A 576,716-nucleotide genomic window follows, 5' to 3' on the forward strand; every position below is an offset into this window, starting at 1 on the left:
CAGAGGTGTTGGAGTTCAGATAATGCAAGTATTGCTACACTTATACTGTGTGTTACAGTAGTGGGGCCACAGCTGAGTACAGTGCAGTTTTTGCTCCCCTTATTCATCAAGAGATACATTGGCTTTGGAGTCAGTCCAAAAGAAAATCACTAGACTAGACTAACTGTTGGGATGAAAAATTTAGAAATCACCAATGGTTAAAGAAATTAAATCTATATTCCTCAGAGTTTAGAAGAATGGAGAGTGATCTTACTGAAACATGTTAGGATCCTTGAGGGGGCATATCAAAGATGTTTCCATCAGTGGGAAAAACTCAAACGAGAGGACACAGATATAAGATTAAGGGATGGTTATTTAAAATTGAGGTGCTTTGGAACAACAGAAGATGGTTAAACTCTGGAATTCTCTATCCTGAGGCTGTAGAGGCTAACTCATTGTAAAGGAGGGACAATAAATATTGACTGTTTAGGAAGCTGAGGACCCCGGGGAACAGACTCAAAGGAGGCAAGGAGGCAGATGAGACCATTATACTGAATGGCTGAGTGACTGAGCAGCCTCCTCCTCGTCCTTTCATTGAATATTACGATCACTCAGTACCCAACCATCCACTTTCTGGGGTTCACCAAATTTAACCGAATCAGCCACATAAACATTGTGATTAGAAGAGGAGAAAAGGCTTTCTACCACTCACAAGGCACAAACCACTATTTTAGTGGAACATCCTCCCTGTTCGAATACCAATCAAACAGCGGAGGACCAAGTACAATAAGTTCTCCTACCCCTCCGAACCACACATTCTCACCATATCATTGATTCACTTCTCACCATATCCTCATATTGGAGAGGGTTGGCTCATTCAGCAAACTTCTGCAGACATACCACGGACAGCATTCTAACTGGCTGCATCACCATATGGGTGGGGGTGGGGAACTTCACAGGATCAGCAAAAAAAACGCAGAAAGTTGATAATTCAGCCAGCTCCATCATGGGCACTAGCCTTCCCAGTATTGAGGACATCTTCAAAAGCGATGTCTCAAAATGGCGCCATCTATCATTAAGGATCTCCTTCACCCAGAACATGCCCTCTTCTCATTGCTACCATTGAGGAGGAGATATAGGAGCCTGAAGACACACACTTAATGTTTCAGGAACAGCTTCTTCCCCTCTGCCTCAGATTTCTGAATGGACAATGAACCAATGTACACTAACTTGTCATTTCTTTTTACTCTCTTTTTCCACTACATAAATTAATTTTTATATATATTTATTGTAATTTATAGTTTTTTTATTACTTTGTATAACAATGAACTGCTGCCATAAAACATCAAATTTCATGACAAATGCCAGTGATATTAAACCTGATTTGTTTTCACCCGACAACTCTGGCAGGGTTTGCAAGACATTACTTATTAAAAAGTAACCTAATAGCGTGAATGACAGCGATGTTTCACTTCCAGATGAACTCAACGCCTTCTATGCCCGCCTTGAAAGGGAGAACACAACTACAGCTGTGAAGATCCCTGCTGCACCTGATGACCCTGTGATCCCTGTCTCTGAGGCCGATGTTAGACTGTCTTTAAAGAGAGTGAACCCTCACAAGGCAGAAGGTCCCGATGGAGTACCCGGTAAGGCTCTGAGAACCTGTGCCAACCAACTAGCAGGAGTACTCAAGGACATTTTCAACCTCTCACTGCTATGGGCAGAAGTCGCCACTTGCTTCAAAAAGGCAACAATTATACCAGTGCCAAAGAAGAATAATGTGGACTGCCTTAATGACTATCGCCCGGTAGCACTCATATCTCCTCACTGACGATCAACACTGTCACACCTCAGGGGTGTGAGCTTAGCCCACTGCTCTACTCCGTGTATATACACATGACTGTATGACTAGGCATAGCTCAAATACCATCTATAAATTTGCTGCCGATACAACCATTGTTGGTGGAATCCCAGGTAGTGGCAAGAGGGCACACAGGATATGCCAACTAGTGGAGTGGTGCCACAGCAACAACCTGGCACTCAACGTCAGTAAGACGAAAGAGCTGATTGTGGACTTCGGGAAGAGTAAGAGGAAGGAACACATACCAATCCTCATAGAGGGATCAGAAGTGGAGAGAGTGAGCAGTTTCAAGTTTCTGGGTGTCAAGATCTCTAAGGATCTAACCTGGTCCCAACATATTGATGCAGTTATAAAGAAGGCGAGACAGCGGCTATACTTTATTAGGAGTTTGAAGAGATTTGGCATGTCAACAAATACACTCAAAAACTTCTATAGATGTACCGTGGAGAGTGTACTGACAGGCTGCATCACTGTCTGGTATGGGGGGGGGGGGGGTGGGCTACTGCACAGGACCAAAAGTAGCTACAAAGGGTTGTAAATTTATTTGGCTTCATCTTGGATATGAGCCTACAAAGTACCCAGGACATCTTCAAGGAGCGGTGTCTCAGAAAGGCAGCATCCATTATTAAACACTTGAAGCACCCAAGGCATGCCCTTTTCTCACTGCAATACTCAAAACACGCTGGAGGAACTCAGCAGGTCGGTCGACCGATCTTTTCCACGGATACTGCCCGACCTGCTGAGTTCCTCCAGCGTGTTGTGAGTGTTGTTTTGACCCCAGCATTTGCAGAGTATTTTGTGTTTACTCTTTTCTCACTGTTACCATCAGGTAGGAGGTACAGAAGCCTGAAGGCACACACTCAGCCATTCAGGAACAGCTTCTGCCATCAGATTCCTAAGTGGACATTGAACCAGTGAATACTACCTCACTTTTTAAAAAATATATAGTATTTCTGTTTTTGCATGATTTTTAATCTATTCAATATACATACACTGTAACTGATTTAATTGTTTATTTTTTTTCTTCCATTTGTATATTATGTATTGCATTGAACTGCTGCTGCTAAGTTAACAATTTTCACGACACATACCAGTGATAATACCTGATTCTGATGTGAAACTGGCCCATGTGTGAAATATCTGGTCATATGTGTGAGTAATATGTTCATATGCACTATTGCAGAGGAGAATAGTTACTTTTTCATTTGCAGCATCTCTGTCGCTGTAGAATTGCCAACTGCTCATGGGTGAACCCCTGTATACTGACAGATATGTACCAACAGCATTTGACTGTGGTATGTTTTCATTCATCTCTTTGCTCCATGAGAACACCAGGCTGTTCTGGTGGCATATCCATGTTCTCCCTTGTGGCAGAACTCGAGCTGGAGACTGCACAGAAGAGGAAAGACATCGTGTGTGCATCCATGGCACATCACCTGATCTTGTGGGTGCGACGTGTGGATTATTGCCAAAGAAGTTCACACACCCTCTTTGTAAAGATCGTGGTTTGCTGGCTTCACACAGCCATCAGGAAAATGGAGACTACCTTGCTTCTTATCATCTCCTAGATTTGGAGATGCATCTTGATTCTGTGGACCCTTCTGAGAGTGAGAGACTGGAATTTAATAGGGCACACTAATTATTATGTGAGGAGATCCTGGAGTACTCCTATTAACTGTTTGGAGAGAGACATTTATCATTGATGGTTTGTTTGGAGAGAGGGAGACGGAGACGGAGACGGAGACGGAGGAAGATTAATGGTTGGACTGTCACTTTAAGGCATTGGAAGTAACTTTGGATTTCTACTGAGTTTGGAGTTGGAGACAGCACCGAGCAGCTTGAAGGTTGCTATGGTGACCGAAGGCAGATTGTTGATGTTACTTTCAAGGACTTGTTGCCTGCTTGTGCATTTCTTCACAGACAGAGGAAGGAGGGACTCTTTAAGTGACAGGTGATGCTCAGCCTGGTGAAATAAATGGGAGGTCAGATGATACAGACCTCAGACACATGATCTGGACACTGAATGAGCATTGTTGTGCCTGCAGAGAAAGTGGGTTTTGGAGGATCGATCAGGCGGATCGATCCAAATTGCTATTCCATCGGTGAAGGAGGGGTTGACTGGTGGGGAGTTGTCTATGTGTCCACCCTCGCCGGGGTGATAGCTCCACCACAGGAAAACCGGTCCCCCGGTTAAAGTCACAGTCGGTGACTTGTAAAGGATTTCGGAGGACGACGAGAAGATCGACAGCATCAGCTCACCTGAAGACTCAACTCACTCTCTCTCTCCATCACTACTCAACTAAATACCACGAACTGAACTGAACTTTACTCAACATCGTAAGACTGTATCTTTTTACCCCTAGACTTAAAGAAGCTTAGTTTTCATACATATATATTTCCACACTTACTGATTTAGTTACTTTTATATATAATCATTGCTAGCCTGTTTCATTTATCTATATTTATATTACTGTATTGCGTAGTTACTAATAAATATTTAGTAGTTTATAGCAATACGAGACTCCAAAGTGGTTTCTATTTCTGCTGGTTCTTTATCCCCGTCACCGGGTCCGTGACAATTAACTCTTGGTCTTCTATGTAACAGAATAAAGTTGACTAGGTACAGAAAAGTATCTTGATATCAAATCAAGCCATAATGAGATCTCAAGTGAGGGTAGAAGGGAGGAGATAAACTGCAATAAAAACAATGTATGACATCCATCTGGAGAAACCGTCACCTGATTTCCTGTATCTTGTGTCAGACTGCAGCCAGCAAATGCCTGTTTCTTCTTCCCTTCTCCACTTGAATTGTTGGACATCTAAGATATCTGTGTGTTAATTCCTTAATTTACTTTACTCTCAATCATCTGGATAAGACTATTTGATCTACAGACTTACAATCTCTTCTTATATTGGTTGTAGTGAGTAGCCTGGCACCTTCCTCATCCCTCCCACACACATTTGCAAAAAACTTCCCACTTGATATTCAACTTACTGATTTACTGATGAGAATGCTCATCATTGCATTTGGGACCTCTTTTTCAACTGCACCCTTTCTCTGTGACAGTATTTATCTGTGTTGCTGTTTAAAAGATATGGTGAATACCCAAAACAGGCCCTTTGACCCACCATAACCCATTTGTCCTCCTTCCCCTCCCCCACCTTCTTCCCTCCTTCCTTTGCAGTCCTGAAGAAGAGTTTTGGCCTGACACATTGGCTATTTATTCCCCTCCATAGATGCTGCCTGACCTGCTGAGTTCCTCCAGCATTGTGAGTGTGTTACGCAAGATTTCCAGTATCCGCAGAATCTCTTGTGCTTATGCCCATGCCAGACCTTCTACTCATGTGCCCACAATTGAAGCCAATCGAAGTGCCTCTGTGCTTTTTGAACACGCTGATTAAATCTGACTCACCAAGTCCTCTTGCAGCACAAGCCAACACAAAAGCCAAAGAGAGGCCATATAACAGAGCAAAAATTAATAGGAAGTTAAAGGATTGGGAAACTTTTGAAAACTAACAGAAGGCAACTAAAAAGTCATTAAGAAGGTAAAGATGCAATATGAAAGTAAGCTAGCCAATAATATTAAAGAGGATGCAATAAGTTTCTTCAGATATACAAAGTGTAAAAGAGAGGCAGGAGTGGCTATCGAACTGCTGGAAAATAATGCTGGACAGGTAGTAACGGGGGACAAGGGAATGGCAGACGAACTGATTAAGTCTTTTGCAACAGTTTTCACTGTGGAAGACACTAGCAGGATGGTTGAAGTTCCATGCGTCAGGGCTCATGAGTGAGTGAAGTTACCATAACTAGAGAGCAGGATCTTGGAAAACTGAAAGGCCTGAAGGTACACAAGTCATCTGGACCAGATGGTGTACACCCCAGAGTTCTGAAAAAGGTGGCTGAAGAGATTGTGGAGACATTAGTAATAATCTTTCAAGAATCATCTTGCCCGACAAATCTGTTGGAATTCGTTGAAGAAATAACAAGCAGGATAGACACAAAAAAAAAAAAAAAAAAAAAAATCGGTTGATGCTGTGTAGTTGGATTTTCAGAAGGCCTTTGACAAAGTTCCACACACGCGGCTGCTTAACAAGCTACAGCCCAGGTATTACAGGAAAGATTCCAGCACGGATAAAGCAGTGGCAGGTAGGCAGGAGGTAAAGAGTGGGAATAAAGGAAGCATTTTCTGGCTGGCTGCCGATGACCAGTGGTGTTCCACAGGGGTCTGTGTTGGGTCAAATTTCTTTTAAGTTACATTTCAATGATTTGGATAATGGAATTAATGGCTTTGTTGCAATGTTTGCATACGATATGAAGATAGGTGGAGGGGCAGGTAGTTTTGAGGAAGTAGAGAGGCTACAGAAGGACTTGGATAGATTAGGAGAATGGGAAAAGAAACGGCAGATGGAATACAATGTTGGGAACTGTATGGTCGTGCACTTTGGTAGAAGAAATGAAAAGGTTGTCTACATTCTAAATGGAGTGAAAATACAAAAATCTGAGGCGCAAGGGGATTTGGGAGTCCTTGTGCAGGATTCCCTAGAAGTTAATTTGCAGGCTGAGTCTGTGGTGCGGAAGGTAAATGCAATGTTAGCGTTTATTTCAAGAGAACTAGAATATGAAAGCAAAGATAAGCACAAGAGATTCTGTAGATGCTGGAAATCCTGAGTAACACACTACCAGTGCTGGAGGAACTCAGCAGATCAGGCAGCATCTATGGAGGGGAACAAATAGTCAATGTGTCAGGCCAAAACTCTTCTTCAGGACTGGAAAGGAAGGATGGAAAAAGCCAGAATCAGAAGGAGGGGGGAAGGGAAGGAGGACAAACCAGGAGGCGTGGATATGGAGGGTCAAAAGGCCTGTTTTGGCACTGTGTGACGATAAAGCACTGGTGAGGCCTCACTTGGAGCATTGTGAGCAGGTCTGGGCTCCTTCTCTTAGAAAGGATGTACTGACACTGGAGAGGGTTCAAAGGACATTCACAAAAATGATTCTAGGATTGAATGGCTTGTCATATGTCGAGAGTTTCATGGCTCTGGGCCTGTATTCACTGGAATTCAAACGTATAAGGAGTGACTTCACTGAAATCTATCGAATGGTGAAAAGCCTTGATAGAGCAGATGTGGGGAGGATGTTTCCTATGATGGGAAATTCCAAGACCAGAAGTCTCAGCCTCCGAATAGAGGGCGTCCTTTTAGAATGGAGATGAGGAGGAATAGAGAGAGTGGTGAATCTGTGCAGTCCAAGTCTTCATGTAAATTTAAGGCAGAGGTTGATAGATTCTTGATTGGTCAGGACATGAAGGGATACGGGGAGAGGTCAGGAGATTGGGGCTGAGAGGAAAATTGGATCACCCATGATGAAATTGTGGAGCAGACTCAACGGGCCAAATGGCCTAATTCTGCTTCTATGTCTTAGAGTCTTAAATTACTCTACGCATTAAAAAAAATCTGATTGCCTGGATCCCCTTTAAATCTCCTTCCTCTCACCTTCAAGATATGCCCTCTTGTTTTTGATATCATTGTTATGGGAAAAAGGTTTTTCCCCCCATCAATGCCTCTCATAATCTGGATTGATTTGTCCCATTGAAGCAGGGAAAGGATGGTAGAGTGAAGGAACCATGGTTGACAAGAGATGGGAAACAATTAGTCAACAGGAAGAACGAAACATACAGGAAGCAAGAATCAGATAGGGCTCCAGAGATTGCCAGGAAGGATCTTAAGAATAGAGTTAGGAGAGCTAGAAGGTGCATGAGAAGGGCTTGAGGAATTCTACATGTATGCGAAGAACAGGAGGATGACCAGAGGGAGGGAGGGCTGGTCAGGGATAGAAGAGGAAACATGCCTGGAGTTGGAGGACAGAGGGGAGTTTCTCAATGAATACTTTGCTTCAATATTCACCAGAGGGGAACCCTGATAAATGTGAGGAAAGTGTAAAGCTGGCCGATATGCTTCAACATGTCAATGCTAAGAAAAAGGATGTGCTGGAACTTTTGAAAAACATTAAGACAAGTAGGTTCACAAGATCACAAGACAAAGAAGTAGGCCATTCAGCCCATCGAGTCTGCTCCACCACGAGCTAAACTATTCTCCCATCTAGTTCCAATTTCCGGCTTTTTCCCCATATCCCTTGATACCCTGACTAATTAGATACCTATCAATCTCCTCCTTAAACACTCTCAATGATCGGGCCTCCACAGCTGTACGTGGCAACGAATTCCATAAATCCACAACCCTCAGGCTAAAAAAATTTCTCATCTCTGTTTTAAATGGGGACCCTCTAATTCTAAGACTGTGGCCTTTTGTCCTGGACTCACCCACCAAGGGAAACAGCCTTTCCACATCTACTCTGTCCAACCCTTTCAACGTTCAAAATGTTTCTATGAGATCCCCTCTCATTCCTCTATACTCTTATGAATACAGTCCAAGAGCTGACATACGCTCCTCATATGTTAGTCCCTGCATTCCAGGAATCATCCTCGTAAATCTTCTCTGAACTTTCTCCAACATCAGTACATCCCTTCTAAGATAGGGAGCCCAAAACTGCACACAGTATTCCAAATGAGGTCTCACCAGTGCCCCATAGAGCCTCATCAACACTTCCTTACTCTTATGCACTATTCCTCTTAAAATGAATGCCAACATAGCATTCACTTTCCTTACTGCCGATCCAACCCGGTAGTTAACCTTTAGGGTATCCTGCACGAGGACCCCCAAGTCCCTTTGCACTTCCAATTTTTGAATTTTCTCCCCAACTAAATAATCTGCCCGATTATTTCTTCTTCCAAAATGTACAACCGTACATTTCTCAACATTGTATCTCACCTGCCATTTCTTTGCCCACTCTCCTAAACTGACCGAGTCTGCAACCTTTCCGTTTCTTCAACATTTCCTGCTCCTCTACCCATCTTGGTGTCATCCACAGACTTAGCCACAAAACCATTTAATCCATAATCTAAATCATCGATATACATCGTAAAAAAAAAGCGGCCCCAACACCGACCGCTGCGGAACACCGCTAGTAACCGGCAACCAATCAGAATAGGATCCCTTTATTCCCACCCTTTGCTTTCTGCCTATCAGCCAATGCTCCACCCATTCCAATATATTTCCTGTAATTCCATGGGCTCTCATCTTACTAAGCAGCCTCTATGCGGCACCTTATCGAAGGCCTTTTGAAAATCCAAATAGACAACATCCACAGCCTCTCCCTTGATTTGAGATTACCTCAAAAAATTCCAATAGGTTGGTGAGGCAGGATCTTCCCTTCATGAAACCATACTGGCTTAGGCCTATCTTGTCATGCACCTCGAGGTATTTCATAACCTCGTCCTTGAGGATTGACTCTAATAACTTTCCAACTACCGATGTCAGACTAATAGGTCTGTAATTTTCTTTTTACTGCCTCTCTCCTTTCTTAAAAAGCGGAACTACATTTGCGATCTTCCAGCCCTCCGGAACCATGCCAAGATCTATTGATTCCTGGAAGATCATTTCCAATGCCTCCACAATCTCCAAAGCCATCTCCTTCAGAACCCATGGGTGCACTTCATCCGGTCCGGAAGACTTATCTATTCTAGGCCATTTAGCTTCCCAAGCACTTTCTCTCTAGTAATCTTGACTGTACCTTATTCTATTCCCTGATACCTCTGGCCATCAGGTATGTTGCTAATGTCTTCCACTGTGAAGACTGATGCAAAATACTCATTTAGTTCCTCTGCCATCTCTTTGTTACCCATTATAATTTCTCCAGTATCATTTTCAATCGGTCCTATATCTACCCGTGTCACTCTTTAACTCTTCATATATTTAAAAAAAACTCTTCGTATCCTTTTTTATGTTAATTGCCAACTTCCTTTCATAATTCATCTTTTCTTTCCTGATGACTTTCTTAGTTTCCTTCTGTGAGATTTTAAAAGTTGTCCAGTCCTCAGTTTTCCCACTAATTTTTGCTTCCTTGTACTCCATCTCTTTTGCTTTTATTTTAACCTTAACCTCTCTCGTTAGCCACATTTGTGCCATTTTTCCATTCATGATTTTCTTTTTTCTTAGAATATTTATCCTGCACTTTCCTTATTTCTTGTAGGAATTTCATCCAATTCTGCTCTACCGTCCCTCCATCTAGTTTACTTTTCCAATCGACTTGGGCCAGTTCCTCTCTCATACCACTGTAATTTCCCCTGTTCCACTGAAATATCGATACACCTGATGCCAGCTTCTCTTTTTCAAATTTGAAACTGAACTCAGTCATATTATGATCACTACTTCCAAGGAGTTCCATTACCTCCAGCTCCCTAATCGCCTCAGGTTCATTACACAGCACCCAATCCAAAACAGCCAATCCCCTGGTGGGCTTATGGTCAAGCTGCTCCAAAAAGCCATCCTGTAGGCATTCTACAAACTCCCTCTCCTGAGATCCATTACCTTCCTGACTTTCCCAATCCACTTTCATATTAAAATCCCCCATAATTATCTTGATATTTTCCTTCTGACACGCTTTTTCTATTTCCAGCTGTAACTTGTAGTCCACATCCCGGCTGCTGTTTGGAGGCCTGTATATAACTGCTATTCGTGTCTTTTTACCCTTGCCATTTCTTAACTCGACCCATAAGGATTCTATCTCTTCTGATCCTATGTCCCTTCTTTCTAGTGATTTGATATCGTTACTTACCATCAGGGGCCACGCCACCCCCTTTACCTTCCTATCTTTCCTATATACTGTGTATCCTTGGACATTCAGCTCCCAGTCACATCCATCATTTAGCCACGACTCGGTGATGGCCACAATGTCATATCTTTTAACCTGTAGCTGTACAACAAGGTCATCCACTTTATTTCTAATGCTGCATTAGGGTTTAAGTACAGTACATTTAGATCAGTATCTGTTACCAATTTTACTATATTGCTATCGCACAGCAAATTATCCTACCTATTCACCTGCCTGCTCTTCTTGTCATCTTTGCTGCACAGTATCTTTGACTTATTTCTATTTTCCTCTTCCTCGGCCCTAACACCCTGGTTTCCTTCCCCCTGCCAACTTAGTTTAAACCCTCCCTAACAGCTATATTAAACAATCCCGCTGGGATATTATTACCCTTTGAGCTCAGGTGTATCCCATCGTTTTTGTATGTCTGGGAACAGATGGGATGTACCACACGTTATCATGAGAAACAAGGGAAGAGGTTGCTGCTCCTTTATTGATAATCTAAATGTCCAGTTGTACCAGAAGATTGGAGGATGGCAAATGTTATTCCTTTGTTTAAGAAGTCAGTGGGCAATTTATTGGAGAAAATTCTTAAAGAGAGGATTTGTGAGCATTTGAAGCAACATAGTCTAATTAGGGACAGTCAGCATGGCTTTATAGTCATAGTCATACTTTATTGATCCCCGGGGAAATTGGTTTTCGTTACAGTTGCTCCATAAATAATAAATAGTAATAGAACCATAAATAGTTAAATAGCAATATGTAAATTATGCCAGTAAATTATGAAATAAGTCCAGGATCAGCCTATTGGCTCAGGATGTCTGACCCTCCAAGGGAGGAGTTGTAAAGTTTGATGGCCACCGGCAGGAATGACTTCCTATGACGCTCTGTGTTGCATCTCGGTGGAATGAGTCTCTGGCTGAATGTACTCCTGTGCCCAACCAGTACATTATGTAGTGGATGGGAGACATTGACCAAGATGGCATGCAACTTAGACAGCATACTCTTTTCAGACACCACTGTCAGAGAGTCCAGTTCCGTCCCCACAACGTCACTGGCCTTACGGATGAGTTTGTTGATTCTGTTGCTGTCTGCTACCCTCAGCCTGCTGCCCCAGCACACAACAGCAAACATGATAGCACTGGCCACCACAGACTCGTCGAACATCCTCAGCATCGTCCGGCAGATGTTAAAGGACCTCAGTCTCCTCAGGAAATAGAGTCAGCTCTGACCCTTCTTACAGACAGCCTCAGTGTTCTTTGACCAGTCCAGTTTATTGTTAATTCGTATCCCCAGGTATTTGTAATCCTCCACCATGTCCACACTGACCCCCTGGATGGAAACGGGGGTCACCAGTACCTTAGCTCTCCTCAGGTCTACCACCAGCTCCTTAGTCTTTTTCACATTAAGCTGTAGATAATTCTGCTCACACCATGAGACAAAGTTTCCTACCGTAGCCCTGTACTCAGCCTCATCTCCCCTGCTGATGCATCCAACTATGGCAGAGTCATCCGAAAACTTCTGAAGATGACAAGACTCCGTGCAATAGTTGAAATTCGAGGTGTAAATGGTGCAAGTTATGAGGGCAAGTTGTGCCTCATGAGCCTGAATAAATTTTTTGAGGTAGTGGCAAAACAATTTGATGAAGGTAGAGTGGCAGATATGGTGTATATGAATTAGTAAGGTGATTGACTAGGTTTCATTCAGAAAGTCGGGAGGCATGGGATGCAGGGAAAACTGACTGTGTGGATTCAGAATTGGCTTTACAAAGAGAGGGTGGTAGTAGATGGACCATATTCTGTCTGGAGGAACATGACTGGTGGTGCTTCACAGGAATCTATGCTGGTACCCCTGATCTTTGACCTTTATAAATTACTTGGATGGGGAAGTAGAGGAGTGTGTTAGTAAGTTTGCAGATGACATAAGGGTTGGTAGTGCAGATTACCACGGGACATTGATGAAATGTGGACAGAGGCTGAGAAGTGGCAGATGGAGTTCAATCTGACGTAGCCATAGCCATAGCCTTTTATTGGAAAGGAGAGATGCTTCAAAGGGATCAAAACAAGTAAACAGCATGTTTATCCCAGTCTCCATCTCCAACCACCCAGTCAGTCCATTTTGGATTCCATATGCCTTAATCTCTGGGTCAGCCTACCATGTAGGACCCCCTCAGAAAATCTAAAGCTAGTGAGACAGGATTTCGCTCAGACAAAGCCATAAGACATAGGAATAGGAATAGAATGAGGCCATTCGGCCCACTGAGTGTACTCCATCATTCCATCATGACTGATCTGTTATCTCTCTCAACCCCATTGTTCTGCCTTTTGCCCATAATCTTTGATGGCCTAACTAATCAAGAACCAACCAACCACTTTTTTAAATATACCCATAGACTTGGCCTCCATAGCTGTCTGTGGCAAGGAATACCACCTTCTGGCTAAAGAAATTCCTTCTCATCTCTGATCTAAATGCATGTCCTTCTAGTCTGAGGCTGTGGTCCTAGATTCCCTTACTACAGGAAACATCTTCTGCATGTCCATTCTGTTTAGGCCTTTCAATATTTGATGATTTCAATAAGAGCCCTCCCCCATTCTTCTAAACTCCAGTAAGTACAGGCTCAGAGCCATTAAACACTCCTCATTCGTTAATTAGGAATGGCCACGCCAACCACTCCCAATGAACATTGCCTTACCAAATGCACACAAATCCTGTCCCTTAAAAATTTCTCCAGTATTTCCCTACACCGGTCGAGAGTTGCCTGGCTTATCCCCACTGTGCTTCTTAAGTAAGGGAATAACATTTGCAATCCTCCAATCTGTTTGTACCTCGCTGGATCCCATAAAGATGTGAACTTTTCTGTCAGAGACCCAGTTATCTCTTCGTTTCCTGCAGCCACCTGGGAAAGCTCTTGTCTGGCCCTAGAGATTTCTCTGGGCCTCCAGTGGCAAAGTCAAAACACCTATGTGTGAATTCCAAGTTCATCTTTTAGATATTAACCAGCTAAATCCTGTTTCAAACATCTTTTAAACCAGTTTTTTTTTTAAAAGGAGTCCAATTTCGCACTGTGAGAATTGGTGTAATTCTATTTCTAGGGTGTGTCTGGGAATCATGGTAACACAGCTGTTGACAAAATGAAGGAAATGCATAAAAGGTTATGGTCAGAGAAACAGAGGTTACTTAATTGTTAAGAAATGCTTTGAAGGGATTGAAACAGTTAAATAACATGATCCAGCCTGGTCTCTGCCCATATAAACTGGGATGGTAGAGAGGTGAACAAAAATGCCCTGGCTGTGGTTCAAGACATGAAGAGTAAACACCATGGATACCTTCTGCAGTGTAACTGCTGATTTCCAGGAATCTCTGCTGACTTCCGCAGGTAAGAGAAGGACCATATGGTAGCCACTGCATGTTTGATGTTAAGTGAGGATCAGGATCAGGATCAAATGCATCAGCCTGTACAATTGATTGGCCTAAAGAAATCAGGCTTCATAATAAAGCAATTGACTGAATGCCTTCCGGGTAACTAGGGAAGGGCAGAAATTCCTTCCTTAGTAATCTATCCATATGCTAAAAACAACCCTTGTAAACATTCAAGGTGAGCAGGGCAGACTAATTATTAGCCCTTTCAAAGCACAAGTCCTAGCTTTCTTTGTAATAAAATAAAAGTTGATTAGATACCGAAAAGCATCCCAGTATCACAGAGCCAGGCAAGTGTGAGGCGTCACTACGTTAAAGGAGAGAAGGGAGGGTACAAATTGGCATAAAAACTGTGCACTACATCCCGACTTGAAGAAATCAGGGTGTAGGCTGGTTGCTGGAGGCATGTTTAACATCTCCAATTCCAATGAAGGCCTCACATTTTGCCTCGGAGGCTCTGGGCTCTGGCTCACCTGGCAGGCTGGGGCCGCACCCCTTCAGACAAGCTGCTGTTTCCCCCAAGGCCTTAAGAGATCTGTTCCAGCTTTCCAGCCTGTGGGTGTTATAATTAAGTAGCTGAGAGTGCCTTGCAAATCCAGAGACAAATACGTATTAGAAATATATCTGCAACTGAAGTACAGTGTTTCTCTTGCTGCTTTAGTATTTCAGAGCACAGAGAATCTGAACTCAAATCCTGCCAAAACGCATTGCAAATTTGATTCAGTCTTACAATTCTGCAAATAAAACTCTGGAGTTTCCCTAAATAACCTTGAAGCTTTTAGATAATCAAAAAGCCTAATAGTTCACCAATATATTTTAGGGACGGACAGCAGCGTCCCCACTCTCATTGGACCCGTAAATGACTTCACTCCCAACATTACGATTAATCTTCACGTCCTCTAACTGCAGAGCAAGGTAATTTGGTAAAAAAAATAGCTTCTGAAATACTTGAAACTGCAGCAGTTTAAGAGATTGTTGTGTTCTTTTATTATAGTTCAACCACCTCATGATTACTTGTATTGAAGTTAGCTCTTCAGTTTCCAAATTCTTAAATTAGTTGAAATTCTAGAATCCCAAGTTGTGACTGGGGCATGTTATCCTTCTTATGAATTCTCCTAAGGCCTTCTATCCATTTAATTTTCTCCACAGCCCATGTACTCACTAATTTGAATCTTTTAATAGCAAAAACCAGGAAAGTGGAGTGATTATCCAAGAGGCAGGGAGGGGTCTCTGACTGCTATTACACTGAGTCATTCAGATCAGAACTTTCTAGGCTTGATCCCAATTAGTGTTAATGAAATCGATTTCAGAGTAATAATGCTGTAGTTTTCTTGATATATTTGGCTGAGTGAAAGGAAATTAAGTGGAAACCATGTTCTGTTCAATGTCAAATGATCCATTTGGCATATCAGTGCATGAACATCATGAAGGTGCAAAATACAAACAAATTCTGTAAACACTCAGTAGGTCAGGCAGCACGTGTGAAAGAGATCAAAGTTCAAAGTAAAATTATTATCGAAGTCCATAAATGTCACCATATACAAACCCCGAGGTTCATTTTCCTGTGGGCATTCACAGTAAGTACAAAGAAGCACCATAGAATCAATGAAAGACCACACACAACAGGATGGACAAACAATGTGCAAAAGACAAATTGTAAAAATACTAAAGAAAAAAAAACTAAGCAATATCAAAAAAATCAGCAAAAATATATTTTTGAAAAATTACATTTTACAATACGAAAGGCGCATACATTTTCCCAGTTTGAATTCTTTTTAAGACCATAAGATATAGGAGCAGAGTTAGGCCACTTGGCCCATCGAGTCTGCTCCGCCATTTCATCATGGCTGATCTATTTTTCCCTCTCAGCCCCAATCTCCTGTCTTCTGCCCATATTCCATAAAAACCCTGACCAATGAAGAATCTATCAAGCTCTGCCTTAAATATACATAAAGACTTGGCCTCCACAGCTGCTTGTGGCAATAAATTCCACAGACTCACCCCTCTCTGGCTAAAAGAATTCCCCCTCCTCTTCATTCTAAAAGGATGTCCCTGTATTCTGAGGCTGCGTCCTCCGGTCTTAGACTCTCCCACCACAGGAAACATCCTTTCCACATCCACTCTATCAAGGCCTTTCACCATTCGATAGGTTTCAATGATGTCACCCCTCATTCTTCTGAATTCCAGTGAATACAGGCCCAGAGCCATCAAACACTCTTCATATGACAAACTATTCAATCCTGGAATAATTTTTGTGAACCTTTGAACTCTCTCCAATTTCAGCACATCCTTTCTCAGATAAGGGGCTCAAAACTGCTCACAATATTTCAAGAGAGGCCTCACCAATGCTTTAAAAGCCTCAATATTACATCCTTGCTTTTATATTCTAGTCCTCTTGAAATGAAAGCTAACATTGCATTTGCCTTCCTCACCACAAACTGAACCTGTAAATTAACCTTTAGGGAATCCTGCACAAGGACTCCCAAGTCCCTTTGCACCTCAGATTTTTGTATTTTCTCTCCATTTAGAACAGTCATCCCTTTCATTTCTTCTGCCAAAGTACATGACCATACACTTCCCAATGCTGTATTCCATCTGGCACCTCTTGCCCATTCTCCTAATCTGTCTAAGTCCTTCTGTAGCCTAACTTCCTCAAAACCACCTGGCCCTCCACCTATCTTCGTATCATCTGCAAACTTTTCAACAAAGCCATCAATTCCATCATCTAAATCATTAACATACAACATAAAAAGAATCAGTCCCAACAAAGATTCTTGTGGAACACCACTAGTCATTGGAAGCCAACCAGAAAAGGCTCCCTTTATTCCCACGCTTTGCCTCCTGCCAATCAGCCACTGCTTTATCCGTGCTGGAATATTCCCTGTAATACCATGGGCTCCTAGCTTGGTAAGCAGCCTCATACGTGGCACCTTGTCAAAGGCCTTCAGAAAATCCAAATACACCGATTCTCCTTTGTCTATGCTGCATGTATTTCTTCAAAAAGTTCTAACTATTTATCAGACAAGATTTTCCCTTGAGGAAATCATACTGACTACAGCTTATTTTATCAAGTGCCTCCAAGTACTCCAAACAACATCCTTAAAGATTGACTGTAACATCTTCCCAACACTGAGGTTAGACTAACTGGCCTATAATTCCCTTTCTTCTGCCTCTCTCCCTTCTGGAAGAGTGGAGTGACATTTGCAATTTCCAGTCTTCCAAAACCATTCCGGAAACTAGTGATTCTTGAAAAATCATCACTAATGCCTCCAGGATCTCTTCAGCCACATTTTTTTAGAACCCTGGGTGATACACCATCTGGTCCAGGTGACTTATCTACTTTCAGATCTTTGTTTCCCCAAGAACCTTCTCCCTAGTTTGGTAACTTCACAACTTCATGACCCCTGACACATGGAACTTCCACCATACAGCTATTGTCTTCCACAGTGAAGACTGATGCAAAACTCAGACTTCAGTTCTTTGTGGTGGTGAGACCCACTCCCGGTGGCTCACACCAGACCAGGGACGTGGCCTAGAAGACGAGCGCGCCTTCAGGGTTCCGAGGTTTCGCGGCCCTGCGGACAGGCTGGTTCTAAGCCAGTGCTGCTGAATGGAGCGTTGCGGGAGAATACAGGTAGTCAGGAAGAGTGGGTCAGCTGTCAAAAGCTCTGTACTCAGTGAATCATGTGCTCTCTCTCTCTCTCTCTCTCTCTCTCTCTCTCTCGTTGGTGGAGTAAGCATTGTTGCCACGCATCTGGGCAGAGAACTCAGGCAAAATAAGCGGCACAACAGACTTTTAACACCATAAATCAGAGAGTTGGTTTGTTATGCCTCCCCTCTTGCTATGAAAGGGGACACCTGTTTCTCTTTATTCGGGAGAGAGAGTGCCTGTGGGATGTCAAACTGTTGAGGGAACGATTTGCTGTACTGCAGATCATGGTCTCTATTGGGGCTTTGTTGCTTGCTTGGTGGGTGGAGGGTACTGATGCTTCTTGAGGAGGTGGGTGGATGAGGGAAGGTTGTTACTTTGCTGTGCCTGTGCATGGGAGGGGTGGGGGGGGGGTTGGGTTCTAATGTTTTAACTGTCACTCATTCTTTGGGGCACTCTTGTTTTCATAGGTGTTTGTGAAGAAGAATTTCAGGATGTATATTTCATACATTTGACATTAAATGGAACTATTGAACTCTCAAAAATACTTATTCAGTTTGTCCACCATTACTACCTGTCCAGCATCGTTTACCAGCGGTCCGATATCCACTCTCACCTCTCTTTACGCTTTATGCATCCGAAGAAACTTTTGGTATTATTAACTATTAACGGTTTCTATTTCCACAGATGCTGCCTTATTTGTATTTATTGCATTATTTCAGATTTCCAACATCTGTATTTTTAAAAATTTTCACGAAGACCAAATTGATCTTTTTTTTAAATATTTGATTTTATGGTAAAGGATTATTTCAACTGTGACACCTTCCCGGACAATGGGGCACCACTAGTCACTGAACTCGAATCACAAAAACACTTTCCACTATCACCAACTGTTCACTATTTCCAAACCTTTCGTGGATCTTGAAATGGTCAAATGGTACAAAAGCTTACATTTCGAGATTGAAGATTGTTTAAGGTAGGTTTCAGTACACAAGGGTAAAGGAGAACAAAATAATTGTTACCGTGGATCTGATGCAGCACAACAACAGCAATAAGATAATGAACATAATAATAATTAAAGAACACAATAAATATAAATACATCACAGAGCTTATATATGTCCATAAAGTGACACTAGGCACAGGAGTGTCTGTACATCAGGTGACTGACAGGAAATGATAAAGTAGCGGTGGTTCGAGGTATGGAATCTCATGTTTCGAGCAATAAACTTGCTTGCCCTTCATTACCGAGTAATTGTGGATCTCACTGAGATGCAAGGTTAGACTGTCACTGAAACACTCAGTATATACAAACCTGTTCAATGTATTTTGGTGAGCATTACTTCAGCTCTATTGGCTGCAGTGCTGACTAGCCACCATCAATAGTTGGCAGCACCCCAAGTTTAAACTTGCAGAATAGAGCTTCTCCTAAGCATATGCATTTTGCACAGAGGCCTTAACTGTTTAGACATAATGCAATTCAGTACAAGAAGTATCGGTATGAATGTTCCCTCTAGGCTCTAGGCTGTTTGGGAGATGAGGGGGTTGACATTTAGCTAGGAAATCTTTGAGAGCCTTCCTCATATTCTCCCCTTCTTCATATGAGTCCATAAGACATAGGGGCAGAATTAGGCCATTCAGCCCATCAACTCTACTCCACTTTTCCAGCATGGCTGATTTATTACCCCTCAGTCTCATTCTCCTGCCTTCCTTGCATAACCTTTTGACACTCTGACTAGTCAAGAACCTATCAACCTCCAGAGCCATCTGTGACAATGAATTCCACAGATTCACTACCCTGTAGCTAAAGAAATTCCTCCTTATTTGTTCTAAATGGATGTCCCTCAATTCTGGGACTGTGCCTCTGATCCTAGCCTCACCTCTACAGGAAACATCCTCCCCACATCCATTCTATCTATCTTGGGCCTTTCAATATTTAACAGGTTTCAATGAGATCCACTGCACAGCAAGTACAGTCCCAGAGCCATCAAACACTCTCATATGTTAATCCTTTCATTTCCTGAATCATTCTCATGAAGCTCCTCTGGACCCTCTCCAATGCCAACAGATCTCTCCTTTGAGTCCTCAGACTGTAATCCCCAGTGCTCAGGTTGCAGGCTTGCATGCTGTGCATCCTCTGGACAGGCTGCTGTTTGCGTTTGGCAAGTCTGTGAAGCATGCAACACACTGTGATGTAGTCTCCACTGCTGAAATACAGGGAGTGTACTGCTAGGCATCTCCATAGTGATGCAATCAACAGAATCACATGTTTTAAGCAACCGGAATGATTCTGATATTTGTTGTATTCATACTCAGTTACCGAGTTGACTAAAAGAGCCAACAAAGTAAAGGATCCATATCTCCAACCATTGCTGGCTCTGAAAATGTCCAGCAGTGCGTCGCACCTTCATGACCCAGGGAGCATTGTAATGACTATCAAGAAATTGTTCTGATTATCCACAAACAGCTGTCTCTTTTTCAGTCAAAGATCTCAGGATATTGTACTGGTACAAGTGCACTCAAATCCCAGTGCTTGAGATGTTGATTTCTTCTCACAGATCAACGCCAAGAAAACAGATTGAGGGCCTCAGCAACTGGAGAACTTGAAAGTCCATTTTGTGCTGTGATGGGCAGTCAATTAAGGCACATAACATAGATCTGTGTTGCTGTCTGGATATCGACAATCACCTTCACCTTATTCTGAGAAAGAGAATTTCAGGCACAAAAAAAGGCCAAATGTTGTCCTGCTGATTGTGGCTGTCTTTGAAAATGTGAACCTGCAAATCCATTGTTCTTCAGGCAGACAGGTAGAACGTGACATCTCCTGACCCTCTGAGAATACGTTATTTACAGATACCTCCTGCCCCAAGCTTCCAAGTGGCCTAAACCAAACCTCCCAAAGTACCTATCACAATGAGTAACCGAGTACTGCTGCCAGCAGTATCAACACTGGAACACCTATTGAAAATATTACTCTGACATACTCTGTTAACAATGGAAGCTGCCTGAGCTACCCCGAGGCCTCTGTTGAAATAGGGAGACTGCCTTAAATAAAGGTAAAAGGTGAGAAACTGTCAGTTTGAGAGACTATTCCACAAAGGACATTGAGCTCCAATTTACAGTGGTGTAGGTGGAAACATGGTATGCAATGCATTAGAGACACAAGACATTCTGCAGATGCTGAAAGTTTTAAGCAACACACACAAAATGATGTTGAACTTAGCAGGTCAGGCAGCACAAGGCCATAAGAATGAGGCTATTTGGCCCAATGAGTCTGCTCTGTCACTCCATCCAGGCTGATCCATCTCCCTCTCGGCCCCAGTCTCCTGCCTTCTCCCCAATTCCCTTCATGCCCTGACCAATCACAAATCTATCAACCTTTGCCTTAAATATGTGTAAAGACTTGGCCTGATTCACCACTCTCAGGCTAAAGAAATTCCTGGCAACATACACAAACTGCTGGAGGAACTCAGTAGGGCAGGCAGCTTCTATAGAAAAAATACAGTTAATGTTTTGGGCCGAAACCCTTCGGCAGATTTTCTCTTGTTTAAAGAAATTCCTCCACACCTCGTTCTAAAAGGACCCCCTCTATTCTGAGGCTGTGCCCTCTGGTCTTAGACTGTTCCATCATAGGAAACATCCTCTCCACATCCACTATCAAGGCCTTTCAACATTCAATAGATTTCAATGAGGTCACCCCACATTCTTCTAAATTCCAATGAACACAGGCCCAGAGCCGTCAAACCCCCTTCATATGACAAGCCATTCAATCCTGGAGTCATTTTCGTACTAGCAGTAGTCATAGTCATACTTTATTGATCCCGAGGGAAATTGGTTTTCGTCACAGTTGCACCAGAAATAATTAAATACTAATAAAACCATAAATATTTAAATAGTAATATGTAAATTATGCCAGTAAATTATGAAATAAGTCCAGGACCAGTCTATTGGCTCAGGGTGTCTGACTCTCCAAGGGAGGAGTTGTAAAGTTTGATGGCCACAGGCAGGAATGACTTCCTATGACGCTCTGTGTTGCATCTCGGTGGAATGAGTCTCTGGCTGAATGTACTCCTGTGCCCACCCAGTACATTATGTAGTGGATGGGAGACATTGACCAAGATGGCATGCAACTTAGACAGCATCCTCTTTTCAGACACCACTGTCAGAGAGTCCAGTTCCGTCCCCACAACATCACTGGCCTTACGAATGAGTTTGTTGATTCTGTTGCTGTCTGCTACCCTCAACCTGCTGCCCCAGCACACAACAGCAAACATGACAGCACAGGCCACCACAGACTCATAGAACATCCTCAGCATTGTATAGGAGGTGCAGGAGCATACCAGGAACCCACGGGACATATCTATCCTGCGCCTTGTGAACTATTCCCAGAAATTTCAGCCATCTCTGCTCTGCTGTCATCCCAACCAGTATCCTCCTCCAATCCACCTGGGCAAGCTCCTCTCTCATGCCTCTGTAATTCCCTTTATCCCACTGCGATACTGATACATGTGACTTCTGCTTCTCCCAATCCACTTACATATTGAAGTCCCCCATTACAATTGTGTTATTACTTATTACGTGCCTTTTCCTCTCCCTTTGCAATCTCAACCCCACATCTTGGCTACTATTTGGAGGCCTATATATAATTCCCATAATGGTTTTTTTCACTCTTCCAATTTCTTAACTCCACCCACAAAGGTTCAGCATTCTCTGACTCTAGGCCACCTCTTTCTAAAACTATAATTCCATCTCTTACCAACAGAGCCACACCACCGCCTATGCCTTCCTTCCTGTCCTTTCGATACAAAGTATATCCTTTGATGTTGAGCTCCCAACTATGGCCTTCTTTCAGCCACGACTCTGTGATGCCCACGACGTCATAACAACCAATCTCTAATTGCGCCACAAGTTAGTCCACCTGTTTCCGGATGATACGCACATTTAAATATAGTACCTGCTCTTGCCTTCTTCGCCCTTTTGAATTTTACCTCTGTGGTACAATTTAACTCTTTGCTCTGTCTGCTTTTGTACCCAATCATTGGCTTGTCCTTCCTTGCATTCATGTTACACCCATCATCTACTTGTAAACCTGCTGGCTCATCCTCAGCTCTGTCTCCCTGTCATACTAGTTTAATATGACCAAGTGGTTAAGGCGTTCGTCTAGTGATTTGAAGGTCACTAGTCGAGCCTTGGCTGAGGCAGCGTGTGTGTCCTTGATCAAGGCACTTAACCACACATTGCTCTGCGACAACACTGGTGCAAAGCTGCATGGGTCCTAATGCCCTTCCCTTGAACAACATCGGTGTCGTGGAGAGGGGAGACTTGCAGCATGGGCAACTGCCGGTCTTCCATACAACCTTGCCCAGGTCTGCGCCCTGGAAACCCTCCAAGGTGCAAATTCATGGTCTCATGAGACTAACGATGCCTATATATATTAGTTTAATCCACTCCCAACAGCTCTAGTAAATCTGCCTGTAAGAATATTGGCCGTCCTCAGAATCATCACTTTTGTACAGACCCCTCCTGCCCCAGAACAGGTCCCAATGATCCAAAAATCTGAATCCCTGTCCCCTGCTCCAATTCTTCAGCCATGCATTTATCCTCCACCTCATTCTATTCCTATCCTCACTGTCACATGGGACAGGTAGCAATCCCGAGATTACCACCCTTGAGGTCTTGCTTCTCAGCTTCCTTCCCAATTCCCTTTATTCTTATTTCAGGACCTCCTCCCTTTTTCTTCCTATGTCATTGGTACCAATATGTACCATGACTTCTGGCTGTTTACCCTCCCTTTTCAGGATATTGTGGACGCGCTGAGAAACATTGTGGACCCTGGCACCTGGGAGGCAAACTACCATCCGTGTCCACAGAATCGCCTATCTGTCCCCTGACTATAGAGTCCCCTATCACTGCTGCCATCCTCTTCCTTTCCCTGCCCTTCTGAGCCACAGGGCCAGACTCTGTGCCAGAGGCAGGGCTACTGTTGCTTCCCCCAGGTAGGTTGTCACCCCCAACAGTACTCAAAATGGAGAACTCATTGTTGAGGGGGACAGCTACAGGAATGCCCTCCATTATCTGACGTTCCCCCTTCCCTCTCCTGACAGTCACCCATTTATCTGACTCCTGTAGCCATCGGGGTGAATACCTCCCTGTAGCTCCTGTCGATCACTGCTTCACTTTCCCTAACAAGCCGAAGGTCATCGAGCTGCAGCTCCAGTTCCCTAACTCGGTCTCTAAGGAGCAGCATCTCCATGCACCTGGTGCAGATGTGGCCAACAGGGAGGCTGGGAGTCTCCCAGGAATCGCACATCTGACACCCAGAACAGAACATTGGCTCTGCAGACATACCCCTAGTCTCTCTAGAGTTAAATAAGAAATAAGGAATGAACTTACCTAGACTCGTGCCTGTTTTTGCTGAAGCCCTGTGGAGCCAAAGCCTTCCTACTCTGACTCAAGACTTCTCTGATGACGACTGCTCTGCTAGGCGGTACTTCTCTTTTATAGAGACTGGGTCTCCTGTCAAAACCCTTTGCTGGACCTGCGCGGGAACACACCTGTTGCATCTGTGCGGTACTCCAATCAACAACACCCGTTGGAGAACTTTCTATCACACTCTTTTCAAGCTCTTTGTCACACTCCAGCCAGTCCCAGCCACTCTGTCCATACACCACGTTCCCTAACAGCACTGCGGGTGTACCTACACCTCAGGGACTGCAGCGGTTCAAGAGGGCGGCCCATCACCACCTTCTCAAGGGCAACTAGGTTTAGCCATCGACACCCACGTCCTGTAAATGAATAAATAAAATTAATCCTAGCCACGGTTCATCCACACAAATTAGGACATGGACAATTAGTTATGGAGCTGAACTAGAGTTGATTGTAGCCATCACTGGTTCATAGGCCTGGCACTGCAGAACAGTTTTAGAACACTGGCTCCCTCTACTGGGCTTTAGTGGTACATCACATTACATAGAACATCTGCCATTATCTGCACACACTACCACTTACTCAATCATACAACATAGAGACCTTTGTGATTTTACTGATGTTTTGTTTCTGTCTTAAAAATTATTCAGATATGGAAATACATGCCAAAATAGTAGTGCATACAAGATCTGTGGCAATTTCCTGTCAATCACCTTATGCCCAGACACTCCTGTGCCGAGTGTCACTTTATGGACATACAATCAATCCACGTATATAAACTATCTTATGTATTTATACTCATTGTGTTTTTTTTATTATTGTGTTCTCTATCTTATTGTGTTTTTTTTGTGTTGCATTGGATCCGGAGTAACAATTATTTTGATCTGCTTTACACTTGTGTACTGGAAATGAAGTTAAACAATCTTGAATCTTTAATTTCATCCAGGGCCAAAGTCAGTGATTTTCACAATTTTTCCAGCAACCTTCTGGTCAAAATGTAATCTTTCTCAAATACCCTTTAAACTTCCTGCCCCACACCTTGCAACATGACCTCTGGTTTCAGATACTTCCCCAATGTCGAAAGGTACCTTGAAAGTTAGATAACCAGACTTGCAGGTCTGCATGTTCCTGTTAAAGTAAAGGAGCAGGAGACCCTGGACAGTGAGGAGTTTGAGGATCTGGTCAGGGAAAGTTCAAGTTGAAGTTTAATTGTCATTCAACTATACATGAATATCCATGAATACGGCCAAACAAAATGGCGGTTCTCCAGAGCCAAGATGCAAAAAGTGCCAACAGTCAAACCCAACACAAGGCTCATATAGCAATAAATAAGATAGTGAGCACATATATAATACAGTCACACAAAAAATATAATTGTAGACAGAGTCCATGAATATTGCGGCAGTCGAATACAATACGGCTTGTCTTCTGCAGAGCGAACATCGGGGGGGGCGGGGACAACATCAACTCCAGTTTGGAGACCAGACTATGCTGCCTCTGATGGCATGGGTCAGGTACAGGTACGGGAATTGTGTAAATTCCTGGAATATAGGAGGTGCAGGAGCATACCAGGAACCCACGGTCCTTGAATTTCCGTTATCTCACGTTTAAGAGCCTTCCATATATATGCCAGGTGTTCCTTTGCCCACAAACAACATCCTCCAATTTAAAATTGCAAGATCCTAATACCATCCACATTTTGTCCCCATCGAAGCCTTTTGCACTATGACAGTCCAAATCTATATCGTGAACATAATCCCTTTCAGAAAACATTTTTGTAAATCTTTAATGGACCTTCATATCCTTCCTATGATCTGAACACACTACTGCAGCTATGGATGAACCAGCATTGGTTAAAAGTTCAGCGTAATTTCCCTGTTTTTTGTTCAAGTTTAAGTGTCCTGTCATCCAGCCAAACACGTGTATACAGCTAAATGAAACATTGTTCCTCCGGGGCCAAGGTGCAAGACATCGTATATTTATCCAAATGTTCACAGCTCATTCATTCTTTTATGCCTTTATTAATAAAACCCCAAACTGCTTATCAACATTTCAATGATCTCCCTGCTTCTGCAATAATTTTAGAACAGTATATTGTATTCCCTATAGTGTTTCTCTTTACCTACCAAAAAACATCACCTTACATCTCTCTAGCATGCATTTCCCCATTTATGCATCTGTGAATCAGCACACTGTTCACAATACAGTGAATTCCGGTTAATTGGGGTATATTGGGCCCAGTACACTTTGACCTAATTAAGTGGCTGCCTCAATTAACCAAAGTTTCATGGAAATAGTTAGAAATTGTTAAAAAGATATAAAAAAGACAAACTACCATTTAACTGAGTAAAAGAAATTATATATTGAAATGAAATACAGAACAAATTAGAACACTACCAATGCTACTACAATACTACAAACCTGTATTAGTTCCTAATGGTCATAGACAAAGGAATTCAACCAGTCTAGGCCGCCGTGTTCTTTTGATTGACTGTAAATGAACAAAATCAGCGCAGACACTCAGTGCAGATAATGGACAGCCTTCAATGCCTTCTTGTACGAAAGAGTCAAAAATCACTGCTTTTTAATTTAGTGTCCATCAGCCCAAATGATTAACTTAACAAAAGCACACATAACTGATGCAACAGTTTGCTCTGAGCATGGTGTAGTGTCCAACAGCCACTCCACCGCATACAATTGACACTAGTTTGAAACTGTTACAGCAATCGTCTTCTGTCCTAATTAAATGGCATAGTGTCCCAAATAAACAAAGGGAATCCCAGCTATTTTCTCAATTCAAGTTTGTTCTTTAAGAGTTGTGCAAATAAGTGGCTGCTCCAATTAACAGACAGCCCAATTACCAGAATCCAATATATTTCTGAATTTACATAATTGCATATTTAGAAATAGTAAGCTGCAATGTTTAGACACTAATATAGATAGTGAAAACAATGGCCCCAACAACAAACCCAGAGAAAGTTGTTATTTAGCAAACACAGCCATTCACCATCACCCCCTATGTGTGTTACGTAGCAAATGCATACCCCTGCTGTCCATGCCCCTTTCATGCCCTGTAGTTTAACCTCAGTAAGGACTTTAATAAGGTCACACATGGTCGTCTGCTATGGAAAGTTAGGTCACACAGGATCCAGGGAAAGCTCGCTAGTTGGCTTGATGACAGGAATCAGAAGGTGATGGCGGAATATTGTTTTCCAGACTAGAGACCACTGACTAGTGATGTTGCCTGGGACCTGTGCTACTTGTCACCTGCATCAATGATATGGATAAGAATGTACGTTTGTGGATGACACTGAAGTACGTGCTGTCGGTGACAATTCAGAACTCCAGAGGAACGTTGATCAGCTGGGCAATGGACACTGGAGTTTCATTCAAGTGTTGCTTTGGGAAGACAAATCAGGGTAGGATTTCCACAGTGAAAGGTAGAGCCTTGAGGTATTCTGCAGAACAGAGTGTCCAAGGAGTGAAAGTACTGATTTCCAGAAAGTGGTATTGCAGGAAGAGAGAGTGGAGAAAAAGGCTTTTGGCACACTGGTTTTCATCAGTATAGAAGCTGGGATTTATGCTGCAGTTGTACAGAATATTGCCAAGGCCACAGCTGGGATATTGTGATCAGTTTTGGTCACCCTGAAATAAGAATAAGACTATTAAGCTGGAAAGAGTGCAGAGGAGAATTAGCAACATTGCTGGGACTTGAGGAACTAAGTTATGGAAAGAAGTTGAACAGCTTAGGACTTTATTTATTGGCACATAGGAGAATGATTGGTGATGTTATAGAGATGTATAAAATCAGGGCAGGCATAGATAGTGTGGATGCACACAGTCTTTTTCGCAGGATTGGCAAACTAAAAACTAGAGGACATACATTTAAGGTGAGAGGTTTAATAGGAACTTGAGGGACAATTTTTGAACCCAGAGGGAGGTTTGTATATGTAATGAGCTGCCAGAAGTGGTTAATGCAGGTACATGAACGACATTTGAAAGCCACTTGGGCAAATACATGGATAGGAAGGATTCCAAAACTTTTTTATGCCACAGACTCTGACCCTTAACCGAGGGGTCGGTAAAGCCCAGGTTGGGAACCCCAGGTACGGGCCAAATGCGACTAGTTTAGATGGAAACCTTAGTCAGCACGGACCAGTTGGACTGAAGGGCCTGTTTCCATGGTGAATAACTGAGTAACAGAAAGTTGGTGAAGTTGTTGGTAGTGAGGATGGTATACTTAACTTACGGGACAACAGAAGTGGTACAATAGTTTGGTTAGCAAAGCTGAAACCATGGCTCCATCAACCTTCCATGTCCTAAAGACATGTGGGTTGACAGAATAATTGGCCACTATCAGTTATCCCTCGTGTTGAGATGAGAGTCAGAATCTGGAAGGAATTGTCAGAAATTCGGTGAGAATAGGTCACTGTGGATTCATCAGAATCAGAACCAGGTTTGATATCACTGGCAGCAGCGCATTGTAATGCATGATAATATAAACCACTGAATTACAGTAGCTAAGTTAGTGCAATTGGGCTGAAATGACCCCCGTCAATGTTACAAAATAAGGTTTCAGAAACAAATGGGCTACTTTCCTTCATTAGCCAGGGCACAGAATATGAAAAAAAACAGGGAGGATATGGTCACAGCGTGTGCATTCTGGTCACCACCCTGAAAGAAAGTTATGATTACACTGAGTATACAATATTATGAAGGGCACATGTAACAGATTGTAGATGATGTGGAATATGGCCTTGTGAGAGCAGGGGGGTTACACTCCAACCTTATAAAACTTTGGTCAGACCTCAGCAGGGTCCTGCATGCACCAGCAGGGTCGAGGGCAGCTTAGATGGACTCTTAGCCTCACAATCTAACTCCAATCACAAGCGAGAGAAAATCTCCAGATGCTGGAAATCCAAGCAATACACACAAAATACTGGAGGAACTTAGCAGGCCAGGCAGCATCTATGGAAGAGAGTACAGCCGCCATTTTGGGTCGAGACCCTTCAGCAGGACTGAAGAGAAAAAGACGAGGAGTCAGAATAAGAGGTGGGGGGAGAGGAGGAAGAAATACCAGGTGATAGGTGAAACTGGAAGGGGTAGGGATGAAGTAAAGAGCTGGGAATTTGATAAGTGAAGATACAGGGTTGCCCATCACCTCCGTCTGGTGCTCCTCCCCCTTTTCTTTCATTCATCATGGCATTCTGTCCTTTCCTGCGGGATTCCTCCTTCTCCAGCCCTGTATCTTCTTCACCAATCGACTTCCCAGCTCTTCACTTCACCATTCTCCCCTCCCAGTTTCACTTCATGTTTCTTCCTCCCCTCCCCCCACCTTCTTACTGCAACTCCTCAGCTCCCTCCCCACCACCCCCCAGACCTGATGAAGAGTCGCAGCCCAAAACGTCAACTGGTTTTACTCTTTTCCATAGATGCTGCCTGGCCTGCTAGGTTCCTCCACCATTGTGTGTGTTTTGCCATGATCTTGTACTTTATGGTTTACCAACACTGCACTTTTTTGTAGGTTTTACACTTTACTCTGCATTGTTGTTTTATCTTATTCTAGATCAGTGCACTAAGTAATGATTTGACCTGTATGAACAGCATTTAAGGTAGGCTGTATCAACTGCCCCTTCCAAAAGCTCCCTTTTGGAAAGTACTATAGGGCTGTTAAAACAAAAAACAACTTCATGCCTTCTTAAAAGTTTCTTCCCCCAGGCAAATAATCTGATTAGACATACTAGTTAACCCACCTCCACCCTCTCTACCTACCCCTGAGTCAATGTGTTCACTGTAAACACTTTAAACCACTTTTTATAATGTCGTTTACATTGAAAATACATGCTGGTATTTATGAATTTATGCACATTTTATTCCATACCCATGCTTCAACCTCTAACGTAATTTTATATCATTCTTTGTTCTGTGTAATTGCTGAATATTTTTGTTTTGTTGCTTGCCATGCCAACACACCACAGCAAATTCCTGATGCATGTAATTGTATATGGGGAATAGAGCTGATGAGCACTAACACCATCAGCATGATATCACACACTCAATGCTGGAGGAACTCAGCAGGTTAGGCAACATCGATGGAAGTGAATGAACTCTCGACATTTCGGGCCAAGATTCTCCACCAGTTCTGCATTATTTAACAGACAGAAGATTCTGGAACTCCAGCAAAAGAAGCATCATGACCTTCAAGCAACACACATCAAAGTTGCTGGTGAACACAGCAGGTCAGGCAGCATCTCTAGGAAGAAGTACAGTCGACGTTTCAGGCCGAGACCCTTCGTCAGGACTAACTGAAAGAAGAGCTAGTAAGAGATTTGAAAGTGGAAGGGGGAGGGGGAGATCCAAAATGACAGGAGAAGACAGGAGGGGGAGGGATGGAGCCAAGAGCTGGACAGGTGATTGGCAAAGGGGATATGAGAGGATCATGGGACAGGAGGTCCAGGAAGAAAGACAAGGAGGTGGGGGGGGGGCCCAGAGGATGGGCAAGGGGTATATTCAGAGGGACAGAGGGAGAAAAAGGAGAGTGAGAAGGAGAGTGGCTATTTGAAGCCACACTCAGGTTGGAGGAGGGTTGGAGCCAAGAGCTGGACAGGTGATAGGCAAAAGGGATACGAGAGAATCATGGGACAGGAGGTCCGGGAAGACCCATGACCTTCACTAGTGTTCAAGAAGGCAACTCATCTTTTCATCGGCAGTGAAGAACAAATAAGTTCTGGCCCTTTCCTTGCCATCAACAAACATTTTTTGAATAAATATTTAACTATTTCCACTCCAGTTAGTTACTGGTCAGTTGAGTTGATGCTTCTTTAGATTCTACTGCAGACTTGAGGCGTAGTACAGGGAGAGGAGATTTGATTAAGGAATACAAAACCATGAGGGTTAATACAGGAAAAATGTAAATAAGGTTGAAAGAGTGCAGTGAAAATTCACAAGGATGTTGCTGGGTCTGGAGGACAAGAGTTAAAAGGAAAATTGAATATGCTAGGACTGTATTCCTTAGAACATAGAAGATTGAAGGGAGATTTTATAGGTGTATAAAATTATGCGTGATATAGATAGGGAAAATTCTAGCAGGCTTTTTCCCACTGGGGTTGGGTGGGACTACAACCAGAGGTCATGGGTTAAGGGTGAAAGGTGAAAAGTTTATGGAGAAGATGAGGGGGAACTTCTTCACTCAGAGGGTGGTGAGAGTGTGGAACGAGCTGCCAACGCAAGTGGTGCATGCAGGTTTGATTTCAATGTTTAAGTGAAGTTTGGATAGATACATGGATAGTGAAGGTATGGAGGGCTATGGTCCCAGTGCAGGTCGATGGGAGTAGGCAGTTTAAATGGTTCAGCATGGACTAGATGGGCCGAAGGACCTGTCTCTAGGCTGTCCTTTTCTATGACTCTGCCCTGCGTACATCAGAGGCAAAAGTGAAAGACTGCAGAGATAAAGACAATGAAGGGTGGTCCTGTGATGCAGAGGAGCAGCTGTGGCATTACTTTGAGTCAGTGGATTGGCAGTGTTCAAGGACTTAACTGTGGATCTGAATGAATACGCCATGGTTGTCACGGACTTTATAAAAACAGTAGTAGACGAGCATGTCCCTACAAAAATCAATCAGTCTTCCCCAGCCAGCCCTGCATGGACCATGAGATCCACAATCTTCTGCGGGTCAGATCAGAAGCTTTCAAGAATGATGACCAAGAAAGTTACGAGAAGTCCAGGTACGAGCACCGGAAAGCCATTTCACGGGCAAAGTGGCAATTCCAGACTAAATCAAATCAATGAAGGATGCTCGACAGTTGTGGCAGTGATTATAAGATTGAATTCATCCTGCAGTTTGAGAGGGAGAAAGACAAGTTACATGTATCAGTATCACAATGGAATCAAGGGGATTACAGAAGCATGAGTGAGGAGCTTGTCCAAGTAGATTGGAGGAGGATACTGGGGGGGGGGGGGGGGGGAGAGATGATGGCACAGCAGAGATGGCTGAAGTTTCTAGGAATAGTTCACAAGGTGCAGAATAGATATGTCCCACAGAAGAAGTTATTCTCAAACTGCGGGGCTAGGTAACCATGGCCGACAAGGGATGTTAAGGACTGCATAAAAACCAAGGAAAGAGCATATAAGTTATCAAAAGTGAGTGGGAAGCTTTTAAAATCCAATAAAAGGCAACTAAAGATCTATAAGAAGGGAAAAGATGAAATATGAGGGCAGACTAGCCAATAATGTAAAGCAAGATACCAAATGTTTTTCAGTTATATAAAAAGTAAAAGGGAGGTGAGAGATGATATTGGACCACTGGAAAATGATGCTGGTGAGGTAGTAATCAGGGATAAAGAAATGGCAGATGAACTTAGTGTGTACTTTGCATGTCTTCATTATGGAAGACACTAGCAGTGTGCTAGAGGTCCGTGAGTGTCAGGGACCAGGACTGAGTTCCATTGCTGTTACAAAGGAAAAATGCTAGGCAAGCTCAAAGGTCTTAAGGTGAATAAGTCACCTGGGCCAGATGGATTCAGAGTCCTGAGAAATATTGCTGAAGAGATAACTGATGCAAAAATATTGAATTTTAAATGAAGAAAAAAAACACTACACTATATAAAAAAAAGAAAAAAAAATGGGACTGGGCAGTCCATTTTGAGGATATGACCAAAAAAAAAAAAAAAAACTTTTTGATCAAATCTAAAACTTCGAGAAAAAAAATATTGGGAGTAATAAATCAAATTAAATGAAAATATTGAATAAAAGGTCGCCAGATTTGCTCAAATTTAAAGGATGTATCAAATGTCTGACTTATTTTCTCTAAACTTAAACAGGACATAATGGAGGAAAGCCAATAAAAGACAGCAGGTGGATTAGAATCCTTCCACCTCAGTAAAATGGCTCTCCAAGCCAATAAAGTCAAAAAGGCTATCACACATTGAGCGGAAACAGGAATATTTCCTGCTTCCAATGGGATAATCCCAAAAATTGTTTTTTCTTTCCTCTTTATGAACTGATAAGAGGAGAATTGTTTTCATTTTTTTTATTATATATTTTATACTAACTGAACAATATGTATGAATTTGAAAATGTCTATCTTAATCTCGGTTTGTATTGTTATTGATAGATATAAGATAATTCTCCTCTTGTTTGTATTTATGTTCCTTTTAAATCAATAAAAAGATTAATAAAAAACAAGAAAAAAAAAGAGATAACTGATGCATTGGCCATGATCTTTCTGGAACTGGAAAGATTGCAAATGTCACTCCACTCTTTAAGAAGGGAGGAAGACAAAAGAAAGGACATTTTAGGGCAGTTAGCCTAACCTCAGTGGTTGGGAAAATGTTGGAGTCTATCATTAAGGATGAGGTTTTGGGGCACTTGGAGACTAATGATAAAATAAGTCAAAGTCAGCATGGTTTCTGTAAAGGGAAATTTTGCCTGGCAAATCTGTTAAGAGTTCTTCGAGGAAGTAGCAAGCAGGGTGGACAAAGGAGAGGCAGTGGATGTCATTTACTTGGATTTTCAGAAGGCATTTGATAAGGTGCCACACATGAAGCTGCTTAACAAGATAAAATCCCATGACATTACAGGAAAGATACTATCATGGATAGAGGAATAGCTGACAGGAGGCAGCGAGTGGGAATAAAAAGGGCTGGTTCTGGTTGGCTGCCAGTGACTAGTGGTGTTCCTCAGGGGTCAGTATTGGGACCGTTACTTTTCACATTGTTTGTCAGTGATTTAGATAGTGGAATTGATGGCTTAGTGGCAAAGTTTGCAGATGAGGCAAAGACAGGTGGGGGGGATAGGTAGTGCTAAGGAAGCAATGTGATTGCAGCAGGACTTAGACAAATTGGAAGAATGGGCAAAAAAGTGGCAGATGGAATACAGTGTTGGGAAATGTATGATAATGCATTTTGGTAAAAGGAACAATAGTGCGGACTGTTATCTAAATGGGGGAGAAGATTCAAACATCAGAGGTGCAGAGGAACTTTGGAGTCCTCATGCAAGACTCCCAGAAGGTTAATTTACAGGTTGAGTCTGTGGTAAAGAAGGCAAATACAATGTTGACATTTATTTCAAGGGAAATAGAATATAAAAGTAAGGAGATAATGCTGAATCTTTATAAAACACTAGTCAGACCACACTTGGAGTATTGTTAACAGTTTTGGGTCCCTTATCTCAGAGAGTCATTGGAGAGAGTCCAGAGGAGGCTCATAAGGATTCTGGGAATGAAGAGGTTAACATACGAGGAGTGTTTGGTAGCTTTGGGTCTGTACTCACTGGAATGCAGGGGGATCTCATTGAAACCTACCGAATGTTGAGAGGACTAGATAGGATTGATGTGGGGAGGATGTTTCCTATGGTGGGGGTGTCCAGAACTAGAGGGCACGGCTTCAAAATTGAGGGTCAACTTTTTAGAACAGAGTCAAGGAGGAATTGTTTCAGTCAAAGAATGGTGGATCTGTGGAACGCTCTGCTACAGACTGCGGTGGAGGCCAAGTCCGCAAGTATATTTAAGGTGAAAGTTGATAGTTTCCTGATTGGTTGGGGCATCAGAGGATGTGGTGAGAGGGCAGGTGTACGGGGTTGAGTGGGAGCTGGGATCAGCCATGAAGGGATGGTGGAGCAGACTAGATGGGCTGAATGGCCTAATTCTGCTCCTTGTCTTATGCTTAAATGCTTTTAGCTCTTATAAAGGAAAATAAAGTGACATAGGCAACAGTAGGGCTTTGCTTCCAGGTGAGCTCAATGCCTTTTGTGTTCACGCTGACCGTCAAATTATGGAGGCACCATCACGAACCCCAACAGCCCCCATTGATCCTGTCAGGCTGATCATGAAGGTTGATCCTTCATGAGGGTGAACCCACGAAAAGCTTCCCGCCATATTCTGAAGAAATGTACTGATGAACTTGCTCAGTGTTCACGGAGATCTTTAACCCTCCGCTTCAGTAGTCTGAGGTAGCCGCCTGTTTCAAGCAGGTTTCAAACATGGTAACCTGCCTCAGTGACTATTGTCCAGTAGCACTCGCATCCACAGTGCAGAAGTGTTTTGAGAGGTTGGTGATGAAACATGTCAACTCCTGACTGAGAAGTGACTTGATTTTGTTCTGGTTTGCCCATCGGTACCACTGGTCCACAGTAACTGCCATATCAGAGGCTTTCCACACCACACTGTTACATCTGTACAGCAAAGATAAACCACAACCTGGCATTCAATAGCATCATCCCCTTAAGCTCCAAGACCTTGGCCTCAATACCTCCTTGTCCAGTTTGATCCTGGATTTCCTCATTTGCAGACTCGTCAGTTTGGATTGGTAACATCTCCTCCACAGTCTCCATCAGCTCTGATGCACCGCAAGGCTGTGTGTTTAGCCCCCGCTCTGCTCGGTTTACACCAACGGCTCCAACGCAGACTGAAGCTTGCTGATGACACCTCTGTCGTTGGCCAAGTCAAAGGCGGTGACGAATCAGTGTGTGGGAGGAAGACTGAAACATGGCGGAGTGGTGACACAGCAACAACTTCTTACCTCATGTCAACAAGACCAAGGAGCTGGTTATTGACCTCAGGAGGAGGAAACCAGAGGAACATGAACCAGCCCTCATCAGGAGATCGGAGGTGGAGAGAGTCAGCAACTTTAAATTCCTGTGTTATCAGTTCAGAGGACCCATCCTGGGACCAGCACGTACTCTAAGTGCCATTATGAAGAAAGCACGGCAGCACCTCTACTTCCCTAGGAGTTGGTGAAGATCCTGTCTGACAGCTAAAATGTGGACAAACTTCTATAGATGCTTGGTGCAGAGACTAGTAACTGGTTGCATCACGGCCCAGTCTGGAAACACCAACGCCCTTGAATGGAAAATTCTACAAAAAGTAGTGGATATGGTCCAGCCTATCGTGTGTAAAGCCCTCTCCACCACTGAGCACATCTACAGGGAGCACTGTTGTAGAAAAGCAGCGTCCATCACCAAGGATCCCCACCACCTAGGTCATGGCTCTCTTCACTGCTGCTATCAGGATGATGATACAGGAGCCCCAGGACTCACACCACCAGGTTCAGGAGCAGTTATTACCCCTCAACCATCAGATTCTTGAACCAAATGGATAACTTCACTCATCCCATTACTGAAATAAGACCATAAGACACAGGATGGTCTCATTTCAGTGATGGGGCAAGTACTTCTACAACCTAGGGGCTCACTTTCAAGAAATCTTCATCTCCAGTTCTTGATATTTGTTGTTTACTTATTATTATTATTTATTTATGCTTGTATTTGAGCAGCATTTTGCCTTTGTACCCTGGTTAAACACCCAGGTGACACACACTTTCATTCTTATTATTCTATTATGGATTTATTGAGCATGCCCACAAGAAAGTGAATCTCTGGGTTGTACATGGTGACGCTGTCCTTTGACAATACATTTACCTTGAACTTTGAACTGTAAGTGACTGGTATCACAACTCTTCTGCCTCGAGAGGTGCTGTTCATTTTGTATACAGTTTGATTTGTACAAATGCAACGCCATGGGTCACATTTCTACTGTTATGCTGTAGACATTTTATCCAAGCAGATTCCTGCAAAAGCAGTGTGTCCTGCGGGTAGACCGTTTTGGTTTCAGCTCAAGGAGACATGGTGATCAACTCAGGGTGGTGGGATCAGAAGGTTCTAGAGAGATTTGTGAGGGACAGTAGTCTGGGCTGGGGTCTTTTGGCAAGAGCTGCAGAGCAGGACACCAGAGAATGCCACTGGGAGGAGCGTTTCTGTTGTAAGGAACGTTTTGCGAAGATGAATGGCTCCAAGGAGGAAGGGCCAACCCTCCTGAGAGAGAGCCAGTTTGTTCAAGATGGACTTTGAGGGAATTTTGTAGCGTGGTGGGTGCTTTCACGCAGAGTGTGGGTCCAGCACATGAGTAAGAGATACACTCCCGAATATTTCAGTATGAAGTCCACCAGTTATGTGCAGATTGGACTGGTTTAAACTGTGATGGGCCCTTCTCTTTTCTTTTGTCCTATCAACTGTTTGATAAAGCTAAAATTGGTAAATATATTTTATCATTTTATGCAGTGTACAATCTGCTATTTCTTCCCGACTGATAATTGTGTCTGGCCAGTATTTGCACAGCATTTGCTCCCATTGAGACTCCGTTAATTGGAACATCACCACATTCCTGTTCGGCTGAACCCCAAATCATACCGACCCAAGACGTATATTACTTATGAAAGGTGGCTTTCCCACCACTGAGTTGCACGGCTGTTAGCAGAGTTTGTACATGAGCCCTGCGGAGAGGGCTACACAAACTTCACTTCCTGTGCCTATTAATTTGGATTTTGACTTGAAGCACAACAGTAGAAAAACATCCATCTTCATCCACTCTTTATTTGCCCTTGAAACAGCAATTGTTGAGAGTCTTAAGCTTCTCAATATTGGTAAACATTTAGTCCATGCACTTCCAAATTTACAAAGTGTATTTATTATCAGAGAACGTACGAATTCTACTACTTTGAGGTTTGCTTGTTTACAGTAAGTTGCAAAGCAAGGAATTCGAAAGAACCCAATTTAAAAAAGACCGACCCCCAATGCGCACAGAGAAAGAGGGGGAAAAAAAAAAGCACAAAACAAATGAAACATCCCCATTTCCTTCACTGCGCAAGTCTAGGGAACACGACCTCTGGCCCCGCCAAACTCGCGAGATTGAGATGCTGTTGATCCCACCCCAAACCTCGGTTTGCGTGGATGCTGTGTGATTTGCTACCCTGTTACAAATTAATGCCACAAAATAACAGACACTACACTGCATGCGGTTAAAGTAATTATGTTTATGAATCTTAACTGAAGGGTTAGTAAATAATAACAAAAACAAAAGGGTCCATTCTAATTAAACAGTCAAATGTGCACAAGTTGGAGCTCATCTTGAACCTCTGTCACTCACACGCTGGGCCCTCTGTCAACATGAAAACACACACCACCTTCCAAATGTCGCTCGCAATCCATCTCAAACAAACGGGTCTCCCACTGGATTGTATGCTACGACCGGTTCTCCCCAGTGTCTTCTCTCTTCTTCTCCTCTTGAACAAAATCCCCAAGACCAGTCTCATTGTCCCTCACCAAGGAAACTTCCCGCTAATTGGATGGCACACGTTCCACATCATCCCTCATCTTCAACAATAACCCAAACAGGCTGAAAGCAGAACAGCAGCTCTTACAGAATTGCTAAATGGAATACCTACAGCGTAACAGTAGAGATGTGAACCAGGGCATTACACAAACCATATAAACAATAGAAGCAAGCAGCAACAACGACAGCATTTTGAACCAAATTGCGTCTTTAGATCCAAATCCCTGGAGCAGCCTGGGATAGGCCCAAGGCCTTGGTATTCAGTTCACATTAGCGGGGCAAATCGCTGCAAAGTTTGCAGACATGAAGCACAGCAGCTGGGGGTGGGGGGGGGGGCGGGGGAGGGAAGTCTCACAGCCTTAGCGTTGGTGAAAGACTATCCCAGACTATCTGGGTTGGCTTTTAAATTGTCTAAACCTTACTCTAGGACCCAGGCCCCACCACTGGCAAATCACTGCAGGCCTACATTTCTCTGAAGAAGCCATTCTCAACCTCTCAATTTGGCTTGGCACTAGGGTTGCCAACTGTCTTGTATTAGCCGGGACATCCTATATATTGGGCAAAATTGGTTTGTCTGATACAGGACCGCCCTTGTCCCATGTTTCCCTGCTAAGGTAGAGCGTTCCTGTGAAACCGTTTGTAAGCCGAAATGGCGTAAAGTGCAAAAGCGATTACCGTTAATTTATATGGGGAAAAACTTTTGAGCGTTCCCAGACCCAAAAAATAACCTACTAAAATCATACCAATAACAAATAAAACGGAAAATAACACTAACATATAGTAAAAGCAGGAGTGATATGATAAATACACAGCCTATATAATGTAGAAATGATGTATGTATAGTGTATCAGAATCAGGAAGATTAAGCCAAAACCGATTTGTAGAAAAAACAGGCACGTACGCGCATGCGCACACAGGTGCCCGCGCAAGGCTTCATGGTCGTGGTAGTCTTTCTCAGGGTAAACACAAGTGTCCCGTATTTGACTGCTACTTTTGTCCCTTATTTGGGAGGGAGAAAGTTGGCAACCCTACTCGGTGCCCAGAGTGATCAAACCTCGCCCGACTCTCGATACCCTGCCTTCTCAGTCTATCTGAGCTGGCATTTCGATTGTCCAAACAGCACATTGTACCTTGCAGTAGTGCTCGGGCCTCAGCGTGGCAAATTGCTCCAGGCTAGAACACAGCACCCAGTGACTCACTTCAAACCTTTACCTTGCTGCCTAAGAAGCCATTCTTGACTGTTCAATTCAGCTCAGCCCAGAGCAATCCACCTTGCACCCAGTTTAGTTGGACAGGCATTGGCCTTCGTCTGCCCCATCTTCTCCCTTCCGAATCGGTCGCTCCAACCAGCACGACTCCATCTGCACGTGTCGATTTTCCAGCACACATCCTGTGAATTTGCTTTGCCTTCTCTCGCTTCTTTGCTGCTTACAGTGATAGTTTACCATAATTTACTTTGAAGAAAGTGTTATTAATAACAGTTTTAATCAGATTCTTTTGCTTTTGAACTACCAGTGATGGTGTCGCACATCTTTGGTAGCGCCACCTTAAACGGGAACTTTGAAGGAAATATGTTCATCACTATTAAGCTACGGTTGTGCTATGGGTTTGCTCTAGTCCGCAGCACAGCTATAGAACGTTGCATGTATGTATTACCTTGTTTAAACTTGAGTATGAAAATAATTGATAATAATGGTATATTCAGGCTTGTGACGACTCTGTATTAACTTAACTTTTACTTAAGTTTTTCCCTGAACTTTCTGCAGTTTCACAAAGTTTTCTCATTAAAAACCATGAAGAAAGCTGCCAGCTTGGATGATTTTTGAGAAGGTATTTAACTCCCGGCCTAGCTTTGTACACAATGCAGTGCGAGGGCAGTAGAATGATTTTCTATAAATATCAAGCCTCATTATCCAATACATGCAAACTGAAAATAAAATAAATCGTAAAACAATTCCATCAAAGTGAATTTTTTATTCCACAAGTTTTTTTTGTTTCTGAATTAATTTCCATTACCAGAACTGCTGTAACGGGGGAAGTCAACTCCGATCAGCAAACTGTGTATTCTTCGTTAATCAAACAGGGTAGGGAAATGTTGGCTTCCTGCTGAGGCAGTGTGACTCCCTGACCCACTGGGCATGTTTCTTGGTGCAATGGCTCCCTCTCCTGGAACAAACTGGCTTTGCTGCTCATATCATTGCAAACTGATGCTTGTCAATTACAGGGGAAGTAACCTGTGCAGGAGAGATTTTAAAGTGGAAAAGCCACTGTACTGGGACAGTTCCTCTCTCTTGACGTCAGAGGTCCGGGTCCAGTGGTACGTGGAGCCACCACAAACTGGGGACATCCTTAGCTGCAGTGGATGACCATGATTTACTAATTCTGTACCCTGTCATGCCCTTCGTTCTCTACAAAGCTTTGCCTGGCCATTGGATCTCACTGGAGCTGACTTCACGTGTTAGGACAAGCATGTCCCTATCTCACTGGGGTATGAGGCACACCAGCTACCCTTGTGAAAATTTTTGCACGATTAACGTGGTGCTGATTTGCACAGTGTGGAGGTACCTGACTAACTTATTAGTCTCATTAGCAAAGGTTGATTGCAAACACAAACCAGCTGACTTTATTAATTCCCTTCTTCCTGTGAATACTTTGCTGGACGGTGAAGACTGTCTAACCCATTATGCCATGCCATGGGAATGTGTGATATGAGACTTATGTTGCATGTAAACTATACTGTCTCTGCTCTGGAAGCATGTGATGGTGTACAGACAGTTTCACTGTGTCTAACACATGTTCTGGGAGTGTGTGATGGGAAAATATAGAGGGCGCTTTACTCCGTGTCTAACCCTGCAAGTGTGTGGTGGGAGAATGCAGCGGGAGCTTCATACACAGATACAATAGGGTCCTTTAAGAGACACTTAGATAGATACATGGAGCTTAAAAAAGGGCTATGGGGTAGGGAAATTCTAGGCAGTTTCTAGAGCAAGTTACCTGGTTGTGGGCCAAAGGGCCTGTAATGATTTCTATGTTCTAAGTCTCATATCATTCTGTACTCCACTATTAAGTCACCCTCACCCTCCTTCACTCCAGAGAGAAAAATCCATCTTGTGCAACCTCTCCTCATATGACAGACAAATAACATATCATAATTAGACATTTGCGAAAACTTGGCATATCTAAAATTTGTATAGATCTGTGGTGGAGAGTATATTGACTGGTTGCATCACAGTCTGGTATGGAAACACCAATGCCCTTGAATGGAAAGCCTACAAAAGGCAGTGGATGTACCCCATCCACCACCAGTAAAGTCCTCCCCACCATTGGGCACATCTACATGAACCTCTGTCACAGGAAAGCAGCATCCAGCATCAGGGATTCACACTGCCCAGGCCATGCTCTCTTCTCACCGCTGCCATCAGGAAGCAGGTACAGGAACTCAGGGCTCACACCACCAGGTTCAGGAACAGTTATTACCTTTCAACCATCAGGCTCTTGAACCAAAGGAGCCAAACTTCACTCAACATCACTCGCCCCATCACTGAACTGGACTCACATTCAAAAACTCATCATCTCAAAGTATTTCAGTTTTTCCTCTTTCTTATTGTACTTAGTTTGTTTTCTTTTTGCACATTGTTTGTCTGCCCAGTTGGACGTGGTCTTTCATCGATTCAATTGTGTCTGTATTTATTATGAATGCCTTCAAGACAATGACTCACGGGGCTGTATCATGTGACATATATGTACTTTAATAACAAGTTTACTTTGAACATAGATCACCAGACAACCCATCATTATCTACTCTGGATGGAAACTTCAAAAAGCAGAGGCTCTATGAGTTACATTGCAGCCAATATGTGGCAGTGGTGAAGAAAGGGAGCGAGGAAATTGGGTGATAGATCGGGAGATATTCAAACTGGCTGGTATATGGGTTATTACTTACATGCACCCAGATATAGAGCAGAGCTTTGCCGTTCCCAATGGTGTTAATGAGTTGTTGGCATGGCAATCATCTGTGTATTCCATCACAGCCTGGCTTCTGCGGTGTAGATGAAAAGGCTTTGGGAGTGTCAGCAGGTGAGTCACTCACTACAGTATGTTCACCCAGGACATGCCCTCTTCTCATCGCTCCCTTCAGGGAGGAGGTACAGGAGCCTGAAGGCACACACTCACCGTTTCAGGAACGGCTTCCTGCCTTCTGCCGTCAGATTTCTGAATGGACAATGAGCCCACGTTCATGACCTCATCCGTGGGACAAGAAGGATTTTTCAAAGCTGAGCTTTGCCTGTGGACAAATTGAAAGACTGGCCTAGGACAGAGAATTCTGACGAGCTGCTGTTGGTAGCCTATGCCCCAGTGGGGGTGATGAGTTGAAGCAAGACTGACATCCCCCTCCTCCCCATTCCCCTCTACACCGTCTTGTCACACAGATCTCAATAACATAAGGAACACATGCAAGCCACAGGACATAGAAGCAAAATTATGAATCTGCACTGCCATTCCATGATGGCTGATTTATTCTGCCCCTCTACCATGTTCTCCTGCCTTCTCCCCATAACCTTTCACACCCTATCAAGAACCTGTCAAACTTCACTTTAAATATACCCAGAGACTTGGCCTCCGCAGCTGTCCGTGGCAAGGAATTCCTCAGGTTCACCACCCTCGGGCTAAAGAAATTCTACCTCATCTCGGTTCTAACAGGACATCCCTCTAGGACCAGACGGCAGAGCTTCAGAATAGACTCCCCGCTATAGGAAACATCCTCTCCACGTCCACTTTACCTAAGCCATTCAATAGGTTTAAACAAGATCAGTATTTTTACACAAAGTGCTGGAGTATCTATAGAGGGGAATAAACAGTTGACATTTCAGGCCAAGACCCTTCAGGAGAATGTGAAAATATTAAGAGGCAAGAAAGGAATGTAGGGGTTTGAATAGATTCTCTGCAGAATTCCATCAATACCTCACTACCCTAATGTTTCCTCAGTTCTAGGAGCAATTTTTAATGATTTCATTGGAAAATTGACTTGAGACAGCTTTCATGTCAATTTCAGAGCAAACAAAAACCTAGTATCATTTTCTCTAAGACTGAGAGCCCCAGAATGGGGTGCACACTGGGAACACAAGGACACCCCAAGATTAAGACAATAGGCTTGTGAAAACAAAGACTTTGGATCCAAAGATGATCTTAGTACAATTGGGGAGGTGTGGGGGGGGGGGGCGCTGAAGATGAATAGACAATAGGGCAGTTGTTTCAAAGAACATATGAACGTGCTGCGATGGAGAAGCTATGGGGAGCATTGTGGCACTGCCATCATGCTAAGTGGGGTAGAAATCAAACGCATCCAGTGACTCAGGACAGGACAACCATGAGGCACTGGGGACTACAGCAGAGCAGAATTGCACTCACCCACAATCAGAAACGTACAACACTACAGGCCCTTGGGCCCACAATGTTATGCTAACACAACTCATAGCCCTCCATTATTCTGATGTCAATGTGCCTATCAAAGTTGTTTGTTTTTTTTTAAAAACGTCCCTAAAATATCTGCCTGTACCACCATCTCAGGCAGTGTGTTCTACGCATTCACCACTCTGTGTATATATAAAAAACCCACCTCTGACATCCGCGACATTGGCAATTGCCGCCCTGGGAGAAAGGCACCATCTGTCCACTCCATCCAAGTCTCATATATAGCTCCAATGAGAAAAGCCTTAGCTTGCTCAACCTTTCGTCATCCCTTCTCTCATCCAGACAGCATCCGGGTAAATTGCCTCTTCACCCTCTGTACCACCAGGGAGGAGGTACAGGAACATCAGGTCTATGACTGCCACACTGGGTAACACCTTCTTCCCTCAGTCTGTGAGACTAATGAATACCCTGCCACCATCCAGGTCTCATCATGAGGAGTTTGCTGTTTCAAAGTTCAAGGTAAATGGTATTATCAGAGTACATATATGTCACCATATACAACCCTGAGATTCATTTCCTGTGGTTATACTCAGCGAATCTATCGAATGATAACTATAACAGGATCAATGAAAGATCAAGCAGCATGCAGAAGACAAACTGTACAAATCAAAATACAGTGCCCATGAAAAGTATTCACACCCCTCCCCGGAAGTTATCATATTTTACAATATTGAATCACAGTGGATTTAATTTGGCTTTTTTTGACATGGATCAGCAGAAAAGGCTCTTTTATGTCAAAGCGAAAACAAATGTCTACAAATTGGTCTAAATTTATGACAATTATTAAACTCAAAATAATTGATTACATAATTATTCACCCCTTCAAGTGAGCATTTAGTAGATGTACCTCTTTCCAGCAATCGAGTCCAGCCACAAATTCTCAGTTCGATTGCGGCCTGCACTCTGACTTGGCCACTCCAGGACATTAACTTTGTTCTTTTTAAACCATTCCTGTTTAGCTTTGGCTTTATGCTTGGGATCATTGTCTGACTGGAAAACAAATCATCTCCCAAGTCACAGTTCTCTTGCAGACTGCATCAGGTTTTCCTCCAGGATTTCCCTGTATTTTGCTGCATTCATTTTACCCTCTACCTTCACAAGCCTTCCAGGGTCTGCTGCAGTGAAGCATCCCCACAGCATGATGCAGCCACCACCATGCTTCAGAGTAGGGGTGGTGTGTTCTTGATGCCAAACATAGCATTTAGTCAAAAAGCTCAATTTTGGTTTCATCAGACCATAGAATCTTCTTCCAGCTGACTTCAGAGTCTCCCATATACCTTCCGGCAAACTCTTGCCAAGATCACGTGAGTTTTTTTTTCCAACAGTATCTTTCTCTTCACTACTCTCCCATAAAGCTACAATTGGTGAATCACCTGGGCAACAGTTGTTACATGTGCAGTCTCTCCCATCTCAGCCACTGAAGCTTGTAACTCAGTTGTCATAGGTCTCTTGGTGACCTCCCTCACTCGTCCCCTTCTTGCAAGGTCACTCAGTTTTTGAGGACAACCTGCTCTGGGCAGATTTACAGCTGTACCATAATCTTTCTGTTTCTTGATGATTGACTTAACTGTACTCCAAGGGATATTCAGTGAATTGGAAATTTTCTTGTATCTATCTCCTAACTTGTGCTTTTCAAGAACCTTTTCACAAAGTTGCTTAGAGTGTTCTTTCATCCTCATGTTGTAGTTTTCACCAGGATACGGACTCACCAGCAGTTGGACCTTCCAGATCCAGGTGTATTTTTACTACAATCAATTGAAACAGCTTGACTGCACACGGGTGATCTCCATTTCACTAACTATGTGGCTTCTAAAACCAATTGGCTGCACCAGTGATGATTTGCTGTGTCATATTAAAGGGGGTGAATACTTATGCAGTCAATTATTGTGTTTTATATTTGTAATTAATGTAGATCACTTTGTAGGGATCTGTTTTCACTTTAACACAAAAGAGTCTTTTTCTGTAGATCAGTGTCAAAAAAGCCAAATTAAATTCAATGTTGTAAAATAGTAAAACATGAAGACTTCCGGGGGGGGGGTGTTATGAATACATTTTATACAACCCTGAGATTAATTTTCTTGTGAGCATTCACAAAGAAACACAAGAGAATCGATGAAAGACCGCAGATACCAAGATACACAAACATCTAATGTGCACACAGCAAACTTTTTATAGGCACTGTATAAATAAACAGCAATAAATAATGAGAAAAAACATGAAATAACAAGATAAAGAGTCCTTAAAGTGATATCATTGATTGTGCGAACATCTCAATGGATGGACAAGTCAGTGTAGTTATCCCTTTTTGCTCAAGAGCCTGATGGTTGAGGGGTAGTAACCTGGTGGTGCGTTGAGGGGTAGTAACCTGGTGGTGCGAGTCCTGGGGCACTTGTACCTTCTACCTGATGGCAGCAGTGAGAAGACAACATGGCCTGGGCAGTGAAGTTCTCTGATGATGGATGCTGCTTTCCTATGACAGTGTTTCAAGTAGATGTGCTCAATGGTTGGGAGGGCTTTACCCATGATGTTCAAGGCCAAATCCACTACCTTTTGCAGGATTTTCTATTCAAAGGCATTGTTGTTTCCATACCAGGTTCTGATGCAGCCAGTCAATATCCCCTCCACCACACATCTGTAGAAGCTTATCAAAGTTTTGATGTCATGCTGAATATCTCCAGACTCCTAAGGAAATAGAGGTACTACTGTGATAGGTCCTCTGAGATAGTGACACCCAGGAATTTAAAGTTACTGACCCTCTCCACCTCTGATCCCCCAATGAGGACTGGCTCATGGACCTCTGGATCCCCTCTCCTGAGGTCTACAATCAGTTCCTTGGTCTTACTGACCCTGAGTGAGAGGTTGTTGCTTTGACACCACTTAGCCAACTCTTTAATCTGTGTGCTGATTCACCACCTCCCTTGATACAGCCCACAACAGTGGTGCCATCAGCAAACCTGTATGTGGGATTAGAGCTGTGCTTAGCCACACAGTCATGTGTAAAGTGAATTAAACGGAGGGCTAAATACTCACCCCTTTGGTGCACGTGTGCTGATGGAGATCGTGGAGGGGATGTTTTTGCCAATCCGAACTGACTGGGGTCTATAAGTGAGGAAATCCAGGATCCAATTGCACAAGAGGATATTGAGGCCCAGGTCTTTGAATTATCGATTAGTTTTGAGGGGTCGGTGGTATTAAATGCTGAACTGTAGTCAATGAAGTACATCCTGATGTATGCATCTTTGCTGTCTAGATGTTCCAAGGTTGTGTGAAGAGCCAATGAGGTGGTCAAAAGCTTTAAGTTCCTCGGGGTCAATATCACAAATGACCTGACTTGGTCCAACCAAGCAGAGTCCACTGCCAAGAAGGCCCACCAGCGCCTTTACTTCCTGAGAAAACTAACGAAATTTGGCCTGTCTCCTAAAACCCTCACTAATTTTTATAGATACGTCGTAGAAAGCATTCTTCTAGGGTGCATCACAACCTGGTATGGAAGTTGTCCTGTCCAAGACCGGAAGAAGCTGCAGAAGATCGTGAACACGGCGCAGAACATCACACAAACCAATCTTCCGTCCGTGGACTCACTTTACACCGCACGCTGTCGGAGCAGTGCTGCCAGGATAATCAAGGACACGACCCACCCGGCCAACACACTTTTCGTCCCTCTTCCCTCCGGAAGAAGGCTTAGGAGCTTGAAGACTCATACGATCAGATTTGGGAACAGCTTCTTTCCAACTGTGATAAGACCGCTGAACAGATCCTGACCCAGATCTGGGCCGTACCCTCCAAATATCCAGACCTGCCTCTTGGTTTTTTTGCACTACCTTACTTTCCACTTTTCTATTTTCTATTTATGATTTATAATTTAAATTTTTAATATTTACTATCGATTTGTAATCCAGGAAGCGGGAAGCGCAGAATCAAATATTGCTGTGATGATTGTACGTTCTAGTATCAATTGTTTTAGCGACAATAAAGTATAAAGTATAAAGCATCTGCTGTAGACCTATTGCTCCAGGAGTTGGTCTGTCAGCTCTCAGACAGGACTTGATATCTTTCATCACCAACCTCTCCAAACACTTCATCACTGTGGATGTAAGTGCAACTGGACTGTAGTCACTGAGGCAAGTTACTACACTCTCTTCTTGGGCACCAGTATAATTGAAACCTGCTTGAAACAGGTGAGTACCTCACACTGCCAAAGTGAGAGGTTAAAGGTATTAGTGAACACACCAGTCAGGTCTTTAGTCCGTGGCCAGGTTCCCTGTCCAGTCCAGATGCTGTCTGTGGGTTCACCCCCTGAAGGCAGCTCGCACGTTAGCTCCAGACACTGACATCAATGGATTATCAGGAGATGTTGTGGTTCGTGATGGTATCTCAGTGCCCTGTCAGTCAAAGCAAGCATAGAACTGAAGCCCTGCAGTCCCCCAGGTCACCTGATGTAACCTTGTAGGAGATGATAGCATTCAAACCCTGCCAGAGCTGTCCAGCATCCCTCGTTGATTCCTGTTTGGTCCAGAATCTCCACTTCGCCCATGAGATGCTTTTCAGAGATCGTACCTACATCTCTTGTAGCATTCTTTGTCTCCAGCCTTGAATGCCTCTGATCTGGCCCTCAGCAAATTCCCAATCTAACTGGGAAGGTTCTGAATGATTTAGTGGGGAGACACTGATATGCAGCTGTTTAATGAAGTCCGTTACAACCCTGGTGTATTTGTTCGATCTCTAGTTGAGTGCTTGAACGTGACTCAAAGCCAACCAGTACTCGCTCCTCTGCCTCCCGCGACTATCTCTTCATTGTCCTAGTGCCTGGAGCCCTGCTCTTTAGGCTCTCCTTGTTTGCAGGTAGGAGGAGGACAACCAAGTGATCCAATTTATCAAAATGTAGTCTGGGCAAGGAACGGTACGAATTCCTCATCTTATTGCAGCAGTGGTCAAGTGTGCTGGGACCTCTGGTGCTACAGGTGTTATGCTGGTGATAATTGGGCAGAGTTTTCTTCAAACAGACCTGGTTGAAGTCTCCGACTACAATTTGAAATGCGTTGGGACGGGCTATTTCTTGTCTGCAGGCAGTGTCACCAGTGCTTGCTTATAGTCGGCTGCTGCTGGTGTAGATGTTCTGGATCACTGATAAGAGCTCCCAGGGCAAATGGAACAGTCTGCATTTGATCATTAGGTTTCCAAGTCAGCAGAGCACAAATTTGACAGAACCACCATGTCGAAGCACCAGTGAGAATCGATCATAATATACACGCCTCCTCCCCTTGCCTTCCAAGAGCCTTGAGTTTGGTCCATTCAGAAAATTGAAAATCCTTCTGGTCTGACTGCTGTGTCCAGCGCATTCACAGATAACCAAGTCCCCATACAGCAAACAATTGAGGTATTTCTCATCTGCCTCTGATACAGCAGCCGCCCTCAGATCATCAGTTTTGTTCTCCAATGACTTCATGTTTGTCAACAAGATACTGAACAGGGGAGGTCTCATCCCTCTGTGTTTCAGCTTGGCTTGGAGTCCTCCTCTCTGAAAACACCTGACTGGTCCAGGTGTTCAGTCGATCGTGACTAAAGAACAGAACTGTTTACTATTTAACTGTACATGCACTTTTAAATTATATTTATCTTAGCTATGGTAATATTTTGGCTTATGTGCTATGTGATATGTTTTTAGGTGCACCGTGGTCCTGTGGAGTGTTGTTTCATTTGGTTGTATACATGTACAGTCAGATGACAATGAACTTGAGCTTGGAAATGTCCCTAGCTGTCTGCCTTCAATGGGTATTTTCTAAAATCCTGGCATGTAGTTAGTTTCAGCAAGAACTTTCCCAGGAGCAAAAAGATAGTGATTCCCATTGAGAAGTTCGGAAAACTTCGGTATCCTCCAATTTTTCAAAACAATGTGGCTGAACTGCACAAGTTCTTTCAAGGTGGCCAGAGTCCGTGTAGTTGTGAATGGAGGTGGAGCTAGCTGGAATTTGCTAGAAGTGTTAGTCACCAAGTTATCGTGTTGTTCTTTCCATTCTGTACTATCCAGAAACTTGGCCTTGCTTTTTTAAGTGATCAAGTTTATTTCCCCCAGCATTTCCACTCTAGTTTGTTCTGAGTTGCTTATCTGTGAAAGGACGTGGAATCACCCTCAAAACTCAGTGCTCTATATCCATGCTTGTCTGCTCTGACATTGTGGATCAGAAGTAACATCTCCTCCTGGCAGACAATCAACACAGGTGCACCTCAAAGATACACGCTTAGCCCACTGCTCTGCTAGATAGAATGGACCTGGAGAGGATGCATCCCATAGTGTTGGAGTCTCGAACCAGAGGACATCCTTGTCTTCTGAATCTAGGATCAGAAGACAAGCACGTCTCTTTAGAATGGAAATGAGGATGAATTTCTTTAGCAGGGGGTGGTGAATCTGTGGATTTCATTGCCACAGGCAGCTGTGGAGGCCAAGTCATTGGGTATATTTAAAGTGGAGGTTGATAGGTTCTTGATTAGTCAGGACATCAAAGGCTACAGGAAGAAACAGGAGATTGGAGTCGAGAGGGATAATAAATCAGCCATGATGGAGTAGTGGAACAGAATCAATGGGCCGAATGGCCAGATTCTGCTCATGTCTCGTGGTCTTATGGTCTAAACTTCAAATCCTTCCTCTGATCACATAGCCCAACATTTCCTCACTCAACCTTCACCATGAAACCAAGGGCTTGACTCTGGTTCAAGGAAAATTGCAGGAGGCTATGCCTGGAGCAGCGGCAGACAGCACTGTAGCTAGCAGTTGGCACAAAACTTTAGTGTTCACCAATCAAGGTCAAATCAAAAATCTGGCTGAATGGTGTCATAACCCCAACCTCTCACTCTACGTCAACAAGACCAAAGAACTGATTGTAGACTTCAGGAGAGAGAAACCAGAGGTCCATGAGGCAGTCCTCATTGGAAGATCAGAAATGGAGAGGGTTAGCAACTTCAAATTCCTGGGTGTCACCATTTCAGATGACCTGTCCTGGGCCTGGCATATAAGTGCATTTGTGAAAAAATCACGGCAGCACCTCTACTTTGTTAGGAGTTTGACTTGATTCAGCATGACCTCTGAAACTTTGACAAACTTCTATAGGTGTGTAGTGGAGAGTATATTGACTGGGTGCATCATGGCCTGATTTGGGAACACCAATACCCTTGAACAGAAAATCCTACAAAAAATAGCGGATTCACCCTAGCAGATGATGGGTAAAGCCCTCCCAACCATTGAGCACATCTACATGAAACACTGTCGCAGGAAAACAGTTTTCACATTAGGAACCCCCTCCACCCAAGTCATGCTCTCTTCTCGCTGTTGCCATCAGGAAGAAGGTACCAACGCCTCAGTACTTGCACCAGGTTCAGGAACAGTTACTACCCCTCAACTATCAGGCTCTTGAACCATAGGGGCTAACTTCACTCGCCCCACCACTGAGATGTTCTCACAACCAATGGACTCACTTTCAAGGGCTCTTCATCTCATGTTCTCGATATTTATTGCTATTTATTTATATTTGCCTTTGTACAGTTTGTTATTTTCTACATTCTGGTTGATCTTTCATTGATGCTGTTACAGTTACTATTCTATAGATTTGTTGAGTATGCCCACAAGAAAATAAATCTCTGGGTTGTATATGGTAACACACATGTACTTTGATAATAAAATTTACTTTGAATTTTGAATTCCCACCACTAACTGCAAGGAGTTTGTATGTTCTCCCCATAACAGTGTAGGTTTTCTCCAGGTGCTCCATTTCCTCCTACATGTAGGTGTTAAGGTTAGAAAGTTCTGGGTATGCTATACTGTATTGGTTCCAGGAGCATAGCGACACTTGCTGGTTGCCCCCAGCACCTCCTCGTTTTGTGTTGGTCATTGACGTAAATGATGCATTTCACTGTGTGTTTCATTGTACATGTGATAAATAAAGCTCATCTTAATCTCACCTCAAGATGAGGGTCAACCTGGTGAAGCTACAAGACTGGGCTACCTCCAAGCCAACAGCACAAACGACAGAGTTACGCAGTGGATCAGTCCTGCCACATCCATTCATGGACAGTCAAATGACTCATGGGAAGAGGGGGTTCCACAAATATCCACACTGTCAGTGATGTGAGAATATCACTGTGGTAATTCTGAGAGGGTCTCCTGAGATTTACAAAGACCTGTCCAAACGGGAGAGTGTTAGATACAAAGAAAGATCAGCTAGGTTGGTCTTGTTCAATTTGGTTATGTAATGAGTCATGAGTGACTTAGGGGAGGTAAAGATGAACAACCTCCTTCCCTGGTCAGAGAATAACTAAATGATGTAAACTTGGGGTGACAGTGAGAAACAAAAGAGTACGAATATTTTTCTTCACCTGGGACTGTTGGGGGCAGTAAGTACAGAAACTCTCAGTGTGTTCGAAAGTTCCCTGGTGCTCAGTTTATCTGCTTTAATATAAAAACTAGGATTAGTGTGACATCTCTTCATTGACCAGGAGGTACATGACAGATCCACCTCTGTCCTAAATGGGTGGTACTTTATTCTAGACAATGAGCCCTTTTTCTAGATCAGCGGTCCCCAGCCACCAGGCCGTGGACCGGTACTGGGCCGCAAAGCAGGTGCTACCGGGCCGCGAGGATACGATATGAGTCAGCTGCACCTTTCCTCATTCCCTGTCACGCACTGTTGAACTTGAACATAGGGTTGCCAAATGTCCAGTATTTGCCAGGACATCCCGTATATTGGGCTAAATTGGTTTGTCCCATACGGGACCGCCCTTATCCCATATTTCCCCCGCTAAGGTAGAGTGTTCCTATGAAACCTTTCATGCCAAAATGACGTGAAGCGAAGAAGCAATTACCATTAATTTATATGGGAAAAATTTTTGAGCGTTCCCAGACCCAAAAAACTAAACTACCAAATCATACCAAATAACACATAAAACTGAAAATAAGTAACAGTAACATGTAGTAAAAGCAGGAATGATATGATAAATACACAGCCTATATAAAGTAGAAATAATGTTTGTACAGTTTAGTCGGAAAGATGAAGGCAAAACCGATTTGTGGGAAAAAAATCGGCACGTACGCGCATGCGCACACAGGTGCCCGCGCAAGGCTTCATGGTCATGGTAGTCTTTCTCGTGGTAAACACAACATATTTGACTGCTACTTTTGTCCCTTATTTGGGAGTGGGAAAGTTGGCAACCCTAACTGTAAAAGACATGTTGAGGTGAGTTTAACCCTACTTGAACACCCCCCACACCCCCGGTGGGCCGGTCCACAAGAATATTGTCAATATTAAACCGGTCCGCGGTGAAAAAAGGTTGGAGACCCCTGTTCTAGATTCTCTCACAAGAGGAACCATTCTCTCTGCATCCATCTTGTCAAGACTCCCCAGGATCTTAAATGCCTCAATTAAATTATCTCGACCTTTGCTAATTTCCAGGCCTACCCTGTAAAACCTACCTCGTTGTCAATCCACGCTGGAGGTTAGATGCTGGAGGCTGGAGGCAAAAAGGGCAGCCCGTGCTGAGGTTCGAGGTCTGGATGTATGTGTGTGGGAGGGAGGAATGGGGTTTCTTTTGCAGTTGTTGCTTTGGTACATCTTGTGCTCTCTGTTGTTCCGCTGAGCATGTTATGTTGACACTAGAATGTGTGGCTTCACTTATGGGCAGCCCCCAATACATCCCTGGGTGTATTGGTTGTTAATGTTAAAGCTGTATTCCACGGTATGTTTCCATGTACATGTGATAAATCAATATGAATCTCTATATCTTTCTATTTATTTATCCAGTTAAACTGGCTCAATTCCTTAAACAAGAATGACTATAGAACAGTACAGCATAGTACAGGCTCCTCAGCCACAATGTTGAGCCAACATAATCTAAGATCAATCTAATCCTTCTCTCCCATATAACCCTACATCTTTTTAACCATGTGCCTATCTAAAAATCTCTTAAATGCCCCTAATGTATCTACCTGGCAGGGCATTCCACGCACCCACCACACTCTGTGTAAAGAAAAACCTAGCTCTGACATCCCCCTGTGCTTTCCTCCAATCACCTGAAATTTCTGCCCCCTGGAATTAGCCATTTCACCCTGTGGGGAGAAGACCCCGGCTGTGCACTCGATCTATGCCTCTTATCATCGTGTCCACCTCTATCAGGTCACCTCTCATTCAGCTTTGCTCCATAGAGAAGAGCTGTAGCTTGCTCAGCCTGTCTTCATAAGACATGCTCTCGAATCCAGGCAGTGGGGATGACTGATACAATACCCAGTATTCCAGACTTTTGTATTTGGTTCCCTGCTGCGTGCTGGTGTGTACGGCCTTTAACTTTTGACGCACTGGATTGGCTTCATAATGGATCGATTCTCCCTTTAAAACAAACTTAATCTCAGTTCCACTATCTGCTGGAGACTCTTCCCTCTCTAGCGCCATCAGTTGGCTGAAGAATTTACCAGATCAGTGAAGTGATGTATCTTCAGAGAAATGAAGAATAAGGAGAGTTGACATTATCCAAATGGGCGTATGAAAGTCACTGTAGCTGATAGAGCATGTTGAGAATACTGTTAAGAAGTTCAATGAGATCCTTGATGTTATTAACAGGCACAGAAAGCAAGGAAATCGTGCTGAATCCTTTGCACATCATGTTAAAGTGCAGCTGAAGAGACTGATGGGATTAGGCTTTAGAGTGAGTACCAGAAATAAAAAATTTGAACATTTTTGGACAAAAAGGCAGCATGAGTCTTTAAGGACCCAGGACTTTCCTTCTTCTCGTTGCTACCTTCAAAGGAGATGGGACAGGAACCTGAAGACACACGCTCGACGTTTCAGGAACAGGATCAGACAAGATGGCACTAGTGACATCCTGGGGACAGCTCACAAAACTGCTTTTAAAATATGCTTCTGCTACAAAACTATGTGTGATTGTAGCCTGTAATTTACATTTTGATGCTGTGTTTTGGGGCCAATTGAGTGACCAGGTGCTTTAGCTACCTCCAGGGGGATTCACTGAGGTGGAGAGTGGAGTGTGCGGCCCAGAGAAGGAGCATGAACCCATGATTGGGGCCGTTACTCCTCACTGATTTAAAGCGTCAAGTAAGATTGGAATTGACACGGATGAGAGCGGAAGGTGAGTGAACACTCGGCGCCGTCTGCCAGCATTTATCTGGTCCCTGTCTCCGTCTCACTCACTGCTGCCAGGGGAAGGTGCAGGAGTCTTCCTTATTCTGGAAGAAGTGATTGGCATGGCTGTGGCTGTGGATTCGTTTTGGAGACCCTGCAGTTCAGATTACACATGTTTCTGGTTTCTGGTCACTCTTTTTGCATGGTTTGATTGGGGCACTTTGGCTCAGGTTGGCTCCACAGCCTGCGGTCAACGAGCAACACACCACTGAACGGAACTGAACACTCCCAGACTGTCTCAAAGACTTTGCAGTTTAACGTTTAATATTCTGTGTGTTATTTACTCGCTTTTTGCCATTTGTGCGATTCATTCTTCTTTTCATGTGTTGGATGGTTGATGTTTTCTTTGGACAGGTTCCATGGTGTTTCTCCGTTTCGTGGCTGTCTGTGGAAAGACGAATCTCAGGGTTGTATACCTCTTACATAGTTTGAATCTCTGAATCTTCCCCATCACCACTGGTTTTCTGAACAGACAATGAACCCATAAACACTAACTCACTATTTTCTTCATTTTCTGTTCTCGTTTTGGATGATTTTTATTTATTACTGCGATTTATAGCTTTTTAATTCTGTTTTGCATTGCACTGTTGCCGCAAAACAACAAATTTCACAACATATGCCAGTGATATTAAACCTGATTTTGATTCTGATAACGGCCAGGTCGGAGAAGATGGGATGGGGCAGTTGGAAAACTATTGGCGCTGTTGTGAGTTCCAGATCCCAATCTGGGAATTCCCAAAAATCTGAACCAGAGCTCGGTGAGGACCCAGCCCACCCACTCTGTGGAAGAACAGCAAACCTCAAGTACATCTTCTCATCTCAAGGAAGATACACATGGAGACACAACCAGGTTCTCAGATGTGCGGCATCCATTGTGGAGAAGCAAGGACTGAATAACAACTCTAAACCCCACATGACTGGAGGACCACCATCCCCTTTGTCTGGCAAGGACAGACAGTGCCACGTTCTGTGACACGGTTGATGTCAGGCATATTGGGGCCTGCTCCTGACTGGAAAATGGCTATTGACCTTGACAGAAGGCTAATATTTCCCCTGGAGATAGCCATGACTACCATTAGATCAGATTTGGTCTTGTGGTCCAGCAGTCTGAAGGCTGTGGTAATCTCAGAGCTCAGGACCCTGGGAAGATGCACTCTGGGAGGTGTATGAGCAGAATCATGTAAGATACGCTGAGCTGGCCACAGGTACCAGGCAGCTTGGATGGAAGGTGCAGATTTTCCCAGTAGAGGCTGGCTGCAGAGGATTTGTGGCTGCTTCCATGGTCAGATTGCTGAAGGGGTTGGGAGTCTGAGGCCAGGGCCAGCGGCAAGCTATGGAAGAACTCTCAGAGGCAGTCGAGCAGGGCAGCCACTGGTTATGGATGAAGAGGAGTGATGGCAGCTGGGCCCTAAAATGACCCATGGGTGGAGAGATGTGAAGAGGGTGCACCTGGGACGCCGGGTTGAACTGCTGAGCACTCTGGAGATGTAGTGGGTCTAAATTGATGAAACGTTTAAGAAAGGGGGGTGCCCACCTGATGACACCGGGAGGATCTGCCACGCACAAAGCCCCACCTCAAGATCTCTATGCTATGACCCGAGTTAGGATCTGCTTACCAAAGGGATTGAAATATCTAGTCCTAGGAGCTTGAAATGTGACCACGTTGGTGTGTTTCAGATGTTCCAGGTCCTTCCACTTTAATTGTCCATTGTAAGTGGTCCCACGGTATAAGTAAGCATCAGATCTCCCAGTCCAGACCCAGCTAACTGGAGTCACCTGCCACTTATTTCTAACTCCTCACCTGCAGCCTATTTAAACCCAGTTTGCATCCACCGTCTTTGTTCACTCAACCAATCAACTACTCCAAGCCTTCAGTTACCTTCTTGCCTTGTCATGTTGAGTATGTAATCTCTCTTGTTTTATGGCTTCTTGTGGGTTGTTATTTTGCAATTTATTATTAAAGTGATCTTTCAACACTAAATCATCTCCACTGCTTTGTGTTTAGGTTAAGCCTCCTCTACATCTCCTGATGGCAAATGTCAAAATGATCAGAGGGTGCTGGGGTATGTACAGGTGCTGGTGGGTGTGTCAGGGTGCTGAAGGGTGTTGATAGGTATGTATGGGTATAGATGGGTGTGTATGGGTGTGAAAGGGTGCAGATGGGTATGTAAGGGTGCAGATGGGGGTATAACGGTGTAACGGTGCTGAATGGTGTTGATACATATGTACGGGTGCTGATGGGTATGGAAGGATGCTGAAAGGTGCTGATCAATGTGTAAGGGTGCTGAATGGGATTGATGGATGCTGATGGGTATGTAAGACTGCTGGGGTACATAAAGGTGCTGATAGGTATGGAATGGCGCTGAAGAGTTCTGATAGGTGTGTAAGGGGTGCTGATGGATATGGAAGCGTGCTAAAGAGTTCTGATGGGTATGGAAGGGTGATGAAGGGTTCTGATGGGTATATAAGGATGCTGAAGAGTCCGGATGTGTATGTAAGGGTGCTGATGGGTATGGAAGGGTGCTGATGAGTATGCAAGGGAGCTGATGGATACTGATGGATATGGAAGGGTGCTGAATGGGATTGATGGTTATGGAAGGGTGCTGAAGGGTGCTGATGGTTATGGAAGGGTGCTGAAGGGTGCTGATGGTTATGGAAGGGTGCTGAAGGGTGCTGATGGTTATGGAAGGGTGCTGAAAGGTGCTGATGGTTATGGAAGGGTGCTGAAGGGTGTTGATGGGTATGGAAGGGTGCTGAAAGGTGCTGATAGGTATGGAAGGGTGCTGAAAGGTGCTGATGGTTATGGAAGGGTGCTGAAGGGTGCTGAAGGGTGCTGATGGTTATGGAAGTGTGCTGATGGGTATGGAAGGGTGCTAATGGGTATGTAAGAGTGCTGATGGTTATGGAAGGGTGCAGATGGTTATGGAAGAGTGCTGAAGGATGCTGATGGGTATGGAATTTGCAGGTCTGTGGGAAATTGTGTAAGAAGGAAATGGGGCTGAGGGATTGCTCTGCTGAGAGACAGTAGGAAGCAGGAATTGCTGTGAGAAGAGGTGGTCAAAATCATGCAGATTTTGGAATGAGAAAGCAGGAAAAGTCTAATTAAAAGATTAGCTTTATTTGTCACATGTACATCGAAGTATGCAGTGAAATGCATTGTTTTTCGTCAATGCCGTGCTTCCGGTGCCAGCATTGCCTGCCTACAACTTACTAACCCTGACCCATACGTGTTTGTAATGTTGACGAAAACCAGAGCACCCGGAGGAAACACACATGGTCATTGGGAGAACATACAGACAGTGGCAGGAACTGAACCTTGATCACTGGCAGCGCAGTAAAGCGTTATGCTAACCGCTACACTACCATACTGAACTGTGCTTGGAAGCTCGGTAACTGGAGAACAGGATTAAAGGGACAAAATATAATGTTACTACAAGCTGTCTAGAAGGACGATATGGGACAGGAACTTTCAATATTTTTTCAACATTATCTTTATGTACTTATCAGAAGTACATTGAAACAAACAGTGAAATTTGCATCAAATCAAATCAGCAAGGATTGTGCTGGGCAGCCGTCAAGTGTTGCCAGGTTTCTGGCACCAACGTAGCCTGTCCACAACTTACTAACCCAACCCCATAGGTCTTTGGCATGTGGGTTGATAACCACACAGGTATGGGGAGAACATACAAACTCCTTCCAGACAGTAGAATCGAACCCGATTGGTGATTATTGGCACTGTAAAGCGATAGGGCTAACTGCTACACTACCTTGCCAGAAGTGGGAAAAGCAAGAGTCTGTGACTGATTGGCGAAGACCTACAAAGAGCTGGGGCACATCACCATAGAGACATACAGAAGTATATCACAGAAAAAGGCCATTCAGCCCATCTAGCCTGTACCAAACCATTTGAACTATCTACTCCCATCAAACTGCACTGAGGTCATAGCCCTCCACACCCCTACCATCTGTACCTATCCAAATGCCTCTTAAACACTGAAACTGAGCTCACGGGCAGCATGTGCACTGGCAGCTCGATCCACTCTTTCACGGCCCTAAACCAGCTGTAGTCCCACCCAGCCTCAGTGGAAAACACCTGCATGTAGTTACCTTACCTATATCCCTCATAATTGTGTATACCACTATCAAATCTCCTCTCAATATTCTGCATTCCAAGGAATAAAGTCCTAACCTATTCAATCTTTCCTTAAAACTCAGGTTCTCCAGACCCAGCAACATCCTTGTAAATTTTCTCTGTATTCTTTCAACCTCTCTTACATCTTTCCTGTACATAGATGACCAGAACTGCACACAATACTCCAAATTAGGCCTCACCAATGTCTTGTACAACTTCAACATAACATCCCATCTCAGGTACTCAATCCTTTGATTTAAGAAGACCAATGTGCCAAAAGCTTTTTTTACGACCCTATCCACCTGTGACACAACTTTCAATGAGTTATGGATCTGTATTCCCAGATCCCTCTGTTCCACCGCACTCCTCAGGGCCCTATCATTCACTGTGTAAGACCCACCTAACCTGGTTGGTCCTACTGAAGTGCAAAGCCTCACACTTAGCTGCATTAAATTCCATCTGCCATTTTTCAGCTCAATTTTCCAGCTGGGCCAGGTCCCACTGCAAGCCATGATAGACTTCCTCACTGTCCACTTACACCCACAATCTTGGTGTCATCTGCAAGTTTGCTGATCCAGTTCACCACATTATCACTCAAGATCATTGATATAGATGACAAACAACCATAGACCCCGCACAAATCCCTGTGCACTAGTCACAGGCCTCCAGTCAGAGAGGCAACCCTCTATTACCACTCTCTGGCTTCTCCAACAAAGCCAATGTCTAATCCAGTTTACTACCTCATCCTGAATGCCAAGTGACTGAACTTTCTTGGCCAGCCTCCCACGTGGGACCTTGTCAAATGCCTTACTAAAGTCCATGTAGACAACATCCACTGCCTTGCCTTCATCCACTTTCCTGGTAACTTCCTTGAAAGGGTCTATAAGATTGGTTAGACATGACCTACCATACACAAAGTCATGCTTAATCAGTCCATGTCTACCCGAATAATTATATATCCGATCCCTTAGAATACCTTCCAATTACATCCCCACTGCTGACATCAGGCTCACTTGCCTATAATTTCATTGTCTCTGTTTAGTGCTTTTTTCAAACAATGGAATGACATTGGCTATCCTCCAATCCTCCGGTACCTTACCTGTTGTTAAAGATGATTTAAAGATCTCTGCGAGGGACTCAGCAATTTCTGCACTTGCCTCTCGCAGGGGGCAAGGTCCTGGGGATTCATCCACCCTGATTTGTCTCAGGACAGCAAACATCTTATCCTCTGTAATCTGTACAGGGTCTATGAAGTTGATACCACTTTATCTCACTTCTATAGACTCTGTGCCCATCTCCAGAGCAAATACAGATGCAAAGAATTCATTTAAGGTCTCCCCCATCTGTTTTGGATCCATGCATGGATTACCATTTTGATCTTCCAGAGGATCAATTTTGTCCGCTGTAATCCCTTTGATTTTAACATATCTGTAGAATCCCTAAGGATTCTCCTTCACCTTGTCTGCTAGGGCAACCTCATGCCTACTCTTAGCCCTTCTGATTTCTTTCTTAAGTGTTCTCTTACATTTCTTATACTCCATAAGCATCTCATTTGTTCCTACCTGCCTATATTTGCTGTACACCTCATACCTTATCTGAACCAGGTCCTCAATATCCCTTGAAAACCAAGGTTCCCTATACCTGTCAACTTTACCTTTTATTCTGACAGACACAATCAAGCTTTGTACTCTCAAACTTTCACTTCTGAAGGCCCCCCACTTATCAAGTATACCTTTGTCAGAAAACAGCCTGTCTCAATCCATACTTAACAGATCCATTCCGATACCTTCAAAATAGGCCTTTCTTCAATTTAGAATCTTAATCCATAGACCAGACCTATCTTTTTACATATTTATTTTGAAACAAATTGCATTGTGGTCATTCATTGCAAAGTGTTAAGCACTGGCGTGACATTTTCCCTGAGTAGTATTGCCTCCCCGTCTCCTTTAATCCCTCCCGCTTAGATGCAACTGAAAAAACAATGGAACCCTGGAATACTGAGCTGCCAGTCCTGCCCCTCCTGCAACCATCTCACTGGTGGCTACAGTGTCGTAACTCCAGGTGTCCATCCATGCCCTGAGCTCATCCACCTTTCCTACCATACCTCTTGCATTGAAATACACGCAGCTCAGGACACCAGTCTCAACCTTTTGATTTACGGCATCTGTCTCCACCAACTCTTCTGACTCTTTGGTTCCTATCCTTCCTGTAATTCTAGCTTAAACTCTCGCCCCACCGAACAGCCCAGCAAACCTTCCTGCTCGGATATTAGTCTTCTACTAGTGCAGGTGCAAACTGTCCCTTCTGCACAGGTGCCACCTTCCCTGGAAGAGAGCGCAATGGTCCAAAAATCCAATCACAGGACAGTTTACAATGACCATTTTACCTACTAACCAGTATGTCTTCGGACTGTGAGAGGAAACTGGAACACCAAAAATGCATCAAATTACTCTCCCTCGAGAGCCACTCAACTGTCCCAATTGTTTCCAACAACTCCAAGCTGGAGGGTCGCAGAGCTAGGGATTGTGTGCACAAGAAACAACTCTCCGTTACATCTCTCCTGTGTCATTTCTCTTTCAATGTGTCTGTGTTGGGAAATAGATAGTAGCTACTCTTTGTAGATTACAAATTAACTTTTTCCACCTGAGCCGAGTCAACCTTGCTGTATCTCCCAAACCTGTGGAGTCCCTGATCGTGGAGTTAAATGTCCTCTCCAACCTACACATCTTGTTGACAGAAATTGCTGGGAACACACAGCCCTGACTTTGTACTATTGCTGATGTTCCCTTTGTTCTATTCATCTTTCACCTCTCACTGCCAGTTAAAATTACTATGTTTTATCACCTTTCTTTGACCGTAAATGCACTGTATCTCCAAATAAATAGATATATAGATAGATAGATAAGCAAGTTTGTATGTTCTTCTCGTGAGTGCTTTGGTTTCCTCCGGGTGCTCCAGTTTCCTCTCACCATCTGAAGATGTTTCAGTTAGTAGGTTAGTTGGTCATTGTAAACTGTCTTGTGTTTAGGTTGGGCTGAAACAGGTAGGCTGGTGGGTGGCTCGGCTCATTGGGTTGGAGGGCCTGTTCCACACATTAAAAATAAATCTACCATCACCCCAGTGCCGGCCATACTTGCCCCCAGTGCTAGAGCAAATGCTGCCCACTAGATTTCCTGGGTTGGGATCTAATGAGGTCACTATATTGGCCTTGGCCAAAGTGAGCTAGACGAGCACCAGCACAGTGGGGTGTGGACGGCGGAGAGTCTACAGTGGGGAGGAAGGATCTCACTCCATCCCCACTATATCCTCCAGTTTACGCTGGGCGCTGCCCTTCAGTGTTCATTCGGTGCTGTTCTCCCGTGTTCGCTCAGTGCTGCTCTCCCGTGTTCGCTCAGTGCTGCCCTCCAGTGTTCGCTCGGTGCTGCCCTCCGGTGTTCACTCGGTGCTGCCCTCCAGTGTTCGCTCGGTGCTGCTCTCCGGTGTTCACTCAGTGCTGCCCTCCGGTGTTCACTCAATGGAAGAACAAGTTGGACCAGGCCAACTTACCATCAATCTTCAGTCATGTCACTCAGGGACCTGTTATTATTTTTTTTCTTCGTCACTGCATGTTTTTCTGAAATTATAACCATATGCTACTTGTGCAATGTGTTGTGTGCTGTTGGTAATGTTTTGTACCTTGGCCCGCAGAAATGCTGTTTCATTTGGTTATATTCATGTAAGGTTGAATGATAATTAACTTGGAAAAACTCATTGAGTCCCATCTCCTTTCGTCAGTTAGATCACCTCCACTATCACTTAGGTCCCATGCCCTGAGATAGGTCCCCCCTTTACTGTCACGAGAGTCCCATCCTTTTCCCCACCCCACCCTCCCATGCTCCCACCTCAGGAAGGTCGTGCCCATCACCCACCCATTTGCCAAGTTCCACCCGTGCTACAACCCCACCCCTTCAGTCTGGCCCCACCCCCACCCTGGTTCGAACACCCCCCTCACATAGCTCTGCCTCAGCCCTGTTCAAGCCCCACCCCAACACTTGTTCGAGCCCCACACCTTCAGTCTAGCCCTGCCCCAAAGGACCGCGTATAGTTGAACATGGTGTAGTCGGCAAGGTAGAAGTCTTGGGCGCGGCGGCGCTCGTCGGCGGACAGCTGGGCGAGGTAGCGGCGGCTGAGACGCAGGCTGGTGCGCTCCACCCCCCGGTGTCGGTCCTTGAAACGGGGGAAGGTGAGGTTGGCAGGGGCACCGACCAACCGCAGCAGCGCCTGGGCCTCTGCGCCCAGGCTCTCGAAATGGCCGATGAAGTCATAGCGGATGAGGCAGGGGCTGCAGAGACGACCGACCCGCTCCCAGTGGATGTCCAGGCCGAGGGGCCGCCGCGGGTCTAGCAGGTAGCGTACAAACTCGGGGAAGGTGACTCCCGAGCCGGAGAGCAGCGCCTGGCGGGTGGCATTGGGCCGGTAGTGGGCAATGATGGCACGGCCGAAGACTGGGTGATAGTAGGCGTTGGGCTGCTCGAACTTGTCACGGAAGGCCGAGACCAGGCGCTCGAGGGGCTCGCGCACGAACAGCGCCTTGGTGTAGGTGCGGAGCCGCCAGGCCATGCCGGCCCGGTCGAAGCTGTCGAGGCGACGCAGCGAGTTGCCGTAGTGTGCGACCTGGTGCTCGATGTGAGCCGGCGAGCTGGCCAGGCCACTCAGCACCATGAGCACCCGCTTCCAGTTGGAACATCCGGCCTTGGGCACCTCGCAGTACAGCAGCTGGTGCCGGTCTTCCACATAGATCCTGGAGACGTGGTGCGGTGAGAGCAGACTGGGACCCAGGGAGCTGCTACCTCCCCGGTACTTGAGACAGGCTTCTTCCACCAACTGCCGGCGGCCTTGCTGTACGTCCCCAAGCCCGCGGCGCCCCTGCGATCGCCGCTCCCCCCGCTGGTCAGGTGTCCACTGGTGGTGGTGACGGCGCCACTGTAGCGCTGTCTGCCTCATCCCGTCCGATGCCTCCCTCCTACGCCTGTGCCGCTGTCTGCGGAAGGATGGGCTCTGAGGCAGGGCCTGTCGCCGGCGGGGCATGGCCCTGTGGGCGGAGCTCCACGTCAGATGGTCAGGGGTCGCGATGGGCTGGGCAGCAGGGCTCCAGTCACACTCACCCTGGGGATAAAAGAACCTATCAGATCAAAGATTACTCTCAAGGGGAGGGGCTTCTCTGGCCAGTTACTATTGGTTGGCTATTTGACCATGGTGGGCACGGCTCCTTGGGCTGACCTGGGAGCCATGCCACACTCCGGGGGAAGCATTTCAGTACAGGCCCTTGGGCCAACGATGTTGTGCCAACTCTTTAACCTACTCCAAGATCAGTCTAACCTTGTCCTTCCACTTAGCCCTCCATTCTTCTATCATCCACATTCCTGTCTAAGAGTCTCTTAATTGTCCTTAGTGTACCTTCCTCTACCACCACCCCCAGGAGCATGTTCCATGTTGACAAACACTTGCCTCTGAGATCCCTCGTATCAGGGTGGGCGAGTGGTGGGAGAAGCCCTGTGCTGCTCGGTGAGTTACTGGACACTGGCTCAGTTCTCCTGTCAGACGTGCGTAAGTGTTGCTGTGGAATGGAGGAAGTGAAGCTCTCTGTTCCTCTGAGTGATAACGACCAGCTGAACTCGAGCTCCTGTCTGTGGCATTCTGCTTGAGTACACATTGGTTCCTTAAAGTTGTCATAGCGGCGTGAGAGCTGGGTGGGGTGCTGGGGATACGCTCCCACTACCCATTAAATGCCCCCATTGGCACATATCTCAAATAGCCCCTGACAACCACATCCAGATCCTGGTCTTCATGTGTGGCTTGGCTACTGAGACCAGCAGACCTGTTTCTACTGACAGGAGGATGGACAAAAGGAGGTTACTGATGCCTTAAAGCCAGTCGCTTTGGGCAGATGGGTCTCGTCAGCTGTGGTTGGCAGCTAAACTTTGATCTCAAACCTCCACTGCCTTGCAGCTATACCCACGCATGGGGAAGGCTTCAGGAGTTAACCTACTAATCGGTACGTCTTTACATGGGAGGAAACCCACACGCACTGGGGGCGTAATGTACAAGCTGGCTTACAGAAAACGCTGGAATTGAACTCTGACCTTCGACACCCTGAGCTGTAACTACTTACACTGCTGTGGAGCCCCGTGTTCGATGCCGTGTCAGAGCGAGGCTGCTCGGAACAGGAGTCAGGAATTACTGCCAGTCTGATCAATGGCAATACAGATCCCTGACCGAGAGAAAACCGAGTCTGAAAGACCTGACCGCACTGGTCTGGACCAGTGACAGGTAAATGGAGCTGAGGTTCATCTTTCTAGAACAGAACGAGCACCATGGGGCCAATGTGCTCTTCTCATTTCTGTCGTATCACAGAGGTCCAGGCTGTGAACTCAGTCACCACCAGCTGAGGTCTCGGCCCCAATTGCCTGAATGGGAATATTTGGGGGGGTGGGGAGGAGGAAAGGGAGAAGGGGGAGTAAGTGAACAGCAGGAAATGGGGTGGGGGACATCCAGGCAGTCCACTGTGAGAATACAGCTAAAGGCAGGAACAGAGTGAGACCCATCAAGCCTGCTCCGCCATTCACTCATGGCTGATTATTTTCCCTCTCAACCCCATTCTCTTCTCTCCCATAACCTTTGCTGCCCTGACTAATCAAGAACATATCAAATTCCACTTTAAACATACTCAATAACTTGGTTGCCACAGCAATGAATTCCACAGATTCACCACCCTCTGGTTACAGAATTCCTCCTCATCTTTGCTCTAAATGGACATCCCTCTATTCTGAGGCTGTGCTGTCTGGTCCTAGACTCCCCTCCCACAGGAAGCATCCTCTCTACATCCACTCTATTCTAGACCTTCCAATATTTGATAGGTTTTAATAAGAACCCCCCCCCAATCCCTCCCCCCTCGTTCTACAATCTGGACTGGTCAAAGAACACTGAGGCTGTCTACAAGAAGGGTCCGAGCTGTCTCTATTTCCTGAGGAGACTGAGGTCCTTTAACATCTGCCGGACGATGCTGAGGATGTTCTACGAGTCTGTCGTGGCCAGTGCTATCATGTTTGCTGTTGTGTGCTGGGGCAGCAGGCTGAGGGTAGCAGACACCAACAGAATCAACAAACTCATTCGTAAGGCCAGTGATGTTGTGGGGATGGAACTGGACTCTCTCATGGTGGTGTCTGAAAAGAGGATGCTGTCCAAGTTGCATGCCATCTTGGTCAATGTCTCCCATCCACTACATAATGTACTGGGTGGGCACAGGAGTACATTCAGCCAGAGACTCATTCCACCGAGATGCAGCACAGAGCATCATAGGAAGTCGTTCCTGTCTGTGGCCATCAAACTTTACAACTCCTCCCTTGGAGGGTCAGACATCCTGAGCCAATAGGCTGGTCCTGGACTTATTTCATAATTTACTGGCATAATTTACATATTACTATTTAACTATTTATGGTTCTATTACTATTTATTATTTATGGAGCAACTGTAACGAAAACCCAATTTCCCCGGGGATCAATAAAGTATGACTATGACTGTTCTACAGTGAGCACAGAGCTATCAAATGCTAATAATACAATAACCCTTTCATTCCCAGTATCATTCTTGAGAACCTCCTCCAGACCCTCTTCAATGCCAGCACATCCTTCCTTAGATATGACATGGTTGTTTTGCTCTACAGGTCGTCTGTAGCTTGAGTCGCACGACTGTCTTTTAGCCTGGCTCAGAGCTCTGCGAACCCCTCCCTGCATGGACCAAAAAGTCGCTGGCTGACCATTCTATTAACCTGTACACTTCCATCAAGTCACCGCTCATCTTCCCTTACTCCAAAGAGAGAAGCCCCAGCTCACTGGAAAATCGTGCGGAGGATGTAGAGATATCGATAGGTTAAGTGAGTGGGCAAGGATATGGCAGATGTGACCCATGCGAGGTCATCCACTTTGTAAGAACAAATAGTGGCTATCGTAACGTTTCACCGCGCCTGATGTAAAATTGGAGTTCGATTCCCATCGTTGTCTCTAAGGAGTTTGAATGTTCTCCCTGTGCCCACGTGGGTTTCCTTCGGGTGCTCCAGTTTCCTCCCACATTCCAAAGACGTGTGGTTGGGGTTAGTAAGTTGCAGGCATAATATGTTGGCATTGGAAGCATGGCGATTCTTGTGGGCCGTGCTCAACACCGTCCTCACTGATTTGATTTGACACAAACGATGTATGACGTGACAAATAAAGCTAATCTTCAAGCCAACGGAAGAACAGATTATTATTTACCTGGCGAAACAATGCAGCATGTTGTTGTGCAGAGGGATCTGAGCCTGCTTGTGCATGAATCATTACTTCCAACCCTTGTTTTTATGAATCTCCCCTCTAAGCTGCAGTCACCACTGCCCTCCTCAGGTAAGTGTTTTGTTGTTTTCTTCTGTGGCTTGCATTCAAAAGCAGCATTAGGGGTGTTGCTAGAGGTTAACTCTGGGAATTTCTGAAGGGTGGGGTGCATTCTTTGATCGTGACGCTCTCGACAGTGTCTCAGCCCACCTCCTGAGGCATCTGGAACCAACCACACCTGAGTGTGGATGTCCACAATTGGGCTAGGGACCCCCAACCCATCCTCTCATCTTTCACCGTTATCTTGTCTGTGGACAAAATAATGGCACATGGGTGATAGAAAATGGATGGCTACCTGGAAGGGAAGGGAAGGTTGATCTTGAAGGAGGTTAAAGCATTGGCATGACATCTACCGTCAGGAAGCAGGTACAGGAGATCAGGACTAGGACTGCCAGACTAGGGAACAGCTCCTTCCCTCAGACTGTGAGAGTAATGAATACCCTGCCACCACCGGGCTCCCGTCACTAGGACAGCGAGCTGTTTACTGTTTACCCCTGCTGCACATTACATGCACTTTGAGTTATATTAACTTATTTAGAGTATAATAGTTTGCTATATGTGCTCTGTGTGAGATGGATCGTGGGTGCACCCTGGATCAGAGGAAAGTTCCTTCATTTGGGTGTATATATGTACAGTCAGCTGGCAATAAACTTGAACTTGCCCATCGTGGACTGAAAGGCCTGCACTCTGCTCTAATGATCTTAAACCGATCTCCCTGCAAGAAGTGTGTGATCACTTCTCCGCCTGTCATAGAGAGCAAGAAATCACCGATTTCTCCCTCCCACTCCCATCACCCTGCCCCAAGACCCACTCTCATAACACTGCCTCTCATCCCACCTCCCCATTATTCACCCACCCACCCCTTCCCCATCTTGTCACCCTGCCCCCACCCCCACCCCTCCCCTCTCATTACTTCTCACCCCATCTCCCCCATCTCATCACCTCACCCTCACCCACACTACACTCCACTTACCTCCATTTACAGCCCCACCACAACCCTTCCCCGTTCTCGTCACCCAGCCCCCACCCCTCACCCTCACCCTGCCCTCACTACACCCACACCCCTCACCCTCACCCTGCCCTCACTACACCCCCACCCCTCACCCTCACCCTTCCCTCACTACACCCCCACCCCTCACCAAAACTACACTCCACCTACCTCCATTTACAGTCCCACTCCATCCCTTCCCCGTTCTCGTCACCCAGCCCCCACCCCTCACCCTCACCCTCCCCTCACTACACCCCCACCCTTCACCCTCACTGCACTGCACCTACCTCCATTTACAGTCCCACCCCATCCCTTCCCCGTTCTCGTCACCCAGCCCCCACCCCTCACCCTCACCCTGCCCTCACTACACCCCCACCCCTCACCCTCACCCTTCCCTCACTACACCCCCACCCCTCACCAAAACTACACTCCACCTACCTCCATTTACAGTCCCACTCCATCCCTTCCCCGTTCTCGTCACCCAGCCCCCACCCCTCACCCTCACCCTCCCCTCACTACACCCCCACCCCTCACCCACACTACACTCCACCTACCTCCATTTACAGTCCCACCCCATCCCTTCCCCGTTCTCGTCACCCAGCCCCCACCCCTCACCCTCACCCTCCCCTCACTATGCACCCACCCCTCACCCCCACTACCCTCCCCCTACCTCCATTTACAGTCCCACCCCATCCCTTCCCCGTTCTCGTCACCCAGCCCCCACCCCTCGCCCTCACCCTCCCCTCACTACACCCCCACCCCTCACCCCCACTACACTCCCCTACCTCCATTTACAGTCCCACCCCATCCCTTCCCCGTTCTCGTCACCCTGCCTCCACCCCTCACGCTCACCCTCCCCTCACTACACCCCCACCCCTCACCCCCACTACACTCCACCTACCTCTATTTACAGTCCCACCATATCTCTTCCCCGTTCTCGTCACCCAGCCCCCACCCCTCACCCTCACCCTCCCCTCACTACACCCCCACCCCTCACCCTCACCCCCACTACACTACACCTACCTCCATTTACAGTCCACCCCATCCCTTCCCCGTTCTCGTCACCCAGCCCCCACCCCTCACCCTCACCCTCCCCTCACCCTCCCCTCACTACACCCCCACTACACTCCACCTACCTCCATTTACAGTCCCACCCCATCCCTTCCCCGTTCTCGTCACCCAGCCCCCACCCCTCACCCTCACCCTGCCCTCACTACACCCCCACCCCTCACCCCCACTACACTCCACCTACCTCCATTTACAGTCCCACCCCATCCCTTCCCCGTTCTCGTCACCCAGCCCCCACCCCTCACCCTCACCCTCCCCTCACTACGCACCCACCCCTCACCCCCACTACCCTCCCCCTACCTCCATTTACAGTCCCACCCCATCCCTTCCCCGTTCTCGTCACCCAGCCCCCACCCCTCGCCCTCACCCTCCCCTCACTACACCCCCACCCCTCACCCCCACTACACTCCACCTACCTCTATTTACAGTCCCACCACATCTCTTCCCCGTTCTCGTCACCCAGCCCCCACCCCTCACCCTCACCCTCCCCTCACTACACCCCCACCCCTCACCCTCACTACACTCCACCTACCTCCATTTACAGCCCCACCCCATCCCTTCCCCGTTCTCGTCACCCTGCCTCCACCCCTCACGCTCACCCTCCCCTCACTACACCCCCACCCCTCACCCCCACTACACTCCACCTACCTCTATTTACAGTCCCACCATATCTCTTCCCCGTTCTCGTCACCCAGCCCCCACCCCTCACCCTCACCCTCCCCTCACTACACCCCCACCCCTCACCCTCACCCCCACTACACTACACCTACCTCCATTTACAGTCCACCCCATCCCTTCCCCGTTCTCGTCACCCAGCCCCCACCCCTCACCCTCACCCTCCCCTCACTACACCCCCACCCCTCACCCCCACTACACTCCACCTACCTCCATTTACAGTCCCACCCCATCCCTTCCCCGTTCTCGTCACCCAGCCCCCACCCCTCACCCTCACCCTCCCCTCACCCTCCCCTCACTACACCCCCACTACACTCCACCTACCTCCATTTACAGTCCCACCCCATCCCTTCCCCGTTCTCGTCACCCAGCCCCCACCCCTCACCCTCACCCTCCCCTCACTACGCACCCACCCCTCACCCCCACTACCCTCCCCCTACCTCCATTTACAGTCCCACCCCATCCCTTCCCCGTTCTCGTCACCCAGCCCCCACCCCTCGCCCTCACCCTCCCCTCACTACACCCCCACCCCTCACCCCCACTACACTCCACCTACCTCTATTTACAGTCCCACCATATCTCTTCCCCGTTCTCGTCACCCTGCCTCCACCCCTCACGCTCACCCTCCCCTCACTACACCCCCACCCCTCACCCCCACTACACTCCACCTACCTCTATTTACAGTCCCACCATATCTCTTCCCCGTTCTCGTCACCCAGCCCCCACCCCTCACCCTCACCCTCCCCTCACTACACCCCCACCCCTCACCCTCACCCCCACTACACTACACCTACCTCCATTTACAGTCCACCCCATCCCTTCCCCGTTCTCGTCACCCAGCCCCCACCCCTCACCCTCACCCTCCCCTCACTACACCCCCACCCCTCACCCCCACTACACTCCACCTACCTCCATTTACAGTCCCACCCCATCCCTTCCCCGTTCTCGTCACCCAGCCCCCACCCCTCACCCTCACCTCCCCTCACCCTCCCCTCACTACACCCCCACTACACTCCACCTACCTCCATTTACAGTCCCACCCCATCCCTTCCCCGTTCTCGTCACCCAGCCCCCACCCCTCACCCTCACCCTGCCCTCACTACACCCCCACCCCTCACCCCCACTACACTCCACCTACCTCCATTTACAGTCCCACCCCATCCCTTCCCCGTTCTCGTCACCCTGCCTCCACCCCTCACGCTCACCCTCCCCTCACTACACCCCCACCCCTCACTCCCACTACCCTCCACCTACCTCTATTTACAGTCCCACCACATCTCTTCCCCGTTCTCGTCACCCAGCCCCCACCCCTCACCCTCACCCTCCCCTCACTACACACCCACCCCTCACCCCCACTACACTCCACCTACCTCCATTTACAGTCCCACCCCATCCTTCCCCGTTCTCGTCACCCAGCCCCCACCCCTCACCCTCACCCTCCCCTCACTACAACCCCACCCCTCACCCACACTACACTCCACCTACCTCCATTTACAGTCCCACCCCATCCCTTCCCCGTTCTCGTCACCCAGCCCCCACCCCTCGCCCTCACCCTCCCCTCACTACACCCCCACCCCTCACCCCCACTACACTCCCCTACCTCCATTTACAGTCCCACCCCATCCCTTCCCCGTTCTCGTCACCCTGCCTCCACCCCTCGCCCTCACCCTGCCCTCACTACACCCCCACCCCTCACCCCCACTACACTCCCCTACCTCCATTTACAGTCCCACCCCATCCCTTCCCCGTTCTCGTCACCCTGCCTCCACCCCTCACGCTCACCCTCCCCTCACTACACCCTCACCCCTCACCCCCACTACACTCCACCTACCTCTATTTACAGTCCCACCATATCTCTTCCCCGTTCTCGTCACCCAGCCCCCACCCCTCACCCTCACCCTCCCCTCACTACACCCCCACCCATCACCCTCACCCCCACTACACTACACCTACCTCCATTTACAGTCCACCCCATCCCTTCCCCGTTCTCGTCACCCAGCCCCCACCCCTCACCCTCACCCTCCCCTCACTACACCCCCACCCCTCACCCCCACTACACTCCACCTACCTCCATTTACAGTCCCACCCCATCCCTTCCCCGTTCTCGTCACCCAGCCCCCACCCCTCACCCTCACCCTCCCCTCACCCTCCCCTCACTACACCCCCACTACACTCCACCTACCTCCATTTACAGTCCCACCCCATCCCTTCCCCGTTCTCGTCACCCAGCCCCCACCCCTCACCCTCACCCTGCCCTCACTACACCCCCACCCCTCACCCCCACTACACTCCACCTACCTCCATTTACAGTCCCACCCCATCCCTTCCCCGTTCTCGTCACCCAGCCCCCACCCTCACCCTCACCCTCCCCTCACTACACCCCCACCGCTCACTCCCACTACCCTCCACCTACCTCTATTTACAGTCCCACCACATCTCTTCCCCGTTCTCGTCACCCAGCCCCCACCCCTCACCCTCACCCTCCCCTCACTACACACCCACCCCTCACCCCCACTACACTCCACCTACCTCCATTTACAGTCCCACCCCATCCCTTCCCCGTTCTCGTCACCCAGCCCCCACCCCTCACCCTCACCCTCCCCTCACTACACCCCCACCCCTCACCCACACTACACTCCACCTACCTCCATTTACAGTCCCACCCCATCCCTTCCCCGTTCTCGTCACCCAGCCCCCACCCCTCACGCTCACCCTCCCCTCACTACACCCCCACCGCTCACTCCCACTACACTCCCCCTACCTCCATTTACAGTCCCACCCCATCCCTTCCCCGTTCTCGTCACCCTGCCTCCACCCCTCACGCTCACCCTCCCCTCACTACACCCCCACCGCTCACTCCCACTACACTCCACCTACCTCCATTTACAGTCCCACCCCATCCCTTCCCCGTTCTCGTCACCCAGCCCCCACCCCTCACCCCCACTACACTCCACCTACCTCTATTTACAGTCCCACCATATCTCTTCCCCGTTCTCGTCACCCAGCCCCCACCCCTCACCCTCACCCTGCCCTCACTACACCCCCACCCCTCACCCCCACTACACTCCACCTACCTCCATTTACAGTCCCACCCCATCCCTTCCCCGTTCTCATCACCCAGCCCCCACCCCTCACGCTCACCCTCCCCTCACTACACCCCCACCGCTCACTCCCACTACCCTCCACCTACCTCTATTTACAGTCCCACCACATCTCTTCCCTGTTCTCGACACCCAGCCCCCACCCCTCGCCCTCACCCTCCCCTCACTACACCCCCACCCCTCACCCCCACTACCCTCCCCCTACCTCCATTTACAGTCCCACCCCATCCCTTCCCCGTTCTCGTCACCCTGCCCCCACCCCTCACCCTCACTGCACTCCCCCTACCTCCATTTACAGTCCCACCACATCCCTTCCCTGTTCTCGACACGCAGCCCCCACCCCTCCCCTCCCCCTCACATCATCCCAAACTGCACCTCTTCCCCTTTGTCACCCCTCCTCCCCCTGTAAAACCACAATCCCACTCTTACCTGTGTCTCTCCGGGATTGAGCGGAGCCCCGATTTCTGGAATGAGAGGGAATGTGTTATTGGTAACACGAGAGAGACCTTGATCTTCCGTTTACCCCTGTGGAACAGGAGGTCACTCACACCTATAAACCACCCTCCAAATCTTTCTACGGGCAGCAAGGAGCATGTTGACAACAGGAAGGAGGTACAGGAGCCTCAGGGTCCACACGGCCAGAATCAGAGATAGTTATTACCCCTCAATCACTGGGCCAGGAGTACAGGAGCCTCAGGGTCCACACGGCCAGAATCAGAGATAGTTATTACCCCTCAATCACTGGGCCAGGAGTACAGGAGCCTCAGGGTCCACACGGCCAGAATCAGAGATAGTTATTACCCCTCAATCATTGGGCCAGGGGTACAGGAGCCTCAGGGTCCACACGGCCAGAATCAGAGATAGTTATTACCCCTCAACCACTGGGCTAGGAGTACAGGAGCCTCAGGGTCCACACGGCCAGAATCAGAGATAGTTATTACCCCTCAACCACTGGGCTAGGGGTACAGGAGCCTCAGGGCCCACACGGCCAGGATCAGAGATAGTTATTACCCCTCAACCACTGGGCTAGGGGTACAGGAGCCTCAGGGCCCACACGGCCAGGATCAGAGATAGTTATTACCCCTCAACCACTGGGCTAGGGGTACAGGAGCCTCAGGGCCCACACGGCCAGGATCAGAGATAGTTATTACCCCTCAACCACTGGGCCAGGGGTACAGGAGCCTCAGGTCACATGCAGCTAGGTTCAGGAATAGTTATCACCCCTCATGGTAACCAGGCATATAGATGAGGGTAGCGTAGTGGATATGATCTACATGGATGTTAGTAAGGCATTTGACAAGGTTCCACACGGTAGGCTTATTCAGAAAGTCAGAAGGCATGGGATCCAGGGAAGTTTGGCCAGGTGGATTCAGAATTGGCTTGCCTGCAGAAGGCAGAGGGTCGTGGTGGAGGGAGTACATTCAGATTGGAGGATTGTGACTAATGGTGCCCCACAAGGATCTGCTCTGGGACCTCTACTTTTCGTGATTTTTATTAACGACCTGGATGTGGGTGTAGAAGGGTGGGTTGGCAAGTTTGCAGACAACACAAAGGTTGGTGGTGTTGTAGATAGTGTAGAGGATTGTCAAAGATTGCAGAGAGACATTGATAGGATGCACAGGTGGGCTGAGAAGTGGCAGATGGAGTTCAACCCGGAGAAGTGTGAGGTGGTACACTTTGGAAGGACAAACTCCAAGGCAGAGTACAAAGTAAATGGCAGGATACTTGGTAGTGTGGAGGAACAGAGGGATCTTGGGGTACATGTCCACAGATCCCTGAAAGTTGCCTCACAGGTGGATAGGGTAGTTAAGAAAGCTTATGGGGTGTTAGCTTTCATAAGTCGAGGGATAGAGTTTAAGAGTTGTGATGTAATGATGCAGCTCTATAAAACTCTGGTTAGGCCACACTTGGAGTACTGTGTCCAGTTCTGGTTGCCTCACTATAGGATGGATGTGGAAGCATTGGAAAGGGTACAGAGAAGATTTACTAGTGTGCTGCCTGGTTTAGAAAGTATGCATTGTGATCAGAGATTAAGGGAGCTAGGGCTTTACTCTTTGGAGAGAAGGAGGATGAGAGGAGACATGATAGAGGTGTACAAGATAATAAGAGGAATAGATAGAGTGGATAGCCAGCACCTCTTCCTCAGGGTACCACTGCTCAATACAAGAGGACATGGCTTTAAGGTAAGGGCTGGGAAGTTCAAGGGGGATATTAGAGGAAGGTTTTTCACTCAGAGAGTGGTTGGTGCGTGGAATGCACTGCCTGAGTCAGTGGTGGAGGCAGATACACTAGTGAAGTTTAAGAGACTACTAGACAGGTATATGGAGGAATTTAAGGTGGGGTATTATATGGGAGGCAGTGTTTGAGGGTCGGCAAAACATTGTGGGCCAAAGGGCCTGTACTGTGCTGTACTCTTCTATGTTCTATGTTCAATCACTGGGATGGAGGTACAGGAGCCTCAGGGCCTATACAGCCAGGTTCAGGAACAGTTATTATCCCTCAACCACTGGGCCGGGGGTACAGGAGCCTCAGGGCCCACACGGCCAGGTTCAGGAACAGTTATTACTCCTCAACCACCAGGCTGCAGGGACAGGAGCCTCAGGGCCTACACAGCCAGGTTCAGGAACAGTTATTATCCCTCAACCACTGGGCTGGGGATGGGCTGGGGGTACAGGAGCCTCAGGTCCTACACAGCCAGGTTCAGGAACAGTTATTACCCTTCAGCCACCGGGCCAGAGGTAGGGGAGCCTTAGGTTGCACGTGGCCAGAGTCAGGAACAGTTTTTACCCTATAACCATTAGGTTCTTGAACCAGAGAGATAACTTCACTCAACTTGACATTGAACTGATTCCACAAGTTACAGATTCACTTTCAAGGACACTACAACTCATGTTCTCAATATTATTTCTTTGTACTTGCAGTCTATCTTTTGCACAATAGTTATTTGTCAGTCATTGTCTGTACAGCACCTTTGGAAGTTTTCATGTTTTATTGTTTTACAACATTGAATCACTGTGATTTAATTTGGCTTTTTTTGATACTGATCAACAGAAAAGGCTCTTGTCAAAGTGAAAACAGGTCTTTACAAAGTGATATAAATTAATTACAAATATAAAACACAAAATAATTGATTGCATAATTATTCACCCCCTTCAAGCGAGCATTTAGTAGATGCACCTTTTGCAGCAATCAAGTCCAGCCACAAATTCTCAGTTCAATTGAGGTCTGGATACTGACTTGGCCACTCCAGTACATTAACTTTGTTGTTTGTAAGCCATTCCTGTGTAGCTTTGGCTTTATGCTTGGGGTTATTATTTTGCTGGAAAACAAATCTCCCAATTCGCAGTTCTCTTGCAGACTGCATCAGGTTTTCCTCCAGGATTTCCCTGTATTTTGCTGCATTCATTTTATTCTCTACCTTCACAAGCCTCCAGGGCCTGCTGCAGTGAAGCTTCACAGTAGGGATGGTGTGTTTTTGATGATGTGTGGTGTTTGGCTTATACCCAACATAGTGTTTAGTCTGATGGCCAAAAAGCTCAATTTTGGTTTCATCAACCATAGAACCTTCTTCCAGCCGACTTCAGAGTTTCCCAGATGCCTTCTGGCTCTAGCCATACTTCATGTGAGTTTTCTCAACAGTAGCTTTCTCTTTGCCACTCTGCCATGAAGCTGTGACTGGTGAAGCGCCTGAGCAACAGTCGTTGTCTGCACAGTCTCTCCCATCTCAGCCACTGAAGCTTGTAACTCCTCCAGAGTTGTCACAGGTCACTTGGTGACCCCCCTCACCAGTCCCCTTCTTGCACAGTCACTCAGTTTTTGAGGATGGCCTGCTCGAGGCAGATTTGCAGCTGTGTCATATTCCTTCCATTTCTTGAGGATTGACTTAACTGTACTCCAAGGAATATTCAGTGACTTGGAAGTTTTTCTGACTTGTGCTTTTCAATAACCTTTTTGCAGAGTTGCTTGGAGTGCTCTTTTGTCTTCATGGTGTAGTTTTTGCCAGGATACGGACTCACCAGCAGTTGGACCTTCCAGATCCAAGTGTATTTTTACTACAATCGATTGAAACAGCTTGACTGCACACAGGTGATCTCCATTTCACTAACTATGTGGCTTCTAAAACCAATTGGCTGCACCAGTGACGATTTGCAGTGTCACATTAAAGGGAGTGAATATTTATGCAGTCAATTATTTTGTGTTTTATATTTGTAATTAATTTAATTCAAGTCAAGTCAAGTCTCTTTTTATTGTCATTTCGACCATAAACTGCTGGTACCATACACAGTAAAAACGAAACAACGTTCCTCCAGGACCATGGTGCTACATGAAACAACGCAAAACTACACTTGACTATGTGAGACAGCACAAGGCTACACTAGACTACGTAAGACAACATAAAAACTACACTAGACTGCAGACCAACACAGGACTACATGAAGTGCACAAAACGGTGCAGGGCAGTACAATAATTAATAAACAAGACAATAGGCACAGTAGAGGACAAATTACAATATAATAATAAATGAGGTAGATGTCAGTCTAGACTCTGGGTATTAAGGAGTCTGATGACTTGGGGGAAGAAACTGTTGCACAGTCTGGTGGTGAGAGCCCGAATGCTTCGGTATCTTTTGCCAGATGGCAGGAGGGAGAAGAGTCTGTATGAGGGGTGCATGAGGTCCTTCACAATACTGTTTGCTTTACGGATGCAGCCAGTAGTGTAAAGGTCTGTAATGGCAGGAAGAGAGACCCCAATGATCTTCTCAGCTGACCTCACTATCTGCTGCAGGGTCTTGCGATCTGAGATGGTACAATCCCCAAACCAGGCAGTGATGCAGCTGCTCAGGATGCTCTCGATACATCCTCTGTAGAATGTGGTGAGGATGAGGGGGTAGGAGATGGACTTTTCTCAGTCTTCGTAGAAGGTAGAGACGCTGCTGGGCTTTCTTGGCTATGAAGCTGGTGTTGAGACCAGGTGAGATTCTCCATCAGGTGAACACCAAGAAATCTGGTGCTCTTAACGATCTCAACGGAGGAGTCGTCAATGTTCAGCAGAGGATGGTCACTCCGTGTCCTCCTGAAGTCAACAACCATCTCTTTTGTTTTGTTCACATTCAGAGACAGGTTGTTGGCTCTGCACCAGTCCGTTAGCCGCTGCACCTCCTCTCTGTATGCTGACTCGTTGTTCTTGCTGATGAGGCCCACCATGGTCATGTCATCGGCGAACTTGATGATGTGGTTCAAGCTGTGTATTGCTGCACAGTCGTGGGTCAGCAGAGTGAACAACAGTGGACTGAGCACACATCTCTGGGGGGCCCCCGTGCTCAGTGTGATGGTGTTGGAGATGCTGCTCCCGACCTGGACTGACTGAGGTCTCCCAGTCAGGAAGTCTAGAATCCAGTTGCGGAGAGAGGTGTTCAGACCCAGTAGGCTCAGCTTTCCAGTCAGTTTCTGAGGAATGATTGTGTTGAATGCTGAACTGAAGTCTATGTACAGCATTCGAACATACATGTCTCTTTTGTCCAGGTGGGTTAGGGCCAGGTGGAGGGTGATGGCAATGGTGTCGTCTGTTGAACGGTTGGGACGATACGTGAACTGCAGGGGTCCAGTGAGGGGGGCAGCAGGGTCTTGATGTGCCTCATGACGAGCCTCTCGAAACACTTCATGGTGATGGATGTGGGTGCAACGGGATGGTAGTCGTTGACGCAGGACACTGAAGACTTCTTCGGCACGGGGCAATGGTGGCGGCCTTGAAGCACATAGGAACGACGGTGCTGCTCAGGGAGATGTTGAAGATGTCAGTGAGAATCTTAGCTAGCTGGTCTGCACATCCTCTAAGCACTCTGCCAGGAATATTGTCTGGTCCAGCAGCCTTCTGTGGGTTGACCCTGCACAGGGTTCTCCTCACATTGGTCACGATAAGACACAGCACCTGGTCGTTTGGAGGAGGGATGGTCTTCCTCGCCACCATGTCATTTTCCACCTCAAAACGAGCATAGAAGTTGTTCAACTCATCTGGGAGGGAGGCAGCACCAGCACAGACAAAATTCATTTTGTAGAGATCTGTTTTCACTTTGACCGAAAGTCTTTTTCTGTTGATCAGTGTAAAAAAAAGTCAGATTAAATCCACTGTGATTCAATGTTGTAAAACAATAAAACATGAAAACTTCCAAGAGGGGTGAATACTTTCATTGATTCTATTGTATTTCTTTTTATCTACTGTGAATACCTGTAAGAAAATGTATCTCAAGATTGTATATGGTGACCTACACTTACATAGAACATAGAATAGTACAGCACAGTACAGGCCCTTCAGCCCGACCCTCAAACCTTGCCTCTCATATAAGCCCCCACCTTAAATTCCTCCATATACCTGTCTGGTAGTCTCTTAAACTTCACTAGTGTATCTGCCTCTACCACTGACTCAGGCAGTGCATTCCACGCACCAACCACTCTCTGAGTAAAAAACCTTCCTCTAATATACCCCTTGAACTTCCCAGCCATTACCTTAAAGCCATGTCCTCTTGTATTGAGCAGTGGTGCCCTGGGGAAGAAGCGCTGGCTATCCACTCTATTTATTCCTCTTATTATCTTGTACACCTCTATCATGTCTCCTCTCATCCTCCTTCTCTCCAAAGAGTAAAGCCCTAACTCCCTTAATCTCTGATCATAATGCATACTCTCTAAACCAGCCAGCATCCTGGTAAATATCCTCTGTACCCTTTCCAATGCTTCCACATCCTTCCTATAGTGAGGCGACCAGAACTGGACACAGTTGATAATAAATTTACTTTGAACTTTGAAATTCAACAAAATTGCCATCAATGTGTCAAAGCTCGAGTCTTGCAGATGTTGACCATCTCACAAGGTTGTGAACTGGCAGTAATCCTCATCCGCTGACTCTGAGAGGCCCACAACAAAGCACAGGGAGGTGGATGAAGGCTGTCATTCTCAGGTCATGGTGAGTTGCACAGGCAGCCAGATGCAGAGCACTACCAGACCACCACTCATCTGTGCTGGTGCTGCCTCCCTCCCAGATGAGTTGAACAACTTCTATGCTCGTTTTGAGGTGGAAAATGACATGGTGGCGAGGAAGACCATCCCTCCTCCAAACGACCAGGTGCTGTGTCTTATCATGACCAATGTTTAGTATTCAGTTCCCGGCTGAATACTAAAAAGCCCAGAAAGAGTGGGAGTGGAGAGGATGCCTAGGATCAGAGGGCATGGACTCAGAATAAAGAGATATCCACAGAACAGAGATAAGGAGGAATTTCTTTAACCAGGGGTGGTGAATCTATAGAATTCATTGCCACAGACGGCTGTGGAGGCCAAGTATTGGGTATAGGTATTTAAAGTGGAGGTTAATAGGTTCTTGATTAGTCAGGGCATTAAAGGTTACTGGGAGAAGGCTAGAGAATGGGGTTGAAATCAGCCATGTGTGAATGGTAGAACAGACTCCGTGGGCGAAATAGTCGAATTCTGCTACTATGTCTTATGGTCATGAGCCAACATTAGGTATGAAACACAATGACTACGGAGAAGCAGTGGGAGTTTCAGACAGATTGAGGACAGACCAGAGCCTCTTGCCAGACCCACTGACCCTGGGGATTCCCAGGTCCTGAGGAGTGCCTGATGCTACCCTGCAACCATGAGGTTCTGAACTGGTTTGGACAACTTCGCTCACCACAGCTCTGAACAGATTCCACGACCGACACGCTCACTTTCAAGGACTCTACAACTCATGTTCTCAGTATTTTTTTACTAGATCTACGTTGCAGAACAGCCCCTTCTGACCCACGGAGCTGCCTGCCCAGAAACCCACCAATTTAATCTGAACGTAATCACGGGACAATTTACAATGACCAACTAACCTACTAGCCGGTTCGTTGGAGAAGACCGACGCACCTTGTGGAAGACCCATGCGGTCCCGGGAGAACGTACAGAACCTTACATTCAGCATCAGAATTGAACTCCAAACTCCAGAGCACCCTGAGCTGTAATAGTGACACACCACCACTGTGGGGTTTTTTATATTTGCACAATCTGTCTTCTTTTGCACATCGGTTGATTGTCTGTCTTTGTTTATGTACACAACTGGGTGATTTGGCAGATGAATGTGTGGCTGAGAAGTTGGTGCAGGGGGCAGGGCTTCAGGTTCTTGGATCACTGGGATCTCTTCTGGGGGAGGTATGACCTGTACAAAAGTGACAGGTTGCACTTGAACCCGCGGGGGACCAATATTCTCGCGGGCAGATTTGTTAGAGCTGTTGGGGAGGGTTTAAACTAATTTGGCAGGGGGTTGTGAACCAGAGTGAAGGAACTCAGAATAGGATGGATGGTAAAAATGCAAAGACAGCGTGCAGTCAGACTGTCAGGAAGGGCAGGCAGATGATAGGACATAACTGCAGCCTGCAGGGTGAGTATCAGTGCATGAGGGATGTAAAATCAAAAAGGGTAGCAAGTACAGTACTCAAAGTGTTATATCTCAATACATGGAGTATGAGAAATAAGGTGGATGATCTTGTTGCAATTTTAAAGATTGTCAGGTATGATGTTGTGGCCATTGCTGAATCGTGGCAGAAGGATGGTTGTAGTTGAGGTTGGGAGCTGAATGTCCAAGGCTGCATATTGTACCAGAGGGATAGGAAGGTAGGTAGAGGGGGTGACGTGGCTCTGCTGGTAAAGAATGGTATCAGATCAGTAGAAAGATGTGACATAGGATTGGAAGATGTTGAATCCTTGTGGGTTGAGTTAAGAAACTGCAAGGGTAAAAGGACCCTGATGGCAGTTATATACAGGCCTCACAACAGTGGCTGGGATGTGGACCACAGATTACAACAGGAATAAAAAAGGTGAGCCAAAAGGGCAATGTTACGATAGTCATGGGAGATTTTAACATGCAGGTCGATTGGGAAAATCAGGTTGGTAATGGATCTCAAGAGAGTGAGTTTGTTGAATGCCTGTGAGATGGCTTTTTAGAGCAGTTTGTCATTGAGCCTACTACAGGATCAGCTATACTGGATTGGGTGTTATGTAATGGGCCAGGGTCTGGCAGATGGAATACAACATTGGTAAATGCGAGATCATCCACTTTGGAAGGAATGATAGAAGAGCAGATTATTATTTAAATGGTGAAAGATTGCAGCATGCTTTTGTGCAGAGGGACTTGGGAGTGCTTGTTCATGAATCACAAAGGGTTGGCTTGCAGGTGCAACAGGTTATTAAGAAGGCAAACGGAATGTTGGCCTTCATTGCTAGAGGGATTGAATTCAAGAGCAGGGAGGTCATGCTGCAACTGTACAGGGTTCTGGTGAGGCCGCACCTGAAGTACTGTGTGCAGTTCTGGTCTCCATACTTGAGGAAGGATATACTGGCTTTGGAGGCAGTGCAGAGGAGGTTCACCAGGTTAATTCCAGGGATGAAGGGGTTAACCTATGAGGAGAGATTGAGTCGCCTGGGACTATACTCTCTGGAATTCAGAAGAATGAGAGGGGATCTTATAGAAACATACAACATTTTGAAAGAGATAGCTAAGATAGAAGTAGGAAAGTTGTTTCCATTGGTAGGTGAGACTAGAACTAGGGGACATTGTCTCAAGATTCAGGGGAGTAGATTTAGGACAGAGATGAGGAGAAACTATTTTTCCCAGAGAGTGGTGAATCTGTGGAATTCTCTGCCCAGGGAAGCAGATGAGGCTTCTTCACTAAATATATTTAAGATACAGTTAGATAGATTTTTACATAGTAGAGGAATTAAGGGTAATAGGGAAAAGGCAGGTAGTTGAAGCTGAGTTTACGGACAGATCATCCATGATCTTATTGAATGGCGGGACAGGCTCGATGGGCCGGATGGCCTACTCCTGCTGCTATTTCTTATGTTCTTATGAACTGGAGGCGACTAGGGAGCTTAAGGTAAAAGAACCCTTAGGAGCCAGTGATCACAATATGATTGAGTTCAACTTGAAATTTGATTGGGAGAAAGTAAAGTCTGATGTAGCAGTATTTCAGTGGAGTAAAGGAAATCACAGTGGTATGAGAGAGGAGCTGGCCAAAGTAAATTGGAAGGAGCTGCTGGCAGGGATGTCAGCAGAGCAGCAATGGCTTGTGATTCTGGGAAAAATAAAGAAGGTGTAGGAAAGATGTATTCCAAAAACAAAGAAATACTCAAATGGCAAAATAGTACAACTGTGGCTAACAAAGGAAGTTAAAGCTAATGTAAAAGCAAAAGAGAGGGTATACAACAAAGCAAAAATTAGCCGGAAGACAGAAGACTGGGAAGCTTTAAAAAGCCTACAGAGAGCAACTAAAAGAATGATTAGAAAGGAAAAGATGAAATATGAAAGCAAGCCAGCTAACAATATCAAAGTGGATAGAAAATGCTTTTTTCAAGTATGTGGAATACTAAAAGAGAGATAAGAGTGGATATAGGACCACTAGAAAATGAGGCAGGAGAAATAATAACGGGGACAAGGAGGTGGCGGATGAACTAAATGAGTATTTTGCATCAGTCTTCACTGTGGAAGACACTAGCAGTATGCCTGATGTTGTAGTGTGTGAAGCAAGAGATGTGGGTGCAGTTACTATTACAAAAGATAAGGTGCTCAAAAAGCTGAAAGACCTATGGATATATAAATCACTTGGGCCAAATGAACTGTATCCTCGGGTTCTGAAAGAGGTAGCGGTAGAGATTGTGGAGGCATTGGAGAGGGTTCAGAGGAGGTTCACAAGGATGATTCCAGGAATGAAAGGGTTATTATACAAGGAATGTTTGATGGTTCTGAGTCTGTACTCGCTGGAATTTAGAAGGATGAGGGTGGATCTCATTGAAATATTTCAAATGTTAAAAGGCCTAGACAGAGTAGATGCAGAAAGGATGTTTCGCATGGTGGGGGAATCTCGGACAAGTGGGTACAGCCTCAGGATAGAGGGGCTTCCATTTAAAACAGAAACGCAGAGAAATTTCTTTAGCCAGAGGATGGTGAATTTGTTGCTACATGCAGCTGTGGAGGCCAGGTCGTTGTGTGTATTGTGTGTATTTAAGGCAGGGATTGATAGGTTCTTGATTGGACACGGCATCAAAGGTTGTGGGGAGAGGACTGGGGAGTAAGTCTGAGGAGGGGGAGAAAAAAGGACCAGCCATGATTAAGTGGTGGAGCAGACTTGATGGGCCAAATGGCCTAATTCTTCTCCTATGTCTTATGGTCTTAAATCTAGTTTTTTCGTAAATTCTGTTGAATTTCTTTTTTCCCCTGTAAATGCCTGGAAGAAAATGAATGTAAGGGTACACACTTCGATAGTAAATTGACTTGAACTGCTGTGTGCCATGTGTGTGTGAGTCTAGGTTCAGGGAGCGGGGCAGAGGAAGCAGCAACTAGGGCAGTTGTCCCCTGTCCTGGGTTCTGAGCTTGCTGCAGAGCTGACTGCTGGAACTCAGAACCCTCCTCAATCCCCACCCCTGTGTGTCTGTCCCTGCCCTGGCACATCAATCAGCACTGGAATCCGAATGGTGAACCACACGGGTGGGCTGCGGATTGTTAAACAACTCACTGTGTCTTGTAGGGGCTCAGAGATTGAGGGAGATTAAAGATGAGCTTTATTTGTCACATTTACATCAAAACATACTGTTTTGGCATGGTTTTTAATCTATTCAATATACATTTACGGTAATTGGTTTGTTTGTTTATTTATTTATTTATTTTCTTTCTATGTTATCATGTATTGCATTGCACTGCTGCTGCTAAGTTAACAAATTTCATGACACATGCTGGTGATAATAAACCTGGTCCTGGTCCTGGTCCTGGTCCTGGTGCTGATTCTGATTCTGATTCTGATTCTGGTTCCGGTTCCAGTTCCGGTTCCGGTTCCAGTTCCAGTTCCAGTTCCAGTTCCTGTTCCGGTTCCGGTTCTGATTCTGATTCTGATTCTGGTTCTGATTCTGGTCCTGATTCTGATTCTGATTCTGATTCTGGTCCTGATTCTGATTCTGATTCTGATTCTGGTTCTGATTCTGGTTCTGATTCTGATTCTGATTCTGGTCCTGATTCTGGTTCTGATTCTGGTTCTGGTTCTGATTCTGATTCTGATTCTGGTTCTGATTCTGATTCTGATTCTGGTTCTGATTCTGGTTCTGATTCTGATTCTGATTCTGGTCCTGATTCTGATTCTGATTCTGGTTCTGATATGTATTGTTTGTGTTAACAACCAACACAGTCTGAGGATCGGCTGGGACAGACTGTAAATGTCGCCACACTTGCAGGACCAACATAACATGCCCACAACTTACTAATCCTAACCTTTACATCTTTGGAATGTGGGAGGAAACCAGAGCATCCAGAGGAAATCCACACATCATGGAGAGAACGTACAAAATCTTAAACAGAAAAAAATTTTACAGATGCTGGAAATCCAAAGCAACGCACACAAAATTCCCCACCCACAGGTCAGACAGCATCTATGGAAATGAATAAACAGTTGACATTTCAGGCTGAGACCCTTCATCGGCTCTGGAAGGAAAGAGGGAAGAAGACAGAATAAAGAGCTGGGGGAGGGGAAGGAGAAGCCAGGTGGGTGGGAAAGATAAAGGGCTGGAAATGAAGGAATCTGATAGGAGAAGAAAGTGGACCATAGGAGACAGGGAAGGAGGAGAGGCACCAGAAGGAGGTGATAGGCAGGTGAGGGGAGGAGATAAAAGGTCAGAATGGGGAATAGAAGAAGAGAGGACAAGGAGGGAATTTTTTTTTATCGGAAGGAGAAATTGATATTCATACCATCAGGTCGGAGGCTATGTAGACAGAATGTAATTACAAACTACAGACAATGGTAAGAATTGTACTTCCAGTCGTTAATGGATGGTGCTGTAAGGTGTTTGCACTACCAAACTGACCCCAAGAGCAACAGCCACAGAGTGACTCTTTATTCATGATGGGGGTCACTGCCTGTGTAACTACAGAACATAGTACTGAAAGGCCATTCTATAAGATATAGAACACAGCACAGTACAGGTCCTACAGTCCACGATATTGTGCCATCCTTTTAACCTACCCTAAGATCAATCTAACCCTTTCCTCCTACATTGCCCTCCATTTCCCTATCATCTGTGTGTCTGTCTAAGAGTCTCTTAAATACCCCTGATGTATCTGCCTCGACCACCAACCCTGGCAGGGCGTTCCACGCTAAATCTTACTCTTATATCCCCCTCTACTTTCCTGTATTTGCCTTAAAATTATACCCTCTTGCCAAGTGGTTAAGGCATCGGTCTAGTGATCTGAAGGTCTCTAGTTCGAGCCTTGGCTGAGGCAGCGTGTTGTGTCCTTGAACAAGGCAATTAACCACACATTGCTCTGCGATGACACTGGTGCCAAGCTGTATAGGTCCTAGTGCCCTTCCCTTGGACAACATCGGTGGCGTGAAGAGGGGAGACTTGCAGCATGGGCAACTGCCGGTCTTCCATACAACCTTGCCCAGGCCTGCGCCCTGGAAACCTTCCAAGGCGCAAATCCATGGTCTCATGGGACTAACGGATGCCTATAAATACCCTCTCGTATTAGCCGTTTCTGCCCTGTGAAAAAGACTCTGTCTGTCCACTATATCCTTGCTTCTTATCGTCTCAAGTCACCTCTCATCCTCCTTTGCTCCGAAGAGAAAATCCCTAGCTCACTTGACGTATCCTCACAAGACATGCTCTCTAATCCAGGCAGCATCCTGGTAAATCTCCTCTGCGCCCTCTCTAAAGCTTCCACATCCTCCCTATAGTGAGGGGATCAGAAATGAACACAATATTCCAAGGCAGTCCATCAGGACTGAGAGTGGAGAGGAGAGGCAGCCGGTGTAAAGAGGGGGGAGGCAGACTGATGGGTGAACCAGGTGGGGAGGGGACTTGATGGGCAGATGGGACCAGGTGGGTGGGGAAGGAGATCTGAAACTGAGGTTGGCAGGTGATAAGTGGAAGCAGATCAGAAAAGAATGGAGGAAGATGGAGCCAGGGTTGGGGATGGGGGGAGGTAGAGACTGAGGCTGATTGGGGCTTTAGTGTCTGAACATTCTGGGTGAAGGGTAGTTTCCACATTACTGGGTCTCTGTTCACAGTATTGTCACTCTCTGTAACTATAGACAGTCACTGTTTCATTTCAAGGACATGGCGCGAGTTAATGTCAGAACTGCTTAAATCATCTTTACCTTCTTGTGTTAGGGTTCATCTCCATGACAGCGTAGAGGATGGCAGCTTGTCACTCTCTGCCGAGGGACTGTGGAGTATTCACCATACCAGCTGTTACTGACTCACTGACACGTTTATAAATCTCACCAATTTGCCTCTCCCTGCTCTCCCCTCACACTCATTCAATACGGCTCTGTCTGTTCCTTCCTCAAGTGCTTCTCCTTGCATTGCCTCTCCATCTCTGTCTTCCTCTCTCGCTTGCTGCCTCACTCCACCCATCTCTCTCTCTCTCTCTCTCGCTCTCTTCCCCCTCCCTCTCCCTCTTCCTCTCGTTCTATCACTCTCTCTCTTTCTCTCTCTCACACTCCTTCTCTCCCTCCCTCTCTCTCACTCACTCTTCCTCTCTCTTACTCGTATTATCTCTGTTACTCTATGTCCTCTTTGCCTCTCTGATCCAGTTGGAGAACTGAGTCCAATGTTGACTATGCCATTTGGAAATCACAACCCAGTGAAAGATGCAAGTTGTTCTGCACTCAACCAGCCAATGCTCCAATGCAAGCTATTGGCAACTAACCAGCAACACACAGAACGCTGCAAGTCAGGCAGTATCTATGGAGGGAATAAGCAGTCAGGCACCTGGTAGCCACCTATTCCAATTCAACTGCCCATTCCTATTGCAACATATCAGTCCATGACATCCTCTTTGGCCACGATGAGGTCAGACTCAGGTTGGAGGAGCAACATCGTATTCCATCCAGTAGCCTCTAACCTGATGGCATGAACACTGATTTCTCAAACTTCCAGTAATTCTCCCCCTCCCTCTTCTTCCATTCGCCATTCTGGCTCCCCTCTCACCCCTTCTTCTCAACAGTCCATCACTCCCTCTGCTTCCTCTCCTCGTCCCTATCTCCCATTGTCAACTACCTTCTCCTTCTTCAGCCCTGTACTTCTTCCACCTATCACCTCCCAGCTTCTTACTTCAAGGCCCCCCCCCCACCCACCTTCCCCTAACCTGGTCTCACCTATCACCTGCCAGAGTGCTCCTCCCCCTCCCCCCACCTTCTTATTCTGGCTTCTTTCCCTTTCCTTCCCTGTCCTGATGAAGGGTCTTGACCTGAAGAGTTGACTGTTTATTCCGCTCCATAGATGCTGCCTGACCTGCTGAGTTCCTCCAGCATTCGGTGCGCGTTGCTCTGGATTTCCAGCATCTGCAGAATCTCTTGTATTTGTGACTGGCCACTGTGGACTGAGACGTTCCGGGGTGCGGGACCTGCTGAGGGACACACTGAAGCCTGAAGTAGTCGAGAGGTGGTGTAATGGTCACTGGGGTCCAAAGTGGTTAAGAGGGACAGAGAGATGTTTGAATCAGGAGCAGGAAACAGCAAAGAGCTCCACCAGTCAGTAGGATGATGCTAGGTCTACCTGTAACCTCAGCTTTACACACCTGTCTCCAGCAGGAGGCATCCCACAGTCCATGGAGGGTCCACCTATCTCTCTACTTGTGGGCAGCTGCACCAGCAACACAGGTTTCAATCCTTCTCATGAGAAAATCTGCTGTTAGTCCTGACAAAGGGTCTCAGCCTGAAGCGTCAACTGTACCTCTTCCTATAGATGCTGCCTGGCCTGCTGCGTTCACCAGCATTGTGTGTGTTGCTTTCATTCCCTCTGATGTCTGTAAGGAGTTTGTATGTTCTCCCTGTAACCATGTGCATTCCCTCTAACATTCCAAGGACGTGCGGGTCAGTAGATTAATGGGTGACCAATGGGAGAACACGCTCTCAGAATTGCTTATTACCTGTCATGTGTGCCTTTTGTGAATCATGCACTACACTGTCACACAGCCATTCAGACTCTGGCCTTGTGGATGTTCAAAGTAAGTTTATTCACAATCAATACAAAGAAACAAAAAGAAATAATAAATAAATAAATAAATATTAAGAACATGAGATGCAGTGTCCATGAAAGTAAATCCATAGGTTGTGGAAATAGTTCAGTGTTGGGGCGAGTGAAATTATCCTCTGCAGTTCAAGAGCCTGATGGTCGAGGGGTAATAACTGTGACTGGTCATGAGTACAGGAGATGGACTGTCATGTTGAAGTTGTATAAGACGTTGATGAGGCCCATTTTGGAGTATTGTGTGCAGTTCTAGTCACTTCTCCACAGGAAAGATGACAATAAGGTTGAAAGAGTGCAGAGAAAATTAACAAGGATGTTTCCGTGACTTGGGGACCTGAATTATAGGGAAAGGTTGAATAGGTTAGGACTTTATTTCCAGGAGTGTAGGAGAATGAGATGAGATTTGATAGAAGTACACAAAATTATGAGGGGGGTATAGATAGGGTAAATGCAAGCAGGCTTTTCCCACTGAAGTGAGTGAGACTAGAAATAAAGATTGAAAGATGAAAGATGAAATATTTAAGGGGAACATGAGGGGGAACTTCTTCGGTCAAGGGTGGTTAAAGTGTGGAATGAGGAGCCAGTGCAAGTGGTGGATGCGTGTTCGATTTCAACTTTTAAAAGAAATTTAAATAGGTACATGGCTAGGAGGGGTATGGTCCAGATGCAGGTTGATGAGACTGGGCAGTTTGCATGGAATAGATGGGCTGAAGGGCTGTAGTGTTCTGTGACCCTATGGTCAGGGATGGGTAGAAGGACTGAACAGTATAGTGTCTCCAGTGGGAGTGTCTGCAGTTAGGACCAGTGGGTGCGCTGGTGTGATTAGGGTAGATGGCATTCTTAACTCAGCCTCAGATATAAGAGAAGTCATTAATGTAGAATGAACTGTGAAATGAATCAGAAACGTTAAATATTCATGAGCTAAATCTCTATGAAATATTAGCAATCTGGCTCAGCCCACACCCATACAAGCTCACAGCTATGTGAAGGACAGCCAGGTACACAGTGAGGCCCTGCCTGTGCCAAATGCTCGATTCACAGAATCTGCTCAAAATACTGCAAAGTTACATTCAAAGTTCAAAGTCAATTTACTATGAAAGTACGTTTTTATTACCATATACTACCTTGACATTCATTTTCCTGCAGGAACATAAAAGAAATGCAATTTATGAACTCTGTACACAAAGACTGACAGCCAATTTGCAAAAGAAGACAATTTCTGAAACTAAAAATAAATAGTACTGAGAACATGAGTTGTAGAGTTCTTGAAAATGGGTCCATAGGTTATGGAATCAGTCCAGTGTTGAGGTGAGAGAAGGTATCCACTCTCGTTGAGGAATCTGATGGTTGAAAGGTAATAACTGTTCCTGAACCTGGTGTTGTGAGCCCCAAGTCTCCAGAACCTCCTGACCGGTGGTACCAGCGAGACGATCATGGCCGGGACGCTGGGGTCCTCAGTGATTGATGCTGCTTTCTTGTGGTAGCACAGAACAGTGAAAATGTACTCATTGTCAGCGAGAGAGTGATAAACGCATTCACTGCTGAGAATTGTGAAGGATGAGGAGGCAAGATAACATGGGGTCACAGGCCTAAGAGAGATGGAGAGAGGGATGTGTGGAAGTGGGACAGATCCCTGAACACTGAACACAGGATACATTGAGAAAATGGTTGAGAAATCCCCTCAGCATACAAGAGGAGGGATGGTGGAGGTGTTTACAAAGAGAAGATAGAGGGAGGGAAACTATCCCGTGAAAAGATCTCGGCCCGAAACGCGGACATGTACTCTTTTCCATAGATGCTACCTGGCCTGCTGAGTTCCTCCAGCATTTTGCCTGTGTTGCTTGGATTTTTCAGCAACTGCAGATTTTCTCTTGTTTGGGAGAGAGTCTGATCCCATTGGTGAACACATCAGGAACTGGGGTACATGGAATGAAGATGAGTTCAGGGATTTTAACATCTTAAAGATTAGCTTGACAGTGAATGCCAGGGCCCTGGGGAGTGTTGAACCCAGGAGTACAAGCACGTGGCTCACCCCAAGTGGAGTAATGGGTAAGTATGGCAGCCAGCTGTCAGTGCATTACTTTAGAGTGCCAGTGCTCCGGGTTCAACTCCCACTGCTCTCTGTAAGGAACGTGTACATTCTCCTCATGACCACATGGATTTTGTCCGGGTGCTCCAGCTTCTCCCACATTCCAGACTTGTACGGCTTATGAAGTTGTTGGCTTGCTATATTGGCACCAGAAATGTAGTGACACCAACACATCCTCGGACTGCGTTGGCCGTTGACACAAACAATGTATTTCACTAACTAATCTAACCTTTAGAAATCTTTTGGCACGCTGGCCTTCATCGGTCCGGGCACTGAATGTAGAAGTTGGGAGGTCATAGGGCGGTTCTACAGAAACTCTGGTGAGGCTGCTCTTGGAATATTATGTTCAGTTTTGTCGCCTCGCTATACAAATGATGTCATTAAACTGGACAGGGTACCGAAAAGATTTACAAGGATGTTGCCAGGATTTGAAGGTCTGAGTGAGAGGGAGGGGTTGGATAGGCTGGAACTTTAGAGTCTGGAATAGAGAGGTGATCTCATAGCAATTTAAAATCAAGAAGGCTATTGATAGTAGGAGTGCACTCAATTTTTAGCCCCAGGGCTGAGGTATCAAGAACTAGAGGGCATTGATTGTGCATGGAGCACGGTAAGTATATGGAACAAATTGCCAGAGGAGGTGGTTCTGGCAAGAATACCAAAAGCATTTAAAGGACAGTTCCTCAGGTATGTGGATGATGAGGTAAATGGAGCGAGCTTGGGTGAGAATTCTGATCAGCCTGGGCGAGTTGAGCTGAAGAGCCTGTTTCCACACTCTGTGACTCTGTGAATCTATCTTGGTCCTGCAGCAGAAATCAGGAAGGAGGGTGTAATCGAAAGGACAGGCTGCATCAAAGAAATGGCCATGGATGAGACTTCTGAATTACTAGAACCTCAGGGAGATGGGCGCATCTCGCAGGATGCATATTCTGAGCGGTTGCCACAGTAAATTCTGTTGAAAATCCTTTAGAATAAGTACTATTTCAGGTTGATGAGTTAGTAAACTATAAACAGGATTTTACCATTTTCATGGAGAGATAAGAGTGAACGGTTAAAACTCAATAAGATACACATAGCAGTGGTGTTATTCCAGTTATTCAGCTCATACTATTTTTCTTTTTATGATTTAGAAATAAGAGAAAGATAATAAACCAGCCTATCCAATTTCTGAAATCCTTCAATCCAGGCAAATTCCTGCAAAATCTCCCTGCGATCTCTCCAGTACAGCCACATCTTTCCTATAGTGTGGTAATTAGGCTAGCACAGAATTCTACAAATATAGCCTAACCAAGCTTGCCCATTCACTGTCCATGTCGTACCCCTATCACCACCTCGTACAGAATCCTGCTGGTGTGGTCAGACCGTCTACGCCATTCACCGTCCATGTCGTACCCCTATCACCACCTCGTACAGAATCCTGCTGGTGTGGTCAGACCGTCTACGCCATTCACTGTCCATGTCGTACCCCTATCACCACCTCGTACAGAATCCTGCTGGTGTGGTCAGACCGTCTACGCCATTCACTGTCCATGTCGTACCCCTACCACCACCTCGTACAGAATCCTGCTGGTGTGGTCAGACCGTCTACGTCATTCACTGTCCATGTCGTACCCCTATCACCACCTCGTACAGAATCCTGCTGGTGTGGTCAGACTGTCTACGCCATTCACTGTCCATGTCGTACCCCTATCACCACCTCGTACAGAATTCTCCAGCTGTGGTCTAACCCCTCTACACTATTTGCTGTCTATGTCGTACCCCTATCATCACCTTGTGCAGAATTCTCCCGCTGTGGTCTAACCTGTCTAATCCATTCACTGTCCATGTCGTACCCCTACCATCAGCTCATGCAGAATTCTCCAGGTGTGGTCTAATCCATCTACACCACTCACTGTCCATGTCATAACCCTACCATCATTCGTACAGAATTCTCCAGGTATAGCCAACCCGTCTACACCATTCCCGGTCTATGTCGTACCCCTACCATCACGTTGTGCAGAATTCTCCAGGTGTGGTCTAACCCATCTACACCATTTTCTGTCCATGTTGTTTCCCCACCACCACCTTGTACAGAATCCTGCTGGTGTATTCTAGTCAGTGTGCATCATTTACATAGAACGTAGAAGGGTACAGCACAGGAACACTCCATTGGCCCACAATATTGTGCTGAACCAGCTAAAAAGCAAATCAAAACCACCAAAACACTAATCCCTCCTTCCTACACCATATCCATATCCCTCCATCTTCCTCACATCCAAGTACCTATCCAAATATCTCTTAAAATTCTCCTCTGTATTTGCCTTTACCACCACGCCAGGCAGCGCATTTCAGACATCCACAACGTTCTGAGTAATAAACTTACCCTTCATATCCCCTTTGATCCTAACCCCTCTCACCTTGAATGCATGCTCCCTGTATTAGAGATTTCAGCCCTGGGAAACAGATACTCTCTGTCCACTCTTTCTATGCCTCTCATAATCTTGTGAACCTCTATCAGATCTCTCCTTTGCCACTGGTGCTGCAGAGGAAACTACTTGTTTATCCAATCTCTCATGATCACATATCCTCTAAACCAGGCAGCATCCTGGTAAACCTCTTTTACACCCTCTCCAAAGCCTCAACATCCTTCCTGTATGCAATAATCCTGATGTGGCCTTCCCAGGGTTGTATACAGTTGCAACATAACCTCCTGACTTTTGAACTAATTTCCTTGACTAATAAAACAAGCACTGCAGAAGCCTTCTTCATCACCTTTCCAACTTGTGTAGCCGCTTTCAAGGAGCAATGAACTTGAACTCAAATTCTCTCTGCTCAGCAATGCTGTCAAAGGTCTTGCCCTTAATAGTGTACAGTCTCCTTGCGTTTGCCCCACCAAGGTGCAATACCTCACATGTTAAACTCCATTTCTCAGTCTATATCTGCAACTGATCTATATCATGCTGTATTATTTACCAGTCTCCTACACTATCCACAACTCCACCAACCTTGGTATAATCCAAAAACTTACTAACCCACCCATCTATATTTTCATCCAGGTCATTTATATACATTACAGATCCCCGCCGAACTCCACTAATTACAGACCTCCAGCTCGAATAAGTGTCTTCAGCCACCACCTTCTGTCTTCTACGAGGGAAAAGTTCCATGAGGGACTTTGTCAAACACCTTACTAAAATCCATGTAGACAACATCCACGGCCCTACCCTCATCAATCTCTCTCATCACCTTATCAAAAAACTCAATCTAGTTGGTAAGGCAAGACCCGCCAAGCACAAAGCCATGCTGCCTCTCCCTAATTAGCCCATGGGTCTCCAAATGCTCATGTATCCCATCCCTAAGAATTTTCTCCAGCAATTTTCCTGCAACTGACATGAGACTCACCTGTCTATTGTTTCCTGGATTTTCCCTTGTTCCTGTTTTAAATAGAAGAATAACATTAGCCACTCGCCAGTCCTCTGGGACCTCACCTGTGGCTAGAGGACACAAATATTCTGTTTGAGGGCTTAGCAATCTCATTTCTTGCCTCCTTCAATAACCAAGGATAAATCCCATCAGGCCCTGGAGACTTAACCACCTTAAGGCCCAACACTTCCTCCTCCTTGACCTCTAAGCGCCCTAATGTATTTATACACTCAGCACAGATCTCCTGATCCTCCTTATTCTTTTCCTCGGTAAGTACTGAAGCAAAGAACTCATTAAGTACCTCACTCACATTCTCTGCATCCAAGCAAATGTTCCCCCCTTTAACCTTGAGTGGTCCCACCCTCTCCCCAGTTATCCTTTTACATGACGTATGTAAAGAAAGCCTTGTGAATCACCCTGATCCTACTCACCAAGGACTTTGCATGGCCCCTCCTGGCTTTCCTAGCTCCCTCCCTTAGTTACTTCTGGCTTATTTATACTTCTTGTGTGCTTCATTTGATCCTGACTTCTGAAGCTTTACATACTTTTCCTTTTTCTTCTTGACTAAATTTATACCTCTCAGGTCATCCAAGTTCTCTTACCTTTCCATCCCTGTTCTTCCCTCTAACAGGAACCTATCTTTCCTGTACTCTGTGCAATTGATCTTTAAACACCCACCACATGTCTGATGTGGACTTACCAGAGAAAAGATGTTCCCAATTAATGTTTCTTAGTTTCTGTCTAATGCCCTCATAATTTGCCAAACTCTAAATTAAAACTCTCCCAGAAGGACCATACCGTATTATCCTTATGAATAGTTATCCTGAAAGTTAAGGAGTTGTGGTCACAGTTCCCTAACTGTTCACTCGCTGAAATGTTAGTCACCTGGCCAGAGTTTGTACCCAGGGGGTAAAGGACTAGGTAGGATGGACGTGGAGAGGATGTTTCCTGTGGTGGGGATATCGAGAACTAGAGGACACAGCCTCAAAACTGAGGGCCGACCTTTTAGAACAGAGATAAGGAAGAACTTTTTTAGCTAGAGAGTAATGAATCTGTGGAATGCTCTGCCTCAGACTGCGGTGGAGGCCAACTCCATGCGTATATTTAAGGTGGAAGTTAATCATTTCTTGATCAGTCAGGATATCAAAGGATATGACAAGAAGGCAGGTGTATAGGGTTGACTGGGATCTGGGATCAGCCATGATAGAATGGTGGAAAAGACTCAACGGGCTGAATGGCCTATGGTCTTAAGGCCTTAAGGGGAAGGACAAAAGCAATATCAGTATCAGTACATTTAGGCCATTCTTCCCATCATGACTGCCCCAGCATTCCATGAAGTCAAGTTGAGCCAGTAGGATTATGCGAGTAGGGCATCGGGTTGTAGCTGTTACTGTCATACTAATACAGTGCTGGCTGTAAGATCCGAGTTCAATTCCCGCTGCTGTCTGTACCTTCTCCTTATGCCTGTGTGGGTTTCCTCCCACATTACAAAGACATATGGGTAAGAGTTTGCTGTGTTGTGGATGTGCTATCTTTGAGCTGGAAGCATGGCAACACTTGTGGGCTGCCCTCAGCACATCCTCACTGATTTGACTTGATGCAAAGGATGCATTTCACTGAATGCTTTGATGTTTCAATGTACACGTGAGAAATAAAGGTAATCTCTTTATTCATTGAATGGACTGAGCATTGACAGTGAGTGTTTATAGGTGGTCCCTAAATTTGTGGATTACATTGCTTTTCTTCCAGTATTTTGTGACCACGGTTCTGGTTGTACAAATGTGATATTATTCCGGTTGTATGGGTGTGATATTATTCCGGTTGCATGGGTGTAATATTATTTCAGTTGTGATATTATTCTGGTTGTATGGGTCTGGTATTATTCTGGTTGAATGGGTCTGGTATTATTCTGGTGGTGATACTATTCCGGTTGTGATATTATTCCGGTTGTATAGGTGTGATATTATTCTGGTGGTGATGCTATTCCGGTTGTGATATTATTCCGGTTGTATAGGTGTGATATTATTCTGGTGGTGATGCTATTCCGGTTGTGATATTATTCCAGTTGTATAGGTGTGATATTATTCTGGTGGTGATGCTATTCCGGTTGCATGGGTCTGATAGACTGGGGAACCACTTTGTCGAGTACCCTCACTCTGCCCGAGTCTAAAGTCAGGATACCCCAGAGGACACCAGCGTGATTTGACCTCCCATTTCCATTCCAACCTGTCTGTCCGTGGCCACGATGAGGCCAAACGCTGGTTGGAGGAACGACACCTCGTATACTGTCAGGGTGGCCTCCAAATGGATAACACAAACATCAATTTCGCCAATCTCCGGCCACTCCTCTCCCTCCCCTTTCTCTCTTCAGCTATTCCCCATTCTGGCCCCTTACTACTTCTTGTCATCTGCCCATCACCTCCCTCTGGTTCCCCTCCTTCCCTTTCTCCCATGGTCCACTCTCCTCTCTTGTCGGATTCCTCCCTCTCCAACCCTTTACCTCTCCCCCCCCGGCACTTTCCAGCTTCTCACTTCACCCCTCATCCCCCACCCACCCACCCACCTTCCCCCTCACTATCACCTGACCAACTCCCCCTTGCTCCCCCACCTTCGTATTCTGGCACCTCCCCCCGCCCATCCTTTCCAGTCACAGAAAGGATGTACCAACTATAGTGAGAGATGGTACCAGTGCACTGGAGCAAACCAGACCTGGGTCGTTGGAACTGTAGGCAGCAGCACTACCCTGAGGTTCACTTTCTTGTGGAAATTCACAATAAATACAAAGGAACACAATAGAATCAATGAAAAACTGCACAAGATGGAGAAACAATCATTGTGCAGAAGGTAACAAAATGCAAATACAGGAGAACAAAATACTAATAAGTAAATAATCATTGAACAGTGAGTGGAGTGGAATGAAGGCAGAGTTTTGCAGAATCTGCACTCTCTGGTTCACTGAGTCAGTTCATTTTATTTATTAGATGATTGCTTTGATGAATATAAACACACTGTTTAAGAGTCAACGAGGCAAACAATAATTAGCTGTGCTCTGAAATGTGTTTTCATGTTTAACAAGCTTGGTCCTGTGGTCTGATTGCACAGAGTATGTTACAGTAAGTTCCAGTTCTGTTTCTGCCGCCGCTCTGAGCAAGTCTGGCATGTATTTGCCCGACTATCACACTGGGGGAGGGGGGGGTTACCATCCTCTGTGGGCATGTCAGCTGGAGCAGAGACCTTTCTGCCCATCCCCTCCCTGCTCAACTCCACATTCACCAGGTTCCAGTGGCAAGACCCCCTCCCCATTCACTCCCACCAAAGGATGAGGGTAAGGGCTGTCCAGGACAATCATCCACAGGGTGCCGCGCCAATGTAGCGGTGAGCATGACGCTGTTGTAGCTCAGGGTGTCACAGTTCAGAGTTCAATTCCGGTACCACGTGAAAGAAGTTGGTACTTCCTTCCCATGAGCTCACGGGTTCCTGCAAAGTGCTCCAGTTCCGTTCCACAGCAACAAAATGTTCCAGTTAACAGGTTAATGGGTCATGTGGATGGACCTGTGAATGTGAACAATCCCAATGAGCGTGAACAATTCTGATGAGTGTGAGATTGTGGGACCAATCCTGATGAGTGTGAATCTCTGGGACCAATCCTGGTGAGTGTGAGTCACTGGGACCAATCCCGATGAGTGTGAGTCTGTGGGACCAATCCCGGCGAGTGTGAGTCACTGTGACCAATCCCAGCGAGTGTGAGTCACTGTGACCAATCCCGATGAGTGTGAGTCACTGTGACCAATCCCGGTGAGTGTGAGTCACTGTGACTAATCCCGATGAGGGTGAGTCACTGTGACCAATCCTGGTGAGTGTGAGTCACTGTGACCAATCCCGATGAGTGTGAGTCTGTGGGACCAATCCCGATGAGTGTGAGTCTATGGGACCAATCCCGATGAGTGTGAGTCTATGGGACCAATCCTGGTGAGTGTGAGTCTGTGGGACCAATCCTGATGAGTGTGAGTCACTGTGACCGATCCCGGCGAGTGTGAGTCACTGGGACCAATCCCGATGAGTGTGAGTCACTGGGACCAATCCCGCTGAGTGTGAGTCACTGTGACCAATCCCAGCGAGTGTGAGTCACTGGGACCAATCCCGATGAGTGTGAGTCTGTGGGACCAATCCCAGTGAGTGTGAGTCTGTGGGACCAAACCCGATGAGTGTGAGTCTGTGGGACCAATCCCGGTGAGTGTGAGTCACTGGGACCAATCCCGATGAGTGTGAGTCACTGGGACCAATCCCGCTGAGTGTGAGTCACTGTGACCAATCCCAGCGAGTGTGAGTCACTGGGACCAATCCCGATGAGTGTGAGTCTGTGGGACCAATCCCGGTGAGTGTGAGTCACTGGGACCAATCCTGGTGAGTGTGAGTCTGTGGGACCAAACCCGGTGAGTGTGAGTCACTGCGACCAATCCCAGTGAGTGTGAGTCTGTGGGACCAATCCCGATGAGTGTGAGTCTGTGGAACCAAACCCGATGAGTGTGAGTCACTGCGACCAATCCTGGTGAGTGTGAGTCTGTGGAACCAATCCCAATGCGTGTGTGTCACTGGGACCAATCCCGGTGAGTGTGAGTCTGTGGGACCAATCCCGGTGGGTGTGAGTCACTGCGACCAATCCTGGTGAGTGTGAGTCTGTGGGACCAATCCCGATGAGCGTGAGTCTGAGTTTGTGGGACCAATCCCAGTGAGTGTGAGTCTGTGGGACCAATCCCGGTGAGTGTGAGTCACTGCGACCAATCCTGATGAGTGTGAGTCTGTGGGACCAATCCCGGTGAGTGTGAGTCTGTGGGACCAATCCCGGTGAGTGTGAGTCTGTGGAACCAATCCCAGTGAGTGTTGGTCACTGGGACCAATCCCGGTGAGTGTGAGTCACTGCGACCAATCCTGGTGAGTGTGAGTCTGTGGGACCAAACCCGATGAGTGTGAGTCTGTGGGACCAATCCCAGTGAGTGTGAGTCACTGGGACCAATCCTGGTGAGTGTGAGTCTGTGGGACCAAACCCGATGAGTGTGAGTCTGTGGGACCAATCCCGGTGAGTGTGAGTCTGTGGGACCAATCCCGGTGAGTGTGAGTCACTGCGACCAATCCCAGTGAGTGTGAGTCTGTGGGACCAATCCCGATGAGTGTGAGTCTGTGGAACCAAACCCGATGAGTGTGAGTCACTGCGACCAATCCTGGTGAGTGTGAGTCTGTGGAACCAATCCCAATGAGTGTGAGTCACTGCGACCAATCCTGGTGAGTGTGAGTCTGTGGGACCAATCCCGATGAGCATGAGTCTGAGTTTGTGGGACCAATCCCGGTGAGTGTGAGTCTGTGGAACCAAACCCGATGAGTGTAAGTCACTGGGACCAATCCCAGTGAGTGTGAGTCTGTGGAACCAAACCCGATGAGTGTGAGTCTGTGAGACCAATCCCAGTGAGTGTGAGTCTGTGGGACCAATCCCGGTGAGTGTGAGTCACTGCGACCAATCCTGGTGAGTGTGAGTCTGTGGGACCAATCCCGGTGAGTGTGAGTCTGTGGGACCAATCCCGGTGAGTGTGAGTAACTGGGACCAATCCCAGTGAGTGTGAGTCTGTGGGACCAATCCCGGTGAGCGTGAGTCACTGGGACCAATCCCGGTGAGTGTGAATCTCTGGGACCAATCCCGGTGAGTGTGAGTCTGTGGGACCAATCCCAGTGGGTGTAAGTCACTGCGACCAATCCTGGTGAGTATGAGTCTGTGTGACCAATCCCAGTGAGTGTGAACAATCCCAGTGAGTGTGAGTCTGTGGGACCAATCCCGATGAGCGTGAGTCTGAGTTTGTGGGACCAATCCCAGTGAGTGTGAGTCTGTGGGACCAATCCCGGTGAGTGTGAGTCACTGCGACCAATCCTGATGAGTGTGAGTCTGTGGGACCAATCCCAGTGAGTGTGAGTCACTGGGACCAATCCTGGTGAGTGTGAGTCTGTGGGACCAAACCCGATGAGTGTGAGTCTGTGGGACCAATCCCAGTGAGTGTGAGTCACTGGGACCAATCCTGGTGAGTGTGAGTCTGTGGGACCAAACCCGATGAGTGTGAGTCTGTGGGACCAATCCCGGTGAGTGTGAGTCTGTGGGACCAATCCCGGTGAGTGTGAGTCACTGCGACCAATCCCAGTGAGTGTGAGTCTGTGGGACCAATCCCGATGAGTGTGAGTCTGTGGAACCAAACCCGATGAGTGTGAGTCACTGCGACCAATCCTGGTGAGTGTGAGTCTGTGGAACCAATCCCAATGAGTGTGAGTCACTGCGACCAATCCTGGTGAGTGTGAGTCTGTGGGACCAATCCCGATGAGCATGAGTCTGAGTTTGTGGGACCAATCCCGGTGAGTGTGAGTCTGTGGAACCAAACCCGATGAGTGTAAGTCACTGGGACCAATCCCAGTGAGTGTGAGTCTGTGGAACCAAACCCGATGAGTGTGAGTCTGTGAGACCAATCCCAGTGAGTGTGAGTCTGTGGGACCAATCCCGGTGAGTGTGAGTCACTGCGACCAATCCTGGTGAGTGTGAGTCTGTGGGACCAATCCCGGTGAGTGTGAGTCTGTGGGACCAATCCCGGTGAGTGTGAGTCACTGGGACCAATCCCAGTGAGTGTGAGTCTGTGGGACCAATCCCGGTGAGCGTGAGTCACTGGGACCAATCCCGGTGAGTGTGAATCTCTGGGACCAATCCCTGTGAGTGTGAGTCTCTGGGACCAATCCCGGTGAGTGTGAGTCTGTGGGACCAATCCCAGTGGGTGTAAGTCACTGCGACCAATCCTGGTGAGTATGAGTCTGTGTGACCAATCCCAGTGAGTGTGAACAATCCCAGTGAGTGTGAGTCTGTGGGACCAATCCCGATGAGCGTGAGTCTGAGTCTATGGGACCAATCCCAGTGAGTGTGAGTCTGTGGGACCAATCCCGGTGAGTGTGAGTCACTGGGACCAATCCCAGTGAGTGTGAGTCTGTGGAACCAAACCCGATGAGTGTGAGTCTGTGGGACCAATCCTGGTGAGTGTGAATCTCTGGGACCAATCCCGGTGAGCGTGAGTCTGTGGGACCAATCCCGGTGAGTGTGAGTCTGTGGGACCAAACCCGATGAGTGTGAGTCTATGGGACCAATCCCGGTGAGTGTGAGTCTGTGGGACCAATCCCAGTGAGTGTGAGTCTGTGGGACCAATCCCGGTGAGTGTGAGACTGTGGGACCAATCCCAGTGAGTGTGAGTCTATGGGACCAATCCCGGTGAGTGTGAGTCTGTGGGACCAATCCCGGTGAGTGTGAGTCTGTGGGACCAATCCTGGTGAGTGTGAGTCTATGGGACCAATCCCGGTGAGTGTGAGTCTGTGGGACCAATCCCGGTGAGTGTGAGTCTGTGGGACCAATCCCGATGAGTGTGTGTCACTGGGACCAATCCCAACGAGTGTGAGTCTGTGGGACCAATCCCGGTGAGTGTGAGTCACTGTGACCAATCCCAGTGAGTGTGAGTCTGTGGGACCAATCCCGATGAGCGTGTGTCACTGGGACCAATCCCGGTGAGTGTGAGTCTCTGGGACCAATCCCAGTGAGTGTGAGTCTGCATGGCCAAAGAATGGAGGCCAGGAGGTAGCCTGGCCTTGGGTTGGAGGACTTTCTGTTGCTTTAGGGGTTGGATGGCTGAGAGAGTGGCGAATGGACCTGTTTTGCTGTCTCTTGTCTTGTTCTGCCAAGCTCTGTGGGCATGCCAGTGTCGCGCTCTAGGTTGCGGGGGAGGGGGTTGCTGAAGGTTGACAACCCGCTCCAGCATTTCTAGCGGCCGAGGGTATTTATTGTTCATCTTAAATGCATTTGTGGGATTATGGTGGGATGTTCAAGTTCATTTATTGATACATTTTAGCTTGTGCTATGCAGTTATTGGTGTGTGTGCTTGCTGGTCACCCTGACTGTAACCGGAGCGTGTAATCATCATCTCCTCTGTCTGTATGTGACTGAGTGGGTTCTCCCCCCAGGTTGTGGCACCGGGTCTGTGTTTGTGCTTGTCACAATAACACCGGCAGCTGAGCTGAATGAGCTTCAGTCGTCTGTCAGCACGGATTGAATGCCGGAATGTGAGGCAACACGTGGACTGCCTCCAGCACAGCCTTAGCTTGTGTTGGTTAACACAAATGCTGTGTTTTCCTGTCTGCTTTGTGTCCATCTGATAAACAAATCTGAATCGGAACCTGAACCTGAACCTGAACCTGGTCCTGGACCTGAATCCACCTCAAACAGACCGTATTCACCCTGATGACAACATCCTGAGGAATCAGAGCTCTTCATTCCAGCTCTTTGTTGCTGGGAGATGTGTAGCCAGTTTCAGTGGTAGCAGTTCTGCCCCAGTGTCACAAGTCCCACCTCTGTGTGGAAACTAAATGGAGAGTGCAGATCAGCAGTGAGGAGGTGTCACATCGCCAGTGAGAGATGGTTTCATGTGGACATACAGTACATTCAAGCCAGCCCAGGCTTCAGACAGATGTGAATGGTCTCAATGCCATTGCAGAGAACTGGGGCTGGAAATATTTCTACTCGGGTCTGATCATGTCCCCATTGTTGTGAGTGGGAGCTCCCTCCCCAACCCATCCCTCCCACCAGGAGATCCCTCCCCTCAGCACCCCTCCCACCAGGAGATCTCTCCCCTCTCCACTCCTCCCACCAAGAGACTCCTTCCCTCAGCACCCCTCCCACCAGGAGATCCCTCCCCTCTCCACCCCTCCCACCAGGAGACTCCTTCCCTCAGCACCCCTCCCACCAGGTGATCATTCCCTTCTCCACCCCTCCCACCAGGAGACTCCTTCCCTCAGCACCCCTCCCACCAGGTGATCATTCCCCTCTCCACCCCTCCCACCAGGAGACTCCTTCCCTCAGCACCCCTCCCACCAGGTGATCATTCCCCTCTCCACCCCTCCCACCAGGAGACTCCTTCCCTCAGCCCCCCTCCCACCAGGCAATCATTCCCCTCTCCACCCCTCCCACCAGGATACTCCTTCCCTCAGCACCCTTCACACCAGGAGATCATTCCCCTCTCCACCCCTCACACCAGGAGATCCCTCTCCTCTCCACCCCACCCACCAGGAGATTCCTCCCCTCTCCACTCCTCCCACCAGGAAATCATTCCCCTCTCCACCCCTCCCACCAGGAGATCCCTTCTCTCTTCACCTTTCCCACCAGGAGATTCCTCCCTTCTCTTTTTAATATGTCATGTGTGACGCCAAGCAGAGCTACCGAACAGATGATGCTAATGAGAGAGATAATGGAAGACAATGGAGAAACATTCAAAATGCTAATAAGAGAGAAGAGAGAGAGATTAACGAGAAAGAAACACAATTCAGATATTGACAGACCGTTTGCTTTGGACCTGAACTGTTTGAAGTTTGATGGACAGGTGATACCCCAGCAGGGGGATAAAAAGAGCAGGTTTGCTAAGGCACGACGACGCCACGAGACCCTAGAAAGAGCAGTGTGCCCCCACAAGTTGGTAGGAGTTTAGAGGACAGGTTGGCGGAAACTGGTCAGAGGCTCACAGGGTGTAAAGGTACGATCGGTGGGATCCTGGGGTGTGTGTCCGCCCTTGCGTGGGTGCCGGGTTCACCGCGGAAGAACGATCGTATCCGGAACGGAGGGGTCACAGTCGGTGACCTCAGCGGGATCAGAAGACATCAAAAGGTCTACCCGAAACCAACTGCATCTCTCTCTCTCTCTCTCTCTCTCTCTCTCTCCCCGCCCCCCACCCCCAACGGTACAACAACAGCGATTACTTCGAACTGCACTAAACTGAACTGAACTCTGCTTCACTTAAGACCCAAACAACAGGAATTCTGCAGATGCTGGAAATTCAAGCAACACACATCAAAGTTGCTGGTGAACGCAGCAGGCCAGGCAGTATCTGTAGGAAGAGGTGCAGTCGACGTTTCAGGCCGAGACCCTTCGTCAGGACTAACTGAAGGAAGAGTGAGTAAGGGATTTGAAAGTTGGAGGGGGAGGGGGAGATCCAAAATGATAGGAGAAGACAGGAGGGGGAGGGATAGAGCCAAGAGCTGGACAGGTGATAGGCAAAAGGGGATACGAGAGGATCATGGGACAGGAGGTCCTGCCCCACCGAACTCATTTCTGCATACCTCGACACTGTTTTATCGCGCCTTGTTCAATCCCTTCCGACCTATGTTCGTGACACTTCTCACGTTCTTAAACTTTTCGATGATTTTAAGTTCCCTGGCCCCCACCGCTTTATTTTCACCATGGATGTCCAGTCCCTATATACTTCCATCCCCCATCAGGAAGGTCTTAAAGCTCTACGCTTCTTTTTGGATTCCAGACCTAATCAGTTCCCCTCTACCACCACTCTGCTCTGTCTAGTGGAATTAGTCCTTACTCTTAATAATTTCTCCTTTGGCTCCTCCCACTTCCTCCAAACTAAAGGTGTAGCTATGGGCACCCGTATGGGTCCTAGCTATGCCTGCCTTTTTGTTGGGTTTGTGGAACAATCTATGTTCCGTGCCTATTCTGGTATCTGTCCCCCACTTTTCCTTTGCTACATCGATGACTGCATTGGCGCTGCTTCCTGCACGCATGCAGAACTAGTTGACTTTATTAACTTTGCCTCCAACTTTCACCCTGCCTTCAAGTTTACCTGGTCCATTTCCGACACCTCCCTCCCCTTTCTAGATCTTTCTGTCTCTGTCTCTGGAGACAGCTTATCCACTGATGTCTACTATAAGCCTACTGACTCTCACAGCTATCTGGACTATTCCTCTTCTCACCCTGTCTCTTGCAAAAACGCCATCTCCTTCTTGCAATTCCTCCGTCTCCGCCGCATCTGCTCTCAAGATGAGGCTTTTCATTCTAGGACAAGGGAGATGTCTTCCTTTTTTAAAGAAAGGGGCTTCCCTTCCTCCACTATCAACTCTGCTGTTAAACGCATCTCCCCCATTTCACGTACATCTGCTCTCACTCCATCCTCCCGCCACCCCACTAGGAATAGGGTTCCCCTGGTCCTCACCTACCACCCCACCAGCCTCCGGGTCCAACATATTATTCTCCGTAACTTCCGCCACCTCCAACGGGATCCCACCACTAAGCACATCTTTCCCTTCCCCCCTCCCCTGCATTCCGCAGGGATTGCTCCCTACACAACTCCCTTGTCCATTCGTCCCCCCCCATCCCTCCCCACTGATCTCCCTCCTGGCACTTACCCGTGTAAGCGAAACAAGTGCTACACATGCCCTTACACTTCCTCCCTTACCACCATTCAGGGCCCCAAACAGTCCTTCCAGGTGAGGCAACACTTCACCTGTGAGTCGACTGGGGTGATATACTGCGTCCGGTGCTCCCGATGTGGCCTTTTATATATTGGCGAGACCCGACGCAGACTGGGAGACCACTTTGCTGAACATCTACGCTCTGTCCGCCAGAGAAAGCAGGATCTCCCAGTGGCCACACATTTTAATTCCACATCCCATTCCCATTCTGACATGTCCATCCACGGCCTCCTCTACTGTAAAGATGAAGCCACACTCAGGTTGGAGGAACAACACCTTATATTCCGTCTGGGTAGCCTCCAACCTGATGGCATGAACATCGACTTCTCTAACTTCCGCTAATGCGCCACCTCCCCCTCGTACCCCATCTGTTACTCATTTTTATGCACACATTCTTTCTCTTACTCTCCTTTTTCTCCCTCTGTCCCTCTGAATATACCTCTTGCCCATCCTCTGGGTCCCCCTACCCTTGTCTTTCTTCCCGGACCTCCTGTCCCATGATCCTCTCGTATCCCTTTTGCCTATCACCTGTCCAGCTCTTGGCTCTATCCCTCCCCCTCCTGTCTTCTCCTATCATTTTGGATCTCCCCCTCCCCCTCCAACTTTCAAATCCCTTACTCACTCTTCCTTCAGTTAGTCCTGACGAAGGGTCTCGGCCTGAAACGTCGACTGCACCTCTTCCTACAGATGCTGCCTGGCCTGCTGCGTTCACCAGCAACTTTGATGTGTGTTGCTTCACTTAAGACTGATCATTTTACCTCTAGACTGCGATAGGCCATAGATGGGAGTTGAACATCAAGGGATATACTTTGTGTCAAAAGAACAGGTGGTGGTGTAGCTCTGTTGGTAAGAGATGGAATTACATTTTTAGAAAGAGGTGACATAGGGTCAGAGAATGCTGAATCTTTGTGGGTGGAGTTGAGAAAATGGAAGGGTAAAAGGTCCATTATGGGAATCATATATAGGCCACCAAATAGCAGCCAAGAGGAGGGGTTGAGATTGCAAAGGGAGCTGGAAAAGGCACGTAAAGGATGTGTTGTCAATTGGAGAGAGTCCAGAGGAGGTTCACAAGGATGATTCTGGGAATGAAAGCGTTTAATATGTGACAAGCATTTGGTAGCTTTGGGTCTGTACTCACTGGAATTTAGAGGAATGCAGGGGGATCTTATTGAAACTTACCGAATGATGAAAGGAACAACAGGAATTCTGCAGATGCTGGAAATTCAAGCAACACACATCAAAGTTGCTGGTGAATGCAGCAGGCCAGGCAGCATCTCTAGGAAGAGGTGCAGTCGACGTTTCGGGCCGAGACCCTTCGTCAGGACTAACTGAAGGAAGAGTGAGTAAGGGATTTGAAAGTGGAAGAGGGAGGGGGAGATCCAAAATGATAGGAGAAGACAGGAGGGGGAGGGATAGAGCCAAGAGCTGGACAGGTGATAGGCAAAAGGGAATACAAGAGGATCATGGGACAGGAGGTCCGGGAAGAAAGACAAAGGGTGGGGGGGACCCAGAGGATGGGCAAGAGGTATATTCAGAGGGACAGAGGGAGAAAAAGGAGAGTGAGAGAAAGAATGTGTGCATAAAAATGAGTAACAGATGGGGTACGAGGGGGAGGTAGCGCATTAGCGGAAGTTAGAGAAGTCGATGTTCATGCCATCAGGTTGGAGGCTACCCAGACGGAATATAAGGTGTTGTTCCTCCAACCTGAGTGTGGCTTCATCTTTACAGTAGAGGAGGCCGTGGATAGACATGTCAGAATGGGAATGGGATGTGAAATTAAAATGTGTGGCCACTGGGAGATCCTGCTTTCTCTGGCGGACAGAGCGTAGGTGTTCAGCAAAGCGGTCTCCCTATGCTCTGTCCGCCAGAGAAAGCAGGATCTCCCAGTGACCACACATTTTAATTCCACATCCCATTCCCATTCCAACATGTCTATCCACGGCCTCCTCTACTCTAAAGAAGAAGCCACACTCAGGTTGGAGGAACAACACCTTATATTCCGTCAGGGTAGCCTCCAACCTGATGGCATGAACATCGACTTCTCTAACTTCCGCTAATGCCCCACCTCCCCCTCGTACTCCATCTGTTATTTATTTTTATACACACATTCTTTCTCTCACTCTCCTTTTTCTCCCTCTGTCCCTCTGAATATACTCCTTGCCCATCCTCTTCCCCCCCCCATCTTTCTTCCCAGACCTCCTGTCCCATGATCCTCTCGTATCCCCTTTTGTCAATCACCTGTCCAGCTCTTGGCTCCATCCCTCCCCCTCCTGTCTTCTCCTATCATTTTGGATCTCCCCCTCCCCCTCCAACTTTCAAATCCCTTACTCACTCTTCCTTCAGTTAGTCCTGACGAAGGGTCTCGGCCCAAAACATCGACTGTACCTCTTCCTAGAGATGCTGCCTGGCCTGCTGCGTTCACCAGCAACTTTGATGTGTGTTGAATGATGAAAGGACTAGATAGGGTGGATGTGGAGAGGATGTTTCCTGTGGTGGAGTGGTTATCCAGAACTAAAGAGCACAGCCTCAAAATTGAGGGACGATCTTTTAGAACAGAAGGAAGGAGGATTTTTTTTTAGCCAAAGAGTGGTGAATCTGTGAAATACTCTGCCACAGACTGTGGTGGAGGCCAAATCTGTGGGTATATTTAAGGGGGAAGTTGATCGTTTCCTGATCGGTCAGAGCATCAAAGGACATGGAGAGAAGGCGCATGTATGAGGTTGAGTGGGATCCAGGATCAGCCATGATGGAATGGGGCAGCAGACTTGATGGGTTGAATGGCCTAATTGTGCTCTTATGTCTTATGTTCTTATGGTCTTAAGATCCATCCCTCTTACCCCTCCCACCAGAAGATGCCTCTCTTCTCCATCCCTCCCACCAGGAGATCCCTACCCTCCACCTTTCTTAATAGGTGATCCCTACCCTCTACCCCTCCCCCCAGGAGATCCCTCCCTAGCCTACCCCTCCCACCAGGAGATCCCTCCCTAGCCCACCCTTCCCCCAGGAGATCCCTCCCCAGCCCAGTCTTCCCCCAGGAGATCCCTCCCCAGCCCACGCCATGCTGGATTATGTGTGGTTCCCCCAGCAGTCCCCGTCTCCACACTGGTCAGCGGAGCAGGCAGCGTTGAGGGAGACGGGAAGGAGGGTGTGGTCGCTCACCAGCTGAGAGCGGGAACAGATGAGTGAGGCAGCATTGACTGTTAGTAACACCATGGCCACTGGTTGAGCAGTCAGTTAACACAGTGAACTGAATTAGACTGAAATCTATTCTCAATAATAACCAAGCGTTATTTAATATTAATGAACCAAGCCTCACTGCCTTCTCTGTTTCATTCATAAAGCATCAGACGGGGTGCTTCAGGGATTTGAAACTGCTCCCCTGCCTGAAAGATCGACATTCCAACTGTAAACAGATCCCAGGCACCACCCACAGGGCAGTTCCACACAGTGGGAACAGTAGAGAGGGATTTTGTTCTGACAAGATTCAAGATTGTTTAATGTCATTTCCAGTACACCAGTGTAAAGGAGAATGAAATCATTGTTACTCCGGATCTGATACTGCACAAAATAACACAAAATATAAAGAACACATCATAAAAAACACAAAACATATAAATACATCAGAGAGCATGCATACACAGATTGATTGTGTGTCCATAAAGTGACACTAGGCACAGGAGTGTCTGTACATAAGGTGACTGACAGGAAATGATAAAGTAGTGGTGGTTGGGGGTGTGGAGGGGTGGATTAGTGGATGGAGGTTTTGACCAGCCATGCTGCTTGGGAAAGGAACTGTTTTTGAGTCTGGTGGTTCTGGTGTGGATGCTGTGTAGCTTCCTTCCTGATAGGAGAGGGACAAACAGGAGTGGGATGCTTCATGATGTTACTGGCCCTTTCCAGCACCTTTCTGTACAGATGTTGGTGATAATGCGTAGGCTGGGGCCGGTGATGCATTAGGCAGTTTTGATTACCATTGACCACACAGTTCCACAACACAATGTGAACCAGGAGGTAGTTGATGGAATCTGAGTACAGCACAGAGTGAGGCCATTTGGCCCAACTCATCCCTACCAACCCTTTCTTGCACATTTACACTAATCTCATTTCAATAACACACAAAATGCTGGAGGAACTCAGCAGGTCAGGCAGCATCTAAGGAGAGGAATTAACAGTCAAACATCTTCTCTCTGTCAACCACAGAAAGGCAGGATGTCCCAGTGGTTACCCACAGATGCTCCATAGATGCTGCCTAACCCACTGAGTTCCTCCAGTATTTTAGAACATAGAACATAGAATACTACAGCACACTACAGGCCCTTCGGCCCACAATGTTGTGCCGACCCTCAAACCTTGCATCCCATATAACACCCCACCTTAAATTCCTCCATATACCTGTCCAGTAGTCTCTTAAATTTCACGTGTATCTGCCTCCACCACTGACTCAGGCAGTACATTCCATGCACCAACCACTCTCTGAGTAAAAAACCTTCCTTTAATATCCCCCTTGAACTTCCCACCCCTTACCTTAAAGCCATGTCCTCTTGTATTGAGCAGTGGTGCCCTGGGGAAGAGGCGTTGGCTATCCACCCTATCTATTCCTCTTAATATCTTGTATACCTCTATCATGTCTCCTCTCATCCTCCTTCTCTCCACAGAGTAAAGCCCAAGCTCCCTTGATCTCTGATCATAATCCCTACTCTCAGCATCCTGGTAAATTTCCTCTGTACCCTTTCCAATGCTTCCACAAGCATTGCTTAAAATTTTCAGCATCTGCAGAATCTGTCGTGTTTCTAGTCTCATTTGGCCATGCTAGGACTGTATTCTTCAGTACAAGTGGACAGTTAGAGTAATGCTAATATAACGTCAGCCACGCGGGTTCAATTCCTACCGCTGTCTGCATGAGTCTTACATTCTCCCCATTTTCTCTGGGTGCTCCAGTTTCCTCCCACGTTTAAAAGATGCGTGGGTCAGGGTCAGTAAGTTGTAGGCATGCTACTTTGGCACCAGAACATGGCAACACCTGCAGGCTACCTCCAGTGCATCCTCAGATTGTGTTGGTCATTGTTGCAAGTGACACATTTCACTCTGTGTTCTGATATACATGTAACAAATAAAGTTAATCCTTAAATCTTTATATCTTTAAGTGTCTGTTGAAATGCCTCTTAATCTTCTCATTGCTGCCATCAGGGAGGAGGTAGAGGAACCTGAAGACCCACACCCAACGTTTTAGGAACATCTTCTTCCCCTTCGCCATCAGATTTCTGAATGGTCCATGAAAACTACCTCACTATTCTTCTCCAATGATCCTCACGTAGAAACACAGAAAACATACAGCACAATACAGGACCTTCGGCCCACAATGCCGTGCCGAACCTGTACTTACTTTAGAAATTACCTAGGGTTACCCATGGCCCTCTATTTTTCTAAGCTCCATGTACCTGTCCAGGAGTTGTATCTGCCTCCACCACCATTGCCGGAAGCCCATTCCACGCACTCACCACTCTGTATAAAAAAACTTACCCCTGACATCTCCTCTGTACCTACTCCACAGCACCTTAAACCTGTGTCCTCTCGTGCTAGCCATTTCAGCCCTGGGAAAAAAGCCTCTGACTAGCCACATGATCAATGCCTCTCATTATCTTGTAAACCTCTATCAGGTCACCTCTCATTCTCCATCTCTCCAAGGAGAAAAGGCCGAGTTCACTCAACCTATTTTCATAAGGCTTGTTCCTCAATCTAGGCAAGATCCTTGTAAATCTCCTCTGCACCCTTTCTATAGTTTCCACATCCTTTTTATCGTGAAGTGACCAGAACTGAGCACAGTACTCCAAGTGGGGTCTGACCAGGGTCCTATATAGCTGCAACATTACCCCTTGGTTCTTAAACTCAATTCCATGACTGATGAAGGCCAATGCACTGTATGCCTTCTTAACCACAGAGTTAACCTGCGCAGAATCTTTGAGTGCCCTATGGACCCGGACCTCAAGGTCCCTCTGATCCTCCACACTGCCGAATGTCTTACCATTAATACTATATTCTGCCATCATATTTGACCTACCAAAATGGACCACCTCACACTTATCTGGGTTGAACTCCATCTGCCACTTCTCAGCCCAGTTTTGCATCCTATCAATGTCTCATTGTAACCTCTGACAGCCTTCCACACTATCCACAGCATCCCCCAACCTTGTCACAGTGAAGAGGCCTATGTGCTCTTGAGATCCCAAGAGCGATGTTGTCTGATAGGGTAGGGTCACCCATGGCGGTACGGTCAAGGGGGATGTTCCAGAGAAAGAGCAGTCCAACAAAGACCTCAGCGGTGGAGCTGACAGAAGATGATGACATATGAAAATGGTAGTCAGTGCAGAAGAAGGCTACAACAGTCGGGGTGCTGCATTGCATGTCACTGGACCATATGGTGACTACCTGTACATCAACCTTCCCAGGTTAAACAAGGTCACGCAGAGGCGATCTCCATTAGGAAGAACCCCTCAGAAGAGCATCATACTCAACTCCAGTGAACACAGTACCTCACTATTCCACGTTTTCAACATTTATTTAATCTTTGTAATACAGTAGTTTTAATGCATTGCGCTGTCCTGCTGCTACAGAACAATGAATTTCTCAACACATGTCTGTGGTGATAAGCCCAATTGTGATTCCTCATCTCCATACTAACCACCGCTGTCTCCGGAACAACAGGGGTGAGTGACAATCGCTGACCTTGTCAGTAACACTCTCGTCTGAGGAGCAAGCATATCTGTACACATTACCAGTGATCAAATCATCGCTAGCAGTGTTGTTGGTCAAGTGATGAGGTGATTCACAACTGGATGACAGGGTGATGTTAATTAAGTGTAAATTAAACTGTTTATAAAACATATTTTGATTTAGTCTGAAAGCTCTGATTTTGCCTTAGTGCTGTTGACATTACTCATGAGATCCATGATATTTTCTAAAAATCGTGGAAGTCAACATTCAATTTCATTTTCAGCATTTGGCCTTTCAAGGAGCTTCCTTTCAGCCAGGATTGCCTGTGTGTTGAAGACACTGAGTCAGAGGCGACAGGGGAAGAAGGGGAGCTGATGCAGAGAACAGAATTGGTACTTGAAGATGGACAAGCATTTCAGTAATGAAGGAGGAAGTAACAAGAAGTCGGCGATGTACGGGAGTAAGATAGATCAGATGGTTGAGTGGTGTCGCAACAGCAAACTATCACTCAGTGTCAGTAAGACCAAGGGGATGACTGTGGACTTCAGGAAGGGGAAGTCGAGGAAACACACACCAGTCCTCATCGAGGGATCAGTGGTGGAAAGGGTGAGTATTTTCAAGTTTCTGGGTGTCAACATCTCTGAGGATCTATCCTGGACCCAAATATGCAATTACAAGGAAGCCACAACAGGACCTCAGGCTTACTCCCCAGTCTTCTCCCCACAACCTTTGATGCCGTGTCCAATCAAGAACCTATCAATCTCTGCCTTAAATACACACAATGACCTGGCCTCCACAGCTGCCTGTGGTAACAAATTCCACAAATTCACCATCCTCTGGCTAAAGAAATTTCTCTGCATTTCTGTTTTAAATGGAAGCCCCTCTATCCTGAGGTTGTACCACTTGTCCAAGATTCCCCCACCATGGGAAACATCCTTTCCACATCTACTCTGTCTAGGCCTTTCAACATTTGAAATATTTCGATGAGATCCACCCTTATCCTGCTAAATTCCAGCGAGTACAGACTCAGAACCATCAAAAATGCCTTGTATAATAACCCTTTCATTCCTGGAATCATTCTTGTAAACCTCCTCTGTTCCGTCTCCAATGTCAGCACATCTCTGCTAAGATGAGGAGCTGTACACAATACTCAAGGTGAGGCCTCACCAGTGCCTTATAAAGCCTCAGCATCACATCCCTGCTCTTGTATTCTGACCTCTTGAAATAAATGCTAAAATGGCATTTGCCTTCCTCACCATTGACTCAACTTTCAAGTTAACCTTGAGGGTGTCATGCACAAGGACTCCCAAGTCCCTTTGCATCTCAGATTTTTGGAGTTTCTCCCTGTTTAGAAAATGATCTGTAAATTTATTTCTACTACCAAAGTGCATGACCATGCATTTTCCAATGTTGTATTTCATTTGCCACTCTCTTGCCCATTCTCTTAATCTGTCCAAGTCCTTTGGCATCTACTTGTAACATCAAAGAATTCCAACAGGTTCGTCAGACAGGATTTTCATGCTGACTTTGTCCTATCTTGTCCTGTGTCACCAAGTACTCCATCACCTCACCCTTAACAATTGACTCTAACATCTTCCCAACCACTGAGGTCAGGGTAATTGGTCTATAATTTCCTTTCTGGGCAAAAAATCCACCTGGGCAAGCTCTTCTCTCATGCCTCTGTAATTTCATTTATTCCATTGCAATGCTGATACATTTGAGTTATGCTTCTCCTTCTCAAATTCCAGTATGAATTCAATCATATTATGATCACTGGCTGCTATGGGTTCCTTTACGTTAAGCTCCCCAATAAGATCAAGGTTTTTACACAACACCCAATCTATAATGATCTTTCCCCAAGAAGGCTCAAGCACAAGCTGCTCTAAAAAGCCATCTCATAGGCATTCAACAAATTCCCTCTCCTGCGATCCAACACCAACTTGATTTTTCCAATCCCCTTGTATATTGAGGTCCCCCATTACAATTGTGTCATTACCCTTTTTACATGCCCTTTCCAGTTCCCTTTGCCATCTCAACCCCACATCTTGGCTACTATATGGAGGCCTATATGTGATTCCCATAATGGATTTTTTACCCTTCCATTTTCTCAACTCCACCCACAAAGATTCAACATTCTCTAAACCTATGTCACATCTTTCTAAAGATGTAATTCCATCTCTTACCAACAGAGCCACACCACCGCCTATGCCTTCCTGCCTGTCCTTTCAATACAAAGTATATCATTTGATGTTAAGCTCCCAACTATGCCTTTTTTTAGCCATGTCTCAGTGATGCCCGTAATATCATACCGACCAATCTCTAATTGCATTACGCGTTTGTCCACCTTATTCTGAATGCTATGCACATTTAAATACAGCCCCTTCAGTCCTTAATTGTTTGCCCTTTTGGATTTTGCCTCTGTGGTACAATTTAACTCTTTGGTCTGTCTGCACTTGTACGCAATCATTGGCTTGTCCTTCCTTGCATTCATGTTACATCCATCATCTACTTGTAAACCTGCTGGCTCATCCTCAGCTCTATCATACTGGTTCCCATCCCCCAGTTTAAACTGCTCCCAACAGCTTTAGCAAACCTGTCCACAAGGATATTGGTCCCCTTCGGATTCAAGTGCAACTCGTCCTTTTTGTACAGGTCCCACCTGCTCCAGAAGAGGTCCCAATGATCCAGAAATCTGTATCCCTGACTCCTGCTCCAATTCTTCAGCCACAGATTTATCTGTCACTTCATTCTATTCCTATCCTCACTGTCGCATGACACAGGCAGCAATACCGAGATTACTACCTTTGAGGTTCTGCTTCTCAGCTTCCTTCCTCACTCTCTGTATTCTGTTTTCTTCCTATGTCATTGGTACCGATAGGTACCACGACTTCTGGCTGCTCACCCTCCCTTTTCAGGAGATTGTGCATACGTTCAGAAACATCTCAGACCCTGGCACCTGGGAGGCAAACTGCTATTCGTGTTTCCATTTTGCGTCCACAGAATCGTCTATCTGTCCCCTTGACCACAGAGTTATCTATTGCTGCTACCATCCTCTTTAGTTCCCTACCCTTCTGAGCCGCAGGCCAGACTCAGTGCCAGAAAAATAACCGCTGTTTCTTCCCCCAGGTAGGTCCACCCCCCCACCCCCCAACAGTACTCAAAATGGAGGGGGACAGCCACCGGTGTGCTCTCCGGTATCTGACATTCTCCCTTCCCTCTCCTGACAGTCTCCCATTTATCTGTCGCCTGGACCCTTGGGATGACAACATCCCTGTCGCTCTTGTCTATCCTGTCTAGCCTGCCTGGTATCGAGAACATCTCCAAAAGGCGATGCCTCAAGAAGGAGGCATCCATCACTCAGGACCCTCACTACCCAGGACATGCCCTGGTCTCATTGCTACCACCAGGGAGGAGATACAGGCCCTTACCACCCAGGGCATGCCCTCTTCTCATTGGGAGGAGATACAGGAGCCTGAAGACCCACTCTCAACATTTTAGGACCAGATTCTTCCCCACCACCATCAGGTTTCTGAACGGTCCGTGAGCCTGTGAACACTACCTCACCATTGTGCTCTCTTTTCGTACTATTTTGTTTCTGACTGTAATCAGAGGCGGGAGGAGAAGATGGCAGCACGACGCAGCCCGCGCAGCTCTCCGGTGAAATTACATCGTATTTGTAAGTAGGATGTCATGCACAATTCTGATTTGATGGAGACAGACGTGAGAAGCACAGAGGAACATCTGGAGAAACTTCTGAGATGCCCGGTTCGCTGCCGCTGCTACTGTCCGATCAAGAATCTCCAGAGGGAAGGCTCCAAGATCCCCGGCTTTGTCTGCTGCTGGCAACCGAGGCTGGGGTCGAAGCATTCGTCAGTGATGGTGCTCAGTACTCGGTGTCGGAGGGCTGATCGGAGGCTTGAAGTTTTCAGACAACTCAGAGTCGGACTGTGGTCAGGCATGGCAAGGAGAGTTTTCTTCCTTCTCTCATCTGCGTGAGATATGGGAATTTTGAGAGACTTTGAACTTTTTTACTGTGCCCATGGCCTGTTCTTCATCAAGTTACAGTATTGCTTGCACTGTTGTAACTATACGTTATAATTATGTGGTTTTTGTCAGTTTTTCAGTCTTGGTCTGTCCTGTGTTTCTGTGATATCACACCGGAGGAACATTGTATCATTTCTTAATGCATGCATTACTAAATGACAATAAAAGAGGACTGCGTGTCCTCATAATCTAAATTTTAGTCATTTGTATGTAATGCAGCGTACTGCTGTCACAAAATAAGAAATTTCACAATGTCAGTAATAATAGACAGATTTTGATTCCAATTCTGAGACTTCAAGGAAAGGAAATGACTTGTAGGTCTTGGTGGAAGCTTTGTTTAGCCGGGCTGATAACACCTCAAATTTGTGTGTATAAGTTCGACCATCAGGCAAAGACCAGGTAGGTGGCTTTAATGTCCGCACAGATTAGGACGAGCAGACTGCCCCTGTCTGAAAGGCACAAACTGCAGTCAGTGTTTCTGGTGAGGTGGCATGGCTGTGTAGTGGCTGGTGTCATTCTTCACAGTGCCAGCAACCCGGTTTCAGTTTCTGACCATTTGAGTTTGTACGTTCTTCCCGTGACCGTGTGGGTTTCCTCAGGGTGCGCTGGCTTCCTCCCACATTCCGGTTAGTAAGTTGTAGACATGCTATGTTGGTGCCGGAACCATGGTGACACTCGTGGGCTGCCCCCAGCACATCCTCGCACTGTATTGGTCATTGACGCAAATGACAAATAAAACTAATCTTCAATCTTTATCTTTCTATCTCCCTGGAGCATCGGAGGCTGAGGGGAGCCCTGACGGGGGTCTTTAAAATCATGAGGAGCATAGGCAGGGAGGACAGGCAGAATCCTTACCCTGGGGTGGCAATGTCAAACACCAGAGAACCTCTGTGTTTAGTAGGGTGACGTGAGGGACAAGCTTTTTACGCAGAGACAAGTAAAGACCTGGAATGGATTCCCGGGGGTGGAAGTAAAAGTAAGCAGTTTGTGGAGCTTAAACAGCTGTTTAGGCTGTCAGGGGTATGTGAAGGGGTTGGAGGGATGTGGATGGTACACAGGAGCAGGCAATTTGGTGTAAATTAGAACGGCCTGTCCGGTGTTGTACTCTCTATGTTTAGGACCATTCTGTGCAGCAAGAACAACCATAAACTGGGCCACAGAAGATTTAGTGATGAGTCAGATTCCACTCAGGAAATTCTGTGCATTCTGTGATATTGTTTTACGCAGTTCTACCTCAATGCACTGTGTAATGACCTAATCTGCAGGGACAGTTTGCAAGACAAGATTTTCAGTACATGTGACAAAATAAACCAATTTCAATTCCACCCAGTCTATTCCCCCCAATCCAGGGTCTACCCCACCCCGGTTATTTCCCAGCAAGGCTGCCTCCCTCTCAGGATTAATTTGTCTCATGAGAAATCGCACACTGAATTATCCCTCCCAGTACAGTTGCTGCATCAGGATACCTGATTGCCTGTTTGTGGCATCCTGTTGTGTGTTCCCTCTGTTGCCTGTGTCTCAGAAAGATATGGGAGGCTTCTTTCTCTAACCTCAATCCTCTGAACACAGCTGGTTTTGCCTCAGTTACTTAGCCTATCCTCGGAATTAACCCTTTCAGAAGCAGTCTATTACTGGGGTCACAGCCTCCAAGAATACAATCAAGGCTTATCTGTTACAAAGTTTACTGCAAGCTGGAGTATCTGAACTGAACTGCGTCCAATGTTGTGGAAAATTACTTTCATCTGCTTTCTCTGTTCTGCATCCCACACACTCAACGTTTTAAAAACAGCTTCATTAACACAAGAAAGTCTGCAGATGCTGGAAATTCAAAGCAACACACACAGAAAGCTGGGGGAACTCAGCCGGTCAGGCAGCTACCATGGAAAGGAAGAACAGTCGATGTTTTGGACCAAGACCCTTCATCAGGACCTCCCCACACCATCAGATTTCTGAACAGACCTCGAATCCATGGACACCACCTCATTATTTTGCAGTAGATTGAATTGCCAGTGAACGGGAAATACAGAGGATTCCAGGTAATTGGGCCATTGGTTAATCAAGGTAGCTGCTTATTTGGGAGAACTCTTAAAGAACAAAAACTAATTGAGAAAATAGCCAGGATTCCCTTTGTTTGTTCTGGACACTATGCTTTTTAATTGGGACAGGAGACTGTGGCTGAACAGTTTCTAACTAGCATCAGTGATGTACACTTACATGGCCATTACACCATGCTTAGAATGAAGAGTTTTTAAATAGTGTCAGTTGCGTGTATTTGTGTTCAAAAAGCAGTGATTTTTGTCACTGATAGTTGGCAAGAAATAAACATAAAGATAACTCAGAACTATTTTGCTCACTGAGGTTTCAAGCATTCAGACTAGGAGATGCCAAAAATAAAACAATTTCACTACTCCATAAGTTAGAAACTTCAAAGAATTTGAAGGTATTGACAATCATTTTGAATGTTACAATGAAAATGAAGATTTGGATGATTCAGTCGTTGAAAGCATGGTATGAAGGCAGTCCATTATCTGCAGTAGGTATCTGCACTGATTTTGTTCATTTACAGTCAATCGAAAGAACACATCTGCATACACTGGATGAATTCCTCAATAACTACTACACATTTTTATAATACTATAGTTGTATAGGTAGTGTTCTGGTTTGTTCTTTATTTCATTTAAATACATTGTTACTCAAGTTTGTTTTTTTATACCTTTTTAACTATTTCTATGAAACTTCAATTGTATATAAATATATATTTTTAAATTGTAATTTATGGTCTTTTTAACGTATTCCATTGTACTACTGCCACAAAATGATGAATTTCACAACATATGTGAGTGGTAACTCTGGACAACAAAGACTTTGCTTCCTGAATACTTTTGGATGTGTCTTATGGAGTTAGAGCTGCTGATCATAAAAATCACCATGAAATTTCCCTATCACACACCATTTTTTTTTGGAAATTGCCTATCTTTGTTACTTCAATTCATAATTCAAGTCAATTCAAGTGTAGCCCACAGTGTAAGCTGAAAATTTTTCTATCTTGTCCGGGCATGCTTAGGCAGGGCAGGTGCTGCATGGCAGGATAAGTTTTAGAAAGGCTATAAATTTCCATGAAGGAGTGTGATATTTAAGACAGATGTTTCCCAGACAACTAAAGCCAAGATTAGGGAAGGCATTTTTGTTGCTCCAAATCAAACAGGCCATCAATGTCAGACAATTCGAAGAACTTCTAGTGGGACTGGAAAAAATCGCATGGATGTTGTTGAAAATTTTCTTGGCAACTATAGAGCACAAGACTACATGCAGCTGGTTGACAACATGCCTCAGGCATACAAAACCATGAAGTGCAGCTTGTCACTGAAGATTCATTTCCCAGTTAGACTTCTTCCTTGCTAATCTTGGCATTGTCAGTGATAAGCATGGTGAAAGGTTTCACCAGGACATTGCAGTCATGGAGAAACAGTACTAGGACAACTGAAATCCATAAATGCTGGCTGATTATTGTTGGGCACTTTAGCAAGAAGCCTCAGACACTGAGTACAAATGAAAATCATCAACAAAACATCTTTAGTTCAGTTGAACGATTGCAAAGCATCAGCACTGTTATGCAATTAAACGTATTACATTCAATAAAAGTAACTTTCCTGTTTCTCCAAATTCCTACATGATACAAGTTGTCTGAAATTGAATTAGTTCTCAGCTTCAAGTGGTCTAGCAGAAACCAAAAAGTTTCTGAAAAAGCAAAACATTTAAAAATATTTCTTGTCCAGTGTAATAAACTTGATTCTGATTCTGATTCCAATTCTAATTCATAGAAGCTGTGTTCTTGATGATGGGAAGGACAATGAGAAAGCCTCCACTTAGTACAACGCTACTACACCTCGGGGCGTCTGAGTTCAGAGTTCAATTCCAGCGTCATCTGTAAGAAAGTTTGTGCAGTCTTCTAGTGTGCGCATGGGTTTCCTCCGGGTGTTTCCAGTCTCCTCCCCCAGTCCAAAAACGCACTGGTTAGTAGGTTAATTGGTCATTGTATATTATCCTGTGATTAGATGAGGGTTAAATCGGGAGTTGTTGGACAGCACAAAGGGCAGAAAGGCCTGTTGTCTGAGCTTCCAGACACACGTCTACTGAGCTCTCCAAGTTCCAGCACCCCACCCTCAGCGTCCACACAGGCAGAGGTTCACCCTCAGCACTGAAACGACTCCTGTCTAGACCGGGCCCACCCTCAGCGTCCACACAGGCAGAGGTTCACCCTCAGCACCGAAATGACTCCTGTCTAGACTGGGCCCACCCTCAGCGTCCACACAGGCAGAGGTTCACCCTCAGCACCGAAACGACTCCTGTCTAGACCGGGCCCACCCTCAGCGTCCACACAGGCAGAGGTTCACCCTCAGCACCGAAACGACTCCTGTCTAGACCGGGCCCACCCTCAGCGTCCACACAGGCAGAGGTTCACCCTCAGCACCGAAACGACTCCTGTCTAGACCGGGCCCACCCTCAGCGTCCACACAGGCAGAGGTTCACCCTCAGCACCGAAACGACTCCTGTCTAGACCGGGCCCACCCTCAGCGTCCACACAGGCAGAGGTTCACCCTCAGCACCGAAACGACTCCTGTCTAGACCGGGCCCACCCTCAGCGTCCACACAGGCAGAGGTTCACCCTCAGCACCGAAACGACTCCTGTCTAGACCGGGCCCACCCTCAGCGTCCACACAGGCAGAGGTTCACCCTCAGCACCGAAACGACTCCTGTCTAGACCGGGCCCACCCTCAGCGTCCACACAGGCAGAGGTTCACCCTCAGCACCGAAACGACTCCTGTCTAGACCGGGCCCACCCTCAGCGTCCACACAGGCAGAGGTTCACCCTGAGCACCGAAACGACTCCCGGTTATTTTTGTATTTCCTCACCCTGAGGCTTGCCAGTGGGCTCATTTCCACCCCAGAATTCTGATCCACCTGTCTTACTTACTGTCACTTTATCAGAATGATGGTGTAGAGGGAGCTTTACTCAAAGACAAAGTAAATTTATTATCAAAGTATGTGCATGTCACCAAATACAACCCTGAGATTCATCTTCTTGGAGGTATTTACTGAAAAAAAAGAAATATGATAGAATTGACAAAAACATACATAAAAAATGACAAACTGCCAACATGCAAAGCAAGACAATTGGCAAACAGTAAAAGTAATAAGTCTGAGAACACGAGCTGTGGAGAGTGAGGTTGTAGGTCACAGAATCAGCTCAGAGCTGTGGTCAGTGAAGTTATCTATGCTGGTTCAGGAGCCTGCTGGCTGGAGGGTAGTAGACCTGTGTGATGGGACAGTGTAGAGGGAGATTTACTCAGTCTAACCCACACTATCCCTGTCCTACGAGTGTGTGATGGGACAGTGTAGAGGGAGATCTACTCAGTCTAACCCACACTATCCCTGTCCTGCGAGTGTGTGATGGGACAGTGTAGAGAGAGATCTACTCAGTCTAACCCACACTATCCCTGTCCTGCGAGTGTGTGATGGGACAGTGTAGAGGGAGATCTACTCAGTCTAACCCACACTATCCCTGTCCTGCGAGTGTGTGATGGGACAGTGTAGAGAGAGATCTACTCAGTCTAACCCACACTATCCCTGTCCTGCGAGTGTGTGATGGGACAGTGTAGAGGGAGATCTACTCAGTCTAACCCACACTATCCCTGTCCTGCGAGTGTGTGATGGGACAGTGTAGAGGGAGATCTACTCAGTCTAACCCACACTATCCCTGTCCTGCGAGTGTGTGATGGGACAGTGTAGAGGGAGATCTACTCAGTCTAATCCACACTATCCGTGTCCTGCGAGTGTGTGACGGGACAGTGATTGCAGAAATTGGGAGGATTCAGGTTGTTCGTCTTGTGAAGAACTCAGCAGGTTAGTCAGCACCTATGAAGTGGAATACGTAATCACTGTTCGGCCCCCTTCATAGATGCTGTCTGGCCTGCTGAATTCCTCCAGTACTGTGTGCGTTGTTCTGGATTTCCAGCAATAGCAGAATCTCTTGTGTGAATACACATCTCATTTAAATTCTCTGGTTCTGGAGCTGAAGGGTGATTTATGGCTGTACTAGATTCATTGTTTAAAAATACCAGTGTAAGCCCTGCCTTGTGAACCAGGAGACATATTTTAGAGAAAGTATAAAAATGTAGGTCGATTTGAGTTAAACATTAGAGGGCAGGAGCCCACCTCAGCCACAGCGATCTGACTATCCACAGTGTTCCAGCTGGACAATGGTTTCACTCAGATTGGCCTTCTGAGACACCCAGGACATCTCTATTGTGATTGGAGATACAGCGTGGAACAGGCCCCTCTGCCCCAATGAGACACACCGCTCAGCAACTCACTGATTAAACCCGGCGGTAATCACAGAGCAATTCACAATGACCATGTCTTTGAGCTGTGGGAGGAAATCGGAGCACCCAAAGGAAACCCACATGGTCCTGGAGAGAAAGTACAAACTCCTTAAAGAGGCTGCTGATGAACTGACCTGTAATAGCATTGTGCTAAACGCAAACTACTGTAGCACCATGCAGTTACCACTGCGTAATAACCGCTGGGTTACCACAGTTACAGACGCTAAGCACTACGTTACTGGGGCACCCTACACCAAACACTATGTTACCATGGCACCCTACACTAAACACTATGTTACCATGGCACCCTACGCTAAACACTACGTTACCATGGCACCCTACACTATACATTATGTTACCCTGGCACCCTACACCAAACACTATGTTACCATGGCACCCTACACTAAACACTATGTTACCATGGCACCCGACACTAAACACTACGTTACAGTGACACCCTATGCTAGACCCTACACACTAGCCACTCCATTGCCCTGGTACCCTAGTCTGAACACTAGGGTACCAGGGCATTCTATGCTTAACACTGTTACCGTGGTACTCTACGCTAAACACTACGTACTAAGTACTGTGTTACCATGACACCCTACACTAAACACTACACACTAACTATTATGTTACTCTAGTGATCCACTTGTTCCTGTTCCCTTCCGAGATCCACTCACCCCATGAACAACACCTTCTGACTGTAGTAACGAGTACTGGGTTTAAATTCTCTCACATTCAGACTCCAGCTGTACAGTATTCAGAGGAATGTCTCCAATATCCACAATCCTTTGGGCAGTTCCATGTTTTCTGGTTACATTAATAATTTGAAAGTTGTTCCTCTCCAACTATTGGAGATTATTTCCCACTTTAGCACAGCACAGGCCCTTTGGTTCACAATGTTGCACCAACTTTTTAACTTACTCTAAGATCAATCTAACCCTTCTCTCCCACATAGCCCTCCATTTTCCTATCGCCCATCTATCTAAGAGTCACTTAAATGCCCCTAAGTTATCTGCCTCTGGAACCATCCCTGGTAACGCATTTCATACACCCACCATTTTCTGTGCAAAGAACTTACCTCTCACATCTGCTTATACTTTCCTCCAATCACCTTAAAATTATGTCCCCTTATATCAGTCATTTCCACCCTGAAGAAAAATCTCTGGCTGTCCACCTCTTGTACAAGATGTATCTTGTACACCTCTATCACCTCCATCAAGTCAGCTCTCAACCTCCTCCTCTGCAAAGAGAAAATCCCGAGCTCGCTCAACCTGTCCTCGTAAGTCATGCTCTCCATTCCAGGCAGCAACCTGGTGAATCTCCCCTGCACCCTCTCTAAAGCCTTCACATCCTTCCTATAATGAAGTGACCAGAACTGAGCACAATATTCCAAGTGTGGTCAAACCAGAGTTTTATGTGGCCTCAACATTGCCTCCCGGCTCCTGAACTCAATGTCCCGACTAATGAAGGCCAACGCACCATACACCTTCTGAACCACTCTGTCAATTTGTGTGGCAACACTGAAAGATCTGTGGATGTAGACCTGGAGATCCCTCTGTTCCTCCACGTTGCTAAGAATCCTGCCATTAGCCCTGTGCTCTGCCTTCATGCGCCACCTTCCAAAGAGAATCACTTCACAATTTTTCGGATTGAAATCTATCTGCTCTTTCCTGCCGCTCTCATCTGAGCCTGTAGCCTGAGGAACTGGGATGGTACAGACACCCCTCAACTCAGCGTCCGCTCCCCAATCAGGTACAGAAAGCAGAACAGGGAGAAGGTAGAAGACTGACCTGTGGTCTCCTGGTGGTTCACCTCCAGCAGGTCCTGAATGTGGATGAGGAAGAGCAGCCCCAGCATTCCAAACAGGAGGATGAAGGTGAAGAGGTACGAGAGCCTCATGGTCACACGCCACCACACCCAGGCAGAGATCAGGAGTTCACAGCGTAACCCTGCACCCCGCCTCCCCTCTCCCTGTCTCTCCCACTCTCCGATTCCTCTCACATTCTCTGTCTCTCACTCTCACACCCGGCAATCTCCCATGCTCTTCCTCACTCCCTCTCTGAATTTTCACTGTCTGTCTCCCCCACCCTCTCCTTCTCTGATTCTCTTCCTCCTGCTATTCCTCCCTCTCTCTCACACACTCTTTCTCTCACTCCCTCTCTGATTGTTCCAGCCTCCCCACCCCTGAACCCTTTCTCTCTCTGATTCTCTTCACCCTGCTTTTCCTCTCTAGCTCTCTTATTTTTTTTCTCTCATTCTCTCTCTCCAACTCCCTCTCTGATTTTTCCAGCCTCCCCACCCTCTCCCTCTCTGAGTCTCTTCCTCCTGCTTTTCCTCTCTCTCTCTCACTCTCCCATACCACCACTCTTCGCTCTCTAAGCCCCTTCACTCAAATTCTTAACGGTTCGACCTACTACCCTCTCTACCTCTCACTGTTTTTGTTCTCCTCTCTCTCCCTCCCTCTCTCTCTCTCTCACTCTCTCTGCCTCTTGCTTTGTCTCTTCCTCTCCATCTGTCAATCCCTCTCTCTTTCACACTCCCCCTCTCTCACTTTCCTTCAGCTCTCCTTTGCTCTGTTTCACCCTCGTTCTTCCGTCCTTCACTCTCTATCACTAGTTCTCCTTTGTTCAGTCAATCGGTCTCTCTGCCTCTCGTTGTCTTCACCTCTGGTTTGGTTCTTTGTATCTCCTGTACAAATGCAGAAATGGAGAATTAAATTCTCACACATCAGAACAAGCTGTGCGTCACTGGCTGCATATGATGCTCTTGCACTTTTCTGAACTGAATCTAATTATTCCAACTTCCTTCTGCTCAGAAAATGCAGAAATTCTTCCAGCTCCAGCATTACCCCTGTACATCTCCTAGTTCCCAAGAATTCCCGAGGATCCAGTATCACTCCCATTACATGTCCCCCATCCCGAGGATCCAGTATCACCCCCCTGTACATCTCCCATCCCGAGGATCCAGTATCACCCCCCTGTACATCTCTCCCATCCCGAGGATCCAGTATCACCCACCGTACATCTCCCCCATCCCGAGGATCCAGTATCACCCCCCTGTACATCTCCCCCATCTCGAGGATCCAGTATCACCACCCTGTACATCTCCCCCATCCCGAGGATCCAGTATCACCCCCCGTACATCGCCCATCCCGAGGATCCAGTATCACCCCCCTGTACATCACCCATCCCAAGGATCCAGTATCACCCCCCTGTACATCTCCCATCCCGAGGATCTAGTATCACCCCCCTATACATCTCCCCCATCCCGAGGATCCAGTATCACCCCCCTATACATCCCCCATCCCGAGGATCCAGTATCACCCACAGTATATCCCCCATCCCGAGGATCCAGTATCAACCCACGTTACATCCCCCATCCCGAGGATCCAGTATCACCCCCCTGTACATCCCCCATCCCGAGGATCCAGTATCACCTCCCTGTACATCTCCCCCATCCCGAGGATCCAGTATCACCCCACTGTACATCCCCCATCCCAAGGATCCAGTATCACCCCCCTGTACATCACCCATCCCAAGGATCCAGTATCACCCCCCTGTACATCCCCCATCCCGAGGATCCAGTATCACCCCCCTGTACATCTCCACCATCCCGAGGATCCAGTATCACTCCCCTGTACATCGCCCATCCCAAGGATCCAGTATCACCCCCCTGTACATCTCCCATCCCGAGGATCCAGTATCACCCCCCTGTACATCTCCACCATCCCGAGGATCCAGTATCACCCACAGTACATCTCCCCCATCCCGAGGATCCAGTATCACCCCCCTGTACATCTCCACCATCCCGAGGATCCAGTATCACCCCCCTGTACATCTCCACCATCCCGAGGATCCAGTATCACTCCCATTACATCTCCCCCATCCCGAGGATCCAGTATCACCCCCCTGTACATCTCCCCCTTCCCGAGGATTCAGTATCACCCCCCTGTACATCTCCCCCATCCCGAGGATCCAGTATCACCCCCCTGTACATCACCCCCATCCCGAGGATCCAGTATCACCCACAGTACATCTCCCCAATCCCGAGGATCCAGTATCACCCCCTTGTACATCCCCCATCCCGAGGATCCAGTATCACCCCTCTGTACATCGCCCATCCCGAGGATCCAGTATCACCCCCGTTACATCCCCCATCCCGAGGATGCAGTATCACCCCCCTGTACATCTCCCCCATCCCGAGGATCCAGTATCACTCCCCTGTACATCCCCCATCCCGAGGATCCAGTATCACCCACAGTACATCTCCCCAATCCCGAGGATCCAGTATCACCCCCTTGTACATCCCCCATCCCGAGGATCCAGTATCACCCCTCTGTACATCGCCCATCCCGAGGATCCAGTATCACCCACAGAACATCTCCCCCATCCCGAGGATCCAGTATCACCCCCCTGTACATCTCCCCCATCTCGAGGATCCAGTATCACCCCCCTGCACATCTCCCCCATCCCGAGGATCCAGTATCACCCCCCTGTACATCCCCCATCCCAAGGATCCAGTATCACCTCCCTGTACATCCCTCATCTCGAGGATCCAGTATCACCCATAGTACATCGCCCCCATCCCGAGGATCCAGTATCACCCCTCTGTACATCTCCCCCATCTCGAGGATCCAGTATCACCCCCCTGTACATCTCCCCCATCCCGAGGATCCAGTATCCCCCCCTGTACATCTCCTCCATCCCGAGGATCCAGTATCACCCCCCTGTACATCCCCCATCCCAAGGATCCAGTATCACCTCCCTGTACATCCCCCATCTCGAGGATCCAGTATCACCCATAGTACATCTCCCCCATCCCGAGGATCCAGTATCACCCCCCTGTACATCTCCCCCATCCCGAGGATCCAGTATCACCCCCCTGTACATCCCACATCCCAAGGCTCCAGTATCACCCCCCTGTACATCGCTCCCATCCCGAGGATCCAGTATCACCCCCCTAGTCATCTCCCCCATCCCGAGGATCCAGTATCACCCCCCTGTACATCTCCCCCATCCCGAGGATCCAGTATCACCTCCCTGTACATCTCCCCCATCCCGAGGATCCAGTATCACCCCCCTGTACATCTCTCCCATCCCGAGGATCCAGTATCAACCCCTGTTACATCCCCCATCCCGATGATCCAGTATCACCCACAGTATATCTCGCCCATCCCGAGGATCCAGTGTCACCCCACTGTACATCGCCCATCCCGAGGATCCAGTATCACCCCCCTGTACATCTCCCCCATCCCGAGGATCCAGTATCACCCCCCTGTACATCCTCCATCCCAAGGATCCAGTATCACCCCCTTGTACATCTCCCCCATCCCGAGGATCCAGTATCACCCCCCTGTACATCCCCCATCCCGAGGATCCAGTATCACCCCCCTGTACATCTCCCCCATCCCGAGGATCCAGTATCGTCCCCCCATACATCTCCCCCATCCCGAGGATCCAGTATCACCCCCCTGTACATCCCCCATCCCAAGGATCCAGTATCACCCCCCTGTACATCCCCCATCCCGAGGATCCAGTATCACCCCCCCTGTACATCTCCCCCATCCCCAGGATCCAGTATCACCCCCCTGTACATCTCCCATCCCGAGGATCCAGTATCAACCCCTATTACATCCCCCATCCCGATGATCCAGTATCACCCACAGTATATCTCCCCCATCCCGAGGATCCAGTATCACCCCACTGTACATCGCCCATCCCAAGGATCCAGTATCACCCCCCTGTACATCTCCCCCATCCCGAGGATCCAGTATCACCCCCCCTGTACATCTCCCCCATCCCCAGGATCCAGTATCACCCCCCTGTACATCTCCCCCATCCCGAGGATCCAGTATCACCCCCCTGTACAACCCCCATCCCGAGGATCCAGTATCACCCCCCTGTACATCCCCCATCCCGAGGATCCAGTATCACCCCCCTGTACATCCCCCATCCCGAGGATCCAGTATCACCCCCCTGTACATCCCCCATCCCGAGGATCCAGTATCACCCCCCTGTACATCCCCCATCCCGAGAATCCAGTATCACCTCCCTGTACATCTCCCCCATCCCGAGGATCCAGTATCACCTCCCTGTACATCTCCCCCATCCCGAGGATCCAGTATCACCCCCCTGTACATCTCCCCCATCCCGAGGATCCAGTATCACCCCCCTGTTCATCTCCCCCATCCCGAGGATCCAGTATCACCCCCCTGTACATCCCACATCCCAAGGCTCCAGTATCACCCCCCTGTACATCGCTCCCATCCCGAGGATCCAGTATCACCCCCCTAGTCATCTCCCCCATCCCGAGGATCCAGTATCACCCCCCTATACATCTCCCCCATCCCGAGGATCCAGTATCACCCCCCTGTACATCTCCCCCATCCCGAGGATCCAGTATCACCTCCCTGTACATCTCCCCCATCCCGAGGATCCAGTATCACCCCCCTGTACATCTCTCCCATCCCGAGGATCCAGTATCAACCCCTGTTACATCCCCCATCCCGATGATCCAGTATCACCCACAGTATATCTCCCCCATCCCGAGGATCCAGTGTCACCCCACTGTACATCCCCCATCCCGAGGATCCAGTATCACCCCCCTGTACATCCCCCATCCCGAGGATCCAGTATCACCCCCCTGTACATCCCCCATCCCGAGGATCCAGTATCACCCCCCTGTACATCCCCCATCCCGAGAATCCAGTATCACCTCCCTGTACATCTCCCCCATCCCGAGGATCCAGTATCACCTCCCTGTACATCTCCCCCATCCCGAGGATCCAGTATCACCCCCCTGTACATCGCCCATCCCAAGGATCCAGTATCACCCCCCTGTACATCTCCCCCATCCCGAGGATCCAGTATCACCCCCCCTGTACATCTCCCCCATCCCCAGGATCCAGTATCACCCCCCTGTACATCTCCCCCATCCCGAGGATCCAGTATCACCCCCCTGTACAACCCCCATCCCGAGGATCCAGTATCACCCCCCTGTACATCCCCCATCCCGAGGATCCAGTATCACCCCCCTGTACATCCCCCATCCCGAGGATCCAGTATCACCCCCCTGTACATCCCCCATCCCGAGGATCCAGTATCACCCCCCTGTACATCCCCCATCCCGAGAATCCAGTATCACCTCCCTGTACATCTCCCCCATCCCGAGGATCCAGTATCACCTCCCTGTACATCTCCCCCATCCCGAGGATCCAGTATCACCCCCCTGTACATCTCCCCCATCCCGAGGATCCAGTATCACCCCCCTGTTCATCTCCCCCATCCCGAGGATCCAGTATCACCCCCCTGTACATCCCACATCCCAAGGCTCCAGTATCACCCCCCTGTACATCGCTCCCATCCCGAGGATCCAGTATCACCCCCCTAGTCATCTTCCCCATCCCGAGGATCCAGTATCACCCCCCTATACATCTCCCCCATCCCGAGGATCCAGTATCACCCCCCTGTACATCTCCCCCATCCCGAGGATCCAGTATCACCTCCCTGTACATCTCCCCCATCCCGAGGATCCAGTATCACCCCCCTGTACATCTCTCCCATCCCGAGGATCCAGTATCAACCCCTGTTACATCCCCCATCCCGATGATCCAGTATCACCCACAGTATATCTCCCCCATCCCGAGGATCCAGTGTCACCCCACTGTACATCGCCCATCCCGAGGATCCAGTATCACCCCCCTGTACATCTCCCCCATCCCGAGGATCCAGTATCACCCCCCTGTACATCCTCCATCCCAAGGATCCAGTATCACCCCCTTGTACATCTCCCCCATCCCGAGGATCCAGTATCACCCCCCTGTACATCCCCCATCCCGAGGATCCAGTATCACCCCCCTGTACATCTCCCCCATCCCGAGGATCCAGTATCGTCCCCCCATACATCTCCCCCATCCCGAGGATCCAGTATCACCCCCCTGTACATCCCCCATCCCGAGGATCCAGTATCACCCCCCTGTACATCCCCCATCCCGAGGATCCAGTATCACCCCCCCTGTACATCTCCCCCATCCCCAGGATCCAGTATCACCCCCCTGTACATCTCCCATCCCGAGGATCCAGTATCAACCCCTATTACATCCCCCATCCCGATGATCCAGTATCACCCACAGTATATCTCCCCCATCCCGAGGATCCAGTATCACCCCACTGTACATCGCCCATCCCAAGGATCCAGTATCACCCCCCTGTACATCTCCCCCATCCCGAGGATCCAGTATCACCCCCCTGTACATCCTCCATCCCAAGGATCCAGTATCACCCCACTGTACATCCCCCATCCCAAGGATCCAGTATCACCCCCCTGTACATCTCCCCCATCCCGAGGATCCAGTATCACCCCCCTGTACATCCTCCATCCCAAGGATCCAGTATCACCCCCCTATACATCTCCCCCATCCCGAGGATCCAGTATCACCCCCCTGTACATCCCCCATCCCAAGGATCCAGTATCACCCCCGTGTACATCTCCCCCATCCCGAGGATCCAGTATCACCCCCCCTGTACATCTCCCCCATCCCCAGGATCCAGTATCACCCCCCTGTACAACCCCCATCCCGAGGATCCAGTATCACCCCCTGTACATCCCCCATCCCGAGGATCCAGTATCACCCCCCTGTACATCCCCCATCCCGAGGATCCAGTATCACCCCCCTGTACATCCCCCATCCCGAGGATCCAGTATCACCCCCCTGTACATCCCCCATCCCGAGGATCCAGTATCACCTCCCTGTACATCTCCCCCATCCCGAGGATCCAGTATCACCTCCCTGTACATCTCCCCCATCCCGAGGATCCAGTATCACCCCCCTGTACATCTCCCCCATCCCGAGGATCCAGTATCACCCCCCTGTTCATCTCCCCCATCCCGAGGATCCAGTATCACCCCCCTGTACATCCCCCATTCCGAGGATCCAGTATCACCCACAGTATATCCCCCATCCCGAGGACCCAGTATCACCCCCCTGTACATCCCCCATCTCGAGGATCCAGAATCACCCACAGTACATCGCCCCCATCCCGAGGATCCAGTATCACCCCCCTGTACATCCCCCATCCCGAGGATCCAGTATCACCCCGCTGTACATCTCCCCCATCCCGAGGATCTAGTATCACCCCCCTGTACATCTCCCCCATCCCAAGGATCCAGTATCACCCCCCTATACATCCCCCATCCCGAGGATCCAGTATCACCCATAGTACATCCCCCATCCCGAGGATCCAGTATCAACCCCCGTTACATCCCCCATCCTGAGGATCCAGTATCACCCATAGTATATCTCCTGCCCCTGAGAATCCAATACCCAGATCCCACCCGAGGGTTCAGAGGAGTAAATTCCATCCACACAGGGTGATAGTCAGATCACGACATTAGCTGCATTGAAGCTGCCGACACGCGGGAGATGTAAGCCCAAGAGATATACAGGCAGTCTATGCGGATACCTCCCCCTCTAGACTAACGACGACCCCTCACCACGGACAAACGTCTCATTGTGATTCCAGACGACCCCTCACCACCGACAAATGTCACACTGTGATTACAGACGACCCCTCACCATGTACAAACGTCTCATTGTGATTACAGCCAACCCCTCACTACGGACAAACGTCACGCTGTGATTACAGACGATCCCTCAACATGGACAAACGTCATGCTGTGATTCCAGACGACCCCTCACTATGGACAAGCGTCACGCTGTGATTACAGACGACCCCTCACCACCGACAAGCGTCTCATTGTGATTCCAGGCGACCCCTCACCACCGACAAGCATCACACTATGATTCCAGATGACCCATCACCACCGACAAGCGTCACACTATGATTACAGTCGACCCCTCACCACGGACAAGCGTCATACTGTGATTACAGATGACCCCTCACCACCGACAAGTGTCACACTGTGATTCCAGACGACCCCTCACCACCGACAAGCGTCACACTGTGATTCCAGACGACCCCTCACCACCGACAAGCGTCTCATTGTGATTACAGACGACCCCTCACCACCGACAAGCGTCACACTGTGATTCCAGACGACCCCTCATCACGGACAAGTGTCACACTGTGATTCCAGGCGTACCTCACCATGGACAAGCGTCACACTGTGATTCCAGACGACCCCTCACCACCGGCAAGCGTCACACTGTGATTCCAGATGACCCCTCACTACCGACAAACATCACACTGTGATTCCAAACGACCGCTCACCACCGACAAGCGTCACACTGTGATTCCAGACGACCCCTCACCACCGACAAACATCACACTGTGATTCCAGACGACCCCTCACCACGGACAAGCGTCACACTGTGATTCCAGACGACCCCTTACCATGTACAAACGTCACACCGTGATTACAGACGACCCCTCACCACCGACAAGCGTCTCATTGTGATTACAGACGACCTCTCACCACCAACAAGCGTCACACTGTGATTCCAGACGACCCCTCACCACCCACAAGCGTCACACTGTGATTCCAGACGACCCCTCATCACGGACAAGCGTCACACTGTGATTCCAGGCGACCCTCACCATGGACAAACATCACACTGTGATTCCAGACGACCCCTCACCACGGACAAGCGTCACACTATGATTCCAGATGACCCCTCACCACCGACAAACGTCTCATTGTGATTCCAGATGACCCCTCACTATGGACAAACGTCACACTGTGATTCCAGACGACCCCTCACCACCGACAAGCGTCACACTGTGATTCCAGGCGACCCTCACCATGGACAAACGTCACACTGTGATTCCAGACGACCCCTCACCACCGACATGCGTCACACTGTGATTCCAGACTTTTCCTCACCACGGACAAGCGTCACACTATGATTCCAGATGACCCCTCACCACCGACAAGCGTCACACTGTGATTACAGACGTCCCCTCACCATGGACAAATGTCACACTGTGATTCCAGACGACCCCTCACTATGGACAAACGTCACACTGTGATTCCAGACGACCCCTCACCACTGACAAATGTCTCATTGTGATTCCAGACGAGCCCTCACTATGGACAAATGTCACACTGTGATTCCAGACGACCCCTCACCACCGACAAGCGTCACACTGTGATTACAGTCGACCCCTCACCACCGACAAGCGTCACACTGTGATTCCAGACGACCCCTCACTACGGACAAGCGTCACACTGTGATTCCAGATGACCCCTCACCACCGACAAGCGTCACACTGTGATTCCAGGCGACCCTCACCATGGACAAACATCACACTGTGATTCCAGATGACCCCTCACCACGGACAAGCGTCACACTATGATTCCAGATGACCCCTCACCACCGACAAGCGTCACACTGTGATTCCAGGCGACCCTCACCATGGACAAACGTCACACTGTGATTCCAGACGACCCCTCACCACCGACATGCGTCACACTGTGATTCCAGACTTTTCCTCACCACGGACAAGCGTCACACTATGATTCCAGATGACCCCTCACCACCGACAAGCGTCACACTGTGATTACAGACGTCCCCTCACCACGGACAAATGTCACACTGTGATTCCAGACGACCCCTCACTATGGACAAACGTCACACTGTGATTCCAGACGACCCCTCACCACTGACAAATGTCTCATTGTGATTCCAGACGAGCCCTCACTATGGACAAATGTCACACTGTGATTCCAGACGACCCCTCACCACCGACAAGCGTCACACTGTGATTACAGTCGACCCCTCACCACCGACAAGCGTCACACTGTGATTCCAGACGACCCCTCACCACGGACAAATGTCACACTGTGATTCCAGACGACCCCTCACCACGGACAAACGTCACACTGTGATTACAGACGACCCCTCACCATGTACAAACGTCTCATTGTGATTACAGCCAACCCCTCACCACGGACAAACGTCACGCTGTGATTCCAGACGACCCCTCACCACTGACAAGCGTCACACTGTGATTCCAGACGACCCCTCACTACGGACAAACGTCACACTGTGATTCCAGATGACCCCTCACTACGGACAAGCGTCACACTGTGATTCCAGACGACCGCTCACCACCGACAAGCGTCACACTGTGATTCCAGGCGACCCTCACCATGGACAAACGTCACACTGTGATTCCAGACGACCCCTCACCACGGACAAACGTCACACTGTGATTCCAGACGACCCCTCACTATGGACAGACGTCACACTGTGATTCCAAACGACCCCTCACTACGGAGAAGCGTCACACTGTGATTACAGACAACACCTCACCACCGACAAGCGTCTCATTGTGATTACAGACGACCCCTCACCACCGACAAGCGTCACACTGTGATTCCAGACGACCCCTCACCACCCACAAGCGTCACACTGTGATTCCAGACGACCCCTCACCACGGACAAGCGTCACACTGTGATTCCAGGCGACCCTCACCATGGACAAACGTCACACTGTGATTCCAGACGACCCCTCACCACCGACAAGCGTCACACTGTGATTCCAGGCGACCCTCACCATGGACAAACGTCACAGTGTGATTCCAGACGACCCCTCACCACCGACATGCGTCACACTGTGATTCCAGACGACCCCTCACCACTGACAAGCGTCACACTGTGATTACAGTCGACCCCTCACCACCGACAAACATCACACTGTGATTACAGACGACCCCTCACCACGGACAAACGTCACACTGTGATTCCAGACGACCCCTCACCACCGACAAGCGTCACACTGTGATTACAGACGACCCCTCACAATGCACAAGCGTCACACTGTGATTCCAGACGACCCCTCACCACCGACAAATGTCACACTGTGATTCCAGACGACCCCTCACCATGGACAAATGTCACACTGTGATTCCAGACGACTCCTCACTATGGACAAACGTCACACTGTGATTACAGTCGACCCCTCACCACCGACAAGCGTCACACTGTGATTCCAGATGACCCCTCACTACCGACAAACATCACACTGTGATTCCAAACGACCGCTCACCACCGACAAGCGTCACACTGTGATTCCAGACGACCCCTCACCACCGACAAACATCACACTGTGATTCCAGACGACCCCTCACCACGGACAAGCGTCACACTGTGATTCCAGACGACCCCTTACCATGTACAAACGTCACACCGTGATTACAGACGACCCCTCACCACCGACAAGCGTCTCATTGTGATTACAGACGACCTCTCACCACCAACAAGCGTCACACTGTGATTCCAGACGACCCCTCACCACCCACAAGCGTCACACTGTGATTCCAGACGACCCCTCATCACGGACAAGCGTCACACTGTGATTCCAGGCGACCCTCACCATGGACAAACATCACACTGTGATTCCAGACGACCCCTCACCACGGACAAGCGTCACACTATGATTCCAGATGACCCCTCACCACCGACAAACGTCTCATTGTGATTCCAGATGACCCCTCACTATGGACAAACGTCACACTGTGATTCCAGACGACCCCTCACCACCGACAAGCGTCACACTGTGATTCCAGGCGACCCTCACCATGGACAAACGTCACACTGTGATTCCAGACGACCCCTCACCACCGACATGCGTCACACTGTGATTCCAGACTTTTCCTCACCACGGACAAGCGTCACACTATGATTCCAGATGACCCCTCACCACCGACAAGCGTCACACTGTGATTACAGACGTCCCCTCACCATGGACAAATGTCACACTGTGATTCCAGACGACCCCTCACTATGGACAAACGTCACACTGTGATTCCAGACGACCCCTCACCACTGACAAATGTCTCATTGTGATTCCAGACGAGCCCTCACTATGGACAAATGTCACACTGTGATTCCAGACGACCCCTCACCACCGACAAGCGTCACACTGTGATTACAGTCGACCCCTCACCACCGACAAGCGTCACACTGTGATTCCAGACGACCCCTCACTACGGACAAGCGTCACACTGTGATTCCAGATGACCCCTCACCACCGACAAGCGTCACACTGTGATTCCAGGCGACCCTCACCATGGACAAACATCACACTGTGATTCCAGATGACCCCTCACCACGGACAAGCGTCACACTATGATTCCAGATGACCCCTCACCACCGACAAGCGTCACACTGTGATTCCAGGCGACCCTCACCATGGACAAACGTCACACTGTGATTCCAGACGACCCCTCACCACCGACATGCGTCACACTGTGATTCCAGACTTTTCCTCACCACGGACAAGCGTCACACTATGATTCCAGATGACCCCTCACCACCGACAAGCGTCACACTGTGATTACAGACGTCCCCTCACCACGGACAAATGTCACACTGTGATTCCAGACGACCCCTCACTATGGACAAACGTCACACTGTGATTCCAGACGACCCCTCACCACTGACAAATGTCTCATTGTGATTCCAGACGAGCCCTCACTATGGACAAATGTCACACTGTGATTCCAGACGACCCCTCACCACCGACAAGCGTCACACTGTGATTACAGTCGACCCCTCACCACCGACAAGCGTCACACTGTGATTCCAGACGACCCCTCACCACGGACAAATGTCACACTGTGATTCCAGACGACCCCTCACCACGGACAAACGTCACACTGTGATTACAGACGACCCCTCACCATGTACAAACGTCTCATTGTGATTACAGCCAACCCCTCACCACGGACAAACGTCACGCTGTGATTCCAGACGACCCCTCACCACTGACAAGCGTCACACTGTGATTCCAGACGACCCCTCACTACGGACAAACGTCACACTGTGATTCCAGATGACCCCTCACTACGGACAAGCGTCACACTGTGATTCCAGACGACCGCTCACCACCGACAAGCGTCACACTGTGATTCCAGGCGACCCTCACCATGGACAAACGTCACACTGTGATTCCAGACGACCCCTCACCACGGACAAACGTCACACTGTGATTCCAGACGACCCCTCACTATGGACAGACGTCACACTGTGATTCCAAACGACCCCTCACTACGGAGAAGCGTCACACTGTGATTACAGACAACACCTCACCACCGACAAGCGTCTCATTGTGATTACAGACGACCCCTCACCACCGACAAGCGTCACACTGTGATTCCAGACGACCCCTCACCACCCACAAGCGTCACACTGTGATTCCAGACGACCCCTCACCACGGACAAGCGTCACACTGTGATTCCAGGCGACCCTCACCATGGACAAACGTCACACTGTGATTCCAGACGACCCCTCACCACCGACAAGCGTCACACTGTGATTCCAGGCGACCCTCACCATGGACAAACGTCACAGTGTGATTCCAGACGACCCCTCACCACCGACATGCGTCACACTGTGATTCCAGACGACCCCTCACCACTGACAAGCGTCACACTGTGATTACAGTCGACCCCTCACCACCGACAAACATCACACTGTGATTACAGACGACCCCTCACCACGGACAAACGTCACACTGTGATTCCAGACGACCCCTCACCACCGACAAGCGTCACACTGTGATTACAGACGACCCCTCACAATGCACAAGCGTCACACTGTGATTCCAGACGACCCCTCACCACCGACAAATGTCACACTGTGATTCCAGACGACCCCTCACCATGGACAAATGTCACACTGTGATTCCAGACGACTCCTCACTATGGACAAACGTCACACTGTGATTACAGTCGACCCCTCACCACCGACAAGCGTCACACTGTGATTCCAGATGACCCCTCACCACCGACAAGTGTCACACTGTGATTCCAGACGACCCCTCACCACCGACAAGCGTCACACTGTGATTCCAGACGACCCCTCACCACCGACAAGCGTCTCATTGTGATTACAGACGACCCCTCACCACCGACAAGCGTCACACTGTGATTCCAGACGACCCCTCATCACGGACAAGTGTCACACTGTGATTCCAGGCGTACCTCACCATGGACAAGCGTCACACTGTGATTCCAGACGACCCCTCACCACCGGCAAGCGTCACACTGTGATTCCAGATGACCCCTCACTACCGACAAACATCACACTGTGATTCCAAACGACCGCTCACCACCGACAAGCGTCACACTGTGATTCCAGACGACCCCTCACCACCGACAAACATCACACTGTGATTCCAGACGACCCCTCACCACGGACAAGCGTCACACTGTGATTCCAGACGACCCCTTACCATGTACAAACGTCACACCGTGATTACAGACGACCCCTCACCACCGACAAGCGTCTCATTGTGATTACAGACGACCTCTCACCACCAACAAGCGTCACACTGTGATTCCAGACGACCCCTCACCACCCACAAGCGTCACACTGTGATTCCAGACGACCCCTCATCACGGACAAGCGTCACACTGTGATTCCAGGCGACCCTCACCATGGACAAACATCACACTGTGATTCCAGACGACCCCTCACCACGGACAAGCGTCACACTATGATTCCAGATGACCCCTCACCACCGACAAACGTCTCATTGTGATTCCAGATGACCCCTCACTATGGACAAACGTCACACTGTGATTCCAGACGACCCCTCACCACCGACAAGCGTCACACTGTGATTCCAGGCGACCCTCACCATGGACAAACGTCACACTGTGATTCCAGACGACCCCTCACCACCGACATGCGTCACACTGTGATTCCAGACTTTTCCTCACCACGGACAAGCGTCACACTATGATTCCAGATGACCCCTCACCACCGACAAGCGTCACACTGTGATTACAGACGTCCCCTCACCATGGACAAATGTCACACTGTGATTCCAGACGACCCCTCACTATGGACAAACGTCACACTGTGATTCCAGACGACCCCTCACCACTGACAAATGTCTCATTGTGATTCCAGACGAGCCCTCACTATGGACAAATGTCACACTGTGATTCCAGACGACCCCTCACCACCGACAAGCGTCACACTGTGATTACAGTCGACCCCTCACCACCGACAAGCGTCACACTGTGATTCCAGACGACCCCTCACTACGGACAAGCGTCACACTGTGATTCCAGATGACCCCTCACCACCGACAAGCGTCACACTGTGATTCCAGGCGACCCTCACCATGGACAAACATCACACTGTGATTCCAGATGACCCCTCACCACGGACAAGCGTCACACTATGATTCCAGATGACCCCTCACCACCGACAAGCGTCACACTGTGATTCCAGGCGACCCTCACCATGGACAAACGTCACACTGTGATTCCAGACGACCCCTCACCACCGACATGCGTCACACTGTGATTCCAGACTTTTCCTCACCACGGACAAGCGTCACACTATGATTCCAGATGACCCCTCACCACCGACAAGCGTCACACTGTGATTACAGACGTCCCCTCACCACGGACAAATGTCACACTGTGATTCCAGACGACCCCTCACTATGGACAAACGTCACACTGTGATTCCAGACGACCCCTCACCACTGACAAATGTCTCATTGTGATTCCAGACGAGCCCTCACTATGGACAAATGTCACACTGTGATTCCAGACGACCCCTCACCACCGACAAGCGTCACACTGTGATTACAGTCGACCCCTCACCACCGACAAGCGTCACACTGTGATTCCAGACGACCCCTCACCACGGACAAATGTCACACTGTGATTCCAGACGACCCCTCACCACGGACAAACGTCACACTGTGATTACAGACGACCCCTCACCATGTACAAACGTCTCATTGTGATTACAGCCAACCCCTCACCACGGACAAACGTCACGCTGTGATTCCAGACGACCCCTCACCACTGACAAGCGTCACACTGTGATTCCAGACGACCCCTCACTACGGACAAACGTCACACTGTGATTCCAGATGACCCCTCACTACGGACAAGCGTCACACTGTGATTCCAGACGACCGCTCACCACCGACAAGCGTCACACTGTGATTCCAGGCGACCCTCACCATGGACAAACGTCACACTGTGATTCCAGACGACCCCTCACCACGGACAAACGTCACACTGTGATTCCAGACGACCCCTCACTATGGACAGACGTCACACTGTGATTCCAAACGACCCCTCACTACGGAGAAGCGTCACACTGTGATTACAGACAACACCTCACCACCGACAAGCGTCTCATTGTGATTACAGACGACCCCTCACCACCGACAAGCGTCACACTGTGATTCCAGACGACCCCTCACCACCCACAAGCGTCACACTGTGATTCCAGACGACCCCTCACCACGGACAAGCGTCACACTGTGATTCCAGGCGACCCTCACCATGGACAAACGTCACACTGTGATTCCAGACGACCCCTCACCACCGACAAGCGTCACACTGTGATTCCAGGCGACCCTCACCATGGACAAACGTCACAGTGTGATTCCAGACGACCCCTCACCACCGACATGCGTCACACTGTGATTCCAGACGACCCCTCACCACTGACAAGCGTCACACTGTGATTACAGTCGACCCCTCACCACCGACAAACATCACACTGTGATTACAGACGACCCCTCACCACGGACAAACGTCACACTGTGATTCCAGACGACCCCTCACCACCGACAAGCGTCACACTGTGATTACAGACGACCCCTCACAATGCACAAGCGTCACACTGTGATTCCAGACGACCCCTCACCACCGACAAATGTCACACTGTGATTCCAGACGACCCCTCACCATGGACAAATGTCACACTGTGATTCCAGACGACTCCTCACTATGGACAAACGTCACACTGTGATTACAGTCGACCCCTCACCACCGACAAGCGTCACACTGTGATTCCAGACGACCCCTCACCACCGACAAGCGTCACACTGTGATTACAGACGACCCCTCACCACGGACAAGCGTCACACTGTGATTCCAGACGACCCCTCACCACGGATAAATGTCACACTGTGATTCCAGACGACCCCTCACCACCAACAAGCGTCACACTGTGATTACAGACGACCTCTCACCACGGACAAACGTCTCACTGTGATTCCAGATGACTCCTCACCACGGATAAACATCTCACTGTGATTACAGTCAACCCTTCAACACGGAGAAACATCACAACGTGACTACAGACAGTCCTGTAATTGCATGGGTTTCTTCCAGGTGCTCCACACGCACTCACTGACACACATGCATAGTGACACACACGCACACACACTCTAACACAATGATACACACGCACATACATTTATACATAGTGACCACACTGACGTTCACACAAACACTCACACACACAGTGATACACTGACTGACACTCTGTCTCTCACAGATACATACACTTGCAGACCCCAGTCAGTTCGGATTGCCAATAACATTTCCTCCACAATCTCCCGCAGCACAGATGCACCACCTGGCTGCGTGCCCTGCCCCTGCTCTCAAGGCTGTGTGCCTAGCCCCCTGCTCTGCTTGGTTTACACTTGTGACTGTTATGCTTAAGCACAGCTCTAATGCCACGTTTAAGTTCGCTGACGTCATAGGCCAAAGCAAAGGTGGAGACGATTCCAAACAATACACACAAAACGGTGGAGGAACTCAGTAGGTCAGGCAGCATCTGTGGAAAAGAGTACAGTCTTTGTTTTGGTCCGAGACCCTTCATCAGGACTGGAAAGAGAGGGGAGAAGTCAGAGTAAGAAGATGGGAGGAGTGGTGGAGGGCGACAGGTGAAACCGGGAGAGGGGGAGGTGGTGAAGTAAAGAGCTGGGAAGTTGATTCGTGAAAAAGATAAAGGACTAGAGAACAAAGAATGTGACAGGAGAGGACAGAAGGCCATGCAAGAAGGATAGAGGGAGGAGACGGGCAGGCAAAGAGATAAGGCGAGAGGGGGAAATGGGAATGGGGAATGGTGAAGGGGGTGGGGGGCATTACCAGAAGTTTGAGAAATCAGTGTCCATACCATGAGGCTGGAGACTATCCAGATGGAATATAAAGTGTTGTTCCTCCACAGCAGCAGAGGAAGCCAAGGACTGACATGCTGTAATGGAAATGTGATGTAGAATTGAAATGGGTGGCCAGCGGGAGATCCCGGTTTTTCTGGCAGATGGAGTGAAGGTGTTTGACCTTGGGTTTTACCGATGTAAGGGAGGCCACGCCGGGAGCACCAGACACAGTAAATGCTCAGCAAAGTGGTCTCCCAATCTATATCAGATCTTGCCAATGTACAGGAGGTCACACCGTGAGCACCCAACACAGTAGATCACCCCAAAAGACTCACAGGTGAAGTGTCACCTCACCTGGAAGGACTGTTTCGGGCCCTGAATGGTAGTGAGGGAGGAGGTGTAGGGGCAGGTGCAGCACTTGTTCTGCTTGCAAGGATAAGTGCCAGAGGGAGATCAGTGGGGAGGGATGAATAGACCAGGGAGTCGCGTAGGGAGTGATCCCTGCAGAAAGCAGGAAGTGGGGGAGAGGGAAAGTTGTGTTTCATGGTGGGATCCTGTTGGAGATGGCAGAAGTTACAGAGAATTATGTGCTGGATGTGGTGTCTGGTGGGGTGGAGGATGAAGACAAGAGGAACCCTATCCCTGGTACAGGGGCAGGAGGATGGGGAGAGGACAGATGTGTGTGAAATTGAAGAAATGCGGTTGAGGACAGTGTTGATGGTGGAGGAAGGGAAGCCCCTTTCTTTGAAAAAGTAGGATTCCTCAGTTGTTCTGGAATGGAAAAACCTCGTCCTGAGAATAGATGCAGCAGAAACAGAGGAACTGAAAGAAGAGGGCGGCATTTTTACAAGTAACAGGGTGGGAAGAGGTATAGTCCAGATAGCTGTGAGAGTCAGTAGGTTTATAAAATACATCAGTAGATAGAGTGTCTCCAGAGATGGATGCAGTGAGATTGAGAAAGGGGAGAGAGGTGTCAGAAATGGACCAGGTAAATTTGAGGGCAGGGTGGAAGTTAGAGGCAAAGTTGATGAAATTGACCATCTGAGCATGGGTGCAGGAAGCAGTTGTCGATGGAGCAAAGGAGTGATACCATTGTGGGCTTGGAACGTGGACTGTTCCACGTAGCCGATGAAAAGGCAGGCAAAGCTGGGATCCATGCAAGTGCTCATGGCTACAACTCTGGGTTGGAAGGAAGTCGGAGGAACCCACCCCCTCACTTCACTATTCCCATCTCTCTTTCCCTCTCTCACCTTAACTCCTTACCTGCTCTTCCCCCATCTCTTTCTTCCATGGTCTTCTGTCCTCTCCTTTCACATTACCCCTCCTCCAGTCCTGTATCTCTTTCAGCAATCAACTTCCCAGCTCTTTACTCCACGCCATCACCATCTCCCGGTCTCACTGGTCCCCTGCCACCTTGTACTTCCTCCTCCCCTCCCCCCATCTTCTTACTCTGACTTCTCCCCTCCCTTTCCAGTCCTGAAGAAGGGTCTCAGCCCGACTGGTAAAGAGTTGACTGTTTATTCTTTCCCATAGATGCTGCCTGGCCTGCTGAGTTCCTCCAGCATTTTGTGTGTGTTGCTTTGGATTTCCAGGTCCTGCAGATTTTCTCTTGTTTGTGATGAATCAGCATATCGGAGGGGGATTGAAAATCTGGCTGAGCGGTGCCACAACAACCTCTTACTCAGTGTCAGCAAGACCAAGGAGCTGATTATTGACTTCAGGAGAGCGAATCTGGAGTTCTGTGAACCAGTCCTCATCATGGGATCAGAGGTGGAGAGGGTTATCAACTTTGAGTTCCTCGGTGTTAACAGACCGGTCCTGGGCCCAGCTCATAAGTGCAACTACAGAGAAAGCACGACAGTGCCACTAATTCCTGAGAAGCTTGTGAAGATCCAGCCTGACATCTCAAACTATGACAAACTTCATAGGTGTGTTTGTGACTGGTTACATCACAGCCCGGAATGGAAACACCGATGCCCTCGAGCAGAAAATCCTACAACAGTAGTGGATACGGTCCAGTCAATCACGGGTGAAGCCCTCCCTACCATTGAGCACTGTCACAGGAAAGCAGCATCCATCATCAGGGACTCCCACCAACCAGGTCAAACTCCCTTCTCATTGCTGCCATCAGGAAGAAGATACAGGGGCCTCATTCAGTGGTCTTTCATTGATTCTATTATGGTTCAATAATTTACTGATTTACACAAGGGACACGAATCTCTGTGCTGTATATGGAGACATATACGTACTTTGACCTTTGACCTCCCACTGGGGAGACAGTCCCACATTCAGCTGAGGGAAGGACGTTGTGTAGGGAGGGTTCAGGCGTCCTTCCACTCCTGTGACATGCCTCAGATGGCCGCGTCCATTCCCAACACCCACTTTCCCCAAAGCACAAAGCATATCCCTGAATATTCCGCCTCATCTTTCTTTCTCTCTGTCCCTCAGGTAAACCATAAGATATAAGAGTAGAATTAGGCCATTCAACCCATTGAGTCTGTTCCGCCATTCCATCATGGCCGATTTACATTCAACCCAGGCGTCAGATGGTGAATCTGGTCAAAGCCATTTCACTCTCAGAGGGCAGAGTGAGGTCGGTGTTCATTCACCTCAGGGGTCAGAGAGCAAGTGAGATTGATGTTCATTCACCTCAGGGATGAAAGGGTAGAGTGGGGTCGATGTTCATTCACCTCAGGGGTCAGAGGGTGAGTGGGGTCAATGTTCATTCACCTCAGGGATGAAAGGGCAGAGTGCGGTCGATGTTCATTCACCTCAGGGTTCAGAGGGCAGTTGGGGTTGGGTTAAAGGTCATGCTGTGATCATCAGCAGCTCCAAGTTGCAACCAGCTGACGAATGGAGTTGCAGCCACTGTCGATTTGATTTTAGAGGATGGTGATTTGTAATGAGGCCGAGGACTGGGAAAACAGTGCATAGACATGGTGATTAATGTTACTATAACCCGTCATCGATCTCCAAGCCACTTAAATCCTGGATTCGAAATACATTTAAATATTAAAACCATTTATCTGAATGGGAAATTTAGCCACATAAAGGTTTAATTATTAATCACAGAAGCAAGTTTTAAGAAAACATACTCTTCACACAGATATCAGGGTCAAATGGAACACGAGGAGAGGTGGAGGCCAGGTAGGAATAGGCCCTCTGGAAAGTGCCAGATCCCACCCAGATTTAGTCTCCGGAAAGGGTCAGGCTCTGACCAATTCCAGGTCAAAACGACTTCTGCTGTAATTCCTCTCCAACCTCTGTGGATCTACATCACCCCATCTCCCCCCATCTCTGACCTTCCTGTGGCTGCAAACAGGCTCCCTTTTACCCTGTGCCTGGTTACACACAAACCTTCCCACACCTCCCACCCCCAGGGTACGGAGCTCACAGTTGTCCTTGTGACATAGGAGCAGAATTAGGCCATTCGTGACCTGACCAGTGCCTCAGCATCACACCCTCTCTTTTATATTCCAGTCCTCTTGAAATGAATGCTAACATTGCATTTGCCTTCCTCACCACCGACTCAACCTGCAAGTTAACCTTTAGAGTGGCGGGAGGTGTTGAGGACACTGCGGTGCTGTTTCAGAGAGATCGGAGAGCAAAACGGGGCAACAGTGGGGCAGGGAGAGGCTGCCGAGCGTTATCAAGGGAGTTTCACCCTGCATCCAACCCGTGGCCTGGGAGTGCATGACAGGACAGTGGGGAGGAATCTTACTCTATGCCTAACCTGCTGGGCTGCAGAGGGGGAGTTCCATGTTCATTTGGCAAATGGGGTGATTTTCAATTCTACACCTATAAGGAATGCTGTGTTTAATAAAAATCTGAAATCTCCAATCCAAAGTTTATGTTAATAAAATTGGAAAGTGATGTCGTGAGTTCCGAGATTGTCTCTGTCTTGACGCTTTGTGAATACCCCATTCACTTCCCCCGACTCTCCTCAGCCCTCCCTTCTTTCTCCTTTGCTCCTTCCCACTCTCCTGCTCTCTTCTCCTCTTCATCCTTCCCCTCTTCCTACAATTCACCACAACTTTATCATTTCCTGTCATTCACCTTACATACAGACACTCCTGTGCCGAGCATCACTTTATGGACATACAATCAATCTATCTTAAGTGTTTATATTTATTGTATTTTTTAACATTCTGCTCTTTATCTTATTGTGTCTTTTTGTGCTGTATCGGACCCAGAGTAACAGTTATTTTGTTCTCCTTTACCCTCATGTACTGGAAATAACATTAAACAATGTTAAATGTGGAATCTCTTGAATTTAGATTCAGATTTATTTATCATTGAAACACAGAGAAATGCCTCAAATTCTGTTCAAACCTACGCCACTAGCCTTCAAGCACAAAGCAGAGACTGAGATTTGGACACTAGCCCGTCCTCTAACTCTCCACATCGCTGTCCCTAAATCCCCTCTCTATCCCCAAAACCACCCCAACAACCCCCCCTTTCCTCCCCTCCCTGCTCTCCCACTCCCCTCCTCTGCCTTCCCTTTCTATCCCTCCACTCTCTCCTCTGTAGTCTCTCCTGATGTGCTGGCATTGGTGAGAGTTCAAAGGTGATTCTGGGAATGAAAGGGTTAACATGTGCCGAGCATTTGATGGGTCTAGATCTGTACTCGCTGGAGTGTAGACGAATGAGGGGGGATCTCATTAAATCTATCAAATATTGAAAGGTCTAGATAGAGTGAATGTGGAGAGGATGTTTCCTATGATGGGTGGGCCTAGAGCCAGAGGGCATAGCCTCAGAATAGGGGGAGGCCCATTTATAACAGAGATGAGGAGAAAATTCTTTAGCCAGAAGGTGGAGAATCTGTGGAATTCATTGCCATTGATGGCTTTGGAGGCCAAGTCATTGGGTATATTTAAAGTGGAGGCTGATAAGTTCTTGATTAGTCAGGGTGTGAAAGGTTATGGGAAGAAGACAGGAGAATGGGGTTGAGAGGGATAATAAATCAGCCATGATGGAATGGCAGAGCAGACTCGATGGGCTGAATGGCCCAATTCTGCTCCTATGTCTTATGATGTTTCTATTCCCTCTGGCCCCACCCACCACTGACAGCAATGGTGGAAGCTGGAATCACTGTCCATCACATTTGAAATACTCCATCTTTGAGAAGAGATTTGGAGTAACCAGAAGCTGCCGTTCTCTCCCCAGTGACATTGAGAATTTTTGTTTCCCCTGAGTTTTAATCAGAGCCCTGTACTGCGGCTCAGTTTAGAGCCCTCTGCTCCACAGTGAAGTGCTGATTACACATCGCCTTTCATTTGGCAATGAAATCAGATGAGGTTTCAGCATCAATAAATGCATCGGTTTGCCTTTATATCTGCCAGTTTTCACAATCAGAATCAGTTACATATCACTTTATGGCAGAGTATAGTGCAATACATAAAACATACGATAAATTAGAAGAATATATACATTGTACATAAATAGTGCAAACAGAGAGCAAAATAATGAGGTCGTGTTCATGGACCATTCAGAAATCTGACGGTGGGTGGGAAGAAGCTGTTCCTAAACCCATAAGACCATAAGACACAGGAACAGAATGAGGACATTCAGCCTATCCGTGGAGCCTGTTCTACTACTCCATCATGGCTGATTTATTATCCTTCTCAACCCCATTCTCCTGCCTTCTCCCCATAACCTTTGACACCCTGACTAATCAAGAACCTATCTCTGCTTTTAATATAGTCAGTGACTTGCACTCCATTGTATTTGGCAATGAATTCTACCACTCACCATTCTGGCAAAGGAAATTCCTCTTCATCTCTGTTCTAAAGGGACATCCCACTATTCTGAGGCTGAGTCCTCTAGTCCTAGCCTTCCCCACCACAGGAAACATCCTCTGCACATCCACTCTATCTAAGCCTTTCAACATTTGGTAGGTTTCATTCTTCGAAGCTCTAGCAATTACAGGACAAGAGCCATCAAACACTCCTCGTTTGTTAACCCTTTCATTCCCAGAATTGTTCTTATGAACCTCCTCTGGACTCTCTCCAATGCCAATACATTATTTCTTAGATATGGGGCCCAAAGCTGCTCACAATGCTCCAAATGTGGTCTAACCAATGCCTTAAAAAACCTCAGCATTACAACCTTGTTTTTATATTGCAGTGTTCTCAAAACGAATGCTAACATTGTATTTGCCTTTTGCACCACCAACTCAACCAGCAGGTTAATCTTTAGGAAACCCTGCATGAGTGCATGACCTTCACACCTTTAGTTCTTGAATTTTCTTCCCTTTTAGAAAACAGTCTACACCTCTATTCCTTCTGCCGAAGTGCATGGCCATACACTTCTCTATGCTATATTCCATCTGCCACTTCTTTGCCCATTCCAATCTGTAAGCCCTGCAGCATCTTTGCTGGTTCTGGGAAGGCATGCTCTGCAAACGCTTTTAAATAAGTATGTTTGTGGAATGTATGTTTGTTGAATACTCAGCTTTGTAATGTTTGTAACTTGGGGGAACATGAATGTTTGGTCAAATTTTTACTGATTGTAGATAAATGATTAATATACTTATTCTAAGTCAGTGCTTTCTGTCTCACTTCCTAGACCTGCAAACCTGATTCAACGTCACACCACTTCCTCAACCCAGCTAATAGAGTTCACCTGCCGCTCATTCCAGACTCATCGCCTGCAGCCTATTTAACCCCAGTTCTCATCCACACACCTTTTCCACTCATCAAGCCAGCCAGCCTCAACCAGTTGCTCCTAGTTGCCTGTTGTGGTTAGGCATGGGATCCAGGGAAGTTTGGCCAGGTGGATTCAGAATTGGCTTGCCTGCAGAAGGCAGAGGGTCGTGATGGAGGGAGTACATTCAGATTGGAGGATTGTGACTAGTGGTGTCCCACAAGGATCTGTTCTGGGACCTCTACTTTTCGTGATTTTTATTAAAGACCTGGATGTGGGGGTAGAAGGGTGGATTGGCAAGTTTGCAGACGACACAAAGGTTGGTGGTGTTGTAGATAGCATAGAGGATTGTCGAAGATTGCAGAGAGGTATTGATAGGATGCAGAAATGGACTGAGAAGTGGCAGATGGAGTTCAACCTGGAGAAGTGTGAGGTGGTACACTTTTGGAAGGACAAACTCCAAGGCAGAGTACAAAGTAAATGGCAGGATACTTGGTAGTGTGGAGGAGCAGTGGGATCTCGGGGTACATGTCCACAGATCCCTGAAAGTTGCCTCACAGATGGATAGGGTAGTTAAGAAAGCTTATGGGGTGTTAGCTTTCATAAGTCGAGGGATAGAGTTTAAGAGTCGCGATGTAATGATGCAGCTCTATAAAACTCTGGTTAGGTCACACTTGGAGTACTGTGTCCAGTTCTGGTCACTTCACTATAGGAAGGATGTGGAAGCATTGGAAAGGGTACAGAGGAGATCTACCAGGATGCTGCCTGGTTTAGAAAGTATGCATTATGATCAGAGATTAAGGGAGCTAGGGCTTTACTCTTTGGAGAGAGGGAGAATGAGAGGAGACATGATAGAGGTGTACAAGATAATAAGAGGAATAGATAGAGTGGATAGCCAGCGCCTCTTCCCCAGGGCACCACTGCTCAATACAAGAGGACATGGCTTTAAGGTAAGGGGTGGGAAGTTCAAGGGGGATAGTAGAGGAAGGTTTTTTACTCAGAGAGTGGTTGGTGTGTGGAATGCACTGCCTGAGTCAGTGGTGGAGGCAGATACACTAGTGAAGTTTAAGAGACTACTAGACAGGTATATGGAGGAATCTAAGGTGGGGGCTTATATGGGAGGTAGGGTTTGAGGGTCTGTACAACATTGTGGGCCGAAGGGCCTGTAGTGTGCTGCACTATTCTATGTTCTATGTTCAACCCACAAGGATTTAACATCTTCCTATCCTATTTCACATGTTCCTAATGATTTAATGCCATCCTTCACCAGCAAAGCCACATCCTTCTGATACAATGTGTAACCTTCGATATTCAGCTCCCAACTACAACCATCTTTCAGCCACGATTCAGTGATGGCCACAACATCACACCTGGCAATCTGTAGAAGTGCAACAAGGTATTTCACCTTTCAACCTCTAGTTCTAGTCTCACCTAACCTCAGTGCAAATGTCTGCTTTCATTTACTCTATCTGTACCCCTCATAATTGGGCATCTTTCAGTCACTGACCTGTACTGTCTCTCCACAAGCACTCCCTGACCTTTGGAGTATTCCCCCAGTTTTCTGCACTTCTGATGCACAGTACACACTTGTTAACAGGATCGGCTTCCCACCGTCATCTCTGAAAACCCTGATGTTTCGTCTTACCCAGTATCGAATTTGGGAAACTTCAATTCTCAGATCATTGCCATGGTAACGTAGGGGTTATCGTGACACTATTACAGCTCAGGGAGTCAGGGTTCTGAGTTCATTCGCAGTACGATGGTAATGTAGGGATTATCATAACGCTATTACAGCGCAGGGAGTCAGGGTTCAGAGTTCATTCCCAGCATCCTCCATGAGGATTTTCCCCATGGATGCATGGGCTTCCTCCGTGGGCTCTGGTTTCCTCCCATAGTCCAAAGACTAATGGGTTGGTAGGTCATTGTAAATAGTCCAGTGACTAGGCTGGGATTAAATCGGTGAGTTTCTGGGTGGTGCAGCTCAGTGGGCTGGAAGGACCTGTTCCATATTGTATCTCTAAATGAAAATAAAGCAAAACTATCTGAAATCTAGAAAATGCAGCCATAATTATAAGCTTGGAGTGCAGGCACCATCTGGTGAACACACATGCAATTCAAAGACGCATCCCAGGCACCTGATTCTAAACAGTGCAACTCTGTGCGTATGTTATAACTATAACTGGAGTGAAGTTTGGACGGTGATGCTGATGATCTGTTCTGGGCAACATTTTGGATTAACTGAGCTGGTGCCATTGAGTTCAGGATGTTAAAGCAGACGTGTACAGGTGACAATAATGAACCAATACCAATACATTCATGGTATTCCGTCAAGCTAACTAGGTGCATGTCCACAAAAACACTCTCACCCAGCCTATCCCATGATGGTTTTGCAGAGCAACAGATGGCTGCTAGCTGACTTTGTACGTTCAGTCTGGGTGGATCACTTTTTTTTAAACAAAATAAACTTTACTCACAATAAAAAATTATTTACAAGCATACCTGTTCATCCTTCATACACATGGTGAGTGCTTTCCACACTGTCCCGACACCCATGTGGCACTCTGGGGTTTTGCGCCCCCCCCTCCCCCCACCTGGCCCTTGCCTCTCCAGCGGGAGAAGAACCCATAATGGTGGTCCTTCTTGTAATGCACATCAGGCTCAGGGGAAGCTTCTATCTGCTGTAATAAGATTATTGAATAATTCTTCACTAAAATAAAGTGTTGACCTCACAATCCACCTCATTGTGATCTGCACCTTATTGTCCACCTGCACTGCACGTTCTCTGTCGCTGGTACACTTTAGTCTTCATTTTGCTTTTCTGTTACCTTGTCCTGCCATAATGTCCAGTCTATATATCAACCAAGCAGAAGATGTTGACGTTGTTCATGGAGAGCCAGGTCACCAATTCTGGTCTCAGACTTGTAGATGTGTGATGATATCTTCTGTTGTACTGCCATCTGGAAGCTTGGCTTTGTACACTTCCTGTAGCCCTGTCCGGTCCCACAGGGACAGGACATCTTATATTCTGCCCCAAGATGAGGCCATTTTCATGTTGGAGGAACAGCGTCTCATATTCTGTCTGGATAGCCTCCAACCTGATGGCATGAACTTCGATTTCACTAAATTACGGTAAATTCTCCCACCCTCCCCTTTCTCTCTTCTTCCATTCCCCATTCTGGTTCCACTCTTACCTCTTCTCTTTTCCTCACCTCCCCCGGTGCCCCTTCTCCTTCCCTTTCTCCCATAGTGCACTCTCCTCTCCTATCAGATTCCTCCTTCTTTAACCTTTTCCACCAATCACCTCCCAGTTTCTCACTTCATCTCCCTTTCCCCACCCACTTGGCTTCACCTATCACCTTCTAGCTTGTCCCCCTGGTTCTCCTCACATTCTTATTCTGGCATCTTCCCTCTTCCTTTCTAGTCCTGATGACGGGTCATGGCCTGAAGCATTGACTGTTTATTCCCCTCCACAGATGCTGCCTGACCTGCTGTGTTTTGTGTGCGCGACCCAAGAACAAAAAGCTGTTTACCCGGAGCTAGCTGGCCTGCTAGAGCAGGAGCCGTCCAGGACAGAATACTTCAGATTGATGAAAACAGCAGAATGCTGCCAAGAACAGGACTGAAAGCTAGTCCAGGCCAACCGCAAGGCTCCATGGACAAAGGCAACCGAAGCCCTCCTCCCGCTGGGCACAGAGCACCTGGAACAGTTGGGCATTGCTTGTGGAACGTACGTGACATCATGTGGACACTGTGTAATGTGGGATGGAAAATGGGATACATCTCGCACTGTGAACAGTGACAAGTGTCCTGTTTGTAAATTTTATGAATAAAATACATATTCGGTAAAACGTCTCCATGGTTCCCCTGCTGAGGATTCCAACAAATGAACGTAGTCAAAAGTTTGAGTTGAAAAGGTTGTTAAGAAGGCCCATGGTGTGCTGGCCTTCATTAGTCAGGGCATTGAGTTTAAAAGCTGTGAGATAATGTCGATCTGTAAAATTCTGGTTAGACCACTCTTGGTGTATTGTATTCAGTTCTGCTCGCCTCACTATAGGAGAGAGTGCAGAGGAGATTTATCAGGATGCTGCCTGGATCAAAGAGGCTCTTTCGGTGTAATCAACCAAACAGTGTGCAGTAGACAGACCCCAACCTACTGACGGAATGGTTGCAAACAGGCTTCTGACCTCCTGAATGCAGCCCAAGAAACCATTAGATTGTATTTTATTTAAGGATACAGGCCGAAACGATCTGCGCAGCCCAGCAACCCCCCTGCATTTAACCCCAGCCTAATCACAGGAGAGCTTACAAACCAATAGATCTTTGACCTGTGGGAGGAAACCCATGCAGTCACGGGGACAGCATACAAACTGCTTGTAGACAGGGCCAAAACTGAACTCCAAACTCCATGGCCCCAAAACTGGAAATGCGTTGTGCTGACCGCGGTGCTATTAATTGTACAAATACAGAGTACGGTGGAAGCAGACGAGCTCCTGCATTGCGTAACAGAGATACAGAGTGGGGACACCAACCATGGGCACAGGCATTGAATGAAGAACTCAGCAAATGCAATCAGGCTGAACACAAGACCCAACATGTCCCTAAAGGAATGATGTTTGATCCAAACCTCCCGTCTCTCCCACAGTGACTGTCTGGGACTCAGGTCCTCTGCTTCCGACACTGGGCAGAGCTTTTAGCTCCTGGGGAGGGAATGGTCAGAGTGCAAGCTGTGCAGACCCAGCTGTCAGCAGCTGCATCCTCCGACCAGCTCCCAGCTTGTACACCAGTTACTCATCCGCATCGCTCTATTGTGTCAGGAGAGAGAAGCCAAATCCTAAACCCTACCCTCGAATCATTCCCCTCACCACAGCCACACCTCCAACACCAAACCCCACCCCCACCCCACCCTCAGGGAACTGTGCCCCAGAGGACAATCATCCCAGCACAAAGTGAGAGCTTGTGTGAGTAATTATAGTGTCCAGTCAGACAGTCTCACACAGTCTCTGACCCTCACCCCCCAAAATCACCCTTCACTCTCACACAGTCTCTGACCCTCACCCCTGAAAACACCCCACACCCTCACCCTCACCCTCCTGACATACCCCTCACTCACACAGTCTCTCACCCTCACCCCTGACACACCCTCACCCTCACCCTCCTGACATACCCCTCACTCACACAGTCTCTCACCCTCACCCCTGACACATCCCTCACCCTCACCCTCCTGACACACCCCTCACTCTCACACAGTCTCTCACTCTCGCCCCCTGACACACCCTCACTCTCATCCCCTGACACACCCCTCACTCTCGCCCCCCAACACACCCCTCACCCTCACCCCCACACCCCTCACTCTCACACAGTCTCTCACTCTCACCCCCAACACACTCCTCACCCCCATACCCCTCACTCTCACACCCCTCACTCTCACACAGTCTCTCACCCTCACCCCTGACACACCCCTCACTCTCGCCCCCCCGACACACCCCTCACCCTCACCCCCACACCCCTCACTCTCACACAGTCTCTCACCCTCACCCCCAACACACCCCTCACCCTCACCCCCACACCCCTCACTCTCACACAGTCTCTCACTCTCACCCCCAACACACTCCTCACCCCCACACCCCTCACTCTCACACAGTCTCTCACCCTCACCCCTGACACACCCCTCACTCTCGCCCCCCTGACACACCCCTCACCCTCACCCCCACACCCCTCACTCTCACACCCCTCACTTTCACACAGTCTCTCACCCTCACCCCTGACACACCCCTCACTCTCATCCCCTGACACACCCCTCACTCTCGCCCCCCCGACACACCCCTCACCCTCACCCCCACACCCCTCACTCTCACACAGTCTCTCACCCTCACCCCTGACACACCCCTCACCCTCACCCTCCTGACACACCCCTCACTCTCGCCCCCCTGACACACCCCTCACCCTCACCCCCACACCCCTCACTCTCACACAGTCTCTCACCCTCACCCCTGACACACCCCTCACCCTCACCCTCCTGACACACCCCTCACTCTCGCCCCCCTGACACACCCCTCACCCTCACCCCCACACCCCTCACTCTCACACAGTCTCTCACTCTCACCCCCAACACACTCCTCACCCCCACACCCCTCACTCACACAGTCTCTCACCCTCACCCCCTGACACCCGCCTCACTCTCACATACACCCACACATTCACACAACCCAATAGACAATAAGTGCAGGAGTAGGCCATTTGGCCCTTCAAGCCAGCACCGCCATTCACTGTGATCATGGCTGATCATCCACAATCAGTATCCAGTTCCTGCCTTATCCCCATAACCTTTGATTCCGCTATCTTTAAGAGCTCTATCCATCTCTTTCTTGAAAGCATCCAGAGACTTGGCCTCCACAGCCTTCTGAGGCAGAGCATTCCATATATCCACCACTCTCTGGGTGAAAAAGTTTTTCCTCAACTCCGTTCTAAATGGCCTACCCCTTATTCTTAAACTGTGGCCTCTGGTTCTGGACTCCCCCAACATCAGGAACGTGTTTCCTGCTTCTAGCGTGTCCAATCCCTTAATAATCTTATATGTTTCAATCTGATCCCCTCTCAGCCTTCTAAATTCCAGTGTATACAACCCCAGTCGCTCCAATCTTTCGACATATGACAGTCCCGCCATCCCGGGAATTAACCTTGTAAACCTACGCTGCACTCCCTCAATAGCAAGAATGTCCTTCCTCAAATTTGGAGACCAAAACTGCACACAGTACTCCAGGTGTGGTCTCACCAGGGCCCTGTACAGCTGCAGAAGGACCTCTTTGCTCTTATACTCAATTCCCCTTGTTATGAAGGCCAGTATGCCATTAGCTTTCTTCACTGCCTGCTGTACTTGCATGCTTGCTTTCAGTGACTGATGTACAAGAACACCTAGATCTCGTTGTACTTCCCCTTTTCCTAACTTGACTCCATTTAGATAATAATCTGCCTTCCTGTTCTTACCACCAAAGTGGATAACCTCACATTTATCCACATTAAACTGCATCTGCCATGCATCTGCCCACTCACCCAGCCTGTCCAAGTCACCCTGCATTCTCATAACATCCTCCTCACATTTCACACTGCCACCCAGCTTGGTGACATCGGTAAATTTGCTAGTGTTACTTTTAATTCCCTCATCTAAATCATTAATATATATTGTAAACAGCTGCGGTCCCAGCATTGAACCCTGCGGTACCCCACTGGTCACCACCTGCCGTTCTGAAAGGGACCCGTTAATCGCTTCTCTTTGTTTCCCGTCAGCCAGCCAATTTTCAATCCATGTCAGTACTCTGCCCCCAATACCATGTGCCCTAATTTTGCCCACTAATCTCCTCTGTGGGACTTTATCAAAGGCTTTCTGAAGTCCAGGTACACTACATCCACTGGCTCTCCCTTGTCCATTTTCATAGTTACATCCTCAAAAAATTCCAGAAGATTAGTCAAGCAAGATTTCCCCTTCATAAATCCATGCTGACTTGGACTGATCCTGTTACTGCTCTCCAGATGTGTCGTAATTTCATCTTTTATAATTGACTCCAGCATCTTTCCCACCACTGACATCAGGCTAACTGGTCTATAATTCCCTGTTTTCTCTCTTCCTCCCTTCTTGAAGAGAGGGACAACATTAGCCACCCTCCAATCCACAGGGACTGATCCTGAATCTATAGAACATTGGAAAATGATTACCAATGTGTCCACGATTTCTAAAGCCACTTCCTTGAGTACCCTGGGATGCAGACCATCAGGTCCCGGGGACTTATCAGCCTTCAGACCCAACAGCCTAGCCAACACTATTTCCTGCCTAATATAAATTTCCTTCAGTTCATCCATTACCCTAGGTCCTTTGGCCACTATTATACCTGGGAGATTGTTTGTGTCTTCCCTAGTGAAGACAGATCCAAAGTACCTGTTCAGCTCGTCTGCCATTTCCTTGTTCCCCATAATAAATTTACCCGCTTCTGTCTTCAAGGGCCCAATTTTGGTCTTAACTTTTTTTTTCCTTTTCACATACCTAAAGAAGCTTTTACTATCCTCCTTTATATTCTTGGCTAGTTTACCTTTGTACCTCATTTTTTCACCACGTATTGCCTTTTTAGTTACCTTCTGTTGCTCTTTAAAAGATTCCCAATCCTCCGGCTTCCCATTCATCTTTGCTATGTTATACTTCCTCTCTTTTATCTTTATACTGTCCTTTACTTCCCTTGTCAGCCACGGCCTCCCCTTACTCCCCTTAGGATCTTTCTTCCTCCTTGGAATGAACTGATCCTGCACCTTCCTCATTATTCCCAGAAACACTTGCCATTGCTGTTCCACTGTCATCCCTGCTAGAGTATTGATACACTCCATCACTCTCACATACATCCCTCACTCTCACATACACCCTCGCACTCACACAACCCCTGATACACCCCGCACTCTCACATACACCCTCGCACTCACACAACCCCTGATACACACCCTCATTCGCACATACATGGCACACCCAGTCACCCCACACACAATCCCTTACACGCACTCTGACTTTCACATACACTCTTACACACATACACAAACACACGGCTTCTTTCACACATTTGCACACATTCCCTCACCCTCTCACACACACCCTTACACAACCAGACATGGTCACCCTCACAAACAGATACGTGACCACACTAACGCCACACCGAGACACACAAACTCACACACACACTCAGGTGCAGGCATACTCATAGTTACATACACAAAATGCATGCCCATGTACACATAATCTTCCAGTCTCTGTCTGTCTCTCCTGCACAGTCTCTAACACACACACATACACTATGTCTCTCCCTCTCTCTCTCACTCTCTCCCTCATAGACACAGAGTCTCTCTCTCTCATCCACACACAGAAACATACGCCCAGTCTTGCTCTCACATACATACACACACACTGTCTCTCTAACACACATTCTGCCTCTCTCACACACACACTCTCTCTCACATAAACCCTCACACTCCATGCGCTCCATCTCCCACTCACACACACGCTCTCTCACACATGCACACTCTCTCATTCACACACATGTGCTTGCTCTCACACACACAGACACGCTCTCTTGCACACACACGCACCCTGTCTCACACTCACGCTCTCCCTCACACTCTTTCACACATGCACTCTCTCTCTCACACATTCACTCTCACACTCACACACAGAGTCTCTCACACATACTCTCTTTCACACACACACATGCACACTTCCTTTCTCTTACACACAGGCTCTCACACACACAGACAAGCTCTCTTGCACACACATGCTCTCTCTCACACTCACGCTCTCTCGCACACGTTCTCTCTGTCTCACACTTTCACATACACACTCTTACACGCATTCTCTCTTTCACACATGCTCTTTCTCACACACTGTCTCTCTCTCACATATTCACTCTCACACTCACACACAATCTCTCACACACACTCTCTTTCACACACACACATACACACACACTTCCTTTCTCTTACACACACTCTCTCACACATGCTCTCTCACATTCAGTCTCACTCACTCTCACACTCACACACACTCTCTTTCACACACAGTCTCTCACACATACTCTTTCTCACACACGCGCACACTTCCTTTCTCTTACACACGCTGTATCACACACACACATACACTCGTACTCTCTTTTTCCTTCTCTCTCACCAACACACACACACACAGCGGACTGTCTGACACCACACTGACCTGTGCTGGGCTCTGAGGGCGGACGGACGGGCGGACTCTCCCGAAGAACTGAACAAGGACGAATTCAACCCTTCTGCGCGATCTCCTCTGGTGCGCGCGTCTGCTCGCTGCCGGGAATCGCTTCCTGTTCTGTCCCTTCACAATTCAGTGAAAGTTGCCACCAAAAACCGAGGCGGTGTTCTTTCTGAAAGCAGACAGGCAGCAGTCGGGTGCGAGAGCGCTCGCTCGCCACACTGCAGCTCTGGGAAATGCCGGCGGTACACCTGACAGCCGAGGGCAGGCTGAGATTTATAGGGAACCGCTCTGTCATAGCAACCAGGCGGAGGGCGACGCCAACAAGGACAGGGAGCCGGGCGCCTCGGCTTCCGACCCGACCCCGCTGATCTTCAGCACGGCGTGGCTGTCCCCCCGCTCCCGGCGCTGCCCCACAGTCGCGCTTCAGATACCCTCCCTCCTGAACAAGTTCCGAGAGCAAGTGTGAACAGGTGTGCAGGTGTCCACGCGTGCGGCGCGTGCAAGTGTGTGCAGGCGTGAGTGTGACCGTGGTGAGAGTTACGGTTACCGGAGAAGGCAGGGGGATGGGGCAGAGCGGGAAAATAACTCGTCCAAGGTGGAATGACAGAACGGACGCGATGGTCGAATGGCCTAATTCTGCCCCTGTGTCGAATGGTCTTATGAAGGGATTCGAGTCCGTGAGGAACAGGACACTGAGGGAAAGGAACCGCTACTGAGACCAAATGCAAATTGTAAGAAAGGAAACTGCTGGAATGTGGCGGTGGAGGGGCCACGGTACCCCTGTACCTCCAGCAAACTGTGGAGAAGTTGTTCCTGCAGTGTGAGAGCTAGGACCAGTCGGCACTGCCTCAGACTACAGGGATGTCCATTCAGAACAGAAATGAGCAATTCATTTAGCCGGAGGGTGGTAACTTGTGGTATTTGTTACCACAGACAGCTGTGAAGGCCGGGTCGTTAGGTGTATTTAAGGCTGAGTTTGATAGCTTCTTCATTGGACACGGCATCAGGTTACGGGGAGAAGTCCAAGGAATGGGGCTGTGAAGGGGGGGGGGGAAACAAAAGATCAATTATGATTGAATGGCAGAGCATACTCGACAGGACAAATGGCCTAATTATAGTCCGATGTCTTATAGTTATTGTCTGTCAGTGGGTCAGTGAGTGTGAACAGGTCAGTCAGTGACTGTGAACAGGTAATTGCGCGTGAGGAGGTCCGTGTGTGAGCAGGTCAGTGAGTGTGAACAGGTCATTGTGTGTGAGTGGGTCAATCAGTGTGAACAGGTCATTGTGTGTGAGTGGGTCAGTCAGTGCGAACAGGTCATTGCGTGTGATTGGGTCAGTGAGTGTGAACAGGTCATTGTGTGTGATTGGATCAGTGAATGTGAACAGGTAATTGTGTGTGATTGTGTCAGTGAGTGTGAACAGGTAGTTGTGAGCAGGTCAGTGAGTGTGAACAAGTCGTTGCGTGTGAGTGGATCAGTGAATGTGAACAGGTAAGTCTGTGTGATTGTGTCAGTGAGTGTGAACAGGTCATTGTGTGTGAGTGGGTCAGTGAGTGTGACCAGCTCATTTTGAGTGAGTAGGTCAGTGAGTGTGAACAGGTAATTGTGTGTGAGTGTAAACACTGTGTGTGAGTGGGTCACTGAGTGTGAACAGGTAATTGTGAGTGAGTAGGCCAGTGAGTGTGAACAAGTGTGAACAGGTAATTGTGTGTGAGTGTGAACAGGTAATTGTGTGAGTGGTTCAGTGAGTGTGAACAGGTAATTGTGAGTGGGTTTGGATAGTATGGGCTTGGAAACTCATCACAGGATCCGTGCCCCGGGTGTGAGACGGCAGTGGGCAGTTTTGGATTGGGGGTGAGTGGGACTCAGGAGCAGGAGAGGGGGAGGGAGGAAGGGAGGGGAGCAGATACAGAAGGTGGGGAAGGGAAAGGGAGAAGGGATGGTTGTGGCTGTGGATCTGCAGCAGGAGGGGGTTTCAATGCCAGCTGCCATGAGGCTCAGTGGCTGCTCGGACAAACTGCCCCCATCCCTTACTCTCGTCCACCTGCTCCCGATGGCAGAGCCCAGACTCTAGCACTTCCCCTCAGTCTCTGACTCTCGCTGTCTTCTCACAGGGAGCCAGAGCAGGAACCCCCTTGATTATACCAATCCTCAGAACAGCCCCTCCCTCAGTACTACCACTCCCCAGTGTGACCCTCCCTCAGTACCACCCCTCCCACAGTGTGACCCTCCCTCAGTACAACCCCTCCCTAGTGTGACCCTCCCTCAGTACTACCACTCCCACAGTGTGACCCTCCCTCAGTACCACCCCTCCCACAGTGTGACCCTCCCTCAGTACCACCCCTCCCACAGTGTGACCCTTCCTCAGTACCACCCCTCCCACAGTGTGACCCTTCCTCGGTACCACCTTACCCAGTGTGACCCTCCCTCAGTACCACCTCTCCCACAATGTGACCCTCCCTCAGTGCTGCTGTTTCCTGAGCATTGCATTGCACAGCCTGACCAGGCCATGTTGGGTGATGCTCATGCTGCATTTGAAGAACAGGTTCAATGGAGGGACATTAGTAGGGAGAATTGCGCACACTAAACGTTGGAGGAACTCAGCAGCATCTATTGGGGGAGGGGCTGCAGTAAGAAGCTGTGAGGTGATAGGTAAAGGACTGAAGGAATCTGATGGGAGAAGAGGAGAAAGAGAAGGAGGAGGGGTGCTGGGGAAGTGAGGACATGAATGGCTAAGAGAGGAGCAAGAAAGGGGAATGGATAAAGAGAGAGGGGGAGTGGGGAAGAAACTGCTGGAAGTTGGAGACAGTGATATTTATGCCATCAGATTGATGTCTGCCCAGACAGATAAAGAAGTGAGAGATGCCTCATCACGGCAGTAGAGGAGGCCATGGACTGACATGTCAGAATGGGAATGGGAAGTAGAATTAAAGATGTTGGAGAGAACAATCCTGCCAAACCCATACTGGGTCTCATATCAGTCCCTGCAGGAATGTTAAAGTGAATGAATCGCAATCCGAATCAGAATTAGGTTTCATATTACTGGCAGATGCTGTGACATTGTGAATTGAATGAATTGACTTTATTTCTTACATCCTTCATATACATAAGGAGTAACAATCTTTATGTTACATCTCCATCTAAATATGCAACGCGTAATCTTAGTAATTTATAATAAATAGAACAATGTAATACCGAGTACACTCAAATCAGCGTGAGTTCATCAGTCTGATGGCCTGGTGGAAGAAGCTGTCCCGGAGCCTGTTGGTCCTGACTTTTATGCTGTGGTACCGTTTCCCGGATGGTAGCAGCTGGAATAGATTGTTGTGGGATGGCTTGAGTCCCCAATGATCTTACGGGCCTTTTTTACACACCTGTCCCTGTAAATGTCCTGAATCATGGGAAGTTCACAACTACAGATGAGCTGGGCTGTCTGCACCACTCTCTGCAGAGTCCTGCAATTAAGGGAGGTACAGTTCGCATACCAGGCAGTGATGCAGCCGGTCAGGATGCTCTCAATTGTGCCCCTGTAGAAAGTTCTTAAGATCTGGGGTCCCATGCCAAACTTCCTCAACCGTCTGAGGTGAAAGAGGTGCTGTTGTGCCTTTTTCACCGCACAGCTGGTGTGTACAGACCACGTGAGGTACTCGGTGATGTGGATGCCGAGGAAATTGAAGCTGTTTACCCTCTAAACCCCAGATCCACTGATGTCAATAGGGGTTAGCCCATCTCCATTCCTCCTGTAATCCACAACCAGAGCTCTTTGTTTTTGTGACATTGAGGGAGAGGTTGTTTTCCTGACCCACTGTGTCAGAGAGATGACTTCTTCCCTGTAGGCCACCTCGTTATTGTTTGAGATAAGGCCAATCAATGTACTGTCATCAGCAAATTTAATTAGCAGATTAAAACAGTGGGTGGCCATACAGTCATGGGTATACAGGGAGTAAAGGAGGGGACTTAGTACACAGCCCTAAGGGGCTCCTGTACTGAGAGTCAGAGGGTTGGAGGTGAGGGAATCCACTCTTATAACCTGCTGGCGATCTGACAGGAAGTCCAGGATCCCGCTGCACAAGGCAGGGTCAAGGCCGAGGTCTCTGAGCTTCTTGTCGAGCCTGGATAGAACTATGGTGTTGAATGCTGAACTGTAGTCCAAGAACAGCATTCTCACACAAGCATCCCTCTTCTCCAGATTTGTAAGGACGGTATGTAGAGCAGTGGCTATGGTGTCATCTGTCGATTGGAACACTGTGGCAGCAGTACATTAATACATTACAAAATATAATGATAAAAACCTGTAAATTACAATCATAAATATATATTAAAGAATTAAATTAATTAAGTAGTGCAAAAAGAGCGAGAATAGTGTTTATGAGTTTATTGTCTGTTGAGAATTCTGATGATGGAGGGGAGAAGCTGTTTCTGAAATGTTGAGACTGTGGATGGGTGGGAATGAACAGGAAAACGACAGATTATTGGGAGGGAGAGAGAGAGAGGGGGAGAAAGAGAGATAAGGGAGAGAGGGGGGAGGGAGAGAGAGAGGGGAGAGAGAGGGGGAGAGAGGGAGAGAGATAATCATTGACAGAGAGGGAGAGAGGGGGAGAGAGAGGGGGAGAGAGGGAGGGAGAGAGAGAGAGGGGAAGGGGAGGAGAGAGAGAGGAGAAGGGGAGAGAGAGGGGGAGAAAGAGAAAGGGGGGAGAGAGAAAGAAAACCCCATTGACAGAGAGAGAAGGGCACACATTAGCGAAGTGGTTAGCGTGATGCTATTACAGTTCAGGGCTTCAGAGCTCAATTCCCGAGCCCTCTGTAAGAAAGTGTACATTCTCCCTGTGACTGCGTAGCGTTCCTCCAGGTGCTCTGGTTTTCTTCCACAGTCCAAAGACGTATCAGTTAATAGGTTAATTTGTCATTGTAAGTTGTCCTGTGATTAGGCTAGGATTAAATTGGTTGGTTGCTGGGTGGAACGGCTTGTTGGGCCCAAAGTACCTATTCCACACTATTCTAAATGAAATAAGTAAATTGCAAGATCTAAATAATCTAGGTGTTGAGAGGAGTTGGAGAGACACAGTGCTGAGGAGAGAGGGAATGACAGACAGAACAAGACCTTGATATGTTGACATTTGCTGTCTCTAGTTGAGGATCATGTTACAATTGATTGAACAGAATTAAAAGATAAAATCCAAATATGTAATTTTAGCAGGAGAACAATCAATTCCTCTGGTATGAAAGCACAATGTGGGAAACACAAATGGACTGAAAAGGGACGTAGATACGATGTACAACTAGGAAGTAATTAGACTGAAGTAGGAGAAATTATGCCGGGGAATAAGTCAATGACAGAAAAATCAAGCAAATATTTTATTTTTATCTTTACACAGGATGACATGGAAAGTCTCCCAGAGGCAAAGAAATTTGAAGACAATGATGAGTTCAAAAAATAAAGAGCAGTAAGAAAATCAGGTGGAGGAGTTAATGGGATGGAAAAGGCAATGAATCCCCACTCTCTGGTGACCTCAATCCCAGATTGTAAAGGAGGAGACGATAGATAAATCCCCATGGTCCAGTGACCTCAATCCCAGATTTGTAAAGGAGGTGACGATGAATGAATCACCATGGTCTGGTAATCTGAATCCCAGAGGTTACAATCCCAGATTGTAAAGGTGGTGATGATGGATGAGTCCCCATGGTCTGGTGACCTCAATCCCAGATTTGTAAAGGAGGTGACAATGGATGTCCAGGTGTATGGTCGTTGTCTTCCAAAACTCTCTAATCAGAGAAAGGAGAGACAGAGAGAGATTACTTCATCAGTAGTCAGGCGCCACAGTCTCGTACCGGCTAGTGTGACGCTGTTACAGCTCAGAGCGTTGAAGTTCAGAGTTCAATCCCAGCATCCTCTGTAAGAAGGTTTGTGCATCCTCAACATGGAATGCGTGGGCTTCCTCCCACATTCCAAAGAACGTACCAGATGGCATTATAATTGGTCTTTGTAAATTGTCCCAAGATTAGGCTAGGATTAAAATGAAGGTTGCTGGCTGGCGTGGAAGTATCAATTCCATGCTGTGTCTCTAAGTAAATAATTATCAAAAGGAGGGATAATGCAGGATTTGGTGAAATCGGGGCAACTATGCTGGCACAGTAGTGGTTAGTTCATTGCCTTACTGTACCAGTGACCATTGATCACATTTTCCCTCTGCACTCTGCAGGGAGTTTGATCTCCCTGTGAGTGCACAGATTTCCTCGGGGTGCTCTGATTTCTTCCCACAGTCCAAAGACATACGTACTCTCTCTATACCCATAACCATGTGGCTAGGCATAGCTCAAATACTATTTATAAATTTGCTGATGACACAAGCATTGTTGGTAGAATCTCAGATGGAGATGAAAGCGCGTACAGGAGCTGCAGCAACAACCTGGCACTCAATGTCAGTAAGACAAAAGAGCTGATTGTGGACTTCAGGAAGGGCAAGACGAGGGAACACGAACTAATCCTCATGGAGGGATCAGGAATGGAGAGAGAGAGCAATTTCAAGTTCCTGGGTGTCAAAATCCCTGAGGATCTAACCTGGTCCCAACATATCGATGCAGCTATAAAGAAGGCAAGGAGCGACTACATTTCATCAGGACTTTGAAGAGATTTAATTTATCATATATTATTTTTGTTTTCTGCACTATTTTTAATCTATTCAATATACAGTGCCTGAAAAAGTATTCATCCCCTTGGAATTTTTCATGTTTTATTGTTTTACAACATTGATTCACAGTGGACTTAATTTGGCTTTTTTGACACTGACCAACAGAAAAGGTTCTTTTTTGTTAAAGTGAAAACAAATTTCTAAAAATTGCTTTAAATTTATTACAATTATTAAACCCAAAGTAATTGATTGCATAATTACCTACCCTTCTTTGGGTCAGTAGTTAGCAGATGCACCTTTGGCAGCAATTACAGCTTGAGTCTGTGTGGATAGGTCTCTATCAGCTTTACACGTCTAGACACTGCAATTTTCCCCCATTCTTCTTTACAAAACTGCTCAAGCTCCATCAGATTACATGGGGATTGTGAGTGAACAGCTCCTTTCAAGTCCACCCACAAATTCTCAATTGGATTGAGGTCTGAATTCTGATTTGACCACTCCAGGGCATTAACTTTGTTGTTTTTAAGCCATTCCTGTGTAGCTTTGGCTTTTTGCTTGAGGTCATCTCTTGCTGGAAAACAGGGTGGTGAGGAGAAGAGAAGAGAAGAGGTGAGAGTGGAGCCAGAATTGGGAATGGAAGAAGAGAGAAAAGGAGAATTTACCATAATTTAGTGATATCAATGTTCATGTCGTCGGCTTGGAGGTGTTGCTGCTCCAACCTGAGAGTGTCAAAAAAAAAAGCCAAATTAAACCTATTCTGATTTAATGCTGTAAAACATGAAAACTTACAAGGGAGTGAATACTTTTTATAGGCATTGTACATATATATACTTCTTGTAATTGATTTACTTGGTTCTTTTTTCTTTTTCTATATCATGTATTGCATTGAACTGCTGCTGCTAAGTGAACAAGTTTCACGATACATGCCAGTGATAATAAACCTGATTCTAAAGACCTCAGAAGGAGCATGTGGACTGTAATCCAAAGAGAATCAGGGATTTGACTCCAGTATAATTGGCACCTCCAGGGATCCTCCAGCATTTTGTGTGTGTGTGTGTGTTACTCCAGATTTCTAGCATCCACAGACTCTTCTAAGTCTTTAAAACCTTTAAATCACCTGATTACTTGAATTGCCTGAAACAACTCGATTTCTGAAACATCTGCAATTATTTTGCCCATTCTCATAATCTGTCCAAGTCCTTCTGCAGCCTCTCTACTTCTTCAACACTACCACTACCCAAATCATTGACATAATATGATAGAATATGACTTTTAAAAATGGTCCCAACACAGACTCCTGTGGAACACCACATTACTGGCAGCCAGCCAGAAAAGACTCCCTTTATTCCCACTCTTTGCCACCTGCCAATCAGCCACTGCTTTATCCATGCTAGAATATTCCCTGTAATACCATGGGCTCCTAGCTTGGTAAGCAGCCTCGTGTGAAACCTTGTCAAAGGCCTTCTGAAAATCCAATTACACAGCATCCACTGATTCTCCTTTGTCTATCCTGTTTGCTATTCCTTCAAGGAATTCTAACAAATTTGTCAGGCAAGATTTTTCCTTGAGGAAACCATGCTGACTATGTCCTATTTTATCATATGCCTCCAGATACCCTGAGACCTCATCTTTAACAATCATCTCCATTATCTCCCCAATCACTAACATGTATAATTTCCTTTCTTCTGCCTCTCCCCTTCTTAAGGAGTGGAGTAACATTTGGAATTTTCCAGTCCTCTGGAACCATTCCAGAATCTGGTGATTCTTGAAAGAACATTACTGTACTAATTCCTCCTCAATCTCTTCAGCTACCTCGTTTAGAACCCTGGGGTCAGTTATCTAGCTACAGGCCTTTCAGTTTCCCAAGCTGCTTTTCCCCAGTAATGGTAACTTCACTCCGTGATACTCTTGATCTTCCAGCATAATGCTTGGTGTTTTCCACAGTGAAGACTGTTGCAAGATACTTATTCAGTTCATCCGTTATTTCCTTGTCCCCCATTACTACCACTCCAGCATTGTTTTCCAGTTGATTCACTCTCACCTCTCTTCTACACTTTATGTATCTGAAGAAACTTTTGGTATCCCCTTTAATATTATTTGTTGACTTAGCTTCGTATTCCATTTTTTCCTATCTTATTACCATTTAGTTCCCTTCTGTCGATTTTTAAAATCTTCCCAGTACTCTAACTTCCCACTAATTTTCTGGTGTATTATTTGCCCTCTCTTTGGTTTTTATGTTGGCTTTGACTTCCCTTGTCAGCCATGGTTGCATCACCCTGCCTTTAAAATACTTCTTCTTTGGGATGTATCTATCCTGCACCCTCTGAATTGCTCCCAGAATTCCAGCCTTTGTTGCTCTGCTGTCACCTCTGCCAGAGTTTCCTTCCAATCAACTTTGGCCAGCTCCTCTCATGCCTCTGTAATTTCCTTTACTCTACTATTATACTGATACATATGACTTTAGCTTTTTCTTCTCAAAGTGCAGGGTGAATTCTATCATATTATGATCACTGTTCCTTAGGAGTTCCTTTACCTTAAGCTCGCTATTCAATTCTGGTTCATTGCACAACATCCAATCCAGAATAGTTGATCCCCTACTGGGCTCAAGCAGGAGCTGTTCTAAAAAGCAACATCATAGGCATTCTACAAAAACCCCCTTGGGATCCACCACCAACCCAATTTTCCCAAACTACCTGCATAGTGAAATCCCCCATGACAAACATAACACTGCCCTTTTGACATGCATTTTCTATCTCCTGTTATAATTTGTAGCCTACATCTTTACTACAATTTGGAGGTCTATATATAACTCCCACCAGGGTTTTTTATCCTTACAATTTCTTAGTTCTACCCACTACAATTCTACACACACACACACATCGAGTCTGTATATACATACACATACTCACACACACACACATCGAGTCTGTGTATACATACACATACTCACACACACACACATCGAGTCTGTATATACATACACATACTCACACACACACACATCGAGTCTGTGTATATACACAAACACACACACACACACATCGAGTCTGTGTATATACACAAACACACACACACACACACTGAGCGTGTACCGCCATTCAATCATGGCAGATCTTTTCTCCTCTCCACAACCCCATTCCCCAGCCTTCACCCCATAACCTTTGAAGCCAATTAGGAACCTATCAATCCCTACCTTAAATACACCCAATAACCTGGCCTCCACAGCTGCCTATGATAACAAATTCCACAAATTCACCACCCTCTGTCTAAAGAAATTTTTCTGCATCATTGTTGTAAATGGACACCCCTCTATCCTGAGGCTGTGCCTCCTTGTTCTGGACTCCCCCACCATGGAAACATCCTTTCCACATCTACTCTGTCTAGGCCTTTCAACATTCAAAAGCTTTCAATGAGATCCCCCTCATCCTTTTGAATTCCAGCAAGTACAGACCCAGAGCCATCAACCGTTCCTCGTATGATAACCCTTTCATTCCTGGAATCATTCTTGTGAACCTTCTCTGAACCCTCTCCAATGCCAGCACATCTTTTCCTCAGATGAGGAGCCCAAAACTGTTCACAATACTCAAGGCAAGGCCTCACCAGTGCCTTATGAAGCCTCAGCATCACATCCCTGCTCTTGTAGTCTAGACCTCTTGAAATGAATGCTAACATTGCATTTGCCTTCCTCACCACCAACTCAACCTGCAAGTTAACCTTTAGGGTGTTCTGCACAAGGACTCCCAAGGCCCTCTGCATTTCAGATTTTTGGATTTCTCCCCGTTTAGAAAATAGTCCGCACATTTATTTCTTCTTGCAAAGTGCATAACCATGCATTTTCCAACATTGTATTTCATTTGCCACTTTCTTACCCATTCTCCTAATCTGTCTAAGTCCTTCTGCATCCTACCGTTTTCCTCAACACCACCTGCCCCTCCAACAAACCTTTGTAACCTTGGCAACAAAGCCATCTATTCCATCATCTAAATCATTCACATACAGCATAAAAAGAAGTGGTTCCAACACCGACCCCTGTGGAACACCACTAGACGCAGGCAGCCAACCAGAAAATTATCCTTTTATTCTCACTCGCTGCCTCCTACCAATCAGCCAGTGCTCTAACCATGTTAGAAACTTTCCTGTAATGCCAAGGGCTCTTAACTTGGTAAGCAACCTCATGTGTGGCACCTTGTCAAAGGCCTTCTGAAAGTCCAAATATACAACATCTACTACATCCCCTTTATCTACCCTACTTGTAATCTACTCAGAGAATTCCAACAGGTTTGTCGGGCAGGATTTTCCCTGAAGGAAACCATGCTGACTTTGTCCTATCTTGTCCTGTGTGCGTACAGTATATCCAAGTTGGCTTGTGATACAATACTGGATGACAATGTGAGGTACATGTTCCATGGAGTCCAAGTTCAAGTTTATTTTCATTCAATTGTATAACATGTATATCACCAAATGAAACAACGTTCCTCCAGACCAACGTGCACAACACAGTACGTGTAACTCACACACAACACATGAAGTAATATTAAAACAAATAAATCAGAAAATAATGAACTATATTCCAGAACACTGATATTCAGAATTAGAAGCACTAACAACACGTTAAACAATAAACAGTATAATGCTACCAGTGTTTCATAAGTCAAGTCAAGTTTTTGTCCTTTAACTACCTACGTGCATATTTAACCATATAATGTATATAGAAATGAGGCAATTTTTCTCCAAACCAGGGTGTAAAGCACAGTAGGACACATAACACATGATAACTTATGAAGTTAAGGATAAAATCTACAGATGAATCATACATAAATAACAAACTAAAATGCATTAACATCAAATATTGTACTGGAATAGATTAACCAGTAACACTTTGAGTACGATGCAGTAGGGAGTTCAGAATCCTGATGGTCTGGGGGAAGAAATTGTTGCTCATCCTGCCCATACTTGGAGTCTCCTGCCTGATGTCAGAAAGTCAAAGAGAATGTTGGATGCATGGGTGGGATCCTTCATAATACTAAGGGCCCTGCGTAGGCAGTGCTCCTGATAAATGTCCCTGATGGATGGTAGAAATGGTAGATGGGTAGGATCCTTCATAATACTAAGGGCCTTGTGTGTGCAGTGCTCCTGATAAATATCCCTGATGGATGGTAGAGAGATCCCTATGATCCTCTCAGCCGTTCTCACCGTCCTTTGTAGGGACTTCTGGTCTGATGCTCAGCTGCTCCCACACCAGAGAGAGATGCAACTTGTCTGGACGTTCTCAATGGTGCTCCTGTAAAACGCAGTTAAGATATTGGAGGCGGGTGGGGTAGCCTTGCTTGCCTCAACCTCCTTCAGAAGTGGAGATGCTGGTGTGTCTTCTTGTTCAGGGAGGTGATATTAAAGGACCACCTCAGACCATCCATCGTGTGAACTTCCAGGAATGATGCATTTAACTCGCTATACGGAGCAGCCATGTATTCACAGTGGGTAATGGCTCATCTGCACCTTCCACAATGATTTCTTTAGTCTTCTGCATGTTCTTCTCACAGCAATCCACCAGCCACTCCATTATACTCAGTTGTATCAGCATTGTTGATAAGGCCAACCACTGTTGTGCCATCTGCAAACTTGATGACACGGTTTGAGCTGAATCCGGTGACAGTCGTGCGTCAGCAGTGTGAGCTGCAGCGGGCTGAGCACACAGCCTTCGAGCAACCAGTGCTCAGCGTAATGGGACCACAGAGGCATTGCTGCCCACACGGACTGACTGTGGCCTTTCTGGAATCCGCTTGTACAGGGAAGTGTTGAGACCTGGTGAGGACAATTGCCCCACCAGTTTCTGGGGCATAATGGTGTTAAATTCTGAACTGAAGTCTAAACAGCAGTCTGGCACGAGACCCCATTTTTCAGGTGGGACAGGATAGAGGCTATTGTATCGCCAGAAGATTGATTTGAGCCATAAGCAAACTGGAAAGGGTCCAATGTAACCGGAAGTAAGGCTTTAATGTGCTCCATGACCAGCCGCTCAACACATTTCATAATCGTTGATGTTAATACCATAGAATGATAATCATTTAGGCAGATTACTGTCGCCTTCTTTGACACTGGAATGATGTCTGCCGCCTTGAAAACGGAGGGGACAATAGACTGTTCCAGAGAGATATTGAATAGATCTGTCAGCACCTCAATTAGCTGGGCTGTGCAGTCTTTCAGAACCCAACCTGATATCTTATTGGCCCAGCAGCTTTGTGTGGGTTGATTCTGGCCGGGGTCTTCCTCACACTCAGCTTCAACCAGACGGAGGGTCTGCTCCCCTGGAAGGAGGGGTGCCTTCCTCGCCAGCACCTAGTTCTGCACATCAAACTGGGCATAGAAGACATTCAGCCTCTCTTGGGGAGTGAAACATTCTGGTCACTGACATGCAGGGTAGACTGTAATCCTCTGAATTCCCTGCCATATGCGTCCTGTGCATTTGGTGCATTTACAGCACAAGTTAAAAAGTTAACAGTATAATGCTCCTGATGCTTCATATGTGATGAGACCTGCGAAGTGGCAGGGAATATAAAGCTGAAAGTGATGAAATGCTTTGAGAGGTTGGTTATGACTAGACTAAATTCCTGCCTCAGCAAGGACCTGGACCCATTGCAGTTTGCCTATCATCACAATAGGTCAACGGCAGATGCAATCAACATGGCTCTCCGCATGGCTTGAGTCCACCTAGACAGCACAAACACCTACGTCAGGATGCTGTTCATCGACTGTAGCTCAGCATTTAATACCATCCTTCCCACAATCCTGATTGAGAAGTTGCAGAACCTGGGCCTCTGTACCTCCCTCTGTAATTGAATCCTTGACTTCCTAACCAGAAGACCACAGTCTGTGTGGATTGGTGATAACATATCCTCTTCGCTGATAATTAACACTGGCGCACCTCAGGGGTGTGTGCTTAGCCCACTGCTCTACTATCTGTGTACATGACTGTGTGGCTAGGCATAGCTCAAACACCATCTAAATCTGCTGATGATACAACCACTATTGGTAGAATCTCAGGTGGTGACGAGAGGGCGTACAGGAGTGAGATATGCCAACTAGTGGAATGGTGCACATTTTTTAATAATCTATTCAATATACATAATTGATTTACTTGTTTATTTATTTTTTTTATCTTATTCATTATTTTTTCTTTGCTAGATTATATATTACATTGAACTGCTAAGTTAACAAATCTCACGTCTCATGCCAGTGATAATAAACCTGATTCTGATTCTGAATTCAGAATCAGAATGACTTTATTGCCAGTATGTGAAACATAGCAAAATTGCTTGTGGTTCGGGGCCAAACATAAAACATAAAGAAAAACAACAATCAAACTTAAATAAATAAGAACATATGAACAGACTGAACAATTACCATGAGAACAAGGAGAGCAACAAAGACCGTTTAATGGGCAGTTAGGGTATTGGGCCTGAGTGAGTTTGTTGAGAAGCTGGGTAGCTACAGGAAAGAAGCTTCAGAGATAACATTTAGTCCTGGTGGTGATGGACTCATAGCATCTCCTTGATGGCAATTTGGTGCATTGGTGACTGCTAGGGTGGGTGGAGTCAGCAGTCATTTTTTCAGCTCCTTTCTTCTCTCTGGCAATGAACAGATATAGAGGGTATTTCTTGCAGCTGTACATATAGTTGCATTGGTCAGAATACAGAGGACGTTCACCAGGACTGAGTCATAGAGCCATAGAGTGCTCTGACACAGAAACAGGCCCTTCAGCCCATCTAATCCAAGCCGAACTCTCATTCTGCCCAGATCTGTCAATCCACACCTGGGCGATAGCTCTCCATACCCCTCCCATCCATGTACTTATCCAAACCCTCTTCTCATTGCTACCATCAGGGAGGAGGTACAGGAGCCTGAAGACACACACTTAACATTTCAGGAACAGCCTCTTCCCCTCCGCCATCAGATTTCTGAATGAATGATGAACCCATAAACACTATCTCCCTATTTTATTTATTTTTGCAATACTTATTTGATTATATATAGCTATAGTGATTTATAGATTTCATTATTATGCATTGTGCTGTACTGCTGCTGCAAAACAACAAGTTTCACGGCATATGCCGATGACATCAAACCTGATTGTGATTAAATGTTGTAGTCAATGTTGTGGGTTGAAGGGGTTTGTTTGTGGGGAAAGATTGGACAGGCTGGGCTAGTTTTCCCCGGCAGAAGGAGGTTGAGGGAGTGACCAGGTAGGCAGACATACATAAAAATATATGAGGCATAGAAAGGGTATGTAGTGAGAATCTTTTATCCATGATAGGAGTATCAAAAACAAGAAGATAAGGGATCTGAGTGAAAGGTTATTTGCACAACGTGATATCTAGATCTCACTGCACGAGTGTGTGCATAAATCATTCACTCTGCAGCTTTGAGATATTTAAACACTTCAACTGACAAAGTGCAGAAATACACAGTCCTAATGAGTGCAAATGGAAATAGTTCGATGGGCAAAATAGTCATATACAAAGGGGGCCGAAGGGTTTTTTTTTCCTATGCTCTAACACCTTATGACTCAGTTCTGGTCTCATCATTATAGGAAGGATGAGGAAGCTTTAGAGAGGGTGCAGAGGAGATTCACCAGGATGCTGTCTGGACTGGAGAGCATGTCTCATGAAGAAAGGTTGAGTGAGCTGAGGCTTTTCTCTTTGGAGTGAAGGAGAACGAGAGGTGACTTGATAGCGATGATAAGGGGCATGGATATAGACAGCCAGGGCAGAAGTAGCTAATATAAGGGGGTATAATTTTAAGGTTATCGGAGGAAAGTATGGGGGTGGGGAATGACAGAGGTAGCTTTTTTTTTACATAGTTTGGTGGGTGCGTGGATTGCATTGCCACGGGTTGTGGTAGAGTCAAACCTATAAGGGGCATTTCAGACACTCCTAGATAGTCACATGGATGAATGAAAAATGGAGGGTGTGTAGGAAGGAATGGTCAGATTGATCTTGGAGTAGGTTAAACGTTTGGCACAGCATTGCGAGCCAAAGGGTTTGAGCTATGCTGTAGTGTTCTATGTTCTATGACCTGGGGGCTCTCAGCCAGGGGTTTACAACCTAGGGACCACAGAGCCCTCAGTTAATGGTAAAGCCCAACAGCATAAAAAAAGGTTGGACCCCCTGCAAAATGGTAGGAGAATGAATGGTGTTTGAGGTACCTGGATGTACGTAATTCCACAGCACGAACATAGGAGTACAGAACAAATCAGAAAAGTATTGCTGATATTTTTGCCAGAAGGTTTGAGGCCAAGTGCTGAGACATCTCATCCCGGCTGGATGGAGTCCCAGAGAGATTGCACCTGTTACAAGCTCGGTCTCCCTGGCCAAGGAAGGATGCACTTGTGATTGACCAAGGTTCACCATTGATTCCTGGAACAGCAGATTTGGCAAAGAGATCAATATTAAGTAGGCGGCATCCTGAAACATCACCACTAGCTGAGCATTTGCCCCCACTGTTCCTGTGTATCTTGGTATGGTGTCCTTTGTATTCCTGTGCAGCAAGGTGCAAATTATTTCCAGATTCTGGGCTATGATGCTCTTCCCACAGAGAACTGCCTGGCTGTGAGGATGCAGACAAGGGGTGACACCACCCATAGAGTCACCAAGTCCACTTGTGGGGGCTGTCTACACTGGTACATTCAAATGTGTTTAATATTGTCACAGGTACTGAGGTTCAGTGAAAAACTTTGTTTTGTATACCATCCAAACAGACCTTTTCATCACATCAGTGCATTGAGGTAGTAGAGGGGAAAACGATAAGAGAATGCAGAATAAATTCTAATTCAGATTCAGATACAGTTATTTATCACATGTACATTGAAGCCTACAGCGAAATGCACTGCTTGCATTAACAACTAAGGATGTGCCGGGGCAGCCTGCAGATGTTGCCACACATTCCAGCACCAACATGGCATGTTCACGATGTTCAGCAGAACAATAAAAACATCAACAACAACAACAACAAAACAACAATGGCAGAACAAGCCTAATTCCCACCCAACCCTAGGACAAGAGAACAGTTACAGAGAAAGTGCAGTGCCAGCAGACTATAAGATGCAAGGTCATATCCAGGGAGATTATGAGGTCAAGGGTCCACCTTATCGTACTGGGAAACAGTTCAAGTTTCTGATGACAGTGGGGTAGACACTGTCCTTGACCTAGGTGGTATATGCTTTCTGGCTTTTAGACCTCCTGCCCAATGGAAGGGGGGATAAGAGGCAGTAGCCAAGGTGGGTGTGGTTTTCGATTACGTTAGCTGCTTTACCAAGACAGTGAGTGGAATAGACAGAGTTCTTGGCAGAAACTCATTGAGCATATTTAAAACAGAGGTTGATAGGTTCTTGATTAGTCAGGGCGTCGAAGGTTATGAGAAGAAATCTGGAGAATGGGGTTTAGTGGGCAAATAAATCAGCCAAGATCGAGTGGCAAAGAAGACTTGATGAGCTAAATAGCCTACTTCTGCTTCTATGTCTTACGGAATCTCTGAGTCAGCTTATAAACTTACTGCATGGAAGAGTTCAGTGCAGCAATCTTCCCACTGTGCATAATCTACCCCAAACAGTCCTACACAGTTCCAGATTGCTGCATTTAAAACAATCTATGACCACTGAAGACTGGTCCACCTTCCCCAGCAGATTCCTGATGTAAAAGGGTGGATTCCCAAATGGACTGACCTCCACTGGAGACCACCACATCTGTCCCCTCACCACCAGATGGTAGAATGGGTTGCAGTGTTACCAGATGGCCCCCACCATCCAGGCCATACTCTCTTTTCACTGATGCCATCAGGAAGAAGATACAGGAGCCTCAGGACCTACACCACCAGGCTCAAGAACAGTTATTACCCCTCAACCATCCGGCTCCTGAACCAAAGAGGATAACTTCACTCAACTTCACTCCCCCAACACTGAACTGACTATTCCCACAACCAATTGATTCACTCGCATGTTCTTGATATTTATTATTGATTTTTCTCCAATTTGTATTTGCACTGTTTATTGTCTTTTGCACATTGGTTGTTTATCCATCCTGTTGTGTGCAGAGAAGGGTGCAAAGAGGCACCGGGTTCTCAGGCTTGCAGACACTGGGCCTGCAACTTCAAATTTCGCCCAGCACTCACCATTCACGGGTTTGACCTTTGGGTCCTGAGCTCTGAGTCCAGGGGAGTCAGAGACAATTTGATGAGCCTAAATATCTGACTCGAGCATTGTGGATGGCCATGGACTTGTAGCTGGTATCTAGACAATCTCCAGTAGGTGGTGTCATTCCAGGAAAATCCTGAGGGCCTTGTTCTCAACTTCATGAAATGTCATTCCAAGAAAACCTGTGGTAAGAAACAGTATTGAACCAGATTTTGCAGATGCTAGAAATCCAGAGAAACACATTCAAAATGCTGGAAGATCATCAAGGAGTCCCACCACCCAGGTCATGTTATTGCTGTCAGGAATGAAGTACAGGAGCCTCAGGATCCACACCACCAGGTTCAGGAAAAGTTATTACAGGGGTGATCAGAAGCAGCCACATTCTGTCCCCTCAGAATTATTCAATAAGCTTCAAAACCTTGGCCTCTATACCTTCCTGTGCAACTGGATCCTCGATTTCCTCACGTGCAGACCTCACACAGTTTGGATTGGCAACAACACCTCTTTCACCATCTTCATCAGCACAGGTGCACCTCAAGGCCGTGGCTTAGTCCCCTTCTCTGCTCACTCTACGCTTACCACTGTGTGGCTGAGCACACTCCAATGCAATATTTAAGTTTGCTGACAACACCTCTGTCACTGGCCGAACCAAGGTGGTGATGAGCCAGCATATAGGAAAGAGATTGAAAATCTGGCTGATTAGTGATACAACAAAAACCTCTCACTCAATGTCAACAAGACCAAGGAGCTGATTATTATCTCCAGGAGGACGAAACCAAAGGTCTATGAGCCCGTCCTCATTGGGGGGGAAGGGTCAGAGATGGAGAGAGTTATCAACTTCAAATTCCTCAGTGTTATAATTTCACAGGTCTGTCCTGGGCCGTTATGAAGAAAGCATGGAAGCACCTCTAATTCCTCAGAAGTTTGCTTAGACTCGGCATGACATCTAAAATTTTGACAAACTTTTATAAGATGTGTTGTGGAGAGTAAGTATTCCGGCTGCATGACAGCCTGGTATGGAAACACCAATGCCCTTGAACAGAAAATGCTACCAAATGTAGTGGATACAACCCAGTCCATCATGGGTAAAGCCCTCCCCACCATTGAGCACATCTACATGGAACATTGTTGCAGGAAAGTAGCATCCATCATCAGGGACCCCCACCATTCAGGACATGCTCTCTTCTTGCTGCTGCCACCCGGAAGGTGGTACTGGAGCCTTGGGATTCACACCACCAGGTTCAGGAACAGTTACTGCCCCTGAAGCATCAGGCTCTTGAACCAGAAGGGATAACTTCACTCACCACAACACTGAACTCTTCCCATAACCTATGGACTCACTTTTAAGGGCTCTTCGTTTCATTTTCTCGATATTTTTCTTTTTTTTTCTTTTGTATTTGCAGAGTTTGCTGTCTATTGCACATTGGCTGTTGGGTGCGGTCTTTTATTGATTGTATTGTGTTCCTTGGTATTTCATGTGAATGTAAAGATTGTGAGGGGGGCTAGGTTCATAGGGGATGCCCTGGTTCAGAGAGAGGTGGTTGCCTGGAACACGCTGCCAGGTACACTGGGAGAGGCAAATACATTAGACGTTTAGATAATTTAGATAGGCACATGAATATGAGGAAGATGGAGGCATATCAACATTGTGTAGGTAGGAGGGATTCATTTTTGGAAGGGGGTTGATTTACCTTTTAGCTGGTTCAGCACAACATTGTGGGCCAAGGGACCTCTTCCTGTGCTGTACTGTTCAAGTATCTATGTTCCAGATGATGTCCACTGGAAAACGAAATTCAGGGTTGTAGATGGTGATAGATATGTACTTGGATAACAAATTTACCTTGAGCTTTGAACTGCCTACTCAGGCCACAGCTAGATATCAAGTTCAAGTTTACAGACATTCAATGGACATGTATACATCTCAACTGTCTGTGGTCTCCAAGTGAGGAAATCGAGGATCCAATTGCAAAAGAAGGGGAAAAACACTACATATAGTCACACACAACACATACAGTGTAACTGTAGTTATGGTACAGCACATAGTTACAATACAACACATATAGTTACGATACAACACAGATAGTTACGATACAGCACATAGTTACGATGCAGCACACATAGTTATCATACAGCACAGATAGTTACAATACAACAGAGATAGTTACAATACAGCAGAGATAGTTACAATACAACAGAGATAGTTTCAATACAACAGAGATAGTTACAATACGGCACACATAGTTACAATACAGCAGAGATAGTTATCATACAGCACAGATAGTTACAATACAACAGAGATAGTTACAATACAGCAGAGATAGTTTCAATACAACAGAGATAGTTACAATACGGCACACATAGTTACAATACAGCAGAGATAGTTTCAATACAGCAGAGATAGTTTCAATACAGCAGAGATAGTTACAATACAACAGAGATAGTTACAATACAGCACATATAGTTACAATAAAGCACAAATAGTTATGATACAGCACATAGCTACAATACAGCACAGATAGTTACGATGCAGCACACATAGTTACAATACAGCATACATAGTTATGATGCAGCACACATAGTTACTATGCAGTACACACAGTTACAATACAGCACACATAGTTACGATATAGCACACACAGTTACAATACAGCACACACAGTTACAATACAGCACAGATAGTTACGATACAGCACACACAGTTATGATACAGCACAGATAGTTACAATGCAGCACAGATAGTTATGATACAGTAAACATAGTTACGATACAGTACACATAGTTACATTACAGCCCTTATAGTTATGATACAGAACACAGTTACAATACAGTACACATAATTATGATGCAGCACACACAGATACAATGCAGCACAGATAGTTTAAATTCAAAATTCACAGTACATTTATTATCTAAATATGCATGCCATATACAATACGATAAAGCACAATACAGTCACAAAATAATATTAGCACAAGTTTCTGGGTGACATAGCCAGTAGATTGATGGTGCATGGGATGTTGTCCTGGAGCCATGTTCCCATAAGATCAGGCAAGCAGAATTTCCTCATCTGGCACTCGGTCAGTTGCAGACAAAGATATTCCAGTTTGTTTTCCAGGGAGCAAACAATGGAGAGCCATGCTCTAGGTCCCAATAGACACGCACACATCACACCTCCGGGAAACTGCAGCTCAGATACACGGACACTCCAAAAATAGATGTCCCATGATCACAGAGTGCTTTTAACAGTATTGATGTGAAAGCAACTCGTTAATCAGCCTGGAACTTCTTGATAGATGATTAATTCTGTTAAATTCTTTTTCTCTGCCCTTTCCTCAGACCTCATTCTGTAGTGATTGTGAAACCCTGCTGGATTGTGGTGCAGAACTGTGATGACTTTTTGTAGTTCAACTTCCCTATGCAAGTTTGTATTTTTATATAATCACTCACAGACATGATCATAATCAGGTTTAATATCACTGGCATATGTTGTGACATTTGTAGTTTTGTGGCAGCAGTACATTGTAATACAGAATAATAAAAATTGTAAATTGCTCAGAGGAAGGCAGTAGAAAAACTTGCCAAGAACAATCATGGTCATGAGCCTATGATCGTCTATGTCATATGACATGGCACATGTTGATGATATATATACATACATATCATATAGCGAGAGAGAGAGAGAGGCAGAGAGATAGACAGAGAGAGAGAGGGGGAGAGAGAGATAGAGATAAGTAGTGCAAAAAGGGAGGAGGAAAAATAGTGAGGTAGTGTACGAGGGCTCATTGTTCATTCAGAAATCTGATGGCGGAAGGGAAGAGCTGTTCCTGAAACATTGAGAGTGTGTCTTTAGACTCCTGTACCTCCTCCCTGATGGTAACAGTGAGAGGAGGACATGTCCTGGGTGATGGGCCTCATGTAATAGTTCAGTGAATTTTACATTAATTACAGTACAATTGCTTCTATATTTTTCTAGAAACTCAGCTTTTCTGTAGCAGGTGTCATATCATTTGAATATGGCTATTTCATAGGTGAATTGTTCTCACTGGACTGTTGTTATCACTAGTCTGAGTAAAAGATGACAACAACTGCTTTTATTCTTTTCTTTGTTCTCTCAGTTCTCTTGTTCACTCTTCACTCTTGTAACATTTAATAAAATGGCCAAAAACAAGGTTTATATTCATTCTTGACTTCCAAAGAACCTTTGGATCTGAAAAGTATCGGGAATTCACAACCCCCTCCCCCTCTAGACATAGGGAACTGATTTTACATGCTCTACCCAACACAACGTCCCTCTGTGTAACCTCACTACCCCAACCTCCATGTACCACAATCCTCTCTCTATTTCTACTCCCCCCACAACAACAACCCTCTGCTTCTCCTCCTTCTCCTTCTCCACCTCACTCCACCCCACACTGCAGCCCACATCCATGGTAGCCCTTTCTACCACACCCACCCAACTAGCACCCCCCTTCCCTCCGCCGCTCTCACACTCCACTGCATGGTGTGGCCCCTGCACACACCCTCCCCTCCAATGCAACTCCTGCATGCGATTCTCCCAGGACTGCAGCTTCTCTCTCTCCACTGCATGCCACTCTCTACTGTAAAACCCCTCTCCAGAGGAAATGTTTAAGGGGAACCTGAGGGGGAATAAACTTCACTCAGAGGGTGCCATGCGTGAGGAACGAGCTGCTGGTGGAAGTGGTTGATGTAGGTTCGATTGCAATATTTAAGAGAAGTTTGGATAGGTACCTGGCTGGGAGGGGTATGGCAGTCTTTGGTTCCGGTGCAAGTCGATGGGGGTAGACAGAATAAAGGTTTAGCACAGACTAGTTGGGCTGAAGGGCCTGTTTCTGTGCCATAGTGCTCTGTGACTCAGTACTGCACCTCAATTGTCAGGCAGAATTGTTTGGGATTTGAGACCATGAGCTGGTGAGTGGGATGTCGGCATCTCCCTGCCAAGCAGAGGCAACCCCAGTCTGCTTCATGTCGGCAGAAACAGCCACTTCCTGCAGGCAAATCTTAAAATAAATCTGAAGAAACATCCACGCTGGGAATCGTGTCCCCATAGCAACCACAACATATCACATATCCTGCCTGAGATGGTAAGGTGGAGAGTGTTGGAGTGAAGTCGATGAATAGGAAGTTTTCTGTGTACAGTCAGAACAGGCTGGATCATAGTCTGTCCACCCAGAGCTGGAGGAGCAATCAGAGAGTGACCAGAGCAGTGGGTGTTGGGAGCTCAGAGCTCAGAGCAGGCTGGAGGTCGTCGTCTTCTCGTGTAGAGAGGTTATGTGAATAGAGCAGATATTAATTCAAGCTCATCCAGTCTTCAGTTCTTCATGTAAATTGTAAATTACAAGCAATAAATTGAAGTTAAAAGCACACCTTTGCAAATAAACAATGCTGTCCGTAAGAGATATTGTTTGCAAAGTGGTGATAATGAGATGTGTGCGTGTGCATCAGCCAAATGTTAAGACAATGGGGTTGTGTTATCTGGCCTGCATCAGTTGGAGGCGCCTGAACCTTCAAGTTCACTTTCAAGCATAATTGTCATTCACCCAAATGAAACAGTATTTCTCTAGGGCCAAGGTGCAAAATACAGTACATTCAGACCCTGCTGTTTCGTTACAATGGGGTTATTAAATTCTTTATTGAAATTTGTAAAAATGACAAAAATTCATTCTAAAGAATACTTGAAACTTCTCAAGAGCAGCCACCATTAGAGTAAACATTCAATCAGCCAATGAGAGCGCTTTACATACACTCTGGGCCACTCACAGCCAATCACATATTAGTTCGCACTCCACCTCTCCCGCACGTGTAAACATTCTTACTCTCTCGACAACTTATTCCTTGTTTTCACCCATAATGTCTGGAAAATGGACTGTGACTTCCAGTGAGGGTAGTACACCTAGGAAAAGCATTAACATGGATGGCGATGTTGAAGAGTTAATAACGAAGACCTTTGAGAATTGGCAGAGCAATGCACCCCGGGTGAATCTGAGGACACAGATGGAGAGAGGAAACGCCAGTAAGAAACCTCACCACGAGATTCCTCAGCACTGGTATCACCACGGTCACATAAATCATGGACCGATTCATCGATAATAACCCTGACTGGGAGCAAAGCAAAAGAGAGGTGTTCGCAACATGATTTCCTGCTACTGAGGACTGCTTTATGAAAGGAAACTTAAGAAAAGGCAGTCAAATATTGTAGCCTACTTGAAGAAGAAGCCAAAGTCAGAGGAGAACCCACAGCCTGGTCCGCCCTCCAGGATGTAACCACCACCTGCCTCCCTCCCCTGCTGCGATGTGTTGCTGCTCCACTGACGTACAGATTGGACCGATGTGCGTGGTTGTTACTCCACGGATTATTGTGTATACACAAATAAAATGTCATACCTCATGTTTGATTTCTATTATTAGGCAGACACATCTATTTACGTAATGTTATAAGCATAGCACTGATTTACATAGTGTTCCAACTCCAAGGAACCCATCCTCAGCATTAAGCAGGGTCTGAGTGTACCAACAGTCATACACAGCACAAGGCACCTCCATCATATATAAGATATCAGTCAAATACAGTCACAGAAAAAAGTCCACGAATGTTGCAGAAATCTGCAGTCAACCTCAATACAGCTTGTCTTTTACCGAGCAAACACTGGGGGCAGCACCAATGCCAGCATGGATGGTATGCCACACCACCTCCAATGGAGCGCACCAACTTCTACACCTCTCTCCTGGGTGGCTGTAAACAGGCAACATGGCGCCCAAGACCCAGTCCTTGCTACAACCACGTGGTCCATCGCTACCATCCACCAATAAGTCAGAGAATCAGACTTGCAGCATTCCATGTTAACACTATCCAAAAGGGTCTTCCAGTGTCTTGTCAATTATAATGTGCTTCTACTGTAGATACGTAACTCAAAGGAACTATTTGTCACCAAAGTACTGGAGTGAGTGATGTCAACAGGAGTTGGTAAAAGCAGATCCAACTACTGGCCAATGGAAACAAGTGGGGGGGGGGGAGAGCAGGCCCAATCATTGCCCAGTGGAAATGGGGGAGAAGCATAAACACGAGCGATTCTACAAATGCTGGAAATCCGGAGTAACACACACAAAATGCTGGAGAAATTCAGCAGATCAGGCAGCATCTATGGAAATGAATAAACAATCTATGTTTTGGGCCAAGATCCTTCATCAGGAATGGACAGGAAGGGGGAAGATGCCAGAATAAAAGAAGTGGGGGGGAGGGGAAGGAGTACAAGTTAGAAGGTGATAGGTCGACAGGCCCAATCACTGACCAATGGGAATTGAAGAAAACAATCTTGGCCACTGATCAAACAACACACATCAAAGTTGCTGGTGAACGCAGCAGGCCAGGCAGCATCTCTAGGAAGAGGTACAGTCGACATTTCGGGCCGAGACCCTTCGTCAGGACTAACTGAAAGAAGAGCTAGTAAGAGATTTGAAAGTGGGAGGGAGAGGGGAAAATCCGAAATGCCAGCATGGATTTCCGATCATTTCGGATCTCCCCCTCCCCCTTTCAAATCTCTTACTAGCTCTTCTTTCAATTAGTCCTGACGAAGGGTCTCGGCCTGAAACATCGACTGTACTTCTTCCTAGAGATGCTGCCTGGCCTGCTGCGTTCACCAGCAACTTTGATGTGTGTTGCTTGAATTTCCAGCATCTGCAGAATTCCTCGTGTTTGGCCACTGATCAGTGGGTCTCATTTTTCTTTCAATTCAAATTTTTATTTCTATTTGTTCTTATTTTACAAAGCAGCACAGCATATCACAGAGCAGATACAGTACAGCATATTTACACAGCCATCCCATGACAGGAAAACAAATAAAAATAAAAAATAAGACAGAAAGAAGTTCTAATTTAAGTTTAAATTAACATACAACCAAAATTGATCCCAAGTGTCTTGCACTTTTCCCTCACTGTTAATTCTTCCCAATGTGCTCATATGATGAAATCTTAATCATTTCCTCAGTCCATTCCTTCACAGTGGGACATCTGGGTTTTTTCCAGTTTTGCAATATAATTCTTGCAACTGTGATGAGACCCACCTTTAAAATAGTAAATTTGTCATTGTTTACATTAGGTATTGTTGTCCTATCATCCAGGAGACAAAGCCACGGGCACAGGGGCAGTGTGGGTCTCATTTTCACTTGGTCAATCTTCCCTTGTGGATTTCACTTCCTCTGTCCCAGAGGGTCCATTAGACACGTTATTCATTAAGTTCCATTTTCCCCTCATTTGTGTCGGCTATATTTCACTTATTGATGGCATTTTCCTATATCATCCTAGTCCTAGAGTCGTACCCTTCAGCCCACCATGCCTATGCTGAACATCATGTCTATCTATAACATTCCCACTTGCTTACATTGTTTCCACATCCCTCTGTGTCCAGTTCATTCAAGTACCTGTCCCAGTGTCTCCCTGTACAAGAAGGGTCAGAGCTGTCTCTATTTCCTGAGGAGACTGAGGTCCTTTAACAACTGCTGGACGATGCTGAGGATGTTCTACGAGTCTGTGGTGGCCAGTGCTATCATGTTTGCTGTTGTGTGCTGGGGCAGCAGGCTGAGGGTAGCAGACACCAACAGAATCAACAAACTCATTCGTAAAGCCAGTGATGTTGTGGGGATGGAACTGGACTCTCTGACAGTGGTGTCTGAAAAGAGGATGCTGTCCAAGTTGCATGCCATCTTGGACAATGTCTCCCATCCACTACATAATGGACTGGTTGGGTACAGGAGTACATTCAGCCAGAGACTCATTCCACTGAGATACAACACAGAGCGTCATAGGAAGTCATTCCAGCCTGTGGCCATCAAACTTTACAACTCCTCCCTTGGAGGGTCAGTCACTCTGAGCCGATAGGCTGGTCTTGGACTTATTTCCTGGCATAATTTTACATATTACTATTTAACTATTTATGGTTTTATTACTATTTATTATTTATGGTGCAACTGTAACGAAAACCAATTTTCTCCGGGATCAATAAAGTATGACTATGACTAAACGTTGTGACTGTTCCTGCCTCCATCTCCTCCTCGGGCAGCTCATTCTACATACATTTGGAATCAGAATCAGGTTTAGTATCACTGACATATGTCATGAAATGTGTTGTTTTGCAGCAGCTGTGCATTGCAATATATATTAACAAGGCTATGTATTACATTAAGAATATGTAAAATTAAATAAGTAGCGCAAAAAGGGAGGGAAAGATCTGAAGAAGTATTCGTGGGGTCATTGTTCATTCAGAAGTCTGATGGTGGGAGGGAAGGAGCTGCTCCTGAAATGTTGAGTGTGCATCTCCTTCCTGACGGTAGCAATGAGAAGAGGGCGTGTACCGTGTGATGGGAGTCCTTAATGATGGACACTGCCTTTTTGAGGCATCACCTTTTGAAGTGTCCATGATGGAGCTGGCTGAGTTTACAACTTTCTGCAGCTTTTTCCGATCCTGTGCAGTGGCCCCTCCACACCAGACAGTGACGCAGTAATCAGTTAGAATGCTCTCCACCGTGTAAAATAGGAGGATTTTTGTTTTAGCTAAAGGGTGGTGAATCTGTGGAATTCTTTGACACAGACGGCTGTGGAGGACGTCATAGAGTATATTTAAAGTGGAAGTTGCTTGATTCTTGATTAGTCAGGGCATCAAAGGTAACGGGGAAAAGGCAGGAGAACGGAGATGAGAGGGATGTGGCGTTGTGGTTAGCACAACCCCTTACAGTGTCAGTGACCCCGACGCTGCCTGTAAGGAGTTTGTACGTTTGCCCCATGACCATATGGGTTTCTTCCAGGTGCTCTGGTTTCCTCCCACAGACCAAAGATGTACCAGCTGATAGGTTAATTGGTCATTGTAAATCGTCCCGGATTAGGCTAGGGTGAAACTGGAGGTGTGGCCTGAAGGGCTGGAAGGGCTTGTTCCATACTGCAGCTCAATAAATAAACAAATAATGGGAAGGCAGCACAGACTCAATGGGTCGAATGGCCTAATTTGCTCCTATATCTTATGGTCTTATTTACCCCTCAGATCTCCTTTGTACCTCCTCTCTCTCAGCCTGGGCCATATAGTTTTTGACACTGGAGCAAACACTGACTATAAAACCCACCTATGCTTCTCAGAATGTGACAGAGCTCCATTATATCACCTCTCAGCCTCCTTCCCTCCTTCCTTCCAAGGAAAACAGTCCCAGTCTATCCACCTCTCCTTATAACTCCAGCCCTCCAGTCCAGGCAACATCCTTGTGAATCTTTTCTGCAACCCCCGAAACGCCTTCCTTTTCCTGAACTGTGGCGGTTTCCTTAAGGTTGCTAGAGCCAGGGTGGGGTGGGGAGGGGGGTAGTGGGATCAGCTCCACTACCTATTACATGCTCCCAATGGTTTGTGTTTCAAATTGCCTCCAACAACCAAGTCCAGCTCCTGGCCTTCATGTGTGGCTTAGCTTCTAAGCCTGGCAGAACTGTTTCTACCGACAGAAGAAGGTACAAGGGCGGGTTACTGACACTTTAAAACCAGCTGTTTTGGGGAAAAAGGGGCTCGTCAGCCGTGATTGGCAGCTTATCTAGAAGGAAAACTCAGATCTCAAACTTCCACCACTTTACGGCTATACCCACTCATGGGGAAGGCTTCGAGACTAACCCTGAGGAAAAATCCAGAGCTGGAATCCCTAAGGCAGCCCAACATTGAACTTAACGCTAACTGGCAACTCCTGCAAAGCCACTGGTGTCAAACTGTATTGGTCTCCGCCTTTCCTTTGGATTCATCAGCTGTGTGGAGAGGGGGAGCCTGCTACACAGGCAACAGCTTACTCTCCATATCATACCACCCAGGCTTTCGTATTGGCCTGTATATTGACACATCTATAGTCAACCCCGACTAATGGAGGCCTAGGGTAGGTGATGAGAACTGCATAAGATAGTGCGTGAGGCTTGCAGCTCTGCAATGTGTCAGCAGTCAGCTGTTCAGTCCAGCTGATGCAGAGTCTGCAGGTGAGACTGTGCCTCTCTGGTCAGAGTGTCTCAGACCCTAAAGAAAAAGTCCAGCTTTATTTGTCACATGTACATCGAAACAGGCAGTGAAATGCGCCATTTGTGTCAATGACCCACACAGTGCGAGGATGCGCTGGGGGCAGCCTGCTACTGCCAGCATAGCATGCCCACAACTTACTAAACTTAACCTGTAAGTCTTCAAAACGTGGGAGTAAATGGGAGCACCTGGAGGAAACCCACGTGGTCACGGGGTGAGAGTACAAACTCCTTTAGACAGCGGTGGGAATTGAACACGATCGCTGGCGCTGTAAAGCATTTTGATGAGCGCTTTGCGACTGTGCTGCCTGCTGTATGCATCAAAGACAGCTGCATTGCCCCAGTCAGCCTCACCCAGGAGTGACAACACACTACCCAATGACCTGGCACCTGATCCACAGGCACTCAATAATGTGGGGGAAGATTAGGTGAGAGCCTAATGGAATAAGTTCTTGAACTCAGAGGACAGAGAGCTGCCGAATGAGGTGGAAATCCCAGCCCAGTCTTCAGATTCTCAGCTCAGGGTCAGACGGAGGTGTGGTGTTTGAGGAGTACAGTAGTGCGAGGCCCAGGGGGTAGGCGGAAAAATTTGCCAATTTAAGTGAAATTCTGAGGCTGAACGGAGCTGCCCCATCTTGCCCCACTAAGTCCCTAGATCACAGGGCCAGTGGCCATAGGACAAAGGTGCAGAATTAGACCATTCGGCCCATCGAGTCAGCTCTGCCCTTCTATGATGGCTTGTTAAATATACCCAATATAACCCCATTCTCCTGCGTTCTCTCCATAACCTTTGATACCCTGATTAATCAAGAACCTATCAATCTCCACTTTAAGTATACCCAACGACTTGGCCTCCATAGTTGCCTGTGGCAATGAATTCCGCAGATTCACCAACCTCTGGCTAAAGAAATTCCTCCTCATCCCTGTTCTAAATGGACATCCCTCTATTCCGAGGTTGTGTCCTCTGGTCCTAGACTCCCCCACTATAGGAAATATTCTCTCCACATCCACTCTATCTAGGCCCTTCTATTTGTGGTAGGTTTCAATGAGATCCCTCCTCATTCTTCTAAACTCCAGCAAGTACAGACCCAGAGCCTTCAAATGCTCCTCACATATCCCGTCTCTCTCAGGACCCACCATTAGCTCTTGGGCTCTCAGAGACCCCAGTTTCCTCTCACCCCACTATCCCCAAACACTCCAAACCTCCCTTTCCCTAAGACACTACTAACCCTCTTACCCCTCCAATCCCAGCTCTCATCTGTGCCGGGTTTTCACTAACTCTCTGAGGCAGAATGTTCTATCCTTAGTAAGGGCCTCACCTTTGTCAATCATTCCCCCTGACCTTCCCCTCTCTGAGACAGAAGGTTCTGTCCTCAGTAAGGGTCTCACTTTTGTTCCCCTGCGCTCACACCTCAGTGAGTTCCGCGCTCGCCACAGCGCTGAGCTCTTCTTCCGCCACCTCTGTCTCCGAGCCTATTTCTTTGATAAGGACTCCCCACTCCACACAGATGACCCCTTCTCCCAACTTCAATCCTCCTCTTCTTCCTGGACACCCCTCCTTGGTCTTCTGCCTGTTCTGGACCTTTTCATTGCCAACTGCCGACGGGACATAAACTCTCTAGACTTCAACACTCCTCTCTCCAAGCCAAACCTCACTCCTTCCAAACGCTCTGCTCTCCACTCCCTCTGCACTAATCCTAACCTCACCATCAAACCCGCAGATAAGCAGGGTGCTGTTGTAGTCTGGTGGACTGACCTCTACCTTGCTGAGGCCCAGCACCAACTCTCAGACACCTCCTCTTACTTACCCCATCAAACAGGACCCCACTAAGGAGAATCCAGCCATTGTCTACCACTGCCACCAACCTCAAAGTTCTCACACCCCACACCTCCCATTTCTACCCAAGATCCACAAACCTGCTTGTCCAGACCCATTGTTTCAGCTTGTTCCTGTCCCACAGAAACTCATATCAGCATACCTCGACTCTGTTTTATCCCCCCAGTTCAGTCCCTTCCTACCTAAAACCACAACACTTCACACGCTCTGGATCTTTTCAATGATTTCAGGTATTTTTACTACAGAAGTACGGTACCTATACACCTCCGTCCTCCACCAGGAAGGCCTCAAAGCTCTCATTTTCTTTATGGACAACAGACACCAGTTCCCCTCCACCACCACTCTCCTCTACCTAGCGGAACTTGTCCTCACCCTATACAATTGTTCCTTTGGCTCCTCCCACTTCCTTCAAACAAAAGGGGTTGCCATGGGTCCCAGCTATTGCCTGCCTGTTTGTCGGCTAGGTGGAACAATCTATGTTCCAAGCCTACACTGGTGACCATCCCGCACTTTTCCTACGCTACATCGATAACTGCATTGGTGCTGCTTCCAGCACCCATGTGGAACTTGCAATTTCATCCACTTTGCCTCCAACTTCCACTCTGGTCCATTTCTGATACTTCCCTTCCCTTTCTCAATCTCACTGTCTCTAACTCCCGAGACAGCTTATCCACCGATGTCTATTATAAACCAATCAACTCTCACAGCTACCTGGACTATACCTCGTCCCACCCTGCTACTTGTAAAAACACCATCCCCATCTCTCAATTCCTCCGTCTCCACAGCATCTGCTCTCAGGATGTGGCTTTTCATTCTAGAACAAAGGAAGTGTCCTCCTTTTTCAAAGAACCCAGCACCCTACCAGGGACAGGGTTCTTCTTGTCCACACCTACCACCCCACCAGCTTCTGCATCCAGCACATAATTCTCCGAAACTTCCACCATCTCCAACGGAATCCCATCACCAAGCACATCTTTCCCTCTCCCCCACTTTCTGCAGGGATCACTCCTTACGCGACTCCCTAGTCTATTCATCCCTCTCCACTGATCTCCCTCCTGGCACTTATCCTTGCAAGCGGAACAAGTGCTCCACTTGCCCCTACATCTCCTCCCTCACTACCGTTCAAGGCCTGAAACAGTCCTTCCAGGTGAGGCGACACTTCACCTGTGTGTCTGTTGGGGTTATCTACTGTGTTTGGTGCTCCCGTTGTGGCCTCCTATACATTGATGAGACTTAACATAGATTGGGAGACCGCTTCGCTGAGCATCTCTGCTCCTTCCACAGGAGCAAGTGGGGTCTCCCAGTGGCCACCCATTTTAATTCCACTTCCCATCCCCATTCCAATATGTCCATCCATGGCCTTCTCCACTGTCGCGATGAGGCCACACTCAGGTTGGAGGAACAATACCTTATATTCCATTTGGGTAGCCTCCAACCTAATGGCATGAACATCGATTTCTCAAACTTCCGGTAATGCCCCCTCCTCTCCTTCTCCATTTCCCATCCCCTTTTCCTTCTCTCATGTTATCTCCTTGCCCACCCATCACCTCCTTCTGGTGCTGCTCCCCCCTTGTTTTTCCCTTCCATGGCTTTCTGTCTCTTTCACCCGTCAACTTCCTGGCTCTTTGCTTCATCCCCCCGCCCCCCCCCCCACCGCTTCAGGTTTCACCTGCCTCCTGGTGGTTCTCTCTCCACTCCCCCACCTTTCAACTTTACTCCTCAGCTGTTTTTTCTCCAGTCATGAAGGGTCTCGGCCCGAAACGTTGACTGTGCTTTGTTCCATGGTTGCTGCCTGGCCTGCTGAGTTCCTCCATCATTTTGTGAGTGTTGCTCATACATTAACCCATTAATTTCCAGGACCATTCTCATAAACCTCCTCTGGACTCTTTCCAATGCCAACACATCCTTTCTTCCAGGGCAGCCCACTCTCTCCCCCATACGGAGCAAGGCTTCTCAAAAATGTTGGAACGGCAAGTAATCTCACTCATTCCCATAGATCCACTTGTCACCAGTCTGACTCTGAGAGATCCCTGTCTCCATAATCCCTCCATGGACTTCTATTTTCACTTGGTTGCCACGAGCAACAGACAAGCTGGTGAGGAGTGGGCAGATGTAAAGTGCTTCTCAGTCCAAATCCTCTTCTGAGGATCGTGCTGAAGTTTTAAATTTTAATTGAATGCTCAGAGGGTTGGAATTTGTTTAAATCTCCGATGAATAATTGAAGAATAGAACCCAGTGGTGACAATAATAATGAAAAAGTGCAAAGCAATATTTGTCCTTAATCTACTTCTACAGTTTCTGGGAGCCTTACTCTGAATCCATTCTATCCCTGAGCTGTAACTGTGCAATAGGACAGTGTACAGGAGCTTTACTCTGTAATTAACCAGATTCAGAATCTGATCAGCTTCATTAGCAGACTTATGTCCCAAAATTTGTTGTTTTGCTGCAGCAGTAGAGTACAATACATAAAATTGGTATAAATTACAACAAGAATATATAAAAAAAGAATCATAAAAATAATAGCAAAGTTACAATAACAACTATAAAATATAATAAATGGTGCAAAGAGAGAGAGTCAAATAGTGAGGGTTTATGGACCATTCAGAAATCTGACAGCAGAGGGGATGAAGCTGTTCTTGAAATGTTGAGTGTGTGTCTTCAGGCTCCTGTATCTCCTCCCTGGTGGTAGCAACGCGAAGAGGGCATGTCCTGGGTGATGGGGGTCCTTAATGATGGATGTTACCTTCTTGAGGCATCACCTTTGAAGGGGTCTTTAATGGTGTGGATCCTAGTGTCCGTGATGGATCTGGTTGAGTTTACACCCCTCTACAACCTTTTTCTACCAGTACATTGGAGCCTCCATATGCAACCAGTCAGAATCCTCTCCACAGTACATCTGTAGAAATTTGCTACAGTCTTTGGTGACATACCAACCTCACTCCACTCACTAAGAAAACAAAGCAGGCAGAAGAAAGAAAATCATAGGCCAATTAGCCTGACGCCAGTTGTAGGGAAGTTGTTAGATTCGATTGTTAAGGATGTGGTTTCAGGTTACTGGGAGGCACGTGATAAAATGCGCCAAAATCAGTATGGTTTCCTGACAAATCTTCTGGAATTCTTTGAAGAAATAGCAAGCAAAGGAGAATTGGTTGGTGTTGTGTACTTGGATTTTCAGAAGGCCTTTAAGAAGGTGCCACACATGAGGCTGCTTATCAAGGTAAAACCCCATGGTATTAAAGGAAAGATTCTAGCATGGATAGCAGATTGGCTGACTGGCAGGAAGAATGAATAAAGGGGGCCTATTCTGGTTGGCTGCCAGTGACTAGGAGTGTTCCGCAGGGGTCTGCTTCTATTCAATGGTTTGGATGAAGGAATTATTGCTTTGTGTCCAGGTTTGTGGATGACATGAAGATAGGTGGAGGAGCAGGTCGTGCTGAGGAGGCAGGGAGTCTGAAGAAGTGCTGAGACAAGTTTGGACAGTGGGCAAAGAAGTGGCAGTTGAAATACAGTGTCAGGACGTGCACTTTAGTAGAAGGAATAAAAGTGTAAACAGGGAAAACGTTCAAAAATCAGAGGTGCAAAGGGACTTGGGAGTCCTCATGCACGACTCCCTAAAGGTTAATTTGCAGGTAGAGTGGGTGGTAAGGAAGGCAAATGCAATGTTAAGCATTCATTTTGAGTGGACTAGAATACAAAAGCAAAGACATGATGCTTAAGCTTTAAAAGGCATTGGTCAGACTGCACTTGGAGTATTGTGAGCAGTTTGTGCCCTTGATCCAGGAAAAGATTTGCTGGCATTGAAGAGACTCCAGAGGAGGTTAACAAGAATGATTCTGGAAATGCAAGATTTAATGTATGAGGAGCATTTAATGGGCCTGTACTCACTGGAGTTCAGAAGAATGTGGGGGGGGGGGGTCTCATTGAAATCTATCGAATATTGAAAAGCCAAATAGAGTAGACATGGGGAGGATGATTCCTATAATGGGGGAGTCCTGGACCAGAGAGCACACCCTCCATTTAGAGCATAGATAAGGAGGAAATTCTTTAGCCAGAGGGTGGTGAACCTGTGGAATTCATTGCCACCGATGACTGTGAAGGCTGAGTCATTGGATATACAGTATTTAAAGCAGAGGTTGATAGGTTCCCTTGTCTTCGAGTCTCCTCAGAATCCCAGTGGAGTCTAGCTGCTTGTGAGCCTTCTTCATAATTGTCTCAATATGTTGGGCCCAGGATAATCTTACCAACCTAATGTTAGATCAAATCTTTACCATCAGGAGTTTTGCTTTTATCAGTAATATTCAGCCACTGAGCACTTGAGGGAAAAGTGCTTAAAGGTCCCGTCCTCCTTCTCAAAATAGTACACAGTATCTACCCGCCTCAGTACCACACTTCCCACGGTGTGACCATCTCTCATTAACACCCCTCATCCCACAGTGTGACCCTCCCTCAGTACTACCCGTCCCACAGTGTGACCATCCCTCATTATCACCCCTCATCCCACAGTGTGACCCTCCCTCAGTACCACCTCTCCCACGGTGTGACCCTCCCTCAGTACCACCCCTCCCACAGTGTGACCCTCCCTCAGTACCACCCCTCCCACAGTGTGACCCTCCCTCGGTACCACCCCCCTCACAGTGTGACCCACCCTCAGTACCACCCCCCCACGGTGTGACCCTCCCTTAGTACCGCCCCTCCCACAGTGTGACCCTCCCTCAGTACCGCCCCTCCCACAGAGTGACTCTCCCTCAGTACCGCCCCTCCCACATTGTGACCCTCCCTCAGTACCACCCCTCCCACAGTGTGACTCTCCCTCAGTACCACCCCTCCCACGGTGTGACCCTCCCTCAGTACCACCCCTCCCACAGTGTCACCCCCCGTCGGTACCACCCCTCACAGTGTGACTCTCCCTCAGTACCACCCCTCTCACAGTGTGACCCTCCCTCGATACCTCTCTCTGTGGCTATCCATCCCACAGGATGACGACGGTTCCTTTCAGTCAGTTAGTGGGGTTTGATATGTGCATCCTGGAGTGACTGTACAGGCCGATCCTTGACGGGCACTGCTTGCCACATACTTGGCAGGTGAGGCCTGGAGGGGCAGCAGGGGAAGAAGCTCTGTTGTGGCGCTTCTTGTGCCTTTCCTCTGTTGCCTCATTGAGCTTGTTCTCAGCAGCGTCCACACCTTTTCTGATGGCGTCCCTCCATTGTGAGCCATCTTGAGCCAGATCCTCCCATGTTGATGGGGCAATGTCAGCTTTCTTGAGGCTCCTGTACAGAATATTCTTGTACCATAGTCGCTGGCCTCCTCATTTTTGGGTACGACTGGACAGTTGGCCGTACAAGATGTCCTTGGGCAGTCTTCCGTCAGGCATTCTGACAACATGTCCTGCCCAGTGCAGTTGGGCTGACATCACCAAGGTTGAAACTGCTGGCATTCCGGCTCGAGAGAGGACCTCGGTATTGGAGACCTTGTCTCGCCAGGTGATCTTCATCAGAGAACGTAGGTGACGCTGCTGCAGTTGGTCAAGCTGGCGTAAAAGTCTCTGACATGGGCACCATGTCTCACATCCATATAACAAGGTTGATATGGCAACGGCCCTGTATACCTTGCACTTGGTGGCCAACCTGATGTCCTGTGACCAAACTCGATCTTTCAGCTGACCAAAGGCAAAGCAGGCTTTTCTGGTTCTTGACTCAATCTCCACTTCCAGAGAAGCTGAGGATGTTATTATGCTGCCCAGGTAGCAAAACTTGTTGACAGCATTGAGACGAGAGTCATCAATGAGGACAGTTGGTTCTTCGTAGCTTGAGCCAGGAGCCGGTTGGTACAAAACTTCTGTCTTTTTCAGGCTGATTGTCAGTCCGAAGCTTTTGGCTGCACTGGCAAAGCGACTGGTGATCTCCTGTAAGTCTTCGAGAGAGTGAGCAACCAGTGCACAGTCATCAACAAACTGTAGCTCATGCGCCACCATGTCCCTGCCTTTTGATTTTGCTCTCAATCTTGCGAGGTTGAGGAGCCCGCCAGCAGTCCTCATTTGTAGGAAGACCCCTGACCTCAGGTCTGATGTGACATCCTGAAGAACAGCAGCAAAGACTAGCCCAATCAGAGTAGGAGCCAGAACACAACCCTGTTTTACACTGTTGCTGATGGAAAATGGGTCTGACAACTCACCACACATGTTGTTGAAGCCTTCCATGCCTTCGTGGAACTGACGGATGATGATGGTTAGGTGTGGGGGGGCAACCGAATTTTGGTAAGATCTTCCACAGTCCATCTCTACCAACAGTGTCAAACATGTCCACTGTACTACGGCCTGTTCAAAAAGCACACTGGCTTTCTGGAAGGACGTGTCACTGATGTTGGACACCAAGCGTCTAAGGATGATCTTCGCGAGGCATTTTCCCGCAACTGACAGAAGACAGATGCCACAGTAATTGTTGCAGTCTCTCTTGTCTCCCTGTTCTTGTAGATGGTCACGATTGATGTGTCTTTGAAGTCTTGTGGTAGTTCTGCAGCTCCCCACAACTTTGTGAACAGCTGGAGCAGGCATGATGTCAGTGTGTGACCACCATACTAGTAGATCTCGGCTGTGATACCGTCAGACCCTGGTGCTTTGTTGGGTTTTAGCTGTTTGTTGGCTTTGGTGACCTCATGAAGAGTAGGGGGAGCATCTAGCTCGAACAGTATGGATCGAGGGGTTACTCTTTCCAGTGCTTCATCGGTGATGGTTCCTGGTCTGTTCAGCAGCTCATGGAAGTGTTCTTGCCCTCTTTTCATGTGCCCTGACTTCTCAGTGAAGATGGATGTACTGTCCTTCCTCAGAAGTTGTGAGATGCCTTGTTTTGATGGACCATACACAACGTTGATTGCTTCTTTCTTTCTTTCTTTTCCAATATTTTTATTAGTTTCATAATAATAAACATAGCATAATATTGGGAATATATTGTTGTAATTGACATAGTTAAATATAAGCCCAGTTGACACTTAAATGTTAAATCTCCTAATCATACAGGATACAGATGAACAATATAAAACAAAGAAAAATATCTAAAAAAAATCATGAAAAAGGAAAAAAAAATATAAATATAACCCCCCCCAAACAAATTAACCTTAACAGTGTTAATCAACTAAACTAAAAAAAAGACATGGGCTGTTATGTAACATCATAAAAAAAGGAACCATTAGTATCGATGACTCTATTCCTCTCAACAAATATTACAGAGAAATAGAATAAGTTTGGAAAAGGTCAAATTACATATGAAAATGTTGAATAAATGGCCTCCAAGTCTTTTTGAATTTAATAGAGGGATCATAAACAACACTTCTAATTTTTTTTCCAAATTTAAACACAGCATAGTTTGAGAGAACCAATGAAATGTGGTGGGAGGATTAATCTCTTTCCAATTCAGCAAAATGGATCTTCTAGCCATCAATGTAAGAAATGCAATCATCCGACGAGCTGAAGAGGTTAAATGACTTGATTCTATCATTGGTAACCCAAAAATGGCAGTAATTGGGTGAGTTGTAAATCAATATTCAAAACAATATCAAAAATATCTTTCCAATATTTTTTCAACAAAGGACATGACCAAAACATATGAGTTAAAGAAGCTATCTCGGAGTGACATCTGTTACATATGGGATTTATATAAGAATAATAACGAGATAATTTATCTTTAGACATATGAGCCCTATGCTCTACTTTACGTTGATTGCTTCATAGAAGCTTCTTGAGTCATTACAGTCAGCGAAGGCTTGTAACTCCTCGGCCTTGTTCGCCCACCGCTGGTCTTTCATAGCTCTGAGCTGCCTCTGCAAAGTTGATTTTGCACTCAGAAAGGCACGTTTTTTGGAACTTGAGTTTGGGTGTCGAAGAAGAGCCTGGTGTGCAGCTGCCTTAGCTCTTAGAAGGTTTTGCACAGATTGGTTCTCTCACCAAACCAGTCCTGATGCTTGTGCTTGACTTTCCCCGAGGTGTCCTGAGCAGTGCTGTAGACCGTTTCTTTGAAGGCATTCCAGTGCTCAGTATATCGTCTGATGGATTCTCAACCAGTCTGCTTAGAGCAGTTTCCATAGAGGATTTCAGGGCATCAGCACACTCGTGATGTTTCAATTTGGTGGTGTTCAGCTTTTTGGGTGGTTTGGCAGCATTCAGTCTGCACGGAGGTTTGATCGATAGACATAGATCCAACTGCACCAATTTGATGATCATTTGAGCACTCAGCTCTACGCTTAACTCTGGTGATATGAATGTCAGAGATGTCTCGTTGTCGGGTGATGACGTAGTCAATGACATGCCAGCTTTTAGATCATGAATGCATCCATGTGCATTTGAGCTTGTCTAGCAATCTGAACAGTGTGACCCTCCCTCGGTACCATCCCTCCAATGGTGTGACCCTCCCTCAGTACCACCCCTCCCACAGTGCGACCCTCCCTCACTGCCACCCTTCCCACAGTGTGAGCCCCCCCTCAGTACCACCCCCCACAGTGTGAGCTCCCCCTCAGTACCACTCCCCCACAGTGTGACCCTCCCTCAGTACCACCCTTCCCTCAGTGTGACCCTCCATCAGTACCACCCCTCCGGCAGTATGACCCCCCCTCAGTACAAACAACCCCTCCCAGTGTGACTTTCCCTCAGTACTACCCCTCCTACAGTGTGAGCCCCCCTCAATGCTACCCCCCCTGCAGTGTGACCCTCCCTCAGTACCACCCCTCCCACAGTGTGACCCTCCCTCAATACTACCCCTCCCGCAGTGTGACCCTCCCTCAGTACCACCCCTCCCACAGTGTGACCCTCCCTCAGTACCACCCCTCCTACAGTGTGAGCCCCCCTCAATACTACCCCTCCCGCAGTGTGACCCTCCCTCAGTACCACCCCTCCCACAGTGTGACCCTCCCTCAGTACCACCTCTCCCACAGTGTGACCCTCCCTCAGTACCACCCCTCCCACAGTGTGACCCTCTCTCGGTACCACCCCTCCCTCAGTGTGACCCTCCCTCAGTACCATCCCTCCCTCAGTGTGACCCTCCCTCAGTACCACCCCTCCCACAGTGTGACCCTCCCTCAGTACCACCTCTCCCACAGTGTGACCCTCCCTCACTGCCACCCTTCCCACAGTGTGAGCCCCCCCTCAGTACCACCCCCCCACAGTGTGACCCTCCATCAGTACTACCCCTCCCGCAGTATGACCCTCCCTCAGTACAAACAACCCCTCCCAGTGTGACCCTCCCTCAGTACCACCCCTCCCACAGTGTGACCCTCCCTCAGTACCACCCCTCCCACAGTGTGACCCTTCCTCAATACCACCCCTCCCACAGTGTGACCCTCCCTCAGTACCACCCCTCCCACAGTGTGACCCTCCCTCAGTACCACCTCTCCCACAGTGTGACCCTCCCTCAGTACCACCCCTCCCACAGTGTGACCCTCCCTCAGTACCACCCCTCCCACAGTGTGACCCTTCCTCAATACCACCCCTCCCACAGATTGGCGCCCCCTAACTGCCTCTCTGTATGTGCGACTTCCACTCAGTACCTCCCCCTATTGGTTGTAGTGTTGGAGCCCATGAGCGGCGCGGTGCGCTCTGGGATCTGTAGTCTGAAAGCTTTTAGGAGAGACCGGCGACTCCGCCCCGTCGGATCTGATTGGTTGTTGAATGCCGAGGGGGAGCGCACCTGCAGAATTAAGCACATGACAGGTCAAATGACCTGTCACATGAGAGAGCGTATAGCAAGATGGCGACAGATGAGCGGTGAGTTGTTTTTGGTTGTTAGGCTGTGGAGTTTGTGTGAAAGCAGATATCGTTGTCACGGGGTCGAGAACAGGGAACAGTGATCAGGCCATTACCGGGGTTCCTGGCCGCGCTTGTAGCCGGGATTTGGGGAAAGGGGATGAGAGGTCGGAGTGTGGGGGACAAGCCGAGGTGGGGTGGTCGCCCGGTGTATGGGCTGCGTGTGAGGTAAGGCGGCCAGGCTTTGTACGGGCCATGGCCCACGGGCTTTTACCAAGATAGTTCTGACTACACGGCTGCCGTCTGAAGGTTTGTAAAACTCAGCCGCAGGTTGTGTTAAGTCAACGTTGTCCTCGTGCGGAAGTGCTGAACCCTCTGGAGAATGAAGAGCCTCTGTCAACCTCCAGCATTTAGTGCTCTGATGCCAAATTTGTATTTATGTTCAGTTCTTGGTTATTGACAATTCCAGTAGAATTTGCTAGGGTTGGTGAGATACAGAAAAAGCCCCAACGTTATTGTATGTTGGTTGATCTCTGATTGACTTGGGTGCCCAATTTGTTGTGCTGGCCCTTTAACCTAAGATCAATCTAACCCTTCCCTCCCAACATAGCCCTTCATTTTTTCTTTTTTCTAGGTGCCTAAAGAGTCTCTTAAATGTCCCTGATATATCTGCCTTCATCACCACACCTGGCAGTGGTTTCCATGCGCTTACTGTGTAATTAAAAAAACTGCCTTCTGACATCGCCTCTGATATTCCTCTAGTTACCTTAAATAGTCAGCTTCCTAATGGCCTTTGTCATCCTGGAGAAAAAGTGCTGGCCAGCTTGTACACCTCTCTCAAGTTATTTTCTTTAATCTGGGCAGAAACCTGGTAAATGTTCTTTGCTCCCACTTTTTAAAATTTCTGCATCCTTTATAATGTGGTAACCAGAATTGAGCACAATACTCCCAGTGTGGTGAAAGCAGAGTTTTATAGAGCTGCAACAATGTTTTCCAAAGTGGGCATGCCTTCTGGGCAAGTAGAAGTGTGGTGAGCTTTCTTGGCTGTGGTGTTTAATATGACCAGAGCAGGGTATTGGTGATGTTCACATGTAGGAATTTGCAGCTCTCAAACCTCTCGGCCTCAGCTCTGTTGATGGCCCATGAATGTGCACCACCCTCCCTTTCTGAGCTCAATGACCAACTTTTGTTTTGCTGACAGCGAAGAATGTTGAGATAATGCCATGCCTTTCTCAGCTGTCAAAAGGGTGGGTGTAGTCTACCTAATTTTCTAAAAACATTTACTTAAGGTTGACAAAATAAGGTTTGGTGATTAATGGTTGGGAATAGTTAAAGGATTGAAGTGAGTTAAGGATGGTTGGCTTTGTTGGGGGGGTCTCCACTGACATCAGTTGTTGGTCCTTTGGTATTTGTGCTCTGTATTTCTTCTCTATTCTTGTAAACTCCTCATCCACACTCTGCATCTGTCAAAGTAAAATTTGTTATCCAAGTTTCTATGTTGTCGTACCTGAGATTCATTTTCTTGCAGGCATTTATAGCGAACTAAAGGAATATGCTGGAATCTACAAAGAAAACTATGCATACACACTGACAAACAACCAATGTGCAAAAGAAGTCAAACTGTGCAAATAAAATTAACTGAGCGCTCGAGTTGTTGAAAGTGAGTCTGGTCAGAGTTGAGTGAAGTTGTCCATGGTGGGAGAAGCCTTGCAGAGATTCAGCAGGAGTTTGGTGAGGCCTCAGTTGTGACAGTCTGCAGGCTTGAACTTATCTCTGCTGTAAAGTATAGCTGCTTTGCCTGTGCAGAATTTGAAATGGTTGTCTTCAGAGAGGGTAAGGGTGGCTTCCACATGGTGGGTTAAAAAAAAGCATCAGTGTGATAGGGTTTCACTGTAACACCCCAGATTAGATACAAAATTCTGCAGACATAGTGAAATCTGTTTTGTGGCAGAAGTACAGTTGTAATACACAAATACTGTAAGTTACAATGATAAATATTAAATAAGTAGAGCAAAATAGTGGGAAGCAACACACGTTTTGTGCCTGAATGTCGACTGTTTATTCCCCTCCATAAATTGAGTTTCTCCGGTATTTTAAGGTCAGATTTAACTTTTTATGTGTATTAAACATTTGTAACAGTAAGGCTCTAGGACATAACCAGCAGGGCAGACCATAAGACAGGAACAATTGGGCCACTTGACCCATCAAGTCTGCTCCAGCATTCCAACCTGGCTGCTTTATTATCCTCATTCTCTCCTGCCTTCTCACTAAACCTTCTCCCTGTCTAATCAAAAACCTATCAATCACCACCTTAAGTATACCCAATGACTTGGCCTCCACAGTAGTCTATGGAATTAAAATCACATAAATATGATTTTAATTTTAACTGGCATGAAATGCACTTAATCCCCTGTCTTGGAAAGTGGAACTGGAATCAGTCCCTTGTACTGTGCCCAAGTTCCTTTTATCAAATAGAAACTTATCATCTGCTCTTTGGTGTACCTTTACACAATGATTATGGGCAATACTCTAGGTTTATGGGGTGAGATAATATCTGATAAGAGACATTCTTGGTAATGAGTCCAGTGACTGAATCTTGCTGATCTCTTACGATTGTTCATTGCCCTAGTGAACCTCATTCCAAACTCTGTCATACCCATTACCTGGGGTGGAGACCAAATGTCTGAAAGTCTGGAGCCAAGGACTTGAAGGTGGCCTGTCTTGAGATTAGAGACCTATCTGATGGGTGGTTAGGAGAGTGGGAAAGGGGCTTGTTTTTGCTGTAGTTGCTGCTTGTGGTGTTTACAGGCCCTGTGGCCATGTGTTGTTGGTGCCAGAATGTGTGGCAACACCTGTGGGCTACCTTGCATGTGTTGATTGTTACTGCAAACATTGTTTTGATGTACATATGATAAGTTGAATCGACTTTATTTCTTGCATCCTTCACATGAGTAAAAATCTTTGTTACGTCTCCTCTAAATGTACAATGTGAAATCACAGTAATTTATAATGAATAGAACAGTCAGTGTAACATAGAGTACACTCAAATCAGCAAGAGTTAATCAATTTGATGGCGTGGTGGAAGAAGCTGTCCCGGAGCCTGTTGGTCCTGGCTTTTATGCTGCGGTACCGTTTCCCGAATGGTAGCAGTTGGAATAGTATGTGGCTGAGATGACTCAGGTCCCCAGTGATCCTTCGGGCCCTTTTTCACACCAGGCTTTGTAAATGTCCTGAATCACAGCTCTGGGCTGTCCGCACCACCCTCTGCAGATCTACAAGGATGTTGCCTGGATTTGGAGCATGCCTATGTGAATAGGTTGAGTGAACTCGGCCTATTTTCCTTGGAGCAGTGGAGGATGAGAGGTGACCTGATAGAGGTGTACAAGATGATGAGACATTGATCGTGTGGATAGTCAGAGGCCTTTTCCCAGGGCTGAAATGGCTAACATGAGAGGGCACAGTTTTAAGGTGCTTGGAAGTAGGTACAGAGGAGATGTCAGGGGCAAGTTTTTTTGTATGCAGTATGTGGTGAGTGCGTGGAATGGGCTGCTGGCGATGGTGGTGGAGGTGGATATGATACGGATTTTTAAGAGACTCCTGGATAAGTACATGGAGCTTAGAAAAAAAGAGGGCTATGGGTAACCCTAGGTAATTTCTATGGTAAGGACATGTTTGGCACAGCATTGTGGGCTGAAGGGCCTGTATTGTGCTGTAGGTTTTCTATGTTTCTGTACAGAGTCCTGCAATTAAGGGAGGTACAGTTCCCATACCAGGCAGTGATGCAGCCAGTCAGGATGCTCTCAATTGTGCCCCTGTAGAAAGTTCTTAGGATTTGGGGACCCATACTAAACTTCTTCAACCGTCTGAGGTGAAAGAGGCGCTGTTGTGCCTTTTTCACCACAGCTGATGTGTACAGACCACATGAGGTTCTTGGTGATGTGGATACCGAGGAAGTTAAAGCTGTTTACCCTCTCAATCCCAGTTCCAAGGGGTTAGCCTGTCTTCATTCCTCCTGTAATGAAGTAAATACATTTGGGAGGGGAGGAGAAGATGGCAACACGACGCAGTGCGTGCGGCCGCTTCGAAATGATATCGTATTTGTAAGTAGGGACCGTGCACAATCCTGATTTGATGGAGACAGACATGAGAAGCACGGAGGAACATCTGGAGAAACTTCTGAAATGCCTACTTTGCTGCAGCTGCTACTGTGCGATCGAGAATCTCCGGAGGGGAAGGCCCCAAATCCTCGGCTTTGCCTGTTGCCAGGGCCAGGGTCAAAGCGCTCAACAGAGATGGTGCTCGGTGTTGGAGGGCTAGTCGGAGGCTCGAAGTTTTTGGACGGACTCGAGTCGGCTGTGGTCGGGTGCTTCCAGGGTGCTGCATCAGCAAGTTTGTGGCGCTGGAGGTTCATGGCAGGAAGAGAGTTTCTCTTCCTTCTACCGTCTGCGTGAGATGATGGGACTTTCGAGAGACTTTGAGACTTTTTTTTACCGTGCCCGTGGTCTGTTCTTTATCAAATTACGGTATTGCTTTGCACTGTTGTAACTATATGTTATAATTATGTGGTTTTTGTCATTTTTTTTAGTCTTGATTTGTCCTGTGTTTCTGTGATATCATTCTGGAGGAACATTGTATCATTTCTTAATGCATGCATTACTAAATGACAAATGACAATACCCATGATTGTGTAGCAAAGTTTCCATCAAACTCAATATATAAGTTTGCTGATGACACAACAGTTGTAGGCCGTATCTTGGGTAATGATGAGTTTGAATACAGAGAGGAAATTAAGAACCTGGTGGCATGGTGCGAAGACAATAACCTTTCCCTCAACGTCAGCAAGGTGAAAGAATTGGTTGTTGACTTCAGAAGGAGTAGCGGACTGCACGACCCAATTTACATTGGTGGTGCGCAAGTGGATCAGGTCAAAAGCTTTAAGTTCCTTGGGGTCAATATCACAAATGACCTGACTTGGTCCAACCAAGCAGAGTCCACTGCCAAGAAGGCCCACCAGCGCCTTTACTTCCTGAGAAAACTAAGGAAATTTGGCCTGTCCCCTAAAACCCTCACTAATTTTTATAGATGCACCGTAGAAAGCATTCTTCTAGGGTGCATCACAACCTAATATGGAAGTTGTCCTGTCCAAGACCGAAAGAAGCTGCAGAAGATCGTGAACACGGCGCAGCACATCACACAAACCAATCTTCCGGCCTTGGACTCACTTTACACCGCACGCTGTCGGAGCAGTGCTGCCAGGATAATCAAGGACACGACCCACCCAGCCAACACACTTTTCATCCCTCTTCCCTCCGGGAGAAGACTCAGGAGCTTGAAGACTCGTACGGCCAGATTTGGGAACAGCTTCTTTCCAACTGTGATGAGACTGCTGAACGGATCCTGACCTGGATCTGGGCCGTATCCTCCAAATATCTGGACCTGCCTCTTGGTTTTTTTGCACTACCTTACTTTCCATTTTTCTATTTATAATTTATAATTTAAATTTTTAATATTTAATAATTTTAACTATTTTTAATATTTAATATTTGTAATCAAGGGAGTGGGAAGCGCAGAATCAAATATCGCTGTGATGATTAAATGTTCTAGTACCAATTGTTGGTATAAAAGAGGACTGCGTGTCCTCATAATCTAATCTAATCTAATCCACAACCAGCACCTTTGTTTTCTTGACATTGAGGGAGAGGTTGTTTTCTTGACGCCACTGTGTCAGGATGATGACTTTTTCCTTGTAGGCTGCCTTGTTATTGTTTGAGATGATAGCTGAATCTGAATCTTACCAGCAGGGCAACTGTTTTGCTGGCATGGTCCCAGGTTTATTTGGAGGCCATCTGATTCTGGGTGCTTCCTCACCACTATCTGCTTTTGCTGTGTGTGCCAGCAGTGGGTGAGGAGAGAGGTAGTGGGTGCTGGTGGTCAATGTCACAGATTTCCTGTTTTATCCTTGCTCCCATCCCCTGGGTTCTAGATTGTGCTTTGGCCCAGAGGGTTCTTGTTTCCATGTCAGTCTCAGGTTGGGCACTGCCGAGTGCGGAGTGACAAATGGATCCAAAGTGGTGTCTAGGGGAATTGAGTTGCAAAGAAAGCTTTTGGCACATTGGCCTTTGCGAATCAGGGAACTGAGTACAGGAGTTGATGTTATGTTGAATCTGCATAGGAATTTGGGGCACTTCTCGCTTACCTACAAGAAAATCATAATATTGAAAGTTTACAGAGAGAATTTGCAAGGATGGTACTGAGACTTGGAGGGCCTGAGTTATAGGGAAAGGTTGAATAGGTTAAACCTTTATTCCCCAAAGTGTCGGAGAATGAGGGAAGATTTGATAGAGGTGTACAGAATTCTGAGGAGTAAATAAGGTTGGGTGAAGTTAGAGGTCATAGGTTAAGGGTAAAATTAAGGATAACCTGAGGATGTTGAGAGTGTGGAACGAGTTGTCAGCACAGTGGTGCATGCGAGCTCAATTGTAACGTGTAAGAGGAGTTTGGATAAGTGCATGGGTGGAGGCCTAGGGTCCAGTTGTGAATTGGTGAGACTAGACAGAATGGATTAGATGGGCCAAAGGGCCTGTTTCTGTGCTGTAGTGTTCTGGTCCAGAAGGATTTTGGTTTTGAGGTCCCAAGAAATCATGTTTGTCATGGAGTGTTGGAGGCAGTTGAGGAAGGGCTACAGAAGGCAGGAAGAGGAATGGCCTGAAGACCCTCAAGAGTGGAAGTGCAGGAAAACGATGAACACGAATTTTGGAAGAAATGAAAGACGGGAGACTGAAGGCTAGAGATGAGATGCAATCTACCAATGAGGTTCATTTCTTTGTTTCTGGTGCAAGTATCAACATCATAGGCGAAAGGGCCTGTACTATGCTGTAGTGTTCAATGTTACGGTGGGGCCAATTCTGACCAGAGTGTGCTCATAGAAGTCAGGGGTTCATGCCTAATCCAGGAAGCCGGAGTACCCCAATGTACAGAGAGGCCAGTCCCTCTGGGCACAAACCACAGCACTGCACCATAGGAGCCCCTGTCAGAACAGACACTTCTAGTGCAGGCTACTGTCTGGTTAGGAAGATAATCTGATGCTGTGCCTGCAAAATGTCTACAAGCAGGGGAGTTGACCTTGTCTCTACGAACAATCATACCACAATAAGCAAACAATCTCCCATTGCCTTTGTGTCCGTTAGAAGTTTGAGGTTTGGTATGTCACAACTTCCTGCAGTGGAGAGCATTCTGACTGGTTGTGTCATTGGTCCTGAGGCTCCACTGCACAAGAGCACACAGAGGGTTGGAGACTCAGTTGGCTCCATCGTGGGCACAACCCTCCCCAGAGGAGATCAGCAGGTGAAGGCAGCACCCATCATGGGCACAACACTGCTACCATCAGAGAGGTGGCACAGAAGCCCGACGACCCACACTCAACCTTTTAGAAACAGCTTCTTCCATTATTAGATTTCTGAGGGGTCCATGTGCCCACAACATTACATGCATCTTTCTGGAGCTTATGGTAATTAATGCCCCCCCCCCACACTTTTCTATCATCCTATTTAAGTTTCTTAAACGCCTTTAATGTACCTCCCTCTGCCACCAGCCCTGGCAGTGTGTTCCAGGCATCCACCACTGTGTATTAAAGAAAATGGCTACCTCTATTTGCCCCACCCCTGGGCATTTTACCAATCACCTTAAAATTGAGGGATATTAGCATTTTCCATCTCTGAAAGATCTCTGGCTATCCACTCTAATGTGCCTCTTGTTGTCTGGTACACCTCTATTTCTACAAACCAATAGACTTGTAAATTCACATGTCTATACATTGCCATGGAGTGATAAGGCAAAGATTTTTACTCCTCACATTGTGGGGTGGATGTAAGGTTTAAATAAATTCAATCTAGGCACCTGTCAATCTTCGCTTCAAAGAAAAATGCCTTGGCTCGCTCAACCTATTCAAATATCAATATTGAGTCTTTCTGTTCCTTAGCCATCTTGGAATTCCAACCTTTTCCTCAAAACATCCCTTTTTGGTCTTTCTCCTTTCTCCTACCCTTTTTCTCCAGCCTGCATCTGCCCTATACCTGGGCCTGTTGCATGTGTCTTTCTGCCTGCTCTTCTCTTTGCTCCTCTCCCCAACCCGGTCGTGCTGAGCTTGCTTCCCTGATTAGATATTGCACTGTGAGAGCTGCATCAGCGGAATCACTGCAACGAGGTGCAATTAAACCTGCAATCTCTTCCAGGCATTTTTCCCAGCTGCTTACGGTAGGTCAATGTTTAGTCTAAGCATTAAACTCTTCTGCTTACGGTAGGTCAATGTTTAATCTAAGCATTAAACCCTTCTGTTTGATTTTGTATTGATAAGAGTTCATCAAAGATGAAGATGAGTTTTATTTATCATATGTACATTGAAACATGCATTGTTTGTGTCAGCAACCAGCACAGTCTGAGGATGTGCTGGGAGCAAGTGTAGCCACGATTCCAACAGCGACATAGTATGCTCACAGCTTGCTGACCCTTATCCCTACGTCGTTGGAATGTGGGAGGAAACAGAAACCTCCAACAGGATCCCTCACTGTCACAGGGAACGTACCAAATCCTTACAGATAGCGGCAGGAAGCGAACCTTGATTGTGATCGCTGTCTCTGTAAAGTGTTGTGCAAGCGGCAATGCTCCCACACTGCCTGATCAGGGTATCAAGACAGCTTATGAAAACACAAATCTCTTGCAGGTTGTGCTGGGGAGGTGCCTTGTCACTGAGCAGTGCTCAGTTATGGCTGACCATTCATCCTACCCCAAGTAACTCTCCCTGAACCTGGAAGGCGAGTCCTGAGGCTCCTGTATCTTCCTGATGGCAGAAGCGAGAAGAGAGCACGGACTGGGTGGTGGGGGTCCTTGATGGATGCTGCTTTCCTGCGACAGCATTCCTTATAGATGTGCTCTTTGGTGGGGAGGGTTTTACCCGTGATGGACTGGACTGTATCCACGATTGCTTATAGGATTTTCCATTCAGGAGCATTGGTGTTTCCATACCAGGCTGTGATGCAACCAGTCAGTATACTTGCCAGCACACATCTGTAGGTGCCTCTAGATGTCATGCCAAATCTTCACAACTCCTAAGGAGTTAGAGGCCTTGTCGTGCTTTTTTCATAAATGCACTTGTGTGCTGGGCCCAGGACAGGACCACAAAAATAATAACACTGAGGAACTTAAAATTTCAACTGTGATTCCCCTGATGAGGACCTCAGATTTCCTCTTCCTGAAAGTCTCTAATCAGCTGCTTGGCTGTGCTGACATTGAGAGGTTGTTGTGGCACCACTCAGCAAGATTTTGTCTCCCTCCTGTATGCTGATTCATCCCGATCTTTGATTCGGCCTCTAACAGTGTGGTCGGCAAACTTAAATGTGGCATTGGAGCTGTGCTTAGCCGCACAGTGGTAAGTGTAAAGTGAGTAGAGCAGGGGGCTGAGCTCACAGCCCTGTGGTGTACCAGTGCTGATGGAGATCGTGGAGGAGATGTTGCTGCCAGCCTGAACTGACTGGGGTCTGCAGGTGAGGAAATTCAGGATCCAATTGCACAAGGAACAAGCATTCATTCCTGGGGGAGGCAACGTTCTCCCCTTTCCCCTTCTGGGAATACAGGTTCATAATTCCTTGAAAGTGGTATCATAGGTAGATGAATTGCAAAGATAGCTTTTGGGACTTGGGCAAGGTTTAATTAAAGTGGTTCGTGGATTGGACTCTACATGTTACTCCTTGTTGCTGACTGGCTGACCGGACATGAGATCAGGGGATGCTGTGTGCTTGTTGTCAGAAATGAGACTCCAGACCCACATACATGCTCCAGCAATCTACAAGCCAGGACACTCAGGGACTTGTGCTAATGCTATTTGGTGACTATGTGTTGGATCTAATGATATGTACTGTGTGTGACAATGTAGTGTTTTGCACCTTTGGCCCCGGAGGAACGCTGTTCCATTTTGACCACAGAATTAGGCCATTTGGCCCACCAAGTGTGCTCCAGCACTTCATGGTTGATTTTATTATCTGTCTCAACCCATTCTCCTGCCTTCTCCCTGTAACCTTTGCTTCACTAATCAAGAGCCTGTCAACCTCTGCTTTAAATATACCCAATGACTTGGCCTCTGCAGTTATCTGTGGTATAAAATTCCACAGATTCACTGCCCTCTGGCTAAAGAAATCCTCATTGCTGTTCTAGGATGGACATCTCTCTATTCTGGGACTGTGAGCTTTGGCTGTAGACACGTGTATGTTGGGTGACAGTTAAACAAGGCATTTAGAGAGATGGACGTGGGGTTAGCTTACGTTGGTCAGCACTGATTGTGGGCCGGACAGCCAGTTCTGTCCTGCTTAGTTCTGTCACCGCTTGCTGCTCTCTCTCTTCCCCTTTGTCAGCAGATTGCTCAGCAGTGGTGTGTGGTGTTTTTATTGTATTCATAAACCATTGTTCCTTGCTGACGGTTGCAGAATGGTCACTGGCATTTACTGCCTGTCAGATAATGAAGCAGTTGGTATGCTGCACAACATGTCAATATGAAGAACTCAGCAGGTCAGGCAGCTTCTGTGGAGATGAAAAACAGTCGCTGTTTTGGGCTGAAACCCAGTCACAGACATGCGTACTGCACTAAGCAACATAGTTTTACGAATTTAATTTTTTTAAATGTATTTTTATTGTAATTTATAATTTTTTATAATGTATTTGTGGTAAACCATGTATATATGTTGTAACTCGGTTACCTGTCTGGACACACCCCTCTGCTGACTGCCCCTGTGGCTCCTCCCACAGAGTCCTGTATAAAGGTGTTCGCCTTGCCCCTCCCCCTCAGTCCGGGGGCAGACACTCACTGTGGAGGTCGTATTGTACAGCGAATAAAAGCCTTTCAGTATTTTACCAAACCTCAGTCTTTTGGAGTAATTGAAGGTGCTTCAATTTTATTGGCTGTACGTTTTAAAACATGGAACAGTCCCTGAGACCAGAAAAATTGGACCTCGATCCGCAAACACCTGACGCTGGAAACGCTTTCGAACTCTGGCTGGCCTGCTTCGAAGCGTATCTAGAGCAGATTAAAGCAACCGACCCCGTAGCGAAGCGCAGAGTTCTACTCTCCAGGGTCAGTCCACGGGTCTATTCGCTGATCAGAGACCAGCCGAACTACGATGGCGCGATGAACGCACTCAAAAGACAATACCTGCGGCCGATAAACAGTGTCTTTGCTCGGCATCGCTTAGCGACACGGCAACAACGGTCCGGGGAATCGAGTGCTGAGTTTGTCCAGGCCCTACGGACACTCGTGAGGGCCTGCAATTGCCAGGAGCTGACAGCGGCGCAGCATGCAGAACTCCTAGTGAGAGACGCCTTCGTTACGGGGACCAGGTCAGTGTACGTGCGCCAGCGGCTGCTGGAAAAGGCCGATCTTACCCTAAGTTCGGCGATCGAGCTGGCTGATACGTTGGAGGCCGCTCTGCATAACTCCGAGGCTCTCCAGGCACGCGATCCCCCGATGGCCTCGTGGGTGCCGCAGACTCCGCAACCTGCCGGCGAATCGACCTCGGCTGCCGCCAGTCGTGAGTCCGCGAAGTGCTACTTCTGCGGACTGGAGAAGCACCCCCGGAAACGCTGCCCGGCCCGACAAGCTGCCTGCTCCAGCTGCGGAAAGAAGGGCCACTTCGCCAAGGTCTGTAAGTCAAAACCGCGAGCGGGATCGAGCAGCGCCGCGTGCGAGACGTGGGGGTCGCCATCTTGCCTGTCGCCATCTTCCCTGCACGCCACCACCACGTGCAAGACATGGGGGTGGCCATCTTGGTGGGCACCACCTCCCACCACCTACGACCAACCGGTGCTCATGGGGCACTCCACCGCGCCGGACCAAGACCGCGACCCTACCCTGGCTTCCGTGACCCTCGACCAAAGCGCTCCCCACCAGCTCACAAGGTCAATGATGGACATCCTGGTGGAGGGGCACAGGACAAGCTGCCTGTTTGACACAGGCAGCATGGAGAGTTTTATCCACCTGGCCACGGTGCAGCATTGTGGACTCATGATACGGCCGGTAAGTCGGAGGGTCACCATGGCCTCCAGGTCACATACAACAGACGTCTGGGGGGGGTTGTGTAGCGACACTAGTGGTGCAGGGCACAGAATATCGGGACTTTACGTTACTGGTCTTGCCTCAACTGTGTGCCCCTGTGCTGTTGGGGTTGGACTTCCAGAGCCACCTGAAAAGCGTGACAATGAAGTATGATGGGCCCCTCCCGCCAATTACTGTCATAAATCCCCTGTTTTGTAGAGATATGTCACATACCCCGCTACTGACCACACACACACACCGACCCGCGCACCCCACCCAACATCATGCCAACTGCCACACTACCGACACCACTTGCGGCCTCTCCACCCTCAGGATCCCTCCCCCACCGCTGTTCGCCAACCTGACCCCCGACTGTAAACCTGTGGCAACTAAAAGCAGGAGGTACAGCGCGGGGGACAGAGCCTTCATTAACTCAGAGGTGCAGCGGCTGCTCAGGGAGGGGATCATTGAGGCAAACACAAGTCCTTGGAGGGCGCAGGTGGTGGTTGTTTGGAACAGGGAGAAGAATAGGTTGGTTGTGGACTATAGCCAGACCATCAATAGGTTCACGCAGCTGGACGCGTACCCTCTACCCCGCATTGCGGATATGGTCAATCAGATAGCACAGTACAAGGTGTACTCGACCATAGACCTAAAATCCGCTTACCATCAGCTCCCCATCTGCCGGGAGGACCGCCCTTACACTGCCTTCGAGGCGGATGGCAGGCTTTATCAATTCCTGTGCGTCCCCTTTGGTGTCACGAATGGTGTATCTGTCTTCCAGAGGGCAATGGACCGGATGGTGGACCAGTGCCAACTGAAGGCCACGTTCCCATATCTGGATAACATCACCATCTGCGGTCACGACCCGCAGGATCATGACAACAACCTCCAAAAATTTCTCCAAGCGGCCAAATCTTTCAACCTCACCTATAACAAGGACAAGTGTGTATTTGAGACCACCCAACTTGCTATCCTTGGGTGTGTCGTGGAGAATGGAGTCATTGGCCCTGACCCCGACCGTATGCGCCCCTTGTTGGAACTCCCTCTTCCCAATACCCTCAGAGCCCTCAAATGGTGCCTGGGCTTCTTTTCATATTACGCCCAATGGGTCTCTAACTATGCAGACAAGGCCCGCCCCCTGGTCAAGTCCACCACATTCCCCCTCTCTGCCGAGGCCCACGCGGCCTTCAACCGCATAAAAGGGGACATTGCCAAAGCAGCAATGCATGCGGTGGACAAGGCCATTCCCTTCCAAGTAGAGAGTGACGCCTCCGACTTTGCGCTGGCTGCTACCCTCAACCAGGCAGGAAGACCAGTGGCGTTCTTCTCCCGTACCCTTCAAGGCCCTGAAATTCGGCACTCTGCGGTAGAGAAAGAGGCCCAGGCCATAGTGGAAACTATAAGGCACTGGAGGCACTATCTTGCCAGCAAAAGGTTCACCCTGCTAACTGACTAGCGCTCAGTTGCATTCATGTTTAATAATCAGCAGTGGAGCAAAATCAAAAATGATAAAATTCTGAGGTGGAGAATCGAACTCTCCACCGAGAACTATGACATCATGTACAGGCCTGGGAAGCTCAACGAGCCCTCCGATGCCCTATCCCGGGGAACATGCGCCAGCGCGCAGATCGACCGGCTATACGCCCTATATGTAGATCTTTGCCACCTGGGAGTCACCCGGCTTTTCCACTTCGTGAAAGCCCGGAACCTGCCTTACTCCCTTGAGGAGATCAGGATGATGACCAGGGACTGCCAAGTCTGCGCAGAGTGCAAACCGCACTTCTACTGACACGAAAAGGCACCACTCATCAAGGCCACCCGCCCTTTTGAGCGACTGAGTGTCGACTTTAAGGGCCCCCTTCCCTCCACCAACTGCAATGTGTACTTTCTTAACGTAATTGACGAGTACTTGCGGTTCCCCTTCGCCATCCCCTGCCCTGACACCACTACCACGTCAGTTATAAAAGCCCTGCGCAAGTTCTTCACTCTGTTCGGATACCCATGCTATATCCACAGTGACAGAGGGTCCTCGTTTATGAGTGACGAGCTGCGCCAATATCTACTGGCTAGGGGAATTGCGACCAGTAGGACCACGAGCTATAATCCCCGGGGGAATGGACAGGTGGATAAGGAGAATGCCACGGTGTGGAAAGCCACACTCTTAGCCCTCAGGTCAAAGGGACTGCCGGTCTCCCACTGGCAGGAGGTCCTTCCTGAGGCACTCCACTCCATCCGCTCCCTGTTATGCACAGCCACCAATGCCACCCTTCCTGAGCGGCTCTTTTCCCAGAAAATCGACCACTGGAACCACCCTACCATCTTGGCTGACGTCCCCGGGGCCAGGGCTGCTCTGGAAACATGCGAGGAGCAATAAATACTCCCCAATAGTCGAGAGGGTTCACTTACTTCATGCGAACCCCCAGTATGCCTACGTGGTTTTACCTGATGGGCGGGAGGACACGGTCTCCATCCGCGACCTGGCGCCCGCAGGAGCTCCGGGCCCCTACCCTGAACACTCCGTGGTGACTATTGACCCCGTACCCACCAATGTATGTACCCACGAGACACCGCGCACTCCAAACCCTATACAGACACCACATGACACTCCCACACCGGGCGCGTCGCACACGCACGAGAGGTTACCGACGTCTAACGTGCTGGCACCTGAAGTCAGGCCGGAGCCAGCACAACCGCCATCGCCGGTGCTACGTAGATCACAGCGACGGACTCGACCGCCTGATAGACTTGACCTGTAAATATACTTGTAAATATTGTCAGTCACTTCACCCCGCGGGACTCTTTTTAAAAAGAGGGGTGAATGTGGTAAACCATGTATATATGTTGTAACTCGGTTGCCTGTCTGGACACACCCCTCTGCTGACTGCCTCTGTGGCTCCTCCCACAGAGTCCTGTATAAAGGTGTTTGCCTTGCCCCTCCCCTTCACTCCGGGGGCAGACACTCACTGTGGAGGTCGTATTGTACAGCGAATAAAAGCCTTTCAGTATTTTACCAAACCTCAGTCTTTTGGAGTAATTGAAGGTGCTTCAGTATTGCTGCCCAAAACAAATTTGACACTATGCCCTCTCTCCCATGATCCTCTTTCCTCTGTTAGATTCCTCTTGCAGCCCTTTGCTTTTCCCACCTATCACCTAGCTTGCTGTCCTTCCCCTTCCACCACCTTCCTGTTCTGCATCTTCCTCCTTCTTTCCCAGTCCTGATGAAGGATCCCGGCCCACGACATCGACTGTTTATTCATCTCCACCGATGTCACCTGACCTGCTGAGTTCCCCCAGCATTTAGTGTGGGTTGCTCTGGATTTCCAGAATCCCTTGTGTTTAACAAGCTGATGAACCTGCAGAAACAGTTGTTACAGGCCGTGACTATCCAGTGAGACCCTAACCCCACCCCCAATGAATGTCAATGACATTGTGACAGAGACCCAATGTCCTGATGGGGCAGCATGGTAGTGTAGGGGTTAGCACAACTGCTCTACACTGCCAGGGATCATGGCTCAATTCCTGCTGTCGTTTGTAAGGATTTTGTACTTTCTGACTGTTAGGGTTTCCTCCAGATGCTCCGGTTTTTCCCCACATTCCAAGGGCACGGTCAGGTTAGTAAGTTGTAGGCTGAAATGTTGGCGCCAGAATCAAGGTGACACTTGGCTGGCCCCAGCACATCCTTGCACTGGTCATTGATGCAAACAATGCATTTCACTGTACACAAGACAAATAAAACTCTTCTTTGAAAAGAGCAACTTTTCCCAAGGATATCCTAAAGAGGAAATGTACCTCTTTAGCCTCGTTGCTATCCTTGCACCATGCTTTCAGGCTTTTGCATCTTCTGCCCAATGGGAGAGGGGATGAGAGAACATCCGGGCTGGGTGGGTGCTGTTGGCTGCTTCGCTGAGGCAGTGAGAAGTGTAGTCAATGTCCATCAAGAAAAGCACAAAATAGGGGAAATTAACAGGTCAGGCAGTGTCTGTAGAGGTAAATAAAGAGTCGACATTTCGGGCCAAGACTTTAATCAGGATCCTTCCTGGTCCCATGAAGGGTTTCGACCTGAGACACCGACTGTTTATTCATTTTCAAAGATGCTGCCTGACCTGAGTTTCTCCAGCATTTTGTGTGTTGCTTTGGATTTCCAGCACCTGCAGAGTCTTTGTTTACCATAAAGAACATGCACTCCAAAATAGGCTTCGGAGAGGGAGACTGGAAATGTATAGACAGCAGTCGTGCAAACCAAACTAATAGGTGGCACATCGAGTCCCACTCCGAGGAGAAGGGAGCATGGCCTGGGTGGTGAGGACCCTGCTTGATGATGGATGTAGATACATTTGGTTTGCTAGTGCCATTGACATACCAAATCTCCTCAAACTCCTAATGAAGTACGTGTTAGGGATGAGGCCCAGGTTTATGTCTCATCGGAAAGACGTGTTTGGTCACCTGGTGCTGAGTACTGCTCCTGAAGGGCCACATCTGCTATCCAGGTCGTGTTGTTTCAAAGGTACATTTAATGTCAGAAATGTATATAGTCTACATCCTGAAATTATTTTTCTTCGCAACCATCCACAAAAATAGGAGTGCTCCAAAGAATGAATGACAGTTAAATGTTAGAACCCCCAAAGCCCCCCACGCTCCCCCACCAGCAAAAAAGCATTTTCCCCCCCACCAAAAACTCTCTCTCCCTAATAAGGGAAAGAGGTGTCCCTGTTTCACAGTGAGAGGGAGACATAACAAAACAACTCACTGATTCATGATATTAATAGTCTGTTGCATTGCTCTTTCCGAGCTCTGTGCCCAAAGAACTCGGGTGTCTGGCACACAGCCAGCTAGCTGCTTTCAGGTATCGGACTCCCACAACACACCAGGTTCCTGCGGAGGCACTGACCTTGAGTGTCCCTGCCAGGGCCACGAAATCCCCTGAAACCCCAAAGGCGCGCTGGTCTTCCAGGCCGTGTCCTTGGTATGTCGAATAGCGGCCAGTCATGAGATCCCGAGGGCGGGTCCCAATCTCGCAAAGAACCGAAGTCAGCATGTAACTCCAGATCAGGGTCTTCAAAAGAACGCTGAAAGGGAAAAATAGAAACAGTAAAGATGGAAATAGAGCTGTTTCCAAAGATGCAAGCAAAGAAGTCGCTGTTAGGCGCCATCATCTCCTAAGCTCCTCCTGTTTATTGTGAATTTTGGGAGAGATTTAATAAGAACCCGAGCGTGGTCAGTATATGGAATGTGCTGCCGCAGGGTGTGATTGAGGCAGGTACATTAATAACTTTTAAAGGATACTTGTACAAGAACATGAATGTGCAAGGGTAGGTATGGACCAAACATGGGTAAGTGAGATGGTCATCCAGGTCATCATGGCCTGTTTCCCTGCTGTGTGACGGTTACTCGTTTTTGTTGGGTTTTGATGTTCAGCCACTAATGCATTCCCTTTTTTTTCAGGCCCTCCTTCTCGATGGGAAACGAGACCCTCAGGGTTCCCATGGCCCTATTTGCCTTGAACAGGCAGCGGCTGTGTGAAAAACTGCGGAAGAATGCGGCGGTGCCAAAGAAATCAGTGTTGGTTCTGCAGGGGGGAGAGCAGACGCAGCAATACTGTACTGACACTGACGTTGTTTTCCGTCAGGTGGGTCTGGGGAATGGCAGCTCTCTTAGTCGGGTTGGTGCTGAATCAAAGCACATCCAACATGCAAACAGTGTACTTATCCCGACTGGGTTACACTTCAGGATACAGGATTCTTAGCAGTGTGGAGGAACAGGAATCTTGGGATCAAAATTTTCAGAATTCTATGGTTGGGGCATTAGATTATCAGGTTTTTCATTTATTTACCTCTAGTACAGGTTAAAGCCACCTCAGTCAATTTCTGAAACTGCTTCCGCTGTACAGTGTTAATATGGGACCCTCCTTGTGGGGCAGGTGCATGTTGATGAATATTCCAAAGAACAATATGGTCTCTGCATCTGCCGATGTCAATAAATAACCCACTGCCAACTTGTACACATGCAGAATGGACCTGAGTTCATAAAGAAGGATAGATTTAAATCTGAGCAGATGCTAGAAATCCAGAGTCTCTCACACAATGCTGGAGGAACTCAGCAGGCCAGGTAGCAGCTATGGAGAGAAATAAACAGCTGACGTTTCAGGCTGAGATCTTTCAACAGGACTCCGGATCGGGAAGATTCTGATGAAGGCTCTCGGCCCAAAGCATCGACTGTTCACTCCTCTCCATAGATGTTGCCTGACCTGCTGATTTCCTCCTGCAGTTTGTGTGTTACTCTAATTAAAATCTGGCATTCTGTAGGCAGCCAAGGTGGATCCAATGGAGTGTGAGAGCCCAGAGCTCTGTCTCCTGGTCAAATATTGTGCCATGGAGATCTGGGAAAGGCTGCTGCCATTGCTAATGACTTGTCGTGTGGATGAATCAGGACATCACGATCCTTTAGCATTGGCAGGTGAGATGCACAAGCTAATGGGAAGAGACCGTAGAGTTCAGAATGAGTAATAATGAGCCCATTGGTTCAGAGGCAGGTACATAGCAAGCCATCTGCCTTCTGTCAGTCTGGACAGTGAGAGAATTTATCTGCCAAACTACAGAGAGCCCTCCCAGTAAAGGCAGGTTGATTTCCTCAGCGACTGAAAGGCGCGACCGAGTTGAAACACTGTGAACTCGGTTGCTGTTCCCCAAGAGGTCCCAGAAGACACAGGAGAATTAAGCCATTTGGCCTATCGAGTCTATTCTGCCATTCTATCATGACTAATGTATTATCCTCAGCCCCATTCTCCTGCCTTCTCCCCATAACCTTTGATACCCTGACTAATCAAGAATCTTTCAACCTCAGCTTTAAATATGCTCAATGATGGCCTCCACAGTCATCTGTAGCAATGAATTCCACAGATTCACCATCCTCTGACTAAAGACATTCCTCCCATGTCTGTTTTAAATGGATGACCCTGTATTCTGAAGCTGTGCCCTCTGGTTGTAACTCCCCCATTATAGGAAACATCCTCTCTATCGAAACCTTTCAATATTTCTCTAAACCCTCCTCCCCTTCATTCTTCTAAACTCAAGTGGGTACAGGCTCAGAGCCTTCAAACGGTCCTCACGTGGAGCTATGTCATTTGAAACTCAGCTGCCAGGGAGGATGGAGAGCAGAATGCAGTGTATAATCCGGTCTCATAGACTTGGATGGTAGTTGACACCTGATCCCTTCTGTCAGTGCAGCTGCAGTAATTAAAAGAGAAAAGTGTTACAGGAGAGTCTGGCATTTAATTACCCTTATGGATAACTTAGTATTGCATGTCTTTGAGCGACAGTGCGACAGTAATGAGAGAAAGAGGCTCTGAGTCTGGCTCTTGGCCGTGCTCTGCTCTCAGTGTGTTGTGGGAGATGTTGGAACTGCTGTGTGTGTGAAGTAGACATGTTTGTTGCGTAGGAGGGTTGACTGGAAAACTCCAGAGGTACAGGAACAGGTATCCAAAATTGAGGGGTAGAGAGGGGGTGAATAGGTATTCAAAATTGAGGGGTAGAAGGAGAGTAGATGGGTTTCAAAATTGAGGGGTAGAGAAGGTAAATTGGTTTCCAAAATTGAGGGGTAAGAGGGTAAATGGGTTCCCAAGTCTGGGGGGGTATAGATAGGATAAATCCAGGCTTTTTCTGCTGAGGTGGGGTGGGACTACAACCAGAGGTCACGGGTTAAGGGTGAAAGGTGAACTGTTTAAGACCGTGGGGGAGGGGAGTGAGACTTAGGGTGGTCGAGTGTGGAATGAGCTGCCAGCATTGGTGGACGTGATTTCGATTTCAATGTTTAAGAGAAGTTTGGATAGGTACATGGATGGGAGGGCTTTGGTCTGGATGCAGGTCAAGGGGACGGGGCAGAGTAGTAGCTTGGCACTGACAAGTTGGGCTGAGTGATCTGTTTGTGCTGTGGTGTTTTATGACCCTTCAGCCCATCGTTACATCCCTATCCTTCTATTAAAATTAAAGATAACCGTTATTTGGCACATGTACATTGAAACAGAGTGACATGCATCGATTGGGTCAATGACCATCACAGTCTGAGGATGAGCTGGGAGCAGCCCATGAGTGTCGCCATGCTTCCAGTGCCAACATAGCTTGGCACAGCTTACTAACCTGCGTGACTTTGGAATGTGGGAGGAAAGCAGAGTGCCCAAAGGAAACCCAGGCGGTCACAGGGAGAACTTGCAAATTCTGATCGTTGGCACTGTAAAGCGTTAAGCTACTTAAATTTCTGTCTAAGTACTCCTTAAACACCATGCTTGCATTTGACTCCCATCTCCCCTGGCAAGTGAGTCTCAGGTATTATCCCCTTTATTTTGGGGGGGAAAAGTAATTGGTCCTGGGTGTCTTTTTAAATCTTCTCCGATCTCTCCTGTAACCAATGTCCTCCAGTCCAAGAAAGATCCTGCACTCCAGCACAACCACATCTTTCCTAAGTGTGGCGTCCAGAGTTGCAAAGCAGTTGCCGAGTGGGGTCTGTCAAGTTACAGTATAACATCCCAGCTCTCGTGTTCTCCCCACCATGCCGCACTTTCACCACCACGTGTTACCTTCCAGTGGCACCTCGTTCAGGAAACCATGGACTGACCCAGAACCTCATAACAGAGAACATGCATTTCAGGTGAAAGGCAGTAATTTCAAAGGAGATGTGAGGAGCCAGTTTTCTTTTACACGGAGTGGTGGGCACCTGGAAAGTGCTGCCTGGTAAAGGGTAGTGGTAGAGGCAGAAACGTTTAAGGGACATTTAGGTAGACACATGAACGTGAGAGAAATGGAAGGATATAGATACTGTGTAGAAGGAAAAGGTTAGTTGGCAATTGGTCCAGCACACCATTGTGGGCATATGCTGTATGTTCTATGAACCCCTAGATCTCTTTTTTTCAGTGTTATATTGCTGTGTGGACAGGTCAGAGGAGGGAAGTGTAGGCCCTTGGGCCCACAATGTGCTGACATTTTGACCTACTCTATGGTCAATTTAACTTTTCCCACCCATCTAGCCCTCCCCTTTTCTATCAAGTATGTGCCTACCGAAGAGTCTCTGAAATATCCGATACCACCATCTCTGGCCGCGTGCTCCACATACTCGCCACACTCTGTAGTTTTAAAACAAAGTTTGCCTCCGACGTCCCCCTACACTTTCCTCCAAGCGCCTTAAAAAGATGCCCCTTCCACACTGGGGAAGTCTCTGGTTGTCATTGGAAACACGAGAAAGGATACATCGCATGAATGTCACAAATATTGGGATGAGCTTATGAAAATTAAAATCAATGTTCATTATGGCAAATGTAGGTCTGAATTAAAATTTCCAAGCCTGCCTATGTTGTCTGCCACTTTGCCATGTTGATGTCAGAAACCTTTGCTTTTTTTTATGTGGGGAGGGGAGGGTTAGCTGGAAAGCGATGGGTGAAGTCAGATGTGTGGGAGAAAGTAAAGGTCGAGACTGGGTGAGTACGTGGTTGAGGTCAGAGGGTGAGCAGTGAAGACTCACTGAACTCCCGTCAAAGATGATATAACCTTCAGGGTTGGCATCCCTCAATGCCCCATCTTCAACAGGAGTTCACTGAGACCCTTTCTCACTGCTCCTCCTCTGAGACCTCTGCTGCTCTCTGGCTCTTCGAGCACCTACTCATCCAGATTCGACCTTTACCTTCCTCACCTACCTGGCTTCTAGCTGATCCTTCCCCTCCCCCATCTTATTCTGGTGCTTCTCCCTTCCTTTCCAGCCCTGATGAAGGGTCTCGGCTTGAAACATCAACTCTTTATTCCCCTCCATAGATGCTGAGTTTCTCTTGCCTTTTGGATGCATTGCTCTGGATTTCCAGCATCTGCAGGATCCCTTGTTTGTTTTTCTGTGTTCTGTATGTGATATATGTACTGTTTTGCACCTTGGTCCCTGGGACACATTTTGTTTAGCTGGGGTGCCGTGGTAGCAGAGCAATCAGTGCAATGGCTGCTCGGGGTGGTGGAGTTCAGAGCTGAATCAGTGTCCTCTGCAAGAAGTTTGTAAGTGTGTTCCCTTGTGTGTTTCCTCGGGGTGCTCCAGTTTCCTCCCACAGTCCAAAGAGGAACCACTTAGTAGGTTAATTGGTCATTGTAAATTGTCCTGTGATTAGGCCGGGGTTAAATAGGTGGGTTGCTGGGCAATGTGGCTTGAAGGGCCTTTTCTCTCATTAAAATGAATCCATGTGTACAATTGAATGGCAGTAAACTTGAACTTGTTTTAAATGTGTATTCCTTGTTCTAGGAATCTTACTTCCACTGGGCATTCGGCGTGGTGGAGGGTGACTGCTATGGTGCTGTGGATGTTGCTACTGGCAAGTCCTTGCTGTTTGTGCCAAAACTACCAGAGAGCTATGCCGTGTGGATGGGAATGTAAGGAACTGTTCACTTCTCTTCAGCTTGTTCTTCCTATCCCTGACTCGTGCTGACAGTCGTCCAAGAATCACAGTCTTGTATTCAAATCCTCCCACTTTCACTCCTCTCTCTCCTGTAATATCCTCCAGCTCCTCCAGAGTTAAAGATTGAATAGGTGAGGACTTTATTCCCTGGAGTGTAGGAGAATGAGGGGAGATTTGATAGCAGTCTACAAAATTGTGTGGTATACAGAGGGTAAATGCAAGCAGGCTTTTTCCACTGAGGTTGCGTGAGTCTAGAACTGGAGATCATCGGTTAAGGTTGAAGGGTGAAATGTTTAAGAGGAACATGGAGGGGAGGAGACCTTACTCAAAGGGTGGTGAACGAGCTGCTAACAGGAGTTGTGGATTTGGGTTCAATTGCAACATTTAAGAGAAGTTTGGATAAGTACATTGATGGGAGGGGTATGGAGGGCTATGGTCTGGGTGTAGTTCGATAGGACTAGGCAGAAAATCAGTTTAGAAATGACTAGATGGGTTGGAGGGCTCTATAACCCTGTGACCAAGCTTTTGACCATCTTCATTCTATCTCCAGATGTGGCCAAGTGTCACTTTTGTGCTTGGTAAATTCACAGCAGCTGGGTCTTGTGATGTTTGTATTAATAGTTTTAGTTCTATCGTAACTTCTAATTTCTCTTTGCAAGCTGATAGCTAAATTCGCAATGATGTTTGCATCATTCCTGTGCAGCTGCTGTTTCCATTTAGCACGGCCACAGTATCATGACAGCAAGGACACAGGTTCTTGTGCAGGGACCCAGAGGGGCCGTTTGCTGCTGTCAAGCTTGCTTGCAGCATATTAATTGGAATGTTTGATGTTGGCTGTTCAGGGCTCACATCCACTCTCTGCACTTCTCTCTAAAGTACACTGACATGGAAACTTATTTCACCTCTCCCCCCCCCCCCCCCCCCGTCTGCCCTCCTCCTTTCTCTCATGGTCCACTCTTCTCTCGTGTCAGATACCTTCTCAAGCCCTTGCCTTTTCCTCCTTCACCTCCCAACTTCTTATTTTATCCCTCTCCCCTCCACCATCCACCTTGGTTCATCTATCACTTCTGGCTTGACTTCCTTCCCCTCCCCTCCACTGCCTGCCCCCCCCCCCCACCTAATCCTGGCATCTTCCACCTTCCTTTCCAGTCCTGATGAAAGGTCTTAGCCCAAAACAACAGTTTGTTCCTCTCCATAGATGTTACCCGACTTGCGGAGTTCCTCCATTTTGTGTGTTGTTCTGGATTCCCTGCATACCCTGAATCTCTTGTGCTGTCTATGTAATCTCCTTTAGAGAACTTGAGATGTTCAGACTAGATCCTGATTGAAAGGAATTGGTGCAAGGCCTGGGGAGAGGCAACAAAGGATAATTATCTTTATCTGTGGTGCATTTAGCCTCAATTGCTTCAGCAGTGGCTGCTTTTTTTTAAAAACTCCTTTAAATCAGCAGAGCTGGCATTGACAAGTGTCTTGTAAGCCAGTGTTGTCAGACACTGGAGACAGCAGAGTCTGCAACCTGAAAGAACAAACAATCTGCTGGAGAAACTCAGCAGGTCGAGCAGCATCCGCGGGTAGGAATGAAGTTGTCAAAATCAGGTTTATTGTCACTGACTTGTATGTCAGGAAATCTGCTTCATGTCAGGAGAGATAACAACTTCTATTAATGTCAGAATGAATAGTCCAAATAAAGTGAATGTAATGGACATAACATAAGGACTCACTTTCAAAGACTTCATCTCGTGTTTCAATAGTTAATGCTCATTTATTAATCTCTCTATTTGCAGCTTCTCTTCTGTACTCAATGTAGTTTTACCTCAATTCTGTTATGGTTATTCTATTGTGACGAGAATACACATAAATTAAGATGTTTGCTGGCCTGGGTTAGCACCAGTGGCATCAGCAGTTGGTCTGTCACCTGTCCTCAGGGGAGGGAGAGATAAGGAACAATGAAGCAGCATGTGGAGATGTTAATGAAGGAGCCATCAGTCTGGGTATTGTCAAGATCGGCTCCCCCTTTGAACCCTGAACTGTTTGAAGTGATGGACAGGCGATCTGGAGATGTGTAATGAAGGGACGGTAGAGAGAGCTGTCTGGAGCGGCTCCCCCTTTGAACCCTGAACTGTCTGAAGTGATGGACAGGCGATACCCCAGCAGGGGGATAAAAAGGGACAGGTTCGCTAAGGCAGGACACACAGGACACCCGAGGTAACGAGACCCTGGAAGCGGTGCGCCTCTCACGAGTCGGTGGGAAGTACCGGACAACGCACAGGGTGGAAAGGTACGATCAGCGGGAACCCGGTGTGTGTCCGCCCTTGCTTGGGTGCCGGGTTCACTGCAGAGGATCGACCGCATCTGCAGGGAGGGGTCACAGTCGGTGGCCTCAGGTGACATCACCAAGGACCTGCCCAAAAAGCTGCTTGTGAGCCATATCGCCGGTCTGTGAGTGGAAGCCGTGCTTGAATGATCAGTCGTTCCCGTTCTATCTCTCTCTCCCCCCACGTTGTCCATCGCCATGGCAACGATTACTGCAAACTGAACTAAATTGGACTGAACTTTTGTGTCACTTTGAAATTTGGTCATTTACCCCTAGACAACGATAGAGCTTGATTGATGCTGTTATCTTAATTCTGTGCACACGTGTGTTTATCATTGCTGAACTGTTGCATTTATTATCCTTTCGATTACTGTGTTGCTTGTTTCTTTAATAAAACTTTCTTAGTTCTAGTAATCCAGACTCCAACTGAGTGATCCATTTCTGCTGGTTTGGCAACCCAGTTACGGGGTACATAACACTATATATTGAGTAAGCCCACAAGAAAATGAATCTCAGGATTGTATATGGTGACATGTATGTTCTTTGTTATAAAATTGAACAATGCACATTTAATGACGGCCCTGTTGCATAATTCGATGTAACCTTGTCTCAGCATGCTGTGTGTGTGTGTGTGTGTGTGTGTGTGTGTGTGTGTGTAGAAGAAAGCCACAGAGAAGACAATGTCAGCTCAAGGTTCCCTGTGTACAGGAAGCAGGTTCTTGAGATTGACAGAAACATTTCCTCTTTATCACATCACTTTCATTAACAAGGCAGATGGAGTTCATTCTAGAAAAGTGTGAAATCATACATTTGGAAGATCAAATTTGAAGGCAGAGTTAATGACAGGATTCCTAATGTGAGGAAAGAGAAGGATCTTGGGTCCCATGGCCGTGGACCCCTCAGTTGATAGAGTTGTTAAGAAGGTGTATGGTGTGCTGGCCTTCATTAGAAACATAGAAAACCTAGAGCATAATACAGGCCCTTCGGCCCACAAAGCTGTGCTGAACATGTCCTTACCTTAGAAATTACCTGGGGGTACCCATAGCCCTTTTTTTTCTGAGCTCCATATACCCGGATAGGAGTCTCTGAAAAGACTCTATCGTATCTGCCTGTACCACTGCCGCTGGCAACCCATTCCACACTCTCACCACTCTCTGCGTTTTTTTTATAAAAAAAAACAACTTGCCCCTGACATCTCCTCTGTACCTACTCCCTATCACCTTAAAACTGCGCCCTCTCGTGCTAGCCATTTCAGCCCTGAGGAAAAAGCCTCTGACTATCCACACGATCAGTTCCTCTCATCATCTTGTACGCCTATCAGGTAACCTCTCATCCTCCATCGCTCCAAGGAGAAAAGGCTGAGTTCACTCATGCCCTGCAATCCGGGCAACATCCTTGTAAATCTCCTCTGCACACTTTCTATGGTTTCTACATTGTTCCTGTAGTGAGGTGATCAGAACTGGACACAGTACTCCAAGTGGGGTCTGACCAGGGTCCTGTATAGCTGTAACATTACCTCTCGGCTCTTAAACTCAATCCCACGGTTGATGAAGGCCAATGCACTGTGTGCCTTCTTAACCACAGAGCCAACTGCTGCAGCAGCTTTGAGTGTCTTATGGACTTGGACCTCAAGATCCCGCTGATCCTCCACACTGCCAAGAGTCTTGCCATTAATGCTATACTCTGCCATCATATTTGACCTACCAAAATGAACCACTTCACACTGATCTGGGTTGAACTCCATCTGCCACTTCTCAGCCCAGTTTTGCATCCTATCAATGTCCTGCTGTAACCTCTGACAGCCCTCCACACTATCCACCACACCCCCAACCTTTGTGTCATCACCAAATTTATTAACCCATCCCTCCACTTCCTCATCCAGGTTATTTATAAAAATCATGAAGAGTAGGGGTCCCAGAACAGATCCCTGAGGCAGACCACTGGTGACTGACCTCCATGCAGAATATGGCCCATCTACAACCACTCTTTGCCTTCTGTGGGCAAGCCAGTTCTGGATCCACAAAGCAGTTTCCCCTTGGATCCCATGTCTCCTTACTTTCTCAATAAGCCTTGCATGGGGTACCTACCAAATGCCTTGCTGAAATCCATATACACTACATCTACTGCTCTACCTTCATCAATGTGTTTAGTCACATCGTCAAAATATTCAATCAGGCTCGTAAGGCATGACCTGCCTTTGACAAAGCCAGGGTCAGGGTGTTGAGTTCAAGAGCCCCAAGGTAACTTTGCAACTCTAACACCAGTTCATTCAGACTTAGTGTTCAGTTCTGGTTACCTGATAAAGAAAGAATGCAGATTCTGTGGAGAGGGTGCTGAGGAAGTTTACCAAGATGCTGTCTGGATGAGAGAGCATGTCTTAAGAGGAATGCTGGAGTGAGTTAGAATGACTTTGGAATGAAGGTGAGAAGCAGTTTGGTGGACGGGTACAAGATGAGAGGCACGGACAGAGTGGGCAGTCTTTTTCCCAGGTGGCAATAGCCAGTACCAGAAGATGTGTTTAAGAAGAATGGAAGAAAGTTGAGGTGGGATGTCAGTGGTAAGATTTTACAGAATGGCGGGTGCCTAGAATGCATTGCTGGGGGTGTTGGCAGAGGCTGACACAATAGGGATATTTAAGAGGCACTCAGGTACCTGGAAGTAAGAAAAGAGGGTTATGTGCTATATAGAAGGGAAGGGATGGATTAATCATGGTGTAGGTATATAGAAAGGATGGGCCTGTATTGGGCTGTACTGTATGTTCTGAGGTATTCTTGGGTTCGTGGACCATTCAGAAATCTGGTGGAGGGGAAGAAACTGAATGTCTTCAGGCTCCTGTGCCACTTCTTGCTCCACCTTGATCTCTTCACTTGTGCAAGAAGATCTCACTGACCTGTGCAGGAGCGGTGTTTGCGGTTTGCTGGTCGTACCGTGGCAGGTGGCCCCGTGACCCTTGGTGGCTTATTGTTTCTGCAGTACTTACTGAATTGTGTAATAGATTAATTAGATTCATTTTTCACGTGTACAGTGAAAAGCGTCACTTTGTATCTCTGACTATCACGGTTTGAAGATGTGCTGGGGGCAGCCCACAAGTGTTGCAGCATTTCCTGCGCCGACATGGCATGCTGACAAATTGCTAACCCTAACCTATATATCTTTGGAATGTGGGAGAAAACGGGAGCGTCCGGAGGAATCCACGCGGTCATGGGTAGAAGTGCAAACTCCTTATGGATGGCAATGGGGATTGAACCCTGACTACCGGTGTTGTAAAGCACACTGTTACTGTGCCACCCGTACTGGAATCTCCCTGTAGTTTGAGCCTGCTGTGCCACCCTGTGCCTGCTGGGGAGTGGGCTGCATGGAGCTGGGTTCAATGCCATAGCCTGGACTGTTCACTGACTCAGCTGATGAAGTGAGTCAGAAATTGCACCTTTTCTTACAACTGAAGTTGTCCTTCCATGCTATAGCTGGGTGACCATTTATTTTAATGAAAATCAGCATTATCTTCTCCTGTGCCTCTGGTATGGGTCCTGAGGGTCCTGTATCACCTTCCTGATGGCACCAGCAAAAGGGAGCATGGCCTTAATTGAGGGGTCTCTGATGTTTGATGCTACCTTCCTGCGACAGTGCTCCATGAAGATGTGCTTAATGATTGGGAGTGCTTTACCCATGATTGTCTGGACTATGTCCACTACTTCTTGTAGGCTTTCCAATTCAAGGGCATTGGTGTGCCTATATCAGGCTGTGATGTAACCAGTCAATATACTCTCCACTACACATCTGTAAAACTTTCTCAGTGTTTTCACATGCAGCTTAAACCCGAGAAAGAGATACATTATTATGATGCCACAGACACACGAGGCAATGAAAGCACATCTTCATGGCATTTGTATGTTATGTCCTTGACGACAGACTTGAAACTGGAACAACTTGCATGAGTGAGACAGGAAAGTGGTAGTGCTGTTTAAACTATCAATGTAGTTACGAAGAAGGCACAACAGCAGCATTAGGAGTTTAAGTAGGATTGGTATGTCACCAAAGATGCTCGCAAATCTCACAGATGATCTTGGAGAGCATTCTAACCGGCTGCATCGCTGTCTGGTATGGTGAGGGAGGAGGCACTGCACAGGATGGAAAAAGCTGCAGAAAGTTGTAAACTCAGCCAGCTCCATCATGGGCACTGCCCTTCCCAACATTGAGAACATCTTCAAAAAGCAGTGCCTCAAGAAGATGGCATCAATCAGTAAGGACCCCCACCACCCAGGACGTTCCCTCTTCTCATTGCAACCCTCAAGGAAGAGCCACGGGAGCCTGAAGAGAGACGCTCAATATTTTAGGAAGACTTTCTTCCCCTCCAGCGTAAGATTTCTGAATGGACATTGAACCCATGAACACTATCTCACTATTTTTGCTCTTTTTGTACTAAATTTAATTTCATATTGTAATTTGTAGTTTTGAAATTGTGTACTGAATCTGGTTATCTGACAAAATAAAGTTTGAGGATGTCTAGGATATTAACAAGCACAGGCACAGCAAGTGGAGATTGAATGCTGAAAAGAGTGCTCCTCCCTTTCCCCAACATTCTTATTCTGGCTTCTGTCCCTTTCCTTTCCAGTCCTGATAGAAACCATAGAAACTACAGCACAGAAACAGGCCTTTTGGCCCTTCTTGGCTGTGCCGAACCATTTTCTGCCTAGTCCCACTGACCTGCACACGGACCATATCCCTCCATACACCTCCCATCCATGTATCTGTCCAATTTATTCTTAAATGTTACAAAAGAACCCGCATTTACCACCTCGTCTGGCAGCTCATTCCATACTCCCACCACTCTCTGTGTGAAGAAACCCCCCCTAATGTTCCCTTTAAACTTTTCCCCCCTCACCCTTAACCCATGTCCTCTGGTTTTTTTCTCCCCTTGCCTCAGTGGAAAAAGCCTACTTGCATTCACTCTATCTATACCCATCATAATCTTATATACCTCTATCAAATCTCCCCTCATTCTTCTACGCTCCAGGGAATAAAGTCCTAACCTATTCAACCTTTCTCTGTAACTGAGTTTCTCAAGTCCCGGCAACCTCCTTGTAAACCTTCTCTGCACTCTTTCAACCTTATTTATATCCTTCTTGTAATTTGGTGTCCAAAACTGAACACAATACTCCAGATTCGGCCTCACCAATGCATTATACAACCTCACCATAACATTCCAGCTCTTATACTCAATACTTTGATTAATAAAGGCCAATGTACCAAAAGCTCTATTTACGACCCTATCTACCTGTGACGACACTTTTAGGGAATTTTGTATCTGTATTCCCAGATCTCTCTGTTCCACTGCACTCCTCAGTGCCTTACCATTAACCCTGTATGTTCTACGTTGGTTTGTCCTTCCAACATGCAATACCTCACACTTGTCAGTATTAAACTCCATCTGCCATTTTTCAGCCCATTTTTCCAGCTGGTCCAAGTCCCTCTGCAGGCTCTGAAAACCTTCCTCACTGTCTACTACACCTCCAATCTTTGTATCATCAGCAAACTTGCTGATCCAATTTACCACATTATCATCCAGATCATTGATATAGATGACAAATAACAATGGACCCAGCACTGATCCCTGTGGCACACCACTAGTCACAGGCCTCCACTCGGAGAAGCAATTCTCTACCACCACTCTCTGGCTTCTTCCATCGAGCCAATGTCTAATTCAATTAACCACCTCTCCATGTATACCTGGCGACTGAATTTTCCTAACTAACCTCCCATGCGGGACCTTGTCAAAGGCCTTACTGAAGTCCATGTAGACAATATCCACTGCCTTCCCTTCATCCACTTTCCTGGTAACCTCGTCGAAAAACTCCAACAGATTGGTCAAACATGACCTACCATGCACAAAGCCATGTTGACTCTCCCTAATAAGCCCCTGTCTATCCAAATGCTTGTAGATTCTGTCTCTTAGTACTCCCTCCAATAACTTACCTACTACTGATGTTAAACTCACCGGCCTATAATTTCCCGGATTACTTTTCGATCCTTTTTTAAACAATGGAACAACATGAGCCACTCTCCAATCCTCCGGCACTTCACCCATAGACAGCGACATTTTAAATTAAGGCCATGTTCCCTAACGCGGTTTGTCAGGAGCTGCAGCTGGATGCACTTCTTGCAGGTGTCGTTGTCAGGGACACCGGAGGGCTCCCTGACTTCCCACATCCTGCAAGAGGAGCATTCCAACATCCTGCCTGGCATTCTCTCTACGCTAGACAATCTGAACAAAAAAAAACTTACCAGAACCTACCCTGGCCTGTGCCTGTTTGAGCCAAAGCCGTCCCACTCTGACTCAGTCCACTCCGACGATGGCCGCTGTATATGGTGGTCTGATTTTTAAACCTTGGCGTGCTACGTCACGCATCTGCGCAGTGCAGACCCTTCTCCCCGAGCAGTGTTTAGAAAAAAACGACTTTTTTGACCCGAAATTCTTCCGCTCACTTCTTCAGGTACTTGCTTCGACTGAAACAAGAACCATTGAAATTTTCCCTGATGAAGAGTCTCAGCCCAAAACATCAGCTCTTTATTCCTCTCCATTGATGCAGCCTGAATTGCTGAGTTCCTCCAGCATTTTGTGCCTTGCTCTGGATTTCCTGCATCTGCAGAATCTAGTGTTCTCTTCAAGCTGCTTATGATTGTTGGAGCCGACTGCCTGCCATGCCAGTGCAGCTGGACGGTTTGCCATCTCTGTCTCCAGAGCAGTCACAGGGTGAGGTCTGCATCCCAGCAATGACGTGAGCCGGGGATGATGGCAGCCGCCTTTTCTGCAGCCAGTGTTGTGTCTCAATTATCTAAAATGTTCTGATACCTCCTAAAGCCAGGTAGTAAGCATTTTTCCAAACATGTTAATTGCAGGAAGCAATTATGTAGTTTTGGCAGTGTGACTAGGCTGAAAGTGCCAGTGACTACTATTGTTACAGCTGCACTTGTTTCTGCTGTAATTTGTGGCAACACTAATTCATTTCTTAATTGAAAAGCCTAGATAGTGGATGTGAAAAGGATATTTCCTATAGTTGGGAGTCTAGGACCGGAGAGCACAGCATCAGAATAGAGGGGCGTCCATTTAGAACAGAGATGAGGAGGAATTTCCTCAGCCAGGGGGTGTGAATCTGTAGAATTCAATGCCACAGATGCCTGTGGAGGTGAAGTATTTGGGTATATTTAAAGCAGAAGTTGATGAGTGTCAGCGTGTCAAAGATTATGGGGAGAAGGCAGGAGAATGGGGTTGAAAGGGTAATAAATTAGCCATAATAGGATAGCAGAGTAGACTTGATGGGCTGAATGGCATGATTCTGCTCCTATGTCTTATGGTCTAATGTTGAAATAGCTATTGTCGCGTTGTGGAACAAATGGGCAAAAGTTCAACTTTAAATAAAAATACAGGTTTCCCCCACCATCCGAAGGTACAGCGTTCCTATGAAACGGTTCGTAAGCCGAAATGTCGTAAAGCGAAGAAGCAATTACCATTTATTTAGATGGGAAAATTTTGTGAGCGTTCGCAGACCCATAAATAACCTACCAAATCATGCCAAATAACACACAAAACCTAAAGTAACAGTAACATATAGTAAAAGCAGGAATGATGTGATAAATACACAGCCTGTATAAAGTAGAAATACTTTTCCACAATCATTACTGAACTGTTCTCTGAAGTGAAAATCTCATGCAAGCGCCGTCGGCAGAAAATCTCACCCATGCGCTCTCGGCAGAAACACTCTCTCCAGTCACCTTTAAGCTATGAAGCTGCCAAATCATACCAAATAACACGTAAAAATACACAGCCTATATAAAGTAGAAATAATGTATGTACAGTGTAGTATCACTTACTGGAATTGGTTCAGTGCCGAGCACACTCCTGATGGTGTGTTAGACTGAGTCATCGCAGGTTGGGTGGTGCAGTGGCCCCCCCCCCCCCCCCAGGCTGCCGACCGATACATTGCCGCGAAGCATGCAGGGATGCAGCGGTAGCCGGGAGGTACTCAGCACATCTTTAAGAAAAAAGTATGCTAATTAATTAGGTGCCGCCAGTAATTGTCAGCCCAGATCAGTACCAATTTCCGATTGCGTCGTCTCTGATCTGGGCCGACAATTACATGTTGGCGGCACCTAATTAATTAGCATGTTTATTTCGGCTTCTTTCTTAAAGATGTGCTATGTGCCTCCCGGCTACCTTTGCATTCTCCGCGAATCGGTATCTGTCCGTGGCCTGGGGGTTGGGGTGGTGGGACACTGGGGTGTCATCTCGTCGCCTATTTCCATTAGAGCAGGCAGCTCATCTTCTCCTATGACTGGCCGCCTCGATGTTGAAGGTCGAGGCGCCAGCAAGGAAGCAACGCCACATAACCTCTGGCGTTTCCTCTCCTGGACAGCTACTGCTGGCGACGGCGGCATGATGGCCTAGTCATGCTACATCTGTTGTGAAGCTCCCCACGCCGTCGGTCCAGTGAACCAAACTTGCAGTATTCTACATTAAACAGGAAGGGGAGGGAGCCTCTGCCAGAGGGGAGAAAAGGGATTCTGGGCAAAGGCAGGATCTTGGCATCATTTGAAATGAGTGAGTCAGGAGTCTCCCTGGCAGCCATGGAGCCACAGGAGATATCGAAATGTGGAGGTGGACAGCTCACCTGCTCCAGGTGAAGGGAGACGTGCTCCTTCAGAATATCTGCAATATTGCCTTCCTGACTTCCCCTTGACAGAGGTGTAGATAGGGTGGACAGCCAGAAACTTTTTCAGAGTATGAGAAGGATAGTTTGAAGATGATTGGGGGGAGTATAGGGGGGATGATAGGGGTAAGCTCTTTTTTTAAACGGAGTGATGAGTGTGTGGACCTGCCAGAGGTAGAGGCAGATACATTAGAGATATTTAAGAGACTTTTAGAAAGGCACATGGGTGATACAATAATGGGGGATTACGTGGGAAGGAGAGATTAGATTGACCTTGGAGTAGGTTTAAAAAGTTGGCACAACATTGTTGACTGGAGGTCTGATATTGTCTATGTTCTGTTATATTGGAGATTGAACCAGGAGTGTGTCTGCTCTGTTGTTCTACAAGGGGCCTGTGCTGTGTTGTAATGTTCAGTTTTCTCTCTCACTCTCTCTCTGTAGGATTCACCCCCGTGAGCACTTCAAACGTAAATACGCTGTGGATGAAGTTCACTTTACCTGTGATGTAAGTCTGACTCTTCGATCGCAAGGGGTTGAGCAGTGCGGAGTCTGAGGGAGAGTCACAGGGCTGGAGGGGATCAGCCACTGCGGGGATGGTAGCTTGCAATGGTGTCTGATTGGAGGGGTGGATGGGGGAGTTGTTGGTAGAAATTTGCATGGATGGAGTGTTGCATATTGATGACTCTGCTGTGGAAAGAGTGAAGAGCACAGTTTCTTGGTGTGTGCATAACAGACAATCTAACCTGGTCCCACAACACCACCTCACTAGTCAAGGCACAGCAGCATCTACTCTTTCTGAGGCGATTGGGCTCCTCGCCTATATTCTGACTCCTTTCTAAAGGAGCGCCATCGAGACCATCCTGTCTGGCTGCATCACTGTGTGGTACTGAGCTGCAGGGCATCGGACTGCAAAACCCTACAGAGGACAGTAAACAGCACCGAGAAGATTATTGGAGACTCCCCGCACCTCCACCCATTTGTGACTTTTACTGGGAGTGTTGTAGATGAAAGGCCCAAAGCATTGGTCAGGATTCCTACCACCCATTCCACAATCTTTTTGACCCACTACCATCAGGAAAGAGGTACAGGAGCTTCAGGACTAGGACCGTCAGACTGGGTAACTACTTCCTCCCTCGGGCTGTGAGACTACTGAATACCCTGCCACCTCCAGGATGTTTACTGTTTACCTATGCTGTGCACTGTATACATTTTGAATTGTATTTTATTAACTTGTGATAATATTGTTTTACGTGCTATGTGGAGTATGTTATGTGGGTGCACCATGGTCCAGAGGAACGTTGCTTTGTTTGATTGTCTATACATATAGTCAGATGACAAACTTGACCTTGATGAAGGGTTTCAGCCCAAAACGCTGTCTGTTTATTCATTTCCATAGATGCTTCCTGATCTGAGTTTCTCCAGCATGTTGTGTGTGTGTTTCTCTAGATTTCTGGCATCTGCAGAATCTGTTGTGTGTTAGTGCTTCCTAATGTTTGGCCATCTGCTTCCTGGCAAAGGTGATGTGGACTCTGTCCCTCTACCCAATCAGAGCTGACCGTGTCTGAGTTAAAGCATGTCTTGAACAACAGCCTGGTTTTTCTGAATGGTTTAGAAGGTGGGCTATGAAAACAAGGAGACTCGGGCAAATTGGCTAAATCCTGAGAGGTCTCTGGGGGTGGGGAGGCCTCCAGTTAACTAGAGAAGTGGATGACATGGTAACGTGTGAGGTTGAGTTGAAAGAAATCTGGTAAATGCAAGAGATTTGCTGCCAGAATTATCTGGAATATTCCATGGTTGAGCTTATTCCCTCAAACATACAGATGAATGTGAGCACCAAAGACTTACTGCTGTTCCACCTTCTGCCCCTCCTGAACCCTGCTCGAATTGCTGACAATCGGTGCAGTGGGTGAAGGACTGTTTGCGGGAGATCTGACCTGAAGCAGAGATTTATTTATTTCGAGATACAGCGAAGAACAGGCTCTTCTGGCACACTGACCGCTTTGCCCAGAAGCCCACCAACTTAACCCTAGCCTAATCAGAAGACAATTTACAATGAACAATTAATCTACTAATCGTTAAGTCTTTGGACTGTGGGAGGAAACCCATGTGCTCACGAGTTGAACATACGAACTATTTCCAGATGACACCGGCTCCCCAAAGGTGGCATCCATTATTAAGGACATTTTCAACCTCTCACTGCTACGGGTGGAAGTTCCCACTTACCAGTGCTTAAGAAGAAAAAAGAATAATGTGAGCTGCCTTAATGACTATCACCCAGTAACACTCACATTAATGGTGATGAAATGCTTTGAGAGGTTGGTCATGACGAGACTGAACTACTGCCTCAGCAAGCACCTGGACCCATTGCAACTTGCCTATTGTCACAATAGGTCGACGGCAGATGAGATCTCAATGGATCTTCACACGGCCTTAGACCACCTGAACAATACAAATACCTACTGTATGTCAGGATGCTGTTCATCGACTATAACTCAGGACTGAAAGAAGCTGTAGAGGATTGTAAATTTAGTCAACTCCATCTTGGGTACTAGCCTATAAAGTACCCAGGACATCTTCAAGGAGTGGTGTCTCAGAAAGGCAGCGTGCATTATTAAGGACCTCCAGCAGCCAGGGCATGCCCTTTTCTCACTGTTACCATCAGGTAGGAGGTACAGAAGCCTGAAGGCACACACTCAGCAATTCAGGAACAACTTCTTCCCCTCTGCCAACCAATTCCTAAATGGACATTGACCCCTTGGACACTACCTCACTTTTTTTAATATATATTTTTTCTGGTTTTTGCCCGATTTTTAATCTCTTCAATATATGTATATTGTAATTAATTTATAATAATTATTATTTTTCTCTGCTAGATTATGTATTGCATTGAACTGCTGCTGCTAAGTTAACAAATCTCACATCACATGCTGGTGCTAATAAACCTGATTCCAATTCTGACTCACTCAGAAGGTTGTGAGAATGTGGGACAAACTGCCAGCACAAGGGGTCCGTGTGAGCTTGATTTCAAGGTTTAAGTGAAGTTTGAATAGATACACAGATAGTAAGGATATGGAGGTTGATGGGAGTGGCAGTTTAAATAGTTTTGGCATGGACTAGATGGGCCGAAAGGCTTGTTTCTGTACTGGTACTTCCCTAGACTCTACAAAGCCTCATTTGATGGCGGTATTTCTACCTGCATTCTCTCCTCACTGAATTGGTTCCTTAAGGCTGTCATGGCTGGTGGGGGCAGGGAGCATCGCTGGTGTAGTGGGAATAAGCTCCCACTATCTATTAAATGTCACCAGTGGCACGCATCTCAAATAGCCTCTGACAACCAAGTCCAGCACCTGCCCTTCAAGTGTGATTTAGCTACTAATCCTGGCGGAACCGTTTCTTCTGACAGAAGGAGGAAAGACGGGTTACTGGCACCTTAAAACCAATCGCCTTGGGCAGATGGGGTTCGTCTGGGAGAAAGAAAACTTGGATCTTAAACCCCTTGCTCCCTCATGGCTTTACCCACTCATGGGGAAGGCCTTGGGAGTAAACCCCGAGGGAACAATCAGGACCTGGAGTCTCTGAGGTAGTCAGTCCGACGTTGAGTTCAACGCTGACCGGCAACTCCTGCGATGCCACTGGTGCTGAACTGTATCGGTCTCTACCGTTCCTCTGGATTCATCAGCTGCGTGGAGAGGGAAGCCTGCTGTACGGGCAACAGCTTGCTCTCCGTATTATACTGCCTTGGCTTGCGTAAACAACTGGGACACAACATACATGGTCGACACTGACCAACAGAGGGGACCCATGACTTGCGCTTTCTGTGTTTGCGGAGAAGGTTTATGTTCGTTTCCAGATACCTTTAATGTGCTTCTGAAGCTGCTGGAATTTAAGATGGTTATTTGAGATTTCACATCCTAACCCAAGACCTTGCAAGTCCCACTTGACGTGTTCCAGAATAAGATTAAACCTTTCACGACTCGACATCGCTGACAGCTGGTGAACAGGCTGCTGTGAAGTAAGTATCTGTGATTCTGCATTTCAAACAGATTCATCCTAGGATTGTCCCTGGAGAGGCCGAGTTTAAGGGCAGACCACAACACCCAGGATGAGTGCTGAATGCCAGTCAATAGCATCTGTGTCCCTTCCTCTGCAAATATCTGTCGACCGAATCCCTTCAGAGTTGGGCATTGGGATTGAGGGATGTATCCCGAATCAGAATCAGGTTTAATATGACTGACATTTGTGGTGAAATTTGTTTTGTGGCAGCAGTACATTGCAATACATTAAATTACTGTAAGCTTCAATGAGAAATAGCTAAAAAAAAAAAAGTAGTGAAAAGAGCAATATAGTGAGTTAGTGTTCATGGCAAATTTCAGGTCACATGCTGGTGATAATAAACCTGATTCTGATTCTGGACTGTTCAGAAATCTGATGGCAGAGGGAAAGAAGCTGTTCCTAAAACATTGAGTGTGTGCCTTCAGTCTCCTGTTTGTGTTCAGGCCCACTATGTAGTTGCCACCCCTTTGCTTCACACCCTCTCCCCAGCATATGGGAGCTGTTTCTGACTTGCTTTTTTAACCAGTGCAGCCTATCTCATTCCACAGTAACTAGTGATAGACTCCCGGTTGCTCCAATCTACTAGATATATCATCATGGGCAATGCTATAGTGTATACAATGCTGGCAGTCAGGGCTCAATCCCTGCCACAGTATGCAAGGAGTTTTTTTTTGTTCTCGATCGCATGGGTTTCCTCCCACATTCCAAAGGTGTATCGGTTGGGGTTACTAAGGTGTAGGCATGTTATTTTGGTGACAGAAGCATGGCGATACTTGGTGTGAGTGAAGTTGCCCTCTGATTCGAGAGCCTGGTAGTTGAGGGATAATAATTGTTCCTGAACCTGGTGTTGTGGGTCCTGAGGCTCCTGTATCTTCTTCCTGATGGCAGTAGCGAGAAGGGAGCATGGCCTGGATGATAGGGGTCTTTGATGATGGATGCTGCTTTCCTGCAACAGTGCTTCATGTAGATGTATTCAATGATGGGGAGGGCTTTACACGTGATGGACTGGGCCACATCTACTCGTTTTTATTGGATTTGCCATTCAAGGGGATTGGTGTTTCCATAAAAGGCTGTGATGTAACCAGTCAGTGCACAGAGGCATTGGTTTCCTCAAAACTTAAAGGCAAAGAGAGACATGGGACTGAGGGATTGAGAATATTTTCCGTTATCTGAGACCAGGAAGCCTCTGCCAGAGTTATCTGTACTAAGGATCCCCACGTGAAATGCCAACCAGTTCTTTGCCTCCAGCAAATGCTGTTCAATAGGCTGCTGCCTGTGGGACAGGGTGGAGGTCTCGTCACCGCTGCCTGTGGGACAGTGTGGAGGTCTCGTCACCGCTGCCTGTGGGACAGTGTGGAGGTCTCGTCACCGCTGCCTGTGGGACAGTGTGGAGGTCTCGTCACCGCTGCCTGTGGGACAGTGTGGAGGTCTCGTCACCGCTGCCTGTGGGACAGGGTGGAGGTCTCGTCACCGCTGCCTGTGGGACAGTGTGGAGGTCTCGTCACCGCTGCCTGTGGGACAGTGTGGAGGTCTCGTCACCGCTGCCTGTGCGACAGTGTGGAGGTCACGTCACCGCTGCCTGTGGGACAGTGTGGAGGTCTCGTCACCGCTGCCTGTGCGACAGTGTGGAGGTCTCGTCACCGCTGCCTGTGGGACAGTGTGGAGGTCTCGTCACCGCTGCCTGTGCGACAGTGTGGAGGTCTCGTCACCGCTGCCTGTGGGACAGTGTGGAGGTCTCGTCACCGCTGCCTGTGCGACAGGGTGGAGGTCTCGTCACCGCTGCCTGTGGGACAGTGTGGAGGTCTCGTCACCGCTGCCTGTGCGACAGGGTGGAGGTCTCGTCACCGCTGCCTGTGCGACAGTGTGGAGGTCTCGTCACCGCTGCCTGTGCGACAGTGTGGAGGTCTCGTCACCGCTGCCTGTGGGACAGTGTGGAGGTCTCGTTACCACTGGAGCAGGCTGGTGATGGATGCACATACAATTTTGGTATTTGAGACCACTAGATAGGCACATGAGTATGTAAGGAATGGAGCCTGTGTAGGTGGAAGGGATTTGACAATAGACAACAGACAATAGGCCCTTCGAGCCAGCACCGCCATTCACTGTGATCATGGCTGATCATCCACAATCAGTATCCAGTTCCTGCCTTATCCCCATAACCTTTGATTCTGCTATCTTTAAGAGCTCTAGTCATCTCTTTCTTGAAAGCATCCAGAGACTTGGCCTCCACGGCCTTCTGAGGCAGAGCATTCCATATATCCACCATTCTCTGGGTGAAAAAGTTTATCCTCAACTCCGTTCTAAATGGCCTACCCCTTATTCTTAAACTGTGGCCTCTGGTTCTGGACTCACCCATCAGCGGGAACTTGCTTCCTGCCTCCAACGTGTCAGTGCCGATTTCCGACTGCGTCGTCTCTGATCTGGGCCGACAATTACTGTCGGCGGCACCTAATTAAATAGCATGTTTATTTCGGCTTTTTTGTTAAAGATGTGCTGTGTGTCTCCCAGCTACTGCTGCATTCTCCGCGAATCGGTATCTGTCCGTGGCCTGGGGGTTGGGGTGGTGGGACACTGTGGTGTCATCTCGTCATCGTCTGTTTCCATTAGAGCAGGTGGCTCATCTTCTCCTATGAACGCCTGCCTCAATGTCGAAGGTCGAGGTTCGTTGTCTGCTGTGCCTGATGTGAAAGGCTTGCCTGACTGCTGAGCCTCGCGCATTTTTCTATCACACAGTTCTTTGTAAGGTCTCAAACCATCCTGCAAATATCCCCTAAACCGACGTACCCTATCAAAATTAAAGTCGTACTTTATCATTGCTCACTCGGTTTCGATTGTTATCCTTTTCTCTTCCAATTGCATCAGCTCTTCATCTGTCAGTTCTTGGTCATGGGATGCCAAAACCTCTTCAACATCATCTTTGTCAGATTCCACAAGCCAAACTCACGTTGTTCTTACTTGGTTCACCACAATCAAAACACTTAATTATGTCTAGTCTAACGCTAAGTGCAGCACTCTTATGAGCTCTTTCAGGCTTTTCCGATACCTTAGAACTCATCTTCCAAATGGCTGCTCACAGGCATGTGTTTAAGCAATGCTGGCGAGAATGCCGTTCCGAATCCAGGGGAGAGCAGCTGCTTGGGGCGCGCGCTGCCTTTTATCGCGCGCTGATTTTATTGTGCACTGTTTTTTTTTCGTAACAGTGAAAACACCTTCTGAAAGCAAAAACAGGGTACTAATGTAGGTCTTCCGTAACAGTGAAGTTTCGTAAAGCGAACATTTGAAAAGCGGGGGACACCTGTATCCTTTGTATCAAAAAGGACAGGCAGGAAGGCATAGGCGGTGGAGTGGCTTTGTTGGTAAGATATGGAATTACATCTTTAGAAAGAGGTGGTATTGGGTCAGAGAATGTTGAATCTTTGTGGATGGAGTTAAGAAACTGCAGGGGTAAAAAAACCAATATGAGAATCATATATAGGCCTCCAAATAGTAACGAAGATGTGGGGTTGAGATTGCAAAGGGAGCTGGAAAAGGCATGTAAAAAGGGTAATGACACAATTGTAATGGGGGACTTCAATATGCAAAGAGATTGGGAAAATCAGGTTGGTGTTGGATCACAAGAGGAAATTTGTTGAATGCCTGCGAGGTGGCTTTTTAGAGCAGCTTGTGCTTGAGCCTACTCAGAGAAAGGCTATCTTAGAGTGAGTGTTGTGTAATAGCCCTGATCTTAGTAGGGAGCTTAATGTAAAGGAACCCTTAGGAGGCAGTGATCATAATATGATTGAATTAATACCGCAGTTGGAGAGGGAGAAGCACAAATCAGGTATATCAGTATTGCAGTGGAATAAAGGAAATTACAGAGGCATGAGAGAGGAGCTTGGCCAGGTGGATTGGAGGAGGATACTGGTGGCTGAAGTTTCTAGGAATAGTTCACAAGGTGCAGGATAGATATGTCCCACAGAAGAAGTTGTTCTCAAATGGCAGGGGTAGGCAACTGTGGCTGACAAAGAAAGTTAAGAACTGCATAACAGCCAAGGAAAGGGCATATAAGGTAGCAAAAGTGAGTGGGAGTTGGATGATTGGGAAGATTTTAAAATCCAACAAAGGGCAATTAAAAGAACTACAAGAAGGGAAAAAATGAAATGTGAGGGCAAACTCGCCAATAATATAAAACAGGATACCAAATGTTTTATTAGTTATATAAAGAGGTAAAGGAAAGTGAGAGTTGATGTTGGACAACTGTAAGGTGATGCTGGTGAGGTAGTAATGGGGGACAAAGAAATGGCAGATGAACTTAATAGGTACCTTACATCTGTCTTCACTGTGGAAGACACTAGCAGTGTGCCAGAGGTCCGTGAGCGTCAGGGAGCAGGAGTGAGTGCCATTGCTATTACAAAAGAGAAAGTGTTGGGCAAAGGTGGATAAGTCACCTGGACCACATGGACTACATCCCAGAGTCCTGAGAGAGGTCGCTGAAGAGATGAAGGATACATTGGTCATGATCTTTCAAGAATTACTTGATTCTGGCATGGTCCCGGAGGATGGGAAGACTGTAAATGTCATTCCACTCTTTAAGGGAGGAAGGCAAAAGAAAGGAAATTATAGGCCAGTTAGCCTAACCTCAGTGGTTGGGAAAATGTTGGAGTCTGTTATTAAGGATAAGGATTCGGGGCACTTGGAGATTAATGATAAAGTAAGTCAAAGTCAGCATGGTTTCTGTAAAGGGAAATCTTGCCTGACAAATCTGTTAGAGTTCTTTGAGGATATAACAAGCAGGGTGGACAAAGGAGAGGCAGTGGATGTCATTTACTTGGATTTCCAGAAGGTATTTGATAAGGTGCCACATGAGGCTGCTGAACAAGATGAAGTCCTATGGCATTACAGGAAAAATACTGGCATGGATAGAGGAATGGCTGACAGGCAAGAAGGCAGTGAATGGGAATAAAGGGGGCCTTTTCTGTTTGGTTGCTGGTGACTAGTGGTGTTCCTCAGGGGTCAGTATTGGGACTGCTACTCTTCACATTGTTTGTGATAAAGTTTGCGGAGGATACGAAGATAGGTGGAGGGATAGGTAGTGCTGAGGAAGCAATACATTGCGAAGTTTGTGGGTATATTTAAGGCAGAAGTTAATAGTTTCCTGATCGGTCAGGGCATAAAAAGATATGGCGAGAAGGCAGATGTATGAGGTTGAGTGGGATCTGGGATCAGCCATGATGGAATAGTAGAGCAGTCTCAATGGGCTGAATAGCCTAATTCTGCTCCTCTATCTTATGGACCCCGATTGTCCTTACAGACAATTGAATCCCGATCGCTGGTGTGGTAAGAGCAATACACTAACCACATGCTGCCGTGACACCCCCGATTGTTGATGTTGATCGGTGGGCCAGTTGCTGGAACAGTAAAATGTGAGCAAGGAATTTGGAGCGAAGCTGACTGGACCTTCCTAATAGGCTGGATAACAGGCTGCTAGTTCAGTGACAACAGCAATTACTGACTGCTGCAAGGGAGCGGAAATTGAAATCCTGCTTGAATGGTCCTACCCTGTTAACTTGCCACAGTAACTATTTGACTCTGGTTCTCCAATTACATTACCACAATGCAGTGGGACGATATGTTTCCCAAGTATAATTAAAGCACCCAGTCCTGGATGACAGAATTATGAGATTCCTGATGTGTCACGGACAAGCTTTTGTGTTCTGGCCACTTAGAATTCCCACTGTCAGTCAAGGAAACTAATCAGCCTTGAAGTTTCCTTTCCAAAGATGTTGTAAGTGAGGAGGCTGAGGAAAGGAAGACGAGGCACGGTAGTTGAACTGGATGCAGCATTTTGCCTTGGATCCTACGCAGGTTTTGGGTTGAAGATCCATGCTCTCAGGGCTATGTGAGTTACAGGCAAGATTCCTAGCAGTGTGAAGGAGCGGGGGTAGTGGGGTTGCCTATTGAGGGGATACTAGAGGTTGCTGTATGCTGTTGGGTATGAAGTTGGCCCTTCCGATTGCTGTTCACTTAGTGGGAGACGAGCTGGACTGCGTTCGACTGCAGCTGCAGGAGTGTGTGATGAGTTGTTGCAGAAGCGTGACTCCAGGGCAGCATCCATGAACCATCAGTCTACAGGCCATGACACTCAGGGACTTGGGCTAGATTTTTTTTTTGATAACTATTTTCTGCTAACCACCTTGTATTTGCTCTGTGTGCTGTGTGTGACTGTTGGCACTGTGTTTTACACCTTGGCCCCAGAGGTCAGGTTGAATGACAATTAAAATTGAACTTGAAATCCACATCCATTGATCCCTCAAAGTTCAAAGCACATATATGTCAGTATAGTCAACCCTGAGATTCATTTTCTTCCCGGCATTCACAGTAAATCAGAATCAATGAAAATCTGCACCAACTTGAGCGTTCAACCACTGTACAAAAGGCTATGCAAATAAAACAAAGAAATAATAATAGCAAATAAATAGGCAAGAAGTATTGAGAACATGAGATGAAGAGTCCTTGAAAATGAGTCCAGAGAGTGTGGGAACCGATGGGGCAAGTGAAGTTGTCCCCTTTTGTTCAAGAGCCTGATGGTTGAGGGGTAATAACTGTTCCTGAACCTGGGTGGTGCTGGTCCTGAGGCTCCTGTACCTTCTTCCTGATGACAGCAGTGAGAAAAGTGCATAGCCTGGGTGGTGGGGGTCCCTGATGATGGATGCTGCTTTCCTGCAACAACACTTCGTGTAGATGTGCTCAATGGTTGGGAGGGTTTTACCTGTGATATCCTGGGCCATATCTACTACATTTTGTACGATTTTCTATTCAAAGGTGTCAGTGTTTCCATTACCAGGCTGTGATGCAGCCAGTCAATATACTCTTCACTGCACATCAATGGAAGTCTGTCAAGTTTTTTGATGTTGTGCCGAATCTTCGCAAGCTCCTAAAGAAGAGGTGCTACCGTGCTAGAGACCTTTCCCAGGGTGGAATGGCTAATGCAAGGAGGCGATTGGAGGGAAGTGTAGGGAGAATGTCAGAGGTAGTTTATTTTTTTTTGCACTGAGAGTAGTGATTATGTGGAACACCTTGCCAGGGGTGGTGGTAGAGGGACATTTAAGAAACTCTTTAGGCAGTCACATGGATGAAGGAAAAATGGAGGGTGATGTGGGAGGGAAGGGTTAGATTGATCTTGGAGTAGGTTAAAAGGTCAGCACAGCCTTGTGGGCCAAAGGGCCTGTACTAAGCTGTAATGTTTTATGTTCTGTGTTCTGTTCACAGGTGGCAGAGGTGCTGAAGAAGCTGCAGCCAGATGTACTGCTCACCTTGGTGCGTAACCATGGAGTGGTAACCTGGGCAACCAAGGGTTGCGTACTTTTCCTGCTGCCCGAGCCCCCCTCGCGGCCCCGTCCGACGCTCGCGAGCCCCCCTCCTGACCGTAGATGCATCCCACTCCAACCCTGAGACCCCACATGCTACCTTCATGACCACTTTCCTCCTGTGTCTGCAATCACCTGCGCAGCATTGAGGGCTGATGGGATGTTGTTATAATTTCAGCGTGGCCTCAACACTGACAGTGGGCACACCACACGAGAAGCCTCATTCGAAGGGATCAGTCAGTAAGTACTTGTTATACCTTTGCCATTCGTATCATTGGGGCTCCTACTGATTCGCTTGGTGTTGTCCTCCAGTGTTCACTCGATGGATGAACAAGCTGGACACTCAGGATCTTGGGCTTTTTCTTGCTGACTATGTTTTTCTGAAACTGTTACCATTTGTGCTGTGTGCTGTTGGTAATGTGTTTTGCACCCTGGCCCCCAGAGGAATGCTGTTACATTTGGTTGAATGATAACTAAACTTGATACTGAATTTAACTTAATAGTTACAGCAGTACTTCACTTCCAGTCTCTGAGCAGACTGCACTCAAGTGTGGAATGAGTGAAGGTTGGGTATACCTTGAAGCAGCATCACAGTGGAGTCTCAAAACAGAGGCTCGAATATTCTGGATTGAAAAATAAGCTGCTGTAGGAATTCAGTGGGTCAAGCAGCATCTGTAGGAGGCAGAGGGTCATAGCAAGTTTGGTTCCTTTTAATATCAGAGAATGTATACAATATTCATCTTCAAATTCTTACTCTCTGCAGACATCCACAAAAGAGAAGAAAAGCCCAAAGAACGAATGACAGTAAAACGTTAGAACCCCAAAGCCCCCCTCCCCCTCCTACGCAGAAGTAGCAGCAAGGCATTCACCTTTCCCCTCCTGCTCATCCCAATTATTCCAGCAAAAAGCATGAGCCTGTTCATCACCCACCACGCAAGCAACAGCAAAGCCCCGAAAAGATCCATCAAAAAACACTTTTCACCCACAGTTCGACATGCCACAGCCTGTCTCGCTTGGGGGAGAGAGAGGTGTCACTCTTGCCACAATGAGAGGAGAGATCGACAGCTCAGTTTCAGTGTTATAGTCTGCAGTGTCACTTCTTATTTCGAGTTCCCCAACTCGAGAATCGGCAGAAAGCTCCCTCCCCATCGAGAGAGAGAGAGAGTGATCGCTCAAGTGCAGAGGCCTCTGATAGCCACTGTCTTGATGTTCCAATCTCTCACGATGCTTTAGGTGGCTTCTCCAGTGAGGATTGGGTGCACAGGGCCGCAACCCAAGGGCAAATGTCTTCCAGGCTGCCCCTGGAGAAATCAAAAACGGCTGCATGGCGTGCTCTGAGAGTGGGAACCCGCAGCTGTGAAGAACCGCAGTTTGAGTGCAGCTGTAAATCATGAACTCCGACAGGACCCCAGCCACCTGGAAAAGGAAAGAGGAGGCAGTAGAGAGAAAGTTTAAACTGTTTTGCAGGCGAATGTATATGTCACTATATACCAACCTGAGGTTCATTTTCAGAGTCAGTCAGTTTAATTTCACTGGTATGTTTTGTGCAGCGGCACCAGTACGTTGCAATACATAATAAAATCTGTCAATTCCATTGTGAAAATTAATTAAGTAGTGAAAAGAGAGCAAATAGTGAGCTTGTGTACATGGATTCACTGTCCGTTCAGAAATCTGATGGGCAGTGGGGAAGAAGCTGTTCCTGAAACATGTGGCACTCACAGTAAGTACAGAAGGAAATTGAATCAGTGGTAACACTGTGCACAAATGGACGGACGGACAACTGACATGCAAAAAACAAACTGTTCAAATACAAAAAAAATTGACTAATAATAAGTATATAAATAATGCAGTGACTCATCACTTTCACCTGTTCCGGTCCATCCAACTCAAATCAGTTGATCTCACTTTATCCCAAACATGAGAAAGTCTGCACACGCTGGAAATCCAGAACAACACACACACCATGCTGGAGGAACTCAGCAGGTCAGGCAGCATCTATGGAGAGGAGTGAACAGTCGATGTTTTGAGCTGACTGTTTATTCAGATTTATCAGAACATTCCTATGAGCTAATTGTCATACAGAACAGTACAGCACAGGAACAGGCCCCTTGGCCCACAATATCTATACTGAACACAGTGCCAGATCAAATCAAATTCCTTCTGCCTATACACCTCCATCTCTACAATGCCTGTATAACTGCCCCTTAAGCACCACCATTGTATCTGCTTCCACACCACCTCTGGCAGCCTGGTCTTTATAAAACCGCTGCAGCACCCTCTCCAGTGGTAAGTGGACTTCCACGCTGTATCACAGTGTAGAGTTCTTGAAAGTGAATCTATAGGTTGAGATTGTGCATCTGTGTTGTTTCTGCAAGCGTGGAGTGTTTGTTGGATGTTTAGATATGGCTCCAAGCTCAGATAGCTTGTGGGTTGGTACTCCCGTGTAGAGGGACGAAACTGTTCCTAAAACGCTGAGTGCCTTTGGGCTCCCCATGAAGAGGGCATGTCCTGGGCAATGGGATTGGTAATGACAGAGACCACCTTTTTGAGACATCTCCTTCAGGAGATGTCTTCTGATGTGAGGTCAATGTCCATGATGGAGCTGACTGAGTTTACAACCCTCCAACACTCCCCCAGGGGTAGTGGTAGAGGCAGATACAATAGAGACATTACAGTACATGTAGGAGGTACGTGGGTGTGAGAAAAGTGAAGGGTTATGGGTTTGTGCTTTGGGCAGATGGGGCTCATCAGCCGAGGTTGGCAGCTCATCTAGGAGAAGGAAAACAGCTAGGACACAACATCGATCAACAGAGGACTTGTATGGGTTTGTGTTGGAGGGAAGGGGTAACTTGTATAGATTGCCACATTGTGCTGTGCTGTAGTGTTCTATGATGTGATCAGCACGCTGTTTCTCCACACTGCTCCCTTCGCCTAACATGAGTCTTATACTGATTCCTCTGTATGAAGTCTCAAAATAGTTCATCTTTGTTACTGTGTCCCTGAGGGGACCACGTATTCTGTGTCCCCGAGGAAAACATCACAATAGGCTTAGGACTGATGAATGATTTATTGTCTCTCGAATGGCCCAACCACAGCAAGAGGTTGTACTTTTCTACAGAAATTGCCAGTGTGATTTAATGCAGGGAGAAGGTTTAGCAAAGTGAAATTTAGTATCTGGATGACGCTGCCAGACTGAATCCTCCTCTTGATCAGAGGCAGTTAAAGAAAGAAGCTGCCTTTAGCTGGGAGAGGGGAAAGAATTTCTTAATTTAAAGAATGATACTCTATAAAAGCACACACAAATGATTCTCACTTTGCCGGGTGAGTGGCTCCTAGTGAGTGAGACTTCTAACCGATGCTTTGCCCAAAAAAGTCTGTATCTGTGTTTGTGATGCTACTGGTGACAATGAGGTAATGTTCTGTATTTAGATTCATCTTTCACACAAAATGTTCATCTTTCCTCAAACATTAGCTCTGTCACGTGTACATTGAAACATACAGTGAAAATGTGTCCTTTGCAGTTGCAAGAAAATGTTCGTGATCCTTTGCAATTACTGCACTAATTGCTCATACAATGTGGCTTGATCTGATCTTCTGGTCCAGATGGTGCCTGTGCACATGCCCCTTCGGCCAACTCCTTTTGGGTAGATCAGAAAGCCATCTATTTCACTTTTATCTTTTTTTGCATTTGTTTTTCACCTTCAATGTGACTTTGACTTAATCAGAATCATCTTCATTATCACCGGTATGTGTCATGAAATTTGTTAACTTAGCAGCAGCAGTTCAATGCAATACGTTATATAGAAGAAAAAAATAATAATAGTAAGTAAGTCAATTACTGTATATTTATATTGAATAGATTAAAAATCATGCAGGAAATCAGAAATAATGTATTTTTTAAAAAGTGAGGTAGTGTTCAAGGGTTCAATGTCCATTTAGGAATCGGATGGCAGAGGGGAAGAAGCTGTTCCTGAATCGCTGAGTGTGTGCCTTCAGGCTTCCGTACCTCCTACCTGATGGTAACAGTGAGAAAAGGGCATGTCCTGGGTGCTGGAGGGCCTTAATAATGGATGCTGACTTTCTGAGACACCGCTCCTTGAAGATGTCCTGGGTACTTTATAGGCTAGTTCCCAAGATGGAGCTGACTAAATTTACAACCCTCTGCAGCCTCTTTTGGTCATGTGCAGTAGCCCCCTCCCCCATCCCCATACCCATACCAGACAGTGATGCAGCCTGTCAGAATGCTCTCCATGGTACATCTATAGAAGTTTTTGAGTGCATTTGTTGACCTCACAAATCTCTTCAAACTCCTAACGGTATGGAGGGTGGAGCCTGTGATTTGCAGTCTGGAGATCATTTGGGTGTTTCAGCACCCTGCACTCTCCGAGAAGAGTCCGGGAGACAGAGGCAGCGTACGAGAACCTCGGGGCGAGAAGGTTGCAAGCTGATGATCGACTCCAGTTCACCAATTAAAGAGACGAGGGAGATTGAAACATTGAGGCAAATGCAGAAGGTGAACACAGGCTGCCTGCCCTTTTATCACTGGTGGGGGGGGGGGTGTTGCTCTTCTGCTGGAGAGGGGAGACTAACTTTTTATCGCTGGTGAGATCGCTCTGCTGCAGCTGTGCCTGGAGAATGTTACCAGGTTTTCTGTGTTTTTGGATATGGACTTGAACTATAAGCTTCTTTTCCTGCCTTATATTTTTTAATTTTCTGTGTTTTTCACCCAATCTTTGTTTTTTTATGTGGGGTGGGGGATTTTTTTGGGGTAGATGTCCCTGTTCTGTTTTTGTTCTTTTTGTGTGGGGAGAAGGGATTTGGGGGGGCGCGGTGGTGTCTGTGGTCATATTGCCATTGTTTCTTGGTTTCGTGGCTATCAGAAGAAGATGATTTTCAGAGTTGTATACTTTCATATTAAATGAGCCTTTGAAACTTTGATCTTCTAAGTCACCATAATAGCCAAACACGATCTGCCTAAACTAATAACACACAATTGTATTTTCATGCCTTTATTGAACACATTGTTTAATCATTCACTGTCCGGACTGGAAAAGGTATGTGAACCTTTGTATTTAATAACTGATAGAACCTCCCTTGGCAGGAATAACCTGTACCAAACATTTCCTGTAGCTGCTGATCGGTCTTACACAACAGCAAAGAGGAATTTTTGACCATTCCTGCATACCGATCTGTTTCAGTTCATCAGTATTTCTGGGATACCCCGCATGAACATCCCTCTTCAGGTCAGGCCACAGCATCTCAGTTGGGTTAAGGTCTGGACTTTAACTTGGCTATTCCAAACACAAATTTTCTTCTTTTTAAACTATTCTGCTGTTGATTTACTCTTGTGTTTTGGATCATTGCCTTATTGCATCATTCCAAGTTCTGTTAAGCTTCAGGTGATGGACTGCTACCCTGGCATTCTCCTGTAAAATGTCTTGATACAATTTTGAATTCATTGTCCCTCAGTGATTGCAAGCTGTCCAGGCCATGAGGCAGCAAAGTAGCCCCAGACAAAGTATGCCTGGAGTTTCTGCTCATGGGTGTTGTGAAGTGTCACGCTAGCCATACTGGCCTCTAGCATATTTCAAAGTTCTGGATGTGCTCTCCTATGTACTGGTATTTGTTGTTTATCCCAGGGCAGTTTCTGGGACCTGACTGGTTACTATGTTTACTACATTTGAGACTATACAGTAACACTGATAAACCACTATCCAATGATTGTGAAACCCCGGTGGTTTGACCTCCAGCTCAGCAGGTGATGCTCTCTGTCCCCTCACTGGGTGCCTGGTTCATGAGGGGAAGACAGGAAGCAAAGAGTGGGAATAAACGGGACCTTTTCAGAATGGCAGGCAGTGACTAGTGGGCTACCGCAAGGCTCAGTGCAGGGACCCCAGTTGTTTACAATATATATTAATGACTTGGATGAGGGAATTAAATGCAGCATCTCCAAGTTTGCGGATGACACGAAGCTGGGCGGCAGTGTTAGCTGTGAGGAGGATGCTAAGAGGATGCAGGGTGACTTGGATAGGTTGGGTGAGTGGGCAAATTCATGGCAGATGCAATTTAATGTGGATAAATGTGAAGTTATCCACTTTGGTGGCAAAAATAGGAAAACAGATTATTATCTGAATGGTGGCCGATTAGGAAAAGGGGAGGCGCAGCGAGACCTGGGTGTCATTATACACCAGTCATTGAAAGTGGGCATGCAGGTACAGCAGGCGGTGAAAAAGGCAAATGGTATGCTGGCATTTATAGCGAGAGGGTTCGAGTACAGGAGCAGGGAGGTACTACTGCAGTTGTACAAGGCCTTAGTGAGACCACACCTGGAGTATTGTGTGCAGCTTTGGTCCCCTAATCTGAGGAAAGACATCCTTGCCATAGAGGGAATACAAAGAAGGTTCACCAGATTGATTCCTGGGATGGCAAGACTTTCATATGAAGAAAGACTGGATGAACTAGGCTTGTACTCATTGGAATTTAGAAGATTGAGGGGGGATCTGATTGAAACGTATAAAATCCTAAAGGGATTGGACAGGCTAGATGCAGGAAGATTGTTCCCGATGTTGGGGAAGTCCAGAACGAGGGGTCATAGTTTGAGGATAAGGGGGAAGCCTTTTAGGACTGAGATTAGGAAAAACTTCTTCACACAGAGAGTGGTGAATCTGTGGAATTCTCTGCCACAGGAAACAGTTGAGGCCAGTTCATTGGCTATATTTAAGAGGGAGTTAGATATGGCCCTTGTGGCTACGGGGATCAGGGGGTATGGAGAGAAGGCTGGTGCAGGGTTCTGAGTTGGATGATCAGCCATGATCTTAATAAATGGCAGTGCAGGCTCGAAGGGCCGAATGGCCTACTCCTGCACCTATTTTCTATGTTTCTATGAGCTCCTTTCCACTTGAGTTCAGTGGAAATATTGTTATGCCACTGTGTTACATCTAAAGGAAAACAGAATTAAATATATGTTGGTGCATAAGACATAGGAGCAGAATTAGGCCATTCAGCCCATCGTGGCTGATTTATTATCTCCCTCAATTCCATTCTGTTGCCTCTCCCTGTAACTGTTGATGCTCTGACTAATCAAGAATCTATCAACCTCTGCTTTAAATATACTCAATGACTTGGCCTCCACAGCCGTCTATGGCAATGAATTCCACAGATTCACCACCCTCTGGCAAATGAAGTTCTTCCTCATCTCTGTTATAAAGGGACATCTTTGTATTCTGAGTCTGTGCCCTCTGGTCATAGACTCCCCCACTGTAGGAATCCTCCTCTCCACATCCACTCCATCCAGGCTGATAGAGTGGACATGGAGAGGATATTCCTGATAGTCCAAAAATCCCACATATCTAACGCCACCAGTGTTGTGTCAATGGTAGGTTAATAGTTTTACTCTCTTTAATATGCATAGGGGTATCCTGAGGCTCTGTCATTCACTATAGAAACATAAAACTTTGTTAAATTTCTGAGAGGACAACCACAGCAAAAATTGTTCTCACCTGATGGACATTTCTAAACTTGAGACTGTGGTTGGCATGGATGTGTTCAACCTACACACTCACTTGCAAGGTCTCTACAATTCAAGTTTCTATTTGCACAATTTGTCACCTCTTGTACGTTGGTTGTTTGTCAATCTTCGTTTATGTTTAGTTTTTCATAAATTCGATTGTGTTTTGTTATTTTCCTGTAAATGCCTGCAAAAAAAGTATGTCAAGGGGGAATTTCTAAAATGCCTACGAGATGATTTTTTAGAGCAACTTGTGTTTGAGCCCATTAGGGGATCAGCAATTCTGGATTGGGTGTTGTGCAATGAACTGGAATTGATTAGAGAGCTTAAGGTAAAGGAACCCTTGGGAGCCAGTGATCATAATAGGATAGAATTCATCCTGTAATTTGAGGAGAAGCTAAAGTCAGATGTATCAGTATTACAGTGGTGTAAAGGGAATTACAGAGGCATGAGAGGAGCTAGCCAAAATTGATTGAAAAGGAACATTAGCAGAGATGACAGCAGAGCAGAAATGGCTGAAATGTCTGGAAGCAATTCATAAGGTCCAGAATTTACATGTCACAAAGAGTAACAAGAGTTCTAAAGGCAGGATGACACAACCGTGTCATAACTTTGAGAAGTCAAAGTCGACAGCAAAGCTAATGATAGGGCATATAATAGAGCAAAAATTAATGGGAAGTTAGAGAATTGGGAAGCTTTTAAAAACCAACAGAATACAATTTTTAAAAAAACAGAAGGAAAAGATAGATCCTACATCTCAGGATCTTCTCCATCAACTTACCAACCACTGAGGTAAGACTCACTGGTCTATAATTTCCTGGGCTATCTCTACTCCCTTTCTTGAATAAAGGAACAACATCCACAACTCTCCAATCCTCCGGAACCTCTCCTGTCCCCATTGATGATGCAAAGATCATCGTCAGAGGCTCAGCAATCTCCTCTCTTGACTCCCACAGTAGCCTGGGGTACATTTCGTCCGGTCCTGGCGACTTATCTAACTTCATGCTTTCCAAAAGCTCCAGCACATCCTCTTTCCTAATATCTACATGCTCAAGCTTTTCAGTCTGCTGCAAGTCATCCAAGATCCTTTTCCATAGTGAGTACTGAAGTAAAGTATTCATTAAGTACCTCTGCTATTTCCTCCGGTTCCATACACACTTTCCCACTGTCACACTTGATAGGTCCTATTCTTTCACGTCTTTTTCTCTTGCTCCTCACGTACTTGTAGAATGCCTTGGGGTTTTCCTTAATCCTGCCTGCCAAGGCCTTCTCATGGCCCCTTCTGGCTCTCCTAATTTCCTTCTTAAGCTCCTTCCTATTAGCCTTATAAACTTCTAGATCTCTAACATTACCTAACTCTCTGAACCTTTTGTAAGCTTTTCTTCTTGACTAGATTTATTACAGCCTTTGTACACCATGGTTCCTGTACCCTACCATAACTTCCCTGTCTCATTGAAATGTACCTCTGCAGAACTCCACACAAATATCCCCTGAATATTTGCCACATTTCTTCCATACTTTTCCCTGAGAACATCTGTTTCCAATTTAAGCTTCCAATTTCCTGACTGATAGCCTCATAATTCCCCTTACTCCAATTAAACGTTTTTCTAACTTGTCTGTTCCTGTCTCTCTCCAATGCTATTGTAAAGGAGATAGAATTATGATCACTATCTCCAAAATGCTCTCCCACTGAGAGGTCTGACACCTGACCAGGTTCATTTCCCAATACCAAATCAGGTACAGCTTCTCCTCTTGTAGGCTTATCTACATATTGTGTCAAGAAACCTTCTTGAACACACCTAACAAACTCCACCCTATCTAAACCCCTCACTCTAGGGAGATGCCAATCGATATTTGGAAAATTAAAATCTCCCATCATGACAACTCTGTTATTATTACACCTTTCTGGGATCTGTTTCCCCATCTGCTCCTCGATATCCCTGTTACTATTGGGCGGCCTATAAAAAACACCCAGTAAAGTTATTGACCTTTTCCTGTTCCTAACCTCTACCCACAGAGACTCTGTAGACAATCCATGTCGTCCACCTTTTCTGCAGCCGTGACACTATCTCTGATCAACAGTGCCACACCCCCATCTCTTTTGCCTCCCTCCCTGTCCTTTCTGAAACATCTGAAACCCGGCACTTGAAGTAACCATTCCTGTCCCTGAGCCATCCAAGTCTCTGTAATGGCCACCACATCATATCTATAAGTACTGATCCATGCGCTAAGCTTATCCGCTTTGTTCACAACATTCCTTGTATTAAAATAGACGCACCTCAAACCTTTGGTCTGAGCGCGTCCCTTCTCTATCACCTGCCTATCCTCCCTCTCGCACTGTCAACAAGCTTTCACTATTTGTGAGCCCTCCTCTTCCCCAGTCTCTTCAGTTCGGTTCCCACCCCCCCCCCAACAATTCTAGTTTAAGCTCTCGCCAGTAGCCTTAGCAAACCTCCCCACCAAGATATTGGTCCCCCTGGGATTCAAGTGCAACCTGTCCTTTTTGTACAGGTCACACCTGCCCCAAAAGAGGTCCCAATGATCCAGAAATCTGAATCCCTGCCCCCTGCTCCAATCCCTCAGCCATGCATTTATCCTCCACCTCATTCTATTCCTATTCTCACTGCCACATGGCACAGGCAGTAATCCTGAGATTACTACCTTTATGGTCCTGCTTCTCAGCTTCCTTCCTAACTCCCTGTAGTCTGTTTTTTCAGGACCTCTTCCTCTTTCCTACCTATGTCATTGGTACCGATATGTATCACGATCTCTGGCTGTTCTCCCTTCCACTTCAGGATATCTTGGACGCGATCTGAAACATCCCGGACTCTGGCATCTGGGAGGCAAACTACCATCCGAGTTTCTTTCCTGCATCCACAGAATCGCCTGTCTGACCCCCTAACTATATAGTCCCCTATCACTACTGCCATCCTCTTCCTTTCCCTACCCTTCTGAGCCATCGGGCTCTCTCTGCCAGAGGCGCGACCACTGTTGCTTCCCTCAGGTAGGCCAAGCCCCTAACAGTACTCAAACTGGAGTACTTATTGTCAAGGGGTACTCTCTAGTACCTGACTCTTCCCCTTCCCCTTCCCCCTCCTGACTGTGGCCCCGGTCTGACTACCTGCCTATAACTCCTTTCTATCACCTCCTCGCTCTCCCTGACCAGGCGAAGGTCATCGAGCTGTGTCTCCAGTTCCCTAACTTGGTCCCTTAGGAGCTGCAGCTCAACACACCTGGTGCAGATATGGCCGTCTGGGAAATTATAGACCAGTGAGTCTTACCTCAGTAGTTTGTAAGTTGATGGAGAAGATCCTGAGAGGCAGGATTTATGAACATTTGGAGATGTATAATATGATTAGGAATAGTCAGCATGGCTTTGTCAAGGGCAGGTCGTGCCTTACGAGCCTGGTTGAATTTTTTGAGGATGTGACTAAACACATTGATGAAGGAAGAGCAGTAGATGGATTTCAGCAAGGCATTTGATAAGGTACCCCATGCAAGGCTTATTGAGAAAGTAAGGAAGCATAGGATCCAAGGGGACATTGTTTTGTGGATACAGAACTGGCTTGCCCACAGAAGGCAAAGAGTGGTTGTAGATGGGACATATTCTGCATGGAGGTCGGTCACCAGTGGTGTGCCTCAGGGATCTGTTCTGGGACCCCTACTCTTCATGATTTTTATAAATGACCTGGATGAGGAAGTGGAGGGATGGGTTAGTAAGTTTGCTGATGACACAAAGGTTGGGGGTGTTGTGGATAGTGTGGAGGGCTGTCAGAGGTTACAGCGGGACATTGATAAGATGCAAAACTGGGCTGAGAAGTGGCAGATGGAGTTCAACCCAGCTAAGTGGGAAGTGGTTCATTTTGGCAGGTCAAATATGATGGCAGAATATAGTATTCATGGTAAGACTCTTGGCAGTGTGGAGGATCAGAGGGATCTTGGGGTCCGAGTCCATAGGACGCTCAAAGCAGCTGCGCAGGTTGACTCTGTGGTTAAGAAGGCATATGGTGTATTGGCCTTCATCAATCATGGAATTGAATTTAGGAGCCGAGAGGTAATGTTGCAGCTAAATAGGACCCTGGTCAGACCCCACTTGGAGTACTGTGCTCAGTTTTGGTCGCCTCACTACAGGAAGGACGTGGAAACCATAGAAAGGGTGCAGAGGAGATTTACAAGGATGTTGCCTGGATTGGAGAGCATGCCTTATGAAGACAGGGTGAGTGAACTTGGCCTTTTCTCCTTGGAGCGGAGGAAGATGAGAGGTGACCTGATAGAGGTGTATAAGATGATGAGAGACATTGATCATGTGGATAGTCGGAGGCTTTTTCCCAGGGCTGAAATGGTTGCCACAAGAGTTTCTAGATGGAATATGAAGGTAAATTAGCCAATAATATTAAAGAGGATAACAAGTTTCTTGAGGTACATAAAGTGTAAAAGAGAGGTGGGAATGGATATCGGACTACTGGAAAACGATGCTAGAATGTTTGTAATGGGAAACAAGGAAATGACAGTCAAACTGATACCTATTTTGCATCAACCTTCACTGTGGAAGACACGAGCAGTATGCCAGAAGTTCGAGAGTGTCAGGGGGCAGAAGTCACTATTACTAGAATGTTCTTGGAAAACTGAAAGATCTGAAGGCGTATAAGCCCAGGGTTCTGAAAGATGTAGCTGAAGAGATTGTGGAGGCATTAGTAACGATCTTTCAAGAATCAATTGATTATGGCATGGTTCTGGAGAAATAGAAAATTGCAAATGTCACTCCACTGTTCAAGAAGGGAGAGAGGCAGAAGAAAGGAAATTATCGGCAGTTAATCTGACCTCAGTGGTTGGGGAAAATGTTGAGCCGATTGTTAAAGGTGTGGTTAAAATACGTGATAAAATAGGCCGTGGTTTCCTCAAAGGAAAATCTTGCCTGACGAATCCGATGGAATTTTTTTGAAGAAATAACAAGTAGGATAGACAAAGGAGAATTGGTTGAAGTTATGTACTTGGATTTTCAGAAGGCCTTTGGCAAGGTGCTGCACTTAAGGCTTCTTTACAAGTTAAGAGCCCATGTATTACAGGAAAGATACTAGCATGGAATAAAGGGTACCTTTTCTGGTTGACTACTGGTGACGAGTGATGTTCGATAGGGGTCTGTGATGGGACTGGTTTTTATGTTGTATATCAATGAACTGAATGATGAAATTGACGGTTTGGTTGCAAAGTTTGCAGATGATATGAAGATGGGTGGAGGGGCAGGTAGTTTTGAGGAAGTAGAGGATACAGAAGGACTAGACGTAAGGAGAATGGGTTAAGAAGTGGTAGATGGAGTACAGTGTCGGGAAGTGTATGGTTATGCAATTTGGTAGAAAGAATAAAAGCATAAAATATTTTCTAAATAGAAAGAAAATTCAAAAATCAGAAGTGCAAAGGGACTTGGGAGTTCTTGTGCACGATTCTCGAAAGGTTAATTTGCAGGTTGAGTCGGTGGTGAGGAAGACAAATGCAAATCAGAATCAGGTTTATTATCAAAGGCATATGTCATGAAATTTGTTAACTTAGCAGCCACAGTTCAATGCAATACATAATAATATAGAAAGAAAATAAATAAAATAGATAATTGAATCAATTACGGTAAATTTATGTATATTCAGTAGATTAAGAATAGAGCAAAAACAGAAATAATATATTTTTTAAAAAGTGAGATGGTGTTCATGGATTCAATGTCCATTTAGGAATCGAATGGTAGAGGGGAAAAAGCTGTTCCTGAATCACTGAGTGCGTGTCTTCGGGCTTCTATACCTCCTTCCTGACAGTAACAGTGAGAAGAGGTCATGTCCTGGGTGGTGGGGGTCCTTAATAATGGACGTTGCCTTTCTGAGGCACCGCTCCTTGAAGATGTCTTGGGTACTATGGAGGCTAGTATCCAAGATGGAGCTGACTAATTTTATGACTTGGTGTAGTTTGTTTTGGTACTGTCCCGAAGCCCCCCACCCCCCAATACCAGACAGGACAGTGATGCAGCCTATCAGAATGCTCTCCACCGTACATCTGTAGAAATTTTTGAGTGTTTTGGGTGACAAAGCAGATCTCTTCAAACTCCTAATGAAATATAGCGGCTGCCTTGCCTTCTTTATTGCTGCATCAATTTGTTAGGACCAGGTTAGATCCTCAAATCTTAACACCCAGGAACTTGAAATTGTTCTCTCTCTTCAATCTGATCCCTCTGAGGATTGGTTCATGTTTCCTCCTCTTGCCTTTCCTGAAGCCAAAGATCAGCTATTTGGCTTTACTGACATTGAGTGCCAGGTTGTTGTTGTGACACCACTCAACTCGTTGGTATATCTCACTCCTGTACGCCCTCTTGTCACCACCTGAGATTCTACCAACAATGGTTGTATCATCAGCAAATTTATAGCTGGTATTTGAGCTATGCCTAGCCACACAGTCATGGGTATAGAGAGAGTAGAGCAGTGGGCTAAGCACACACTCTAGAGATATGCCAGTGTTGATTGTCAGTGAGGAAGAATATTATCACTAATCCACACAGATTGTGGTCTTCAGGTTGAGAAGTCGAGGATCCAGTTGCCAAAGGAAGTACAGAGGCCCAGATTCTGTAGCTTATCAACCAGCAATCTAGGAATGATGGTGTTAAATGCTGAGCTATAGTCATTGACATAGGTGTTTGTGTTGTCCAAGTGATCTAAGGCTGTGTGAAGAACCATTGAGATCGCATCTGCCATAGACCTGTTGTGGTGATAGGCAAATTGCAGTGGGTCCAGGTCCATGCTGAGGCAGGAGTCCATTCTAGTCATGACCAACCTCTCAAAGCATTTCATCACTGTAGGTGAGAGTGCTACCGGGCCATTGTCTTTAAGGTAGCTCACGTTCTTCTTCTTAGGCACTGGTATAATCGTTGCTTTTTTGAAGCAGGTGGGAAGCTGCGACCGTATAGTGAGAGGTTGAAAATGTTCTTGAATACTCCCGCCAGTTGGTTGGCACAGGTTTTTAGAGCCTGGTGAGGTACTGCCTCTTTGCGAGGGTTCACAGTCCTTAAAGGCAACCTAACATTGGCCTTGGGGGTCAGAGATCACCAGGTCACCATGAGCAGCAGTAGTTGTATTCTCCCTTTCAAGGCAGGCATAGAAGGAGTTGAGCTTGTCTGGCGGTGTATCATCGCTGCCATTCATGCTATTTGGTTTCGCTTTGTAGGAAGTAATGTCTTGCAAACCCTGCCAGAGTTAATATGCACCAGATATTGCCTCCGGCCTCGTTCAGAATTGTCTCTTCACTCTTAAAATAGCCTTTTGTAAGTCATACCTGGTTTTCTGGTGCCAACCTGGGTCGCCAGACTTTTAAGTGTCACAGATCTAGCCCTCAGCAGATGACGTACCTCCTGGTTTATCCACAGCTTTTGGTTTGGGAATGTACAGCAAGATTTCATAGGCACACACTACAAAGTTTTGAAGTGTGTGCACGCCTACTTTGTTAGCATTCATTTCCAAAGGATTAGAACAGAAAAGCAAGAATGTAATTTTGAGGCTTTATAAGGCACTGCTGAGGCCTCACTTGGAGTATTGTGATCAGTTTTATGCCCCTTTTATAAAAAAAAAGATGTGCTGACATTGGAGAGGGTTCAAAGTAGGTTTATGAAAATGATTCCAGGATTGAACGGCTTGGCATATGAAGAGTGTTTGATGGTTCTGGGCCTCTACTCACTGGAATTCAGACAAATGAGGGGTGATCTCATTGAAGGCCAAGTCTCTGGGTATGTTTAAGGCAGTGGTTGATAGATTCTTCATTTGCCAGGCATGCAGGGATACAAGGCTGAGAGGGAAAATGGATGAAATGGTGAAGCAGACTCAATAGGCGAAATGGCCTTCTGCTCCTCTAACTTAAGGTTATATGTTAACCTATAGAACTGCCGCATACTGGACATTTTTTTGTTTTTTGCACCGTCCTCTGTAAGCTGTAGAGACTGTAGTGCATGAAAATCCCAGGAGATCAGTGGTTCTGAGATTCTCAAACTATCCTGTCTGGCACCAACAATGATTCCATGGTCGAAGTCACTTAAATCGCATTTCTTCCCCATTCTGATGTTTGGTCTGAACAATAACTGAACGTCTTGACCATGTCTGCTTGTTTTTATGCATTGAATTGCTGCCACGTGATTGGCTGATGAGACATTTGGATTACGAGCAGGTGTGCAGGTGTACCTAATAAAGTGGCCACTGAGTGAATGCATACTTTGATAATAAATTAACTTTGACTCTGTGTGCAGAGTTAATTCTTTGCAAGAATTGAACTGTCCATCCTTATTCCTGAGGGTTAAAAATAACTGTGTGCTACAAGTATATTTCAGGGGAAAGAAAGAAAGAGTGATCTATTTATAACTGGTAGAACGCATTAGAGTCTGACTCATGCAGCCGATATCGTTACAGAGTCACATATACCATCTGAAAATCAATGTGCTCTCAGAATGGCCAATATATTTATACTGAGATAATAAAACACGATTAGACTGGGAACTGTTTGTGCAGAAAGGTTAACTAGCCTGGCAGAAAAAATTGCACATTGTGAAATGTTTTATTGACTGCTAATCTGTTGCCCCTTTACCCTCTAGTGAAATTAGATTTCATAAGTCAGCTCATAAAAGTACATCTGAAAGCTGCTAACAAGGCTGGCGCCGACCCCTTGCTCCAGACAGTGAACGTGACTCCTGTCTTTGGGGTGAGCTGCTGCTTCCTGACATTTCTCATCAACACCTTCCCATTATCCTGCGACTTGCCAGGCTCTGCATTCCCCTCCACCCCCCCCCCTCCTATTTCAGCCTCAGAAGGCAAAGACGTCCCTTTAGAACAGAGGTGAGGAGGAATTTCTTTGGCCGGAGGGCGGTGAATCTGTGGAATTCATTGCCACAGACAGCTGTGGAGGCCAAGTCATTTGGTCTATTTAAGGGGGAGTTTGATAGGTTTTTAATTAGTCGGTGTGTCAAAAGTTATGGGGGTGGGTGGAAGGCAGGAAAATGGGTTGAGAGGGATAATAAATCAGCTCTGATGGAATGGAGGGCAAACATGATGGGCTGAATGGCCTAATTCTGCTCCTATGTCTTATGGTCTTATTTTCATAAAGTCTGTGTTGGTCCAAAGAGCTATTCCATTCTCCCACCAATTATATCCCCACTCCCCCCGGATTGATAGCAGCAAAGATCAAGCTGACAGCCAGAAACTTCTTCCCAGGATGGATGAGGAAGCATCATTTTAAGGTGATTGGAGGAGGGGTGTGAGAGGTAGGTTTTAAACACCGAGTGGAGAGTGTGTGGTATGCTCAGACGGGTGCTGTTAGAGGCAGGTACTTTAGACGTTTAAGAAGCTCCAGCTGTCCACTCTATCGATGCCTGTTAACATCGATAGACTTCCAACAGGGCACCTCTCCTCCTCCTCCGCTTCAGACAAAAATGCCCTATCTCAACCCAACTACAGTGACTGTAAGACACAGAAGCAGAATTAGGCCATTCGACCCATCGACTCTGCTCTGCCATTCCATCGTGGCTGATTTATTATCCTATTTAACCCAATCTCCTGCCTTCTTCCCCCAACCTTTCACACCCTATCAAGAACCTATCAACCTCCGCTTTAAATATATCCAAGGACATGGCCTCCACAGCTGTCTGTGGCAATGAATTACAGATCTGTCAATCTGTGGCTGAAGAAATTCCTCATCTCAGTTCTAAATGGACATCTCTCTATTCTGAGGCTGTGCCCTCTGGTCCTACTCTCTCCTGCCAAAGGAAACATCCTTGCCACATCCACTCTATCTAGGCCTTTCAATATTCGATGGGTTTCAATGAGATTCCCCCTCTCATTCTTCTGAACTTCAATGAGTACAGGCCCAGAGCCATCAAATAATCCTATAGCCTAACCCTTTCATCCCTGGAATCCTTCTCGTGGATTTCATCCAGACCCTCTCCAAAGCCAGCGCATATTTGCTTGGATAAGGGGCCCAGAACTGCTGACTATAGTTCAAGTGTCTAAAAGCCTCAGTGTTGGTGGGGGCTGAAATTATGGTTCTCAATTTTCTGGAACAGTATAGCACAGGAACAGGCGTTTCGGCCCACAATGTTGTGCTGAACCAATTAAATTCGCAATCAAATGGCCAGCTAAACTCATCTCTTCTGCTTTCTCAATGTCCATATCTGTCCATTTTCCTCACCTTCATGTGCCCACCTAAATGTCTGTTAAAAATCTCTGATGTATCTGCCTCTACCACACCCCAGGAAGGGTACTTCAGGAACCCACCACTCTGTTTATTTAAAAAAAATCCTTGCCCTCACATCTTCATTGAAATTACTCTCTCACCTTAGATGCATGCCCTCTGGTATTAGACATTTCAAACCTGGGGGAAAAATACTCTCTGTCTATATGTCTCATAATGTTAGAACCCTCTTTCTGGAATGGGACCTGGATCCATGATTACTTATTAATAAGTCCGACGGGGAAATGTACTTATTGAAACAGATGGGCATGCAAAGCTTAGTCATGGACTCGAGATTCTGCAGAGCATCGTACACTACAGTCCGCACACAATGTCAGCTGTTTGTTCCTCTCCCTCGATGTTGCCTGACCTGCTGAGTTGCTCCAGCATTGTGTGTCTTGTCAGGCGTAGTGTTGCTGGGAGTGCTTGAGGCAATTGGGGTAATGTTTTCTCAAGGAGACGCGAGGTGTGTGTCCAGATCTGATGTCTGTCCCATTACCGCTGTTGACCCTTCACCCTCAGGACTGTTCAGTCTTTGCACTGTCATTGCTGTATTGTAGGAAGTTCAAAGCAAGTTTATGATCAAAGTACATAGAGTGTCAAAAAAAGTATCCACTGTGATTCAATGTTGTAAAACCAACACCCTGGGGTGAATACTTTTTATAGGCACTGTATGTCACCATATTCATAAAGAAACAAGAGAATCATTCCGAAAGACCGCACATACTAAGATGGACAAACTACCAATATGCAAAAGACAAAAACTGCAAATAAAAAAGAAAAAAAGAAACAATGAATATTGGGAACATGAGATGAAGTCTTTGAAAGTGAATCCATAGTTTGTGGGGACAGTTGAGTGTTGTGGTGAGTGAAGTTATTCCCACCGGTTCAAGAGTGCAGTGGTTGAGAGCTAATAACTATTCCTGAACCTGATGTGGGTCCTGGGGCTCTTGTACCACTTTACTGATGGAAGCAGTGAAAAGAGAGCCTGTCCTGGATGGTGAGGGTCTTTGAACGCTGCTTTCCTATGACAACACTCCTTGTAGGTGTGCTCAATGGTGGGGAGGGCTTTACCCCTGGTGGGCTGGGTTATATCCATTACTTTTGTAGGCTTTTCTGTTCAAGACTACTGGTGTTTGAGGAAGGTGATCAGGGTGATTGGAAGGGGGAAGCTGCACTGAATTTCAGTGAAATTGATTATCTTCTCTTCTCTCCAGGTTTAATGTGAACAACGTTGTGCTTCACCCGGAGATCGCAGAGTGGTGAGTACCTGTTTAACCTCGTCTCTGGGTAGGCAGTGCAGGTGTACCATTGTGTCAGGGCAACGCGAAGTCCTCGCCACTCTATGATGTCCCTGCCCCATTATAACAGCAGTCTGCATTCGCGCAGCACCTCAAATATCTCCTCTCAGTGGTGACCAGTGGTCTCACACCACTGGAGAGGGAGGGTTCTGCGTTGACCATTACAGCACAGTGCAGACCCTTCGGTCCACAATGTCGTGCTGACACTTTAACCTAGTCTAATGCCAATCTAACCCTTCACTCCAACATAACCCTCATGTGCCTATCTGAAAGTTGTTAACTGCCCTTAATGTTTCTGCCTCTGCCAGCACATTCCACACGCCCACCATTCTCATCCAGCGCATCTTGGTAAATCTCCTCTGCACCTTCTCTAAAGCCTGATGATCCCGATCCTTTTGGTGTCTCTTTGACCGATGGAAAGTGAGCCTGGGTGAGCTGTGGGAGTGGAGTTTTATACTGACTGCAGACTGCGCTAACGGGACAAGTAACGTATCCAGGGAATTGGCACCGGAACCTACTGGGTGAATCCGTGTAGCTTCATCCTCATTCCTCTGTTCTCTCCTGTGTCTCTGTCGATATTTATCAGTCTTATCCTCCTTGGGATTAAAAAAAATAATGAAATGACCTCGACCTGACCCACCTCAGGCAAGCTGTTCCAGCATCCATGTCTGAAGAAATTTCTGAGGAACACTCTCCCCAGTATTTTTTGTAAAATCAATCCCCGGCCATGCCTGGCTGGCATTCAGTTGGTTTTGATTTCCTGCGCTGTGCTTCTGCTCTTCTGCTATTACGTTACATTTGTCAAATGTAAAATCAGATTTGAATTTAGCAGAGTGAGATTTTGTCTTTGCTACATTGGTTCTGAGAGGTTTCTGACCTTGAATGTGGGTGGAAGGAGAACCAGACGAATCTGTTCAATATTGAGACTGTGCTGTGACTGAGATTGGTTTTACAACGCAGGCTCCAGTTATCAGGTATCTAAAATGTCAGAGATTTCACAGCCCAGTGATACGGTAAATTTAGTAACCAGTGAATGGGTTATAATTTTGATTGTGTGTGATTGGCTGGGATATCTGCCTCTGATTCCCAGAGCTCTGCTTTCCAGCTAGGGATCAATGGCTCCTTGTTGGGCATTCCTCCCTATTTCCCAGGAGTCAGTGGCTGCTTGTTGGACATTTCTCCTCAGTTCCCAGGAGTCAGTGGCTCCTGGTTGGACATTTCTCTCCTGTTCCCAGGAGTCGATGGTTCCATGTTGGACACTTCTCCCCAGTTCCCAGGAGTCAACAGCTCCCTGTTGGACACGTATGCAGTATGTGGGAAGTCAGGCACAGCACAATTGTCCCTGATGACTACACCTGTAAAAGGCGCATCCAGCTGCAGCTCCTGACAGACTGAGTTAGGGAACTGGAGCTGGATGAACTTCAGATCATTTGTGAGGCAGAGGCAGAAATAGCCAGGAGTTTCAGGGAGATAGTCACCCCTAAAAGTCAGGAGACAGGAAGCTGGGTGACTGTCAGGAGAGGGAAGGGGAATAGACAGAATGAGCAGAGCACCCCTGTGGCCGTTCCCATCAATAATAAGTATACTGTTTTGGATACTGTTGGTGGGGACGACCTACCAGGGACAAGTTGTAGTGGTCACGTCTCTGGCACCGGACCCTCAGCTCAGAAAGGAAGGAGGGAAAAGAGGAGAGCAGTAATGATAGTTCGATAGTTAGGGAGACAGATAAGAGGTTCTGTGGGAGAGATCGAGAATCCCGGATGGTCTGTTGCCTCCCTGATGCCAGGGTCCACAATATCTCGGATCGAGTTCTCAGTGTTCTCAGGAGGGATGGTGAGCAGCCAGATGTTGTGGTCCATGTAGGGACCAATGACGTGGGTAGGAAGGAGGAGGAGATCCTGCAAAGAGAGTTTAGGGAGTTAGGTGCAAAGTTGAAGGACAGGAACTCCAGGGTTGCGACTTCAGGATTGCTACCCGTGCCACGTGCTAGTGAGGCTAGAAGTAGGAAGATAATGCAGCTAAATACGTGGCTAAGGAGATGGTGCAGGAGGGAGGGCTTCATGTTTCTAGACAATTGGGCTTTGTTCCAGGGAAGGTGGGACCTGTTCCGACGGGACGGTTTGCACCTGAACTGGAGGAGGACTAACATCCTAGCGAGTAGATTTGCTAGTTCTGCTCAGGAGGTTTTAAACTAGATTTGCAGGGGGAGGGGAGCCAGAGTGTTAGAGCAGATAGTGAGGTGGAGGAGGAGAAAGGTCATGCGAGGACTGCATGTGTAGACAGAAATCAAATGTTTGTACGGGATAGAAATGTTCTCAGGTGCATCTATTTCAATGCAAGGAGTATTGTAGGTAAGGCAGATGAGCTCAGGGCATGGATTGGCATGTGGGATTACGACATTAGTGCTATTCGTGAGACTTGGTTACAGGAGGGGCAGGACTATCAGCTTAATGTTCTGGGGTTCCGTTGTTTCAGATGTGACAGAGGGGGAGGGATGAAAGGGGGAGTGGCATTACTAGTCAGGGAGACTATCACAGCTGTGCGTAGACAGGACAGCCCGGAGGGCTCGTCTATAGAGGCCATATGGGTGGAGCTGAGGATTGGAAAAGCTGTGACCACACTAATGGGGTTGTATTATAGATGGCCCAATAGTCAGAGAGAATTGGAGGAGCAAATCTGTAGAGAGATAGCAGACCGATGTAAGAAACAGAAAATTGTAATAGTAGGGGATTTTAACTTTCCACATATTGACTGGGACTCCCACACCGTGAAAGGGTTAGATGGCGTGGAGTTTGTCAAATGTGTTCAGGGAAGTTTTCTAAATCAATATATAGAGGTACCAACGAGAGAGGATGCAATACTTGATCTCCTGTTGGGGAACCAGACAGGTCAGGTGACAGAGGTATGTGAAGGTGAACATTTTCGGTCCAGTGACCATAATGTCATTAGTTTCAAGTTAATTATGGATAAAGATAGGTCTGGTCCTCGAGTTAAGGTTCTAAATTGGAGAAGGGCCAATTCTGAGGAAATGAGAAAGGATCCAGGAAGAGTGGATTGGGATAAGTTGTTTCCTGGCAAGGATGTGTTCGTATGTGGAAGGCATTCAAGGGCGAAATCTTGAGAGTGGAGAGTTTGCATGTTCCTGCCAGGATTAAAGACAAAGTTAACAGGTATAGGGAACCTTGGTTTTCCAGGGATATTGGCAATCTGGTTAAGAAAAAGAGAGAGGTGTATAGCAGGTATAGGCGACAAGGAACAAATGAGGTACTTGAAGAGTATAGAAAATGTAAGAAAATACTAAAGAAGGAAATCAGGAAGGCAAAAAAGAAGACATGAGGTTGCTTTGGCAGATAATGTGAAGGTAAACCCAAAGGATTTCTACAAGTATATTAAGAGTAAAAGGATAGTAAGGGACAAAATTGGTCCCCTAGAAGATCAAAGTGGTCGTCTATGTGTGGAGCCTCACAAGATAGGGGAGATCTTAAACAGTTTATTTGCATCAGTATTTACTCAGGAAACTGGCATAGTGTATATGGAAGGAACGGAAACAAGCAGTAGTGTCATGGAACATATCGAGATTAAAGAGGAGGAGGTGCTTGCTGCCTTACAGCGAATAAAGGTAGATAGATCCCCCGGGCCTGACATGATATTTCCTCAGACCTTGAGACAGACTAGTGTAGAAATTGCAGGGGCCCTGGCAGAAATATTTAAAATGTCCTTAGCCACGGGTATGGTGCCGGAGGATTGGAGGGTAGCTCATGTTGTTCGGTTGTTTAAAAAAGGCTCCAAAAGTAAACCAGGTAATTACAGGCCAGTGAGCCTGACATCAGTAGTAGGTAAATTATTGGAAGGTGTTCTGAGAGATCGGATATACAAGTATTTGGACAGCCAAGGGCTGATTAATAATAGTCAGCATGGCTTTATGCGTGGTAGATCGTGTTTAACGAATCTTGTATAGTTTTTCGAGGAGGTTACCAAGAAAGTAGATGAAAGAAAGGCTGTGGATGTTGTCTACGTGGACTCTAGTAAGGCCTTTGATAAGGTCCCACATGGGAGGTTAGTTTAGAAGGTTCAAACACTAGGTATCCATGGAGAGGTTGTAAACTGGATTCGAAATTGGCTGTTTGGGAGAAGACAGAGTGGTAGTGGATGGTTGCTTCTCAGACTGGAGGCCTGTGACTAGTGGTATGCCTCAGGGATCTGTGCTGGGACCATTGTTGTCTGTTGTCTAGATCAATGCTCTAGATAATAATGTGGTAAACTGGATCAGCAGGTTTGCTGATGACACTAAGATTGGAGGCGTGGACAGTGAGGAAAGCTTTCAAAGCTTGCAGAGGGATCTGGACCAACTGGAAAAATAGGCCAGATGGAATTTAATGCAGACAAGTGTGTGGTGTTGCATTTTGGAAGGACAAATCAAGGTAGGACATGCACAGTAAATGGTAGGGCACTGAGGAGTGCGGAGGAACAAAGAAATCTGGGAGTTCAGATACATAATTCCCTGAAAGTGGCGTCACGGGTAGACAGGGTTGTAAAGAAGGCTTTTGGCATCGTGGCATTCATGAATCAAAGTATTGAGTATACTTCTTCGGCAAGGACTCTTCCACCCCCACCGATGACCCCTTCTCCCGTCTTCAACCCTCCTCTTCTTCATGGACACCCCGCTCTGGTCTTCTGCCTGCTCTGGATCTCTTTATCGCTAACTGCCGACGGGACATCAACCGTCTCGACTTCACCGCACCTTGTCCCCATTCCAACCTCACTCCTTCGGAACGCTCTGCTGTCCACTCCCTCCGCACTAATCCTAACCTTATTATTAAACCTGCCGATAAGAGGGGTGCTGTTGTAGTCTGGCGTACTGACCTCTACCTTGCCGAGGCACAGCGACAACTCGCGGATGCCTCCTCTTATTTACCCCTCGATCGTGACCCCACTAAGGAGCACCAGGCCATTGTCTCCCACACCATCACCGACTTTATCCGCTCAGGGGATCTCCCATCCACTGCTACCAACCTTATAGTTCCCACACCTCGCACTTCCCGTTTCTACCTCCTACCCAAGATCCACAAATCTGCCTGTCCTGGCCGACCTATTGTCTCTGCTTGCTCCTGCCCCATCGAACTCGTTTCTGCATACCTCGACACGGTTTTATCCCCCCTTGTTCAATCCCTTCCTACCTATGTTCGTGACACTTCTCACGCTCTTAAACTTTTCGATGATTTTAAGTTCCCTGGCCCCCACCGCTTTATTTTCACCATGGATGTCCAGTCCCTATATACTTCCATCCCCCATCAGGAAGGTCTCAAAGCTCTACGCTTCTTTTTGGATTCCAGACCTAATCAGTTCCCCTCTACCACCACTCTGCTCCGTCTAGCGGAATTAGTTCTTACTCTTAATAATTTCTCCTTTGGCTCCTCCCACTTCCTCCAAACTAAAGGTGTAGCTATGGGCACCCGTATGGGTCCTAGCTATGCCTGTCTTTTTGTTGGCTTTGTGGAACAATCTATGTTCCGTGCTTATTCTGGTATCTGTCCCCCACTTTTCCTTCGCTACATCGACGACTGCATTGGCGCTGCTTCCTGCACGCATGCAGAGCTCATTGACTTTATTAACTTTGCCTCAAACTTTCACCCTGCCCTCAAGTTTACCTGGTCCATTCCCGACACCTCCCTCCCCTTTTTAGATCTTTCTGTCTCTGTCTCTGGAGACAGTTTATCCACTGATGTCTACTATAAGCCTACTGACTCTCACAGCTATCTGAACTATTCCTCTTCTCACCCTGTCTCTTGCAAAAACGCCATCCCCTTCTCGCAATTCCTCCGTCTCCGCCGCATCTGCTCTCAGGATGAGGCTTTTCATTCTAGGACGAGGGAGATGTCCTCCTTTTTTAAAGAAAGGGGCTTCCCTTCCTCCACTATCAACTCTGCTCTTAAACGCATCTCCCCCATTTCACGTACATCTGCTCTCACTCCATCCTCCCGCCACCCCACTAGGAATAGGGTTCCCCTGGTCCTCACCTACCACCCCACCAGCCTCCGGGTCGAACATATTATTCTCCGTAACTTCCGCCACCTCCAACGGGATCCCACCACTAAGCACATCTTTCCCTCCCCCCCCCCCCCCCGCTTTCCGTAGGGATCGCTCCCTACGCGACTCCCTTGTCCATTCATCCCCCCCATCCCTCCCCACTGATCTCCCTCCTGGCACTTATCCGTGTAAGCGGAACAAGTGCTACACATGCCCTTACACTTCCTCCCTTACCACCATTCAGGGCCCCAAACAGTCCTTCCAGGTGAGGCGACACTTCACCTGTGAGTTGGCTGGGGTGATATACTGCGTCCGGTGCTCCCAATGTGGCCTTTTATATATTGGCGAGACCTGACGCAGACTGGGAGACCGCTTTGCTGAACACCTATGCTCTGTCCACCAGAGAAAGCAGGATCTCCCAGTTGCCACACATTTTAATTCCACATCCCATTCCCATTCTGACATGTCTATCCACGGCCTCCTCTACTGTAAAGATGAAGCCACACTCAGGTTGGAGGAACAACACCTTATATTCCGTCTGGGTATCCTCCAACCTGATGACATGAACATCGACTTCTCTAACTTCCGCTAATGCCCCACCTCCCCCTCGTACCCCATCTGTTACTTATTTTTATACACACATTCTTTCTCTCACTCTCCTTTTTCTCCCTCTGTCCCTCTGAATATACCCCTTGCCCATCCTCTGGGTTTCCCCCCCACCTTGTCTTTCTTCCCGTACCTCCTGTCCCATGATCCTCTCGTATCCCTTTTGCCGATCACCTGTCCAGCGCTTGGCTCCATCCCTCCCCCTCCTGTCTTCTCCTATCATTTTGGATCTCCCCTTCCCCCTCCAACTTTCAAATCCCTTACTCACTCTTCCTTCAGTTAGTCCTGACAAAGGGTCTCGGCCTGAAACGTTGACTGCACCTCTTCCTAGCGATGCTGCCTGGCCTGCTGTGTTCACCAGCAACTTTGATGTGTGTTGTTTATTGAGTATAGGAGTTGGGATGTTGTGGGGAGGTTGTATAAGACATTGGTGAGGCCAAATTTGGAGTATTGTGTACAGTTCTGGTCACCTAACTATAGGAAGGATATCAGTAAGATTGAAAGAGTGCAGAGAAGATTGACTAGGCTGTTGCCAGGTCTTCAGAAGTTGAGTTAGAGGGAAAGATTGAACAGTTTAGGACTTTATTCCTTGGAGTGTAGAAGAATGAGGGGAGATTTGATAGATACACTTTACTGATCCCGAGGGAAATTGGGTTTCATTACAGCCGCACCAACCAAGAATAGAGCATAAATATAGCAATACAAAAACCACGAGCAATCAAATGCTAGATGGAAAATAAGTCCAGGACCAGCCTATTGGCTCAGGGTGTCTGACCCTCCATCGGAGGAGCTGCAAAGTTCGATGGCCACAGGCAGGAACAACCTCCCGTGACGCCCAGGGTTGTATCTCGGTGGAATATGGCCAGAGTCCAACAGCAAAAAGTTCAATATCCGGTCTACAAACACGTTCCTGGATCGTAATATGACCAGGATTGCACCATCCGTTGTTAACCAGAACAGTAAGCACTCAACTCCTTTACGCTTACCGCTCTCAGTGCACTTCTGGTCAGCCAGAACGGTCTGGAAGCCATCCATGGAAAAGTTTTGGTCGGGTATGTCCTCGTGCAGCCCCGTTCCAGTAAAACACATAACACTGCACTCCCGCAATGTTCTCTGACGCCTGGCTAGCGCCGTGAACTTGTCCATTTTATTATCCACCGAACTCTTCTTCTCCATAAGTCTCTGTGTCTCGACCCGGTCCTCTTTCCTCGCCTTTGTGATCCCCCTCTGCATCCTCTGTGTGTTTTCCTCCAGATTTCAGCAGGGGTGTCCGCCACTCTGTTCGCTAAACCGGCCGGCAGAAGCTCAGTCAGCTGGTCCCTGGAATGCACAATGCCACCATGCTTCTGCCCCGCTAATGAGACATGTCGGAATGTAACTATTTCCAGCGCTAAAAAGGATAGAGGTTTACAAAATTATGAGGGGTATAGACAGAGTAAATGTGAATAGGCTCTTTCCACTTAGATTGGGTGAGATAAATACGAGAAGACGTGGCTTTAGGGTGAAAGGGGAAAGGTTTAGGGGGAACATTAGGGGGAACTTCAGAGAGTGGTGGGAGTGTGGAACGAGCTGTCATCTGACGTGGTAAATGTGGGCTCACTCTTAAGTTTTAAGAATAAATTGGATAGATACATGGATGGGAGAGGTCTGCAGGGTTATGGACTGGATGCAGGTCAATGGGACTAGTGGAATAATGTTTTGGCACAGACTAGAAGGGCCAGATGGCCTGCTTTCTGTGCTGTAGTGTTCTATGGTTCTCCCCAATTCCCAGGAAACAGTTCCCTTGTTGGACACTTCTCCCTAGTTCCCAGGAAGCAATGGCTCCTGGTTGGACATTTCTCCCTCGTTCCCAGGAGTCAGTGGCTCCTGGTTGGACACTTTTCCTCAGTCACCCAGGAGTCAGTGTGCCTTGTTGGACATTTCTCCCCATTTCCCAGGAGTCAATGGCTGCTTGTTGGACTTCCTGGCACTTACGTTTCATGAGAAGGTGCAGAGGAGGCAACTAAAAAAGCTCTAAGAAGGGAAAAGATAAAATATGATGCAGACTAACCAATAATATAGAGCAGGATACCAGAAGTTTTCTCAGTTATATAAAGAGTAACAGGAAGGTGAGAGTTGATATTGGACCACTGGAAAATGATGCTGGTGAGGTAGTAATGGGGAACAAGAAATGGCAGATGAACTTAATGGGTATTTTGCATACGTGTCTTCACTGTGGAAGGCACTAGCAGTGTGCCAGAGGTTTGTGAGTGTCAGGGTGCAGGAGGGAGTGCCATTGCTATTACAAAGAAAAAGTGCTCAGCAAACTCAAACGTCTTAAGGTGGATAAGTCACCTGAACCAGATGGACTACATTCCAGAGTCCTCAGAGAGGTTGCTGAAGAGATAATGAATGCATTGTTCATGATCTTTCAAGAATCACTTGATTCTGGCATGATCCCAGAGGCTGGAAGATTGCAAATGTTACTCCACTCTTTAAGAAGGGAGGAAGGCAAAAGAAAGGAAATTATAGGCCAGTTAACCTAACCTCAGTGGTTGGGAGTCTATTATTAAGGATGAGGTTTCAGGGTACTTGGAGACTAATGATAAAATAAGTCAAAGTCAACATGGTTTGTGTAAAGGGAAACCTTACCTAACAAGTCTGTTAGTTCTTCAAGGAAGTAACAAGGCAGGGTGGACAAAAGAGAGGCAATGGATGGCATTTACTTGGATTATCAGAAGGCATTTGATAAGGTGCCACACATGAGGCTGCTTAATCCTGTGGCGTTACAGGAAAGATACTGGCGTGGATAGTGGAATGGATGACAGGCAGGAGACAGCGACTGGGGATAAATGGGGCCTTTTCTGGTTGGCTGACAGCGACTAGTGGTGTTTCTCAGGGGGCAGTATTGGGACTGCTGTTTTTCACATTGTTTGTCAATGATTTAGACAGCTGAATTGATGTCTTTGCGGCAAAGTTTGCGGATGATACGAAGGTAGGTAGTGCTGAGGAAGCAATGCAATTGTAGCAGGACTTAGACAAATTGGAAGAATGGGCAAAAAAATGGCAGATGGAATACGGTGTTGGGAAATGTATGATAATGGATTTTGGTAAAAGGAACAATAGTGCAGACTATTACCTAATTTGGGAGGAGGTTCAAACATCAGAGGGACTTCGGAGTCCTCATGCAAAACTCCCAGAAAGTTAATTTACAACTTAGTCTTTGGTAAAGAAGGTAAATGCTATGTTGGCATTTATTTCAAGGGCAATAGATTATAAAAGTAGAGAGATAATGCTGAGGCTTTATAAGAGACTAGTCAGGCCACACTTGGAGTATTGTCAACAGTTTTGGGCCCCATATCTCAGAAGGGAGGTGTTGTCATTGGAGAGAGTCCAGAGGAGGTTCAGAGGATGATTTCTGGAACGAAGGGGTTAATATATGAGGAGCGTTTGGCAGCTTTGGGCCTGTACTCACTGGAATTTAGAAGAATGTGTGGGGATCTCATTGAAACCTACTGAATATTGAAAGGTCTAGACAGGGTGAATGTGGAGAGGGTGTTTCCTCTGGTAGGAGTATCCAGAACTAGAGGGCACAGCCTCAAGACTAAGGGGCGATTTTTTAGAATGGAGATAAGGTGGAACTTTTATTCAGAAGGTACTGAATCTGTGGAATGCTATGCCACAGACTGTGGTGGAAGCCAACTCTGTGCATGTATTTAAGGTGGAAGTTGATTGTTTCCTAATGGGTCAGGGCATCAAAGGACACGGCAAGAAGGCAGATGTGTGGGGTTGAGTGGGATCCGGGATCAGCCATGACGGAATGGTGGAGCAGACTCGATGTGCTGAATGGCCTAATTCTGCTCCTGTGTTTCATGGTCTTATGACCATGACTACTTCAGTGCCTCGTCATACCCATTGCCCTCCCCAAAGCGTTGCCGAGCTACCTTCCTGATCGTGGGATCTCACTGTAGATCCCATCTGCCCAGTCCGCTGGAGCTGTTACGTACCAGCAGCAATAGATTATACATTGTCAGATTTTAATGTTAAAACCACTATCTTTATTAGTATCTACTCATAAAATAGAGAATTAAACGGAATAAACAGAAGTTAACAGTGTTATGCACGTGTCCGTGTCCCAAACAATCAAGATTAGGAACAGTTCTTAAAGTCTTAAGATGGCAAAGTAGAAAAGTGTCCAGTAATCCACGAAATAAGTGAGGGGAGAGATTTGGAAATCCACGTTAAAATGTAGAGAGAAGGCGATTACACAGGAATCCCACAGGTTCCATGCTGCGTAAACGAAATAACAGTCGCCGAAGGTCTTATCCATCGAGTCGTTCCGAAATCCACGTAAAACATCATAGGGTAACAGTCACAGAATATCCCTTCTTCCAAGTGGTTACCACATAACACACCCGAATCCAGGTAAGGGTTAATGAAAGTGATGCCACGGGATACTCCAACAAAATCCACATACGGATCATACGAAGTGACAGTCACACATCCAATCCATTAAACAACCCAATCTTTTGGGCATGAGAAAGTATCATACTTTACTCATTTTACAACAAACTCCTACTGGCAGTTTGCAATTCAAAGTCCTCCTTCTCACTCACTCTCTTGCTCTCTCGCTCTCTCTCTCTTCTTACTACTGAAAATCTCAGCGGTCCGTCGCAGCTTGTTATACTGATATCATAGTTCCGCCTCATCCAGGCGTCTCTTAAAGTGACACTCACAGTAAAGGAAGCGCGTGGGCACGTAACAGAGCTGACCTCACATGCTAGGACAAGCATGCCCCTATCTCACTGGGGTGTGGAGCCTGCTGACTACCCTTTGGTAACACCTGCACTTCAACCTTCTCATAGTGTCTAGCATTGCCAGTCAACGTCTAGAGGCTGAATCCCAGCCCAGCCTGCAAGTGTTGTCTGGACAGAGACAGAAAGAGTGTTGAAAAGCTGACAGGCTTGATTGTGGGAATGGGTGTGTGAGGAATTTGAGTGTTAGCGTCAAGAGCTGTGGTTCCCTTATCTACACTGTGGGCGTCTGTGTGAAATAGCTGTGAATCGTTACACTCCCATTGCCAGGCTCCTCTGGTTGACCCTTGTACTTGGGGTGGCCGTGCATTCCCATCCTGTTGATTTACCACCTCCCTCGGTGTAAACGTTTGGTGTGGTACTGATTCATTTTCCTGCAGGCATTTAAAAAAAATACAATAGAATTTATGAAAAACATAATAAATACATAATAACATAAAAAAACATTTAAAGTAAAGACTAACAATGTGTAAAAGATGACAAACTGTGCAAATATTGAGTTTGTGAGTGTAGAGTGCTTGAAACTGAGTCTATAGGTTCTGGAGTCAGTTCATGTGAGAGACGTTGCCCACACTGGTTCAGGAGTCTGGTTGTAGAGTAATAACCTGGTGGTGTGGGACCTAAGGCTGCTCCTGTATTACCTGCCTGATAGGAGTAGTGAGAAGAGGGCCTGCTCCAAGTGGTCGTGTGTGCTGGCGGAGCTGTGATATCACATGGTGACCGTGTCTTCTTTCTCTCCTCCTCTCCCCCCATCCCCACACCCCTGAAGCCGTGTGATAAAGACGGACATGGAACTGGAGCTCCTGCGTTACACCAACCGCATCTCCAGCGAGGCCCACAAAGAGGTGAGTGTCCAAAAATCTCCCAATGTATCTGTCAATGTTCGAGTCATAGAGCAATACAGCACAGAAACGGTTCTAGTGACCACCTCGTCCATACTGATATGATCTTCAAAGTCCCGTGGGCCTGCACCTCGATCGTAGCCCTCCAAACCTCTCTCATCCGTGTACCTATATAAACTTCTGTTAAATGTTGAAATCGAGCCTGTATCAACCACTTCTGCAGGCAGCTTGTTCCACACCCGCACCACCTTCTGAGTAAAAGAAAATTTCCTCTCGTTTCCATTAAATATTTCACCTTTCATCCTAAACCAATGACCTGTATTTACCCCTCATAATTTTGTATCTTCCATCAAGTCTCTAATTCTATCAAATCTTCCTTCATTCTGTGCAGTGCCTGCACTTGGAGTTTAGAAGAATGGGTGGGGGATCTCACTGAAATCTATTGAATATTGAAAGGCCTAGATAAAGTGGATGTGGAGAGGATGTTTCTCATACTGATGGGGTCTAGGACCAGAGGGCAGACTCAGAATAGGAGGTCCCATTAGAACGGAGATGAGGAGGAATTTCTTTTGGCAGAGGATGGCGGATCTGTGGAATTCATCGCCACAGATGGCTGTGGAGGCCAAGTCATTGGGTATATTTAAAGCAGAGTCATAGTCACAGAACAGTACAACGCAGAAGCAGGCCATTCGGCCCATCTGGTCCATGTCTAACCATTATTCTCCCTACACCCATTGACCTGCACTGGGATCATAGCTCTCCATACCCTCCTACCCATGTACCTATCCAAATTTGTCTCATGTTGAAATCTAATGCCATCCACCACTTCCACTGGCAACTCGTTCCACACTCGCACCACCCGCTGACTGAATTCCCCCTAAACTCTTCACCTTTCACCCTTAACCCATAACCTCTAGTGTGAGTCTCACCCAGTCAGAGCCCGTGTGCGTTTGCTGTAGAGACACTGAAGTTGATAGGTTGTTGATTAGAAATGGCAGAAAAGGTAGGGCAAGGTCCCCATGCTGGGGTCTACAGACCCCTCGGTTAATTGTAGAGGTCCATGGCATTGAAAACAAAAGGTTGGGAACTGCTGGGTTGCGGGGAGATTGGGGATAAAAAATCTGCCATGATTGAATGGAAGTAAAGACCTGCTGGGCCCGATGGCTTCATTCTGCTCCTGTGTCTGGGGTCTTGTCGTATATTCAGAGTCTGATAGAGTGGGATAGAAACTGTCCTCCAGCCTGCTGGGACATGCTTTCAGGCTTCATATTTTCTGCACACTGGAAGAGGGGAGATGAACGCCAGGAATGAGTGGGGTCTTTGATTATGCTGACTGCTTTACTGCAGTCCATGAGAGGAGGCTGGTTCCCGTGGTGTGCTGACTGAGACTGCCCGTCCTAGAGATAACCATAGCAGGGTACACACGGTGTTGGGCTGGCCTTTTAGTCAATACTATCCTTCTCTCCATTTTCTGTCATGCACTTGGCTGGGTTCGCAGTGGACAATTGTTTAGGCTGTACAGTTTTGAAGAAGGGTCTCAGCCAGAAACAGCGACTGGTTATTCCCTTCCATAGATGCTGGCTGACCTGCAGAGTTTCTCCAGCACTCAGTGTGTGTTGCTCTGGATTTCCAGCATCTGTGAATCTCATGCTTACATTCTTGAGATAAGTTGGGTTATGAAACTTGTTGGACATTTTGTAATTTATTCAGGCCATAGATTCAGGAGGAAAATGCAGTTCACCTTCATAGAGTAAGCAGCTTTCTCCCTTTGGATGGGGTAGTGGGAGCTGTCACCAACTGCCTGTTGACAGTGAGTGGCAGAGTTCTCTGCAGAAATCACTCATCATGGCTGTCAAGTGCGGAGCTGACACACCAGCTGTGCTGTCTGACAATATGTGGACCCAGAGGAACAGCATCATGTGTGGAGGAGAGTAGTTCACCATCTGTAGAATCAGGCAGTGTATGTTGCTGTCTGCTGCGTCCAACACTTGGAGCCGATGAGATGTATTAAATGTGCTGTGTGCAGCACGGTCATTCTTTAACCATCAGTAGAATCTAACTGAGTCCTTTCAAACTGCACATTCCTGGTTATTGTGACTTGTTAAAACAAACCTAAGTCTTTATTCTAAACCAGGTTTTTATTCCTTGGAAGGCAGGAAAATGGTCGTGGGTGGCTGTGATGTTATAAAAACACTTAAAACGGGAGGCATAGATAAATCTTTTCCCTAGGGTACGGGAGTCCAAAGCCAGGGGGCACAGGTTTAGGGTGAGAGGGGAAAGATTTGAAATGGACCTGTGGGACAACTTTTTTCACACGGAGAATTAGGAACGAGCTGCCGAAGGAAGTGTTTGATGTAGGTGCAGCAGTATCATTTCAGAAACACCTCAAGGAGAGAGGCCTGGGGGGTGCGTGGTCTGAATATAAGAAGCAGCTGATGGTGCCTCGACTATCACTAATGATCCCCACTATCTGGGACATACTCTCTCAGCAGACAGTGAGTGGTGCAGGAGCCTGAAGACGCACACTCGACGTTTTAGGAGCGGCTTGTTCCCATTCCTGAATGGTCCATGAACACTACACCATTATTCCTCCTTTGTACTGTCCTACTGCCGCAACATGTCAAATTTCACAAAACAACAAATTTTGTCGGTGAAGATGAGCCTGATTCTGAGCTGTGTGGACACCGTGATCAGCATGGCCTGGATGCTGTAGTGCCCTGTGATTCCAGGATGTTCCCCCCCGACTCATAGTGCCCTATGATTCCAGGACGTTTCCCCCCCGCCCGCCCCATTTCCCATTTCCCATTTCCCATGGGCAGCCTTCAGGGAATAGGTTACAGATGTCCAAAACATAGAACAGTACAGCCAGACCTTTCGCCCCATTGCATTGTGTCGACCTCTTAACCTACTCTAAGATCAACCTAACCCCTCCATCCCTCTTAGCGCCCATTTTTCTATCATCCATGTGCCTATCTAAGAGTCTCTTAAATGCCCTTAATGTATCTGCCCCTACAGCCACCCCTGGCAGGGTCACACCACTCTCTGTGTATAAAAACGACTGCCTCTGACACTACCCCTAGACTTCCAGTCACTTTAAAGATATGCACACTCTTATTAGCCATTTTCACCCTGGGGGAAAAAGTCTCTGGCTGTAAAATCGGCATGTGCCTCTTGTTCTGATGAAGGGGGCTCTCCCCTCCCCTCCAGAGATACTGCCCGACCTGCTGGTTTTCTCCAGCAATTTATGTGTTACTCTAGATTTGCAGCATCTGCAGACTCTCTTTTGTTTATGATCAGTTGCCTCTTACCATCTTGTATCTCAGCTATGTCTTTGAGATTGTTGAATGTGGGTTGTGATCTTTGTCTTGGAGGGCGAGTAAACGGAGCAAGGAACAGCTTCTACCTACCTGGGCGAGGTGCTCAGACCATTTATTGTATGGCTGGTAAAAGAGCTGTGTTCTCCATGCTGAAGATTTTCCTGTCTTTCACCTTGGTCTCTGATCTTCCTCCATGCAGAGTTAGCATTTGCACTAGTGAGTCTTTGCAAAGTAATTTATTGACGGCAGATCACCTTGGGGTTTCTGAGAGCTTGAAAGAGAGTGAGTTATTTAATGGGCTGGATCCCTCATGCTTGAACTAAGAGGAAGTTTATTGATATCTCTGGCCACTGGTGTTTGTGGTGATTGACAGGAGCCGTTCGGAAACCACTCACAACCACTGAAGTAAGCACAAAGAGAGACTCTGTTAAAGACTTTATCTTTGATACAGAGCTGCTGTGAAATCCTCCAGGAACACTGATTTACACTTGCTTTATTTTCTCCCTCCGTCTCCCAGGTGATGAAGGCGGTGCGTGTGGGGATGAAAGAATACGAACTGGAAAGGTCAGAGCCTCTCACTTCTGTTTTCAGCTTATTAAATCATCTTCATGTGACTGGCTTGGGAGCTAGAACTCTGAGGAAAGATCTTTATGCTAACGTCATCTAGTTTTCTATTTTATTTATTTATTGGAGATAAAGCACGGAACCATCCCTTTCAGCCGAATGAGCCACACTGCCCAGCAACCTATTTATTTAACCCTAAACTAATCACGGGGCAATTTATAATGACCAATTAACCCATGAGCTGGTATGTCTTAGGACTGTGGGAGGAAACCCATCTGGACACTGGGAGAACGTACAAATTCCTTACAGCTGACACAGCTACTAACTCCAGGAACTCCCCTCGCCGAGCTTGATAGCATTGTACTAACCCCTACACTGCCGTCACACCCACCTAGTTTACTGCCAGTTAGGAACCCGTTACTCATGTCTCTCTCTAATCTGCTAATTTCTTAAACTGCTTATTGCAAGTTCTGAAATTGCTGTCAGTAATGATTAGCTGATTCACAGATTTTGAAATGCAACGTGGCAGTGAGAATGAGCTGCAGTGCAGATTTTGTCAGACATGGGTTTTGTTTCTTAGATTCAGAATTATTTATCACACGTGCATCAAAACGTACAGTGAACTGCATTATTTGCGTTAACAGCCATCATGACCCAAGGATGTCCTGGGGGCAGCCCACGAGTATCACCACACATTCCAGCACCAACAGGCCTGTCCACAGTGTTCAGCACAACAACACTACAGCAACAAAACAACAACAGAAAAACAGGCCCCTTTCTTTCCCATACACAGACCAGGTGATGAAGCTGGTGTGTGTGCGGATGAAAGAATACGGACTGGATACAGGGATCTAACAAGCCCTGTTACCCAACAAGCCCACACCAGATTCCCATCTCTTTATTCAGAGATACATGACGGTAACTAACCCACACCGGATTCCCATCTCTTTATTCAGAGATAGAGGACAGTAACAAACCACACCAGATTCCCATCTCTTTATTCAGAGATACATGACGGTAACTAACCCACACCGGATTCCCATCTCTTTATTGAGAGACAGAGGGCAGTAACAAGCCCTTGTAGTTGGGCAAGCCTGTGTTGAACTCCCAGCTCTTTATTTAAAGATACAGGGTAGTAACAACTCCTGCAGTTCCTTAAGCCTGTACCGTTACACCCCTGTGGCCAGTTAATCTGCTGAACTGTACATCTTTGGAATGTGGGAGGAAAATGGGGCACCCAGAGGAAACATACACGGTGACTGGGAGATCCCTGCAGGCTGTTGCAGGAATTGAACCCGAATCAGAATCAGGTTTATTGTCATTGATATGTCATGAAATTTGTTGTTTTGCAGTGGAAGAATAGTGCAGGACATTATAGATAGATAAATATACTTTATTAATCCTGAGGGAAATTTGGTTTCGTTACAGCCGCACCAACCAAGAATAGAGCGTAAATATAGCAATACAAAAACCACAACAATCAAACACCAAATTGTGAACTATGTCAGATAGAAAATAAGTCCAGGACCAGTCTATTGGCTCTGGGTGTCTGACCCTCCACGGGAGCAGCTGCACATTCGATGGCCACAGGCAGGAACGACCTCCCGTGCCGCCAAGTGTTGTATCACGGTGGAATGTGGCCGAAGTCCAACAGTAAAAAGTTCAATATCCAGTCTGCAAACACGTTCCTCGATCGTAATATGCCCTGGATTGCACCATCCGTTGTTAACCAGATCAGTAAGCACCCCACTCCTTTATGCTCACTGCTCTCGGTGCACTTCCAGTCAGCCGGAACGGTATTACCCACCAAGCTCCTCTTCTCCAAAAGGCTCTGTTGTCTTTTGGAGAAAAATGTTCGAAGTTATAACTTAAACAAACTGAGGAAAGAAGATAGTGAGGTAGAGTTCATGGGTCGATTGTCTATTCAGAAATCTGATGGTGGTGGGAAAGAAGTTGTTTCTGAATCATTGAGTGAGTGTCTTCAGGCTCCTGTACCACCTCCTCGATGGTAGTGATGAGAAGGAGGAATGTCCTGGGTGAAGGGGATCCTTAACGATGAATGCTGCCTACTAGCTAGGAAGGAGGTACAGGGGCTTTGGGACTTGCACCACCAGGTGTAGGAACAATTATTACCCTTCAGCAATCAGACTGCTGCACCAGAAGGGATAACTTCACTCACTGCCAACACTGAACTTTTCCCAAAACCCAGGGGCTCGCTTTCCAGGACTCATCATCTCGTGTTCTTTATTTATTGCTTATTTATTTATTTTTCCTTCCGTGTTTGCAGAGTTTGGTGCCTTTTGCACTCTGGTTGTCCACCCTGTTGGTGCGGTCTTTCATTGATTCTATTATGGTTGTGAGATTTATTGAATATGCCCACAACAAAATGAATCTCAGGGTGACATATATGGACTTTGAAGTCTGAGGCATCGCCTGTTGTAGGGGTGACTGGCACTGTAATCCCAATAACCGCTGTGCTACTGTGTTTAGGGTTTGACCCGCAATCCGTGCTACCTGTCAGTGTGCTCTGTGTTGACTGGCGTGTGACCATCCTATTGCAGTTGCCTCAGTGCCCCTTTCTACAGGGGCACAACTGAGAGCATCACTGCCTGGTGTGGGAACTGTACTTCCCTCAATCGCAGGACTCTTCAGCCCAGTGCATCTGTAGTTGTGAACTTCTCATGATTCAGGACATTTACAAAGGAAAGGAAAGGTAGGTCGCATCCGGAGTTTCTCCGGTTAGCGGACGATTTCCCTCCACGCCTCCCTGACGTAGTGGGGAACCGCTTGCGAGGCAAGTTACAGCAGTGGTTTGCCGTTGCCTTCTGCCGGGTGATGAGATCACCGGCTGGTAACCCAGCACGGATGGAAGGCGTGCAGGGGAGCCGGCTGGATTCGAACTTGGGACCTTTCGTCCTGAAGTCCAACGCTGATGCAGCTATTTACAAAGACAGGTGTGTAAAAAGGGTTCGAACAATCACTGGGGACCCGAATCACCCCAACCATAAACTGTTCCAGCTGCTACTATCCGGAAAATGGTACCACAGCGTAAGAGCCAGGACCAACAGGCCTCGGTACAGCTTCTTCCACCAGGCCATCAGACTGATTAACTCATGCTGACACAACTGTATTTCTCTGTTATATTGACTATCCTGTTGTACATAATATTTATTATAAATTGCACATTTAGGCAGAGACAGAGATGTAACGTAAAGATTTTTACTCCTCATGGATATAAGTAATAAAGTCAATTCAATTCATTTCAATGTCCTGATCAATGCTCTCCCTTGCCTGAACACCAACAGACCGAGTACACTTACCATTGTCTGTGGGACCGTGCTATCTACTGGTTAGCACGATGCTGTTACGGCTTGGGGCATTGGAATTTGGAGTGTAATCCCAGCATCCTCTAAAGATTTTGAATGCCCTCCCCGTAAAATGCATGGATTCCCCCTGGGTGCTCTGGTTTCTTCCCACACTTCAAAGGCGTGCTGGTTAGTAGGTTAGTTGATATTGTAAATTGACCTGTGATTAGGCTAGGGTTAAATCAGTGGGTTGCTGGTGGTGCGGCTCGTTGCGACTCCCAGTGTATCGCTAAATAAATAATACATTTTTTAGAATAACTTCATTGCTAGATGATGAAGATTTTCTCTTCCCGGGCACTGAATACTGAGGCACGTTGCACTTGTACTGCTGGAGGTGGCTTTGTGTTCTCTACACAGTTCATTATCAAAGTACATCGATGTCACCACGTTCAACCCGAGGTTCATTTTCTTGTGGGCGCTCATAGTAAATACAAGAAACACAATAGAACCAGTGAAAGAACACACACAATAGGTCAGACGAACAACTAACGTGCAACAGACAACAACCTGTGTAAATGCAAAAGAAAAGAAATAACCAAGCAATACGTAGTGAGAGCATGAGGTGAGGAGTCCTTGAAAGTGAGGGTAGGTTCTGGGAAGAGTTCAGCGTTGTGGTGAGTGAAGTTATCCCCTCTGGCTAAAAGGCTTGATGTCAAGGGGTAGTAACTGCTCCTGAACATGGCGGTGTGGATCCTGAGGCTCCTGTACCTCCTTCCTGATGGCAGCTGTGAAAGGGGAGCATGGCCTGGGTGGATGGATGGGATGGTCCAAGGGAGACCAGATGCATCTTTGGTTTTCTTGGTCTACATGTTTTTCACATTTGCTGGTATGATTTCTTAATGTCGTTTGTTGTTAACACAGATGTGATTCGATTGTTGATGAATTATTTGTTAATTAAAGGCTCTGCAGAGAGTCAGTCACCTTGCAGGAGACGAGCTCCTTTCCACGAGTAACAGATTGGGGCTGATTATCTAACTATTAATGACATCGTTGCTCTGTTTGACAGTACGGGTCAGACTGCCTCTGTTCCAGTGAGTGTTTATAGTGCTTCAACAGCTGGTGATGAGCCTCACTAAACGCTCATTCAGATTCATGTGTACATTAAAACAAACAGTGAAATGGGTCGTTTGCAAAGGCAGGTTTCACTCCTGAGTTGTTGCTCTTCAAGGGCATACTGCTCATGGCTTTGATGGATGAGCATTTGATGGCTCTGGGCGAGTACTCATGGGAGTTTAGAAGAATGAGTGTGGATTGCATTGAAACCTATCAAATATTGAAAAGCCTAGCTAGACTGGATGTGAAGCAGATATTTCCTATTGTAGAGGGAGTCTGGGACCAGAGGGCACAGCCTCAGAGTAGAGGAACAGAGATGAGGAGAAATGAATTCCACAGATTCATTACAAAGACAGCAGTATGTCTTTGGGCTGTGGGAGGAAATCGGAGCACCTGGAGGAAACCTACTCGATCACAGGGAGACTGTACAAACTCCTTACAGGCAGCAGCGGCAGTTGAACCCAGGTTGCTGATACTGTAAAGCGTTGTGCCAACCAGTATGCTACCATGCCACCGTGTCCGAGTCCCTTAATTGCCCCTACCACCATCCCTGCGCAGCTCATTCCATGCACCCACCACTTTCTGTGTAATTTAAAAAATCTCTGACATCCCCGCCTCGTATGCTTTGCTCCAATCTGTGTAAAATTATGTCCTCTTATATCAGCTATTTCTGCCCTGGGAATAGGTCTTTGGCTGTCAACTTTATGTATGCCTCTTTTCATCATATACGCCTCTATCAAGTCACTTCTCATCCTCCTTGGCTCCCAAAAGACAATCCCTAACTCACTCACTCAACCTTCCTCATAAGACATGCTCTCTAATCCAGGTAGAATCCTGGTAAATCCCTCTGCACCCTCTCTAAGACAATGTTTCCTCTAATTTGTTTTTTTTAATATATATGTAGCTGTGCGAGTCAACCATTGCCCTGAGCAGGAAATTTTTGTGCAACCTGAAAACTGCATGGTACATTAAATGTGTTATTTTGTAATAAACACATCAAGGACAAATCACAATGCATAACACAACTAAACAATATCAGGCAGTCATCAAGTTACATTGAGCTACTGACTTCCATTCTGTGTTCATTGTTACAATTTATAATGGTGTTGTCAGTGTTTCAAGTTACGATGTAAATATGTTGAAGCTCTAAAATGTTTAAAAGTAAATGTATGTTTATTTAGAAAATTTATGGATTATATTAACACAATTACAGGGTATTTAATGATTATATAATCATGAAATTATGCTAATATAATTTGTAATCTTATGTTTATATAGATTACAAATTATATTAGCATAATTTCAAAATTATATTAACATATAAAATTCCATCTGCAGGGCAACAAAAGCTATGTGCGTAGGAGTATTTCATTTAATGCGTGGTTGCACAATAGCAGCTTAAAGGGAACAGTGGTCTAAAGTTTAGGCCAGTGTTCAATTTGCTCATTCTGCTGATGTTTCTATAGCAGTTTGCTACGTGCAGATTGGTTTTGGGCTTCCTAGCTGCAGCAAAGTTCAAAGTAAATCTATTATCAAAATACTTGTATTTCACCGTATACTACCCTGAGATTCAGTTTCTTGCAGGCATTCACAGTAAGTACAAAGAAACACAGTAAAATCAATGAAAAACTGCAGAGCAAGACAAACAACCCATGTTCAAAAGACAGCAAACTGCAAATACAAATAATATCTTCTTCTTCTTCTTCTTCTTCTTCATCATGCGTCCTTAACTCCTGGTGGAGTCGTCGGGGCACTGCCCTGACAAGCTTTGCACCAGCTTTTTGGTGTGCTCATCACGCAGCATGTCTTGGGTATCAGAAACCTGGCGGAGCCCATCCCTCTCCAGGTTTGACCACAGCCAATTTCCTCCAACTAAGTGGCTTGCCTTGGTCGTGAACATGTGGCCGTTATAGTTCATCTGAGAACCTTTCCGTCCCGGCGGGTGACGACTTCATGCAAGTCTTTCGCCCAGTTGTGTCGTGTTAACACCACCCCCTCACGTGGTTTAGCTCGCCAGCTGAAGTGGTTTACCGGGGTATGGCGCTTGGAGCCCACACGTGAGAGATTTGGGAGAGGGATGAGGACCAGAGATGCCCGTCCACCCTGTCTGGTCGGGAGCAGCATGCCAGACATCAAAGGTACCACCTCTATCCAGAGCCCCCTATACCCCAAATACTATAATAACTAAATAAACAATAAATTTTGACAGCATAAGACAAAGAATCCTTGAAAATGAGTCTATAGGTTGTGGGAACAATTCAGTGATAGGAAGAGTGAAGTTATCCCCTTTGGCTTAGGAGCCTGGTGGTTGAGGAGTAATAACTGTTCCTGAACCAGGTGGTGGGGGTCTTGAAGCTCCTGTACCACCACCTCGTTGGCAGCAGTGAGAAAAGAGCATGGGCTGGATAGTGGGGGACCTTGTGATGGATGTGGCTTTCCTGCAGTACTGCTCCTTGTAGATGAGCTCAACAATGGGGAGAGCTTTAGATGTGATGAACTAAGCTGAATCCACTGCATTTGCAGTCTTTTCCTTTCCAGAACATTGGTGTTTCCATACCAGGCCATTCTGCAACCAGTCAGTATACATCTATAAAAGTTTGTCAAAGTTTTAGATGACATGCCAAATCTTTGCAAACTTCTAAGGAAGTAGAGTGATGGTACTTGCTTGCTGGACCGAACACAATCCTCCAAGATGATAACACCAACTTGGCAGTGAAAAACCAAACAGAAGATTTTTGTGAAGGCAAGAGATTATGCAACTGTTGGAAATCCAGAGCAACACACACAAAATCACTTCATCCCCTTTCCCCACCTACCTAGCTTCACCTATCGCCTCGCTTGTCTTCCTTCCCCTCCCCACCTTCTTATTCTGCTACATCGAGGAGCAGACAGGGAGACACATTCTGGAAGGGTGTGATAATAACAGGGTTGTCGTGGTGGAAGATTTTAATTTCCCAAATATTGATTGGCATCTCCCTAGAGCAAGGGGTTTAGATGGGGTGGAGTTTGTTAGGAGTGTTCGGGAAGGTTTCCTGACACAATATGTAGATAAGCCTACAAGAGGAGAGGCTGTACTTGATCTGGTATTGGGAAATGAACCTGGTCAGGTGTCAGGTCTCCCAGTGGGAGAGCATCTTGGAGATAGTGATGACAGTTCTATCTCCTTTACCATAGCATTGAAGAGGGATAGGAAGTTAGGAAAATATTTAATTGAAGTAAGGGGAAATATGAGGCTATCAGGCAGGAACTTGGAAGCATAAATTGGGAACAGATGTTCTCAGGGAAATGTATAGCAGAAATGTGGCAAATGTTCAGGGGATATTTGCATGGCGTTCTGCACAGGTACGTTCCAATGAGACGGGGAAAGGATGGTTGGGTACCGGAACCGTGGTGTGCAAAAGCTGTTGAAAATCTAGTCAAGAAGAAAAGAAGAGCTTATGAAAGGTTCAAAAAAAACTAGATAATGATAGAGATCTAGAAGATTATAAGGCTAGCAGGAAGGAGCTTTAGAATGAAATTAGGAGAGCCAGAAGGGGCCATGAGAAGGCCTTGGTGAGCAGGATTAAAGAAAACCCCAGTGCATTCTACAAGTATGTGAAGAGATAAGATGTGAAAGAATAGGACCAATCAAGTGTGACAATGGAAAAGTGTGTATGGAACCAGAGGAGATAGCAGAGATACTTAATGAGTACTTTGCTTCAGTATTCACTACGGAAAAAGACCTTGGCGATTGTAGGGATGACTTACAGCGGACTGAAAAGCTTGAGTATGTAGATATTAAGGAAGAGGATGTGCTGGAGCTTCTAGAAAGCATCAAGTTGATTAAGTCTCCGGGACCGGACGAGATGTACCCCAGGCTACTGTGGGAGGTGAGGGAGGAGATTACTGAGACTCTGGCAATTATAGACCAGTGATTCTTACTTCAGTCGTTGGTAAGTTGATGGAAAAGATCCTGAGAGGCAGGATTTATGAACACTTGGAGAGGCATAACATGATTAGAAATAGTCAGCATGGCTTTGTCCAGGGCAGGTTGTACCTTACGAGCCTGATTGAATTTTCTGAGGATATGACTAAACACATTAATGAAGGTAGAGCAGTAGGTGTAGTGGATATGGATTTCAGCAAGGCATTTGATAAGGTACCCCATGCAAAGCTTATTGAGAAAGTAAGGAAGCATGGGATCCAAGGGGACCTTGCTTTGTGGATCCAGAATTGGCTTACCCACAGGAGGCAAAGAGTGGTTGTAGACGGGTCATATTCTGCATGGAGGTCTGTCACCAGTGATGCTCCTCAGGGATCTGTTCTGGAACTCCTCTTCATGATTTTTATAAATGACCTTAGTAAATTTGCTGATGACACCAAGGTTGGGGGTATTGTGGATAGTGTGGAGGGCTGTCAGAGGTTACATCGATAGGATGCAGAACTGGGCTGAAAAGTGGCAGATGGAGTTCAACCCAGATAAGTGTGAGGTGGTTCTGTTGGCCAAAAAGAATGACAATCCACAAGTCATTGAATTTAAATGAATCAAGGACAGTGGAAACGGACAGACTGACTGTGTTTGTTCTTGCCACATGCTTGGTGATGGAAGCTGCCATTTTGTGAAAACACTCTATTCTCCATTTTGAGAACTTGACATGCTGGGCTTGATCAATGTTTTAAAGAAGACACAATGATTCTTCAGGTAATCTGCTGGACTGGAGATCATTTCCAAATAAGAAGTTATTTGTGAGATGTTCTTTGGTTGGCTATAACATGCAGGTTTGTGAATGTTGGGGTTGATGCCTGCCTGGAGTGATTCGAGCTCATTGCTGATTGAGATCAAAGAGCCATAAATTATCGACTGTCACTTGATGGGAAGAGGGCAATAAATGGATGTTGGCTTGGAGCAGAGCCAAAATAACCATCACAGATACAAGTGTGAGCAACCCTGTGTGAAACACGTGGCGAGCGAGTCGGGTCAACGAGGAATGCCTGGCCAGCGTAAACTCCCTTGCCCGGGTCATACCTTCGCTAGTCTTTGGCTATTCAGGAGAGTCAGGGATACCTAGCGAGTGTGCACACAGGTATTTAGTGTATGAACTCACATACTTATTGCTTTAAACAACAAAGGTACTTGTCAGTGAAAACAGATCTCTCTGTGCCTCACTAATCATCGCTGTAAGTAGTAGGTATTTTTTTGCAACAGTTCATTTTGGTAGGTCAAATATGATGGCAGAAAATAGTATTAATGGTAAGACTCTTGACAGTGTGGAGGATCAGAGGGATTTTGGAGTCTGAGCCAATAGGTCACTCAAAGCTGCTGCACAGATTGACTCTGTGGTTAAGAAGGCATACGATGTATTGGCCTTCATCAACCGTGGGATTCAGTTTAAGAGCCGAGTGGTAATGTTACAGCTATATAGAACCCTGTTCAGACCCCACTTGGAGTACTGTGCTCAGTTCTAGTCACCTCACTACAGGAAGGATGTGGAAACCATAGAAAGGGTGCAGAGGAGATTTAGAAGGATGTTGCCTGGATTGGGGAGAATGCCTTTTGAAAACAGGTTGAGTGAACTCGGCATTTTCTCCTTGGAGTGACGGAGGATGAGAGGTGACCTGATGGAGGTGTATAAGATGATGAGAGGCATTGATCGTGTGGATAGTCAGCAGCTTTTTCCCAGGGCTGAAATGGCTGCCACAAGAGGGCACAGTTTTAACGTCATGTCAGGGGTAAGTTTTTTACGCAGAGAGTGGTGAGTGCGTGGAATGGGCTGCCGGCAACGGTGGTGGAGGCGGATACGATAGGGTCTTTTAAGAGACTCCCGAATAGGTATATGATGCTTAGAAAAATAGAGGGCTATGGGTAACCCTAGGAAATTTCTAAAGTAAGTACGTGTTCGGCACAGCATTGTGGGCTGAAGGGTCTGTATTGTGCTGTAGGTTTTCTATGTTTCTATGTATCTTCCTTCTTCCTATCAAGTCCTGATGAAGGGTCTTGGCCTGAAGCATCGACTGTTTATTCACTTCCATAGATACTGCCTGACCTGCTGAGTTCCTCCAGCATCTTGTGTGTGTTGGTAGAATTTTGTTGATGGATGAACAGGATTAATTGAACACATGAACCGCACTGAGCTAAAACCAACCTAATTAATTAAACTTCTGTCGTTATGATCGCCAGAGCTGGTTTCTTTGAAATGATGATTGACATCTTGTCATTATTGGAACCTAATTTGCTTTAAATTAGCCTCTTCGAATTGTTATTCTCCACTTGGTTATTTTGTGTATCGGCGAGGAAGGGTTCTGTGTCTGCTTCTAAGTCAAAATAATTAGATTCTTGAGAGATTTTAAACCTTTAGCCTTCTGAATAAGCAGCTTCTCTCTATAGTTACCAGAGAGTAACCCTGAGCCACTCAGTAATCAAAAGCTGCATTGCAAATGTATTCAGAAAATTCTTTTCCAAATAGACTGTCATCCAGTGTAGGTGAATATAAAAGGTAGTGGGGCCTACGATCAATAGAGAAATGAATTAATGTGTGGATAATTTCTGTCCGTCTATACAGATCGTCTGTGCATCATTATTCTCCACTCTCAGGGCTCCGCGGTAGTGTGGCAGTTAGCACGGCGCCATCACAGTCCAGGGGATTTGGAGTTTGGAGTCAATCCTCGGATCATCTGTATCCAAGGTTGTGCTTTCCTTTCTGCCTGGGTTTTCTCTGCACCATCCAGCAATCCCGATTCAATCCTAGCCTAATGGCAGACAATTTACAGTGACCAATTAACCTACCGACCGGTACGACTTTGAGCTGTGGGAGAAAACTGGATCACCCGGAGGAAACCCACGCGGTCATGCAGAGAATTGTACAGACGGTGGTGGGGATTGAACCCCAGTTGTTGGCACTGTAGAGAGTCGTGCCACCAACAAAAACTCCAATTTCCTCTCATAGCCCAAAGACGTACCGGTTAGTATGTTAATTGGTCATTGTAAATTGTCTCGTGATTAGGCTCAGGTTAAGTAGGTAACTAGTTGGCTGTACAGCTCATTGGGCGGGAAGAGCCTGTCCCATGCTGTTTCTCAATAAATAAATAGATAGATAAACAAACAGATCAAGATCCTCAGTTGCCAAGGTCTGCGGTTACTTGGTATTAATTAGCATCATTTGAGTTTTGCACGAGTGAGGGTCAGGATACAAAGAGAGCGTAAGAAGTGAGAGTAGGTATTGACCGGTCGGTCATGCAGTAATATCTGTGCATCACTACTTGGTCTGCTTTGCACGACCCTCCATGTCCCATATCTCACTTCCATTTCTGTTTGTGATGGGACAGTGTATGGGGAGATTTACTCAGTCTAACCCACACCATCCCTGCCCTGGGAGTGTGTGATGGGACAGTGTAGAGAGAGATTTATTCTGTGCCTAACCCACACTATCCTTGCCTGGGAGTGTGTGATGGGACAGTGTATGCGGAGGTTTATTCTGTGCCTAGCCCACACTATCCTTGCCTTGGAGTGTGTGATGGGACAGTGTAGAGGGAGATTTACTCAGTCTAACCCATATTATCCCTGCCCTGGGAGTGTGTGATGGGACAGTATAGAGGAAGATTTATTCTGTGTCCCTGTCCACAGTATCCCTGCCCAGAGAATGTGTGATATTGTGTGTATGTTTTGGATAATGTTTTATTAATCTGGTGGTTTATGGGGACACAGAATCCAATTGCTCCCTTCCATCGCCCTCTCGAGGATGGAATTATGTGGTGCACACACTGGTCCCTGGTCTCTTTCGATTGGTCCTTTCAGAGTTCTATCGTTGTTTGGTGTTTCCTGTGTAGATGGGGAGGGGTGGGTGGGGGCTTAGCAATGTGTGTTGAAGTATTGTGGGAATAAAGTCCTTGAGTGTTTATGTTTGTAGATTGGGCTGGTGAACATTGGGGACGAACTGATTAATTACATCTGGTTTAGTGGATCTGAGGAACTGTTTGAAATGTTTACATGGGACAAACTTACCATAACAGCAGCTCTTTGAGTAAATCCTTAAATCATAAAGGGTTGAAATGCAAGTGATATTAGGCCGTGCCAGTGCATAGTAGGCATTTCAGAGGAGTGGTTATTGCAACACTTCACAGGGGCACTGATCATTGAATAGGGTTCAGTTCACACTGTTAACAGTAAGGAGTTTGTACATTCTCCCTGTGACTGTGTGGGATATCCCAGGATTCTGAGGTAGTTATCTGGTTAGCATCTCTCTTGTTAAAGGTAGCCATTTCTTGGTGTGTGTGGCTTGAAGTTTTTATCATCTGAGTGTATGTCATTGTGCCTGAACCCCAGAATGAGAACCTTTGCTGTAAACCTTTCCTATTCGTGTACCTGTCCAAACACTATTTTGATTTCTTCCGATCTTATCTTGTGAACCAGAGGTCTAGCAGGAGTTTGCGACCAGCTCTGACTTAGTGCCGCTTTCCCGAGACCAGATTGCTTTTTCTTTTTATTTAGAGGTGTGACACAGTAACAGGCCCTTCTGGCCCATAGACCATGTGACCAATTCACCTACTAATGTGGGAGGAAACCAGAGCACTCAGAGGAAATGCTCACGGCCACGTGGAGAACGTACAAGTTCCTTACAGACAGCACCGTAAACATTCTACACCAACCACTTATTTATCAAATTTGTAATTGAATTCAAATTTTGCAAGGTTTCCTGAGTTTGTACTTACAGATAGCGTTAGGATTTGAACACCAATGGCTGGCGCTGTAAAGCATGACGTTAACCAGTACGCTACTGTGCTGAGCTTTACAGTGCAGATCTAATTTAATAATTTCAAAGGTTGCTTTATAATCCCCTCTATCAGAATCAGAATCAAGTTTAGTATCACTGGCACATGTCAGGAAATTCGTCATTTTGCAGCAGCAGTACATTGCAATACATAATAAAAAACTATAAATGAGAAGAACTATATATAAAAAATTAAATAAGTACTGAAAAAAGAGTGCAAACAAGTAGTGAGGTAGTGTACGTGGGTTCATTGTCCATTCAGAAGCTGTTCCTGAAACATTAGGTGTATGTCTTCAGGCTGCTGAACCTCCTTGATGGTAACGAGGACGTGCCCTGAGTGATGGGGGTCCTTTTGAGCTGGCTGAGTTTTCAGCTCTTTCCTATCCTGTGCCAAGGCCCCTCTGTACCACGCTGTTCTTTTCCTTGCTGAGTTTTTTGGAGATCAGAATTACCTTTTGGAGATTATCGCAGCATCTGGGAGCTAATGGAAATGCGCGAGCAGTAATGTGTATAGATTGGGAGGGTTGTGTGTGTGCATTGTGATGAGTTAAGGGACTGAATGAAAGTCTCTGTGCCTCATCCAGGTCCCTGCTTTAGAGATGTGGATAATGGTAACCTGGGCAATTGGTCCCTTTGGGATTAATTTCTGAGCTCTTCTGGGCACAAAGCCTTGAGATTGCAAACATCCACGATACCCAACCTTCTCTACACTAATGGGATATTTCCTCCATCACTGGCTCAATCAGTGAACAGCGTTGAAGCATTTTAATTCCCACCCCTTTTTTTCAACTCTACTCCTCCCAATATAAAAATGACTGAATCTCATTACCAGTGTAAAGTGTTGAGATTCTACAAAATGCCTCCTCCGCTGGGAGGAACAGTTATATCATGGTTAGTGCAATGTTTTTCAGCCCCAGTGATCAGATTCATTCACACCGCTGTCTGTCGGAGTTTGTATGTTCATCGTCAGGGCACTGAGTTTCAGCCCCAGTGATCGGGGTTCACTCACACCGCTGTCTCTAGGAGTTTGTACGTTCATCGTCAGGGCACTGAGTTTCAGCCCCAGTGATCGGGGTTCACTCACACCGCTGTCTGTCGGAGTTTGTATGTTCATCGTCAGGGCACTGAGTTTCAGCCCCAGTGATCGGGGTTCACTCACACCGCTGTCTGTGGGAGTTTGTACGTTCATCGCCAGGGCACTGAGTTTCAGCCCCAGTGATCGGGGTTCACTCACACCGCTGTCTGTCGGAGTTTGTACGTTCATCGTCAGGGCACTGAGTTTCAGCCCCAGTGATCGGGGTTCACTCACACCGCTGTCTGTCGGAGTTTGTACGTTCATCGTCAGGGCACTGAGTTTCAGCCCCAGTGATCGGGATTCACTCACACCGCTGTCTGTCGGAGTTTGTACGTTCATCGTCAGGGCACTGAGTTTCAGCCCCAGTGATCGGGGTTCACTCACACCGCTGTCTGTCGGAGTTTGTACATTCATAGAAACATAGAAAATAGGTGCAGGAGTAGGCCATTCGGCCCTTCGAGCCTGCACCGCCATTCAGTATGATCATGGCTGATCATCCAACTCAGAACCCTGCACCAGCCTTCCCTCCATACCCCCTGATCCCTTTAGCCACAAGGGCCATATTAACTCCCTCTTAAATATAGCCAATGAACTGGCCTCTACTGTTTCCTGTGGCAGAGAATTCCACAGATTCACCACTCTCTGTGTGAAGAAGTTTTTCCTAATCTCAGTCCTAAAAGGCTTCCCCTTTATCTTCAAACTGTGACCCCTCGTTTTGGACTTCCCCAACATCGGGAACAATCTTCCTGCATCTAGCCTGTCCAATCCCTTTAGGATTTTATATGTTTCAATCAGATCCCCCCTCAATCTTCTAAATTCCAACGAGTATAAGCCTAGTTCATCCAGTCTATCATCATATGAAAGTCCTGCCATCCCAGGAATTAATCTGGTGAACCTTCTTTGTACTCCCTCTATGGCAAGGATGTCTTTCCTCAGATTAGGGGACCAAAACTGCACACAATACTCCAGGTGTGGTCTCACCAAGGCTTTGTACAACTGCAGTAGTACCTCCCTGCTCCTGTACTCGAATCCTCTTGCTATAAATGCCAGCATACCATTCGCCTTTTTCACCGCCTGCTGTACCTGCATGCCCACTTTCAATGACTGGTGTATAATGACACCCAGGTCTCGTTGCAGCTCCCCTTTTCCTAATCGGCCACCATTCAGATAATAATCTGTTTTCCTGTTTTTGCCACCAAAGTGGATAACTTCACATTTATCGACATTAAATTGCATCTGCCATGAATTTGCCCACTCACCTAACCTATCCAAGTCATCCTGCATCCTCTTAGCATCCTCCTCACAGCTAACACTGCCGCCCAGCTTCGTGTCATCCGCAAACTTGGAGATGCTGCATTTAATTCCGTCATCCAAGTCATTAATATATATTGTAAACAACTGGGGTCCCAGCACTGAGCCTTGCGGTACCCCACTAGTCACTGCCTGCCATTCTGAAAAGGTTCTGTTTATTCCCACTCTTTGCTTCCTGTCTGCCAACCAATTCTCTATCCACATCAATACCTTACCCCCAATACCGTGTGCTTTAAGTTTGCACACTAATCTCCTGTGTGGGACCTTGTCAAAAGCCTTTTGAAAATCCAAATATACCACATCCACTGGTTCTCCCCTATCCACCCTACTAGTTACATCCTCAAAAAATTCTATGAGATTCGTCAGACATGATTTTCCTTTCACAAATCCATGCTGACTTTGTCTGATGATTTCACCGCTTTCCAAATGTGCTGTTATCACATCTTTGATAACTGACTCCAGCAGTTTCCCCACCACCGACGTTAGGCTAACCGGTCTATAATTCCCTGGTTTCTCTCTCCCTCCTTTCTTAAAAAGTGGGGTTACATTAGCCACCCTCCAATCCTCAGGAACTAGTCCAGATTCTAAAGAGTTTTGAAAAATTATCACTAATGTATCCACTATTTCTTGGGCTACTTCCTTAAGCACTCTGGAATGCAGACCATCTGGCCCTGGGGATTTATCCACCTTTAATCCCTTCAATTTACCTAACACCACTTCCCTACTAACATGTATTTCCCTCAGTTCCTCGTCATCGTCAGGGTACTGAGTTTCAGCCCCAGTGATCGGGGTTCACTCACACTGCTGTCTGTCGGAGTTTGTACGTTCATCGTCAGGGCACTGAGTTTCAGCCCCAGTGATCGGGGTTCACTCACACTGCTGTCTGTCGGAGTTTGTACGTTCATCGCCAGGGCACTGAGTTTCAGCCCCAGTGATCGGGGTTCACTCACACCGTTGTCTGTCAGAGTTTGTACGCTCATCGTCAGGGCACTGAGTTTCAGCCCCAGTGATCGGAGTTCACTCACACTGCTGTCTGTCGGAGTTTGTACGTTCATTGTCAGGCCACTATGTTGAGGAGTTGTGGCCATATGTTGCAGTTGGATAAGCTGGGTGCCACAATAACACAGTGGTTTACGTGATGCTGTCACAGCTTGGAGTGTCAACTCCAGCACCGTCTGTCAGGAGTTTGCATGTGCTCTGGTTCCCCAGCATGGTACGAGGACGGACTGGTTGGTCATTAGGGGTGGTGTGGCTTGTTGGGCTGAAAGTACCTATTCGGCTGTATCTCTAAATGAATAAAGTTGTGAGTGAGGCCGCACTTGGGCTGTTGTGTACAGTCTTGGTCACCCTTTTATAGGAAGGACATGGTTAAAATGGAAAGAGTACAGAGAAGGCTTACAAGGAATTTGTCAGGACTAGAGGCCTGAGATAAAGGGAGAGGTTGACCAGACTGGCTGTTTATTCCTTGGAATGTTGGAAGGTGACCTTATAAAATGTTTACAGTTATGAGATGATAACAGTCTTTTCTGCAGAGTCAGGGAGTTCAACATTAGGGGGTATTAGATAGTTTTAGGGTGAGAGGGGAAAGATTTAAGAGGGACCTGAGGGACAACTTCTTCACCCAGAGAGTGGTGAGTTACCAGATGAAGTGGTTGAGGCCAGTACAATAGCATCATTTAGGAAGCACCTGATAGGTACGTGGAGGGACGGCATTAGAGCATATTAGATTAGGTTATGAGGTCACTCAGTCCTCATTTATTGTCATTTAGAAATGCATGCATTAAAAAATGATACAATGTTCCTCCAGTATGATATCACAGAAACACAAGACAGACCAAGACTAAAACTGACAAAAACCACTGAATTATAACATATAGTTACAACAGCGCAAAGCAATACAGTAATTTGATAAGAGCAGACCATGGGCACGGTAAAAAAAAGTCTCAAAGTCCCGATAGCCCCAACATCTCACGCAAACGGTAGAAGGAAGAAACTCTCCCTGCCACGAGCTTCCAGCGCCGCAAACTTGCCGATGCAGCACCATTGGAAGCACCCGACCACAGCCGACTCGAGTCCGTCCAAAAACTTCGAGCCTCCTACCAGCCCTCCAGCACCGAGCACCATCTCTGCCGAGCACTTCAACCCCGGCCCTGGCCGCCAAGCAACAGGCAAACCCGAGGATTTGGGGCCTTCCTCGCCGGAGATTTCGGATCATACAGTAGCAGCGGCAGCGAAGCAGGTGTTTCAGAAGTTTCACCAGATGTTCCTCTGTGCTGTCACGTCTACCTCCATCAAATCAGAATTGTGCACGGCACCCTACTTGTCAGATAACAGATGTGCATCACCGGAGAGGCTGCGCGCTGTGTCGCGCTGCCATCTTCTCCTCCCGCATATGGGCCAAACACAAGAAATGGTCGCTGGCTAGAAGGTCACAGTGGTCAGCATGGTCTGGTCGGGCTGAAGGGCCTGTATCCGTGCTGTATTTCACAGTGACTCTCCATGTGTAAGTTTGAGAGGTGTAGATGGCCTTTCTCCCCAGCATGGAAGAGTCTCGTATATGCAACAGAGCTAAGGTTTGCGATGGAGGAAGGGAAACTGTGTGTGCTTTACACTGGTAGCAGAGTGGAAGTGGAGAAAGCAGGTACGATAGTGACGTTTCCAAGTACTGCACGGGGGGGGGGTGGTGGTGGGTATGGATCGTAGAATCAGAGCACTACAGCACACACAGGCCCTTTGGCCCATCTAGTCCACGCCAAACTTTTATTCTGCCTCGTCCCATTGACCCACACCTGGACCGTAGTCTTGGGAATTTAGCAGTTAGTGTGCCTCCATTACAGCTCGGGGCATCCCCGAGTTCAGAGATAAATTCTGGCGCCGCTTGTAAAGAGATTGTACGTTCTCCTAGAGAAACGCATTGGTTTCCTCCAGGTGCTCCAGTTTTCTCCCACAGTCCAAAGGCATACTGGTTAGTGGTTAATTGGTCACTGTAAATTGTCCTGTGATTAGGCTAAGGTTGCTGGGAGTTACTGGGTAGTGGTGTTCAAAGGAGCAGAGGGGCCTGTCTCACGCTGTGTCTCTAAATAAAGTTAAATACTGTAAAAACAATTCGTCTTGTGATTCGGCTCGGGTTGCTCTTTGGGCAGGTAGGGCCTGTTCCGTGCTGTATCTCTAAATAAATGGATGAAATACTCCTGCCGCCCATGTTCCTATCCAATCCAAGCTTCTCTTAAATGTTGTAACTACGTGCAGGATGACTTTAATTTGACATGACAGGCCAAAGGGCCTGTGCCTGTCCCTGTCCCTGTCCCTGTCCCTGTCCCTTCTTCTATACAAGTGCCTCCGAACCAGGTGACTGCTCCAACAAAGTTGCTCAGTAAATTTCCCTGACATTCTCCCTACCTAGTGTTCCTGATTTACAGCCGCCTTTGTTTGTTTGTTTGTTTACTGATTGCAACACAGTGCAGAACAGGCCCTTCCAGCTCTGCTGGGCAGCCCCTGACTTAACCCTAACAATACCGCAGCACAGTTTACCATGACCAGTGAGCGTGCCAGCTGGTACGTTTCAGGACAGTTTACCATGACCAGTGAGCCTGCCAGCTGGCACGTTTCAGGACAGTTTATGATGACCAGTGAGCCTGCCAGCTGGTACGTTTCAACAGTTTACCATGACCAGTGAGCCTGCGAGCTGGTACGTTTCAGGACAGTTTACCATGACCAGTGAGCCTCCAGCTGGTACGTTTCAGGACAGTTTACCACGACCAGTGAGCCTGGCAGCTGGTACGTTTCAGGACAGTTTACCATGACCAGTGAGCCTGCCAGCTGGTACGTTTCGACAGTTTATGATGACCAGTGAGCCTCCAGCTGATACGTTTCAGGACAGTTTACGATGACCAGTGAGCCTCCAGCTGGTACGTTTCAGGACTTTTTACCATGACCAGTGAGCCTCCAGCTGGTACGTTTCAGGACAGTTTACCATGACCAGTGAGCCTCCAGCTGATACGTTTCAGGACAGTTTACCATGACCAGTGAGCCTCCAGCTGATATGTTTCAGGACAGTTTACCACGACCTGTGAGCCTCCAGCTGGTACGTTTCAGGACTTTTTACCATGACCAGTGAGCCTCCAGCTGGTACGTTTCGACAGTTTACCATGACCAGTGAGCCTCCAGCTGGTATGTTTCAGGACAGCTTACGATGACCAGTGAGCCTGGCAGCTGGTACGTTTCAGGACAGTTTACCATGACCAGTGAGCCTGCCAGCTGGTATGTTTCAGGACAGTTTACGATGACCAGTGAGCCTCCAGCTGATACGTTTCAGGACAGTTTACGATGACCAGTGAGCCTCTAGCTGGTACGTTTCAGGACAGTTTACCATGACCAGTGAGCCTCCAGCTGATACGTTTCAGGACAGTTTACGATGACCAGTGAGCCTCCAGCTGGTACGTTTCAGGACTTTTTACCATGACCAGTGAGCCTCCAGCTGGTACGTTTCCACAGTTTACCATGACCAGTGAGCCTCCAGCTGGTACGTTTCGACAGTTTACCACGACCTGTGAGCCTGCGAGCTGGTACGTTTCAGGACAGTTTATGATGACCAGTGAACCTGGCAGCTGGTACGTTTCGACAGTTTACCACGACCTGTGAGCCTGCGAGCTGGTACGTTTCGACAGTTTACCATGACCAGTGAGCCTGCCAGCTGGTACGTTTCAGGACAGTTTACCATGACCAGTGAGCCTCCAGCTGATACGTTTCAGGACAGTTTACCGTGACCAGTGAGCCTGCCAGCTGGTACGTTTCAGGACAGTTTACCATGACCAGTGAGCCTCCAGCTGGCACGTTTCGACAGTTTACCATGACCAGTGAGCCTGCGAGCTGGTACGTTTCAGGACAGTTTATGATGACCAGTGAGCCTGCCAGCTGGCACGTTTCTACAGTTTACCATGACCAGTGAGCCTGGCAGCTGGTACGTTTCAGGACAGTTTACCATGACCAGTGAGCCTGCCAGCTGGTACGTTTCAGGACAGTTTATGATGACCAGTGAGCCTCCAGCTGGTACGTTTCTACAGTTTACCATGACCAGTGAGCCTGCCAGCTGGTACGTTTCAGGACAGTTTACCATGACCAGTGAGCCTGCCAGCTGGTACGTTTCAGGACAGTTTACCATGACCAGTGAGCCTCCAGCTGGTACGTTTCAGGACAGTTTACCATGACCAGTGAGCCTCCAGCTGGAACGTTTCAGGACAGTTTATGATGACCAGTGAGCCTGCCAGCTGGTACGTTTCAGGACAGTTTACCATGACCAGTGAGCCTCCAGCTGGTACGTTTCGACAGTTTACCACGACCTGTGAGCCTGCGAGCTGGTACGTTTCAGGACAGTTTATGATGACCAGTGAACCTGGCAGTTGGTACGTTTCGAGAGTTTACCACGACCTGTGAGCCTGCGAGCTGGTACGTTTCAGGACAGTTTACCACGACCAGTGAGCCTGCGAGCTGGCACGTTTCAGGACAGTTTATGATGACCAGTGAGCCTGCCAGCTGGTATGTTTCGACAGTTTACCATGACCAGTGAGCCTGCGAGCTGGCACGTTTCAGGACAGTTTACCATGACCAGTGAGCCTGCCAGCTGGTACGTTTCAGGACAGTTTACCATGACCTGTGAGCCTGCGAGCTGGCACGTTTCAGGACAGTTTATGATGACCAGTGAGCCTGCCAGCTGGTACGTTTGGACAGTTTACCATGACCAGTGAGCCTGCCAGCTGGTACGTTTCAGGACAGTTTACCATGACCAGTGAGCCTCCAGCTGGTACGTTTCAGGACTTTTTACCATGACCAGTGAGCCTCCAGCTGGTACGTTTCCACAGTTTACCACGACCTGTGAGCCTGCGAGCTGGTACGTTTCAGGACAGTTTATGATGACCAGTGAACCTGGCAGCTGGTACGTTTCGACAGTTTACCATGACCAGTGAGCCTGCCAGCTGGTACGTTTCGACAGTTTACCACGACCTGTGAGCCTGCGAGCTGGTACGTTTCAGGACAGTTTATGATGACCAGTGAACCTGGCAGCTGGTACGTTTCGACAGTTTACCACGACCTGTGAGCCTGCGAGCTGGCACGTTTCAGGACAGTTTATGATGACCAGTGAGCCTGGCAGCTGGTACGTTTCGACAGTTTACCATGACCAGTGAGCCTGCCAGCTGGTACGTTTCAGGACAGTTTACCATGACCAGTGAGCCTCCAGCTGGTACGTTTCGACAGTTTACCGTGACCAGTGAGCCTCCAGCTGGTACGTTTCGACAGTTTACCATGACCAGTGAGCCTGCCAGCTGGTACGTTTCAGGACAGTTTACAGTGACCAGTGAGCCTGCCAGCTGGTACGTTTCGACAGTTTACCATGACCAGTGAGCCTGCGAGCTGGTATGTTTCAGGACAGCTTACGATGACCAGTGAGCCTGGCAGCTGGTACGTTTCAGGACAGTTTACCATGACCAGTGAGCCTGCCAGCTGGTATGTTTCAGGACAGTTTACGATGACCAGTGAGCCTCCAGCTGATACGTTTCAGGACAGTTTACGATGACCAGTGAGCCTCCAGCTGGTACGTTTCAGGACTTTTTACCATGACCAGTGAGCCTCCAGCTGGTACGTTTCAGGACAGTTTACCATGACCAGTGAGCCTCCAGCTGATACGTTTCAGGACAGTTTACGATGACCAGTGAGCCTCCAGCTGGTACGTTTCAGGACTTTTTACCATGACCACTGAGCCTCCAGCTGGTACGTTTCCACAGTTTACCATGACCAGTGAGCCTCCAGCTGGTACGTTTCGACAGTTTACCACGACCTGTGAGCCTGCGAGCTGGTACGTTTCAGGACAGTTTATGATGACCAGTGAACCTGGCAGCTGGTACGTTTCGACAGTTTACCACGACCTGTGAGCTGGCACGTTTCAGGACAGTTTACAATGACCAGTGAGCCTGCCAGCTGGTACGTTTCAGGACAGTTTACCATGACCAGTGAGCCTGCCAGCTGGTACGTTTCCACAGTTTACCGTGACCAGTGAGCCTGCCAGCTGGTACGTTTCAGGACAGTTTACCATGACCAGTGAGCCTCCAGCTGGCACGTTTCAACAGTTTACCATGACCAGTGAGCCTGCGAGCTGGTACGTTTCAGGACAGTTTATGATGACCAGTGAGCCTGGCAGCTGGTACGTTTCAGGACAGTTTATGATGACCAGTGAGCCTGCCAGCTGGTACGTTTCAGGACAGTTTACCATGACCAGTGAGCCTGCCAGCTGGTACGTTTCAGGACAGTTTACCATGACCAGTGAGCCTCCAGCTGGTACGTTTCTACAGTTTACCATGACCAGTGAGCCTGCCAGCTGGTACGTTTCAGGACAGTTTACCATGACCAGTGAGCCTCCAGCTGGTACGTTTCAGGACAGTTTACCATGACCAGTGAGCCTGGCAGCTGGTACGTTTCAGGACAGTTTATGATGACCAGTGAGCCTGCCAGCTGGTACGTTTCGACAGTTTACCATGACCAGTGAGCCTCCAGCTGGTACGTTTCGACAGTTTACCACGACCTGTGAGCCTGCGAGCTGGTACGTTTCAGGACAGTTTATGATGACCAGTGAACCTGGCAGTTGGTACGTTTCGAGAGTTTACCACGACCTGTGAGCCTGCGAGCTGGTACGTTTCAGGACAGTTTACCACGACCTGTGAGCCTGCGAGCTGGCACGTTTCAGGACAGTTTATGATGACCGGTGAGCCTGCCAGCTGGTATGTTTCGACAGTTTACCATGACCAGTGAGCCTGCCAGCTGGTACGTTTCAGGACAGTTTACCATAACCAGTGAGCCTGCCAGCCGGTACGTTTCAGGACAGTTTACCATGACCAGTGAGCCTGCCAGCTGGTACGTTTCAGGACAGTTTACCATGACCAGTGAGCCTGCCAGCTGGTACGTTTCAGGACAGTTTACCATGACCAGTGAGCCTGCCAGCTGGTACGTTTCAGGACAGTTTACCATGACCAGTGAGCCTCCAGCTGATACGTTTCAGGACAGTTTACGATGACCAGTGAGCCTCCAGCTGGTACGTTTCAGGACTTTTTACCATGACCAGTGAGCCTCCAGCTGGTACGTTTCAGGACAGTTTACCATGACCAGTGAGCCTCCAGCTGATACGTTTCAGGACAGTTTACCATGACCAGTGAGCCTCCAGCTGATACGTTTCAGGACAGTTTACCACGACCTGTGAGCCTCCAGCTGGTACGTTTCAGGACTTTTTACCATGACCAGTGAGCCTCCAGCTGGTACGTTTCGACAGTTTACCATGACCAGTGAGCCTGCCAGCTGGTACGTTTCAGGACAGTTTACCATGACCAGTGAGCCTCCAGCTGATACGTTTCAGGACAGTTTACCGTGACCAGTGAGACTGCCAGCTGGTACGTTTCAGGATAGTTTACCATGACCAGTGAGCCTCCAGCTGGTACGTTTCAGGACAGTTTACCATGACCAGTGAGCCTCCAGCTGGAACGTTTCAGGACAGTTTATGATGACCAGTGAGCCTGCCAGCTGGTACGTTTCAGGACAGTTTACCATGACCAGTGAGCCTCCAGCTGGTACGTTTCGACAGTTTACCACGACCTGTGAGCCTGCGAGCTGGTACGTTTCAGGACAGTTTATGATGACCAGTGAACCTGGCAGTTGGTACGTTGCGAGAGTTTACCACGACCTGTGAGCCTGCGAGCTGGTACGTTTCAGGACAGTTTACCACGACCAGTGAGCCTGCGAGCTGGCACGTTTCAGGACAGTTTATGATGACCAGTGAGCCTGCCAGCTGGTATGTTTCGACAGTTTACCATGACCAGTGAGCCTGCGAGCTGGCACGTTTCAGGACAGTTTACCATGACCAGTGAGCCTGCCAGCTGGTACGTTTCAGGACAGTTTACCATGACCTGTGAGCCTGCGAGCTGGCACGTTTCAGGACAGTTTATGATGACCAGTGAGCCTGCCAGCTGGTACGTTTGGACAGTTTACCATGACCAGTGAGCCTGCCAGCTGGTACGTTTCAGGACAGTTTACCATGACCAGTGAGCCTCCAGCTGGTACGTTTCAGGACTTTTTACCATGACCAGTGAGCCTCCAGCTGGTACGTTTCCACAGTTTACCACGACCTGTGAGCCTGCGAGCTGGTACGTTTCAGGACAGTTTATGATGACCAGTGAACCTGGCAGCTGGTACGTTTCGACAGTTTACCATGACCAGTGAGCCTGCCAGCTGGTACGTTTCGACAGTTTACCATGACCAGTGAGCCTGCCAGCTGGTACGTTTCAGGACAGTTTACCATGACCAGTGAGCCTCCAGCTGATACGTTTCAGGACAGTTTACGATGACCAGTGAGCCTCCAGCTGGTACGTTTCAGGACTTTTTACCATGACCAGTGAGCCTCCAGCTGGTACGTTTCCACAGTTTACCATGACCAGTGAGCCTCCAGCTGGTACGTTTCGACAGTTTACCACGACCTGTGAGCCTGCGAGCTGGTACGTTTCAGGACAGTTTATGATGACCAGTGAACCTGGCAGCTGGTACGTTTCGACAGTTTACCACGACCTGTGAGCCTGCGAGCTGGCACGTTTCAGGACAGTTTATGATGACCAGTGAGCCTGGCAGCTGGTACGTTTCGACAGTTTACCATGACCAGTGAGCCTGCCAGCTGGTACGTTTCAGGACAGTTTACCATGACCAGTGAGCCTCCAGCTGGTACGTTTCGACAGTTTACCGTGACCAGTGAGCCTCCAGCTGGTACGTTTCGACAGTTTACCATGACCAGTGAGCCTGCCAGCTGGTACGTTTCAGGACAGTTTACAGTGACCAGTGAGCCTGCCAGCTGGTACGTTTCGACAGTTTACCATGACCAGTGAGCCTGCGAGCTGGTATGTTTCAGGACAGCTTACGATGACCAGTGAGCCTGGCAGCTGGTACGTTTCAGGACAGTTTACCATGACCAGTGAGCCTGCCAGCTGGTATGTTTCAGGACAGTTTACGATGTCCAGTGAGCCTCCAGCTGATACGTTTCAGGACAGTTTACGATGACCAGTGAGCCTCCAGCTGGTACGTTTCAGGACTTTTTACCATGACCAGTGAGCCTCCAGCTGGTACGTTTCAGGACAGTTTACCATGACCAGTGAGCCTCCAGCTGATACGTTTCAGGACAGTTTACGATGACCAGTGAGCCTCCAGCTGGTACGTTTCAGGACTTTTTACCATGACCAGTGAGCCTCCAGCTGGTACGTTTCCACAGTTTACCATGACCAGTGAGCCTCCAGCTGGTACGTTTCGACAGTTTACCACGACCTGTGAGCCTGCGAGCAGGTACGTTTCAGGACAGTTTACGATGACCAGTGAGCCTCCAGCTGGTACGTTTCAGGACTTTTTACCATGACCACTGAGCCTCCAGCTGGTACGTTTCCACAGTTTACCATGACCAGTGAGCCTCCAGCTGGTACGTTTCGACAGTTTACCACGACATGTGAGCCTGCGAGCTGGTACGTTTCAGGACAGTTTATGATGACCAGTGAACCTGGCAGCTGGTACGTTTCGACAGTTTACCACGACCTGTGAGCCTGCGAGCTGGCACGTTTCAGGACAGTTTACAATGACCAGTGAGCCTGCCAGCTGGTACATTTCAGGACAGTTTACCATGACCAGTGAGCCTGCCAGCTGGTACGTTTCCACAGTTTACCGTGACCAGTGAGCCCGCCAGCTGGTACGTTTCAGGACAGTTTACCATGACCAGTGAGCCTCCAGCTGGCACGTTTCAACAGTTTACCATGACCAGTGAGCCTGCGAGCTGGTACGTTTCAGGACAGTTTATGATGACCAGTGAGCCTGGCAGCTGGTACGTTTCAGGACAGTTTACCATGACCAGTGAGCCTGCCAGCTGGTACGTTTCAGGACAGTTTACCATGACCAGTGAGCCTGCCAGCTGGTACGTTTCAGGACAGTTTACCATGACCAGTGAGCCTCCAGCTGGTACGTTTCTACAGTTTACCATGACCAGTGAGCCTGCCAGCTGGTACGTTTCAGGACAGTTTACCATGACCAGTGAGCCTGCCAGCTGGTACGTTTCAGGACAGTTTACCATGACCAGTGAGCCTCCAGCTGGTACGTTTCAGGACAGTTTACCATGACCAGTGAGCCTGGCAGCTGGTACGTTTCAGGACAGTTTATGATGACCAGTGAGCCTGCCAGCTGGTACGTTTCGACAGTTTACCATGACCAGTGAGCCTCCAGCTGGTACGTTTCGACAGTTTACCACGACCTGTGAGCCTGCGAGCTGGTACGTTTCAGGACAGTTTATGATGACCAGTGAACCTGGCAGTTGGTACGTTTCGAGAGTTTACCACGACCTGTGAGCCTGCGAGCTGGTACGTTTCAGGACAGTTTACCACGACCTGTGAGCCTGCGAGCTGGCACGTTTCAGGACAGTTTATGATGACCGGTGAGCCTGCCAGCTGGTATGTTTCGACAGTTTACCATGACCAGTGAGCCTGCCAGCTGGTACGTTTCAGGACAGTTTACCATAACCAGTGAGCCTGCCAGCTGGTACGTTTCAGGACAGTTTACCATGACCAGTGAGCCTGCCAGCTGGTACGTTTCAGGACAGTTTACCATGACCAGTGAGCCTGCCAGCTGGTACGTTTCAGGACAGTTTACCATGACCAGTGAGCCTCCAGCTGGTACGTTTCAGGACTTTTTACCATGACCAGTGAGCCTCCAGCTGGTACGTTTCCACAGTTTACCACGACCTGTGAGCCTGCGAGCTGGTACGTTTCAGGACAGTTTATGATGACCAGTGAACCTGGCAGCTGGTACGTTTCGACAGTTTACCATGACCAGTGAGCCTGCCAGCTGGTACGTTTCGACAGTTTACCATGACCAGTGAGCCTGCCAGCTGGTACGTTTCAGGACAGTTTACCATGACCAGTGAGCCTCCAGCTGATACGTTTCAGGACAGTTTACGATGACCAGTGAGCCTCCAGCTGGTACGTTTCAGGACTTTTTACCATGACCAGTGAGCCTCCAGCTGGTACGTTTCCACAGTTTACCATGACCAGTGAGCCTCCAGCTGGTACGTTTCGATAGTTTACCACGACCTGTGAGCCTGCGAGCTGGTACGTTTCAGGACAGTTTATGATGACCAGTGAACCTGGCAGCTGGTACGTTTCGACAGTTTACCACGACCTGTGAGCCTGCGAGCTGGCACGTTTCAGGACAGTTTATGATGACCAGTGAGCCTGGCAGCTGGTACGTTTCGACAGTTTACCATGACCAGTGAGCCTGCCAGCTGGTACGTTTCAGGACAGTTTACCATGACCAGTGAGCCTCCAGCTGGTACGTTTCGACAGTTTACCGTGACCAGTGAGCCTCCAGCTGGTACGTTTCGACAGTTTACCATGACCAGTGAGCCTGCCAGCTGGTACGTTTCAGGACAGTTTACAGTGACCAGTGAGCCTGCCAGCTGGTACGTTTCGACAGTTTACCATGACCAGTGAGCCTGCGAGCTGGTATGTTTCAGGACAGCTTACGATGACCAGTGAGCCTGGCAGCTGGTACGTTTCAGGACAGTTTACCATGACCAGTGAGCCTGCCAGCTGGTATGTTTCAGGACAGTTTACGATGACCAGTGAGCCTCCAGCTGATACGTTTCAGGACAGTTTACGATGACCAGTGAGCCTCCAGCTGGTACGTTTCAGGACTTTTTACCATGACCAGTGAGCCTCCAGCTGGTACGTTTCAGGACAGTTTACCATGACCAGTGAGCCTCCAGCTGATACGTTTCAGGACAGTTTACGATGACCAGTGAGCCTCCAGCTGGTACGTTTCAGGACTTTTTACCATGACCAGTGAGCCTCCAGCTGGTACGTTTCCACAGTTTACCATGACCAGTGAGCCTCCAGCTGGTACGTTTCGACAGTTTACCACGACCTGTGAGCCTGCGAGCTGGTACGTTTCAGGACAGTTTATGATGACCAGTGAACCTGGCAGCTGGTACGTTTCGACAGTTTACCACGACCTGTGAGCCTGCGAGCTGGCACGTTTCAGGACAGTTTACAATGACCAGTGAGCCTGCCAGCTGGTACGTTTCAGGACAGTTTACCATGACCAGTGAGCCTGCCAGCTGGTACGTTTCCACAGTTTACCGTGACCAGTGAGCCTGCCAGCTGGTACGTTTCAGGACAGTTTACCATGACCAGTGAGCCTCCAGCTGGCACGTTTCAACAGTTTACCATGACCAGTGAGCCTGCGAGCTGGTACGTTTCAGGACAGTTTATGATGACCAGTGAGCCTGGCAGCTGGTACGTTTCAGGACAGTTTATGATGACCAGTGAGCCTGCCAGCTGGTACGTTTCAGGACAGTTTAGCATGACCAGTGAGCCTGCCAGCTGGTACGTTTCAGGACAGTTTACCATGACCAGTGAGCCTCCAGCTGGTACGTTTCTACAGTTTACCATGACCAGTGAGCCTGCCAGCTGGTACGTTTCAGGACAGTTTACCATGACCAGTGAGCCTGCCAGCTGGTACGTTTCAGGACAGTTTACCATGACCAGTGAGCCTCCAGCTGGTACGTTTCAGGACAGTTTACCATGACCAGTGAGCCTGGCAGCTGGTACGTTTCAGGACAGTTTATGATGACCAGTGAGCCTGCCAGCTGGTACGTTTCGACAGTTTACCATGACCAGTGAGCCTCCAGCTGGTACGTTTCGACAGTTTACCACGACCTGTGAGCCTGCGAGCTGGTACGTTTCAGGACAGTTTATGATGACCAGTGAACCTGGCAGTTGGTACGTTTCGAGAGTTTACCACGACCTGTGAGCCTGCGAGCTGGTACGTTTCAGGACAGTTTACCACGACCTGTGAGCCTGCGAGCTGGCACGTTTCAGGACAGTTTATGATGACCGGTGAGCCTGCCAGCTGGTATGTTTCGACAGTTTACCATGACCAGTGAGCCTGCCAGCTGGTACGTTTCAGGACAGTTTACCATAACCAGTGAGCCTGCCAGCTGGTACGTTTCAGGACAGTTTACCATGACCAGTGAGCCTGCCAGCTGGTACGTTTCAGGACAGTTTACCATGACCAGTGAGCCTGCCAGCTGGTACGTTTCAGGACAGTTTACCATGACCAGTGAGCCTGCCAGCTGGTACGTTTCAGGACAGTTTACCATGACCAGTGAGCCTCCAGCTGATACGTTTCAGGACAGTTTACGATGACCAGTGAGCCTCCAGCTGGTACGTTTCAGGACTTTTTACCATGACCAGTGAGCCTCCAGCTGGTACATTTCAGGACAGTTTACCATGACCAGTGAGCCTCCAGCTGATACGTTTCAGGACAGTTTACCACGACCTGTGAGCCTCCAGCTGGTACGTTTCAGGACTTTTTACCATGACCAGTGAGCCTCCAGCTGGTACGTTTCGACAGTTTACCATGACCAGTGAGCCTGCGAGCTGGTACGTTTCAGGACAGTTTATGATGACCAGTGAGCCTGCCAGCTGGCACGTTTCTACAGTTTACCATGACCAGTGAGCCTGGCAGCTGGTACGTTTCAGGACAGTTTACCATGACCAGTGAGCCTGCCAGCTGGTACGTTTCAGGACAGTTTATGATGACCAGTGAGCCTGCCAGCTGGTACGTTTCAGGACAGTTTACCATGACCAGTGAGCCTGCCAGCTGGTACGTTTCAGGACAGTTTACCATGACCAGTGAGCCTCCAGCTGGTACGTTTCAGGACAGTTTACCATGACCAGTGAGCCTCCAGCTGGTACGTTTCAGGACAGTTTATGATGACCAGTGAGCCTCCAGCTGGTACGTTTCCACAGTTTACCATGACCAGTGAGCCTCCAGCTGGTACGTTTCGACAATTTACCACGACCTGTGAGCCTGCGAGCTGGCACGTTTCAGGACAGTTTATGATGACCAGTGAGCCTGGCAGCTGGTACGTTTCGACAGTTTACCATGACCAGTGAGCCTGCCAGCTGGTACGTTTCAGGACAGTTTACCATGACCAGTGAGCCTCCAGCTGGTACGTTTCGACAGTTTACCGTGACCAGTGAGCCTGCCAGCTGGTACGTTTCGACAGTTTACCATGACCAGTGAGCCTGCGAGCTGGTACGTTTCAGGACAGTTTACCATGACCAGTGAGCCTGCCAGCTGGTATGTTTCAGGACAGTTTACGATGACCAGTGAGCCTCCAGCTGATACGTTTCAGGACAGTTTACGATGACCAGTGAGCCTCCAGCTGGTACGTTTCAGGACTTTTTACCATGACCAGTGAGCCTCCAGCTGGTACGTTTCAGGACAGTTTACCATGACCAGTGAGCCTCCAGCTGATACGTTTCAGGACAGTTTACGATGACCAGTGAGCCTCCAGCTGGTACGTTTCAAGACTTTTTACCATGACCAGTGAGCCTCCAGCTGGTACGTTTCCACAGTTTACCATGACCAGTGAGCCTCCAGCTGGTACGTTTCGACAGTTTACCACGACCTGTGAGCTTGCGAGCTGGTACGTTTCAGGACAGTTTATGATGACCAGTGAACCTGGCAGCTGGTACGTTTCGACAGTTTACCACGACCTGTGAGCCTGCGAGCTGGCACGTTTCAGGACAGTTTATGATGACCAGTGAGCCTGCCAGCTGGTACGTTTCAGGACAGTTTACAATGACCAGTGAGCCTCCAGCTGATACGTTTCAGGACAGTTTACCGTGACCAGTGAGCCTGCCAGCTGGTACGTTTCAGGACAGTTTACCATGACCAGTGAGCCTCCCGCTGGCACGTTTCGACAGTTTACCATGACCAGTGAGCCTGCGAGCTGGTACATTTCAGGACAGTTTATGATGACCAGTGAGCCTGGCAGCTGGTACGTTTCAGGACAGTTTATGATGACCAGTGAGCCTGCCAGCTGGTACGTTTCAGGACAGTTTACCATGACCAGTGAGCCTGCCAGCTGGTACGTTTCAGGACAGTTTACCATGACCAGTGAGCCTCCAGCTGGTACGTTTCTACAGTTTACCATGACCAGTGAGCCTGCCAGCTGGTACGTTTCAGGACAGTTTACCATGACCAGTGAGCCTGCCAGCTGGTACGTTTCAGGACAGTTTACCATGACCAGTGAGCCTGCCAGCTGGTACGTTTCAGGACAGTTTACCATGACCAGTGAGCCTCCAGCTGGTACGTTTCAGGACAGTTTACCATGACCAGTGAGCCTGGCAGCTGGTACGTTTCAGGACAGTTTATGATGACCAGTGAGCCTGCCAGCTGGTACGTTTCGACAGTTTACCATGACCAGTGAGCCTCCAGCTGGTACGTTTCGACAGTTTACCACGACCTGTGAGCCTGCGAGCTGGTATGTTTCAGGACAGTTTATGATGACCAGTGAACCTGGCAGTTGGTACGTTTCGAGAGTTTACCACGACCTGTGAGCCTGCGAGCTGGTACGTTTCAGGACAGTTTACCACGACCTGTGAGCCTGCGAGCTGGCACGTTTCAGGACAGTTTATGATGACCGGTGAGCCTGCCAGCTGGTACGTTTCAGGACAGTTTACCATGACCAGTGAGCCTGCCAGCTGGTATGTTTCAGGACAGTTTACCATGACCAGTGAGCCTGCCAGCTGGTACGTTTCAGGACAGTTTACCATGACCAGTGAGCCTCCAGCTGATACGTTTCAGGACAGTTTACGATGACCAGTGAGCCTCCAGCTGGTACGTTTCAGGACTTTTTACCATGACCAGTGAGCCTCCAGCTGGTACGTTTCAGGACAGTTTACCATGACCAGTGAGCCTCCAGCTGATACGTTTCAGGACAGTTTACCATGACCAGTGAGCCTCCAGCTGATACGTTTCAGGACAGTTTACCGTGACCAGTGAGCCTGCCAGCTGGTACGTTTCAGGACAGTTTACCATGACCAGTGAGCCTCCAGCTGGCACGTTTCGACAGTTTACCATGACCAGTGAGCCTGCGAGCTGGTACGTTTCAGGACAGTTTATGATGACCAGTGAGCCTGCCAGCTGGCACGTTTCTACAGTTTACCATGACCAGTGAGCCTGGCAGCTGGTACGTTTCAGGACAGTTTACCATGACCAGTGAGCCTGCCAGCTGGTACGTTTCAGGACAGTTTATGATGACCAGTGAGCCTGCCAGCTGGTACGTTTCAGGACAGTTTACCATGACCAGTGAGCCTGCCAGCTGGTACGTTTCAGGACAGTTTACCATGACCAGTGAGCCTCCAGCTGGTACGTTTCAGGACAGTTTACCATGACCAGTGAGCCTCCAGCTGGTACGTTTCAGGACAGTTTATGATGACCAGTGAGCCTCCAGCTGGTACGTTTCCACAGTTTACCATGACCAGTGAGCCTCCAGCTGGTACGTTTCGACAGTTTACCACGACCTGTGAGCCTGCGAGCTGGCACGTTTCAGGACAGTTTATGATGACCAGTGAGCCTGGCAGCTGGTACGTTTCGACAGTTTACCATGACCAGTGAGCCTGCCAGCTGGTACGTTTCAGGACAGTTTACCATGACCAGTGAGCCTCCAGCTGGTACGTTTCGACAGTTTACCGTGACCAGTGAGCCTGCCAGCTGGTACGTTTCGACAGTTTACCATGACCAGTGAGCCTGCGAGCTGGTACGTTTCAGGACAGTTTACCGTGACCAGTGAGCCTGCCAGCTGGTACGTTTCGACAGTTTACCACGACCAGTGAGCCTGCGAGCTGGTACGTTTCAGGACAGTTTACCATGACCAGTGAGCCTGCCAGCTGGTATGTTTCAGGACAGTTTACCATGACCAGTGAGCCTCCAGCAGGTACGTTTCGACAGTTTACCACGACCTGTGAGCTTGCGAGCTGGTACGTTTCAGGACAGTTTATGATGACCAGTGAACCTGGCAGCTGGTACGTTTCGACAGTTTACCACGACCTGTGAGCCTGCGAGCTGGCACGTTTCAGGACAGTTTATGATGACCAGTGAGCCTGCCAGCTGGTACGTTTCAGGACAGTTTACAATGACCAGTGAGCCTCCAGCTGATACGTTTCAGGACAGTTTACCGTGACCAGTGAGCCTGCCAGCTGGTACGTTTCAGGACAGTTTACCATGACCAGTGAGCCTCCAGCTGGCACGTTTCGACAGTTTACCATGAACAGTGAGCCTGCCAGCTGGTACGTTTCAGGACAGTTTACCATGACCAGTGAGCCTGCTAGCTGGTACGTTTCAGGACAGTTTACCATGACCAGTGAGCCTGCTAGCTGGTACGTTTCAGGACAGTTTACCATGACCAGTGAGCCTCCAGCTGATACGTTTCAGGACAGTTTACGATGACCAGTGAGCCTCCAGCTGGTACGTTTCAGGACTTTTTACCATGACCAGTGAGCCTCCAGCTGGTACGTTTCAGGACAGTTTACCATGACCAGTGAGCCTCCAGCTGATACGTTTCAGGACAGTTTACCATGACCAGTGAGCCTCCAGCTGATACGTTTCAGGACAGTTTACCACGACCTGTGAGCCTCCAGCTGGTACGTTTCGGGACTTTTTACCATGACCAGTGAGCCTCCAGCTGGTACGTTTCGACAGTTTACCATGACCAGTGAGCCTGCCAGCTGGTACGTTTCAGGACAGTTTACCATGACCAGTGAGCCTCCAGCTGATACGTTTCAGGACAGTTTACCGTGACCAGTGAGCCTGCCAGCTGGTACGTTTCAGGACAGTTTACCATGACCAGTGAGCCTCCAGCTGGCACGTTTCGACAGTTTACCATGACCAGTGAGCCTGCGAGCTGGTACGTTTCATGACAGTTTATGATGACCAGTGAGCCTGCCAGCTGGCACGTTTCTACACTTTACCATGACCAGTGAGCCTGGCAGCTGGTACGTTTCAGGACAGTTTACCATGACCAGTGAGCCTGCCAGCTGGTACGTTTCAGGACAGTTTATGATGACCAGTGAGCCTGCCAGCTGGTACGTTTCAGGACAGTTTACCATGACCAGTGAGCCTGCCAGCTGGTACGTTTCAGGACAGTTTACCATGACCAGTGAGCCTCCAGCTGGTACGTTTCAGGACAGTTTATGATGACCAGTGAGCCTCCAGCTGGTACGTTTCCACAGTTTACCATGACCAGTGAGCCTCCAGCTGGTACGTTTCGACAGTTTACCACGACCTGTGAGCTTGCGAGCTGGCACGTTTCAGGACAGTTTACGATGACCAGTGAGCCTGGCAGCTGGTACGTTTCGACAGTTTACCATGACCAGTGAGCCTGCCAGCTGGTACGTTTCAGGACAGTTTACCATGACCAGTGAGCCTCCCGCTGGCACGTTTCGACAGTTTACCATGACCAGTGAGCCTGCGAGCTGGTACATTTCAGGACAGTTTATGATGACCAGTGAGCCTGGCAGCTGGTACGTTTCAGGACAGTTTATGATGACCAGTGAGCCTGCCAGCTGGTACGTTTCAGGACAGTTTACCATGACCAGTGAGCCTGCCAGCTGGTACGTTTCAGGACAGTTTACCATGACCAGTGAGCCTCCAGCTGGTACGTTTCTACAGTTTACCATGACCAGTGAGCCTGCCAGCTGGTACGTTTCAGGACAGTTTACCATGACCAGTGAGCCTGCCAGCTGGTACGTTTCAGGACAGTTTACCATGACCAGTGAGCCTGCCAGCTGGTACGTTTCAGGACAGTTTACCATGACCAGTGAGCCTCCAGCTGGTATGTTTCAGGACAGTTTACCATGACCAGTGAGCCTGGCAGCTGGTACGTTTCAGGACAGTTTATGATGACCAGTGAGCCTCCAGCTGGTACGTTTCGACAGTTTACCACGACCTGTGAGCCTGCGAGCTGGTATGTTTCAGGACAGTTTATGATGACCAGTGAACCTGGCAGTTGGTACGTTTCGAGAGTTTACCACGACCTGTGAGCCTGCGAGCTGGTACGTTTCAGGACAGTTTACCACGACCTGTGAGCCTGCGAGCTGGCACGTTTCAGGACAGTTTATGATGACCGGTGAGCCTGCCAGCTGGTACGTTTCAGGACAGTTTACCATGACCAGTGAGCCTGCCAGCTGGTATGTTTCAGGACAGTTTACCATGACCAGTGAGCCTGCCAGCTGGTACGTTTCAGGACAGTTTACCATGACCAGTGAGCCTCCAGCTGATACGTTTCAGGACAGTTTACGATGACCAGTGAGCCTCCAGCTGGTACGTTTCAGGACTTTTTACCATGACCAGTGAGCCTCCAGCTGGTACGTTTCAGGACAGTTTACCATGACCAGTGAGCCTCCAGCTGATACGTTTCAGGACAGTTTACCATGACCAGTGAGCCTCCAGCTGATACGTTTCAGGACAGTTTACCGTGACCAGTGAGCCTGCCAGCTGGTACGTTTCAGGACAGTTTACCATGACCAGTGAGCCTCCAGCTGGCACGTTTCGACAGTTTACCATGACCAGTGAGCCTGCGAGCTGGTACGTTTCAGGACAGTTTATGATGACCAGTGAGCCTGCCAGCTGGCACGTTTCTACAGTTTACCATGACCAGTGAGCCTGGCAGCTGGTACGTTTCAGGACAGTTTACCATGACCAGTGAGCCTGCCAGCTGGTACGTTTCAGGACAGTTTATGATGACCAGTGAGCCTGCCAGCTGGTACGTTTCAGGACAGTTTACCATGACCAGTGAGCCTGCCAGCTGGTACGTTTCAGGACAGTTTACCATGACCAGTGAGCCTCCAGCTGGTACGTTTCGACAGTTTACCGTGACCAGTGAGCCTGCCAGCTGGTACGTTTCGACAGTTTACCATGACCAGTGAGCCTGCGAGCTGGTACGTTTCAGGACAGTTTACCGTGACCAGTGAGCCTGCCAGCTGGTACGTTTCGACAGTTTACCATGACCAGTGAGCCTGCGAGCTGGTACGTTTCAGGACAGTTTACCATGACCAGTGAGCCTGCCAGCTGGTATGTTTCAGGACAGTTTACGATGACCAGTGAGCCTCCAGCTGATACGTTTCAGGACAGTTTACGATGACCAGTGAGCCTCCAGCTGGTACGTTTCAGGACTTTTTACCATGACCAGTGAGCCTCCAGCTGGTACGTTTCAGGACAGTTTACCATGACCAGTGAGCCTCCAGCTGATACGTTTCAGGACAGTTTACGATGACCAGTGAGCCTCCAGCTGGTACGTTTCAAGACTTTTTACCATGACCAGTGAGCCTCCAGCTGGTACGTTTCCACAGTTTACCATGACCAGTGAGCCTCCAGCAGGTACGTTTCGACAGTTTACCACGACCTGTGAGCTTGCGAGCTGGTACGTTTCAGGACAGTTTATGATGACCAGTGAACCTGGCAGCTGGTACGTTTCGACAGTTTACCACGACCTGTGAGCCTGCGAGCTGGCACGTTTCAGGACAGTTTATGATGACCAGTGAGCCTGCCAGCTGGTACGTTTCAGGACAGTTTACAATGACCAGTGAGCCTCCAGCTGATACGTTTCAGGACAGTTTACCGTGACCAGTGAGCCTGCCAGCTGGTACGTTTCAGGACAGTTTACCATGACCAGTGAGCCTCCAGCTGGCACGTTTCGACAGTTTACCATGAACAGTGAGCCTGCCAGCTGGTACGTTTCAGGACAGTTTACCATGACCAGTGAGCCTGCTAGCTGGTACGTTTCAGGACAGTTTACCATGACCAGTGAGCCTCCAGCTGATACGTTTCAGGACAGTTTACGATGACCAGTGAGCCTCCAGCTGGTACGTTTCAGGACTTTTTACCATGACCAGTGAGCCTCCAGCTGGTACGTTTCAGGACAGTTTACCATGACCAGTGAGCCTCCAGCTGATACGTTTCAGGACAGTTTACCATGACCAGTGAGCCTCCAGCTGATACGTTTCAGGACAGTTTACCACGACCTGTGAGCCTCCAGCTGGTACGTTTCGGGACTTTTTACCATGACCAGTGAGTCTCCAGCTGGTACGTTTCGACAGTTTACCATGACCAGTGAGCCTGCCAGCTGGTACGTTTCAGGACAGTTTACCATGACCAGTGAGCCTCCAGCTGATACGTTTCAGGACAGTTTACCGTGACCAGTGAGCCTGCCAGCTGGTACGTTTCAGGACAGTTTACCATGACCAGTGAGCCTCCAGCTGGCACGTTTCGACAGTTTACCATGACCAGTGAGCCTCCGAGCTGGTACGTTTCAGGACAGTTTATGATGACCAGTGAGCCTGCCAGCTGGCACGTTTCTACACTTTACCATGACCAGTGAGCCTGGCAGCTGGTACGTTTCAGGACAGTTTACCATGACCAGTGAGCCTGCCAGCTGGTACGTTTCAGGACAGTTTATGATGACCAGTGAGCCTGCCAGCTGGTACGTTTCAGGACAGTTTACCATGACCAGTGAGCCTGCCAGCTGGTACGTTTCAGGACAGTTTACCATGACCAGTGAGCCTCCAGCTGGTACGTTTCAGGACAGTTTATGATGACCAGTGAGCCTCCAGCTGGTACATTTCCACAGTTTACCATGACCAGTGAGCCTCCAGCTGGTACGTTTCGACAGTTTACCACGACCTGTGAGCTTGCGAGCTGGCACGTTTCAGGACAGTTTATGATGACCAGTGAGCCTGGCAGCTGGTACGTTTCGACAGTTTACCATGACCAGTGAGCCTGCCAGCTGGTACGTTTCAGGACAGTTTACGATGACCAGTGAGCCTCCAGCTGGTACGTTTCAGGACTTTTTACCATGACCAGTGAGCCTCCAGCTGGTACATTTCCACAGTTTACCATGACCAGTGAGCTTCCAGCTGGTACGTTTCGACAGTTTACCACGACCTGTGAGCCTGCGAGCTGGTACGTTTCAGGACAGTTTATGATGACCAGTGAACCTGGCAGCTGGTACGTTTCGACAGTTTACCACGACCTGTGAGCCTGCGAGCTGGTACGTTTCGACAGTTTACCATGACCAGTGAGCCTGCCAGCTGGTACGTTTCGACAGTTTACCATGACCAGTGAGCCTGCCAGCTGGTACGTTTGGACAGTTTACCATGACCAGTGAGCCTGCCAGCTGGTACGTTTCAGGACAGTTTACCATGACCAGTGGGCCTCCAGCTGATACGTTTCAGGACAGTTTACTGTGACCAGTGAGCCTGCCAGCTGGTACGTTTCAGGACAGTTTACCATGACCAGTGAGCCTCCAGCTGGCACGTTTCGACAGTTTACCATGACCAGTGAGCCTGCGAGCTGGTACGTTTCAGGACAGTTTATGATGACCAGTGAGTCTGCCTGCTGGCATGTTTCTGCAGTTTACCATGACCAGTGAGCCTGGCAGCTGGTACGTTTCAGGACAGTTTACCATGACCAGTGAGCCTGCCAGCTGGTACGTTTCAGGACAGTTTATGATGACCAGTGAGCCTGCCAGCTGGTACGTTTCAGGACATTTTACCATGACCAGTGAGCCTGCCAGCTGGTACGTTTCAGGACAGTTTACCATGACCAGTGAGCCTCCAGCTGGTACGTTTCAGGACAGTTTACCATGACCAGTGAGCCTCCAGCTGGTACGTTTCAGGACAGTTTATGATGACCAGTGAGCCTCCAGCTGGTAAGTTTCAGGACAGTTTACCATGACCAGTGAGCCTCCAGCTGGTACGTTTCGACAGTTTACCGTGACCAGTGAGCCTGCCAGCTGGTACGTTTCAGGACAGTTTACCATGACCAGTGAGCCTCCAGCTGGCACGTTTCGACAGTTTACCATGACCAGTGAGCCTGCGAGCTGGTACATTTCAGGACAGTTTATGATGACCAGTGAGCCTGGCAGCTGGTACGTTTCAGGACAGTTTATGATGACCAGTGAGCCTGCCAGCTGGTACGTTTCAGGACAGTTTACCATGACCAGTGAGCCTGCCAGCTGGTACGTTTCAGGACAGTTTACCATGACCAGTGAGCCTCCAGCTGGTACGGTTCTACAGTTTACCATGACCAGTGAGCCTGCCAGCTGGTACGTTTCAGGACAGTTTACCATGACCAGTGAGCCTCCAGCTGGTACGTTTCAGGACAGTTTACCATGACCAGTGAGCCTGGCAGCTGGTACGTTTCAGGACAGTTTATGATGACCAGTGAGCCTGCCAGCTGGTACGTTTCAGGACAGTTTACCATGACCAGTGAGCCTGCCAGCTGGTATGTTTCAGGACAGTTTACCACGACCTGTGAGCCTGCGAGCTGGTACGTTTCAGGACAGTTTACCATGACCAGTGAGCCTGCCAGCTGGTACGTTTCAGGACAGTTTACCATGACCAGTGAGCCTCCAGCTGGTACGTTTCAGGATAGTTTACCATGACCAGTGAGCCTCCAGCTGGTACGTTTCAGGACAGTTTATGATGACCAGTGAGCCTGCCAGCTGGTACGTTTCGACAGTTTACCATGACCAGTGAGCCTCCAGCTGGTACGTTTCATCAGTTTGCCACGACCTGTGAGCCTGCGAGCTGGTACGTTTCAGGACAGTTTATGATGACCAGTGAACCTGGCAGTTGGTACGTTTCGAGAGTTTACCACGACCTGTGAGCCTGCGAGCTGGTAGGTTTCAGGACAGTTTACCACGACCTGTGAGCCTGCGAGCTGGCACGTTTTAGGACAGTTTATGATGACTGGTGAGCCTGCCAGCTGGTATGTTTCGACAGTTTACCATGACCAGTGAGCCTGCGAGCTGGCACGTTTCAGGACAGTTTACCATGACCAGTGAGCCTGCCAGCTGGTACGTTTCAGGACAGTTTACCATGACCAGTGAGCCTGCCAGCTGGTACGTTTCAGGACAGTTTACGATGACCAGTGAGCCTGCCAGCTGGTATGTTTCGACAGTTTACCATGACCAGTGAGCCTGCCAGCAGGTACGTTTCAGGACAGTTTACCATGACCAGTGAGCCTGGCAGCTGGTACGTTTCAGGACAGTTTACAATGACCAGTGAGCCTGCCAGCTGGTACGTTTCAGGACAGTTTACCATGACCAGTGAGCCTGCCAGCTGGTACGTTTCAGGACAGTTTATGATGACTAGTGAGCCTCCAGCTGGTACGTTTCGACAGTTTACCAGGACCTGTGAGCCTGCGAGCTGGTACGTTTCAGGACAGTTTATGATGACCAGTGAACCTGGCAGTTGGTACGTTTCGAGAGTTTACCACGACCTGTGAGCCTGCGAGCTGGTACGTTTCAGGACAGTTTACCATGACCAGTGAGCCTGCCAGCTGGTACGTTTCAGGACAGTTTACCATGACCAGTGAGCCTGCCAGCTGGTACGTTTCAGGACAGTTTACGATGACCTGTGAGCCTCCAGCTGGTACGTTTCAGGACAGTTTACCATGACCAGTGAGCCTGGCAGCTGGTACGTTTCAGGACAGTTTACAATGACCAGTGAGCCTGCCAGCTGGTACGTTTCAGGACAGTTTACCATGACCAGTGAGCCTCCAGCTGGCACGTTTCTACAGTTTACCATGACCAGTGAGCCTGCCAGCTGGTACGTTTCAGGACAGTTTATGATGACCAGTGAGCCTGCCAGCTGGCACGTTTCTGCAGTTTACCATGACCAGTGAGCCTCCAGCTGGCACGTTTCTACAGTTTACCATGACCAGTGAGCCTCCAGCTGGCACGTTTCAGGACAGTTCACCATGACCAGTGAGCCTGCCAGCTGGTACGTTTCAGGACAGTTTATGATGACCAGTGAGCCTGGCAGCTGGTACGTTTCGACAGTTTACCATGACCTGTGAGGCTGCTAGCTGGCACGTTTCAGGACAGTTTATGATGACCAGTGAGCCTCCAGCTGGTACGTTTTGACAGTTTAACATGACCAGTGACCCTGCCAGCTGGTACGTTTCAGGACAGTTTATGATGACCAGTGAGCCTGCGAGCTGGCACGTTTCAGGACAGTTTACCATGACCAGTGAGCCTGCCAGCTGGTACGTTTCAGGACAGTTTACCATGACCAGTGAGCCTGCCAGCTGGTACGTTTCGACAGTTTACCATGACCAGTGAGCCTGCCAGCTGGCACGTTTCAGGACAGTTTATGATGACCAGTGAGCCTGCCAGCTGGCACGTTTCAGGACAGTTTATGATGACCAGTGAGCCTGCCAGCTGGTACGTTTCAGGACAGTTTATGATGACCAGTGAGCCTGCGAGCTGGCACGTTTCAGGACAGTTTACCATGACCAGTGAGCCTGCCAGCTGGTACGTTTCGACCGTTTATGGTGACCAGTGAGCCTGCGAGCTGGTACGTTTCTACAGTTTATGATGACCAGTGAGCCTGCCAGCTGGTACGTTTCAGGACAGTTTACCATGACCAGTGAGCCTGCCAGCTGGTACGTTTGAGGACAGTTTACCATGACCAGTGAGCCTCCAGCTGGTACGTTTCTACAGTTTACCATGACCAGTGAGCCTGCCAGCTGGTACATTTCAGGACAGTTTATGATGACCGGTGAGCCTGCCAGCTGGTATGTTTCGACAGTTTACCATGACCAGTTAGCCTGCGAGCTGGCACGTTTCAGGACAGTTTACCATGACCAGTGAGCCTGCCAGCTGGTACGTTTCAGGACAGTTTACCATGACCAGTGAGCCTCCAGCTGGTACGTTTCAGGACAGTTTACCATGACCAGTGAGCCTCCAGCTGGTACGTTTCAGGACAGTTTACCATGACCAGTGAGCCTCCAGCTGATACGTTTCAGGACAGTTTACCATGACCAGTGAGCCTCCAGCTGATACGTTTCAGGACAGTTTACCACGACCTGTGAGCCTCCAGCTGGTACGTTTCAGGACTTTTTACCATGACCAGTGAGCCTCCAGCTGGTACGTTTCGACAGTTTACCATGACCAGTGAGCCTCCAGCTGGTATGTTTCAGGACAGCTTACGATGACCAGTGAGCCTGGCAGCTGGTACGTTTCAGGACAGTTTACCATGACCAGTGAGCCTGCCAGCTGGTATGTTTCAGGACAGTTTACGATGACCAGTGAGCCTCCAGCTGATACGTTTCAGGACAGTTTACGATGACCAGTGAGCCTCCAGCTGGTACGTTTCAGGACTTTTTACCATGACCAGTGAGCCTCCAGCTGGTACGTTTCAGGACAGTTTACCATGACCAGTGAGCCTCCAGCTGATACGTTTCAGGACAGTTTACGATGACCAGTGAGCCTCCAGCTGGTACGTTTCAGGACTTGCTACCATGACCAGTGAGCCTCCAGCTGGTACGTTTCCACAGTTTACCATGACCAGTGAGCCTCCAGCTGGTACGTTTCGACAGTTTTCCACGACCTGTGAGCCTGCGAGCTGGTACGTTTCAGGACAGTTTACCATGACCAGTGAGCCTGCCAGCTGGTACGTTTCAGGACAGTTTACCATGACCAGTGAGCCTCCAGCTGGTACGTTTCAGGACAGTTTACCATGACCAGTGAGCCTGGCAGCTGGTACGTTTCAGGACAGTTTATGATGACCAGTGAGCCTGCCAGCTGGTACGTTTCGACAGTTTACCATGACCAGTGAGCCTCCAGCTGGTACGTTTCGACAGTTTACCACGACCTGTGAGCCTGCGAGCTGGTATGTTTCAGGACAGTTTATGATGACCAGTGAACCTGGCAGTTGGTACGTTTCGAGAGTTTACCACGACCTGTGAGCCTGCGAGCTGGTACGTTTCAGGACAGTTTACCACGACCTGTGAGCCTGCGAGCTGGCACGTTTCAGGACAGTTTATGATGACCGGTGAGCCTGCCAGCTGGTACGTTTCAGGACAGTTTACCATGACCAGTGAGCCTGCCAGCTGGTATGTTTCAGGACAGTTTACCATGACCAGTGAGCCTGCCAGCTGGTACGTTTCAGGACAGTTTACCATGACCAGTGAGCCTGCCAGCTGGTACGTTTCAGGACAGTTTACCATGACCAGTGAGCCTGCCAGCTGGTACGTTTCAGGACAGTTTACCATGACCAGTGAGCCTCCAGCTGATACGTTTCAGGACAGTTTACGATGACCAGTGAGCCTCCAGCTGGTACGTTTCAGGACTTTTTACCATGACCAGTGAGCCTCCAGCTGGTACGTTTCAGGACAGTTTACCATGACCAGTGAGCCTCCAGCTGATACGTTTCAGGACAGTTTACCATGACCAGTGAGCCTCCAGCTGATACGTTTCAGGACAGTTTACCGTGACCAGTGAGCCTGCCAGCTGGTACGTTTCAGGACAGTTTACCATGACCAGTGAGCCTCCAGCTGGCACGTTTCGACAGTTTACCATGACCAGTGAGCCTGCGAGCTGGTACGTTTCAGGACAGTTTATGATGACCAGTGAGCCTGCCAGCTGGCACGTTTCTACACTTTACCATGACCAGTGAGCCTGGCAGCTGGTACGTTTCAGGACAGTTTACCATGACCAGTGAGCCTGCCAGCTGGTACGTTTCAGGACAGTTTATGATGACCAGTGAGCCTGCCAGCTGGTACGTTTCAGGACAGTTTACCATGACCAGTGAGCCTGCCAGCTGGTACGTTTCAGGACAGTTTACCATGACCAGTGAGCCTCCAGCTGGTACGTTTCAGGACAGTTTACCATGACCAGTGAGCCTCCAGCTGGTACGTTTCAGGACAGTTTATGATGACCAGTGAGCCTCCAGCTGGTACGTTTCCACAGTTTACCATGACCAGTGAGCCTCCAGCTGGTACGTTTCGACAGTTTACCACGACCTGTGAGCCTGCGAGCTGGCACGTTTCAGGACAGTTTATGATGACCAGTGAGCCTGGCAGCTGGTACGTTTCGACAGTTTACCATGACCAGTGAGCCTGCCAGCTGGTACGTTTCAGGACAGTTTACCATGACCAGTGAGCCTCCAGCTGGTACGTTTCGACAGTTTACCGTGACCAGTGAGCCTGCCAGCTGGTACGTTTCGACAGTTTACCATGACCAGTGAGCCTGCGAGCTGGTACGTTTCAGGACAGTTTACCGTGACCAGTGAGCCTGCCAGCTGGTACGTTTCGACAGTTTACCATGACCAGTGAGCCTGCGAGCTGGTACGTTTCAGGACAGTTTACCATGACCAGTGAGCCTGCCAGCTGGTATGTTTCAGGACAGTTTACGATGACCAGTGAGCCTCCAGCTGATACGTTTCAGGACAGTTTACGATGACCAGTGAGCCTCCAGCTGGTACGTTTCAGGACTTTTTACCATGACCAGTGAGCCTCCAGCTGGTACGTTTCAGGACAGTTTACCATGACCAGTGAGCCTCCAGCTGATACGTTTCAGGACAGTTTACGATGACCAGTGAGCCTCCAGCTGGTACGTTTCAAGACTTTTTACCATGACCAGTGAGCCTCCAGCTGGTACGTTTCCACAGTTTACCATGACCAGTGAGCCTGCAGCTGGTACGTTTCGACAGTTTACCACGACCTGTGAGCTTGCGAGCTGGTACGTTTCAGGACAGTTTATGATGACCAGTGAACCTGGCAGCTGGTACGTTTCGACAGTTTACCACGACCTGTGAGCCTGCGAGCTGGCACGTTTCAGGACAGTTTATGATGACCAGTGAGCCTGCCAGCTGGTACGTTTCAGGACAGTTTACAATGACCAGTGAGCCTCCAGCTGATACGTTTCAGGACAGTTTACCGTGACCAGTGAGCCTGCCAGCTGGTACGTTTCAGGACAGTTTACCATGACCAGTGAGCCTCCAGCTGGCACGTTTCGACAGTTTACCATGAACAGTGAGCCTGCCAGCTGGTACGTTTCAGGACAGTTTACCATGACCAGTGAGCCTGCTAGCTGGTACGTTTCAGGACAGTTTACCATGACCAGTGAGCCTCCAGCTGATAAGTTTCAGGACAGTTTACGATGACCAGTGAGCCTCCAGCTGGTACGTTTCAGGACTTTTTACCATGACCAGTGAGCCTCCAGCTGGTACGTTTCAGGACAGTTTACCATGACCAGTGAGCCTCCAGCTGATACGTTTCAGGACAGTTTACCATGACCAGTGAGCCTCCAGCTGATACGTTTCAGGACAGTTTACCACGACCTGTGAGCCTCCAGCTGGTACGTTTCAGGACTTTTTACCATGACCAGTGAGCCTCCAGCTGGTACGTTTCGACAGTTTACCATGACCAGTGAGCCTGCCAGCTGGTACGTTTCAGGACAGTTTACCATGACCAGTGAGCCTCCAGCTGATACGTTTCAGGACAGTTTACCGTGACCAGTGAGCCTGCCAGCTGGTACGTTTCAGGACAGTTTACCATGACCAGTGAGCCTCCAGCTGGCACGTTTCGACAGTTTACCATGACCAGTGAGCCTGCGAGCTGGTACGTTTCAGGACAGTTTATGATGACCAGTGAGCCTGCCAGCTGGCACGTTTCTACACTTTACCATGACCAGTGAGCCTGGCAGCTGGTACGTTTCAGGACAGTTTACCATGACCAGTGAGCCTGCCAGCTGGTACGTTTCAGGACAGTTTATGATGACCAGTGAGCCTGCCAGCTGGTACGTTTCAGGACAGTTTACCATGACCAGTGAGCCTGCCAGCTGGTACGTTTCAGGACAGTTTACCATGACCAGTGAGCCTCCAGCTGGTACGTTTCAGGACAGTTTATGATGACCAGTGAGCCTCCAGCTGGTACGTTTCCACAGTTTACCATGACCAGTGAGCCTGCAGCTGGTACGTTTCGACAGTTTACCACGACCTGTGAGCTTGCGAGCTGGCACGTTTCAGGACAGTTTATGATCACCAGTGAGCCTGGCAGCTGGTACGTTTCGACAGTTTACCATGACCAGTGAGCCTGCCAGCTGGTACGTTTCAGGACAGTTCACGATGACCAGTGAGCCTCCAGCTGGTACGTTTCAGGACTTTTTACCATGACCAGTGAGCCTCCAGCTGGTACGTTTCCACAGTTTACCATGACCAGTGAGCTTCCAGCTGGTACGTTTCGACAGTTTACCACGACCTGTGAGCCTGCGAGCTGGTACGTTTCAGGACAGTTTATGATGACCAGTGAACCTGGCAGCTGGTACGTTTCGACAGTTTACCACGACCTGTGAGCCTGCGAGCTGGTACGTTTCGACAGTTTACCATGACCAGTGAGCCTGCCAGCTGGTACGTTTCGACAGTTTACCATGACCAGTGAGCCTGCCAGCTGGTACGTTTGGACAGTTTACCATGACCAGTGAGCCTGCCAGCTGGTACGTTTCAGGACAGTTTACCATGACCAGTGAGCCTCCAGCTGATACGTTTCAGGACAGTTTACTGTGACCAGTGAGCCTGCCAGCTGGTACGTTTCAGGACAGTTTACCATGACCAGTGAGCCTCCAGCTGGCACGTTTCGACAGTTTACCATGACCAGTGAGCCTGCGAGCTGGTACGTTTCAGGACAGTTTATGATGACCAGTGAGCCTGCCTGCTGGCATGTTTCTGCAGTTTACCATGACCAGTGAGCCTGGCAGCTGGTACGTTTCAGGACAGTTTACCATGACCAGTGAGCCTGCCAGCTGGTACGTTTCAGGACAGTTTATGATGACCAGTGAGCCTGCCAGCTGGTACGTTTCAGGACATTTTACCATGACCAGTGAGCCTGCCAGCTGGTACGTTTCAGGACAGTTTACCATGACCAGTGAGCCTCCAGCTGGTACGTTTCAGGACAGTTTACCATGACCAGTGAGCCTCCAGCTGGTACGTTTCAGGACAGTTTATGATGACCAGTGAGCCTCCAGCTGGTAAGTTTCAGGACAGTTTACCATGACCAGTGAGCCTCCAGCTGGTACGTTTCGACAGTTTACCGTGACCAGTGAGCCTGCCAGCTGGTACGTTTCAGGACAGTTTACCATGACCAGTGAGCCTCCAGCTGGCACGTTTCGACAGTTTACCATGACCAGTGAGCCTGCGAGCTGGTACATTTCAGGACAGTTTATGATGACCAGTGAGCCTGGCAGCTGGTACGTTTCAGGACAGTTTATGATGACCAGTGAGCCTGCCAGCTGGTACGTTTCAGGACAGTTTACCATGACCAGTGAGCCTGCCAGCTGGTACGTTTCAGGACAGTTTACCATGACCAGTGAGCCTCCAGCTGGTACGGTTCTACAGTTTACCATGACCAGTGAGCCTGCCAGCTGGTACGTTTCAGGACAGTTTACCATGACCAGTGAGCCTCCAGCTGGTACGTTTCAGGACAGTTTACCATGACCAGTGAGCCTGGCAGCTGGTACGTTTCAGGACAGTTTATGATGACCAGTGAGCCTGCCAGCTGGTACGTTTCAGGACAGTTTACCATGACCAGTGAGCCTGCCAGCTGGTACGTTTCAGGACAGTTTACCACGACCTGTGAGCCTGCGAGCTGGTACGTTTCAGGACAGTTTACCATGACCAGTGAGCCTGCCAGCTGATACGTTTCAGGACAGTTTACCATGACCAGTGAGCCTCCAGCTGGTACGTTTCAGGATAGTTTACCATGACCAGTGAGCCTCCAGCTGGTACGTTTCAGGACAGTTTATGATGACCAGTGAGCCTGCCAGCTGGTACGTTTCGACAGTTTACCATGACCAGTGAGCCTCCAGCTGGTACGTTTCGACAGTTTACCACGACCTGTGAGCCTGCGAGCTGGTACGTTTCAGGACAGTTTATGATGACCAGTGAACCTGGCAGTTGGTACGTTTCGAGAGTTTACCACGACCTGTGAGCCTGCGAGCTGGTACGTTTCAGGACAGTTTACCACGACCTGTGAGCCTGCGAGCTGGCACGTTTTAGGACAGTTTATGATGACCGGTGAGCCTGCCAGCTGGTATGTTTCGACAGTTTACCATGACCAGTGAGCCTGCGAGCTGGCACGTTTCAGGACAGTTTACCATGACCAGTGAGCCTGCCAGCTGGTACGTTTCAGGACAGTTTACCATGACCAGTGAGCCTGCCAGCTGGTACGTTTCAGGACAGTTTACGATGACCAGTGAGCCTGGCAGCTGGTACGTTTCAGGACAGTTTACAATGACCAGTGAGCCTGCCAGCTGGTACGTTTCAGGACAGTTTACCATGACCAGTGAGCCTCCAGCTGGTACGTTTCAGGACAGTTTATGATGACCAGTGAGCCTCCAGCTGGTACGTTTCCACAGTTTACCATGACCAGTGAGCCTGCAGCTGGTACGTTTCGACAGTTTACCACGACCTGTGAGCTTGCGAGCTGGCACGTTTCAGGACAGTTTATGATGACCAGTGAGCCTGGCAGCTGGTACGTTTCGACAGTTTACCATGACCAGTGAGCCTGCCAGCTGGTACGTTTCAGGACAGTTTACGATGACCAGTGAGCCTCCAGCTGGTACGTTTCAGGACTTTTTACCATGACCAGTGAGCCTCCAGCTGGTACGTTTCCACAGTTTACCATGACCAGTGAGCTTCCAGCTGGTACGTTTCGACAGTTTACCACGACCTGTGAGCCTGCGAGCTGGTACGTTTCAGGACAGTTTATGATGACCAGTGAACCTGGCAGCTGGTACGTTTCGACAGTTTACCACGACCTGTGAGCCTGCGAGCTGGTACGTTTCGACAGTTTACCATGACCAGTGAGCCTGCCAGCTGGTACGTTTCGACAGTTTACCATGACCAGTGAGCCTGCCAGCTGGTACGTTTGGACAGTTTACCATGACCAGTGAGCCTGCCAGCTGGTACGTTTCAGGACAGTTTACCATGACCAGTGAGCCTCCAGCTGATACGTTTCAGGACAGTTTACTGTGACCAGTGAGCCTGCCAGCTGGTACGTTTCAGGACAGTTTACCATGACCAGTGAGCCTCCAGCTGGCACGTTTCGACAGTTTACCATGACCAGTGAGCCTGCGAGCTGGTACGTTTCAGGACAGTTTATGATGACCAGTGAGCCTGCCTGCTGGCATGTTTCTGCAGTTTACCATGACCAGTGAGCCTGGCAGCTGGTACGTTTCAGGACAGTTTACCATGACCAGTGAGCCTGCCAGCTGGTACGTTTCAGGACAGTTTATGATGACCAGTGAGCCTGCCAGCTGGTACGTTTCAGGACATTTTACCATGACCAGTGAGCCTGCCAGCTGGTACGTTTCAGGACAGTTTACCATGACCAGTGAGCCTCCAGCTGGTACGTTTCAGGACAGTTTATGATGACCAGTGAGCCTCCAGCTGGTAAGTTTCAGGACAGTTTACCATGACCAGTGAGCCTCCAGCTGGTACGTTTCGACAGTTTACCGTGACCAGTGAGCCTGCCAGCTGGTACGTTTCAGGACAGTTTACCATGACCAGTGAGCCTCCAGCTGGCACGTTTCGACAGTTTACCATGACCAGTGAGCCTGCGAGCTGGTACATTTCAGGACAGTTTATGATGACCAGTGAGCCTGGCAGCTGGTACGTTTCAGGACAGTTTATGATGACCAGTGAGCCTGCCAGCTGGTACGTTTCAGGACAGTTTACCATGACCAGTGAGCCTGCCAGCTGGTACGTTTCAGGACAGTTTACCATGACCAGTGAGCCTCCAGCTGGTACGGTTCTACAGTTTACCATGACCAGTGAGCCTGCCAGCTGGTACGTTTCAGGACAGTTTACCATGACCAGTGAGCCTCCAGCTGGTACGTTTCAGGACAGTTTACCATGACCAGTGAGCCTGGCAGCTGGTACGTTTCAGGACAGTTTATGATGACCAGTGAGCCTGCCAGCTGGTACGTTTCAGGACAGTTTACCATGACCAGTGAGCCTGCCAGCTGGTACGTTTCAGGACAGTTTACCACGACCTGTGAGCCTGCGAGCTGGTACGTTTCAGGACAGTTTACCATGACCAGTGAGCCTGCCAGCTGATACGTTTCAGGACAGTTTACCATGACCAGTGAGCCTCCAGCTGGTACGTTTCAGGATAGTTTACCATGACCAGTGAGCCTCCAGCTGGTACGTTTCAGGACAGTTTATGATGACCAGTGAGCCTGCCAGCTGGTACGTTTCGACAGTTTACCATGACCAGTGAGCCTCCAGCTGGTACGTTTCGACAGTTTACCACGACCTGTGAGCCTGCGAGCTGGTACGTTTCAGGACAGTTTATGATGACCAGTGAACCTTGCAGTTGGTACGTTTCGAGAGTTTACCACGACCTGTGAGCCTGCGAGCTGGTACGTTTCAGGACAGTTTACCACGACCTGTGAGCCTGCGAGCTGGCACGTTTTAGGACAGTTTATGATGACCGGTGAGCCTGCCAGCTGGTATGTTTCGACAGTTTACCATGACCAGTGAGCCTGCGAGCTGGCACGTTTCAGGACAGTTTACCATGACCAGTGAGCCTGCCAGCTGGTACGTTTCAGGACAGTTTACCATGACCAGTGAGCCTGCCAGCTGGTACGTTTCAGGACAGTTTACGATGACCAGTGAGCCTGCCAGCTGGTATGTTTCGACAGTTTACCATGACCAGTGAGCCTGCCAGCAGGTACGTTTCAGGACAGTTTACCATGACCAGTGAGCCTGGCAGCTGGTACGTTTCAGGACAGTTTACAATGACCAGTGAGCCTGCCAGCTGGTACGTTTCAGGACAGTTTACCATGACCAGTGAGCCTGCCAGCTGGTACGTTTCAGGACAGTTTATGATGACTAGTGAGCCTCCAGCTGGTACGTTTCGACAGTTTACCAGGACCTGTGAGCCTGCGAGCTGGTACGTTTCAGGACAGTTTATGATGACCAGTGAACCTGGCAGTTGGTACGTTTCGAGAGTTTACCACGACCTGTGAGCCTGCGAGCTGGTACGTTTCAGGACAGTTTACCATGACCAGTGAGCCTGCCAGCTGGTACGTTTCAGGACAGTTTACCATGACCAGTGAGCCTGCCAGCTGGTACGTTTCAGGACAGTTTACGATGACCTGTGAGCCTCCAGCTGGTACGTTTCTACAGTTTACCATGACCAGTGAGCCTGCCAGCTGGTACGTTTCAGGACAGTTTACCATGACCAGTGAGCCTGCGAGCTGGTACGTTTCAGGACAGTTTACCATGACCAGTGAGCCTCCAGCTGGCACGTTTCTACAGTTTACCATGACCAGTGAGCCTGCCAGCTGGTACGTTTCAGGACAGTTTATGATGACCAGTGAGCCTGCCAGCTGGCACGTTTCTGCAGTTTACCATGACCAGTGAGCCTCCAGCTGGCACGTTTCTACAGTTTACCATGACCAGTGAGCCTCCAGCTGGCACGTTTCAGGACAGTTCACCATGACCAGTGAGCCTGCCAGCTGGTACGTTTCAGGACAGTTTATGATGACCAGTGAGCCTGGCAGCTGGTACGTTTCGACAGTTTACCATGACCTGTGAGGCTGCTAGCTGGCACGTTTCAGGACAGTTTATGATGACCAGTGAGCCTCCAGCTGGTACGTTTTGACAGTTTAACATGACCAGTGAGCCTGCCAGCTGGTACGTTTCAGGACAGTTTATGATGACCAGTGAGCCTGCGAGCTGGCACGTTTCAGGACAGTTTACCATGACCAGTGAGCCTGCCAGCTGGTACGTTTCAGGACAGTTTACCATGACCAGTGAGCCTGCCAGCTGGTACGTTTCGACAGTTTACCATGATCAGTGAGCCTGCCAGCTGGCACGTTTCAGGACAGTTTATGATGACCAGTGAGCCTGCCAGCTGGCACGTTTCAGGACAGTTTATGATGACCAGTGAGCCTGCCAGCTGGTACGTTTCAGGACAGTTTACCATGACCAGTGAGCCTGCCAGCTGGTACGTTTCGACCGTTTATGGTGACCAGTGAGCCTGCGAGCTGGTACGTTTCTACAGTTTATGATGACCAGTGAGCCTGCCAGCTGGTACGTTTCAGGACAGTTTACCATGACCAGTGAGCCTCCAGCTGGTACGTTTCTACAGTTTACCATGACCAGTGAGCCTGCCAGCTGGTACATTTCAGGACAGTTTATGATGACCGGTGAGCCTGCCAGCTGGTATGTTTCGACAGTTTACCATGACCAGTTAGCCTGCGAGCTGGCACGTTTCAGGACAGTTTACCATGACCAGTGAGCCTGCCAGCTGGTACGTTTCGACAGTTTACCATGACCAGTGAGCCTGCGAGCTGGCACGTTTCAGGACAGTTTATGATGACCAGTGAGCCTGCCAGCTGGTACGTTTCAGGACAGTTTACAATGACCAGTGAGCCTCCAGCTGATACGTTTCAGGACAGTTTACCGTGACCAGTGAGCCTGCCAGCTGGTACGTTTCAGGACAGTTTACCATGACCAGTGAGCCTCCAGCTGGCACGTTTCGACAGTTTACCATGACCAGTGAGCCTCCAGCTGGCACGTTTCGACAGTTTACCATGAACAGTGAGCCTGCCAGCTGGTACGTTTCAGGACAGTTTACCATGACCAGTGAGCCTGCTAGCTGGTACGTTTCAGGACAGTTTACCATGACCAGTGAGCCTCCAGCTGATAAGTTTCAGGACAGTTTACGATGACCAGTGAGCCTCCAGCTGGTACGTTTCAGGACTTTTTACCATGACCAGTGAGCCTCCAGCTGGTACGTTTCAGGACAGTTTACCATGACCAGTGAGCCTCCAGCTGATACGTTTCAGGACAGTTTACCATGACCAGTGAGCCTCCAGCTGATACGTTTCAGGACAGTTTACCACGACCTGTGAGCCTCCAGCTGGTACGTTTCAGGACTTTTTACCATGACCAGTGAGCCTCCAGCTGGTACGTTTCGACAGTTTACCATGACCAGTGAGCCTGCCAGCTGGTACGTTTCAGGACAGTTTACCATGACCAGTGAGCCTCCAGCTGATACGTTTCAGGACAGTTTACCGTGACCAGTGAGCCTGCCAGCTGGTACGTTTCAGGACAGTTTACCATGACCAGTGAGCCTCCAGCTGGCACGTTTCGACAGTTTACCATGACCAGTGAGCCTGCGAGCTGGTACGTTTCAGGACAGTTTATGATGACCAGTGAGCCTGCCAGCTGGCACGTTTCTACACTTTACCATGACCAGTGAGCCTGGCAGCTGGTACGTTTCAGGACAGTTTACCATGACCAGTGAGCCTGCCAGCTGGTACGTTTCAGGACAGTTTATGATGACCAGTGAGCCTGCCAGCTGGTACGTTTCAGGACAGTTTACCATGACCAGTGAGCCTGCCAGCTGGTACGTTTCAGGACAGTTTACCATGACCAGTGAGCCTCCAGCTGGTACGTTTCAGGACAGTTTATGATGACCAGTGAGCCTCCAGCTGGTACGTTTCCACAGTTTACCATGACCAGTGAGCCTGCAGCTGGTACGTTTCGACAGTTTACCACGACCTGTGAGCTTGCGAGCTGGCACGTTTCAGGACAGTTTATGATGACCAGTGAGCCTGGCAGCTGGTACGTTTCGACAGTTTACCATGACCAGTGAGCCTGCCAGCTGGTACGTTTCAGGACAGTTTACGATGACCAGTGAGCCTCCAGCTGGTACGTTTCAGGACTTTTTACCATGACCAGTGAGCCTCCAGCTGGTACGTTTCCACAGTTTACCATGACCAGTGAGCTTCCAGCTGGTACGTTTCGACAGTTTACCACGACCTGTGAGCCTGCGAGCTGGTACGTTTCAGGACAGTTTATGATGACCAGTGAACCTGGCAGCTGGTACGTTTCGACAGTTTACCACGACCTGTGAGCCTGCGAGCTGGTACGTTTCGACAGTTTACCATGACCAGTGAGCCTGCCAGCTGGTACGTTTCGACAGTTTACCATGACCAGTGAGCCTGCCAGCTGGTACGTTTGGACAGTTTACCATGACCAGTGAGCCTGCCAGCTGGTACGTTTCAGGACAGTTTACCATGACCAGTGAGCCTCCAGCTGATACGTTTCAGGACAGTTTACTGTGACCAGTGAGCCTGCCAGCTGGTACGTTTCAGGACAGTTTACCATGACCAGTGAGCCTCCAGCTGGCACGTTTCGACAGTTTACCATGACCAGTGAGCCTGCGAGCTGGTACGTTTCAGGACAGTTTATGATGACCAGTGAGCCTGCCTGCTGGCATGTTTCTGCAGTTTACCATGACCAGTGAGCCTGGCAGCTGGTACGTTTCAGGACAGTTTACCATGACCAGTGAGCCTGCCAGCTGGTACGTTTCAGGACAGTTTATGATGACCAGTGAGCCTGCCAGCTGGTACGTTTCAGGACATTTTACCATGACCAGTGAGCCTGCCAGCTGGTACGTTTCAGGACAGTTTACCATGACCAGTGAGCCTCCAGCTGGTACGTTTCAGGACAGTTTACCATGACCAGTGAGCCTCCAGCTGGTACGTTTCAGGACAGTTTATGATGACCAGTGAGCCTCCAGCTGGTAAGTTTCAGGACAGTTTACCATGACCAGTGAGCCTCCAGCTGGTACGTTTCGACAGTTTACCGTGACCAGTGAGCCTGCCAGCTGGTACGTTTCAGGACAGTTTACCATGACCAGTGAGCCTCCAGCTGGCACGTTTCGACAGTTTACCATGACCAGTGAGCCTGCGAGCTGGTACATTTCAGGACAGTTTATGATGACCAGTGAGCCTGGCAGCTGGTACGTTTCAGGACAGTTTATGATGACCAGTGAGCCTGCCAGCTGGTACGTTTCAGGACAGTTTACCATGACCAGTGAGCCTGCCAGCTGGTACGTTTCAGGACAGTTTACCATGACCAGTGAGCCTCCAGCTGGTACGGTTCTACAGTTTACCATGACCAGTGAGCCTGCCAGCTGGTACGTTTCAGGACAGTTTACCATGACCAGTGAGCCTCCAGCTGGTACGTTTCAGGACAGTTTACCATGACCAGTGAGCCTGGCAGCTGGTACGTTTCAGGACAGTTTATGATGACCAGTGAGCCTGCCAGCTGGTACGTTTCAGGACAGTTTACCATGACCAGTGAGCCTCCAGCTGGCACGTTTCGACAGTTTACCATGACCAGTGAGCCTGCGAGCTGGTACATTTCAGGACAGTTTATGATGACCAGTGAGCCTGGCAGCTGGTACGTTTCAGGACAGTTTATGATGACCAGTGAGCCTGCCAGCTGGTACGTTTCAGGACAGTTTACCATGACCAGTGAGCCTGCCAGCTGGTACGTTTCAGGACAGTTTACCATGACCAGTGAGCCTCCAGCTGGTACGGTTCTACAGTTTACCATGACCAGTGAGCCTGCCAGCTGGTACGTTTCAGGACAGTTTACCATGACCAGTGAGCCTCCAGCTGGTACGTTTCAGGACAGTTTACCATGACCAGTGAGCCTGGCAGCTGGTACGTTTCAGGACAGTTTATGATGACCAGTGAGCCTGCCAGCTGGTACGTTTCAGGACAGTTTACCATGACCAGTGAGCCTCCAGCTGGCACGTTTCGACAGTTTACCATGACCAGTGAGCCTGCGAGCTGGTACATTTCAGGACAGTTTATGATGACCAGTGAGCCTGGCAGCTGGTACGTTTCAGGACAGTTTATGATGACCAGTGAGCCTGCCAGCTGGTACGTTTCAGGACAGTTTACCATGACCAGTGAGCCTGCCAGCTGGTACGTTTCAGGACAGTTTACCATGACCAGTGAGCCTCCAGCTGGTACGGTTCTACAGTTTACCATGACCAGTGAGCCTGCCAGCTGGTACGTTTCAGGACAGTTTACCATGACCAGTGAGCCTCCAGCTGGTACGTTTCAGGACAGTTTACCATGACCAGTGAGCCTGGCAGCTGGTACGTTTCAGGACAGTTTATGATGACCAGTGAGCCTGCCAGCTGGTACGTTTCAGGACAGTTTACCATGACCAGTGAGCCTGCCAGCTGGTACGTTTCAGGACAGTTTACCACGACCTGTGAGCCTGCGAGCTGGTACGTTTCAGGACAGTTTACCATGACCAGTGAGCCTGCTAGCTGATACGTTTCAGGACAGTTTACCATGACCAGTGAGCCTGCGAGCTGGTACGTTTCAGGACAGTTTATGATGACCAGTGAACCTGGCAGTTGGTACGTTTCGAGAGTTTACCACGACCTGTGAGCCTGCGAGCTGGTACGTTTCAGGACAGTTTACCACGACCTGTGAGCCTGCGAGCTGGCACGTTTTAGGACAGTTTATGATGACCGGTGAGCCTGCCAGCTGGTATGTTTCGACAGTTTACCATGACCAGTGAGCCTGCGAGCTGGCACGTTTCAGGACAGTTTACCATGACCAGTGAGCCTGCCAGCTGGTACGTTTCAGGACAGTTTACCATGACCAGTGAGCCTGCCAGCTGGTACGTTTCAGGACAGTTTACGATGACCAGTGAGCCTGCCAGCTGGTATGTTTCGACAGTTTACCATGACCAGTGAGCCTGCCAGCAGGTACGTTTCAGGACAGTTTACCATGATCAGTGAGCCTGGCAGCTGGTACGTTTCAGGACAGTTTACAATGACCAGTGAGCCTGCCAGCTGGTACGTTTCAGGACAGTTTACCATGACCAGTGAGCCTGCCAGCTGGTACGTTTCAGGACAGTTTATGATGACTAGTGAGCCTCCAGCTGGTACGTTTCGACAGTTTACCAGGACCTGTGAGCCTGCGAGCTGGTACGTTTCAGGACAGTTTATGATGACCAGTGAACCTGGCAGTTGGTACGTTTCGAGAGTTTACCACGACCTGTGAGCCTGCGAGCTGGTACGTTTCAGGACAGTTTACCATGACCAGTGAGCCTGCCAGCTGGTACGTTTCAGGACAGTTTACCATGACCAGTGAGCCTGCCAGCTGGTACGTTTCAGGACAGTTTACGATGACCTGTGAGCCTCCAGCTGGTACGTTTCTACAGTTTACCATGACCAGTGAGCCTGCCAGCTGGTACGTTTCAGGACAGTTTACCATGACCAGTGAGCCTGCGAGCTGGTACGTTTCAGGACAGTTTACCATGACCAGTGAGCCTCCAGCTGGCACGTTTCTACAGTTTACCATGACCAGTGAGCCTGCCAGCTGGTACGTTTCAGGACAGTTTATGATGACCAGTGAGCCTGCCAGCTGGCACGTTTCTGCAGTTTACCATGACCAGTGAGCCTCCAGCTGGCACGTTTCTACAGTTTACCATGACCAGTGAGCCTCCAGCTGGCACGTTTCAGGACAGTTCACCATGACCAGTGAGCTTGCCAGCTGGTACGTTTCAGGACAGTTTATGATGACCAGTGAGCCTGGCAGCTGGTACGTTTCGACAGTTTACCATGACCTGTGAGGCTGCTAGCTGGCACGTTTCAGGACAGTTTATGATGACCAGTGAGCCTCCAGCTGGTACGTTTTGACAGTTTAACATGACCAGTGAGCCTGCCAGCTGGTACGTTTCAGGACAGTTTATGATGACCAGTGAGCCTGCGAGCTGGCACGTTTCAGGACAGTTTACCATGACCAGTGAGCCTGCCAGCTGGTACGTTTCAGGACAGTTTACCATGACCAGTGAGCCTGCCAGCTGGTACGTTTCGACAGTTTACCATGATCAGTGAGCCTGCCAGCTGGCACGTTTCAGGACAGTTTATGATGACCAGTGAGCCTGCCAGCTGGCACGTTTCAGGACAGTTTATGATGACCAGTGAGCCTGCCAGCTGGTACGTTTCAGGACAGTTTATGATGACCAGTGAGCCTGCGAGCTGGCACGTTTCAGGACAGTTTACCATGACCAGTGAGCCTGCCAGCTGGTACGTTTCGACCGTTTATGGTGACCAGTGAGCCTGCGAGCTGGTACGTTTCTACAGTTTATGATGACCAGTGAGCCTGCCAGCTGGTACGTTTCAGGACAGTTTACCATGACCAGTGAGCCTCCAGCTGGTACGTTTCTACAGTTTACCATGACCAGTGAGCCTGCCAGCTGGTACATTTCAGGACAGTTTATGATGACCGGTGAGCCTGCCAGCTGGTATGTTTCGACAGTTTACCATGACCAGTTAGCCTGCGAGCTGGCACGTTTCAGGACAGTTTACCATGACCAGTGAGCCTGCCAGCTGGTACGTTTCAGGACAGTTAACCATGACCAGTGAGCCTCCAGCTGGTACGTTTCAGGACAGTTTACCATGACCAGTGAGCCTCCAGCTGGTACGTTTCAGGACAGTTTACCATGACCAGTGAGCCTCCAGCTGATACGTTTCAGGACATTTTACCATGACCAGTGAGCCTCCAGCTGATACGTTTCAGGACAGTTTACCACGACCTGTGAGCCTCCAGCTGGTACGTTTCAGGACTTTTTACCATGACCAGTGAGCCTCCAGCTGGTACGTTTCGACAGTTTACCATGACCAGTGAGCCTGCAGCTGGTATGTTTCAGGACAGCTTACGATGACCAGTGAGCCTGGCAGCTGGTACGTTTCAGGACAGTTTACCATGACCAGTGAGCCTGCCAGCTGGTATGTTTCAGGACAGTTTACGATGACCAGTGAGCCTCCAGCTGATACGTTTCAGGACAGTTTACGATGACCAGTGAGCCTCCAGCTGGTACGTTGCAGGACTTTTTACCATGACCAGTGAGCCTCCAGCTGGTACGTTTCAGGACAGTTTACCATGACCAGTGAGCCTCCAGCTGATACGTTTCAGGACAGTTTACGATGACCAGTGAGCCTCCAGCTGGTACGTTTCAGGACTTGTTACCATGACCAGTGAGCCTCCAGCTGGTACGTTTCCACAGTTTACCATGACCAGTGAGCCTCCAGCTGGTACGTTTCGACAGTTTTCCACGACCTGTGAGCCTGCGAGCTGGTACGTTTCAGGAAAGTTTATGATGACCAGTGAACCTGGCAGCTGGTACGTTTCGACAGTTTACCACGACCTGTGAGCCTGCGAGCTGGTACGTTTCGACAGTTTACCATGACCAGTGAGCCTGCCAGCTGGTACGTTTCAGGACAGTTTATGATGACCAGTGAGCCTCCAGCTGGCACGTTTCGACAGTTTACCACGACATGTGAGCCTGCGAGCTGGTACGTTTCAGGACAGTTTATGATGACCAGTGAACCTGGCAGTTGGTACGTTTCGAGAGTTTACCACGACCTGTGAGCCTGCGAGCTGGTACGTTTCGACAGTTTACCATGACCAGTGAGCCTGCGAGCTGGCACGTTTCAGGACAGTTTACCATGACCAGTGAGCCTGCCAGCTGGTACGTTTCAGGACAGTTAACCATGACCAGTGAGCCTCCAGCTGGTACGTTTCAGGACAGTTTACCATGACCAGTGAGCCTCCAGCTGGTACGTTTCAGGACAGTTTACCATGACCAGTGAGCCTCCAGCTGATACGTTTCAGGACAGTTTACCATGACCAGTGAGCCTCCAGCTGATACGTTTCAGGACAGTTTACCACGACCTGTGAGCCTCCAGCTGGTACGTTTCAGGACTTTTTACCATGACCAGTGAGCCTCCAGCTGGTACGTTTCGACAGTTTACCATGACCAGTGAGCCTGCAGCTGGTATGTTTCAGGACAGCTTACGATGACCAGTGAGCCTGGCAGCTGGTACGTTTCAGGACAGTTTACGATGACCAGTGAGCCTGCCAGCTGGTACGTTTCGACAGTTTACCATGACCAGTGAGCCTGCCAGCTGGTACGTTTCAGGACAGTTTACCATGACCAGTGAGCCTCCAGCTGGTACGTTTCAGGACTTTTTACCATGACCAGTGAGCCTCCAGCTGGTACGTTTCCACAGTTTACCATGACCAGTGAGCCTCCAGCTGGTACGTTTCGACAGTTTACCACGACCTGTGAGCCTGCGAGCTGGTACGTTTCAGGACAGTTTATGATGACCAGTGAACCTGGCAGCTGGTACGTTTCGACAGTTTACCAGGACCTGTGAGCCTGCGAGCTGGTACGTTTCGACAGTTTACCATGACCAGTGAGCCTCCAGCTGGTACGTTTCGACAGTTTACCGTGACCAGTGAGCCTGCCAGCTGGTACGTTTCGAAAGTTTACCATGACCAGTGAGCCTGCGAGCTGGTACGTTTCAGGACAGTTTACCGTGACCAGTGAGCCTGCCAGCTGGTACGTTTCGACAGTTTACCATGACCAGTGAGCCTGCGAGCTGGTACGTTTCAGGACAGTTTACCATGACCAGTGAGCCTGCCAGCTGGTATGTTTCAGGACAGTTTACGATGACCAGTGAGCCTCCAGCTGATACGTTTCAGGACAGTTTACGATGACCAGTGAGCCTCCAGCTGGTACGTTTCAGGACTTTTTACCATGACCAGTGAGCCTCCAGCTGGTACGTTTCAGGACAGTTTACCATGACCAGTGAGCCTCCAGCTGATACGTTTCAGGACAGTTTACGATGACCAGTGAGCCTCCAGCTGGTACGTTTCAGGACTTTTTACCATGACCAGTGAGCCTCCAGCTGGTACGTTTCCACAGTTTACCATGACCAGTGAGCCTCCAGCTGGTACGTTTCGACAGTTTACCACGACCTGTGAGCCTGCGAGCTGGTACGTTTCAGGACAGTTTATGATGACCAGTGAACCTGGCAGCTGGTACGTTTCGACAGTTTACCACGACCTGTGAGCCTGCGAGCTGGCACGTTTCAGGACAGTTTATGATGACCAGTGAGCCAGCCAGCTGGTACGTTTCAGGACAGTTTACAATGACCAGTGAGCCTCCAGCTGATACGTTTCAGGACAGTTTACCGTGACCAGTGAGCCTGCCAGCTGGTACGTTTCAGGACAGTTTACCATGACCAGTGATCCTCCAGCTGGCACGTTTCGACAGTTTACCATGACCAGTGAGCCTGCGAGCTGGTACGTTTCAGGACAGTTTATGATGACCAGTGAGCCTGGCAGCTGGTACGTTTCAGGACAGTTTACCATGACCAGTGAGCCTGCCAGCTGGTACGTTTCAGGACAGTTTACCATGACCAGTGAGCCTCCAGCTGGTACGTTTCTACAGTTTACCATGACCAGTGAGCCTGCCAGCTGGTACGTTTCAGGACAGTTTACCATGACCAGTGAGCCTGCCAGCTGGTACGTTTCAGGACAGTTTACCATGACCAGTGAGCCTGCCAGCTGGTACGTTTCAGGACAGTTTACCATGACCAGTGAGCCTCCAGCTGGTACGTTTCAGGACAGTTTACCATGACCAGTGAGCCTGGCAGCTGGTACGTTTCAGGACAGTTTATGATGACCAGTGAGCCTGCCAGCTGGTACGTTTCGACAGTTTACCATGACCAGTGAGCCTCCAGCTGGTACGTTTCGACAGTTTACCACGACCTGTGAGCCTGCGAGCTGGTACGTTTCAGGACAGTTTATGATGACCAGTGAACCTGGCAGTTGGTACGTTTCGAGAGTTTACCACGACCTGTGAGCCTGCGAGCTGGTACGTTTCAGGACAGTTTACCACGACCTGTGAGCCTGCGAGCTGGCACGTTTCAGGACAGTTTATGATGACCGGTGAGCCTGCCAGCGGGTATGTTTCGACAGTTTACCATGACCAGTGAGCCTGCGAGCTGGCACGTTTCAGGACAGTTTACCATGACGAGTGAGCCTGCCAGCTGGTACGTTTCAGGACAGTTTACCATGACCAGTGAGCCTGGCAGCTGGTACGTTTCAGGACAGTTTACGATGACCAGTGAGCCTGCCAGCTGTTATGTTTCGACAGTTTACCATGACCAGTGAGCCTGCCAGCTGGTACGTTTCAGGACAGTTTACCATGACGAGTGAGCCTGGCAGCTGGTACGTTTCAGGACAGTTTACAATGACCAGTGAGCCTGCCAGCTGGTACGTTTCAGGACAGTTTACCATGACCAGTGAGCCTGCCAGCTGGTACGTTTCAGGACAGTTTATGATGACCAGTGAGCCTCCAGCTGGTACGTTTCGACAGTTTACCACGACCTGTGAGCCTGCGAGCTGGTACGTTTCAGGACAGTTTATGATGACCAGTGAACCTGGCAGTTGGTATGTTTCGAGAGTTTACCACGACCTGTGAGCCTGCGAGCTGGTACGTTTCAGGACAGTTTACCACGACCTGTGAGCCTGCCAGCTGGTACGTTTCAGGACAGTTTATGATGACTAGTGAGCCTCCAGCTGGTACGTTTCGACAGTTTACCAGGACCTGTGAGCCTGCGAGCTGGTACGTTTCAGGACAGTTTATGATGACCAGTGAACCTGGCAGTTGGTACGTTTCGAGAGTTTACCACGACCTGTGAGCCTGCGAGCTGGTACGTTTCAGGACAGTTTACCATGACCAGTGAGCCTGCCAGCTGGTACGTTTCAGGACAGTTTACCATGACCAGTGAGCCTGCCAGCTGGTACGTTTCAGGACAGTTTACGATGACCTGTGAGCCTCCAGCTGGTACGTTTCTACAGTTTACCATGACCAGTGAGCCTGCCAGCTGGTACGTTTCAGGACAGTTTACCATGACCAGTGAGCCTGCGAGCTGGTACGTTTCAGGACAGTTTACCATGACCAGTGAGCCTCCAGCTGGCACGTTTCTACAGTTTACCATGACCAGTGAGCCTGCCAGCTGGTACGTTTCAGGACAGTTTATGATGACCAGTGAGCCTGCCAGCTGGCACGTTTCTGCAGTTTACCATGACCAGTGAGCCTCCAGCTGGCACGTTTCTACAGTTTACCATGACCAGTGAGCCTCCAGCTGGCACGTTTCAGGACAGTTCACCATGACCAGTGAGCCTGCCAGCTGGTACGTTTCAGGACAGTTTATGATGACCAGTGAGCCTGGCAGCTGGTACGTTTCGACAGTTTACCATGACCTGTGAGGCTGCTAGCTGGCACGTTTCAGGACAGTTTATGATGACCAGTGAGCCTCCAGCTGGTACGTTTTGACAGTTTAACATGACCAGTGAGCCTGCCAGCTGGTACGTTTCAGGACAGTTTATGATGACCAGTGAGCCTGCGAGCTGGCACGTTTCAGGACAGTTTACCATGACCAGTGAGCCTGCCAGCTGGTACGTTTCAGGACAGTTTACCATGACCAGTGAGCCTGCCAGCTGGTACGTTTCGACAGTTTACCATGATCAGTGAGCCTGCCAGCTGGCACGTTTCAGGACAGTTTATGATGACCAGTGAGCCTGCCAGCTGGCACGTTTCAGGACAGTTTATGATGACCAGTGAGCCTGCCAGCTGGTACGTTTCAGGACAGTTTATGATGACCAGTGAGCCTGCGAGCTGGCACGTTTCAGGACAGTTTACCATGACCAGTGAGCCTGCCAGCTGGTACGTTTCGACCGTTTATGGTGACCAGTGAGCCTGCGAGCTGGTACGTTTCTACAGTTTATGATGACCAGTGAGCCTGCCAGCTGGTACGTTTCAGGACAGTTTACCATGACCAGTGAGCCTCCAGCTGGTACGTTTCTACAGTTTACCATGACCAGTGAGCCTGCCAGCTGGTACATTTCAGGACAGTTTATGATGACCGGTGAGCCTGCCAGCTGGTATGTTTCGACAGTTTACCATGACCAGTTAGCCTGCGAGCTGGCACGTTTCAGGACAGTTTACCATGACCAGTGAGCCTGCCAGCTGGTACGTTTCAGGACAGTTAACCATGACCAGTGAGCCTCCAGCTGGTACGTTTCAGGACAGTTTACCATGACCAGTGAGCCTCCAGCTGGTACGTTTCAGGACAGTTTACCATGACCAGTGAGCCTCCAGCTGATACGTTTCAGGACATTTTACCATGACCAGTGAGCCTCCAGCTGATACGTTTCAGGACAGTTTACCACGACCTGTGAGCCTCCAGCTGGTACGTTTCAGGACTTTTTACCATGACCAGTGAGCCTCCAGCTGGTACGTTTCGACAGTTTACCATGACCAGTGAGCCTGCAGCTGGTATGTTTCAGGACAGCTTACGATGACCAGTGAGCCTGGCAGCTGGTACGTTTCAGGACAGTTTACCATGACCAGTGAGCCTGCCAGCTGGTATGTTTCAGGACAGTTTACGATGACCAGTGAGCCTCCAGCTGATACGTTTCAGGACAGTTTACGATGACCAGTGAGCCTCCAGCTGGTACGTTGCAGGACTTTTTACCATGACCAGTGAGCCTCCAGCTGGTACGTTTCAGGACAGTTTACCATGACCAGTGAGCCTCCAGCTGATACGTTTCAGGACAGTTTACGATGACCAGTGAGCCTCCAGCTGGTACGTTTCAGGACTTGTTACCATGACCAGTGAGCCTCCAGCTGGTACGTTTCCACAGTTTACCATGACCAGTGAGCCTCCAGCTGGTACGTTTCGACAGTTTTCCACGACCTGTGAGCCTGCGAGCTGGTACGTTTCAGGAAAGTTTATGATGACCAGTGAACCTGGCAGCTGGTACGTTTCGACAGTTTACCACGACCTGTGAGCCTGCGAGCTGGTACGTTTCGACAGTTTACCATGACCAGTGAGCCTGCCAGCTGGTACGTTTCAGGACAGTTTATGATGACCAGTGAGCCTCCAGCTGGCACGTTTCGACAGTTTACCACGACATGTGAGCCTGCGAGCTGGTACGTTTCAGGACAGTTTATGATGACCAGTGAACCTGGCAGTTGGTACGTTTCGAGAGTTTACCACGACCTGTGAGCCTGCGAGCTGGTACGTTTCGACAGTTTACCATGACCAGTGAGCCTGCGAGCTGGCACGTTTCAGGACAGTTTACCATGACCAGTGAGCCTGCCAGCTGGTACGTTTCAGGACAGTTAACCATGACCAGTGAGCCTCCAGCTGGTACGTTTCAGGACAGTTTACCATGACCAGTGAGCCTCCAGCTGGTACGTTTCAGGACAGTTTACCATGACCAGTGAGCCTCCAGCTGATACGTTTCAGGACAGTTTACCATGACCAGTGAGCCTCCAGCTGATACGTTTCAGGACAGTTTACCACGACCTGTGAGCCTCCAGCTGGTACGTTTCAGGACTTTTTACCATGACCAGTGAGCCTCCAGCTGGTACGTTTCGACAGTTTACCATGACCAGTGAGCCTGCAGCTGGTATGTTTCAGGACAGCTTACGATGACCAGTGAGCCTGGCAGCTGGTACGTTTCAGGACAGTTTACGATGACCAGTGAGCCTGCCAGCTGGTACGTTTCGACAGTTTACCATGACCAGTGAGCCTGCCAGCTGGTACGTTTCAGGACAGTTTACCATGACCAGTGAGCCTCCAGCTGGTACGTTTCAGGACTTTTTACCATGACCAGTGAGCCTCCAGCTGGTACGTTTCCACAGTTTACCATGACCAGTGAGCCTCCAGCTGGTACGTTTCGACAGTTTACCACGACCTGTGAGCCTGCGAGCTGGTACGTTTCAGGACAGTTTATGATGACCAGTGAACCTGGCAGCTGGTACGTTTCGACAGTTTACCAGGACCTGTGAGCCTGCGAGCTGGTACGTTTCGACAGTTTACCATGACCAGTGAGCCTCCAGCTGGTACGTTTCGACAGTTTACCGTGACCAGTGAGCCTGCCAGCTGGTACGTTTCGAAAGTTTACCATGACCAGTGAGCCTGCGAGCTGGTACGTTTCAGGACAGTTTACCGTGACCAGTGAGCCTGCCAGCTGGTACGTTTCGACAGTTTACCATGACCAGTGAGCCTGCGAGCTGGTACGTTTCAGGACAGTTTACCATGACCAGTGAGCCTGCCAGCTGGTATGTTTCAGGACAGTTTACGATGACCAGTGAGCCTCCAGCTGATACGTTTCAGGACAGTTTACGATGACCAGTGAGCCTCCAGCTGGTACGTTTCAGGACTTTTTACCATGACCAGTGAGCCTCCAGCTGGTACGTTTCAGGACAGTTTACCATGACCAGTGAGCCTCCAGCTGATACGTTTCAGGACAGTTTACGATGACCAGTGAGCCTCCAGCTGGTACGTTTCAGGACTTTTTACCATGACCAGTGAGCCTCCAGCTGGTACGTTTCCACAGTTTACCATGACCAGTGAGCCTCCAGCTGGTACGTTTCGACAGTTTACCACGACCTGTGAGCCTGCGAGCTGGTACGTTTCAGGACAGTTTATGATGACCAGTGAACCTGGCAGCTGGTACGTTTCGACAGTTTACCACGACCTGTGAGCCTGCGAGCTGGCACGTTTCAGGACAGTTTATGATGACCAGTGAGCCAGCCAGCTGGTACGTTTCAGGACAGTTTACAATGACCAGTGAGCCTCCAGCTGATACGTTTCAGGACAGTTTACCGTGACCAGTGAGCCTGCCAGCTGGTACGTTTCAGGACAGTTTACCATGACCAGTGATCCTCCAGCTGGCACGTTTCGACAGTTTACCATGACCAGTGAGCCTGCGAGCTGGTACGTTTCAGGACAGTTTATGATGACCAGTGAGCCTGGCAGCTGGTACGTTTCAGGACAGTTTACCATGACCAGTGAGCCTGCCAGCTGGTACGTTTCAGGACAGTTTACCATGACCAGTGAGCCTCCAGCTGGTACGTTTCTACAGTTTACCATGACCAGTGAGCCTGCCAGCTGGTACGTTTCAGGACAGTTTACCATGACCAGTGAGCCTGCCAGCTGGTACGTTTCAGGACAGTTTACCATGACCAGTGAGCCTGCCAGCTGGTACGTTTCAGGACAGTTTACCATGACCAGTGAGCCTCCAGCTGGTACGTTTCAGGACAGTTTACCATGACCAGTGAGCCTGGCAGCTGGTACGTTTCAGGACAGTTTATGATGACCAGTGAGCCTGCCAGCTGGTACGTTTCGACAGTTTACCATGACCAGTGAGCCTCCAGCTGGTACGTTTCGACAGTTTACCACGACCTGTGAGCCTGCGAGCTGGTACGTTTCAGGACAGTTTATGATGACCAGTGAACCTGGCAGTTGGTACGTTTCGAGAGTTTACCACGACCTGTGAGCCTGCGAGCTGGTACGTTTCAGGACAGTTTACCACGACCTGTGAGCCTGCGAGCTGGCACGTTTCAGGACAGTTTATGATGACCGGTGAGCCTGCCAGCGGGTATGTTTCGACAGTTTACCATGACCAGTGAGCCTGCGAGCTGGCACGTTTCAGGACAGTTTACCATGACTAGTGAGCCTGCCAGCTGGTACGTTTCAGGACAGTTTACCATGACCAGTGAGCCTGGCAGCTGGTACGTTTCAGGACAGTTTACGATGACCAGTGAGCCTGCCAGCTGTTATGTTTCGACAGTTTACCATGACCAGTGAGCCTGCCAGCTGGTACGTTTCAGGACAGTTTACCATGACGAGTGAGCCTGGCAGCTGGTACGTTTCAGGACAGTTTACAATGACCAGTGAGCCTGCCAGCTGGTACGTTTCAGGACAGTTTACCATGACCAGTGAGCCTGCCAGCTGGTACGTTTCAGGACAGTTTATGATGACCAGTGAGCCTCCAGCTGGTACGTTTTGACAGTTTACCACGACCTGTGAGCCTGCGAGCTGGTACGTTTCAGGACAGTTTATGATGACCAGTGAACCTGGCAGTTGGTATGTTTCGAGAGTTTACCACGACCTGTGAGCCTGCGAGCTGGTACGTTTCAGGACAGTTTACCACGACCTGTGAGCCTGCGAGCTGGCACGTTTCAGGACAGTTTATGATGACCGGTGAGCCTGCCAGCTGGTATGTTTCGACAGTTTACCATGACCAGTGAGCCTGCGAGCTGGCACGTTTCAGGACAGTTTACCATGACCAGTGAGCCTGCCAGCTGGTACGTTTCAGGACAGTTTACCGTGACCAGTGAGCCTGGCAGCTGGTACGTTTCAGGACAGTTTACGATGACCAGTGAGCCTGCCAGCTGGTATGTTTCGACAGTTTACCATGACCAGTGAGCCTGCCAGCTGGTACGTTTCAGGACAGTTTACCATGACCAGTGAGCCTGGCAGCTGGTACGTTTCAGGACAGTTTACAATGACCAGTGAGCCTGCCAGCTGGTACGTTTCAGGACAGTTTACCATGACCAGTGAGCCTGCCAGCTGGTACGTTTCAGGACAGTTTATGATGACCAGTGAGCCTACAGCTGGTACGTTTCGACAGTTTACCACGACCTGTGAGCCTGCGAGCTGGTACGTTTCAGGACAGTTTATGATGACCAGTGAACCTGGCAGTTGGTACGTTTCGAGAGTTTACCACGACCTGTGAGCCTGCGAGCTGGTACGTTTCAGGACAGTTTACCACGACCTGTGAGCGTGCGAGCTGGCACGTTTCAGGACAGTTTATGATGACCGGTGAGCCTGCCAGCTGGTATGTTTCGACAGTTTACCATGACCAGTGAGCCTGCCAGCTGGTACGTTTCAGGACAGTTTACCATGACCAGTGAGCCTGCCAGCTGGTACGTTTCAGGACAGTTTACCATGACCAGTGAGCCTGCCAGCTGGTACGTTTCAGGACAGTTTACCATGACCAGTGAGCCTCCAGCTGGTACGTTTCAGGACAGTTTACTATGACCTGTGAGCCTCCAGCTGGTACGTTTCTACAGTTTACCATGACCAGTGAGCCTGCCAGCTGGTACGTTTCAGGACAGTTTACCATGACCAGTGAGCCTGCGAGCTGGTACGTTTCAGGACAGTTTACCATGACCAGTGAGCCTCCAGCTGGCACGTTTCTACAGTTTACCATGACCAGTGAGCCTGCCAGCTGGTACGTTTCAGGACAGTTTATGATGACCAGTGAGCCTGCCAGCTGGCACGTTTCTACAGTTTACCATGACCAGTGAGCCTCCAGCTGGCACGTTTCTACAGTTTACCATGACCAGTGAGCCTCCAGCTGGTACGTTTCAGGACAGTTTATGGTGACCAGTGAGCCTGCCAGCTGGTACGTTTCGACAGTTTACGATGACCAGTGAGCCTGCCAGCTGGTATGTTTCAGGACAGTTTACAATGACCAGTGAGCCTGGCAGCTGGTACGTTTCAGGACAGTTTATGATGACCAGTGAGCCTCCAGCTGGTACGTTTCGACAGTTTACGATGACCAGTGAGCCTGCCAGCTGGTACGTTTCAGGACAGTTTATGATGACCAGTGAGCCTGCCAGCTGGTACGTTTCAGGACAGTTTATGATGACCAGTGAGCCTGCCAGCTGGTACGTTTCGACAGTTTACGATGACCAGTGAGCCTGCCAGCTGGTACGTTTCAGGACAGTTTACGATGACCAGTGAGCCTGCCAGCTGGTACGTTTCAGGACAGTTTACAATGACCAGTGAGCCTGGCAGCTGGTATGTTTTTGGAGGTGGGAGGGAACCGCAGCACCTGAGGGAATCCCACGGGGTCAGAGGTAGAACATACAAACTTTCTTACAGGGATGTCAGCATTGAGCTCTGAACTACAACGAGCTGTAATAGAGTTGTTCTAACTGTGATGCTACGTGATATTTCTAGCATCCTCTACAGAGGTGACAGATGCAAATTCCTCTTCAATTCAGCTGCCATCACTTTGTCAGTCCCCCAGACACATGTTCTACTGCATCAGCATCTTTGTTAAGTTATTTTTAGTGACCTTCTGGAACTCCTACCTGTTTTTATGTTTATGAGCTTGTGCTCTAATTCCTCTTTCCTAATTACCCTTCAGTCATTCTTTTATTTTAAATATTCTTCAGTTGAAGGAGATTGATTTAGTATGTGCAGTAAAGTAGCCACACAGGAGTCTATTAAGGTGTTTAATAGATGCTGAGTTAGTAAGCTCCTGTATTTGTTGGTGGTGTCTTGGCCTCAGGACAGCCCCCTCCTGGCCGTCTTGTGAAGGTGCACCTGTACTTTCTGATCTCAAACCTTGATGCAGGTCTGCATCACAAGGGGCAGAATAAGACCATTCTGCCCATGGAGTCTGCTCCACCATTCAATCACGACTGATTTATTGTCTCTCTCAACCCCATTCTCCTGCCTTCTCCCTGTAACCTTTCACTCTCTTACTAATCAAGAACCTACCAACAGGTTTAGTATTACTGATGTATGTCATGAAATTTGTCGTTTTGTGGCAGCAGTGCAGTGAAGTACAATAAGACGTACTAAAAAATCAGCACTACACAAAGAACAAGACAGTGAGGGAGTGTCCAGACAGTGATGTGACCAGTTAGTATGCTGCATGGTACATCTGTACAAGTTTGCTGGTCTCTGGTGACATACTAAGTCTCCTCTAACTCCTAATGAAGGCTGCTGTGCCACCTTTGTGAATCAGAATCAGGTTTATTACACCAGCATGTGGCGTGAAATTTGTTAACTTAGCAGCAGCAGTTCAATGCAATACATAATCTAGCAGAGAGAGAGAAAAAAATAAAACATAATACTAAATAAACAAGTAAATCAATTATGTATATTGAATAGATTTTTTAAAATGTGCAAAATCAAATACTGTATACAGTATTTAAAAGAAAAGTGAGGTAGGGTCCAAAGCTTCAATGTCCATTTAGGAATCAGATGGCAGAGGGGAAGAAGCTGTTCCTGAATCACTGAGTGTGTGCCTTCAGGCTTCTGTACCTCCTACCTGATGGTAACAGTGAGAAAAGGGCATGCCCTGGGTGCTGAAGGTCTTTAATAATGGGCACTGCCTTTCTGAGACACCGCTCCCTAAGATGTCCTGGGTACCTTGTAGGCTTGTGCCCAAGATGGAGCTGACTAGATTTGCAACCTTCTGCAGCTTCTTTCAGTCCTGTGCAGTAGCCCCCGCGTACCAGACAGTGATGCAGCCTGTCAGAATGCTCTCCACCGTGCAACTATAGAAGTTTATGAGTATATTTGTTGACATACCAAATCGCTTCAAACTCCTAATGAAGTATAGCCGCGTCTTGCCATCTTTATAACTACATCGATATGTTGGCCGAGGTTAGATCCTCAGAGATCTTGACACCCAGGAACTTGAAGCTGCTCACTCTCTCCACTTCTGATCTCTCCATGAGGATTGGTTTGTGTTCCTTCATCTTACCCCTCCTGAAGTCCACAATCAGCTCTTTCATTTCACTGACGTTGAGTGCCAGGTTGTTGCTGTGGCACCGTTGGCTTATCTCACTCCGGTACGTCCTCTCGTCACCATTTGTGGATGGTATATGATCTATGTCTAGCCACACTGTCATGTGTATACAGAGAATAGATCAGTGGGCTAAGCACACACCCCTGAGGTGCACCAGTGTTGATTGTCAGCGAGGAGGATACGTTATCACCAATCTGCACAGACTGTGGTCTTCCAGTTAGGAAGTTGAGGATCCAATTGGAGAGGGAGGTACAGAGGCCCAGGTTCTGCAACTTCTCAATCAGGATTGTGGGAATGGTGGTATTAAATGCTGGGCGATAGTCAATGAACAGCATCCTGATGTAGGCGTTTGTGTTGTGTAGGTGGTTTAAAGCCATGTGGAGAGCCATTGAGATTGCGTCTGCCGTTGACTTATTGTGGCGATAGGCAAATTGTAATGGGTCCTCAATAACTTGCCTCAGTATGTCTGGTCCAGGATAGGTCTTCAGAGATGTTGACCCCCAGGAGCTTGAAACTGCTCACCCTTTCCAGTGCCAGTCCCTCATTGAGGGCTGGTGTGTGTTTCCTTGACTTCCCCTTCCTGAAATCCACAGTCAGTTCCTTAGTCTCACTGGCGCTGAGTGCAACAACACTCAACCAGCTGATCTATCTCACTCCTGTAACCTCTCCGTCGCCAGGTGGGAGGCATGTGATCGTGTTGGACAGGGTGCAGAGGAGATTCACCAGGAGTTGGTCAGGCATGGATTAGATCTGACGGCAGGTCAGAGGAGGTTGAGTGGGCACATGATTGAGGTATATAAAACTGTCAGCAATAGATAAGGTAAACTGCTCGAAACTACCCCCCCCCCCCGAACAGTAATTTTGAGTGAGGGACGAAGGATATGTGGGTGAACCTTTTAGACCATAAGATATAGGAACAGAATTAGGCCATTTCACCCATCGGGTGTGCTCCACCATTCCATCAGGACTGATTTATTGCCCCTCTCAACTCCATTCTCCTTCTTTCTTCATGTAACCTTTGACTCCCTGACTTACCAAGAACCTATCACCCTCCACTTTAAATATACTCAGTGGCTTGGCCTCCACGATGTTCTTGGAATGAATTCCAAAGATTATCACCCTATGGCTAAAGAAATTAAGCTTTTTATTTGCTCTAGATGGGTGTCCCTCTGTTCTGAGGCTGTGCCCTCTGGCCTGGACTCTCCCACTATAGGAAACATCCTCTCTGCATCCACTTTCTCGCCTTTCATTAGGTTTCAATGAGATGCCCCTCATTCTTCTAAACTCCAGCACATACAAACCCAGAGCCATCAAACGGTCCTCGTATGTTAAGTTTTTCATTCCCGGAGTCATACACATGAACCTTTCTCTGGACCCTCTCAGATGGCAGATGAGGGGCCCAGAACTGCTCACAATACTCCGTGTGGTCTGACCAATGCCTTACAAAGCCTCAGCGTTACGTCCTTGCTCTTGTATTCTAGTCCTCTCAAAATGAATGCTGACATGGCATTTACCTTCCTCACCAGTGTTTCAGCCTGCAGGTTAGCCTTCAGGGAGCCCTGCATGAGGACTCCCAAATGCCTTTCCCCCTCAGATTTTAGAATTTTCTCTCCATTCAGAAAATGGACTACCCTTTTATTTCTTCTGCCAAAGTGCACTTCCTGACAATCAATTCCTTCTGCCACTCCTTTGGCCATTCTCGTCATCTGTCTCCATCAACTTGGCCACAAAGCTATTAATTCCATCATGCAAATGATGTGAAAAGAGGCGGTGCAAACAGCAGCCCCTGCAGAACACCACCAGCCAGCAGCAGCCGCCCTGAAAAGCTCTCTTTTTGTTCACCAAGAGAGTGGTAACGAGGTGCTGATGGAAACGGTCAGTGGCAGCCTTTCACCAAGAGGTGACCAGGTTAACACAGGAATCAGAACTCTATGGGCCAGTTACTGGAAAATGGACTTAACGTGCACTTGATGGACTAAATGGCCTGTCTCCGTGAGGTACAACTGAATGATGTCGGTTGTCTACCCAGATGGAGGGGGGGATAAGGCTTTCTGAGGTTGGTTCATCATCCCCGTGTTCAGGAAGTTTGAGGATTAAACTCGGTGGGCATTTGCAATGTACCTATGTGGAGCTGGCTGAGTTTGTGACTTTCTGCCGCTTTTTCCAATCCTGTGCAGTGGCCCCTCCACACCAGAGGGTGAAGCAATCGGTTAGAACTCCACAGTACATCAGTAGAGAAAGAGAGCGCGCGATCAAATTTTAAACAAGTACCGATAACAACAAAGAGGGAGGGAAGGAAGGATTGAAAAGGGGAGGAATGATTAAAGATGTGCAAAATTCAGCAAGTGTTTGACAGGCCAAGTGATGCCTCTGGCTGGAAGAAATAAAAGGGACAATGCCTCGAGAAGATGGCACACATCAGAGGCTTCCCGTCATCTGGGAGATGTGAGATTAGATTATGAGAACACGCAGTCCTCTTTTATTGTCATTTAGAAATGCATGCATTAAAAAATGATACAATATTTCTCCAGAATGATATCACAGAAACACATGACAAACCGAATGAAAAACTGACAAAAAACCACATAATTATGTAACGTTCCGTTATATTGGCTCGTGTATCCCGCCCAGCACCTGCTTCAACACTCCCCTCAGGGTCAGTCGTCGCCCGAATCAATCACAAACATCAATCATCAGCCAGCACACCCAGTAAATTTTAACAAATACACTTTATAGATATTACTAATTCTATGACATTAATGTACATTTGATACAGAGAGGAAAGTAATGGGGAACAAAAGGCGTCAACACTTATCAAAGTCCTCTGGCTCGGGTTCTGCCTCCACCCTCTCCTCCCCCAATGCCGGCTGTAATACAGGCGGCTCTGCAACACCCTCCCTCGGTTCCCCTGACTCAGTGATGGAAGGGCCAGGAGTCTCTTCTCCCGGCACCGGGGAATCAGCGAATGGAAGCAGGTACCACACGTCCGAATCATCATCTTCCGATGACGTATCCCTTCTCGAGGTGGGGACCGGCCCCATTTTCTTCGCAGCGGGCTCTTCCTGCGCCCCGCGCCCTCGCAGAGTCCCCGTAATAGGAGTAAACTCCCATTCGGGCTCTGGGTCCATCTTCACCTCTCGACCCAGAGGCAACAGGTGGTTCCGATGGAGTACCTTGACAGGCCCCTGCCCGCCCTCAGGTCTCACCCGGTAAACCGGGAGATTCGGCATCTGACTCTCCACCACATATGGGGTGGCTGCCCAACGGTCCGCCAACTTGTGCTTGCCCTGTAGTCCTAAATTCCGGATAAGGACTCGGTCCCCCGGCAATAGCTGGACGAACTTTACCTTCTGATCATGCCTCCTTTTATTCCGCTGGTTCTGCTTGGTGGCTGCCGCCTCAGCCAACTCGTACGCCCTTTTCAACTCTCTCCTCATATCGGACACGTACTTCAGACACGGCTTCGAAGGTATTTCCCCCGCTTCAGTCCCAAAACACAGATTAATGGGCAACCTCGCTTCCCGTTCGAACATCAGATAGTAGGGCGAGTACCCCGTAGCATGATTGCGAGTACAATTGTAACAATGAACCAAATGGGCAATGTGCTGACTCCACTTACTCTTCTGTCCAATCTCCAAGGTGCCGAGCATGTCCAGCAGGGTCCGGTTAAACCTCTCGGGTTGAGGATCACCCTGTGGGTGATGGGGGGTGGTTCTGGACTTTTCAACCCCAAGCATATCCAGCAATTTATGGATAAGCCTGCTCTCGAAGTCCCGTCCCTGATCACTGTGGATCTGCCGGGGAAGGCCATAATGAACAAAGTACTTCTCCCATTTCTCCCATAACACCTTCGCCACTGTAGTTGCTTTCTGGTCCTTAGTAGGAAAAGCCTGCGCATATCGAGTGTAGTGATCCGTGAGGACCAAAACATTCGCGGTATTGCTGGTGTCTGGCTCAATAGACAGGAAATCCATACACACCAGGTCCATGGGTCCCGCACTCTGCAAGTGGGATAATGGAGCTGCCTGCGCAGGCAAGATCTTCCTCCTGACGCAACGGCTACAGGTCTTACAGTATTCTTCCACCTCAAACTGGGCCCCGTATAGGTAGTCACTCAACTTGTCCACCACCGCCCATTTCAACGCCAAGAACTCCAGCTTGTGAGTGGGATAGTTTCTCTCAGATGGCGACAAGCTCCGACTGACAAATGCCACCGGCCTCAAGCCGTTTCCCTGTTCCTGGTACAGAACAGCCCCCAGACCGTCGTGACTGGCATCAGTGTGTAGAACATACGGCTTCCGGGGATCAGCAAAAGCCAACACTGGGGCCTGTGTCAGCGCCCTTTTTAGAGATTGGAACGCCTCCTCGGTCAGCCACCCCCCGTTTCCCAATAGTTCTCTTCCAGTGGGCTTCACGAGGGCGCTGGAATTATAACATATAGTTACAACAGTGCAAAGCAATACCGTAATTTGATAAGAACAGACCATGGGCACGGTAAAATCTCAAAGTCTCTCGAAGGTCCCATCATCTCACGCAGACAGTGAACCTCCAGCGCTGCAAACTTGCCAATGCAGCATCCTGGAAGCATCCGACCACAGTCCAACTCCCAGTCCGTCCGAAAACTCCGAGCCTCCAACCAAATCTCCAACCCTGAGCACCGAGCACCATCTCTGCTGAGCACTTCAACCCCGGCCCCGGCAATAGACAAAGCCAAGGATTTAGGGCCCTCCCCTCTGGAGATGTTACTGTTACAAGAGAGGGTTCCCGTCATCTGGGAGATGTTACTGTAATGCGAGAGGGTTCCCGTCGTCCGGGAGACGTTACTGTAATGCGAGAGGGTTCCCGTCGTCCGGGAGACGTTACTGTAATCAGAGAGGGTTCCCGTCGTCCGGGAGACGTTACTGTAATCAGAGAGGGTTCCCGTCGTCCGGGAGACGTTACTGTAATCAGAGAGGGTTCCCGTCGTCCGGGAGACGTTACTGTAATCAGAGAGGGTTCCCGTCGTCCGGGAGACGTTACTGTAATCAGAGAGGGTTCCCGTCGTCCGGGAGACGTTACTGTAATCAGAGAGGTTTCCCGTTGTCCGGGAGACGTTACTGTAATCAGGGTTCCCGTCGTCCGGGAGACGTTACTGTAATCAGGGTTCCTGTCGTCCGGGAGACGTTACTGTAATCAGAGAGGGTTCCCGTCGTCCAGGAGACGTTACTGTAATCAGAGAGGGTTCCTGTCGTCCGGGAGACGTTACTGTGATGAGAGAGGGTTCCCGTCATCCGGGAGACGTTACTGTAATCAGAGAGGGTTCCCGTCGTCCGGGAGACGTTACTGTAATCAGGTTTCCCGTCGTCCGGGAGACGTTACTGTAATGACAGAGGGTTGCCGTCGTCCGGGAGACGTTACCGTAATCAGAGAGGGTTCCCGTCGTCCGGGAGACGTTACCGTAATCAGAGAGGGTTCCCGTCATCCGGGAGACGTTACCGTAATCAGAGAGGGTTCCCGTCGTCCGGGAGAAGTTACCGTAATCAGAGAGGGTTCCCGTCGTCCGGGAGACGTTACCGTAATCAGTGAGGGTTCCCGTCGTCCGGGAGACGTTACCGTAATGCGAGAGGGTTCCCGTCGTCCGGGAGACGTTACCGTAATCAGAGAGGGTTGCCGTCGTCCGGGAGACGTTACCGTAATCAGAGAGGGTTCCCGTCGTCCGGGAGACGTTACCGTAATCAGAGAGGGTTGCCGTCGTCCGGGAGACGTTACCGTAATCAGAGAGGGTTCCCGTCGTCCGGGAGACGTTACCGTAATCAGAGAGGGTTCCCGTCGTCCGGGAGACGTTACCGTAATGCGAGAGGGTTGCCGTCGTCCGGGAGACGTTACCGTAATCAGAGAGGGTTCCCGTCGTCCGGGAGACGTTACCGTAATCAGAGAGGGTTCCCGTCGTCCGGGAGACGTTACCGTAATGCGAGAGGGTTGCCGTCGTCCGGGAGACGGTACCGTAATGAGAGAGGGTTCCCGTCGTCCGGGAGACGGTACCGTAATCAGAGAGAGTTCCCATCGTCCGGGAGACGGTACCGTAATCAGAGAGGGTTCCCGTCGTCCGGGAGACGGTACCGTTATGCGAGAGGGTTCCCGTCGTCCGGGAGACGTTACCGTGATCAGAGAGGGTTCCCGTCGTCCGGGAGACGTTACCGTGATGAGAGAGGGTTCCCGTCGTCCGGGAGACGTTACCGTGATGAGAGAGGGTTCCCGTCGTCCGGGAGACGGTACCGTGATCAGAGAGGGTTCCCGTCGTCCGGGAGACGGTACCGTAATCAGAGAGGGTTCCCGTCGTCCGGGAGACGGTACCGTAATGCGAGAGGGTTCCCGTCGTCCGGGAGACGGTACCGTAATGCGAGAGGGTTCCCGTCGTCCGGGAGACGGTACCGTAATGCGAGAGGGTTCCCGTCGTCCGGGAGACGTTACCGTAATCAGAGAGGGTTCCCGTCGTCCGGGAGACGTTACCGTGATGAGAGAGGGTTCCCGTCGTCCGGGAGATGTTACTGTGATCAGAGAGGGTTCCCGTCATCCGGGAGACGTTACTGTAATCAGGGTTCCCGTCGTCCGGGAGACGTTACTGTAATCAGAGAGGGTTCCCGTCGTCTGGGAGACGTTACTGTAATGCGAGAGGGTTCCCGTCGTCCGGGAGACGTTACTGTAATCAGGGTTCCCGTCGTCCGGGAGACGTTACTGTAATCAGAGAGGGTTGCCGTCGTCCGGGAGACGGTACCGTAATGAGAGAGGGTTCCCGTCGTCCGGGAGACGGTACCGTAATCAGAGAGGGTTCCCGTCGTCCGGGAGACGGTACCGTAATCAGAGAGGGTTCCCGTCGTCCGGGAGACGTTACCGTAATCAGTGAGGGTTCCCGTCGTCCGGGAGACGTTACCGTAATGCGAGAGGGTTCCCGTCGTCCGGGAGACGTTACCGTAATCAGAGAGGGTTGCCGTCGTCCGGGAGACGTTACCGTAATCAGAGAGGGTTCCCGTCGTCCGGGAGACGTTACCGTAATCAGAGAGGGTTGCCGTCGTCCGGGAGACGTTACCGTAATCAGAGAGGGTTCCCGTCGTCCGGGAGACGTTACCGTAATGCGAGAGGGTTGCCGTCGTCCGGGAGACGGTACCGTAATGAGAGAGGGTTCCCGTCGTCCGGGAGACGGTACCGTAATCAGAGAGGGTTCCCGTCGTCCGGGAGACGGTACCGTAATCAGAGAGGGTTCCCGTCGTCCGGGAGACGGTACCGTTATGCGAGAGGGTTCCCGTCGTCCGGGAGACGTTACCGTGATCAGAGAGGGTTCCCGTCGTCCGGGAGACGTTACCGTGATGAGAGAGGGTTCCCGTCGTCCGGGAGACGGTACCGTAATCAGAGAGGGTTCCCGTCGTCCGGGAGACGGTACCGTAATGCGAGAGGGTTCCCGTCGTCCGGGAGACGTTACCGTAATCAGAGAGGGTTGCCGTCGTCCGGGAGACGTTACCGTAATCAGAGAGGGTTCCCGTCGTCCGGGAGACGTTACCGTAATCAGAGAGGGTTGCCGTCGTCCGGGAGACGTTACCGTAATCAGAGAGGGTTCCCGTCGTCCGGGAGACGTTACCGTAATGCGAGAGGGTTGCCGTCGTCCGGGAGACGGTACCGTAATGAGAGAGGGTTCCCGTCGTCCGGGAGACGGTACCGTAATCAGAGAGGGTTCCCGTCGTCCGGGAGACGGTACCGTAATCAGAGAGGGTTCCCGTCGTCCGGGAGACGGTACCGTTATGCGAGAGGGTTCCCGTCGTCCGGGAGACGTTACCGTGATCAGAGAGGGTTCCCGTCGTCCGGGAGACGTTACCGTGATGAGAGAGGGTTCCCGTCGCCCGGGAGACGGTACCGTAATCAGAGAGGGTTCCCGTCGTCCGGGAGACGGTACCGTAATGCGAGAGGGTTCCCGTCGTCCGGGAGACGGTACCGTAATCAGAGAGAGTTCCCATCGTCCGGGAGACGGTACCGTAATCAGAGAGGGTTCCCGTCGTCCGGGAGACGGTACCGTTATGCGAGAGGGTTCCCGTCGTCCGGGAGACGTTACCGTGATGAGAGAGGGTTCCCGTCGTCCGGGAGACGTTACCGTGATGAGAGAGGGTTCCCGTCGTCCGGGAGACGGTACCGTGATCAGAGAGGGTTCCCGTCGTCCGGGAGACGGTACCGTGATCAGAGAGGGTTCCCGTCGTCCGGGAGACGGTACCGTAATGCGAGAGGGTTCCCGTCGTCCGGGAGACGGTACCGTAATGCGAGAGGGTTCCCGTCGTCCGGGAGACGGTACCGTAATGCGAGAGGGTTCCCGTCGTCCGGGAGACGTTACCGTAATCAGAGAGGGTTCCCGTCGTCCGGGAGACGTTACTGTGATGAGAGAGGGTTCCCGTCGTCCGGGAGATGTTACTGTGATCAGAGAGGGTTCCCGTCATCCGGGAGACGTTACTGTAATCAGGGTTCCCGTCGTCCGGGAGACGTTACTGTAATCAGAGAGGGTTCCCGTCGTCTGGGAGACGTTACTGTAATGCGAGAGGGTTCCCGTCGTCCGGGAGACGTTACTGTAATCAGGGTTCCCGTCGTCCGGGAGACGTTACTGTAATCAGAGAGGGTTGCCGTCGTCCGGGAGACGGTACCGTAATGAGAGAGGGTTCCCGTCGTCCGGGAGACGGTACCGTAATCAGAGAGGGTTCCCGTCGTCCGGGAGACGGTACCGTAATCAGAGAGGGTTCCCGCCGTCCGGGAGACGTTACCGTAATCAGTGAGGGTTCCCGTCGTCCGGGAGACGTTACCGTAATGCGAGAGGGTTCCCGTCGTCCGGGAGACGTTACCGTAATCAGAGAGGGTTGCCGTCGTCCGGGAGACGTTACCGTAATCAGAGAGGGTTCCCGTCGTCCGGGAGACGTTACCGTAATCAGAGAGGGTTGCCGTCGTCCGGGAGACGTTACCGTAATCAGAGAGGGTTCCCGTCGTCCGGGAGACGTTACCGTAATGCGAGAGGGTTGCCGTCGTCCGGGAGACGGTACCGTAATGAGAGAGGGTTCCCGTCGTCCGGGAGACGGTACCGTAATCAGAGAGGGTTCCCGTCGTCCGGGAGACGGTACCGTGATCAGAGAGGGTTCCCGTCGTCCGGGAGACGGTACCGTAATGCGAGAGGGTTCCCGTCGTCCGGGAGACGGTACCGTAATGCGAGAGGGTTCCCGTCGTCCGGGAGACGTTACCGTGATCAGAGAGGGTTCCCGTCGTCCGGGAGACGTTACCGTGATGAGAGAGGGTTCCCGTCGTCCAGGAGACGGTACCGTAATGCGAGAGGGTTCCCGTCGTCCGGGAGACGTTACCGTGATGAGAGAGGGTTCCCGTCGTCCGGGAGACGTTACCGTGATGAGAGAGGGTTCCCGTCGTCCGGGAGACGGTACCGTGATCAGAGAGGGTTCCCGTCGTCCGGGAGACGGTACCGTGATCAGAGAGGGTTCCCGTCGTCCGGGAGACGGTACCGTAATGCGAGAGGGTTCCCGTCGTCCGGGAGACGGTACCGTAATGCGAGAGGGTTCCCGTCGTCCGGGAGACGGTACCGTAATGCGAGAGGGTTCCCGTCGTCCGGGAGACGTTACCGTAATCAGAGAGGGTTCCCGTCGTCCGGGAGACGTTACTGTGATGAGAGAGGGTTCCCGTCGTCCGGGAGATGTTACTGTGATCAGAGAGGGTTCCCGTCATCCGGGAGACGTTACTGTAATCAGGGTTCCCGTCGTCCGGGAGACGTTACTGTAATCAGAGAGGGTTCCCGTCGTCTGGGAGACGTTACTGTAATGCGAGAGGGTTCCCGTCGTCCGGGAGACGTTACTGTAATCAGGGTTCCCGTCGTCCGGGAGACGTTACTGTAATCAGAGAGGGTTGCCGTCGTCCGGGAGACGGTACCGTAATGAGAGAGGGTTCCCGTCGTCCGGGAGACGGTACCGTAATCAGAGAGGGTTCCCGTCGTCCGGGAGACGGTACCGTAATCAGAGAGGGTTCCCGCCGTCCGGGAGACGTTACCGTAATCAGTGAGGGTTCCCGTCGTCCGGGAGACGTTACCGTAATGCGAGAGGGTTCCCGTCGTCCGGGAGACGTTACCGTAATCAGAGAGGGTTGCCGTCGTCCGGGAGACGTTACCGTAATCAGAGAGGGTTCCCGTCGTCCGGGAGACGTTACCGTAATCAGAGAGGGTTGCCGTCGTCCGGGAGACGTTACCGTAATCAGAGAGGGTTCCCGTCGTCCGGGAGACGTTACCGTAATGCGAGAGGGTTGCCGTCGTCCGGGAGACGGTACCGTAATGAGAGAGGGTTCCCGTCGTCCGGGAGACGGTACCGTAATCAGAGAGGGTTCCCGTCGTCCGGGAGACGGTACCGTGATCAGAGAGGGTTCCCGTCGTCCGGGAGACGGTACCGTAATGCGAGAGGGTTCCCGTCGTCCGGGAGACGGTACCGTAATGCGAGAGGGTTCCCGTCGTCCGGGAGACGTTACCGTGATCAGAGAGGGTTCCCGTCGTCCGGGAGACGTTACCGTGATGAGAGAGGGTTCCCGTCGTCCAGGAGACGGTACCGTAATGCGAGAGGGTTCCCGTCGTCCGGGAGACGTTACCGTAATCAGAGAGGGTTCCCGTCGTCCGGGAGACGTTACTGTGATGAGAGAGGGTTCCCTTCGTCCGGGAGATGTTACTGTAATCAGAGAGGGTTCCCGTCATCCGGGAGACGTTACTGTAATCAGGGTTCCCGTCGTCCGGGAGACGTTACTGTAATCAGAGAGGGTTCCCGTCCTCTGGGAGACGTTACTGTAATGCGAGAGGGTTCCCGTCGTCCGGGAGACGTTACTGTAATCAGGGTTCCCGTCGTCCGGGAGACGTTACTGTAATCAGAGAGGGTTCCCGTCGTCCGGGAGACGTTACTGTAATCAGAGAGGGTTCCCGTCGTCCGGGAGACGTTACTGTAATCAGAGAGGGTTCCCGTCGTCCGGGAGACGTTACTGTAATCAGAGAGGGTTCCCGTCGTCTGGGAGACGTTACTGTAATGCGAGAGGGTTCCCGTCGTCCGGGAGACGTTACTGTAATCAGGGTTCCCGTCGTCCGGGAGACGTTACTGTAATCAGAGAGGGTTCCCGTCGTCTGGGAGACGTTACTGTAATCAGAGAGGGTTCCCGTCGTCCAGGAGACGTTACCGTAATGAGAGAGGTTTGCCGTCGTCCGGGAGATGCTATATTCTTGTTACTGTCGTCATGGAGGAGGTACAGGAGCTTGAAGATCCACAGTCAATGATGTAGAATCTGCTTCTTCCCTTCTGCAGTTAGGTTTTCTGAACAGTCCATAAACACCATCTGATTCTTCCTATTATTTGCATTATATATTTAACATCAAACAATGTTGTACTAACCTAACGTACTCCAAGATCAATCTACCTTTTCCTGTGACGTATCTCTTCCTTTTTCTTTCATCCCTGTGCCCATTACACTCTCTGTAAATGTATCTGCCTCTGGCGCCACCAGTTATAGTTGTAATTTATAGATTTTGATGTCTTTGCACTCCCGCTGCTGCAAAACAATCGATTGCACATCATACATCAGTGGTTATAAATCTGACCTGGAACCTGGCTGGTGTTCCGGAGGAGAGTTCGGGATCCGGGAGTGGGACGAGGGACTGTTGTGGTGAGCGGTGTTCCGGAGGAGAGTTCGGGATCCGGGAGTGGGACGAGGGTCTGTTGTGGTGGTTGTGAATATCTGGACACTTTGCACTGGGGGGAGGAGGTTGGCTGCAGGTGACAGAGTACTGAGCAGTTTGTGGACTGGGATCAGTAGGTTTTTGTGGGAACTGAGGGGTAAGCGGGTGTGGAATTCAGGCAGGAGATAATCAGGGTTGCGTAATAGAACCGAGCCGTCTTGTGGGATAGATAAATCATCGAACATTACAGTACAGACCTTGTGGCCCATGATGCTGTGCTATTAACTTGCTCTCAATCTCCCCCATAGCCTCTATTTTTCTATCATTCATGTGATTATCTACGAGATTCGTAAATACCCCTCATGTATCTGCCTCTATCACCACCATGGCAGCACGTCCATGCACCCACCAATCACTGTATTTCAAAAAAACAGCTATCTTGTACATCCCCCCCACCAACCCCCTCCATTCTTCCCTCCAATCACCTTAAAATTATTCCCCCTCATTAGCCATTTCTGCCCTGAGAAAAAGTCTCTGGCTGTCCACTTGATCTATGCCTCTTATTATCTTGTACACCTCTATCAAGTCACCTCTCATCCTCCTTCTCTCCAAAGAGAAGAGCCTTAGCTTGCTCAACCTTTCCTCATAAAACAAGGCTCTTCAATCTAAACAGCATCCTGGTAAATCTGCTCTGCACCTTCTAAAGCATCCACATCCTTCCTCTAATGAGACGAGCAGAACTGAACACAATACTGCAGGTGTGGTGTTAACTTGTGTCACTAGTCAGTTCAAAGAGGTTGGATTTAGTGGTGATACTAAATAGTTTAGTATTTATGGGTTCACGGACCACTCCAAAATCTGCAGACTGAGGGGAAGAACCTGTTTCTGAATCAATAAGTGTGTGTCTTCAGGCTCCTGTACCTCCTCCCTTATGGTAGCATGAGAAGAGGGTATGTCCCGGGTGATGGGGGTCCTTAATGATGGATGCCACCTTCTCAAGGCATCTCTTGATGTCCCTGATGGTGGGGCAGGTTGTGCCTGGGATGGAACTGGCTAAGTCTACAGCGCTCTGCAGCCTCTTTACCGTCCTGTACATGGGAGCCCCCAAACCAGACAATGAAGCAACCAGGCAGATTGCTCTCCACCGTACATCTGTATGTTTCACAGAGTCCTTGCTCATGTACCGAATCTCCTTACCATTTATCAAGGGGTCTGTGGACCCCAGCTTGGGAACCCTTGATCTTAGCTTTTCAATATTCGATAAGTTTCAATGAGGTACCCCCCCCCACCCTCCCCCATTCTTCTAAACTCCAGTGAACTCAGAGCTCCTTGTACGTTAACTACAGTGTGGATCGCAGGGAGTTTCTGATTTCTTGTATATTAGTTACAGTGAGGATTGGACAGACATTGTAGTGCTCACTATTTCTCCATTAACTATGGTGAGGATTGAACAAGGTTGTGGTTCTCACTGTTTCTCGTACGTTAACTACGATGAGGATCAGATGGATGTTGGAGTTGTCACTGTATCTCGTACGTTAACTATGGTGAGGATTGGACAATGTTGTAGTTCTGATTGTTTCTCGTATGTTAACTACTGTAAGGATGGGATAAGGTAGTTCTCACTATCTCGTACGTTAACTACGGTGAGGATTGGACAAGGTGGTTGTTCTCACTGTTTCTCATATGTTAACTATGGTGAGAATTGGATGGAGGTTGTAGTGCTCACGATCTTTCTTGTTTCTGCAGCCTGTTCCAGCACTACTGTTACACTCGAGGAGGAATGCGCCACACTTCGTACACCTGCATCTGTGGCAGGTAAGCATCGGTCTCTGCTCAGGTTGCGGGAGGGGCCGTGCCGTGGTGAGGGGTGTGCAGCTGGTGGAGTGACTTAGGAGTCCTTGTGCGTGAGTCCTTTGAGGCTAACTCACAGTTTGAGATGGTGGTGAGGAAGGCAAATGCAATGAAGGTTCTGGGCCTGTAATCACTGGAGTTTAGAAGAATGGGGGGGTTGGTATCTCATTGAAGCCTACTGAATATTGAAAGGCCTAGATAGAGTGTATGTGGAGAGGATGCTCCCTATAGTGGGAGAATCTAGCACCAGAGGGCACTGCCTCAGAATAGAGGGCCAATTATTTAGAACAGAAGTCACTGAGGTTACCGTCTGTAAAAAAAAGTTCTATTCAAAAGGTTCAAAGGAACATCTAAACAAGCCTGATGCATTTTGGAAACAAGTCCTGTGGATTGATGGAGTTAAAATAGAACTTTTTGGCCGCAATGAGCAAAGGTATGTTTGGAGAGAAAAGGGTGCAAAATTTCATAAAAAGAACACCTCTCCAACTGTTAAGCACGGGGGTGGATCGATCATGCGTTAGGCTTGTGTTGCAGCCAGTGGAATGGGGAACATTTACTGGTAGAGGGAAGAATGAATTCAATTAAATACCAGCAAATTCTGGAAGCAAACATCATACTGTCTGTAAAAAAGCTGAAGATGAAAAGAGGATGGCTTCTACAACAGGATAATGATCCTAAACGCACCTCAAAATCCACAATGGACTACCTCAAGAGGTGCAAGCTGAAGGTTTTGCCATGGCCCTCACAGTCCCCTGACCTAAACATCATCGAGAATCTGTGGATAAAAGAGCAATGCATGCAAGACAGCCCAAGAATCTCACAGAACTAGAAGCCTTTTGCAAGGAAGAATGGGCAGAAATCCCCCAAACAAGAATTGAAAGAGTCTTAGCTGGCTACAAAAGGTGTTTACAAGCTATGATACTTGCCAAAGGAGGTGTTACCAAGTACTGCCATGCAGGGTGCCCAAACATTTGCTTTGGACACTTTTCCTTTTTTGTTATTTTGAAACTGTAAAAGATACGAATAAAGTTTTCTTGCTTAAAATATTAAAGAAATGTGTCATCTTTAACCTTATGCCTTTTGGAAGTCATGTCATCTTTTACTCGCTTAGCTATTCACAGTGACAGAAATTTTGACCAGGGGTGCCCAAACTTTTGCATGCTACTGTATATACAGGCTCCCAACAGTAGCTGGGATGTGAACCACAGATTACAACAGGAAATAGAAAAGGTGTGTCAAAAGACAATGTTATGATAGTCTTGGGAGATTTTAACATGCAGGGTATTGGAAATGGATCTCAAAACTGAATTTGTTCAAACCCTACGAGATGGCTTTTTAGAGCAGTTTGTCATTGAGCTTACTAGGGGATCAGCTATACTGGATTGGGTGTTATGTAATGAACCAGAGGTGATTGGGGAGCTTAAGGTAAAAGAATCCTTATGAGGCTGTGATCACAATATGATTGAGTTCAACTTGAAATTTGATAGGGAGAAAGTAAAGTCTGATGTAGCAGTATTTCAGTGGAGTAAAGGAAATCACAGTGGTATGAGAGAGGAGTTGGCCAAAGTAAATTGGAAGTTGCTGCTGGCAGGGATGACAGCAGAGCAGCTGGGATAAGTAAGGAAGGTGTGCCACAACTCGCACACCTGCATCTGTGGCAGGTAAGCATCGGTCTCTCAGATTGTGGGAGGGGCCGTGCCATGGTGTATTCCAAAAATGAAGAAATATTCAAATGGCAAAATAGTACAACCGCGGCTGACAAGGGAAATCGAAGCTAACGTAAAAGTAGAAGAGATACCATACAGCAGAGCAAAATTAGTGGGAAGACGGAGGATTGGGGAGCTTTCAAAAACCTACAGAGAGCAACTAAAAGAATCATTAGGATAGAAAAGATCAGCTAGCAAATAATATCAAAGTGGATAGTAAAAGCTTTTTCCAAGTATTTAAAAATAAAGAGAAATAAGAGTGGATACAGGACCACTAGAAAATCAGGCTGGAGAAATAATAACAGGGGCCGAGGAGATGGCAGATGAACTAAGTAAGTATTTTGCACCAGTGTTCACTAGCAATGTGCCAGAAGGGTGTGAGGGAAGAGAAGTGGGTGCAGTTACTATTACAAGGGAGAAGGTGCTCAAAAAGCTGAAAGACCTGAGGGTACATGAACCATCCAGACCAGATGAACTGCACCCCAGGGTTCTGAAAGAGGTACGATAGAGATTGTGGAGACATTAGTAATGATCTTTCAAAAATCATTGGGCTCTGGCATGGTTCTGGAGGACTGGAAAATTGCTAATATCACTCCACGCTGGAAGAAAGGAAGAAAGCAGCAGAAAGGAAATTATAGACCTCTCAGCCTGACCTCAGTGGTTGGGAAGATGTTGGAGTCAATTGTTACGGATGAGGTTCTGGAGTACTGGTGACACAGGACAAGATAGGACAGAGTCAGCATAGTTTCCTTCAGGGAAAGTCCTGCCTGACGAACCTGTTGGAATTCTTTGAGGAGATTACACGTAGGATAGATAAAGGAGATGTTATATTTGAACTTTCAGAAGGCCTTTGACAAAGTGCCACACATGAGGCTGCTTACCAATTCGAGAGCTCATGGTATTACAGGAAAGTTACTGGCGTGGTTAGAGCATTAGCTGATTGGTAGGAGGCAGCAAGTGGGAATAAAAGGATCCCTTTTTGGTTGACTGCCAGGGATTGGCGGTCTTCAGCAGGGGTCGGTGTTAGGACTGCTTCTTTTTAAGCTGTATATTAGTGATTTAGATGATGGAGTAAATGGCTTTGTTGCCAAGTTTGCAGAGGATACGAAGATTGGTGGAGAGACAGGTAGTGTTAAGGAAACAGGTAGGCTGTAAAAGGACTTGGATTAGGAAAACGGGCAAGAGAATGGCAAATGAAATACAATGTTGGAAAATGCGTGGTAGTGCACTTTGGTAGTAGAAATAATTGTGCAGACAATTTTCTAAACAAGGAGTAAATCCAAAAATCTGAGATGCAAAGGAACTTGGGAGTCCTTGTGCAGAATACCCTAAAGGTTAACTCACAGGTTGAGTCAGAGGTGAAGAAGTCAAATGCAATGATAGCATTCGTTTTAAGAGGTCTAGAATATAAGAGCAGGGATATGATGTTGAGGCTTTATAAGGCGCTGGTGAGGCCTCACCTTGAGTATTGTGAATGGTATTGTGGGCCCCTCATCTAAGAAAAGATGTTCTGGCATTGGAGAGGATTCAGAGGAGGTTCACAAGGATGATTCCAGGAATGAAAGGGTTATCACACGAGGAACGGTTGATGGCTCTGGTTCTGTACTCGCTGGAATTTAGAAGGATGAGAGGGGATCTCATTGAAACCTTGTGCATGTTGAAAGGCCTAGACAGAGTAGATGTGGAAAGGATGTTTCCCATGGTGGGAGAGTCTAGGACAAGAGGGCACAGCTTCAGGATAGAGAGGCATCCATTTAAAACAGAGATGTGGAGAAATTTCTTTAGCCAGAGGGTGGTGAATTTGTGTAATTATTACCACAGACAGCTGTGGAGCCCAGGTGTATTTAAGGTAGAGATTGATAGGTTCCTGATTAGACATGGCATCAAAGGTTACAGGGAGAAAGCCGGGGAGTGGGACTGAGGAGGGTGAAAAGAATCAGCCATGACTGAATGGTGGAGCAGACTCGATGGGCCAAATGGCCTCGTTCGTCTTGCGCTCTTATGGAGATGAGGAATTTCTTTTGCCAGGGGGTGGGAAACTGTGGAATTCACTGTCATGGACAGCTGCAGAGGCCAAGTCACCTGATCTTTCTCCCTCTTGTGTGTAGGATTTTGCCATAAAACTGGAGCAGAATTAGGCCATTCAGCCCATCGAGTCTGCTCCACTATTCCATCATGGCTGATTTATTATCCCCCTCAACCCCATTCTCTTACCTTCTCCCCGTAAACCTTTGACGCCCTGAATCAGGATCATCAAGAACCTATCAACTTCGGCTTCAAATACACCCAGTCACCTGGCCTCCACAGCATTGAATTCCACAAATCTACCACCCTCTGGCTAAAGACTTTCCTCTGTTGTTCAGTAGCTACTCCCTGCGGCGCAGTCGCGGGAATGCCGCTGCGGACAGTCGGGGATGAGGTGCACCGAGCCCTGCGGCGCAGTCGCGGGAATGCCGCTGCGGACAGTCGGGGATGATGTGTACCGAGCCCTGCGGCGCAGTCGCGGGAATGCCGCTGCGGGCAGTCGGGGATGATGTGCACCGAGCCCTGCGGCGCAGTCGCGGGAATGCCGCTGCGGGCAGTCGGGGATGATGTGTACCGAGCCCTGCGGCGCAGTCGCGGGATGAGGTGCACCGAGCCCTGCGGCGCAGTCGGGGATGATGTGTACCGAGCCCTGCGGCGCAGTCGCGGGATGAGGTGCACCGAGCCCTGCGGCGCAGTCGGGGATGATGTGTACCGAGCCCTGCGGCGCAGTCGGGGATGATGTGTACCGAGCCCTGCGGCGCAGTCGCGGGATGAGGTGCACCGAGCCCTGCGGCGCAGTCGGGGATGATGTGTACCGAGCCCTGCGGCGCAGTCGCGGGATGAGGTGCACCGAGCCCTGCGGCGCAGTCGCGGGATGAGGTGCACCGAGCCCTGCGGCGCAGTCGGGGATGATGTGTACCAAGGGTTACTGACCAAACTTGTCCTCTTGTGTTTTTCTGGCAGTGGGGTGAATTCCTCTGTCCTGCACTATGGTCACGCAGGCGCTCCCAACGAAAAGACCATCCAGGATGGCGACATGTGGTAAGAGCAAACAGGTTATTTATTTATCAGAGATACAGCGTCGTGCTGCTCATCATCTCGCAACCCTGATCAGGAGCAGATTTACAATGCCAGTTAACCAACTAACCAGCCGCTCTCTGGACTGTGGCGGGAAACCGGAGCAGCACAGGAAGACTCCCTTCAGAGGACACAGGACACCACCCACCCCGGCATCCGGACCCTGTCACATCCCCCCCACCCCCCCCCATCCCGGCATCTGGACCCCGAGACTCCCTCTGTCAGTTCTGAAAACCCCACCTCCCTCCCCAGCAGCCTTCTCACTCACCTTTGTCTCTGATCCAGCCTGTCCCTTCATAGGTTTGCTGCCCTCCAACCTCACCCCTCTCTCTCACCCCTCTCTCTCACCCCCTCTATCCCCCTCTCACCCCTCTCTCTCACCCCTCTCTCTCACCCCCCTCTCACCCCTCCCTCTCACCCCCCCTCTCACCCCCCCCTCTCACCCCCCCCCTCTCACCCCCCCCCTCTCACCCCCCCTCTATCCCTCCCCTCTATCCCCCCTCTCTCACCCCCCCTCCCCCTCCCTCAGCAGCTGCATTGTGTAAATGTCACTATTCTCAGAGTTATCAGCTCTTTGTGGATTCTTTGGCTGTCATAGACTGGGGGGTGAGTGGGGGTGGTAATGAGACAAGCTCCCACTGTCTATTAAATGCTCCCAATGGCGCACAACTCAAATAACCTTCGACAACCAGCTCCAGCTCCTGGCCTTCACGTGTGGCTTAGCAGCTAAGCCCAGTGGAACTGTTTCTACTGGTGGGAGAAGGGGCAAAGGTAGGTTCCTGGCACCTTAAAACCAGTCACTTCGGACAACTGGAGCTCACCAGCCATGGTTGGCAGCTCATCTGGTAGAAGGAAAACTCTGATCTCAAACCTCTGCTGCCTTGTTGCTATACCCACACATGGGGAAGGCTTCAGGATTAAACCCCAAGGGAAAAATCCCGAGTTACAGTCCCTAAGGCAGTTAAGTTCAGTTCAACACAGACTGGCAACTCCTGTGACACTGCTGGTGCCAAACTGTATTGGAGAACAGCACATGGAAAAGGGGAGCCCGCTGCACGGGCAACAGCTTGCTCTCCACATCGTACTGCCCTGGATTGTGTACAGCTAAGACTAATGGAGGATCTCCTCACTTATCCTTTGAGTCTTTGTCTCCTCACATTGGCCCCTCTTGTCCCAGGTGCCCAGTGTTCAGCCTCAGCCTGGCCTCACATCAACCCCTCTTGTCCCAGTGCCTGATATTGTCCCTCAGCCTGGCCTCACATCAACCCCTCTTGTCCCAGTGCCCAGTGTTCAGCCTCAGCCTGGCCTCACATCAACCCCTCTTGTCCCAGGTGCCCAGTGTTCAGCCTCAGCCTGGCCTCACATCAACCCCTCTTGTCCCAGTGCCTGATATTGTCCCTCCGTTCCTGCCACATCCTCGCCCGTGCAGCCCTTCTCTGGTATCGGCTGTTTGGACATCTCCAACATTGATCCTTTCTCGTGGCTGTGTCCATGGTGGCCTAGGCCCAGAGCCCCAGAACTCCCTCATCAAACTACCAACCCCTCACTCCCTACCCACCCCTCCCTGTCTAAGACAGATACCGGCACCAGTCTACCCACCATCGAGGACAGATGTACAGAAAGGAATTGGAAAGGGGCCAGTAACATCATGAAGGATCCTACCTACCCTGTTCATGGACTGTTTGTCCCACTCCCATCAGGGAGGAGGCTACATAGCCCACACTAGGATGGCCAGACTCAAAAACTGTTACTTTCCCCAAGCAGTAAATCTGTTCAACACCTCCACCCACTAACCCACCCCTCCACACCCAAGTCACCTCATGTACAGACACTCCTGTGCATGGTGTCACTTTATGGACATACAATCAATCTGTGTATATCAGCTATTTGATGTATTGATATTAATTGTGTTTTATTATCATTGTGTTCTTTATATTTGTTTTTGTGCTGCACCTGAGCTGGAGTAACAATTATTTTAATGTCCTTTATACTTGCATACTGGAAATAACATTAAACGACCTTTAATCTTTAAAGCTTTAGGAAAAGCTTCTGGTCACTGGTACTGATGTGAAGTTTGCCTGAGGAGATATTTTCCTGCGGGCAGATAAGTGTGTCGATACAGGGTTTACTAATGAAGGACTTCAGCCCGAACATCAGCTGTTTATTGTTAGTACGATGCGGTTGTGTCTGCTGCCACCAGGTGGCAGTGGTGAGCTGCGGGAGGGGCAGTGTTGGGCCCTCACCTGACTGCCCACCAACACCGTCGTCAATAAAAGCACCTTTGGGTCCCTTCGACCCTGAGCAGTGAGGACCATGTAAGTCAGAGGCAGAGAACTTAATTTGAATTTAATTTTTCATTTATACTTACTGTATTATTCTGTATTGCAGTTTACTGCTTCAGACAGATTAGGGTCATCAGCCGTGGTTGGCAGCTGATGTAGGGGAAGGAAAGCTGATTTCAAACCTCTGCTGCCTTGTCGCTATGAGGGGGAATATACCCGATCTGGAGTCCCTAAGGCAGTCCTACATTGAGTCCAATGCTGACTGGCAACTCCTGTGACGCTACTGGTGTCAAACTGTATCGGTCTCTGCCGATCCTTTGGGTTCAGTAGCGGTGTGGAGAGGGGGAGCCTGCTGCACGGGTAACAGCTTGCTCTCCATATTTTACTGCCCTGGTTTGTGTATCACGTAAACAGCTCGGACACCACGTCCATGGCCGACAATGTATTGCAAAGTATTGATGCCACAAAACAACACATTTCACGACAAATGCCAGTGATATTAAACCTGATTCTGGAAGTGATGTCAGAAAATGAAGTGAAGTCAGTGATGGCACCCCACCCCCCGACCCCCAGACCTCCTGCCAGTGAGCACAGACCTGACCGCTGGACAGGTACAGTGATACCCCCCCCCCCCACCTCCCCGGCTTCCCAACCTCCTGCCAGTGAGCACAGACCTGACCGCTGGACAGGTACAGTGATACCCCGCCCCCCCACCTCCCCGGCTTCCCGACCTCCTGCCAGTGAGCACAGACCTGACCGCTGGACAGGTACAGTGATACCCCCCCCCCCACCTCCCCGGCTTCCAGACCTCCTGCCAGTGAGCACAGACCTGACCGCTGGACAGGTACAGTGATACCCCCCCACCTCCCCGGCTTCCCAACCTCCTGCCAGTGAGCACAGACCTGACCGCTGGACAGGTACAGTGATACCCCCCCCCCCACCTCCCTGGCTTCCAGACCTCCTGCCAGTGAGCACAGACCTGACCGCTGGACAGGTACAGTGATACCCCCCCACCTCCCCGGCTTCCCAACCTCCTGCCAGTGAGCACAGACCTGACCGCTGGACAGGTACAGTGATACCCCCCCCCCCACCTCCCCGGCTTCCCAACCTCCTGCCAGTGAGCACAGACCTGACCGCTGGACAGGTACAGTGATACCCCCCCCACCTCCCCGGCTTCCCAACCTCCTGCCAGTGAGCACAGACCTGACCGCTGGACTCGGGTACAGGAGGCTATGGGGCACAGCCAGTGATTTGAATATCGTGGAGAGACCACGATGGGAGCAGGTCAGGTGCACAGAGTACTTTTACAAAACTCTTATGTTTTAAGACATACAGTCATACGGCCCTCTGATCAGGTTGACCGTGGATGTTGTGTCCTAGCGGTCGAATTCGATACACAAGCCTGGGCAGTATGATGTGGAGAGCGAGCTGTTGCCCATGCAGCAGGCTCCCCCTCTCCATGCACGATGAATCCAAAGGATCGGCAGAGACCGATACAGTTTGACACCAGCGGCGCCGCAGGAGTTGCCAGTCAGTGTTGAACTCAACATGGGACTGCCTTGGGTACCCTAGCTCCGGATTTTTCCTCAGGGTTTACTCCTGAAGCATAAAGTTTACAATAAGTAAAACAATAATGAATACATAAGATTAGCTTATCCAATGTACATGTGGCAAATAAAGCCAGTCTTTATCATGGGCAGCGGACGGCTACTGAAGCTGACTGCTGTTGACTGGAGCTGCGGTTACTTACTGACCACAGCCCTGTCAAGCAGCATTCCAGAGGCTGGGATCGGCAACAGGAATCTGGGAGGGAACACCTTGCATCCGCAGCCTGCTCCAATAACCAGGAGTGATGTGAGACCGGGACAGTTAGAGGCATTCTCTCTCAACACACCCTCTCCCACTCAGGACAGCGGTTCCAAGAATATTCATCAAGCTAAATTCTTAGACGTTTGCGGAGATCTGTTAACAAGCAGCCATCAGCAGAGCAGTTAAACAGAGTATAAATGCTGGGGTCTGACACACAAACAGAAATGGCAGGAGACCTCGCTCAGCCAGGCAGCGTCTATGGAGAGAGAAACTCCACAATGTTTCGGGGTTAGAGACCTTTACTTAAAAAGTTACTTACAGTGCAGAATAGGCCCTTCTGCCCATCGAGCTGTGCTGCCCGGCAACCCGTCATTTAACCCCAGCCTAATCACAGGAGAGTTTATAATGACCAGTTAACCTGCTAACCAGCACGCCTTTGGACTGTGGGAGGAAACTGGAGCACCTGGAGGAAACCCGTGCGCACACAGGAAGATCGTACAAACCTGCTTACAGAGGATGCCAGAGCTGAATTCCGAATTGAGACGCCCCGAGCGGTTAGCGTGACGCTGTTACAGCTACGCTGCGGTGAAAGGAGGGCAGAGTGGTGTCAGTTTTCAGAGCAGGGAGCAGCGAGACGGAAGCCTATGTGGGCAGGGTCGTGGGGGGGGCTGATCGTTAGCGAGCTATTTTATACAAACGGACTGAGGAAGATATGTTAGTGCGATAATGAGAGACAACGGGGGGGGCATAAACACTAGAAATTCTGCAGATGTTGGGGGAAGAAAAGCAAAATTTCCTGGTTGTTACTGTATCCGGTGCTTCCAATCAGCCTCCTCTACAGTGGTGAGATCTGACGTAGATTGGGGGACTGCTTTGTCGAACATTTCCACTCCATCTGCAAAAGGCAGGATTTCCTGGTGGCCAAACATTTTAACTGCTATCCTCATTCCCATTCCGACATGTCTCCTCTACTGTCACTCTCAGACTGGAGGGTCAACACCTCATATTCAGTCTAGGTAGCCTCAACCTGATGGCGTGAACATCCATTTCACCAACTTCCAGTAATTTTCCCCCTCTCCCTTCCCTCCTCCTCATTTCTCATTTCTCTCTTCTCTCTTCCCCCCTCCTCATTTCCCCACTCTGGCCCCCTTACCCCTTCTCACCTGCCTCTCAGTTCTGCCAGTGCTCCTGCTTTGCTTTCTCCCAGGGTCTAACTCCTATCTGTCAGATTCCTTCTGCTCCACCCTCCCCCACCCACGGTCTCACCAGTCACCTCTGGCTTGTCCTCCCTCCCTTGCCCCCCTCCCACCACCTTATTCTGGCTTCTTTCCCCTTTATTCCCAGTCTTTTCCTCCTGCTAATCAGCCACTGCTTTATCCATGCTAGAATCTTTCCTGTAATAACATGAGGCTTGTTAAACAACCTCAGGTGTGGCATCTTGTCAAAGGCTTTCTGAAAATCCAAGCACACAACATCTACCGATTCTCCTTTGTCTGTCCTGCTTGCTATTTCTTCAAAGAATTCCAACGGATTTGTCAGGCAACATTTTCCCTTGAGGAAGCCATGCTGACTACGGATTATTTTATCCTGTGCCTCCAAGTACCCTGAGACCTCATCCTTAATAATTGGCTCCAACATCTTCCCAACCACTGAGGTCAGACTAACTGGCCTATAGTTTCCTTTCTTCAGCCCCTTCCCCTTCTTGAAGAGTGGAGTGACAGTTGCAATTTTCCAGTCTTACGGAACCAGTCAAGAATCTGTTGAAAGATCTTTACTAATACCTCCACATTCTCTTCAGCCATCTCTTCAGAACCCTGGAGTGTACACTATGTGGTCCAGGTGACTTATCTACCTTCAGACCTTTCAGTTTCCCAAGAACTTTCACCCTAATAATGGCAACTCCATACATTCTGACCCTTGACACCTGGAACTTCCACCATACTGCTAGTGTCTTCTACAGTGAAGTCTGATGCAAAATCTTATTCAGTTCATCCGCTGTTTCGTTGTCCCCCATTACTACCTCACCAGCATCATTTTCCAGCAATCCAATATCTACTCTGACTTCACACATAAAAGTTGCTGGTGACCGCAGCAGGCCAGGCAGCATCTCTAGGAAGAGGTACAGTCGACGTTTCAGGCCGAGACCCTTCGTCAGAACTAACTGAAGGAAGAGTGAGTAAAGGATTTGAACATCAGGTTGGAGGAACAACACCTTATATTCCGTCTGGGTAGCCTCCAACCTGATGGCATGAACATCGACTTCTCTAACTTCTGCTAATGCCCCACCTCCCCCTTGTACCCCATCTGTTACTTATTTTTATACACACATTCTTTCTCTCACTCTCCTTTTTCTCCCTCTGTCCCTCTGACTATACCCCTTGCCCATCCTCTGGGTCCCCCCCACCCCTTGTCTTTCTTTCCGGACCTCCTGTCCCATGATTCTCTCATATCCCTTTTGCCTATCACCTGTCCAGCTCTTGGCTCTATCCCTCCCCCTCCTGTCTTCTCCTATCATTTTGGATCTCCCCCTCCCCCTCCAACTTTCAAATCCTTTACTCACTCTTCCTTCAGTTAGTCCTGACGAAGGGTCTCGGCCTGAAACGTCGACTGTACCTCTTCCTAGAGATGCTGCCTGGCCTGCTGCGTTCACCAGCAACTTTGATGTGTGTTGCTTGAATTTCTACAATCTGCAGATTTCCTGTTGTCTACCCTTGCTTCTCTTTTACACTTTATGTATCTGAAGAAACTTTTGGTATCCTCTTCAATATTATTGGTAGCTTACTTTTGTATTCTATCTTTACCTTAATGACTTTTTTAATTGCCTGCTGTTTTTAAGACCTTCTCAATCTTCTAACTTACTTTTATGTTGGCTTTGACTTCTCTTGTTAACCACGGTTGTGTCACCTTGCCTTCAGAATACCTCTTCCCCGTTGGGATGTATATACCCTGTGCCTTCCAAATTGCTTCCAGAAATTCCAGTCATTGCTGCTCTGCTGTCACCCCTGCCAGTGTTCTTTTCCAGTCAATTCTGGCCAACTCCTCTCTCATGCCTCTGTAATTCCCTTTGCTCCACTGTAATACTGATACATCTGACTTTAGCATCTCCTTCTCAAGGATTCTCCTTTCCCCTAAGGATTCTTTTACCCTAAGCTCTTTAATCAATTCTGGTTCATTGCACAACACCCAATCCAGAATAGCTGACCTTCTTGTGGGTCAACCACGAGCTGCTCTAAAAAGTCATTTTGTAGACAATCTAGAAATTCCCTCTCCTGGAATCCAGCATCAACCTGATTTTCCCAATATACCTGTGTATTGAAATCCCCCATAGCTACTGTAACATTGCCCTTTTGGCATGCATTTTCTATTGCCCGTTGTAGTTTGTCAGCCGCATCCTTATGACTGTTTGGGGGTCTGTATACAATTCCCATCAGGGTCTTTTTACCTTTGCAGTTACTTAGTTCTATTCACAATGATTCAACACCTTCTGACCTAATGTCACCTTTTGAATGATTTGATTTCAGTTTTTACCAATAGGGCAATGCCATGCCCTCTGCCTTCTTGCCTGTCTTTTTGATACAATGTGTATACCTGGACATTAAGCTCCCAGCCATGATTCAGTGATGCCTGCAATATCATACCTGCCGATCTGCAACTGTGCTATAAGTTCATTGACCTTATTCCATATACTGCATGCTTTCAGATATACCACCTTCAGTCCTGTATTCACTCTTTTTGATTTTGTCCACCTTTTATTTTGCAGCTCATCCTGTTGACTGTAATTTTGCCCTATCAACAGCCTCTCATCACTACACGTTGTCCCTGTTTGTAAACCAGCTACCTCATCTTCAGCACTACTGCCCACCTTTCCTATGATAGTTCTTGTATTGAAATATACGCAGCTCAAGACACTAGCTGCACCTTGCTCGACTTTCTGATTCCTGACTTTGTCTGAGGTCTTACCAACATCTCCACTCACTGTCTGGCACTCTGGTTCCCATCGCCCAAAGTGGTGATTGCTTGTGTCAACCAAAGGAAGAGCCTTAGAGGAGCCAACAGCAGATCTATAGAACAGTACAGCGCAGGAACAAGCTGTCTGGGCCAAGGACAATGCCAAATTAAACCATCCCTCCATCCCTGCCTGTGGTTTCACATGTCTCAAACTTCATTATCATATCTGTATCCACCACCATTGTCTCCCCATGACAGCACGTTCTCGGCACCCACCACTCTTTGTGGCCTCTTGCCTCTTCTCCCCTGCCTATCCCCTTTCCCTGATGCCCCTCCCATGGTCCACTCTCCTCCCCTATCAGATTCCTCCTCCTTCAGCCCTTTACGTTTTTCATCTATCACCTCCCAGCTTCTCACTTCATCACCCTCCCCCACCCACCTGGCTTCACCTATCACCGACTCTTGTCCTTCTCCCTCCCCCCATTCAAGTACTTTGCCCTTTCCTTTCCAGTCCCGATGAAGGGTCTCAGCCCAGAATGTTGACTGTTTACCCCTCCATGGATGCTGAGTTCTTCCAGCGCTTTCTGTATGGGCAGGTAGTTCACCACGGAGGGTGGGGCAGTGCCCAGACAGATGAGTTTATATCGAAAAGAAGGTTGGCTTTATTTACGACACGTAGATTGAGCATTTGAGAAATGAAGACCAGTGTACGGTACAGTGAAATGACTCAACGACCAACATAGTCAAAGGCTGAGCCGGGGGCAGCCTGCAAATGTCACCAAGCTTCCGGAAACAACATAGTCAAAGGCTGAGCCGGGGGCAGCCCGCAAATGTCACCAAGCTTCCGGAAACAACATAGTCAAAGGCTGAGCCGGGGGCAGCCCGCAAATGTCACCAAGCTTCCGGAAACAACATAGTCAAAGACTGAGCCGGGGGCAGCCCGCAAATGTCACCAAGCTTCCGGAAACAACATAGTCAAAGGCTGAGCCGGGGGCAGCCCGCAAATGTCACCAAGCTTCCGGAAACAACATAGTCAAAGGCTGAGCCGGGGGCAGCCCGCAAATGTCACCAAGCTTCCGGAAACAACATAGTCAAAAGTTGAACCGGGGCAGCCCGCAAATGTCACCAAGCTTCCGGAAACAACATAGTCAAAGGCTGAGCCGGGGGCAGCCCGCAAATGTCACCAAGCTTCCGGAAACAACATAGTCAAAGACTGAGCCGGGGGCAGCCCGCAAATGTCACCAAGCTTCCGGAAACAACATAGTCAAAGGATTGATCCTGGTTCGCTGGTGCTGTAAGGCCTTGTGATAACCACCACACTTTACTATGCCACACTTTTATTATTGGCCATTTCCAAATGATGTGATCAGAATCAGGTTTATTATCACCGACAATGTTGTGAAATTTGTTATTTTGTGGCAGCATTGCAGTGTAACATATTTTTAAAAATGACCACAAGTTGCAATAAAAAATAAATCATTTGTGCAAGAAGTCAGGTAGTGCTGATGACGCAGTCAGAAACGTGATGGTGGAGGGGTGTGGCGGTTCCTAAGATATTCCTGAAACATTGTCAGCCTGAACATTGTACCTGGGAGAGTTGCTGAGTGCACTGTGTAAGGAGGCTTCAGGAAGCTCACCCATTGGGTAATGGCAGGTGATTGGAAATGCACTGAAAGGACACATTGAGCAACAGGAATGATAAAGGGAATCAAGGAAAATGTTAAATCACACAAGATCATGAGACAAAGGAGCAGAATTAGGCCATCTGGCCCATCAAGTCTGTTCCATCATTTCATCATGGCTAATCCAATTTTCCTCTCAGCCCCAATCTTCTGCCTTCTTCCAGTTTCTCTTCATGCTTTGGCCAATCAAGAATCTATCAACCTCTGTCTTAAATATACATAAAGACTTGGCCTCCACAGCTGTCTGTGGCAAAGAATTCTAAACATTCACCACTCTCTGGCTAAAGAAATTCCTCCTCATCTCTGCTGTAAAGGACACCCCTCTATTCTGAGGCTGTGTCCTCTGGACTTCGACTCTCCCGGCATAGGAAACATCCTCTCCACATCCACTCTATCGAGGCTTTTCACCATTTGATAGGTTTCAATGAGGTCACCCCTCATTCTTCTGAATTCACGTGAATACAGGCCCAGAGCCATCGACACTCTTCATGTGACAAGCCGTTCAATCCTGGAATCATTTTTGTGAACCTCCTTTGACCCCTCTCCAGTTTCAGCACATCCTTTCGAAGATAAGGACCCAAACCTACTCACAATACTGCAAGTGAGGTCTCACCAGTGCTTTATAAAGTCTCAACATTACATCCTTGCTTTTATTTTCTAGTCCTCTGGCATTTTGTGTGTACTGCTGTGGATTTCTAGCATCTGCAGTATCTCTAAAATAGACTTTGTCCCACGCATCCCCTTAATTCTCGCATCCCCTCCCCCTACAAAGTTCTCTGGTATTTAGCGTCCCACTCTGAGGAAAAGACCCAGGCTGTCTGTCCCTGTCTATGCCCTTCATAGCCTTCTCAACTTGTCAGTCTTCAGTGCCCCTGAGAAAACAACTCCTCGTTCTCACTGTCTTGGTGAACCTGCTATGCAGGAAGGAAACTGAGAGTAAATTGGCAAATAATATCAAAACAAAACTCTGGAATATTGTGTTCAGTTCTGGTCACCTCAGTATATGAAGGATATGGAAGCTTTAGACAGGTTTAGAGCAGAAGGGATTTTCCAGGATGCTGTCTGGATTGGAGGGCATGACTCATGAGAGGTTGAGTGAGCTTGGGCTTTTCTCTGTCTAGCTGCAGAGAGGCTGCAGAGGAGATTCGCCAGGACGCTGTCTGGATTGGAGAGTATGTGTCATGAGGAGAGGTTGAGTGAGCTTGGGCTTTTCTCTGTCGAGCTGCAGAGAGGCTGCAGAGGAGATTCGCCAGGACGCTGTCTGGATTGGAGAGTATGTGTCATGAGGAGAGGTTGAGTGAGCTTGGGCTTTTCTCTGTCTAGCTGCAGAGAGGCTGCAGAGGAGATTCGCCAGGACGCTGTCTGGATTGGAGAGTATGTGTCATGAGGAGAGGTTGAGTGAGCTTGGGCTTTTCTCTGTCTAGCTGCAGAGAGGCTGCAGAGGAGATTCGCCAGGACGCTGTCTGGATTGGAGAGTATGTGTCATGAGGAGAGGTTGAGTGAGCTTGGGCTTTTCTCTGTCGAGCTGCAGAGAGGCTGCAGAGGAGATTCGCCAGGATGCTGTCTGGATTGGAGAGTATGTGTCATGAGGAGAGGTTGAGTGAGCTTGGGCTTTTCTCTGTCGAGCTGCAGAGAGGCTGCAGAGGAGATTCGCCAGGACGCTGTCTGGATTGGAGAGTATGTGTCATGAGGAGAGGTTGAGTGAGCTTGGGCTTTTCTCTGTCGAGCTGCAGAGAGGCTGCAGAGGAGATTCGCCAGGACGCTGTCTGGATTGGAGAGTATGTGTCATGAGGAGAGGTTGAGTGAGCTTGGGCTTTTCTCTGTCGAGCTGCAGAGAGGCTGCAGAGGAGATTCGCCAGGACGCTGTCTGGATTGGAGAGTATGTGTCATGAGGAGAGGTTGAGTGAGCTTGGGCTTTTCTCTGTCGAGCTGCAGAGAGGCTGCAGAGGAGATTCGCCAGGACGCTGTCTGGATTGGAGAGTATGTGTCATGAGGAGAGGTTGAGTGAGCTTGGGCTTTTCTCTGTGGAGCTGCAGAGAGGCTGCAGAGGAGATTCGCCAGGATGCTGTCTGGATTGGAGAGTATGTGTCATGAGGAGAGGTTGAGTGAGCTTGGGCTTTTCTCTGTCGAGCTGCAGAGAGGCTGCAGAGGAGATTCGCCAGGACGCTGTCTGGATTGGAGAGTATGTGTCATGAGGAGAGGTTGAGTGAGCTTGGGCTTTTCTCTGTCGAGCTGCAGAGAGGCTGCAGAGGAGATTCGCCAGGATGCTGTCTGGATTGGAGAGTATGTGTCATGAGGAGAGGTTGAGTGAGCTTGGGCTTTTCTCTGTCGAGCTGCAGAGAGGCTGCAGAGGAGATTCGCCAGGACGCTGTCTGGATTGGAGAGTATGTGTCATGAGGAGAGGTTGAGTGAGCTTGGGCTTTTCTCTGTCGAGCTGCAGAGAGGCTGCAGAGGAGATTCGCCAGGATGCTGTCTGGATTGGAGAGTATGTGTCATGAGGAGAGGTTGAGTGAGCTTGGGCTTTTCTCTGTCGAGCTGCAGAGAGGCTGCAGAGGAGATTCGCCAGGACGCTGTCTGGATTGGAGAGTATGTGTCATGAGGAGAGGTTGAGTGAGCTTGGGCTTTTCTCTGTCGAGCTGCAGAGAGGCTGCAGAGGAGATTCGCCAGGACGCTGTCTGGATTGGAGAGTATGTGTCATGAGGAGAGGTTGAGTGAGCTTGGGCTTTTCTCTGTCGAGCTGCAGAGAGGCTGCAGAGGAGATTCGCCAGGACGCTGTCTGGATTGGAGAGTATGTGTCATGAGGAGAGGTTGAGTGAGCTTGGGCTTTTCTCTGTCGAGCTGCAGAGAGGCTGCAGAGGAGATTCGCCAGGACGCTGTCTGGATTGGAGAGTATGTGTCATGAGGAGAGGTTGAGTGAGCTTGGGCTTTTCTCAGTCTAGCTGCAGAGAGGCTGCAGAGGAGATTCGCCAGGACGCTGTCTGGATTGGAGAGTATGTGTCATGAGGAGAGGTTGAGCGAGCTTGGGCTTTTCTCTGTCGAGCTGCAGAGGAGATTCGCCAGGATGCTGTCTGGATTGGAGGGCATGTCTGATGAGGAGAGATTGAGTGAGCTAAGACAGTGGGTGGTTGCCAAGAAGAAATGAGGATTGTTGCATTTTACTGTATGCTTTAACGTACATGTGATAAATCTGAATCTTCTCCCTGGAGCAGAGAAGGATGAGAGATCACGAGGCAGTGTAACAGGTCAATGTTATTACAGCGCGGGGTGTCAGAGTTCAGAGTTCAATTCCATGTCATCTGTAAGGAGTCTGTACATTCTCCCTATGGAATGCGTGGGCTTTCTCCGGATGCCTTCCACAGTCCAAAGAAGTACTGGTTGGTAGGTTGTAAGTTGTCCTGTGATTAGGCCAGGGTAAATCATGGGTTGCTGGGCAACATGGCTCATTGGGCCAGAAGGACCTGTTTAGCACCATTTCTCTGATTAAAATGAGACTGAGAGGCTTAGATCGAGTGGACAGTCAGAGACCTGCCCAGGGAAGGAGTAGCTAATACCAGGGGACATAATTTTAAGGTAATTGGAAAACCTAGGGGATGGGGTTCAGGGGTATGTTGTTTACACAGGAATGTTCTGCCTGAACACAGAAATGGGAGAGGCATTGAAGAGGCACGTGGCCCTGCAGAGGCTGTTGGTGAACGCAGAAACGGGAGAGGTTCGGGAGAGGCTGTCGGAGAACGCGGAAATGGGAGAGGCCGTGGGTGAACGCAGAAACGGGAGAGGCCATGGGTGAACGCGGAAACGGGAGAGGCCATCGGTGAACACGGAAACGGGAGAGGCTGTCGGTGAGACAGAAACGGGAGAGGCCGTCGGTGAACGCGGAAATGGGAGAGGCTGTTAGTGAGACAGAAACGGGAGAGGCCGTGGGTGAACGCAGAAACGGGAGAGGCCGTCGGTGAACGCGGAAACGGGAGAGGCTGTCGGTGAGACAGAAACGGGAGAGGCCGTCGGGAGAGGCTGTTAGACAGAAACGGGAGAGGCTGTCGGTGAATGCGGAAACGGGAGAGGCTGTCGGTGAACACAGAAACGGGGGAGGCACGCGGCCCTGCAGATGCTGAAGGGATGTGGGCCGTGTGTAGATTAGTTTCATTAGGCATTGTTAATCCATTTAGTTTGGCACAACATTATAGACGGGAGTGCTTTCCTGTACTGTACTGTTCTATGTAAGAAATAGTGCTGTAATCAACCCAAGTCAACATGGTTTTCTTCAAGAGAGTAACAGTTGACAGCTCTTGTTCCATACCTTCCCCACCCCCCCATCTTTTTATTCTGGCTGTCTCCCCTGTCTCAGGATGTGTGGGAGATAATTTGGGGTGAGGAGTTTAAAGGAGACATGTTGGGCAAGGTGTTTTTATTCAGAGTGGTGGACGCGACGGTGTAGCAGTCTGCGCAAGGCGATTACAGCTCAGAGTGTCTGAGTTGCGAGTTCAGGTCCAATGTTCTCTGTAAATCCTCCCTGTGGAATGTGTGGGTTCCCACCGGGTGCTCGGGTTTGCTCCCACAGTCCAGAGATGTACCAGGCAGGTGAATTGGTCATTGTAAATCGTCTGGTGATTAGGTAGGGTTAAATCGTGGTGTGCCTCGAAGGGACTGAAGGGCCCGTTCTGCATTGCCTCTCAATAAAGTCAAATTAAATAAAATCTTTCAGTCCCGATGAAAGGGTTCGAGCTGAAATCTCAACTGTTCACTCCCCTCCATAGATGCTGCCTGATGTCCTGAGTTTCCCCAGCATTTAGTGTGTGTATAGCTTGAAACCCCCCCCCCCCCCCCGGTTTCCTTGGGCTGTGTGAGTCTAGGGAAGACACACTCCGATCCCACCAAACTCGTGAGATTGTATGTTCTACCTTGGTTTGTCCTTCCAACGAGGAATACCTTACACTTATCTGTATTAAACTCCATCTGCCACTTTTCAGCCCATTTTCCCAGCTGGTCCAAGTCCCTCTGCAGGCTCTGAAAACCTTTCTCACTGTCTACTACTCCTTCAATCTTTGTATCATCAGCAAATTTGCTGATCCAATTTACCACATTATCATCCAGATTATTGATATAGATGACAAATAACAATGGACCCAGCACTGATCCCTGTGGCACACCACTAGTCACAGGCCTCCACTCGGAGAAGCAATTCTCTACTACCACTCTTTGGCTTCTTCCATTGAGCCAATGTCTAATCCAATTTACCACCTCTCCATGTATACCTAGTGACTGAATTTTCCTAACTAACCTCCCATGCGGGACCTTGTCAAAGGCCTTACTGAAGTCCATGTAGACAATATCCACTGCCTTCCCTTCATCCACTTTCCTGGTAACATCGTCGAAAAACTTCAACAGATTGGTCAAACATGACCTACCACGCACAAAGCCATGTTGACTCTCCCTAATAAGTCCCTATCTATCCAAATGCTTGTAGATTCTGTCTCTTAGTACTCCCTCCAATAACTTACCCACTACCGACGTTAAACTTACTGGCCTATAATTTCCCGGGTTACTTTTCGATCCTTTTTTAAACAACAGAACAACATGAGCCACTCTCCAATCCTCCGGCACTTCACCCGTAAACAGCGACATCTTGAATATTTCTGCCAGGGCCCCAGCAATTTCAACACTAGTCTCCTTCAAGGTCCGAGGAAACACTCTGTCAGGTCCTGGGGATCTATCCACTTTAATTTTCCTCAAGACAGCAAGGATCTCCTCCTTTTCGATCTGTACAGTTTCCATGGTCTCACTACTTGTTTCCCTTAACTCCATAGACTTCATGTCAGTTTCCTTCGTAAATACAGACGCGAAAAACCTATTTAAGATCTCCCCCATTTCCTTTGGTTCCGCACATTGCCGACCACTCTGATCTTCAAGAGGACCAATTTTATCCCTTACAATCCTTTTGCTCTTAATGTAAAAGCTCTTCGGATTTTCCTTCACTTTGACTGCCAAGGTAAACTCATGTCTTCTTTTAGTCCTCCTGATTACTTTCTTAAGTATTTTCTTGCACTTCTTATACTCCTTATACCCATCCAGGAGTCTCTTAAAAGACCCTATCGTTTCCGCCTCCACTGCCGCCGCCGGCAGCCCATTCCACGCACTCACCACTCTCTGTGTGAAAAATTTACCCCTGACATCTCCTTTGTACCTACCTCCAAGCACCTTAAAACTATGCCCTCTCATGCTAGCCATTTCAGCCCTGGGAAAAACCCTCTGACTATCCACACGATCAATGCCTCTCATCATCTTGTACACCTCTGTCAGGTCACCTCTCATCTTCCGTAGCTCCAAGGAGAAAAAGCCGAGTTCACTCAACCTATTCTCCTAAGGCATGCTCCCCAATCCAGGCAACATCCTTGTAAATCTTCTCTGCACCCTTTCTATGGCTTCCACATCCTTCCTATAGTGAGATAGTGAGGTGACCAGCATAACAGTGAAAATATGAACCAGGACATTACAAGAATATACCTGTAGATAGTGAATCTAGAGTTTTGAAAGCTGGTGGACAAGGAGGGTGGGAGTTGGGAGATGGAAGATGGCTGTTGCACAAGGGGGTGGTCATTTAAAGACACAATGTCCACACAACCAACTGTTGCTTTTTAGTGTTTGTGTGAAATCTGTAATTTGAGCTTTTGGAAGTTTAAGCGTTCATTGTGAACACTCAGAATACTGCTCTCTATAGCAGTGGGAAGATGCCAAAAACTTTTTGTAGCATTTCAAATCCAAACTTGTTAGGCTGTTCCAGGGAGTGGTTGGGCCTGGTGCTGGTTTCAGCTAAAAAAAACCTGTCTGTCTGTCACTCAATCATCAGGCTCTTGAACCAGGGGAGCTACCTTCACTCGCCCCATCGCTGAACTGTGCCCACAACCTGTAGGTTCACTTTCAAGGACACTTCATCTCGTGTTCTCGATATTTATTGCCTCTTTATTTATAATTATTATTTATTATGCATTTTCACATTTTGTCCTTTGTACTTTGGGTGTTTGCCCGTCCTGTTGGGAGCAATCTTTCATACTACAAGATGATGCATCAGGGTTGGATTTGGTGACGTGCATATATGTAATTTGAGAAGAAATTTACATTGAACTTTTGAACTTGAACTCTGAAAATGAGATTTATGTAGGATTGTTGTAATAAGTGGTTAATGGTTAGCTCCAAAGGGGTGGGCCAAAGAACTTGTCTCTCTCTGTCCCTCTCTATCTCTCTCTCTCTGCCTCCCCCTCCCTGCCTCTTTCTCCCTCTCCTTACCTCTGTCTCTCTCTGACTCTCTCCCCCTACCCCCTCCCACCCACCTCCTGTCCCTCTACCCCGACTCTCCCCCTCTCACCACTCTCCCCCTGCCTTTCTCCTGAGGCTGCTGTTGGTGTCGGCTGCCTGGGACCAGTATCTAACACACACCTTCCGGTAGGCTGGTGTTTCTTCAAGGAATATCTAAATTTCAGTTCAGATCACTTTTCCCAGCAAACAATTCCTCCTGTCCCAGCACGAAACAGTGCCTTCAGCAAAGGGGAGGATCGGTTGGTTGCACTGTGGATTTGGCACTGTACCAGTTCCCATTCGCTTCTTAGAACCTGGCACCTAAAACAAGATTCTGAAACCCCTGCAACTAGAGCATGGCCCAGTCCCCAAGCCCCAGTCCCCCTGTGTGCCTAGTCCCCAAGCCCCGGTCTCCATTCCCCTGCGGGCCCAGTCCCCAGTCCCCCCTGTGGGCCCAATCCTCAGTCCCTGGTCCCCATTCCCCTGCCGGCCCAATCCCCAATCCCCAATTCCTGGTCTTTCCACGCCAGTTTCCAGTAATCCAGGAGCCACAACTTTGGGAGAGAAGTGTAGTGGACCCTCACCCCATCAGTGTGGTACAATGTACCCAAACTCCTCTGGGAAGACCCAACTGACACTGGAAATCCAGAGAATGTTGGAGGAACTCAGCAGGTCAGTAGCATCTGTGGAGAGGTCTCAGGCTGAGGCCCTTCATTAGCACTGGAAAAGAAGGGAGCAGAAGTCAGAAAATGTTGGTATTAAACTGGCTAGAAAAATCGAGGGATAAGACTATAATAGGAGCAGAACTAGGCCATTTGACCCCTCGAGTCTGCTCTGTCATTCTATCATGGCTGATCCATTTTCTCTCTCAATATCAGTCTCCTGCGTTCTCCCCTTATCCCTCCATGGTTACTGATCAAGAAACTATCAACCCTTGCCTTAAATATACATAATGACATGGTCTCCACAGCCACCAGTGGCAACAAATTTCTCCCATTCACCACTCTCTGACGAAAGTTCTTCTTCATCTCCATTCTAAATGGACACCCCTCTACCCCTCTATGGTCCTAGATTGCCAAACCATAGGAAACATCCACTCTTATCGAGGCCTCTCAATATTCCATAGGTTTCAATGAGGTCACCTCTCGCTCTTCTGAATTCCAGTGTGTACAGGCCCAGAGCCATGATAAGTTTTTCAATCCCTGAATCATTTTCGGGAACCTCCTCTGGACCCTCTCCAATGTCAACACATCCTTTCTCAGATAGGGGAGCAAACCTGCTCAGAGTACTCACAGTGAGGCCTCACTAGTGCATTATAAAGCCTCAGCATTACATCGTTGCTTTTGTATTCTAGGCCTCTCATAACAAATGCTAACATTGCATTTGCCTTGCTCGCCACTGACTCAAACTGCAAATTAACCTTCAGGGAATCCTGCACAACGACTCCCAAGTCCCTTTGATTTTTGAATTTGCTCCCCATTTAGAAAATAATATGCACCTTTATTCCTTGTACCTAACTGCATAACCATACACTTCCTGTCACCGTATTCCATCTGCCACTCCTTCGCCCATTCTCCTAATCTGTCCAAGTCGTTCTGCAGTCTCTCTGCTTTCTCAACACTACCTGCCACTATCCAAATCATTCACATGTAACGTAAAAAGAATCGGTCCCGATACAGACCCCTGTGGAACACCACTGGTCACGGCAGCCAATCAGAAAATACTCCCTTTATTTCCACACTTTGCCTCCTGCCAATCAGCCACTGCTTTATCCATGCTAGAATCATTCCAGTAATACCATTTGTTCTTAACTTGTTAAGCAGCCTCATGTGTGGCACCTTGTCAAAGGCCTTCTGAAAATCCAAGTACACAACATCAACCCATTCTCCTTTGTCTATCCTGCTTGCTATTTCTTCAAAGAATTCCAACAGATTTGTCAGGCAAGATTTTACTCGAGGAAACCATGCTGACTATAGTCTATTTAATAATGTACCTCCAAGTACTCCAAAACCACACCCTTAACAATTGACTCCAACATCTTCCCAGCCACTGAGCTTGGATTAACTGGCCTGTAAGTGGCTACAGGGTTGAAACACCCAATCCAGTATACCTGATCTCCTAGTAGACTCAACGGCAACTGCTCTAAAAAGCCATCTCGTAGGCATTCAACAAACTCTGTCTCACCTACCTGATTTTCCCAATCAGTCTTCATGTTGAAATCTCCCATGACTATCATAATGCTCTTCTGACGTCTGTTCTATTTCCTGTTGTAATCTGTGGTCCGCATCCCAGCTACTGTTGGGAGGCCTGTAAAGAACTGCCATCAGGGTCCATTTACCCCTGCAGTTTCTTAAATCAACCTTTAATTCAATGTCTTCCGATCCTTTGTCATATCTTTCTATTGATTTGATGACATTCTTTACCGGCAGAGCCAAGTCACACCCTCTGCCTGCCTTCCTGTCCCTCCAATGTGTAACCTTGGACATTCAGCTCCCAACTACAACCATCCTACAGCCAGGAGTCAGTTATGGCCACAACATCATACCTGGCAATCTGTAATGGCGCAACAAGATCGTCCACCTTATTTCTTCTACTCTATGCATTGAGAATAACACTTTGAGTGCTGTATTTGCACCCTGAATGCGCTAATACTCACCCTTCTGGCTGCAGTTTTGTCCTGTCCTCTTCCTGACAGTCAGACTGCTCGCTATCTTTGCTTTTTTAACATCCATTCCATCCTGAGCCCCTTCACTCTGTTTCCACCACCCACCAAATTAGTTTAAACCCTCCCCAACAGCTCTAACAAACCTGCTCGCAAGAATATTGGTCCCCCTTAGGTTCAGGTGGAACCCGTCACTTTTGAACAGGTCATGCCTCCCCCAGGAGAGATCCCAGTGATCCAGGAACCTGAAGTTCTGCCCCTGCACCAGCTTCTCAGCCACACATTAATCTGCCAAATCATCCTGTTTCTACCCTCACTGGCGCGTGGCACAGGCAGCAATCCAGAAATTACTACCTGGGAGGCCCTGCTTCTCGGCTTCCTACCTAGCTCTCTAAATTCTCTTCTCAGGATCTCTTTGATTTTCCTTCCATGTCATTGGTACCAATCTGTACCAAGACATCTGGCTGATCTCCCTCCCTCTCCAAAATGCTGTGGATGTGACCTGAGACATCCCTGACCCTGGCACCTGGGAGGCAACATACCATCTGGGTGTCCCGCTCACATCCACAGAATCTCCTGTCTGTTCCCCTGAGCATTGAGTCTCCTATCACTACTGCTCCCCTCTTCTCCCTCTTTCCCTTCTGCACCACGGACCCATGCTCATGAAACATTTCACTATACATTTCAATATACATGTGATACATAAATAGGGTTTCCTCCAGGTGCTCTGGTTTCCTCCCACAGTCGAAAGACGGAACAGTTAGTGGGTTCATTGGTCATTGTAATTGTCCCGTGATTAGGCTAGGTTTAAATCTAGTTGCTGCGTCAAGCGTCCCAAAGAACCAAAAAGGCCTGTTCCACGCTATTCAATAGGTTCTGTCTGTTCGAGCCCCAGCCGAGGCAGCGTGTTGTGTCCTTGAGCAAGGCACTTAACCACACAGTGCTCTGCTACAGCACTGGTGCCGAGCTGTATCGGTCCTTCCTCTTCCCTTGGACAACATCGGTGGCGTGGAGAGGGGAGACTTGCAGCATGGGCAACTGCTGGTCTTCCATACAACCTTGCCCAGGCCTGCGCCCTGGAGAGTGAAGACTTTCCAGGCGCAGATCCATGGTCTCGCAAGACTAACGGATGCCTCTAATATGTTCAAAGTAAAATTTATTACCAGAGTACCTACATTACAACCCTGAGATTCGTTTACTGCGGGCATAATTAGCAAATCTTTTGATCAGTAACTGTGAACAGGATCAGTGGACAACAAACTGCAAATGCAAACATAAATAAATAGCAATAAATAACGAGCATGAAATAGCAAGATAAAGAGACCTTAAAGTGAGACCATCGATTGTGGGAACATCAGAAGGGGAAAAACCATGTTTGGTATTGGGTGAGGGAGAGACCATTCTGACAGGCTATATCACTGTCTGGTACCGGGTGAGGGAGAGACCATTCTGACAGGCTGCATAACTGTCTGCTATTGGGTGAGGGAGACCATTCTGACAGGCTGCATCACTGTCTGGTATTGGGTGTGGTGAGGGAGAGCATTCTGACAGGCTATATCACTGTCTGGTATTGGGTGAGGGAGAGAGCATTCTGACAGGCTGCATCACTGTCTGGTATTGGGTGTGGTGAGGGAGAGGCCATTCTGACAGGCTGCATCACTGTCTGGTATTGGGTGAGGGAGAGAGCATTCTGACAGGCTGCATCACTGTCTGGTACCGGGTGAGGGAGACCATTCTGACAGGCTGCATCACTGTCTGGTATTGGGTGAGGGAGAGAGCATTCTGACAGGCTGCATCACTGTCTGGTATTGGGTGAGGGAGAGAGCATTCTGACAGGCTGCATCACTGTCTGGTATTGGGTGTGGTGAGGGAGAGAGCATTCTGACAGGCTGCATCACTGTCTGGTATTGGGTGTGGTGAGGGAGAGAGCATTCTGACAGGCTGCATCACTGTCTGGTATTGGGTGTGGTGAGGGAGAGAGCATTCTGACAGGCTGCATCACTGTCTGGTATTGGGTGTGGTGAGGGAGAGAGCATTCTGACAGGCTGCATCACTGTCTGGTATTGGGTGTGGTGAGGGAGAGAGCATTCTGACAGGCTGCATCACTGTCTGGTATTGGGTGTGGTGAGGGAGAGCATTCTGACTGGCTATATCACTGTCTGCTATTGGGTGAGGGAGAGAGCATTCTGACAGGCTATATCACTGTCTGGTATTGGGTGAGGGAGAGACCATTCTGACAGGCTGCGTCACTGTCTGGTATTTGGGGGGGTTGGTGCTACTGCACCGGATAGCAAGGATCTGCGGAAAGTTGTGAAATTAGTCAGCTCACCTTGGGTCCCGGCTTCCATAGTAGCCAAAACATCTTCAAGGAGCGTTGCCTCGGAAAGGTGATGGTCCAATATTAGGGACCCACATCTCCCAGGACATGCTGTCTTCTCATGGTTATCGTTAGGAAGGAGGTACAGAAGCCTGTGATTCAGGAACAGCTTTTTCCCCTCTGCCATCTGGTTCCTAAATGGACAATGAACCCATGAAGACTGCTTCAGTTTTATTATTTATGTTTTTGCACTTTTTAATTTAACTATTGTATACTTACTGTAATTGATATTGCATTGTACTGCTGCTGAATTAACAAATTTCAGAACATATGCTGTTGATATTTTACCTGAACCTAGTGTGTGTGTGTGATTTTTCTCAATAAATTAACAAGTATAATGTTTTTGTGTTGTCTATTTAATTGGGTTCTCTGTATCTAGTTCTAGCACACGTGAAAATTTTAGGTCATATTTATGGAAAAATGGGGTAAAAACAGGGTTCTAGCACCCTTGTATATGTATCTGTAGTTTGATAATCAATTTACTTTGAACTTTGACAAGGAGCAGTCCGAGGGAGCATGAGGATGACTAACTGCCCAAGTGATGATCTGGCCCACTGAGCCACTGCTGTCTGTAACCCCCCCAACCTTTCCCGATGTTTTCTGGTATAAACACAGACTAGGATTATTGGAAGGAGTTTGACTGTGCTTGGGTGTGTTTTGGATACTGGTCTGTGCTTTGTGACTGAGGGTGAATGCCGGACTGCGTTGCATGCCTTGGTTCAACATGACGATTTTGCCTTTGCAGCCTCTTTGATATGGGTGGAGAGTACTACTGCTATGGGTCAGACATCACCTGCTCCTTTCCAGCCAACGGCAGGTTCACTCCCGAGCAGCGCGATGTCTATCAAGCCGTTCTGAAAGCTTCGCGGGCGGTGATGAGTGCAATCAAACCAGGTATGGTGGTGTCTCCCTCAGCGTCACCCCTTCCCTTTGACCTTTGGTTCTTTATGTCTCCCTCCCTGGCTCTAGAGTTGCTGGATTCCTGATTTAATAGATGCTATTCCATCCGAACATCTTCATTTTACACTCTTAAATCCTCATCTTTAAAACATAGGAGTAGAATTATGCAGCTCAGCCCATTGAATCTGTTCTGGCATTCCATCAAGGCTAATTTATTTATCCTCTCAACCCCATTCTCCTGTCTTCTCCCAGAACCTTTGACATCACTGACTAATCAAGAACCTCCACTTTAAGTAGACTCAATGACTTGGCCTTCACAGCTGCCCATGACAATGAATTCCACAGATTCACTGCCCTCTGGCTAAAGAAATTCCTCCTCATCTCTCTTCCAAATGGACGTCCCTCTATTCTGAGGTTGCGCTTTATGGTCCTAAACTCCCCCATTGTAGGAAACACCCTCTCCACATCCCTCTGTTCTGAGACTATGCCCTCTGGTCCTGGACTCCCCCAATGTAAGAAACATACTCTCCACGACTGTCTACTCTGAGGCTGTGCCCTCTAGTCCTAGACTCCCCACTGTAGGAAACATCCTCTCCACGTCCACTCTCTCCAGGTCTTTCAGTATTCTACCCTCATAAATTGACAGAAAGTTGTGGGACTGGAGCTGCTCACTCAGCCGTACGTACAAGGGAGTCCTGGAGTTGTTTATTTTGAGATACAGCCCGGGGGTAGGTCATTTCAGCCCTTCGAGCCACAGTATCAGAAACCCCCGACAAACCCGATTAACCCTAACCTAATCACCGGACAGCTTATTGCACGATGACAAATTAACCTACCTGGTAGATCTTTGGACTGTGGATTGGAAACCAGAGTAGCGGGAGAAAGCCCACACACTCTACAGGGAGATTCCTCATAGAGGGTGCCACCATTGAACTCCGAACTTTGCAACACCCTGAGCTTCTAATAGTGTTGCGCCAATCGTTATGCTGCCGTGGTGCGCCGGTATGCTGACCGTCTGCCCTGTGGTACGTCCAGGGAGAGTTTCTGCCTCCATTGTCCTTCCAAGCGGCCACAGGGACCCTCAGGATGAGCAACTTTTCTCTAGCTCCCCTCGAATTCCTTTCACAGTCCTTCCCCAGGTTATGGATCTGTTTCTGGGAACTCCTTGTATTCCAGACAGTTCGCAAGCCAGAAATGTGTCTGTGTAGCCCACAGTGCACCTCACCTCTCCACACGCACTCCTTCGTATGCGCAAATACTCATAACCTTGGGAAGGACCCGTACTTGTTAACTGGTGGCTTTGATCTCAAGTTGCCCTTTCGTGACCTCTTCTTTTAAATATGATTAAATTACAGATAAATGTTAAAAAGATTAACTTTATTTGTCACATGAACATTGAAACATACCATGAAATGCTTGCATCAAGTCAAATCAGTGAGGATGTGCTGGGGGCAGCCCGCAAGTGCTGCCTTGTTTCTGACACAAACGTAGCATCCCCACAACTTACTCACCCTGACCCATGTGTCTTGGGAATGTGGGTCCCCGGCTGTCATGGGGAGAACATACAAACTCCTACAGACAGCGACAGGAGTTGTACCCGCATTGTCGGTGCTGTAAAGTGTGTGTATCCATCTCCTTTGTTCTACAATTATTTCCTTAATTAATATTGATGCACCCACATTTTAAAGAGCACACCCCACTGTCCCTTTCCACCTTCTCACGGGTTTGGTTTCTGTACACAGCTCATTGCTGCTCCTGCACTCTCCAAGCTCCCTCTCTCGGCTCCAGCCCTCTAACTCCTGGGTTTTTATAGTTGCTACTTTTAAAATGTATGTTTTGTAACCACTGTGGGTTTGTATTAAATACTTCGCGAGTGTAAACGAGGTGAATGGTCGGCTGAACCGCTGCTGGTTTGCATAAAGTGTAAGTTAAATACTCAAATCACTGACGTGCTGGAACATGTTGTTTTGTGTTATCAATACATAAAAATTACTAAGTTACAAAATAAGTAAGTTGTTCAAAAAACAAATAGTGAGGTAGTGTTCATTGTCCATTCAGAAGCCTGATGGCCAAGCGGGGAAGCAGCTGTTCCAGAAATGTATTCATTGGCCATGCCGCCCAGCAATTTTACCCCCCCCCCCATCCAATCACAGGACAATTTACAATGACCAGTTAGCCTACCAACCCACACGTCTTTGGACTGTGGGAGGAGACGCTCCTCACAGCCAGTGTGGGGACATGAACCAGACCGCCTGCACTGCGAAGCCACGTACAACCGTGCCACGTTAAGTATGGGTCTTCAGGCTCCTGTGTCTCCTCCCTGATGGCAGCAGTGAGAACAGGGTTAGAAACATAGAAAACCTACAGCACAATACAGGCCCTTTGGCCCACAAAGTTGTGCCCAACATGTCCCTACCTTAGAACTACCTAGGCTTTACCCATAGCCCTCAATTGTTCTAAACTCCATGTAGCCATCCAGGAGTCTTTTAAAAGACCCTGTTGTTTCCTCCTCCACCTCTGTTGCTGGCAGCCCATTCCACACACTCACCACTCTCTGCGTAAAAAAAAAAACTTACCCCTGACATCTCCTCTGTACCTACTTCCAAGCACCTTAAAACTGTGCCCTCTCGTGGAGCCAGACTCCTGTGGCTGCTCTGTGACGGCAGCAATGAGACAAGGGCCTGGTTTATTGGTTCATTATTGTCACATGTACTGGGATACTGTGAAGAGTTTGTCTTGCAAACTGTTCATATGGATCAGATCCTTACACAATGTATTGAGGTAGAACAAGGTAAAGCAATAAGAGAATGCAGAATAGAGTGTTACAGTTACGCAGGAAGGGCAGATTTAAGTTTATTTATTTGTTTACTTAGAGATACAGCATGAGACAGGCCCTTCCGGCCCAGTGAGTCGCGTATTTAATCCTAGTCTAATCAGCGGACAGTTTCCATTCACCAATGTACGTGGTTCATCTTTGGAATGAGGGAGGAAACCAGAGTGCCCGGAGAAAAGCAACAGGGTCACAGGGAAGATCCTTATAGCCACAACCTGTAATAGTGTCACGACCACATCTGCAGCAGGTGCGTCGAGCTGCAGCTCCTTAGGGACTGCGTTAGGGAACTGGAGCTGCAGCTCGATGACCTTCGTCTGGTCAGGGAGAGTGAGGAGGTGATAGAGAGGGGCTATAGTCAGGTCGTCACTGCTGGACCACATGAGACAGAGGAGTGGGTAACAGGAGAGGGAAGGGCAAGAAGCGGGTACCAGAGAGTACCCCAGTGGCTGTCCCTTCAAACAATAAGTATTCCTGCTTGAGTACTGTTGGGGGAGACGGCCTACCTGGGGGAAGCAACAGTGGTCGTGCCTCTGGCACAGAGTCCGGCCCTGTGGCTCAGAAGGGTAGGGAAAGGAAGAGGATGGCAGCAGTGATAGGGGACTCTATAGTTAGGGGGACAGAAAGGCGATTCTGTGGACACAGGAAAGAAACACAGATGGTAGTTTGCCTCCCAGGTGCCAGAGTCCAAGATGTTTCTGATCGTGTTCACTATATCTTGAAGTGGGAAGGAGAACAGCGAGAGGCTTTCAGGAAGGAGCTCAAGAATGAAATTAGGAGAGCCGGAAGGGGCCATGAGAAGGCCTTAGTGGACAGGACTAAGGAAAACCCCAAAGCATTCTACAAGTATGTGAAGAGCAAGAGGATAAGACGTGAGAGAATAGGACCAATCAAGTGTGACAATGGAAAAGTGTGTATGGAACCGGAGGAGATAGCAGAGGTACTTAATGAATACTTTGCTTCAGTATTCACTACAGAAAAGGATCTTGGCAATTGTAGGGATGACTTGCAGTGGACTGAAAAGCTTGAGCATGTAGATATTAAGGAAGAGGATGTGCTGGAGCTTTTGGAAAGCATCAAGTTGGATAAGTCACCGGGACAGGACGGGATGTACCCCAGGCTACTCTGGGAAGTGAGGGAGGAGATTGCTGAGCCTCTGGCGATGATCTTTGCATCATCAATGAGGACGGGAAAAGTTCCGGAGGATGGAGGGTTGCGGATGTTGTTCTCTTACTCAAGAAAGGGAGTAGAGATATCCCAGGAAATTATAGGCCAGTGAGTCTTACTTCAGTGGTTGGTAAGTTGATGGAGAAGATCCTGAGAGAATTTATGAACATTTGGAGAGGCATAATATGATTAGGAACAGTCAGCATGGATTTTTGAAAGGCAGGTCATGCCTTACGAGCCTGATTGAATTTTTTGAGGATGTGACTAAACACATTAATGAAGGTAGAGCAGTAGATGTAGTGTATATGGATTTTAGCAAGGCATTTGGTAGGTACCCCATGCAAGGCTTATTGAGAAAGTAAGGAGGCATGGGATCCAAGGGGACATTGCTTTGTGGATCCAGAACTGGCTTGCCCACAGAAGGCAAAGAGTGGTTGTAGATGGGTCAAATTCTGCATGGGGGCCAGTGACCAGTGGCGTGCCTCAGGGATCTGTTCTATGACCCCTACTCTTTGTGATTTTTATAAATGACCTGTATGAGGATGTGGAGGGATGGGTTAGTAAATTTGCTGATGACGCAAAGGTTGGGGGTGTTGTGGATAGTGTGGAGGGCTGTCAAAGGTTACAGCGGGACATCGATAGGATGCAAAACTGGGCTGAGAAGTGGCAGATGGAGTTCAACCCAGATAAGTGTGAGGTGGTTCATTTTGGTAGGTCAAATATGATGGCAGAATATAGTATTAATAGTAAGACTCTTGGCAGTGTGGAGGATCAGAGGGATCTTGGGGTCCGAGTCCATAGGACGCTCAAAGCCGCTACGCAGTTTGACTCTGTGGTTAAGAAGGCAAACGGTGCATTGGCCTTCATCAATGGTGGGATTGAGTTTAGGAGCCGAGAGGTAATGTTACAGCTATATAGGACCCTGGTCAGACCCCACTTGGAGTACTGTGCTCAGTTCTGGTCGCCTCACTACAGGAAGGATGTAGAAACCATAGAAAGGGTGCAGAGGAGATTTACAAGGATGTTGCCTGGATTGGGGAGCATGCCTTAGGAGAATAAGCGAGTGAACTCGGCCTTTTCTTGTTGGAGCAACGGAGGATGAGAGGTGACCTGGTAGAGGTGTACAAGATGATGAGAGGCATTGATCATGTGGATAGTCAGAGGCTTTTCCCCGGGTCTGAAATGGCTGGCATGAGAGGGCATAGTTTTAAGGTGCTTGGCAGGAGGTACAGAGGAGATGTCAGGGGTAAGTTTTTTTACGCAGAGAGTGGTGAGTGCGTGGAATGGGCTGCTGGCAATGGTGGTGGAGGCGGATACAATAGGGTCTTTTAAGAGACTCTTGGATAGGTACATGGAACTTTGAAAAATAGAGGGCTATAGGTAAAGCCTAGGTAGTTGTAAGGTGAGGACATGTTGGGCACAGCTTTGTGGGCCGGAGGGCCTGTATTGTGATGCAGGTTTTCCATGTTTCTAAGTGTTGTGCTGGCGTGGTGCCCGCCCGCACTAGATGTAAAGATGCGAGGCCATAACAAAGCAGATTGTGAGAACAAGTCCAATAACACTGGGATCAAAGCTGTCCTCAAGCCTGGTGGTACGTGCTTTTGGGCTTTTGTATCTTCTGCCCAGTGGGACAGGGAGTATAGAGAATGGGTGGGCTGGGTGGGATCTTTGAATATGCTGGTTTCTTTACAGAGGCACTGACAATTATTGTCTTTAATGACGGATGCTGTCCTCTTGAAGTACCGTCCCTTGAAGATATCGTCAATGGTGGGCCGCTGATGTGGAGACTTTGGGCTGGTGAATGACTGCTCAGTCAGGGAGCTGGGCTTTAGAAAAAACTTAGAGCAGAGAGGGGGCGGGGGGGGGGGTGCGTAATTCCGGCATTTGTTGTCGTGCAACTTAGGATGCATCTGCTTTATTATTTCCTGTTAGTCCCCTTACACACATTTATATCTGTTTATTTATATACTTACTATCTTATGTGTTTATATTTGTTGTGTTGTTTATTATTATGTTCTTTATCTATTGTGTATTTTTTCGGATCCACAGTAACAATTATTTTGTTCTCCTTTACATTGTGTACTGGAAATGACATTAAACAATCTTAAGTCATAAGACCATAGGACATCGGAGTAGAATTCGGCCACATCCCATCCAATCTTCTCTGTCACTTCATCATGGCTGATTTATTAACCCTCTCAATCCTCTCCCTGTAACCTTTGACAGCCTGACTGATCAAGAACCTATCCTGCTGTGCTTTAAATATACTCAATGACTTGCCCTCAACATCTGTCTATGGCAATGAATTCCACAGATTCACCACCCTCCGGCTAAAGAAACTCTTCCTCATCTCTGTTCTGAATGGACTTCCCTCTATTCTGACTGAGGCTATGTCCTCTGATCATAGTCTCCCCCACCACAGGAAACATGCTCTCTACATCCACTCTATCATTATTCAACAGGTTTCAATCAGAAACACCCCCCCCATTCTTCTAAACTCTAGCAAGTATAGGCTCTGTGCCATCAAATGTTCCACACGCGATGACCCTTTCATTCCCAGTATCGTTCTCGTGAACCTCCTCTCGAGCCTCTCCTGTGTCAGCACATTCTTTATTAAATAAAGGGCCCAAAGCTGCTCATGATACTTCAAGTGTGGACTGACTGATGCCTTACAAGGCCACAGCATTACATCCTTGCTCTTATATTCTAGTCCCCTCAAAATGAATACTAACATTGCATTTGCCTTCAGTAGTACTGACTCAACCTGCACAAAGACTCCCAAGTCCCTTTGCACCTCAGATTTTTGTTTTTTTCCCTGTTTAGAAAATAGTCTAACCTTTATTTCTTCCCCAAAGTGCATGACCATACACCTCCCTACACTGCATTCCATCTGCCACTTCTTTGCCCATTCTCTCAATCTGTCTGTCCTTCTGCAGACTCTCCACTTCCTCAAAGTTACCTGCGTCTCCACCTGTCTTCATATTGTCTGCAAACTTAGGCACAAAGCAATCAGTTTTATCATCCAAATCATTGACATATAACATAAAAACAATCAGTCCCAACACAGACCCCTGTGGCATACCACTGGTCACCAGCAGCCAACCAAAAAAGGCTCCCTTCATTCCCTCTCTTTGCCTCCTGCCAATCAACCACTGCTCTATCCATGCTAGAATCTTCTCTATAATACCATGGGCTTCTAGCTTTTTAAGCAGCCTCATGTGTGGCACCTTGTCAAAGGGCTTCTGAAAATCCAAGTACACAACATCAACCAATTCTCCTTTGTCTATCCTGCTTGCTATTTCTTCAAAGAATTCTAACAGACTTGTCAGGCAAGATTTTCCCTTAGGAAAACCATGCTTACTTTGGCCTACTTGTGTACCCCAAAACTACGTCCTTAATAATCGACTCCAACATCTTCCCAACCATTGAAGTCAGCCTAACTAACCTATAATTCCTTTTTTCTGCCTCCCTCCCTTTTTGAAGAGTGAAATGACATTTGCAATTTTCCAATCCTCTGGAACCATTCCAGAATCTAGTCATTCTTGAAAGATAATTACTAATGCCTCCACAATCTTTTCAGCCACCTGGAATGTAGTCCATCTGGTCCAGAAGACTTACCTACCTTCAGACCTTTCAGCTTCTCAAACACTGAATCTTGAAAGCAACATCTCAGAGGTTACAGAGTGAATTCTCACATTGGCTAACGTAAACACGAGGAATTCTGCAGATGCTGGAAATTCAAGCAACACACATCTAAGTTGCTGGTGAACGCAGGAGGTCAGGCAGCATCTCTAGGAAGAGGTACAGTCGACGTTTCAGGCCGAGACCTTTTGTCAGGACTAACTGAAGGAGGAGCTAGTAAGAGATTTGAGAGGGGGAGGGGGAGATCCAAAATGATAGGAGAAGACAGGAGGGGGAGGGATGGAGCCAAGAGCTGGACAGGTGATAGGCAAAAGGGATATGAGAGGATCATGGGACAGGAGGCCCAGGGAGAAGGAAAAGGGGGAGGGGAGGAAACCCAGAGGATGGGCAAGGGTATAGTCAGAGGGACAGAGGGAGAAAAACGAGAGAGAGAGAGAGAGAATGTGTGTATATAAATAAATAACGGATGGGGTACGAGGGGGAGGTGGGGCATTAGCGGAAGTTAGAGAAGTCAATGTTCATGCCATCAGGTTGGAGGCTACCCAGACAGGATATAAGGTGTTGTTCCTCCAACCTGAGTGTGGCTTCATCTTTACAGTAGAGGAGGCCGTGGACAGACATATCAGAATCCCACCACTAAGCACATCCTTCCCTCCCCTCTCTCTGCTTTCCGCAGGGATCGTTCCCTACGCAACTCCCTTGTCCATTCGTTCCCCCCCCCCATCCCTCCCCACTGATCTCCCTCCTGGCACTTATCCTTGTAAGTGGAACAAGTGCTACACGTGCCCTTACACTTCCTCCCTTACCACCATTCAGGGCCCCAGACAGTCCTTCCAGGTGAGGCGACACTTCACCTGTGAGTCGGCTGGTGTGATATACTGCGTCCGGTGCTCCTGATGTGGCCTTTTATATATTGGCGAGACCCGACGCAGACTGGGAGATCGTTTTGCTGAACACCTATGCTCTGTCTGCTAGAGAAAGCAGGATCTCCCAGTTGCCACACATTTTAATTCCACGTCCCATTCCCATTCTGATATGTGTATCCACGGCCTCCTCTACTGTAAAGATGAAGCCACACTCAGGTTGGAGGAACAACACCTTATATCCTGTCTGAGTAGCCTCCAACCTGATGGCATGAACATTGACTTCTCTAACTTCCGCTAATGCCCCACCTCCCCCTCGTACCCCATCCGTTATTTATTTATATACACACATCCTTCCCTCTGTCCCTCTGACTATACCCCTTGCCCATCCTCTGGTTTTCCCCCCCCCTCCCCCTTTTCCTTCTCCCTGGGCCTCCTTTCCCATGATCCTCTCATATCCCTTTCCCCTTTGCCAATCTCTTGTCTCCATCCCTCCCCCTCCTGTCTTCCCCTATCATTTTGAATCTCCCCCTCCCCCTCCCACTTTCAAATCTCTTACTAGCTCTTCCTTCAGTTAGTCCTGACGAAGGGTCTCGGCCTGAAACGTCGACTGTACCTCTTCCTAGAGATGCTGCCTGGCCTGCTGCGTTCACCAGCAACTTTGATGTGTGGTGCTCTCACATTGGCTATCCTGTCAGATCGTGGACGTCTGTTTACAAATCCAAACCTTAGTTCCATGGGTCTGAAATGAGGTTGTCTGGTGGGATGTCTGTGGTGGGTGAGCAGACTCCTTATTCCAACAGTGTTCTTCTCTGCACAGAACTATCCCCTGACCCACCACTCTCTCTGTGTGGATGCAGCAGCCCCACAGTGCACCCCCACCATGTCTGGTCTCTTTGTCAATGGGATTGACTTGCACCTGCACACAGGTGTCAGTTTGGGGATCTGGAGTGTGGGAATTAAACTCTGAGGTTCAAGGGCCGATCCTGGAATCTGACTGGTGCTTTATTGGAAAGGGCGTGGAGTAAAAGGGGAACTGCATAAATAGAGGAAAAGGAAGTCTGCGTGGGCTGTGGGCTAGAGCACTGAAATGGGGCTGGGTGGTGGGGGAGGAAGAGACACAGCCTGTCAGCCCTGCTCCACAATCTAACATAGCATGGCTGCTCGACACTGGCTGTAACTGTTCCCCAGTCTGAGTCCAAGAACCAAAGGCCCGGAGGAGGTCTGTCTCGGGGTTGGACGTACGGGTGTATGGGTGAGTGGTGAAGGGGCTTGTTTTATTGTTTGTGTTGCTCTGCTGAACATTGTGGACATGTTCATGCTGGGATGGGTGGCGACATTTGCGGGCTGCCCCCAGCACATCCTTAGGCTGTGTTCGTGGTTAACATAAACGACGCATTTCATTGTATGGTGAAGTGCATTGTTTGAGTTGTAACAACACAACTGGACTATGTTTCATTCTGATTGTGATAATAGATCTGGAAATATCAAATATTTATCCTTCCCTCCTTCAAATAGTACAGATTTCCCCCGCCATCCGAAGGTAGAGCGTTCCTATGAAACGGTTCGTAAGCCGGAATGTCGTAAAGCGAAGAAGCAATTACCATTTATTTATATGGGAACATTTTGTGAGCGTTCGCAGACCCAAAAATAACCTACCAAATCATGCCAAATAACACATAAAACCTAAAATAACAGTAACATTTAGTAAAAGCAGGAATGATATGATAAATACACAGCCTATATAAAGTAGAAATACTTCTCTACAGTCATTGCCTGCACTGTTCTCCGTAGCGGAAATCTCACGCAAGCGCTCTCGGCAGAAACACTCTCTCCAGTAACCTTTAAGCTATGAAGCTGCCAACTCATACCAACTAACACATAAAAGTACACAGCCTATATAAAGTAGAAATAATGTATGTACAGTGTAGTATCACTTACTGGAATCGGGAAGACAGCACCGATGGTTAGTGGAGGTTGGGGTGGTGCAGTGGCCCCCACCCTTCAGACAGCGACCGATACCAATCCGCGAAGAACGCAGTGGTAGCCGGGAGGCACCCAGCACATCTTTAAGAAAAAAGCCGAAATAAACAAGCTAATTAATTAGGTGCCGCCCGGCACGTAATTAATTAGCTTGTTTGTTTCGACTTTTCTTAAAGATGTGCAGGGTGCGTCCCAGCTACCGCTGCATTCTCTGCGAATTGGTATCGGTCTGCGGCCCGGGGGATGGGGTGATGGGACACTGGGGTGTCATCTCATCGTCGTCTGTTTCCAATGGGCAGGCAGGTCATCTTCTTCTCTGTCTGCCTGCCTCGATGTCGAAGGTCGAGGTTCATCGTCTGCTGTGGCTGATGTGGAAGGCTTGAAAAACAACAGTATGCTTGACTGCTAGCCTCGCGCATTTGCCTTTGCTCAAACTTCTGCAACGAGCCTACTGAATATTCACAATTAACATTAGACATAGGAGCAGAATTAGGCCATTTAGCCCATCGAGTCTGCTCCACCATTCAGTCATGGCTGATCCTTTCTTCTCCCCCTCCTCAGTCCCACACCCCAGTCTTCTCCCCGTAACCTTCAATGCTGTGTCCAATCAAGAACTTATCAAGCTCTGCTTTAAATACACCCAACGACCTGGCCTCCACAGCTGCCTGTGGTAATAAATTCCACAAATTCACTACCCTCTGGCTAAAGAAATTTCTGCATCACTGTTTTGCATGGATGTCCCTTTATCCTGAGGCTGTGCCCTCTTATCCTAGGCTCCCCCACCACGGGAAACATCCTCCCCACGTCTTCTCTGTCTCGGCCTTTCAACATTTGAAAGGTTTCAATGAGATCTCCACTCATCCTTCTAATTTCCAGCGAGTACAGACCCAGAGCTATCAAACATTCCTCGTGATAACCCTTTCATTCCCACAATCATTCTTATGAACTTCCTCTGAACTCTCTCCAATGCCAGCAAATCTTTTCTTAGATGAGGAGCCCAAAACTGTTCACAATACTCAAGGTGAGGCCTCACCAGTGCCTTATAACAGTGGTCCCCAACCACCGGGCTGCGAGGAAACAATATGAGTCACCTGCACCTTTCCTCATTCCCTGTCACATTCACTGTTGACTAACACCCCCCCCCCACCCCCGTTGGCTAGTCCGCAAGAATATTTTCCATATTAAACCGGTCCGTGGTGCAAAAAAGTTTGGGGACCCCTGCCTTATAAAGCCTCAGCATCACATCCCTGCTCTTGTGTTCTAGACCTGTTGAAATGAGTGCTAACATTGCATTTGCCTTCCTCACCACTGACTCAACCTGCAAGTTAACCTTGAGGGTGTTCTGTACAAGGACTCCCAAGTCCCTTTGCATCTCAGATTTTTGGATTTTCTCCCCATTTAGAAAATAGTCTGCACATTTATTTCTACTACCAAAGTGTTTGACCTTGCAATTTCCAACATAGCATTTCATTTGCATTTCAAAAATCTGAGGTGCAAAGGGACTTTGGAGTCTTTGTGCAGGATTCCCTAAAGGTTAATTTGCAGGTTGAGTCAGTAGTAATGAAGGCAAATGCAATGCTAGCTTTCATTTTGAGAGGACTAGAATGTAACAGCAAGGATGTAATGCTGTGGCCTTGTAAGGCATCGGTCAGACCACACTTGGAGTATCATGAGCAGCTTTGGGCTCCTTATCTCAGAAATGATGTGCTGACATTGGAGAGACTTCAATGCCCTAACTACCTTTCCTGTAATACCATGGACTCTTAACTTGGTAAGCAGCCTCATGTGTGGCATCTTGTCAAAGGCCTTCTGAAAGTCCAAATATACAACATCCAACACATCCCCTCTCTCTACCCTACTCAGTTCCCCACCACCACTACCCGCCTCTGGTTGGCGGAACTGGTACTCACACTTAATAACTTCTCTTTTGGCTCTTCCCACTTTCTTCAGACTAAGGGTGTAGCTATGGGAACTCGCATGGGACCCAGCTATGCCTGCCTCTTTGTTGGTTATGTGGAACAGTCTGTGCTCCAAACCTATTCCGGTACTGCTCCCCAACTTTTCCTTTGATACATTGACAACTACATTGGTGCTGCTTCCTGCACCATGCTGAGCTCGTCAATTCCATCGACTTTACCTCAAACTTCCACCCAGCCCTCAAATTCACTTGGTCTATCCCTGACACTTCTCTTTCCCTTTCTCGATGTCTCAGTCTCCATCTCTGGAGACAGACTGTTGACTGACATCTTCTACAAGCCCACTGACTCTCATAACTACCTCGACTATACCTCTTCCCACCCCGCCACATGCAAAAATGCCATTCCCTATTCCCAGTTCCTCTGTCTCCGCCGCATCTGCCGCCAGGATGAGGCTTTCCGTTCCAGGACATCTCAAATGTCCTCTTTCTTTAAGGATCATGGTTTCCCTTCTACGGTGATCAATGATGCCCTCACCCGCATCTCCTCTATTTCCCACACTTCAGCCCTCACCCCATCTTCCCGCCACCACAACAGGGACAGAGTTCCCCTTGTCCTCACCTACCACCCCACCAGCCTCTGGATCCAGCACATTATCCTCCGCAACTTCCGCCACCTTCAACAGGACCCCACCACTAAACACATCTTTCCCTCTCCACTTTCCGCAGGGATCGATCCCTCCGTGACTCACTTATCCGCACATCCATCCCCACGGATCTCCCACCCGGCACTTATCCCTGTAAGCGCAAGTGCTACACCTGTCCCTACACCTCCTCTCTTGCCACTATTCAGGGCCCCAAACAGTCCTTCCAGGTGAGGCAACACTTCACTTGTGAATCTGTTGGGGTCATCTATTGGCCTCCTCTACATCGGTGAAACCCAACGCAGATTGGGGGACCGCTTCCTTGAGTACCTCCGCTCTGTCCGCCAAAACAGACAGGATCTCCCAGTAGCCACCCACTTCAACTCTGCTTCCCATTCCCATTCAGATATGTCCATACATGGCCTCCTCTACTGCCATGATGAGGCTAAACTCAGGTTGGAGGAGCAACACCTCATATACCGTCTAGGTAGTCTCCAGCCCCTTGGTATGAACATAGAATTCTCCAACTTCCGGTAATTCCCTCCCCCTCCCTTCCTCTATCCCTATTTCACATCACCACCCTCATAGTTCTGCCTTCTTCTACTACTTCGCATTGTTCGCCAATCTCCTCCCTGCTTCCCCTCCCCCACCCCTTTGTCTTTCAAATTACTGTTTTTTTCAACTACCAGCATTCTTCAAACCCTCCCCAAAGTTCTTCCTTCAGTCCTGACGAAGGGTTTCGGCCTGAAACGTCGACTAATCTTTTCAACTGATGCTGACTGATCTGCTGAGTTCCTCCAGCGCATTGTGAGAGATCTCCTCAAAGAATTAAGCTCCCTAATCACCTCCAGTTCATTACATTACACCCAATCCAGTATGGTTGGTCCTCCAATAGGTTCAACAATAAACTTCTCTAAAAAGCCATCTCAACGGCATTTAACAAACTCGCTCTCTTGAGATTCATTACCAACCTGATTTTCCCAAGCGACATGTATGTTAAAATGTCCCGTGACTATCATAACATTGCTGTTTTGACATACCTTTTCTAATTCCCATTCTAATCTGTGGTCCACATCCCAGCCACTGTTGGGAGGCCTGTATATAACTGCCATCATGGTCCTTTTACGCTTGCAGTCTCTTAACTCAACCAACAAGGCTTCAATAACTTCCGATCCTATGTCACATCTTTCTATTGATTTGATGCCATTCTTTACCAGCAGAGCCACGCCACCTCCTCTGCCGACCTTCCTATCCCCGCAATACAATGTGGAACCTTAGACATTCAGCTCCCAATTACAACCATCCTTCAGCCACGATTCAGTGATGGCCACAACATCATACCTGGCAATCTGTAATAGTGCACCAAGATCGTCCACCTTATTTATTATGCTCTGTGCCTTGAGATATAACACCTTGAGTGCTGTATTTGCTACCCTTTTTGATTCTACATCCTTGATGCACTGATACACACCCTGCTGGCTGCAATTTTGTCCTATCATCTGCCTGCCCTTCCTGTCAGTCTGACTGCATGCTATCTTTGCTTTTTTACCATACCTCCTATCCTGAGTTCCTTCACTCTGCTTCCCACCCCCCTCACAAATTAATTTAAACCCTCCCCAACAGCTCTAACAAACCTGCCCGTGAGAATATTGGTCCCCTTTGGGTTCAGGTGCAACACGTCACTTTTGTACAGGTCATACCTCCTCCAGAAGAGATCCCAATGATCCAAGAACCTGAAGCCCTGCCCCCTGCACCAACTTCTCAGCCACGCATTTATCTGCCAAATCATCCTGTTTCTACCCTCTCTGGTGCGTGGCACAAGTAGCAATCCAGAAATTACTACCCTGGAGGTCCTGCTTCTCAGCTTTCTACCTAGCTCTCTAAATTCTCTTTGCTTTTCCTTCCTATGTCATTGGTACCAATCTGTACCAAGACATCTGGGTGCTGTTCCTTCCCCTCCAAAATGCTGTGGACACGATCTGAGATGTTCCTGACCTTGGCACCAGGGAGGCAACATACCATTTGGGTATCATGTTCATGTCTATAAGATCTCCTGTCTGTTCCCCTGACTATTGAGTCCCCTATCACCACCGCTCCCCTTTTCTCCCTCTTTCCCTTCTGCACCACGGACCCATGCTCAGTACCAGTAACCTGGTCTCTGTGGCGTTCCCCTGGGAGGTCATCTCCCACAATAGTATCCAAAACGGTATACTTATTATGGCCACAGGGGTGCTCTGCATTAACTGCCTACTCACATGTCCGTTTCTCCTGACAGTCACCCAGCTCCTCACCTCCTGCAACCTCAGGGTGACTACTTCCCTGTAACTCTGATCGATTATCTCCTCACTCTCCCGTACAAGTCGAAGGTCATCCAGCTGCTACTCCAGATCCCTAACAGTCTCCTTTGAGCCAAAGCCTGACACTCTTACTCTAACTGCTGGCCTATTCTCACCACTGGCTGCCCCGCTTGTCCCTTCTGTACCTTTAAACCAGCGTCGCCGACCTGTGAGAAACTTCATCACTGTGACCTGCTCCTGCCACTGATTGGGCCATTGGAATGAGCCTGAACACCTGTGTAACTCCCCTTTTAAACAAGCATCGCCGACCTACAAAAAAACCTCATCGCGGTGCTCGGCTCTCTGCGCTGACTGGGCCTGAATGCTCGCAAAGTTCTCTTTTTGTGATGATAGATATTTGCTTGTTTCATGATCGGCATACTGCTAAAACAAATAAATTCACTCCAGTGCTGACAAATTCACTCTTTCAATAACGTAACAAGATCTTCATTTTTCATTTTATACAGTGTTTTTCTATTTTTCATTAATTTTTGTTCATTATGAAATCATTTCTCAGAACTGTCTGTCATGTGCAGAGACCTGTGCATTGCCTGGGAATCTTCCCAGCGTCTTGCAGAATTTTCCCATTTGTCATGTCATGTCAGTGGTAAAAAAAATTTGGGAGTTTTGAATTTTGAATAAGTGGTTCTCAATCCTATATTTATAATGATCCAGCTTCCACCATTTGATTTGAGATTCAAGATTGCTTAAAGTAATTTCCAATGCACAAGTGTAAAGGAGAACAAAGTAATTGTTACTCTGGATTTGATGCAGCACAAAAACACACAAGATAAAGAGCACAGTAGTAAAAAAAACACACAATAAGTATACATTAATACATAAGGTAGCTTATGATCATAGATTGATCATAAGTGACGCTAGGCACAGGAGTGTCTGTACATAAGGTGACTCCAACAGGAAAAGGGGAAGTCGGGAAGACAATTCCAGAGATTCACCACTCTTCCCACTCTCCTCACTTGTGCTGACCAGCTCCCTCTTGGGTAGTTCTGTCCCCTTGTTTTGAGGGTGCGTCTTGTGGGGAGCCCTGCCAGTGAGCGAGCCCAGTGCAGTTCTTGTTCTGTGCCTTGAGCTTATCTTTGAACTTATCTCCAATTGTTATTTTCAGTAGGATTGTATTTTTAGTTTCATGTCACTGAGTGCAGGCTTTCCGGATCTGAGAGACGCCGTGTGCCTGGGTCAGACTTCCTGAAGTTCCCCTGGGGTCAGGGGAATGTTGTCCTTATGATTCCTCTGTCAGGGCTGCCGTTTGGGACAGCTGATTGAAGTCATTAGTGTTTGTGAGCCGACGTTTAGTGGGCTGCAGTAGGCTGAGAGAGCTGTCTGTCTCTGTCCAGACAAACTCATCTCCAGCATAAACACTGGCCCTCTGCAGTCAGTGGAAGCAGTCAAGTTTACTCATCGAAGTATATCGTCTAATCTGTTTCACAGCAGCAGTACAATTCATCTTCTTAAGCCCATCTCCCCACTAGAGCATAGACACTGACAGCTGCTTGCCAGAGTCCTCTGTCCTGCATCTTTCATGAAAGATCCTTCCTCTCCATTGAGGACATTTACAGCAGCAGGTGCAGAAAGAAGGCCTGGTACATCATCAGGACCAACAGTCACCCTAACCATAAACTTCTTCAGCTGCTCCCATCAGGCAGGACCAACAGGCTACGGGACAGCTTCTTTCTACAGACCTTTAGACTTTTAAATTCACATGTTTGTACATTACGACGAAGTTATAACACAAAGATTTTTACTCCCTCACATTGTGAAATGGGTGTAAGATTTAAATCAACTCGTTTCAAATATAGCCGCCGGTTTGCCTGCTTTGTAATTGCATGAGTATGTTGGGCCCAGGATAGGTCTTCAGAAATATCAACAAAAGGTTTGATTCTTCCTTCAGCTGCTGGGCCTGCACGAGACCACTTGTGTCAGAATGGAGCCGAGTCTCTGTCCCTCTCGCTGAAGGTGCAGGCTGATTAAGTTACCCCATTGGCAGCTGGTTCAGGGACTTGAAAAAATTTGTACTTTTAGAATAATTCACTTAACCAAAAATAACCTCAGCCTCACCATAGAGACACCAAGAGTGCTGGAAATCTGCAGTAAAACAGACACAATGCTGGAGGAACTCAGGAGATCAGGCAGCATCTATGGAAATGAATGGTGTCAGTATTTCCAGCTAAGACCCTTCATCAGGACGGGAAAGGAAGAGGGGAGAAAGGTGGGGGAGATGGAGTAGTACAAGGTTCTCTGAAAGGACATGTAGCTGTGGGGAACAAAGAATCCAAGACTAATCCTGCATTCCCTCTGCCTGGTCTACTGTCCTATCAGGTTGCTGCTTCCTCGGCCCTTTGCCTTCCCCACCAATCACCAGCTGGGTTCTCACATTCCATGGTGTTCCAAAGAAACTGGGGCAAATCTCTGTGTGGACAAGGTCCGCAGGATAGAGGGGAGGACATGGAGCCCATGTGGCCGACTGCCACCACCTCTCTGTGAATCATTCTGAGGAGAGGATGTGAGGCATCAGGATTTATAAGCCTGCAGTGAAGGGTATTGGCATAGCTGAGATCATCTTGTGTAGTGAGACCAGTTGGACTAGCTCAGTAAAAACAGCTGGATTCAATCCTGGATATACTTCAGGATGGGATCCCGTTAAATACCAGATGTGTGTGAAACCACCCCCCCCCCCCCACAAGTCCAAATATACAACATCCACCACATCCCCTTTATCTGTACTACTTGTAATCTCCTCAAATAATTCCAACAGGTTCATCAGGCAGGATTTTCCCTGAAGGAAACCATGGTGTAACTGCTTATCTTGTCTTGTGTCACCAAGTACTCATAACTATTTCCTTAACAATTGACTCCAACATCTTCCCAACCACTGAGGTCAGGCTAACACATCTATAATTTCCTTTCTGCTGCCTCCCTCTTTTCTCTAAGAGTGGAGTGACATTTGCAATTTTCTCGTCCTCTGGCACCATGCCAGAGTCCAATGATTTTTTGAAAGATCATTACTAATGCCTCCACAACCTCTACTGCTATCCCTTTCAGACCCCTAGGGTGCAGTTCATCTGGTCCAGGTAACTTATATACCATTAGGTCTTTCAGCTTTTTGAGCACCTTCTCCCTTGTAATAGTAACTGCACCCACTTCTCTTCCCTCACACCCTTCAACATCTGGCACGCTGCTAGTGTCCTTGACAGTGAAGACTGATGCAAGATACTTAGTTCATCTGCCAGCTCCTTGTCCCCCGTTATTACTTCTCCAGCCTCATTTTCTAGCGATCCTATATCCACTCTCATCCTCTTTTATCTTTTTACATACTTGACAAATCATTTACTATCCACTTTGATATTGTTTGCTAGCTTGCTTTCATATTTTATCTCTTCCCTCAATGACTCTTTTAGTTGCTCTCTTTAGGTGTTTAACAGCTTCCCAATCCTCCGCCTTCCCATTAATTTTTGCTTTGTTGTATGCCCTCTGTTTTTATATTAGTTTTGACTTGCCTTGTCAGCCACAGTTGTACTAATTTGCCATTTGAGTATTTCTTCATTTTTGGGATACATCTATCCTGCATCTTCCTCATTTTTCTCAGAATCTCACGTGTCATTGTTACTCTGCTGTCATCCCTGCCAGCAGCTCCTTCCAATTTACTTTGGCCAACTCCTCTCTCATACCACTGTGATTTCCTTTATTCCAGTGAAATACTGCTACGTCAGACTTTCTCCCCATCAGATTTTAAGTTGAACTCAATCATATTGTGATCACTGCCTCCTAAGGGTTCTTTTACCTTAAACTCTCTCAACACTTCCTGCTCATTACATAATACCCAATCCAGTATAGCTTATCCTGTAGTAGACTCAATGACAAACTGCTCTAAAAAAACATCTCATAGGCATTCAACAGACTCACTCTCTTGAGATCCATTACCAACCTGATTTTCCCAATCAACCTGCGTGTTAAAATCTCCCATGATTGAACACCACAACTTTAAACACCTGAAAGACAGAAGAAGTAATGGGAGAGTGGTTTGATCTGATGGCCGGGTTCTTCCGACTGTCATTCCCAAGTGAAAGGTGTAGATTGCTGGGGATCATGAGGCTGTCATTCTAAACAAGTTGGAACAAAATTACTGATGGCTCACAGCTCCACCCATGCCCCAGAGCAAGCAGAACTGACAAGACAACATAAACACACGAGATTCTGCAGGTCTGGCAATCTACAAACTGCTGGAGGAACTCAGGGCAGGTCAGGCAGTATCGTTTCTTTAGGCAAAGCCTGGTAAATTGTGGAATTTATTTCCACAGGCAGCTGTGGAGGCCGAGTCTTTGGGTGCATGTAAGACAGAGATTGATAGGGTCCTGATTGGACATGGTGTTAAAGGATACGGGGAATGGGACTGAGGAGGGGCAAAAAAACATTGATGGCGAGCAGACTGGATGGGCCAGATGGCCTAGTTCTCCTGTGCCATGTTGTCTTGTAGCCTACTCACTCCGCTGGCTGCAATTTTGTCCTGTCATCAGTCTGCCCTTCCTGACGGTCAGACTGCACACTCTCTTTACTTTTTACCATCCATCCTATCCTGAGACCCTTCACTCCAGATTCCCACCCCCTGCCAAATTAGTTTAAACCCTCCGCAACAGCTCCAACAAACATGCCCGTGAGAATATTGGTTTTCCTCAGGTTCAGGTGCAACCCGTCACTTTTGCACAGGTCATACCTCCTCCAGAAGAGATCCCAATGATCCAGGAACCTGAAGCCCTGCTCCCTGCACCAGCTTCTCAGCCACATATTTATCTGCCAAATCATCCTGTTTCTACCCTCACTGGCGCGTGGCACAGGCAGCAATCCAGAGGCTACTGCCCGGGAGGTCCTGCTTCTCAGCTTTCTGCCCAGGTCTCTAAATTCTCTCTTCCGGGCCTCTTTGCTTTTCCTTCCTATGTCATTGGTACCAATCTATACCACAACATCTGGCTGCTCTCCCTCCCCCTCCAAAATGTTGTGGACGTGATCTGAGACATCCCTGACCCTGGCACCTGGGAGACAACATACCATCTGGGTGTCTCATTCATGTCCACAGAATCTCCTGTCTGTTCCCCTGAGCATTGAGTCCCCTATCATTACCACTTCCCTCTTCTCCCTCTTTTCCCTTGTGCACCACAGATCTATGCTCAGTGCCAGTAACCTGGTCTCCATGGCATTCCCCTGGGAGGTCATCCCCGACAACAGTATCCAAAACGGTATATCTATTATCGAGGGGAATGGCCACAGGGGTGATCTGCGCTAACTGCCTATTCACGTTTCCATTTCTCCTGACAGTCACCCAGCTACTCGCCTCCTGCAACTTCGGGGTGACTACTTCCCTGAAACTCTGATCGATCATCTCCTCACTCTCCCATACAAGCCAAACGTTATCCAGCTGCTGCTCCAGATCCCTAACACAGTTTTCGAGGAGCTACAGATAGATGCACTTATGTGCTGCATGTGAGCTATATGCACTGTGTTGTGCACCTTGGACTGGAGGAAAGTTGTTCTGTTTTGGTGGTATACATGTGTATGGTTGCATGACAAAAAACTGAACTTGAACTTTCACCTTCTGTCATGGGAGTTGTGGATGACTCTAAAATAGGTGGTGACTTAGTGAAGAAGATTATCAGATCATCCTAAAGTTGATGTAGCTCATTCACCAACTTCCTCTCACCTACCCTGCTGCTAACAACCTTAACCATTCAGGAGACACAAGAGACTGCAGATACCAGAATCTGGAGTAAGGTGCTGGAGGAACTCAGCAGGTCAGGCAGCATCTGTGAAGGGAAAAAGATAGACACATTTCAGATTGAGACCGTTCACCTGGACTAAGATAGACGGGGGATAGCTGGTGTAAAAAAGCTGAGAGGTGATGGTTGGGGGTTCAATTCACACTATTGTCTGTAAAGAGTTTGTACGTTCTTCTCGTGGGTTTCCACTGGGTGCTCCAGTTTCCTCCCACACTTCAAAGACGTACTGATTAGGGTTATTAAGTTGTGTGCACGCTGTGTTGGCACTGTGAGCACAGTGAGACTTGCAGGCTGCCCCCAGCACATCGTCGGACTGTGTTGGTCGTTGACATGAATGAAGCGATTCACTGTATGTTTCAATGTACATGTGACAAATAAAGCTCATCTTTATCTCTCTTTAAAATGACCTCTTCTGGGGAGCAACACGCAAACTGTTGGGGTAACTCAGCAGGTCGAGCATATAGTTAAGAGGAAAGAAACTGTTGAGGTTTCTGGTTGGAACCCACTGATGCTGTCCGACCCACTTACCACTCATGTTGTCAGTATCATCTGACCATCTGTGTGTTTGTCTTCTTTTGCACATTGTTTATTTGTCATTCTTTGTTTCTCTGTAGTTTTTCATTGATTCTATTATATTTCTCTGTTCTACTGTGAATGCCTGTAAGAAAATGAATATCAAAGTAATATATGTTGATAAACATGTACTTTGATAATAAATTTATTGTGAACTTTGACTTTTTCTCCAACAGACTCTGTGTTGCTCTGGGTTCCAGCATCCCCTGTCCCCTGTGTCTCCATTGATCTTTCATGGGGACCTTCCTTACCAATGTTCTCTGTTACAGTGCCTGTAAATATTATTCACCCCCCCCCCCCCCGCTCCCTTGGAAGTTTTCATGTTTTATTGTTTTACAACATTGAATCACAGTGGATTTATCCACCCCTAAACTTTTGCCCTTTAACTCTCAACTCATGTCCTCTTGTTTGAATCTCCCCCATTTTCAATGGTAAAAGCCTATCCACGTCAACTCTATCAATCTCCCTCATAATTTTAAACACCTCTATCAAGTCCCCCCTGAACCTTCTACGCTCCAAAGAATAAAGACCTAACTTGTTCAACCTTTCTCTGTAATTTAGGAGATGAAACCCAGGCAACATTTTAGTAAATCTCCTCCGTACCCTCTCAATTTTATTGACATCTTTCCTATAATTCAGTGACCAGAACTGTACACAATACTCCAAATTTGGCCTTACCAATGCCTTGTACAATTCCAACATTACATCCCAACTCCTATACTCAATGCTCTGATTAATAAAGGCCAGCATACCAAAAGCTTTCTTCACTACCCTATCCACATGACATTCCACCTTCAGGGAACTATGCACCATTATTCCTAGACCCCTCTGTTCTACAGCATTCTTCAATGCCCTACCATTTACCATGTATGTCCTATTTTGATTAGTCCTACCAAAATGTAGCACCTCACATTTATCAGCATTAAACTCCATCTGCCATCTTTCAGCCCACTCTTCAAATTGGCCTAAATCTCTCTGCAAGCTTTGAAAACCTACTTCATTATCCACAACTCCAACTATCTTAGTATCATCTGCATACTTACTAATCCAATTTACCACCCCATCGTCCAGATCATTAATATGTATGACAAACAACATTGGACCCAGTACAGATCCCTGAGGCACACCGCTACACACCGTCCTCCAATCTGACACACAGTTAGCCACCACTACTCTCTGGCGTCTCCCATCCAGCCACTGCTGAATCCATTTTACTAATTCCATATTAATGCCTAACGATTGAACCTTCCTAACTAACCTTCCATGTGGAACCTTGTCAAAGGCCTTACTGAAGTCCATATAGACAACATCCACCTCTTTACCCCAGTCAACTTTCCTAGTAACCTCTTCAAAAAATTCAACAAGATTTGTTAAACATGAGCTTCCACGCACAAATCCATGTTGACTGTTCCTAATCAGACCCTGTCTATCCACAAAATTATCTATACCATCTCTAAGAATACTTTCCATCAATTTACCCACCACTGATGTCAAACTGACAGGCCGATAGTCGCTAGGTTTATTCTTAGAACCCTTTTTAAACAATGGAACAACATGAGCAATACACCAATCCTCCGGCACCATCCCCGTTTCTAATGACATTTGAAATACTTCTGTCAGAGCCCCTGCTATTTCCACACTAACTTCCCTCAAGGTCCTAGGGAATATCTTGTCCGGACCTGGAGACTTATCCACTTTTATATTTCTTAAAAGCGCCAGTACTTCCTCTTCTTTAATCGTCATACTTTCCATAACTACCCTTCTTGTCTCCCTTACCTTACACAATTCAATATCCTTCTCCTTAGTGAATACCAAAGAAAAGAAATTGTTCAAAATCTCCCCCATCTCTTTTGGCTCTGCACATAGCCATCCACTCTGATTCTCTAAGGTACCAATTTTATCCCTCACTATCCTTTTGCTATTAATATAACAGTAGAAACCCTTTGGATTTATTTTCACCTTACTTGCCAAAGGAGCCTCGTATCTTCTTTTAGCTTTTCTAATTTCTTTCTTAAGATTCTTTTTACATTCTTTATATTCCTCAAGCACCTCATTAACTCCAAGCTGCTTATATTTATTGTAGATCCCTCTCTTTTTCCGAACCAAGTTTCCAATATCCCTTGAAAACCATGGCTCTCTCAAACTTTTAATCTTTCCTTTCAACCTAACAGAACATAAAGATCCTGTACCCTCAAAATTTCACCTTTAAATGACCTCCATTTTTCTATTACATCCTTCCCATGAAACAAATTGTCCCAATCCACTCCTGCTAAATCCTTTCACATCTCCTTAAAGTTAGCCTTTCTCCAATCAAAAATCTCAATCCTGGGTCCAGTCCTATCCTTCTCCATAATTATATTGAAACTAATGGCATTGTGACATGAAGTGCTCCCCAACACAAACCTCCGTCACCTGCCCTATCTCATTCCCTAACAGGAGATCCAACACTGCCCCTTCTCTAGTTGGTACCTCTATGTATTGCTGCAAAAAACTATCTTGCACACATTTGATAAACTCCAAACCATCCAGCCCTTTTACAGAATGGGCTTCCCAGTCTATGTGTGGAAAATTAAAATCTCCCACAATCACAACCATGTGCTTCCTACAAATAACTGCTATCTCCTTAGAAATTTGCTCCTCCAGTTCTCGGTGCCCATTAGGTGGTCTATAATACACCCCTATAAGCGTCACTACGCCTTTCCTATTCCTCAATTCCACCCAAATAGCCTCCCTAGATGGTCCACTAATCCATCCTGCCACAGCACTGCTGTAATATTTTCCCTGACAAGCAATGCAACGCCTCTCCCTCTTGTCCCTCCTTTTCTATCACACCTGAAGCAACGAACTCCTGGAATATTTAGTTGCCAATCACATCCCTCCTGCAACCACGTTTCACTAATAGCTACAACATCATATTTCTAGGTATTAATTCGTGCTTTAAGTTCCTCCAGCATTTTGTATGTATCGCACCAGGCAAGGTCATTGGATTCCAAACAATTGGTTTATTGATCATTACAGAATGTCTCTCTGCTGCTTCAGCTCACACCCATCCCTGTCCTTTCCCCTCTCCCTATTTCCTTCCCATTCTCAGTCCTCTTATAGAGACCCATATCAGAATCAGGTCTGTCGTTATTCACATGTCATGAAATTTGTTTGTTTTTGTGGCAGCTGTACAGTGCAATACATAACATTACTGCAGTACTGTGCAAAAGTCTTAGGCACTCTAGATATGCACTGTATCTGCCCGAGACTTTTGTGCAGTACTGCATGTCATGAAATCTGCATTGAACTGCTGCTGCTCAGTTAACAAATTTCATGTCACATGCCGGTAATAATAAACTTGATTCTGATCCATTACTCTGCAGCAGCAGTACAGCGGTGGTCCGTTATATCTGACAATGACTGGAAACCTGTACAGGAGAGTTTTTAAAGTGGAACAACCATTGCACTGGGGGAGTTCGGCTCTCTGACCTCAGAAGTCCAGGTCCAGTGGTATGAACAAGAGTCACAGACTGGCGTCTTCCTTGGTTGCAGTGGATGACCGTGACGTCTTCTGTGTCTGTCATGTCCTTCGCTCTCCGTGGAGCGTTGCAGTACCAGCTTCCTGGCCGTTAGATCTCACTGTAGATCTCATCCCCCCCCCAGTCCACAGGAGCTGAATTATCTTAAGAATATATTTAAAGAATAGTGTAAAAAGAGAGCAAACTAGTGATGTAGTGTTCACAAGTGACAAACCTTTCAGAAACCTGATGGCAGAGAGGAAGAAGCTGTCTCTAAAATGTTGGGCGTGTGTATTCAGGCTCCTGTGTGTCCATGTCATCACGTTTCCAGTACCAACATGGTGTGCCCACAACATTCTAACCTAACCCTATCCTGTAGAACTTTAGAACGTGGGAGGAAACTGGAGCACGCGGTCACTGGGAGAATGTACAAACTCTTTACAGTGTCACAGTGGGAATTGAATCCTTAGGGGGAGTCAGCGAGTGTGATAGATGAGCAATGTAGCAAATGGTCCCAAATGGGTTTGGCCAGGCAGAACTTTGCCTCTTCCTGCGCCTGTTTTCTGTTGCTGTCTGCTTTGGCGATGTTTCTGACAGCCTCTGCTCTCTGTGTGAGCACTGCCAGGCTGGCTGAGGACGTTTACATTGCAAACATTCTTTCTCCAGCAGCACCACTTAACCCTTTGTGAACTGTGACAGTAGTCCAGCACACGTTTGAGACCAGAATGTTACCCTGATTCAAGATAGTTTAACTCCATTTCCAGTACACAAGTAAATAGAAGAAAATCATTGTTACTCCAGATCCGATGCAGCACAGAAAAACCACAATAAGATAAAGAACACAATTTTTAAAAAAACACAATAAATATAAATATGTAAAATAACTCATATACATAGATTGTATGTCCATGAAGTGACTCTAGGCACAGGAGTGTCTGTACATGAGGTGACTGACAGGAAATTATATAGTAGCAGTGGTTGGGTGTGTAGAGTGTTGGGTTAGGGGGTGGAGGTGTTGATCAGCCTTACTGCTTGGGGGAAGTAACTGTTTTTGAGTCTGGTGGTCCTGGCGTGGATGCTACGTAGCCTCCTCCCTGATGGGAATGGGACAAACAGGAGTAGCATCCTTCATGATGTTTTTGGCCCTTTACTGACACTTTTCTGTAGAAAAGGCTGTGATGACAGGTCAGCTGGAGCTGATGATGTGTTGATAGTTCTAACTACTTATTGTGGAGTCTTCCTGTCTGTCACAGTGCAGTCTCCATACCATGCAGAAGTCTACTGTAAATCTAATGCTGATGAGCCCTCCTGCCCATTTGAGATCTGTGTCCCTCCATCTCGGGCTTCTGTATTAAGACCATAAGGCTTAGGAGCAGAATTAGGCCATTCAACCCATTGAATCTGCTCTGCTGATCCTGGATCCCACTCAACCCCATACGCCTGCCTTTCCGCCAATCCTTTGATGCCCTGACTAATCAGGAAATGATCAACTTCCATCTTAAATATACCAATGGACTTGGCCTCCACCGCAGTCTGAGGCAGAGCACTCCACAGATTCATTTCTCTCCAGCTAAAAAAATTCCTCCTTATCTCCATTCTGAAAGGTTGCCCCTTAATTTTGAGGCTGTGCCCTCTAGTTCTGGATACCCCACCACAGGGAACATCCTCTCCACATCCACCCTATCGAGTCAACATTCGGTAGGTTTCAATGAGTTCCCCACGCATTCTTCTAAATTCCAGTGAGTACAGGCCCAAAGCTGCCAAATGCTGCTCATATTTTAACCCTTCATTCCTGGAATCTATTGTGTGCTGTCTTCTTGCCCCATAACAACCCTAGTCCTGAGCTCTGAACCATCTCTCCCGCCCCACCCCCCCATTAAACCTTACCATCTCCTGCAGTGAAAGCTAGCTCTTGAGTTAATGTATCTGCAGGTTTCTAGGAGGGAACTTAGCCCAGTACAGGCCCTGTCCTTTGGATCTTGTGCCAATCTTTTAACCTACTCTAAGATCAATCTAACCTTTTCCCTCCCACATAGCCCTCCATTTTTCTTTCACCCATTTGCCTATCTAAGAGTCTCTTACATGCCCCTGATGTATCTGACTCTAGCACCTCCTAAGTACCCCCTACTCGGTGTTTTAAAAAAACTATCTTTGGCATCAACCCACCATACTTTCACTAATCACCTTAAAATTATGTCCCTATCCACCCTGGCAAAAAGTCTCTGGCTGTCCACTCTATGCTCCTTCTCATTGTATCCATCTCTGTCAAGTCACCTCTCAGTTTCCTTCATACCAAAGAGAAAAGCCCCAGCTCACCCAACCTTTCCTCATACATGCTCTCTAATCCTGGCAGCATCCTGATGAGAGGTGATACTAAGCCAGGGACACTGAGAGCCCAAGGTTTAGTGCTGGATCATGTGAAAAGTGATTTGGATGCACACACTGCTGTGACTTAACAGCCCACTGAGCCATCGCAATTGGTAGCATCAGTCCCAGACACAAGTGAAGTGCCCCAGATCCCCACCACCCAGGCCATAAGAAAGAAGGTACAGGAGCCCCAGACTCACACCACCAGCTTCAGGAACAGTTATTACCCCTCAACCAACAGGTTCTTGAACCACAGAGGATAACTTCACTCATCCCATCACTGAACTGTTCCCACAACCTACAGACTCACTCTCATGTTCTCAATATTTGTTGTTCATTTGTTTTGTTTCTTTGTATTTATTGAGTATGCCTGCAAGAAAGTGAATCTCAGGGTTGTATATGGTGACATTTATGTACTTTGATAATAAATGTACTTTGAACTTTGATCATTATGTCCTGATTAACTAGGGGATTATATTTCCAGAAGATTATGTCCTGCGGGACGTGTCTAGTCAGGTAGTGAATCTGGAAAGAAGACAAGTCAGTGTTTCAGATCCAACACCTGATTTGATTTTGATGGAATCTCCCTCTGAGTCAGAAGTAAGGTTGTTATGATGACACATCAGCCAGCCTCCCCCTTTGACACTGGGGACTGGGGACTGACCACTGATCTTCTGAAGCCACAAACACAAAATGGTGGAGGAACTCAGCAGGTCGGGCAGCATTTATGGAAAGGAATTAACAGTCAACGTTTTGGACCAAGCCCCTGCATGAGGAGAGGCGAATATGTCCATAGATGCTTCCTGATACTGAACTACCGAGTTTCTCCAGCATTTTGTGCGTGTTATTCTGGATTTCCAGCATCTACAGAATCTCCTGTGTTTACGATTCACTTCCCCTCCTGTCATTTCCGTGGCAACAGGTTTATGATCTCAGATTTTGGCCTTCATGTCAAATTATTCATACCACGAGTGTGCCCAGCAGCCAGCAAGAGGTAGAATGGAGCCAGGCTGAGGACCAGGAGAATTAAAGGATAGAGGTGGGCTAGCAGTTGGCAGGGATGGAAGAGTTGGACCTGTGGTTGGCAGTGTCAGAGGACTTGGTCCGGAAGGGGGCGGTGCTGGTAGATTTGGACTGGTAGTTGGCAGTGCCGGAGGAATTGGACCAGTCGGTGACAATGTCGGTGGAGTTGGACCGGTCGTTGACAGTTCTGGAGGAGTTGATCCAGTAGTTGGCAGTGCCAGAGGAATTGGACCTGTAGTTGGCATTGCCAGTGGCGTTGGTCCAGTAGTTGGCACTGTGTGCCCATTGTGCTGGTGCAGGTCAGGCAGTGATCAGAAGCCATGTTCGTCGCAGGCTGGACGGTGTGGCAGTGAGGGAAAGACGTCCCATTCTCCACATCTGCTTCCTTCTCTGTCTGTCCATACCCCCGATCATCCACTCTTCCCCCCACCCCGAACCCGTCCTCTTCCTTATCTCCTGTCCACTCTCTGTCCCTTTCCCTCCCTGTCTCCGATCCAATACACTCTCTCCCCCCTTTCCACCTTTCCCATCTCGCCTGTCTGCACTCTCCACCATTCCCTCTCTCCTGTCCACACTCTCTCTCCTTCCCTCCTTCTCTTGTTTCTTTTTCTTCACTTGTAACCCCTTCCCTTTCTCCACTCCATCCTGGTGTCCATTCTCTCTCCTGCTTTCACTGCTTCTCTTTCCTCTCCCCTTCTCTTTCTCTCCCTCCCTGTCTCTGCTTTCCTCACTCTCTCCCCTCTCTCTATCTCTCTCTCCCACAGTGTTCTGGCGTTTCAAGATTCCCAAACATTTCTCTCCCAGTTTTGTCTCTACTCTTGGTTGTTTCTTGACCTGAGCACTGCTGTTTCTAGGACTATTCTGCAGACTGAGCTGCTCACGCCAATAAATATTTACAGACTGACAGTGCTGTGTCTGTGTGCTGGCGCCATGCACACTTGACAGATTTGTTCTCGGGTGGAGTCTGAGAGTGGCTGGCCGGGTCATTCTGGGGGTCTGCACATTCACAGACCCATGCTCTGCCGTGAAGTTTAAGAGTGATGATTATACTCTGAAAACAGGCCCTTCGGCCCAACCTGTTCATGCCAACCAAGCTGTCTTCCTGAGCTAGGCATGTTTACCTCCATTCCATATCTCATACCTTTCGCTATCCATGTACCTGGCCAAAGTTCAAAAGTTCACAGTAAGTTTATTGTCAAAGTACATAGTACTGAGATAGTTTATTTATTTAATTTAGCAGTGTAGCACGGAGAAGGCCCTTCCGGTGCTTTGAGCTGCACTGCCCAGCACACTTCTGATTTAACCCTAATCTAATCGGAACAACTTACAATGGTTTATCTAACCTACCAGGTACGTCTTTGAACTGTGGGGGGAAACCGGAGCTTCTGGGGCAGTCCACGCATTCCACGGGGAGAGCGTCAGAGACTCCTTACAGAATGTTGCCGGAATTCAATTCCCAACTCCGGAATGCCCCATGCTATATTAGTGTCACACTAACTGCTGTGCTACCATAGGGCTGCAGTAGCATTCACAGCAGAGTCAATGAGAAACTGCACCCAGCAGGACAAACCGCCAATGTGCAAAAGATTAAAGTGTCCAAATTCAACAAAAAGTATCAAGGCCCTGAGATGAAGACTCTTTGAAAGTGAGTCTGTAGTTTGTGGGAACAGCTCCGGTTGGGGTGAGTGAAGATAATAAATCAACCATGATTGAATGGTGGAGCAGACTCAATGAGCCAAATGGCCCAATTCTGCTCCTGTGTCTTACGGTCTTATGGAACATCATTGGTCACAGGCCTCCATTCTGAAAAACATTACTCTGATTCCTTCCATAGAGCCAGTTCTGTATCCAGTTAGCTAGGTCTCGGCTTATCTTGTGGGACCTTGTCTAAAGCCTTGCTGAAGTCCACTGCCCTGCCCTCATCAATCCCTCTTCAACAAACGTGATCACACTCATGAGACATGCATACATTCAAAGGCATGCTGACTATTCGTAATCAGTCCCTGCCTTTCCAAATGCAGATGGATCCTATCGCTCAGAATCCTGTTCCCATTGTCTCACTGAGTTTGTTCTTCCAAAGGTGGCATGGTAGGGTAGTGGTTAGTGTAACGTTATTACAGCGCCAGTAACCCGGGTTCCCTTCCACCACCGTCTCAACATTTTCCCCAGGAGCAGAATTAGGCCATTCAGCCCATCAAGGCTGATCCCAGATCCCACTCAACTCCATACACCTGCCTTCTCACCATATTCTTTGATGCCCTGATCACTTAGGAAATGATGCAAGGACTTCGCCTCCACAGCTGTCTGTGGCAGAGCTTTCCACAGATTTACTACTCTGGCTAAAAAAAATTCCTCTTTTCTAAAGGTCGCCCCTCAATTTTGAGGCTGTGCCCTCTAGTTCTGGATACTCCCACCATAGGAAACATCCTCTCCACGTCCACCCTATCTGGTCCTTTCAGCATCCGGTAGGTTTCAGTGAGAAACTTAACCAAATCATGGGACCATTTCCAATGACCAATTAACCTAGCAACCAAGGAAACTGGAGCACCCACGTGGTGACAGGAGGGAATGTATCATCTTGCTTACAGAGGAGCTGGAATTGAACTCCAGACGCAGGGGCCCCGAGCTGTAATGGTGGTATGCTACTATGGTGTCCAATACACCACAATTTAACTGTTCTTGTTTTCCTGGCTTGTGTTGTTGGAGAAGGTTGTAATTCTGTTCTGACTAAGGATATTGCGCATTTCCCAAAGCTGATGTATTTTGAGGACATTGATAAGACTAGGACATACATCATGAGTGGTTGTGTTTCAGGAGAACTGAAGAACAGAGGGACCTTAGAGTAGGGCCGTAAATCCTTAAAGGTGGCAACAGGCACGGAGAACGTGGTTAGGAACATGGAAATAGCCTTCACTGGTCAGGGCGTTGAAGACATGGGCAGAGAAAATAAGGTCCCACAATACATTCATTCTAAATTTTGAATCCCACATTCTGCCCATAGAACATAGAATAGTACAGCACATTACAGGCCCTTTGGCCCACGATGTTGTGCCGACCCTCAAACCCTGCCTCCCATATAAGCCCCCACCTTAAATTCCTCCATATACCTGTCTAGTAGTCTCTTAAACTTCACTAGTGTATCTGCCTCCACCACTGACTCAGGCAGTGCATTCCACGCACCAACCACTCTCCGAGTAAAAAACCTTCCTCTAATATACCCCTTGAACTTCCCACCCCTTACCTTAAAGTCATGTCCTCTTGTATTGAGCAATGGTGCCCTGGGGAAGAGGCGCTCTATCTATTCCTCTTATTATCTTATACATGATGTGTGGCTTTCCTCTGAGTGCTCTGTTTCCTCTCACAGAACGAAGACACACGAGTTAGGATTAGTAATTGTGGGCATGCTACCTTGGTGCCGGTAGCCGGGTGAAACTTGTGGGCTGCCCCCAGCACATCCTCGGGCGCTGTTGGTCTTTGACGCAAACGACACATTTCACTATGTGTTTTGACGTCTCAATGTACTGTACATGTGACGAATAATACTAATCTTTAAAAAAGTCTTGAAGGACTGGTGAGAGCACAGCTGCAGCTCTGCGTGCAGTGCTGGTCACCAGACTATTGGAAGCATTGTGCTCAGGGTGCAGAGATTTGCCAGAACGTTCCGTTCCATTACAAGGAGAGACTGAAGAGGCTGGTCTGCTGTGCCTGGAGCGGGACTGTGGTATATAAAATGATGAAGAGTGTAGATAACTTTATGGGGTGTCCCGGGAGGGGTAGCACCTCTGGTGAAGGGGCTTGTTGTGTCCATTCTGGGGCAGCTCACTCACCTTTGGGGCCCACGGACACTCAGCCCTCACCTGTGGCTCCAAGCAGCTTTTTGCACGCGACAGTGACTACCAACCCAGCACACCGCTTTGACGGACGGGCTAAGCCAGGCGAGGGTAGCTGGCAGGCCTCGTACCTCAGTGCGATAGGGATATACCTGTCCTAGCATGTGAGGTCAGCTCTGGCAAACTGGGCAGATGAGATCCAACGGCTAGGAAGCTGGTTCTACAACACTCTGTGGACAGCAAAGGGCATAACCAAATCGTGGTCATCTACTTCTGTAGGACCCCCGTCGTGATGACTGCTTGTCCCACCGGACACGGACTTCCGAGATCGAGAGAGAGGAACTGTCCGAGTGCAACAGCTTTTCCACTTTAAAAGCTCTCCCGCACAGGTTTCCTGTCACCGTCAGATACAACGGACAACCACCATCGGACTGCAGGAAGCTGTTCCCTATATCAGAGAACTAAAAGGGAGGAGGTTCTGAGGAGGGCCTTCACCCAGAGAGTGATCACAACCTGGGACTCACCACCCAGGAGACGGATAGTACTTCAGCAGTTGAATTAGTTAGGTGGGTGATTCGAGTTTTGTTCTGGAGGTCCAGCACAGTGACAGGACCTTCCGGCCCAACGAGCCCACGGTTCCCACGTGACCATTCAACCTACGGAGCCGTATGTGGGAGGAAACCCGTGGGGTCACAGGGAGGACAGTGGCAGGAATTGAACCCCTGTTGCTGTTGCTCTAGTAACGTTACTCTATTTGGCATGTCATGTAAAACTGACAAACTCTACAGAAGCACAATGGAGAGTGGCCTGATTGGCTGCATCACAGCCTGGTATGGAAACGCCAATGCCCTAGAAACGAGAATCCTGCAAAGAGTGATGGGCCCATCCCAGTCTGTGACAGGAAACCCCCTCCCACCATTCAGCACAACTACGTGGAGTGCTGTCCACCATCAAGGACCCCCACTTCCAGATTGCTACCATCAGGAGGTGGTGCAGGAGGTACGGGAGCCTTAGGTCACACATCACCACATGCAGGAACAGTTATTACCTTTCAACCATCAGCAGCGAGGATAACTTCACTCAGCTCTAAACTGATCACTGAACACAACCTGTGGACTCACTTTTAAGGTCTCTGCAACTCAATGCATGTTCTCTGTATTAATTAATTGGTTGATGAATTGTATTTGCAGAGTTTGTCTTGTTTTCTACATCGGTTGCTCGTCAGTCTTTGTGTGTAGTGTTTCATTCACTCCATTGTACAGTATTTCTGTGTTCTACTGTGAATACCTATAAGAAAGTGAATCTTAGGGTTGTATATGGTGACATAGATGTAATTCGATAATAAATTTAATTTGCACTTTGAACCACGATGCTATCATACTGCTATGCCACAGTGCCATCCCCATCAGTACAAATGGCCACCAATTGATCAGTGTGGGCAGGTCGAGCCGAATGGCTGCAGGAGTCTGTGGTTCAACCTCTAGTGGGGATGTGGATCTGAGGGGTGATAGGAGGGTGGGGATCGCCTGAATGGGAAGGGTTTTGTCTGTAATTTGTGTAATGTGATTCTGACAGCTGGTCTGCTGGTCTGTCCCGGGACAGGGGTAGCCTGGCTGAGCGAGTGGGATGGTCTCTGACGGGCGAAGTTGTACACTGTGATTCTGACAGCTGGTCTGTTGGTCTGTCCCGGGACAGGGGTAGCCTGGCCAGATATGCATCGCCTGGCTGAGCGAGTGCAGCTGGAGGAACTGGTGAGGATCGGCATTCTGAAGGGCAGCGTGGACGAGATGATGAAGGTCCATCTAGGAGCCATGTTCATGCCTCATGGTCTGGGACATCTCCTGGGATGTGACGTACACGACGTTGGCGGGTACCCAGAGGTCAGTACTGTGTTAAACAGCAGAACCACTTGGAATTAACCCTTCTGGAGCCTCTGGCCTGTGCTGAGTCTCCAGAGTCATAGAACACTGCAGCACAGAAATAGCCCTTCCTAATCCTTGCCAAACTCTCTTTCTTCCTATCCCATTGAGCTGCACCTGGACTAGAGTCCTCCAAACCCCTAGCATCCATGTACCTATCCAAATTTCTCTGAAATGTTGCAATCGAACCTGCATCCACCAGGTGCTGGCAGCTCGTTCCACACACTCACCACCCTCTGAGTGAAGAGAATCCCCCTCATGTTCCCCTTCAACATTTCAGTCTTCACCGATGTGGAGCCCTGTGGGCTGTTTGACTGTGATTTGCATCACAGTGAAGCCCCAAACCCATAACGTGTACGCTGCTGAGCACGGACCACAGTCAAGACTCGTGGCATGGGTGTGAGTCTGTCGCTACCTCTTATCTCAGCATTGATTTCCAGCCTGTCTCCTACGACTCCCACAGATCCAACCAGATCTGCTTCGTGCACTCACTGAGGCTTCTCCAGCCTTTGACAGGAAGTCAGAGTCAGCTTTATCATCACCGACGTATATAGTACAGTTTATTGTGTATAAAATAGATACTGTAGGTGGGATTCCTGCCTCTGCTGTTGGCAGAGTCTGTGGTTGCTATGCCTTTGTGTTGTGTTCCAGGGCGTAGACCGGATCGACGAGCCTGGTCTGCGAAGCCTTCGCACCGCGCGGCATCTTGTGGCTGGCATGGTGCTGACTGTCGAACCGGGTATCTACTTCATTGACCACGTATTGGACCAGGCCCTCGCCAACCCAGCCCTGGCCTGCTTCTTCAACGCTGACGTGCTGGCCCGGTTCCGTGGCTTTGGAGGGGTGAGTCCTGTTCAGATGCGGAATACGAGGCATTTCAGCACTTTGATCTTTCACAGCTTGTGCAATCTGCCTTCCCAAATGAACATGTCCATTGATAGAACCTGCTTTGCCAACAACTGTCATCTTGGGCCAAGAGGGAGCTTCACCTGAGGAGTCTCTGGCCTGGAATAGTGTGATCGCGCAGCTCAGAGTACGATGTTCTCCGAAGCGGTTAGTCCCTTCGTGGAGAAAGCCCGTGTGTGACCTTGTTTAACATGGGGAGGCTGAAACACAAGCGGTCACGACACAGTTGTTGGCAGATTGGGGTCAGGCTCCAGTGACGTGGCGTGCAAGAGGACTGGGAACCCTTCATTGCTGCAGCCTTGCTCTGCCTCAACTCCTGCTGTCATCTGTAAGATCGATCCGACCCTCGCCTCCCACAGAGCCCTTCTTTTCCTCATCCACGTGCCTATCTGAGAGTCTCTTAAATGTCCCGAATCTGCTTCGACCACCACCCCCTGGCAGTGCGTTTCACTCTGAGTGGAAAAAACACCTACCTCTATTACTTTCTTCCAATTACCTTGAGTTTATGACATAGCTGAACCTGGTAGTATTTGATGGTAGTATTAGCTTTAAACAGACAGTACTCTACAGGAGGTGCGTGGGACAGGTGGCAGAGGAGGAGTGCTGGGGCGGACATATCCTTCCCTGAGACACCAGGCAAGGTCACTTGATTGCAAACAATTGGTTTATTGATCATTACAGAATGTCTCTCTGGTGTTTCCAGCTCCGTCCCCCTCCCTGTCCCTTTTCCCAACCACGATGCCCCGCTCCCTTCTCCCTTGCCCCTTCCCACTCTCCGTCCACGATAGAGACCCATATCAGAGTCAGGTTTATCATCACTCACTATGTCATGAAATTTGTTTTTTTTGAGGCAGCAGTACAGTGCAATGCATAAAATTACTACAGTACTGTGTAAAAAGTCTTAGACATGCTAGCTAGATACATGTGCCAAAGACTTTTTCAGAGTACTGTAGCTGAGTGTTGTACAAACCCACAACTGGTGTGCCTGAGGAACATATTAAACTGGTTTCTAGAACAGGCCAGTGGGGTAGGGTGCACCTGGCCTACTTCTGTTCAAACTTCCTTACAAGGTCAGAGTCATGGGAGCAACCTCCACTTTACAGCTTGCCGGCTTCACTCCTAATCAGTTTGGCCATTTATTGAAGCGTTGTGATGGGTTACGGACCGGTGATCACAGTGTCAGGGCTTTTTCTTGTCGGAGATAACCTCTGGCGAGGGCTATGCAACATAATGAATCACACATTAATCTGGACCTGAGTGCCAATGGGAGCAGCAAGTGCTGTCAGTCACCGATGGGATCAGCAAACTTAACCCCTTCCTATCTGAGAATCGAGCCATGCCACTAGCAACCCACCAATATAACCCTAGCCTAATCACAGGTCAATTTACAACTGGGGTTTTACAACCCTTTTTATGGCATGGATCCATACCATTAACTGAGGGGTCTGTAGACCCCTGATTGACAATGACCATTTAACCTACTAACACCTGAAGCCTGTCTTTGGAACGTGAGAGGATGTACAATTCCTTACACAGGATGCTGGCATTGAACTCTGAGCTGCAATAGCGTTGTGCTGTTACGCTACCATGGCCCCCATGAGATGTATTGAGGAGGCCGCAGGTGTCAGGTCCCTCGTCCCTGGGACCTCAGTCATTAGCCACATACCTATTCAAGTGTTTCCTAAATGATACTACGATACCTGGCTCAACCATTTCCTCTGGCAGCTCATTCCTTACACTCACCATCCTCTGTGCAGAAAAAGTTGCCCGTCTGCTCCTTCTCTCACTCTAAGCCTATGCCCCTAAAATTTTGGACTCCCCTACCCTGGGTAAAAGAGTGTCACCACCCATCTGATTTAAGCCCCTTATAATTTTAAATATTTCTGTAACGTCGTCCCTCATTTTCCTACACTCCAACGAATAGAGTCCTCACCTGGCCAACCTCTCCCTTTAACTCAGGCCCTCTAGTCCTGGCAACATCCCAGTAACTCTTTTATGAACTCGTCCCAGTTTAACCACGTCTTTCCTAGATCAGGGTGACCAAAACTGTACACAATACTCCTGAGTGCGGCCTCACCAGTGACTCGTACATCTGCACCATAAGACCTCAATCCCTGTACTCAGTGCCCTGACTGATGAAGGCCAGTGTCTACCTGTGGTGTTGCTTTTAATGAACTATGCATTTGGATCCTAGGTCCCTCTGTTCCACTACACTCCCTAGTGCCCTGCCATTCGTAGTATAAGGCACACACTGGTTTAGCTTTCTAAAATGCATCACCTCACACTTAACTGTTTTTGCCACTCCTCGGCCACTTCCCAAACTGATCCAGATCCCCCTGTGATTAACAATAACCATCTTCATCGTCCTGTTTTATACTGAATGCATCCTTGAGCAGTCAGCTCCCTGATTTCCACACCATCCTTATTCCTCGCCATAGCTACCCTAAACTCAGAACTGCAGTCACTACCCTTAAAATTCTTGGCAACAAATACTTCACAAGACTATAAGACGTAGGGGCAGAATTAGGCCATTTGGCCCATTGAGTCTGCTCCACCATTTCATCATGGCCTATCCATTTCCCTCTAAACTGCATTCTCCAGCCTTCACCCCTTAACCTTTCACACTGTGACTAATCAGGAACCTATCAACCTCTGCCTTAATTTCCAGATTCACTAGTCTCTGGATAAAGAAATTCCGCCTCATCTCCATTCTAAATGGACGACCCTCTGTCCTGAGGCTGTGCCCTTTGGTCCTAAGCTCCCTGGCCCACAGGAAACATTCTCTCCGCACCTGCTCTGTTTAGCTTTTCAACATTCAATAGGTTTCAAGGAGATCCCCACCCTGTTCTAAATTCCAGTGAGTATAGGCCCAGAGCCTTCAATCACTCCTCATGTGCGAAACCTTTTCATTCCCGGAATCACTCTCATGAACCTCTCCAATGTCAGCAAATCCTTTCTTAAATAGGGGTTCCAAAACTGCACACACTACTCCAAGTGAGAGCTCACCAGTGCCTTACAAAGCCTCAGTATTTCATCAGTTTGCCCAGCTTCATTGTGCAGGGTTTGATCTGAATGCCAGTCCATCCCTGAAGAAAGCTGTCCTGGATGCACGTGAAAGCTTCCCACCCTCTGTTGGCACCAGAGGTGAGTGACACTCGCAGGCTGCCCCCAGCGCATCCTTGGACTCGCACTGTGGTGGTCTTTCACTGTGGACAGTGTATTTCACTATAATAATAAAGGCATCCGTTAGTCTTGCGAGACCATGGATCTGCGCCTGGAAAGTCTTCACTCTCCAGGACGCAGGCCTGGGCAAGGTTTTATGGAAGACCAGCAGTTGCCCATGCTGCAAGTCTCCCCTCTCCACGAGGCCGATGTTGTCCAAGGGAAGGGCATTAGGACCCATAGAGCTTGGCACCTGTGTCGTCGCAGCCAGCTCCCACTAGCCAGGGCATTGGCATGAAGATGCAGCAAAATCATGAAGGTCACAGTAGCAAATATTAATATCAATAGCGGCAGGGAGTCTTACCACAGGTTCCAGCATCTCTCGGTCCTCAGGGAACAAGAGATACGGGGTGAGCTTCCAGTTTCAGATGAATCCACCTGGCTACTGGATTGGCATGGAAGGGTCTACGTGAGTCTGCTCAGCTCCGGTTAGAGCAGGGTGGTGATAACGTTGGGCCTAAACTTCCAGCTAGAGATACTGAAAATAAACAAACTCGAGCCAGGCCACCTGCTGCATCTCAGAGTGTGCTTGGATGGGCACCATTACACTTAGTTAACGTGTATGCCTCCAAACGTACACACTGCAGAACTGGGCTAAGAAGTGGCAGATGGAGTTCAACCCAGATAAGTGTGAAGTGGTTCATTTTGGTAGGTCAAATATGAAGATAGAATATAATATTAACGGTAACACTCTTAGCAGTGTGGAGGATCAGTGAGATCTTTGGGTTTGTGTCCATAGGTCACTCAAAGCTGCTACACAGGTTGACAGTGTTGTTAAGAAGGTGTATGGTGTGTTGGCGTTCATCAACTGTGTGATTGAGTTCAAGAGCCGTGAGGTAATGTTACAGCTATATAAAACCTTAGTAGGAACCTGCTCAGTTGTGGTCACTTCATTAGAAGAAGGATGTGGATAGTATAGAGAGAGTGCAGAGGAGATTTACAAGGATGTTGCCTGGATTGGGGAGCATGCCTTATGAGAATAGGTTGAGTGAACTCGGCCTTTTCTCTTTGGAGTGACGGAGGATGAGAGGTGACCTGATAGAGGTGTATAAGATGATGAGAGGCATTGATCATGTGGATAGCCAGAGGCTTTTTCCCAGGGCTGAAATGACTAACACGAGAGGGCACAGTTTTAAGGTGCTTGGAAATAGGTACCGAGTGCGTGTTAGTGGTAGGTTTTTCAGACAGAGAGTGGTAGGTGCGTGGAATGCACTGACAGCAACAGTGGCAGAGGCAGATACGATAGGGTCTTTTAAGAGCCTCTTAGATAGGTACGTGGAGCTTAGAAAAATAGGGGGCTGTGTGCTAGGGACATTCTAGACAGTTTCTGGAGTAGGTTACATGGTCGGCACAACGTTGTGGGCCGAAGGGCCTGTAATGTGCTGTAGGTTTCTATGTTCTGTGTTCAAACCTGGCCCACTTGTTTTATGCTGTTGGACTCCTTGGACAGAGGCGAGTGCATTGTCCTCAGGGGAGGGGGTTCTGATTTCAGTTATACACTCAAGAAGATCGCTCTGGTCCTCAGAGAGCAAACGAGCATTAGTGCAGCTGTTGAGGGAGTTGGTTGGATCATTTGATTTGGTCGACGTCTGGCAGAGCCTCCATCCTGACTCCTGTGCATTCTCCAGGATGTCAAGAGGAGGAGGTTCTCAACTCAATGGACTTTACATTTCCAGGACGCCCGTCTCCCGCATATTGGCAGACTCCAAGCAGCCAGTGTTGTACTCGGACCACCACTTGGTGTGAGCGGAGCTTAGCCCACTGCCTGCTCAGGTGGGGTCTGCCTGCTAGCATTTCAGCAACTGGTTGCTGGAGGATGGCCTGGGTAGCTTGGAGGGACGAGCAGAGGAGTTCCCTCTCCCTGAGACTCTGGTGAGATGTGGGCAACGGTCACGTCAGACTCTTATGCAAGCAATATACACGAAGAGCGAACAAGAAGTGGGTGTCCCAGATCCAACAGCTTGAGAAACTTGTAGAGTGCTTCCTTTGCATCTTTGAAAGCAGTTGCCAGGTCTGGTTCTGCACAAGCCAGAGCTGAAAGTAGTCCTTTCTGCTTCCACCAACAATGACCTCATAATCACGGACCCAGTTAAGCTACAGAGGATGTGACACTTCTCAGCCACCTCCTCTATCGGGGGGTCTACCTAGGGTTCCACTGTGGGGCTTGGCCGGCAAACCTGCGGGACATAGAGACGAACGCCCCTCCTGGCTGGGACATTGATCAGGTCTACTCTGTGCAATCTCCTACTGGGCAGGATGTTGCTCATCAACCAGCTGGCAGCCACCGTGCTTGGGTACTGGCTGGTCACTTTAGTCCCACCCACTGTATTTGTCTCCAGGACAGAGGAAATGGTGGACTTCTGGGGCAACAGCAGACATCGGGTCTCCTCTGTGGTCCTGGGTCTTTCGATTGCAGAGCACGGTCAGTCAGTGGTGTGCACACACATGCAGCTGGCAGCTCTCCACTTCCAGACCCTGCGGAGATACATGTACACTGAGCACCCTCCGAGGTGGCGACACACTTGCTTCGCCAGGAGAATTGCCTTTAGGAGGGTATGCAACTCCCAACAGCGAGCATGTGTGGGAGCTGCCAGATTTTTCCTGGGAGCTACTGTGGATGTGGAATAAGGTCTCCTGCGGTCGGAGTCCTCGGGTGCCTGCAGGGAGCAGCACTCAGGCCGGAGGTGGCTCAGGGACATGGAGTGACACTGGCTGTGCCGGTCCCTGCTCTGCCGGAGGTGCTGGTGGCTCGTGGGACCCAAACCCCAAGACCTCCTTCGGGAGCTGGTCCCACGGAGATACCCACCATGGCATTGCATGACGTGCCGAAACGGTTCCTGTACGGGCTGCTCTTGCACACTTCGCCCTTGCCTGCTGTCTGGAAACACCGCGGTAGTCTGCCTTACCATCAGGCGGTGAGGGAGATGCCCAGTGGAAGACGCTCTGTGCTGCAGGGTTTTCCCTTGTACATTGGGGACCGGGGGGAGCGTGTTGTTCAGGGCAGTACCATGTAAGTAGATTCCTGAACAGATTCATCGATACCTTGCCCACCTATCCTTTCAGTGCACCGTGTCTATGTGGAGTACGATAGGTCTGAAATCTGAAGAAGCTGTCCCTCAAGTTCCGGCTGCTCTTCAGCCTCCCCCCCACCCCCCTCCAAGAAACTGAATGCCTTAACTGTATTTTAATTTGAATTCACTCACTGTACTGTAACCCCTAAACTTTGTATGGCTTTTGTACATGAATGAAGTGTAAGTTCAAAAACAGAATGGGTAATGAGGGGGCACTGCACGTTAGCGGGTCGGGGTGGTACTGAGGAAATATCTCATTGCACTGTCACTGACATCACCTGTCTATCTCCCCCAGGTGCGCATTGAAGATGATGTAGCAGTGACCCCCACGGGAATGGAGTTGCTGACCTGTGTCCCCCGCTCCGTCGAGGAGATTGAGGACTTCATGGCCCAGAGATCTGGCCCCACCAAGCAGTTTGTCCAGCAGACAGCTTGAGGGATATCCATGCAGCCACTGTCCCACCTTACCTTGCATCCAGTCTAGATCTAGCCTCGCCTTCCCTTGTATCTGGATTGTTCTGTGATTAGGATCTGGGTTTCCAATCAAGCTTTACGCTTGTAAATCTGCACAAATTAGTGGACCAAGCCACAACAGACTGCAGTTGTCAGACACTCAACAAACACCAAATGTGTAACATAGAATAGTACAGGCCCTTCAGTCCCTGATGTTTAACCTACTCCAAGATAAATCTAACCCCTCAGTCCCACATAGCCCTCTATTTTTCTATCATCCACGTGCCCGAGTCTCTTAAATGCCCCTAATGCAGCGGTCCCCAACCACCAGGCCGCGGATCGGTACCGGGCCACGAGGAAACAATATGAGTCAGCTGCACCTTTCCTCATTCCCTGTCACACCCTATTGAACTTGAACATAGGGCTGCCAACTGTCCAGTATTAGCCGGGACATCCCGTATATTGGGCTAAGTTGGTTTGTCCTGTATTTCTCCCGCTAAGGTAGAGCGTTCCTATGAAATCTTTCATGCTGAAATGGCGTGAAGCAAAGAAGCAATTACCATTAATTTATATGGGAAAAATTTTTGAGCGTTCCCAGACCCAAAAAATAACCTAACAAAACATACCAAATAACACATAAAACCGAAAATAAATAACACGAACATATAGTAAAAGCAGGAATGATATAATAAGTACATGGCCTATATAAAGTAGAAATAATGTATGTACAGTATAGTTGGGAAGATGAAGGCAAAACCGATTTGTGGGAGAAAAATCAGCACGTACGCGCATGCGCACACAGGTGCCCGCACAAGGCTTCATGGTCATGGTAGTCTTTCCTGGGGTAAAGTGTCCCGGGATTTGACTGCTACTTTTGTCCCTCATTTGGGAGTGAGAAAGTTGGCAACCCTAACTGTAAAAGACATGTTGAGGTGAGTTTAACCCTACTTGAACAGCCCCCCACCCCCGGTCGGCCGATCCGCAAGAATATTGTCAATATTAAACTGGTCTGCGGTGCAAAAAAGGTTGGGGACCCCTGCCCTAATGTATTTGCCCCTATGACAGCCTGTTGTAGCCTACGTTGTCCATACCATCACGTTTGTGACATATGCAAACCTTAATGAATTTGTTTTTGCCACATCCTCAAAGAATTCAGACAGGCTCGTGAGGCACAACCTGCCCCTCACAAAGCCGTGTCGACTATCCCTAATCAGACTATGCTTCTGCACAATATGCTTCTTTACAATACTTGTAAATCCTGTCTGCAAGAACCTTCTCCAATGGTTTGCCCATTAATTGTCCGTAATTCCCAAGATTATGTTTCTTGAACATTTGCCAGCCTCCAATCTGGTATTACTCCTGTAGCCAGCGAGGACACAAAGATCATCGGCGAAGATGCAGCTATCTCTTCGCTCACTTCCCAAAATAACTTGGGGTGTATCACTGGGAACATATCTATCCTAATGTTTTTCAGAAGTTCCAGCACGTCCTTTCTGAACGTTGAGATGTTCAATCATATCAGCCTGTTTTACTCTCACTGGGAAATGCTGAAGCAAAGTATTCAATGGGAAATTCACCTACCTCCTTCGGCTCTGGGCACATTTCCTCTTTTATCCCTGATCAGTCCTACCCTCACTCTCGTCATCCTCCTTCACATACTTGTACAACTCCTTGGGGTTTTCTTTAATTGTACTCACCAGGCCTTCTCATGTCCCTTTCTTGCTCTCTGAGGTCCATTGGCCTTCCTGGCTATCTTGTGAACCTCAACAGCTGGGTTCAACATACACATTGAAAACATGAAAGCAGAACAGATTTTTTCCTCGCTAACACATACATATTCCCTCCCCAGCACACAAGCATACACATTGAAAACATGAAAGCGAAATGGATTTTTTGCTCACTGACGCACACATATATTCCCTCCCCAGCACACAAACACCTCTGGCCTGTATTAGTCAATCCCTCTACCTCCAGCCCCAGCAGGGTGGAGTGTGGGAATAGTGACTGCCTGCAATCATTGTGTTGTTGGGACTGGGAATTCTGTCTTTATCCGCCACATGGGGACTGATGTCCCCTTCCCCGGGGTGAAGTCTGCTCCTCTTCTCCCTTGCTGTGCACTGGAGAATGGGTCAGAGACAAGGCGCTGTGTGGTCAGGATTGACCGTGGATGTTGAGTCCTACCTGTCATACACAAGCAAGAGCAGTTTGATATGGAGAGCAAGCTGTTGCTCACTCAGCTGAAGAACTCAAAGGAACGGCAGAGACCGAAACCGTCTGGCACCAGCAGCATCGCAGGAGTTGCCAGTCAGCATAGGACTGCTTTATAGGCTGCAGTTCCTGGCTTTTCCTCAGGGTTTACTCTGAAAACCTTCCCCATGAGTGCGGATAGCCACAAGGCAGCAGAGGTTTGAGATCTGAGTTTCCCTTCTCAATGGTTTGCCAACCAGGGCTGACGAGCCCCATCTTCCCAAAGGGCCAGAGCAGTGGAGAGTGAATGGCTGAGCCCAGGATCTGTGTTGGGTCTGTGAATGTTTCTCTATCTCCTGCAGCCTGCCGTCAAGGAGGACATGGAAAAGGTGCCAATCACTTCATGGTCCTATCGATTTTTATAATTTTACAAATAAAGTAGCCACAATTCTTGCATGGAGTTTGTTGGGTCTGTCTGGGGAGTGGAAAGAGGGTGGATCTGGAGGTTCCCGGAAACCTGTGAGCATGCTTTGTGGAGGGAGGGGGTAGGGGTGGGGTATAGGAAGGAAAGCACATGCCCACTTCCAGGGCAAAGCGGGTGAGGGGTTGGTACTGTCTTCCCGGCAGTCAGGGTGATCCACTGGTATGGCGAGGTGATCCAAGGCTTAGGTTGAATGGATAGCTAGAAACTTTTTCTCATAAGGGAAATAGCTAATACCAGGGGCTATAACTTTAAGCTGATTGTAGGAAAGTATAGGAGGGTTGTCAAAGGTAGTTCATTGTGTTTTTTTTTTTTTACACAGAGTTGTGCATGTGTGGAACATGGACAAAGGCTGGTGAAAGGCAGGTACATTAGGGGCATTTATGAAAATTCTGAGACAGGCACACAGATGATAGGAAAATGGGCTATGTAAGAGGGAAAGAGGTCCACAAAAATGATTCCAGGTTTGAATGGCTTGACGTATGAAGAACGTCAGGGCCCAACACTGACTCCTGCATAATACTGGCAGACAATAAAAGGCTCCCTTTATTCCTGCCTATCAGCCAGTGCTCTATCCATGCTAGTATCTTTCCTGAAATACCATTTTAAGCAGCCTCATGTGCGGCACCTTGCCAAGGGCCTTCTGAAAATCCAAGTACACAACATCAACCAATTGTCTATCCTGTTTGTTATTACCTCAAAGAAATCCAACAGATTTGTCAGACGTGATCTTCCCTTGAGGAAACCGTGCTGACTATGGCCTATTATATCATGTGCCTCTAAGTTACCTGAAACATCATCCTCAGCAATCAACTCCAACATCTTCCCGACCACTGAGCTAAGACTAACTGCCCTATAATTTCCTTTCTCTGATTTCCTTTTGCCTCCCTCTCTCCTTGAAGAGTGGAGTGACATTTGCAATGTTCCAGTCTTCCACAATCAAGTCATTATTGAAAGATCCATCATTTTTTCAGAACCGTGGGGTGCATTCCACCTGCACCAGGTGACCTCAGACCTTTCAGCTTACCATGCATCATCTTCCTAGTAATACAACTGCACTCACTGCTGTGCCTTGACACTCCTGAAATTCTGGCACACTGCTAGAGTCTTCCACAGTGAATACTCAGTAAGTTCATCCGCCATTTCATTGTCCCCTCCATTACTTTCTCACTGGTCATTTTCCAGTGGTCCAATATCCACTCTTGCCTCTCTCTTACACTTAATATTTATCTGAAAAAAGCTTTTGGACCAATATCTTTGTGGGCAGGTTTGCTAGAACTGTTGGGGAGCATTAAAACTAATTTAGTAGGGGGATAGGAACCAGAGTGATAGGTATGGATATTACTGACTAACTTACCTTCATTTTTCATCTTTCTTCTGGCTTTTTTAGTTGCCTTCTGTTGCTTTTCCAAAGCTTCCCAATCCTCTAACTTCCAACTAATATTTGCTGCCTTTGGCTTTTACTTGTCTTGATAGCCACAGTTGTGTCATCTTGCCTTTAGAATAGGCTGTAGTCAGCATTGTTTCCTCAAGGGAAAATATTTCCTGACAAATCTGTTGGAATTCTTTGAAGAAGTAACAAGCAGGATAGACAAAGGAGAATCAGTTGATGTTGTGTACTTGGATTTTCAGAAGGCTTTTGACAAAGTGCCACACGTGAGGCTGCTTAATAAGCTACAAGCCCATGGTATTACAGGGAAGACTCTAGCATGGATAAAGCAGTGGCTGATTGGCAGGAGGCAAAGAGTGGGAATAAACAGGCCTTTTTCTTGTTGGCTGGGGTGACTTGTGTTCCACAGTGCTGTGTGTTGGGACTAATTTTTTTTACATTATATGTCAATGATTTGGATGATGGAATTGATGACTGCTGCAAAGTTTTCAGACTGTATGAAGTTCAGTGGAGGGGCAGGTAGTTTTAAGGAAGTAGTGAGACTACAGAAGGGCTTAGGTTAGGAGAATGGGTAAAGAAGTGGCAGGTGGAATACAGTGTCATGATACTATTTTCTAAATGGAGAGAAAATACAAAAATCTGAGGCACAAAGGGACTTGGGAGGCCTTGTGCAGGATTCCCTAAAGGTTAATGTGCAGGTTGGGTCTGTAATGAGGAAGGCAAATGCGATGTGAGCATTCATTTCAAGACAACTAGAAATATAAAAGGATGTAATGTTGAGACTTTATAAAGCACTGCCGAGGCCTCTCTCGGAGTATTGTGAGCAGTTTTGGGCCCTTATTTTAGAAAGGAAATGCTGAAACTGGAGAGGGTTCAAAGGAGGTTCGGGAAGATGATTCCAGGATTGAATGGCTTGTCTTATGAGTGATGGTTCTAGGTCTGTATTCATTGGAATTCAGAGGAGTGAGGGGTGACCTCATGGCAACCTATCAAATGGTGGATGTGGAGAGGATGTTCCCTATGGTTGGAGAGCCTAAGACCAGAAGACACAGCCTCAGAACAGATGAGTGTCCTTTTAAGACAAAGATGAAGTTCTTTAGCCAGAGAGTGGTGAATCTGTGGAAATCTTTGCTGCAGGAGGCCATGCCTTTATGTATATTTAAGGCAGAGGTTTATAGATTACTGATTGTTCAGGGCATGAAAGGATACAAGGAAAAAGGCAGTAGATTGGCCTGAGAGGAAAATTGGGTCAGCCATCATGAATTGGCAAAGCAGACTTGATGAGCCAAATGACCTAATTCTGCTCCTGTATGTTATGGTATCTTTAGGAAGTATCTATCCTGCTCCTTGCTCCCAGAAACTCTGCCGTCATCCCTGCTAATGTTCTCTTCCAATCAACTTTGCCCAGCTCCTCTCTCATGCCCCTGTACATCTATTTATTCCACTGTAATACTGATACAGTTGACATTAGCTTCTGTTTCTCAAATTTCAGGGTGAATTCATCACATTTCATTTTTTTTTTTACCAACAGAGCCACCTCAGCCCCTCTGCCTACCTGCCTGTCCTTTCAATACAATGTGTATCATTGGCTGTTAAGCTCCCAACTATAATCTTACCTACCCATCTCTAACTACACTACAAGATGATCAGCTTTATTCCATATACTATGTGCATTCAAATATAACACCTTCAGTCCTGTATTCATTACCCTTTTCAATTGTCTCCTGTTACTCTGCAATTCTTCCCACTGACTGCAATTTTGCTCTATCATCTGCCTGTCCTTCCTGACAGTCTCACTACACACTGCCTCTGCTTGTACACCAACTGCCCCTAACAGTTAGAGCAAACCTGCCTACAAGGATATTGGTCCCTCTCAGTTTCAGGTCTAACTCATCTCTGTACATTTGCTGGCAGAAATCCTGATGATCCAAATATCTGAAGCCCAGCCCCATGCACTAGTTCCTCAGTCACGCATTCATCTGCTAAACCATCCTATTCTTAACCTCACTGACACGTGGCACAAGTAGCATTCCAAAGATTACAACCCTGCAGATCCTGCTTTTCAGCTTCCTACCTAACTCCCTAAATTCATTCTTCAGGACCTACTCCCTTTTCCTACCCACATCATTGGTGCCAGTATGTGCCATGACTTCTGGCTGCTCACCCTCCCCCTGTAGAATGCCGTGGACCCAATCCGAGACATCCCTGACCCTAGTACCTAGGAAGCAACATATAAAGTTCAGATTTATTCTATATATACATAATTAACATCTGTTATCAATGTACACTGTTAACAACCTTGAGCTTTGTCTCTTTACAGGTAGCCACAGAACAAAAACCTAACTGTAATTCACATAAGCAAGTCCATAGTCACAAAGCCAGTCCAGGAACCTGTTAGTTGCAAGCCACAGCCTCAGTTCAGTGCAGGGACGAGGAAACATTGCACAACAGTGAGCTGAACACCGATCCAACACCCTGACCTTCAATCTGGCCCAGTGCTTAAATTGGCCAAACCTCAGGTCGTTTCTCACTCTTGATTCTGGGCACTGCTGCTTCAATACGCTCAGGGGCCTGGGCCCCGCTGGCTTGATACAGCCCGTACTCGACCTTTCCAATTTGGTCAGGCACTTAAATTAGTCAAACAGTGGTGTAGGCTAAGTATTTATGTATATTTGAGGGAGAGGTTGATAGATTCTTGAGTGTTCAGGGTATGAAGGAATACAGGGAGAAGATGAGATAGGGACTGAGAGGAAAAATGGATTAGCCATGATGAAATGGAGCAGACTCAATGGGCCAAATGGCCTGATTCTGTTCCTATATATTATGGTTCCTTACTCTGAGGTCTGGGCCCTGCCACTCAGTTCTACCAATTTGAATTGCCTCCAGGTCTGCTCTAGCAACGGCTAAACATGCCTGCTTGTACAATTCTTTGAAAAGCTCAACTCCAAAAGGGAAGTTACATGCTTGCAGTGATTGATTCTTAGAAAAAGTGTGATTAATTAAGTAGTTAATAGTTTTGTTTGCTGCCAGTAAGTCTTCACTGTGCTTCACCAGTGCCATCTTAAACCAGAAGCTTCTGGATGTCTCTATCGTGTCCACAGAATCTCATACCTACTCCTGTAACTCTGGATTCCCTATCACTACTGTAGTCCTCATCTTCCTGTGGTAGATTGTCCTCCTCAAAAGTATCCAAAGTGGTATCCTTATTATTGAGGGGAACGGCCACAGGGGTACACTGCGCTGGCTGTCCACTTCCCTTCCCTCTCCTCACGGTTACCCAGGTACCTGCCTCCTGCAACTTAGGGGTAACAAGCTCCCTGTAGCTCCTCAGTTGCCCCAGATGAGCTGAAGGTCATCTCGGTGCACCTGGTGCAGATGTCGTTATCTGGAAGGCTGAAGGTCACCTGGAATTCACACAAAAAAACACAACACAGCCCTTGGAGCCATTCTCACTGCTCTAACTATGCACTAACCAATGAAGAAGAAACCACTTACCAGATACTTACCCAAACCTGTTCTCCAACAATGGCCACTCTGCTTGACCCCGCCTTAATTTTATTTGCCCTTGCTATTGAATCGCAATTTGAACTGCCAAAGAAACACCAAAAGCCTTTGAATGCTTTGTAAATCTCTGTCCCCAACATGCGAGTCACCTCTTCTCTCACTCTCAATTTGATTGAGCTGCCAGAAAAAGGAGGAATTTTTCTTTTCCTTTTATTACAGGGGAAAATTGATCCCTTCACCTAGCCTGAGGAGAACTGCCCTGTTACAGTTGGAGTCTGTCAGAGCGAACCCTGAACCTGACCCCCATCACAGAGGTTCAGATAATTCTGCTGTTTGAAAGTGAAGGGCATTCTGTTCCTCAGAAAATCTTTGCAACTCTACAACTGAACGAATTCAGACTGGGAGAACCCTCTCTGCCTGTCCTCCGAATCAATAATATTACAGCTGCTCTACTGTCTGAACTCCTGGTTCCTGCCTCCCCAGCAAATGTTCACCTCGTTTACACTCGCAAAGTATTTAATACAAACCCACAGTAGTTACAAAACATACATTTTAAAAGTAGCAACTATAAAAACCCAGGAGTTAGAGGGCTGGAGCCGAGAGAGGGAGCTTGGAGAGTGCAGGAGCAGCAATGAGCTGTGTACAGAAACCAAACCCGTGAGAAGGTGGAAAGGGACAGTGGGGTGTGCTCTTTAAAATGTGGGTGCATCAATATTAATTAAGGAAATAATTGTAGAACAAAGGAGATGGATACACACACTTTACAGCACCAAGAACCCGGGTACAACTCCTGCCACTGTCTGTAGATTTTGTACTGCTCCCCATGACAGCGTGGGTTTCCTCCAGGTACTCCAGTTCTCTCCCACATCCCAAAGATGTATGGGTTCGGAAGTTGTGGGCATGCTGTGTTGGTGCTGAAAGCACAGCAGCACCTGCAGGCTGCCTCCATCACATCCTCAGTGACACAAACTATGTATTTCACTGTCTGTTTCAATACACAGTGCCCTGTAAAAGTATTCAGCCCCCAGCTCTTTTTTCACATAAGTGAGTATTACAACTGGCGATTTTGATAATTTAACTGAGAATTTCTGGTTGTGAATCACATGCTTTTTTCACAGTAGAGCCCAAACAATAGAGAAAATCGAAAAACGAAAACTTCGAAAACTGTGATGTCAGCAGTTCAAGAGTATTCATCCTCCTTTGGTCAGAACATAGTTGAACCACCTCTTAGAAACAGAGAAAACCTACAGCACAATACAGGCCCTTCGGCCCACAAAGCTGTGCCGAACATGTCCCTACCTTAGAACTACCTAGGCTTACCCATAGCCCTCTGTTTTTCTAAACTCCATGTAGCCAGTTATTACAGCCAGCAGTTTTTTTGGATAAGTCTCTACTAGCTTTGCATAAAGTGATGAGCAATTTTGCAAGGAGGAATGGACAAATCTTGCTCCAAGCTGTGCCAGGTGAATTGGGGAGAGGCAGTGGACAGCAAACTTGAGGTCTTGCCTGAGAAGTCATCTGGGTTAAGGTCAGGACTCTGACTGGGCCACTTAAGGACATCAATTTTCTTCATTTGAAGCATCTCCATGGCTGCTCTGGCAGTGTCCTTCGGGTCATTGTCCTGCTGAAAGATGAACTTCCTTCCCAGCTTAAGCTTTCTGGCAGAGACAAGCAGGTTTCTATCTAGGATCTCTCTGTTTTTAGCAGCATTCATCTTCCCATCAACCCTGACCAGATTACCAGTCCCTGCTGCAGAAAAGCATCATACTTTATGATGCTACCTGTACCATACTTTACAGTAGGGATGGTGTTACCTGGCTGATGCACACGTACTACCTAGTGTTGAGGCCAAGAAGTTCCACTATAGTCTCATCTGACCACAAGACCTTTTTCCACATCTTTACAATTACATTAAGTATATACAGTTGCAAGAAAAGTTAGTGAACTCTTTGTAATTACCTATTTTTCTGCATTAATTATTCATAAAATGTAGTCTGAACTTCATCTAAGTCACAAGAATAGACAAACACAAACACACAAAATTGTACTTTTTGTCATTACTAAGTACATCATTTAAATAATCACAGTCTAAGTTCAAAAACTTATGTGAACCTCTGGGGTAATGCCTTCTACAAAAGCTATTTGAAATCAGGTGTTCCAATCAATGAGATGAGATTGGAGCTGTGGGTTGTAGAGATTCCCTGCCCTATAAAAAGACACACAAAGTCAGGTTACTGATAGAGCTTGCTCTTCTCAAGAAAGATCCATTTATGTGCACCATGCTTTGATCCAAATAACTTTCAGAGAATTATAGAAGAATTGTAGAGATGCATGAAGCTGGAAAAGGCTACAAAAGCATTTCTAAAGACCTGTTTGTCATCAGTCCACAGTAAGAGAAATTTTATACAAGTTGAAGAAATTCAGCACTGTTGCTACTCTTCCCTAGGAGTGGGTGTCCTGCAAAGATCGCAGCAAGAGCACAACGTAAGATACCGAAGGAGGTGAAAGAAAACCCAAGGGTGACAGTAAGACACCTGCAGAAATCTCTAGAACTTACAAAAGTCTCTGTTCATGTGTCCATTATAAGAAAAAAAACAAAACAAGAATGGTGTTCATGGAAGGACACCATGGAGGAAACCACTGCTCTCCCAAAGAAAAACATTGCTACACGTCTCAAGTTTGCAAAAATCCATCTTGATGTTCCACAGCACTTCTGAGACAATGTTCTGTGGACAGATGAGACAAAAGTTTAACTTTTTGACAGAAATGAACACTGCTATGTTTGGAGGAAAAGGGGCACTGCACACCAACACCAAAAGCTCATCCCAGCTGTGAAGCATGGTGGAAGGAGCACCATGGTTTGGGGCTGCTTTGCTGCCTTGGGGCCTGGACAGTTGCATTTGTTGAGGAAACAATGATTTCAAAATTGTATCAAAACATTTTACAGGAGAATGTCAGGGTAGTGGTCTGTCACCTGAAGCTCAATGGAACTTGGATGATGCAACAAAAAAATGAACCAAAACACAAGAGTAAATCAACATCAGATTGCTTTAAAAAGAAGAAAACCTGTGTTTTAGAATGGCCAAGTCAGAGTACAGACCTTAACCCAATTGATATGCTGTGGCATGACCTGAAGAGGCTGTTTGTGCAAGATATCTCAAAAACATTGATGAACTGAAAAAAATTTTCGTATGGAGAAATGACCTAAAATTCCTCCTCACCATTGTGTAAGTCTGATCAGCAACTACAGGAACATTTGGTGGAGGTTATTGCCGCTAAAGGATATTCTACCAGTTATACAAGGGTTCACATACTTTTTCCAGTCTGGACTGTGAATGATTAAACAATCTGTTTAATAAAGTGGGCACGTGGCCAAGTGGTTAAGGCATTCGACTAGCGACCTGGAGGTCGTGAGTTCGAGCCCCAGCCGAGGCAGCATGTTGTGTCCTTGAGCAAGGCACTTAATCACACATTGCTCTGCGACGACACTGGTGCCAAGCTGTATGGGTCCTAATACCCTTCCCTTGGACAACATTGGTGTCGTGGAGAGGGGAGACTTGCAACATGGGCAACTGCCGGTCTTCCATACAACCTTGCCCAGGCCTGCGCCCTGGAGAGTGAAGACTTTCCAGGCGCAGATCCATGGTCTCGTAAGACTAACGGATGCCTTTATTAATAAAGACATGAAAAGTACGATTGTTAGTGTGTTATCAGCAACTGTAAATGTCTATTAAATTCTTTAGTTAAAGTAAGTAGTGCAAAAAAAGTGGTGAGGTTGTGTTCATGGGTTCAATGTCCATTCAGAAATCAGATGACAGACGGGAGAGGCTGTTCCTGAATCACTGTGTGCCTTCAGGCTTCAGTACCTCCTTCCCAACAGTAACAGTGTGCAGAGGGCATGTCCTGGGTGGTGGGGGTCCTTAATGATTCACGTTGCCTTCTCTTAGGCACCGCTCTTTGGAGATGTCCTGAATACTGCAGAAGCTAGTACCCATGATGGAGCTGACTAATTTCACAAGTTTCTGCAATTTATTTTGAACTTGTGCAGAAGCCCCCCCCCATACCAGATGATGATGCAGCCAGTCAGAATGTTTTCTGTGATACATTTGTAGAAGTTTTCAAGTATTTTAGTTGACAAACCAAATCTCCTCAAAATCCGAACAAATTATAGCCACTGACTTGCCTTCTTTATAGCTGCATAAATATGTTTTGTCTAGGTTAGGTCCTCAGAGATCAACAGCCAGGAACTTGAAATTTCTCACTCTCTTCACTTCTGATTCCTCTATGAGGATTAGTTTGTGTTCCCTCGTCTTACCCTTCCTGAGGTCCTCAATCAGCTCTTGGATTTTGCAGAGGTTGAGTGCAAGGTTGTTGCTGTGAATCCATTCCACTAACTGGTATATCTCGCTCCTGCACTCCCTTTTGTCACCACCTGAATTTCTGCCAATAAATGGCTGTTTCATCAGCAAATTTATAGATGGCATTTGAGTAATGCTTAGCTACACAGTCATGGGTGTAGAGAGTAGAGCAATGGGCTAAGCACACATCCCTGTGGTGTGTCAATGTTGACTCTCAGCAAGGTGATGTTATTTCTACACAGATTGTCGTCTTCCATTAGGAAGTCAAGGATCCAGTTGCAGAGGAAGGTACAGAGGTCTACATTCTGTAGCTTTTCAATTGGGACTACAGGAAAAATGGTGTTAAATAGTCAATAAACAGCATCCTGACATTGGTATTTGCAATGTCCAGGTGATTCAAGGCTGCGAGGAGAGCCACTGAGATTGTGTCTGCTGTAGACCTACTCTGGCGATAGGCAAACTGCAGTGGGTCCAGGTCCTTCCTGAGACAGGTGTTGATCCTAACCATGACAAACTTCCCCAAAGCATTTCACCACAGTAGGTGTGAGTGCTACTGGACAATAGTCGGTGAGGCAGTTCACGCTGCTCTTCTTGGGCACTGGTCTAATTCTCACCCTTTTGAAGCAGGTGGGAACTTTCAACTGTAGCAGGGAGAGGTTGAAAACCTTTGAATACCCTGCCAGTTGGTTAGCATAGGTTATCAGAGACTTACCAAATACTTCATTGAGCCCTGCTACCTTGCAAGGGTTCACCCTGCTGACATCGGCCTCCGAGATAGAGATCACAGGGTTATTGGATGCTGCAGCTGTGGTTTTATTCTCCCATTCAAAGCAAGTACAAAAGGCATTGAGCTCATCTGCTATTGAAAAATGGCGGCCATTCACGATTTCAGGTTTTGCTTTTAGGAAGTAATGGCCTGCAAACCCTGTCAAAGTTGACGTGCATCTGATGTTGCCTTTAACCTCTCCCAACTGCTTCCTGGCTCTTGATATAGCCCTCTGCAAGTCCTCTTGGTTTTCTTATACATACCTGGATTGCCAGACTTAAATATCACAGATCTAACCCTCAGCTGACTACGAACCTCCTCGTATCCTTCCCCAGATTTGTGCTTCTCCATTATCATTTCCCTGACCTGTCTTGAATGCTCTTTGTTTTGTTGTTTTTTTAGCTTGGTCTGTCACAAAGCTACCATACTGTTGGATCTTAGAGAGGGGGTATATGAATTCATTGAAACAGGTGATCCTCCAATTTTCTAGATCAATAAATTGGATGAGTTATGATAATTTACAGTACTGCACCTGAGGAAAGTTAGCATAGCAATAAAAGGAATGAATACTTATTCAGCCTCACAATTTTGGTTTTTAATTTTTAGTAAACTGTTGACAAGCTTTGGAATTTTTCCTTTGATTTGACATGATGCACAATGCTTTGTAGATTAGCTCAAAAATTCTACTTCAATATATTTTAAATTTAGAAAAGGAGACAGTAAAATGTGAAAATAATTGTGGGTACTGATTAATTTTTCAAGGCACTGCATACAGCTAAAAATAATGTTCTTCTGGGGCCAAGGAGCAAAACACAGTACATACAGCCACACACAGCATATATATATTTTCACCATATATCTTCCTGCCAAATTGGTCCCTCTGACATCTGACTGGCTTTGTTCCACCAGCAGTTTGTTTTGTTCCATTCTTCCATCCATGCCAACATGTTATCTCCTACACTATGAGCTCTAATATTCAACAACAGTGGATGCAGGACCTTATCAAATGTCCCCTGCCAGTCCCTGCACAGAATGTCGAACAGAGCAAAGGGACAGGCCACTTGCCCACAATGTTGTGGAAGAACCAATTGTTAGTATCAATTGGATTGCTAAACTAATCCCTTCTGCTACATAATGTTCATATTCTTCCCTTTTCCTCACATTCATGTGATTATCTAAATGTCTCTCAAAATTCTCTATTTCTGCCTCTACAACCAGTCCAGGCAGCACATTCCCAGCATCCTCTACATTCTGTATTTTAAAAAAACTTGCTCCCCACATCTCCTTTGAAATTACCCCCTCCCCCAACGTAAATGCATGCTCTCTGGTATTAGGCATTTCAACCCAGGGAAAGAAAGATTCTGTCTCTGCCTCTCATAATATTATAAACCCATATCAGATCACCCCTCAGCCTGCGCTGCTGCAGAGAAAACTCAAGTTTGTCCAACCTCACATGCCCTCCAATCCAGGCAGCATTCTGGATTAACCACTCTCTGTGTAAAAAAACTTGCCCCTCACATCTCCTTTGAAATGTCTACCAGTTCCTTATGATCCAGAGCATGCATTATTTCTTCATATAACTCAAAATTATGTTGCCTTTCACGGATCTGTACTGCCTTTGACTGTTACCCTTGAACTTTGCTCCATGATTTGCTAAAACATCTCTAATAATATCCTTTTCAGGTCATTGTTACACTAACTGGCCTTGCTTCCCCTTTGAACAAATCAGATTCTGTACCTCTTCCTAGAGATGCTGCCTGGCCTGCTGCAACTTTTATGTGTGTTGCTTGAAATTCCAGCATCTGCAAATTTCCTCGTGTTTGCGTTCTATTGCTCTTCTCCACTCTAATAGATTTTCCCCTCAGTCTAGGAAATTTTGGAAAATCAAAACTGTCAGGAGATCAGATAAAGCTTTATATTATAGAACATATAGTACAGCACAGTACAGGCCCTTTGGCCCACAATGTTGTGCCGGCCCTCAAACCCTGCCTCCCATATAAGCCCCCACCTTAAATTCCTTCATATACCTGTCTAGTAGTCTCTTAAACCTCACTAGTGTATCTGCCTCCACCACTGACTCAGGCAGTGCATTCCATGCACCAACCACTCTCTGAGTGAAAAACCTTCCTCTAATATCCCCCTTGAACCTCCCACCCCTTACCTTAAAGCCATGTCCTCTTGTATTGAGCAGTGGTGCCCTGGGGAAGAGGTGCTGGCTATCCACTCTATCTATTCCTCTTAATATCTTGTACACCTCTATCATGTCTCCTCTCATCCTCCTCCTCTCCAAAGAGTAAAGCCCTATGAGAGGCATAGATAGACAGACATCTTTTTCCAAGTGTTGAAATGTCCAATACCAGAGGGCATGTACTAACGTTCGTATTTAAAGCGGCTGCCTGGGGTGGTGGTAGAGGCAGAAACATTAGGAACTGTTTAGAGTCATTTAGATAGGCTTCTGTACCTTCTTCATGCAAGAAGAGAGCGTGACCTGGGTGGTAGGGGTCTTTGATGACAGATGGTGGGGAGGACTTTAGTTGTGATGGACAGGGCAGTACCCACTAATTCTTGAAGGGAGGAAGGGGTAGACGACTTCAGAAAGGAACTCCAGACCTCAGGCCCAGTACAGGGAGGCATAAACACCATTAGTGTAAATGATAATGGCCAACTTGGATTTGGTGGCTGAAGTGCCTGTTTCTGAGCTGTATCAAACAAACAAATGGACAGTCAGGGTCTATTGGTCTCACTGGCATATCCAAGGTGCATGAGCTGCAAGTGAGGGTTTGGTTGGACAGATTAACAGCTGCAAATACTTGGTTATGTAGGAAAGGGCAATAGATGAGAGCACAATGCATTAGGTTCGGGAAGTTCTGGTGTGAGCGACTGAGGGACACCTTTCTCCAAGGGTGGAAACAAGAATGCTGGGGCAAACTGGCCCTTCAGTCCATTGGGTCTACACTGACCATCAAACTCCCATTTATACTAATTCCATTGTGCTCCCCCCCACATTCCCATCATCTCTCAGGAGAACATCATGTGGATTGTGCTGTGGTCACAGTGATGCAGTTCCTCTGCCATATGCAATTTCCAGCCAAAAACAACCCTTCATGGGTCATACTCCCCGTTAACCTTGCTTCTTTATCATTTACTTCGTCTCTGCTGATTTGAGGGGAGCATGTGGATTGGAGGTCATTATCAAATCTGCCTGGAACATTGCTGTACTTCAAGACTAAGGCACTGTAATCAGGGACATGATGTTATTTAGGGGGTAAAATGGGAAAATTTCAGCAGGTCATGGAGCATCTGTGGAAGATGGTTCAAGATGTGGCTCAGACCTGAAATGTTAGCTCTGATTCTCTTTCCACAGATGCTGCCTGACCTGCTGAGTGTTTCCAGCATTTTTTTTAAATTTTAGTTTTACAGCATCAGCAGTTTTGATCAGCCTCAGTGGTCTCAGAATCTGCAGTGACATCTCAGAACATATCATGCAGATCAATGTTATGAGCTCCCAAAATTTTTCCGCCAATCTTTCAGCCCCTCAAATGATTCTGAAACTACTAAATCATCCATTCCTGGCACTTGCAGCATCTAAAGTGCCCAGCTCTCCCTGATACATTCCAGGGATTCCTGCTCAATATCCATACACATCTGCAACGTGCAAATACTGCAGCACAGAAGCGCTTTTTAACTGCAAATTATTTCTCAAACAATAGCAGCTAATAGGGATTGCCTTTGTCCCTCACACTGCATTCTTTACATTCTTCAAATTGATCTTCCTTTCTCCAAGACAAGGCTTTCCTTGTCACATGTACGCAGTGAAATGCATTGTTTGCATCAACAACTAGCAGAGTCTGAAGATGTGCTACAGGCCGCCCACAAGTGTCACCATGTTTCCGGTACCAACATACTAAACATAGAAACATAGAAAACCTACAGCACAATACAGGCCCTTCGGTCCGCAAATTTGTGCCGAACATGTCCCTACTTTAGAAATTACTTAGGGTTACTCATAGCCCTCTATTATTCTAAGCTCCATGTACCTATCTAGAAGTCTCTTAAAAGACCCTATCGTATCTGCCTCCACCACCGTTGCCGGCAGCCCATTCCATGCACTCACCAATCTCTGAGTAAAAACTTACCCCTGACATCTCCTGTGTACCTACTTCCAAGCACCTTAAAACTGTGCCCTCTCGTGCTAGCCATTTCAACCCTGGGAAAAAGCCTCTGACTATCCACATGATCAATGCCTCTCATAGAAACATAGAAAATAGGTGCAGGAGTAGGCCATTCGGCCCTTCGAGCCTGCACCGCCATTTAGTATGATCATGGCTGATCATCCAACTCAGAACCCTGCACCAGCCTTCCCTCCATACCCCCTGATCCCTTTAGCCACAAGGGCCATATCTAACTCTCTCTTAAATATAGCCAATGAACTGGCCTCAACTGTTTCCTGTGGCAGAGAATTCCACAGATCCACCACTCTCTGTGTGAAGAAGTTTTTCCTAATCTCGGTCCTAAAAGGCTTCTCCTTTATTCTCAAACTGTGACCCCTCGTTCTGGACTTCCCCAACATCGGAAACAATCTTCCTGCATATAGCCTGTCCAATCCCTTTAGGATTTTATACGTTTCAATAAGATCCCCCCTCAATCTTCTAAATTCCAGCGAGTATAAGCCTAGTCAATCCAGTCTTTCATCATATGAAAGTCCTCCCATCCCAGGAATCAATCTGGTGGAACCTTCTTTATACTCCCTCTATGGCAAGAGTGTCTTTCTCAGATTAGGGGACCAAAACTGCACACAATACTCCAGGTGTGGTCTCACCAAGGCCTTGTACCACTGCAGTAGTACCTCCCTGCTCCTGTACTCGAATCCTCTTGCTATGAATACCAGCATAATATTCGCCTTTTTCACCGCCTGCTGTACCTGCATGCCCACTTTCAATGACTGGTGTATAATGACACCCAGGTCTCGTTGCACCTCCCCTTTTCCTAATCCGCCACCATTCAGATAATAATGTTTTCCTATTTTTGCCACCAAAGTGGATAACCTCACATTTATCCACATTAAATTGCATCTGCCATGAATTTGCCCACTCACCTAACCTATCCAAGTCACCCTGCATCCTCTTAGCATCCTCCTCACAGCTAACACTGCCGCCCAGCTTCGTGTCATCCACAAACTTGGAGATGCTGCATTTAATTCCCTCGTCTAAGTCATCTATATTGTAAACAATTGAGGTCCCAGCACTGAGCCTTGCGGTACCCCACTAGTCACTGCCTGCCATTCTGAAAAGGTCCCGTTTATTCCCACTCTTTGCTTCCTGTCTGCCAACCAATTCTCTATCCACATCAATACCTTACCCCCAATACCGTGTGATTTAAGTTTGCACACTAATATCCTGTGTGAGACCTTGTCAAAAGCCTTTTGAAAATCCAAATATACCACATCCACTGGTTCTCCCCTATCCACTCTACTAGTTACATCCTCAAAAAATTCTATGAGATTCGTCAGACATGACTTTCCTTTCACAAATCCATGCTGACTTTGTCCGATGATTTCACCACTTTCCAAATGTGCTGTTATCACATCCTTGATAACTGACTCTAGCATTTTCCCCACCACCGATGTTAGGCTAACCGGTCTATAATTCCCCGGTTTCTCTCTCCCCCCTTTTTTATAAAGCGGGGTTCCATTAGCCACCCTCCAATCCTCAGGAACTGATCCTGAATCTAAAGAGTTTTGAAAAATTATCACTAATGCATCCACTATTTCTTGGACTACTTCCTTAAGCACTCTGGGATGCAGACCATCTGGCCCTGGGGATTTATCTGCCTTTAATCCCTTCAATTTACCTAACACCACTTCCCTACTAACATGTATTTCCCTCAGTTCCTCCATCTCACTAGACCCACTGTCCCCTACAATTTCCGGAAGATTATTTATGTCCTCCTTAGTGAAGACAGAACCAAAGTAGTTATTCAATTGGTCTGCCATGTCCTTGTTCCCCATAATCAATTCACCTGTTTCTGTCTGTAGGGGACCTACATTTGTCTTAACCAATCTTTTTCTTTTCACATATCTATAAAAGCTTTTACAGTCAGATTTTAAGTTCCCTGCCAGTTTTCTCTCATAATCTTTTTTCCCTTTCCTAATTAAGCCCTTTGTCCTCCTCTGCTGGACTCTGAATTTCTCCCAGTCCTCAGGTGAGCCGCTTTTTCTAGTTAATTTGTATGTTTCTTCTTTGGAATTGATACTATCCCTAATTTCCCTTGTCAGCCACGGGTGCACTACCTTCCCTGATTTATTCTTTTGCCAAACTGGGATGAACAATTGTTGTAGTTCATCCATGCGAGCTTTAAATGCTTGCCATTGCATATCCACCGTCAACCCTTTAAGCATCATCTTATACACCTCTATTAGGTCACCTCTCATCCTCCGTCACTCCAAGGAGAAAAGGCCGAGTTCACTCAACCTGTCTTCATAAGGCATGCTCCTCAATCCAGGCAACATCCTTGTAAATCTCCTCTGCACCCTTTCTATGGTTTCCACATCCTTCCTGTAATAAGGCAACCAGAACTGAGCACAGTACTCCAAGTGCGGTCTGATCAGGGTCCTATATAGCTGCAACATTACCTCACGGCTCCCAAATTCAATTTCATGACTGATGAAGGCTGATACACCGTATGCCTTCTTAACCACAGTCAATCTGCACAGCTGCTTTGAGTGTCCTATGGACTCGGACCCCAAGATCCCTCTGATCCTCCACACTGCCAAGAGTCTTACCACTGATACTATATTCTGCCATCATATTTGACCTACCAAAATGAACCACTTCACACTTATCTGGGTTGAACTCCATCTGCCACTTCTCAGCCCAGTTTTAGACAATAGACAATAGGTGCAGAAGTAGACCATTCGGCCCTTCGAGCCTGCACCGCCATTCTGAGATCATGGCTGATCATCTACTATCAATACCCGGTTCCTGCCTTGTCCCCATAACCCTTGATTCCCCTATCCATAAGATACCTATCTAGCTCCTTCTTGACAGCATCCAGAGAATTGGCCTCCACTGCCTTCTGAGGCAGCGCGTTCCACACCTCAACTCTCTGGGAGAAGCTGTTCCTCCTCAACTCTGTCCTAAATGACCTACCCCTTATTCTTAAACCATGCCCTCTGGTACTGGACTCTCTCAGCATCTGGAACATATTTCCTGCCTCTATCTTGTCCAATCCCTTAATAATCTTATATGTCTCAATCAGATCCCCCCCTCAATCTCCTTAATTCCAGCGTGTACAAGCCCAGTCTCTCTAACCTCTCTGCGTAAGACAGTCCGGACGTCCCAGGAATTAACCTAGTGAACCTATGCTGCACCTCCTCCACAGCCAGGATGTCCTTCCTTAACCCTGGAGGCCAAAACTGCACACAATACTCCAGGTGTGGTCTCACCAGGGCCCTGTACAAATGCAAAAGGATTTCCTTGCTCTTGTACTCCATTCCCTTTGTAATAAAGGCCAACGTTCCATTAGCCTTCTTCACTGCCTGCTGCACTTGCTCATTCACCTTCAGAGACTGATGAACAAGTACTCCTAGATCTCCTTGTATTTCTCCCTTACCTAACTCCACACCGTTCAGATAATAATCTGCCTTCCTGTTCTTGCTCCCAAAGTGAATAACCTCACATTTATTCACATTAAACGCCATCTGCCAAGTTTCTGCCCACTCACCCAGCCTATCCAAGTCACCTTGAATTCTCCTAACATCCTCATCACATGTCACGCTGCCACCCAACTTAGTATCATCAGCAAACTTGCTGAAGTTATTCACAATGCCTTCCTTTAAATCATTGACGTAAATCGTAAACAGCTGTGGTCCCAATACCGAGCCCTGTGGCACCCCACTAGTCACCACCTGCCATTCCAAGAAACACCTATTCACTGCCATCCTTTGCTTTCTATCTGCCAACCAGTTTTCTATCCATGTCAATATCCTCCCCCCAATGCCATGAGCTCTGATTTTACCCACCAATCTCCTATGTGGTACCTTATCAAATGCCTTCTGAAAGTCAAGGTACACCACATCCATTGGATCTCCTGCGTCTATCTTCCTGGTTACATCCTCGAAAAACTCCAATAGATTAGTCATGATTTGCCCTTGGTAAATCCATGCTGGCTCGGCCCAATCCTATCACTGCTATCAAGATATGCCGCTATTTCATCTTTAATAATGGACTCTAGGATCTTCCCCACTACTGATGTTAGGCTAACAGGGCGATAGTTCTCTGTTTTCTCCCTCCCTCCTTTCTTAAAAAGTGGGATAACATTAGCCATTCGCCAATCCTCAGGAACTGATCCTGAATCTAAGGAACATTGGAAAATGATCACCAATGCATCCGCAATTTCCAGAGCCACCTCCTTTAGTACCCTAGGATGCAGACCATCTGGACCTGGGGATTTGTTAGCCTTCAGTCCCATCAGTCTACTCATCACCGTTTCCTTCCTAATGTCAATCTGTTTCAGTTCCTCTGTTACCCTATGTCCTTGGCCCATCCATAAATCTGGGAGATTGCTTGTGTCTTCCCTAGTGAAGACAGATCCAAAGTACTTATTAAATTTGTCTGCCATTTCTCTGTTTCCCATAACAATTTCTCCCAATTCATTCTTCAGGGGCCCAACATTGTTCTTAACTATCTTCCTTCTCTTCACATACCGAAAAAAACTTTTGCTATCCTCCTTCATATTCCTAGCTAGCTTGTGTTCATACCTCATTTTTTCTCCCCGTATTGCCTTTTTAGTTAAGTTCTGTTGCTCCTTAAAAATTTCCCAATCATCCGTCTTCCCACTCACCTTAGCTCTGTTATACTTCTTTTTTAATGCTATGCTATCTCTGACTTCCTTTGTCAACCACTGTGGCCACTTTCCCCCCTTTGAATCCTTCCTTCTCCAGGGGATGAACTGATTTTGCACCTTGTGCATTATTCCCAAGAATACCTACCATTGCTGTTCCACCGTCTTTTCTGCTAGGATATCCGACCAGTCAACTTTGGCCAGCTCCTCCCTCATAGCTCCATAGTCTCCTTTGTTCAACTGCAATACTTCCACTTCTGATCTGCCCTTATCCCTCTCAACTTGCAGATAAAAACTTACCATATTATGGTCACTACCTCCTAATGGCTCCTTTACTTCAAGAACACTTATCAAATCCTGTTCATTGCACAACACTAAATCCAGAATAGCCTTATCCCTGGTCGGCTCTCGTACAAGCTGCTCCAAAAATGCATCTCTACAAACTCCCTAACCTGGGGTCCAGTACCAACCTGATTTTCCCAGTTCACCTGCATGTTGAAATCCCCCATAACTACTGTGACATTTCCTTTGCCACATGCCATTGTTAACTCCCCATTCAACTTGCACCCAATATCCATGCTACTGTTTGGGGGCCTGTAGATAACACCTATTAGGGTCTTCTTGCCCTTACTGTTCCTCAGTTCTATCCACACTGACCCTACTTCTCCTGATTCTATGTCCCCCCTTGCAAAGGACTGAATCTCATTCCTCACCAACAGGGCCACCCCACCCCCTCTGCCCACCTTTCTGTCCCTTCAATAGCACGTATACCCTTGTACATTCAATTCCCAGGTCTGATCCCCCTGCAGCCATGTCTCTGTTATCCCAACAACATCATAGTTACCCATTCCCACCTGAGCTTCAAGCTCATCCGCCTTATTTCTGACACTTCGTGCATTCAGATATAGAATTTTTAACCCATTTCTCCTCTCTGTTTAAATCGCAGCCTATTGTGCATAACCCAGCTCCCCGAACTCTCACTGGGCTATACGCCCCTTGAATTTTGTTGTCCTTCTTAAATTTACTTACTCTTTCTGCACATTTAACTCCATGCTCCGTCAGACCATCCCTCTACACATGTATCCTCCTTATCACTTGTTCCGCCTCACCTTTCTCTACTTCACACTTAATATTCCGGAACCGTGTAATCCCCACCTGCCCTTTATACTTCATCTCGCTATCCTCTCTCACATTCTGGATCCCTGCCCCCTGCAAATTTAGTTTAAACCCACCCCCCCCCAAGCAGCACTAGCAAACTTTCCTGCAAGAATGTTAGTACCCCTCCAGTTCAGGTGTAAACGGTCCTGTTGGAACAGATCCCACCTTCCCTGGGACAAAGTCCAATTATCTAAAAACCTGAAGTCCTCCCTCCTGCACCATGCTCTCAGCCACGTATTGATCTGTATAATCCTTCTGTTCCACGCCTCACTCGCACGTTGCACAGGTAGCAATCCTGAGATTGTTACCCTGGAGGTCCTGCCCTTCAGCCTTGCACCTAACTCCCTGAACTCACTACGCATTACCTCCTCACTCTTCCTACCCATGTCGTTGGTCCCTACATAGACCACAACTTCTGGATTCTTGCCCTCCCTCTCGAGAATAACCTGCACCCGATCTGAGATGTCCCGGACCCCGGCACCAGGGAGGCAACATACCATCCGAGACTCCCGATCTCCCCCACAAAATCTATCTGCTCCCCTGACTATAGAATCCCCTATCACTACCGCTGTCCTCTCTTCCCTCCTCCCCTTCTGAGGGTCCAACCTCAGTGCCAGTTTTTCATCCTATCAATGTCCCACTGTAACTTCTGACAGCCCTGCACACTATTAACAACACCCCCAACCTTTGTGTCATCAGCAAACTTACTAATCCATCCCTCCACTTCCTCATCCAGGTCATTTATAAAAATCATGAAGAGTAAGGGTCCCAGAACAGATCCCTGGGGCACACCACTGGTCACCGACCTCCATGCAGAATATGACCCGTCTACAACCACTCTTTGCCTTCTGTGGGCAAGCCAGTTCTGGATCCACAAAGCAATGTCCCCTTGGATTCCATGCCTCCTTACTTTCCCAATAAGCCTTGCATGGGGTACCTTATCAAATGCCTTGCTGAAATCCATATTCACTACATCTACTGCTCTTCCTTCATCAACGTGTTTAGTCACACCCTCAAAAAATTCAATCAGGCTCATAAGGCACAATCTGTCCTTAACAAACCCATGCTGACTATTCCTAATCATACTATACCTCTCTAAATATTCATAAATCCTGTCTCTCAGGATCTTCTCCATTAACTTACCAACCACTGAAGTAAGACTCACTGGTCTATAATTTCCTGGGCTATCTCTACTCCCTTTCTTGAATAAGGGAACATCTGCAACCTTCCAATCCTCCAGAACCTCTCCCATCCCAATTGATGATGCAAAGATCATCGCCAGAGGCTCAGCAATCTCCTCCTTTGCCTCCCACAGTAGCCTGGGGTACATCTCATCCGGTCCTGGCGACATACTATGCTCACAACTTACTAACCTGGAGGAAACTGGAGCACCCAGAGGAAACCCATGTTGTCATGAATAGAACATACTGTGCCGGGATCCTGAATTACCCTATGAACTGTGCTCATTTACCCCTATTAACTGTGCTTTTGAGAAGAAAGAGAGAGATATTTAACACCAACAGTTTGTTTGTAAAAGAGAGATAGAGACAAAGACTAACTGTTGGACTGTCACTTTAAGGCACTGGAAGTAACTTTTGGATTTCTGCTGAGTTGGAGACAGCACCAAGCAGCTCGTAAGTTGCTATGTTGACTGAGGGTGTTATTTGATGGACACTCAATGTTATGATTTTCGGCAGCGTGTTGATACTTCTCAAGGACAGTTCGCCTGCTTGTGATTTTCTTACAGAGAGTGGAAGCAGGAGTTATTTGAATGACAGCTGGTATCCAGTACGGTGAGATAAATAGGAGGTCAGATATTATAGACCTCGGACACATGTTTTGGACACTGAATGAGCATTGTTTTGCCCACAGGAAAAGTGGGTTTTGGAGGATGGATCAGGCCGATCGATCCATTGCTCTTGCAGTGGAAGGAGGAAAAGGGTTGACTGGTGGGGAGTTGTCCACGCGTCCACCCTCACCTGGGGGATAGCTCCACCACAGAAAACAGGTCCCTTTGTTAAAGTCACAGTTGGTGACTTTTAAAGGATTTCGAAGGACAATGAGATCAACGACCATCACTCAACTCAATACCACTAATTGAACTGAACTGAACTTTACTCATCATCGTAAGACTGTATCTTTTTACCCCTAGGCTTAAAGAAGCTTGGTTTTTCATACATATATTTCCACACTTACTGATATACTCACTTATATATATAAAACCATTGCTAACCTGTTTGATTTATCTACATTTATATTACTGTATTGCGTAGTTACTAATAAATAGTTTATAGCAATACTGGACTCCAAAGTGTTTTCCATCTCTGCTGGTTCTTTATTCCCGTCACAGGGTACGTGACAATACACCTAACAAACAGAAATGGGAATTGAACCCTAATTGCTAATCAAGGACACTGTAAAGTGTTATGTCAACTACTGTGGCACCATGTTTCAATGTACATGTGATAAATAAAGCTAATCTTTAATCCTACACCAGCCTCCTTTCTCAATGCTCCAGGTGCCCATAGTGGGGTTACCTCAATCATAGCTCCATATTCCCACAGTGTTCAGACTGGCTCCAGATCAGGGTAGTAAGTTTCTCCTTGAGAAGGGCAAGGCCAAGTGCGATGATAGGCTGCGTGGCTGAGAGCACAGCTCAGATGCAGGGCTTATCAAACTGAGGGAAAGCCTGGCTGAGCAGTTATCCCGATCTGCTTGGGAAATAGTAACAGAACCAAGAAAGCAGGGGACAGGAGGAGGGCAAGAGAATGTCAGGAAGAGACTGTGAGTTTTCCGAAGACAGCCATCACCCCCTCCAGAAGAGCCATAAGGTTTGGCTAACTTTAAAAGTGTTGATAAGATAAACGGAAGCAAAAATAGACGGTGCTATACCTATTTCAAGAAATACTTGTTATAATATGGATCTTATATTACTCAATTTTTAAAATTCATTCATTCACTCCTTTCCCCCCAACTAAATGAAAATATCTATATGGGAGGAATACACAGGGAAATCTTCTCTGTGTAATGGACATAGGCTTGTTCACTTACTTTTATGGGTACTGTAATGAGGGCCCCCAACTCACAGGGAGGAGGGGCGATCCCCCACGGCTAGATGATTCCTCCAGCTTAACTTAAGGTCATCTACTAGAGATCTCAGCCTTGGAATCACACCTTCGTAACCTTTTTATTATTCGCTTTTCTTGGTTCTTATTTGTTCAGGGAGTAGATTGATTAAGCTTTATTCTGCTAACTTCAATGATATATTAACAGATAAATACACATGGCTAAGGACAAAGTAAAATTCATTTCTTTTAATGTCAATGGGCTGTTAAATCCAATCAAACACAGTAAAATTCTATCCAAAATTAAAAAAGAATAAGCCCATGTAGTATATTTACAGGAAACTCACTTAAGCAATAATGAGCATGGAAAACTAATGAGAATGGGCTTCACTAATTCATTTTTCTCCTCATATAAATCAGGACATAGGAGAGGAGTTGCTATTCTTACCTCAAGCAAGCTAAATTTTGAAAAAGTATTCGAAATGGGAGATAAGGAGGGCAGATATATTCTGGTAAGGGGGAATATAGATGGAAATTCAGTTACTCTATTGAATATACAGCTCCCCCAGGAAGTGATAATAGTTTCTTTCAGAAAATTACTAATATTACAGTAACAGAAACAGAAGGTCTCCTGATATGTGGGGGAGACTTAAATTTACAATTACAACCAAAGTTAGACTCTTTCAATAGAAAAACCTTTGAAACAAAATCCTTACATAAGAGAGTTAATACACTTTAGAAGGATGTTGGTTTAGTTGATATATGGAGGGACCTTTTCCCCAACAGAAGAGATTACACTCATTATTCTGCCCCCATTCTGTATATACAAGAATAGACTATTTCATAACATTTGGAAAAAACAAAGATGAAATAAACACCTGTGGAATTGGGACAATAGATGTAAGTGACCATGCACCTATATATTTATCTGTTGATTTTGACCTACAACCAAAGAATACTATTTGGAAACTAAATTCAAGTCTACTCAATGATCCCTACTTTAAGGAACAAATTAAAAAAGAAATCAGTCTTTACTTAGAATTCAATGATAATGGAGAGGTTTCTATGTGATACTCCGAAGGCTGTCTTAAGAGGGAAAATTATAGCGTTATCTTCATACAAGAAAAAAGTAAGGAATAAAACATTAGAGGAATTACAAAATAGGTTGAAGGAACTAGAAAAAAAAAACAAATTGAATTTGGCACAGGATACATTAGAGGAAATTTTAAAAATTAGGAATGAAATTAATAGTTTGGCTATGCAAGAAATCAGGAAAAATTTAATGATTCCGAAACAGAGACATTATGAAAGTGGATCTAAGTCTATGTTTATACTGGCGTGGAAACTGAAGAAAAAGACAGCAAAAAATACAATTCATAGAATTAGAGATCTAAGAACCAAAATGATATAAAAAAATAAGCTAAGTGAAATTCAAGAAGCTTTTGAAGTGTTTTACAAAACTATATTCCAAAGTTCCAGGGGGAAGCATAACCCAAATTGACACTTTCCTGAATTCTCTGAGTTACCCACTTTAAGCGAAGAACAAAATAGAACAATGACTGCTGACATAACTGAAGTTGAACTAAAAGCTGCAATTAGCAGGTTTAAATTAAGCAAGTCACCAGGTTCAGATGGGTATACAGCAGAGTGGTACTAAGAATTTAAAAATGAGTTAATTCCTGTCTTACTCCCCACACTGAACTGGGCTCTAAAAAAGGCACAAATGCCACCCAGCTGGAAGGAAGCGATAATCTCAGCTATACCAAAAGAAGGCAAAGATAAAATGGAATGTGGGTCATTCAGACCAACATCCGTTCTTAATGTAGATTATAGATTATATACCTCCATCATGGCCAAACGATTAGAAGAGTTTCTACCCATACTGATACATAAGGATCAGACAGGTTTTACGCAACAACGCCAAACACAAGACAATATACAAAGGACGCTTCACATTATGGATCATATACAAAAAAATAAAATAGAAGCAATAGTGATAAGTGCGGACGCTGAAAAGGCATTTGATTCGGTTAATTGGAATTCTTTTTACGGAGTTTTACATAGATTTGGTTTCCATGAAACAATTATTAAACTATACAGGCACTATACGACAACCCTACTACTAGGATTAAAATCAATGGATATTTATCAAATAGTTTTACCCCAGAAAGGGGCACAAGACAGGGTTGTGCATGGTCACCACTACTCTTCACATTATATCTGGAACCATTACTCAATACATCAGACAAAATGAAGATATCAGGGGAATTACTATTAAAGGGACAGAGCATAAATTGGCCTGTTACGCAGATATGACATTTTGATCTATCTAGGGCAACCAACATACTCTTTACCTAAATTGATGCAATCCTTTGAACAATATGATCAATTATCAGGATACAAGATCAATATAGATAAAACCCAATTACTTTCACATAACTATAGCCCACCAAGAGAAATTGAAAGTACATATCCCTGGGCATGGCAAACAGAGTCTTTCAAATATCTGGGCATCAAGCCAAAAGATTTGGCAAAATTATCAGAATGCAATTATCAGCCTATATATAAAAAAATTAAGGAAGATATAGCAAGATGGAACCTAATTCCTTTTTTTAGTCTCAGTCCAAGGATTGAATCTATTAAAATGAATATAATGCCCAGACTATTATATCTCTTTCAGACCCTACCAATATAGATTAATCAGAATCAATTCAATGAATGGAACAAAATGTTATCAAGATATATATGGCAAGGTAAGGCCTAGAGTTCGTCTCAAAACTTTGCAATTAGCCAAGGAAAAGCGGGGATGGGGCCTACCTTTTCTTAGAGATTATTATTTTGCAGCACAGTTGAGAGCTGTGATATGTTGGTGCAATCCATCATATGACGCTCAATGGAAAAACATTGAGGAGGGGATACTTCCCATCCCCATACAGGCAATTTTGGCTGATAACAACGTACAGAGGTACATAAATACTATTGATAATCCATGGGTGAAATTGACTCTTAAAATATGGAAAACTATTATAAAAGAATATAAGCTAGAGGGAGATATTGCAATTGTTAAATGGTGTGCATATGACTCGGATTTTACGCCGAATAAACTGGATGCTAGATTTAAGGATTGGACAGCTAAAGGAATAACAGTTCTTTGCAATATAATGAAAGAAGGAACACTGTTCAGTTTTGAAATGCTCAAAGAGAAACACTTATTAGAAAAACAAGACTTTTATCGGTATCTACAGATGCAACAGTATGTTAACAGGAGGGTTAAAAATGTAACCAAGGCAAGCACGTGTTTGATAGAGCTATTTAGAAAAGCATATAATTCAGATAACGGTAGTAGAATCATTTCAAGCGTGTATAAGGGTTTGTCAAATCTTAAAACTCATTCAACTTCATACGTTAAAACAAAATGAGAAAAGGAAGGGGTAATTATATCTGAGGAAGAATAGACAGTAATATGAAGGTATCAATGGAAGTGTACCAGTTCACAGAAATGGAGGGAGTTTGGATGGAAAAACTTGATAAGATATTTTATTACACCCTCTCAGAAATCCCATTATGATAGTAATCTCCCTGTTTGCTGGAGAAATTGTGGAAATCAAAATGCAAACCATTATCATATTTTCTGGGAATGCCCCGTTATCAAAGACTATTGGAGTGGGATACACAAAGCCCTACAAGACATTTTTAAATGTGAAATACCTTTAGAAACCAAGACCATATATTTTGGGTATGTACCTCAAGGATGGTTGAAAAGAGATAAATATTTAATGAATATACTGCTGGTGGATGGTAAAAAGACTCTTACCAGGAAATGGTTATCACAGGAGAGCCCAACTTTAAACGCACGGATGGAAATTACGATGGACATTTACAAAATGGAGAAGATAACAGCATCTGTTAATCATAAGTTGGAACAATTTGATTCATACTGGGAAAAATGGTTTAACTACATAACACCTCACAGGCCTGATTTTATTCTCACAAATCAATGAATATGTTGTAAAAAAGATCACTCTCTACTTGTACATAGTTTTCTCCTTTTGCTTGTTCTTTCTTTCCTCTGTTTTCTATAGGTATATACCTCAGATAAATATGATGTGGAGATTTGAGGCAAATATGATTATATGATATATATGTACAATATTTGAAATACATCTTATGGAAATGTTTGATGATGAACTTCAATAGAAAATAAATTACAAATAAAAAGATGCAGGGCTTGGACCTCAAGCATTGACCATCCCTCTGGCTCCACGCAGTTTGTTTCTTGGACTCGATCACGTCCAAGCCAGCACTGCAACACTCTGGGGAACAGAGTGATTATCCACAGACTGGGTCTTCTCGGACTCCCAAGATATGTCTTTGATAAAAACATCAGAAATTCAAACACTTCTTTCACAATCTGTAAACTTCTGTTCTCTAAAAACTGTAAAACCAGCTGAGGAACTTTTATTACATAAGATTTTGACAATCAGAATGTGTCAAGACGATCCTTGATTGTTTTATGACTCACACCTCTTGCATTCCCTAGACATGGTGGGGTGTTGTTGCACTGACTGGACATTCGGAAGATCCCATGGCCCTGTTCAGCAGTTTGTGGTGGGAGAGATCTGTTTCCTGTTCCCTGAAAACTAACCTCTGGTTTTTGAAGTTGCCAGGAGAAACCCTACTGATCTGCCATCCACCAGTGAGGGTGGCCGTGAAAGGAGAATTAGCTGTTGTATTATTGACCACTGGTGCTGGACACTGATTGGGTTTATGGAGTCACAGAACATCCAGGCTATTGGTCAGTCTGAGCCCACCCAGCTCCTACCCCTCGGCCTTACTCAGTCAACACTAGCTTTTGCTTCACAGTTTTAATATTCTCACCAGACCCCTCCATAGTGGTGCTCCTTGCCACCTCTATAACTTCCCCCAGATGAAAATGCTGAGAGACCTCCTCTGCACAGTGCAGACTCCAATTTTGGTGGCCATAATTGCAACTACCTCGACCAAGATATAGCTAGATATCCACATAGATTCGAGGGTGATTAATTGTTTCATTGGCCTTTTCCCATTTACTCCCATTAAGACCACATCCTTCTATGCCTTGCCTGTTTGAATGTCACTTTGTACCTTATTCCACCTTGTCTTCTGACAGTGAGTTCTGGATATCAGCCACTCTATTTTTCTCACCTTAAATCTCTGTCCTCTTGTTCGGATATCCCTTCCTTGAGGTTACACTCAGCTCTCGACTATGGCTCTTTGCATGCAACAGCAGTCACACCCCAATACACCGCTTCATCCCACATTCCAAAGACAGGCAGACTAAACCAGTTGAGGGTAACCGGCAGGACTTGTACCCCGGTGAGATAGGGCCGTGTCTATGTCAGCTCTGGCAAACTGGGCAGGTGAGATCTAATGGCCAGGAAGGCAGATCTGCAATGTTCTGTGAAGAGCGACGGGCATGATGAAGCACAGAAGTCACTGTCATCCCCTGCAGTCAAGGAAGACCCCAGTGGTGATGACTACCCGTACCACCGCAACTGGACTTCCAAGCTGAAGAGTGGAGCAGGCCCAGTGCAATGGTTTTTCCACTTTAAGAACTCTCCCACACAGACCATCATCAGATATCATGGCAACCACCACCATGAGATGAAAACATTCTATCTAACCTACTTATGCCTCTTACAATTTTATGTTAGACTCTGCAGGGTGGCATGGTAAAACAGTGGTTAGCGTAATGCTTTACAGCCCCAGTGACCTGGGTTAATTCCACTGCTGTCTGTAAGTAGTTTGTACATTTCCCCTGTGACTGTGTGAGCTTCCTCCGAGTGTTCTGGTTTCATCCCGCATTCTAAAGACGTACAGGCCAGTAGGTTAACTGGTCACAGGGGTGTAACTGGGCAATGCAGGCTCATTGGGTTGACACAGCCTGTTACTGTGCTGTACCTCTAAATAAATGAAATTAAGTGTAGCTTTATCAGGTCACCTCTCAGCCTTTATTCCAGTAAAAACGAGCCCAGCCAATCCAACCTCTTCCTGTAACTGAGGTCTCAGAAATGCAGGCAACATCCTGGTGAATGTGATATGGTCAATAGTTACTATAAGGCAGGACCATGTAAATGTAGAGACTAAACTGTAATCACCAGTGGAGGTGCCTAGCTCGCTGGCCCAGACTTACTGCCCAATGCAAACAATGTCACAGATAGAAATACCCTTGTGAACATTAGTATTTTAATCTCCATTCTTACAACTGAAGATTGCATCACTCACCTTAACCAGCATGGATAGAATAGGTTTAAATTGTCCAGCATATGGTATCCTTGCCAGTTCATTCTGTTATTTGAAAGCACACATTAAAATTTGATTTTTCTGATTCGCTTACACAAAGGAATTATTTGGGTTCTAACACAAACTTTAAAAGAACACAACGACCAAAACAGATCGAGCGAAGGGATTTTAATGCAGTGTCTGCTGCTTCTGAGGGTATAATTTCCAGGATCAGGAAATCTGTCAGGATAAGCTGCAACTTGTTAGAAAGGAAACTGCTGGGATGTGGTAATAAAGGAGGCACATGTAGGGGTTTCAATGAGTAACACAGATATAATGGAAGCTGAAGCAACATTATGTCTGGGCAGAATCTTACATCAGGTCCCAAACATCTCCAGGCATACAAATCTAGAAGTGATATCACCACCGATCCCCCAGTAACTTCCCACCATCTCATTCAACTAGCCCAGTTGCCTCCATCAACAACCCAGCAAGTCCAGACAGCCTCACTATCTGGACAAGCCAAGTGCTGAGAAGTGCTTGAACTGGCCAACAGTGCAGATGGAGAGCCTCGTGATGCAGCGATTGCAGGTCTGCCAGTTCTGGTTTGTACCACCAGTGCGATCAAACCTTGAGGAATGGGGCTCAGTACCCAGTGTGGAACCTGTCTATCCAGGTCTATTCATTTATTTAGGGCTACAGCGTGGAACACGCCCTACCAACCCTTTCATCTGCAGTGCCAGCAATCTCTGACTTAACCCTAGCCTAATCATGGGACAACTTACATTGCCCAATTAACCTACTAACCAGTACATCTTTGGACTGTGGGAGGAAACCCATGCATGTCATGGAGCAGATGCACAAACTCCCAACAGAGGACACAAGGATTTAACTCTGAACACCCTGAGCTGTCACAGTGTTGCACTAACCACTATGCTACCATAAGGAGACGGTGAAAAGGGGGTTAGTACCCAGTGTGAGATCTCTCTACCCTGGTCTGTTCTGCCAACGCAAGCAAACAGTGAAATGGGGCTCAGTACCCAGTATGAGACTCTCCACCCCCTTCTGTTCTGCCAACGTTAGCAACCCAGTGTGAGATCTCTCTGCTGTGGATCACTGCAGCTCACAAGTTTTCACCCAGTAAAATGAACAAGATGAAATGGGATATGGACACACTTGGGAATGGACAGCCCTGATACCGTCCCTTCAGTGTAACGAAAGAATGAGGGGAAAATCGAGAGGATGAGGGAAGGACATTTGGCAGCTTGACGGGAATTGGTGCTAGTGCTATCTGTCAGTTTTGAGTGTGCTCGTGATTTGGACACAGTCAATTCTTCTGTTGCATCAAGGCCTCGAGTTCCTTCCAACCACAAGCACCAAGTGACAGGAATTTCAGCAACAGAAGCGTCATTGTGCAATGAAACCTTAAATTAGAGAGTCTGAGGTAAAGGCCCCTCTCTGTAAGATTTCTTTGGGTGTCTGCCCCCAGCCTACTGCTCCCCATTGCCAGTCTCCTGCTCAGATCCAGTGCCTTCAGTAAATGAGGGGTGCCCATTATCAGAAAAACTATGTGCGTACTCCAGGAACAAATCCTTTAAGACACTCAGTTCCTTGGTGAGCAGTTTGATCTTTGCTTCGAGCCTCTCGTTCTCCTCCTTCAGCTCGTCAACTCTCTGCTGCGTGTCGCGTGCCTTCTGTTTGCTCTTTAACCTGCTCTTCCTGACTGCCAGGTTGTTGCGCTCGCGCCGCTGCCGGTACTCCTCGCTCTCCTTGTTGTGCACTGCACTCTTCTTGCTCTGTTTGCTCGGCGCCATGGCCTTGCCACCCCCTGTGGGGTTGAGTGGGCTGAGTTGTGGCACTTGGCGGGCATTGATGCTCCCACTGACAGTGCTGGTGTTCTGGAGCGAGGCACCGCTCACTCCATTCTGACCGGTGCTCTCTTGGGGGTAGGTTGAAATAACAGGCTGCGCGCTCATTTGTCTCAGTGACCCCCTTGATGGACTGGCTCCTCTTCTCTGGTTAATAAAGCGTGATCCTTCCAATACAGGGAGTATCGTGCCCCAAGAGCGACACTGCAACAGGAACCTGAAGACCCTCACGATCTGAAAAGACACAAGAATAAATCACCATGGCTGACAAAGATCTGAAACTCAGATAAACTTCACTAGATGCACAGTGGGGAGTACCCCGACTGGTTGCGCTATGGCCTGGTATGGAAATACCCATGCCCAGAAACAGAAATGTCTACTGAAAGTAGTAGATGCAGCCCAGTCCATCACAGGCAAAGCACTTTCCACCATTGAGTACATCTACAAGGCGCACTACCACAAGAAAGCAGAATCCATGATCAAAGATCCCCAATAGGCCATGTTCCTTCTCACTATGACCATCGGGAAGGAGGTCCAGTAGCCTTACGTCCCACAGCACCAGCTTCAGGAACAGTTATTACCCCTCAACCATCAGACTCTTGGACCACTGTGACTAACTTCACTCACCTCAACACTGAACAGATTCTACAACCTACAGACTCACTTTCAAGATTCTAAACTCAAGTATTATTTTCATTTTTAACATATTATTTTACATGATTTGTTCTCTTTTGCACCATTTTGTCAGTCTTTGTTATATACAGTTTTCATAAATCCCATTGTATTTCTTTATTTGAATGCAAAGTCCTGCAAGGAAAAGAATCTGAAGGTAGTACATGGTGACATATACATACTTTGACAATAAACTGACTTTGAACTTTGACAGGTTTGGCAGATAGTATAAGAACCATTCCCAACATTCTATCTCAGCTGTGCTAACTTCATTTTACACTAGCATTAATATCTAAACACAATCAATCCTGAACATAGGCCCATACGTAGAGAAGTCCAAAGATTCACCATCATTCCAGAAAAGTGACAAATACAAGAAAATCTGCAGATGCTGGAAATCCAAGGCAAAACACACAAGGTGCCGGAGGCAGTATCTATGGAAGTGAATAACCAATTGGCGTTTCTCAACCCGAAACATCGGCTGTTTATTCGTTTACACGGACGCTGCTTTATCTGCTCAGCTCCTCCAGCATTTTGTGGGTTTTGCCTTCTGGGAAAGAAATTTCTTGAGACCATAAAACCATTGATATAGGCCTATTCGGCCCATCAAGTCTGCTCCATCATTTCATCATGACTGATTTCATCAGCCCCAATATCCTGCCTTCTTCCCATTTCTCTTCGTGCCCTAACCAATCAAGAATCTATCAACCTCTGCCTTAAATATACATAAAGACTTGGCCTCCACAGCTGCCTGTGGCAAAGAATTCCACAAATTCACCACTCTTTGGCTAACGAAATTCCTCCTCATCTGTGTCCTCTGGTCTTAAGACTTTCCCATTGTAGAAAACATCCTCTCCGTACCCACTCTATCAGGGCCTTCCACCATTCGATGGGTTTCAATGAGGCCACCCCTCATTCTTCTGAATTCCAGTGAATACAGGCCCAGAGCCACCAGGTGCTCTTCATGTAACAAGCCATTCAATCCTGCAATCATTTTCGTGAACCTCCTTTGAAACCTTCTCCAGTTTCCACCCTCCTTTTGAAGATGAGGGGCCCAAAACAGCTCACAATACTTCAAGTCAGACCTTCCCAGTATTTCACAAAGTCTCAAAATTACCTTCTTGCTTTTATATTCTTGTTCTCTTGAAATTAATGTTAACATTGCATTTGCCTTCCACAGTGCAGACTCAACCTGCAAATTAACCTTTCAGGAATCCTGCAAAAGGACTCCCAAGTTTTTTTGCGTCTCAGATTTTTTGTATTTTCTCTCCACTTAGAAAATAGTCAACGCTCTCATTTCTGCTAGCAAAGTGGTTGACCATACACTTCCTGACACCGTATTCCATCTGCCATGTCTTTGCCTTTTCTCCTAATCTGTCTAAATCCTTCTGTGGCCTCTTCCTCAAAACTACCTGCCCCTCCACCCATCTTCATATCATCTGCAAACTTTACAAAAAAGGCTATCAATTCCATCATCCAAATCATTGAAAAATAACATAAAAAGAATCGGTCCCAACACAGACCCCTGTGGAACACCACTAGTCACTGGCAGACAGCCAGAAAATGCTTCCTTTAATCCCACTCTGCCTCCTGCTCATCAGCCTCTGCTTTATCCATACTAAAATCTTCCTTGCAATATCATGATCTCATAAATTGTTAAACAGCCTATTGTATGGCACTTCTTCTGAAAATCAAAATCAGAATCAAGTTTATTATCACCAGCATGTATTGTGAAATTTGTTAACAGCAGTTCAATGCAATACATAATATAGAAGAAAAAAACTGAAATAAATAAACAAATCAATTACAGTATATGTAATTGTAAGTACTTGTAAATCCAAGTACACAACATCAACTGATTTTCCATTGTCTCTCCTGCTTGTTATTTCTTCAAAGAATTCCAAAAGATTTGTCAGGCAAGTTGTCACTTGAGGAAACCACGGTAACTATGGCCTATTTTTTCATGTGCCTACAAGTACCCTGAGACCTCATCCTTTATAGTCGAAACCAACATCTTCCCAACCACTGAGGTCAGACTAACTTGGCCTATAGTTTCTTTTCTTCTACCTCTCGCCCTTCTTGAACAGTGGAGTGACAGTTGCAAATTCCCAGTCTTCCAGAACCATGCCGGAATCCAGTGCTTCTTGAAAGATCATTACTAATGGCTCCACGATCTCTTCAACCACCTATTTCAGAACACTGGGGTGTACACCATCTGGTCCAGATGACTTATCTATCTTTCAGTTTCACAAGAACCTTTTCCCTAGTCATGGTAACTTCACACACTTCATGCCCCCGACATGTAGAACTTCCACCATACTGCTAGTGTATTCCACAGTGGACAGGTGCAAAATACTTATCTAGTTTATCCGCTATTTCATTGTTCCCCATTACTACCTCTCCAGCACTGTTTTCCAGCAGTCCAATATCCACTCTTGCCTCTCTTTTACACTATGCATCTGAAGAAACTTTTGGTATCCTCTTTAATATTATTGACTAGCTATTTTTGTATTCCCTCTTTACCTTCTTACTGACTTTTCTAGTTACCTTCTGTCAGTTTTTAAAAGCCTCACAATCCTTAACTTCCCACTAATTTTTGCTCCATTATATGCCCTTCTTTAGCTTTCATGCTGGCTTTGACTTCTCTTGTTAGCCATGGTTGTGTCATCTTCTAGTGAGCTCAACCACAAGCTGCTCTAAAAAGCAATCTTGTAGGCACTTTAGAATATCCTGTAATCCAGCACCAAACTGATTTTCCCAATCTATGTGCATATTGAAGACCCTCGTGATTATTGTAACATTGTCATTTTGGCATGCATTTTCTATCTCCCATTGTAATTTGTAGGTCACATCCTTACTAATGGTTGGGGTCTGTGTACAATTCCCATTAGGAGTTGCCGTTCCTTTACCCTGCCCAAAATGATTCAACACCTTCCAACCCTAAGTAACCTCTTTCTAATGATTCTAATTTTTTTAGCAACAAAGCAATGTCAACCCCTCTGCCTTCCTGCCCACCCAATGTGTATCCTAGGGCCATAAGACACTGGCCAAATTCTGATCCTTTCAGCCCATCAAGTCTGCTCCACCATTCAATCATGGCTGATCCCAGATCCCACTCAACCCTATACACCTGCCTTCTCGCCATAAACTCTGATGCCCTGATCGATCAGGAAACAATCAACTTCCGCATTAAATATACCCATGGACTTGGTCTCCACTGCAGCCTGTGACTAAAATAATTCCATTTTGTTCTAAAGGGTCACCACTCAATTTTGAGGCTGTGCCCTTTAGTTCTGGATACCCCCACCAAAGGAAATATCCTTGCCACATCCATCCTGTCTAGTCCTTTCAACATTCAGTAGGTTTCAATGAAATCCCCCTGCATTCTTCTAAAGTCCAGTGAGTACAGGCCCAAAGCTTCCAAACGCTCCTCATACGTTAACTCCATTCAGTCCCGGAATCATCCTCGTGAACCTCCTCTGAACTCTCTCCAATGACAACACATCCTTTCTGAAATACGGGGCTCAAAACTGTTGACAATACTACAAGCGCAGCCTGTCTAGAGTCTTATAAAGGCTCAGCATTATCTCCTTGCTTTTATATTCTATTCCCTTTGAAATAAATGCTAACATTGCATTTGCCTTCTTCACCACAGACTCAACCTGTAAATTAACCTTCTGGGGGTCTTGCATGAGGACTCCAAAGTCCCTCTGCACCTCTGATGTTTGAACCTTCTCCCAATTTAGATAATAGTCCGCACTATTGTTCCTTTTACCAAAATGCATTATCATACATTTCCCAACACTGTGTTCCATCTGCCATTTTTTTGCCCATTCTTCCAATTTGTCTAAGTCCTGCTGCAATCGCATTGCTTCCTCAGCACTATCTGTCTCTTCAACTACTTTCATATCATCTGCAAACTTTGCCAAAAAGCCATCAATTCCATTATCTAAATCACTGACAAACCATGTGAAAAGCAGCAGTCCCAATACTGACCCCTGAGGAACACCACTAGTCAACAGCAGCCAAGCAGAAAAGGTCCCTTTTATTCGCACTCGCTGCCTCCTACCTGTCAGCCATTCCGCTATCCATGCCAGTATCTTTCCTATAACACCGTAGGATTTTACCTTGTTAAGCAGCCTCATGTGTGGAACCTTAGCAAATGGCTTCTGAAAATCCAAGTAAATGACATCCACTGCCTCTCCTTTGTCCACCCTGCTTGTTACTTCCTCAAAGAATTCTTAACAGATTTGTCAGGCAAGATTTCCCTTTACAGAAACCATGCTGACTTTGACTTATTTTATTAAATACCTCAAATCCCCATCCTTAATAATGGACTCCAACACTTTCCCAACCAATGAGGTTAAGCTAACTGGTTTATAATCTCCTTTTCTTTGCCTTCCTCCCTTAAAGAGTGGAGTGACATTTGCAATCTTCCAGTCCTCCGGGACCATGAAGAATCAAGTGATTCTTGAAAGATCATGATCATTGCATCCATCATCTTTTCAGCAACCTCGCTCTGGACCCCGGGGTGTAGTCCATCTGATCCAGGTGACTTATCCACCTTAAGACCTTTGAGTTTGCCTGGCACTTTTCCTTTGTAATAGCAACGGCACTCACTCCTGCTCCCTGACACTCACGGACATCTGGCACACTGCTAGAGTCTTCCACAGTGAAGACAGGTGCAAAGTACCTTTACGTTAAGCTCCCTAATAAGACCAGTTTATGCTAACTCTCCATTAGACAATCTCAATCTAGGCACCAAGAAAGCTTGAAATATCTGCCAAATATCTGCAGATGTACCATGGACAGCATTCTAACTGGCTGTATCACTGTCTGGTAAAGATGTGGGGGAAGTGGCACTGCACAGGATCAAAATTGGGTTATTACACAACACAACACCCAATCTAAGATAGCCTTTCGCCAAGTAGGCTCAAGCACAAGCTGCTCTAAACAGCCATCGCATTGGCATTCAACAAATTTCCTGTTTTGCGATTTCACACCAACCTGATTTTCTCAATCCCCTTGCATAATGAAGTGCCCCATTATCCTCATTACATGCCTTTCCCAGATGCCTTTGCAATCTTAACCCCACACCTTGGCTGCTATTCGAAAGCCTATATATGATTCCCATAATGGATTTTTTACCCTTAATTTCTAAACTCCACCCACAAAGATTCAATATTCTATGACTCTGTGTAACCTCTTTCTACAGAAGTAATTCCATCTCTTACCAACAGAGACACATCACCCCTATGCCTTCCTGCTTGTCCTTTCGATACAAAGCATATCCTTTAATGCTAAGCTCCCAACTATGGCCTTCTTACAGCCATGACTCAGTGATGCCTACAACATCATACCTGCCAATTTGCAACTGTGCTACAAGTTCATCTACATTATTCCGTATACTATTCACCCTTTTCAATTTTGTCACACCTTGTTCAACCTTTCAATTCCTAACTTTGTCTGAGGTCTTACCAACATCTGCCTCCAAAACCTCTCCACTAACTGTTCTGGCACTCTGGTTCCCACCCCACTTCTCCATCTGTCATGTCTGTCTACAATGCCCGGGAGACACAGCATATCCTTCTCAAAGCACTTCCCGCTTTTGTATCTCTGGTATGGGAGGATCAAGAGTGATATATTCAAATCTTTAATACAGACAAGACAGCTGGAGTCTGGCACTATGAGAGTCAAGTTTACTCCCATAGGCATACATCCCTGGAGTATGACAGTAGTGACAGTGATCTTTTTGTGGCTGCAGCACAGTACAAAGAATATAGAACAGTACAGGCCATGATGTTGTGCTGACCTTTCAACTCACTTGAAAATCAAGCTAAACTCTTCCCTCCTACATAGCCTTCCATTTTCCTATCATCCATGTTCCTATCCAGTCTTAAATGTCCCTAATGTTTCTGTCTCTAGCACTGCCCCTGGCAGTGCATTGCACACATCCAACACTGTGTAAAATACCTACCTCTGATATTTCCCCTATACTTTCCTCCAACCACCTTAAAATTATGCCCTTTCATATTAGCTACTTCCACCCTGGGATAGTCTCGAGCTGTCCACTCTATGCCTCATTATCTTAACATAGAACATAGAATAGTACAGCACAGTACAGGCCCTTCGGCCCACAATGTTGTGCCGACCCTCAAACCCTGCCTCACATATAAGCAACACACATCAAAGTTACTGGTGAACGCAGCAGGCCAAGCAGCATCTGTAGGAAGAGGTGCAGTCGACGTTTCAGGTCCTGACGAAAGGTCTCGGCCTGAAACATCAACTGCACCTCTTCCTACAGATGCTGCTTGGCCTGCTGCATTCACCAGCAACTTTGATGTGTGTTGCTTGAATTTCCAGCATCTGCAGATTTCCTGTTGCTCACATATAAGCCCCCACCTTAGATTCCCCCACATACCTGTCTAGTAGTCTCTTAAACTTCACTAGTGTATCTGCCTCCACCACTGACTCAGGCAGTGCATTCCATGCACCAACTACTCTCTGAGTAAAAAACCTTCCTCTGATATCCCCCTTGAACTTCCCACCCCTTACCTTAAAGCCATGTCCTCTAGTATTGAGCAGTGGTGCCCTGGGGAAGGGGCGCTGGCTATCCACTCTATCTATTCCTCTTATTATCTTATTACCGGAGCTATCACCCCGGCGAGGGTGGACACATAGACAACTCCCCACCAGTCAACCCCTTCTCCTTCACTGGAATAGCAATTTGGATCGGTCCGCCTGGTCGATCCTCCAAAACCCACTTTCTCTGCGGGCACAACAATGCTCATTCAGTGTCCAGATCACGTGTCGGAGGTCTGTATCATCTGACCTCCCATTTATTTCTCTGTGCTGAGCATCACCTGTCACTCAAAGAGTCCCTCCCTCCTTTGTCTGTAAAGGAGTACACAAGCAGGCAACAAGTCCTTGAAAGTAACATCAACAACCTGCTGAAAATCATAACATCGAGTGTCCATTAAATAACACCGCCTTCGGTCACCATAGCAACTTACAAGCTGCTGGGTGCTGTCTCCAATTCCAAACTCAGTAAAAATCCAAAGTTACTTCCAATGCCTTAAAGTGACAGTCCAACCGTTAATCTTGCTCTCTCTCTCTCTCTTTTCAAAAGCAACATATCAGTGGTAAATAACTCTGTCTCTCTCTCCTTTCCAAACAGTTAATAGGGGCACTCCTGGATCCCCTCACAATTCCAAATACAAAAAATACTCAAATGGCAAAATGGTACAACCATAGCTGGCAAAGCTAATGTAAAAGCAAAAGATACAGCATACAACAAAGCAAAAAATAGTAGGAAGACAGAGGATTGGGAAGCTTTTAAAAACCTACAGAGGTTAACTTAAAGAGTCATTAGAAAAAGATAAAATATGAAAGCAAGTTAACAAACAATATAAAAGTAGATAGTAAAAGATTTTTCATGCAGGTAAAAAATAAAGAGAACTGAGAGTGGTTATAGGACTGCTGGAAAATGAGGCCAGAGAAATAACAATGGGAGACAAGGAGATGGCAGATGAATTAAATGAGTATTTTCACTGTGGAAGACACTAGCAGTATGCCAGATGTTGAAGGGTGTGAGGGAAGAGAAGTGAGTGCAGAAATTATTACAAGGTCAAAAAGCTGAAAGACCTAAGGGTACATGAGTCACTCAAGCCAGATGAACTACACCCTCGGGTTCTGAAAAGTAGCGGTAGAGATTGTGGAGGGATTAGCGATGAACTTGCAAAAATCATTGGACTCCGGCAGGGTGCCAGAGGACCGGAAAATTACAAATGTTACTCCTCTCTTTAAGTAAGGAGAAAGCAGCAGAGGGGAAGTTATAGACCAGCTAGCCTGACCTCAGTGGTTGGGAAGATGTTGGAGTCAATTATTAAGGATGAGGTAATGGAATACTTGGTGACATGGGACAAGATAGGACAAAGTCAGCATGGTTTCCTTAAAGGAAAATCTTGCCTGACGAACCTATTGGAATTCTTTGAGGAGATTACAAGTAGGATAGATAAAGGGGATGCAGTAGATGTTGTACATTTGGATTTTCAGAAACCCTTTGACAAGGTGCCACACGTGAGGCTGCCTACCAAGTTATGAGGTCTTGGTATTACAGGAAAGTTACTGGCATGGTCAGAGAGTTGGCTGATTAGTAAGAGGCAGCAAGTGGCAATAAATGGATCCTTTTCTGGTTGGCTGCCGGTGACTAGTGGTGTTCCACAGGGGTTGGTGTTGGGACCACTTCTTTTTATGCTGTATATAAATGATCTAGATGATGGAATAGATGGCTTTGTTGCCAAGTTTGCAGATGATACAAAGGTTGGCGAAGGGGCAGGTAGTTGTGAAGAAACAGGTAGGATGCAGAAGGACTTAGACAGATCAGGAGAATGGGTAAGAAAGTGGCAAATGAAATAGAATGTGGGAAAATGCATGGTCATGCACTTTGGAAGGAGAAATAAATATGCAGTCTATTTTCCAAATGGGGAAAAAATCCAAAAAATCTGAGATGCAAAAGGATTTGGGAATTCTTGCACAAACACCCAAAAGGTTAACTTGAAGGTTGAGTCGATGGTGAGGAAGGCAAATACAATGTTAGCATTCATTTCAAGAGGTCTGGAACGCAAGAGCAGGGATGTGATGCTGAGGCTTTATAAGGCACTGGTGAGGCCTCACCTTGAGTATTGTGAACAGTTTTGGGCTCCTCATCTAAGAAAAGATGTGCTGACATTGCAGAGGGTTCAAAGGAGGTTCACAAAGATGATTCTGGGAATGAAAGGGTCATCATAGAAGGATGGGTCTGTACTTGCTGGAATCTAGAAGGCTGAGGGGAATCTCACTGAAACCTTTCAAATCTGAATCAGAATCGGGTTTATTATCATCAGCATGGGACATGAAATTTCTTAACTTAATAGCAGCAGCTCAATGTAATACATAATATAGAAGAAAAAAATAATGAAATAATATAAGTAAATCTTATTCTGTATACTCTATACAGTATATGTATATTGAATAGATTAAAATTATGCAAAAAACAGAAATACTATATATTTTTTAAAAAGTGAGGTAGTGTCCAAGGTTTCAATGTCCATTTAGCAATCAGATGGCAGAGGGGAAGAAGCTGTTCCTGAATCGCTGAGTGTGGGCCTTCAGCCTTCTGTACCTCCTACCTGATGGTAACAGTGAGAAAAGGGCATGCCCTGGGTGCTGGAGGGTCTTAATGATGGACGCTGCCTTTCTGAGACACCGCTCATTGAAGATGTCCTGGGTACCTTGTAGGATAGTACTCAAGATGGAGCTAACTAAATTTACGACCCTCTGCAGCATTTTTTGGTCCTGTGCAGTAGTCCCCCCTCCCCCGCCCCCGATACCAGACAGTGATGCAGCCTGTCAGAATGCTCTCCACGGTACATCTATAGAACATAGAACATACAATAGTACAGCACAGTACAGGCCCTTCGGCCCACAATGTTGTGCCGTCCCTCAAACCCTGCCTCCCATATAAGCCCCCATCTTAAATTCCATCATATACCTGTCTAGTAGTGTCTTAAACTTCACTAGTGTATCTGCCTCCACCACTGACTCAGGCAGTGCATTCCACGCACCAACCACTCTCTGAGTAAAAAACCTTCCTCTAATATCCCCTTTGAACTTCCCACCCCTTACCTTAAAGCCATGTCCTCTTGTATTGAGCAGTGGTGCCCTGGGGAAGAGGCGCTGGCTATCCACTCTATCTATTCCTCTTACTATCTTGTACACCTCTATCATGTCTCCTCTCATCCTCCTCCTCTCCAAAGAGTAAAGCCCTATCTCCCTTAATCTCTGATCATAATGCATACTTTCTAAACCAGGCAGCATCCTGGTAAATCTCCTCTGTACCCTTTCCAATGCTTCCACATCCTTCCTATAGTGAGGTGACCAGAACTGGACACAGTACTCCAAGTGTGGCCTAACCAGAGTTTTATAGAGCTGCATCATTACATCGCAACTCTTAAACTCTATCCCTCGACTTATGAAAGCTAACACCCCATAAGCTTTCTTAACTACTCTATCCACCTGTGAGACAACTTTCAGGGATCTGTGGACATGTACCCCGAGATCCCTCTGCTCCTCCATACTACCAAGTATCCTGCCATTTACTTTGTACTCTGCCTTGGAGTTTGTCCTTCCAAAGTGTACCACCTCACACTTCTCCGGGTTGAACTCCATCTGCCACTTCTCAGCCCACTCCTGCATCCTATCAATGTCTCTCTGCAATCTTTGACAATCCTCTACACCATCTACAACACCACCAACCTTTGTGTTGTCTGCAAACTTGCCAACCCACCCTTCTACCCCCACATCCAGGTCATTAATAAAAATCACAAAAAGTAGATATCCCAGAACCGATCCTTGTGGGTCACCACTAGTCACAACCCTCCAATCTGAATGTACTCCCTCCACCACCACCCTCTGCCTTCTGCAGACAAGCCAATTCTGAATCCACCTGGCCAAACTTCCCTGGATCCCATGCCTTCTAACTTTCTGAATAAGCCTACCGTGTGGAACCTTGTCAAATGCCTTACTAAAATCCATATAGATCACATCCACTGCACTACTCTCATCTATATGCCTGGTCACCTCCTCAAAGAACTCTATCAGGCATGTTAGACACGATCTGCCTTTCACAAAGCCATGCTGACTGTCCCTGATCAGACCATGATTCTCTAAATGCCTATAGATCCTATCTCTAAGAATCTTTTCCAACAGCTTTCCCATCACAGATGTAAGGCTCACTGGTCTATAATTACCCGGACTATCCCTACTACATTTTTTGAACAAGGGAACAACATTCGCCTCCCTCCAATCCTCCGGTACCATTCCCGTGGACAACGAGGACATAAAGATCCTAGCCAGAGGCTCAGCAATCTCTTCTCTCGCCTCATGGAGCAGCCTGGGGAATATTCCGTCAGGCCCCAGGGACTTAACTGTCCTAATGTATTTTAACAACTCCAACACCACCTCTCCCTTATTATCAACATGCTCCAGAACATCAACCCCACTCATATTGTCCTCACCATCATCAAGTTCCCTCTCATTGGTGAATACCGAAGAGAAGTATTCATTCAGGACCTCGCTCACTTCCACAGCCTCCAGGCACATCTTCCCACCTTTATCTCTAATCTGTCCTACCTTCACTCCTGTCATCCTTTTTTTCTTCACATAATTGAAGAATGCCTTGGGGTTTTCCTTTACCCTACTCGTCAAGGCCTTCTCATGCCCCCTTCTTGCTCTTCTCAGCCCCTTCTTAAGCTCCTTTCTTGCTTCCCTATATTCCTCAATAGACCCAGCTGATCCTTGCTTCCTAAACCTCATGTATGCTGCCTTCTTCCTCCTGACTAGATTTTCCACCTCACTTGTCACCCATGGTTCCTTCACCCTACCATTCTTTATCTTCCTCACCGGGACAAATTTATCCCTAACATCCTGCAAGAGATCTCTAAACATCGACCACATGTCCATAGAACATTTCCCTACAAAAACATCATCCCAATTCACACCCGCAAGTTCTAGCCTTATAGCCTCATAATTTGCCTTTCCCCAATTACAAATTTTCCTGTTCTCTTTGATTCTATCCTTTTCCATGATAATTATAAAGGCCAGGGAATGGTGGTCACTGTCCCCCAGATGCTCACCCACTGAGAGATCTGTGACCTGAGCCAGTTCATTACCTAGTACTAGATCTAGTATGGCATTCCCCCTGGTCGGCCTGTCCACATACTGTGACAGGAATCCATCCTGGACACACTTAACAAATTCTGCCCCATCTAAACCCTTGGAACTAATCAGGTGCCAATCAATATTAGGGAAGTTAAAGTCACCCATTAACAACCCTGTTATTTTTGCACCTTTCCAAAATCTGCCTCCCAATCTGCTCCTCTGTATCTCTGCTGCTACCAGGGGGCCTATAGAATACCCCCAGTAGAGTAACTGCTCCCTTCCTGTTCCTGACTTCCACCCATATTAACTCAAAAGAGGATCCTGCTGCATTACCCACCCTTTCTGTAGCTGTAATAGTATCCCTGACCAGTAATGCCACCCCTCCTCCCTTTTTTCCGCCCCCTCTATCCCTTTTAAAGCACTGAAATCCAGGAATATTGAGAATCCATTCCTGCCCTGGTGCCAGCCAAGTCTCTGTAATGGCCACTACATCATAATTCCATGTATGTACCCAAGCTCTCAGTTCATCACCTTTGTTCCTGATGCTTCTTGCATTGAGGTACACACATTTCAGCCCTTCTACCTTACTGTCTCTACACCGTTTATTCTGCTTCTCTTTCCTCAAAACCTCTCTGTATGTTAGATCTGGCTTTACTCCATGCACTTCTTTCACTGCTCTATCGCTCTGGGTCCCATCCCCCTCGCAAATTAGTTTAAACCCTCCCGAACCATGCTAACAAACCTACCTGCAAGGTTATTGCTCCCCCTCGAGTTCAGGTGCAACCCATCCAATCTGTACAGGTCCCACCTTCCCCAGAAGAGATCCCAATGATCTAAAAATCTAAAACCCTGCTCCCTGCACCAACTCCTCAGCCACGCATTCAACTGCCATCTCCTCCATTTCTTACCGTCACTGTCACGTAGCACTGGCAGCAATGCTGAGAACGCCATCCTTGAGGTCCTGTTCTTCAGCCTTCTGCCTAGTTCCCGAAACTCACACTTCAGCACCTCATCCCTCTTCCTGCCTATGTCGTTGGTCCCAACATGTATCATGACTTTTGGTTGCTTTCCCTCTCGTACCAGGATGACGTGCACCCGGTCAGAGACATCCCGGACCCTGGCACCCGGGAGGCAACAAACCATGCGGGTGTCCTTTTCACGTCCACAAAATCTCCTGTCTGCTCCCCTGACTCCAGTCTCCAATGATGACAGCTCTCCTCTTCTCCGTCCCACCCTTCTGCACCACAGGGTCAGACTCAGTGCCGGAGGCCCTGCCACCATGGCTCACCCCTGGTCGGACGTCCCCGCTGACAGTATCCAGGGCGGTAAACTTATTATTCAGGGGAATGGCTACAGGGGTGCTCTGCACTACCTGTCTGCTCACCTTCACTTTCCCCCCTCTGACTGTCACCCAACGACCTGCTTCCGACAGCCCAGGTGTGACTACCTCCCTGTAGCTCTCATCTATGACTGCCTCATTCTCCCTTATGAGTCGAAGGTCATCCAGCTGCTGCTCCAGATTCCTTACACGGTCTTCCAGATCGCCCAGCCGTATGCACTTCTGGCATACTTATACATGTCTATTGAGTCACTCCTCATCCTCCTCCTCCTCCTTCGCTAAAAAGAAAAAGCCTTAGCTCACACGATGGATCTTTAAAAGACAGAATCTCTAATCAAGGCAGCATTCAGTTAAATCACCACATTCTTCCTATAATGATGGAACCAGAACTGAGCACAATATGTACAAGCACAATATATAAACTAACATGAATTCTACACAACTTACATGTCAAAATAAACACTGTAGTATGCCATTAGTTACAGCTTGAAAGACAAGACCAGTTTATGCTAACTCTCCATCAGCCAGTCTCAATCTAGGCACCGAGAAAGTCTGGAATATCTGCCAAATTTCTGCAGACGTGGCATGGAGAGTATTCTAACTGGCTGTATCACTGTCTGGTAAAGCAGTGGGGGAGGGGGCACCACACAAAGGTTGGTGGTGTTGTAGATAGTATAGAGGATTGTCGAAAATTGCAGAGAGACATTGATAGGATGCAGAAGTGGGCTGAGAAGTGGCAGATGGAGTTCAACCCGGAGAAGTGTGAGGTGGTACACTTTGGAAGGACAAACTCCAAGGCAGAGTACAAAGTAAATGGCAGGATACTTGGTAGTGTGGAGGAGCAGAGGGATTCTGGGGGTACATGTCCACAGGTCCCTGAAAGTTGCCTCACAGGTGGATAGGGTAGTTAAGAAAGCTTATGGGGTGTTAGCTTTCATAAGTCGAGGGAGAGAGTTTAAGAGCCGCGATGTAATGATGCAGCTCTATAAAACTCTGGTTAGGCCACACTTGGAGTACTGTGTCCAGTTCTGGTCACCTCACTATAGGAAGGATGTGGAAGCATTGGAAAGGGTACAGAGGAGATTTACCAGGATGCAGCCTGGTTTAGAGAGTATGGATTATGATCAGAGATTAAGGGAGCTAGGGCTTTACTCTTTGGAGAGGAGGAGGATGAGAGGAGACATGATAGAGGAGTACAAAATATTAAGTGGAATAGATAGAGTGGATAGCCAGCGCCTCTTCCCCAGGGCACCACTGCTCAATACAAGAGGACATGGCTTTAAGGTAAGGGGTGGGAAGTTCAAAGGGGATATTAGAGGAAGGTTTTTTACTCAGAGAGTGGTTGGTGCGTGGAATGCACTGCCTGAGTCAGTGGTGGAGGCAGATACACTAGTGAAGTTTAAGACACTACTAGACAGGTATATGATGGAATTTAAGATGGGGACTTATATGGGAGGCAGGGTTTGAGGGACGGCACAACATTGTGGGCCGAAGGGCCTGTACTGTGCTGTACTATTGTATGTTCTATGTTCTATAGATGTACCGTGGAGAGCATTCTGACAGGCTGCATCACTGTCTGGTATCGGGGGCGGGGGAGGGGGGACTACTGCACAGGACCAAAAAATGCTGCAGAGGGTCGTAAATTTAGTTAGCTCCATCTTGAGTACTATCCTACAAGGTACCCAGGACATCTTCAATGAGCGGTGTCTCAGAAAGGCAGCGTCCATCATTAAGACCCTCCAGCACATTCTATGTTCTATACACACACATTTCTTACTGTAATTTAGTTTTTTTAATCTATTGCTGCATAACAACAAACTTCATGACATATACCAGTGATATTAAACATGATTCTGATTACTCTCTCCTACACTCACTGGTTCACTGCAATCTTATGCAGCACCTCATTATAGCCCTTCTGAAAGTCCGTGTACACCCATTGGTTCCCCCTTAGTTATTCAGTTAACCACAACCTTCAAAGGGCTAACATTTGCCCAACTTGAACTTCCTTTCATAATTTCAACTTGGTTCTTCTCAAATCTATTTCTATTTTCAAACTCACAGTTACCACTTCCTTCATAATAGATTCAAGAATTGTTCTTCCCTAATGCTATATTTCAGTTTATTCTCTTCTTTCTTAAATTAGCGGGGTTATATCAGCTACTTTCCAGTCTGTGGGAACTGTTCCAAAATTATTTTTTTGATTATTTAAGGTACAGAATGGTAATAAGCTCTTCCAGCCCAACAATCCTACGCTGCCCATGTGACCAATTAACAATGAACAAGTGCATCTTTGAAACATGAGAGGAATTCAGACCATTCAGAGGAACCCCACACAGTCACGGAGAAAATGTACACACTCCTTTCGGACAGCAGCAGAATTGAACCCAGGTTATTGGCACTGTAATAGCATTAAGCTGACCATAGCACGACCATTCCACTCAAAAGTTCTGTAAATTCTGGAAGTTCAGAATCAAATTACCCATTTCCAGAGCCATCTTTTTCTAAACCTTAGTGTGCAGGTCATTACATCCAAGAGATTTGTTAGCTTTTAGTCCCATTAATTTCACCATTTTTAGTTTTACTAATTCTACTTCAGTTCCTCAGTCACACTGGACATCTTGTTTCCCCACTATCTTTTGGAGAAGTATTGTGTGCCTTCAACTGACGGAGAACGAATAATTTCTCCGCTATATTCTATTCCCCCAATATAATTTTGTGAGGGACTGTAAGAGGTAAATTTAATTCCACTGGGTATATGGTAAAATGTGTAACTCAAAATTGAAGTTTCTAGGATATACTGGAGTTAGTCTGGGATGTGGGAATGTTTGAAAGTATAAGTGAACCAGTCCACATTAATGTTTTAGAATTTTGTTCTCAAAACTGCAGACTTGAGAGTAGATATGGTGAGAAACATGTCTGTCTGAAAAGTGAGAGAGGAAGAAGTCTTGAAGGGTATAAAAAGGGCCAAGTTCCTTGTGCAAGGGGAATCCTCTCTTAGGCTGGGTGACAAGGCGATGGTAGATGAACTAAATGAGTATTTTGCATCAGTCTTCATTGTGGAAGACACTAGCTGTGTACCAGATGTTGAGGAAAGAGAAGTGAATGTGGTTACTATTACAAAAGAGAAGATGCTCAAAAAGCTGAAAGACCTAAGGATACATAAGTCACCTGGACCAGTGAACTACACTCTAGGGTTCTGAAATAGGTAGCAGTAGGGATTGTGAAGGTATTAGTAATGACCCTTCAAAAATCATTGGTCTCTGGCACGGTGCCAGAGGACTGGAAAATTGCAAATGTCACCCCACTCTTTAAGAAACGAGGAAGGCAGCAGAAAGGAAATTATGGACCAGTTAGCCTGACCTCAGTGGTTGGGAAGATGTTGGAGTCAATTGTTAAGGATGTATTTATGGAGTACTTGGTTACACGAGACAAGATAGGCAGAGTTACCCCCATGGTTTCCTTTAGGGAAAATCATGCCTGTTGGAGTCAATTGTTAAGGATGAGGTTCTAGAGCACTTGGTGACACAGGACAAGATAGGACAAAGTCAGTATAGTTTCCTTAAGGAAAAATCTTGCCTGACGAACCTATTGGAAATCCTTTGGGATTACAAGTAATACAGGACTAGGTGGTAAACCCAAAATTATCATAAAATACATAATAAAAGACCAACAAACACAAGATGATAGACAGAGAAAATGCCAAGAAAAACCAGTTATAATCCAACACATCACAGGATCCTGTAGCAGTTTAACGCAATCTGATTACTTACACAGGCATAATTAATTGGCGAACATCATTCACCAAAATCTTGTTTCAAAATACACTCATAAAAGAAACCAGACTTTACTGTAAATATATGCCTGATCCAGTTTCAGAGTCAGAATACCACGAATTATATTATAACCGATCGGTTATTACAGATAGGACAATCCATAATAACCATCCAGATATAATAATACAGGATCAGCAAGCAAGAAAGACTTACTTAATAGATATAGATACAAACACACGTAACCTACAGAAATCACTAAGTGAAAACACCAAAAGCATGCCGAATTAAAAGAGGAAATTTAAGTCTTTGGAACATGAACAGGGTATACATTGTCCCAAAGGTAATATTTACAACTGATACCATTCCAAAGTCACAACACAATAGCATGAAACAATTAGGGCTACACAGTAATATCTATGTGAATCTTCAGAAAGCCACAATACTAAACACCATTAGAATAGTCCAAAGGTTCCTAGCAATTAAGAAATGAGTGCACTTGGCTACGTCTGTACCATAGGTTTTACCAGCTTGAGCTGAAAAAAAATATTAATAACGCAATAAATATAAATACTTAAGGTAGTTTATATACGTAGATTGATTGTATGTCAATAAAATGACGCTAGGCACAGGAGTGTTGGTACATAAAGGGACTCTCTGACAGGAAATGAGAACGTAGCAGTGGCTGCTGCTGAATCAAAAAATAAGAAAGGAATTAAAAAATATTTTCTTTGCAGGGACCCATTTTAACTTTTGCTTTTTTTTTGCATTTTATATCTTTAGAAGAGCTCAGTTGCTTATGCTTTGTTTGATTCCTCATACTCTTTCCATTTCTTTATCAGCATTGGTCCTCTACTAAACCGTGAAACTTTCCCAATCCTCAGACTTACTGCTGTTTGCCAACAATGGAAGTTTTCTCCTTTCACCTAGTACTATCTTTACCTTCTCTAGCCAAATTGTTGTGATTTTAAAGGCTAAGCTGAGGACAACATAGCTGGGAGGAGCAGGGGAAAACACAGAGGATGGTGATAGAAATTGCACCCCCACATTGCTGTCTATATTGAGACTGCTTATAGACCAAGGCTGATTAATGGACGAGGAGACAGGAACCAACTCCCACCTGACCAACTCCCAACAAAGCAGTGAAGTTCAGCTCATTTCACCAGTCCCCAGAAACAGCTGCACTACAAATTGGCCCTTTGTGTCAGGAACTCACAGCCCCTGGAGGAAAGGCATGAGGGCAAAATAGCACTGACAGAATTGGGGTGCTAAGGACTTGGGTGTGACAAGGTTGTTAGCATTTAATGAGGCAATAATTATTACATTTTGAACAGACTTGTCTGGTTAGAAATGCATGACACACAAAAAAGGAAAACTACACACTTTATTTATTCAGAGATACAGTGCAAAACAGGCCATTCTGGCCCAATGACCTGTGCCACTTGGCAACCCACCTATTTAACCAGAACCTACTCACAGGACAATTATCAATGACCAATTAACCTACTAACCACTACGTTCTTGAACTGTGGGAGGAAACTGGAGAACCCGGAGGAAACCAACAAGCTCACAAGAAAATTTACAAGTTTCTTATAGAAACTTGCACTCTGAACTCTGATGCCTGAGCTGTAATAGCTTCACAGTAGCTGCCACGTTATTGTGACATACATGGGTGGTGTAATTCTAGCAAACAAAGGCCTAGGTTCCAAGGCTAACTGTGACTTGTAGAACAATCAATTGGTGATCTGTGAGAGACTGGAATGAATTCACTGAGTGATCTTTAGATGATTTCACAAAAACAAGCACCTTATCCAATGTTCTGAAAAGAAAGAGATGAGGAGGGTGGTGTATCTATGGAATTCATTGCCATAGACAGCTGTGGAAGCTAAGTCATTTATATTTAAAGCAGAGGTTGATAAGTTAGTTCTTGGTTAGTCAGAGGGTCTAAGATTAGAGGAGAAAGCAGGAGAGCGGGACTGAGAGGGATAATAAATCAGCCATGATGGAGTGGCAGAGCAGACTCTCTGGGCCAATGGCCTAATTCCACTCCTATGTCTTATGGTTTTATCTTATGTTTGAGACAAGCAAACTGCAGTGCCTGCAGGAAACCCACGTGATCATAGAAAGAACATTGAAAACACACTCAGAGAGCACCAAAGATCTGAGTGAGTTTTCCATGTTCTTTCTGTGATCACAACACAGAAACTGAATTGACTTTATTCCTTATATCCTTCAAATACATGAGTAAAAATCTTCATGTTACATCTCCATCTAAATGTGCAATCATAGTAATTTATAATAAATAGAACAGTCAATGTAACAGAGCGTGAGTTAATCGGTCTGATGGACTAGTGGAAGAAGCTGTCCCAGAGCTTGTTCGTCTTGGCTTTTATGCTGCGGTACCGTTTTCCAGATGTTAGCAGCTAGAATAGATTGTGGTTGGGGTGACTTGGGTCTCCAGTGATCCCTGGGCCCTTTTTACACACCCGTCTCTGTAAATATCCTGAATCATGGGAAGTTCACAACTACAGATGCGCTGGGCTGTCCACACCACTCTCTGCAGAGTCCTGCGATTGAGGGAAGTACAGTTCTCATACCAGGCAGTGATGCAGCCAGTCAGGATGCTCTCAATTGTGCCCCTGTAGGAAGTTATTAGAATTTGGGGGCCCATACCAAACTTCCTCAACTGTCTGAAATGAAAGAGGTGCTGTTGTGCTTTTTCACTACACAGCTGGTGTGTACAGACCACAAGAGGTCCTCAGTGATGTGGAAGCCAAGGAACTTAAAGCTATGTAACCTCTCAACTCCAGACCACTGATATCAATAAGGGCTAGCCTTTCTCCATTCCTCCTGTAGTCCACAACCAGCTCCTTCGTTTTTGCAATTTTGAGGGAGTGGTTGTTTTCTTGATCCCACTGTGTCAGAGAGATGACCTCTTTCCTGTAGGCCACCTCGTTATTGTTTGAGATTAGGTCAATCAATGTAGTATCATTGGCAAATTTAATTAGCAGATTAAAGCAGTGGGTGGTTACAGTCATGCGTATACAGGGAGTAAAGGAAAGGACTTAATACACATACCTGAGGGGCTTCTGTGTTGAGAGTCAGAGAGGTGGAAGTGAGGGAGTCCACTCTTACCACCTGTTGGCAACCTGACAGGAAGTCCAGGTTCCAGCTGCACAAGGCAGGGGTCAAGACCAAGGTCTCTGAGCTTCCTGTCAAGCCCGGAGGGAATTATGGTGTTGAATGCTGAACTGTAGTCCAAGAACAGCATTATCACGTAAGCAAACTTCTCCTCCAGATTTGTAAGGTCAGTATGTAGAGCAGTGGCTATTGCGTCATTTGTCGATTGGTTGTGTCAGTAGGCGAATTGTAGGGGGTCCAGTTTGGGTGGCAGCCAGCTGCAGATATAACCCCTGACCAGCCTCGCAAAGCATTTGCTTATTATTGAGGTGAGTGCAACAGGACGCAAGTTGTTCAGGCATGTTACCTTGGTCTTCTTTGGTACGAGGACAATGGTGGATAGTTTGAAGCAGGAGGGCACTCTACACTGGGAGAGGGAGAGATTAAAAATGTCTAGTTGTGCTGCACACATCCTGAGTACTCACCCTGGGATGCTGCCCGGTCCCACAGCCTTGCAACTGTCCACTCATTGGAAACATCTGCATGCCTCAACCTCAGAGATGACCAGGTTGCAGATTGTAGCGGTGGCTCTCCTCGGAGGCTCAGAGTTAGCGACATCAAACTGAATGTAAAAGCGATTGAGCTGATCTGGGAGAGAGGCCGTGATGTTGGTGGCACCACAACGTTTGGCTTTGAAGTCTGCAATGGTATGCAACCCTCGCTACGTCATGTGTACTACTCGTTGTGAATCTTGACTCACTCTGTCCCTGTATTGTTGTTTTGCAGCCTTGATAGGTTTGCACAGATCGTAACTGCTTTTCGTGAGCTCCTGGTGATTGCCGGCAATGTAAGCTCTGTGTCGTGTGGTAAGTGCTACTCGCACAGAACTAGTGATCCAGGGTCTCTGGTTCGGGAAGACCCTGACCAACTTCCGGTAGACAACATCGTCGATGCACTTCCGGATGAAGCACGTGACTCCATCCATGAACTCCGAGACATCCTCATCATGGAAGATATTCCAGTCGACGAAGCAGTCCTGCAGCATGGAGGTCGATTGGTCGGACCAACAGTGGACAGTTTTAACTATGGCCGCCTCGTTTCAGCTTCTGCCTGAACGACAACAAAAGCAGGTTCGGAGAGTGGTCTGATTTTCCAAAAGCTGGGCAAAGCAGAGCTTTGTAAGCGTGGCGGAAGGGAGTGTAACAGTGGTCAAGTGTCTTATCTCCACAAGTGCTCACCTGGATGTGCTGACAAAACTTCGGAGTGACTTTCGTCAGCAACACTCAAAGTTACTGGCGATGATGAAGGCAGCCTCTGGGTGCGCAGTCTCCAGTGTGTTGATGGTCTTATACAGTTCCTTGAGACCCAAGCCAGTATCAGCCTGCGGTGATACTGTGATGATAACAGCCGTGAACTCCCTAGGCAGCCAAGTAGGGTCTGCACAGCAGCACCAGGTATCCCAGGTCTAGGGAACAAAAGGACTTGAGAACATGTACGTTCTGGGGGTCGCACCAAGCACTGTTGACCATGAAGCATACCCCTACTCCTTTACTCTTCCCAGAGACGTTTTTCCTGTCCGCCCGGAACAGGGAGAATCCAGAGAGCTCAATAACGTGGTCCAGTATCTCCTCCATCAGCCAGGTCTCCACCAAGCGCAAAAAGTTACATTCCTTGGTTTCCCGCTAGCAGGAGATTCTGGCTCTCAGTTCACAAAGCTTGTTTTCCAGGGACTGAACGTTAACCAGGAGTAGACTTGGGAGCGGCAGTCAATTTGCACGCTGCCTCAGCCTCACCAGGACGCCAGCCCTTCTCCCTCGCTTCTTCCGAGGTAGTGGCGGTGTAAGAGATGAGTCTCCCATGGATCGCGCAAGCAGGGGTTCCCAGTGTTGGAAAGGCGGCACATAGTGGGTAAATGCTGTTTTTCCGATGTTCAGAACGGTCAGTCTATCGTATCAGTGTGACTATCAGCTACTTGAACAGAAAATGCTAAGAAAATTGTAGAAATTTGTATACTGTAGATTTGGAACAGAGCTCGCAACACCGCCACTCTGTGTGGCGCCATCTTGAATAGGAGTGGCATGTATGGTACCATTCTGCTTCTAAACTGCAACTGAGAGTTCCTGAGGTCTATTTATGTGCTTATCACTGGTCAATGAACAGTACAAAATTGAAGCTTTCCTTAACGATAGACTCCATTTGTAAGGCCTGTAGCATTTGTAATGAACTCAGTGTATAACAGGCAACACGTACCAACGACAAGCACTGGCAGAGCGATGTAATGTGAAGCAGTCTGCCATCAGTTAAAGACCTCCCCATCACTGAGAACATCTACAAGGATCGCTGTCACTGGAAAACAGCACCCACCATCCAGGCCAGGCTCTCTTCTCAATGCTGCCATCAGGAAGGAGGCATAGGAGCCTCAAGTTCCATACCACCAGGTTCAGGAACAGTTATTACCTCTCAACCTTGACCCACAGGGGATAACTTCCCTCAACCCAACACTAATCTATTCCCACAACCTATGAACTCACTTTTAAGGACTCTACTAGCTGTGTTCTTGGTACTTAGTTATTTATTTATTCTTTTCGTACTTGCAGTTTGTTGTCTTTTGCACATTGGTTGTTTGCTCTGTTGTGTGCGGTTTTTCATTGATTCTATTTTGTTTCTTTCCATTTATTATAAATGCACAGAAGAAAATGAATCTCAGTGTTGCACATGGTGACATATATGTGTACTTTGATAATAAATTTACCTTGAGCATTTGGATCAGAGCTGGGCAATTACTGCACCTTATACTGGTTTGATAGTAGGAGAGAAGACATTAGATCAGAACCCTAAACTGTGCTGACTATAGGGCCCGACACCACCCCAGAAACCTTGCTCTTCTCACACTGTTTCTCAATATTCAGAATGATTAACTGCCACAAATTGAAACACTGCCATGCAAACCACAGACCAAGCAAGATCATAGTTTCGATAGTCAGGTCTGGGCACGAAGAAGCCTTGGAACTTAATCCAGTTGGTAGGGAATTAACAGAAACAGCCAAACAAACTGGAACGCTGCCTTTGCGATTCATTTTCATTCTTCATTCTCCTCTCAAAACTTTCCTCTGCCTGCCAAAGAAAACAGCCTTTGGTGGCTGTACACTCTCCACTCTTTCTATACTCCCATGTCCCTTCACTCATGTAGTCTGGTATTCCATCACCTTAAACTTCACGAGGGTCTAGGTCTAATTCCCCCTCCCAACATTGCTTTTACAAGCAGGATATTGGTGTATTTGCCGTCTTGCCTGCCTCTCCATGTCAGTTTCTGGGCGTTCATCTCTGCCCTATTATACTCCTCTTTCTGGGGGACAGCTCTGCTTACCTCCTTTCTGATGAGCACTCCCCACCACCAACAAAAGCCAGACTTCACGGTCCCTCACCCCTCCATGGGACCATTCTCCCTCACCCACAATACTTCATTTCTGATTGTGATCTGGCACTCATTCTTTTCTATATTCCACAAACATTACCACGGTGACCACCACCCACAGCACTGAGGTGGTGAAGGACACCACAATATTGAATGCCTTCACCCAACTAGTTACTCGTCTGCGTTTCTTGCGGACTCAACCACCTTTGCTTGAAACACTGAACATTACAGCATGGTACAAGGCCTTCGGCCCATGATGTGCCAACATTTAACCCTACTTCAAGATAAGTGTAACACTTCCCTCCCAAATAACCTTCCATTTTCCTTTCATCCATGATGTTACGAACCAGCAGCAATAGATCACAGACTCAGCTTTTAATATTAAACGAATATATTTTCAATACCACCCCAAAAATATAGACATTTGAACAGATTAAACAGATTACTTCCCTAAACAAAGAAGACAGAAACAGTTTACTGCCACTTAGCTCACAAGTTGTGGAGGTTTAGAAACAGTTCTTCCCACGTCTTAGGATGGCAAACCAGAAGTTTCCCGAAACTACAGGAGCAGGTACAGATGCCTGCAAGAAAGGGTTCTAAAATCCACGTTAAGTTGACAAAGAGGTTGATCACAGGAAAATTCCAGGGGACAAGTGATTATCACGTTCACATGGGGACCACACAGGGAAAGCAAGGCAACAGTCACAGAAGGTTCCAGACGTCGAGTAGACGTCACTTAAAAACTGGAGTCCATGCGGGAGTAACAAAGTAAAGTCTGAGTTCCAAAATCCACGTAAGGATATCTGAAGGTGACAGTCACGGAATACTCCTTAACACGAGTGGTCGCCACGTAACACACCCAAATCCATTCTCAGATTAACAAAAAGTGGTCGCCACAGAATACTCCAGAAATCCATGTATGGATCATACAAAGTGACAGTCAAGTATCCAATATTTGCTGTGTGCCATTAAAGAGATAGTTGTTGACTTCAGGAGGACACAGAGCAACCACTCTCCGCTGAACATCGATGACTCCTCCATAGAGAGCGTTAACAGCACCAGATTTCTTGGTGTTCACCTGGCGGAGAATCTCACCTGGTCCCTCAGCACCAGCTCCATAGCAAAGAAAGCCCAGCAGCATCTCAACTTTCTGTGAAGGCTGAGAAAAGTCCATCTCCCACCACCCCCCCATCCTCACCACATTCTACAGAGGTTGTATTCAGAGCATCCTGAGCAGCTGCATCACTGCCTGGTTCGGAAATTGCACCATCTCAGATCGCAAGACCCTGCAGTGAATAGTGAGGTCAGCTGAGAAGATCATCGGGGTCTCTCTTCCCGCCATCACCGACATTTACACCACACGCTGCATCCACAAAGCAAACAGCATTATGAAAGACCCCACGCACCCCTCATATAAACTCTTCTCCCTCCTGCCAGCTGGAAAAAGGCACCGAAGCATTCGGGCTCTCACGACCAGACTATGTAACAGTTTCTTCCACCAAGCCATCAGACTCCTCAATACCCAGAGCCTGGACTGACACCAACCTACTGCCCTCTACTGTGCCTATTGTCTTGTTTATTATTTATTGTAATGCCTGCACTGTTTTGTGCACTTTATGCAGTCCTGAATAGGACTATAGTCTAGTGTAGTTTTTGTGTAGTTCAGTGTAGTTCTTGTATTGTTTCATGTAGCACCATGGTCCTGGAAAACATTGTCTCGTTTTTACTATGTTCTGTACCAGCAGTTATGGTTGAAATGACAATAAAAAGTGACTTGACTTGACGTGGAGAAATATTAGGATCGCCCACTGCTGCAGTGGACTCTTTAACTAACTCCATCCAGCTCACTCTCCCGCTGGCAGCTCACAGTTGTAGCTACTGTAATTTCCAGAAAACTCCCGATTGGAATCGAACAACCCTTCCCCTGTTTGTTATATGACGTCATCCCCCACGCACTTAAAATGATGCTTATGTTTAATCAAAGCAACGGTAACATGTAACACCTCCCCCCAAGAAGGATAAAAGTTTGATCATCTATCCCAGAGTCTCTTAAATGCCTTTAATGTATCTGCCTCCAATACCACTCCTAGCTGGGCATTCCACATACCTACCATTTTGTGTGTAAATAAAATTACCACTGACATCTCCCCTATCCTCTCCTCTAATCTCCTTAAAAATATGCCATCTTGTAGTAGCTATTTGCATCTTCACTAAAAGGTGCTGGCTGAATACCCTGTCTTATCTTATACACTTCTCATCCTCCTTTGCTCTAAAGAGAAAAGTCCCAGCTTACTTAACCTCTTTTCATAAAACATACTCTTTAATCCATGCAGCAGCCTGGTAAATCCCTCCTGCACTCTCTCTAAAGCTTCCACATCCTTTCTACGGTGAGGCACCAGAACTGAATCTAATATCCCAAGTCTGTATTACTTCAGGTTATCTTCTGGGTGCCTTTTCACTGTGGCATCTGTAATTAGGAGACACCATTTGTGGTGTAGCAAGTCTTTTATTTTGCAGATTATTTATAATTTTTGCTCTGTAACTCTGCTGCCACCATATTTTTCTATTCTATATAACTTTGTTAAAGTTGAAATCAAAGACTCAGCTTGGTCCTGCCAGGGTCTCCCCTTCTTTAGGCCTCATTTCCTCACTGGTCTCGCTACTACCATTGAGCAGGAGGTACAGGGACCTTGGGTCTCACACCACCAAGTTCAGGATGTTATTATCCTATAACCATCAGTGTCCTGAGCCAGCATGGATACAGTGCCTATAAAAAATATTCACCCCCACTGGAAGTTCTCATCTTTTATTGTTTTACAATATTGAATCAGTGGATTTAATTTGGTTTTTTTGACACTGTTCAATTGAAAAAGACTTTCATGTCAAAAATGCAAACAGATCTCTACAAAATGATCAAAATTAATTACAAATATAAAAGACAATAATTCATTGCATAATTATTCAGCCCTTCAAATCAGTATTTAGTAGATGCACCTTTGGCAGCAATTACATCCTTGAGTCTGTGTGGATAGGTCTCTATCAGCTTTGCATATCTGAACACTGAAAATTTTCCCCATTCTTCTTTACAAAACTGCTCAAACTCTGTCAGATTGCATGGGGATCATGAGTGAACAGCCCTTTTCAAGTCCAGCAACAAATTCTCTATTGGATTGAGGTCGAGACTCTGACTTGGCCACTCAGTGACATTAACTTCGTTGTTTTTAAGCCATTTCTGTGTAGCTTTGGCTTTATGCTTAGGGTCATTGTCTTGCTGGAAAACAAATCTTCTCCCAAGATGCAGTTCTCTTGCATCAGTTTTTCCTCCAGGATTTCCCTAAATTCTGTTGCATTCATTTTACTCTCCATCTTCACAAGCCTTCCAGGGCACGCTGCAGTGAAACATCCCCACAGCATGATGCAGCAAAAGCTCTGGGAGTAAACCCTGAGAAAATATCTGGAGCAAGAATCCCATAGGCAGTCCATTGCAAGTCCTGCAATGTCGCAGGTGCCAAACTATATCAGTGTCTGTCATAGCCTTACACCTGTGGTAGGAAAGCTGTTGGAAAAGATTCTTAGAGATAGGATCTATGGGCATTTAGAGAATCACGGTCTGATCAGGGACAGTCAGCATGGCTTTGTGAAGGGCAGGTCATGTCTAACAAGCCTGATAGAGTTCTTTGAGGAGGTGACCAGGCATACAGATGAGGGTAGTGCAGTGGATGTGATCTACATGGATTTTAGTAAGGCATTTGACAAGGTTCCACATGCTAGGCTTATTCAGAAAGTCAGAAGGCATGGGATCCAGGGAAGTTTGGCCAGGTGGATTCAAAGCTGGCTTACCTGCAGAAGGCAGAGGGTGGTGGTGGAAGGAGTACATTTGGATTGGAGGGTTGTGACTAGTGGTGTCCCACAAGGATCTGTTCTGGGACCTCTACTTTTCGTGATTTTTATTAACCACCTGGTGTGGGGGTAGAAGGGTGGGTTGGCAAGTTTGCAGACGACACAAAGGTTGGTGGTGTTGTAGATAGTGTAGAGGATTGTCGAAGATTGCAGAGAGACATTGATAGGTTGCAGAAGTGGGCTGAGAAGTGGCAGATGGAGTTCAACCCGGAGAAGTGTGAGGTGGTACGCTTTGGAAGGACAAACTCCAAGGCAGAGTACAAAGTAAATGGCAGGATACTTGGTAGTGTGGAGGAGCAGAGGGATCTGGGGGTACATGTCCACAGGTCCCTGAAAGTTGCCTCACAGGTAGATAGGGTAGTTAAGAAAGTTTATCGGGTATTAGCTTTCATAAGTCGAGGGATAGAGTTTAAGAGTTGCAAGGTAATGATGTAGCTCTATAAAACTCTGGTTAGGCCACACTTGGAGTACTGTGTCCAGTTCTGGTCACCTCACTATAGGAAGGATGTGGAAGCATTGGAAAGGGTACAGAGGAGATTTACCAGGATGCTGCCTGGTTTAGACAGTATGGATTATGATCAGAGATTAAAGGAGCTAGGGCTTTACTCTTTGGAGAGAAGGAGGATGACAGGAGACAGCATCGAGGTACAAAAGATATTAAAAGGAATAGATAGAGTGGATAGCCAGTGCCTCTTCCCCAGGACACCACTGCTCAATACAAGAGGACATGGCTTTAACGTAAGGGGTGGGAAGTTCAAGGGGGATATTAGAGGAAGGTTTTTTACTCAGAGAGTAATTGGTGCATGGAATGCACTGCCTGAGTCAGTGGTGGAGGCAGATACACTAGTGAAATTTAAGAGACTATTAGACAGGTATATGGAGGAATTTAAGGTGGGGGGTTATATGAGAGGCAGGGTTTGAGGGTCGGCACAACAATGTGGGCCGAAGGGCCTGTACTGTGTTGTACTATTCTATGTTCTATGTTCTTTAGATTCATCAGCTGCATGGAGAGGGGAAACCTGCTGTATGGTCAACAGCTTGCTCTCCATATCATACTGCCCTGTGTATACATAGACAGCTAGGATGCAACATCTATGATTGACCGACCAATGGAGGCCTCAGAAGTAGTTTAAGTGTAAGTAGTGGTTGTTAGAGATATTCCCCAATTCCACCTCTTCTGACTCCACCTGAAGAGATCTCACAGAATGCAAGACTTTAAAAGTACAAAATTCTGACTATGTTAACTGCATGACAGCGTCACTAGCTGAGCACATATGCATCTCTCAGCACCGTTAACACATGTACAGCACACTCATACTGTTCAATATCACAAGGAATCTGTCTCTTTGGAAAGTGAGGTGGGGAAAATAGTTACAAAATTGGCAAAAAATGAACTCAAAATCTGTGTTAGAAAGATGATTTGCCTGAGCTTGGCTACTGTGTTCTGAGGCATTCTGGCAGGATACTCCTGCTGGAAAGGAGCCACACAACTGAAATGTTGTTCCATGTCCAGACCTGCATACCCAATGACTGCACAGAAAATGGGAACGTGTTAGAGGAGATCTGTAACATGTATTTCCCAGACATCCTAATCTTATACTTAATCAAAATACACGCCATGACCCTGAGGAATTGTGGATCTGACAACACAACAACATTCTTGCATATTAAATCTCACAAGCGTGTGACTTGTTTCTTAAATACTGTGGCTATAAGAGGTCAATTGTTGATTGACATCCTGAATTCCCAGAGCTATCCCACCACCTACAAATCAGAAGCATGATGGAATACTCTCCACTTGCCCAAGAAGCACAACAGCATCCAGGGGAACACAGTGCCGATCCACCACCCTAAACATTTATTCGTCCCCTTCGCACCCCCTCCTCCCACTCCCATCAGCATACCATGGCCATAACATGTACCACGTACAATTTGCATTGCAGTCACTCAGAACCAACTCCCTGACCTTATCTTTACCTCCCAAAAGGTTCAAAGGCAGCAGGGTAATGGAGAACTGCTGATTTTCCTCCAAGTCACATACCTCTCAACTTAGACCATAAGACTTTGGAGCAAAGTTAGTCCCTTTGGCCCATGGAGTCTGCTCTGCCATTGCATTAAGGCTAATTTATTATCTCTCTTACCCCATTCTCCTGTAACTTTTGATACCCTTATTCATCATCAACTTGTCAACTTCTACTTCAAATATACCCAATGGCTTGGTCTCCACAGATGTCTGCGGCAATGAATCCCAGATTCATTGATCATCACCCTTTGGCTAAAGAAATTCTTTAACTTGGAAATAGCTTGTCATTCATCATCACCAGATCTAAATTATGAAATTCCCTACAAGCCTTTTCCAAACAAGGCTTTTCCCACAGGACTGCAGAGGCTTAGAGTGCCAATAAATGTCACTCACAATTGAATAAAACCTGCTCATTCCCAACATCACACACCCATTTCTCAGATCACTTCCTTAAACACACAAGCAGTAGGTATATAAGAGGTTAGGGGAGAAGGCTGGAGTATAGAGTTCAGAGAGAGAGAATAGGATTCAGAAGGAGAATAGGGTTAATTAGTAAGGATGTCAAAGGTTACAGTGAGAGGGATAATAAATCAGCCATGACTGAATGGCAGAGCAGACTTGATGGGTTAAATGGTGTAATTCTGCTCCTATATCTCATTGTGAGGGGACAGGAGCAGAGCGAGGGGATAGGAGCGTTGTGATGTGGAAGATCTAATTAGCCCTCTAGTGAGGGATGAAAATTCTGGGTTGCTATCGGCCTTTGTGGATAAATGGCAAAGTGCACTGGCAGAGAGCCAAAGTTACTGTAGGCTGAGGATGTTCTCGGAGTGACGCCCAACCCGAGGGAGAGGAGGAGGAATATGAAACTTGGGCGGAGCAGACCTCTCAGATGCTGGATGAGTGGCAGTGCTCTGATAATCGAAAAGACAGCAACTGGTAGAGAGTCTAGAAGGTCCGGCTGCTGAAGTAGTGAGGTCCTTAAAGGCAGAGAACTCCTTAGTTAGCTCTGCAGGCTACGTGCAAGCACTAGAAAATGTTTTTGGCATGACAGGAAGCCCAATGGTGTATGTTTCAGGAGAAGGGGGAGAAACCTTCCACCTACATTTTTTGGCTAGGGAGACAGCTGCATTGTTTGTGATGTACAGGGGCCATCCAAATGGCTGAGGTGAATCAATTAAGGATGGACCAAGTGACAAAGGGTACACAGTCACAGGACATGATCGCCTTCAGCCTCCAAATGTCTTGTAAGATACGCCCTCATCCCTCGTTTGTTGATCTGATCAGAGAAGTAAGAGAGGAGAAAATGTATTGGAAGAACAGGAGGCCTCCGTCAGGGCCGAGTCCTTGGTAGTAGCCTCTGTTGCTGAAGTGACCCTTGATGTCCCACAAGCGGGGGTGATACAGGAGTTCATGGCAGATTTTAGAGCTGAGCTATTTCGGTTGTAATCAGTGGTGCTGCCACCAAGCATGACAAAGATGATGACAGGGAGTCGGACCCATTGATGAGGTGTACTAAGCAGAGTTCTGCTATTGAACGGGGTCCCTTGAAAAGGGGAATCGCTGGTATTGTTTGTGGTGAGGAGGGGGAACTGTGTGAAGGACGGGGAAACCTCTGGAAAGTGAGCCTACAGTCACTTAAACAGACGGGGAAGTCGGGAAACTTCGCAGAGACCCAGTGATGGAACGGCATGGTATTTCAGAGGGATCACGTTCCAATCAATGTGTCAAGGAAAACATTAAAGTGAAAAACCCTATTCCTGAAGGCTTAGTGGGGCCAGGCTCCAGTATCCTTATGGATCAAGGGTATTTATGCTAGAGCCATACTTGACACAGGTTCTCAGGTTACTCTGCTGTACAGATCCTTCTACAACCGGTATTGGACGCATTTACCATTGATACCACTCAGTGGTGTCCTCATAACCCTAGAGCTGATGACCACTTCTCTGATGGTTACTTGACTTTGAAGCTGGAGCTTTTGGAAGTAGATGTGGGAGTAGCTGAGGTCCTTGGTTTGTCTGGATCCGGTCAAGGGGGAAGCTTCAATTCTTGTGGGAACAAATACTCCTAGTGTGACGATCTAGTGGGTGCTTGCAAGGAAAAAGTTGGAGAGAGAGCTTTCTGAAAACCTTGTCCATTCACCATGTTCAGAGCTGCTTTTGAGGAAGTATGCACCTGTCCTAGGCTGGATGATGAGCACAAATGTGGAACTGTGTGGTACACCCAGTCCAAACCCATCATGTTGCAGCCTGGGGAAGTAGCAAGAGTGATGGAAAACCCCTAATTTCCCAGAATGCCTGATGCCGAGGCCCTCCTGGTGATGCTCCGGAACACCACGAACAACAGTCACACTTATCTGCTGGGGTACTGGTGAGGCCCGACCTGCAGAAGACATCAGTTGTACAGGTAAACAGGATGACACTGATTGTCAGGAACACCTCGGAGAGGGAGGTCACTCTCAGACGCAAAATGCCGATGGCACAGCTTTATCCAGTGACTGTAATGTCTAGTTTTCTGGTGAGACAAACAGCAGAGAAACCCTCTCCTGGAAAGGAAATGTTGACAGCCAATCATTTAACTTTGGTAACTCTCCGGTTCCTGCAGGGTGGAAGAGGAGATTGACAGAAAAGATGTTGAAGTTCAAAGCTGTCTTTTCTACTGCTGAGTTAATGTGGGTTGTTCCAAGAGTACTCGTCACACCATCCAAATGACAGAGGACACCCCTTTCAGAGAAAGGTCTCAGCCACTGGCACCCGCTGAGGTGGAGAACATTCAGCAGCACCTGCGGAAGCTGGAAACATCACTTGAGTCCAGGAGTCCCTATGCATCCCCCATAGAGGTGGTGAGGAAGAAGAAGGGTAAGGTACAAATCTGTGTTAACTTTCGGACTCTGAACTGACGCACAGTCCCCGACCAGTATATTATCCCGAGGATCGAGGACGCATTGGCCTGCCTGAGTGGAGTGAAGTGGTTTGGTGGACTGGACCTAAGGAGTGGGTATTATCAGATACCTATGAGTGAGGCTGTCAAAGAGAAGACGGCATTTATATGTCTACAGGGATTCTTCCAGTTTGAAAAGATGCCCCAGGGAAAATCGGGAGCCCCAACGACTTCCCAGCATGTTATGGAGAAGACTGTTGGGGATATGAACTTGCTTGAGGTGTTGGTATACCTAGATGATCTCAGTGTTCGGGTCCAACTTGGAGGAACATGAAGCGAGACTACTAAAGGTGCTGGGCCACCTAAAAGCTCAAGGGTTAACAGTTTCCCTGGACAAGTGCCAGTTCTACAAGGAGTCTGTCAATTATGTTGGGTACATAGTCTCATGGAATGGAGTAGCTATGGATCTGTCTAAGATAGAGGCGGTGAGCACATGGCCAAGGCCCCAGACTGTGAGCGCCCTGCACTCGTTCCTTGGATTCTATGGGTACTATTGGAGGTTCGTGCAGGACTACTCTAAAGCAGTTGTCCCCAACCACCAGGCCGCAAAGCATGTGCTACCGGGCCGCGAGGAAACGATATGATTGGCGATATAAGTCAGCCGGACCTTTCCTCATTCCCTGTTACGCCCACTGTTGAACTTGAACGCACACAAGGTCATTATGCACGCGTCATCCATGTCAGTGCGGGAAGAAGATCAACTCCTCAAGCTTGCAAATGACGGCAGGCTGAAAAGTATGTTTGACATAACATTCCTGCCGGCATTCTGGATCAAAGTCAATGCTAAATATCCTGAGATAGCCACTGAAAACGTTGCTTCCCTTTCCAACATATCTCTGCGAAGCGGGGTTTTCTGCAATGAATGCAATGAAAACTAAATTGCAGAATAGACTGGACATAAGGAACCCCCTTCGAGTATCGCTGTCTCCCATCACCCCTCGATGGGACCATCTTGTTGCAGGGAAACAAGCCCAGGGCTCCCACTGATTCAGCAATATTGGTGTGTTGCAATGAATTTATATGCTCATACGAGGAAAATATGCGGTGTGTTTAATATCCAAACGTTACTTAAAATGTTATGATGCTATTGACTTATAAGTGACTTACAAATATATAATTGACTTACCACTATATTCATGCAAGGAAAATAAGCGCTGTGTGTTTAATATTAAATTCGTTAGATAAACCCTTTTAGAAACAAAATTGAGCGTATTAGCCACTTATAAGTGACTTATAGTTGCCTTATCACCTATATTCCGGTCGTGATTAACACCCACCCCCCAGGGTTGCCAACTGACCTGTATAGCCGGGATATCCTGTATACTGGGCTAAATTGGTTTGTCCCATACAGGACCGCCCTTGTCCCGTATTTCCCCCGCTAAGGTAGAGCATTCCTATGAAACCTTTGGTGCTGAAATGGCGTAAAGCAAAGAAGCAATTACCATTAATTTATATGGGAAAAATTTTTGAGCATTCTCAGACCCAAAAAATAACCTACCATACCAAATAACACATAAAACCTAAAATAACACTAACATATAGTAAAAGCAGGAATGATATGATAAATACACAGACTATATAAAGTAGAAATAATGTATGTTCTGTAGTTTCACTGAACAGAATCGTCAAAAACGATTTGTAGAAAAAAAATCGGCACGTACGTGCATGTGCACGTCATGTATGCACAAGTCACGCATGCACACACGGGTGCCCGCACAAGGCTTCATGGTCATGGTAGTCTTTCTTGGGGTAAACACAAGTGTCTCGTATTTGACTGCTACTCTTGTCCCTTATTTGGGAGTGAGAAAGTTGGCAACCCTAGCGCCGCCACCCCCCACCCCCGGGGTTGGTCGGTCCGCAAGAATATTGTCACTATTAAACCAGTCCGTTGTGCAAAAAAGGTTGGGGACCCCTGCTCTGAAGTGAGTCACCCTTTAAATCAGCTTCTGTGCAGTTACCCTCCCTTGGGGACAAAAGGAAGGAGGACGAAAAGAGAGGATGCTAAAGATTATCTTAGCCCTTCAGAGCCTTTTGGAGTAAGATGGGTTGCAAAATGTAAAGATGCCTTTCAGTTGCCGAAGGAGCTGCTGACGAAAGTGCCTGCGTTGGTTTTTGCAGACCCCGATTTCCATATGTATTGCTTACAGATTTTGAGCCTACTCTCAAAATCCCTTCCCTGATTGCTATGCATCTATCTGGGAAGATCATAATGAATGAAATACTTCTCCTGTAACACTTTGGCCACGGTGGCTGCCCCCTGATCCTTTGTAGGGAAGGCTTGTGCTTATCCGGTGTAGCCATCAGTAATAACCAAGACATTTGCCCTGTTGCTGGAATTTGCTTGGAAATGACCCTTGTATAGATGCCAGTGGAGGATATTGGATGCCACAGGCCATTGTTGGTAGGCGGCATTGTTTGCTTATGATTTCAGCCTGAAGGACCAGCAAAGGAGCCGGAACAGAGATTCAGATGATTTGTCCCGACGTGCGCATGAAGAGCTGGAACTGGACAGAGAGTAGGAGAGCGTTCCTGCACTCGGACTTAAAGCAATGTGCCAGGTTTCCATCACGGGGAGGCAAGGCAAGGGCAGAATCGAGTGGTGGATCATTTGGGAGCTTCTGATTACACCATTCCACAAGTTTACTGCAACCTGACTGCAGTGAATACAAAGCAATTGCCCCAGTTGAGTCCAGGGGAAGTGGCTGCCACTCAGTGAAATGACCCTTGTACAGGAACCATTTGGTCAGCTGTTGCAGGAGATATAGCCAAAGCTGAAAAGATGAAACACCCTGCCATATCACTACTGCTGAGAGAATGGAACAAACTGGAGTTGAGGAACCAGATTCTATACTGGGTCACGTCTCCTCCAGACAGGCCTCAGCACTTCCAGTTGGTTCTGCCTGAGAAGTATCGTAGGATTGTGTTGAAGTCCCTTCATTTAGGGGTTAACACGACCTATAGATTGGTCAGAGATCGGTTCCAAATGAAACCTGAGGTCAAAGAGCACAGCAAGTCATGCATTCAGAGGAAGATACTGCCTACGAGGGCCTTTCCTTTATCCCATTTGCAGAGTGCGGGGCCACTTGATCTGGTATGCATGGATTTCCTCTCCATGAAGCCCAATTCCAGCAACAGGGCAAATGTCTTGGTTATTACTGACGGCTACACCAGATATGCGCAAGCCTTCCCTACAAAGGATCAGGGGGCAGCCACCTTGGCCAAAGTGTTATAGGAGAAGTATTTCATTCATTATGATCTTCCCAGACAGATACATAGCGATCAGGGAAGGGATTTTGAGAGTAGGCTCATACATGAGTTACTGAGCATGCTTGGTGTCAAGGATTACGCCTTGTGACCTTCAGGGTGATCCCCAGCCAGAGAGGTTCAACCAGACATTGCTAGACATGCTCGGAACCCGGAGCTCAGCAAGAACAAAAAATAGAATTAGCATATTGGGCATTAAGTCCACTGCTACAACTGTACACAGAATGAAGCTACTGGATATTCGCCTACTCGCCATATTACTTAATGTTTGGGCGCCAAGTGAGATTGCCTGTTGACCACTGTTTTGGGACTGGTGGGGAAGATTTGTCACAGAAGACCTATCTGAAGTATGTGCCTGACATGAGGAGGGAATTGCAAAAGGCTTATGAACTAACAGGGGTCTCTGCTACCAAGCAGAATCAAAGAAATAAGAAGAGAGATGATCAAAAGATTAGGTTCTCCCAACTGATGCCTGGAGACAGTTCTCGTAAAGAACCTGGGGCTACCAGTGAAGCATAAGTTGTCTGCCCGCTGGGTACCTACGCCTGACATGGTAACCCTAGGTAATTTCTAAGTAAGTACATGCTTGGCACAGCATTGTGGGCCGAGGAGCCTGAATGGTGCTGTAGGTTTTCTATGATGTGATGAAACTGGGGGGTGGAGAGGCAGGCTTGTGGCTGAACAATGAAAAGGGGACTGGGCTCTAAAGTAACCGGGAAGCTGATCTGAGCCAAGTGACAGGGTTATCTGATTTGCCAGAAGACATGAGTAATAGACAGGGAGAGGCCTCTCCATGTAGAGGGGAAAGATGATAGAAAGTGTCCAAAACTGAGAAGCAGATGATGGGATAAAAGAGTCAGGAACCATATCACACCGAGGGAACAGAGTATTGTGCCTATTTCACCAGTGATATGTGTCACTACCAATTTACAAATGGGTCAGAGATTCTGACATCATGAAATTCCTTTGAAGACTGTGTTATTAATGAAGAGTTGATGTATAATTTCAAGTCATGAGGACATGACTATTTTGGTGGGGGTAGGGGAGACGGTCAAGTGTAACACCCCGGTAAAGGTTTTACTTCTAATGTTGTAGGGTATTTCATGTAATGGTCTTTCTGTAGAAGCAGTGTTTGGGTTACTGTTGGAAATAAGGGACGCTTAGGAAGGTGGGCCATCCAATCAGGAGAATGGAACGGGAAGAAGGTTCTAGAGAAGGCTGAGGAAGCGGTTTTGTGACTGACACCAGCGAGAGATGAAGAGAGAAGGCGCTAGAGAGAACTGTTCGTAGGATTCGATCTGGTGGGGAAACGCAATTCGATGGAGCCCAGGTGCAGAGGTCTGCTGAGGATCGGTGAATGTGATTTTTGGAAGATTTGAGCTCCAACCTGTGTATATTTGACCGTTTAAATATAATGGGCCCTTTTGTTTCTTTTCTTTACTAACTCTTTGGATAAGTTAACATTCACAAATATAATTTTGATAATTGTATAAAGTGGCGTGCCTCAGGGATCTGTTCTGGGACCCCTATTCTTTGTGATTTTTATTAATGACCTGGATGAGGAAGTGAGCATTGATCATATGGATAGTCAGAGGCTTTTTCCCAGAGCTGAAATGGCTAGCACGAGAGGGCATAGTTTTAAGATGCTTGGAGGTAGGTACAAAGGAGATGTCAGGGGTAAGTTTTTTTACACAGAGAGTGGTGAGTACATGGAATGGGCTGCCGGCGGCAGCAGTGGAGGCGGAAACGATAGGGTCTCTTAAGAGACTCTGGATGGCTACATGGAGTTTAGAAAAGTAGAGGGCTATGGGTAAAGCCTAGCTAGTTCTAAGGTAGGGACATGTTCGGCACAGCTTTGTGGGCCGAAGAGCCTGTATTGTGCTGTAGGTTTTATATGTTTCTATGTATGTAGAGCGTGATCTGTTATTTCATGCTGACTGGCTATTACAGGGCAGTAAATTACACAGCATTCACACAAACCGTGGTTTGGATGGTCAAGACATCCCAATCTCACGGATTTGGCGGGACCAAAGTCGTATATACCTTAGACGTACGAAGCCAAAGAAAGGTGGGTTGTCACCGCAGAATTCAATGGCTGTTAGTGAGGAGCTAACAAGCCATATTTCCAGAGACAGTAAAAGGGGATAATAAATTAGCCACAACTGACAGAATGGCAGAGCAGACTTGATGGGTCGAATGACCCAATTTTGCTCCATTATCTCAAAAGTACATATGATCTTACTGACATCAGATTTCTGTAAATGTACTTTGGGACGTTTCCCTATGAATGGCTCCACGCAGGTTTTTAGTGTTATATGGAACATGGCGACTCTGAACAGTGGGAAGCTATGGGAATATGTCACTTGTAAAGGTCAAGCTCTTTATCCTCATGCTATGTTATAGCAGCACCAATCAGCAAAGCTATGATATCAAATGAACAGATGGAAAACAGCAAGATACGGACAGGATCAGACATGTCAAATGTCATGATCAAATCAGTGCCTACTTCCAACAGCAAAGTCTGCAAAGTTTTCCAAATGCCACACTGACCACTTACATTTTTCAAATTATCTGATGTCAGTTTGAATTATGGACTCTAGATAACAATTTGGTTACTAGAAATTGGACGCTATGTTTAGATTTTCTTTAAAAATATAAATACAGCAGTAATTCTCACCAGTTCAGCAAACAACTTAAATGTACAAGTATCTCTACCGAACACATTAGATTCAAGATTATTATTTGTCATGTGAACATCAAAACATACAGTGAAATGTATCGCTCGCAGTAACAACCAATACATCCCAAGGGTGTGTTGGGGGCAGTTCAGATTATGACTTTATGACTTTACAGATAAATATTTGAATGTTTTGCTACATTTACAAAATGTCCCATTCGATGGGAGGGAGGCCCTCTATTAGTCAGGGTCGACCATGGACGTTGCCTCCTAGCTGTCTGCATTGTCAGTGCAGTGCTGTCACTTGAAACACAAGGCGGTACAATATGGGGAGCAAGCTGTTGCCCATGCAGCAGGCTCCCTCTTTCCACTCAGCTGATGAATCTAAAGGAACAGCTGAGACCGATACAGTTTGGCACCAGCGGTGTCGCAGGAGTTGCCAGTCAATGTTGAACTCAACACAGGACAGCTTTAGGGACCAGCTCAGGATTTTTCCCCTCAGAGTTAACTCACAAAGCCTTTCCCATGAGTGGATAGGACAGGCAGGAAGACATAATCAGTGGTGAGGCTATGTTGGTAAGAGATGGAATTAAATCTTTAGAAAGTGATGACATAGGGTCAGAGAATGTCGAATCTCTGTGGGTGGAGTTAAGAAAGTGCAAGGGTAAAAAAACCATTATGGGAATCATATATAAGCCTCCAAATAGTAGCCAGAATGTGAGGCTGAGATTGCAAAGGGAGCTGGAAAGGGCGTGTAATAAGGGTAATATCGCAATTGTAGTGGGTGACTTCAATGTGCAAGGGGTTTGGGGAAAATCAGGTTGGTGTCAGATCACAATTTGTTGAGTGCCTACGAGATGGCTTTTTAAGGTAGCTTGTGTTCAAGCCTACTAGGGGAAAGGCCATCTTAGACTGGGCATTGTGTAATAATCCAGATCTTATTAGGGAGCTTAATGTAAAGGAACACTTAGGAGACAGTGATCATACTGCAGTTTGAGAGGGAGAAGCACAAGTCACATGTATCAGTATCACAATGGAATAAAGGAGATTACAGAGGCATGAGAGAGGAGCTTTCCCAGGTGCATTGGAGGGGGATACTGGCAGGGATGATGGTGGAACAGAGGTAAAATCTTGGCTGACAGGGAAGTTGAAGACTGCATAAAGCAAAGGGCATATAAGGTAACAAAAGTGAGTGGGAAGTTGGATGACTGGGAAGCTTTTAAAATCCAACAAAAGGCAACTAAAAAAAAGCTTTCAGGGAAAGATGAAATATGAGGGTAAACTAGCCAATAATATAAAGCAGGATACCAGAAGTTTTTTTGTTATATAATGAATAAAAGGCATGTGAGACACAAGGAAATCTGCAGATGCTGGAATTTCAAGCAACACACATAAAAATTGCCGGTGAACCCAGCAGGTCAGGCAGCATCTATAGGAAGAGGTACAGTTAATGTTTCGGGCTGAGGCCCTTCGTCAGGACTAACTGAAAGAACAGCTAGTAAGAGATTTGAAAGTGAGAAGGGGAGGGGGAGACCCGAAATGATAGGAGAAGACAGGAGGGGGAGGGATGGAGCTAAGAGCTGGAAAGTTGATTGGCAAAAGGGATATGAGAGGATCATGGGACGGGAGGCCGAGGGAGAAAGAAAGGGGGAGGGGGGAAGCCCAGAGGATGGGCAAGGAGTATAGTGAGGGGGACAGAGGGAGAAAAAGGAGAGAGAGAAAAAAATGTAATAAATAATGGATGGGGTACAAGGGGGATGTTGGGCATTAACGGAAGTTAGGGAAGTCAATGTTCTTGCCATCAGGTTGGAGGTTACCCAGACGGAATATAAGGTGTTGTTTCTCCAACCTGAAAGGCAGGTGAGAGTTGATATTGGACCACTGGAAAATGATGCCGGTGAGGTAGTAATGGGGAACAAAGAAATGGCAGATGAACTTAATAAGTACTCTGCTTCAGTCTTTACTGTGGAAGACTCTAGCTGTATGCTAGAGGTCCGCGAGTGTCAGGGAGCAGGAGTGAGTGCCATTGTTATTACAAAAGAAAAAGTGCTAGGCAAACTCAAAGGTCTTAAGGTGGATAAGTCCTTTTGACCAGATGGACTACATCCCAGAGTCCTGAGAGAAGTTGCTCAAGAGATAACGGATGCATTGGTCATGATCTTTCAAGAATCACTTGATTCTGGCATGGTACCAGAGGACTGGAAGATTGCAAATGTCACTCCACTCTTGAAGGGAAGAAGACAAAAGAGAGGAAGTTATAGGCCAGTTAGCCTAACCTCAGCGGTTGGGAAAGTGTTGGAGTCTATTATTAAGGATGAGGCTTCGAGGTACTTGGACACTAATGATAAAATAAGTCTAAGTCAGCATGGCTTCTGTAAAGGGAAATCTTGCCTGGCAAATCTGTTAGAATTCTTTGAGGAAATAACAAGCAGGGTTGTCAAACGAGAGGCAATGGATGTCATTTACTTGGATTTTCAGAAGGCATTTGATAAAGCACCACACACGAGGCTGCTTGACAAGATAAAATCCTATGGTATTACAGGAAAGATACTGGCATGGATAGAGGAATAGCTGACAGGCAAGGAGGCAACCAGTGAGAATAAATGGGGCCTCCTCTGGTTGGCTGCCAGTGATTGATGGTATTCCTCAGGGGTCAGTATTGAGATTGTTACTTTTCACATTGTGTGTCAATGATTTAGATAATGAAATTGATGGCTTTGTGGCAAAGTTTGCGAATGATATAAAGTTAGATGGAGTGATAGGTAATGCCGAGGAAGCAATACAATTGCAGCTGGACTTAGACAAGTTGGAAGAATGAGCAAAAAAATGGCAGATGGAACACAGTGTTGGGAAATGTATGACAATGCATTCTGGCAAAAGGAATAATAGTGCAGACTATTATCTAAATGATGAGAAAATTTAAACATTAAAGGTGCAAAGGGACCTAGGAGACCTCGTGCAAGACTCCCAGAAGGTTGAGCCTGTAGTTAAGAAGGCAATTGCAATGTTGCCATTTATTTCAAGGGAAATAAAATATAAAAACGAAGAGATAATGCTGAGGCTTTATAAGACACTAGTCAGGCTGCACTTGGGAGTATTGTCAACAGTTTTGGGCCCCATATCTCAGAAAGTATGTGTTGTCATTGGAGAGAGTCCAGAGGAGGTACATGAAAATGATTCCAGGAATGAAGGGGTTAACCTATAAGCATTTGGCAGCTTTGGGTCTGTACTCAATGGAATTTAGAAGAATGCAGGGAGATCTCATTGAAACCTACTGAATGTTGAAAGGACTAGACAGGGTCTAGTGGAGTGGATATTTCCTATGGTGGGGGTATCCAGAACTTGAGGGCACAGCCTCAAAATTGAGGAGCGACCTTTTAGGCAGTGGACAATTCAATGGCTAATGGCTAGAGGCAATTCCAAGGGCATCCACACTCAGTGATAATAAGAGGCAGAGTAGAGTGCTGAAGGCTGAAGCATTTATAGCCATATTCAGCCAGAAGTGGATGATTTGCCTTGGTTCCCTGCTGAGATCTTTATCATCAGTCTTCAGCTAATGTAATTCATTCATGTTATCAAAAGACAGCTGAATGGGTTGGATACAGCAAGTGTTATACAGAACCAAACAAAATCCTGGCTGTTGTACTGAAGGTTTGCTGTCCCATACACTACAACTCTGGCATCTAAGTGATAATGTATACGTGGCACTATAGTGCAGCAGCTCAATTCCCGTCGCTGTCCATGAGAGTTTTTACTATCTACTGTGACCGCGTGGGTTTCCTCTGGATGCTCCAGGTTCCTCCCACATTCCAAACACGTACTGGTTAGGGTTAGTAAGTTGTGGGCCTGCTACTTTGGTGCCGGAAGCATGTCGACACTGTGGGCTGCCCTCACCTTATCCTCGGACTGTGTTGACCATTGACACAAACAACGCATTTCACTGTACATATTACAAATAAAGTGAATATTATCTTATATGCAGATAGTTGCCCACATACACCCTTTCCAAAGAAAAAGAACAAATCCAAACCAGAAAAGCATATGCAAGTTTCAATTGTGAGGAGGTTGACATAAGGTGTTCTCAATTAAACTTTCATACAATACTAATTCATTGGTAACCTGCTTAACTAGCATTAAGTTTGGCCTTCACTAGCATCAATTTGCCCCAGAACTCAAAGACTTGGTCTAAGCATAGAACCAATGCCTGAATTCCAGTGATGAGACTACCAAGTACAGCAAAATAGACACCAATGAACATCAAGGGAAATCAAAGACTACTCACGATTCACAGTTATTAGCAGTTAGTCGTCCCTTTTCTAGGAATCACTGCAGGAAATAAAAATTGAAAAACTGCAGATATGGAAATCTAAAACACAAACAGGAAATACTGGAAACACTCAGCAGGTCAGGCAGCATCTGAGGCAAGGAACAGGGTTAACATTTCAGGCTGAAGGCACTTCATTAGCATAGACCCTACCTAATATGCGTAGTGTTTACTGCATTTTATGTTCTTGGTTGGTGGTGTTGTGGTAGAAACACAATGTGACATTGACAGGATGCAGAGCTGGGCTAAGTGGCAGATGGAGTTCAATCTAGAAAAGTGTGAGGTGACTCACTTTGGAAGGTCAAACTTGAAGGCATAATACAGGGTTAATGGCAGGTTTCTAACAGTGTGGAGAAACAGAGGGATCTTCGCATTCAAGTCTATAGATCCTTTAAAGCTGCCACAAGTTGATCGGGTGGTTAAGAAGACGTATGGTTGTTGGCCTTTATTAGTTCAGGGAACTGAGTTCAAGAGCTGCAAGGTAATGCTGCAGCTCTATACAACTCTGGTCAGACCACAGTCGGAGTATTGTGTTCAGTTCTGGTTTCCTCATTATAGGAAGGATGTGGAAGCTTTAGAGGGGATGCAGAAGAGAGAATGCACTGCCAGTGGTGGGAATAGAAACGAATACATTAAGGACATTTAAGAGACTCTTATAGAGGCACATGATGAAAGAAAACTGGAGGGCTAGGTGGGAGAGAAAGATTAGATTGATCTTAAGAGTAGACTAAAAGGTCGACACAAATTGAGGGCCAAAGAGAATGTACTCTTCTGTATTGCTCTATGTTCAATTACTTTATTTGTACCCTTTTATACAAGTTCATTAGTGGCCAGCTTTATTGAAGTTTCCCTGATAGAAACATAAAACTACTGGAAAAATTCAGCAGGTCACGCAGTATCCATTGAAAGGGAATTTTCTCAGTTCTGATAAAGGGTCTTAAACCTGAAACATTCACTCTGTTTTTCTTTCCACATATGCTGAGTTAATTCAGCATTCACTGTTTTTATTTCAGATCAGGAGGAGCTTTTTAAGCCATTGTGTGTGTGGATGATTAACTCTGCCATGGACAGTCCCAAGCCCAGCTGCAAAAGGAGGAACGGTGGGCATGGACATAGCAAACCCATCCTGTAAAAAAAAACAGTACAACAGAAATGCCAACAGAAGCTCCCTGGGAGATGAAGGATCCTCAAAGATGGGCTGCACCTGGGTACAACTTGAAAGACTGGCCCAGGATAGAGGACTATGGCCAGCTGCTATCAGCGGCTTATGCCCCAGTAGGGGTGATGAGCTTAAATAAGGTAAGTGCAGATGGCGGCATGAAGGAAGGGCAAAAGTGGACCTAATTTTAGTGAATGGAACCAGGAAAATGGTTGAAGGTTTAATGTGATCTTAATTCTGTAAATTTCAAACAAAAAGTACTTATAGAAAGGGCAAAGGGTGGTCTAGAAATTAAGATCCTGAACTGGGGAAGACCAATTTCAGACAGGACTTGGCAAATGCAGACTGGGAGCAGCTACTTACAGATACATCTTACAACAAGAGGGACTCATTCAGAAGTGAAGTAATGACAGCTCAGGGATACAATCCATGTCCCCATAATGTGCCTTCATCAATCAAAGTATGAGTACAGGAGTTGGGACATTATGTAGGAGTTATGCAAGATGCTGGTGAGGCCAAATTTGGAGTAGTGTGTGTAGTTCTGGTCACCTATCAATAAGATTATCAGTGTGCAGGTAAAATTTACAAGTATGTTGATGGGACTGGAGGACCTGAGTTATAGGGAAAGGTTGAAAAGGATAGGACCTTATTTCCTGGAGCATAGGAGAATAAGGGGCTATTTGATAGAGGTATACAAAATTATGAGGGGTGGAGATAGGGTAAATGCAAACAGGTTTTTTTCAACTGCGGTTGGGTGAGACTAGGGTTAAGGGTGAAATGTGAAACGTTTAAGGGGTGCATCTTCACTCAGACTTGAATTGAATTGAATTGACTTTATTACTTAAATCCTTCATATACAGAGGAGTAAAATATCTTTATGTTACATCTGTCTAAATGTGCAATTTATAGTAATTTCTAATAAATATTATGTACAACAGGATAGTCAATATAACATAGAAATACAGTTGTGTCAGTATGAATTGATCAGTCAGATGGCCTGGTGGAAGAAGCTGTCCAGGAGCCTTTTGGTCCTGGCTTTTATGCTGTGATACCATTTTCCCAGACTGTAGTAGCTGGGAACAGTTTGTGGTTGGGGTAACTCGGGTCCCCAGTGATCCTTTTTACACGCCTGTCTTTGTAAATGTCCTGAATCATGGGAAGTTCACAACTACAGATGTGCTGGGCTGTCCGCACCACTCTCTGCAGAATCCTGCGATTGAGGGAAGTACAGTTCCCATACCAGGCAGTGATGCAGCCAGTCAGGATGCTCTCATTTGTGCCCCTGTAGAAAGTTCTTAGGATTTGGGGGCCCCATACCAAACTGAGGTGAAAGAGATGCTGTTGTGCTTTTTAATCACCAGACAGCTGGTATGTACAGACCACGTGAGATCCTCAGTGATGTCTATGCCAAGGAACTTAAAGCTGTTCACCCTCTCAACCACAGATCCATTGATGTCAATAGGGGTTAGCCTGTCTCCTTTCCTTCTGTAGTCCAAGCTTCGACATGAGTATTGAATCGGCTGCTAGCAAAAGGGCTAGCTGTGGGTTCATTGCAACATTTAAAAGAAGTTTGGATAAGTATATAGATGGGAGGGTTATAGAGGGCTATGGTCCAGGAGCAGGTCGATGGGACTAAGCAGGATAAAGGTTCAGCACAGACTAGATGGGCCAAAGGGGCTGTTTCTGTGGGGGTCCTATTTTACGTTCTATTTACAATGCCTACATTTTTTTTTGGGATTGACAAAGGAAGTCAAGGGCAGGAGAAGTGTAGGAATACCATTCCCTGTTGGCTGCACTCCCAGTCCAATACTTGGAAATACTTCATCGTCCATTAAATCCTAGAACACCCTACTCAAGCGCATTGTAGGAGCACCTCCACAAAAATGTCTGTAATGCTATAAAGCAATGCTATCAGTTTCAAGGAATTAGGAATGGGTAAAACTTGGAAGGGACAACACATACATCCATGTGTTTTTCCTCTTTTGCTAAATCTTCAGTCTAAATCTGGATATTATCCAGCAAACCACAGATGTGCCTGTACCTATATTTCAAGGATACAAAGAATAACCAACAATTTAATTATCCTAATTTGCTTCACAATTTCCATTTAACCCCTAGAGACCTGCTTCACTTTGGGCTCCTGATCCCATTCTTAGTCAAAGTTATTTATTTATTTATTTAGAGATACAATGTGGAATAGGCCCTCTGACCCACTGAGCTGTGTCACCCAGCAACCACCAATTTAAGCCAAGCCTAATCATGAAACAATTTACAATGACAAATTAACCTGCTAACCAGTACATAGTTGGACTGTGGAAATGAAACCTGAGCTCCCGGTGGAAACACACAAGTACATGGGAAGGAACGTACAGATTTGCTTACAGAGGCCAACAGAACTGAACTCTGAACTTCGATGCCCTGAGCTGCAATAGCGATGCACTAACCACTACGCTACCATGGTGCCTTAAAGTGGGCATGACATCATCTAGATGCATGCTAGTTCTGGCAGATAAGTAGCAAGGTGTTCATGTCCTATTTCATTACTGAGAACTCCTTTCAGCACGTCACTGATGAATGGGTGAGAATGGCCAAGTTCAACTTGCACTGACATCTGTGATTAGGACATACTTGGGAGGTCTTCCTAGTGTGGGCTAGATGTCGAAGCACCAGCCAAATTTGAAGTTTGTTTAGGGAGCTCTAACTCTGGTTCATAGACCTTGAACACAAGAGATGTGGATATCATCAGTCCCTGACGGATCAGTGTGCATCAACCATTCTTTAATGTCATAAGGAAGTTAAATTACCCACATACTGGATACAGTATAGCACAGAAGGAAAACATTTGGTCTAACCAGTTCCAGCACACCCCAATCCTATTTAATTAGCCTCCTTCCACCGGACATTGAGAACAAATCCCACCAAGCAGGCTGGGATTTTTAATTTCTGGTTCATTTAATAAACTGAATCTTAAGTAGATTTTATTAGCAGTGACAGTGAAACTTCATGATTGTTATTATAAAAATATATTAATTTTCCACAGGGTAGGAAATCTGCTTTTATTACCTAGACTGGCCCATTGTGTCTCCAGACCTACAAAAATACATTCAATTCCTAACTACCCTCTGAAATAGGGCAACACAGTAGTGTAGAAATTAGAGCATTGCTTTACTGCACTGGTGACTTGTGTTCAGTTCCTGCCACTGTCTGTAAGGAGTCTGTATGTTCTCCCTGTGAACCGTGTGGGCTTCCTCCAGGTGCTCCAGTTTCCTTCCACAGTCCAAAGATATACCTGTTAGTAGGTTAATTTTCCTGTGATTATGCAAGGGTTAAATTGGCGGGTTGCTGAGCAGTGCAGTAGGGCCTGTTCTGTGCTGTATCTCTCAATAAAATGGCTTGGTAACCCACAGCACAAAGGCAATAAATACTGGTCAAAGAGCATTGGGCATTAGTGCGAGGCACTGGTGTAAACTCTGAACTTGCAGACTGGGAGAGCATCAGGCTAGCTTGAATCGCCTAGTTCCTTCTGTTTATGAACTTGTGCTATGATAGTCACATTCTGAAAATAAGTAGAAAAGAAACATCTCTTCAAGTAATTATCCAAATGTGCTTTGAAAGTTCCTGTGAAATCTGATCTGGTTCCTCCCCCCCCCCCCCAACTCTCCACCCCATCTTCTCAGTCAGTTCATTCCAGATTACAACAATTTCTAAATTTAATACTACTGTACTTCTTTTGCACTGAAGGCAACTGGTATTAGACTCGGGTCACTGGTTTGGGGCAAGCTAAATGCAAAAATCAGACAAGTGCCTTCAGAAGAAATCCACCACTGCTGCAATTACCCTGGTAAAAAGGCAAAGAAACTTACCAGATGGTATAAGTCTTCAGAAACTTTCAAGACCTTTCAAAACTCTTCTTTCCCTCCAGTTTGTCTCACATAATACATTGTAGAGTGAAAAGCTCTTCACTTAAATTTACTGTACATGCCTCAGTAACATTCAAAATGAATAATTACACATGGCCTCAGAAATGTTCTGCCAAAATGAAGATTAAAGGTTTTGATCTTACACGAGTCATCTGGCCTCAACAATGCTCAAGAGTTTCAGAATTTGACTTGAAGAGGAATTATATCACGGAAGTTATTGAGATTCCTCGGGAACTAAGAAGCAGTGAGAATGACCAAAAAAAATCACTCATGACAGTATCTTGCAGAATAAACAATTCACCATTCTGCAGTCTCTGCATGAACACGACAAACCACATTGTTTATACAGTGAGAAAGGAAACAGATTTAATATTTCAAGTCCCTGATCTATCACCTGAAATGGGGGGGGGGGGGGGATAAAACAATAAAAGAAGTAACTTTGCTTTAGGTTACAGAAAGAGGTGAGGGTGGAAAGAACAAAGGGAATATCTAGGGTAGGATGGAGACCAAGAGAATACAGAAGACACAAATGCCATTAGTGTTTTCTGACAAAGATTTATAAAGAATTGTTCATCATGGCAAATTTGTCATGAAGACAACTGTGAGAACAAAATGCTGAACACAGTGCTGATGGAAATCTAAAGGATGTTGGAAGTACTCATCCAATCAATAACATGTTTAGAGACAGAAAATGTGGGTTAACCTAGATTTACATCAAAAGTGGACAGTTCTTACACAAACTGGAAAGGACAGTTATTGGACATTTTGAATTTAGTACTGAGTTTTAAGAGCTGCAATGCACCAAAATGATGGACAAGATGCTGTTCCTTAAACACATTGGGCTTTAACAGGGCAAGGAGATCACAGTGAAAGTTGGATGATGAATGAAAGTGATAGATAATTAGAAACTTGGGAGTCACCTTTGCAGGCAGAATGGAGGTGTTCTGCAAAGCTGTCTAATTAATAGTCTGTTTGGTTTATCCAAGGTACAAGAGCCCACACCATCAACACCAACCGTCATGCACTACTATACAAATAAAACCGTAAGACACAGGAGCAGAACTAGGCCATTGGCCCATCAAATCTGCTCCACCATTCAATCACGGCTGATCCTTTTTCCACTCCTCAGCCTTCTCCCCATAACCCGATACTGTATCCAATCAAGAAACTTTGAATCTCTGCCTTAAATATACACCTGGTCTCCACAAATTCACTATTCTCTACTAAAGAAACTTCTCTGCATCTGTTTTAAATTTTCATCCCTGTCCTGAGGTTGAGCCCTCTTGTCCTAGACTCCTCAACTATGGGAAACATTCTTGCCACCTCTACTCTGTCTAGGCCTTTCAACATTCAAAAGGTTTCAATGAGATCCTGCCCCCCACATTGTTCTAAATTCCATCAAGTATAAGCCCAGAGCCATCAAAAGTTCCTCGTATGATAACCCTTTCATTCCCAAAATCATCCTTGTGAATGTCCTCTGAACCTTCTCTAATGCCAGGACATCTTTTCTTAGATGGGGAGCCCAATACTCAAGGTGAAAGCCTCAGCATCACATCCTTGCTCTTGTATTCTACACTTTTGAAATCAATATTAACATTGCATTTGCCTTCCTCACCATTGACTCTACCTGCAAGTTAACCTCTAGGGTGTTCTGCACGAGGATTCCCAAGTCCCTTTGCATCTCAGATTTTTGGATTTTCTCCCCATTTAGAAAATAGTCAGCACATTTGTTTCTACTACCAAACTGCATGACCAGACATTTTCCAACACTATTTCATTTGCCACTTTCTTGCCCATTCTGCTAATCTGTCCAAGTCCTTCTGCAGCCTGTTTACTCAACATTTACCAGCCCCTCCACCAATCTTCAAATCATCTGCAGACTTGACAACAAAGCTATCTATTCCATCATCTGAATCACTGATATACAACATAAAAAGAAGTCGTCCCCAACACCAAATCCTGTGGAACACCATTACTCACTGGCGGCCAACCAGTAAAGGATCCTTTTGTTCCTACTCGCTGTCTCCTACCAATCAGCCAATGCTCTAAACATGCCAGTAAGGGCTCTTAACTTGGTAAGCAGCCTCATGTGTGGCAACTTGTCAAAAGCTGACTGAAAATCCAAATATACAACATCCACTGCATCCCCATGTATCTATCCTACTTGTAATCTCCTCAAAGATTTCCAGCAGGTCCGTCAAGCAAGATTTTCCATGAAGGAAACCATGGTGACTTTGTCCTATCATCTCCTGTGTTGCCAAGTACTGCATAGCCTCACCGTAACAATTGACGCCAACATCTTCCCAACCACTGAGGTCAGGCTAACTGGTCTACAATTTCCCTTCTGCTGCCTTCATCCTTTCTTAAAGAGTGCAGTGACATTTAGAATTTTTCAGTCCTCTGGCACCAAGCCAGAGTCCAATGAGTTTTGAAAGATTGTTACTAATGCCTCCACAATCTCTACTGCTACCTCTTTCAGAACCCTCGGGTGCAGTTCATCTGGTCCAGGAGACTTATGTACACTTAGGTCTTTCAGCTTTTTCAGCACCTTCTCCCTTGTAATAGTAACTGCACTCATTTCTCTTCCCTCACATTCTTCAACATTTGGAACACTGCTAGTGTCTTCCACAGTGAAGACTGATGCAAAATACTCATATAGTTCATCTGCCAACTCCTTGTCCCACGTTATTATTTCTCCAGCCGCATTTTCTAGTGGTCCTCTATTCACGCTCATCTTATTTTTTTTTACATACTTGAAAATGCTTTTACTATCCACTTTGATATTGTTTGCTAGCTTGCTTTCATATTTCATCCTTCTCTCCTAATGATTGTTTCAGTTGCTCTCCGTAAGTTTTTTTAAAGCTTTCCAATCCTCTATCCCAGCGGTCCCCAACCACTGGGCCGCAAAGCATGTGCTACCGTGAGGAAACTATATGAGTCAGCTGCACCTTTCCTCATTCCCTGTCACGCACTGTTGAACTGGAACATAGGGTTGCCAACTGTCCCGTATTTGCCGGGACATCCCCTATATTCGGCTAAATTGGTTTGTCCCATATTTCCCCCGCTAAGGTAGAGCGTTCCTATGAATCCTTTCGTGCCGAAATGGCGTGAAGCAAAGAAGCAATTACCATTACTTTATATGGGAAAATTTTTGAGCGTTCCCAGACCCAAAAAATAACCTACCAAATCATACCAAATAATGCATAAAACCAAAAATAACACTAATATATAGTAAAAGCAGGAATGATATGATAAATACACAGCCTATATAAAGTAGAAATAATGTATGTACAGCCTAGTCGGGAAGATGAAGGCAAAGCCGATTTGTGGGAGAAAAATCAGCACGTACGTGCATGCGCACACAGGTGCCCACGCAAGGTTTCATGGTCATGGTAGTCTTTCCTTGGGTAAAGTGTCCCGGGATTTGACTGCTACTTTTGTCCCTTATTTGGGAGTGAGAAAGTTGGCAACCCTAACTGTGAAAGACATGCTGAGGTGAGTTTAACCCTACTTGAACACCACCCCCCCACCACCCCCGGGGTTGGCCAGTCCGCAAGAATATTGTCAATATTAAACTGGTCCGCGGTGCAAAAAAGGTTGGGGACTCCTGCTCTATCCTCCCACTAATTTTTGCTTGGTTGTATGCCCTGTCTTTTGCTTTTACATTAGCTTTGACTTCGCTTGTTAGCCATGGTTTACTATTTTGCCATTTGAGTATTTCTTTGTTTTTGGAATATACCTATCCTGCACTTTCCTCTTTCTTCCCAGAAATCACGCCATTGCAGTTCTGCTGTCATCCCTGCCAGTATCTCTATCCAATTTACATAGGTCAACTCCTCTCTCACACCACTGTAATTTTTTTTTACTCCACTGAATTATGGCTATGTCAGACTTTACTTTCTCCCTATCAAATTTCAAGTTGAACTCAATCATATTGTGATCACTGCCTCCTAAGGATTCTTTTATCTTCAGCTCCCTAATCGTCTCTGGCTCATTGCATAACACCCATTCCAGTACAGCTGATCCCTTAGTAGACTCAATGGCAATCTACTCAGGCATTCAACAAACTCACTCTCTTGAGATCCATTACCAACCTGATTTTCACAATCAACCTGCATGTTGAAATCTTCCATGATTAACATTGTCCTTTTGACACACTTTTTCTATTTCCTGTTGTAATCTGTGGTCCACAGCCCAGCTACTGTTGGGAGACCTGTATATAACTGCCATCAGGATCCTTTTACTCTTGCAATTTCCTAGCTCAACCCACAAGGATTCAACATCTTCCCATCCTATGTCACATCTTTCTACTGATTTGATGTCATTCTTTTCCAGCAGAGCCACACCATCCCCTCTGCCTACCTTCCTATCCCTCCGATACAACATGTAACCTTGGACATTCAGCTCTCAACTACAACCATCCTTCAGCCATGATTCAGTGATGGCCACAACACCATACCTGACAATGTGTGATACTGAACAAGGTCATCCCCCTTATTTCGTATACTCACTACACTGAGATATAACACTTTGAGTACTATATTTGCTATCCTTTTTGATTCTGCATCCCTAATGAACTGATACTCATCCTGCTGGCTGCATTTTGTCCTATCATCTGCCTGCCCTTCCTGACAGTCTGACTGCATGCTTTTTTACCATCTGTCCTATCCTGAGTCCCTTCACTCCAGTGAAGCACCAATGAACTGCTACTTCACCTGGAAGGACTGCTTCAGTACCTGTAGGGTGGGAAGGGGGGCGGTAAAATGGCATTTATTACACCTCCTGCAGTTATAAAGAGAGGTGCCGTGAGAAGATGCATAGTTAGACCAGAGGAAATGGCCTCTTCAGAATGCTGTAAGGGCAGGGGAGAGGAAGATGTACATTGCTGTTCCAGTAATGGAGCAGACATGTGCCAGCATCTGACATTCACCACCTCTTGGACTTGGGCATCTGATGCAGGCATACACAGGTGCAGGCTGTGCTGAAGCATAGCAGTTGATAGCTGGTTGTCTTGTTTGTAATTGGAATCTATCAGCATAATTCAATACCATGAAAATAAATAATGCTAATATCAAGCCAGTTCTACAATAAAATTCGAAACTAGTTTGAAAGCAGCAAGTTGAATTGTATCCGGATACATTTCCAATACGAAATGTGCATAATTCATGAAAGATACAAATTTGAAAAGGGAAGTAGCAATTAACAGTGCCAATGTATATTAGTGCAAGGTAGCAGAGCACCAGGGAACACCCAGCTCAGATAGCTGAATTCTGAATTAGTAAATCTGATTTACACACAAGACATAGAACCGGTTTAGCACAGAAGGCTGCATTGCCCTGTAAATTATTTCTCTCAAATGCTTATCCAATTTCCTTCTGAAACTCCTGATTATCCCTTCTTCTACCATCCCCACATGGTTTGTCCTGCACTTTAATCAGTGTCCCTTGGTTTTCAAATCATCCTTTAATATTCCTCTCCTTTCCCTACTGAATCCATCATTATTTGTGAAGGTCCTAGGAACAATGTAGAAGACTTTCATTTAATTAGTTCTAGGAAGACTCTCTTTCCTCCTAAGGAAAACAATTCCAACTCCTTCAGCATAAAATTATTACCAATACATCACACTCCTGGAGCTAATTAAATGAATGTCTTCTACATTTTTTCTAGGACCTTCACGAACTTTTTCAAGTATGTGGTCTCCAGAATTGGACAATAATCTCCAGTTCTGGCCTATCATTTATAAAAGTTCAACAAAATCATCCTATCTTTCTGTTCCTACACAGATCCAAGGATCCCATATGCTTTACTAACCACTCTATCAACACGTGCTGCCACTTTTGCAGATTTATGCACATTTATACATCCAGATCCTTCTGTTCCTGCACACCCTTTAGAACTGTGTTATCTAGCTTCACCTCATTGCTTGTGCCAAAATGCATCACTTCACACAAGGAGATTGAAGTTCCATCTGTCACTGGTCTGCCAAATCTGCCTGTCTATACGCTCCTATTATCGCTATCCTTTTCCTTGTTACCACACCTCAAAACTTGATGTCACTTTGAAATTTTATCCTGCACACTCATCTCCAATTCATTAATGTATTATTTTTTTAAAGCAGTGATCCCAATTTGAAGGACATATATTTGCCGTGACCTTTGCTTTGTATTGAGTTAATATTTTATCCACACTGTTCTTCAACCCTTTACTCCATGACCTGTTTTGCAAAACTGTCTTTTATTGTCACATTTTTGGTAATCCATAAGGACATTGTGGTTTTGTCCAAGTAACTGCAAACTTATAAAATAATTTGCTCAATTTATTTCAGAGTTGCAAGCAAGTTTTGTATTTACTACTCATCCCTAACCGCTCCAACATGAAGTAATTATTTCAGAAGCTAGTTAACCAAAGCTTAACCAAAGTTGCAGATGTCTTTTTTTATATGAAGAACACACATAACACCAGACTGGATAGATGGAATTTGTTTTCCTTAGAGGGAAACCTTCCTGAGATGATTACAAGGGCCAAAGATGAGGTTGCTAGAAAGAAATTATACCCTGTAACAGAGGTGTCTAAAATCAGAATTCTGAAAGGATCTTCCAATCAAGGTGGTTGGAACCTCAAACCCATTCTTTAAGTATCTAACAACAAATATATAGCCTACCAATAAGGCATAGAAGACTCCAGAGAGCTGGAAAACAGCAGTTTATTTTGATGTGGATAAGCAATGGCTAGCATGGACACTGAATAGCCAAAGGGCCTGTTTTTATTCTGTACATCTGTATGACTCACAGATTGTTTTCACCATAAATACTGGTTCCATGGTTACTAATAACAACAACTAACCCCATTGATGTTATTCTAAAATTACTTAATCCAAATTTAAATTCACAACTGCTTTGATGGCATTTTAACTATCTATAGGTCATTGTCCCTATTGAGACTCGACAACCCTCTCTGTAACTGGATCTTGGACTTTTTGACTGAAAGCCCCCAGTCAGTCCGAGGTTGCAGCAACATCTCAAGCTCCGCAGCGCTGAACACAGGTGCCCCCAGGGTTGTGTGCTCAGCACACTGCAGATTCATGACTGCACTGCCTGATCCAGCTCATACCACATCATCCAGTTCACTGATGATACAACGGTGGTTGGCCTCATTAGCAGCAAGGATGAGTCAGTATCAGAGAGGAGGTACGGAAGCTTATGAAGTGATGTGAAAACAACAACCTGAGTCTCAACATGGACAAGGCAAATAATTGATTGTGGACTTCAGAAAAATGCAGGCCAACCACTCAACATTGCACATCGCTCTGCCTTGCAAAGAGTGAAAAAGCACAAAATTCCCTGGTGTGCACATAACGGATGATCTAACCCAAGACCCACAACACTCCTCATTAGTCATGAAGGCAAAGGAGCAGCTACACTGAGGAGATTGAGGCGTGTAAAGTCCTCATCCCCATTCTAACAGCTTCCTACAGGAGCACCACTGAATGTTCTATCTGGCTGCAGCATTGCGTGGTACAGGGTCTCCTGCCCCTATTTGTGACACTTACCTGGAGCGTTGTAGACGAAGGGCCTGAGTCTCCGGGATATGTGGTAGTAGGGATCCTCAACAATTTCTCTGACCCACTACTGTCAGGAAGGAGATACAGGAGCATTAGGACCAGGACTGCCAGACTGAGTAACAGCTTCTTCCCTCAGACTCTGAGACTTATGAATACTAGGAGAGTGAGCTGTTTACTGTCCTGCTTACCTGTGCTGTTCACTTCATATGCATTTTGAATTACATTTTATTAACATATTTGTGGTAATATTTGGTTTATGTGCTGTGTAATATATGTGTTGTGGGTGTACCTTGGTCAGTTTGGTTGCATATATCTACAGTCAGATAACAAAAAACTTGAAATCAAACTTACCTAGGCCTCTGGATTACCAGACTAGAAACATCACATTGCTACCACACTCCTTAAATAAATAAGCAATATTTCCAGGGCATCCTTCTGATTCTGTCCTGTTCAAATAACATAGGGAAAAATAACACCAGGGGTTCGCTACCTATTTTATAGCATAGACCAATACCATTAAACAAGGGGTCCATGGACCCCAGGTTGGGAACTCCTGCAATAAATGAATGTTCCTACTATTAGTGGATAGACATATCGGAATGGGATTGGGAAGTGGAGTTAAAATGGGTGGAGCAACACACATCAAAGTTGCTGGTGAACGCAGCAGGCCAAACAGCATCTCTAGGAAGAGGTACAGTCAACGTTTCAGGCCAAGACACTTCGTCAGGACTAACCGAAGGAAGAGTCTCACTGGGAGACCCACATTTCCATTTCCCATTCCGATTATGTCTATCTCTTTCACCAAACAACTTCTCAGCTCTTTACTTCACACTTCTCCACCTGGTTTTACCCATCATCTTGTGTTTTTCCCTCCCCTCCTCTCACTTTTTATCTTTACTCCTCATCTTTTTTTCTCTAGTCCTGCTGAAGGGTCTTGGCCCGAAACTCTTTTCCATAGATGCTGCCTGGACTACTGAGTACCTCCAGCATTTTGTATGTTACAAACTAAATCCAATGCATTTCAATGTAGTGCAATTTTAAATCAATCCGAACAGTACTCATCAATTTTATCACCTTTACAACAAACTGCCACCTTGGGCTCATGGACCATTTCAGACATTTCTCTTCCTTTTCTGGACCGGTTTCAACTCAGGAGGCAAATTAGCCACTAACATCTGCTACAAACCCAACAACTCCCAATAACTACACCTTGTTCTACATTGTCTTCTCTAAAAACCTCATCCCCTTCTCGCAATCTCTCTTCTCAGACACATCTGCTCTTAACATGAGTGCTTTCTGTTCCAAGGCTTCCAAACGGTTCTCCTTCAGAAATGCGGCTTCCCCTCTGTCATAGTTAGAGCCCTCAGACACATTTCCTCCATTTGCTGCCTATCTACTCTAACCCCAGCCCTCACCTAGACAGAATGGAGACGGAATTCCCCTGATCCTCACCTCTCACCCTACTAGCTAGGCATGCAGTATATGTGTCACCCTGCGCCACTTTCACCAGCAGCAATGAGACCCCACCATGCCAGATCTTTTCCTCTCCCTTCTTCCCCAATTTCTGCAAGGACAGCACTCTCTATGACTCCCTGGTGTGCTCCACTCTCTCCCTGTCTCCTGGCACTCTGCCTGCAACTACAGGAGATGCACCACCCAGAGATTAAATAGCCCTTCCAGGTACAGTTGTAAGAAAAAGTTTGGTAACCCTTTACAACTACCTGGTTCTCTATATTAATTACTCATAAAATGTGATCTGATCTTCATCGGAGTCAAAATAATTAACAAACACTATCTGCCTAAACTAATAAACAGTGATAACAGAGCTCTTTGAAGAGGCATTTCTCGCAGGTCGGCAGTGATTATTTAAAAAGAGAGATCCATGGGCATTTGTCCATTGTACAGGGCCTATCAGTGGTGTCAACATAGCTCTACGAACTAAATAAAAGCACAGAAGGGATAAATGGAGCAGCCATTGTCGGGAGTAGGCCAGTAGTGCGAGTAGGAGCAACAGGCTTTGGCTCAAAGAGGCTTCAGCTCTGTGTAAAGTATCTGTTAAGGTTTCCTTTTTATCTTTTTTCCTATGTTACTGTGTCATTTAAATGGCTGTAGTGTGTTCTTCGTGCCAGATGTTAGAGAACTGGGAAACCCAGCGTCTTCCGCGGAACTACATCTGCGTGAAGTGCATCCAGCTGCAGCTCCTTGAAGACTGTGTTAGGGATCTGGAGCAGCGACTGGATGATCTTCAGCTTGTATGGGAGAGTGAGGAGATTATTGATCAAAGCTACAGGGAAGTAGTCACCTTGAAGTTGCGGGAGGCGAGTAGCTGGGTGACTGTCAGGAGAAATGGAAATAGGCAGTAAGGACAGAGCACCCCTGTGGCCATTCCCCTCAAAAACAAGTATACCACTTTGGATACTTTTGTGGAGGATGATCTCCCGGGAGAATGCGACGGCGACTGGGCTACAGACACTGAGCATGGTCCGTGGTGCGGAAGGGAAAGAGAGAGAAGAAGGGACATATTGCACCAATGACATAGGTTGAAAAGGGTAGGAGGTCCTGAAGAGAGCTTTTAGGGAGCTAGGTAGAAAGCTGAGGAACAGGACCTCCAGATAGTAATCTCTTAATTGTTGCCTGTGCCCCAGTGAGGGCAAGAATGGGATGATTTGGCAGGTGAATGCATGGCTGAGGAACTGGTGCAGAGGGCAGGGGTTTAGATTTATGGATTATTGGGATCACTTCTTAGGAAGGTATGACCTATGCAAAAGGGACAGGTTACACCTGAACCGAGGGGGTCCAATATCCTTGCAGGCAGGATGGCTAGAGTTGGGTGGGTGGATTTAATCTAATATGGCAGGGGGATGGCAACTGGAACGGTGGTGCTGAAGATGAGGTAGTTGGTTTACAAAGAGAGGCAATGTGTAGTAAGACTCCTGGCAAGGAAAGGCTGATGATAGGGCAACATTGCAGTCAACAGGATGAGTTGCAATGTAAAATGTGGCCAAAATTGAGAAGGGTGAATACAGGACTAAAGTTGTTACATTTGAATACATGAAGTATACAGAATAAGGTCAATGAACTTGTGGTACAGGAGTGCTGGCAAGCATGATGTTGTAGGCATCACTGAATCATGGCTGAAAGAAGATTATAGCTGGGAGTATAATGTCCAAAAATAAACATTGCATCGAAAAGATAGGCAGGAAGGCAGAAGAGATGGCATGGCTCCGTCGGTGAAAAATGAAATTAAACCATTAGAAAGAGCTAACATCAGGTCGGAAGGAGTTGAATCATTGTGGATAGAGCGAAGGAACTATAATGGTAAAAAGACCCAGATGGGGGTTGTATACAGACCCCCGTACAGTAGCAAGGATGTGGTCTACAAGTTACAACAGGAGATAGAAAATGGATGCCAAAAGGGCAATGTTACAATAGTCATGGGGATTTCAACATGCATTGAGATTGGGAAAATCAGGTTGGTGTGGGATAACAAGAGGGTGAACTTTTAGAATGCCTAAGAGTTGGCTTCTTAGACAGCTCATGGTTGACCCACTAGGGCTTCAGCTTTTCTGGATTGAGTGTTGTGCAATGAACCAGAATTGATTAGAGCGCTTAAGATAAAGGAACCCTTAGGAGTCAGTGATCATTATATGATATGATCGACTTCACGCTGAAATTTGAGAAGAAGCTAAAGTCAGAAGTATCATTATTACAGTACAGTAAAAGGAATTAGACTATTAGAGGCATGAGAGAGGAGTTGGCCAGAATTGATTGGAAAAGAATACTAGCAGGGATGAAGGCAGAGCAGCAACGGCTGGAATTTCTGGAAGCAATCTGAAAGGCACAGGATATAGTCCTCCCAAAGAGGAAGAAGTATTCTAAAAGCAAGATAACACAACCATGGGAATGATAGGGGAACTAAGGGCTATGGGGAAAAGGCAGGTAGGTGGAGATGAGTCCATGGACGGATCAGCCATGATCTTACTGAATGGTGCCGCATGCTTGACAGGTCAGATGGCCTACTCCTGCTCCAATTTTTGTTCTTATGTTCACAGCCAACAAGGGAAGTCAAAGCCAACATCAAGCCAAAGAGAAGGCATATAATAGGGCAAAAATTAGTGGAAAGTTAGAGGATTGGGAGCTTTTAAATACCAATAGAAGGCAACTAAAAATGCCATTAAGGTAAAGATGGTATATCAAAGTAAGCTAGTCAATAATATTAAAGAAGATAAACTGAATAAGTACTTTGCATCAGTTTTCACTGTGGAAGACACTAGCAGTATGGTGGAAGTTCCAGGCATCAGGGGTGTGAAGTTACCATAACTTGAGAGAAGGTTCTTGGGAAATTGTAAGGTCTGTAGTAGACAAATCACCCTGACCAGATGGTGCAGACCCTAGAGTCCTGAAAGAGGTGGCTGAAGAACTTGTGGAGGCATTAGTAATGATCTTTCAAGAATCACTAGATTTTGGAATGATTCCAGGAGACTGGAAAATTGCAAATGTCACTCAACTCTTCAAGAGGGAGAGAGGCAGATGAAAGGAAATAAAAGGCCAGGTAGTATGACCTCAGTAGTTGGGAAGATGTTGAAGTTGATTATTAAGCATGAGGTCTCCAGGTACTTGGAAGCAATGATAAAATAGGCTGTAGTCAGCATGGTTTCCTCAAGTGAAAATCTTGCCTGACAAATCAGTTGGAATTTTTTGAAGAATAACAAACAGGATAGATAAAGGAGAATTGGTTGATGTTATGTACTTGTATTTTCAGAAGGCCTTTGACAAGGTGCCACACATGAGGCTGCCTAACAAGCTACAAGCCCATGGTATTACAGGAAAGATTCTAGCATGGATAAAGCAGTGGCAACTTGCCAGGAGGCAAAGAGTTTGAATAAAGGGAGCCTTTTTTTGGTTGGCTTCCAGTGACGAGTGGTGTTCCAAAGGGGTTTGTGTTGGGACCGATTGTTTTTATGTTATCTGTCAATGATTTGGATAATGGAATTAATGGCTTTGTTGCAAAGTCTGCTGATGATATGAAGATAGGTGGAGGTGCAGGTAGTGTTAAGGAAGCAGAGAGGCTGCAGACGGACTTAGAATAGGAGAATGGGCAAAGAAGTGGCAGATGGGTTATAGAGTTGGGAAGTGTATAATCACGTACTTTGGTAGAAGAAATAAAAGGATTGACTATTTTCTAAATGGACAGGAAATACAAAAATCTAAAGTGCAAAGGGACTAGGGAGTCCTTGTGCAGGATTCCCTAAAGGTTAATTTGCAGGTTCAGTCTGTGATGAGGAAGGCAAATGCAATGTTAGCATTCATTTCAATAGGACTGGAATAGAAAAACGAGGATGGAATTTTGAGACTTCATAAAGTACTGGTGAGGCCTCACTTGGAATATTGGTCCCCCTGGGATTCAAGTGCAACCCATCCCTTTTGTACAGGTCACACCTGCCCCTGAAGAGGTCCCAATGATCCAGAAATCTGATTCCCTGCCCCCTGCTCCAATCCCTCAGCCATGCATTTATCCTCCACCTCATTCTATTCCTATACTCACTGTTACGTGTCTGGTCAGATCACTCGTCTGAGTGCTACTGGTGCCATGTAACCTAGTACTACCTGTCACATGGTCAGGTGGTCGACGACTAAACCGGCTCCCCCACCTGGAGAGGAGGGTGGCTAGACACCCTGCAGGATGAAAAACAAGACCTGTCGAAGGGCGGATGAACCCTCTCGTAGGGTCAACGGCCATCTAGCAAACACGTGCCATGAAGCGCGGAAAGGGCATCCCTTGCATTGAAGCTTGGTCTGTCCATTCACTGCAACAGAACTTCCCCCAAACGTCTTGGACCCCATCATGCCACTGAATCCGGGAAGGGATGTCGAGAGGGTAGGTCTGGAACTGTGCAACCCCCACTCACCGAAAATCTATTCACGCACACGCTGTTCCTTTCTGAGGAGTGGGGTACCACCCCACTAACTGACTGAAAGGAAAGATCATCATCCTATGGGATGGACAGAGACAGAGACACGTGCACAGGCAGTAATCCCGAGATTACTACCTTTGAGGTCCTGCTTCTCAACTTCCTTCCTAACTCCTGTCGTCTGTTTTCAGGACCTCCTCCCTTTTCCTACCTATATCATTGCTACCAATATGTACCACGGCTTCAGGCTGTTCTCCTTCCCACTTCAAAATATCGTGGACGCAATCAGAAACATCCCAGACCCTGGCACCTGGGAGGCAAACTACCATCGCAGTTCTTTCCTGCGTCCACAGAATCGCCTGTCTGACCCCCTAACTATAGAGTCCCCTATCACAACTGCCCTCCTCTTTCTTTCCCTCCCCTTCTGAGCCACAGGGCTAGACTCTGTGTCAGAGGCACGACCACTGTTCCTTCCCCCAGGTAGGCCATCTCCCCCAGCAGTACTCAAACTGGAGTACTTATTGTTAAGGGGGACAGCTACAGGGGTGCTCTCTAGATTCTGCCTCTTGCCCTTCTCTCTCCTGTTACCCACTTATCTATCTCCCCAGGAGTGACTACCTGCCTATAGCTCCTCTCCTTCACCTCCTCACCTCCCTGACCAGATGAAGGTCACCAAGCTGCATCTCCAGTTCCCTAACAGGGTCCCCAAGGAGCTGCAGCTCAATGCACCTGGTGCAGATGTGGCCGTCCGGGAGGCTAGGAGTCTCCAGGACCTTCCACATCTGACACCGAGCACAGAACACCGGCCTCACACACATACTTTCTGTCTGTATTCTACACAGATAACCTACCTCGCTTCGACCCTTTATCACCAAAGCCCCATTGAGCCAAAGCCTTCCAGCTCTGTCTCCCTCTACTCCGACGCCCGCGCCTCTGATGCCCACTCTGTAAAGCTTCTTTTTAAACTCTTCCCACTGTTCTCACTGGCCAACCTCCATGCACTTGCACAGTCGTGCCCCGTTCAAACCGTTGAAGAATAGAGGGGCATCCTTTTAGAACGGAGATGATGAGGAATTTCTTTAGCTACAGAGTGGTGAATCTGGGGAATTTCTTGCCACAGGAAGCTGTGAAGGTCAAGACTTTATGTATATTTAAGCAAGAGGTTGGTAAATCCTTGATTGGTCAGCATGAAGGGATACAGGGAAAAAGCAGGAGATTGGGGCTAAGAGGAGAAATGGATCAGCCATGATGAAATGGCGGGGCACATGCGATGGGCCGATTGGCCTAATTGTGCTCCTATACCTTATGGTCTTATGAAAAGTACATTTTGTGTTATAATTTATGCAGATTGTATTTGTCTATTATTGTGACCTAGATGAAGATCAGACCACATTTTAAAGTATTTAATGCAGAAAACCAGGTAGTTGCAAAGGGTTCAAAAACTTTTTCTTGCAACTACAAGTAGAGATTCACATGTACCTCCTCCAACCTACCCTCTGTTGGGCATCCTTTGGCAAGACTATGGAGAGCCTGGACAACGACTTCACAGGCAACCTGCACTCTGTCAACGATGAACATCTTGAGCTTCTGGTTGCATGTCACTTCAATTTCCTTTTCCACTCCCATATCAACCTGCCTGTCCTCAGTCTGCTCCACTCTCGGGGTGAGGTCAAAAACAACTAGAAAAACACCTTATACCACCAGGTAATCCATATTTCAGTGCCCCTTTCTCAATCCTAGATTCTCACTCCCTTTCCCCATTCCTCCCCACCCATACCATTACCTAGATTTGTTACCCTCCCACCTGCCATTCACCAACAGGTCCATCTATATGGATTTCTTCCCCCTTAACTGCCTTTTCCCTCTCTTCCCCCATCTGATTCTATCTGCCCATCTTTCATCCATCATCTGGTTCCATATCAACTTCTACATGCTATCTCCCCATTCCCCTCCAAACTAGCTCCATCTGCTCAATATCTTTCCCCGCATCTATTTCCACCTTGGAAGTTTGAGAAGATTTGGCATGTCATCTAGAACTGTGACAAACTTCCACAGGTGTGTACTGGAGAGCATACTGACTGACTGAATCATGGCCTGGTATGGAAACACCAATGCCTTTAAACGGAAAAGTCTACAAATAGTGCTGGCTGGTAGCATAGGGGTGAGAGGTCCCGAGTTCGAATCCAGCCGGATCCCTTGCACGCTCTCCATCCGTGCCTGGGTTGAGTGTCGAGCTAACAAATTGACCTCATAAAAAAACAAACAAACAAAGCTGGAGAGGGATGGGCTCCGCCAGGTTTCAGATGCCCAAGACACGCTGTACGATGAGCATACCAAAAAAGATCGATGCAAAGCTTGTCATGATGGCGCCCCGACGACTCCACCAGGAGTTACGGGCGTATATATACACACACACACACACACACACACACACACACACACGCACGCACAAGCTTAGTCCGTCATGGGTAAAGCTCTCCTTGTATATCAGCACATATACATGGAGCGCTATCGCAAGAAAGGGCATCCACCATCAAGAACGCTCACCGTCCAGGCCATGCTCTCACTAATGCCATCAGGAAGGAGATACAGGAGCCTCAAATTTATTTTCAACTATCACCAATCAACCTGTCTCAAAATTCCACCAACCTCCCCCCCCCAACATGGATCCATTCTGCCCATTACCCATCTCACCTACCAACCACTGTCTCTCAATACCTAAAAGACCCTTCTTTTGGAATGCAGGCTGGGAACTGAGAAATTCTGGAGCTGGATCTTGCAGCACTCCTTTTTTTTAAAAAACTTGTCCAGAGGTTAGATTGCAAGTGTGTGTGGGTGCTATGTAGTTCTGTTTGGATTTATCTGAGAACTGAGTGCCTTCAATATCCTTCTCTCAATACCAGCAATTTTCTCTTTATATGCTCAGTCTTAAAAGTCTCAGCCCCCACTACTGATCATCCCTTTACCTGCACAGATAGAGCTTAACACACTGAGTTACTCCAGATTCAGCACTAATAGACCCGAGCTCCAAATATTTCAAGCAAACTACAAATCAATTATGCTGCTTTTATGTTCTTTAAATGTCAAACATACAAATAACAAACCCTGACACACTTTATTCAGTAACAGTGCTTCCTTTCAGAACATAAACACAGTTGTTCAGGAGACTGACCAGTCTGATTACCTTTCTGGCTATGGAATTCACAGCCTCACCTTTAAAACATCACTGACAAAAACAGCACTTCCTCCAGGCTGTTCTCAAGATTTATGACCATAATTTCTGAGGTGGGGTCTGAACCCACATCATTCTTCAGCATAACACAAATAATTCCACACCTCAAGAGGAGTGCTGCCGGCTCTACTTGTGTCATCATCATGGGAACTAATCAAAAATGGGGATTACAAAAATATGACCTACCTGCTGGTGGACTGACAAATGAAGCCTAGTTTCGACAGAAGATATAGCTGTGCAAAAGCCACTACCAGAACACTAATCACTTCCTCATCCAGTACCCAGGAATGATGCAATCTTCAGCAAATGCTTTCATCGGCATGCATCAAGGATATTGAAGGCACTCAGTTCCCAGATAAATCCGAACAGAACTACGTAGCACCCACACACCCTTGCAATCTAACCTCCAGACAAGTTTAAAAAAAGTGCTGCAAGATCCCGCTCCAGAATTTCTCAGTTCCCAGCCTTCATTCCAAAAGAAGGGTCATTTAGATATTTCTTTTAGACATTGTAAACATTCTTAAGCTCTCCTTGCTTCAATCTGAGGTTCCCACCTGCTTTAAGGAGATCACTATCATCCCTGTACATAAGAAAAACAAGGTACTGTGCCTAAATGACCACTGCCTGGTGGCTCTGATATCCATCGTCATGAAGTGCTTTAAGAGGTTGGTCACAGCATGCATTAAGTCCAGCCTCCCAGACAGTATCAACCCACTGCAATTCACCTATTGCGGAAACAGTCCTATAACAGATGCCATCTCCTTGGTTCGACACTCATCTCTAGGGTATCTGGACAGTAAAGACACCCATGTTAGACTATTGTTTATTGATTACAGCTCTGCCTTCAATACTATAATTCCAAGCAAACTCATCTCCAAACTCGTAGACCTGAGATTCAACACCTCCCTCGGTAACTGGATCCTCGACTTCCTGACCAACAGACTGCAATCAGCAAGGATAGGCAGCAACCCCTCTGCCACGAAATACCGGTGCCCCACAAGGTTGTGTCCTCAGTCCCTTCCTTACTTCCCGTACACCCACGACTGTGTAGCCAGATTCTACTCTAACTCCATCAGCAGGCTTGCTGGTGATACCAGTGTAGAGGGATGATAAGTCAGAGTACAGATAGGAGATAGCAAACCTATTGAAATTATGTCATGACAAGAACAATATGGCAAATGCAAGGAGACAGTACAGAGAGTACTGGGAAGGGAGATCTTGGGATCCAAGTTCATACCTTCTTGAAAGCGGCTACACAGGTCAATAAGGTGGTTAAGAAGGCTTATGGAAGGCTTGCTTTTTTTGGTAAAGTCATTGAGTTCAAAAGTCTGAAGGTTATGATGCAACTTTATAAAACTCTGGTAAGGTCACATCTGATGAACTGCATACAATTCTGGTTGCCACACTATAAGGAGGATGTTGAGGCTTTAGAGAGGGTGCAGAAGAGGTTTACCAGGATACTGCCTGGTTTAGAGGGCATGTGCTGTCAAAAGAAGCTGGATAAACTTGGGTTGTTTTCTCTGGAGCGTCGGAGGCTGAGGGGCAATCTGATAGAAGTTTACAAGATTATATGAGAGGCGTAGATAGAGTGGTCAGAGAATATCTGTTTCCCAGGGTTGAAATGTCTAATACCAGAAGGTATGCATTGAAGGTGAAAAGAGGTAGGTTCAAGGGGGATGTGAGGGGCAAGTTTTTTTTGTGGATGCCTGGACTACAATGTCTGGTATGGTGGTGGAGGCAAATACATTAGAGGCTTTTAAGAGACGCCAGAGGGATATGGACATGGTGTAGGTAGGAGGGATTAATAGTTGACTATTGGTTCAAAGGTTCAAAGATGCAACTTAATGTCAGAGAAATGTATACAATATACATGATGAAATGCCTTTTCTTCGCAACCATCTACAAAAACAGAGGAGTGTTGATTTGCTTTTTCAGCACAACATTGTGGACTCAATGGGCTGCTCCTGTGTGGCACTCTTCTATGTCCAATAACCTTTCCCTTAATGTCAGCTAAACAAAAGAAATGGTCATTGACCTCAGGAAGATAGCAAGAGGTGATGCACATGCTCCTGTTTACATCACCAGTGCAGAGATCAAGATGTTGGAGGGCTTCAAGTTCCCAGGAGTGAACATTACCAATAGCTTGTTCTGATCCAACTACATTGATGCCATGGTCAAAATAACCCTCACTAGCATTTCAACTTCTTTAAGAGGCTGAAGAAATTTGGCATAAGACCACAAGATATAGGAGCAGAATTAGGCCATTTGGCCCATCGGGTCTGCTCCACCATTTCATCATGGCTAATCCAATTTTCCTCAGCCCAATCTCCTGCCTTCTCCTTGTATCCCTTCATGCCTGACCAATCAAGAATCTAATCAATTTCTGCCTTAAATATACATAAAGACATGGCCACCATGGCTGCCTGTGGCAAAGAATTCTAAACAATCACCAATCTCTGGCTAAAGAAATTCCTCGTCATCTCTGTTCCAAAAGGACGCTCCTCTACTCTGAAGCTGTGAATTCTACTCTTAAGACTCTCCCATCACTGGAAACATCCTCGCCACATCCACTATCAAAGCCTTTCACCACTCAATAAGTTTCAATGAGGTCACCCCTCATTCTCCTGAATTCCAGTGAATACAGGCCCAGAGCCATCAAATGCTATTCAATGCTGGAATCATTTTTGTGAACATCCTTTGCACCCTCTCCAGCTTCAGTACATCCTTTCTAAGAAAAGGGGCCCAAAGCTCCTCCCAATACTACAAGTGAGGCCTCACCACTGCTTTAAAAAGTTTCAATATTACATCCTTGCTTTTATATTATTGTCCTCTTGAAATAAAAGCTAACATTGCACTTGCCTTCCTCACCACAGATTCAACCTGCAAATTATCCTTTAGGGAATCATGCACAAGGAATCCCAAGTCCACTTGCACCTCAGTTTTTTGTATTTTCTGTCCTTTTAGAAAATAGTCAACCTTTTCATTTCTTCTACCAAAGTGCAAGACCATACACTTCCTGACACTGTACTCCATCTGTCATTACTTTGCTCATTCTCATAGTCCATCTAAGTCCTTCTGTAGCCTCTCTACTTCCTCAAAATTACCTGTCCCTCAACCTATCTTCATATTATCTGCAAACTTTGGAACAAAGTCATTAATTTCATCATCCAAATTACTGACATACAATGTAAAACGAATCTGTCCCAACACAGACCCCTATGGAACACTACTAGTCACCGGCAACCAACCCCAAAAAGCTCCCTTCATTCCCAGTCTTTACCTCCTGCTAATCAACCATTGCTTTATCCATGCTAGAATACTTCCTATATTACTATGGGCTCGTAGCTTGTGTGGTACCTTGTCAAGGGCCTTCTGAAAAATCGAAGTACATCACATCAACTAATTCTATTTTGTCTATCCTGCTTGCTATTTCTTCGAAGAATTCCAACAGATTTGTCAGGCAAGATTTTCCCTTGAGGAAACCATTCTGACTGCAGCCTATTTTGTCATGTGCCTCCAAGTACCCTGACACCTCACCCTTAATAATCAACTCCAACATCTTCTCAAGCACCGAGGTCAGACTAAATGGCCGAGAGTTTCCTTGCTTCTTGAAGAGTGGACTGACATCTGCAATTTTCCAGTTTTCCAGAAAGATCATTAATAATACCTCCACAATCTCTTCAGCCACCACCTTCACAACTCTGAGTGTATACCAAATAGTCAGGGTGACTTATCTACCTTCACACTTTTCAGTTTCCCAAGAACTTTCTCATCAGTTGTGATAACTTCTCACATTTCCTGACATCTAGAATTTCCACCATACTGCCCGTGTCTTCCATAGTGAAGACTGATACAAAATACCTATTCAGTTCGACTGCCATTTCGTTGAACTCCATTATTACCTCTCTAGTGTTCATCATGGGTCAGTATTGGGACTGCTGCTTTTCACATTGTTTGTCAATGATTTGGATAGTGGAATTGATGGGTATGTGGCAAAATTTGCAGATTATATGAAGATAGGCAGAGGGGTAGGTAGTGCTGAGGAAGTAATGCGATTGCAACAGAACTTGGACAAATGCATTTGGTAAAAGAAACTTATTATCTAAATGGGGAGAAGATTCAAACATCAGAGGTGCAGAGGGACTTAGGAGTCCTTGTGTAAGACTCCCAGAAGGTTAATTTACAGGTTGAGTCTGTGGTAAAGGAGGCAAATGCAATGTTGGCATTTATTTCAAGGGAAATAGCAGATAAAAGCAATGAGATAATGCTGAGCCTTTATAAGACACTAGTCAGACCGTACTTGGATTCTGGGCCCCTTGTCTCAGAAAGGAATTGGAGAGAGTCCAGAGGAGGTTCACAAGGATGATTCTGGGAATGAAGGCTTTAACATATGAGGAACATCTGGCAGCTTTGGACATATTCACTGGAGTTTAGAAGAATGTGAGGGGGATCTTATTGAAACCTACCAAATGTTGAAAGAACTAGATCGGGTGGATGTGAAGAGGATGTTTCCTACAGTTGGAGTATCCAGAACTGAAGGGCACAGCCTCAAAATTGAGGGGAGACCCTTGAGAACAGAGCTAAGGAAAAAGGCTTTTTTAGCTAGAGTAGTGAATCTGTGAAATATTCTGCCACAGACCATAGGTATATTTAAGACGGAAGATGATAATTTCCTGATCGGTCAGGGCATCAAAGGATTGGCGAAAAGGCAGGTGTATGGGGTTGACTGGGATCCAGGATCAGCCACGATGGAATGGAAGAACAGACTCAATAAATGGCCTAATTCTGCACCTATGTCTTATGGTCTTATTTATGTATCTGAAGAAACTTTTGGTATCCTCTTTAACACTACCAGCTAGCTTACTTTTGTTTATCACCTTTACCATCTTAATGACTTTTTTAGTTGCCTTCTGTTGGTATCTACAAGCTTCCCAATCCTCTAATTTCCCACTATTTCTGCTCTATTATATGCCTTTTATTTGGCTTTGACTTCCCTTGTTAGCCATGGTTGTGTCATCTTGCCTTTAGAATACTTCTTCCTCTTTGGGATATATATATATATATATATATCCTGTGCCTGCTGAAATGTGCCCAGAAATTCCAACTATTGCTGCTCTGCCATCATCCCTGCTCGTATTCTCTTCCAATGAATTCTGGCCAATTCCTCTCTCATGCCTCTGCAATTCCCTTTACTCCACTGTAATACTGATGCATCTCACTTCAGCTTCATCTTCGCAAACTTCAGGGTGAATTCTATCATATTATGATCACTGACTACTGAGGGTTCCTTTAAGTTAAGCTCTCTAATCAATTCCAGTTCATTGCACAACACCCAATCCAGAATATCTGATCCCCTGGTGAGCTCAACCACGAGCTACTCTAAAAAGCAATCTTGCAGGCATTCTACAAAGTCTCCCTCTTGGAATCCAGCACCAAGATAGATTTTCCTCATCTACCCCCATACTGAAATCCTTCATGAGTATTGTAACATTGCCTTTTTGGTATGCATGTGATCTCCACATCCTCTACCACCATCTGGGGATCTGTATACAACTCCCAAAAGGGTCTTTTTCCCCTTGCAGTTCCTTAGCTCCACCTATAATGATTCAATACATTCCGACCCAACGTCAGCTCTTCCTAATGATTTAATTTCATTTTTTACCAACAGAGCCACCCCGCCACTCTGCCTGTCTTTTCGAATCGTGTATCCTTGGACATTAAGCTCCCAGCTATAGCCTTCTTTCAGCCATGATTCAGTGATGCCTACATCATACTTGCTAATCTGCATCAACGCTGCAAGTTCATCTTTCTTATTCCATATACTCTGCACATTCAAACATAACACCTTCAGTCCTGCATTCACCCTTTACAATTTTGTCCACCTTATATGTTGCCACTCATCCCGTTGTCTGCAATTTTGTCCTATCATTAGTCTCTCCTTGGTAGGGGTCTCACTGCACATTGCCTCTGTTTGAAAACCAACTACCTCATCTTCAGCACTATCACTCCAGTTCCCATCCCTCTGCCAAATCTGTTTAAACTCAGCCAAACAACTCTAGGCAACATTCCCACAAGGATATTGGTCCCCCTCAGATGTAACCTGGTCCTTTTGTACAGTTCATACCTTCCCCAGAAGAGATCCCAGTGATCCACAAATCTGAATTCCTGCCCTGTGCCAGTTCACCTCACACACCATCCTAACTGGCACATGGCACAACTGGCAATCCAGAGATTACTACCATGAAGGTCCTGTTTCTCAGCTTTCTAACTAGCTCTCCAAAATCTCTCTTTAAGACTTCCTGACCTTGTCTACCTATGTCATTGGTGCCAATTTGTACCAAGACCTATGGCTGCTCACCCTCACCCTTGAGAATGCTAGGGACCTGATCTGAGACAACCCTGATCCTCGCACCAGGGAGCCAACATACTATCCAAATGTCTCTATTGTGTGCATAAAACCTCACCTCTGTTCCTCTGATGAAGGAATCTCCAACCAACAATGCAGTCCTCTTCACCTCTCTACTCTTGTGCCACAGCACCAGGCTCAGTTCCAGAGACCTGGTCACTATTGCTCCACCCAGTAGGTCTACCACATACAGGTCTAACCTAGCAGCATCTACCTCACCTGGTAGTAACTTGTTCAACACTTGTACCAACCTCCAAATGAAGAGGTTCTCCCTCAGATTTCCCATGAATATTTCACCTTTCACCCTTAACTTATGGTCTCTAGTTCTAGTCTTACACAATCTGAGGGGAAAAGCTGCTTGCATTTACTTTATCTATACCCCCATCATTATTTTGTATACCACTACAGGACGATCCCCCATTCTCCTATGTTCCAGGGAATAACCTCCTAGCTTATTCAACTGTTCTCTGTAACTCAGGTCCTTAAACTCGACAAAATCCTTGTAAATTTTCTCTGAACCCTTTCGATCTTATTAATATCTTTCCAGTAGGTCAGTGACCAGAACTGCACACAATACTCCAAATTTACCAGGAGCAGCATAGCCCAATTGTGGCGATTGAATATTTCAAATGATTGAGGGGATTAGACTATAAACATATATATTGATGTGATTGTATTTTTATTAATATTCTATATGTGAATGTATATGCAAGGACTGGGCCTCAGAGCCACAGGTTCACCCACTGGGAATTGAGCATGGGTGAGGTCTGCGACTCAAAGCCACAGATTCACCCAGTGGGCGTCGGGCACGGGTGGGAACTGCGACTCAAAGCCACAGGTTCACCCAGTGAGAGTCGGGCGTGGGTGGGGACTGCGACTCAAAGCCACAGGTTCACCCAGTGGGAGTCAGGCACAGGGGAGGTCTGCCACTCAAAGCCACAGGTTCACCCAGTGGGCGTCAGGCACGGGTAGGGACTGCGGCTCAAAGCCACAGGTTCATCTAGCAGGCATCAGGGGCCAATTGACAGATGATACTGGTGGGCTGGAGGAGAGGGGTGTAAACTTGTATACATGTACATTCTGTGTCACTGTATTTTTACTAATGTTCTATACAGGTTTGTTGACTTGTACGTGCGAGGATTGGGCATTGTGCCACAGCATCATGTGGGGGGGGGGGGAGAAATCAGCCTTGGGACTCTTACCACGTGATTATGATCTTGTGCGTGCTTACTGTGTGTGATGGCTGGTAATGTGTATTTGACCCCGTAGTAACACTGTTTCGTTTAGCTGTATTGATTTGAAATTTGGCCTCACCATTTTATACAACTTGAACACAACGCACAAACTTAATTTCCTGACTTATGAAGGCCAATATGCTAAAAGCTCACTTTACGACTCTATCTACCTGTGATGCCAGTTTCAAAGAATTCGGGATGTGTTCCCAGAATCCTTTGTTCTACTGCACGCCTCAGTGCCTGACTATTCACTCCATGTCTTGTGCTGGTATGTCCCACCAAAATGCAACACCTCACACTTGCCCACATTAAATTCTATCAGCCATTTTTCATCCCATGTCCCCACTGGTTCAGATCATGCTGCAAGTCTACTCAAGCCTTACCCTGGTTTGTCCTACCAAAGTGCAACACCTGCAGTGTCTAAAATAAGGGAGATAGGTTTAAGCTAAGGATCAAGGCGTTTAGAAGGAATTGGAAAAGGAATATTTTCCCCAGAACTGGTGGAACTTGGAATGCACTGGCTGAGAGAATGTGGAGGGACAGTACACTCACATTTAAGATAGGCCAGAGTATAACAGGCTATGGACTAAGTATTGATCAAAAGGTATTTTTGCAGATAATACTTATTGATTGGAAACAGCAGGCTGGGCTGAAAAGAAAGTTTCTGCACTGGGTGACTGTAGAAAATATTACTTTTTCTTTCTCTTTCTACAGCAGCCTGGCCTACTGAACGTTTCCAGCAGTTTCTATTATTTAATTTTAAGTTATTCAAGTCTCTAGAGCAGAACTGGAAACCAGAATTGGCTCAAGAGCAAGAACACTTCAAACAAGGTTAGCACTAAATGCTGAAAACAAGTAAATGTTTGAGCACAGGAATTGTGGCACTTTTGCTCAAGATGCACAGAGAAACCATACAGGAGCATCGAGTAATTCTGAAAGCTCATGGTATAGTTGGGTCCATGGCTCTATTCAAATACAATGCAAGTTCTGTTTATCCAAGGCTCTTTATCTAGGAATGTACTTCCTTGCTTGGACATGATTGCTGGGATTAAAAAAAGACTACCCTCAAGGCAGTAGAATGATTCATAAAAGGTTGTGAGGGGGCTGATTTTTTATATGGAGAGAGCAGAACAAAGATTAAGTAGAGAAATGTTCACATTGCATCATTCTGGTCACCTCATTATAGGAGGCTTTAGAGAGGGTGCAGAGATTAATCAAGATGCTGCCTAGATTAGAGAGTGTGTCTTATAAAGATAGGTTGAGAGAGCTAGGGCTTTTCTCTTTCAAGCAAAGGAGAATGAGAGGTGGCTTGGACATCCAGAGACCTTCCCAGGGCAGAAGTGGCTGATTTGGTGGGGCATAATATTAAGGTGATTGGAGGAAAGTATAGTGGGTGGGGAGGAGAAGTCTTTTTTTATTTTAGAGATACAGTGTGAAATAGGCCCATCTGACCCGACAAGCTTCACCACCCAGCAACCCCCAATTTAATCTTAGCCTAATCAAGGGACGATTTACAATGACCAATTAATCTACTAACCAGTATGTCCTTGGACTGGGAGGAAACCAGAGCACCTGGAGGAAATCTATGCTTCTAGGGGGAGGATATACGAACTCCTTACAGAGGACACCAGAACTCCGAACTTCGACACCCCATGCTGTAATAGCATTGTGCTAACTACTACACTACAGTGGCAACCAATGTCAGAGGCAGTTTTTTTTAAACAGAGTGTTGGGCATGTGGAATGCACTGCCATAGGTGGCACATACATTAGGGGAAATTAAGAGACTCTTAGATAGGCACTTAGACGAAAGAGAAACAGAGAGCTATGTAGGAGGGAAGAGTTATATTAATCTTAGGAGTAATTAAGAGGTTGGCACAACATCATTGGCAGAAACGCTTGTATTGTGCTATACTGTTCTACTTCCCAGAGAACGTGGTATCTATGTCAACACCATCATACCCTCAGTACTAATCAACAAGCTTCAAGACCTGGCCTCTACAACTAGATCCTTGACTTCTTCACTGGGAGGCCACAATCAGCACATATCATTAACAACATCTCCTTGCTAACATTCAACACAGGTGCACCCACTGTTCTACTGTCTCATGATTGTTCGGCCAGGCACAACTCAAACGCCATCTATAAATTTGCCGATGACACCACTGTCTCAGATGGCAATGAGGAGCCATACAGAAGCGAGATGATCAGCTGATCGAGTGTTGCTGCAACAACGACGTCAGCAAGACCAAGGAATTTGTGAAATTCAGGAAGGAGAAATCGTCCTCAGCACTGGACAGGACAAACAGCTTTAAATTGCTGGGTGTCAACATCAAGAGGATTTATCCTGGGCTCTACACAATTCATGCAATCAGAAAGAAAGGACACCAACAGCTCTATTTCATTAGCAGTTTGAGACTCTAGCAACTTCTGTAGATGTGTAATGGTCACATCCCTGGCTGGTGCGGAGGCTCCAATGCACAGGATCACGAGAAGCGGTAGACCCAGCCAGCTCCATCACAGGCACCATCAAGGGCATCTTCAAAAGGCAATGCCTCATCCAACATTAAGGACCCTCTCGATCCAAGACGTGACCCCTTCTCATTACTACCACCAGGAAGGTGGTTCTGAACCCTAAAAATCCATACTCAATGTCAGATCTTTCAACAGTCCATGAACCCATGTACATGACCTCTTGTGCACTGTATTTTTTCAACTGTAACTTATAGTCATTTTTGATGTTTTACACTGTATTGCTGCCACAAAACAACAAATTTCATGACATGTCAGTGATAATACACCCAATTCTGATTTTGGGCACTCAAAATCTTTGGAATTCTCTTCCCACCAGGGCTGTGGATGCTACGTCAGAGGATGAGGGTGCAAATCTGCTGTGATCCGTCTGAATTACAGATCCCCCATGAAGGTCTACAGAGCCTACGCCTACAGCTGATATTATGGTTGGAGGATACGCCATATACTGACTACCACCTAGAATCACAAGGTCACACAGTAGAGAAATGGACCTTCTCGGCCCCCATGTCCATGCTAACTATGATGCTCCTCTGCACTAATCCTATTTGCCCTCATTAACAGAATCATTGAAATTCTATCCCTCTGCTCATATTGTGTATTACCTCTATTGTCAATCACTCACTCACTTGCTGTCTGAGTGATGTTTGACACAATGATGAGAATCTAACTTTTAAAACTCTAGAGCACAACACTAATGCAAAAGTATATTTTTTATTCTGAATTGTATGTCTTATCTCAAACTAATTTTATAAACAAGACGTAAAGAGACATATAAAGAGCCACAGGTGGGGAATAATACAACTTATAATTTGTGTTGTTCCTTTTCGCACCTTGTGGCACATCAGGCGGCATTTTTTGCCATTTCCATAGCATTTGACTGTTTTTTTTTCAAATGAGGCCAAGTTGCTAGCACAACGCTCAACCTAGCATGGATGAAAAGGGTGCAAGGAGGCAGCCAGATTCAAACTCTGGCCCATTCGTCGTGAAATCCAGTGCTGATGCCACTACACCACTGGCCGTTTTTTTTTAAATCGTAATTTAAGTTACTAATAATATTAATACTAACAATACACTGTAGTGTATGGTGTTTATACCTTGGACTTCCAACAGCAGGTCCTGGCCTCCTGAACCATGCTAAACTGTCATATTAAACAAATGCATTTCTCTACTCCATTTAACATGGAAAATGTCACAAGATAGCTGAATGATCAAAATTCTGAGCAGATGTCAATGGAGGAATTAAGAGGCATTAGAAGTTTGATCAGATACACTTTAACAAGTTTTTCCACGGAAAAGGTTGACAGGCATAGAATTCTCCAACTTGGGGTCTTGGCGGGTAAAGGCAGAGTCACCAATGACAGAAACAAAGGGAGTGGCACACACAGGCAGCCAGCATACTTCTCACAGGTAAGAAGCCATCATCATTTCTGCCTTCCCAACAGCACCGTGGCAACACCTTAACTACATGAATGGCCACAGTTTACAATGGCAGCTCATCCAGCTCTGAGGGCAAGAAATGGTGTCTTTGTCAGAAATACTCACATTCTGGAATATGAATAAACAAACACCAGCAGGAAGAGCTGCGTACAGGAGTGAGATAGATCATCTACTTGAGTGGTGTTTCAGCAATGACTTTCCACTCAACCTCAACACTACCAATTGTGAACTTTAGGAATGAGGAGTCAAGAGAACATAAGCCAATCCTCATCGAGGGTTAGCAGTGGAAAGGGTGAGCAGTCTCAAGTTCCTGTGTGTCAACATCACTGAAGACCTATCCTGGACCAGACATATTGCTGCAATTGCAATAAAGGCACGATAGTGGCTATTTCATCAGGGGTTCTAGATTTGGCATGTCACCCAAGGTTCACACAAAATTTCTTCAGACATACATACTACAGAGAGCATTCTAACTGTCTGGTATGGAAGGGTCACTGCACAGAATTGGAAAAAGTTGCAGAAAGTTGTAGACTCAGCCAGCTCCACGATAGGATCTAATCTCCCAGTATCTAGGACCCCTTCAAAAGATGAAACCTCAAAAAGGCAGCATCCACCATTTAGGACCCCCATCACCCAGGACCTGCCCTCTGCTGACTGCTACCATCAGCAGGAGATACAGGAGCTGGAAGACACACTCTTAACATTTCAGAAACAGCTGCTTCTGTTCGATCAGATTTCTAAATGGACAAAGAACCCGGTACTTTTTGCACTACTTATTTCTTTAATATATATAATGAGCCAGGACCCCACATTTGGGCCACCGGTACCATCTGGGGGAATAATTCTTACAAGTGATTTTTGGCAAGGTATACACCCCTAGTGCTAGAAAATACGTGATAGCATTGCAGCGGTGGTAGCTTTCTGTGAGGGGGACTGGGAGTTGCACCTCCATGCTGCTTTGCCTGTAAGATGAATTATGGCAGATACTTGTCCCCTTACTTTGCTCAGATAATGAATCTCCCAGAGAAGAATCCTTCTGTGTATGAGGCCAATTCTCAGTGCAGCTGTCAAGTAACAACCCCTTTGGGCAGATCCCTCTGGACCAGGCTATTGAAGCCACAGTGAACAAAGACACACAGACTCCTGGAGGCACATCATGGTTCAGCCTGAACGCTGGAGCTATCAAGCATTACTGCATAACAGCTGAGCACCACAGTGCATTCCTGGGACAGTTAAGGGAGATGGTGCAAGGCAACAAATCAGAGCTTTGTCATGCGGAGCTACAGCGGCCAAGAGTCCAGAAAGATGAGGAAGCAGTTTCAGCAGTGGTTAGCCTCATACATGAATGGGTCAACCCATTTGCAGAGAAGCGGGACCTCATTAGCATCTCTACGGCAAAGGCAGCTCCCAAGGACATTGCCTCCGACCTGATGAAGGCATATGAGATTGGTGAGCAATGCTATGCAACCTTCAAGGATGACAGATTAGAGGAAGACCCACCAGCAAAGAAATTCCATGACCCAATGAAAACCAACAAGCTGAAAACATTCAGTGATACGTGTAAGAAGAGAGAAGTGATATCAAGTGGAAGGGCAATCATCTTGAAAGCAGACATGTCTTTGTTTGGATGCATCACAGTGATGGCACAAGGGCACAGTCTACGTATGGAGGATATCCTTTCTCATCCCCTTGGACCATTGCCCTGGGCTCTGTCCACACCAGAAGGATTGCTGAGAAAGACAAATAAAGCTACTTTAGCCACAACCTTGCAGAAAAATGTAGCAGTAGAAGAGCAACTCCCAGGAAACTCTGCTACAGTGGTTGATGGAATGAACTTGGTTCAAAGAGTGAAAGGTGATCAAGTTACTTTCAGAGATGTTGCCACAACAATTCTGGGTATGGCTCTGAGGGAAGGCAGTCAGAGTAGCAGAACAGATGTTGTGTTCGACACTTACAAGGAGAACTCTATCAAGAACAGTGAAAGATCTCTACTGGGTGAAGACACTGGTCATGAGTTGCAAGGTATCACAGGCACACAGATGGTGAGGCAGTGGAAGAGCTTCCTGACCAAAGTCAGTAACAAAAATATTCTCATTAGCTTCATAGTCCATGAATGGAGGAAGGCGGAGTACAGAGCAAAGCTACAGGAGAAGATTCTGTACGCAACTGCGAATGACAAATGTTACAGAATCACATCTCAGGACAGTGAGGAGGTGTCAGCTCTTCAGTGTCAACAAGAAGAAGCAGATGGCCACCTACTTCTCCACGCTGCCCATGCCACAAGAGAGGGATACCAATCTGTAGTGATCTGCTCAGAAGATACAGATGTCTTTATCAAAAAAAACAACAGGAATTCTGCAGATGCTGGAAATTCAAGCAACACACATCAAAGTTGCTGGCGAACGCAGCAGGCCAAGCAGCATCTGTAGGAAGAGGTGCAGTCGACGTTTCAGGCCGAGACCCTTCGTCAGGACTAACAGGAAGAGGTGCAGTCGACGTTTCAGGCCGAGATCCTTCGTCAGGACTAACGGACTAGTCCTGACGAAGGGTCTCGGCCTGAAACGTCGACTGCACCTCTTCCTATAGATGCTGCTTGGCCTGCTGCGTTCACCAGCAACTTTGAGATGTCTTTATCATGTCTTTAGCATTTTGTGACAAGTTTGAGCCCCATTGTTCCAGAAGTGTGGCACCAGAACCCGTACAAGGCTTGTAGACATCAGGAAGATTGCTGTCACTGCTCTCATTAGGTTGCATGCATATACAGGATGTGACACGGTAAGCGATTTTGCAGCCAAAGGAAGACAAGTGCCCTAAAACTTCTCACCAGCAACAGGGAAACTCAGGACACATTCTTAAGATTTGGGTCAGGAATGGGACCTCTCCCCAGAACTGATGGACAAACTGGTGGCATTTACATGTCTCCTGTATGCCCCAAAAGCATCAACCACCAAGGTCAATGAGCTCAGGTATCACCTTTTCTGCGCCAAAAAGTGTGAAATCAAAAGTCATCAACTCCCACCATGGAAGGACTGCTTAACAGAACATGCACAGCGAGCCAACTACCAGGCTGGTATATGGAGATGTTATTTGGAGAAGGACCCACAAGTGCCAAGCCCTGTTGGCAGAGGATGGAAGATGGAGAGAGAAGAGGAAGCTGAACAGTTGGTGTGCACTGGATGGAAGGCCAGCCAGCACCCGATACCACCCTAGATCTCCTGGCTGTAAATGTCCAAAAAAATGTTCACTCCCAAGATGTATGTGTATTGCAAATGGCCTCAGGTGTACTGACATGTGTAGACTGGCAGACTGAGAACCAGGCATCCACCTCAGAGAGCATGGAAAGTTCAGATGAAGATGTGGAAGACGTGGAAGACTTGGAAAATTATTATGATTATTAATAGGTTTTGAAAGTATGGAAAGCAGTCTTTGATTCAATATATTCATTTGACAACCAAATGGGGCCTAGGTTATGGCCGTGTGGAACCCCACATTTGAATTATTGTACTGTAATTCTATATGCTATGACAAAAGTTTAAGATTGTTTTGATTTGATACAACAATATGGAAAATATCATGACATTGATAAAACTCCAGAAATCTCTCCAAATGAGGTTTTTTACCTTTTGGGGGTGGGGTAACATTTTCTGCTGTACTGATGTATATATGGAATATATGGAAAACATACAAAAAGCGATTACTTATTTGAAGTAATAAAGCTACCACTGGTGCAATGCTATCACGTATTTTCTAACTCTAGAGATGTATACCTTGCCAAAAATCACTATGAGAATTATTCCCCTCGGATGGTACCAACCAACCCTAGTGGCTCACGGACTAATTGTAATTTATAGCTTTTATTACTGTGTATTGCAAAGTACTGCTGCTGCAAAACAACAAATTTTACGATATATGCCTGTGATTATATGTCTGAGCATTCTGATTCTGAGAAGGCACAATGGACGTCAAGTGATGAAGAAAAAAAAGACGAAGCATTTGACAGGTTTTGATCACCGATAATAGTAGAATCCTGTGAGAAAAATAGGGAATGAAGAAACGCACTTGTAAAGCAAATCAGGACATAAAATATCATTGGTAGATGAAATGCATGTGAATCCCAAGATATCCTATATGAAGAGGAAGAGAGTAACCAGGAAAACACTAGCAGGCTTAGCAACTCCAGGGGGGAATCAGTGCATGGGGCTAGAGGACGTGGATAATATCCTGAATGAATACTTCTCACCTATATTCACTGCAGAGGACAAGATATGGGAAGAATTTAGAGCAAGGGACATGATGTTCTAGCTACAGCATGATAGCATCAGGAAAGAGGAGGTGTTCAATAACTAGATGTATTCCCTAGAGCCAAATGAGATGCATGCTAACATGCTATGGGGGGGCATGACAACTGCTACAATAAAGTACTGGATGACCGGAGGACAGTGAATGTTGATCCTTTATTCAGTAAGGGCAGCAGGCATAAACTATAGACCAGTGAGTCTAACATTAGTGGCAGGGAAACAACAGGGGAAATGATTTATCTTCACTCGTAAAAGTAGAGCTTGATCAGGGATAGAGAACAGGATGTTTTTCACAGAAATCCTTCCCAATAAATTTGATAGAACTTTTTAAGGAGGTAATTAAACATATTAACAAGGGGGAGCGTATTACATGAGGTCTGCATGGATTTTAGTAAGGTCTTTGATTAGGTCACACATGGTGGACTGATCCAGAAGGTTAGAGCCCAAAGCCATTGATCTAAAGCACATCTTAGAAGGAAAGGTTGAGCAAGCTTGTGAGCAAAGGATGATGAGAACTGACTTGACAGAGGTATACAAGATGATAAGAAGCATTCATACAGAACCAGCACCTTTATTACCAGGGCAGAAATGGCTGATGTGAGAGGCTCTAATTTTACGGTGATTGGAGGAAATTACACGGGGTTGCCAGAGATCATTTGTTTTTTAAAAAACACAGAATGCTGGCTGCTGAGACATGCTTCCAGAGTCAGTAGTTGAGATTAGGGACACTTAACTCTTAGATAAGTACATGGAGGAAAGTAAAATGGGGGTGGGGGGGGAGGGGCTATGCAGGAAGGAAGGACTAAATTGACGTTGGAGTAGATTAAGAGATTTGCACAACATTGTGAGCCGAACAGCCTGTAAAATGTTCCAAACCTAGCTTAGTAATAGCAGGAAGAGGATGGTGGAGAGTGTTGCTTTTTAGATTTTAATTCTGTGACCAATCGTGTACAGCAAGATTGGTGCTGATAATAATTGATATCAGTAATAAGATTAATAACTTGATACAAATGCATAAAGCATGGTAAGTAAATTCACATCAGTGGTGGTGTAGGTGTGAGGAAGGTGGTTTAAGGCAACAATATGATATAGATCAGCTGAAAAGCTGGGCAGAACAATGACACAAGAAATAGGAGCAGGAGGACATCTGGCCTGTTGAGCCTGCTCCACTATTCAATAAGATCATGGCTGATTTGGCCATGGATTCATCTCCATCTACCTGCCTTTCCCCCATAACCCTTAATTCCCCTACTATGCAAAAATCTTGTCTTAAATATATTTACTGAGGTAGCCTCCTCTGCTTCATTGGGCAAAGAATTCCACAGATTCACCACTCTCTAGGAAAAGCAGTTCCTCCTCATCTCTATTCTAAAATCTACTTCCAGAATCTTGAAGCTATGTCCTCTAATTCTAGTCTCACCTATCAGTGGAAACAACTTTCCTGCCTCGATCTCATCTATCCCTTTCATAATTTTAAATGTTTCTATAAGTTCTCTTTTCATTCTTCTGAACTCCAGCAAGTACAGTCCCTGGCAACTCAATCTCTCCTCATAATCTAACCCCCTAAACTCTAGAATTAACCTGGTGAACTTCCTCTGCACCATCTCCAAAGGCTGTACAGTACACAGTACACAGAGAGGCTCCAATGAATTTAAACTAGATACAAGGGGGGAGGGGAACCAGAGCGTAGGAACAGATGTAGGGGAGAAGGAAGAAAAAGAAAATAGTAAAGTTGTTTGCACCATTAGTGATAAACGTAGAGTAAGAGGTGGAAAATTTCTTTAACGCATTTATATTAATGCTAGGAGCATTATAAGAAAGGTGGATGAGCATAAAGCATGGATTGATACCTGGAAATATGATGTGGTAGCTATTAGTGAAACATGGTTACAGGAGGGGTGTGATTGGCAACTAAATATTCCTGGATTTAATTGCTTCAGGTGTGATAGAATTGGAGGGACAAGAGGGGGAGGTGTTGCATTGCTTGTCAAAGAAAATATTACAGCGGTGCTCTGGCAGGATAGGTTAGAGGGCTTGTCTAGGGAGGCTATTTGGGTGGAATTGAGGAATGGGAAAGGTGCAGTAACACTTATGGAGGTGTATTATAGACCTCCAAATGGGGAGCAAGAATTGGAGGAGCAAATTTGTAAAGAGAGAGCAGATATTTGTAGTAAGCACAAGGTTGTGATTGTGGGACATAATTTTCCACGCATAGACTGGGAAGCCCATACTGTAAAAGGGCTGGATGGTTTGGAGTTTGTAAAATGTGTGCAGGATAAGTTTTTGCAGTAATACATAGAGGTACCAACGAGAGAAGGGGCAGTGTTGGATCTCCTGTAAGGAAATGAGATAGGTCAGGTGACGGAGGTTTGTGTTGGGGAGCACTTCATGTCACAATGCCATTAGTTTCAACATAATTATGGAGAAGGATAGGTCTGGACCCAGGGTTGAGATTTTTGATTGGAGAAAGGCTAACTTTGAGGAGATGCGAAAGGATTGAGAAGGAGTGGATTGGGACAATTTGTTTTATGGGAAAGAATGTAATACAGAAATGGAGGTCATTTAAAGGTGAAATTTTGAGGGTACAGAATTTTTATGTTCCTGTTGGGTGAAAAGAAAGGTTAAAAGTCTGAGAGAGCCATGGTTTTCAAGGGATATTGGAAACTTGGTTCGGAAAAAGAGAGATATCTGCAATAAATATAGGCAGCATGAAGTAAATGAGGTGCTTGAGGAATATAAAGAATGTAAAAAGAATATTAAGGAAGAAATTAGAAAAGCTAAAAGAAGATATGAGGTTGCTTTGGCAAGAAAGGTGAAAATAAATCCCAAGGGTTTCTACAGTTATATTAATAGCAAAAAGATAGTGAGGGATAAAATTGGTCCCTTAGAGAATCAGAGTGGACAGCTATGTGTGGAGCCAAAAGAGATGGGGGAGATTCTGAACAATTTCTTTTCTTCGGTATTCACTAAGGAGAAGGATATTGAATTGTGTAAGATAAGGGAAACAGGTAGGGAAGTTATGGAAACTATGATGATTAAAGAAGAGGAAGTACTGGAGCTTTTAAGGAATATAAAAGTGGATAAGTCTCCGGGTCCTGACAGGATATTCCCTAAGACCTTGAGGGAAGTTAGTGTGGAAATAGCAGGGGCTCTGACAGAAATATTTCAAATGTCATTAGAAATGGGGATGGTGCCGGAGGGCTGGCGTATTGCTCATGTTGTTCCATTGTTTAAAAAGGGTTCCAAGAGTAAACCTAGCGACTATCGGCCTGTCAGTTTGACATCAGTGGTGGGTAAATTGATGGAAAGTATTCTTAGAGATAGTATATATAATTATCTGGATAGACAGCGTCTAATTAGGAACAGTCAATATGGATTTGTGCGTGGAAGACCATGTTCAACAAATCTCATTGAATTTTTTGAAGAGGTTACTAGGAAAGTTGACGAGGGTAAAGCGGTGGATGTTGTCTATATGGACTTCAGTAAGGCCCTTGACAAGGTTCCACACGGAAGGTTAGTTAGGAAGGTTCAATAACTAGGTATTAATATTGAAGTTGTAAAATGGATTCAGCAGTGGCTGGATGGGAGACGCCAGAGAGTAGTGGTGGATAACTGTTTGTCAGATTGGAGGCCGGTGACTAGTGGTGTGCCTCAGGGATCTGTACTGGGTCCAATGTTGTTTATCATAAACATTAATGATCTGGATGATGGGGTGGTAAATTGGATGATTAAGTATGCAGATGATACTAAGATAGGTGGAGTTGTGGATAATGAAGTAGGTTTTCAAAGCTTGCAGAGAGATTTAGGCCAGTTAGAAGAGTGGGCTGAATGATGGCAGATGGAGTTTAATGCTGATAAATGTGGGGTGCTACATTTTGGTAGGACTAATCAAAATAGGACATACATGGTAAATGGTAGGGCATTGAAGAATGCAGTAGAACAGAGGGATCTAGGAATAATGGTGCATATTTCCCTGAAGGTGGGATCTCATGTGGATAGGGTGGTGAAGAAAGCTTTTGGTATGCTGGCCTTTATTAACCAGAGCATTGAGTATAGGAGTTGGGATGTAATTTTGAAATTAAATAAGGCATTGGTGAGGCCAAATTTGGAGTATTGTGTACAGTTTTGGTCTCCAAATTATAGGAAAGATGTCAACAAAACAGAGAGAGTACAGAGAAGATTTACTAGAATGTTACCTGGGTTTCATCACCTGAGTTACAGAGAAAGGCTGAACAAGTTGGGTCTTTATTCTTTGGAGTGTAGAAGGTTGAGGGGGTACTTGATAGAGGTATTTAAAATTATGAGGGGGACAGATAGAGTTGACATGGATAGGCTTTTTCCATTGAGAGTGGGGGAGATTCAAACAAGAGGACATGAGTTGAGAGTTAAAGGGCAAAAGTTTAGGGGTAACATGAGGGGGAACTTCTTTACTCAGACAGTGGTAGCTGTGTGGAACGAGCTTCCAGCAGAAGTGGTTGAGGCAGGTTCGATGTTGTCGTTTGAAGTTAAATTGGACAGCAAATGGACAGGAAAGGAATGGAGGGTTATGGGCTGAGTGCTGGTTGGTGGGACTAGGTGAGAGTAAAGAGTTCAGCATGGACTAGAAGGGTCAAGATGGCCTGTTTCCGTGCTATAATTGTTATATGGTTATAGTATATCCTTCAAGTAAGGAGATCAGAACTGCATGCACTACTCCGGATGCGGTCAACAGTACCCTGTACAATTACAGCATAACGTCCTTGCTCTTAAATCCAATCCCTCTAGCAACAAAGGCCCACATCCCATTTGCCTTCTTGATAGTCTGCTGCACCTGTAAACCAACCTTTTGTGATTCATGCACAAGCCTCCCAAATCCCTCTGCACAGCAGCATGCTGCAATTTCTTATCATTTAAATAATAATCTCTTTCATTTTTTAGGTTGAGTGAACCCGGCCGTTTCTCCTTGGAGCAACAGAGGATTAGAGGTGACCTGATAGAGGTGTACAAGATAATGAGAGGCATTGATCATGTGGCTAGTCAGAGGCTTTTTCCCAGGGCTGAAATGGCTAGCACGAGAGGGCATGGTTTTAAGATGCTTGGAAGTAGGTATAGAGGAGATGTCAGGGGTAGGTTTTTTTACGCAGAGAGTGGTGAGTGCATGGAATGGGCTGCCAATGGTGGCAGTGGAGGCGGAAACGATAGGGTCTTTTAAGAGACTCCTGGATGGCTACATGGAGCTTAGAAAAATAGAGGGCTACGGGTAAAGCCTAGCTAGTTCTAAGGTAGGAACATGTTCAGCACAGCTTTGTGGGCCAAAGGGCCTGTATTGTGCTGTATGTTTTCTCTGTTTCTATGTTTCTTCCAAAGTGGATGACCTTGCATTTACCAACATTGTACCCTATTGGCCAGACCCTTGCCCAAATGGAACTTAATCCTGAGAAATGTGAGACATGGCATTTTGGGTAGGCAACAAAGGTGAGATAGGATCTGCTTAAGTGTGCTCAATGCTGGGGAGGGCTTTACCTCTGATGGAGCATAAAACTCTATTGGGATGGATGGTAAATCTTTTGCCCACAATGGAGGTGTCAAAGAGGGCAGTTTTCTGTTGAGGTGGAGGAGATTAAAGTATGTTTTTCCCATAGCGGTTGGAGTCTGGAATTGCTGTCAGAGGAAATAGTAGAATCAGATACAGTACTATCATTGGATTTAAGAGACATTAAGATACACTGATGTAGAAGAAAATAGTGGAAAATGAGATTAGGTGCAGGTAAGTACACGGGCGTTGTGAACGTGGAGGGCTGAAGGATCGGTTTCTGTGTTTATATCACAATGTGACCGCATTGTTATTTGTTCAGAGGTACTAACAATCCGGCGGCTAACTTCGGGATATCCAGACAAAGGTAACTCCTGGGTGGGTAGGTGGATAGAGAAGCGGGTGGACAGGTGGGGTGGGAGAAGGGGTCGGGACTACGCAGGGGAGGTGAAACTGTGGGTGTGCAGAGCAGTCCCGCCAGCACCTAAACCCCTCTCCCTACAGCCCACACACCCCGATCCAGCGTTAGACTCCACTCTCCGGACAGGTGAGCGGGCCGCTGGCGTCTGGCGTCTGGCGTCAGTCCACGGCTGCCTGTCCCAAACAGCACGGGAAAACCTGTAGATGCCGGAATCTCGGCCTGAGACTGTTTATTCATTTCCACAGAAACTGAGTCTCCAGCGTTATCTGTGTGTTGCCTTTCTTCCCTTAACTCCAGGCACATAATCCTTCTCCCGGATTTGAAACCACTTTCGGAGCGGCTCTCGTTAAAACGGGCCACTAAGAATAGGCCTACGCCGGGCCCAGTCACCGCGCTCTCTCCAACACATCAAGCCCAGCGTCACTCTCTCGCCCAAATCGCTCCCTTCTCCCCCAGGCCTCTACCAGGCTGTCTCCCACCTACCTGCCACTAGGCCTCGGCTTCCCTCGGGTTTTATTTTTGTTTTTTATACCTCAGCCCTTACCTCGACGGATTGAAAGACCACAAGCACCGCCTCTCTAGCAAAAGTGACCAATCACATCTAGCTATTTGTTGTATGACGTAATCATCAACATGATTGCCAACCAGGTTAGCTAATGACTTTTCGCGATTGCAGAATCGCCCACCCATTCCCAATGATTGACGAGTAAATAGACGAATCACTAACGTAATTAGGGAAGGTTATTCACCAATTGACGACATGTCTCCCGACAGGCCGGACTTATTTCTAATTGACACTGTAGGTATCCAATCATCATTTGGATTTGCTCAGAGAGAAACTCTGGATTGGTGGATGCTGCCGTTAGTCAGGAGGTAAGTACCTTCCCGCGAAGAGACTTGCCTTGGTGACTCAAACCAGGTCCACTTCCCAGCAATCCTCATCGCACGGCAAGATCCCACGAACAACATGAAGCGGGAAATATCGGACAGCTTTGATTCCATCTAAAATAGGGACTTTGCAAATGTGCCAAGTAGCAGGAGGCCTGACGATTGAAATGAATACGGAAAATGTCACATATTTAACGTTTCAGGTTGGAAACAGTAGGTAAGAGCTGACAACTACAAACTCGACAAAGGTGAACTAAGAGGTTGAGGAAAAAGGCAAGACAGAACATAAGAATGGAAAGAAACCTTAAAGGAGAGTGGCCAGGGGAGAAATGAGGGCCCCTTACAGGGTCTCAGTATAGGCTTTGACCTGAAACATTGACAATTCCTCTCCTCTCACACATCATTGGTGACCTTAAGGCATAGGAGCAGAATTAGGCCATTCAGCCCACTGACTCCGTTCCACAAATCTCCTGCCTTCTCCCCACAATCTTTGACACCATTACTAATCAAGAACCTATCAACCTCTACTTTAAATATACTCAGCGATATCACAAATGGCCTCCACAGCCATCTGTGGCAATGAGTTGCACAGATTCACTCTGGCTAAAGAAATTCTCCTCATATCTATTATAACTGGACATCCCTCTATTCAAGCAATTATCATTAACAGATCACTTGCAATACTAGAAGAAACAACACACTGGACCACCACCATTAAGAATGCCTATCGTGCTATTCCACGCCCTCACTTCGGGAAGTCTGATCACCTGGCTGTACTTCTACTCCCCGAGTATAGGCAGAGACTGAAGACTGCAGCACCAGTAGTGAAGACTAAGAAGGTTTGGACAAGGGAAGCACAGGAGCGCCTACAGGACTGCTTTGAATTGGTGGACTGGACAGTACTCAGGGATCCATATTCGAACCTGGATAAGTTTGCTGCAGTTGTTACCGACTTCATTAAAACCTGTGTGGATGAGTGTGTGCCTACAAAGACTTGCTGTACATTCCCAAATCAAAAGCTGTGGATGGACTAGGAAGTACGTTGTGTGCTGAAGGCTAGATCTGTGGCATTCAAGTCTGGCAACCCAGGCCTGTACCAGAAAACCAGGTATAATTTGCAGAGGGCTTTTTCAAGGGTGAAGAGACAATTTCGAACAAGGTTGGAGGCGACATCAGATACACGGCAACTCTGGCAGGGATTCCTACAAAGCAAAACCCAATAGCATGAATGTCAGCGATGCTTCACTACCAGATGAACTCAACGCCTTCTATACCAGCTTTGAAAGGGAGAATACAGCTACAGCTGTGAAGATCCCTGCTGCACCTGATGACCCTGTGATCTCCGTCTCAGAGGCCGATGTTAGGCTGCCTTTAAAGAGGTAGAAGGTCCCGATGGAGTACCTGATAAGGCTCTGAAGACCTGTGCCGACCAACTAGCAAGAGTATTCAAGGACATTTTCAACCTCTCACTGCTGTGGGCAGAAGTTCCCACTTGCTTCAAAAAGGCAACAATTATACCAGTGCCTGAGAAGAATACTCTGAGCTGCCTTAATGATTATTGCCTGGTAGCACACATATCTACAGTGATGAAATGCTTTGAGAGGTTGGTCATGACTAGACTGAACTTCTGCCTCAGCAAGGACCTGGACCCATTGCAATTTGCCTATTGCCACACCAGGTCAACGGCAGACGCAATCTCAGTGGCTCTTCACATGACTTTAGACCACCTGGACAACACAAACACCTATATCAGGATGCTGTTCATCGACTATAGCTCAGCATTTAATACCATCCTTCCCACAATCCTGATCGATAAGCTACAAAACCTGGGCCTCTGTACCTCCCTCTGCAAATGGATCCTCGACTTCCTAACCAGAAGACCAGAATCTCTGGGGATTGGTGATAACATCTCCTCCTCGCTGATGATCAACACTGGCACACCTCAGGGGTGTGTGCTTAACCCACTGCTCTACCCTCTATATACCCATGACTGTAGGGCTAGGCAGAGCTCAAATACCATCTACAAATTTGCTGACAGTACAACCATTGTTGGTAGAATCTCAGATGGTGACAAGAGGGCATACAGGAGAGAGATATGCCAACTAGTGGAGTGGTGCCACAGCAACAACCTGGCACCCAATGTCAGTAAGACGAAAGAGCTGATTGTGGACTTCTGGAAGGGTAAGACGAAGGAACACATACCAATCATCATAGAGGGATCAGAAGTGGAGAGAGTGAGCAGCTTCAAGCTCCTGAGTGTCAAGATCTCTGAGGATCTAACCTGGTCCCAACATATTGATGCAGTTATAAAGAAGGCAAGACAGCGGCTATACTTCATTAGGAGTTTGAAGAGATTTGGTATGTCAACAAATACACTCAAAAACTTTTATAGATGTACCATGGAGAGCATTCTGACAGGCTGCATCACTGTCTGGTATGGGGTGGGAGGGGCTACTGCACAGGACCAAAAGATGCTGCAGAGGGTCATAAATTTAGTCAGCACCTTGGGTACTAGCTACAAAGTACCCAGGACATCTTCAAGGAGCGGTGTCTCAGAAAGGCAGCATCCATTATTAAGGACCTCCAGCACCCAGGGCATGCCCTTTTCTCACTGTTACCATCAGGTAGGAGGTACAGAAGCCTGAAGGCACACACTCAGCGATTCAGGAACAGCTTCTTCCCCTCTGCCAACCGATTCATAAGTAGACATTGAATGAACCTTTGGACACTACCTCACTTTTTTAATATATAGTTTCTCTGTTTTTTGCACAATTTTTAATCTATTCAATATATATATATATGTAATTGATTTACTTATTTATTCATTATTATTATTTTATTTTATTTTCTTCTATATTATGTATTGCATTGAACTGCTGCTACTGAGTTAACAAATTTCACGTCACATGCTGGTGATAATAAACCTGATTCTAACTGTTCGGCTCATTCTCATTCTCGGATGAAGGAGGGACTGTTTGGAGATTTTTATAAGTATTAGAAAAAGCTTTAAAGTTGATAAATCATATTGTTTACTTGATTATAGTCTCATGTACTGAGATACAGGGACATCCTGTCCTAGCATGCAAAAAGTCAGCTCCGGCAGACTGGGCAGATGAGATCTACAGTGAGCCAGGAAGGAGCTCTGTAACTGTCCGCAGAGAGCAAAGGTCATGACAAGGCAGGTACGGAAGACGTCATGGTCATTCACTGCAACCAAGGAAGAGCCGATTTGTGACCCTTGTTACCACTGTACCAAGACATCTGCAGTTCAGAGAGTGGAACTGCCACAGTATCGTGGCTTTTCCATTTTAAAAACTTTCCCACACAGGTTTTCTGTCATTATTGGACATGACAGACAAGCCACCACTGAGATGTAAGAAAATTGTGTGCCATCCAGGCAAATTGTACCATACATACTGTAAGTACATCAAAGGTGTAGGGAATCTTGGTTTTCAAGAGATATTGATGCCCTGGTTAAGAGAAAATAGGAGATGTATAGCAGGTATAGGTAAGTAGGAACAAATGAGGTGCTTATAGAATACAAGAAATGCAAGAGAACACTTAAGAAATAAATCAGGAAGGCAAAAAGAAAGTATGAAGTTGTTCTAGCAGATAAAGCAAAGAGAATCTCAAGGGATTCTGCAGATATGTTAAGGGCAAAAGAATTGCAAGGGACAAAATTGTGGAGCCAAAACAAATGGGGGAGATTGTAAATGAATTCTTTGCATCTGTATTTACTCAGGAGACAGACATAGAGTCTATAGAAATGAGACAAAGTGACATCAACTTCATGGATCCTATACAGAGAAGGAGGTCCAATCACAAATCAGAAAAAATCTGCAAATGTTCGTTCGAAATCCGAGCAACAGACATAAAATGCTGGAGGAACTCAGCAGGCCAGGCAGCAACTATGGAAAAGAGTACAGTCAATGTTTCGGACCGAGATGTCAACTGTACTCTTTTCCATAGATGCTGCCTGGCCTGCTGAGTTCCTCCAGCATTTTATGTCTGTTGCTCGGATTTCGAACGAACATTTGCAGATTTTTTCTGATTTGTGATTGGACCTCCTTCTCTGTTATCTGTATAGGATCCATGAAGTCGATGTCACTTTGTCTCATTTCTATAGACTCTATGTCTGTCTCCTGAGTAAATACAGATGCAAAGAATTCATTTACAATCTCCCCCATTTGTTTTGGCTCCACAATTTTGTCCCTTGCAATTCTTTTGCCCTTAACATATCTGTAGAATCCCTTGAGATTCTCTTTGCTTTATCTGCTAGAACAACTTCATACTTTCTTTTTGCCTTCCTGATTTATTTCTTAAGTGTTCTCTTGCATTTGTATTCTACAGAGAAGGTTTTTGCTATCCTGAGGCAAATCAGGGTGGATAAATCCCTCGGACCTGACAGGGTGTTCCCTCTACAAGAGGCAAGTGGAGAAATTCCCAGGGCGCTCGGAGAGATATTTAAAACATCCTTAGTGACAGGAGAGGTACCAGAGGCACTGGAGGATAGACAATGTTGTTCTGCTGTTTAAAAAAGTCTCTAAACATAAACCAGGAAATCATAGGCCTGTGAGTCTGACATCAGTTGTGGGAAAGTTATTGGAAGGTATTCTAAGGGACCGGATATGTAAGTACAGTATTTGAAAAGACATGGACTGATTCAGGATAGTCAGCCTGGCTTTGTGTGTGGTAGGTCAAGTCTAACCAATCTCATAGAATTTTTTGAGGAAGTTACCAGGAATGTGGATGAAGGCAAAGCAGTGGATGTTGTCTACATGGACTTTAGTAAAGTATTTGACAAGGTCCCGCGTTGGAGGCTGGTCAGGAAAGTTCAGTCGCTTGGCGTTCAGGATGAGATAGTAGATTGGATTAGACATTGGCTTTGTGGGAGAAGCCAGAGAGTGGTAGTAGAGAGTTGCCTCTCTGACTGGAGGCCTGTGACTAGTGGAGTGCCGCAGGGATCGGTGCTGGGACCGTTATTATTTGTCATCTATATCAATGATCTGGATGATAATGTGGTTAACTGGATCAGCAAATCATCACTCACATCTGTCATGAAACTTGTACTTTTTTTGCTGCAGCACAGTGTGCAATACTTAAAATTACTACAGTACTGTGCAGAAGTCTTAGGCACTCTAGCTACATATATATGCCTGAGACTTCTGTACAGGACTGTATGTACTGTGTTAATAAATTTATTTTGAACTTTAAACTTTGAAGAAATCCAAGAAGAAGTCACCCTTTTTGTTCTTTTTGTTCCACTCCCATCACTCCCATGCAATGCTACATTGCATCCATCCTAGGACCACCAGACTCAAAACAGTTACTTTCCCCAAACAGTAAGACTGATCAACACCTCCACCTACTAACCCACCCCTCCATCCCCACAAACACCACTACTTTATCATTTCCTGTCAGTCACCTTATGTACAGACACTCCTGGGCCTAGTGTCACCTTTTTGACATACAATGAATCTCTGTATTTATGTATTTATATTTTTGTGTTTTTATTATTATTGTGCTTTTGTCCTATTCTGTTTTTTTAATGCTGCATCAGACCCAGAGTAACAGTTATTTCATTCTCCTTTACACTGGTGTACTGGAAATGACATGAAGCAAACTTGAATATATCTGAAGAGCATTGGGCAAGCTCCCACAGAGATGGCTTGAGGTCTGAAACAAGAATAGGAGGAAGTTCTGGAGGAAGTTAGTTAAAATCACAGAGGACTGAAGGGGAGGGGAAAGGGCTGAAAGTCTTTGCGAACAGAAGAAGACAGCAAGCAGCCCCTATGAAGCAGAAATCCTCTCAGGGATCAAGGATCAACTTTATTTGCCATACACATCTTAATGTACTAGGAATATGCTGTGGTGTGTTGGTCGGGGAATGAAAAGCAACAAAAAACTACATTCAACTATTACAGGAATAAAGAATTACATAAAAATAAACTTAGAGATTAAAGGCAAAAATAGAATTAAGTATGTATGAAATACCAGCATGCATTTACAATGTAAGCAGCATTATAAAAAGTTAGTTAAAGTGCCTTCATGGACTGATTGGATCAAATGGCCTGTTTACGTACTGTATGTAGCACAGCATTGCTGGCCGGTGAGGTAGTGACTTCTGCACTAGAACCTGAGACAAGTGGTCCTGGGTTCGAAGCCGGTCAGCTCTTTGCACGCTTTCCATCTGTGCTGGGTTGTGCATCGAGATGGCAACTCAGCCTCGTAGTAAACAGTCAAGTGGTAAAGAAAAGGCAAGGTTGTCACCTTATGTGCCACAGGGCACGGAGAACAACAGCAACAATTGCATGTAAGTATCCACTCTGTGGCAGAGAAGCCACAAACTCCTAGATAACTTTGGAGGTAACTGTGTTAGAGGCGGACATGGAGCATTACACACTTTCAACAGACAAGTCAGATCTGTGGATGGCTCACACTGTACTGGGCAGCAATGGTGCGTCAGACATACAAACTACTACCAGATTTGTAGATGGTTCACACTGTAACGGGTGTTAGAGTGAGTTTTTGGGTAGATGATTCATTTACACTTAAATGGCTTGCCACCAGCCTTCTGTTTGACAAAGTATTGTGGATTGAGTTCACAACAATGCATTTCCTAAAAGCTGTGAATATCGGAATACTAGCCAGACGCTGCGGATGGAAGTGTGAAGTTTACAGGTAGTTTCGAAGACAGCCTTATCCATACTTAATAAGAATTAATTGTCCTCTATGTTAGCATGTGAAATACCAAATAAATGTATTGTGGCTTTGACTTGCATTCCTAAAGGCTGTGAGTACCAACCGAGACATGTTGGCGTCAGGAGGAAAGGATGAAGTCAGAAGGTGTGATGTTTTGTACGTAGCTTCAAAAGGAAGCATTGTCTATATCTTTGTAAGTAGTGATTGTCTTTTGTGTTTAGCATATAAATATCGAGCCCACATTGGGCTAGCAGACCTTTCTACCGAAAGCATCTCCGTCCATATGATCAGGCAGCAACTTTGATGTGTGTTGCTTGAATTTCCAGCATCTGCAGAATTCCTGTTGTTTCCGTCCATATGATGCCTACTGTATCTTGTTGTGTCGAGTAAAGAAGCTGCTTTGTATCTACCAGTGACGCTGTCTCTCCGGTGACTTCAGCCTCGGTACAACACCAGGCAGCAATGCAGCGTCAGACATACAAGTTACTACCAGATCTGTGGATGGCTCACACTGTACCGGGCAGCAATGCAGCGTCAGACATACAAATTACTACCAGATCTGTGGATGGCTCACACTGTACCGGGCAGCAATGCAGCGTCAGACATACAAATTACTACCAGATCTGTGGATGGCTCACACTGTACCGGGCAGCAATGCAGCGTCAGACATACAAATTACTCCCAGTTACAAAAAATAGTGCAAAAGGGGACGTGAGAATGAGGTAGTGTTCATGGATCTTTCAGAAGTCTGGTACATGGGAAGAACTTATTCCTAAAACAACAACTTCAGGCTCCTGTTCCTCCTCCTTGATGGTAGTAATTAGACATTATTATCCCTCAAATATCACTCAACCTCACTCACTCCATCACTGAACTGTTCCCACGAACTATGGACTCACTTTCAAGGACTCTTCATCTCATCTTCTCAATATTCCTTGCTTATCTATTATTATTACTTCTTTTTGACTTTGCACAGATTGTTGCCTTTCCAAGTTCAAAGTAAATTTATTACCAAAGTACATACAGTATATGCTACCCTATACAACCCCAAGATTCGTTTTCTTGTGGGCATTTGCAGTAGATCCAAGAAACAATAGAATCAATGAAAAACAGCACCCAACAGGATGGCAAAGTTACCCATGCGCAAAAGACAACATCAGTGCAAATACAAACAAATAAATAAATAAGGAATAAATACTGTGAACATAAGATGAAGAGTTCTTAAAGTGAGTCCATAGGTTGTGGGGACGGTTCAGTGATGGGGCATGTGAAGTTATCCCTCCAGTTCAACAGCGTAATGGCTGAGAGGTAGTAACTGTTCCTGAAACTGGTGGTATGGATCCTGAGGCTCCTGTACCCCCTTCCTAAAGCAGCACTGAGAAGAGAAGTGTGGCCTTGGTTGAGGGGGTCCCTGATCTACGCCCACCTGGATAAGCCAGTGAGCACTGTGAGGGTCATGTTTTTTGACTTCTCCAGTGCGTTCCTCACCATCTGCCCTGCTCTGCTGGGGGAGAAGCTGACAGCGATGCAGGTGGATGCATCCCTGGTCTCATGGATTCTTGAATACCTGACTGGCAGACCACAGTACGTGTGCTTGCAACACTGTGTGTCTGACAGAGTGATCAGCAGCACTGGGGCGCCACAGGGGACTGTCTTGTCTCCCTTTCTCTTCACCATTTACACCTCGGACTTTCACGGAGTCTTGTCATCTTCAGAAGTTTTCGGATGACTCTGCCATAGTTGGATGCATCAGCAAGGGAGATGAGACTGAATACAGGGCTACGGTAGGAAACTTTGTCACATGGTGTGAGCAGAATTATCTGCAGCTTAATGTGAAAAAGACTAAGGAGCTGGTGGTAGACCTGAGAAGAGCTAAGGTACCGGTGACCCCTGTTTCCATCCAGAGGGTCAGTGTGGACATGGTGGAGGATTACAAATACCTGCGGATACGAATTGACAATAAACTGGACTGGTCAAAGAACACTGAGGCTGTCTACAAGAAGAGTCAGAGCCATCTATTTCCCGAGGAGACTGAGGTCCTTTAACATCTGCCAGACGATGCTGAGGATGTTCTACGAGTCTGTGGTGGCCAGTGCTATCATGTTTGCTGTTGTGTGCTGGAGCTGCAGGCTGAAGGTAGCAGACACCAGCAGAATCAACAAACTCATCCGTAAGGCCAGTGATGTTGTGGGGATGGAACTGGACTCTCTGACGGTGGTGTCTGAAAAGAGGATGCTGTCTAAGTTGCATGTCATCTTGGTCAATGTCTCCCATCCACTACATAATGTACTGGGTGGGCACAGGAGTACATTCGGCCAGAAATTCATTCCACAGAGATGCAGCACAGAGCGTCATAGGAAGTCATTCCTGCCTGTGGCCATCAAACTTTACAACTCCTTCCTTGTAGGGTCAGACACCCTGAGCCAATAGGCTGGTCCTGGACTTATTTCATAATTTACTGGCATAATTTACATATTACTATTTAACTATTTATGGTTCTATTACTATTTATTATTTATGGAGCAACTGTAACAAAAACCAATTTCCCCCGGGATCAATAAAGTATGACTATGACTATGATGATAGACGCTGCTTTCCTGTGACGGTGCTCCATGAAGATGTGCTCAATGGTGGGGAGGGCTTTATCCGTGATGGACTGGGGTGTATCCACTACATTTGCACATTACACATTGATTATTTGTGCGTCCTATTGGGTGTTTACTGTGAATGCCTCCAAGGAGATGAATGTCAGGTCTGTACATGGCAACACATATGGACTTCGATAATAAATTTCCTTTGAACTTTGAAGAGGGCATGTGAGGGTCATTCATGATGGATGCCGCCTTTTGAAGCTGCCATTAATGCTGGGGAGGCTAATGTCTGTGATGGAGCTGGCTGAGCCAAGTATGGTGCTTTGTCTGAAATGGTGGAAAGCTGTACTCGTGAGAAATGGTACACACGTCCACAGTGTATCCAAACTGAACCGAAGTGTGACTGGAACTACGAATACAACTCATTTGGAAGTAAAAAAGCAGAAATCAGACTTAGATTTCTTTTAACAATTGCAGTTTCATGAGAACAGATGCTTTCATTTTCTTCGCAGGTCTCTTCAGTAACTTTGAACCATGGGGCTGCACTGATAATGATTACTTGTGGCTGAACTCTCACATACAGTATGCCCTCTCAGTTTCTGGCAAGAAGTGTGAAAGGTAGGGGTGTGTTTGTGAATTTTGTCTGCCAGCCAGCTGTAGCTTTACCTGACCTTTGAAAGCATACTCAGCCCAAAGGAAAGGTAATAAAATGTGTTCACAATTAGTTTACCTGTGTCAAAGTGAAGGACATATTGTTGAGTCTCAAATGGCTGATTATTAACCATGCATCTTACCAAGGAAGTTGGTGATATAAGCAACTGAATTTAAAAATGCGATACTGTACAAATTTTGAGTTGATTTGATTGCTTGGCTACATCATTCAAATAGAGAAGTTGCTTTGGGATTGGTCGGTCTGTGTGTGTGAGGCACAAGCTCCACCCTGAGCCTGGCAAAGTCCAAGTCCAATTTATGTCATTTTTGCAAGTGCATTAAAGATGAAAGATTAGCTTTATTGTCAGATATACATCGAAACATACAGTGAAATGTGTTGTTTGTACCTTTGACCAACGTAGTCCAAGGATGTGCTGGGGCAGCCCACAAGTGTCACCATGCTTCCAGTGCCAACATAACGTGTTCATAACTTGCTAACCCTAACCCAGACATCTTTGGAATGTGGAAGGAAACTGGAAAACACAGAAAGACCACACAGTCACAAGGAAAACATAAAAAAAAATCCTCAAAGACAGTGCAGAACTGAACACATGATGCAGAAAGGCATTACACTAGCTGCTGCACTACTTTGCCACCCACAAGTGCAAAGAAAAGTTTAATTGCAGCAGCATCTCAGACACATTACATCATATAAGCAGCGTTCCCACAAAAACAATCAGAACAAAGAAAAACCAAGCCCATTTTAGTGCAAGGTGTTGCTAAACTGTAGTCATTAGGGGTTTGCCAGATGGTTCAAGAACCAAGATTGAAGGGAAGTAGCTGTTCCTGAACCTGGTGGAATTTATTTATTGTTATTGTGACATGTACTGAGTGTGATGCAGTGAAAAATCTGTCCTTCATACTGTTCATACAGATCAAATCATAGTGCACTGAGGTAGACCAAGGTGAAACAATAATAATTCCCACAACTGCCATTGGGCATGAGGTACAGAAGCCTTAGCCCACCAGGTTCAGGAGCAGTTACTACTACGACCATCAGCATGGATAACCTCACTCACCACAACTCTGAACTGATTCTACAACCTACAGACTCACTTTCAAGGACTCGTAAACTCATGTTCTCAGTATTATTTATTTATTTGCACAATTTGCCTTATTTTGCACATTGGTTGCTTGTCAGTCTTTATGTATGGTTTTTTTTAATACATTCTATAATATTTCCCTGTAAATGCCTACAAGAAAATGAATCTCCAGGTAGTATATGGTAAAGTACAGTATATATACTTTGATAATGAATTAACTTTGAACTTTCAATAACAGAATGCAGAATAAAGTGTAACAGCTGCACTGTTACACATGGTGGAGTGGGACTTTGGGCTTCTGTACCTTCTCCCCAATAGTAGCTGTAAAAAGAAGTCAATTATGGTTTATTGGAACGAAGACAGCTGCAGATGTTAGATTGTTTGGATGATGATCAGGCTGATAGAAATAAAACTTTCAGACTCCTCAGGCTTTCCATGAGCCAAGGATGAGTTTTGTAAAGTGAAATGTTGAAAAAACAGCTGGTTTATTTTCAACAAAATGATGAGATAACAACTAAATGTTCTGTTACTAGATGCAAAACTGGATCATCCATCATCTCTTAATTATTCTGATTCAGGAGGCTATTCAGCCCGTTTGATTCATGCTGGCCTCTTATTTCCCTTTATCCCTGCAACTTAGTCTCTCATGTACCTATCGGCTCTCCTTTGCTTCCTTTGTGACTTAACTACACTAAAGGATAGACAGCAGATGCTGGATATCTTCAGCAATGCACAGAAAATGCAGGAGATAATCAGCAGCTCAGGCAGCATTTATGGAGGAGCATAAAATGTAGATCTTTCAGGCCAAGATCCTTCATCAGGATTAGGGTCAGAGTTAGGCCTCGGTCTGAAACCTCCCCTCCATAGATGCTGCCTGACCTGCAGAGTACCTCCAGCAGAATCACGAACAAAGTCAGAATCAGGTTTACTATCACTGGCTTATGTTGTGAAATATGCAACAGCAGTACATTGCTATACATATTGTGTAATAACCCAGATCCTATCAGGGAGCTGAGTGTAAAGGAACCCTTAAGAGATAGTGATCACAATCTGATTGAATTCATACTGCAATTTAAGAGGGACAAGCATAAGTCACATGTATCAGTATCATGGTGGAATAAAGGGAATTACAGGGGCATGAGAGAGAAGCTTGCACAGGTGGATTGGAGGACGATACTGGCGGGAATGATGACAGAGCAGAGCTGGCTAAAATTTTTAAGCATAGGCACAGGAGAGATATGTCCCACCGAAGAAGTTGTTCTCAAATAGCAGGGGTAGGCAACCGCGGCTGACAAAGGAATTAAGGACTGCATAAAAGCCAAGGAAAGGGCATGTAAGGTATTAAAAATGAGTGGGAAGTTGGATGGTTAGGAAGCTTTAAAATCCAATAAAAGGCAACTAAAAAAAACTATAAGAAGGGAAAAGATGAAATATGAGGGCAGACTAGCCAACAATATAAAGTAGGATACCAAAAGATTTTTTCAGCGATATAAAGAGTAACAGGGAGGTGAGAGTTGATGTTGGACCACTGGAAAATGATGCTGATGAGGTAGTAACGGGGATAAAGAAATGCCAGATGAGCTTAATGGGTACTTTGCATTTGCCTTCACTATGGAAGACACTAACAGCGTGCCAGAGATCCGTGAGTGTCAGAGAGCAGGAGTGAGTATCATTGTTATTAAAAAGGAAAAATTGCTAGGTAAACTCAAAGGCCTTAAGATGGATAAGTCTCCTGGGCCAGACAGACTGCACTCCAGAGTCCTGAGAGAGGTTGCTGAAGAGATAACGGATGCATTGGTCAAGAATCACTTGATTATTCAAGAAAGGAAGTAGAGATCGCCCAGGAATTATAGACGAGTGAGTCTTACTTCAGTGGTTGGTAACTTGATGGAGAAGATCCTGAGAGAGAGGATTTATGAACGTTGGAGAGGCATATTATGATTAGGAATAATCAGCATGACTTTGTCAAAGGCAGGTCGTGCCTTACGAACCTCATTGAATTTTTTGAGGATGTGACTAAACACATTGATGAAGGTAGAGCCATAGATGTAGTGTATATGGATTTTAGCAAGGCATTTGATAAGGTACCCATGCAAGGCTTATTGAGAAAGTAAGGAGGCATGGGATCCAAGGGAACATTGCTTTGTGGATCCAGAACTGGCTTGCCCACAGAAGGCAAAGAGTGGTTGTAGCCAGGTCATATTCTGCATGGAGGCCAGTAACAAGTGGTGTGCCTCAGGGATCTGTTCTGGGACCCCTTCTCTTCGTGATTTTTATAAATGACCTGGATGAGAAAATGGAGGGATGGGTTAGTAAATTTGCTGATGACACAAAGTTTGGGGGTGTTGTGGATGGTGTGAAGGGCTGTTAGAGGTTATAGCAGGTCATTGATAGGATGCAAAACTGGGCTGAGAAGTGGCAGATGGAGTTCAACCCAGATAAGTGTGAGGTGGTTCATTTTGGTAGGTCAAATATGATGGCAGAATATATCATAAATGTTAAGACTCTTGGCAGTGTGGAGGATCAGAGGGATCTTGGGGTCCGAGTCCATAGGACACTCAAAGTTGCTGCGCAAGTTGACTCCGTGGTTAAGAAGGCGTACGGTATATTGGCCTTCATCAACTGTGGGATTGAATTTTAGAGCCAAGAGGTAATGTTGTAGCTATATAGGACCCTGGTCAGAACCCATTTGGAGTACTGTGCTCGGTTCTGGTCGCCTCACTACAGGAAGGACGTGGAAACCATAGAAGGTGTGCAGAGGAGATTTACAAGGATGTTGCCTGGATTGGGGAGCATGCCTTATGAGAATAGGTTGAGTGAACTCGGCCTTTTCCCCTTGGAGTGATGGAGGATGAGAGGTGTACAAGATAATGAGAGGCATTGATCGTGTGGATAGTCAGAGGCTTTTTCCCAGAGCTGAAATGGCTAGCACGAGAGGGCATAGTTTTAAGGTACTTGGAAGTAGGTACAGAGGAGATGTCAGGGGTAAGTTTTTTTATGCAGAGAGTGGTGAGTGCGTGGAATGGGCTGCCAATGGTGGCAGTGGAGGCAGAAACAATAGGGTCTTTTAAGAGACTCCTGGATGGCTACATGGAGCTTAGAAAATTAGAGGGCTATGGGTAAGCCTAGGTAGTTCTAAGGTAAGGACATGTTCGGCACAGCTTTGTGAGCCTAAGGGCCTATATTGTGCTGCAGGTTTTCTATGTTTTTATGTTTTGCCACAGACTGTGGTGGAGGACAAGTCCATGCATAAATTTAAGGTGAAAGTTGATCATTTCCTGATCGGTCAGGGCATCAAAGGATATGGCGAGAAGGCAGGTTTATGGTGCCTATAAAAAGTATTCACTCCCCCCCCCCACCGAAAGTTTTTGTGTTTTATTGTTTTAGAGCATTGAATCAGAGTATATTTAATTTGGCTTTTTTTGACATTGATCATCAGAAAAAAACTCTTTTGTGTCACAGTGAAAACAGATCTCTACAAAGTGATCTAAATTAAATGCATATATAAGACACAAAATATTTGATTGCATAAGTACTCACCAACTTTAATATCTTTAATATGACACACCAAATCATCACTAGTGCAGCCAATTGGTTTTAGAAGTTACATAATTAGTTAAATGCCGATCACTGTCTGCAGTCAAGGTGTTTCACTTGTATACACTTGTATCTGTAAGGTTCAACTGCTGGTGAGTCAGTATCCTGGCAAAAACTACACCATGAAGACATAACAACACTCCAAGCAACTCTGCAAAATAAGTTACTGAAAAGCACAAGTTAGGAGATGGTTACAAGAAAATTTCCAAGTCACTGACTATCCCTTGGAGTACAGTTAAGTCAATCAACAAGAAATGGAAGGAATATGGCTCAGCTGTAAATCTGCCTGGAGCAGGCTGTCCTCAAAAACTAAGGGATGCCACCTATGACAACTCTGGAGTAGTTACAAGCTTCAATAGCTGAGATGGGAAAGACTGCATATACAGCAACTGTTGCCTGGGTGATTCACCAGTCTCAGCTTTATGGGAGAGTGGCAAAGAGAAAGCCACTGTTTAAAAAAACTCACATGAAATCTCAGCTAGAGTTTGCCAGAAAGCATGTGGAAGACTCTGAAGTCAGCTCGAAGAAGGTCTGATGAAACCAAAACTGAGCTTTTTGGCCATCAGATTAAATGTTCTGTTTGGCACAAGCCAAACAGGGCACATCATGAAAAACACACCATCCCTACCGTGAAGCATGGTGGTGGCTGCATCATGCTGTGGGGATGCTTCACTGCAGCAGGCCCTGGAAGGCTTGTGAAGGTAGAAGGTAAAATGAATGCAGCAAAATACAGGGAAATCCTCAGAGGAAAACCTGATGCAGTCTGCAAGAGAACTGTAATATTGGAGAAGATTTGTTTTCTCACAAGATAATGATCCCAAGTATAAAGCCAAAGCTACACAGGAATGGCTTAAAACAACAAAGTTAATGTCCTGGATGGCCAAGTCAGAGCCCAGACCTCAATCCAATTGAGAATTTGTGGCTGGATGTGAAAAGGGCTGTTCACTCACAATCCCCATGCAATCTGACAGCGCTTCAGCAGTTTTGTAAAGAAGAACAGGGAAAAGTTGCAAAAGATGTGCAAAGCTTATAGAAATCTACCCACACAGACATTGGCTGTAATTGCTACAAAAAGTGCATCTACTAATCTGACTTGAAGGGGATGAATATTTATGCAATCAATTATCTTGTGTTTTATATTTGTAATTAATTTAGATCACTTTGTAGAAATCTGTTTTCACTTTGACACGAAAGAGTCCACTTCTGTTGATCAGTACTAAAAAAAAGCCAAATTAAATCCACTGTGATTTGATGTTGTAAAACAATAAAACGGAAAACTTCCAAATGGGTTGCATATTTTTGGATTTTTGGTATGCACTGTGTTTATGGTACAATTTTCCCGGATAGCAGTCTTCCTGTTTCCTCAACACTGCCTGCTTCTCCACCAATCTTTGTATCTTATGCAAACTTGGCAACAAAGCCATCTATTCCATCATCTAAATCATTGACGTACAGCATAAAAAGAAGCGGTCCCAACACCGACCCCTGTAAAACACCACTAGTCACTGGCAGCCAACCAGAAAAGGATCCTTTTATTCCCACTCACTGCCTCTTACCAATCAGCCAATGTTCTAACCATGTTAGTAACTTTCCTGTAATACCATGGGCTCTAAACGGGTAAGCTGCCTCATTGTAGCACCCTGTCAAAGAGCTTCTGAAAGTCCAAATCTACAACATCTACTACCTCCCCCTTTATCTATCCTACTTGTAATCTCCTCAAAGAATTCCAACAGGTTTCCAGACAAGATTTTCCTTTAAGGAAACCATGGTGACTTTGTCCTATCTTGTCCTGTGTCACCAAGTACTTCCTAACCTCATCCTTAACAATTGACTCCGACATCTTCCCAACCACTGAGGTCAGACTGACCTATAATTTCCTTTCTGCTGCCTTCCTGCTTTCTTAAAAAGTTGAGTGACATTTACCGCTTTCCAGTTCTCTGGAACCATGCCAGAGTCCAATGATTCTTGAAAGATCATTGCTAAGCCACCACAATCTCTAGCCCCACCTCTTTCAGAACCCTAGGGTGCAGTTCATCATGGTCCGGGTGACATATGGACCTTCAGGTCTTTCAAATTTTTGAGCACGTTCTTCCTTGTAATAGTAACTGCACTCACTTGTCTTTCCTCACACCCTTTGACATCTGACACACTGCTAGTGTCTTCCATAGTGAAGCCTGATGCAAAATACTCATTTAGTTCACCTGTAATCTCCTTGAACCCCATTATTTCTCCGGCCTCATTTTCTAGCAGACCTATATCTACTCTCTCTCGATTTTATTTTTTATATACTTGGGAAAGCCTTTTCTATCCACCTTACTTTCATATTTTATCTTTTCCCTTTTAATGATTCTTTTGGTTGTTCTTTGTAGGTTTTCAAAAACTTCCCAATCCTCTATCTTCCCACTAATTTTTGCTTTGTTGTATGCTCTTTCCTTTGCTTTTATAGTAGCTTTGACTTCCCTTGTCAGCCACAGTTGTACTATTTACCATTTGAGTATTTCTTTGATTTTGGAATACATCTGTCCTGCACCTTCCTCATTTTTCCCAGAAACTTATGCCATTGCTGTTCTGCTGTCTTCCCTGCCAGCATCTCATTCCAATTTATATTGGCTAACTCCTCTCTGATACCACTGAAATACTGCTATGTCAGACTTTACTTTCTGCCTATCAAATTTCAGGTTGAACTTAATCATTTTGTGATCACTGCCTCCTCAGAGTTCCTCTTCCTTAATCTCCCTTATCACGTCTGGTTGGTTCCATAACACCTAGTCCTGTATCTGTATAGCTGATCCCCCAGTAGGCTCAAAGACAAACTGCTCTGTAAAGCCATCTCATAGGCATTCAAAGAATTCACTCTTTTGGGATCCTTTACGAACCTGATTTTCCTAATCTACCTGCATGTTAAAATCTCCCATGATGATCATAACATTGCCCTTTTGACTTGCCTTTTCAATTTCTGTAGTCTGCATCCCAGTGACTGTTTGGAGGCCTGAATATAACTGCCATCAGGGTGCTTTCACCTTTGCAGTTTCTTCACTCAACTCACAAGCATTCAACATCCTCCGATCCTATGTCACATCTTTCTAATGATTTTATGCCGTTCTTTACCTGCAGAGCCACACCAATCCCTCTGCCTACCTTCCTATCCCTCCGATACAATGTGTAGCCTTGGACATTCAGCAAATATATAGTTTATTTAGAAATAAAGTAAATAAATAGTGCAGGAAGAAAGCAGAAAAGAAAAAATTAGTGAGGTAGTGTACGTGGGTTCATTGTCTATTCAGAAATCTGATGGCGTTGGGGAGGAAGTTGTTCCTGAGTGTGTGTCTTGCATCTCCTGTACCTCCTCTTCGATGGTAGCAATGAGAGGTGGGCACGTTCTGGATGATGGATAACGGATGCCACCTTTTTGAGGCATCGCCTTGTGAAGATGAGTCTTGCGCAGTACTGTGCAAAAGTCTTAGGCACCCAAGATGTTTAATATGGTTTGGGATGGTACGGCCTCCACAGAGCCCTAATCTCAGCACTATTGGGGATGTGGGGTTACCTGGAAAAATAGAAGCAGGCCAGACAGCCAAAGTCTGCAGAAGAATTGTGGCAAGTTCTCCAAGGTCCTTGGGACAACCTACCAGTTAATTTTCTTCTAGAACTGCACAACAGATGCAGTTTAAAAGACAAAGGGTGGCGACACCAAATACTGGTTTGATTTAGGTTTTTACTGCTTACTGCTCTTCATAATTTTTTTTTGACATTTAGAAACTTTTAATTTCATTATTTTTGAAAGCATTTTCACTTTACAGAATTTATAAGAGTTTTACACAGTACTGCATTTATTAAGTTAAGGGTTAACTTACAGTGGCAGATAATCTTCCAGCACTGCTTTGGATGGAGGGAGAAAACTGGATCACCCTGGGGAAACCCACACAGAGAGAATGTGGAGACTCATACGGCCAGCACCTGAGGTCAGAAGCCATAGCTGGGTCCCTGCAGCTGCACTACCTGCTGTGCCACCATGTCCCTCCGACGAGAAGTGAGGTTGGCACTGGCATATTCCGTGAAAATTGTTGTTTTGCAGCAGCAGTACATTGTAATACACTATAATAAAAGCTATAAATTACAATAAGAAATATATATTTTAAAATAACTAAGTTCAAAAAAGAGAGCGAGTTCATGGATTCATTGTTCATTCAGAAATCTGATGGTGGAGGATAAGGAGCTGTTCCTAAAAAGGTTGAGTATGTGTCTTCAGTCTTCTGTACCTCCTCCTTGATGGTAGCAATGAGAAGAGAGGTGATAGGGTTGCTGATGGATGCTGCCTTTTTGAGGTATCGCCTTTTGCAGATGTCTTCGATGCTGGGGAGGCTAGTGCCCATGATGGAGCTGGCTGCGTTTATACCTTTCTGCAGCTTTTTCTGATCCTGTGCCTCCATACTAAATGGTTATACAACCAGTTAGAATACTCTCCACAGTACATCTCTAGGAATTTGTGAGAGACTTTGATGGCAAACAAAATCTCCTCAAGCTCCTAATGAAATATTGCTGCTGTCTTGCCTTCTGTAGAATTATATCGTGTTGGGCCCAGGATAGATCTTCAGAGATGTTGACACCCAGGTTTGTAGTTTCCTGGTTTCAACTTTAAATGATGCAGTTGCAATAATAATTTTCCAAGCTAAGGGCACAGTTTATGAACGTGAAGGGTTCTGCACACTGAAAGTCAACATTAGGCTCTGATGTGATCAGATTATCTTTTACTCTGTATTTAACGACACAAAGTCTACTTGTTCAGTAAACACTGTGTGAGGTGAATCAGAGTTCACTTGTTCATTGGTCAGCTGGAAATTGCTCACCAGCTTCAGACAGAGGTCAAAAGCACCTGCACTAGGGTTTTATAAGACCATAAGACACAGGAGCAGAGATAGACCATTCAGCCCATTGAGTCTTCTCCACCATTCCATCATGGCTGATTTACTATCCCTCGCAACCCTATTCTCCTGCCTTTTTTCTGTAAACTTTGACATCCTGACTAATCACGAACCTATCAATCTTCACTTAAAATACACCCAATGACTTGACCTCCACAGCCATCTGTGGCAATGAATTCCAAAGATTCACCACCCTCTGGCTAAAGAAATTCCTCTTCATCTCTGTTCTGAATGGACATCCCTCTATTCTGAGGCTGTGCCCTCTGGTCCTGGACTTACCCACTATCAGAAACATTCTCTCCACATCCACTCTATCTTGGCCTTACAATATATGACAGGTTTTAATGAGATTCCACCCCCCCCCCCCCACACACACACACACTCATTCTTCTGAACTCCACTGAGTACATGTGACAATCTGGCCTAGACGGCTAGGGTGTGATGGCTGTGTCCCACAATTAATACATCATTCCTGACTTTCCTGCATTAATTGGGGTGGGTCTGATGACAATTATATGTAATTATTACATGTCATTGTAATTATACATAATTATTTGAGGTTTAGAAATTTCTGTATAATTATATTTAAATATAAATCACATTAATCTATAAATGTCATTAAATAGAATTGTGAACTGATTGATTTGTTGCTCCGCTTCAGTTTAATTTCCTTCTTTGTGTGTTCTGTCTGAAGTGTTTCTTTTTCCTTCCTCTTTAATTTTATTTTGAAAGTCTGTCACTGTGAAGTTTGTTTTCCCTGTCACTGGATGAGCCGACATAGGCCAGTCTCAATGAGGACAGACGGGCCAATAAGTGAGGAGTTTTTCTGTTGATTAATTTCTCAGGATGTGGGCGTCACTGACAAAGCAGGTATTTATCACTTGTTCCTAGTTGCCCTTGCGGAGGTGTTTTGGAGCCGGCTTCAGTCCATCTCGTGAAGGTGTGCCTGAT

At 46.8% G+C, this 576,716-nt stretch overlaps 3 protein-coding genes across 10 annotated transcripts; 1 reads left to right on the top strand and 2 right to left on the bottom strand.

Annotated features, from left to right (window-relative positions):
* Window positions 1-62,974: 62,974 nt before the first annotated feature.
* LOC140210203 (carbohydrate sulfotransferase 8-like) lies at window positions 62,975-125,049 on the bottom strand. The gene is made up of 3 exons (XM_072279079.1): window positions 124,941-125,049; window positions 73,588-73,622; window positions 62,975-64,069 (listed from the first exon to the last, which is right to left on the bottom strand). The coding sequence occupies exons 1-3, from the start codon at window positions 125,047-125,049 to the stop codon at window positions 62,975-62,977; spliced, it is 1,239 nt and encodes a 412-aa protein (XP_072135180.1).
* Window positions 125,050-199,848: 74,799 nt separating this feature from the next.
* Window positions 199,849-437,304, top strand: pepd (peptidase D). Its single transcript, XM_072280002.1, has 15 exons — window positions 199,849-199,883; window positions 217,384-217,567; window positions 222,205-222,332; window positions 233,819-233,882; window positions 244,679-244,726; window positions 244,955-245,016; window positions 263,740-263,784; window positions 276,019-276,094; window positions 279,926-279,972; window positions 364,769-364,837; window positions 369,568-369,645; window positions 392,477-392,625; window positions 426,786-426,970; window positions 427,661-427,852; window positions 434,504-437,304. Exons 1-15 carry the CDS (start codon window positions 199,867-199,869, stop codon window positions 434,642-434,644), a joined length of 1,485 nt encoding a protein of 494 aa, XP_072136103.1. The 5' UTR covers window positions 199,849-199,866; the 3' UTR covers window positions 434,645-437,304.
* A 23,372-nt stretch (window positions 437,305-460,676) lies between these two features.
* Window positions 460,677-555,896, bottom strand: cebpg (CCAAT enhancer binding protein gamma). 8 transcript variants are annotated; one of them, XM_072280005.1, is made up of 5 exons: window positions 555,795-555,858; window positions 524,313-524,391; window positions 511,643-511,686; window positions 502,718-502,830; window positions 460,677-468,774 (listed from the first exon to the last, which is right to left on the bottom strand). In XM_072280005.1, the coding sequence occupies exon 5, from the start codon at window positions 468,646-468,648 to the stop codon at window positions 468,163-468,165; it is 486 nt and encodes a 161-aa protein (XP_072136106.1). In that variant the 5' UTR covers window positions 468,649-468,774; window positions 502,718-502,830; window positions 511,643-511,686; window positions 524,313-524,391; window positions 555,795-555,858; the 3' UTR covers window positions 460,677-468,162. The 8 variants fall into 8 exon arrangements, with proteins under 8 accessions (XP_072136106.1, XP_072136108.1, XP_072136111.1 ...); XM_072280007.1 differs by lacking the exon at window positions 502,718-502,830; XM_072280010.1 differs by lacking the exons at window positions 524,313-524,391; window positions 555,795-555,858 and adding an exon at window positions 524,676-524,765.
* Between the last annotated feature and the right edge of the window lie 20,820 nt (window positions 555,897-576,716).

The sequence above is a fragment of the Mobula birostris genome, chromosome 15, assembly GCF_030028105.1.
Source record: "Mobula birostris isolate sMobBir1 chromosome 15, sMobBir1.hap1, whole genome shotgun sequence".
NCBI classification, from domain to species: Eukaryota; Metazoa; Chordata; class Chondrichthyes; order Myliobatiformes; family Myliobatidae; genus Mobula; species Mobula birostris.

Excerpts from the sequence above, each read along its gene's own strand:
- cebpg (XM_072280008.1), bottom strand. The coding sequence starts at position 468,648 with ATGAGCGCGCAGCCTGTTATTTCAACCTACCCCCAAGAGAGCACCGGT.
- pepd (XM_072280002.1), top strand. Across the intron at positions 244,727-244,954 it reads CAGATGTACTGCTCACCTTG|CGTGGCCTCAACACTGACAG; the intron begins GTGCGTAACCAT and ends TTATAATTTCAG. Across the intron at positions 279,973-364,768 it reads AAAGAATACGAACTGGAAAG|CCTGTTCCAGCACTACTGTT; the intron begins GTCAGAGCCTCT and ends TTGTTTCTGCAG.
- LOC140210203 (XM_072279079.1), bottom strand. The coding sequence starts at position 125,049 with ATGAGGCTCTCGTACCTCTTCACCTTCATCCTCCTGTTTGGAATGCTG. Across the intron at positions 73,623-124,940 it reads GAACCACCAGGAGACCACAG|AAATCGGGGCTCCGCTCAAT; the intron begins GTCAGTCTTCTA and ends CTCTCATTCCAG. Across the intron at positions 64,070-73,587 it reads TCAATCCCGGAGAGACACAG|GGTGAGTGTGACTGGAGCCC; the intron begins GTAAGAGTGGGA and ends TTTTATCCCCAG.